The sequence below is a fragment of the Cydia fagiglandana genome, chromosome 8, assembly GCF_963556715.1.
Source record: "Cydia fagiglandana chromosome 8, ilCydFagi1.1, whole genome shotgun sequence".
Lineage (NCBI taxonomy): Eukaryota > Metazoa > Arthropoda > Insecta > Lepidoptera > Tortricidae > Cydia > Cydia fagiglandana.
In genome coordinates this window covers 8119409-8630293 of record NC_085939.1, presented here as the reverse complement: position 1 = coordinate 8630293, position 510885 = coordinate 8119409, and the positions used below count along the sequence as shown (strand labels likewise).

Here is a 510885-nt window from a genome sequence, read left to right as displayed (position 1 = left end):
GAAGGAGTCGCCTGAAGTCCTGGGGCACTCATTTCAGCATGCTCCAGGTACGTTTCTTTCAGTTGAGCGTCGCTCAGAAGCCAAGCAAAAAAGCTACATTATACACAAAGAGCTCGAGCGTTCCAATAACTTACTTTCGCGTAAGGTTCAAGGAGACCCAATTCCTTCACGGTCTCTTTCTCCGCTTCTCGAAGATGGCAATTTCGTCCGTGAGGGGGGAAGACTGAGCAACTCCAATTACGATTATGACCTCAAACATCCAGAGTTGCTCAGTTCAATATTCAGTGACATTGAGTCACAACATTCATTTTTCGAGGCTGGTGGCAATTATGTTGGTCCAGGCTTGACATTCAACCAAGCAGTTGCACTGCACAAAGGTTATTGTGCATTTGTGTGCCTTGCAACGGGAGCAGTGAAACTCGAACTAGATTCGGATACAAATGAACATGCGTTCATTGCAGCCTTGCGCCGATTCATTGCTCGCCGGGGTAAGTTATTGTCTGATAATGCATCGATGTCATCGAAAGTAACCGAAGGCATCCAGTCTTCTTTCACACGGGTTTCACAGAGCATAGCATACGAAAGGATGTCTGCACTACTGACTCAAATTCAGGCAATTTCAATCTCAAGGCCGCTGACTTCAATGTCAGACGACCAAAGTAACTTCGGTTCCTTAACTCCTTCCCACTTCCTTATACGTACGATCCACAAATTTCATGCCACACCCACAGACTACTGCCTCCTATTCTCATCTGGCAACTTGGTCGAGTCGTCCGAGGCATTCGTGGCAGCGACGGCGTCGCAAACAACAAGAATATACAGACAAAGAGAAGAGTCATCCGACGAGCCTACAACAACATCTGCTCTCTCCCTGTCGACAAATAATTGAAGATCCAGACTTCAAGGCCGGGAGCATGTTCAGAAACGTTCAAAAATGGATTAATTTTTGATCCTTTTTCTTAAGCTCAATTTTAATGTCGGCAATAAAAATCAGCTTCACAATTTTTAATATAATTTAATTTTATGTAAACAAATAATCATAATTATTAATGTTATTCAAATTGTCTATTTTTTAATTAAAATATTCAATGAAATGTATAACTCCAATCTTAATTCAATCTCTCTATGTTTCAAATTTAACTATGGCAATTTTTATATTCAAAGCTTTGACAGTTAGACAGTTATAGAGCTTTCAAAAACTTACTTTGTCATCTCTTGAATCCCAACGACACTCCACTTTGCCACTTTTTGTATTTTTGTAATTTTGAGAGTAAACCAGCGTTAAACTACAGTCCACTTATTATTTCACCACCTTTACAACACCTGAGACCAGCGAAGATTTTACACAAAGATAATTTGAAATAGAGTTACTGTCATGGTAAATTATGAAGCTACTTTTTACAGACGATTTAAACCGTTAGAACGCCATTTGACTTTGATCGTTATTCTTTCACTGATATGTGTTAACTTGTTGAATATTAATATTACTTTGACAATCCGTCTCTATACACTCGTCTCTATCACTATTATCTTTGGTATCGATAAGTGCAAATGATTAATAAATTAATAATTTATAGTTAATTTATTGAAATAACAGTTCGAACTTGGTCTTTATTGTTATCCGGGTAGACCTGTTAAGCTGTTATGTAGGTACCTTTACCGACAGCGCCTCTCTTCAATATAAGCGCAGTTTTATCTGCGCTCGTAGGCCGCTCTAGTTGGATATTGAGGAAATGACACAGATGTTTCGGATCACATGTAATCCCAACTGTTTCGCCGTGTATTTCTTAATTTTGGAAATTTACTGGCCCATTTTTTATTCGGTTTCATACTAATATTTTATGGTAGCACTTATAGTGTGGTAAGTCTTGTAAATGTGTAATTATTAACAATCTTATGGATATTTATGTCTGAATTAAATAAATTGATGGATTGATTGATTGTTTATGCACATTAGGGACTGCTTACACAAAGTTTAGCTTATTCTGAGTTTATACATTTGCTACTTTCATTTAGTAGAGTTAGTTCTCAATACTTTTATAACTAACACGGGACTTATTGCCCGTTTCGAACATTAAGATACGTCAATTAATAAAGATTTATTATTTAAGATACGCCAATTACTAAAGATTTTTTCTAGATAGAAACGATATGGATTAGATGTGTTAGTGTCAAAAGTGACCATCTGTTGAAGGGACCACACACAGCCTCGCAAAATAATTTTCTATTAGTTCATTTTGAATCTACTCGTATTGCAATTTGAGTTGTGTAATTAAGTAATCGGTTAGAGTGACCGAATGATTTTTTATGCAGGTGGTAGCACGCGCGGGTTTACTTAACAATATACAAAGGATTAGCCTCTCGGGGCCAGCTACAAATCGAAAGACTATACAAGGTATGACACAATTGCCTAACCAATGCTCATCAAAGCATAGTCCGTCACGGTTCAGGGCTACCACAATCATTATAATTGGCCACTGACCTCACAGTCTGCGAGGTTCGTTACCCCTCATAGTTACGCCGATTCATTGATCCTCTAGGGCTTCATTGTTAGTTTGGTCAAGCGAAAGTTTTGGTAACATTGGCAAGCTACAGATACCAGTCAGCCATATTGGCGAAAATTAGAGCTGCCGCAATACAGCTTTTGCGGTTTGCTTGTGCTTTTGTTTCTCTATAATTATGTGGGCGGTGATATTAATTTTTCCGGCCTCTGTAGTAATTGATAGTACCTATCTACATCGACCGTGGATGAGGATAGTAAATATGTACCGTGCCGACACTTAGCGGTAGATAGGGTTTAAAAGGTCTGAAAAGTTAATGTTATTTCTACTAAGTATGTACGAGACGTGAGTTTAATAGGGTTGTTGTTTGCTGGAACGCCATTAAATACAAAATTATGTTTATACTTGTGCCTGTTTAAGTATATATATGTCGGCGGCAGATCGTAAAATCGGGCATATCGAGATATTCCTAGGCATATCATGAAACGCCGCCATTTCATGATCTGACTAACGACTACCAGCCATATCGTTCAAACCTCAACGTTTGACGATTTGCCTGCCTACGTTTAGGCATATCAAATAAGTAGGGTGTGATATTCCTAGGCAGATCATGAAACGCCGGCATTTCATGATCTTCCGAGCGAACACCAGCCATATCGTGCAAACCTCAAGGGGTGATATTCCTAGGCAGATCATGAAGCGCCGGCATTTCATATGCCTAGGGAACACCAGCCATATCGTATAAACCTCAAGGGGTGATATTCCTAGGCAGATCATGAAACGCCGGCATTTCATGATATGCCTAGCGAACACCAGCCATATCGTGCAAACCTCATCATCATCATCTCAGCCATAAGACGTCCACTGCTGAACATAGGTCTCCCCCTTCACGTGCAAACCTCACGGGGTAGATTTTCCTAGGCAGATCATGAAACGCCGGCATTTCATGATCTGCCTAGCGAACACCAGCCATATCGTGCAAGCCTCAAGTGGTGATATTCCTAGGCAGATCATGAAACGCCGGCATTTCATGATATGCCGAGCGAACACCAGCCATATCGTGCAAACCTCACGGGGTGATTTTCCTAGGCAAATCATGAAACGCCGGCATTTCATGATCTGCCTAGCGAACACCAGCCATATCGTGCCAACCTCAAGGGGTGTTCCGTTCTTAACGTTTAGTTTTTAAGTAATTAATCAAATTTCTGCGCGCTTCTACCGTTTATCGATGCAAAGCCAAAACGCACTTCACAACGATACAATATTGACATTTTAGCCAATAGGATCGTCCAAAACTCTCGGGCGGCACGCTCAGGACGAGTCTCAGCAGTGCCTCTGTTGGCGAGAAAGAGAACTAGCGAGACGCCGCGGCATGCGGATCGACCGCTATCGATTTAAATCACATTATATGTATTAAGCCTTCAAAACTAAGTGTTTTAGTGATATATCGTGCGTGACAAAAGGCCTAAGACTGTTTAACGTGCCGCCGGCCGGCGTGTAAAAGAGGAGAAGGTGCTGAACGTAAAAAAAGAACTAGTGGCATCGAGAGGATTCCGCCATTGCTGCAGTATCAGGTCAGCCCAGTGCGTGATATCCTTTGGTTATTTTATCGTGTTGTACCGTTTATTACCGGCGAGTATAGATATTTATGCTCGATCCTGAATGTTGTGAATTAGCATTGCATCTCAGCATTGCATCCAAAACCGCGTCGTTTTGCAACAAGGAGTGATATTCCTAGGCAGATCATGAAACGCCGGCATTTCATGATATGCCTAGCGAACACCAGCCATATCGTGCAAACCTCACAGGGTGATATTCCTAGGCAGATCATGAAACGCCGGCATTTCATGATATGCCTAGCGAACACCAGCCATATCGTGCAAACCTCTCAGGATGATATTCCTAGGCAGATCATGAAATGCCGGCATTTCATGATATGCCTAGCGAACACCAGCCATATCGTGCAAACCTCACAGAATGATATTCCTAGGCAGATCATGAAATGCCGTCATTTCATGATATGCCTAGCGAACACCAGCCATATCGTGCAATCCTCACGAGGTTATTTTACGATGCGCCTGGTATGAAGCTAGGAATATCAACGAATGCCAATGCTCTGATCGATCTGCCGCCTCTTTTATAAGGCAGATCGTGATATGCCTGGGCAAATCTTAGTCAGATCATGAAATGGCGGCGTTTCATGATATGCCTAGGAATATCTCGATATGCCCGATTTTACGATCTGCCGCCGACATATACATTAATATAATAATCGTTTGTAAAGAGACTTTTATACAATTACTTTCACCATGGCATAATATTTATATAAGCCGAGAAACAACGAACTCTACAAATATCTGCCTTACACATGAGCCACGTACAACAATTTCGTGTAGTTTTTAACTAGTATATCAGTCAACTTTGTTAGGAACATCCAATGCTGGTTTTCCAATAATAATAGTATACCATAATAATAATATATTAGGCGTAGGGATGTGACGATACCATCGCCCGCTGGTTTTACTAGTGCAATCAGTCAACACAAGGCAGCTTGTGGCGAGCTGTTGGGGACTAGCGTCCTCACGTACCAGAGTAGAATTGCAAGAGCTGCGTTCTCGAAGATATATGTGGAAATCTAAGTAACGAGTTGGCTGTAGGTATGTTTAAAGTCCAGTGACACCTCTATACTCTCAGCCCTCACTGCACTGGTGCCCTCGAGCCATGCTAGATGTTGCTTTTTGTTAGCCATCTTGTGGAGGCGAGTCACCGTCTTTCGTAAATAAAATTGTATACCGTCGTATTAGGTAGGCGTCCGGTTATTTATCTCATAGCCCAGTACTTATAGTTCGTTTTTTTTAGCATTTAGAAATCCTTTTATTGAAAGACGCTTTTTTAAAATCAATAACTATTACTTATGAAAGCAGAAAAATATAAATGATTGTATTAGATTCATAATTGTTACATATTTGCCGTAACTTAATTTTAAAATGTGTTCTTCAATTAAAAGATGCATCAAGATTGTTTACCTTATTTCTAATCCTAAAAAAAACGAATTATAGTCCAACACTTTCACTTAATAGCCCGGTTCATTTTGTATTCCATCAACTTCCAATAGTCTTTACACCCTAGCAGGTACTATCTCTGTGTACGTCCTATGCCACGGGCAAGGACAACATCTGCTCGGTGTACCTCTTCCATTTCATTGAAGTGTCAAAAGGGTCTCCACGTGTTGGCTTCGGATCCGTGCATGTCTCCCAAAGGTTTGGAACACCATTGTTCCATGATGAGAAAGACATACTACTTTGCTTACCATTCAGATGTTTTTGCTCCGGCAGCTAAGCCTGCGTCAATAGCCAATCTAGTACTTAAAAAGTTTTAAAGTATTATGTTCTTAATGGCAGCATCTCTTCTAAAAGCTATCTTATCTGATTAGTTTAATTAAATAATGGCGTGTAACTTAGCAGCAGTTCTAAGTAAGTTTAACTTAGGTTACATAAGGCTTGATTCGAAACAAATTTGACAAATTCAGAGTGATTTTTCTTGGATATTTTCTAGCTTACTTTATATATACACTACGACATTATAATTATCAGAATCACAAAATTATTATACCAAAAAATTTTTTTTTATCAATTCTAAGATGATCAAAAAAATCAAATAAACGCCGCCGTCTTTTTAATTAGGCGCCAAATTGCTGTCAAAAACTTGATAAGTATGGAAGAAACTTGCACATAACTAATTTCCAACATAACCTGTTACCTAATATTATACCAATACTGAAAGGTAATTTCATTGCAATATCCATGAAACAATGAGGATCTAGACATATCTTCAAATATCTGGCGTATCAGGAATTTCGTCGATGTGGTGTCAGTTACCGGGCATTGGTTACTTTTCGACAGAGAAATCGACACCAACATCACTAAAAGAAACGGTTCGCAGCTTTAGTTTAATAATGCGGATTTCCAATATTACTTTGATAATATTTGGAGATGATCCACGATGTTTATGAGGCAATCAGCATGCTTAAGCCAGTACCCTCGAAATCGGACCAAAAAACTTGATTCAACAAAGTCCCACAGTATTGCACGGTATGGAGTGGAGTGTCCCGAGTGTCCAAGGAATTAGTTCGTTAAAACAACAAAAACTATATGCAATATAATATTTCAAAATAAACATTGTTCTTGATAGGACTCAAACTAAGAAACTGTCAAAAAACACTGTCGGATGTATGATGGAGGGCATACAACAAAACTAACGACAGGAGCGGGAAGAAATGGAAAATGATGAATTTACTTATAAATAACAATTTTTAAACAAATTTTCAATAAATTATGGAAAAACAAATCTTGATTCAGCTAGCTTCAGTACCATTAATAGGGTTTTCAATTTGGCAGATTGAATTCGAATCAGGCCTTAGGTTAAAGGAATGACCGTTTTGTTCTAAGCGACAATGAACTGCTTTCCAACTTTAAGTTAACAACGTCTAGTTTGAAACTTAACAACTATTTAAGATACAAAACATTGTAAGTTTACAAACATAAACGAAAATTTGTACTTCCAGGCTCTCAAGTGAAACACCACGTAATAATTCAACACTAAAAAACATTACCCGGTTACTGTAAAATGATTTTAATGGCTTGTGGAAAAGAATTCATTTTAGTTTGACTAAATTCCGCCTCATCACTTTCTGGGGAGCGCCTTTGTATGCGGCTCTTCTCGCTAAGTACATTATGTAAATGTAATACTGGAGGCAGGACCAGTCGGTCCTTGTACGGTGTAAATAGCCAAGCCCATATTATTAAATACAGTCTGCGCAAAAATACGGAGTTATTTTTCTATAGTCGCGGCGTGTAACGGTTTTGCTTATGTTTGATTTTACTCTGTGGCTATAGAAAATGTTTTAGGTTGAATATTACAACTTATAGTTTAAATAAATGGGCAGAAAAGTGCAGTGGTTGGTGGATAGTTTAAAATGATGCAGAACAAAAAGTGAACATAAGTATTATAAATAAAGAGAAGTTTTTAAACATATTTTTATGGGTTTGTTAAAAGCAGTCCACCTAAACTACATACAAAAACAATGTATAGGTCCCATACAGACATTTGATCCTAAAACAAACCTGATCGACTGATACTATTCTTAAATAATTGTCATAGTGTCTATTGTTACGAAACACATACTGTACTCCTGCGGACCACTAATGTCCAAAAGAAGTACCTACCAAGGGCGACATATACTGGAACCCTAAGATGTACAGAGCATTACGGCCCAAAGAATCTGGAATCTCCTGGATTCAACGGGCATTAGTAGTGAACTTTAAAGGGCCGTCACAATAGATCACAGCTTGGTCGAAGCGGCACTCAAAGGCCCACAACACCCCCCAGTAATAATGGTACTGTAGGTATTTATAAATCACTCATGGCACTAAAACAAAAAGCTGACACTTGGGCACGCAACATGGAAAGTTTGTTGGGTCCGCTATTTGTTATATAACATGAATTAGGTAAAAAGAAGAATTCTATGTAGCTATGTAATCTATGTATTTATATTTCCATAGAGGCATCTTACCGCGAGCGTTCGAGCTAGTTTTAATTTAGAAGGATTTCTGCAGATCTGTGGCTTAGGGATTAAAACTTGCAACTCGAAACGACTAGGACTAGCCTTTTGATATCCTAAGATAAGACTAGGTGAGCGCAAGTTATTATAAACTAAAGAAGAGCTCAAGAGTGTTCTTAATAAAAATAGACGTTATCAAATATAAAAAAATAGTAACGGTTCAAATACTCGTAACCTTATACGTCTTGATTTTAGAACAAGGTTACATACACACTTCACTTAGCTCATTTCATATGATTTAGGAGACGTGAGTACTTGAGTAGGACCAGACATACACCTACCTAAAGTAAATGTTAATGGATCGTTTATCGCAATGAAGTGATACCCACGCCTTTTTTTTTTCACTTTCTGTTAAATAAAACTTGAACTATCTAATATCATGGTACAATCCTACATCAATCAACTAATAATGATACCTAATATCTTTATTTCTTATGAGAGTAGGTACTATACTTATCAATAAATAAATGAAAAAGTAAATCGTCCTATTTTGGCAATGTGAACTTTGACTTTTAGTCTTAAAATAAAATTCTTTATTCTAAAAATATTATGCCGCAAGGCATAGTTAGGTAACCTTTTCCATCATTGGGCGAACTAGAAATGTTATACCTAGAAACGTTATACCACCAGATCAACAAGAAAATTAACAATACGTAGGTACTTTCTCGTTTCACAAATAATAATATTCGCACTGCTTTTGGGCGCGGCAGCGGCACGACAAGCCATTAATCCTGCTTAGACCGGCGAGACTCCAATTTGAAAACTTTTAGACTACAGTACACAATAAAATGATATTACCATGCAATCAAAATAAAATGAAATACATAAAACTAGTTTGTTGATTAACGCAGGCAAACAAGTAACGTTTTCTTAGGCGTACCTATCCTCTGTAAATCCGGCGGATCAGGATCGTCGACAACTTTTAATTTAAAACGACTTACCGCCCGATTGCCAACGGCGGCTCGGATTAAAACTTCTTCAGCTCTACAAGGACTACCTTACCTGTCCTGACTGTACCTATCTCCAGATATAAATAAAAAACCGGGCAAGTGCGAGTCGGACTCGCGCACGAAGGGTTCCGTACCATAAAGCAAAAAAAAACGGAAAAAAAATGCAAAAAGAAAACGGTCACCCATCCAAGTACTGACCACGCCCGACGTTGTTTACTTTGGTCAAAAATCAAGTTTGCTGTATGGGAGCCCCACTTAAATCTTTATTTTATTCTGCTTTTAGTATTTGTTGTTATAGCGGCAACAGAAATACATCATCTGTGAAAATTTCAACTGTCTAGCTATCACGGTTCGTGAGATACAGCCTGGTGACAGACAGACAGACGGACGGACGGACGGACGGACAGACAGCGAAGTCTTAGTAATAGGGTCCCGTTTTACCCTTTGGTTACGGAACCCTAAAAATGAAACATAAATAAAGGAAGCAAAAGTTGTAAGTTTGTTTGAGGTATGTTTTGCCGAATTTGCGTTAATGTTAAAACTTCTAAGACGGATCTTTGCGAATTATACTTAGAAAATCTTGTAAATTTTAACGTTTTCAACTTTATACTTAAGTAAACGATGATTGATTGGCAGGAGAAGTAATTTTCTGAGGAATGTACAAACAGTAACACACTTACCTGTCCATCGGTGGACCTTATGCCTTTTGTAATAAGGTTTACCGATGGAAAGTAAACAGTAAAATATGTGCGATGGCATCATAATGGAGCGTTTCCAATTAGTACGTAAACATGTAATTAAATTTTAAGGAAGGTGGAAAGGTAGCTTTTTAAACACCAGTTTAGGAGGTAAATAATAACAAGTTACAGGAACAAGTTTAGAAGTTTTATGAATCCTGTTCTTGTCTTTTTTAGGGTTCCATACCCGAAGGGTAAAAACGGGACCCTATTACTAATACTAAGACTCCACTGTCCGTCTGTCCGTCTGTCTGTCACCAGGCTGTATCTCATGAATCGTGATATTCGTGATACAGTTGAAATTTTCACACATGATGTATTTCTGTTGCCGCTATAACAACAAACACTAAAAAGTACGGAACCCTTGGTGGACGACTTGCCCGGTCTTTTACTACCGTTTTTTCCTATTTTACTTTCAAACAATATTTATCTGATCTAATTACAAAAATTAACAAGCAATTATACCAGTTATAAGTAAAAATAAGCGTTAACTCCAGGCGTGCAGCGCATCAGGGCGCGTTGCATCTGATATCCCATACCTACAAAGTCATTTCAAGCGGGCATTATACAAGGATAAGTTAGTTACCGTTGCAGTAATCAGGTTTGCGCGTAGTAACGAACATAGTAATTATTTTAGCGCCTCCACTCGGAATTTTTAACTAAATTTATGGGGGGGATAAAGGACCGAATGTTAACGCTTGACGCAGGTTTTCCACTTGATTGGCTGCGACAAAATTTCTGTACATATGTACCTTCATAGAGTAGGAGAGAAAAGGCAACTGTTGAGGACAATAGAGAGTAGGAGAGGGAAAATGATTGGTAACCTTATACGACATGACGCTTTTATAAATAACATAATAGAAGGAAAGATTGAAGGCAAGAGAGGAAGACGAAGGCCGAGGATAAGCTACATAACACAAATAAAAGAAAAGGTAGCTGTAATGTCGTATAAGGAAATCAAGGAGGCGGCCCTGGATAGAGTCAAATATATGGTGAGAGCTACACCGACAAGAGTCTAACTCTTAAATTTACGACGATGTACCTTCATAAAACTACAGTAGGTACCCCAAGTGTAAATTTCATTTGATAGCGGGACGTGACGTACCTCCCCTTGTATGCTGGGATTTTGAGGTTCCAAAACGTCCCGCTTGGCGCGATGTTCAAAATCCCATACAAAAATAGCCATTACTTAATGCAAACGCGAATGCGCGTCACACTATTGAATGGAATTTACCTAATACCCATCCTAGGGGGCAAGATGGGGAGAAGAGACCTTTTTCCATTTTTATTTCTTTAATTTAATTATTGAACTAGAGTTCCTAGTAAGTGTTGAGTATAAAAGACTAATGACCAACGATAAAAATCAAAATAACAAAACCTTAAAAATAATAGCATTTTCAGTTTGATCGGACTTGAAACGTTTAGTAACCCGTTATAGCCCTCTCTCTCCTAGTTTGAAAATACCATGGTATTTATTGGTTAATGATTTATGAAGTCCAATTATAATACCTATTTGATATACATTCTAATTGTACATAATTATGTTTGTATGCATTAGTAACTATCCCCTTTTTGTTACAAAATACCTACTCTTTGATTCTCATTTCTTAATACACATCGATTTATATGAAGCTAATTAATGAAAAGCTAGCTTATATCTGCTTAGCTTGTTTATTGATCAAACTTACTTTGGATTGTTTGTTTTCGAAACCAGGTCAAGTATTTTTATAACTTTTAATACTTATATGGACATATTTTTTTATTTTTAGCTTATTATGTTTATTGCTTTTTCAGGGTTTATAAGTCATGCATATACATATTTTGATTAACGTTTTATAGCACTTGATTAAAAGTATACAGTTATGCCCTCGATTTAAGAACCGAGGCTTGTTTAATTCAAACATAAATGAGTCTCAAGTTTTTCATCCATCCCGCAGTATTTATTCTGGGAACGAGTCCGGCGTCTTGTAATTAGCTCCAATGTTTACTGTAACCTCGGCTCGGGAACGCAAGAATACTGTGGATGGAGCAGCCGGCCTAGCCAAGGTTACAATCGCTATCGCTTCCACAACGAAAAGCGTTGTCTCTCTATCGATCTTCCATATTAGCGTGACAGTGACAGGCCCGATTCGGATTTTGAAATAGACATCTATTAGATATCTTTTATACATCACCAAGATACGATAACGATATATGTTTAAGATCTAACCTGTCAAATTTGACATTTGCGCAATTCTGGAGATACTCTTGAACGATTTCCACTGGATATGACTTAGAGATCCAATTCACGTCTAATAGATATCTTCCTCTATGTAACGTAAAAGTGACATTGGTTGCCCGAATTGCACTGCAAAAGAGAATTAGTTGATATCTAAACTATAACATAACGTATCTAGAATGGATCTAGTACGTGTCGTCTCTTGTGAATATCTTGAAGTTCGAATACGGCAAACAATAGTCTAAATTAACCCTTTTTTAAACTCGAGAGTGCCCGCGCTTTCGTAACTAATGAGAACAAAAATACAGGTACGACGGAAAAAACACGGCTAGGGTTGAGTTTTAGTACTTACTGAAACTTAAAAGTTTTATGGTATCTTTGGTATTAAAATAGACATTCGCGGATTCAGCTATAATTGTTAAAGAAAAACTTTTTACTGGGCTTGAAACATGAAAATTACTTCTAAAAATGCGTAATTTTATTTGCGAACTCAACGATTACTTTTTTTTGTAAAAAAAAATAACAATTTAATAGTAACAATGATAATATAGCCGCGTTCCTGGGCCGACCGCTCAGTGCTCAGCGCTGCGTTCTACGTAGGACCGGAACGCACATTGTAAAATATACTCTCCTCACTGGGCATAGAGTAGAATTCTAGTTGACAGATACCTACTCTGTTCTTAGTGTTTGTGAGTGTTTGTACTAGGCCTTAAGGGATGCTGGGTGCATTTTATGTAGTGAATACTTACCTCCGGTGTTTAAATAGGTCCGGTTGTTTATCCAGCGTAATTCATATGATAATTCATGAAGTTTACTTTAAATTTATTCAAAACACGCCCCGCCCCATTACACTCAAGAAGTTATTAATCTTAAACGTTTCATTAGCTATTCTACAAGAAAAATGCTATGCGGGATTATAATATATTATATTAACTATGTCGTCTGTCATATTTTGCACTGTTTGTTAAACAGTAACCGCCTTATTCATAAATGCGCTACAAACCTCAATTAGCAAATAATCGTTTGTCTTCATCTGCCATTTTGACTTGTCTATTTGAAAGAAAGGGATAAAACATAATTTAACTAAAACAGGCCCGTAAAGTTTTATGAATAAATGGGTAACACCCGTATTCGAACAATGAGATACGTCAAATACTACATATTGAAACGATATGGATTGGATATGTCAGTGTCAAACAAGTGTCAAAAGTGACGTTTTTGTTTGAAGAAACGTACATTTTGACACTCGTTTGACACTGACATATCTAATCCATATCGTTTCTAGATCTATGGATTGACGTATCTTAAAGTTAGAATCGGGCCGTAAGTCATTACTTCCATGTTTGCTGCAGGGTTATTTAACTATTTACACATGCATAATCATAATTTGCCTATACCTATGAATCATTACTCGTTCTTTTGTCACATTACAATTTTAAAGACTGTACCATATACTTGTTAAAGCCAACTTTGATATATTCTGGCTCATTAGAGCCACACACATATTCGTATTCATGCCTTTGCATTATCTTAATTATTATTTTTATAAACAAGACAGGTAAGTGTAACGACCATAATGCCTAAAGTGAGAACAAATGAAGAACAATAACGACTGTTCTTAAGATGCCAATTGCGGTCCCATTTATCCACCCCAATCGCCATTTCCCTTCGTTATCTTAGGACCGGACCACCAATTGTTTCAAACAAAAGCGATAATTTACCAAATGAATTGTTGCACAAATTATTGACACCTACAAATCGAAATACATCGCGCGTTTGTGACAAATTGCCGCTATAAATTTTGCAAATGACCTCTAGGTCTGAGCGATAAATTAGAAATATCGTTAGATAACAAATTGTTTACTGGCAACCTACAGCAACACCGGTTGACTCAATTAGGAAACTCTTGTTTAAAAATCTAACCTAACTTAAATATTATTATTTGACTTCGGTATATATGTCGGCGGCCGATCGTAAGATCAGGCATATCGTGAAATTCCTAGGCATATCGTGAAACGTGATAATCTTTGACTTCCATAGGAACATTACGAACTGCCTGATCTTACGATCGGCCGCCGACATATACCTATAACGCCTGCTGTCTAAATAATTAAACATATCACGATATAACCTCAATCCATCTGTCCAATATACTGATCCAATGTCATTGCGTATCATGCTCACAAAAGCAAAAAAATATACATTGGACAAAGAATTTGGACAGCTGGAATAGCACCCTTACATTACGTACTTGTAAGCTCGTAACATGTCGGCAATCGTAAGTCGTCGGCGGGTGGTGTGGTCCGCTACGGTACGGCAATTTAGTATACGAAAATCAAACTTAACTATTCTACGAAAGACAAACGCTTGCGCGTTCTATTTCGACGCCAACGCCATCTAGCGAACAATTTGCATATATACAAATACATGCCATGAAACTGTGAACGAATTTCGACGCCAACGCCATCTAGCGAACAGTTTGCATATTTATATCTAATACATGCCATGAAACTATGAAAGACTAACGCTTGCGCGATCTATCTCGACGCTAGCGCCATCTAGTCATCAATTGGGTAAACGTTCCGTATTGAAATTGGAAGTGGGTGTTATATATTTTACAACCTTATAAATATTTATGTACCTAATAATTTATAGTATGTAATTTAGTATTATGTCACTACCTGTGAGATATAATTGGCTTCCCGTATCTACTACAATTTCTACGTTAGTGTCATAGCTGTTGGATCACCAAATGAATAAAATAAAATAATAAGCCGTTTTGTTTTGTCGGTACACAACCATAATTATAGGAATATTATTATATTCCTTAGGTAAAATCTCTAGCTGAAAGCGCGGAGTACTATTATTTATTACAGTACGTAGGGTATATTTTGTATATTTGTATTTTGTGTTTTGTGTTTTGTAAATAAAGAGTTTATACATACATACATATTTTTTGTTTTTAATTTTCGGGTCCTAATAGCCTATAGCTTCATCAAGGTTCTCACTTTTTACAGGACCGTGTTTCACTCAACTGATTTAAAACTTTCCTGTGGACTGTAAGCCCTATCACGACTGCCTTGGCAGTGTCAAACTGACATATTCGCTAACGTCTGCGTAACATCATTTCTATGCATCTCGCTTTCACTAATATGCGAGTGCGAGCGAGATCCATAGAAAGTAGGTTACGCACACGCTAGCGAATATGTCAGTGTCAAACTGGTGATAGGACTGCTCTGCTAAGAATATTATTATTATTTATACTCCATTTTGGATTTCACGGGTCTATAAATCCCGGTCTTTTGATAGGCTTGCGTGATATAGATCCAACACGTAGAGGCCCCTTGGAGAGCTTTAATGTCATGTTATAATAATTATTATTATTATGTAATAACCGAACCTACCTATTACTGTACGTGACAGACTGCGCTATTCTGATATCTATGGGTCGTATTAAATCTTTATTTGACAGTTGACATATCTTGTCAAATAATAATCTCGTTCCCGCATTAAGGTGACAGTCCATTTCCAACGACAGCAGCTGCACTACTACTGTTCATTTTACTATGGAAATTAACAATGACAGCGACGCGTTCAGTACCGGTAGTGCAGAAATGGAATTATTATTATTAATTAGAAATGGAATGTTACCATTAAGCACTTTGCATTTAATACATTAAACATTATAGATAAGACACACAGTGCAAGTGTTATTTAATAATTTCAAAGAACGACGTTTGACGTTTAAAACAACACTTGCATCAAAATCGTTGCAGACTTATCTTGGTCTAACACTATTAAATAGGTACCTATTTATTTTATGTCTCACGGTGTAGGGTTTTAATTCGAATCTGTATGAAATCAAAATAATAATTATATTAAATTTAAATGTAATCCATTTTGCAATTGAAGAAATCTTAACAATCTAGTTAATCCGACGTCACTGAAATAACAAGCGTATCTAACTAATCTAATTTATTATTTTCACAAATAAATAGAAGTAAACGTAAGTTACGTAAAAGATAAAAATAACACCAAGAGAGAAAAGATTTAAGACTTACGCGAACAACCTTCTTTCCCAAGATAATTGCTTGAAGCACACGGCCTTGCATTTGGAGTTCCTTATGAATAAGAACATTTTCAAATAAAACATACAATTAGCGGACATACTAAAAATATTATATTCCTTTCCAACGAAACAAACCATTATATAAATAAGATAATTAATACAAACATTGACGAAGTAGGTAAGTCATATGTAGAAGAAAAAGATTTTATGCGATAAAGGGCCCACCCAGTCCACCGGACGATATCAGCCTGTCAGTTAAACGCAAAATTTGACAGCTCCGAACAAATAACAGGCTGATATCATCCGGCGAACTGTGGGCCCCTCGCCGTTTTGTATACGTGCCGCTTCTATTCGTTGTACTTTTTTCATTTTCATTGTTATTCTACTTATTCTAGTAATTTTACCTTGAAAGGTTTACTAGCATGTTCTATTCATATTTCCGATTTTTATCGATCCCTTCGAAACTAAACAATTATCCATATTACATTAAGTATTCCATTTACCTGCAATGTTATATCACGAGGTCAGTTTGTAGTGGATCTTACGCGGTTAGAGTTAGACCAAGAAAAGTCTCCAGCGATGTTGGAAGCACGCGCAGTGTAACGCTACGTCTTACGTAGGCGAACAACGCGCGAACGCGGCGCGGCGCGGCGCGGCGAAAGCGGCCGCCGCCGCGCCGCCTGACATTCGCGTGCAAATCGCGCCGCACCGCGTTCGCAACGAGATCGCTTACGTAGGACACTCCTATGGGCATCAAAGGATTGATTTCGCCGCGCCGCGCCGCGCCGCGTTCGCGCGTTGTTCGCCTACGTAAGACGTAGCGTTAGTCTTATTTATACGTCATAATTTCTAGAGATGCCACGAATATTCGGTAACTATTCGGTATTCGGCCTATTCGGCCACTTTGCCGAATATTCGGTATTCGGCCGAATGTTGCCCACTATTCGACCGAATACCGAATATCTATTGCACCTACCTAGAAAGAAAAAATACACAAAAAAAAAACAGAAACTAGGTAGGTATATTTAATATTTAAAATGTATTCTTGGAAAGTGGTTAAATACGAGGGCAGGTTTTTGATTACATAATATTTAATTTTTATCATGGGTCTGATTTGATTGACTCTAACTACATTCATTAATTCTGGTCAACATAAAAATATATCTTAGCAAACGTTGTGCTTTGTTGGCGAACAGTTTTCATAATAATTGTGACTCAAAATGTTCGCATGTCATGCCGAATATTCTGTCGCCGAATATTCGGTGTTCGGCCGAGAGAAGGGCCGAATATCCGGTATTCGGTATTCGGCCAAATTCACTATTCGGGGCATCTCTAATAATTTCATAGAAGTCTAAAATAACACTTGCACTGCGTGGGCTATGTCTACGATGTCCCGCTCGCACGCCGGAGCCGCTACCGAATCCGCATTCAAAGTGAAGACCACTATATTTCTTATCTACATATTTTATATAAGAAATACGATACCTAAGCTTCGGAACCCAGCAAGAATGATCTACCTCGCACGTTCGTTTTTGCCAAAGCATTTTTCTCTTTTATTTTACCTAAGCCTTATTCTTTACGGGTGTTGCGTAAGATCCTATTGGTTGAATACTTCACGTTCGACTGTCGACTATTCCAGCCTCTTTTTATAGGCTTCACCATTTAAATTCAGCGGAACGACTGGTGGAAAGAAAATGAAATACGTGGAGTAGATAATATAAATAAATTACGATAAAAAAACGAATTTATAAAAAAATATGGACTCTAGGTTTAGTATAGAAAATCGATTTTAATATAGGTGCCTACATTTTTCTAAATATGTTAACTGAAAAATTATAAGATAAAATATGGTCGAGAAATTAGGACAGGTTCCGCCGTGGTGAGGTCTAGGGATTCACTCCGGTTCGAATCCAGCCTTCACCACTGAAGGGGTTTGTCACATTTTCTTTAAAATATTTCCGTTATAAGTTATATAATATTTGTGTGACTTATGTAAAAACTCTAAATAATATTTTGATTTGTTCCCAAAAAGTAGTATGGTAGGTATTTACACCTAAGCAACACTTGATCTATTAAGAGTCATTGCACTAGAGTTAGACGAATAAAAGTTTGCAGCGATTTTGATAGCCCACGCAGTGCAATTGTTATTTACACGTCATAATTTCGTATAAGTTTGACGTTTAAAATGACACTTGCACCGCGTAGGCTTTTGAAATCGCTGAAGACTTTTCTAGGTCTGACTATAAAAACTTTAAATTATACAAATAAATCTCTTTCAAATAACTCTACATAGTTCTATGTCCTGCAAGCGATAGCGTCGCAAATTTCGGCACCCAGTCTCGTCTCGAGCTCACTCTCAAATTTCTAGCAACAATTTCATTTCAGCGTGTGCTTATGGATTTCCTGGATGATGAAATTACGATTTATCATTGTGTGCTGTATGCAAATGTATATATGCATTTTTAATTTTGTATTGCATTTCTAGTAGTCGGGTTTTTGAACTTACTTTTTGTAAATACTAATTCTGATTTTCTATACAATAAGTTATGTTTATATTATATTAGGTAATCAATAACACTCAAACATACAAACTTTGATTTTTTATTTGTTTCTATTCCAGCTTATATTCTGTTATTTACTTGTTTGTTTAAAATTTATTACGTTTTCTTAGATTTAATTTGGTTTTATTCATGGGTAAATATTTAGTTTTTATAGGATAGCTTGCTATGAACGATTGTGGGACATATCGCTAATACGGTGCATATTGTGCAAATGATTGTAAGGTCCTCAGCACATTTCTGAGAATTTTATAGTAGAGGCACTTGCCTATATTTAAGAGAAAACGGCTGAATATGATGGCTCTATATCACAATAATAACTATAGCGACTCGCCCCGGCTTCGAACGGGTAAACCTTCAAGAATCACTCTATTGATACCTGAAAACCTGTTCCGTAGTTTTTGAGTTTATCGCAAACATACATACATACAAATAGACAGACGTGGCGGGGGACTTTGTTTTATAAGATGTACTTATTAGATAAGAATTTACAATTCTACATGAACCGAATGTGCTGAATCATTTTTCGACCTTTTTCTGATCAAAAATTTTTATTAAGAAATGGAATAACTGCCCCAGGGAATGAAATCCGAATTAATTAAGTATAAACTCTGCAATAGTAACAGATTCATCAGTCTGCAGGAATACTTTGTAAACTTTTAAGCTTATTAACAGACATCGACTTTGGAAAGGGATTTAGCCGACTTAAAGTATTTAAATTGATTCAGAATTCAAATATCAAATATGTTAAAAACATACTGAATAATATCATTTTACAAAATAAAAACGACTTCATTAAATAATTCAAAAGTTCTCATGATGTTCTTTATTAGCAGTTTCATGTTGGTCGAGGACTCGTGGTGCTTTTCGATAGACCATTCCTCTAGCAATTAATACCTACCTACCATAAATTATATATATTTATACTATAATATTAAAATGTAAAAAATTCCGTGAGTTGTCCAAGTTATCATTGAAAGGTTTGGACGAAATACTGGGCCATCGAATATAAAACCCGAAGCCTACCTAACAATAAAATTTTATGCACATTTATTTCCGGCAAACGGTGCCTGGCCCCCATCACAAGATGGGCCCCTACAAAAAGTGGCATCTACGATGGCCCAAGGGCAACACTGGCGTGAGGGCTGAGGGTCTCTGAACTTTAAACATATAGCCAACTCGCCACTTACTCATGTTTTGCAAATGTACCACCTCGTTGGTCCCATAATAAAAAAAGCCCAGTTTAGCAAGTTAGATCGATTCCTACATTAAAAGTCATCCCACAGTGAAAAGCACATTGTAGGACTCTACAATGTGCTTTACATGTCGACTGTACATGTCGCTTTTTTGTAAGCTGTTAGAGAATAGCTACTTACCTACATAGATCCTTTTGATGTGTTGTCTAATGCGCTACTTTTGATGCAGACTGTACCTACCTAATCTATCCTGCACCTTAAAAGTAATCTTAACTTTACTTTGCTAAGCTGTATTAAGTACCTACTTTAAGCCACAGAAAGCTAGTTATATGCAAACTTTACTTCGTATTCCAGTTCGAGTCATGAAAAATTGATACAATCCTTTTTAAACTTCACCGCAAGGTCTTGAATAAACAAACGGTTAGTTGAAACTAACTCCGCGCTAACAACTCTAAACTTGCCATTGTAATTCGAACTCTAGTGTGACCGACTTAAGGCCGATTATGTTAAAGCAAGCAATTTTAGACCGACATCTAAAACAAAGTCAGCTATCAAAGAAACGATGCCAATGTTGGTTGAATCGCCACTTGAAGAGTCGTATCGGGACTCGGGAGTCAAGGGTTCGAGTTAAATTTATACTTCAGTTAATACGCTGGGTTTTGATTGTGTTACGTTACATAAATTATTAATAAACTTAGCTTTTTCATAATATCTGTCATCTCATTAAAGTTTCACAGATATGCACTTATTAATAAAATTAGTTTTTTATCTTATTACATAGATCTAGCGCATAGAACGCTATTGCCACGCTCTACGCCACTCCGAATGGAGTGACCTCATCCTGCGTCTGGCAGATAGCCTTTCGAACTGACAGAATGTCAGTTCATGTTAGGGTAACATTCCATTTCTAACCGCAGCTGCATTACTGTCAATTTTGCTATGGAAATTGACAATGACAGCGACGCGTTCAGTACCGGTAGTGCAGCTGCGGTTAGAAATGGAATGTTAGGTACTCTTAAACCAGAAACGTCACTTTTAACACTGAATGATCTTTCCATAATAAATTCCAAATCAAAGTCGGGTGTTTGTCCATTTCAGTAAATAGTTACAATACCTATTGGTCAATAATACTCCCAAGTAACTAATGGGTACCTGTCTTTCTTTCTGATTGGCATTCGGGTCGACATCGACGTGAGTAGACGTTTGTAAGATTTGACTCGGCACCGACTTCAAACATATCAGTTGTTGGAGCATATAAAAGAGATAATATTTTATTTTGACCTTTTTTTCTAATGGTTAATTTTCCTGTTTAGGAAGCCTAGCAGTAATTGAATCCTTAAATCAATTTAGATTGGTCGTGAAGTGTCAGATAGTAGTTAATCGCTGTTGTCGGGCGACAACTGAATTTTCTCGCGTCCATTGAACCCCATTATGTAAATTTACGTTTTGTAAAGATAAACAGACAAGTGGACTTAATAACCCAGACAAAGAGTAAAACGATTTTTCTGTTCTGAAAGAGACTCCTTTTTGTTCAACTCACGAGTCCCGATCGCTTTGATGGTGGTTTTCTCGAGTGGTCTTACAAAATCAAAGCCTGTTTCAAGAGTACGAACTTCTAATTGGCAAAACGTGTTTAAACTTTTCTTAAATAAACTTTTAATGAACATTAAATAAATACGAAATTCTTTTACTGTTTGTTGTACTGACTGTTTTGTTTTTCGCATAAAATATACTTATTCAAATCTCACCGAGGAAATTATTTCGAACTTTGGCAAAGTATTATAAAGGTGGAAAATACAGATTTTTTTCCAAATTAATGTAGATGAATGTGTGTGTGTCGTGGCGTATTTAAGCACCAATCCAAGTTAATTAGTATTGGTAATTTTTCAATTTGTCATAGTTATCATAGTTATAAATATTTGTCATAGTTATAAATATGCGATAGGTATAACAATTATAACAGCAGATTTACCTTGCCCTTCTCGGTTTTCACTTGGTTGTCATGATTTCTTATACTCGAATGGTACACAAAATATTGTAGTTTAAAACTCCCTGAACTGTCAAATCTAAAGAATAACGAAACAAAAGTTCAGTCCATTTGAAAACGGAACAATACATACAATAGGTACGTGTTTGATATACAATCGGCCAAGTTTCGAACCTACCCCATTTAAACTTGGCAAAACGGCTGCCTAGTTAATCGCGCTCATTTCTGGGAGCACCTTAGCAGCACTTGCCCTGATGGTGTTTTAGCAAAGTTCTTTGCGCCTGCTCTACTTGGTCCAAGTAGTTAAGGTGTGTAATTATGCCTTTGTTTCACGGATTTCAACGACAAGTACCTAATACGAATTTATTACTTACTGTGTTTTAGGTGATCAAAGCGTGGACGCAGTAATTATACGTACATATAATTTGTATGAATAATGTCATATTTGACTCTGGTTTGTTAAGCAAAATTCTTCAAATGCGATTTATGTTATAGAATGAAAAGAATGAGTAACATTTTAACCAAACATATATGTAATGCGACTAAATAATTGTCTCACAATTAAATGTTTGATATTTAGAACAAAATACAGTGGTCGTCTAAAGTTGCTTGAGTTGCTAATGATACAACTACCTACCTATAGGTTGGGTGATTGGGTGGCATAAATTGTGTCTAGCTTGATGCTCAATAATACATTTATTTGTGCATACTCGTACCTAACTAATCGATTTTAAACTAAGGTAAGTACCCCTATTAACGAGCCCATTAAAATCGGCAGTGATTACCGCGGTATGTACAAAAAGGCGTTTTATAAGAAATCCAATTGACTTTTTTTAAATTTAAGTACACACAAATAAAGCCTTCTCTTTTGACTGTCGAATAAGTATAGCACTAGTAAAGAAACACAAAGTAAATAATTCGAAAACCGTAAACTAACTCATCGGGGGCGCATTATTTGAATGCTTCATACTACTTAACGCGCAACACCTCAAGTAAGCAAACGCGTATTTTATTTAGTGATTTTCATAGTAATGGTGAATATTATAGAAAGACTAAGACTTTATATCTATTCTGAATTATGATATTTATGGTTCCCAAATACTCAATTTGTAAATATTTGCTTGCCAATAGTAAAAAATAGGAATTTCAAAACCTCGGTGTTGGGTTCCATTTTTTGGTGTGGTTCCTAATTTCGAGGTATACCTCGGTAATAGCGGAAACGGTATTTTAAGTTCAAAGGGTTGTATATTCATATGTTGATACACATTTTCATAACTCTTGATGTTATTGAAATATTTAACCATCTATAAAGCTAAAGAGCTATTAACGTGGTATGGAATCTATTCAAGAACTCTTAATTTTGACTACAGTTTTAAGTACTAAACTGGAGGTTTTCTTAGAAACCATTATATGAGAATCTTGTTTAAATATTGATATAAAAATAAAAGCATGGTTGTCAAGTCTGTTTTATATAATGTTTTGTAATATTTAGAATCTTCCATTTTGATTGTATTCAAAATATACATGATCTTTATTTATTTTTATTACTCGTAAATGAGTTTTGCAATAATGTGAATTAAACCGTTTCGCGATGGTTACAAAAGACATCACTCGGTAATAAGATGTATGGGAACCTAATACCGACCCACCTACAACTTTGGTAGGAAATAAATAGGTTCATAATATCATTATCATAAAACCTATTGTATTATTTTATTTAGAACATATAATAGGTACACAAACATACAATATTAATTTATTTTAACGTGGTGACGCGGCAAGTGTGATGGGCACCATTGCACCCGGTACAACTCGCGGAGGTCTTTTAGATTAAAATATTTTAATATTTAGTTATATTTATGTTATTTTTGTATGATTTTATATACCATTAACCTTTTGTATAAATAAATTCTTTATATTTATTTTAATATTTGATTTCCCATATCTTGTATCATTGGACATTGATGGGCATTTATTGTGTGTTGAACACAGATATTTTTTATATATAAGTCATGGGTGTTTTTTATATAGGTTTTACTAAAAATCCTCTTGTTTTTTTAAAGAAAATCCAAAAAAAAAATTAATTGAATCTGATTGGAAATCAGATTAAATATAATCCCTATTATTTATTTAACTACTATTGTCAAATAAATATAAGTAGGTATATAAATAAGGAACTAAAAATGCTATGGGTTTATCTACCCTCGTAAAAAGGAACCCTTATCAGCGGTATTTGGGTAACAATGATCAATTACCACGGTAATAGGCGATTTCGACGTTTTGGTTTTAATAATTATTTTTTTCTATATAATTGGCCAAAACAAGTCCAAAAACCAATCAAATATAAATTTCGATATACAAACTATCATAAAAAAATATGTCTTTGTTCATACAGAGCCAGCTTATATTTTATTTTTGCCTGTCTTTGTAAAAGTTGCTTAACCCCCTCGTTAATAGGGGTACTTACCTTATTGTGAGACATACTAAGATTTAATAGTCTTACAGTTTAGACTCACTCGAGTGCACTATCGTATCGTATCGAGTGTGTCGCGCGAGTGACTAAAAACAAGTGAGTCAAAACCGTATAGAATTATTTAATTTATTTGTGCAGTTAAATGGCAACAATATAAATCTAGAAGCTGCTCACTGGAGTTCTTCAATCTACATTACTTAAACATGACGATTGAGTAAGCAGCTGCAGGAACAAAAGAGTGTAGGTACATAGTTACATAGGTACTTAGTTTATAAGTGGCGCAATCACGCGCGTTGCAACACAAATTGAAGCGTGCTGCACATTATAAAGACGTATTGAGCTCAGAACACTGCAATTACTCGTCTAACACAACTTACAAAAAAATATGGTTGCCTGTAAAGTCGGTTTACGGACGATAATTTTGCGTGTTAATGATAACTTCATAAGAAAACACTACCATTACATTACGTAACGTTACCATGGAGATTTGTCCACAACGTTACCATGGAGATCCGTCCACATCGTGACACTTTTTACACGACTGCCCAAAAAAAAGAGTGTATTGTTTTCTGCGTTCATGTTTGTATTTATATATATATTTATTCGTGCATGCTACCGATGTTCATCGATTTATAAGACGTTATCACGTCAAAAAACCATGCGATGTAAGGTATCTACAAAATGAACCAATATTAGTATAACTACTAGTTCAATAAATCCATTGTAACATAAAATATATAATTATCCATCCATTCTTATCATTCGTTCCACAGGTTCTCTCATGGACATTTTTATCATAATTATTTATAGGTACTGTTTTGTGTAATAAAAATACATGATACAGACATAAAAGGATATACTTAATCAAATTATTCAAGAGTGGATTAAGTCATCGTCCTGGAAAAAGCCCTTGAGTTAAGGAGCCCTCTATACTCCTATTCATCATAATTCCGTATAATAAGTATGTCGTAAAATGAGCTCCAAAATAGTAAAGCGACGGACGACTATTAAACTTCTCCACGCCTCGCGACTGTGGTCGCTGTGTACTATTACAATCGCTTACCGAATACCGGCAAGTTCACTGAGAAAAAAAAATCATTAAAACAAATTAAAATTTGCATTAACGTTCAATGCTTTAAACAGTTTCATATAAGCCTATCGAACAAAGCAGTCAATTTTACCGTTCGTATATATGTTACGTACGTACTTACATTTGATATTGTATATAGCAGTTAATCTGAATGAAATCACTTTAATGTGTACTCGATAGATGTCAATGTTTGACACTCAGGACAAACCAGTGAGCTCCCTTCACAACCTTAATTATCTCTACAACATCAGGGCCGTGTTGCATAATAAACTACAACTAATATAAGCGGAAATCCTTTTCTAACTTAACTTATTGGAAAAGGAGTTCCGCTTGTAATATTAGTTGTAGTTTATTATGCAACACGGCTCAGGTGGTGCGTTGTCCCCTTTTGACGGTCTGAGGGCCCATTTCTCGGAAGCTTGTAACTTGTTATACAAGCGGATGTCACTTTTTGACATTTTTTGTTAGAAAGAGACTTAGACTTCCGCTTGTATTACAAGTTGTTACAAGTTTTTGAGAAATGGGCCCCTGATATTATGTTAGTACCTACACGGTCGTAGCTGAGGAATATTTCTGTCCATAATAGCATCTCGGTTCTGCTTCTACAATCCCATAAATAACTTTTAACATGTTTTGCCGTTAAAGATTAGCCTATTTGCTAATCTTATGTCTAACAAAAAAACGGTCGACAAGGTAACTCATCAGGTACCGCTGAGACTTCCCGTACAATAAATACATTTTCAGCAAACATTAATTGTGACTGATATTTAAACAAAATGAGGAAGTAACCTAATACAAACGTAATAGTAATTTCAAATTTGAGAGTGGCTTATTATATCCTTACACCGTATGAAGAGTTCATTGCAATAATCCTCGTGAGAGTTTGACTTCGTCAGCACCGCACTCGGCGCCTGAGCAATAGGAATACACAGCTTGCGATAAGTACTCCTAACTCCATTGTAGCAAATTGCCTTCATTGTTCCACCTCGCCGGATTCGTGTAATAATATGAATATATTTTACCGAAAAAACCTTAAGGACAGTTTCAGGTAGAAATCGTAATTAAGGGGAGTTTTAAATATGAATGCGAAGAATATTAGGAACTTATTAGCACAGATTCCTCTCATGAATTTTTGATTATTAGGGTATTTATACGTACTTATAAGTTTCATAGTGTAAAGCGAGAGGCTTTTGGTTGCTTAATATCTACGTATTAAACTTAGGTAGGTACCTAGTTGTTATGCAAGTAGTAGGTAAATCTTCTTCCTTGCGTTATCCCGGCCATTTTCCCACGGCTCGGCTTATGGTAGCCTGAGATCCGCTCTGACTGCCATCTCTGACCTTCTAACCCAGAGGGGACACTAAAGGTAAAACACTGACTTAAATCAACGCCCAGCCCAAACCGTTTGACCTAGAAAGTTGAATATATCACTATAAAGCAAGCCACTGACGAGCCTTCCAAATGGATGCCGTAACAATGGATTCATCCAAATGGACGGCATCCTAATATTAAACATTGTACGTTTTTGACATTCACGAACCGATTTTGGATTGCAGCCACGCTATTTGGACTGTTGGAAGGCTCGTCAGTGGCCACCTTAACATTTACAACCAATAAGAAATTATAAAACGGGACTTAATTGGATATAATTATGTTATGAAATCACTCCGACATTTCGAAGAGGGCATTGTCCCCGTGGTCTCGGAGGAATTAAGGCTGGCTAAAGTTGACATCAACATCTAGCTGCGCGAGTTTTTCGAACTACCCGCACTTGGTCTTGTTTATCAACTTTTGCTGCACAAGTTACATCCATCCATCCTTTCAGATTAATTTCCGAACCTGGGTAACGAAATATTATCTTAATATTAACCCATATCCGTTAAACAATTGTCAAAATCAGCGCAAAAAAAAACACACACGACGAAATTTTAATAAGTTATAATATGTATACTATCGCGTCATAAAGACAGACATAATAATCTCCTAGAAACCTCAGATTGTCGTTTGTGTTGTAAGAAATGAGATTTCAGTTCTCTCAGTGTACCTAATTGTTAATCAAGTTATTTTTCCATCGCCCCCTTCCAGTAATTGTTTTCGCGACAAATTATTGTTGTTTCTCTAATACTTTTTTGACGAGGGTCCCCTGTTACTGTGTTACAGGGACGGAGTGATTTTTAATGAATAGCCATCAAATTAATAAAAGGAAGATGTATGTGAGTGTTTGTCATAATCATAATTAGATAAGATTTCGCCAGACTGTGATTGGGTTGACGTGGACTCATCCACTTAATGAATTACAGTTCTTGTTTTCTTTTTTCGCGTCATAATGGTAATGGTTACTTGTAAATTAACATCATGGAATCATTAGAACAAACTAATATTTCTACAAGAAAAAAAAACCGGGCAAGTGCGAGTCGGACTCGCGCACGAAGGGTTCCGTACCATGCAAAAAGAAAACGGTCACCCATCCAAGTACTGACCACGCCCGACGTTGCTTAAATCTTTATTTTATTCTGTTTTTAGTATTTGTTGTTATAGCGGCAACAGAAATACATCATCTGTGAAAATTTCAACTGTCTAGCTATCACGGTTCGTGAGATACAGCATGGTGACAGACAGACGGACGGACGGACGGACGGACGGACGGACGGACGGACAGCGAAGTCTTAGTAATAGGGTCCCCTTTTACCCTTTGGGTACGGAACCCTAAAAATGCCTATCCACTATGCAGAACGACTGTAATTGACATTGGAAAATCTATTTGTACTTAAATAGACTTAGGTATTGTCGGCAATTCGAATCTTACTGCCCGATTCGAACTTTAAGATATCGGCAGAAAGGTCTTAAGTTAAATAATTTTTGCTAATATATTATGTATATGATTCTGTATGTGTTTTTGGGAATCTTGATTATGATTAGAAGTCATTTGTGACGTTCCATGGCAAAAGGTACCTTATGGCGGCTGGCGCTTACGTCGCAAAGCGCCGCAATAATGTCTTATGCTTTCTAATTGTCTAATCTTAAAAATGGTTATTTCAATCAAGTTCTGGAAATTATGAATTTTAGCTTAATCCAGTGTTTTGAACATTGTCACAGAATAAATAATAGTACTATTTAGGTACAGAAGACTCACTCTCTAACAAAACGCGTCTGTTACGATCGGCACAGATATGGCCGACAGCGCCACGCGCGGCTTATGGCTTTCCCCAAAATTGGGGTGGAACGGATGTACTTTTAGCTACCCGTAGCAAAGCGACGAAATCGCGGAGTGAGCCACGCCTGACATTGTCAACAATTGATACTTTGATTAACTTTACAATTTCAAAATGCATATAAAAATTGCACAACAAACCGTTATTATACCCTTACGAAAATGTTCTTGTCGTAAATTCATACCTTCAGGTTCCCACTCTAACTTTACTGTGGAATGAAAACTTAGGACCATAATGTGGCAGAAACCCGACCCAATGCTAAACTGCCATTCGCTAGTTAACCCTTACTAATTAAGACTGAAGTTTTGGTTACAATGTAAACTACACGGAACAATGAAGCAACTCAAATAGACAACTGACAAGACAACTGGATTTGCTTAACTACCTACTGATTTACTTGTGTACTTAGTCGGTTACCTTTTGATATGAAAACGACGTATGTAACTTAGAAACTAGCGGCGCGATTCGGAAAGTTAATTAGAGTTTAACTAGATACGATATAGAAAATATATGTGACGTCCCACGGATAAAGGTACCTTATGGCGGTTGGCGCTTACGATTATTAACGTCGCTCCAATATTATTGCGGCGCTATGCGACGTAAGCGCCAGCCACTATAAGGTACCTTTTGTCGTGGAACGTCACATAACTTTACTATTTCATATCTAGTAAATCTCTAATTAATTTCCCGAATCGCGGCGCCAGCCGCCATAAGGTACCTTTTTCCGTGGAACGTCACATATCTTTACTATTTCATATCTATAGTGCATCTCTTATTTATTTCCCGAATCGAGCCGTAGGTATATTTAAATCAGTCTCTATTGTTTGATATTCATTATATAACCACTTTCAAAGTTTTAGAAAATGTTCGTACGTTAATCCTTTGAAATATACATTTTCAAACCTGACTTTTCAACTTTTAATCTAGGCTTTTAAACAAATTAACGATTCATGATTAAACGCTTCAGTTAATCACAACTCAAACTCCTTAAATTTTTCCGAATTCTAAATTCAAACTGTTCTTTTTTTTTTGGGTAGTTACGGAAGGTTTTCAAACGACTTGACTTAACATTAAGTACATAGTTATTGTTAAATTTTAGTTGTTGTAAGGAAAAATAAAAAGAGATAATTAAATTTTTTTGTAACATTATCGCCAATCGTGTGAAATTACCAGTTATTACAGGGAATTTGTTTAGTCATTTTATTTTTATACGTAAAATACTACACTATGGTTCTATTTTTGGTGCACATGCAAAAATAAACTCGCGATCTCTCTTACTAATCCTTCCATTGAAACTTTGTTTCATAGTAGAATGGTGGAATGTGCAAAAACAGAATAAAACCCATTCTTTTGTTCAAAATAAATTCCATACATTTCAGCATGTTATTTAACGAAGATGATTTTTGAAAGCTTATGCCACTATAATAGGCAGTTTAGTATAAAAGTTTTTCAGTTTGCCAATAGAGTACATTGGCAGAGCCGTGTTGCTTTCCTTGGCATGTATATCCCTTATATTACATCTGATAAACACATTCCGAACCGAAAAAAATCCTTTTTTTATTCTTTTGGTTATATTAACATATAAAATTAAAATACATTATTATTAGCATTAAACATTGATTATTGAACAAAAATTGACCTGACTAGACGAAAACGGGGCTCTTATACCTATTCTATTGACAAGAAATTCTGGCATCTATTAGATATATTTTAGACATCACCAAGATACGATAACGACATGTGATCTAACCTGTCAAATTTGACATTTGCGCGATTCTGCAGATACTCTTGAACGATTTCCACAGGATATGACTCAGAGATCCAATTCACATCTAATAGATATCTTACTCTATCTAACGTAAAAGTGACATTGGTTGCCCAAATTGCGCTGCAAAAGAGAACTAGTTGATATCTAAACTATAACGTATATAGAATGGATCTAGTACGTGTCGTCTCTTGTGAATATCTTGAAGTTCGAATACGGCAGTCTTGCCCTTTGTAGGTACATTTGCGAAAGTAGAAACGTGACAGAAACAAGACAACCATCCGACTATATTCAAAATCAGGTGAGCAAATTACTTTTTGAAACTAATTAATAAGAAGTTAAATTATTAGGAGATGTTTAAAGGCACAGCGAGGAAAAGTTAGGGTCAAATAACGTTAACTTTATCTATTATATATTATTTTGTGCAATACATGATTTATCAATGGGCAAATTAGACGGTTGCGCGATATTCCTTCGTTTATTGATTGACCATTCCCTCCTAACCAATTGAATGGGCAAGAAAGTCGTGCGTTATCTCATTGTGAAAAAGTCACTTAGCGAGGGGAGGTCCCGTGTCGATACTTACCATCATTAGTTATTTCCGACACTTCTCAAGTTGACGACACTTTATAATATCCATTGTTGAGAGTAGAAACTTGACATAACTCCGGCAAAGTTTGTAATGTTTGTGACAGACTAAATTATTCTATTACGACGGCTCTGACAGAGTGACGAAGATTTACTTCAATATTTACGGGTGCACTGATTTTTGTTCTGAATGGTAGACGTAATTTACTTTTTTGAAGCCCGTTGCAGCTTAGTATAATTCGTTTTCTTGCATGCAAATGAAATAACTTATATTATTTTTGTCACAATCGATCGAAGGAAAGGTGCCTATTATCGTATTTTGTATTGATATGAAAGGGAATGATTTACTCGGTACCCGCGAGCTCGGGGTAAGAAAGAATACCTACCTAACGCTTGTTGGTAACTATTAAGTGATTCAATAGTAGGTATTTTACGATTAAGTACTACCTCTCGTTACTTTTTATCTTTGTTTATCTGTCTTCTTATTTTTTATTCAACTGTTTTTTTAAGTATTCAGAGTACTTATCTCTAAAGAAAATAAAATCTTTAAATGAGGAATTCGTGTGTTTCATTGTGTTTCTTGTGCCCTTTTCCGAGGGAATAAACTGTCGTTGAGCCGGTGAAAATGTTTTCTTACTGTAAACTGCTTGCACGATATGCATGCACTCAAAAATACTCGAAATAATAACATTAGTGCAATGGTAGTGACCATAGTAACCCGTACCAACACAGTAAGTTTATCTATAAATAAAATAGTTTGAAAAACATCTGAAAACAATTATGCTTTACCCGAATCAAGTCAAAACGGATCACAGACACTTTCGTTTAGAAGATGATAGATTTGCTACGCTGAGGAGGTGTTTTTACTTATTATGGCTCCTCTACACGATGGGCCAACGCCGGCCACTCCAAGGGACACATTTATGCGTTAGAGGGAGCAAGTGATATTGCTATTTCATTCTACCGCATGGCTGTGTCCCTTGGAGTGGCTGGCGTTGGCCCATCGTGTAAAGGAGCCATTATATGGAGATTGACCGCACTATTCCCTGCTAAACTAAACGCTGGAGTAGAATTGCTGCAGTGACCATCCAATAATATCAATCTCAATTCGCCTTTAATCTCAACAATATTATATAGGGTAGCCTAAAAATAAAGCATTCCCTTTGCCAAGGGGGTTTTGGAATTATACTGAGCAACTTTTACTACGGAACCAACCCCCAAATCGCAAAAAAAATTTTGGCTGTTTCATACATTTTGGCTGGTCCACTTTCTATGGGAGGGTAATTTTTTTTTCGCGATATCTGGGTTGGTCCCATAGTAAAAGTTGCTCAGTATATCTCAAAACCTCCCTGGCAACGGGAATGCAGTTGTTATTTAGCCACCGTGTATAGTATTGTTGTTACCTTATACACTGTGGCATAGTTCCTCAAAGCTATGTACTTACTTAACTCCTGCGACTTTATGCATGCAAAATGGTTTTACACCAGGAAATATGGCCCTCGAGTGCGCGCCTGAGTTAATTGCTGTCAAACTCGTCTGCTAATGAGGATGCTGCTCTATTTAGCGCTAAGCGACGACGTCAGTCAGTTTACAAGGCGAGAGTTCACATTCTCGAATATTACCATCATTAAAATAAGGGACTCTATGAATTTAACAATGTAAAACCATTATGAACTTACTAGGTATATATTTAATTTAAAAGAAATATTTTTGTACTAAATAATAAGTTTCTGGCAAAAATTTAAATTTTGGTACAAGCTTTTATCGCTGACTGTACTTTTCTTACGACATAATAAATCATAAAAAATAATTTATTAAAAAAACACGTACTTCATGGTTATTGGTTACATTCATATAAAACAAAAACTTAAAGATAGTGATAGTTTATATGTGCCTGAACTAGGATTCCCTGTGTTTCAGACAGACGACTAATACTCATCGAGACAATTCTAGAAACCCCTAACACAATTAGGTTGCGTTGTTTCATCACAGTTCCTACGGCCACCTCCTGTCTCCATCATCAGATCAGCTCGACGGTACCATAATATTGCATTGTCATCCGATTTAAACATGCATGCAAAATTTCAGCTCAATCGGAAACCGGGAAGTGTATCAAATTTAACTTGCAAGATTTGATTACAGACAGACAACGGGACAGGTGAAAGTAAATAAAAGCTTGTAAAAAAAAATCAAACGAATATCTGCCGTATTCGAACTTTAAGATATTCACAAGAGACGACACGTACTAGATCCATTCTAGATACGTTATAGTTTAGATATCAACTAGTTCTCTTTTGCAGCGCAATTCGGGCAACCAAACAACCAATGTCACTTTTACGTTAGATAGAGTAAGATCTATTAGATGTGAATTGGATCTCTAAGTCATATCCTGCGGAAATCGTTCAAGAGTATCTATAGAATCGCGCAAATGTCAAATTTGACAGGTGAGATCATAAACATATCGTTATCGTATCTTGGTGATGTCTAAAAGATGTCTAATAGATGTCTAGTTCATAATCCGAATCGGGCCGTATGACTGGCCCGATTCGGATTATGATCGTATGGCCTCCAGTTCCTAAAGCCTTTAAAATGGATTTAATTTGACACGTGTAAAGACCGGAAACACAAATAAAATATTTATTCATAAGAGCCGACAGTCCTTTAGGATTGTCTTGAGAGCCAATCGCTTTCCAACAATCCGAAATATAAGTATCTGTCTATCTTTTTTCATTGCTAATATATGCACAAATAGCTTTAGTAAGTCGTTTGATGTGATATTTAAGTAATAAACATGCTACATAGATAATCATGAGAGATTATTTTTGATACCTACCTGTATAGTTAATGATTTTTTAACGACAATATTTATTTATACCGAGCATATAAGTAGGTACCTGCATACATCTGTGAAAAAATTCATAGGTGTATGTGAAGTCCCCAATCCGCATTAGGCTAGCGTGGGCACTATAGCCCAAGCCCTCTCGCGCATGAGAGGAGGCCTGTGCTCAGCAGTGGGACGTAAATAGGCTGAAATGATGATGATGATGATGATATAAGTAGGCACTTAAATCGATATTTTAATAAAACTGCAAAACAATGACCAAAAGGAATGCAGGTACTAAGGTTGTTCGTGCAAATACAAATAATATGACGACTACGTACCAGACTAAAGTACTTATTCATGTTGACACAAACTAATTTTTGCTTTCCGCACTGGCGATGACGGCGTTGTGGACCATTGCCTCGAAATGGCGATGGTGGGCATTGCGTGTTTCTGTGGTTTGGAGGTTATTCTGATGCCTTCTGAATATAGTTTGCACCGATTTCGAATTGTTTGCCAAAAACAAACTGCACTATAACGAATGATAAGAAATAAAGTACTTACTCGTACACACGTTTCCTAATGTTAAGTACCTAGGTACTATTAATAGTTCTTTTTATTTTTGATGTTAATTTTCAAAGCCTTCCAATAGTTGTGAGAAGTACGAAATTTGTATTTTTATTGTATGGTAATATATATCTTACACACAATATCCATCAACCTATATATATGTATTTTTTTAGGTGATAGTTTTAGTTTTGTAGGTAGTTTTAATTTTAGGTTACTTTTTATTCTAAGTTTGTTTTTAAATATCCATCAACTAAATATTAAGTTTACATGCTGACATGCACATACAAAATCTCAGTATCTATCTTTACCTAGGTACAGTCAAAGAATTTAATTTCAGTACCATTTTGTACCTTGTTACAGTGAAAATCAATATGAAAGTCACTACGGAACTCATACTCATACTACTGTTACTGAAACGAAGTATGAAATTGTACTGAAATTAAATTTCAAATTTTCACTTGTCAAATGTAATTTAAACATAGGTAGGTACATTCACACATACAAGTAATTATATAATAAATGAGATAAAGTTATAATAATGCTGTACAATTTCATCCTCATTTTCCTTGGATCTTGTATAATCTGTGTTTTTACTGTGAGTTCTTTAGAAACATGTTAGATCAATGCTATGAGCTCGCTGTCTAAAAAATATCGAGCGTTAAATGAATAACCCCCCCCCATTAATGCAAAACCAACCTCTGACAAAACTCGCATGACCTGTTAAATATGTTTGTAGGCTAGTAATTCACGGCATGAAGCAATGGACATACGCACATTAAGCAAATCTAGTGTTTTGTAAACATTCCCACCATAGATATAAACTATGGATGAGCGCATGCATATGAATTGCCCGTTGCGATCTTCATGTCAGCAAAAAAGCGCCATCTGTTACACACTGCGTACAACTACGTGAGCTCGACTCTCGCGATAACTTTGTACGGGCGTACAAGGCTTGTTAAGTTTATTCGCGGTTTATATCAGAAGAGCGTCGATTAAGTTTATGGTTAATCAAAATTATTTGTTGTATTTGTTGGCGTTGTTTGATATCCGTGTCGTCGACACTGACGCTCCTTCTTACCTCTCAAGACCCGTGACATCTGTACTAAAATCAGCTGAAGACGAAAAACAGAGAAAATATTCCACGGCCTGTGAAATGCGACATGCAACTTTCACACCACTTGTAACATCTGTTGACAGCGTCTATGCACCCCAAATGTCCTCCGTTATAAAACATATGGCAGAAACCATATCTCAACGTTGGAACCGATCTCTAAGTACTGTACTGGGCTGGCTGAGATGCAGGATCAGTAACGCCGTTATACGTGCCACCACCATGTGCATCCGAGGCACACGCCACCGGTTTAAGTCCCCCGCCTGGTGGCTTGGGTTCGACGACGGTGCCGCCCTTCCACACATCGACTGAAACCCCTTTTCTACCCTACCTACATATGTCTTAACCTAACCCTTTGCCTATGTATTACTTATGATTCTCGTAATAAATGCTTTAGTTAACATATTTATTGTATTAAAATGGGCGAACTTATCCTTATAAGTTTCCGTTCTTCTACGTTATTTCGTGATGTCATTATCGTCTCAGGTGGCAATGCAATATTTTAAACATTCGCGCAGTGCGGTGTGCCGCCCTGTGTAAGCCGGCTCTGTCAAGGTCGACAAGTTGGCCGAGCTACTAGCTACAGCAGTACAGTTCGATAAGTACCTCCCGAGCTTTCGCGAGTAAAATGCGGCGAACAACTATTTCTGTTAGTTTCTTGCTTGCAAAACAGGTAGAGTAAAAAAGAAGGAAACAGCAATACAAACTAACTATTTTGGCTCAGTGATCCAAAGAGAATCTTGGCCTCCGAAACGAGAGCGTGCCACCTGTCCACAAATATGATGCAAAAATATAAGTAGGTAATGGAAAGTATTAAATACAGCGATGTGAATTAATCGGTGTTTGAAAATGCGCGCTTTGTTTCTAGCGCTCACCTGTTAATTTTTTTTGAGTTTTACCTACAGTTAATTAAAAACTTTAACCTGACAAGAATTAATATACTAGGTACCTAAGTCAACGAATAAAACAATAACAAATACTTGATCTTGTTATTTCGAATGTTTTTAATAATTATGTAAAAGAAACGGGAACAAACTCTGTAAGACAGACAATAGGTACTTTAATTTCGGTAATTATATCCGGTAGGTAATCAACTAATCATATTTAAGTAAATTTACCTATACAAATCACGCAGTATGCATTTCTACTTCATAATAACTTCCAAAGAGAAATGACGTCCTTACAAGGTTAATGCATTAGCGCTATGACGTACGAGCGAACATTAGTTGCTCGTGAGAATGAAATAAAATTATCGTTTAAAATTGGTTTTAAGCAATACATAAACCTAATTGGAAATTACTTACCGATGATATGAGATCCCATTTTTTTTCTTATACTTCCTATAATGGTTTTTGCACCCTTTTACAACGCAATAAGGCATTTTTGTGTTATGCTGCGTGACAACTTTCTACTGCGCAATTCGCCACACGACTGAGCGCCGGGGTGTGATAAATGCAAATATCACACCCATGTAGCGGCCCCCTTTTTAGTGCTCGTTAGCCGCGTCCTTACGAAGTAATATATATGTCCATGATTCCCACAGTTACTCTCGAATTGTTGTAAGTTTCTCCGCTTCGCGATAATTTTCACAGCCTTACTCAATGCGTGTAAGACTCAAATTTCAGTATGACCTTAATTATATACTCGTGTTTATACAATGAATAAATGAACGACACGTGTATCATTACTCTAATAAGTGATAGTCATTTATTAAAAGTAATGAGTCGGATACATGTTCCGAAATAAATTAACAGGATTAAAAACGTCAATTATAACTAGGTACCTGTCTGCGATATCCAGTGATGAGGATAATGAATTATTAAATTACCGGCACGTGGATAGAAAGAAGTGTTACGTGGGAAACAAATATAATGTATAGACAAAATGCTTAAATACTCGTACCTACAATAGGTCGGTTCAAACATCCATTTAATATCAAAATGATACCTAAAAGATGTCATTTTGTTCTCATTTGCCCGTGCGTCTCACGTCACCGAATAGCAACAAAATGACAATTTATACAGAGTGTCCAGTAATTAATGGACAACCTTCTAACCATCGACAGGGCACCTTAGGCTGGTCCAGAAAATTCACTTATAGGTCTAGTAAAAGTTTCGTGGTTTCGTATAAATCGGGGGTGCCGAATTCATTTCTGATATCATAATGACACCATTCCGAAGTAAAAACACATAATATATGAAAAAAATACTTTTTAAAAAATTCCTCTTCACGCTCAAACTGCTGAACTAATTTAGTTAAAATTTGGTATAGAGATAGTTTGAGTCCCAGGGATAACATAGCATACTTTTAATCTCAATAATCATCCCTTAAGGGTGTGAAAAAGGAGGAGGAAATTTGTATGGGGATTCTATAACCGCTGAACCGATTTAGATAAAATTTGGTATAGAGATAGTTTGAGTCCCAGGGAAGGACATAGGATAATTTTTATTCCAAAAAAAGCTTAAAAATGAAAGGTAAGGTGTAGGATTGTATGGGAAATCAATAAACGCTGAACCGATTTCGATGAAATCTATGTCTACATCTTTGATTTAGTTGAAAATGATACTAAACTTGACTTAGAACCTAAACTTAAAGAATTATTAACCGCAAACGCCGCAGACGCTTAAACCCCCCCCCCCCCCACCCCACCCCCCTACCTGCATCAAAAATCTGGGTGGCTCCACTTCTTAAATCCATCCTTGGGTCCTAAGGACCAATCCTGCTAAAGGAAATCTCTTGTTCATGCAACGCCGTGGTTGACCTTTTTTTGCTCTAAGCAAACACAACTATGTATAAGCTATTTGAGCCCGGTAGACATCCGCCACCGGCACGTAGGCAGGGGGGGGGCAGTCAAAGTAATTTGTAATAGATTCAAGCTTTCAATTCCTTTTTAACCACGTTGGAGGATGAATTTTTAATAACGCTGAAATACTTTTCTTGTATTCTAATAATATGCACATATAAAAAGTTTCAAGCCCCACACTCGAAAAATTTTTTGAACTCCATACAAATTTTCAACCCCTATTTCGCCACCTTAGGGGATGAATTTTCAAAAACGCTGAAATTAGTTTTCATGTATTTTTATAGTACATCTTTTAACGAAGTTTGAAATTCGTAGCTTTAAATAAAACATGAATCCCATACAAACTTTCATCCTCTTTTTAACCCCCTTAGGGGTTGAATGTTTCAAAATCGCTTCTTATCTCTTGTACACATTATAAATGTAACCTGGTGTGCAAATTTCAACTTTCTAGCATTTCTAGTTTCGGCTGATAATAGTAATAGTTGAATAAAAAAATAGCACACCGATTTTGATTTATTCGTCAATATTTTTATTTTTTTCTATTAAACTGTACATCAAAGGGCTCAAAAATGAATTCCTCATGCTCGATTTATCGGGAAATGATACCAAACTCGAGGTGGTAGGTAAATAGAAGCCGATATGCGGCGTGTAACTTTGGATGCCCCCCTGCCTACCCACCAGGGGCTGGCGGATGGCTACCGGGCTGGATTGGTTTAGCTTTAAGTATACTACATCTGTGCCAAGTGAATTCATCCGATATCAAAATTTGCACGTCCCATACATTGGGTGACACTACTTCCCTCAGTAGAAGGCGAAAAATACTGTCGTGACGTTTCCAATAATGACAATATGGTATACGTGCTATTCTGTCACAAAACAGAAATCGAAACACCATGCTAGTGAAGTTAAAATATGCCAAAAAGTGGTCTCAGACGTAAGAGCTAGGTACATACAGAATTACACCGGTAAAAACATAAGAAGATGATAAAGCATTTGGAAAAGATATAGTAAAACCTAGCCTTATTAAAAAGTAAAAAAACAATGATCGTGCCAAAAACCAGGTCAAATGATTTGCGTTTTAAATAATAATGTATTTGCCACGAATGCTATAACATGCCATTGTGCAACAAATCATTGTTTGCAGCATCGACCATCGCCATATCTCTCTTACGCTCTGTCGCGTCCGAATCACGCTTCCATTTAATTAAATGAACCATAAAAGGTGTTTAATTTAATTTTCAGTTTAAATGTGATTCAGGGTTTAAATATTATTCTGTGCAAAATCAAGATATTTTTTAAAAAAAGTTGCAAAAGTGCGGATGATCAGGTAAACTTCCCATTTGAACAGGGGTCAAATGTGCAGGAACAGTGTAGAGGTCTGATGCATAATAATGTATTTTAAAAATCAACTCATGATACGAGAAGACTCAACAAACTCAATTTGAAGGAGACTTTCGCTTTTCCAGTCACTGACAGTGTCAAAACTGACATATTCGTTAACGACTATGTAATTTACTTTCTATGCATCTCGCTCGCACTCGCATATTAGTGCGAGCGAGATGCATAAAAATAATGCTAAAGTAAGTTACGTTCTCGATAGGGTTTATGTTAGTGCCAAACTGATGGTAGCTATACAATATACATGTTGTAAACAAAGTTCATATTATACAGCTGGGTAAAACATGACTAGGTACCTACTAGATTTTGGAACGGGGGAGCTAACTTATGCTGGTTCCCCTACAACTCGCCCTAGCACGGTAAGTGATTGTAATGACGTCTTACCTGTCTGAATAAAGGGGCCCACTGATTAACAGTCCGCCGGCCGGTGTCGGCCTGTCAGTTGTTCGGAACTGTCAAAATTTTGTTCTAACTGACAGGCCGATACCGTCCGGCGGACTGTTAATCAGTGGGCCCCTTAAAAATGCTTATAGTAGAAGAGCCGGCCGCAAATTTTCTAACCGACTTGATACCACGATGAAATACACAATGGGAAACCATAAAAGTGATGCTAAGTCCGAATTCGATAGTCTGCCACGGCGGAACTTGCCGAAAGTACGAAAAAGAAGGCCACTTCCGGTGCGAAAAAAGGGGGCTGATTTAACCCATCTGATACCGAAATAATAGTTATGGCAGCAGTTATAAATTTACATGTAGACACATAAAAGCGAAGTCTGCCAGTATTTTTTTTGCCGGAAGTGCTTGGCAGACGCTCTCAAAGGTGGCCAGCGGGACCCCTAATTTAACCCATCTGATACCACCATGAAACCAATTCCAGTCGGTAGGTATGAACCCTCATGTCAGGAATATATAAGTCTGCCAAGGCTTTTCCTGCCGAAACACCTTGGCAGACGAGATTATGTAAGCAAGGTCGGCATCGGTTACCCTACACTAACCCATCTGATACCACCATGAAACCAATTCCAGTCGGTAGGTACGAACCCCCATTTTAGGAATATATAAGTCTGCCAAGGTTTTTCCTGCCGAAACACCTTGGCAGACGAGATTATAAACAAGATGACTATCGGTTACCGTACACTAACCCATCTGATACCGCCATGAAACCAATTCCAGTCGGTAGGTATGAACCCTCATTTCAGGAATATATAAGTCTGCCAAGGCTTTTCCTGCCGTAACACCATGGCAGACGAGATTATGTAAGCAAGGTCGGCATCGGTTACCCTACACTAACCCATCTGATACCACCATGAAACCAATTCCAGTTGGTAGATATGAACCCCCATTTTAGAAATATATAAGTCTGCCAAGGTTTTTCCTGCCGAAACACCTTGGCAGACGAGATTATAAGCAAGATGACCATCGGTTACCGTACAGTAACCCATCTGATACCACCATGAAACCAATTCTAGTCGGTAGGTATGAACCCTCATTTCAGGAATTTATAAGTCTGCCAAGGCCTTTCCTGCCGAAACACCTTGACAGACGAGATTATGTAAGCAGCATCCACATACGAGGGATCCGTATTTTGGGATTATACAGATTACGGACATTATTAATAGCTGTAGGCTTATTTATTACTTTATGCTTATACATATTTGTATATTATTATGTTATTAATAAAATATATTTAGAATTTATTAAACCTAAACTTAATACATTGGGAATTCATTACCTGCTTACGGCAGTAGTAGGGATAAGTGGGTCAGTTCTGGCTCACTGAGCCAGGCCAACAGTCCCTCCCCCTTTTTTCCCTTGTTGAGGCCCTGCTACCTTGCCTTGAACCCAAACTAATGTCATTGTAGCTCGAATCTAACCTAATCTATTTTTATTGCTTTTAGAATATTTCAATTATCTACTTTTGCAAAGTTAAAGGTTGAAATCTCTATTTCGCAAAATGGAATTTTAATGTGACTTTAATGTATGTGCAGTCTACTTAGTAATTGGGTTTAAAGATATAAAAACACACATTTATTTCCTATCCTAAGTATCCTATCCTAAGTTTATTCAAATAATATTCTGAACATATATAGTAATTAGACTGGTCATATTTTTCATAAAATCTATTTCGACTGGCAAAGCATATAACTTTTTGGCAACCGGGTTTTTTAACCTAATTAGATCCCGCTGAATCCGAATTTGCCGGTTGCTCGATCGAAATCTTGACCGGAAGTGAGATATTTGACATTAAAGGTCCCTTTTTTTCGTTTTTCGTAAATAACTCTTAAACGGTGGCACATAGCAAAAAATGTTCTATAACATAAGTATTCTGCATAAAATTGCCTACAAGAAAGATTCAGTACAATTTTTCGCTAGGATCAATATTCAAAGAGATTTTAACGCGGGAAATTTAATTATAATCAATTCTAAGGTCCCGTTTTTTAGGTTTTCGTAAATAACTCATAAACGGTGGCCAATATCAAAAAATGTTGTTAGACGTTAATAATCTACACAAAATTTTGAACAAAAAAGATTCAGTATACTTTTCGCAGGGATCAATATTTAAAAAGATAATAAAGAGGGAAAGTTAATTATAATAAATTCTAAGGTTCCTTGTTTTTATTTTTTCGTTAATAATTTGAAAAGTATGACTCATAGCAAAATAAAAACTTATACATAAATAATAAACGTAAAATTTCCTACAAGAAACATGCAGAACACTTTTCGCTAGGATCAATATTTAAAAAGACAAAGCAGCGGGTAAGTTAATTATAATCAATTTTAAAGTCCCTTTTTAGTTTTTTGTAAATAACTCGTAAACGGTGTCCCATAGCGAAATAGGTTTTTAAGAATAAATTATCTACATAAAATTTCCTCCAAAAAACATCTAGAACACTTTTCTCTAGGATCAATATTTCAAGCGATATTAAAGGAAGAAAGTTAATTACAATCAGTTCACAGGTCACTTTTTTTAGTTTTTCGTAAATAACTCGTAAACGGTGGCCCGTTGCAAAACAATATTCTACATAAAATTGTCCACAAAAAAGGTTCTGTACACTTTTTCGCTACGATCAATATTTAAAGAGATATTAAAGGGGGTAAGTTAATTATAATCAATTTCCAGGTCCCTATTTTTAGGATTTCGCAAATGACTCGTAAAATAAGCCTCATAGCAAAATAAGTTCTTAATGTTCTTGTAAATAAATAATCGATATAAAATTTTCTACGAAAGACATATGGAACGCTTTTCTCTTTTTAGGGTTCCGTACCTCAAAATGAATAAAAACCGGCCAAGCGCGAGTCGGACTCGCCTTGCAAGGGTTCCGTACATTACCCAATTTTTAACAGTGTATTTTATATGTTAAACGCGAGTGAATTGCCTTTAAAAAACCTGTAGGGATCGGTTCAAAAACTAAGTAATGTCCGACTCGCGCTTGACTACATAATTCTAATAGGTTTTTCTGTCATCTATAGATTCTATTCTGTATATCTTTTCAAAATTTTAGACCCAGTAGTATCGGAGATAAAGCCCCCTTCCCCAAAATAAAACATTAAAATACAAAAAAATACCCCCCCCCCCCCCTTTATCTCCGAAACTACTGGGTCTAAATTTTGAAAATAAAATAAAATAAAATAGTTCTTTACCTATATAGACGTAAACCTAAAAATAGGGACCTGGAAATTGATTATAATTAACTTACCCCCTTTAATACCTCTTTAAATATTGATCGTAGCGAAAAAGTGTACAGAACCTTTTTTGTGGACAATTTTATGTTTAATATTTATGTAGAATATTGTTTTGCAACGGGCCACCGTTTACGAGTTATTTACGAAAAACTAAAAAAAAGTGACCTGTGAACTGATTGTAATTAACTTTCTTCCTTTAATATCGCTTGAAATATTGATCCTAGAGAAAAGTGTTCTAGATGTTTTTTGGAGGAAATTTTATGTAGATAATTTATTCTTAAAAACTTATTTCGCTATGGGACACCGTTTACGAGTTATTTACAAAAAACTAAAAAGGGACTTTAAAATTGATTATAATTAACTTACCCGCTGCTTTGTCTTTTTGAATATTGATCCTAGCGAAAAGTGTACTGCATGTTTCTTGTAGGAAATTTTACGTTTATTATATATGTATAAGATTTTTTTTTCTATGAGTCATACTTTTCAAATTATTTACGAAAAAATAAAAACAAGGAACCTTAGAATTTAGTATAATTAACTTTCCCTCTTTATTATCTTTTTAAATATTGATCCCTGCAAAAAGTGTACTGAATCTTTTTTGTTCAAAATTTTGTGTAGATTATTATCGTCTAACAACATTTTTTGATATTGGCCACCGTTTATGAGTTATTTATGAAAACCTAAAAAACTGGACCTTAGAAGTGATTATAATTAAATTTCCCGCGTTAAAATCTCTTTTAATATTGATCCTAGCGAAAAATTGTACTGAATCTTTCTTGTAGGCAATTTTATGCATATTACTTATGTAATAGAACATTTTTTGCTATACACCACCGTTTAAGAGTTATTTACGAAAAACGAAAAAAACGGACCTTTAATGTCAAATATCTCACTTCCGGTCAAGATTTCGATCGAGCAACCGGATCGGATTCAGCGGGGTCTAATTAGGTTAAAAAACCCGGTTTCCAAAAAGTAATATGATTTGCCAGTCGCATCAAGAAGGAGAGCGATTTAGAATTTTTTTGTCTAGTCTAAATATCATTACTTATTCTGTGTACAGTGGAGAAAACGAATGAAATTATGCAATTTGATTTTGCTATTTTTAAATAAAGAGTAACTAAACAGTATTTTCTACAGTTGTTGGTAATGATACCATCTCTTACAATTTCTCTTCATGAACATTTTATGATACCTAACCTTCCAGTTTTCGCCCGAATTGATCAAAAAATTCACCAACTCCATTTACACCAACCAAATAGAAAACGGGTCCGTGTCCGAATTCGTGATCTCGAGTCCGGGTCCGCGTCCGGGTCCAGGTTCAGGTAGAAGTGGAATTCAAAATCTTGCTTGTTTTGCCAGTGGGGTAACTTGCTTAACAATCAATTAGAAAAAGACAAGTCGTCGAGGAGTTCCGTTCTGATCACCATCAGCAATACCACTTCATCAAATGCCACTGTTCTTAATGTAAATCCTTGTTTGCCTGATGAAAATACAAGAGTCACTATACAATGCCATTAAGATTTGTAGAGTTCCCTCGATTCCTTATGGATCCCATCATCAGAACTTGAGCTTCACGAAAATATGACTTAAAAATCTAACGTGCTTAACAAACATAACGAAGACACATCCCCAAACATGAGCTATGCGTCGTTGTAGAGTTCCATTCTGATCATCATCAGCAGTTTCACTTCATCAAATGTCACAATTCTGAATGTAAATGCTTGGTTTGTTTAAAATACACCAGTATCACTATATGTTAGGGTGGTTCAAAAAACATTTTTTTTTCCTAAGGGGCACCCCCTTATTTTGTTATACTTATTATGTTGATAAATTGAGATTATAGTTGAGATAAATTAAGAAACTTGGTGTAAAACTTTCTTAATTTATCTCAACTTTACTTCGTTTTTTTTAGCATTAGAAATTAGGTAAACAATCTTGATGTGTCGTCTGCTTTCATAAGTAATAGTTTTTGAATTTTGAAAAGCGTTTTTCAATTAAAAGACATGCTAAGATCGCTTACCTTCTTGCAAGTTCTTTCTAATGCTAAAAAAACGAACTATACAATGGGTAGGACATCAATTTTAAATGAGTTTGTATGAGTTTGCATTTTAGAAAATGAGGTGTTACAATGTCTTACTTCAAATGAGGTGAGGTACTAGCATATTTTCAGCGTCGACTATTCTATTAATCCAACGGGCCAATGGTGACAAAAATATTTAATAAATATACATATTAATGTATTCATCACTTCCTTTGTAAATTAATAAATAATAATAATTAAGGAGTGCAATTCTGGAGGTAGAAGGTAAGAATAGAACTTATAGGAGAAAGATCCCACATAGTAACTTAATTTGCTGCTTTTATGAAACTTTTTCTAATTTAGCTCTTTAGATTGTTAGATTGTTTTGTCCTCCTCCTTGCTACTTGATATAGTTTTAAGTATAATAATCACTAGCGAGAGCGACCCGCTCCGGCTTCGCACGGGTTAACAAATTATACATACACCTAAACCTTCCTGAAGCATCACTCTATTGATAGGTGAAAACCGCATGAAAATCCGTCCAATCGTTTTTGAGTTTATCGCGAACATACAAACAAACACACATACAGACAGACGCGGCGGGGGACTTTGTTTCATAATATGTAGTGATATATTTCATAACCATAAAACTACCACATTTTTAACAAACTAAGGAGAACAAATTCAATATTTTCACAAGTCATTATTATATAGAAGTGACTAACTTACCACTTCAGATAATTTAACAGTAATATCATCAATATGATATTAAACAAAGCACCATTCGCTCCGGCCGCCGCCGGCTACATTTACATTTCATTTTTTCATGCAAAAGGCACCAAGGTAGATCCGCGGGTAAATTTAATGGCGAAAACGATGTCCATATTTTGTTATTTTGGTATAATTATAAGAATTATCACTAGGTATTAGGTATTAGAGAACTAAAATTAGCTACAGCGACGTACGAACGAACAAAATAAATAAAAATATGTCACAATCATAATTTGTCAGTCCGAAGTCGTTTACAAATAATGTTAATAAAAAGTATTGCAAATTCAAATCGTTATAATTTACATCTACATGTTTATTTTACCTATGCAAATTATACTTACTTTTTATTTAATAAACTTGAAACTTATTGAAATGATCATATATTGTGTACGCTACAGTATTATATTTCAATAATATTTTAGTCACTAAAGGATTACTGTTTATAAGCAAGCTTCGTAAATGCCTGTCTGGTATACAGAGTGCGTACCGCGATCCATGTTCGTCATGTTGCCTCCCTGTCACACTTACGTACAAATTTACAAGTGCAACAGAGAAGCAACACGACGAACTTCCTTTTGGTGACTGATTTCTCGCGCCATTTTGACAAGTAAGTTAGGATCAAAAAGGCTTAAGATGTATGAAAGCTTGCAGCGCTTACGCTTGTTGTCTTTCGTGTTTAATTTTTAACGTATTTTCGGTGGTGACGCGAGGCGATATTGAAGTACGGCGCGTGTCTGTCTTACTCCCTCTTTGGGTATTTCTAATTCATTGTTTCATTTTGAAAGGATTTTTGAGGTGTTGACGTCACAGCGAGGCAGTGAATGGTACAAACTCAACGCATTTCTCGGTGGACCTTTTGTCGTTGCAATAAGGTTTGTAGTTCGGCAGTTGACAGTGTGGGCCATTACTCGTTTCTTCATTTGAGACATTTTGAATTTTGTATGTCGGCGAGCAGGCGAGCACCTAGCGCCTCGTGCCATCCAGGGATTCTTTTGCAAGTTGTGAGGAGCGTTGAGTTTTTGAGGTTCGCGAGTGAATTTGAAAGGATAAGAGTTTTTTTGAAATTTGAAGTGTGTGAATGATTTGTGTGGCAAGAGGTGTTTGTGATGCGCGCGAGTAAATGAGTAAAATGAATAGAGGAGTGAAGTAAGACATTTTTGCGGTATGAAGTACTGCGACAAATTAACAAAATGAGTGGTACAAATGAGGTGCCTCGCGAGTGAGCGACTCAACACTAATTTCAACGTGTATACTATACAAGGTGGTGCTTAACCACGTTGAAATTTTGTATGTTGTTTGAAACCCAACAAAAAGAGTAATTATGATTCAGAATTTTATTTAAAATATCTGGTTTCACACTATTTGCACATGTGATGTATAAGTTTTGAAGTAGAAAAACATTTTCTTTCAAAATAATATCTTTTAAATCACACTTTCAAATAATGTGAAAACTACTACTTACATAAAAATCAAAGAAATAGTAACTTATTTATTTTTTTGATTTCATACAATTTGAAAAATTTCAAAGTGTTTGAGCACCCCCTTGTAGTTAAGATTGCAAGATGCTTGGCGTATTTTGTCAACATAATAAGTGTAACAAAATGAGGGGGTGCCGCTTCTTCTAGCTAGAGTTTGAATTTTTCCCATACAAACGTGAACCACCCTTACAAGATTTGAAGAGTGCCCTCGATTCCTCATAAATCTCACCATCAGAACTGGGTTTTGACAAAGACGGAACCAATCTGTATGTATATACTTACAAGTTACAACTCAACTAAAAAAATATTTTTCAATATCGATCCCAAAATGACGGAGATATCAAACATTAAAAAACCGAATTAATATCTCCTTTTTAGGGTTCCGTAGCCAAATGGCAAAAAACGGAACCCTTATAGATTTGTCATGTCATGTCACAGCCACTTTTTTCCGAAACTATAAGAACTGTTGAAACTTGGTAAGTAGATGTATTCTGTGAACCGCATTAAGATTTAAACACAAAAATAGAAAAAAAAAACAATAAATTTTGGGGGTCCCCCATACTTAGAACTGAAATATTGAATTTGTTCTACTTAGTTTGTTAAAAATGTGGTAGTTTTATGGTTATGAAATATATCACTACATATTATGAAACAAAGTCCCCCGCCGCGTCTGTCTGTATGTGTGTTTGTTTGTATGTTCGCGATAAACTCAAAAACGATTGGACGGATTTTCATGCGGTTTTCACTTATCAATAGAGTGATGCTTCAGGAAGGTTTAGGTGTATGTATAATTTGTTAACCCGTGCGAAGCCGGAGCGGGTCGCTCTCGCTAGTGATTATTATACTTAAAACTATATCAAGTAGCAAGGAGGAGGACAAAACAATCTAACAATCTAAAGAGCTAAATTAGAAAAAGTTTCATAAAAGCAGCAAATTAAGTTACTATGTGGGATCTTTCTCCTATAAGTTCTATTCTTACCTTCTACCTCCAGAATTGCACTCCTTAATTATTATTATTTATTAATTTACAAAGGAAGTGATGAATACATTAATATGTATATTTATTAAATATTTTTGTCACCATTGGCCCGTTGGATTAATAGAATAGTCGACGCTGAAAATATGCTAGTACCTCACCTCATTTGAAGTAAGACATTGTAACACCTCATTTTCTAAAATGCAAACTCATACAAACTCATTTAAAATTGATGTCCTACCCATTGTATAGTTCGTTTTTTTAGCATTAGAAAGAACTTGCAAGAAGGTAAGCGATCTTAGCATGTCTTTTAATTGAAAAACGCTTTTCAAAATTCAAAAACTATTACTTATGAAAGCAGACGACACATCAAGATTGTTTACCTAATTTCTAATGCTAAAAAAAACGAAGTAAAGTTGAGATAAATTAAGAAACTTTTACACCAAGTATCTTAATTTATCTCAACTATAATCTCAATTTATCAACATAATAAGTATAACAAAATAAGGGAGTGCCCCTTAGGAAAAAAAAATGTTTTTTGAACCACCCTAACATACAGGGTGAAATTTAATTCACTGGCCAAATTGAAACAACTGAAAGAGCTCGAAAAAATATTAAACACGTGTTTTTTCTTTTAATACCGCTCAGTACATTTTTTTCGAAATAACTCATCATCAAGTTGTCCTAAAAACCTCGTACGTTATGGTGAACCGACAACTACCCACTACACTCGCTTTTATCTTATCAGTTAAGGTCATTGACACCCGCCCCTCCCGCTGTTTGCAATCGCGTCACCAATTATGAACCCTATTGCAGCGAGATTACCTACATAAGTTGCTAATTTTTCCTTTCATATTAACGGGCTTTTAATCTAAAATGTTATTTTTAATCTAAAATGTTATTTCTGACTAATGAATGATTATTAACAAAACGTCCGTGGCTTAAAAACAATGAGCAAAAACTAGGTCAGGAATCTTTGCATTCAGGCGTATTTAAAAAATTGAATCAACTTACGTACATTTGATTAACAATCGACGCAATTAACGAAAGTCCCACGAGATGGTACTCTTGGATTCAATCCTTGTCTGCGAAGGCGTGGAACGGATTCCATTTGTGCACCACGTAAACACTCAACACTTAATAAATAACACACCGTACCACTTCGTAATATTCCCGGTTCGAAAACATTTTTTTTAACCTTAGTACGCGCGCGATGTTTTAAGGTTGGCGAGTGACGAGTGACTAATCATTTATGCTTACCGTTATGTTTACCGCTAGCGCGGAATGGTTTAGTTTAGACTACCCTCGAAATTGATAAACCTGCCTACCATCGCCAACACTAACGGGGTGGACTCTATTGCAACGATTATAAGGTTTAGTGAAGGTCAGATAAGGGTTTTGCTGATGTTGTTGTTAAAACCTACTATTAGGTTTGTTTACATTTGTGGTAATAGGGTGACCACGACTCATGGAAAATATTTAAAAATTGAAAAATGAAAATAAAAAAAAAGTGTACTCTTTTTTTTCGCTAAATAGGTTCCTTAAGTGTAACCTAGTGCCGGGAATGAATTTGGCCAGTGAATTAAATTTCACCCTGTATAGTGATACTGGTGTATTTTAAACAAACCAAGCATTTACATTCAGAATTGTGACATTTGATGAAGTGAAACTGCTGATGATGATCAGAATGGAACTCTTCAACGACGCATAGCTCATGTTTGGGGATGTGTCTTCGTTATGTTTGTTAAGCACGTTAGATTTTTAAGTCATATTTTCGTGAAGCTCAAGTTCTGATGATGGGATCCATAAGGAATCGAGGGAACTCTACAAATCTTAATGGCATTGTATAGTGACTCTTGTATTTTCATCAGGCAAACAAGGATTTACATTAAGAACAGTGGCATTTGATGAAGTGGTATTGCTGATGGTGATCAGAACGGAACTCCTCGACGACTTGTCTTTTTCTAATTGATTGTTAAGCAAGTTACCCCACTGGCAAAACAAGCAAGATTTTGAATTCCACTTCTACCTGAACCTGGACCCGGACGCGGACCCGGACTCGAGATCACGAATTCGGACACGGACCCGTTTTCTATTTGGTTGGTGTAAATGGAGTTGGTGAATTTTTTGATCAATTCGGGCGAAAACTGGAAGGTTAGGTATCATAAAATGTTCATGAAGAGAAATTGTAAGAGATGGTATCATTACCAACAACTGTAGAAAATACTGTTTAGTTACTCTTTATTTAAAAATAGCAAAATCAAATTGCATAATTTCATTCGTTTTCTCCACTGTACACAGAATAAGTAATGATATTTAGACTAGACAAAAAAATTCTAAATCGCTCTCCTTCTTGATGCGACTGGCAAATCATATTACTTTTTGGAAACCGGGTTTTTTAACCTAATTAGACCCCGCTGAATCCGATCCGGTTGCTCGATCGAAATCTTGACCGGAAGTGAGATATTTGACATTAAAGGTCCGTTTTTTTCGTTTTTCGTAAATAACTCTTAAACGGTGGTGTATAGCAAAAAATGTTCTATTACATAAGTAATATGCATAAAATTGCCTACAAGAAAGATTCAGTACAATTTTTCGCTAGGATCAATATTAAAAGAGATTTTAACGCGGGAAATTTAATTATAATCACTTCTAAGGTCCAGTTTTTTAGGTTTTCATAAATAACTCATAAACGGTGGCCAATATCAAAAAATGTTGTTAGACGATAATAATCTACACAAAATTTTGAACGAAAAAGATTCAGTACACTTTTTGCAGGGATCAATATTTAAAAAGATAATAAAGAGGGAAAGTTAATTATACTAAATTCTAAGGTTCCTTGTTTTTATTTTTTCGTAAATAATTTGAAAAGTATGACTCATAGAAAAAAAAATCTTATACATATATAATAAACGTAAAATTTCCTACAAGAAACATGCAGTACACTTTTCGCTAGGATCAATATTCAAAAAGACAAAGCAGCGGGTAAGTTAATTATAATCAATTTTAAAGTCCCTTTTTAGTTTTTTGTAAATAACTCGTAAACGGTGTCCCATAGCGAAATAGGTTTTTAAGAATAAATTATCTACATAAAATTTCCTCCAAAAAACATCTAGAACACTTTTCTCTAGGATCAATATTTCAAGCGATATTAAAGGAAGAAAGTTAATTACAATCAGTTCACAGGTCACTTTTTTTTAGTTTTTCGTAAATAACTCGTAAACGGTGGCCCGTTGCAAAACAATATTCTACATAAATATTAAACATAAAATTGTCCACAAAAAAGGTTCTGTACACTTTTTCGCTACGATCAATATTTAAAGAGGTATTAAAGGGGGTAAGTTAATTATAATCAATTTCCAGGTCCCTATTTTTAGGTTTACGTCTATATAGGTAAAGAACTATTTTATTTTATTTTATTTTCAAAATTTAGACCCAGTAGTTTCGGAGATAAAGGGGGGGGGGGGGTATTTTTTTGTATTTTAATGTTTTATTTTGGGGAAGGGGGCTTTATCTCCGATACTACTGGGTCTAAAATTTTGAAAAGATATACAGAATAGAATCTATAGATGACAGAAAAACCTATTAGAATTATGTAGTCAAGCGCGAGTCGGACATTACTTAGTTTTTGAACCAATCCCTACAGGTTTTTTAAAGGCAATTCACTCGCGTTTAACATATAAAATACACTGTTAAAAATTGGGTAATGTACGGAACCCTTGCAAGGCGAGTCCGACTCGCGCTTGGCCGGTTTTTATTCATTTTGAGGTACGGAACCCTAAAAAGAGAAAAGCGTTCCATATGTCTTTCGTAGAAAATTTTATATCGATTATTTATTTACAAGAACATTAAGAACTTATTTTGCTATGAGGCTTATTTTACGAGTCATTTGCGAAATCCTAAAAATAGGGACCTGGAAATTGATTATAATTAACTTACCCCCTTTAATATCTCTTTAAATATTGATCGTAGCGAAAAAGTGTACAGAACCTTTTTTGTGGACAATTTTATGTAGAATATTGTTTTGCAACGGGCCACCGTTTACGAGTTATTTACGAAAAACTAAAAAAAGTGACCTGTGAACTGATTGTAATTAACTTTCTTCCTTTAATATCGCTTGAAATATTGATCCTAGAGAAAAGTGTTCTAGATGTTTTTTGGAGGAAATTTTATGTAGATAATTTATTCTTAAAAACCTATTTCGCTATGGGACACCGTTTACGAGTTATTTACAAAAAACTAAAAAGGGACTTTAAAATTGATTATAATTAACTTACCCGCTGCTTTGTCTTTTTAAATATTGATCCTAGCGAAAAGTGTTCTGCATGTTTCTTGTAGGAAATTTTACGTTTATTATTTATGTATAAGTTTTTATTTTGCTATGAGTCATACTTTTCAAATTATTAACGAAAAAATAAAAACAAGGAACCTTAGAATTTATTATAATTAACTTTCCCTCTTTATTATCTTTTTAAATATTGATCCCTGCGAAAAGTATACTGAATCTTTTTTGTTCAAAATTTTGTGTAGATTATTAACGTCTAACAACATTTTTTGATATTGGCCACCGTTTATGAGTTATTTACGAAAACCTAAAAAACGGGACCTTAGAATTGATTATAATTAAATTTCCCGCGTTAAAATCTCTTTGAATATTGATCCTAGCGAAAAATTGTACTGAATCTTTCTTGTAGGCAATTTTATGCAGAATACTTATGTTATAGAACATTTTTTGCTATGTGCCACCGTTTAAGAGTTATTTACGAAAAACGAAAAAAAGGGACCTTTAATGTCAAATATCTCACTTCCGGTCAAGATTTCGATCGAGCAACCGGCAAATTCGGATTCAGCGGGATCTAATTAGGTTAAAAAACCCGGTTGCCAAAAAGTTATATGCTTTGCCAGTCGAAATAGATTTTATGAAAAATATGACCAGTCTAATTACTATATATGTTCAGAATATTATTTGAATAAACTTAGGATAGGATACTTAGGATAGGAAATAAATGTGTGTTTTTATATCTTTAAACCCAATTACTAAGTAGACTGCACATACATTAAAGTCACATTAAAATTCCATTTTGCGAAATAGAGATTTCAACCTTTAACTTTGCAAAAGTAGATAATTGAAATATTCTAAAAGCAATAAAAATAGATTAGGTTAGATTCGAGCTACAATGACATTAGTTTGGGTTCAAGGCAAGGTAGCAGGGCCTCAACAAGGGAAAAAAGGGGGAGGGACTGTTGGCCTGGCTCAGTGAGCCAGAACTGACCCACTTATCCCTACTACTGCCGTAAGCAGGTAATGAATTCCCAATGTATTAAGTTTAGGTTTAATAAATTCTAAATATATTTTATTAATAACATAATAATATACAAATATGTATAAGCATAAAGTAATAAATAAGCCTACAGCTATTAATAATGTCCGTAATCTGTATAATCCCAAAATACGGATCCCTCGTATGTGGATGCTGCTTACATAATCTCGTCTGTCAAGGTGTTTCGGCAGGAAAGGCCTTGGCAGACTTATAAATTCCTGAAATGAGGGTTCATACCTACCGACTAGAATTGGTTTCATGGTGGTATCAGATGGGTTACTGTACGGTAACCGATGGTCATCTTGCTTATAATCTCGTCTGCCAAGGTGTTTCGGCAGGAAAAACCTTGGCAGACTTATATATTTCTAAAATGGGGGTTCATATCTACCAACTGGAATTGGTTTCATGGTGGTATCAGATGGGTTAGTGTAGGGTAACCGATGCCGACCTTGCTTACATAATCTCGTCTGCCATGGTGTTACGGCAGGAAAAGCCTTGGCAGACTTATATATTCCTGAAATGAGGGTTCATACCTACCGACTGGAATTGGTTTCATGGCGGTATCAGATGGGTTAGTGTACGGTAACCGATAGTCATCTTGTTTATAATCTCGTCTGCCAAGGTGTTTCGGCAGGAAAAACCTTGGCAGACTTATATATTCCTAAAATGGGGGTTCGTACCTACCGACTGGAATTGGTTTCATGGTGGTATCAGATGGGTTAGTGTAGGGTAACCGATGCCGACCTTGCTTACATAATCTCGTCTGCCAAGGTGTTTCGGCAGGAAAAGCCTTGGCAGACTTATATATTCCTGACATGAGGGTTCATACCTACCGACTGGAATTGGTTTCATGGTGGTATCAGATGGGTTAAATTAGGGGTCCCGCTGGCCACCTTTGAGAGCGTCTGCCAAGCACTTCCGGCAAAAAAAATACTGGCAGACTTCGCTTTTATGTGTCTACATGTAAATTTCTAACTGCTGCCATAACTATTATTTCGGTATCAGATGGGTTAAATCAGCCCCCTTTTTTCGCACCGGAAGTGGCCTTCTTTTTCGTACTTTCGGCAAGTTCCGCCGTGGCAGACTATCGAATTCGGACTTAGCATCACTTTTATGGTTTCCCATTGTGTATTTCATCGTGGTATCAAGTCGGTTAGAAAATTTGCGGCCGGCTCTTCTACTATTATCCGTACCCCACACCAAAATACAATGGTTTTGGGAAGTTACGAAGGTACTTAACTCAGTATGTTTAATTAGTATTAAACACAAACAGCGAGGTGGAGGAGGCATCTTTCTCCACCTCGACAAAATTAGGTACTTACATAATTAGCGCTGCTTTTCTAAAGTGATGAGTCGTAAATGCCGCCGACAAATTAACACATTCACTGCCAAGAACACGTATGTGTGTTCATTGTGTACTGGAAACGGGGCACTGAAAGTGTTAAGAGTTAATTGCAACAGTGCCAAAACATTGAGCACTGAAAAATACGTAAATTAATACCTATCCTCTTCGTAATGGAGGGTAGGTTGTAATAATAATATCAAAGACCTTGTGTTTTACGGTTCAAAATTGTACTTTATGGATTCTAGCGACCCGCCTCGGCTTCGCACGGGTTAAGAAATTATACACATAACCCTTCCTCAATAATCACTCTATTGATAGGTGAAAACCGAATGAACATCCATTAATTTGTTTTTGAGTTTGTCGCGAACACACATACAAACACACAAACAGACAGACGGGAAGGGGACTTTGTTTTATAAGGTGTAGTGATTGTACAAACCAGTAACATTGCTGCGATCGACCCGCTAATACTGCAAACAACATTGCCAGGCGTGGCTCACTCCACGATTTCGTCGCTTTGCAACAGGTAAAAGATCCGTTCCACACCAAGTTTGGTGGCTAGCCATAAGCCGCGCGTGGCGCTGTCGCCACCTAGCGACCTTTATCTGTCCAGATCGTAACAGACGCGTTTTGTTAGAGCGTGAGTCTTCTGGCTTTGATCTCGGACTGTCTAGAATACAAAATGACTAGTGTAATATTTTGCCTATATCTCTTTTAGTCTTTATCGCAAACGGTCTAGAACACAAAATGACGACATATAGGTAGGTTCGCTAGTTATCTTTTAATGGCCGAAGGCCAAACCGCACAGAAATAGGAGCCCCACGGCAGCGTAGCGGGGCTCCGTCGACATCGCTAACGTAAAGATAAACCGACGAAATGTAGGTAAATAAAGGTCTAAATAATTGTAGTCATTTTGTGTTCTAGACCGTTTGCGATGTAGACTAAAAGGGATATAGGCAAAATATTACACTAGTCATTTTGTGTTCTAGACAGTCCGAGACCAACCCATCTTCTGTACCTAGTACTATTATTTATTCTGTGACATTTAATTCGGTCAAATTGTGTTTTTTGAAAAACTAACTATAGCCAGCATTCTATGAATGTAGTATGATACCTTTGGGTATGGTGCTTTACGCAGGCTAGCGTCCCGTCCCCTCCCCCTGACGCAACCCCCCCCCTTTTAGCATAAAGATATCCCGATTGGGAGTTTTTTTTGTTTTTTGGGGAAAGTATACAATATAGGAAAAAAGTGTCAATGAAAGAAATGTTCCCTATTAAATTCTAAACAAAAAAGGTTATATTCATTTTTTTGATACGACGCACCATATTCATGCTATGGCTAGATGAAGTTCGACAAAATTTAACCGTTGAAAAACTTGCAGAAGATCAATATAACATAGTACGTGATAGTACTAAAAGAAATCATACAGGACAATAACCTTGCAAGCTTATTTTCCGTATAAGATTTTTTTCAGTACTATCACGTACTAACTTATAATGAACTTCAACAAGTTAATACATGAATATGGTGAGTCTTACTAAAAAGTTGCATATAACCTTTTTTGTTTAAAATTTATTAAGGATTATTTCTTACCTTGACACTTATTTCCTAACTCTAATACTTTTCTCAAAAATAAAAAAAAACCGTAAACCGGGACATATTTAATGCTAAAAGGGGGGGTTGCGTCAGGGGGAGGGGGAGGGACGCTAGTGTGCGTAAAGCACCATACCCAAAGGTATCATACTACATTCATAGAATGCTGGCTATAATTAGTTTTTCTTGCCCATACATTAGAACATAATTTAACCGAATCAATTGCTGCCTGAATTCGAACGGCGCTTTAACAGGGTTCGTGAAATTCTGCAGTGCAATCTGAAAACTCTCATTTAATACGCATTTCAATGTGTCATACTTACTTTTGTCTGTAGGGGGGCAGTATTGTCACTGAGCAAATATGCTATGTAAGTAATGAAAAAATTTCATTAAGCTCCCTAAGGCCCTCGCGGACTCAGAATTGAGTGCTCGCGTATATTATTGCCATAAAACCGAATACTTTGTTATACACGTACGGATTGCTGCATGGTAAGTATCCGACAACGATGTGCTTATATTACATTAAAAATGTGAGCTACGATTGCCAAGCTAAATCGGCTAAGGAAAATAACTTTCATCCAAATTGTTTTCATTGTTTTGATCCAGCGGAAATTTAAACATTAGGTATGTTACCCATAAGTGATACCCCCGTTACTCAAACGTTAGTTTTAAATAGGCAGTCACTAAATACAGACAATACATAGCTGCCAGGTTCTTGTCAACAATAATTAAGCTTTAACCGACCTCTGACGTTTCGAGGACCTAGGTGCAAAACGTTGTTGATAATAAACAAGACCCAGTGTGTCAAATTTAGCGAAATTTTCTCCGAGACTACGGGGACAATGCCGCCCATGAAACGTAGGAGGTAATTTTAAACATACGTATACGCGTTTACTCCCCGTTAAAAGTTGACTCAAGCTAGACCGGGCCGAGGCCGGGCCGGAACTTCCGGCGCTTCGCTTTCTATGGAAAGCACCACGTGGTCACCGGTAATAAATATGCCTCCATAAAAAATGACATGTCCCCGGACGCCTCGGCCCGGGTACGGCCCGGTCTAGGGTGAGTCATTTTTAATGCGGTAAGGGGCCCACTGATTACCCAGGTCACCGGACGATATCAGCCAGTTAAACGCAAAATTTGACAGCTCTGAACAAGTGACAGGCTGATAATATCGTCCGGCGAACTGGTGACCTGTGCGGCCGCTTTAAGTACTTTTAAATTTTAAATAAAGTGTTCAAATCTCAGCCAGCTACATGCATCACGTACCGTGTGAGTATGGTTCTGTTCCTAATTTACATAACAGGCTGGGTTTCCTTCGCAAAGGTGCGTCTTTTGTCAGAAGGAAAACAAAGGCGGGATACGGGCTCGTGAAAGGCCGGGCGATACCAACTCGAGAGACAAATGTTCGTTATCAAGCCTTTTAATTTGTTAACAGTAAGTTCGGTTTGCGATGGATGCGGTGTTAAGGAGGTTCGCTTGTCCTGTTTGTTTACACATAAGTGTGAAGGTATACAATAATTGTATTCAATTATTGAAGCTATGCTTATGCATTGAAATGTGTTTAGACTCATAAAATTTTTTTGAAGTGAAAACTTCTTTAGCCGCGCTGTGCACTTTTTGTGATGGGGAAAAAATGTTAAACTCGCGACAGCTCACGTGACCGTAACATTCGTAGGACGTAAGACGGACACGTGACCAGATCGAAAAACTGTTACAACGGCATTGAATTTTCACTTCTGCCGGCACTCCCGGAGTGCACCCGTTGTTTTTTTTTTTTTAATTTTAGAACTTTTGCTTTTAGAACCTACTTTTACAAAAATAAATAAATAAATAAATAAATAAATATTATTGGACATCTTACACAGATCAACCTAGCCCCAAACTAAGCAAAGCTTGTACTATGGGTGCTAGGCGACGATATATATACTTATATAGATAAATACATACTTATATACATAGAAAACACCCATGACTCAGGAACAAATATTAGTGTTCATCACACAAATAAATGCCCTTACTGGGATTCGAACCCAGGACCATTGGCTTCGCAGGCAGGGTCACTACCCACTAGGCCAGACCGGTCGTCCGGTCGACCGGTCGTCACAAAGATATTCAAGATTTTCTTGAATTAAACCAGAGTCTCTAGAACAGTGTCGTATTCATAATTATTTGACCCCAGTTTGATATCTGATCATGGTAATGGCGTTCTTCAAGAAACCCGATGTTTAAAAGTTATGTTATGCGTAGTTATGCGATTACCTCCATCAGACCATTGAATGTAAATCTTATAATTCTCATATATTTGCCGTAAAAAATACCACACCTTTTTCACAAATTCTTAACATAATTGAAATACCTATGCCGTAAGCGGCTCAGATAGGCTTGCGGTATTGCGTATATACTGTATTTCATAAACATTTTATCTTTTTTACGCCCTACAGTTACATTTGATATGGTGGTTCTAAACTTTATCATGTTTTTTTTTTAAATTAAAGACTCATGAATTATATTTGCCAGAGAATAACGTATGTACCTACAGTAACTAAGATATTTTCCTTATAAATACTGCTGTTTGTGACAGTACTAGTCCAGTCTGAATGATGACTTTCCGTATCTTTTTCTACTACGATGAGTTCTCATCTTTGCTAATGGAAACGGTGCTTATTACAGTTGCATTTTAATGTGGCTGCAGTATTATTTTTGTTAACGTTGTCTAAGTAATAAACGGCTTGGTGTCAGGTTTCAGATAAGACTTTAGTTGTATTTTGTTTTCATCATCATCATCATCTCAGCCATAAGACGTCCACTGCTGAACATAGGCCTCCCCGTTTTTTGGGGGGTGAATGCCATAATCGCCACGCTTGGCAGGCGGGTTGGCGATCGCAGTCGAGTACACCGAATTTGAGGGACGCTGCTGCCCGTCCACCGGTGGTCTTGGACGTGGTTTAAGGACACACCCGGGTCCTGGACGTAGTTTAAGGACATACCCGGGTCCCGGGTATTTTGTTTTATTCGTAGGTAATATTTTTTTGAAGTAAACATACAAGCAAGAGTACGTAAACCTACATTTGGCCTTATTAGTTCAGCCACTATAGGTATAACACAGCGACGAAATATACCTATTAAACGAAGTTCTCAGTACATTTTTGACTTCAAAACACGGTCCATTTGACTGACACTTATCGGACACATACCACATTCAAATATTTTTACTACCTATTGTTGTAATGTTGCCAGTAGAAATATACATTGTGATAATTTCAATATTTTATATATTATTTTATTTGGAGACCTGGAATCGCAATGTAGGTAAGTAAGTAGTAACTATCCTTAATTTATCGGAACGTTTTCAAAATTACGTTACTGTCATGAAATCCACACCGCTATCTTAGTACCCTTACATTAACTTTCATTCTAATATGGAGACAAAGCAAAATTATGACATAAACAAGCCAGAATGTTAAAGTAATTCACAGAAACAATACAATATCAGCGGAATTACACACCAACACGTAAGGAGTAGTGACGTGGGCGGTCTTATATATAGTAATAGATATCTTTTTCCGGGAAATTCTTGGTTATTTCTATTCCTAAACAATACAAATAAGTAAATAGTAGTAGTAGTAGTAGTAATAGTAATTATCCGTACCAAAAATTACTTTCATTATAGTGTGTAGGAATCTTTAAGTATTTACTCGTACATAAAATTAAACAATTTGTACATTTTCAGGTAGTTATAGCTAACATTTATTGATTAACCGATAAAATACTTTATGGCTCCTTTACACGACGGGCCAACGCCGGCCACTCCAAGGGACGCATTTATGCGTTAGAGGGAGCAAGTGATATTGCTATCTCATTCTACCGGATGGCTGCGTCCCTTGGAGTGACCGGCATTTGCAGATCGTGTAGAGGAGCCATTACCGCCAGAATCAGTCACTAAACGACTTGATTTTAACCTACATTATTTGATTATGTAATGTTTTCATCTACCCTCAACTGGCTTAAGGAACCATTTGAGGGTAGATTTTGTTTAGGTACTTTTATTTAAATACTTAAAGATATAGTATATTATATTATTCGAAATAAACATCCATCAAGTAAATCAATAATTTTGATAATAACCACTCCAAAAATCATCGACAAGCGCTTGGACAGTTTTTATTTTTATTTGTGAGTGTTTTAGTTTTTGCATTTTTGTTTTTGAATGTTCATATCACTTTTTACATAATTTAGACGTGTGTCTGTCTAATTTATGTAAGAAGTGATATGAACATTTTGTCATTGTGTGTACAGTGTGTGCAAATACGAATATTCGTAAAAACAGTTACATTTGGTGAAAAAGAATATTTGAATCGATATCCTATTAGGCTATTACCTTAATAGACGCGTTTTACCTACCAATAAAACGCATATTAATTTACTTACCTTATTCGAAGCTTATTAATTGAGATAGGCACGTCGTTTCCCGCCATTATATTGCTATCTCTTTCTAACTTATGGCTATATTTCGCTCTTTTTCCCCCCCACCATTAGTGGACCACCACCTGGCAGTGGGGATGAGTTTCTACTTAAACGAAATTCCAGAATGGCTCGTCATTGGCTCGAAATTATTTAATGCCACCAGGCAGAGTTTACTCATAAGCTTCGAATAAGGTAAGTAAATTAATATGCGTTTTATTGGTAGGTAAAACGCGTCTATTAATTTGACTGTACCGTTATTCGAAGCTTATTAATTGAGACCTGTTTGTTATCGCCTGGTGGTGGTGAAAAAGAAGACGCCAATGTGACCCTATAATGTGATGATAAATCGGCAGGACAGAAATGTATAAAACCTTGGATTCAGTTATAAATCATTTATTGCCAATTCAAATGAGCAACCATTATTGTTATCATCACAGTTTATGAAGAATAGATTAGGTTACCTATTATTTAATTGGTTCAAATAAGTGTGATACAGAATCAACAGTAGAGGTTACAGGCATTACTTCACGCCTATAAAACCGACAGAATGTATTTTCTGAGCGCCAATTACCACGCTCTAGAATGTCGTCTACAGGGAAATTATCCACCCAATGTTTTGATGCCACAGCAGAGCGAATGCTGCCTGGGGATGCTGTAATGCCTGCTTCCTTGAACAAGCTTTTTATCCAACCCGATATTATCGTTCGGGAAGCGCCTTTAACAACACCTCTCAGTGTAACAAATAAATCATATATATCGGCTAACTCACGCCTACGTTTTAATAAAGAAATAGTATGCTTCACCCAAAACACAGGATTTAAGTTTTGACAGTCAGGGTTCAGCAACAATTTCCATCCAGACTGCCTATAATCAGCGCAGTCCGTCTTAGACCCAAATGACGGCCAAAAAACAATAGCATTATCAGATTCAACAAAGTGCTGACAATCAATTTTTAACAATGTCAAATCATGGATTCGTCTGCCGGAGCAAAGAAGTAGTAGCATTGCAGTGTGCCTGGATGATTCGAAAGAACTTTCTAAATTAATTTTACATTTACTTAGATGGTCAAGAAGAATGTCTATATTCCAAATAGGTGGTTTTTGGCCGATAGGTTTTTGTAAAGCTATTGATTTAAGGACATGTTTAACAAGAATGTGTGAACTCAATAGCCCGGAATCCTCAGTATTACATAATGTTGACACTACTGATTTATAAAGTAATATAGTTCTGTACGAAAGTTTATGTATCAAATGAAGATCAGATAAATACTTCGCTAAGTCTGAACCTGATGGCTTCTTAAAGTCTACCTTATGACTAGTGGCCCAGAGGACCCACTTTTTCCACGCTATATCATAAGTTTTCCTGGTAGACGTACGCCAAGATTGTTCGAGCAATTTTAATTGATCTGGATTCCAGTCAGCTAGATTCTCTGACCACCCCCACACTTCCACACTTCTAGGACCATGTCCTGAACTTTCGGTGGAGGCAATCCCGTCGTGACGTCGATCAGGAACTTTTCCAGGGACCGTAGAGTGAACGGGGCTGCCAGAGCGCGTGACCTGATGTCCGCTCTCCAATAAACGCGACTCCATCGTGGAACTACTAGGAGATACACGCCCGTTGCTTGGTTGAGATGGGCTAGCACTTTCGGGACCAGGTAGGGAGGCGGGAACACCCACGCCAGGTTGTAATTCCATACTTGTGAAAACGCGTCGTGAAATAATGCCGTCGGATCGTTTTGGTCCAGTGAGGCATAGTTCATTACTACATGCGCCCTGCAAGACGCGAACAGATCGATCTGGGGAACACCCCATTTTGAAAATACTTTTTCTGTGGCTCCCGGAAGCAGATGCCACTCCGGAGTCTGACGCAACCGTGACAGGTGATCTGCATGGCTGTTGTATTTGCCCGGTATGTGAACTAAGTTTAGATGGATGCGATACTGTTCTAGGATGCAAAATATCTGGAATGTTAATTCCAGGAGTGGATTCGATTTTGTTCCGCCCTGGTTGCGCAAGTAGGCTAGCACAGTTTTGTTGTCGCATTGCACAAGTACTGTAGAGTTGCTCAGGTACTGACAGTGACCTTCTAATACCCTTTGAACAGCTAGCATTTCTTTCTGATTGCAGTGCAACATCTGCTCCGATTTTGTCCAAAATCCAGTCAGAGCTTGATTGTCCAACTGTGCACCCCAGGCCAGGTCTGACGCATCCGTTGTTAAGAAGTGGGACGGTGGAGGCAGGTGGATTGGTGAAGGCGTGCGACAATGGTGCAACCACCACATCAAGTCCGCCTTCACCCTGTCGGGGATGGCAAAAGTCTCGCTCGAAAATCGCGGCACAGAGTTCAGAAGGTTTAGCAGGGCACGGTAGTTCAATCTTCCCCTTGGAACCGTAAAACTTGCGAAGTTCAAAAGTCCCACTAACCTCTCTAAATTTTTCCGGTTGGTTCTCGCAGCGGAAAGCATTTGTTGAATTTTGCCAATCAAAATAGGGATCTTTCCGTCCGGAAGTCTTTTCTGGTTTCTCCAGGCATCCCACCAGACGCCTAAGTATACCAGTGCTTTCTGGGGGGTCAATTGAGATTTTTGATAATTGATTAACCACCCTAGTGTTTCTAATTTCTTTACGACCACCTCGACATGCCTGGCGAGCATGTTCTTGTCTTGGTGGGCAATAAGGAAATCGTCGAGGTATACTATTATTCTTATATTCATGTCCCTTAGAACCTGTGCTATCCAATTGGTAAAAGTCGCAAAGGTCTTTGGCGCAGTACTGAGCCCGAATGGTAAACAGGTCATCTGCATGAGCTCTTGGCCATAGATAAGGCGTAGAAATCGTCTGTGCGATGGGCTTATTGGCAGATGGAAGTACGCTTGGGACAGATCTATCTTGCATAGCCAGTCTTTCGGCTGAATGAAATTTGGCACGCGGTGCACGTTTATCAATCCAAAATTTTCGGTCATTACATACCGGTTTAAAGCCTTTAAATTGAAAATAGGCCGGGGCGAGCCGTCGCTTTTGGGCACTATAAACATCGTTGATATGAAGCTGGGAGACGGATCCACTACCTCTAGCACACCCTGTTCTATCATCTGATTTATGATATGCGACATCTCGTCTGACTGTGGACATTTTAGGTTGTTGTCGAAACGGTTCGGGTAAACCAGAGGTGGCTTTTGTAAGAAGGGTATGCGATACCCCTTTAACATCTGTAGCACGTGGTCCGGTGCGTTCATGTTCTCCCATATGCTGTAAAACTGTGCCAGCCGGCCTGCCCTGAACCTCATGTCAATATTTACCTCTCTTATTGTACCTGTACCCCGCGGGGGAAGCTCCTCGTTTTCGAGCAATTCTAGGCTGATTTTGTGGCCTTTGTTGATATTGTCTTGACCGACGTCCGCGAAAGGAACCGCTGGGCCCAGCTTTAAATCCACTGTTATTATATCCTTGCGAAGGATGGTTATGATTGTAATTACCCCGCTGGGGCATATACGGCTGCGCGGCAGCATTTTCCTGGCATGCCTGAGCATTACATGTGAAAGTGTTGCTTGCATGTGCGTGATTGCAATAGCCCTGCGAGGGCGCTTTGTGAGGCGCTGTTCCCTGCGAGGGAACGCCTGTAGTGCCCTTAAACTCATCTGTTTGCGAAACAGTGGTCTTTTTTAGAGGCCAGAAACACTTACGAACTCCACCATGGTGCTCAATCTTGGCTGTGAATGCTTCGGCGTTAAACAGCGACGAACTAGATGGCGGTATCTTGCGTATGGCCGCCTTAAGCAAAGGCTCTTTGATATGCTTCGTGATTCCATTTCGTCTCATGTTTATCACCTCGGCTCTGTGTCCGCAAACCAGTTGTAACATGTCTTCAGAGACTTTGAAAAGGTCACCACCTAACAGGACGCTATTTACCTTTTCACGAAAGCTATCGTACGAAAACTCTCCACCAGATTTAGTATAGTCAAGTATTTCTGCCACTGCAGCGTGCAGGGCTTCTTGCTGTTTTATCAAACAAAACGTAAGGGCGCCATACGCTTTGTCAGAATGCACTAAATGTGGATATGTGTCATACTGTTTAACCTCTTCGTTAACCTCCAAATCAGTGTAGCCCGGAGACCTACTGTAGATTTTCTGAGTTTCGGAATAGCGAATGTCATTCCAGCCTTTATCATCGAGGCGTTGCACTTCACGCAAAAGTTTTATTTGCTCCTCCGTAGCGTCGGGTATTGTTGGTTCCTTTAATTTGGTTCCGAGGCCCAAAACAAAAGGTTTAGATGGGCCCGGCTGAGGTTCCGCCTCGGTATAAAGTTCTCGACTGACATTATCCGAAACCACAGAATATGCATCACAATCATCGACACGAGCGTAATAGTTATCAGGATTAACAAGTGCTCGCAGCTCGTTTACTTGTTTGGTTAATGTATGGAGCCTGCGACGGGATGTTTTTCGGCCCCCCCTTTTCTTGCTGCGATAACGGCACTTGCGTTTCGAATCTGAATTCGACGAATCTGAGGAACTGGAGCAGTCACTATCACTACTGCTTGACTCGCTAGACACATGCTTACGCCTTGTTTTAGAGACATCTGGTTTGTCTTCAGGCTTTCCTTCTACATCATCCATAATTCTACAATAAAAACTACAATTAGAATCGAACGGCAAAAACCGTTTAAATAATTATTAATTTTCCAATAAAAATGGAGGGTAGATTCGAAACCCTTTGCACCAGTACTAGAAAAGAATGAATAGCTACTCGAAGATTACTTACGTGAGTATGTTGTCACAAATAACCTTTTACTGTATTTGCTAGTACTGAAAACGAACTATAAAATTTTAATCTTATTATGCTCGCACTTGGAACGAGCTAATAGTTTTATAACGGATTTTATCAAAGCCGTACTTTTTGCTAGCACGACCTATCGCGGCGGGAAACGAGACGCCAATGACGAGCCATTCTGGAATTTCGTTTAAGTAGAAACTCATCCCCACTGCCAGGTGGTGGTCCACTAATGGTGGGGGGGAAAAAGAGCGAAATATAGCCATAAGTTAGAAAGAGATAGCAATATAATGGCGGGAAACGACGTGCCTATCTCAATTAATAAGCTTCGAATAACGGTACAGTCAAATTAATCACGAATTTCAGGTCCCATTCACGGACATCTTTCTGACTGGGATATATTTCGGGGTGCAGCGCATCCCTATCACGGAGAGAGTCGCGAGGGCGCGACAACCGAAACATTCACAACGTTAGATAAAGAAATCCAGCGACCCAGTTCTAACCTTCATATTATTATCAACGCAGCACAAATAACACCACAGAAAAGATATTACAGCAAAGCATTTAGTTTAGTTTAGAGAAGCAGTGGTCGCCGAGTGGATATGACGTCTGACTTTCAATCCGGAGGTCGCGGGTTCAAATCCTGGCTCGTACCAATGAGTTTTCGGAACTTATGTACGAAATATCATTTGATATTTACCACTAGCTTTTCGGTGAAGGAAAACATCGTGAGGAAACCTGCATACATCTGCGAAGAAATTCAAAAGGTGTATGCGAAGTCCCCAATCCGCATTGGGCTAGCGTGGGGTCTATAGCCCAAGCCCTCTCGCGCATGACAGGAGGCCTGTGCTCAGCAGTGGGACGTATATAGGCTGAAATGATGATGATGATGATTTAGTTTAGAGTTAGACCAAGATAAGTCTGCAACGATTTTGATAGCAAACTCGGTGCAAGTGCTATTTTAGGTACCTACGTGATAATTTCATAGGAGTTTGACGTTTAATATAACACTAGCACTGCGTGTGCCATCAAAATCGTTGCAGACTTATCTTTGTCTAACTTTCAGTATTTGTGTGTTGTTCACAAATTGGCATACAAATAAGTGCATTCCCGTTGCCACGGAGATTTTGCGATTATACTGAGCAACTTTTACTAGGAACAGCCCACAAATCTTGAAAAAAAAAAGTCTGTTTCGTACATTTTGGCAGGTCATTTCTATGGGAGGGTAATTTTTTTTTCGCGATTTCGGGGTTGGTCCTATGGTAAAAGTTGCTCAGTATAGGTAATCCCAAAACCTCCCTGGCAACGGGAATGCACTTATTTTTTGGCCACCGTGTATAATCTATATCACAACAGCTAGTTCAAAGATCGATTTAGAATGGATTAAGAGAGAGGTTATATACATGGCGTAAGTTTGGAAAAGTATTTTCATTACATTTCGTTATCTGATCAAACTTTTACCTTAGTAGCCGTAAATGTAGTATACATAAACTACATACAAGTTATTACTAGTACAGCGTCTGAATACGTAATATAAAGTAATATAATAAGTCAGTTCCCACCCTTACCTCACAAAGACTCGTTAAATTAAGAAAAGCGGCTATCCAGTTTCATTTAATCAACCTGACATATTTCAACCCTGAAATACTGCCCTTCCAAAACTGTGACAATCCTTACCCTATATCCTTCGGGGACTTTCTCACCCGGCTCATTTGAGACATATGTACCTATATACAACATACGAATCTCTAGACATTACATAGGCTGTTTTACACTAGCGAAAAGATAAGCTCAGGCCTTGCCACATATGAGCATAATGATGATATCTATAACATACAAAATGATTTGGGAGATGTTAGCATGATCATCCTGCACTCAGTACCTAACTGTTGATGGATTGTTTAAGATCATAATTATGTAAGTGAAACAGCCTGACGGATTTAAATTTTTAAGTTTGTGTTAGGTTACTTTAATTATGTACAATTTTGGTCACTTTCATAATCAGAATGCTGTCAACACCTCTTTAACTGTAAAATTAACTCTCCTGACATTGAATTCACTTCTTATCACGGAGTAAACATCGGTATTTGATATAAATATTCATATTGTTAAATGTACATGTTGTTAAGTGAATAAAGTAGGAATATGAAAACGAAACAGGTCATCATATCGTTTTAAATTAGGAGTCCAGCATCAAAATAAACAAGTTTCGTTTTTATGCGTATGTTTGATTTGTTTAAAAGTTTTATAACTTATAATTATTAGACAGCCCCTTGATACCAGCAATGGAAGGAATTCCTATATAAAAACAGAACAAGAATCAATTTTCATTGAACCTCTTGTTTACCAAAATTTCGCTACCGGTAACAATCAAAGTGCTTTCAAATCTGAATTCCCACTGGGATGTACTCGGAATTGATAGCTTAGGAATCCGGCAGTACTCACGATATCAATATTCATTTGTTCTTTTAATTTTCCTTTTTTTCGTGCCATCGCATATTAAACGACCGAGCAATTAGTGAGGAATGTCCGGGAATATCTTCCATTCATTTGCTTTGAGCTAGGAGCCTGTTACACAAAGGTAGGCAAGTGTAGGTATTTTATTGAGGGAGATATGTGCAACCACTGTTTGCGCATAGTTATACTGGTTTTTCCCTTTACTATTACTTGTCTTTTGGTTTGGTAAGTAGCACCTCCACGCACACTTCTATGCGACGCTTTCATACCATCTCGATTTGCTTAAATCGAAGTTATCGAAGACTCACATAACTACTTCGCTTTTTAAACGACTTCAACATTCGATGCATTTTTAGGTATTTAAATAAAAGTAAACAAACAATTTGTACATTTTCGGGTTATAACATTTATTGGTTATCCAATCAAATACAAAACCGCCTGAATCTGGCACTGAACGACCTGACTTTAACCTACATAATTAAATTTGATCATGTAATGTTTTCACCTAGGTAGCCTGTAGCCTTAAGCTGCTTTCATCTGGCTTAAGGAGCCATTTGAGGGTAGATATTGTTTACTTACCTACTTACTTCGCTGGCTCAGCGACCCGAAGTGGATCTTGGCCTCCGACACTAGATTTCGCCATTGGTTCCTATCCTGTGCGATCTGATGCCATTCAGCCGCTTGTATGCTACACAGGTCTTTCTGGGCCTCAGTTTTAATTTTGTTTACTTTTATTTAAATACCTAAAGATACAGACTATATGTTCTGCCGGAAATCTATTCGTAGACTGATGTAGATACTGATGTGTATGCTATAGGCGAATGTACCGTCGAAAGTATTAATTTATGGCCCATTTTGCTCCTTGTCCCAGTGACAGTGTAAGGTTTCTAGCGACTTTCATTTGATAGTCACTGTAACAACGTACGAAAATAGGCGAGTAACACTTTAACAGTTTATTTTAACTTTAACAGTCGATATTTTCTTTCCTTTCGTTTTCAAATAAATACCTATCGTTAAAATATGGGAAGAGATTCGCGATACTTAAATATTTTTTAAAGCACTTTGCACGCTAAATACAAAGCCCGCACTATAAATTAAGATAGATTAAACGCTGCGGTATGCCATCCCGTTATCTATTTATTAAACTTGGATTTCTGTGGCCTTCGGTGTCTGGATATTGATAGACCACCACTAGTCAATTGAGGTCATAGGTATAATATATGATATTGTTGTTACCTACGTGGCTTCATTACGTATCTTCGTTCTAGGTATTTATTATTCTAGGTATCTACTGTCATCTTCTAACTCTAAATATGAAACTTTGCACACTGATTTAGGTACGACTGGTACGAGTATAAGAAAGAAGAGAGATTATTGAAGTGGTGGAAATGTATTTTACGCTAGAATCCTTTGTTACGTTAAAAAGTTTGCGCGGTAATTTTCTAGTAGAAGGTACGAGTAGTAGCTGAGTTTTCGGACTAAACCTAGTAAAAAAAATATTAAAGGCTTATAGCGATGAGCCTGTATTTAATGTTTTTTACGATTTTTTTTAGGTGTGCAGTAAATAATATTCTATGTTTTGCGTTTTTATTTAACCCCTCGAGCGGCAAAGTAATATTTTAAATATTCGCGGCGTGCGGCGCGTAGCCGCGAGGCGGCAAGTTTCCACCAGCAGCTGTGAGCGTCCATTTCGAGCCATCTTGCCGCACTAGGGATTCATTGACATGATACAATCAGCTTCATGCAACCAAGCCTTGAACACATCCGTAGCTGACCATAATAGATTCTTAGCAATTGTCTCAGTTGAACGGTAGACCTATTATACCTAATACTGGCCTGTAATACGACTTGATTCAAACAATATGGCTAAAGCTGTTTGTGGACAGGAAATAACTTAAAAGTTGTTACTAAACTTAAAAGAAAGAACTATACTCATCCTTTTCTTTTGGGTGTTACTACTTACTAGTGTAAGACAAAGATAGTATGCTTCTCTCTGTCTATGATTGAAATGAGACAGTCCTTTGACAAACTACAGATACGCAAATGCATCAAAAAAGTTTAATGTAGGACAGAATTCAAAGTAATCTGATTCTAAATTCAAATATCGGGAGCCAATGAAAAACAACATACGGCGTACAAAATCAATACTGTATGCCCAAACATTAATAAACGTACCACACTTTTTTACAATCTTGTGCGCATTTTTTGTTTCGAACAGCACGATCCCAAGACTACTGTGATCTTTGAAGTCTGGAAAAAGGGTCTTGATTTAACACTCTCCAGGGGGCTGCTCGGATGAGCCAGCTACCGATAAGTAATATCCACCGTCACATTTTTATAAAATGTTCTATGTTAGTGGTTATTTATTTATTTGGGAAACATACAGCACATAATAACACAATACATAGTTATAGCAAAATTCCATAACTTCGGAAAAAAATTCGGTATTTTTCATTCAAAAGTTGAATTTAACTTAACAGTAACATTCTGTAATTAAGATTAGATATTTTACGAGCACGATTATTCGGGAAATGAATTAGAGATTCACTAGATATGAAAATAGTAAAGATATGTGACGTTCCACGGCAAAAGGTACCATTGCCCCGGCTGAATATTTTAGCGACGTTAAGAATAGCGTAAGCGCCAGTCGCCATAAGGTACCTTTTGCCGTGGAACGTCACACATCTCTACTATTTTCATATGTAGTGAATCTCTAATTCATTTCCCGAATCGCGCCGTGAAAAAAGAATAATTTCTAATTATCTAAAGGAAATTTTAAGTAGTACTATTTACTTATAAGCAGTAGAAGTATAATTTATAGAATAGAGCAAGCAAGTTACACATGTGTATTATATAAGTAGAGTAATCTGCCAAGATACCTGACCCCCTGCTAACTTATTTTAGTTATAAAAATCCCGTGAAACTGATCGAAACGTTACTGATACGTCACCACCAAAATATCGACTCCACACTACCTAATACATATTAATCTCAAAATGGATCTACTGCCGTATTCGAACTTTAAGATATTCACAAGAATACACACGTTCTAGTTCCAATCTAGATTCGTTATAGTTTAGATATCAACTAGTTCTCTTTTGCAGCGCAATTCGGGCAACTAATGTCACTTTTACGTTAGATAGAGTAAGACATCTATTAGATGTGAATTAGATCTATAAGTCATATCCTGTGGAAATCGTTCAAGAGTATCTCCAGAATCGCACAAATGTCAAAATTGACAGGTTAGATCTTAAACATATCGTTATCGTATCTCGATGATGTCTAAAAGATATTTAATAGATGTCTATTTCAATATCCGAATCGGGCCCATAGTGTCAAAATACCTAAAACTCGTAAGGACAAGTTTCTCCCTAACATACCTAATTGGGGTCAACATAAATAATGAATAGCCTAAAATAAGTACCCAATACATACGCAATTCTCTTCCATTTGTCTTTAGGGAATCTCAGTAATTCTATCAATTATAAAATCGTTACGTTAGAACTGTTATAAGCAATTTCTTTTTATATAGAATGAGGATTTCATATAAAACATTCCGTCCGTAGGAAATGTGGTTTTCGACGAAAAAAACCCAAGGGAAATGATGGAATTAAATGTATACTCGTTGCGACCCGTAAAGCTTTGAACTTATTGTTGGGTCATAGATTTTGATTAAAACAGAATCTTTTATTTAGCACCATACTCGTACGGAAAATTAAGTTTTATTATAAATTGACTTTCGACCGCGACATCTTCTGAAATAGGTACCAACTTGTTAAGCGGAAACATTAGCGCTCATTCCATTCAATACAAATACATCGTTTACAATCTTATTCATCATCATCATCATCATTCTAGCCTTCAGTCGCCCACTGCTGAGCATAGGCCTCTCTTCGTGTACGCCACTTATCCCGGTCCTGAGCTAGTCTCATCCAAAAGTGCCCCGCAATTTTCCGAATGTCATCCACCCAACGAGCCAACGGACGCCAGGCGCTTCTTTCATCCGAAAGTGGCCACCAATCCGTCAACCTTTTGGTCCACCTGCCATCGCTCTGCCTAGCAACATGTCCCGCCCAACTCCATTTAAGCTTGGAGATGACGTCACCCACGTCTCGCACCTTGGTGCGGCGTCGGATTTCGACATTCCTCACTCGGTCTTGCAGTTTAATGCCGAGCATGGAGCGCTCCATGGCTCTTTGTGCTACTCGTATTTTATGCACAGCCCCCCTAGTGAGCGTCCATGTCTCGGCACCGTATGTCATGGTGGGCAGGACACATTGATTAAAGAGGCGAGTTTTCAGGCATTGTGGAAAGTTTTCAGATTTGAGGATGTCCGCAAGTTTGTTGAATGCCGCCCAACCCAACTGGATTCTTCTGGAGATCTCCTTTTCCTGATGTTTTTTGTCGAAAGATAGAATATGTCCAAGATACACGTATTGCTCGACCACCTCCAGCTCTTCGTCTCCCACCGTTACGGTGAGATTCGAATTGCCAGTGATGTTCGTCATAACTTTGGTCTTGGACATATTCATCTTAAGACCTACCTTTATAGAAGCTCTTAATCAATTTACAATCTTATTATCATTCAATAAGATTATTAATTCAGAATTGTTTTTTTAAAGCCTATAAGGTGTCCCACTGCTGGGCAAAGGCCTCCCCCCTAGACCTCCAATCCTCCCGATTAAGTGCAGCATCTGTCCAGTTGCTGAGAAATGTGTCCAGGACGTCCCGCCATCTCCTCTTAGGCCGAACTTGCCGGCGTTTACATTGTGGCACCCACTCCGTGGCTAGTTTAGCCCACCTCTGTGGGTGCATGCGTCGTACATGGCATGGCTATGGCGGTTTACACCCCAACGTCGACGATGTCTGTTTTGGTGCGCAACGTAGTGTTTCGGATCCGGTCAATCCTTCTCACCCCAAGCATGTTGCGCTCCATCGCTCTTTGGAAAACCTTCATACTATTTATTAAAAATGTAGGTACTTGCTATCCTTGTTTTTACTAAGTGCATATTCGTTATAAAATTAATAAATTGATGATGACTGATTACGTACGTAATAATTATACATAATCCAATTAGCTAATATTAATCTCTTTGCTAATATTCATTCATAAACAATATAGTTTTGTGAATACTAATTGAGGATAATTTATGTTTTAATTTAATATTATGGTAAATAAAAACTACACTCAAACACACCCAACTTGTCAGTAGAAAAAGGCGCGAAATTCAAATTTTCTATGTGAGATAAGCCTTACACGCCTACATTTTTAAAAATTTGCCGCTTTTTCTACTGACTAAGTACCACTTTTCTTTTTTGGCACAGCCGTTCCAGAGTATAAATCAATTTGTTACTTACTATTACTTACTGCCGTATTCGAACTTCAAGATATTCACAAGAGACGACACGTACTAGATCCATTCTAGATACGTTATAGTTTAGATATCAACTACTTAGTTCTCTTTTGCAGCGCAATTCGGGCAACCAATGTCACTTTTACGTTAGATAGAGTAAGATATCTATTAGATGTGAATTGGATCTCTAAGTCATCATGTCCTGTGGAAATCGTTCAAGAGTATCTCCAGAATCGCGCAAATGTCAAATTTGACAGGTCAGATCTTAAACATATCGTTATCGTATCTTGGTGATGTCTAAAAGATGTCTATTAGATGTCTATTTCAAAATCCGAATCGGACCCTTACTTCTTTGTATTCGTTATCTATAAAGATTGTTTAAATAAGAAATGACAAACAAAAGGTAAGTTATAGGTAGGTAGGTGTTACTAGCAATGTCTTGAAGCCTTAATTGTGGTTATTACGATATTTATACAATAAGGCTGAGTAATAACATTTTAAAATTAACAAAATAAATAGATACTTATAACAATTTATTAATCAAAGCTTACTTAAAATTAACTGGTAAAAAAGTAGGTACATAAATAGGCAAAAAAACCTAGGTTTTAAATTAACTTACAGTGCAACAATTGATAAATGAAAATTTAACTACAAACGTAATGAGTGGCTCAAAAAATGGAATCTTGAGCGTTGCGAGGAATTCAAAGCACGAGTGTTAAACAATGCCATCGAGGAAAAACAAATGTGCAAATCAAATCCAAATTGAAGCTGTATATATTTTTGTTCATACAAAATCATTTCTAAAAGTTAATTCCACCGGCCAACTCAAAAGCGTCTAATTACTTAGTTATTCTTGTGGATAGATTTCAACTTTTTCATCAGTTTTTCAAACTATAAAGAGAGCCTTTACGTGCTGGTGTGGTAAAAAGTCTTATTAAAAGGCTACTGAACTAATTACTAAGTCTATATTATGACCAAACACAATAATTGATTTAAATTCGTTATAAATTTAACTAAGACATTTGTAGAATCATTATTCAATCTGCCAAACAAACTAGTCACACACTCTATCAGTTTGCAAAAGTGGTCCCGAAGCTGGTCCAGATAACTTTGGTTTGAAAACATTCAGCATAATAACTATATGTCATCTTATGCTGTAAATTTGAGGAATCCGTGTTTTCTATTTCAGTTAATGGCAGACCAAATTCAGATAACGATTTGAGTAAATCTGATACTAAGTCGTCAGTCTTGCTCTTTGTAACGCGATAACCTATAGCACTTCCATTTATAAGTGCCCTGGCAAAACTTAGCCATATAGATATCATTTTAGGATGGTTGATAGTATTATTTAATTCATAGGTCCAATAAAAGCTTATCAAAGGGATAGGAGAGTTAAATCCCATTACCATAGTTTTATCTTGCACTGCCATGAAGTTATTGTACTTCCAGTATGATTTAGTTTTTGCTTTTAAGGCATTGCCAATGTCTTGATTAGCCATTTCAAAAGCTTTAATTACTGTTTCATAGCGTTCAATGAAAGGTTTTTTCTCCCATGCCTTCTGATGCTGCGACAGGTGTTCTATAATCTCTTTTTTAGTGGAAACATGACCGCTCATGTATGTTTTATCAAATATGGCCTGTGATACTTCGGGAGGTCCATCAAATTTGCAATAATCGTTTATCCAGACAACGGGTACGTTCACCTTCAGTGCTATTTCATTTGCTTCTGATACACCGCTTGCCCATATAGATAAACAAAGACGCTTTTGAGACTTATTTAAGAGAGATAGGAGTTCATTAATTGTTCTGAATGCTTCGACGAATACCAACTGATCGTTTTGAGTTTTGGTTTCTTCAATATTCCCAGCATAATCCAAGTAAAATGTTTTCTTTTCATATTTGAAAGCATCTGTGCAGTTTGATTTGAAACCGATGTTGGTATTTTGTTGTGATCTACATTTCCAAGCAATGATGTCCTTAAAATCCTTATATATGCTTTCTTGTACAAATATACGTGACAGCAGAAATGGGTGACGTTCAGAATTGAGGAAAATGTCCACAGCAGAGTCTACGTCAGATTTTTCCGTGATGATTCCGATGACATCTGGCGCCAAATCATGGAATAAATTAGTAAATTCTGTGAAACTAGTCGATAAAACATTAGCTTCTCCGATTACTAATTTTAGACAATCTAACCCCACATTTTGACATAATTCGGTAATTAAGTAACAAATTACAGCGGTTTCATTTGTTGCGTACAAGTACGAGTATTCGTACAGTTTAAATGACTGAAAATAACACCCCAAAGCAAGCAAAGGCGTATCATTTCGGATAAAACACAGCTCTTCCGCTGTGATCAATTCAGTTTCACTCGAAAACCGCAAATGCTGCAAGATAAGATGGATACTGTGCTTGGTTTCTCGAACAGGAATGCTTCTAATTAAATATTCCAATTCACATATCAAATCAATATTCTTTTCGATTTCTTCTATAAGTTTTTTTAGTCCATTACATCTATCTGTCAATAAATCAGGATGAAGTGACGGTCGATCCGTATTATAAAGATTTTCAATGGTGTCCCGTTGCAGGCAAAATATTCTATTGTTGAAATTGTCAACAACAAGTTGATCAGAAGCACTTATGCTAGAATCACTACGAAATTCCTTTTGCACCGCCAAATATTCTCTTGCTTTCGTTGTGTTAACAAGATTTTTGTCCATTTTGAGGTTTTTAAATATGTTCGCGAGTACCACTTTACCCATCATGCAACTGTCACTTGCATTTATACTGTCAATGTTAGATGACACTTAATTTATTCAGCTACACAATCGTTCAATAGTAACTAGATTGACTGTATCAGTATTAATAAGTATATCACTTGAGCGACTACTTCCACTCCGCTTCGATAGGAAACAATGCCTTTATTTACGTATTTTAATCAACACGAGACGCCGCGCCGGCGCAACGAACGCGGTACTGATAGGCCGAGCCGGCTGGACTGGTAACGTCCCCCTCTCCCCTAAGCTGAGTTGCCTTATAGCGACGGAGACGGAGCGAGTTCATAATTAGTGCCCGTTCAAAAATCATCCGTACGACGTTTATATTAGAGATCAAATGAAAAGAGATGTTTACGCGTACACTATTATCGCAGCGCGGCGATAGGAATGTCACCCATATGACACATTTACTATCATGTTACGTTATCCATACAAACATTATAGGCATAATTAACCAAACTGTTTAAGTAAAAAAATTATTTTTTACATATTGCACTAATACATTCTACAAAACGACACAATATTCAATTTTTTTTGCCTCCTTTTTCTACTAACAAAATTGGCTTGTCAGACTATGTTGCAAAAGGGCTGGTACAGGATACAAAAACAAACTATGTAGGATGCCTACCATTTAAACCAACCAAAAGCCGGTGGTGTAACACACAATTCGATTATTCTTTCGGCGCTTCTTTAACTTCTTAAGTAATCCCAAAAGTTTTTCAAGTAGAAAACAATACTAAGTGGCAAGTTACTTTTGTGCGTTCTTGCTGGCCCTCGTTATCCGACCTTCCCTTTTCTTTAACAGTTAATGAACTTGAGCATGTAGATACTTTGGGAAACTAACACCTGTCATAGTACAAATACAAACAAAAAAGAAGTATCACCCGGTATAACCAATCCTGGCCCGTTTATGACACGATAATGCTGATAATACTTGCTTAATTAGTTAAAAATATAAACGTGCGAGCAGCGTTAAATAGAATACTTAAGTTACTTAATTCGTTAATTAAGTAATCATTTTAATTGCGGTCGTCGCGTGATAACCACTATACTGAAGTTAGGGAGCAAAGCAAACGATACGCGTTCAAATGAAACTAAACAAAAAACTAAAATTTATATAGTACGCCTTCTGCGACTGAGCAAACTCGGATTACACGCATTTAGCATCAAATGAAAGGTATTAAAACGATTTTTAGCAGCCAGCATATTCATTCCTTAAAACGCTTTTTAGGAATAACTTTGATTTGATTGGCAGTACCTATTACCTCCGAATCCCAAAACTTAAGTGACAGTGGGCAGGGCACATTGCCTGTAGAACCGATGGCCATTGGGGCGGAAAGGTTCTCGAGTGGCGACCACGTACCGGAAGGCGCAGCGTAGGTAGACCCCTCACAAAGGTGGACTGATGACCTGGTAAAGGTCGCAGGAGTCCGCTGGATGCCGAAGACGAATATGCTGAAGACCGGTCATTATGGCACTCTTTGGGGGAGGTCTATAGCCAGCAGTGGACGTCCACTGGCAGATAATATGATGATGATGATGATAGTACCTACCTAGCTGTACCTACCTGTTTCTCACATTCCTATGTAGTATAGGAATGTGAGCAAACTCAATGAGGCAAACATTAACTAGATAATCAGTAGTTATGTATTGGTCATCAAAGGACCAAAAATGTATCATGTTTTGCTACTCACAGTTAACGAGGGCCTTGATGTTAAGCTATTTAAAGCATAACTGAGGTCGTAAGTTAAGCGGGAACTAGAAAATCCAAAGTGGGCTATATTTTCAACAAGTTGGAAAAGTCAAAGTAGACAACTATTTTTACCATCCGGTCAATACTTAGGCGCCTTGCCTATAGGTATATCCCTATAATATATCGTATCGAGCACAGGCATGCATTCGCCTCGAGGCAACGGCCATGTGGTCTGTTGCAACGTTTCACTGCAATGCAGTTGTTATTGGAATGTTGCGCGCAAATCACATTGAAGTATCTAGGTGGTATCACATTTTCATGTTTAACTAATCTGAAATTAAAAACAGATATTTGAGAATCCATATAGGCAATTCGTTAGTTTATCTTAGCTAAGTACATAATATAACAAGTACTTAATAAGCGTGTAAGTATAATGAAGGTGGAGTGTGTGCATTTATAATTTATGTCTGTGTCCGTAGTTGCGTTCTCGCGCCCCCATACATCTAGCGCGACTTCAAGTATGGACTCGGGCGCGAGAACGCAACTCTAGCCGGTCATGGGGTCGTAGAAGCAACCACTATTTAAACTACACAACCTACCTAAACATGCTTGTATACAAAGTGATAAATATTTATTGCACAGTAAGTATAAGAACGTACCTACTAGTATCTGCAAGCCAGAGATGCAGTTAAATTTACAGTCTAAAGTGTAGCCAAAATGCAGAGCAAGTATAACTTGACCACGAATCCTTATATATAAGTACCTCAAGTCGTAATTTGCATGTCTAATACCTAACACTCCGCATAAATAAGTAAAGCCACATACGTTAAAGCGGTATAAAGGCGTGCAACATAACCGGTGATGTCGTTTAGCGACATTTAAAGACCGTTTTAACAGTTTGTAACTCGGTAACAAGGTAAAGGGTACGGGAACGATACTAAAGCGAACTTTATGTTGGTGTTTATCTACATAGCCGGGAAGTCGAATGTGTTTTTACAATTTTAAATGCTGCGAACGCTGCGATGTTTGTTTGGCGCTTGCTTTTCCACTGTGTTTTTTAGACTTGGTTCGTTTTTGTTGTTCGTATTTTTGCGTATACTTAAAAGTGTGTTTGCTGGTAAAGGCCTCATTAGGGTTTTTTGTATATGGTGGTAGGTATAGACCGACCGCTTAAATGAGTCCTCGCCTGCGCGGTACGGGGGCGACGGGGTATGACGACTAAGGGTGGCGGGGAAGGTGCGGGCGGCAGGCGTACGGCGCCCCTTACGGCGCACCTTACTTAAGCGGTCGGACTATAAGAAGGTAATGAAGGTATCTGATTTTATTTTATCAAAAAAATTATTAAACCATTCTGAATCTGTATACATACATTTTAGTATGGTCAGTGAACTATGCCGTAAACGAATGGACAGGCGGCAGCTTAGTCGATAACATGGGAAAAGCGCTTACGAATAGACAACCCACCTAGCGGGTCGCTGCACTGAGAGAAAAGGATAAAAAAAAACACTTAGAATTACAAAAATCTTAATCCGGGGACAAGGAGAGTCAACTAATAGGAACAAATTGACTTTTGCAATTTCTATTAGTTCTTGCTATTTCTATTATCTGTTTGTTGACATTAGATTTAGGATTACTGAGCTGTTTGTAGAAATAAATAAACTTTACAGAAATAGTGAAACGTCTATAATTATTACTTTTTAATTCCTGGTTTAGTTTACTAATGATTTTTCTCTCAGTGTGGCAGTGAATGTCTTAAGTATATAATGAAACCGATATATGCAATGATCACTCTAAGTAGTTTAAGTGAATATCCCTGTATGATTTTAATTACATGCGTGTCGAGATATTTACTTAAACATACATTTGAACGGTGTGTCTAGGTCGTTCGGCGGTATGTCGTGAAGTGGTATGATTTTTGTCTTATGATACTTAGTCATGTCGAATTTTGAATTTAAATGTCGGTCGTCTCAAATGTGTATGTCAGTCAGCCAATCAGTCTGTCGGTCTATGTCAGGTCACAACGGAGGTTAAAAGCCATATGTTCCACAGGAGCTCTCAAGTTTAGCATGCACTGTGTATGTACTTATCTATACAATCATGTTCGATGTATGCAAATTTTCTGCCGTCATCTTCAAGGTACCATAAGGTGGTGGTCGACACTCGACATGCTAATGCAAATAGATGACACCCTGCTGTCACCTCTATTGACAATGACTTAAGTTTCAAGATGACATATTGTACTAGGACCGCGTCGAGCACCAGTACCACCACTTTATCTTATAACTTTAAACGAGCAATTCTTGTATATTTATTTATATTACGAATCCAATGAAATTGCTGTATGGGGCTTTTCGGGGGCGATAAATCAATCTAGCTAGGTCTTATCTCTGGGCAAACGCGCATTCTTAAGTTTTTATATGTTAAGTTAAAAGTGAGTTATAGTATTTCACGTATTGTATCTATTTTGTTTTATTAACAAACAAAAAAGAAAGTCTAAAGCCGATGTTGTTGCTCTTATCCGCATTTGATATTGTTACGTCAGTAGTACTCAAGAACTCGCAACTCAATCAGCAAAGAGACTCAAAGTACGCCGAGCATAAACTATCTGGAGTAAATACCGTCTGGTCGAAAGGCGGAAAAACAAGGGGAAGATTTATTATGCATTCCCGCGGCGGCGTCATTCCGCGCGGCGTCTCTCTATTTAGTAGCATACTAAGAGATATATCGGTACCTATGTATGTAAAGTGTCATTCTATGGAACTTGCTAATTATGTAAATAAACCACCATATTGAAATTGTCTCTGAATGATGAATTTACTAGTGACTTTTGTTTACATAGTTAGCAAGTTCCATAGAATGACACTTTATGTAGGTACCTATATTCAATCGATTTTTAGTAGGTTAAATCTTATCTAGGTTTTTCTTTAAAATTATCGTGCTTCTTTTTTAATTCGATGTGCCGTTTTGGTTTTTCCTTTAAAAAAGTCAATATATTTTTTACAATAAATAAATATTGATTTTTTTACCAAAAATAAATGTTGACTTTATACTTAAACAGTAAGGGAGGCCATTTTGATATTCTCTAAGCAGCTTTGATTTATTTTCTAAAAATCGTTAGGTATAAAACTTCACTCTTAGTGTTTGGAATAGACGACGCGAAATCGGAGAGCGCACTTACACTGGTTTTTTGAGCATTGGACTAGCACGCGCTCAGGTGCCAATTTATTTGTGTGATGAGCACAGGCATTTGTTCCCGAGTCATGTTTGGCCTTCATGGAAAGAAATAGTAGATAACTAATACTTAACCGTTACTAAATCTTCAGTTGTATTAACAAACTGTAAAATGTTTAGACTGATATTTTTTATTGGCTTGCCTATTTTTTTTTGCATAACTACTTTTAAATATATTCAGGGAAATAGGGTAGGTAGATTGCTTAGGTCAGATTTACCAACTATTCTTGACCGCAGGAAACGCTGACTCACTCCCATTTACTCCGAAGCCAAATTTGCACGACCCTACTGTGATTCCGCCTGACTTTTTGCAAAGTTTATCTGCGAATTGTTTGCCGGGATTCGTCATATTTATTTCCGTTTATGCAAGTGACAACTTTATTCGTTAGGTACGGTCAGCATCAAAATTGATGTATCAGACTATGCGACAAAAGTATTCTACAGTTGGGACTGACTCACGGGTATATTTTTTTTATTTTTTTTATTTATTATGAATTCATGGGCTTACTCATGGCCACAGACTAGCCGAGGCGTAGACGTGGCCTACGATGGAGCGAGCTCGCCCAGAAGGTGCCTGTTCACTCTTGATTTGAAGGTTGCCGGGGTATCTATTTGTACCCGTGAACGGGTTCTATACTCTTTAGATATTTAAATAAAAGTAAACAAAATCTACCCTCGAATGGCTCGTTAAGGTTAAGGGTAGGTGAAAACATTACACGATCAAATAATGTAGGTTAAAGTCAGGTCGTTCAGTGATTGATCCAGGCGGTTTTCTAATTGGTCGGTTAACCAAAATAATTTATGTACCCGTATATATACAAATTGTTTGTTTACTTTTATTTAAATAAGTATACCAGTCGCTCTACTAAGTTACAGAAAGCTTTCTATTTATAACCCATTAAATCTTTTCATCACTTCCTTACTTGAAGGATATCTCTATAATTATTAAAGTCTGGTATTCGAGCCAGAGTGTTAATTACATTTGATCATTACCTACTTTACGCAGTTAATATAGGGACGTAATAAGTACCTACTATTTTAATACACATGCTTCTAAGAACTAAATGAGACCGCTTTGCGGCGGCGCTGCAGACAAACTTTCTGCGCTCAACTTTCTTATTAAAAAATTCGGTACGAGAACTATTCCTGGTTAATGGATTTTTAACCATCTTTGTAAGTAATTAAGTTTCAAGAAGACGCCTTGTGCATTTCGCTGGTTAAGTTAGTATGGGCAGTTAGTGAGAATGGTCTAGGCGGAGACAAATTGATATGGTTTTTAGGGCCTACTGATTTAGTCTTAAAACCGGTAGACGGTACACTTGGGGCATTTCTCAATAGTAATTTAACGACGACGTAAATAATTCCTAACCAATATAAAAGTCAACGCAGTCAATAAATCTGTATAAATGTTGCCTGCAACTAGTTACAACCACAAACAATAACACACTAAATGACACATTAAATGTATGGGACCAAATACATTCTACGACTCTTCTTTTTCCGCACAGACTCTCAATAAAGCCACTAATATGACAACTAGACTAGAATAAACAAAGAAAATGTAAAAATAGTCGCCAAAATAACAAAATATTTCTTTTCGTAACTTAGACAAAGAATTCAGAAATAATTATAATGCCCTGCGTAAATGTTACATTCGGTTAGCGAAAGTAGGAAATAGACAATTGCAACGATGTTGTAGTCGACATTCGAATCACCTTTGACCTCTCTAGCTGTGCCGCAATGATGTGATGATTTTATGGTATGTGCTTATTAACGAAATCTTCACTTTTAATTCGTGTATTTCTTTCAATATTTTATGTGTTAAATTCATGAACAAAATAAATTCAACTGAAACTTACGTAGGTACGCTTAGCAGAAAACTTGCGCTCGGTCCTAACTAGCACCAAACACCTTGGAAGTTTAAGGCGGAGCACCTTAGTACTAAGTATGCAAAGTGAATATTTAAAAGGGAGCTCTGTACGAAGTGAACAAACTATAATAACAGCTAGATCACTTTCGCAGGGAAAATAGTTTACTAAAAATATTTGACTACGTAAACTTTGACGACCGGTCTGGCCTAGTGGGTAAATAGTGACCCTGCCTATGAAGCCGATGGTCCCGGGTTCGAATCCTGGTAAGGGCATTTATTTGTATGGTGATACAGATATTTGTTCCTGAGTCATGGTTGTTTTCTATGTATTTTTTTTTAATAGCCTATATTGTGTCCCACTGCTGGGCAAAGGCCTCCCCTGTCTTTCGCCACTCGTCACGGCTTTGTGCATGCTCCCCGCCCGTCGTCGCCACAAAATGAGTCCAGGTCGTTTCGCCATCTCATTTTTGGTGAGTTGTTTTCTATGTATTTAAGTATTTATATTTATATATCATATATATCGTTGTCTGAGTACCCACAACGTAAGCCTTCTTGAGCTTACCGTGGGGCTTAGTCAATTTGTGTAAACATTGACAATTTGTGTAACATGTCCTATAATATTTATTTATTTAAAAAAACTGTTGGTTAATCCTGTACAAATTCTTATAATGGATATGTAGGACAACATTGTTTCAGGTAAGTAATCCTAATTTCTAGATTATCCACTCACATGATTGTCATATTTCGGTGACTTCTATTACATATTATGATAAAATAAGTGTGACAGCTGGCAGCTAGAGCAATCAAAAGCATGGCATGTGAGAGGCTAACACTGAGTATTTAAAGGTATTATAATAGTTATTTACGATACAAGTGCGAAATTCGCAATGAGTAGCGAATTTTAAAACACGACCGAAGGGAGTTTTGCGAGCGAACGTTTCGAGTTCCAGAGATAGGTACACGGCTTGTTGTATTTAGAATAGAACGGAGGCTGACTTTCAATTAGCAATTGAGATGCACTGCGGGCCGTGGTAATGTCGTATCATAACAAAAACAAATCCTTAACAAATTGTTAAATCTGAAATGCCCACAATTATTATTATTAAGTTCAATAGTGCTGCTCGAAGATTAGCATTCTTTAAGGACAATAATACCCGTACGAGGACCTGTCTACAGTCTTCTTAAGGAACGTAAGGAACCTATTATGGAACGGTCTTACACAAATCGAAGTGGTCCCACAGTAAGGATCAATAAGCTCAATAAAATGCAGTGTCTGCCAAACCATAATATTTATTTACAGAATTATATGGCTACTACGCGAGAAGCCGTTGAGGTTTAGCTCTGGCTCGAAAACGTATTGCCTTATACAAGTAAATGAAGTTGTGGGCTCCAATAACAACGCATAGCTTGTAAAGAGCAGCGTTGTTGGCGAGATTAAGTAAATAGCGCTGTGGCTATCTAAGTTGTGGCCGCTGCAGCTGCAGGCGATGATAAAACCGCCAGATGCCCGTTATTCTAATACTTAACGACCCCACTCTTGAATGGGAATAGCTGTTTGCTGCACTGACAACGGAGGTTTGGATAACGTAATAGTTTATTAGTGTGGGTAATCTTTTATACGCTTGTAGTTAAAGAGTAATGTTAGAGGTAGATTAAGAAAGATGTTTTATTTGTGTGATACCTGTGATCCACTAGTCTCCTAATATAAGGTACAATAATTGATTAGACACTCTAGGGTCGTTAACCGTTGAGAACTCTCGATTTAGGAAACATTATATATTAGTACCTATGAAAAATAAACTCTACTTACACTAATTAAAGGGGCCCACATTACCAGTTCGCCTCGCCGGACGATATTAGCCTGTCAGTTAATCGCAAAAGGTGTCAGTTTAGAACAACTAATAGGCTGATATAGTCTGGCGAACTGGTAATCTGTGGGGCCCTTTAGTCTCAACTTGAGGTAGTTTCGTAAGTATAATCAGAAATGGAATGACACCTTAACGATACCCAAGCATAAAACCATTGGGCCTGACTAAACTCAGATTTGTTCATCCGCATAAAATACCTTTTTTAAAAGCATTTTATAATGTGAATAAACAAGCCGCGAAAATGTTTACGTTAAAATGTCGTCACAAACTTTTCGCCTTATCGCAGTGTGTAAATTTGCCCGTCCCCTTTTGTTAAACTTGGTTATATCCTGGCAACATTACTTAGCCGCGCTTATGTCGTCCCTAGGCCTTTGAACAATGATTTATTGACTCGTCGGGCCGTGTTTACCCGTACTTTGGAAAGTTTGCCTATAACCGCCATAAAAATGTTTACCGGGCATATTAAATATCTAGGGTACTGAAAATCTTATACGGCACGTGTGTTACATGTCGGTACTGTGTACCTTGTATTACAAGTTACAAGCTTTTGATAAACAGGGCACAGGCATATCGTGAAATTCCTAGGTATATCGTAAAACGTGAAAATCTTTGACTCGTTCCCTGAGTCGACGGAGCCCCGCTACGTGGGGCTCCTATTTCTGGGCAGTTTGCCCTTCAGGCATCTGAAGCAACCTAACGAACTTATCCTACCTATATATTGGTTTAATGAGACTATCGTCAAAATATTACACAGGAACATTTATCGATCTGCCTGTTCTTACGATCGGCCGCCGACATATACACTGGGAACAACCAGACCTATAATACAATCGCCATCAGATATATCGGAGCGGCCAAGGTATTCACAATATCTGAACACGCACTCTAACGCCCTGACAATAGATGCGTGTTCAGATATTTGTGAGCGCCTTTGCCGCTCCGATATATCTGATGGCGACTGTACCTACTTAATATTAGGTAGGTAGGTACTTAAGTATTATTGTGACCTCAGTCTGTCTCTCAAATAAATAATTTATCTCGGTTAGGTTTAAGTATTCCAGTCGCTTATTACGATCAATATTTCTAGGGTTCTGTACCAAAAAGGTACAAAAAGAACCTTTATGGTGCGACTCCGTCCGTCTGTTTCTAATTATTATACCAGTGATGTGCTTCAGTAATAGACGTGAAATGATTTTTTTTTTAATTCTCATGCCGGAAAAAATATTGAAAATACCGGGTGTGGCCTGTAATATGAGCAAACAATTTAACTGTAGGCTGTACTCCTCTTACTGATCAACATTTGTTAAGCGACTTTAACTTGTAGTTTGACTTTTAATACACTTTAAAGGTTATTCAAAGACGCAATGTGTTGCGAATTTGGTTATGTTTAAGGCTTGACAAGCAACGTCAATCACAATGAAATGGCGTGGCGATGGCGTCCATTGAAGATAATATTAATTTTGTATGAAAAATAGGGCGTCTAAATAGGTACTTCATAATTTTTAAAAGTTGTTGAACAAAAGTGTCACCGTTTGAGGAGTACGATCTATGTTTTAATTATTTGCTCGTGTTACAGGCCACACCCGGTAGGTATGATGATGTTGGATTTAATCATGGTTAAAATTAACTGCTCAAAAGTCACAAGCAAGAATTATCAATAAAAGCAGGACATACGACACATAGTTGATGGACTTGATGGAACATAAGTAGTTAGAGAGTTAATAGATATTCACGAAGTTAAATTATTCCTTAGGAATCGTAGAGAACTTACATTATTGAAAATTCCTTCACTTTGTAAAGTATGCAAACCTCCTTGTAGAATGTGGAAGCACTATTTATATTATAATACCAGTGTAGTATTTTAAGTAGACATCCGACATGTGTTTCAATTTGGTTTCAATACAGTCAGGCTGTGACTTTAATAATCTTTGGCTTGATTTAGGTACTCAATAAATAGAGATAGGTACCAGTGTATCGTGTACTTTTCTTTCCACATTTACTGATTAAACAACTGTGATTTTTTTACTTCTTAATGAAACCCAAGGCTATCATTATAATAACGTATAAGCATAGAAATGACGAGGCAAATTGTATGTATCAGATGTGTTGTAAACAATCTAGTTTTAAAGTACTAGTCTTCTAAATTTAAACCATGATAAAAGCGCACCCACCTACAAGAAAATCTTATACAGTTATGCGAAATTTTAGTTACTTTTCATTTATGTGTTTTTTTTATATAACACTAAATTAAATTAAATTAATTAACTGAAATTAACATTGTATCGAAGTTTGTCGGGAGTGTTATATTGAAAGTATATTGTACAAATTCAAAGGATTTTCATCCGTACCTTACTCGTCACAGAATTTATTGTAAAATTTGAGGTCGACTATGTAACTATGTCATCTTATATGGTCCATTGTTTCAAAGCAATCCAGCGCGAGAACGCTGCCTGCGTGATGGGCACCTTACCAAGGACGCAAAATTTTGATAGGTACGTAGGTCACTCGATAAGTTTTGAGATACAGAAAAACTATTCAAGATATTAGCACTATTTATATTACATTTTTTCAAATACTGTAACATATTCATTTTTTAAATTGGAGCGAATCGGCAACTTGTGTTTTATTTTTAAATAAATTTGCTTTTTAAAAACATATAATTCAGGTGCGTTCCATTTTCGAATCTTACCGAAAATGGATCGAATATCTTATCTCAAAACTTATCGAGTGACCTACGTATTTTTAATTTTTTAGCTTTAGTTTTTAGTTGTAGTTTATTTTAGTTTTGTATTCATTCTACTTAGAAGTACACTTACTTTTTATATTTGTTATATAAATAATTAAATATATTTACAAAGTCCATTGTTTTGCAAATAAGCTAGTGGACTGAACAGTGAATGCTTTTTAAAGTAAACACATTAACAATAACTACTCGTATTTCTGCACAACGAGCTTCTTCGGTGAATCGCTCTTGTAAATAGGCATTTTCCATTAAAGATCCACAATAAAACACCTCCAGCTAGGAAAATCTCAATTATAATCCTCATCAGTGGACAAAAATGCGATCCAAAAATAATGAACACTACAAGCCCTCGAAAAACCTATGAATGGGGACAAAAAGCTTCATTACTTTTATCCCCCGCTTTCTCTTAATGACGTCATTTTCTCTAGGGGTCCGTTCAGTCACGTCCCTTTTAGTTTGACGATTCTGATAATTTTGACATTTACGTGTATGACATACTTATTATAGCGAGATACAGTTAGTAAGATAGATAGAGTAATCCCATAAGAGTTTATTTATTTATTTAAACTTTATTGCAAGATATAAAATTGTACGTATTGTAAATGGCGGACTTAATGCCCTAAGGCATTCTCTACCTCTATATTTTATTTATTTATTTTATTAGTTTTAGTTTTAATTTATTTAGTTTATTCTCTACCAGTCTACCATTAAGTCAAGGGTTCCGTTCTTTTTCAGGTTAACATAAATACAACATAATAGAATAATAATCAATTATTTTACTCAGCGTCGTACTATAGTTATTAGTACTTTAACACTACTTAGCTTTAAAAAGCTAGTAGGTAAGCACTAGGTATTAAAATACGTCAATTAAGGGCACAAATAACAATTAAGTCTTACATTTGGTATATTTCCCGCAACTTGATAGCAAAATTAGTGTATTTTGACAATTTATTTAATTTCTGAATATTTCACTGCAAACTAATTTAATCAAAAAAAAAACATTAGTGCCTATGGGTGCGTGCTTTTCTTTTTTTTTCCCACTCTTTTCATCTTGCCCAGCCCTCCCCTGATAAAAAAAATGTTTTACATAATCACTACCTATCATAAAAGTAGGTAAGTACTCGGTTAGTAAAACGTTACGAAAATAATAAAAAGATCACAAATACATTTTTTCTTTCATTGCGCAAGGTTGACATTTCGTGAGGCTGAAGATTCGGGACCAGATTTACATATTGCGTGGAGGTGTTACCTGCGTTGCATTTAATGAGGTACGGAAATTGGAAGGGTCGACTGAGCAACATTTTTTGCGACAAGTATTTTTGTGTAATATTTTAAGTGGAAATGTGGAGGTAACTAAAAGGACTAAGAAATTCAATGATCATATAAAAGTATGTATGTTTCAGGACGAAACGAAACCAGGCCATTTTAATTTAGGTACCATCACTATTAACATCATCACTATTGTCATCCGAATGCCACCTTTAAGTAGATCATCAGTCCAACTCGAGTCGCTTAACTTCAGACTCGGGTAGATCCATCTGTCAGAAGATATTTGCTGAGAGGGTCGAATGGATTTACCCGAGTTTGAATTAAGCCCGAGTTTCATACCACTGCGGGTTTTGATTGGTCGGTTGAATTGGACGTAATCCACAGTCGGCAATGTAACTAAAATCGCATGCGAGTTCGCGCGCCGTCTAAATCAGCCCGTAAGCGACACACTTGTCCTAAATTCTATTTATGACAATCAACTTCATAATTTTTTCGTTGCTATTTAAAGTGCATGTTGCTTAGTTTTACGAGTAAATGTCACGAGCAATTGTTTAACTCGGCGCCTCTCTCTGACTTCCACTTGCCCTTTTTCGGTGTATAATTTCAAAGGCAAACAGTTTCTTGTAGTTAATTTACAAAGCGAGCCTTAAATGCGTTGTGTCCTTGACATTTACAGGCGTTTGCCAACTCCGAGGGAAAATCTCAGGGTCTAATGTTGATGAATAATCTAGCATGTGTACAAATAGCCCATAGGCCGTGATAGGGTCATGCCACGCCACATTACGTTTTCGCTGTCCCTTAGAAATTTGAGAAGGTTCGGCATCTCTGTTTTCTTGGCTTTTACTAAGGGTGAATTAAATGAAACCGAAGGGGTTTCCGGGTAATGGTAATAATAGTATATGACCTGTATATTTTGGATGGAAATTGCGAAGTAATTATTAGGTTGTAATAATTACTTTGATTATTTTCTATTAATTATTATTTTGTATTTTTTTTATAAATTTATAACTGATATTTAATTGAATTATTCTTACTATGTAAGTATTATTTAATTTCAGTGAATTTCTAAATTGACTGACTTGACGGACTACTGACTAAGTTTACAGACTGACATGTAAATTAGCTTTACGAATAAAATAATTATGATTACTATAATTATATAAATTCAAGTACATACTAAATGCTCGTATGTCGTTATTATTAGTTTTAACTTTAAAGATGACATCATCATCATTATTTAAGAGCTATGCTCTTGTCGGTGGAGTAATCGCCACTCTTCTTTTTGCTGGGCCAGCCTTTTAACTCCCTCGTACGACACGACAGAAACTTTTTCTTTTATTTGGCTGAGATGTGTGAGCCTGGGCCTTCCTCTGCCTCTTTTCCCCTCAATCTTGCCCTCCAGGATGTTTAAAAAGAATCTGTCGTGCCGTATCAAGTGGCCAACCATCTTGCCCCTTCTGTTAGCTATTGTGTCTAACAGGCATCTCTTCTCTCCTGCCATGCTCAGGACCTCTTCGTTCGTCTTCCTTTCTGTCCAGCTAATCCTTAGCATCCTCCGCCAACACCACATTTCAAAGGCCTCCAATCGCTCTCTGTCCCGTTGTGTTAGCGTCCACGTCTCACACGCATATAAAGCGATGCTCCAGATATACACCTTAACTAAGCCTTAACTAAGTTTAAAGATGACAAAGACCCAAAATCTAGATATTACCTAGTTATAATTACGACTAAACCAACTACTTATACTTGTTAGGTTGTATTACCTTCAATACACTTTTACTTTCCACATACTGATTAGTTGGTACTCAACTCAATCAACCTCAGCACACTGAGTTCATTATTTACCTCATTAATTGATGGTATAGTTGGATTTTTTTAGGTCACGTGAATTGGTTGATTACATCTGCGGAATCTGCATTGATTTCAGTTGAAAACTGAAAGTCGTTTCAATGCAATTCAGGTGATTAATTTTATCCCACTAAATTATTAATTTAAACATTCTGTATTGTGAAGCAAATTCATTTCTGAAAATAAATTTAATCGCCTTATTTGTGGGTTTGAACATATTTAATATAATTACGCCATACCATGAATCAGACGACCGAACGAAAACTTATTAAGAACACTAGTTATTTAATGAAAAACCTAGTAATCAATTATATTTAATATGGAGTTGATTACAAGAAATAATAATTAAATGACGCATTTCGATAATTATTTATGTGATTTTCGTAACTTTTTTTTTGTCGACTCAAAACCTATGATCATAATAAATAACGTAAACAGCAGCAGTACTAAGACTAGGTAATATTTTGTATGATTACTCAACTCTTAAGTCATGTTGCTACAAACTCAGTCAACCCAATTACCCAACTCCCACGGCAATCATAAATAGATAAATAACCCCTACATTAATTCAATATTAACCAAATTACCCCAACAAACCTACGTACGTAATTCCGACAGTGAAATCCCAAATGGGTATTCAAAGTAATTTAGATATAGGCAAGAGCACTGGAGAGATACATAGTTGTCTTTTACGAGGCTGAAATCGGGTCATTAGACTGTGTTCTAAGCCTTTCCGGAAGCGTCTTCTGATAAGGGTCCATGGGCTTAATGACATTTATATTTCGTAGATTTCCTGAAGAGCTTGGAGCATGTAACATTGGGAAATATATGGCTAACTAATGATCATTATATTATGTGTAGTAAATGGCGACATTCATATTGATACGTTGATACTTTCATCAGTAAATTTTAGTGCAAGTGCATTTGATGAAAATTTTGTACGAGTCCCGAGATATTAACTACAAATGATACTTGGTAACTTTGTATAATACATTTGAGTTAAAAGTTTTTTTTTTAACTTACATGAAATTGTAAACTATGCACATAATTAATCACAATATATTTAACAACTAAAATGTTAATTAAAAAGGGCTGGCTGCGTGTAACTATGTACGTCAACCAACATGGTAATGGTACTTCCGTTTAGTGTCCAAACAACTAATTAAATAATGTTTTACCGTCTTTAGTATTCAGCAATACCTATGTATAATATTTATGTAGTTTTTATAAGAAAATTGTTTTTAAAATGTACGTATAATGTACACTGAGCAAATTAAAAAAAAAATAAGTTTAATGGTTTACGTTACAATTAATTGTAATTGACCCACGCCGTTTCTTTGGGTATAGATAAGTTCCATGGTACACAAGCAGGTGGCCATTTCCTATGTCTCGAGATTTTGGTCCCATTTTGGTCTCTTGAATGCAGCAGGCGTTAATTTCTCTGTTCGTAGAATTTAGCTTCGCTCCTGGCTGCTCTTTGTTATTGTGCCGAGATTCCATGATGCAAGTCTGAGTTTGTCACTAGATTTTAAACGCGAAGGACGTTTTTTTTTCTCTAGCGTCGCTCTTGAGAAACGCCGTAGCAAGTATCTCGTTGCCGGCATTCTTTACATCAACGTCGCTTAAGGGAGACGCCCTTGCATAGGACTTTTTAAAGTTTTTAATTTTTATGGTACATTCATATATGTACAAGCAGTTTTTGAGTTGTTGGCGGAAGTTTTACGGCCGGTTGCCATCACAGTGTGGCCAAGTGCGGCCCGCATTCTCTGGCACCAAATGATGAACAGGTGTTCGAAGCCCGGATCTATGTAGGAATAGTATAGTAGACTAATTAAACTGATGTCGCTGTTTGTTAAAAAAAGTTTACCATTTTGTGGGGCTATCTCTCCGTCTATTACAAAATCTCAATTTAATTCGGTCAATATCAAAGAACCGGAACAGCGGTTAGACCAGGAAAGGAACTCAAACTTTGTTACTCTGCATCGCTTACCAATTCATAACAAAAGTTAAGTTGTGGTTTGTGAAATCGGTTCGTTCCTTTTTGCGGTGGTCCGAAAAATTCGACGAATATTTTAATATAAAGTTTTGACCGCGAAACATTGTTATTGCAAAACCGTTACTAGTCGCTCTTTTCGTTCCAAACTGTTGCGGTGAATCAGTGAATTCAAATAAATAAGTACATTTTACAGAAACAATTTTGAAACTTCATAATGACCCATCATTAGTCTTTGAAGTCCAATCGCTGAGATAAAAATACAATTTTAATTATACACTCAAAATCAATGACAACGGCTTTCTAAATATAAAATTTTTCATTCAAGGTTGGTCGTTTCCAGTTTTTTTAGTAAAGGCATTCTTAGGGTTCTGTAGCCAAATGTCAAAAACAGAACCGTCCGTACGTCTATCTGTCCGTCTGCCTTTCACCAAGCTGTATCTCATGAACTATAGCTAGACAGTTGAAATTTTTAGACAGACGGACAGAGGTGTCTTAGTAATAGGGTCCCGTTTTTACCCTTCGGGTACGGAACCCTAAAGAATAATGAAACTCTAGTAAGCTAATTAAAATATAAATGCTATTTAATTGCCAGATTTTGGCAAATAAAATGTCACACAAAAGAAATGTACCTATGTACTTACGTTATTTAAGATTTTTTAGGCCTTCGAAATGGGTGTGAGTTGTACAATCTCCTTTAGTTGCGAGGCAGTCACTGTCCTTTTAGGAATCTCTCTTCCTCAATTTAAGAGGTAGACAAGAGGTTGTCGGTGGAGTTTTTTCCATTTCTCCCTCTCACAAGCCATATCCTTGACCTCATGATACGACACGACACCAGCTTTTTATTTTATTTGGTCTACATAGCTACGTCTTGGTCTGCCCCTGCCTCTCTTTCCTTCTATCTTGCCTTCTATGATGGTTTTAAAGAAGTTGTCGTGCTGTAAAAAAAGTCCAATCATTTTTCCCCGTCCTTTCAGGAATACCTTTTCATATTGCACTGAAAGCCTATACTTCTCTGAGTTCTCCTATATTCCCGAGATGGGAATATTCTTGAAATATTCCGGCAACATACATACATTGTGCCTAATTTCTCGACATCATCAGTCAACTTTTGTGTCCCTAAAGGCTCCAGACGCCTTGTACTTGAATAAATTAATGTCACATTAAAGCTGTTGGCAATCTATTAACACTCGCAGGTTCTTATTTGTCTTTTATTATAGCTTATAAAATAGACTTGATACAAAACTATAATAGGTTTTTGGCAAAAATTTCATTTTTGGTACAAGCTTTTATCGCTGACTGCACTTTTCTTACGATAGACAACTAAATACTCATCGAGACAATTCTAAAAACCCCTAACACAATTAGGTTGCGTTGTTTCATCACGGAGTTCCTATGGCCACCTCCTGTCTCCATCATCAGATCAGCTCGATGGTACCATAATATTGCATTGTCATCCGATTTATACATTCATGCAAAATTTCAGCTCAATCGGAAACCGGGAAGTGGATCAAATTTAACTTGCAAGATTTGATTACAGAGAGACAACGGTCAGTGAAACTAAATAAAAGCTTGTAAATTCATTATTTGTTATACTTGGCATCGGCCTGTCAGTTGTTCGGAACTGTCAAAATTTTGTTCTTACTGACAGGAGGATACCGTCCGGCGGACTGTTAATCACATTTTACACAGATTACAGAGTACGGTAACGATTATCGAGTACATTTAATTTTTTCAGTCACTGATGGAACACTTAAAACCAATGAGATCGTTTCAGATACTTGGCTATAAATACAATAGTATGCGCGGACTTAGTATAAATGCCGATTTTTTCTGACCCCGTTACATTGTATGCATGTGTTGAAATTGAATACTTACCCTCGTACATTTCTGACACATTTCTCGCTTCATCAAGGCATCATCAATCTTTTCTTCGCGTGGGCTCCGGCCGTGCACGGAAGTGAGTACATATTTATATCAACTCTACTTGTATGATTTACATACACAGACGCAGGTGCCTCTCCTATTATGTAGATACTTGATACCAAATAGTAGCTGATATACAGGATGTTAATTTAGTTAGCTGCAATAATTTACAGGGTGAATATATAGGTCATAATGAGCCACTTTTACTATGGGACCAACCCCGAAATCGCGAAAAAAATGATATTGATACATTAAAATACAGAAATCTACGAAGATTCCCCTTTAAATTTTCTATAGTATTTTTTAGCTCTTTTGATCACGGTTTTACAGCATTTTAATGTGTTTCTATTCATGTGTGCAATTACGGGAAATTAAAAAAATACTTACATAAAACACTAGCTAAACAGATACACCACGTAAACAAACGTTACTACGTTTTTTTGGCAAATTAGTGGTTATACACTACGTACAGCACGATTCCGGAAATGAATTAAACATTCACTAGATATAAAATTATAACGATATGTGACCTTCCACGGCAAAAGGTACCCTATGGCGGTTGGCGCTTACGCTATTATTAACGCCGCTCCAATATTATTGCAGCCATAAGGTACATTTTGCCGTAGAACGTCACATATCGTTACTATTTCATATCTAGTGAATGTCTAATGGATATAATTAAACACACGTAGTTTTATGTGTTTACGTCAAAGATGTTTTGAGTTATAGAAGGGTCAAAAGTGGCACCAAGTGGTTCGTGTAATATTACACTCGGCGCTGGCTAGCCAGTTCCTTTGCTTGAACTTGGCTTGACACGCTGCCGCGTGTCTAGATTCATTTCCCGAATCGCGCCGGTACTTACGTACCTGCTAGACGCAGTTAAATAAATACCTATTTAACTGCGTCTAGCAGGTATGTAATGAATCCCGAAACCCTCGTTTCGCGCTCTTTATGTTTCATGATTTGTTCCGTGATACACTAGCACATTATTTATCTGCCACGTATCGGGACTCCCTTTCATAAATCTTTAGAAAATGTAAACCTTTACCCGAGGACATCCCGTTATTCATATAACGAAGAACTTTTTTATCAATATCTGAAAGGGATGATTAGCTAAAGTCGGACTTGTAACAAGAAAAACTTTGTCCCTTGAAATCTTTTGGTTCAATTCTCATGAAATACGAATATAATATACTATAATATACCCCGCCGGAAGGCCGGCTTCCCGGGAGAATGTGTTTTTCTCTTTAGAATGTCGGTATCGGCAAGTATATTTATTTCACATTGTTAGATTATTTATTACACTTTATTTTTTAACATACAAATTTAACACATCTCCATTAAAATACTTAACTATAAAATAAACTAAAATAACTATAAGTACTAATTGTACAACCGAGCGGTAAGCTATACCGACGTTATCGTTTTTATTAAGCAAACGGAGGGCCTAAATAGATAGGTAGGTACCTACCATCTTACCTCCAGAACTAAAATTCGCCGTGATGAGCATCCCCTGCCAAGTAAATAGCTGTAAAACTATTTTTTACATGATTTTTCAAACAATGGAAAATTAAGGATAAAATATAAATACAAGTAATACGTGTACTTATACCTTCCACATGCTAAAACAAGTTGAATTGAATTGGAACTATGTTTTTTTAATGCAGGAAAGCAGAAATGTAGGTTGACTTATGTTGACAGGAAAATTATCCTTTTGTTAAATCTAATAAATCATTTTGCGGTAAATTTACCGATTAATAAAATCAGTGATTGATGTGATAAAACCAGAACTGACGGGTTTCTCGTAAAAGACGGCGAAAGATATTATTTGACATTATCATTGTTCTACAATAGTAATATTTTAGCCCCTCTCTTTCCTAGAATTAGCGTAAAAATATTAAAGGAATAAGTTTTATCTTTCAGGGGTTCACGGGAGATAGATTTTGAACCAATTATGACAGGCCCTCATTCGACATGCTTAGTAGACATAGAATTATAAATTTCACGTGTTTATAGTATGTGGGAATTGCTAAATTAATGTGGATGCAATCATTAGCCTTTTTTTTAACTATGGGTTTGGGCACCATCTTGTAATTTTTGACGTATATGTCACGTTTAAAGGTTGGTTAATTGCACAGCCAAACTGGAATGAACTGTCGCCTGCAATATTTCCGGACCGATACGACCTTCAAACCTTCAAGAAAAGAGTGTATTCCCATCTTGAAGGCCGAACAACGCGCTTGCAACCCTTCTGGTGTTGCGGGTGTCCATGGGCGGCGGTAATCGCTTACCATCAGGTGATCCGTCTGCTCGTTTGCCTCCTATTTCATAAAAAAAATAGTAAAAATATACAGATGTAGTGCATATTTATTTTCCATCGTATTTTCTCAGAAACGTTCGTTTTTGTCATGCTACTTCAGTCAACGTCAGTACGTTTTGTACCGAGACTCACTGAAATAGCAAGTCACGTTCGTACGTTTCCATGATAATACGATCTATACAGCGTTTTTTTTATCATTATATATAACTCTACTTCCGAAGAAAAAACTAAATTTCAAGCAATATAATTCTTAACTACATTCATTTTAGACATTTGACATTTGATGGAGCCCACTAAAATACAGTCAGACAGATTGACGGACAGAGTACGGTAATTATACGACATTGTGTCAATTTTGCTCATAATTTATTGAAATGTAACAGCGACTAAGTATTATAAATAAACACAATTAACTATTGACACTCAGCTCAACTGCCCAACAGGCCCATTTCTGCACTAATGCGGCAAATGAAATTTATCTAGATGTTAACTAAGCTCGACTGTGGACGTTAACAAAACTATTTACAGTGGTAGATAAGGCTCTTGTTTATAGCGGAAGTGTTTAGCGGCGCTCGTCTGGTGACGTCTGTTTCTGCGGCACACTACTATTTGCATCAGTTAAGAGCCAACAGGAGTGGTCATTTCTCCATACAAACGTACTCGACTGTTTCCTCCGTGGGTTTTGTTGCTAGAGGAATGATTTTTTCAACACAAATTAATATTGTCAATATGTGTCGGACCGTTTTGCTTTTTTTGATATTTTTGTTTTTTAAGGCGCTAGAGCCCTTCAAAAATGGCTAAAATGGCCTCATTGACTATGCCGCAATGAGAGGCGTAGTATTCAAAACTGATATCAATTAAGTAGCAAAAAATCAAAACGGTCCGATACAGATAATTTCATAATCATTTAGATTTCCAAATTTGGTTAGCGAGACGGGTATATTTACCTAAAATATTTAAAACTCAGCTCCTGTTTCGTCTTAACGTTACTCCTAGAGAGTGCAAATAGTTTTTAAGGGTTGTGTGACTCAAATAGATAAAATAGTAGTCCCCGTAGAATTATACGTCTGTATGTCTGTCTATCTGTCGGTCCCAGCTAATTTTCTCCGAAACTACTAGATGGATTCATCGGGCGCCTCATACTTGATATATCATTAAGAATGCTTTAAAAATATATAGTGTCTGGTGAAACACGTTTTCCATAGGTATCCCCTCAGGGAAACTCGTTTTCACTAGGTAGTTGAAACTATATAGTTTTAACTGGGATTTTTCTAACAAAACTAGTTTTCTCAAAGTGCATAGCGCTTGAAAGAAGATCGCGTCAAATGCAATTCAACAGTAGGTACCTTTGAACTTTCCATAATGTAGAAATTTTGCTACAGCGTATTAAGTATTACTGACTAAACATAATACAGTGACGAAAAAGAAAACAAATTAATAGTTGAGTAAATAATTCTCAATTCATTAAACATTGCATATGTCGAGCGTCGCATTCAGCTCTGTTGTTTCAAAAGCACGTTTATATCTCGCAGTGGGTTATTTGATAATCTTGTAGGACGTGGACGGTAGCGGAACATATCTCTAGCTGTTATCTCGCTTTGGCTTTGTTTCGCGCTGACCTTACTAGATATGATAAAGTTGTTGCAAACGGTTATTTGATAATATTTCTTCATTTTATTTCAGCGTGGGATTTGGGTGACTAACAATTTGGTGAAAAAGATATATGTAAATATCTCAAAACAAACTATGAAATTATGATTGGTAAAGAAAAAGTAGAACAAGTTAAAGAGTTTGTGTATCTTGAAACCTTGTTCACTAGGGACGGTAAGCATGATAAAGACATTGAAAGGAGAGTGAATGCTGGAAATTGCGTAAATGGGGCACTTAACGCTTTTATGAACAGCCATAAGGTGTCACAAAAAGTATGGTTGGCTGTGCGTACACCCCTCCGGGAAATAGGCGTGATTATAATATACTTGTATGTAAATTAAAAGTTAAAGCAGTAGTAATTAAAATGTTTCACTCCAGTCAAAATACACATATTGTTGTTGGTATTAACACTTCAGTTGTCGTTACTGGGTCTGGTGGACCCAGTGACCGTCATTATTAACTTTAACTTGTTCGTTAGGTATCGCGCGACTACGTGTCTTAAGTACCTTAAAGTGAAATTTCGTCGCACGACAAGCAAGCGACGGACGATCAAAGCTGCAAAGTTTGTATGGGTTTGTTAGACCTGGTAGCGACCGTTTACAGGTATTTATACTATTTGTTACTGTTATACTAGTTTCTTGACCCTGGCGCGACTAATTATGTGACTTGGATTTGCATTATGTTAAAAGGTTATATATGCCTTTCATGTGTTATTTTTTTATCATAAAAAAAGATACGTCTATATCAAAATAAAAGATAGCAAATTTTATTTACGTACGAATAGAGTAGTTATTAAAACTATTAAAACTAAATTATCACAGTCACTTCGTCCAAAAAATACTGAGACAATCGAGTTAAAAATTGGTACAAATATATAAGTCGGTGACCCAAATTCAATGACGGACGAGCAACGTATGTAAATAATTAAATTAGAGTCCTCGTTTCAAATGACATATACCTAGGCGTTATCTGCAGATGGTCTAGAACGCAAAATGACTAGTGTGTTGTTTTGCCTAAATCGCAATTAGTCTACATCGCAAATGGTCCAGAACGCAAAATGCCGGAATTATTTTTTCCGTTTTATCTCTATCTATTCTTTGCTGTTTGGCCTTCGGCCATTTGAAGATACCTAACGAACCTAACCTACCTATGTAAAATGTGGTGATATAAAAAGTGGGTATTTTGCGTTCTGGACCGTTTGCGATGTAGACTAATTGTGATTTAGGCAAAACAACACACTAGTCATTTTGCATTCTAGACCATCTGCGGATAACCCATACCTAGTATTTATTGTGACATATATCACATGAATGGTCTCGTTGTATTTATAATTTAGATTATTATAATTATAGGATAGCAAAGTAGATACTAATGCCAAAATTTGTTTTATTTAGCAAACAAGCATTACTTTCAACTAGGCATATTATATTCTTTTAGAGTAAATATATGTAATAACTTTTCAGCACGAAAAATATTGCCTCGAGAACCTCATAAAACTAGGTCATCACGATATCAAGCCTCTCATTGTGCCATCATTTCTCGCTCATAAAAAACAAAGCATCACCTCCATTCATCACTTCACGACGTGAGGAACCGTTTAGGAAATTTATAATACAAAGGATACCCCAGTGAACGATGACCTTTACATATAAATCATGCTGGGGGAAATATGACTCATCCATCCCTGAAAATGGAATCTTAGAGCGGTTTCTGAAATATAGGTCAAATTGTTACATATTACTTAATTCATTGGGTTTAAATATAGACATAATACCGACTCATTTATTTAGTTAGGTGCAAAAATTTAATAATAGTTTATACTATAAGTTTTTTTTATGCTAGGTAATATACATACATATTATATTGCCAACAATTTTTTTTGTCAAAGCATAATCATAACGGCATAGTAAATTTGGGGAAATTTGAAAACAATACAATTGTTACAATACTTTTATCATGAAAGTAATATTTTCTATTACATCATTAAAATGTCGGTCCTCACAAAATTACATCTATAACCAAAATAACAGCTTTAACTTGTTCGATACAACAGCTTTGTTACACAATATACTTACTCATCTAGGGCTGGGCAACTTAAGTACGATGATGTGACGTACGGCACACTGGCACAGGTACATAAGGGTCTCAAGATACGGAACAGTCGACCCTATTTACATAGTACCACCGTAGACAGGTTAATAAGCTTATTGTCCAATCAAAGATCCAAAACGATGTAAAATTACTTATTCTTCTCAGTGTGACTAAATCTATATCTCTTCTATGACCAAGCCTAAGAAGACTTATCCCGCATATAAAATTTTCTTTAATAAATCATAATTATATTTAAGGGTAAAAGGTCCGTCACTTAACCCATCCCTCAACTGAGAACAAACGGCTTATCTAAACAAAAATTTGTCTTTCATTATGAAGGTTAGGCAAAGTAGATTTCGACTTGCATGGAATTTTATTCCTACCCAATTTTATTAAGGGCTGGAAAGGTCGTGTACGATGCCGGTACAGTAAAATGTATAAGCTAGGAACGAATGGTATTTTTCCTGCATATTATCTCTTTCTGACAAATATATAAGTTAATATTATAGATTAAAACAAACTATTAAATACCTAATTGAGGCTTTTAGCGTGTTATGTGAATGACACTATTAGACATTCCATCTCTTCTACAGTCACAATAACTCTTTGGCCTTATATTTTACACAAGGAAATACTCGTAATCCCTTTATTTTCGTTATACTTGAAGTTTGGCGGATGGCATCGTAATCGTAAAATGTAAAGGATTAGAATTCCGACGGTTGTCTCGAGTTTAGGTTAATCGGTTTGATACAACGCGGCGGATGCTTATCTATGTTAATTAGGTCCCTTCTTACTTATTTATATTAATTTGCGGTTTGCGTTGATTTTGATGATTAATCCTATTAGGCCCACTTGCACCATTCCACTAACTCGGGATTAACCGGTTAAACCTGGAGTTACCATGGTTACCAGTACAATTTGACACTGGGTTAACGGTTTTACCGTTGAACCCCGGGTTAGTGGGATAGTGCAAGTGGGCCTTAGACATCTAAATTACCTTAAACCTTAATATTTAGCTGAAAGTCTAAACGTTTATAATATACCTAAGCATTTTTTTATTAAATAGCCTATATTGTGTCCCACCGCTGGGCAAAGGCCTCCCCTGTCTTTCGCCACTCGTCACGGCTTTGTGCATGTATGCATGCATTATTAAATAAAATACTAACACCGTTAAGTATTAAAGTGACAGGACATGAGTCAATCAGATTAACTAGAGTGAGTTGTGACAATTAAAAAAGCAAATTTAAATAACGCATCTTAACTATTAAAGGTGTAATTAAAAAAATGATTAAACTAAAGTAGTGCCAATTAACTTTTTATTAGCTGTTATATTGATTTAACATTATTGCACAAAAGGCGGACAAATTGCCTTAATACTACACGCTTAGTTAAAAAAATGCTTTAGCGTTTAATACTAATATAATAAGTACAAGTTAGTTATAAACCACCTATAACTATAAATAAATGACACAAAATATTTGTTCTTAATCTTTTTGTGGTACCAATTTTTGGATCATTTTATTTATAGTTCTAGGCTGACCCCTAGGAATGTCACCAAGGTTATGGTTATCCTATGGTTATGAAAAGAATCCAAATTTAAATAAATCGTAGAAACAATGAAAAGCGAAATTTTGTCTCAGGTTTAATCGAAAACCCTAAAAAGACTGTCGCTTTTAAGGACCTGCATGCCGCTCCAAATAATTAAATAACTCCGAGGGATTGAAGCCTCAACAAAAGCTGAATGTAAATTGAAATCTTCAACAATGTTAACGCCCTAGTCCCTCGTACCCGACTTGAGAGCACAGCATAATTAAAAAAAATAAAATAATGAGATAAATGCGCATAATTGACATAATTTTAAAAATTGACTGGATATGCAATTTCGACTAACTTCTATGATTAGTTAAATGAGATGAACCAGAAACTCGTGCATTTACGCGTAGTCGCAATTTAGGATAATAGATTTAGATTTAGATTTATTTATTTCATAATACAAATTACATTATAAATTGCAGGCATGTCAATCTACAATCATTCATATTATGATCGTCAAAAACAAGGATGCCACAAGAATATAGGTAATCAATAAAATAACAAATTAAAAGTGAAATGATAAGATTTTAAAATAATGTCAAGATAGTATCTCCTGTGTTGGATCGAAAAAATCTATATATTAATATTATTATATAAATATACGGTGTAAACTAGAATAAGAAACTAGCAGACGTTGTTTTTTTGTAAACAAGGGGTGAAAACCGCCAGGCTAAAATGGGACTGGGCAGGCCATGTACGACGTAGTTATGCACCCAATAGAATAGAATAGAAACATATTTATTGTATATCTTTTTGTTACAAATTATGTCCGCTTAGCGGGTGTGGGTAAAATTACATATGTCTTAAAGATCTAGTAATTTAATCTATGTGTATATTTTACATATTAGTTATGCACCCACAGAGGTGGGCTAAACTAGCCACGGGGTTTGTGCCACAATGTAAACGCCGGCAAGGTTGGCCTAAGAGGAGATGGCGGGACGACCTGGACCCACTTCTCAGCAACTGGACGGATGCTGCAGTTAATCCGGTGGATTGGAAAGTCTAGGGGGAGACCTTTGCCCAGCAGTGGGACACCTGATAGACTCTATAAAAAATTCAACTAAACATCTAGTTCTATAAGACTAAGACTAATGCCATATTTTTTGAATTTTAATAAACAGGCTCCCATTTTTGGCCAGAGCTCGTACCTAATTTACTTCGTTCCTCCCAAGACGATAAAAAAGCTGATAATAATTGGACGTTTTGTTTCGTCGTGTAATATGTTCATAATTACTTTTTATAGAATGTTAACATTGATTGTATTTTTTAAAGTCCGGCTGTGCTAATTATAGGCCTTTAAACATTTATAACACAATTATATTTGCTTGTTTTCGTGTCCCACTATTATAAAGTAGGGGTTCTTTCCTCCACTTGACCCTGTCTTTTATATTTTCTCACCAATCCGTGTATAATGCATCCATATTGTTCCGCCATTTCCTTTTCAGTCTGCCTGCAACTAGGGTACAATCCGAATATTGGGATATTAAAAATATTCGAATATCCGCCAATAATAATATCCGAAAATTTTCGAATTATACAACTCAAAATTTCCGAATAAACGAATATTTCAGACAACACTGAAATAAATAAGAATGAAGAAAGAAATATATTAATAATATATATATAATAATTGCCTTTTGGTTTTGTACCATAATATAATGTAAGTTATGTAAGTAGTTTAAGCACCTTTATTAACTCAATAAAATATCTTTATCTTTATAAAATATTAAACAAACGTACTTTACGCTAAATAACACATTGCTCTCTCTTATTGCTCTTGAGACGGATACGAAAAGATTGCCTGAAAGTCTACGTACCGCATGAATCAAAAATTGCATTTCGTTATCTGTCTCTCTATCGCTCGAATATGCAAGAGAAATTTTCGTTTTTTACGATATGCACTCAGCTCTGTTTTTGTGTACTATAAAGTAACCATAAACGGCCATAAAGTAACTAATGGCTTCGTACTGTCGAATTTCACCTGTTCTAACTTTATAGAATATCTACTTAAAACTTTATATTTGATTCACTCATTTTGATAAAAAGAGACTCAAGTTGCCATTTAATTAAAACGGGAAATTTCTTCTTTGAAAACTCGTGAAGTTGGCAAAACTTGAATCATTGTCGTTAATTAGGCTACTCGAACTTAGGATAAGTTATTTTTGTCTGCGCTAATTTAACTTTCCTAGGTTTTCTTACATGAAATGATATTATTGAAAATTATTGGGTGCCACTATTAAATAAACATAAAAAAAACATAAAACATAATTTATTCAAAAAACACGTATTTCATGGTTACATTCATATAAAACAAAGACTTAAAAATAGTGATAATTTATATGTGCCTGAACTAGGATTCCCTGTGTTTCAGGCGTGAAGTATGGCAAACATTGTTCAAACGAATTAATTTTCACTTACAAAAAACACATTATAATTTATCAACTTAATACTAATACATTTATCGTAATAATTATCCTATTTATCCTGTTGTAAATTCAGTCATATTGCTTATAAATCTTATAATTATTTTACAACTATTAGTAGATTCTCTGTGTCTTCGTACGTCATATTTTGAAGGGCTTTTCGGAGCGTTTCCTTACACTTTTTGTAGCTGAGTGTATATAAATCTAAATTTGCGTTGAGCCTGTTGTATAGAAAAGGACCCAGAGCAATGAAAAATCTCATAGAAAAGACATATCTTCTTAAATAGAAAAGATTGACAACCCCTGTCCAAACAAATCGCGCTTATAGTAAGGCGTCCATCATCAGACAGAGCTGTTTACTCATTGGTTGCTGAATCGTCTTTTACAAACGAAACTTATCTAAAACTGATTTTGCGTAATGAATGACCTTCGTTGCATCGCAGTTGATAAGTAGGGGAGGTAGGGGACCATTGGTCAGTCGGGAGGCTCGGGAACCTCCTTGTAAAATAGGACTTAATTACAATGGGGTGCCCGAGCCTCTCGCTGTCCAATGGTCCCCCCTACCTCCCCTACTTTAGTAACTAGTCATTCTTGGGGTGCCCTGTTTAGAAAGGCCTTAATTAGTCGCTTTACAAAACAGTGTAAACCTTTAATTTTATAACAACTGTTGCGTAATCGAAGAGCCTTCTTATTTGGCTCTCCTGCGCTATCAACTCGCCCTTCCTCCTCAATTTTAATTACATCCAGGAACCGTTTAAACCAACAAAACTGCGCTCAAACAGAATAAATGAACTCATGTCGTCGTCCCTGCATACACGAGCAAGTGTATTTTTCGCGAACTGTACCCTAGTTTACTCTGTCTACTTGTTTTCGTCAGTGCGATGAGAATTTTTGAATTATTCAACTTAGCGAGTGTTCTGGCCGGTCTGAAGCGCGGGAATTATTACGGACAGCGCACACAGTGAATACAGTTACGGTTTCTTTGTAGTAAGAGCATGTGGAGCGGAATTTTAAACCCAACAATTCACACTCAGAAACAAAAGGACGGAAAATTTAACCTCAACAGTAAAGAATTTTTCAAAATTCGGGTAGTTTTTATTGTAGCACGTTCGTTGTTAACTTTTCTGTCGCAGTCGACGATTCCGGGTAAAATGTTTCGCGAAAGGTAAAGGATGATTTAGTTAGCTGGTAGAGAGTTGACAGACAGGTATGGTAGATTAGGTAAGTAGGTACGTATAGGTAATATCTGACTTATAAACTAGCTAATAAAACGTCCACGATATTCAACAAAATGTCGGCAAGGAAACAACCTACTAACAGTTGGTACTTGTTTCCGGATCTGAAACTGTCTGGGACCGATTTTTGAATTTCGATCGCTCGATTTCGTCACTCGAAAATCGGTGGAAAACGGCGAAATGCTAATTTTTGAAATACGAGCGTTAGAAATTTGGTATCCAGTGGTATTGATCACTCGATTTCAATTCTATTAGTAGAATTTAAACGCCTAGTAGTGGAGATATCATTTAACGAAATACACGAAATCGAGTGGTCGAATTTCATAGATCGGCCCCCAGAGCTTCGACCATTTCCTATAATGGATGTGACTATATTAATGAGCGTAACATTTCAGGTTGTCGCAGATCGGTTCAAACGCACGTGATATCATAACACCACAATTATCGCGCTGTCACAGAGCTCCGACCCTCGTCACACGCAACTGCGGCCGGATTAATCACGGATTAACTTAATCTCAACCAAATAAATCTGCTTTTGTTGTATGAAATCACTCGTGACACTTTTTACATTCCGTTGGCAGCATGTCAATTCAATTGACGGATGTTAAATTGAGTGTAATTTGCAATCACGACGATGTAAGTATTTTTTTTCCATTTTATAAGTTTTGTGCCGCTTTTATAATGGATAAACACTTGAACACGTCATCAATTGGAAACCGATTGGCGGCTACCAATTGGATTGGCCAAAACTCTAAAATTTACATATAGAACTTAAAGTTTTTTTAAATAGAGACTTGAAATTTTAATTTTTTCGATATTTTTGTCTATTTTACTAGAACTACATAGTTTTCCACGTTTATGGAAGGTGAAAGTGTATTCGTATCACAGTAAACGATTATGGGATGACGCTTACATCAAATTGTTAACATTTATAAAACACAATACTTTCAACCACCATTGATACTACTAGATTAATGGCTGGTGCTATGGTGGGAAGTTGCCAACTCTCGACTTTTGCCATGCCCCCAATGTATTATTGCGGCATTAGCTCTATGTATCGTATGCGAGATAAGAGAGCCTACAGCGACACACGAAAATCTAAATTTTGTTATCTGCCTCTCTATCGCACAAATATGCAACAGTGATAGAGAGGCAGATAACGAAATTTTCGTTTTTCGTGTTTCGAGATAGGCATTCTGTTGCTCAACGTGTGTACATTCAAATGTACATCGTATTAGTCTTCCATCCTCTTAGGCCGAAGACTGGACGCACGCGGCGCGCGCACGGCGCGGCGTCCAGACCACTGCAATAAAATCATAAGATCACATTTAACTCTCGCAATTTCATTGTTATATCAACAATTTGACAAACTACGGGTTGACAGAGTTATTGCCTAACTTTTGTACTGATTGTCTAATACGTTTTCGTACCTAGATACTGCGAATGTTTGAAGTTAGGAGTTCAAAGGCGGTTACTAAACTATGAACGCTTTCGCGCTTAGTGCTTGAGCAGTTTGATCTTAGTACGGAATTACTGAACTGACTAATCCCCGTCATATGGGAGAGGTAGGTACATAAAGTTTACCACGGGTCTGTATAATACAAGTACGTTTCTTGAGCAATAAAATATTTGATAGGTACCTATGTAGTCGCTTTCTCGCAGCCGCTCGGATATATGTAGGTACCTACTATGATTTACGTTTTGAAAAACTGTCTAAATTACGTGAGTATTTTCTGTATCATCAAAGTATTTTTCTTAAAAATACTTACATTAGAATTAAAATTGTAATACACATTTTATAAACGCTTAGGCAATAAAACAAAATATATTCCGGTGTGGTTTTAACGCGCGAGCACCGTTCTTGCAAAATCAACAGTAGTTTTTTACATTTACAGCATTACACAGAACGGAACAATCTGGTAAATGCGTTCAGTTAAAACTCCGGCCGCGGACGTAGATAAGTACCTGCCTCCAATTTTAGCGAAAAAACCTGCATTAAACTCCAAAACCACGAAATATTTTCCGAAGCTAGAGGTCTCGTGGGACTTCACTGGTTCACTGCATGTACATGACCCCGCATTTGTGCCACGGCTTTCTGCGTGCAGTTTTATTTTATCCGTGCACTTTTTGCGATGAAAGCTTTTAACTTTTATGGAGGCGCTCATACAGCATTTTGGCAGTGAATTTTGTCCGGTGCTATTGTAGGTTGACGGTTATGGAACGCGCGTTTCGTTGTCATGTAGAATAGGGTGGAGCGAAATTCTTTTTTTTGGATTTTGGATTTCTAATAGTGATAAAAAGTTGCCTTTAGGGTTTAAGATAAGAAGTTATTATGACGACTTTACTATTAAAAGGGAGTAAGTGCCTCCGCAAGGTCAATGAACTTTTGTATGATTTTTTTTTGTCCTGTATATAGCACCAACTTTGTTTAAGGATTATTTGGACTTAAAATGACAAATTTAGGTTTTTTACTTATTAATTATTCTTTTTTATTTAAAGTTATTATTTTAGGTGAATAAAAAGTTCAGTCAGACATTCACCTCTATAGTAATTATTGACTATACCAGTAGTCAAATATGGGCCGTATCCACTGCAATGACGTATATTTGAAATATAGTAAAATTGACCAAGTAGTGGTAAAAAAGTATGTTTTATGTCTTCATTATATCAGCGATGAAAGTGAATCCATGCTATTGCAAAATATAGATACCAATTTGACGAAATTTTCTGCGAATTCCAGTTTTCTATCTGATGATTAAGTGGAGGAGGGATATATATCGCTTTGGCCTTAAATATTGATTATAATATTATAAATAGGTACACAATTATATTGTTTCTGAATTATTTATCAAAGTTGATTATTTTTGTTTCAGAAGACACTTAGTTTGTCGTTGTATATAACTTATATTGTAATTAATCACGTTTAATATCTTGTCGTCCTGAAGTGGGTTATACGGTGAGAAGAGTGTAGTCTTCAAATATATTGCAAAACTTTTTATGGAGTCAAAATAAAAGAAAAAACTCTTTTAACACCTAAATGTATTCCAATACATATTTATCTAAAGTAAGAACCTTTTAAAAAAAAGGAAAACAATATTTAACACATACATATGAGAGTAAAAGTTGCTTGCACTCACGTAGTGTTGGTGGTTCCTTCTTAGGTATTTGAAACCATTTATTATGGTTTATTTAACCCTTAATCAAACGGAACACTTTTTATGAGATTTTTGAAAACTAAGAATGGTTTTTAGGTAAATTGAGTGCGTAGATTACGAATAAATATATAAAAAGAATTTTAGTGGGGGGGAAAGGGGGGTTTTGCGGTGGGGAATAATTTCCCGTTATCCGTTACGGAATAACAAAATTTTGAATGACGTGGGAAATAGTTTCCCATTGTCCGGTACGGTTACGAACTTTTTACTAGCTAGTAGCTCCCCCCGGCTTTGCTTGAAAGTCAAGTATGAGCCTTTAACGTTATCTTCAAAAATCAAAGAAATAAATAGAAGAAAAAAGAAAACAAAAACATGCACAGATTTTTATGTGCAACAGGCAAACGGGCATATATTTTTATTTTTGGAAACCAATTAAAATTTAGGTGGAGAATAAACACTGGGAAATAATTTCCCACTTAATAAAACCTACCAATTTTTTTGTAAATCGTACGTTCAGGCACAAACAATGGGAAATAATTACCCACTTACTAAAACCTTAAAATCTTGGCTAAATCATATCGTTATCACGATTACTTTCAAGCAAAACACAGGGAAAATAAGTCTAGTTTATGATAGTATTCAGTATATGCACTTACAAGATTTTTTTTCACACTTAACCTCAAAACACTAAAAAAATTGTCGTTATTGCAAAAAAAATCACAACAACTGACATTGACTTTGACGTATGGTCACAAATGGCGGCCATTAGAGAAGTGTTGCCATTTTTCAAATTCAAAATGTTACTAAGATTTTAAATCTGTATGGTTGGTATCGCTGAGTGCTGCCATTAAAAAGATAAAAAATATTTCGTAAATTAGAATGAAGTGGGAAATAATTTCCCGATATTTGATTAAGGGTTAACTGGGAAATGGATAATATCGAAGAAGGAAAACATATTTTTATGATATACAATAATCAATACATACATATCATGTTTTATTTCTTTATTTCGGTTATTTTCACTTTAGCGATGTTGATGCTGCCCGTAATGGATTTTAAAGGGCCATTTCATCAAGCAATATATTTTTTTTATAATTGGTACTTATATTTTTAATAAATATTTGTTTACTTAGGTGCTTACAATAACTGTATAATTAAATATTTAGGCAGGAAATAAAGCTTTAATATCATTTTTGATGGTTACACCCGTGTCACGTTTTTCCACTTCTTTAAATATTTGAAAGGTGATGCGGAGGCACAAGATGACGTCATAAAAAAATATAAAAAATCACACAATATACTCTTACCATAAGACAACTTTTCCGCACTATTAGAATTGAATCTACGAAAAAAAATTTTTTTCCATACAAGCGCGCTCCACCCTAATGTAGAATGGAATATGGTTACAGTGCAGCTAAGCGATTTATGAAACGCAAATGCAAGCAGTTATACAGTTTCGTTGCTGTATACTTGTGAACATAATGTTGAATCCTCACATAGGTATTTTAGTGTTATTACTTATTATTTTTACGTTTATGTTTACAATTAATGCCCCTCTGTTAGGTTTTAAATCTAACAAACATTCATGGTAACTTATAAGAACTTTATTTCTATCAGGTGATAAAAATGGGCCAATTGTGAAGAATGGGTATACAAACTGATAAAGGTAGTTTAATTATTTTAATAATTTTTATAAGAGTAGGCGCGCGATTTGACTATACACACAAAATTCGCCCAAAATATCGGCAATATCTATATACAGGGTGGAAAGATAAGTCGGGCCCTGGAGGGAAACTACCTTAAATCCTTAAGCTGGCTCATTTTACTTAAAGGAGACATTCCTTTATTTTTAAAAAGAAACAAAACTGCATTCAAAAATTTTCTAAAACTCGCTTGCCTCGCCCGGGACTCGAACCGACTAAAAATTCCAAAAAATAAAAACTCGCAATTTTATTCTACTAGTCGATACAGTTAATGTTAATGATAACATTTCTCCAAGAAATTAGTCTTACACTCGTCTGTCGTACAAAATATATAATAGATTTTTTTAGACCAGCCATATTGAATAAAAAAAGAAAGATACTTTGAATGCAGTTTTGTTTCTTTTTAATAATAAAGGAATGTCTCATTTAAGTAAAATGAGCCAGCTTAAGGATTTAAGGTAGTTTCCCTCCAGGGCCCGACTTATCTTTCCACCCTGTATATCTCGGTGACGGCATACTTTAAATAAAGTACCTATTAGCATATCTAACATATGCCTATCTTTAAAGAATTTGGCTTACAAAAATATAGCTTCTATGAAACATTTTGGAACAAAAATGTGTTTTTTCACCTTCCGAGTAATTTCCGATGCGGCCGTCGGCAAAAGACCAGAATTATGAGGACACTATCTGAAATTGTTATTCACGCAGGAGAGCGTTGAAGGTTCCGTGTTTTATAAATTGTCAATACCTAACGACAAAAATAAAATAAGATTTTTTCAGAACATTTCTTAAAGCGCGTGTGAGGTGGGTCGGATTTATTTTACTTTGAAGCTAGACTTTGACATAAAGTGTTAATAAAAGAAACGCAGGTATGAATAAGAGAATATTTACAGTGAAGACATTTTCAGAAATAAGTACATTGCAGATTGATTTTATTATGTCTCGTCTGAGTCTGACCATACTCTAAGGGGTGAATGCTACTCAAGAACTTTTACTATACGAGGCCAACTACAAAATCACAAAAAAAAAGATACTCCATAGATAAAATTGATATATTGATTCGGCCAGTTGACCTTTCTAAATATTAAATAATCAAGGTAACAATGCGGTGACGACAGCAATGTAATTTATCAAGAAAATTAAAAGTGACATCGCCCGTTTCACATTATCGATAACATCAAAATAACCGCTGTGTTCACCCCTTCTATTTGACAAGAAAGCAAGTTCAATCGACTGGGTTTTGTAATATTTTTAACATGCCCTTGTAATAAAAAATATCGTCATTGGCCTTTGCGTCTATTGCAGACGATTTAAGCATGACTCACGTTAGACCGGGCCGTGTCCGTCCGGAGCTTCCGGCGCTTACTTTTCTATACATGACAGGTGATCACGTGATGCTTTTCATAGAAAACGACGCGCCGGAAGCTCCAACCTGGACACGGCCCGGTCTAACGGAGCCATCCTTTATGGTGTAACACCGGAGATACGGTAATACAGTCAGCGAAGTTACTAGGCGGGCGAGGTGTTCAAAATTACTTTGTCACGCTCTTATTCTGTTAACAATAAAGTCGCGTCAAAATCATTTTGAACACCTGGCTCGCTTAGCAACTTCTGCTGCTGACTGTACCAATGTATGTAACACCAATAAAAAATAAGGACGACGAAAATGCAAGATGTTGCTATTGTTTTAGGCTGCTTTATCAAGTTTTATATAGAAAATAAATTGCAATCCTTAAGACTACTGGTAACACATTGATTGCTTTTGCAATAGTTTACTTTTTGATTGAATGATTCGCGGGAAGCCGATGAATGATTGTGTTTGCTCCCGCGCTCCGTTCACGTCGATGGATTCAGTTTGCTGTTTGTATTGCCCATGCTATTCCTTTTATTTTTTCAAACAATTTTTTATTTGCTGCCCTATCAGAGGTTAAATGTTTTTGGACCTATTCGTAGTTATATTTACGTATTATTAGATATTCAAGAGGTGAATAGTTACTACTCGCTTTTCGGTATAAGAAAATATCAGGAAATCAATAAACGTAGGTACAAAAGCTCATTCGAGGATATTAGTATCCTTTATATTGTAAAGCATATTATGTGTTACCTATGCCTTTGAATCTTCCTGGCTATCTAGGCAAAGTATACAGTATGTGTCTGACCATGGGGCTTTAATTCCAGGGCTTGATTTTACTCACTAAACTGAGCTACTTTTACTATGGGACCAACCCTAAAATCGGAGAAAATTTTTTGGCTTTTCCATAGAAAACGTCGACATCTGATCAGCCAAAATGTATGAAAAAGTAAAAAAAAATTCGGGATTTCGGGGTTGGTGCCATAATAAAAGTAGCTCAGTTTAGCTAGTAGAATCGAGCCCTGGATTTAAAGCCCCATGGTCAGTAACACCCTGTATAATATATCGCTTATACATTTCAAAGAGAGTGAGACTTTTAACTCGGAGGTTTTGGGTTCCATACCGGGTTTCATACCAATGAGTTATTCGGAACTCATGTACGTTATCATTTGATATTTACTAAACCCAAATATACTTCGAAAATCCTGAGAACAATCCCGTTTTTGAGATTTCATACGACACAGTTTGCAAAATTATGTTATAATTTGACCCCACCCCCACCCAAAATGCCCGCCAGTTATAAAATTCATTTATTTACGTTATTTAGTCGTCCGCCTATGGGACTGTGGGTACCATTTTCACCTAATCGGCTTAGTAGCTTCGGAGCGAACTAGCTGTGACAGATAGACTCACGTGCGAGCTAGTGATCCTATTGAGGTACGGACCCCTATAAGGCTATAAAACATAAAAAAAGCATAAAAAGAACATTTTATATCTTATGCTTTTTACCAATACCTATCGTTTATTTAGACTGGACCTACAACAACGCAATTCCATTAGTAAGTAAGAAAGCAGTGTTGAATAACTCTCGAAAAAGATTTGTCTTCCAAACATTCTATTCATCACGACAAAGATCTCCTGTGGACTCTAGCTTTAGAGAAAATTGGATGTCTTCTTAGGTACTTCGCTGCCGGATTTATAGATGTTTCATAAAATTCTTATATAAGACGCAGTGGATGCGGCAATCTATTCACGCAGTTCTACGAAATGACATTAAGCGCCACTAACCCGGGGTTAGCGGTTAAACTGTTAACCCGGTGTCAAATTTTACTGGTTACCCCGGGAGGAATGGTGCCAGTGGGCCTGTGGCTTTTAAGGTTCCTTAACCCAATGGGGCACACTTTATCACCTTAATCTTTGCTATTCTTATTTCTAACTATCAGTATCGGAAACCATCACAAGTGGAAAATGGAAATGGGAAGCCATAACACTAAACTTAATCATAATTATGTTATAGGAATTATGTTATGTTATAGGTATAGGTTATGTTATATATCGGGTAGAACAGAACGAAGGATTTTAAGCAAACGGGGAATTGTTTAACAATATTTAACAATAACAATAGGTTGAGTACTTTATTTTTCAATTACTAATCACGTTAATATTTCTAACCGTTTTCGAGATACAGTTTGTTAAACATTAGTGCAAAAATCTGTAGGTATCTAGTATCTATGTCCCTAGCAGGTAAATTGTCAATTTAAAATATAAATGACTTTGTAGGGTTGTCACTGATAGAAAAATCATTCATTTTAATGATTTTGTTTTACTTTTTAATCCAGCTTTACGAATATAATTACTTGATTGTAGATCACTTAGATAACACTATCCTTTCAGCTTAGAATTTAAAAATGTTCCACCCTGTATAGGAAACAACAAAATAACCTGTTATAATATAAAATTACGTCCCTTTGTTGAACCTTCGGATAAACTCGGCATCGTCCTTTAAATAAATTTAACAACCGTTTGTTAAATTATCTGTAAATATTTACGCTTTGTTACACAATCTGAAATGCCCTTAAAGGAATCAAATTTATTAAAATTTAAAAAATATAAGTCTTATACCTTCTAAAAAAAATACTCTGTAAAAATGATTGTATATTGATGAAGTAAACATGTGGTTTAAACACAACAAAAAAGCTTGATGCGGCAGTAAATAAGATGTTTCCTTTGTTTTATCGCGTTCCTTCCCAAATATAATACTACCGGTTTCCTGGCTCTACGTGTCTTGTCGTCGCCGTCAGTTCCAAAGCTAAGATGAATGTCTCGAGCTGGGCTAGTATCCAGAATATTCTACCCGTGATGACTGCTTAATTTATGTGTAAGCTCTAGTGGAATTAAGTAAAAGCCGGCAAAATGCAGATGTTTATGTGTAGGTATACGAAGACTGTACATATTTTGTTTTAAAATCTCTCTCATTATAGTGTATACAACATTATTTGCGGTATTTGACGTCTGTCACTCACAACAACAATACTACGTAAAATGTCTTGCACATCGAAATCACAAAGGAAAACAAATGCACTGCAAACGTTTACGTTCTACGTCTTTTTTTTTTAATTTTAGAGTTGGCCGGTCACCATCGTTATGAATCGGTAGTAGTCTAAGTAAATCGATATGAATTTTTCATTTTTCTTTTAATAAAAGTAAGGAAAAGGTGGATAATTAACTCTAAATATGGATATATTTATCGTCACCTAACAGACAACAAATTTGACACAGAAATAACATAAATAAATTTTAAAATAGATCCCCAGTTAGTTTAGATTTTGACGATGGGTGCGACCTACTCGGTCGGTGTATTAAATGCATTTACCTTGCGGGAAATCCATATAATACTAGCTTTATTTAAATCTCAAATAAAAATTCATTATACGTCACAATTCGATACCTCAGTCTACGTGCCATCCAATCGTAATCGCTTGCTGTGACAATCGATTTGGGTTAGTTACATCTCTATATACGTCAGTCACAATGTGTCAAATAACGCAAATAATATTGCATACAGTATAGTCTAAATTCTATATTATCGTCTATTAGGTAAAATGAAATATAACATATTATAATAAAAAGTTAGCATTTATAACAGCTGACCGCTCAAAACCATAACCCGTTTTTTGCTACGACCAAGTCGGGTACCAAATAACTGCAAAAGCAACGAAATGTGTTATGTATGAGATTAACCTATTAGTATTTAAAAAGCCACATTTGTTTCATGGATTATTTTTATGTCGATGAAATTATGTACAAAATGAACAAAAAGGATTCAAACTCCATTGACCATCTGTATAATGAGATAATTTATTTCATAGGAAAAAGACAGTAGAAAAACAAATAAATAACATATGAACTAAATACAATATATAATTATTTATACTAACTTCTTTACATAATTCGGCTGCCCTAAGCAGAAAACAAGTATCTCGGAAATTTTCAAAAACGGGTTTTTTGGATTTTCGGAATCTACAATTTCAGGCGCATCTTTCACCAAAAAAATAATTGTAAAATAATGCGTAGTTTTTAAAATATTCATGTTTTTAAAATCCAAGTATCTTTTTTTGACCCTGTATTCTACGCTGAATTCAAGTATATGTCCCATTTCTACGCTAAATTCAAGTAACTAAACAGAGATACTTGTAATTCATATAGTTGACTGAGATACTTGAGTCTAGCGTAGATATTTGTAACTGCGAATCAGTTTATTACAATGGTAAAACAAGTATCTCCCAACACAATCTGAATTTTAGGTTAGAAATTAGTTACATAGTTATACGGAAGGTACCTTGTTTAAACATATACATAGAGAACAAATTTGCTTAGCAATATTCGTGTCAAAGGCTAACACGTGAAGAGTCTGTGAGATTTAAGTATAAAGAAAAAGTGTTGTTAAAACAATTAAAATTATCTGTATTGTCTACAGTAATGAAAACAGAACACTATAATGCATGAGATATACGCCTATGCCAAAGAAAGAGGAAATCATAATCATGCCGTATCCATGCCAAAGGTTTTGGAAAAAAATAGAAACAAACAATAACTGACTGGATTCAATTGACCAAAAGGGAAATATTTAATCCAGAAATTTAATTTTTATAAAGACATATATTATGTGCTAAAGTGAATCTTCTAAGATCAATCTCGAGGAGTCTATTAGTAGAGTTAGACCAAGAAAAGTCTGCAGAGATGTTGAAAGCACACTCAGTGCCTGTGTTATTTATATCATAATTTCATAGAAGTTTGACGTTTAAAATAACACCTGCACTGCGTGTGCTGTCAAAATCTCTGCAGTTTTTGGTTTAACTCTAGCCACTAAAGACAACCACCAATTACTTACCATATTACCATATAAGAAATAGGTAAAACTGACTTGAAGGATTTAATTAGATTTTTACTTTGTTACGTAAAGTTAAATATTAAATAAAGTAACTATGTACCTAAGTTTTTATCTATGCAAGTATGTATATCGTCGGCATCGTCGCCCAGTACTCATAGTATAAACTTTGCTTAATTTGGGGCTAGGTCAACGGGTGAAAGATTGTCTCTCACCATGCCATGCACCAGCCTCATTCCCATCAAAGACATCTGTCAAATAGGACTATAAAAAATGCAAGTGCAAGTCGAACTCGCCCACCTTACAAATTTAAATTAATTCTTTTTTTGTAGGTACTTTATTTTTCAGATTATTCCCTCTACTTATAGTGCAAGACAATATTACTTGCCACATTTCATAGTTCTAGGTCAACCTAGCTACCTAATACTACCCACTTACTTAGGTACCCTTTAAATTTTGATTCCCTTGAGACTGTCGAATACTTACGTGTTTTGGCATAAACGACCGTATCTTTTTTTACGTTAATTTAGAAGTTTGAAACCACCCATTCTCGAAGATAGAGGGTTTGTTGAAGGAATGGGACATTGTATCACAAAATAATCGCTGGCATTAAATAAAATCGATGAAATAGGTACCAATAACCATGTGTCAGAAGGTCTGAGGATGGCAACATCAATTACTAATAAAAAAAAAGTATATTTTCCAAGAGAAATATATATAAAAAAAAACATATTTTTTTAAAAGAGTTTTAAATATATATAAAAAAAAAAACATATTTTTTTCAAGCGTTTTATTATCTAACAGAAATTTTGATAAAGATAAGATAAGATAAAAGATAAGTTATTGAGCGGAGAGCCAAATATGTTTAGTATGTAAGAAGCTAAAGTGCTTGCTATTTCAAAGCTAAACACGAGATACTTGAATTTGTGTAGAATGGTTCTGAGATTTTCAAGCAGTAAACTACATAGAAAACATTTTATGCCTGTACAAAGTTTTATATACAAGAATACAAAAAAATAAAGTCTGCATAAGCTTAATTTTATCGCCCTTAACATTATGGTATAAAAAGATTTTATATTTTAGACCAAATACCTAACAAAACAGACAAATTACGTTTTTTTGCTCTCCTCAAAAATTTGTCAAAACTGGGTTACTTGTTTTCTGCTTAGGGCAGCCGAATTATTCTGTGAGCCCTGGCCAATCACAATATTTATGTAGTCACTAGTAAGCCAAATTTTTGACTTATCTAGATAGTTTAAAACTAATAAATACTTATGGATCAATCATACACAAATTAACCAAGTGTTTATAAACGATGAGCTCACACATACCCAAAGGTTAAATATGCAAATCATTAACAGACAAGAGCAGAGATAAAAAAAGCAAAAAATGACCCCTAAAATTTTGAAACTCGGAGAACAGGTTTTTACAAGTGACCATCAAACGCAGTTACGAATGCTAACTTCAGCTCAAACAAAGTTAGTTGTTCAGTGAACTGCACCCGGTCCAACATTAAACAGCGAACTATACGCTCTGTCCGGCGCGGCAGGCAGATGACGCTTCAGCAAACTAATCCTGTATTGACAATGATAGTTTGGAAAAACATGGACTTTGCTGAAACAATTTAATTACTCCATTCATTTCTAACCCCACACTTTTAAGTAGAGAAGGCATCTAGAAATTTAAGCAACTATCGAACTTTTTATACGTTATAGTGAAGACCGCACATTTGGCGATATTATGGTGGGACAACTGATTCTGGCTGAAAATACAATTTTCAAGACAGGATTAAGTCTAAAACAAGGCCCGTATTACAATTAGTAATAAAGTAAACTGCATCTTCTTTTATTCCATTACAGTTCAAAATCAATTTGATTTTGTTCTTTTAAAAGGACATCCCTTAAGTATTAAGGCAATATTCATTAAAAAACTGAGCAAGAGTGAATCGGACTTGCGCCTGATCTAAGGGTTCCGATCTACATTTTTAACAAGGTACCTATTAATTAAAAAGATATTGAGGTTCATTTTGAATGGAAGTGGTAGGTTAATTAGGAGGGTCAGAGTCAGGTCTGAAAAAATAAGTATGAGACTGTAGATAAATAAAAACTCGACAACATATACGAGTATGTGTACTTATAAGAGAATTTGGATAAAGTGGTGGTGAGAGAACACAGACCAACCCCTATAGACCGAGCTTATAGGACGACTCGCGGTCACCGCACGTATGGTGTATAGGTCAAATATAAGATTGCTCGCGCGCCACTCCGATCAGTTGCGCCCAAGATTACGACCTGTTAGCAGTGTGCACGAGTCTCAGAAAATAAATCGTAAACTATTGAATTTATTGGGAAATCATGGGATATTGCAGCATAAAATGGTGTGGTAAGTCATCTAAGACTTCTACTTACAAAACAGATGGAATAACATCCCACTGGAAAGTAAAATTCATTATTTCATTGAATAATGTTTCTTGTCCGCGGGGTTCATTTTATACTGGTCACTAAGCAGAGGCGCAGTAGTCCGTCCCTTTTCGTCAACTTGAAAATGCAATGTGCTATCCCTTTCCCTTTCGACTAGTGATGTGACGATGATGGTTTCGTCAGTTGCGGAAACTTCGTGCTTCGTCATGCATGCCGTATTGTACCATTTTAGACATAATATGTAGGTAATATGTTTTTAGAATCCTCTAGGCCAGCGGAGCCGCATGTTATAAGATGGACCTGATGATGAAAGACGTGCGAGGGAACTCGGTGTTGGTTTGTGATAGACATATGTTGTATGGGTTTTTTAGAATCCTCTAGGTGAGCAGTTAGGTCTCATGTCACGAGATTGTCCTGATGATGAACTTCAAAGAAGTGCGAGGGAACTCGGTGTTGGTTTGTGATAGACATATGTTGTATGGGTTTTTTAGAATCCTCTAGGTGAGCAGTTAGGTCTCATGTCACGAGATGGACCTAGTGATGAACTTCAAAGAAGTGCGAGAGAACTCGGAGTTGATTTGTAATAGGCATATGTTATTGGTCCATTTGAATATGTTTTCAATACAATCTTCTATGACCTTAATAAAAGGGACAAAAAAAAATTTATGATATTTTGGCGACACTTTTTTTCTCGTATCGAAAGAGATTGCGATTCTGAGTGGAAATAATATAAAATTTCTAAACTTTAAAATTCAAGTTCTAGGTACTTTAAACAGAAATGCCCTAATATGTTAAGTAAAATTTTCAGGTACTTTGTTAAATTACTTAATGAAATATTAAATTATTCAATATAATTATTAAGTAAGTTTACTCTTAAGTATACTAAATTGGTAACAATTTTACCACAATAAATTTCGGTATCACTAGTAGCAGTACCCACTAACTGTAATGAACATGTCCCATCCCTACGCTTACACGTATCAGCGCGCCATGTTTGAAACGACCAATCGCAACGCTGTGAGCACCCCTCCCGCACCTCACAGTTTGGTGATTTGCGTCGGGAACAAAATGGCCAATATTAGGTTTCTAGAGGCGGTGTTCTGTGTGAGAGAACGAGCTCCATAACCGATCACCAAGGCAAGTGAGGCGATAAGACTAAGCAAAATAATACAGGGGGCGCATACCTATTGATTTAGCTTGATTTTTTCGGTTGATAAAAAGCTTGTTTGCGATAAATTGGTTTTATAACGGAGATAAACAGTTACGAGGGCTATTCCAAGAATAATTACTAGCATAAAAGAAATAAAGGCGTTAGTTAGCAGCTAAAACGGCAAACAGAATTAGCTAAATTCGAAGCACGGACCGGACAGCGCAGCAGAAAATTCAATTAAGGTGATTAGTTTCGCCCTGCAACTTTATTTTGTAGTGAAAGCATCTGCATTCTACTTATAAGCAATATTGTGCCTTAATACCAAACGGTAAGACCTTTATTGGATAGGTGTTACATCGACATAAGAATGCCAATCACGTGTTGCTTAACTTTAGGCTTCTACCTGAATTTACTTGGGATAATGCTCTGGAGGGAATTTGGTGCAGTCCTATCGGGGCCTTAGGATTGTTTTGCTACGATTTTGCTACCATTTATTTTGCATATCACGTATCTGGCATCCGATTAGAAATGAATTGCGAACTACATTTTTATTCGTAAAATGGAAACTTTACGTGACCAACTTTACAAATAAATAGCGCAGGTAAATGTAAAATTAGCTTTGTAGCAGTAGCGTCTGTACGAGTATTTCAGTCATTCTTTATTTCCAACTTTATTAGGTGTTTTTGGGTGAATTTTCAACACCGTCGCGTTTATTTAATGCGAGGCGTTGTGCATTTTAAATTGAACAATACACTGTTATGTAAATATCACATTTGTTCACTGTCAGGACAAATTTATGAAATACGTCCACACTCACTACTCTGCGTTTATTTTCAGAGATTTTGCTCCAAAAATAGAGGTCGACTCTGTCTTTCCAGAACTAGTTACAAACCTACCTATTTTGTATCGTACATATGTATGTAAAGCCCCATTTAGAGTCTAAATTTTAGACGGTTCAAGAACTTGCATGCTATTTTCGTTACATTGCACATTACATTGGTCGATCGACTGAATACGAATAATTATGTTACAACATAATGCAATGAATTCAGAATTGCATCAATTCTTACAGCAATGTATCGAATATTGCATGCAAGTTCTTGAATCGTATAATTGGGGCTTAGTTTTTGCAAAGACTATTGAAAAAAATATTACCTAAACTAAGTAGTTTATGCGTAGCTGTTTCGTTGATAAACCAACAATGCATTTTGTGCCATCGTTTTTATGTAACATAAGAACATAACACCACTTCCAATACGGAAAGTTTACCCAATTAATTGCTAGATGGCGCTGGCATCGAGATAGATCGCGCAAATTTTAGTCTATCACAGTTTTATGGCATGTATTCGACATTAGTATGCAAGCTGCTCACTAGATGGCGGTGGCGTCGAGATAGAACGCGCAAGCGTTTGTCTTTCGTAGAATAGTTAAGTTCTAAGTTTGATTTTTGTTTATTTTATTTAATAGATTCGTAAAACGAAAAGTGACACGGTTTATAATTATAATATAATTTTATACGAAGTATCATAATCAGCTGCTCTGTGTCAGGGATGTTGCGGATGCAGATTTTTTGACATCTTAAAATACATCAAATATTACATTTTTAGTAATTTTTATTAAAAAATAAAGAAATGGTTAGTATTTGAGCAAGAATATAGGCGCGTTATATTGTAACAACAAAATTTTAATTCTTCATTTTTTTTTCAATATTGAACAGTATGTGACCCTGACCCATATTCGTTTGATACCCTTAACGCCATCTAGCGAGCTCAGTCGATAACAACATGGTCCGGGTTGCTAGATTAAAAATAATTTCGGTGCCTTCCTACATTTTTGGTTTTTTTAATCGCAGGTCGTTGTAAATTAAAATTGTCTTCAAATATTTTTTTTATTCGTCGGCGCGTTGTATTCAATATTATTCTAAGCAAACTAAATAGGAAAGAAAGCGTTTTTTTTTTGTCAAGTCATGTGGTGTTCGGCCGAGCCCCGTTCGGACTCTGGTAACCCCGTCGTTTGATCTGTCACCGATGGCTCGCCAGGTAGCTAGCCGTTCTTTTTGGATTTGGAAGAGATCGTAGCAAGGTGGTTCGTTTCCTTTGCCCAGCGGCCTGGTGCTGTCTGATGGCTTCTACCTATATCGCGGTTTAAGCCGCCTAATCCTCGTTGGATGTGAATCGTCCTGGAAATTGAAGCCCCGGGTGCATTGAAATTATGCAAGTCCTTTCCTACGCCCGCTTATTGTCTGCCCCGGGTAAGCAGCGACCTACTCGCAGTCCAGTATATTTATTCGATTCTGTGAATGTCTGTTCCGTTACTTAGTAGTTTTATAAATTTCAGGGTTTCAAGATTTACCGTCTTTATTACGAGTTTACGGGGTGGCCTCAAAATGCCAGCTTCTGCAAGCCGAGCTACCAGTGGCAAGGAGCTGTGCCTGGCGTTTCCATACTTCCACGCAGAGGTTCCTGACCAACGTGGCGGTTGTATTGTTTACGGTCTTTCGAAGTTTTGGAGGTTAGATCGACCCTTTATCTAATATGTATTACTGAACCAGAGATGCTGGTTCTGGCGCCCTCATACCCTTAGTAACTTTTAAGTTTGTCCGTCAGTAGGCCGCTTCTACCAAAACATTTTAAAAAAGAGTTCGCTATACCCATAACTGTTCCCTCAACACTTAAATAAGAGTCTGATGCTCATGTTATTTAGATAAGAGCTAGTTTACCTTAAGTTCCTGTCATTAAGGCCCTTAAGGCTCTCCGGGTTAGTTTTGAAATTATTTAAATAAATGTTTTATTCATATTGTCTAGTTTCCTTAATTAATTAAGAAAATATTCCATATTAGTACCCCTAAATAATAGTTGTTTCAGCGGCAGCCCACGTGGGGCAATGTTAGCGAACCTCTTTGGTCACAGTGTGTTAGCTAAAGGGAGTTTTATTTTTTGGTAGAAACGGTGCTGCTTGTATTCTTGTATTGTGTTCAGGATAACCGATTATTACCTTTTTTTAATTTAAAATTTAACTATATTACATAACTGTGTAAGTTAATACTGTTACCACATGTGAGCATACTTTTATAGGTTAGGTCATGTACCTACATGAGTGTGGAGTTATATTTATCTATTACTTGCGTTGTACTGTTTAGTACTGTGTAAAGATTATTAATTAAATTGCAACTAGTGGAATAGTGTGTGGAATGTTAAACGTAAGTTAACTTTTACTTTAATTAAAAAAAAATACAAAGGTGTAATGTTAGTGGACAGTTCTGTACCAAGCTGTAAGACTTGTGTTCTTTCAATTTAAGTTTTTTATTCTTCCTCGGTGGGAGGTTACTGTATTTGTACTTAGTTGACGGTACACCTGTTTAAAATGTAACGAAATTTTATTAATTATAAATGTGGAGTTGTAAAAAGTTTGAGGGAGCAAATTTGGAAGTTATAGTGAAGTACAGTCAGCAGGTGTTTTCAATTATTAAATTTATTACAGGATGTTTGGAGTTGAAGTTAAAAGTTGAAGTTTAAAATAAATAAAATTAATATTAAATAGTTTCTTGACGTGGTTGGGTACAGTCAGTCACAATTATTGTTGTTGACTTACGTTTTTTTTAAATAACTTACCGATATTCAAATAGCCGTTTACCTTTAAGGTCGAATCTTATTGTAGTAGTTTCCACAATTGTTTCGTACGGGAGTTATGTTTATTACCTACTTTTCCTTATCTATTGTCTCGACTTAAATCGAGTTTTTTCCTTATTGTTGTTATTTTAGGTGAAGTAAATATTTACTTATTAGTTAATTATCGGTGATTGCGCGTTTTTTTTGTTGATGTTCGGTAGGAGTTTTTTTTATGGTTGCGTGCAGGAGTTTTGTTTACGTATTACTTTCTTTCGATCGTGTCTGAGCAAACGTAACTCAGGCACAGAATAAGTAATAGTATTATCATACAGAACGGACACGCACCGCCCCGCCCCGACTCGGATTACCTCGCCCCGCGACTGAGTTCTGACGGACTTCTGACATACTCTCAGTTCGGCTAGCAACGCCGCGGCGCGATGACGCAACGTTCAAAATGCCGATGTATTTTGCGATGTATGGTTGTTTTTCAAATTCACGAAATAAAGAACATTTATTTTTATTACACATATATTAAAAAGTAGCGTATTTATATTTAGTCCACGCTAATTGTGTATCGACAATTCGACATGACAGTTTTGGTAATTTATTGCCGCACCATACTTTACGTAATATTTTACGGCCTTTACGGGTTACGGGTGAGTTCGCATATACGTTCAAATAATATTAGCTGTGACCTGTGAATAGAACAGTTTATTATAGCAAGGACCTAGGAGAAAATACCATCTTGTAAATTATGTTTGTTTCTTTAATTTTAGGAATAAAAATGTTTGATATTTACGTTACGAGTACAACGATAACGCTCCGTGAACTCAAAAACATGTAAATAGTAGCCCTAAGCGACTTACTCACACAATGACGCGTGTACAGACGTGCCGTTCACACATATACACGCAAACGAGTTTTGATGTATGGCGTGTCCGCCCTGTGACTCAGGCACGTGGTTTGTTTGTTGTTGGGGGGCGAAGAGGACGATTTAAAGACTCTTCGCGTGTTTTACCGGGGTGCTGGCGTTTTAAACCAGTATTCCAATCGGCACTGGCTGGTCGGGTTCTGGCGGACTTTAAACCGTCAGGCTCTTAATAGCAGTGCCATCTTCTTTGTTAACGCTTTGCGGTATGACTTAAATCATATGCGTGAACGTTAATGTTGATGTTAGGGGGTTGTTATGTGGTACACGCCTTAAAGCGTTGTCCGCAAACATCGGATTTTTTTTGTCAGACTGACAGACTTGCATTGCCTGAAATGGAGCCTGTACAGTCGACTTCCTTGTGTGTCTCGTGTTGTTTCGAACGTTACCGTCTGCCTGTCGTTTAGACACAGCTGGTCAATGTATCATGTGTTGTGTTATTGTCTGATTTCCGCGTTCAGACCTGTGACGTCTGACAGTCACGGCCTGATATGCGCGCTAGGTATCTTTGAATTAGTTGTATTAGTTGTAGTAGCAGTCACCGATCTTAGTTAGTAAATTTCACTTGGCTATATGCCGTCTTCCGCTGTATCTCTTGGACGCATAACCCGCGGCCTGGGCCGTTCGTTATGCCACCAAGGAATATACGCGATGCGACGTTTCGTGGTAATGTAGCTTAGAGCTTTACTTGCGTGCGTCAAGTCTTTATAAAGTAAGTCTGGTTTAGTGCGTGGGTTCGATTTTTTTTTGTTAGTTAGTTTTTTTTAGCGGTAGGTAATTGTCTAGGTACTTTCCGCGGGTGGTTTTGCGAGCTGGGGACCAGCTCAAAATTTTGCCGTAGTCAAAATTTTCTTCGGGAAGGGGAGCACTGTAACAACAAAATTTTAATTCTTCATTTTTTTTTCAATATTGAACAGTATGTGACCCTGACCCATATTCGTTTGATACCCTTAACGCCATCTAGCGAGCTCAGTCGATAACAACATGGTCCGGGTTGCTAGATTAAAAATAACCCACCAAAAACATAAATGTAAAAAAGGAGAGCCAAGTTCAATACAAAAATTATGCTTGGCTGTGGGGCTCGCCGCAAAAAGAATGGAGATCTAAATGAGTGCCACTGCCAAGTTCTATGCAAAATCCAAATATGTATTTATAGGAACAAAATAACATTATAAACAAGTATTAAACTCTATTTCTTTGCTTTATTGGATACCTATAACAATTGCTGTTATTTAAAAAAATGTGAAATCTTAAAGTAGGTTACATTTGACTTGGCCAGTTTTCATTATATCAATCATTTTATATATATTGTAATTCTGATAAAACCTGACCAAGCCAAATCTAACCTACTTTAAGATCTCACATTTTTTTAAATAACAGCAATTGTTATAGGTATCCAATAAAGCAAAGAAATAGAGTTTAATACTTGTTTATAATGTTATTTTGTTCCTATAAATACATATTTGGATTTTGCATAGAACTTGGCAGTGGCACTCATTTAGATCTCCATTCTTTTTGCGGCGAGCCCCACAGCCAAGCATAATTTTTGTATTGAACTTGGCTCTCCTTTTTTACATTTATGTTTTTGGTGGGATATCAATACTTTTTGTAAAGAAAACTAGGCAGGTATTGAGATTTAATGTTTTTTCTTGTGTTTCCGCTGTATGGTTTTTACTTCTGTTCTTTGTGTAATTATGTGGTGCCGCGCGCCGCCGACGACACACCGTTGGCCGGTTGTTTAGAGCGTATTACAAGTTTTTTGTATGGGGACACCACTTATTTTTTGACTAAACTTTATTTTAATATAGCAAATATAATAATACATATATTGGGGTAGTTTCAAATATCTGCTTGTAACGGTTCCAACGCTACAATAAAAAAATATTTTTTTGTATGGGGACCCCCCCTATTTTTTAACTTTTTTTTATTTTTAGATTTTTTCCTACGCTTACACACAATAACCGAGCTGGATTCCAAATTTCATCCTTCTAGGTCATCTGGAAGTAGGTTAGGTTTAGGTACTTATATGTCAGTCCCAATAAAAAATGGTTTTTTTTGTATGGGGACCCCCCCTATTTTTAAACTTTATTTTATTTTTAGATTTTTTCCTACGGTTACACACAATAACCGAGCTGGATTCCAAATTTCATCCTTCTAGGTCATCTGGAAGTAGGTTAGGTTTAGGTACTTATATGTCAGTCCCAATAAAAAGTGGTTTTTTTGTATGGGGACCCCCCCTATTTTTTAACTTTATTTTATTTTTAGATTTTTTCCTACGGTTACACACAATAACCAAGCTGGATTCCAAATTTCATCCTTCTAGGTCATCTGGAAGTAGGTTAGGTTTAGGTACTATAAGTCATAAGTCAGTCTTAAAATTTACGACTTTTTGACCTTCATACCTTTATAACCGTTTGAGCTAGCTTCATGAAATTTGGGCTTCTAGATATCCTTATGGATATAATTAAACACACGTAGTTTTATGTGTTTACGTCAAAGATGTTTTGAGTTATAGAAGGGTCAAAAGTGGCACCAAGTGGTTCGTGTAATATTACACTCGGCGCTGGCTAGCCAGTTGCTTGAACTTGGCTTGACACGCTGCCGCGTGTCTAGATTTCGGTGCCTTCCTACATTTTTGGTTTTTTTAATCGCAGGTCGTTGTAAATTAAAATTGTCTTCAAATATTTTTTTTATTCGTCGGCGCGTTGTATTCAATATTATTCTAAGCAAACTAAATAGGAAAGAAAGCGTTTTTTTTTTGTCAAGTCATGTGGTGTTCGGCCGAGCCCCGTTCGGACTCTGGTAACCCCGTCGTTTGATCTGTCACCGATGGCTCGCCAGGTAGCTAGCCGTTCTTTTTGGATTTGGAAGAGATCGTAGCAAGGTGGTTCGTTTCCTTTGCCCAGCGGCCTGGTGCTGTCTGATGGCTTCTACCTATATCGCGGTTTAAGCCGCCTAATCCTCGTTGGATGTGAATCGTCCTGGAAATTGAAGCCCCGGGTGCATTGAAATTATGCAAGTCCTTTCCTACGCCCGCTTATTGTCTGCCCCGGGTAAGCAGCGACCTACTCGCAGTCCAGTATATTTATTCGATTCTGTGAATGTCTGTTCCGTTACTTAGTAGTTTTATAAATTTCAGGGTTTCAAGATTTACCGTCTTTATTACGAGTTTACGGGGTGGCCTCAAAATGCCAGCTTCTGCAAGCCGAGCTACCAGTGGCAAGGAGCTGTGCCTGGCGTTTCCATACTTCCACGCAGAGGTTCCTGACCAACGTGGCGGTTGTATTGTTTACGGTCTTTCGAAGTTTTGGAGGTTAGATCGACCCTTTATCTAATATGTATTACTGAACCAGAGATGCTGGTTCTGGCGCCCTCATACCCTTAGTAACTTTTAAGTTTGTCCGTCAGTAGGCCGCTTCTACCAAAACATTTTAAAAAAGAGTTCGCTATACCCATAACTGTTCCCTCAACACTTAAATAAGAGTCTGATGCTCATGTTATTTAGATAAGAGCTAGTTTACCTTAAGTTCCTGTCATTAAGGCCCTTAAGGCTCTCCGGGTTAGTTTTGAAATTATTTAAATAAATGTTTTATTCATATTGTCTAGTTTCCTTAATTAATTAAGAAAATATTCCATATTAGTACCCCTAAATAATAGTTGTTTCAATATGAATACTTAAACAGTAACTTGGATCCCTTTCTGTCTAGAGATGCTCTGAGACTGATATTACCTAGTATCTCAAACCGGTGGTTAAGTTCGTGCTGAGGGTGTTTGCTCCTGCATACTCTTGTGGGTCTCCAGTCAACACCTTTAAGTGGGCAGTGTTACCTTTTTCGAGCACTTTGGCAAACTGTATACGTAAATTCGCCAAGTTTAAAATAAAATTATTAGTCGTCAAACTGCCTGTTTGCTGATTCTAACGCCCCATCGATCCCGCCACTTACACTTATATATTTTAGTATTTTAAAATACGAGAGACGATAATTTTGTAGATATTAATCATATTAATAACACTATTTTACTTTATCAAACTGCACAACGGGACTTAATCGCGTATTTAAGTTTTAAGATTTACCTCCGACGTTTCGAGGACGGCGTTGTCCCCGTGGTCGTGGTTGTGGTCGTGGTCGGTCGTGGTGTCGGTGGTGGTTGTCTCGTGGTCGTGGTCGTGGTCTCGCGCGGCTAGAAGATGTTGATGTCAACTTGAGCCAGTCTTCTCCGAGACCACGGGGACAACGCCGTCCTCGAAACGTCGGAGGTAAATCTTAAAACTTAAATACGCGATTAAGTCCCGTTGTGCAGTTTGATAATGTTTAATAATCGTGAAAGTTTAAATCACTATTTTACTTGATAAATGTAATCGTTTTTACACTTAATCTCACACAGCTGTGTTTGAAGATGAATGTACTTGGCTTAGCTTGGCTTGTTCTTTTGTTTCCAAAATAAAAATCGAATAGTTACAAATTCATTGTAAGGGATTTCGCTTTTGCAATGTGATCTAATTTGAAAGGCACCATTATTCCCCAACGCCGTTCCCGAGTCACGTTCATTGCCACTCGAACGGGTAAGCTTTCACTTATCGCTGTTTTGGAATCGAATCGCTATCGAAAATTGTTGTTTTACGCCAAGAACCGCGTTCGCTTGGCACTTTGTAGCACAAGATTGTAGCAGTTTTCTTGATTCTGCAATTTATTTCTTCTGGACCCGTAAATTCATGTTGACTTAGTTTTATGAGCCATAATACAAGATTAAATTCAGAAACCCAATTGCAATTGCAAAGCTTGGGAATATTATGGTAATAACTCTCTCTGCCTGTCTCTATCGACGTGCCAAACTCTCCGGCTACCGTTTGAAACGCGTACGTTTTTTCACTAGCCATAAATTTTTGTTGATTTATTACCGAAACGAGAGCTTAATTCCTTTCATTAAACCAGGTGCACTGATCAATTTTGAATTTTGTTATGATATTCCGTCATTCAGACGAAATGCCAATTTAAATGAGAAGTACATAAAACATGTATTACAATACGTTAAAATAAGAATGAACATACGTTCTGTGCATACATTTTCTTCTAATATTTTTTTTTAATGTAGGTAGGTAATGTTTTTAGTGTTCCGTACAAAACGCAGTTCACGGAACACTTAGTTTATGAAGAAATTTGTATACTATTCATGATTTTCATAAAACCATCCTCATCTCACCTAATAACAATAATAATTCACCACATTTCATCTAGCTTTGGAATGTCAACCTTTGTAGGTATTAAACTAGTTTGTTACAAGCAATTTCTCCAAGGAAATACTGACATTTTGGCATACGAGTGTCAGGGGCTGAGAAATGTTATCACAACTTGCCAACAACTCCAGCAAAAGCTAACAAACTTACATATGCTTTTAACAAATTATGTTAGTAGCAAAATTGACTTAATTACTAAGGAATTGAAATTAAAGGTAACGTTAATTTTTATGACTTTACCAACAGCAAATTTGTATAATGGAGTGAGGTTGGCAGAAATGTACTCCTCAAGAAATCAAGAATATATACAAAGAGCCACTTTGATATAAACTGATGTTGTTTTGAAATTATATTTTACTCTGAAATGATATTCACTGCATAGAGTTGTACCGCTGTCTGAAAAGTTTGGTGGTAGACTATTGTTATGTTATGCTAACAATGATTATATTTTCTGCTTCTTTCGGAAATATCAGCCTTATCAACGGAACCATAGCTAAACCTAGAATAGGTACCCAAGTCTTCATACAACAACTTGCTATTCATCATTGCTCCGGATAATGCGACTTATTTTGCATCATGAATTAAACAAAATAGCTATAAAGGGCATCCCACGACTATGACACATGGAGGGGAAGTACTTTAAATACTGTAGATAAGAAATTTAACTGAAAGAAGACTTCATTTTTATTTTAAAGTAACACGAACTGCATTCAAAGAATTTTAAATAATCGCCTGTCTGAACCGGGACTCGAACCCGCTAAATGTAAGTAAAAATTATGTTTGTATAACTATTACTTTCCTTTTTAGAACAGTTTTAATAAGTACTCTATTTATTTTGTAATAAAATTTGTTTTTTTTTCTGACAAAACCCTAAGAATAGATACGTGCATTTTTGTATGTAAAAAATTAAAAACCTTTTAGAAACAAAGTCGCTCACGGATCCAGGGGACCCAGAACCCAGAATTAACAAATTTTTACACCCGTGAACGGTCGCTACTGGGAGACCAAATGTGAACGTACATTTTGATATAAAAATGATATCAGTTTGTTATTCGAGCGTGCGTTTCGCTCGTACTATATTGGCACAAGCGAGATGGACGGTCAACATTATTTTGATATCTAAATGTAAGGTCGAATCGGCCTCTGTATCTAAATAACAAACCCATAAGCGTTTCGGACCTCCGTCACTCGCGAGCGTGACGCACTGACTTACAGGTACGAATCGATGCGAAAAGCTGTTAATTAAAGGTATTTACGCCGCGTGATAACCTGGGGGCTTACCGCGAACCACTTCCGACGTGTTGCCTCCCTGTCACACTTACGTACGAATTTACAAGTGCGACAGAGAGGCAACAATATAGTTTTCATAATGCAGGTCACTGTCATGCAGACCCGTTGAAGTGATAAAACCCAAACGAGTGTTAATGGGTGTCTATAATATTTTCTCCGTTACTAGTATTTTCTATGCTTCAGTATGTAGAAATCTATATATATATATATATATATATAAATGCAAGTGTCCTGACTGACTGACTGACTGACTGACTGACTGACTGACTGATTCATCAACGCAGAGCCGAAACTACAAAAGCCAGAAAGTTGATATTTGCACACCAGATTGCATTTATAAAGTGTACAAGAGATAAGAAGCGATTTTGAGAAATTCAACCCCTAAGGGGGTTAAAAAGGGGATGAAAGTTTGTATGGGGTTAAAGTTTTCTTTTAAGTTAGGAATTTGAAACTTCGCAAAAAAATATATTATTAAAATACAAGAAAACTAATTTCGGCGTTTTTGAAAATTCATCCCCTAAGGTGGTGAAAAAGGGGTTGAAAGTTTGTATGAATATCAAAAAAAATTTCGAGCGCGGGACTTGAATCTTTGTATTTGCGGATATTATTAAAAGACAATAAAAGTAATTTCAGCGTTTTGTAAAATTCATCCCCTAACAGGGTTAAAAAGGGGATGATAGTTTGTATGGGGTTAAAGTTTTCTTTTGAGCTACGAATTTGAAACTTCGTTAAAAGATATATTATTAAAATACAAGAAAACTAATTTCAGCGTTTTTGAAAATTCATCCCCTAAGGTGGTGAAAAAGGGGTTGAAAGTTTGTATGGATATCAAACATTTTTTCGAGTGTGGGACTTGAATCTTTGTATTTAGGGATATTATTAGAAGACAGGAAAAGTAATTTCAGCGTTTTGTAAAATTCGTCCCCTAACAGGGTTAAAAAGGGGTTGAAAATTTTAATCCATTACAAATGCTTTGAAACTTCGTAGAAAGGCATGATAGCCCATTACAAAAAAAAGTGATTGCAACGTTTTTGGAATTTCAACCCCTAAGGGGGTTAAAAAGGGGATGGAAGTTCGTCTGCGGGTGCAAATTTTATTTTAAGCAAGGAACTTGAAACTTTGTAAAAACGTTTTAAATTAAAATACAAGAAAACTCATTTCAGCGTTTTTGAAAATTCATCCCTATGGTGGTGAAAACGGGGTTGAAAGTTTGTATGGATATTATGCATTTTTTCGAGTGCGGGATTTGAATCTTTGTATTTGGGTATATTATTAGAAGACAATAAAAGTGATTTCAGCGATTTGTAAAATTCATTCCCTAACAGGGTTAAAATGGGGTTCAAAGTTTGAATCCATTACAAATGCTTTGAAACTTCTTAGAAAGACATAATAGCCGATTACAAAAAAAAGTAATTGCAATGTTTTTGGAAATTCAATCCCTAAGGGGGCTAAAAAGGGGATGAAAATTCGTCTTGGGGTGTAAATTTAATTTTAAGCTAGGAACTTTAACTTTTTGGAAAAAAAGGTAATAAATTAAAAAACATGAAAACTAATTCAAGCATTTTTGAAAATCATCCCCCAAGGTGGTGAGAAAGGGGTTGAAAGTTTGTATGGAACTTGAATCTTCCTATTGGTATTGAAAGGTACCTATTATGAGAATACAAGAAAAGTAATTTCAGCAACCAACATCAAAATCCACTTGACTTAAAACTTCATACAACTTGCTAAAAAAGAAAAGTACTTAATTTCAACATCGCTTGGATATGAAAATTATAGGTACTAAAGATGTAAAATGTTGAAGATAAGATTCCACGCGGACGAAGTCGCGGGCAACAGCTAGTTGTACATGTGGTTGAAATATTGCTTTTTCTAGAGGTACGTAAAAACTTATTCCAGCGCGGAAATTGAAACCGGTAAATAAATTTGGTTCAAAGCGTTCGAAGCCCGCGTGAAAACAAAGGATCAAAATTCAAGAATATTTACAGCAAAACTGAATAAGTACGAGCCCCGATGCAAATGATTTCGTCTAGTTCCGCGCAACAATTTTGTTTATTTTAATAAATTTTACACATAAACATATAATGACCCAGTAATGGGAACCATAATAGCAATGTTTAATGTAGTCTATTTTGATCGTATAATAAAATTGCATGAGACTTTTATTGCTGAAAAAAAGGACTTTTCAAAAACGTTGTCCAAATCATATTGTCCTCTCTTACAGCACTGCTGCATGCATGGGCTCGAAACAAAATTGTCAGTACATTGGCAGAGCCCTATTGCTTTCCCTGGTAATAGCCCTTTTCACGTATGTTGTAATCCCACCCGTCAAAAAAAAAAATTAAAAATCATTATTTTTTTTCTTTCAGTACAAACGGTATTTCTTGTATTTGGATTTAGTTATTGCAGAGTATTACCATATAAAATTAAATTACATTAGTATAAGCATTAAATATTAGTAATTTTTAAACAAAAACATTATTTTAGAACAAACGCGAGAACCTCAAAAAATGGGGTCACCTGACGAAAACATATGCATCGGGGCTCGTATTATGAGAAACGGGGTATTTAGAACTGTATGTGTGTGCGATTTATATCGCTAAGTAGTATTGGTAGACTAAAATTAAAATTCGCAGTACCTACGTCAGTTATTCCGACAAGATGGCATGTGCAACTGTACCGAAATATCCAGAGCTTTTAATATTTAGCAAAATATGAGAGGTATACCTCATTGTAAATACCCCGTTTGTCAAATGAAGGGAATAATGTTGAAATTCAGTGAGATACCTACTATCGCTTATACGTTTATAGGATCAGATTGTTGACAAATTAAGCTATCCTTAAAACCAAAGATTTTGGTAAGTTATTTATATACATTCTTAAAGGAAAGTTAGGATTACATATCACACCGATATACCTACAATACTGCATCTTAAAAACACACAAAGAACTGATAACCCTTTTATGCGTGGGGGGTTAAAAATGGTAGAAAAGGTATCAACGTGACAAAACCCTCTTAAGCTTCTACCTAGTACTCTTTAAAAGAATGTATACCTATTTTCACATGCCTTAAGCTGATGATCGTTCAGATTTTACCAAAATATACCGTTTAATTTAACTAATAGCGACACTTAATTATAACTCGTATTGTAACGTCAATACGTCTTGCTTCTCTCAGTAGCCTTCATCGCTGAATTTTTAAATTTCCAATAATCTAGGATTATTCCAGACTCCGCATTCGTCGACTAATCGGAATACTCGGGCAATAAATAATATTGTCTACTGGACCAAGAGATTGCCAAGCACGGATTTCGCCCCACTTGTCTCTACTTGTAACCACAGTCGAATAATAATTTGGCTGTTTGTCGGCTTTACTTTGAACCAAAATTTAGACTCTAATGTGTAAAGCCAAGGATTGTATTTAACGTGAAACGTTTGAGAAAGATATGAGACGAGGAAAGTAAATTAGACGACTTGTGGGACTACGTAGCACTGCAAACTGACTCATCCTGTTTTCAACATTAACTTGTAGTTATTTTGTGTGGACATGTTTCGGAGCTGCGTCGCCGCGTACTGCCGCTCGTCGCGCAGCGCGCTGGGCACTAATTTAAGTAAAAGGGTGAACCTATCTGCAGTGCTTACCGCTTGCCATGGCTTTGTTACATCGATTTTAAGGTAAGGAATAATATTTTGGGGTAAATCTATAGACCGTGTAATGGCATTTCGATCTCAAATTCTATCACGTTCTAGCCCATTATATTTATGAAATGTGTTTTTGTTATTAGAAGTAAATATATTCTTGAGCTTTAAAATCTTACGATTACGGGGTAAAATACGGCATCCTATCATACCCAAGACAAATTTATTCAAAAAAAATGTGGACGAAATGGCTCCGTGAATATTTAATAAAATACGAGCAAAATAAACAATCAGCGCAGCTCTATATTTAAAAATGCCTCGAAAATGTTTTTATTCGAAAGAAATATTACTCTATAAAAGGTTTTTTAGATGGCCAGGACTTGTAAATAATAATATGTAAATACCTATTATATTTTATCATGCATGCTCTCAAAATGTGTATGCCATAAGGCGTGACGCGATAACGAAACCTATTGAACTATATCACCCTATAAGTAATCGATGATTTTAGAAAATACACAACAAAGTGATCAAGAACAACAGTCCTAACAACCAATGAAATTCTCAATTAGGACTGAATTAGGTTTACTAAAATGACAAATTGAGTTAACGCTTGTATCGAGAGGACAAAAAACATATTGAAACATCGAAACAGTGAAAATTGGAAATGCCGTGTGCAGGACAACAAAGCATAAAACGCTACAAAGGGATAATTGTAATGACAGTTCAATTGAAATTTGCTTGCGTGAGTTTGCTTTGTCCTGCTATGATACTATTATTGTGCTAGTGTTCACGTTATTATAGTATATAATTTTCAAGACTAGTAATGTGGAAATTTGCAGCTGGAGTAATAACGTTAAACGGACAACCTTGAGATTCCATTTAATTACTTACCTACAAAGTCTGCAAATGTTTAGTAAAAACGAGAAGATTGGATCCGTAACAAGGATCTCCAATATTTGAGGAAATACATTTCCTCCTTTGTTGATCAAAATCCTTTTCTTTGGAAGTTGATTGAATGTTTTTCATAAACGAATCGATTGGCCCCCATTACAATCCATTGTGGCTTTGCCGTAGTCGAGAAAAAAGAAGCGAAACAGATAGGTAAAATTGGAGGTTACAAATTCTACTTATATGCCGCTGCGGAAAGGAGCTTGGGTTAAATTTATTCACTGTTCAACACTGTGGCGACAGTGAGGAGACTGTCTTTATAAAAGCGTTTTCAGTCTTCTGTAAGACTGTGTTACTTGAAAACCCAATTACCACTTCTTTGTCTCAGGTGCATCTGTTTTTTATAAAGTGAATTGAACTTACACTTTTATATTTTCTTCGGTTACTGCAATAGTTATTCATGAAATAAATCAATTTCTCCGTGAAATTGAACGTTATTGAACCTATAAGTTTAATTTTTTTCACAGCTTCAAGGGACTACCTACTGTAGTAGGTCTGAGTATATGGTTTTAATTTCAACTCGATACCTCCACACGTTCCCGAGATAAAGGGTCTTAACAGACAGCCAGACGGACGGACAGACAAGAAAGTTATCGTATAAGGGATCCCTAGCTTTTTTTTTCCTTTTGAGGTACGAAACCATTAAAACAAACTGTTGTCCTGTTATCAAACGTAATCCGCCTCCTAATATCATTAGATATAGTTTAATTTATAAAGTCTATTAAAATTCATTAAGCATAATAAGTAGTAAAAGAAAAAGAGCTCCGCAAACCGACCCGACTAAAGTGACACTGGCCGCAGCTGCTACAGACCATTTCTTTTTCTTTTTTAGCTACTTACTTCTTTTTAACCACTTTTCTATTACAAGATGAAGGAATAGGCTATTGCCTTTTATTTCATTATCGATAAAACGATTTTTTTTTAACTGCTATCAGTTAACTCTTTCTGATTTTGGATGTCTTTATAATAATATAACCTCCACGTAGTTAAATGGCTCCTACTAAATTTTAAACTATAGCGCAGTTATATAAAAAAATGTATTCCAAGTATGCACTTTATCCTTTAAACGTTATTTGTTCATTGCGTTCTAATACTACAGAAGTATATATTTCACTGTCTCTTTAGAGTGAATTGTGCGCCACTAAATCACTCGAGGTACTAGTACTGTAAAAATGCTTGATGCAAAAAGCAAGAATGAAGCTCTTTTACGGAATACGAAGTAGATGAATAAATTCAGAGAGTTCTGGGACTTAACGTTTAACGGAATTCGTTTAGTTGCTTTGCTCTCTTTGGTTTCATTTTACAGCAGGTAAGTGCTAAGTAATTAGTTATAAAATTGATATTTTTAGTTTCAATACTCGTAATGTAACATTAAATAGACGCGTTTTACCTACCATTAAAACGCATATTAATTTACTTACCTTATTCGAAGCTTATTTAATTGAGATAGGCAGCACGTTTCCCGCCGGGTATTGCTATCTCTTTCTATACCCCTTCCATGTTTCTCCCTCCACCTGGCAGTGGGGATGACTTTGGTTCATTCCCAGATTTTAATTTGTTCTTCATTGGATCGAAATTAAACCAGGCAGAGTTTACTCATAAGCTTCGAATAAGGTAAGTAAATTAATATGCGTTTTAATGGTAGGTAAAACGCGTCTATTAATTTGACTTGACCGTTATTCGAAGCTTATTTAATTGAGACATGTTTGTTATCGCCTGGTGGAGGACTTAAGATGCCAATGTGACAAGGGTTCTATAAAATTTATACCACTTCACTTGTGGTATGGAAACATTTTTGCTAGATTGTTTGAAAGTAAACAACAGAATAATCATACTTCACTTTTTAATGAAGGGTTCATACGATGATACATGGTACGATTTCGAAAAATGGATAAACACCATCAGAGATATCGTAACACAAACATAAAGCAATGGTAATAAGACTTCTTGAACACGATTAGCAAGTATTGCTAACTGAATTTCAATAAATTAGTACTTCTTAATCAAAGTAAGATTAACCACATAATTAACCACAATTTTCAAACCGTAAAGGTTATTAAAGTAATCAACAATAATTGACACAAAATTTCTCAATGAGAGTTTTTGTTAACACCAAGAAGTCCTAAATATGTATAACAATCAGAATATCTAGGACTAATATTTATTAGTTATTGTTGGATTAGATCTAATCAACTGCTGCAAACAAATTTGATATATTCATTGGATTATTCGAGGAGGGCGCAGGCATAACCTCTCGTCTGTAATAATTTTTAAACGTGTTTTCAGAGCGCCAATTACCTCGTGACAGAATATCTTCTACAGAACAATTATCCACCCAATTCTTAGAGGCTACAGCAGCACGAATGCTTCCAGGTGTTGCCGTTATGCCTGCCTCCCTAAACACGGATTTAACCCAACCAGCAATCAGAGCACGCGATGCAACTTTAACATCACCTCTCAGAGAAATAAAAAGGCTATTACAATTCACTGATTCTCTTCTACCTTTTAATAGTGAGACTGTTTTTTTAATCCAAAAAACAGGGTCAAGATTTTGACATGACTCATTAGCAAGTAATCTCCACCCTGATTGTCTGTAATCCGCGCAATCAGTTTTAGACCCAAACATAGGCCAAAAGATCATTGAACCATCCGAGAATACGCAGTGATTACGATCAATATTTAGCAACGTAAGATCGTGAATTCTTCTGCCAGAGCAGAGAAGGAGGAGCAATGCAGTTCTTCTGCAAACCTCAAAAATATTGTCATGGTTAATTTTAGATTTTCTAAGATACGCAATCAGGACTTCCACATTCCAAATCGGAGGTTTTTTATCTATTGGATTTCTTAATGCTATGGATTTTAACACATGCTTAACAAGGACATGAGCAGGGTTGGGCAAAATACTGTCTTCATTGTATTTCAAATACGAAATATAAAATACATTTAAAAATGTATTTAAATTACAAAATACAAAATACTTTGGTGACAGGTATTTGAAATACAAAATACAAAATACAGTATTCAAAATTATGTATTTGAAATACAAAATACAGAATACTTTTACACTTTTAACATAACATTCATGTTTTTATGATTATGAATTGAAGAAGGAATTGCCTTTCATAAAAACTAAATTCCTAAAAGTATTGTCAGATAAGTTTCGTCTAGTTGGCGAATGAATGTATCCAGCCAATGAAAACAGTCTCTCAACTGGACCGGAAGAGCATAGGCTGGTATTAAATTTAATAAACATTTTTTTAATGTTTGGGTAGCGTTCAAGGGCACTGAGATCTTTCCCCTTCTCATTTAAAAAACTCACTAATTCTACTTCCATACATGTGACTGGCCTATCACGTGTATAATCAGAGAAGATGATGAAATCATCGTCATCATTCTTGCTAATGCTAGAACTACCACTACCACTTCTTGGAAGCACTGAAACTGATTCCAACGTTGTGATCGCAAGATTTTGTAACCTTTGCTTGTCCTCGTTTAAACAGGTTTCTGGTAGCCATCGCATTTTATACGCTGGATGGAAACAAGCTGCCAAAATAGCTTCATTGGCTTCAGGTCTCAATTGGAGAAATTTGTCAAACCTCTTTTCTAAACTTTCTAGTAGTTTTGGTACAACTCGAGAGAAATGGCGCAGATTACTGTTTTGTAGTCTTTCCAGTTTGGTTTTAATAGTCATCAACGTGGGTAACAGTTTACCAATTAGCAATTATCACCCTGAAGGTAGTCAAGAGCTGACGCGATAGGTTTCAAAACCTCCAATAACTCTTCTAAATATTCAAGTTCTACTGCTGAAAATGTGTTTGCCTTGCCTAACTGTTCAAATAAACTATTTAGTTTAGTTTTGCTTTTCATGAGATGGAGAATAGCATCATAGAGGGAATTCCACCTTGTTGGACATGGGTATAATAATTGATGCCCAAGATGTTCCTTGATTATTTCCGCAGACTTTGGTTTTCTTGACATGTTCCAGAGCAAAGTGCATTTAGCAGTGGCAGAATAATGTATTCTGCTAATGAGAGAATTTTTTATGTAATTGTTCAAGTCTGTTGTGGCTAAAAGGCTTAGAGTGTGACTGGCACATCTCAGATGTCGTGGCAAATACAATTCCCTTGTTTCAAGTTCTTCAGAATTATTAACTAAAAGCACCTCTTCATATAGAGTGTCACTTGCGCTAAAATTGTCCAATTCCATTGTATCTAAAAATAAGAAATAAATATTAGGATACATGTCAAATTGTCAATCTAACATAGGTCACACAGTTAATATAATGTGGAAAATTATTTGTATAAGAATAAAATTAAATGTTCACCTTCAGGACCTGAGAAATCTGGTACATAGTCGACAATACCAAATTCTCTGAATGCTTTAACGAAATTCGATCCGTTGTCTGTGGTTGTAGATATCATTTGATCATGTGCTAGTCTAAAATCTGACTGGACTTCAAACAGCATTTCAGCAATTTTATCGTATGTGTGAGAACCCTTAAAGCGATTGAATGACAAGACACAGCTCATACGTTCAAGTGTAGCCTCATTGATCTGAAACAAAACATTTTAGTCATAAGTTTTAACAAAAAATAAATATATATTTTTAGACTGCTCTTTGGGACTATAGACTTTTTATAGATTATATTATTATTACATCTTGGTGTAATGTAATTGATTTAAACATACTTACACGATATTTACACATTATATAAATGTAAAATATAAATACTTGACATACATACCCAATGAGCTGTTACACCAAGAAAGCTTCTGGTTTTTGTAGACCATATGTCTGCTGTTGTGGACACATAGTCCAATTTACTGAAAATGCTTATAAGTTTATCTGTAACAGTTTTTTGGGCTGTATCAATTTTTCTCCCTAATGTTCTTCTGGACATAACCTGAAGCTGTTCAGATATGTCAGTAAACATCTTTACGAAGTTAGGATCATCCACAGTACTTAGTGGTTTCATACTGTTGACAACATAGTTAAGTATGTTATTATCTAGCTTTTGTTGCACTGAATGTTCTTTTTGTGATTTGAAACTTGAAATATTCAATTTCATTTGTGTTAGACTTTTCTCATTGAGGGTTTTCTGTTTTTTTTTCCTTTTGCCCTGGGTGTTTTCTTTATCTTTCTCATATTCTAATAAAGCATCCGGATATTTACGCTAAAATAAAATCATATAAATTATGTAAGTAAATAATTCTTAAGTTTACATAAATCTTGCTCATATAAAACATGTGACAATAATAATATATCCAACAACAGACAAGTGATCCTATTAGGGTTCCATTTTTTTTTAATTTTGAGGTAAATATGAAACCCTAAAAACATTAATGTTAGTTTTCACTAAATAAAATACCTTTTGTGGTTTATACATAATTCAGACAAAACCATGGTATATAGTATAGTAGGTATGTAGTCTTAAGTTCATCATAAATTATTAAATTATATACCGATCAAAGAATTTTTAGTTTAATTCGCTTGCTTTCCTTTCCAAAAGGGCCCAATTCTTATGTGCGCAATGCCCAAGGGCCCCAAAATAGTTTGAGATGGCCTTGGAAGTAGGGATAAGAACAAGACATGTACAAAATTCAATTATTCAATTCTTTTCTTAACTGTCTTACCTTCAAATGTACTTTAAAGTTGCTGGTAGCCTTAAGACTACCTTTAATAACTGTTTGACATTTTATACAAGTTGCTTCAACTTTTTCTGGATCTTTGCTACCACCGAGGGCATTGATGTCTGTCGTCACTTTCACTTCGAAATATTTGCCACCAGTTAAAATGAGTGGATAAGTTGTTGTCATTGTTGAGGTACAACCACCGACATTGTCATTGTTGTCAACACCACTGCCTTGTTCCTCTCTGGATATCGATGCCACAGACCTCGCAGAAGATAGACTTGAATTTGAATTCATCATATAATAGGTAATAATCGCCGATCCCCAACGCCATAAACTTAATCTACTATAAACTTAATACAGTAAAGTAACAGAAATACCGCGTAACCGGCGTAACGAACTAAATTCCAGAGTGATTTGACACTTATGACACTTGACGTTGACACTTACACTCAGTGTTGCTGCTGTCAATGCCACTATGTTCTAAAGGGGCTATCACACGGGCACACGGTTGAAAATGTTTCGACGGTCTAAGGTTACCAACTTGCCATGACGTTCGAATTTAATGAAATGTTAGTATTTTGTGGAAATGTATTTTGAAGCTTGAAGTATTTGAAATACAAAATTCTAAATACATGCGAGTGCAGTATTTGAAATACCAAATACAAAATACTTTTCCAAGTAGTATTTGAAATACAAATACAAAATACTAATTTGTATTTCAAATACGTATTTCAAATACATGTAATTGAAATACTGCCCAACCCTGGACATGAGTACTTAATCTTTCCGAAGCCTCCGTATTACAAAGAGTCGACACTACAGATTTGTATAACAGGATTGTCTTGTAAGATAATTTGTCAATCAAATAAAGGTCAGTTAAGTATTTGGCAACATCTGCACCCGAAGGTTGTGTAGTATTTACTTTATGCTGCATCGACCAAACTACCCACTTCTTCCAAGCTGTATTATACGTCTTGCGTGTAGAGGCGCGCCAAGAGGACTGAAGTAGGGAGATTTGTTCAGAGTTCCAGCCCGTTAGACTTTCCGACCACCCCCACACTTCCAGACTTCTAGCGTCATCTCGTGAACATTCGGGGGCGGAAGATTTGTGGTCACGTCCAGTAAGACCTTGTCTAGATGATGTAGAGTAAAGGGTGCGGCTATGGCACGAGCCTTGAGATCCGCACGCCAGAAAACACGGTGCCATCGAGGAACTATCATCAGAAATGTTCCTGAAGCTTGGTTTAGGTGAGCCAGCACCTTCGGTATCAAGTACGGGGGTGGAAAAATCCACGCCAGTTCGAAATTCCAAACCTTTGAAAAGGCGTCGTGAAACAGGGCTTCGTGATCGTTTTGGTCTATCGATACATAGTTGATTACGACATGAGCTCTCGCCGAAGCAAACAGATCTATTACTGGTACTCCCCACTTGGAAAACACTCGCTCCGTGCATTCTGGAAGAAGATGCCATTCCGGAGGTGCACGCAATCTCGATAGATGATCCGCGTGACTGTTGTACCTCCCCGGTAAGTAAAACAGGCTCAGATGGATCTGATACTGCTCCAGCAGTTGGAAGACTCTGTACGTTAGCTGTAAGAGAGGTGTTGACCTTGTTCCTCCCTGATTGCGGAGGTAAGCTATAACAGTCTTGTTGTCGCTCTGAACTAGGACCGTCGAGTGAGACAGGAACTGACAACGATCTTCCAAAACGTTTAGAATGGCAAGCATCTCCTTTTGATTGCAGTGCAACTCTTTTTCCGCACTCGTCCAGAGACCCCAGAGAGACTGATAATCTAGTTGCGCTCCCCATGCAAGATCTGATGCGTCGGTTGTCAGAAAATGAGACGCCGGTGGCACATGAATTGGAGACGGGCAAAGACAATTGTGCATCCACCATACTAGATCGTCCCTCGCATCTTGAGGTATCGCATATGTCCTTTTCGAAACTTCTGGTATCCGATTTAGGAGATTTAATAAGGCTCGATAGTTTAGCCTTCCCAAGTGAACCACGAAACTCGCAAAGTTTAGGAGTCCCACCAATTTCTCCAACTCCTTCCGGTTTGTTTTGTTGGTGTTTAACATTTGACGTATCTGCGAGATTAACTTGGGTACTTTGTCTTTCGGCAGATACTTCTGATTGGACCACGGGTCCCAATAAACGCCCAAATACACCAGACCTCTCTGAGGTTTCAACACTGATTTCTCGTAGTTGACTATCCATCCCAGTGATTCTAGTCTTGTTAGGACTACGTTTACGTGGGTGACAAGAGTCTCTTTGATCTGGTGGGCAATCAAGAAGTCGTCGAGGTATACAACTACTCGAATATCCTCCTTTCTCAGCGTCTGAGCAATCCAGTTGGTGATTGACGCAAAAACCTTGGGCGCTGTGCTCAAACCGAATGGCAAGCAGGTCATTTCTAGTAATTCTTGCCTGTAGATAAGACGCAAGAATCTTCTGTGCGCTTGGGCAACTGGTAGATGAAAATAAGCCTGCGACAGGTCTATTTTGCACAACCAATCTCTTGGTTGAAGAAAGTCCGGTATGCGATGAACGTTTAATAAACTGAAGCGTTCTGTCAATACGAATCTGTTCAGGGCCTTTAGGTTGAAAATAGGACGAGCAGTGCCGTCGCTCTTTGGTACAAGGAAAATTGTGGAAAGAAAACTGGGTGAGGGCTCTGCCACTTCCAGTACACCTTGAGTCTTCATTTGATTGATAACAGCTGTCATTTCGGTCGAGTGTGGGCACTCGTAGCTGCTCTGATGAAGACTCGGATAAAGGAGAGGCGGTTTTTGTATGAAGGGTATGCGATACCCTTTTATTATCCGTAACAAGAAGTCTGGAGCATTCATTCCTCTCCACATATTGTAATAATTTGCTAAACGGCCGGCCCTGAACTGTATCGAGTCAATATCTTCTTCGCTTGTTCTGTCTCTGCCCCGCGGGGGAATGAGGGCGCTTACGTCCTCCCCGACCTCTTTGCTGATAGTCTCTTGGCTGACGGTCTCGAAAGGAGGGCCCAGGAATTGGCCTTGTATTAGAGCGAGCAGAATTGTATGTATTTTGATACCCTTGCGAAGGGTACGGATGATGGTAGCCACCCCGCGAGGGTGGGATATTATTTGCATCAGAATAGCCATGATTCTCGTAGTTGTTACCAGCAGCATGTGCCTGATTATAGCGAGTACCCTGCGAGAGTACTTTACGAGGCGCTGCACCCTGCGAGGGCGCGCTTGTCATCTTTGAAGGGCCTGCTTGCGAAGCAGGAGTCTTAGGTAAGGGCCAGAAACATTTTCGTACACCGCCATATTTTTCGATTGCAGCCGTAAAAGCCTCAGCGTTAAACAGTGACGTTCCTGATGGAGGAATCTTACGTAAAGCGGATTTGACCAACTTATCTTTGACATGTTTAGTGATTCCGTTACGTCGCATTTGAATCACTTCCGCTCTGTGGCCACATATAACCTGTAAAAAATCTTCAGAAACCTTGTAGTAATCACCACTGAGAAAAACACTGTTAAGTTTTTCACGAAGAGCCTCGTGTACAATTTCCGTGCCTCCCTGAGCCCAAGTCAGCACATCCTGCACGGCTGCGTGTAAAGCCTCCTGCTGTTTTAGCATACAGTAGGTTAATGCACCGAAAGCTCTATCCGCCTGCACTAAGTGAGGATTCTGATCATACTCTCTAACCTCGTCGTTAGTTTCTAAGTCTGTATAGCCTGGAGTGTGATTATACACTTTTTGGATCTCTGCATAGCGTAAATTAAACCATTCGTTATGATTCAACCGCTGTATATCACACAATAGCTTTAACTCACCTTCTGACGTGCCTGGCATAGCCGGTTCTTTTAATTTGGTACCGAGTCCAAAAGCAAACGGCTCTGGTTCCACGGGCACAGGCGGTGCCTGGTCTGGTTCATTTTCCACATAAAGATCTCGACTGCAATCTGAAATATCTGAATTATTATCGTACGGGCGAATACATTCGTTTGATCTTGCTATTTGTGTCTGCAAGCTGTTAACGAGTTTTGTCAATTTAAGTAGCTCCTTTTTTGTGCCCCCCCTTTTCTTTGACTTGCGGTGCCGTCTTCGCCTCGGGCTAGACTTGCAGGAGCTAGTAGAACTGCTACTACTACTCGATGAACTTCTCAAAATGTTTAGAACTTACGTGTATTGTTGCATACAATAAATGTAATTCGGTAATAGTAGATACTATACCGTAATAATGACAACTTAACCGTCGCGCTTGATATCCAAACTACGAAATAAATTCCAATGCTTTGTTCTGGATAATATTTTTGAGAGCGCGACCAACCGCGGCGGGAAACTAGACGCCAATGAAGAACAAATTAAAATCTGGGAATGAACCAAAGTCATCCCCACTGCCAGGTGGAGGGAGAAACATGGAAGGGGTATAGAAAGAGATAGCAATACCCGGCGGGAAACGTGCTGCCTATCTCAATTAAATAAGCTTCGAATAACGGTCAAGTCAAATTAATCATGGGTATAATTTCTGTGCGTGGATTGTTATTGATTGAATTTTGATTACACAACCCTTCGCTACGTTGCTCACCTTTAGCTTGGCGCTCGCTTTAAAGTTTCTTGCGAGATTTGTCAATGCTACTGCACGACAGAATTGGTAAAAAATGTTTATTTTCTACCGTTTCACCGCGAGGTAAGTTTGGATGTTACGTGAATATAAATAAGCACATAGGACTTATAAATCAGTCTAGAAAACTTCTTTTAATACCACAAACCACTTGTTGTTTTTGTTGGCATTGTTGTGCAGTGACATGCGGAAATAGCCAAGGAATCAGAAATATTTCTTGCTACCTACTTTAATCTGATTTTCAATGCACAATAGGTAGATCAAAGCAGCAGGCAACTACGTGCAATACACATACTGACTAGGTCTTAAAACAAAGTAAAATAAGATAAAGTTAACACATTCACTGTCAACGTTTACGTAGCTCTACGCTAGCCGATCTCAGCGTCTTTCCGCTTTGTAGATGAAAGCGACTACGAACAGAGAACCTACCGATCGTGTTCCCGGCGGTCAATGTGTTAAAGTAGGTATTATTTCCACAATCGGCAGCTGCTTTTCGCGCAATCATAGTATGTACTTACAAAATGTTTTCTTCTTCTTCCTTGCTTTATCCCGGCATTTTGCCACGGCTCATGGGAGCCTGATGCGGTCCGCTTGACAACTATGATGATGATTTGACGTAGGCAGTTTTTACGAACGCGACTGCCATCTGACCTTACAAAATGTCTAACAGCTTAAAATTGTGTAGGTACCTACTACTTCCTAGCAAGCACGGCGAAATGAAATAGTCTGGGGGCTTATTTTACTAAGTGCAAGCCCGACGTGCAAAAGACGCGACCGCTCTTTATCACACATACCGAGATGCTCGGGGGTCGCATTCCGCGCGGCGTGACACCTAAGGCGATAAAAACGTGAGGGCATTAGTGCTATGCCGCAGTTTGAGGATGCGTGAGAAAGGTTCTCGGTACGAGATATTTAAACGGAGTTGTAGTGCCGAATTACGTAATATATAACTGTCAGACCTTATTCAAACTTACAGGTCAATTACTATGAGGCAGAAGGGTTTGATAATCGATGGATTCGTTTTTTAAGCGTGGGCTAACGCAAAATTGTATTTAAAAAAATTCATACGTAGGCGTAGGGATGTGACGACCCCTTGACCCGCTGGTTTGACCAGTGCAATCAGTCAAGGTAGGGCAGCTTGTGGCGAGCGGGAGAATAGGAGAGTAGCGGCCTAGCGTACCCGAGTGTAGATACCTGGGAAGTTCTGTCACAAAAATTAATAGGAAAAAATTTATGCACACCTCTTGGGATGGAGGAAACACGGATTAGCCGCATTTAGGACCAAATGAAGGTATCAAAACTATTTTCAACTTGCTGGGAATTAATTCGACGAAAAAATCTAATTTGATTGATCTATTAGTTTTACTATGGTTAACGTCAATTTGTTAAGTTAATTATTGATAATTAGATATTGTTTCATGGAATAACCCAAATTTACCGATAAATTTAAAGACATTGGGCTGGAATTAAATTTCAATAAATGTGAATTATATATTTCCGACAATGTAGATTCTTCTTCGGTATCCCAAATTATTCAAAGTTTTAATAACATCGCGCCATCCATCAAAAATATATCTAAAGACAGTCTACATCTTCTCGGAGCACCCATCTTCAATGAAGCCATCCCTCCTCTTCTGAGTAAATCTATTTCAAAATTTAGTGACTATTCGGACCGCCTTCTCAAAATTTACCGATTAGATTTACCATATTTTAATTTCATTTAATGACTATGCTTAACAATTATAAATAACAATTACATTCTGACTGCAAAAGCATTGCAGGATAGGGCATGCAGCGGTAAACAGGGCGATACTGTCAGACTGTCAATCTCTTTGGGAAATTGCTTGATAGCAATGCAACCATGACAGCAACGCCAACGCAATTTCTCAAGGAAAAAAATTTTTCTGTGACACCGCGGTAATACCTATCTAAATTATTTTTTATACTTTTACTGACTGCGGTTAATCAGTTAATAGAATCAGAAGTCAGTACAAATACCTACAACAATCGCGATGTTTATGTAAGTAGTTATTTATTACTTATATTATAAAACGGTTTCGTATTTTAATGACTCTGAATACGGTTTTGGGTATGTATAAACTTTACAAGCAACAAAGTAACAATGATAGGTATAATTAATTTTAGTTTCATCTTAGCAAACCTGACTAAGAAGACATCCTTTGTAACTTCAATAAGTACTTTCCCATAACACAAACTAATTACAAACTAAACGAGCGTAAGCTTAATAGTCGACGCGATAGTAAACTGAAACGCTTATAAGTAGAACCAAACCAGAAACCTACTTTCGTAGTTAAACTTGAGCATCAGAACTCTAAAAACTCTGGCAACTTTATGGCCCATACCAAAGACATTTATCTGTACGTATGTAGATCTCGCCAACACACCAACTCAGGGCTCGGAAACCGGTTTTTGCTCCATACAAAAATACCGGTATTATTACGTTCTTTTTCGTTCTTTGGTTTATTATTGCTTTTTTAATTGAACAATCTGATAACACAAATTCGTTACCTAAATACATATATATCCAGTCTTACGTAAAGAGCATAAAATAATTCAAAATATTGGTCTATTTGGGGGTTTTTTAAAAATACCGGTTCCGAGCCCTGCACCAACTTAGCGTGACATAAACTCAAAAACTAATAGCCCAAATCGAGTTTTAGTTATTTGATCTGTTACCGATATGATACTGATATGTCAGTGTCAAAAGTGACGGTTTTGATTGAAGAAATATCACTTTTGAGTAGAAAAAGTAAGTTTACTTTTCTAGTAGAAAAAGTAAGAGCGAATCGCCTAGCGTGGTACGGGCATGTGATGCGGAGAGACGAAAGTCATGTGACGAGAAAGGTATTATGAATAATAAATGTGGAGAGAAGTAACGGAGTGGAAAACCGAGAAAAAGATGGATGGAGTGTGTGAGAGATGATATGAAACGAATTCAAGTGAATGATGAGATGACGGGCGAGAGAGAGTTATGGGAGAAAAAGACAGGCTGCGCCGACCCCAAATTAATGGGATAAGGGCAAGCGAATGATGATGATCACTTTCACACTGACATAATTATCAGGATCATTATTTGTTGTATGTGATCTCGTGAATTGTTCATGTAAGTAATATTATGTCATTTACTCACTTTCAAGTATCTGAAACACTCATGACACTAAAACTCAGCGATTTATACAGCCATTTAGTTTAATTAGCCAGCTAATTAAAGCCGTTCATTAAACTTCGATTAGTTGCCTAGACCGATAGTTAATTGAACTAGAATCACTCAACGTTTCACACCTTGGCGTATTGAAAGTCAGAGCTTTGAAATTATGGTACAATGTCGTTATTATAATTGATTCCATTTTTCCAAGGTTACATTGAACATCTATTGTAATATATGTCTGCGTCCAAGACGGCGCGGGTGTTGGAAAAAGTGTGAAGTATTCGTTACTTAAAAGTTAAATATTGTGGAGTTCTGCCGAGATGTAGTCGAATGGTTTGCGGAACGCTACTAACATTTTATTCTTGTCAAGATTATACGAACAACTGTTGGAATAATATATGTATGTATTATATTGTTAGTATTTTTTATTGATGACTAACAACACTTATCCTTATTAGATATAATTTGTACTAGCTTTGTTCACATATTTGGTTGCGATAGTACGTAACCTTAGTATAAGTAGTACCTGTTAGTTTAGTATTATGTTACTACCTGTGAGTTCCTATAATTGTCTTCCTGTATCTACTATAATTTCTATGTTAATGTCATAGCTGCTGCATCTTCACATGAATAAAATAAAACAAAACATAAATAAAATGATCCACAATGGCGCCACCTTCGCTTCGTTATCACGGTTGCGTTTTTGTATAAATAGTACCTACCGTTTTACTTACAACAGTCCCTAAGGAGAAAACAGGACCATGTTGCCGGAATAAACTCAAGACTAATAAGAACAAATGACATAAGACCGTATCCTTTTTCCTTTCTAGCCCATACCGCAGAGACACGCTTATGCACACCTCATCAATTTTAATGTGTAGGTGTAGACTTTGGGTTGTAAATATGATGTACCTATGGTAAAAAAATGCGTCTTAAGCAGGGGTCGGACAAAAAGTGCGGATGACGTAAAAATGACGTAATCTTGCACACAGGATGATGTTTGAGTTTGTATTTATACTTCCGTGTGACATGTAGTAACAAAGTAGTATTAATGAAGTAACAAAATAATCGTAAATAAATCCATGGAATTAATAATACAGGTGGTAGGGTGATGTAGTGAATAGAATAAATTTCACGAATAAATGTCTTTTAATATTGCTTATACCTTCGTTGGTATATCTTGATTACAGCAAGAGCAATATACGTGTTTGTCACGTACCTCCAAAAACGGAAAATTGCCACAATATTCGAGTAAAGATGACATTTTAGAGCGTTTTCTTATACATTAGTAAATATAAATTTTAGCTAAATATAATCGTGAAGATACAATAGCTAAACAACAACGAAGTCAATTTATTGTTCATCTGATTGACAATGTGTCAGTCAAAAACGTACTTACTCATTTCAAGTGGCGATATCGTTTAATAAAGAGGTTGATAAATGATTAGTGATAATTGTTTATGAAAATCAAAAATACTATTTGAAATCATCCTATAAGTGGTTTGACGTCATCCGCACTTTTTGTACGACCCCACTCTTAAGACATGCAATGTGACAGCTACTAATTTATTAATTTACTATTAAGAAGTACCTTTTTATCAATTGACATTGATGATGTTAACTAGCTACTTAATTCAAATTTTGCACACGTCTGTTTACAAAATTATATTTTTTGCACCGTGAACCGTATTTACTCGTTACATAATATACCTAATAATAATCATAAGCTGAAGCAAAACTTACCTTTTACTTGCTTATATTTTCTCAATTCATTGTGATTTTAGTGCGATAAGGGCCGATAGCCAATTACGAGTACATCCAAACAATCGTATTTACGGCAAGTTAGTATGACCATGTATTATTATATACAAGTTAAACAAATATAAACAAATACACAACACATCTCTATTATTACCTACGTCATTACGATGCATGACGACTGGCGGCCATTACACCTCCCTCCATCTTGGATGCAAACAGTTCTGAAACTTGCGCGATTACTTCTCCGACGATTTCTAGAAGAGCGAGCGTTTCCATTGTTATATCTGTGAATTTATGTGTCATGTAAAGGTTTTAATTATTTAAAAACTTGGGTCTGAATAATTATATAGCTTTGTACTTACATCCAAATTTTAGCAATACCAAAAAAGCTACGAGATGACGTTTCACATTGGTTTTTGTGGTTGATAACGTTTTAAATGACGTTGTATATGTACTTATAGCCATATAATAAAAACTCAGTGTCAAATGACCAGACGTTAGGGCGATACTACGTTGTTTATTTGCGTTTGAACGCCTGGATGCATTTATGATATGACCAACGAGTCTTTTTTTCGTGCACTTACGCTATGAAAGAGCAAAGTCGACCGAGAAAAACAAAATAGAGGAACTTCATACAGATTTAGTGAGTAATCCGTTCCCATCGTTAATTAAAAAAATACCTACTGATGCTGACTGAAACAGCTTGACAAATACGAAAAAATGCATTTACATTTACATTTTTACTATCGAATGACAAACTGTAAATTGATGTCAAAATGAAAGTTTTAATAAAATTGGTCTCCCAGTGTCTTATGCTTTAATGTTTTTTTTTGCTGAATCTACCTAGTAATGACGTAACGGCATCTTGCAATGGACACAGAGCCTCATTTAATCGGGAAGCCAGACGGAGTGCATCAAAACATTACGGATTTGGAACTTAGTCTAACTTCGCTCTGAAATGTGTATACTCGTTGCGAAAACGCCAAGTCTTGCAAAACAGATACCTGGCTTATACGTGAAGTTGTGTTCTAAACAACATTTAAGTGGACATGCAATGAAATACATGAGATGCTTATTTCGCTCGCATTTATTGGTGCGGGTGAGATGCCAGTGGCGAATATCAGTGTCTTAAGGCGTGCTTTTTCCGTAGGAGCTAAGCGAACCAGTTTTTTGAATCCATTAGAAATATAAGAAACAATGTTTTAAAATTGTGAAAAAAATATATCTTATACTTAAGGATCTGGCAGATACGTTTTGGATCTCAAAAACATGATTAGATAAACTTTGCTCGATAGAAAAAAATTCCAAAGTTACGCCTTTTTTTAACAATAAATCCAAACGATATCTACAATACAAACTTTTTTGACTTGTTTTTTACACAAATGTATAGGTAATAAGATAATCTAGACGTTTTGGATCACTTTGTCTCGGTAACATCATTAAAATAATTTCTATGTTTCAATACCTACTAAATCCGCAAGCGCAATCACTCGCGAACGCACTTACGCCCTCTTCAGTCGCGCGGCAGCGCTTGTAGAGGACGGACCTGTGTCAGTGTGTTCCGCGCGGTCACGTGATTTTACCATTTACAAACAATGGGAAACAAAGCATATGAAACGTAAGAAAAAGTCACTAAGTGCTATAAAAACACACTTTCTGATAACAGAAGCATCTAATACTTTACGAGGTGGTTGAAAGCGCCTAGCTTTACTACATCAACAGTTAAAATATTTCAGTATTTTCACTATGTCAGCAACCAATTTCAATGTAGGTAAATAATATTATATTCCTAGATAATATAATTGTGAGTATGTAAGTATGATATATTTACAGTATTTCACCTTTACTGATATACCTACGTCCGATCTGCAAAATGATTATATTCCTTCGTGCTCTTTGACTCCTTTGAAAATCAGAAATTATTTATTTGGATTGACACAGTATGGGGATGTTACAATATATGTATAGTGTTACGCTTTTAGTATGAGGATGCCGAAGGCGCCCGGCTTTGGATCGCATGCAACGTGCCAGGCCCGTCAAGCGTGCAAATTCATCATCATAATCATAAATTTATATAAATATAAAATGTCAAATTGAAATAATTGAAAAAATTACCATAATAGGCATATCGCAATACAATTATTTAATAACTAAATACATATCACTAATTTTAATATTTGACCACGGTCGACATGAATTAAATATAATTGAGAGTTCCAAGTGCCTAGAGGCAGTTCATCTTGTGCTTGGTTGTATTAGTCTTGTTCGAGAAACTGAACACGGTGAAAAATAGAGATAATACTCCTAAAAATACGTGTGATACCTCATTAGATTCGTCATAATGCCTAGAAAAATGTATTCGAAGCGTGTAGTAGCACACACAAAATATCAAAAATTATAAGCAAAAAAAGGGGGGAAAAGTAGAGATCTTTAATTTCCCCAATATCTCAAAAAGTATTCATATTACGGTGCGAGATGGGTGGGGGGTGCTCGACCAAATGTCATAGAGGGCCCCAAGACAAAACAAAATACATTTAATTTTTTTCAAAATGGCCGACTTTTTTTATTTTTTTTCAAGTTGGTCCGAGCGCGCTGAGATTTGGCATGGCGGAAGATAGAGGCCCCTAAATTCGTATGAAAAAAATTTTTTGGAATAAATCCAAGATGGCGGAAATAATGGTCATTTTAATTTTGTATGGCAACTTTTAAACGGTGCGAGATGGGTGGGGGGTGCTCGACCAAATGTCATAGAGGGCCCCAAGACAAAACAAACTGCATTTAAAAAAATTCACACAGGGCGACTTTTTTTTTAAATTTTTTTCATGTTGGTCCGAGTGCGCTGAGATTTGGCATGCGGCGAGCTTGGAGGCCCAAGATTACTATGTGAAAAAGAAATTGGAAAAATCCAAAATGGCGGCGGACACAGGCCAAATTCAAATTTCCAAGTAGGTTAGGCGAGCCCGAAGGAAGCTGAAGGCCGACCCCGCGGAGGGTCGTCAGGCCCGGAGCTTTATCTCGAATGTCCAAGCATGCTCCACCCCCAGTAATTTTGGGCGAGGCCGAAAGTCGAGCTGCGGGAATGACGAACAAAGCAAAATCCTATACAAAAGTTTATAGGATTATTAAGCGATTTGTTAACCCGCGCGAGGCCGGGGCGGGTCGATAGTAATAAATAAACATAAAGCATACGCTAGACTGAATAAAAATATAAAACTTTCACTAAAATTTACTGGATTGTACAGTCAGCAGCAGAAATAGCTACGGGGCCTAGTAATCAAAATGATGACACGGAAACGTCAAGATAATAAGGTCTGTGTCGATCATTTTGAACATGTTATTCTGCTTATCTATTTCTGCTGCTGCCTGTACTGGTTTTAGAGTCTGGCTAATTTAGGTAGAACTAGAGTTTAGCTAAGAAAGGTAGAAGAAATTAATTTGACTGAACCATATCTGGTAGAAAAAGAAAGTGATTGATGTTTTAAACCTGTTCAAGGACGTGGAATAGTAGATATTAATTCGGCGTCCTTGAACAGGTTTTCAACAACAATCAGTTAATTATTTAATAGATATTTGGAAGAAACAAAACATAATATTGAAAATAATTTGTTACATTACGGTATGTACGTGTGGCGTAAAGCCAGTGGACTGTAGTTTTTTAAGTTAGTTCCTTCGCTACACTATACTGCTTTACCAGATTGTAGATGGGCTTACCGGGATTTTGTGGTCTGCAGCTGGCAGAGGCCTCGGCGGGTGGATTGCTCGCTGCTGGCTTCCTCGTTATTTCAAGGCACTGTTTTATGGTATATTTTGCGAATTCAGATATCCTTTCTGTCGCGATGTTTTGGTGACACTGACACCGTTAGTTATTACTTTTTAGACCATTGCTTGTGTGTCGCCGGCCAGTAGCCTCGCTACCTCAAGTAAATCAGTATAGCAGTAGGTATTAAGGATGAATACTAAACACCCCCCACCGAAAGCACTATGTGGCTTTCTCATAATATGAAAAAAGTTAAAAGTTAGACCAAATCAAAATCGTTGCAGACTTATCTTTGTCTAGCTCTGCCAATCAATTCAATTACATCATCCGCTCCTCCATCTCACCTTTAACTGAGTTTTCCCTAAACCCGATAAAAAAAAATTAAATTATTTTTTTTGTGAGTACCTCTTATAATGAAGGATATTTTTGCTGAGTATCAACATCCTACTAGTGACAGTTTTTGACTTATGATTTTATTATTATTTTTCTTTAATGTATTGTTTTTCGGGATGTATTCAAGCGATTTGCTGAAATTTATTGAATAGTGTTCTTTATTTAGGTATGCCTTGATACTCAAAAACCGAATACCATTTGTCATATAAAAAAAAATTACTCTCTACTCAACTGGTGTTTTACAATGTAGTATACAAACTCTTCGATTATGTTTGCGTTTTCTTATCAGGTTGTCGTATTTAAGAGTAAAATGCTAATCTCTCACCCCGATTGATTAAGGTTCTACCTACCTACCTACCTACCTTACCTACCTACCTACCTACCTACCTACCTACCTACCTACCTACCTACCTACCTACCTTACCTACCTACCTACCTACCTACCTACCTACCTACCTACCTACCTACCTACCTACCTTACCTACCTACCTACCTACCTACCTACCTACCTACCTACCTACCTACCTACCTACCTACCTACCTACCTACCTACCTACCTACCTACCTACCTACCTACCTTACCTACCTACCTACCTACCTACCTACCTACCTACCTACCTTACCTACCTACCTACCTACCTACCTACCTACCTTACCTACCTACCTACCTACCTACCTACCTATACCTTACCTTTATATGAACAATACCTTACCTTAATTGACCGTCACCTTAAAATGTTTATTCCCTTTCGGTACTTTAATTGGACGTAGTTTACGGTAAAAGATCCAATCCACAAAAATCTGTTAGTAAAATTTGAACTTTATGTCAAACGGAAAAGACATTCATTTAAATGACAAATTTTAGAGGATGGATCTTTTACGCTAAACTGCGTCCAATTCTACTACGCTGCCATTAAATTAAAACGTTGTTACCGATCACTAAATAATAAGTACACATGGCTCTGTAAAAATAATAATTCTAAATATAATGATCAGAAAATATATACATATACAATAAAAACTATAAAAACGTGACCCTTGCACGGTATGGTTAAAATACTGCCATCATAAGATCCTTATACTGTGACCCGTTTGCTATCGCCGCCGCGCATAGCGCGCGCTCACGTGCTCGTCGAGCGGTTCGGGACGCGCGGGCGGGGCTTCACGGTTTGCCGCGCACCTCACCCCCTCAGATTCGTTGATGAGTCGAATCATATCGCCTTAAATGGAATTCTAATTTAAGCCATATATCGAAAAATAATATTAGGATTTTTAATAAACGCGGTATATAATTCTTGACTTTATGATAATATGGGTCTACCACAAGTCGAAACAAGAATGCTTAAAAATGTCTTTAAAGTGAAACAATCCAAATATACGTCTTCATGTTTTGTTTTTACACCAAGCCTTTCATAACCTAATACTTTCGTATTCATAATAACATCGATAGATATCAGCATTTTTGATATCTTTATTCGATACATAAAAAGTGGTTGGTTTAGAATTCAATTCAGATTACCGTAAATATATTCTCGTAAAAGTATGTACTTTTTCTTTCACATTTATTTGAACATCTTTATATACCTACTTATTTTATTCAGATAGAGGCTGATGTGTACATTTTATTGAAACCTAAATACACTATAAACCAATCACAAGCTGTCTTAATTCTTATACCTGTCTCATTTTTCTAAAGCTTATTTCAATATACTAACCAGAAAATATAATATACTTAATAATATGTTTTACCCATTACGGGACAATGGTGCTCTGGACATTTGAGAGGCGTGCGCGGAGCCGAAGCCAACACGTAGGTCTACGCCCTTTTGACACTTTGACAGGGGTGTACCCGAGCGGATTCTGCCCTTACCCATGTAAGAGCGTTTTCACGTTATCCGATCCAATATCGGATGTCGGAAGGAAGTAAAATGTATGATTTATGTGTTTCATTAACTATTATAACTTTTTATAACGCAACAAAGGCGGACTTAACGCCAATGGTACTCTCCTGCACCTAATTTTGTCATTGCCACCTTCGATATCCGATATCTGTGCGGCGCTATTCTGATAAATGTCGGAGCCCCCGTCCGCTGTTTTCAACATTTGTTTGTGTGCGTATGTATGTGAATGCATAATGTTGGTTGTAGTGTGCGTGACCGCTAAAGCCGGCGCCCGCTCCCTCGCAGCCTGACTACGGGCCCGATTCGGATTTTGAAATAGACATCTATTAGATATCTTTTAGACATCACCAAGATACGATAACGATATGTTTAAGATCTAACCTGTCAAATTTGACATTTGCACGATTCTGGAGATACTCTTGAACGATTTCCACAGGATATGACCTAGAGATCCAATTCAAACCTAATGGATATTTTACTCCATCTAACGTTTTTTGACAACTGGTTACGAAACTTGGTTGCCAAAACGGCCGGAGGGGTAAAAGTGACATTTGTTGCCCGAATTGCGCTGCAAAAGAGAACTAGTTGATATCAAAACTATAAAGTATCTAGAATGGATCTAGTACGTGTCGTCTCTTGTGAATATCTTGAAGTTCGAATACGGCAGTACGGGGATGTAGGATCCTACATCCGATATCGGATCGGACGATGTCAAAACGCTCTTAGGACAATTGAGAGAATATGGATTATGTACGGCCTCCTAGCCTAGTCGGTAGTGACCCTGCCTACCCGTCCCGTGGTCCCGGGTTCGAATCCTGGTAAGGACAAATATTTGTTCCTGAGTTATGGATATTTTCTATGTATACAAGTATATGTGTATATGTGTGTATCTATACATATAATAAAGCTGTAGAGGGTAGAAAGTCTGTACATGGAAGATATTTGAAAAAAAGTTGGCTGGGGATACTTAGAATCGCTAACAGAACACGTTCCAACAGTTTTTAGAATTTTTGTCTGTTTGTCTGTTTATCTGTTTATCTGTTTGTCTGTTTATTTGAACGCGCATCACATGAAAACGGCTGAACGGATTTTGATGCAAACTTTACTAATCTGTCGAGAAAATCTCCGGCCAGGTTATAGGCTATAAAAATTCAACCCTTAAAAGGGGGGGTAGCCACAACACTCGCTTGATTTAAGTTTGCCCCTGAATCTTATGGCGCTACTTAGGAAGGAGGGGCAAACTTTTTTCAAATATGTGCTACCACTATTGAGTACCCTGGTAAACTAACAGATGGCGCTGAATTTAATACGCAGTGACATAAATAGCCACCGAGGAAGGTTTTTGCCAAATTAAGTCTAAGTTTACATGAGGGGGTACGGACATCAACAAATTTAATTGAATAATTATGTCGATTTAATAATATACAACACAATTAAACGACAGTAAATTAATTACCCCTCATTGCACAGTGACATCTTTTTCACGACTACCCAAAAAAAGAGAGAGAGAGTGTATTGTGTTTTCAGCGTTCGTGTTTGTATGTAGGTATATATTTATTTATCTGGGTTTCACTCTGTCTCACTCTTTTGCGGTTCGGCGTTAGGTCTTATGCGAGGCCTTCTGCCTTACGGCAAAGTTGATCTTCTGCCTTAATTACACTTGGGCGTGGATCCAAGCTTTCCTCTTTCGCACCTGGGCCTTCTGCCTTGCTCACACTTCGCCAATTCAAGCTCTGCTTTGCTTGCATCTTTTATGCATGAAATCAACCTCGCTGAAACCCTTAAATATCGAGCCCTATGCGAAGCTAGGCTGATAGAAAACTATCCCATCCCTTCTTTGTATGAAATCCTGGATTCGCGTCTGGTTGGGACTAAAAGTAAAATTGCGTTTTTTATATCGAAAAATGTTCGCGCTCGCTTCGCTCGCGTTTTTAATAACTTTCTAAGGTATGATAAAGGTGACATTCGGGTGGCGACTGCAGCAGCATTACTCTGTTGCAACGTTACTGTAAATTTTCGTCATAAAATGATATGACCGATTTCCATACTAACAGTAAAAATGTACAACTGTCTATCATATTGCGTTTTTATATCGAAAAAATTTCGCGCTCGCTTCGCTCGCGTTTTTAATAACTTTCTAAGGTATGATAAAGGTGACATTCGGGTGGTGACTGCAGCACCATTACTCTGTTGCAACGTTACTGTCAATTTTCGTCATACAATGATATGACCGATTTCCATACTAAAAGTAAAAATGTACAACTGTCTATCATATTGCGTTTTTATATCGAAAAAATTTCGCGCTCGCTTCGCTCGCGTTTTCAATCTCTTTCTAAGATATGATAAAGGTGACGTTCGGGTGGCGACTGCAGCAGCATTACTCTGTTACAACGTTACTGCTGCAGCACTGTCAATTTTTGTGATAAAATGATGTGACTGATTTCCATACTAAAAGTAAAAATGTACAACTGTCTATCAAATTGCGTTTGTATATCGAAAAATTTTCGCGCTCGCTTAGCTCGCGTTTTCAAACCTAACATATGATAAAGGTGACATTCGGGTGGCGACTGCAGCAGCATTAGTTACTCTGTTGCAACATTACTGCTGCGGCACTGTCAATTTTCGAGATAAAATGATGTGACTGATTTCCATTCTCAGCTGTAATGCGGCAATGAACTTCACTCAATTTACCAAAAAAAAAAATGTAATCTTAATTACCCTAGGGAGAGGGGACACCTTGGTCTAGAAATGCTTAGGGCATCAAAATATTTTAATCCAGCACTGCTTCGGACTTAAGCCGACGTACGTGTCGCGCTGTACGCGTTCCAAAGCCGGGCGCCTTCAGCGCCCTCAAACTAAAAGAATCTGGCGTAGCCCGACAACGTGGCGCGCTGCACGCGGTCCAAAGCCAGACGACTTCGACTTTCTCATACTAAAAGAGACGTACGTGACACGCTGTATGGTTACCAAAGCCGGGCGCCTTCGGCGCCCTCATACTCAAAGAGTCGGGCGTAGACCGACGTACGTGACACACTGTGCGTGATCCAAAGCCGGGCGCCTTCGTCGCCCTCATACTCAAAGCGTCGGGAGTAGACCGACGCACGTGGCACGCTGTACGCGTTCCAAAGCCGGCGCCCTCATACTAAAAGTGTCGGGCGTAGACCGACGTACGTAATACGCTGTACGCGTTCCAAAGCCGGGCGCCTCCCTCATACTCAAAGCGTCGAGCGTAACCCGATGTACGTGACACGCTGTACGCTTGCCAAAGTTGGGAGCCGAAGGCACCAAAGCATCGGGCTAAGCCCGACGCACGTGGTGCGCTGAATGCGGTCCAAAGCTAGGCGACTTCGACTTTCTCATACTAAAAGAGTCGGGCGTAGTCGGACTACTACAAATCGCGCTCTAAAAGGTATGAAACAATAAGATAGAATTATTTTAAGAAATTATCATGCAGGAAATTATAAATGTTATAATTTGTTGAATAAAAAAATACAGCGTAATGTAATTTACTATTTTTTATATATTTAGCAGCTTACTGACACAAACCGAATTCCACGCGGGCGGAGCCGCGGGCACAGCTAGTATTATTATATACCGTCATCTAGTACCCACAACACAAGCCTTATTGAGCATACTGTGGTACTAGGTCTATCTGTGAAAAATTGTCCTATAATAATAATAATATTGTTGTCACGGGTTCGCCGACTGAAGACGAAAATCAACATCGGTTATTGCGAATGTTATTGCAGGCTTTCCAGAAAATAAAAAAATAAACGCGGGCAGTTTTATAAAGATAAATCAACACGGACAATTTGAGTCTGTTCCATCAAAGTGCGTGAATTGATAAGTCGGTCTACCATTAAAATTGAAATGAGATTACTACCTAAAAACCACTATCACCAGTTTTGACATTGTCAGATACGCTCGCGTAACTTACTTTCTATATGCATCTCGCTCGTACTCGCATATTAGTGCAAGCGAGATGTATAGAAAGTAATTTACCTAGACGCGACCGTATCTGTCAATGTCAAAAGTGGTGGTAGCCGTAAAGGCGTTAATCAGGTATTGCATAGTTATCTAGCTACATTTTCAAATTGTTTTCAATGTTCTATTCACCTTCATGAGTTTTTTTACAGTAAAAAATCTTTAAGAACTGCATTTTACTCGAAATATTTTTTTTGTAACAAAGCACGTTCATCCTCTCACGTCTTCAACTAAAAGCATTACCGATAATTTCAAAGCAGTTAGAGTTTTCGCAAAGTTACCCCTGTTGTTATTATTAAGTACTCAAAGAAATATGTCAGTATTCTCAAAATGAGCTATAAAAAAAGATCCCCTTTTCTGTAACGTTTATGGACGATAATTTTGCGTGATAAAGTGATAACGTTATGGTAACATTCCATTTCTAACCGCAGCTGCACTACCGGTACTGAACGCGTCGCTGTCATTGTCAATTTCCATAGTAAAATGAACAGTAGTGCAGTTGTCGTTGGAAATGGACTGTCATCTTTAGAGTGACATTCCATTTCCAACTGCAGCTGCAATACTGTTCATTTTACTATGGAAACGCGTCGCTGTCATTGTCAATTTCCATAGAAAATGAACAGTATTGCAGCTGCAGTTGGAAATGGAATATCACTTTTAGAGAAATGAATAAGTGGCCGCAACGTTACCATGGAGATGTGTCCACAACGTGACACTTTTGCATGCTACCGGTGTTCATCGATTTATAAGACGTTATCACGTCAATAAGTAGACAATAATTATGACAACCTGTTTATTTTCTTAGTTAGTAACTAAGCGCTAACTCTTTTGGAAGGAAAGACTTTCAGATATCCATTTGAAAAGGCAGCTTGTTATCTTACAGATTGATATTCATGATATTTAAATGTAACCTAGAACGTCAGCAAGCAAGCGGTTATGGAAATCGAGAGCAAGTATTGAACTTCATACGAATTTTAATATGGCGACTGCGCGATATCTGTTGGAATTGGAATATGGAAAAGCCTAAAAATAACTCGTAGATTCATAATGGAAAAGAAAAATAGATTACGTCGAAACTTAAACAATTGCAGAATTAAAACCTTTAACCTTGTATTCATACACACATATTTATAACAAAATATATGTACACATTTACTTTAGTACGCATCACATTGTCAATTTTGCTGGCACATCCTACTTACAGTCGCCATCAGATATATCGGAGCGGCCAAGGTGTTCACAATATCTGAACACGCACTCTAACGCCTTGACAATAGAGGCGTGTTCAGATATTTGTGAGCGCCTTGGCCGCTCCGATGTATCTGATGGCGACTGTACAATTTAACCTTATCTGATACAACGTGGAAAGGCAGAAAGTACTGTTTAATTGACACTGTTCGAAAATAAGTTTTGTATTGATCGGATCGGTGATGATTATTATTGGATGGACTATGATAGGATCGGTGTTTTTTTTTGTTACCTACACAATTTTCTACTTAATTTACTAACTGAAGAAATGGAAGCAGAAATACGTAGAAGTGAGATGTAGACATCTCTCCCGTATTTAACGTATAGCTGCGTCCCTGTCGTCAGTTACGGAATTAAGTAAGATAAAAATATTTATGAAGAGCTACTGTTAGGTATAGGTTCAGGCTTGCGCGTATGTTGTTCCAGAGTTTAATCGTTTAATTATTATATAAAAAAATCTACAGGATGTACCTATTAAAAATATGAATTTAAACATATATATTTGTCTTTTCTATTTACGCACACACACACGTTAAAAAATTTCTCTGCAAATCAAATCACACTGGTTGCAGTAGTAGGCAACACAAAATGTTAACCTTTTCATATATGTTTGTAGGTATTTACATTTAATCTGTATATTACTTCTTCACTGAAATTACCATTTTAAATCAAGCACAAAAACCTATTTAGACTCACAATACACAGAATAAATCACTATTTTCACTTTGCCCAGAAGACAAATTTAAGTGCCTGTTGCTTGAATCAATATTCCAATATGATAACTCAGATATGAGAAGTTGGTTTAACTAGGTATTATGTTTTTATTAATTTTTTAGTTTTGCTTCAAGGATTTTTCGGGAGCATTTTTGAATTTTATTTCGGCTAAGTGAACATTATTTATTTTATTTTTACAAGAAATTTCAACACCTTTAATCGATAGTGAATTTTTAAATAGCAATACACAACCAATTATCGGAACTCACATATATAGGTAAACAGGTAGGATAGGTATGTAATATACTGCACACTATCATACTACAGTACATTTAACTAAATAGAATACATGACAATATTAATTTTTTAAATTACAATATATACATAACAGATTAGTTATGAGCAATAAATCCTCTCAGACGCAAAACTGCATGGTCACTTTACTAATATGTACATTCATTCATGTATCCATGCAATTAAACAGACCGCAAGCTGTTAATAATTCACACAGCTTTTTTTTCATATTTTTACTTTTCTAAATAACATTATTATAATTTGAAAGCTTCAATAACTTAATATAATAATCCAAAATTCTGACACTGTTAATCTCAGTAACATTACAGAAGTAAATTTGTAATTGTGGCAAAATCGACCTGAGCAGCTTTATTAAAGTGTCTACGATAAATACCTGTCATGCAGCTGTCTGGCACGGGAAGTGCTTTAAATTGTACCTGCACTTAAAACCGGCGTGCAAAATAGACGAAAATTGCCTCGTTAATTAAAATGGGCAGAGATCAATTTTAATTGGGCACTTTAATCGCTCGTGCGAAACAATTGACTTCGAGTTTTAATTCGTATAATCTATGGAACGTGGTATGAATTTCGATGATATAAAACACATGATTTAGTTGGAAAAAAAATTCTAATTGTGAGGGAAGACTGAATCGCATTGCTCTTCTAAATTTGTAAAATACGGGTTACTTTTTTACCGGTACAATAAATTTTACCACATCTTTGGTATCGATAATAGATCACATTGCACAAATAAAAATTTATTTTATTTTATTTCGCATCAATTAATTTATCCTTCACCAATTTAGTAACTTCTGGTTGCACTAATTACAAGGTGTCAACGGTATGAAATCGCGCGCGATGACGTAAACAAACAGTTGCCAGTTCGTGCGTTTGCTAATTGATGCGTAAGGCATCCACATTTTCTAGTACTTTAGCGGATAAGTTCGGGCATTGGTATTTTTGTTTTTTTTGTTCCCAAATAGTAGTAACAAAGAATGCTGGTATTTTTTATTTATGGCAACAATTACGTATGTTGATTTATTGTACTGGTAAAAAAGTAACCCTGTATACTCGCAAAACATGTTTTTCGCATTCGCGATTCAAGATATCACAAAATGAGATGAAAACCACGTCACGTGAATTGTCAAAACAGAATTTGACGTTTATAACTTAGCGTTTTCTACACCACTAGAAGGGAAACTGGTGAATTCACTTAATTAGCATTATTACGCTAAGCATTTAGGCATTTGACATGCCGACAACACAGACGGTTATCGTATAACCGTAATGCGTATGCGCATGGGCCGGCTTGCGTCAGAATATGCATTGTCATGGCGCACAACAACAATCGATTCACACAACAGAATTCGATACTTCCTCGCCGAGTCTTAATAACAAGCAAAACTCGTCGCGCGCGCCGCCGACACTGGCCTTAACATTATTACACGGCGACCTTAACCACACTACTTGATAACGTCAGTATCCACACAGTGATCGAGCCGACTAGACGTAAATATGTCTCAAACGGAGCCGGAGCCAACATTATGGGACGAATTGACGAGCCCTGTCAATTTCACACTTATCCTAGTTATTGCGTATCTTATTTACAAGATAGTAAGGGCGAAATTTGAACCAGAGCCCGTAGCTGTGCCCGTGCAGAGGTTGCCAAAGATGCGTAAAGATCTCACGGTACAGGAGTTAAGAAAATACAACGGTACGCAGCCCGACGGCAGAGTTTTGCTGGCGGTTAACGGCGTGATTTTTGATGTGACCAGGGGGAAGTCGTTTTACGGGCCCGGTAAGTGACATTTGTTTTAGTAGCTTATAAACCCCACATTACATTACCCCCGACAATCTCAGTTTTGTGATGATACTGATGACGTATTTCTAGGCTACACTTTATCGCTGATATGAATATGTTTATGCTTCTAATTTCACGTTAAATTTATTCGCAAAAATATAACTTATTATAATTATAAGAAGATACTTATTTAGGAATTATACAGATTAAGATATGAAATCTGTAATTCGAGTATCACTTAAATATCTATCGTATTAAATATCATAATAAGATACTCGTATATTTGTCATGTGAATTTTGTTAAGAATGGAGCCGACCGCTTCTATGCCGTGCATTAGTTAAAATGTCTGTCTTTAAACAGAATAGGTACAAATTCCACTTATTGTTAAGTGTCTACTGTCTACAATATCATTACAAAGGGGAGTTGTAATCACTTTAATATCAACTTTGTTACCGTCGTATTACGGTCTATTTTAGAATGTACGTGTATTTATAAAAGCAAAGTCATGATTATCAGATAACCTTATCTGTGTATTATTTTGTCATAAATTATTATTATTTCTTTGAGAGAACAGTAAAGATAGAAAAAATGGTCTGGAGTTTAGTGAGTAGATATTCGTATCACAAATCTTGTTTAGTTGCGACTAAGAGGCTAAATGATGTCATTTTGTTATCAATCCCCCGTGCGTCTCGCTAACGCTATACTTACGAGCAAAATGATAACATAGATATTATTATCGAAAAGTGCGTTTGAATTTGTCTGTAGGTTGATCTGTGGCAGATTGTTCCTAACATATTAATAAATCTCACCTTACCTCCTGTAGCCCAAGCGCCATTTGTGGGTCGTGGCTTCATCTAGATAATGAATATATTTAAATTATATGTACCTACTTACAATACAATACAATACTCTTTATTGCACACCTCTCTTTATTTATTATATGTACTTACTTAATTATACATACTTATATTTAAAAGTTATGTGGGGTCAGCACAACATGTTTTTCTCTTCCATTCTCCTCTTATCTATCTTTCGTTACCTCTGCACTCACTCCTTTCTTTGACATAGGTATCCACTTTCAAACAGTCCATCCATCGTTTTTTGGGTCTACCATCCGCTCATCGTCCATCAACATTGATCCCTAACATTCTTTTACCAATTATATGGCATTCATATAAGAATTTAATACATCTAGGTACCTACTTACTACTACCAAAAAGAATAGATAGTATAGAGGAGTCCTGTCATTGTCAATTTTGTAGTCACGGTACATTTACTGCCATCTATCGACACACGATTAAAACTTAAAATAAAATTGAAAATGTATAAATTAATCGAAATCTGTTTACGGATAAATGATTTTTAATTTTTATTGTTCCATACTGACCCATGTTCTTTCACTGATATTATGTGTTAAAATTGTTAAATATCAAACGGTGTCCTCAACGCCATCTAGCCAAGAATAGGCCAAAGGTATAAATTATAATGGCGCCATCTATTCGAGAATGACTTATTCTTGATATCCGAGGCAAGTTTTTTTCTTAGACTTTATTTATCTTATACGGAGTTATATATATCTCTGCTACTACTTATATAAAATAATATACACATTGTATACACAATGCGAAGACGATTACTGCTCTGGTTTACGAAAGCTTGCTGGATATAAAAATCTGTATTCCCAAAGCAATGTTTACAATGAGGAAAATAATAAACTTTGTGTTTCCTTCCTACTAGTTGTAGTCTGAACGCATCTAAAAAAAAACCGGTCAAGTGCGATTCGGACTCGCGTTCTAAGTGTTCCGTAAATCACTCAATTTTTAACAATATATTTTTTTGCAGTGTATATTTTTTTGAGTGCACATTTCTAATAATATATATTTTCCTGTCATCTATAGGATAGCAACTATTTTCTCTATTGTTTTCAAAATTTGATACCCAATAGTTTTGAAGATAAAGGGGGTTGGGGGAATAGTTGGATAGACAGACTGACAGACGCACGAGTGATCCTAAAAGGGTTCTGTTTTTTTCCTTTTAAGGTATATATGGAACCCTAAAAATAGGTATTAAAATAATACAATTAAGATCTTAATTGAAAGGATTTTTATTCGAAATATAGATACCTACTACCTAAGCGTTTCTTATTTTGAAGGAACACTTTGAAATTTTACATTAACGTATGGTCAAAGTTACCCTGTTACAAATAATTCTAAAATATTGCCGTGACCGGCGCGACGTATTCGGCATTATAATAAGATAATTACCCACCGGGCGACCTTCGTCACCGACGTGGCCGCGTGTAGCCAATTGAGACGTCAGCGCACGGGACTTTGAATCTTAACCGCTGTGTTAAACGACGTTCGCGAACCCATATCATACATATTGAACCGTACGGACGAAAACAACTTGTTTAGCCGCAATTGCCGCAAAGCGTTAAACACCGAGTAGTAGGTATTACAACAACATTGTTTTTGATTTTATCTACACACATAATCATAAACCCTCTATGAGGCATCCTAAATCCGCAAATTACGGGCAGCTTAAAAATACAATGAATATAAAATTTGTTTAATTGTTATTAACAGGATGGCTAAAAAATAATTTTTAATTATACCTACTTAGCAACTTTTAGGGACCAACCCCGATATCGCGAAAAAAAAATTTGCTGTTCTTATACATTTTCGCTAGTCCATTTTCTATGAGCCAACCAAAATGTAGGAAACAGCCAAATTTTCTCGATTTCGGGGCTGGTCCCATAGTAAAAGTTGCTCAGTATAATCCCAAAACCTCCCGCCTGGCAACAGGAATGCAGTTATTTTTGGCCACCGTGTATATTAATTTTATATTTTTATTTGAGTATGTTTACTAACTTTTGAACGTGATGTAAGTATGTTTTTACGGGACACATTGATTGCATCCATTATTAAACATACATTTTCAATTATTTCAGGAGGTCCATATGCAGCTTTCGCGGGCACGGATGCGACCCGTGGCCTGGCGACCGGCACTGTCGCCGGTTCCGACAAGGACTACGACGATGTGAGCGACCTCACGCCGGATGAAGTATCCGCAGCCAAGGAGTGGGAGGAACAATTCACTGGTATGTTAAACTTTAGCGTTCCGTACCCAAACCTTTTACTTATTCTGTACCCAAACGGTAAAAATGCTATTAAGATTCCACTGTCCGTTTATCTGTAACCGGGGCCCATTTCTCGAACGATATTAGTCTAATATTATTAGTGTGTTGTCATGGTAACCCATACGATTTGACAGTTGGACCAAAATATTAGTCTAATACCGTTCGAGAAATGGGTGCCAGGCTGTATCACCTGAACCGTGATAGCCAGACAGTTGAAATTTTCACAGATGATGTATTTCTGTTGCCGCTATAACAACAAATAATAAAAACAGAATATATATGTCGGCGGCCGATCGTAAGATCAGGCAGATCGTAATGTTCCTGTGTATTGTTTTGAGGATAGTCACATTAAACCAATATATAGGTAAGATGGGTTCGTTAGGTTGCTTCAGATGCCCGAAGGGCAAACTGACCAGAAATAGGAGCCCCGCGTAGGGCTCCGTCGACTCAGGGAACGAGTCAAAGAGTTTCACGTTTCACGATATGCCTAGGAATTTCACGATATGCCTGGTCTTACGATAGGCCGCCGACATATATACTAAAAACAGAATAGGTAAATATTTATGCGGGGATCCCAACTCCCATACAACAAACGTGATTTTGCCGTTTCTTGCGTAATGGTACGGAACCTTTCCTGCGCTAGTCCGACTCGCACTTGGCCAGTTATTTATCTACACACATAATCATAAACCCTCTATGATGCTTTCAAAATCCGCAAATAACCACCAGCATTAAGATTAACTTACGGAACCTTTCCTGCGCTAGTCCGACTCGCACTTGGCCAGTTATTTATCTACACACATAATCATAAACCCTCTATGATGCTTTCAAAATCCGCAAATAACCACCAGCATTAAGATTAACTGTTTTGTTACAACGCATTTCTTATCTGTGACATTGTTATTATTGCGTAATACTAAACGAAATTAATAACTAAGCTTAAATCTAGAATAGGCACTTGAGGCATTGTACCATTGTTTGTTTAAGCTGGTTATTATTCCGTTTAGTAGTATCACTGTATCTTGTATCGAATATTTTATACAATGAATGCTTATTTTAGTTTGCGTAATAATAATATCGAAATCGATTTTATAATAACATTTAAATTTTGAACATCTCTGGTACGAAAAGCAATTTGGATTGACCTCTATTCTAATATCAGTCGAGATGAAGTTTTATTTGTAATGAAATGTTAATTGCAATCAATTTCGACAAATCTCGCATGTTACTCGGTATCGAACGATTATGGGAATAGGCCCCCCACTACTCTAGTTTGTCTCTAAATTAATAGACAAACTACTTAACCTACGGATGCGTGACATGCGTGAAATTAGACGTACAGGTTATTTTGTTTTGCTGTTTTTAAACTAACCCTAGCAAAACTTTCTTATAAAATGTGATAAAGATATTTCGGAGACGCCACCTCATATCGGCGAGCTCCGCCAGAGAACAATGCACAATGATACCCCAATGCGGGCTGTAACATGCGGTTAGTTAATACATCAAACATCATAGAGAGTTTATAATTGTGTAGGTAAAATAGAGTATGTAACTGTACATATAAGGCATTACAACATTCACTTCGTTCGTTTCTTAAATCCATACTCGTACTTTAATGGCTTTTATTATGTAGCAGGCACATAAACTACTAGTTGTACATGACATTTAAACCCTCGTTAATGAACACTTTTAGTGCCACGATCTCTATTTCCTACAATAAGTTATTACGCCTCATGGGTTATTAGAAATTACAAAGAAAGTACCTATCACTATCGATACGATAGAAAGACGCAAGTTCACATTGCGTTTTCATGTCACATCTATGTACGGAAATATGATGTTTCACTATCGAGAAAAGCCAGTGTGTTAGACTTTAATAGTACATTACGATACTTTACGCACTAGTGCGGTAAAGTAGGACCATAAATGTACTGTGAAGGTAATGGGTAAGGGTCTCCCCAAATATATCGACGCGCATTCGGCAAAAGCCGATAGGAAAAAGCTTTATGTCCGCGCAATAAGAGCGAAAAAGCCGTCGACGCGTTGGCAGGTGCCGGCCGATGCGAGCCGAGCCGAACGACGACTTTTTCGCTCTTATTGCGCGGACATAAAGCTTTTTCCTATCGGCTTTTGCCGAATGCGCGTCGATATATTTGGGGAGACCCTAATTCGCAACTCGTGTCGATTTATAACACTCCATTCGGTCGTGTTTTAATTTATCGCCACTCGTTGCGAATTTCCTACTTTTTGCACTTGTATCGTAACAATCTAAACTGTCATAAGAAATTGTTGGAGGTTTCATTCATTTGTAGAATATGTAGTATGTACTCCTTGCTGTAATTCTGGCCGACATGTCATGCATTCAAATATGTGATTGACGTTATTATTGTTTTCTGATTCTTGTTTTTATCCTTGTGCTGAATAAACTCTGCTTTACATATTTTGTGATAAAATTTGTGTTTAATTAACATTTATATTAGAAATAACTGTAAAATATTGTTTTTTAGACTGATACATTGATAGGTAATGAAAATTATTTACAGGAAAGTATGACATCGTGGGGCGTCTACTGAAGCCTGGAGAGACAGCCAAACAGTACAGCGACGATGAGTGTGAAGCCAAGACCGAAGACAAGACCGAAGACAAGAAATCACAATAGACCATACATAGTTGACTTCAACGTGTGAATCAGATAAAAAAGACATTTACGGAGTTCCAAATAATTGTATGATCGAATCAGTTACTCGCGCGATGGCGTGAGATAGTTACCATCTATCTCTTTCTTTCTAGTGTTGTTAACAATGACATAGCGTAGCCAAGTTGCAATCACTTATAGGGTTAGACCAAGAAAAGCCTGCAGCGATTTTGATAGCTCACGCAGTGCAAGTGTTATTTTAAACGTCAAAGTTTTATGAAATTATGACGTATAAATAACAGTTGCATTACGTGGGCTATTAAAAGACGCTGCAGACTTTTCTTGGAATTACTATAGCTTATCGAAACTTAAATTTTAATAATGTTTGAAAATCGTGATGAGAGTTTTAATTAATAATAATGTGCAACTGCATTATTAATATTATTATGATATAGACTGATGTCAAAAGAAGTGTTTTAGTTTTCAAAGGTCGAGTCACACAAATATGCTTTTAACTACGTGTTCTTCTTGTTGTTTTAATTAATAAGTTGGGTATTAAGTTTTGGTTTAGTTACGTTAAAGTTTTAATGACTTAATTTGTTTAATTATATGCGATCTCTAATGATACTATTAAGTGTTGTGAAAATAATAGTGTCATTTTTGTAGCAGATTTTGTACTATTAAAATATCATTATACTAAATGTTACTTTGGTATTTTTTATGAGCTTTTATACAATAAAGGAATCTGTCACATTTAACATGACGGCCCATTTATCGAACGGTATTAGTCTAATATTATTAGTGTGTTGTCATGGTAACCATACGACTTGACAGTTTGAGAAATGGGCCCCAGTACACATCTTTACAATAAAAAGGCACGTAACATATTTAAAATATTAAACAACTGTTGAGATGGCAGAATTTTAAACGATGTTGGAAATATTTTAAAGAGAAAAATAGGAATGCATTAAAAGCGGCGGCACTTACGGTAGCTCAGTAATAAGATCGTAACTCATGTACGTTATGTATCAAAATACGTCATTTGGTTTGAAGGCAAGAATGACGAGCTGCAAGTTTTAATGGCCCGTCCAGTGGTGTTCATCCCTTCGCTTACAGAGACCAAGAGCACAGTCTATACATAGCGCGATTCGAAAAGTGAATTAGAGATTAACTAGATACGATATAGTAAAGATATGTGACGTCCCACGGATAAAGGTACCTTATGGCGGTTGGCGCTTACGATTATTAACGTCGCTCCAATATTATTGCGGCGCTACGCGACGTAAGCGCCAGCCGCCATAAGGTACCTTTTGTCGTGGAACGTCACATAACTTTACTATTTCATATCTAGTGAATCTCTTATTAATTTCCCGAATCGCGGTGCCAGCCGCCATAAGGTACCTTTTGCCGTGGAACGTCACATGTCTTTACTATTTCATATCTAGTGCATCTCTTATTCATTTCCCGAATCGAGCCAACAGTCATTTGACGAATGGAGACGACATACGTGGCTGTTATCGCCATTGTTAGTAGCTCAGTACACGTCAAAGGCCGTTGGACCACTGTTACTTTTTACACTGTGGCTAGAGTACCTATTGATTGATCAGAATGTATACGCAGCCGGATTTGGAATCCCCGAGATAGAAAATCTCGCGTGATTGACACGTGACTTCACAAGCCTGATGTAACAACCGTTTTTGCCTACCCTCAATGCGGTAGTATTGATAAAAAAGTTTAGCCCAAAACATTGATGCAGTGATTAAAATTTCATCAATCGTCCTTCAATCAGGATTGACAACAACGCGTTGTTGCAACGACGACTATCTGATTGATAATCGCGATTCATTGCCTGGAAGCCATTTTAGTCATAATTGTTTTGATTCTCCAAGAAATTAATATCGGGCTTTTCACGCTTCATTTAACAAAACGGTTATTGCACTTCTTAGCAAATATACGTAATATAATATTAAAATAATATTTTAGCCTATATACGTCCAACTGCTGGGCACAGGCCTTTGTTCGAAATAGAGGCAGACATCAATTATAAAATGCTTTTTATAAAACGCGACACATAATAGGTATATAGGAAGCGCTGGTGGCCTAGCGGTGAGAGCGTGCGACTTGCAATCTGGAGGTCGCGGGTTCAAACCCCGGCTCGTACCAATGAGTTTTTCGGAACTTATGTACGAAATATCATTTGATATTTACCAGTCGCTTTTCGGTGAAGGAAAACATCGTGAGGAAACCGGACTTATCTCAATAAGGCCTAGTTTACCCTCTGGGTTGGAAGGTCAGATGGCAGTCGCTTTCGTAAAAACTAGTGCCTACGTCAAATCATGGGATTAGTTGTCAAGCGGACCCCAGGCTCTCATGAGCCGTGGCGAAATGCCGGGATAACGCGAGGAAGAAGAAGAAGACATAATAGGTATGCCATTAGCAATGTGTTTAAATGTTTTCGATTCTCGACGAAAAATTGTTTGATCACATTTGATCTGTTGAAGCGAGCTGTCCGTAAGCAATGAAAATAACACCGTTTTCGTGCAGGCTTTGTTGTTCAAGTACTGAACTGAAGTATGGTTAAAATATGAATTTAGATCATTAAAATAAGTTTAGTTTATAAAATTGTTTCTGGGCTACGTTTTTAGGGATCCATAGTCATTTCAATTACTAACTATAAAGCGACTGTGACTCTAATGAAAAGGGGTAGAAGTCTCGCAATACAATATTGGTACGTTATGTACAATAAAGTTCCACGGTAAAAATTAAACTAAACATCATATTTGTCATCCGAATGTCACCTTTAAGATTACGGCTTTACCGCTGCGGTGTTGAACCGGCGCTGTCACTGGTTTCTGTCAAGGAGACAGTATGTTAAAAATTAAGAAATCGTAGTTCGTGTCGCCGGATTGAGTGGAGTCGGATGCGATCAGCTAAATCAGATAAATGTTGGGGTTCCCAACATTTTGCCCTATGTGCGTCACCTAACGTTATGCTAAAATACTACGCCCCCCCCCCCCCTACGGGCCGAAATGAAGAATACATAACCTAGCTAATTCAGGCTTGTTAAGTTTTATGATTTACCAAATCTGGAACCGCTCGCTGCGCGCCCCAAGTGGGGCGTGCCTCACTGGTTGGCAAACACGGCCTGAGCTAATGGAAACGATAATTTTATTAATCTTAACTAGGTATTCAGAAAGTTCGTATCAATCGTACCATACTGCCGTAACAGCACAGACTTACTCATATGCTAGAGTGTAGTAACATACAATATGGCTGACACGTTAGTGCTCATGCATGACGTGCATTGTGGAAGTTTAAACGTTGAAATGTGTTCGTAGCCAACTATTTTGCGGATGAAATTAACTTCTAAAGCCTTGATTATAAATGTACTAAATTGGTATTTGGAGAGTAAAATTTTGCTTTGATGTTCTTCATAACTTTGTAGATTTGTTTGCCTACCGTATCCTTGATGATGGAATCTGCACGGATTATTGGAATAGTATCTGTACTGGGGTGGTTCTTCTTTTGAATTTACTACTTGTATTAGGGGGGTAAACGAACGAGTGGGAATAAGAGATATCCCGGGACTCACCACAAAAATGACATATGTACTATCCACATTTGCCATGAAATGTATTATATTTGGCTTTAAATAACATTCGTATATGTATTAAAAATCTGCAGTATAACTGGGCTAACATAATCGGTTTAGAGGAGGACACATAAATGAATTGTGCACTTTCAAAGGAATTCTTTATGTGAATACTCCGTCTGTGGAATAAACTTCCTGTCGAGATTTTCTAGAGGACGATTACAGGGATGTGAAGTTCATCAAAAATGTAGTCTATCTATACGACCGGAACTACCGGACGACCGGTCTGGCCTAGTGGATAGTGACCCTGCCTGTAACGCCGATGAGTGTGGGTTCGAATCCCAGTAAGGGCATTTATTTGTGTGATGACACAGATATTTGTTCCTCTCATAGTTTGTTTTGTTTTCTATGTATTTAAGTATTTATGTATTATTATACAATGTATCGTTGTCTGAGTACCCATAATACAATACAAGCCTTCTTGAGGTTACTGTGGGACTTGGTCAACCTGTGTAATATGTTCTATAATATTTATTTATTATTTATTTATACGTTTTGAAGGGACGACAATGCGCGCGTGACACTGTTGGGGTTGCTGGCGTTCATAGGTTTAAGTGACTGCGTTCTATTAAGCATAGGCAAGCCGTAAAGCAGGCCACTGACGAACCTTCCAAATGGATGCCGTTACAATGGATTCATCCAAATGGACGGCATCCTAATATTAGACATTGTACGTTTTCGACATCCACGGACCGATTTTGGATTGCAGCCACGCTATTTGGACTGTTGGAAGGCTCGTCAGTGGCCACCTTTAGTTTGTTTGCCACTGATGTCGTGCAAAAAGAAGGCGTAGAGTCTAATTGGTTCTTCCCATTAATACCTATTAATGCAGTTCATAATTTAAGAAGTTCCATGCCGACTTCTGTCCTCGTTCCCATATCCGTTCCAACTGTGCCTACGAATGCAGAGCGACTGCGACTGGAAGCTGCGACTGGAGTACGACTACGACAGCTGACTGCATCAACTGCGATTGCTGCAGTCAGCTTAGACGGACTCTGTGAGCGTTAAAGTTTAAAGCCACAGCCGACACGTTTAGATCGGGCCAATTTCCTCTGGACTCGCGTGGCCCTTTTGTCGAGGCTAATATCTGAAAGGAACTCCATTACACGCTTCATTTCACCCCGTTTTATTAAATTGCTTGCTTTGTACACCACGTGTTAAGAGTAGGTACTCGGTTTTTAAGTGTTTCTTAGAGGCTTTGTGGTACCGACGTTTGTTTAGGATGTGGGTTTTAAAGGTTTAAAACAGGACTATGCTCGGGACATAGGTACCTGTATTTAATTCTGCTCTGTGTCATTATTTAGAAATTGATGTTGAATTCGGTAATTAATTACAATTTTGTCTAAATGCATGCAAATACGTTGTAAACCAACAATGTATTTAAATATCGGTACCCTTGGTTCGTCAGTCTGTCTGTCTAACTCAAGAACCGTTATAACCTTTAAAAAAATCTCAGTGTGCGAGTTTCAATAGCACCCAAAACAACAAATAATTTCGCTTTATTTTAATAGCAGAAGCTAACAGCCATCACGGTTTACCTAGAACCATTAGAAATAAAGAGTTCATTTTTGTTGTAGTTTGTAACAGTCTTTTGTGCAGACAAACGTTAAGTTTTTCTATTTTTGATATATTTTAAAATATTTTAAATATACTTAGTTACCTTACTTCGAATAAAACACTCGTGTCATAAACATCTCTTTCTTACTTTATTTTACTCAAATACCTAATTTTTACAACAATTTTCAATCACAAAATTGAACATTTTGAACCAAAAAGGGTAAAAATACTAATACATATTTTTAAAACATAGAGGAATAAATTAGCAGATATCTAAACATTACTATAACTTTTCGCTAGGTACCTTAAAGTTGACTAATTACATAGTCGTACCGTGTTCCTCAGTCCTCTATCTAAGCCACCAACACTATCTCGAGCCAAGTGCCGCAAACTTCGAAACTCCGAACTGACACATTTTCACTTTCGTTTTAACGTCATTGTCATTACAGTGAGTTAGTACATGAAGTATTTTTGACATACATAGAAGATTATCACCAGCCGCTTGTAATTTGTACAGCAGGCGGGCATTTTCGCGAGAAGAAATCCAATCAACTTTTTTTCTAAGGTAAGTAAATTTAATATGTTTCCTACTCAGAATAATGAGCTCTTTAAAAAATTTTCCCAAAATTTTCAATAATTTTACTTACTCTCCATTTGTAACCGCCGTACAAAGTGTTTGAAAAATGGTTATGGATTGGAAAAACAAAATTTGGGATGCTTATTTTTCTTCTAGTATGATCAAAATAGCTCGTGATAAAACATTAAATTTATCTGTTTCAGAAAAAAGTTGATTGGATCTCTTTCTGCGAAAAAGTGACATTCCATTTCCAACTGCAGCTGCAATACTGTTCATTTTCTATGGAAATTGATAATGACAGCGACGCGTTTCCATAGTAATATGAACAGTATTGCAGCTGCAGGTGGAAATGGAATGTCACTCAAAATGTCCAGGCGGGAGAATACTTTTTAGTTTAAAGCGATTTTTTGGAACACGGGAAAATCCGAAGCAATTGAAGTTTGAGGAAACATGTCTTAAAAAAATATTTTATAAGTACTGAAAACAATTTTGGCGTCAAGTTTTGGTCAAGTGTGTCGTGGCATTAAATACTTTAACGCGTAGTCTGATCCGCTAATTTTGATGCTGAATTTATACCTATTCAGGTTTCCTCTCCTCACATTGTTTCCCTTCACCGAAAAGCTTCACGAAATATAATTTGATATCTACAAATTATATTTCGTATATAAGTTTAAGCTATTCCCACCGGTTAACTCAAACTTATAGTACATTATTTTCAAATATTACAAAAATAGGTACACGAAAAACCATCCATGGAAGCTGATTGTACTGAACAATACATATGTAGTTATGTAAGCAAGATGTTTTCGCATCTGCGTTAGATACTAGTGAAATATTGAATAAATCTAGATCAGTGTTCGCGGTTCAACAATACTGGCTTTTCAAGTCCAAACAAACTTCGCAGCAATATATTCTTATATAAATAGTGTTGGTTCTAGTACTAGGGCAGTAAGTCTTCATTTCGGATTGCTTACAACTCGTGCTACGTGAAGCATATAACGTAGATACAGATATACATGTGAACTATAATAGACGTACTGATTTGAATATTGTAGATAGGTTTTGACAGTTGTATCTATAAGGCGGCGCATTCAAATTAAATAAATATGAAGTTAACGTAACTCAGTAGGTATACACAAGTTGTAAAAATAACGTATTTTTTTAAATACGTAACGTTACTCTCATAGGCCCGATTCGGATTTTGAAATAGATATCTATTAGATATCTTTTAGTCATCACCAATATACGATAACGATATGTTTAAGATGTAACCTGTCAAATTTGATATTTGCGCGATTCTGGAGATACTCTTGAACGATTTCCACAGGATATGACTTAGAGATCCAATTCACTCTCTAATAGATAGATCTAATAGATATCTTACTCTATCTAACGTAAAAGTGACATTGGTTGCCCGAATTGCGCTGCAAAAGAGAACTAGTTGATATCTAAACTATAACGTATCTAGAATGGATCTAAATATTACGTGTCGTCTCTTGTGAATATCTTGAAGTTCGAATACGACAATATAACTTTTTTTTTTAAGTAATTGTTTAATTGTTAGTACAGTAGGTATTATTGAATATTATATTAAGTAGGTACCCATATGTATCCTGAGGGGTTACTTTGGATCAAGGTCAGTATAACTTCTCTTTAACTTTATCTTATTCCATATTGCTTTACGGCGTAAGCCCATTATTAAATTCCTAGTGTTGTCCCGAAATTCTGCCACGGCTCATTTGGGGAGCTTGGATTCCGTTTGGCAAATCTAATCCCAAGAATTTTCATAGGCACTAGTTTTATACAAGCTACTGCCATCTGACCTTCCAACCCCGAGGGGAAACTAGGTCTTATTGAGACTGGTCCGGTTCGCTCACGACGTCTTCTTTCACCAAAGAGTAAATGGTAAATATCCAATCAAGAGTTAGAACACGCGGCCTTCGAGAAGTCGTGCGACGGTACAGATGTAGTGCATTATTATTTTCCATCGTATTTTCACGGGCACTTAATACGAACGAGTTAAATTTGTCAGTCTCGGTACAGAAAGTACTGACATTGACTGAATAGGTACGAACGTTTCCTAGAAAATGCGATGGAAATTATTATGCACTAGGTACATACATCTGTGAGGCGCTAGTCTACCAAGACATCTTCTTCTTACGCATATTATAATCATTTACGTGATTGATCACATAATATAGGTACACGTCAACTGGCCATATTTAACTCAACCCAGTGGTGCGTGGAGTACCTAAATACTCTATATAAATTGGTACATGTATATAGTTGCCGCGGATACGAACCGGACACAACCGAGATTAACAATCGATTAAAGTCAAACGCTGCTGACATTATTTAACTTTGTTTATTTAGGATGGGCATTCATGTAAGTATTCCTATTTAACTCAAAATCAAAATCAAAATCAAAAAATATTTATTGTATGGTTATGGGTGAGGTTTACAAAGGTGGTACAAAATATTTATGTTCTCCATATCCTGCCTTACAAAAGCGTACAATATTAGTAAGTTGTCTTAGAACTAAATACTATTTTTAAACTTCAATAACACTTTTAACAATAAACTATGCTAGATAGACTCAATAATAATGAATAACGTGAACTAGCTCTGTAAAAAGTCATTTATGCTATAAAAGCACTGTTTGATTAGCCAGTCAAACAGGCTTTTTTTGAAAGGTAATGATGCCAATTTTTTAAGGTCTGTGGGAAGCTTGTTAAATATTTGTATACTCATACATATAACACTTTTTGAAAAGAGTGCCGATTTAGGGTTAGCGCGTATTATGTCATACATGTATTTGGTTCGGATTGGTTGAGTAGTAGAGTTTTTTACAGGAAACAAATCTGGATTATTTTTTACAAATATGCAGACTTCATATATATAAAGTGATGGGAAAGTAAGTATTCTGTTATTAATGAAATATGGTCTACATGATTCCATTTGATTGATACCGTAAATTGAACGAATGCATTTTTTTTGTAATCTGAAGATTCTATCTTTATTGCTGCTGTTTCCCCACATTATTAGTCCGTAACGCAGATTAGACATTATATATGAGTGGAAGGCAAGTAAGGCTGTTTGTTCTGATGATATATTTTTTAGTCTTCGTAAAGGGTATATGAATTTGGCTAATTTGGTCAAAATATGCTCTGTATGGTGGTGCCAGTTGCTATGTGAATCAATTATTATTCCTAGGAATTTTATTTGGTTAACATTTTCTAGCTCACAATCCTTATAACTAATCTTTGGTTGCAATTGTTTGCCCTGTGGTGAGTAAAATTCCATTAGTTTGGTTTTTTGTAAATTTACTTGAAGGTTATTGGCTTCCATCCAAACATTAACGTCATGAAACACATTATTGATTTCAGCCTCATAGTCTTCAGTCTCATCACTACGAATAATTATCGAACAATCATCAGCAAAAAGCAGTATCTTATCTTATACACTAACTCATACACTAACGTGGAACTTAAAAGGATCCATTTCTGAAATTGTTAAGTTTACTCAGGATAAGTGTAAGTTATGTTCTGTTGTAACCAGGATATCGTCAAATATCTCAAATAGAGCTACCTACATATTTCGTTTGTCAATTGTACATAAAGTAGAGTCTGGCTACGGAAATATTACACAAATGTTTGGTGGGAATTTCAAAAAATCTTGGGCTGGCTATTTTTGATTTTCTGTGCACACGTAAGGTACCTAAGGATATAAGTTAAATATACGTTGACGTGCACTCAAAGTCAGCTCACATAATATCTACCACTATGTAAAGTACAGTCAATGATAAACACATATGTTAACTTTTTCTCACCATAGTAAATTTACAGTGACACCGTAGTTTGCCGCTACTGCAGCATTCTAACGTGAGTCATCTTTTATAAGTCCACTCGAATTAAAAATCGCAGCCATCAAAACTTAAACCAACCTTTGAATCAGTACAACTCGGAAGAGTCTTTAAAGTGAGCTTGTAATAGAATCAAAACAGATACTTCGTTGAAAATCAGATTATATGAGCAGTTGGAGTCGCTAACCAATTTACTGGTCCGCCAAGTTACGTTTGCGCGGCGTGAAAGGGGAGTACGTCTTTACGGAGTAGGAACGTACGGCGAATTTCCGTAAAACGTCTGGGGCTGACGAGCCGCGGGGGACATTAATGGCAGTCGTTAGCCACTTAAAGTCGAAACGTTTACGAGTTTTATACCTACATTTGTTTTGGGAAAAATTCTGAATCGACAGTGATACTAACACAGTTCATAACTTGTTTTGATCTAAAAAGTCTGTATCTTTAGGTATTTAAAAAAGAGTAAACTTAATCTACCCTCAAATGGCTTCTTAAGCTTATGATCAAAATAATATAGGTTAAAGTCAGATGGTTCAGTGACAGATCCAGGTGTTAATGTTATAACTACCCGAAAATGTATAAATTATTTGTTTACTTTTATTTAAGTACCTAAAGATACGGAGTATATATAGGTACCTACCTGGAGAAAGAAAACAAATGTACACTTGATTTCTTTCTTACTACTGTTACTATTAAATACATACTTAGGTATTAATCTCTGGCAAAACTGTTTCTTCGTAGAAATACGTTGTTGATCTGCACCAGCGACTCTTACTTTCAATTTCATCTCCTAAAGATCTAAGCGCACACCAGTAACATTAACATTTAAGAAACAATCACTGTGGCCGGACTCGGCTAGAGAACATAATAACATTGATGTGGAATTGGCCTTTACATGGGGATGCTCCTGAGAGCCCCGGGGACTGAATTTGTTTGACGATAACCGGGAAATCCCGGTATTGCGACCGATTTTGTAAAGAAAACCACTAGGTATCGGGAGTGCATCCTACAGATTCTACTTTTATCTTTAGATTTGCCTTAGTTGAGACGTATTTTATTTGACGGAACTCAAATATAAATAAATATATAGTAAAAATATAATAAATAGTAAATAAATAATAAATAATAATATAATAGTAGTAAATATAATATATAGTATAAATATAATATATAGTATTTTAGTTTAAAAAAGCTCTCTACAAATGACGTTCGATCATATTTTTCCTCCATTATTTATCCACCGTGACCCCATCTTGTCTTGTTTATTGCCAACACGTTTTTCACCATCATTTTTTCGCTCTACTTCTCAATTTATTTTCTCGTAGGAGGGTTGAATTTATTGTTTGAATAAAAAATACTTACCAAATAACCAAGCCAAAATAGCTTTTATTATTTAAGTGCAGTTGTTAAAACAAAAACTTAAAAGCTGCACTGTGTTAAAATAAATTCAAATAGCCTTGAAACACAATGTATCAAAAAAGATCAAGCCAACCATACCAAAACCACCATCCATAAAACCAGTAGGTACGTACCTACATAATACGTAACATCCACATGTCAATACCTATATTAATTTTATTCAACCGTCATTGTTGATTTCCGTATTTCAGTTTTAGATCCAGCACAATTACCCCTTGACTAAATTATACGTGTACCTAATAAAATAAATATTTAAGATTCAAGAAACATTCCAGGTCCATTTTTTCAGAATACCTATATGTATTTATTTATAGGTAGGTGGGCCATTTAGTCTGATGTATACCTAGAATATGATTTTAAAATATTATTTTTATTTATTTTTTCTCAGAATCTCTATGATGAGCTCTTTTGATTGAGAAGAAAAAAGTGACCACAGATTTTTATCTACCTATCTAGGTAGATCTAGGTATCTTATGTAGGTAGTCAACTTTTCACATCAACTTTGTGTGATGGTAAGTATGTCAACCGAATGGAAGGACGGAAATAAATACGTATGTACATTTTGGGATACACTTTTCTCTTATAAGTTCCTATGAACGTAAAAAAATCCAAGTTATAAAATGTTGTGTGTGTGTACACACAATAAAATAAATATGATATATTATATTAACGTAACAAAGTAAAGCCGTATCTCATTCATCCAATCATGAAATGGCGAAAGAGAAAATCAATCACTAGAAAAAAAAAAAGAGGTGCGTTGATGGCGTCTCATCACTTAACATTGCGATATTGGATTTGGCAATCACGCATGTAAACAAGATGTAACTTTCCGCCCAAGAGAGAAAAAGGTCAACATAAGCAACAGCTCTCTGGCCACGTTGTATTTGGCGCGCCAGGGCTATAACCGCGAAAATCGAAGTTCGCAAATTGCGGACATTTTTCTCTGTCACTCTATTTACGTCTTCATTGGAGTAAAAGAGAAAGATCCCTGCAATTTGCGAATTTCGGCTTTCGCGGTAGCCCCTCAGGCTACTACAATGCCATAAATATTTATCGTTTGCGGTGAGCCTGGATCGTCGAACTTCTATCGAAAGTTTTGAATAGAATCGCAACCTCTTATTTCAAACAAGTGTTTGCTCAAATTTCGGCCATGTTAAAAGAGTTCATAGGGTAACTTAGGTTTTCATTGGAAAAATAGAAAGGGTGAGTTACAGAGGAAGGTAAATTTATTTCTTAGTTTATTACCCCAACAATCGTTTGTATCAATTTACGCGGAGCATTGTGTGGAGTCAATGAGCCATATTGCTGTTGTGATAATGAATTTGTAACAGTGAGCAGGTGGAGACAAAAGGCCCGGGGTTGACAGTAGAAAAGCGTTTCATTCATTAAGTAACATTGATTTACTATCTTCGAAACAATACAAGCGAAAAGATTGTTCTTGTTTCCCAGGAAGAAATAGTACCTAATTGATATGAATTTAAAATACCTATTCGTATCGTTATCGTATCTTGGTGATGTCTAAAAGATATCTAATAGATGTCTATTTCTTCTATTTCAAATTCCGAATCAGGCCCTTAATCTATAAAATGTCAAAGCTTTATCTGTCGAAGACAGGGATTGTAGAGCTTTGCTATGGCCACAGACGGATTGCCGCCTATATTTCTCGTCGCAGTCATGCCGCCAGAATTTGTATAGCAAGATAGTGCATTTACTTTTACACCACTACAAAATGGTAGTATGCTCAAACCTAGTCAAAATATGTAGGCGTGAGGTGAGTAAGTAAAAGTAGTAGTAGTAGTAGTAGTAATAGTAGTAGTAGTAGTAGTAGTAACACTTTATTGCACAAAACAAGTACATAGCACAAATACAGTACAGTAAATGTGTACAAACCAATCCAATTATAATTTAAGTACTTGTCATGGTAAAATTAAGCAAATATTGTGACATATTTTTTTTAACTTTGTTGAATGACTTTTGTAAATTTTACATCTATCAGTGCATCAAAGCACCTGTGAGTAACTTGTAGTTTTAGGGTATATTTATTAGTAATTATTACCTACCGCTGATATTTGATATTTTGTAAAATAAGCTACGAATTTATACAACAATTTATAGTAGCATATTATGGTCTAAAGCAGCGGTCGGCAACCTTTTAGTAGCCAAGGGCCACATAGTAGTTAACGGAGGTGACGCGGGCCGTACTTTGTTAATACTTATAATTTTATGAGACATTGTCGTTTGTTACTATTACATACAAAATAGCCAAGGCGGCTGCAGGGCCGCAAGTGACAGGTTCACGAGCCGCATGCGGCCCGCGGGCCGCAGGTTGCCGACCGCTGGTCTAAAGTAATTCAAATTATAAAGGCAAAAAAGGTCACTCTGCTTTCAGACTATGCTGCAGCAAATCTCGACTGCAGTAGGTTCAGACAGGAATATTAAACCAGTTCTACACGGGCGTTTGAATGCGACCCACGATCACATATGGCCACCGGCGCCACCTGCCGTTTAAATGAATTGATATGAATACAAAATACCTAAATATTATGTAATCTGTTGGTTCAGAAATGTATGTAGGTTATAGTAATGTCAACAACTTGAATTTCAAATAATTATGTACTTACAAAACAACTTTCGACTTGTAAGGCGAGATGGGTAAACTGGTGATTTATCACGTTTTGAACACTTTTCAAATATATTTAAAACAGAGTCTATCGCGAATTTATTGCGTTACCTTTATTTCCAACATGGACGTGGTGATTTTTGTAATAATATATTTAATATAGAGTCTATAAAGTGTTTTGACCCCTGCCTTATTCGATATGTTCTTCTAGTTTCTTATAAATACAACTTTTCGCAAAGACCATGCAACGGGGTATTCACCTTCACACGATAGCTGATATGAAGCTTTTAAATATATGTCGACGGCCGATCGTAAGATCAGGCATATCGTGAAATTCCTAGGCATATCGTGAAACGTCAAAATCTTTGGCTCGTTCCCTGGGTCGACGGAGCCCCGCTACGCGGGGCTCCTAATTCTGGGTAGTTTGCCCTTCGGGCATCTGAAGCAACCTCAAAAGATTACATAGGATCATTACGATCTGCCTGATCTTACGATCGGCCGCCGACATACGGCTCGATTTGGAAAATGAAATAGATCTCTACTAGACGTCAACAAGTTACGATATGGATAATTTAAAGATATTTGTAAGATAGATATGTCAAATTTGACGTTTCCGCGATTCTGGAGGTCCTCTTGAACGATTTCGACAAGTTATGACTTAGATATCCAAGTCACATCTAGTCGATATCTAATGTAAATCTAGTTGATATCAAATGTAAATCTAGTTGATCTCTATATCGTTTCTAGATCTTGTGATTATCTCGTTTCCCGAATACGCGTGACAGTCTCAGTAAATGCCCCATATAGCTTGTTGAAATCGAAGCGATTTTTACAGATTACGATTACGATTTTTAGGGTTCCGTACCCAAAGGGTAAAACGGGACCCTATTACTAAGACTTCGCTGTCCGTCCGTCCGTCCGTCCGTCCGTCCGTCTGTCACCAGGCTGTATCTCACGAACCGTGATAGCTAGACAGTTGAAATTTTCACAGATGATGTATTTCTGTTGCCGCTATAACAACAAATACTAAAAACAGAATAAAATAAAGATTTAAATGGGGCTCCCATACAACAAACGTGATTTTTGACCAAAGTTAAGCAACGTCGGGAGGGGTCAGTACTTGGATGGGTGACCGTTTTCTTTTTGCTTTTTTTTGTCTTTTTTTTTGCATTATGGTACGGAACCCTTCGTGCGCGAGTCCGACTTGCACTTGCCCGGTTTTTACATTTCCAGATTATGATTATTTTCCCACGCATGTGACCTGTTTTAACGAGCTTGGAATTCAAAATAATTAACAACAACTTATTTTGAGCTATAAAGCTATATAATATCGTACTTTTAAAACCCCAACAAGCAAAACGTGAATTTTACATTTATTATAAACACAGTATATGAAAATGTGGCTGATTGAATACGATTTTTCCAATGCACTAATAAAATAACCAGAAAATGCATTTGCAATGCATGAACAAACAATCATGAACATACATCACAATCTATCAAAACTCCTCTCTAAATGAAAACAATACCCTGATAGGTAAACCCATGTTAAAATAGCTTTTGTAGATCAATCAATAATGTAGCAGCGATAACATTGCTTAACAAAGGGAAAATATCTCGTAAACCTTTATTGAAAAACGTAAAATATTAATAATAGCGATTTGTTTGAATATAAATATGCGAAATTTATATCAAGTTGTATTTATATTTTTAGGGTAAGTAGGTATTTACCTACTCAACCACATCACATGCTGATTTGTATACAAAAAGCAGTAAGCTTTTCTTCAAAGTACCTACGTATTCTTACGTAACAACATTGTATTGTATATATCGTCGGATATTGCTATAAACGTGCGTTATTCCCACGATGTTTTCCTTACCGGGCCGGAAACATTTTTACTGGCAAAGCAAAACTCGCAAACACTCCCGGTTAGAAAAAAATTACAGTCGATTTCCTCAGCATATTGGCGAGACTCTATTTATAACATTTATGAGAAAAATGTCAAGTGCCTAATAAAACCCCAAAGTGCAATTAAGAGTCCCCATCAAGCTCGGCCGAATTTCAACTCCCCATATAAACGGGTTTTCGTTCTCATTTTAAAATTACGTATTAGATTGTAATGAAACTTTGCACATTCAATGACATGAGGTATATAAGGTCCTATAATTAGTTTATTTAGCTTCAGTTTATAAAACAAACGAAATAGAACAAAATCAACTTTTGTATGTAACATTTAAATTCGCTGTATATTTTTAACTATGGTATCTGAAACTACAGAAAATAATTACAGGACTGGGCTCCGACCCATATACCAAAAATTACCTTTGGGACGCACCTCTTGGCCATCTTAAAAAAGGGGGCATAAAATATTATTATTAACATAAATAAATGTTAACATCAATAAATTGCTCTGATAATAAGTGCTAGTTGCTAGGCCTACATAAATAAAGTAGATATAATTTGAACTTGAACTTATTGGTACCTAACGCTCAGATCGCCCGATCGGTCGGACTGTCGTCACCATCCACTCAATATTCGCTCGCGACCAATGGGTCGCAACCCATAGTTTGCGAAATGCTGGTCTAATCCCATCAACATATTCGCAGACATTCGTCGCTGTGATTCCCCAATGAATACTCAACGGAAGCCCGCCATTTCCGTCAACGAAGCAACCCTATCTTGATTGAGAAGGATTAGGCACGGCATTACAAGGAATGAGCTTCTTTTTCCCTCGTCCAAGAAAAATTGTTCTGATTAATCCATCCTTTGTCGTCCGTAATAGCTGTTATTTGTGTTCTTGTAAATATTTTTTGGGTTTTTTTCACCATTAATTGTGTATCATTGTGTTGATAAGATCTTGCGTACGAGTAAATGCACTATTTGGCATACGCTACATTTGTGGGAATGTATTTAAATACATATTGCTATAACTAATTTGTTTTAAAACAAACCTTTACCGAATTCTTTATTAAATTATGTCGCAGGCAAATTGTAAGAATCCGCCATTTACGTTTTGTAAAATGACGACGCCGTTTGTAAAATACCGATTCATCATCGTGATGCTGTATGATTGACAGGTAGTTTGACTGTCCAACCGATGTTTAATGCAGTAAGTATACTGTGGTCTTAATAATTATGTTATTAATATATGGGCAGTAAAAACAGAGCTTAGCAGTTGGGCAGACGTGGTCGCCCATCGCGTCACGTCACCGCCTGCTGTTAAGCTGGAAACAAATTATCGGACGCGGCTGACGGACGCGGCTCACAGCCGCGACTTAAAGGTATCTAGATAATGAATATACACTGAACTGTGCAAACTATCGGAGGTAAGCCGTGGACGTAACCTTGTGCTGACCTTGAGCCTTCGGACGTCCGACAGAAATCTGGCGCGCTGGATGTTCCTGTCAGCCGAAAACGTCCGCGGACGGTATGCAGTAGTATGCACGGGGTGCGGGACGCGTCACTGCGCCAGAAGGACGCGGACTACGCGAGAGCTTGGACGTGCGTACGGTAAAAATGGAGGAAAGAATTATCGAGTGTGTTCGCAACAAGGAATTACTGTATAATCTCAAATTAAAGGATTACAAAAATGCATGTTTCTTCGTCTACAGTTCATTGTGGACTAAGCGTTGTTGCGCGTCCGCAAGCCACGTCCCGAACACTGTGCACACTTTTATGTCGCGCCCGTCAGCCGCGTCCGTCAGCCGCGTCAGATAATTTGTTTCCAGCTTTACATCCGCCACGACGCGGTGGTTGCCCAGCCGGGCCAACCCGGTCGGTACCTTAATCACCACCTAGCTCTGTAGCCGGTCGCTTCACGCGCCAGCTGATGCATTATTCAAAGAAACCCCGCCATAAAACTCGCGCCGGTCGGCACTGAATCGTAACTCCAACTGAAACTAAGGATGTAACCACATCTAACGTATAATTCACCACTGGTGTAAATTTAACGGGTCCATGTTGAACAAAGTAGTGGTTTGATTCGTACGCAGTTGTACCACAGATTACAAATTACAGATACAACAATCTCATACACTTTCTATTATAGTATGAAGATCTCAGATTAATTTGTTTAAGTTAAGGCTTTGGTGGCTCCGCCATCTTGAGATTAGAGGATATAACCAACGGAGATGCCATGTCTAAAATTTTCGGTACAAAATAGTCTGCCGTTTTTTGCGGGGGAGGGGCACATCAAATGTATAGGTACGTCATGTCAGATAAACGTCAGTCCATACATATGGTGTACATGTGGTTGACCATTGGCCGCCTATTTTCGACAGAGGAGAACGCCTGCTAATGGCGGCTCCATTGTTAATTACTCCGAGATCTTGAGCGAATGGGAGGTGATCGGGCGGTGAAAAGAGCGTTTGAGGAAAACCGATTGGACTTACAAGCGCAGGCATGTGGCAACTCTATACTATATTACTTATATATTAAAATTATTAAAATGTAGTAGTAATCTTGTTTAATTCAGAAATATTCTCTTATGACTTGATACAGAATATTTAACTTTCATGGTGTGATTCAGAATAGTTTAAGTTTTACAAACAGCTGTGCGATAGATAGGAACAAACGATCTCCACCTATTTATAGTACAGAACCCACCCTAACTTCTGTACTTTAGAGTCTATATATTTATTTAGGTATTGTGTAAGTATTTATTAATAGACATTGTCTCGGTTTTCTTATATTATTATTGTAAATAAATTACCGTGTCAACTGCGCATTCTGTTGTATTCTGCTTCGGTTTTGTTTTTATATATATTTTTTTTATGTGTCAATGGTACACTGAAAATCAGCGTCCTAACACTACTACTTATGTGCTGCGACACATGCTGAGTGTTATCCTTTTCTGGAACCACTCGCAGCACTGAAACTTTTAATTTAACTATGTAGATGTAAGCCTATTTTAATGTGTATGTGTGTTTCGAACAAAATCAACATTAATTCATTCCGTTATTTGCCTCGCTCGTTTTCTGGAATATTTCAGTTTTAAGTCGAAATATTATCTAACTTTGTATGCTAAGAGACTATTTTCGCGTGGTGACGAATTATGCCGCCTGTGTTATATTCACATTATTCGCAGGCTGCCCGAGACGTGCAATTTTGTGCAGCTGCGCATTGTATTAAACTGTCCAGACGTGATGGCAGAAAATTTTACTATATCGTCACCGTACTAAAGGAAATTCTTGAAGACATTTTACTTCTTTTGACAAAAGCTGTCCTCAAAAACAATTACCATTGAGGTTTTTCACAGAAAGTTCATTTGTTTTAGCCTTAACTATCTTTAAGCCAGCTGTTTTTTTTTTAATCTATTTTTATGATCTGTGAGTTAAAGTTGTCATTTGAATTTGAATTGGAGCGGCGCCCATTGAGTCTTGAGACCTATACAGGGTATACCTAATCGTTAAGTGTGGCTAGGCCATAATTCCGTAAATATAACAGATATCAGAAAACTTCCAACTGATATCGAAAGTGCGTCACCCAATGAGTAAAATTACATTAATAACTTTTTTTAAATAAAAGCAGAAATATCCCAAATATTAACTTCAAACCCTTCCATACATTTAGTACGACGACTCACCCCTCAAAGAACGTCGGTGTCGTAAGAGATAAAACTGCCTGAGATTAATTATATTTGTGATAATAAACTGTAATAAAATATGAAAACTACCGTTCATAAAATAATAAATCTAACATTTATTCTTTAAGTAATTATTTTTTTTGTTTACAGTAGTTGCTCGAAGTGGCGCCCTTCTTGTGCGATACATTGACGGGCCCTCTTAAATATTTCTAAATGAACTTTGCGGTATAATTAAAAAATAAATGTCAGTTTTATCTCTTACAACACCGACGTTCTTTGAGGGGTGAGTCGTCATACTAAATGTATGGGAGTGTTTCAACTTAGTATTTTTAATATTTCTGCTTTTATTTAAAAAAAGTTATTAATGTAATTTTACTCATTGGGTAACGCACTTTCGATATCAGTTGGAAGTTTTCTGATATCTGTTATATTTACGGAATTATGGCCTGGCCACACTTAACGATTACACCCTGTATATGCCAGACATTTTGGTAATATAGGTAAATATGATATAAATATGAATGAATACCTAAGTATACTTACTTACTCCTCTGGCGTAGCGACCCAAAGTGTGTTTTGACCTCCAACACGACTGCTCGCCACTGATCCCGGTCATGTGTTGTTTCTCGCCAGTTTTCAACCCGGAGCTCGCGCAGATCAGCGTCCACCACATCCTTCCATCGATACCTAGATCGACCGACCGGGCGGCGTCCAAGTAAGGGACAGAATTTTCGCAATGCGACAAAACCAAAAACACGTGTTAACTTAGGTCGGCTCGTGGGCGTCTCGCTCGCACTAATACAAGTAAGTGTGGACAAGTGTGACCGAAATGAACAAGTGAATGACATCTAACTAATATGATTCTAATATCGGTTGATGTCATGTGCACGTTCGAATTGGCCTGAGAGTCGAAATATAGCCCTTTTTACACAGCGGTTCAACAGCTACATGAATAAGTGATTTATCAATCAAATTAATTCACTTGGTGCCAAATTATGTCAACACGTTACGTCTATCCAATTTCCAAATGATTACAAATTACGAACAAACGAGACGACAAAGAATGAATACCGACTCGTACATCAAGGATTGAATTTCAAAAGGAGAATTCGATCAAAAATTAACTACATACTTACAAGACATAAAATCTCATAATCGCCGGCGTATTATGGATGACTTTATCCATCTTTATCCACGTGATAAAATAACTGTCACTTTTTAACACCATGATATAGAAAGTGACGGACACTGTTTTATCACGCTGTTACATAGACAAGAACGACCATTATATCCGTACAGGCATACCAAAATAATAACCATTTATGGCACATAATGTGTACCTATATACACTAAAAACGTTAGGTATGTGAACATAAACAGTAAGTTGGGTAACAAATAAATTATTATTATTTGCCCACTATACATAAACAATGGCAGCAATAAATCGTAATCGGAAACGAAACAATTAAGCCAGGGATAGAGTTACAAGTAATTAATTATCTGATGTAAAGTAGGCTATTCATCACAGGGCGGGAGCGATCGGACGGGAACGTTGTATCGGATTCGAGATATACAACATATTGCATTACCAAAGATAATGTAGTATAGAGGCGTATTGACAAAATAAATTTTAAATTTACTGCCATCTTTCGACACAGGATTAAAATAAAACTTAACGCCATTTGACTTTGATCCTCGTTCTTTCACTGATTGATTAGGGCTGATTTAGACGATGCAAGAACTCGCATGCGAGTTTCATACTATTGCGGGTGTTAATCAGTCAGCGTAACCAACAGTCCGCAATGTAACTAAAATCGCTAGCGAGTTCGCACGCCGTTTAAATCAGCCCAAGTTGTTAAATATCGAACGGTATTGCCATCTACACGAGTACAGGCCAAAGGTATGGCGCCATCTGGTCAAGCATAATGATTTCGTGATTTACGGAGGCACATTTTTTATTGTACACTTATTATTTATATCTATGGTATGAGTGGGCAGGTTCATATGATGGCATCTAGACTCCCATCATCATACCTTATTAAAGGATTATAACAATAAACCTACAAACAACGCTCAAAGTCAAACTTAATCAGAAAGGGAGATGTATGTAAGTAGATTACAAGTTTTATTAACTTATTTAGCTGTATATTTGTTCCGTTATGAAGCTTGTCGAGAGTGAACACTGCTTATGGAAGCGCCTAATAAATAAAGTGCCAAAGATATGGACATATCAGGTTGAAGTAGCACTGAATGGCTAGAAATCAGTAAATGAACGTGCTAGGAAGGCAGTTCGTCAAAGTAGAATGGTGGGGTGTCTGAAATGATGTCTACAACGAATTAAAAAAAAAAGCGGCCACGTGCGAGTCGGACTCGCCCATGAAGGGTTCCGTGGCAGCAAGTAACATAATAAAATTGCGGTTTACGATTTATGACGATTAAAAAAAAACTACTTACTAGATCTCGTTCAAACCAATTTTCACTGGAAGTTTGCATGGTAATGTACATCATATATTATTTTTTAGTTTTATCATTCTCTTATTTTAGAAGTTACAGGGGGGGAGACACACATTTTACCACTTTGGAAGTGTCTCTCGCGCAAACTATTCAGTTTAGAAAAAAATGATATTAGAAACCTCAATATCATTTTTGAAGACCTATCCATAGATACGCCACACGTATGATGTTTTGATGAAAAAATTTTTTTTAAGTTTCAGTTCTAAGTATGGGGGACCCCCAAAATTTATTGTTTTTTTTAATTATTTTTGTGTGAAAATCTTAATGCGGTTCACAGAATACATCAACTTACCAAGTTTCAACAGTATAGTTCTTATAGTTTCGGAAAAAAAGTAGCTGTGACATACGGACGGACAGACAGACAGACATGACGAATCTATACGGGTTCCTTTTGTTGCCATTTGGCTACAGAACCCTAAAAACGACAAAGAATAAAAATACAAATAGTTACGAACCTATAGGTAAATAGATAAAATATTTCATCAATTAGGTACCTATAGACTAGCGGCAGGTGCTTTTTAGGGTTCCGTAGCCAAATGGCAAAAAACGGAACCCTTATAGATTCGTCATGTCTGTCTGTCTGTCTGTCTGTCTGTCTGTCTGTCTGTCTGTCCGTCCGTATGTCACAGCCACTTTTTTCCGAAACTATAAGCACTATACCGTTGAAACTTGGTAAGTAGATGTATTCCGTGAACCGCATTAAGATTTTCATACAAAAACAGAAAAAAAACAATAAATTTTTAGGGTACCGCATACATAGAAATGAAACTCAAAAAAAATTTTTCAACAAACCCATACGTGTGGGGTATCTATGGATAGGTCTTCAAAAATGATATTGAGGTTTCTAATATCATTTTCTTCTAAACATAGTTTGCGCGAGAGACACTTCCAAAGTGGTAAAATGTGTCCCCCCCCTGTAACTTCTAAAATAAGAGAATGATAAAACTAAAAAAAATATATGATGTACATTACTATGCAAACTTCCAACGAAAATTGGTTTGAACAAGATTTGGTGAGTAGTTTTTTTTTAATACGTCATAAACCGTAAACCGCAATTTTATTATGTTACTTGCTGTTACGGAACCCTTCATGGGCGAGTCCGACTCGCACTTGGCCGCTTTTGATTAGAATAACCTACACACATGCGGCCTTGCTTCGTTTGTTTGTACACCCGTTCCAGGTCTCCGTAATCAGAAGTATGAGTGAGTGAAACGTTCATACTACATGTAGGCTTTTATGTTAAGTGACTTGTTTTCTGTGTATGTCGGGTCCAATTTATTGTTACTTTACATTATGAAATTATGGACTTTCTTTGTACAGCAATGTACGAATTAAAAATAAAAGAAGCAAAATTGGAAGGCCTATAAAAACTAACCTTATTTTGCGTAATTATACATTTTTTTATTTTTGGTAGGTATATATCGACAGTTCCTGTTCAAAAGTAGGTACCTACATGTCACGCGTAAATTGGTTTACAAACATAATAACATAGAGACATACGGCGCGATTCGGGAAATGTATTATAGATATACTAGATACGATACAGTAAAGATAATGTCTTTAGTTACTAATTCATATCTAGCGAATCTCTTATTCATTTCAGCTGCCATAAGGTATATTTTGCCGTGGAACGTTACATATCTTTACTATATCGTATCTAGTTAATCTCTAATTCATTTCCCGAATCGAGCCGACAGGTTTTAAAACTATGAACAAGCTATGTAGATTGGAAGATATTTTTGAACATAACAGGCCAATTCGAACAAACATTGACATCAGAATGATATCTGAATCATGTTATTCAGTTGTACCTACATTTATGCGGGCGACACGCACGATAGCTACTCGTAAATAATATAATTCAAATATAATTCTGATGACAGAATCAGTCCGAATTGTCCAGTTATGTAGATCTAAATCTATAGCTGTTATTCTAAATTGAGGGCACTCGTATAAACAGAAAACTTTAAAAATGCCGGGGAGGAAGGAATCTGGTCCGTAATTAAAGCGGGTGGAAGCGATTTAGCCAACGATGTCTATTAGAGACGGGGTAGGGTTGACACTGAATGCTTAAGAAATGTCTCTAGGCACGTAATGTAAACGGTTATGCCATGAAATTAAATAGAAAGCCAAGTTCGTAAGCAAACAGTTAATGTCTTGGCACTGAAACAAGGAAAATAAGCCACTTTTCTGACGTAGGTATGTCACGTGTCTGAGCATTCAAATCTTTAGTTTTTTTTTTTGGTATGTGTTGGAGTTCTGCAGTACAGATATATTTTTTTTATTACTATCTTATGATATAGCATTAAGAATTAAACGAGGCCAAATCTGACCTACATTTTGATGTCAAAATGATGTTATTTTATTATAATTCGCCCGTATCTCTCCTGGCGCCAATACATGTACGAGCGAAATGCGCGAATGATATCAAAATTTCATCATTTTAATATCAAAATGTAAGTTCGAATTGGACTCCAGAAATGGATGGACGGTAATAATTGACCGGAAAACAGTTCGAGGCAACCCTGGCAAGACCGACCTCATCACCGTTTTTCGTTTCAGCAGATTTCTGGGTCTTGCACGTGGGGCCCAGTGCGTTCCAACTATTGACTGGAGATATTTCATAACCATCATCTATGAGAAACTCTCAGGTGATATTCGGATTACGGCCATAGGAGCGTTACGCTACGTCTTACGTAGGCGAACAACGCGCGAACGCGGCGCGGCGCGGCGCGGCGAAATCAATCCTTTGATGCCCATAGAAGTGTCCTACGTAAGCGATCTCGTTGCGAACGCGGTGCGGCGCGATTGGCACGCGAATGTCAGGCGGCGCGGCGCGGCGCGGCGCGGCGGCGGCCGCTTTCGCCGCGCCGCGCCGCGCCGCGTTCGCGCGTTGTTCGCCTACGTAAGACGTAGCGTTACTCTTTCAGTATTCAGTTAGGTATACGCTTGTGAAATGCTACTCTTCTAATACTTCTGAAAATGCTGAGAAAGCGATATTTGGTCTGGTAATAAGTATTTCATAACTTGGCTAACAAATGGCAGTATGTTTTCGAGAATTACGCGTTTGATTTGGGTAACCATATTAGGCAAAATAAAATCATAAATGTTTTAACCACGACAGAATAACGGCAACGATAGGACATCTATACGCAAGGTTTTGACTGTGATATCACCAAATGCAGCAGTACAAAACCTTAAAACTTCGGTCAAAAATCACGTTTGTTGTATGGGAGCCCCACTTAAATCTTTATTTTATTCTGTTTTTAGTACCTATTTGTTGTTATAGCGGAAACAGAAATATACGTCTGTGAAAATTTCAACTGTCTAGCTATCACGGTTCGTGAGATACAGCCATGTGACAGACGGACGGACGGACGGACGGACAGCAGAGTCTTAGTAATAGGGTCCCGTTTTACCCTTTGGGTACGAAACCCTAAAAAATAAGTTGAATAAATAAGTACCTAATCTTCAATCTCGAATAATGCAACGTCAAAACGTTGAAACAATCAATGTTTAGGTATATTTAGACACGTCACACGCCACGGTTGCCCGCGTCGTAATTTGTCAATCGTAATTCCGGCGTCGAGAGGCATAGGGCGCGGAGAACCAAAGAAATGTTTCCCGTAATATCGGCGCGGAGCGACGCGACAAAAAGGCAATCGATCACGCTTCCACCTGGGTGGAGATGGCAATCCGAATGCGTGATACGCGTTAACTACCGAAATCGATGGCATACACATACCAAAATGAACCTTCTCGTTATGAAAACACAGCTCAAATTCTTGCGTAAGTAACAGTTATAAACACACGGGCTACATTTTACGCGATTCGTTTCGTCTGCCCCCTGCTTTTCGTCCGGGATAATGCTTCCTGTGATATTGGCGTAATATTTCTTTGCGATACCGTTTGTTATCTGCGTGTGGAACGAGCTCGTTTTCATCCATATTCGTTTGCCAAACGTTCGTTTCGGAATGAGGTAACCTGTAAATATTTCATATAATTGCGTCCAAGTATCGCTTGCAAACGTGTACTACTAGCAGGTACCTAGTAATTTGGTAGAAAAATTAGTTGTTAGTCAAAGTCACGTAAATAATATGTTAAAAAACCTATAACCTCAAAAACTTTAAAAAATACATTCAACTTTTAGGTGACAGTCCATTTCCAACGACAGCTGCATTACTGTTCATTTTAGTATGGAAATTGACAATGACAGCGATGCGTTCCGTACCGGTACCGGTAGTGCAGCTGCGGTAAGAAATGGAATGTTATCATTAATCCTTATTTGACCCGACTAAGATGATTGCAAAATAGTTCTAGTTTTAGAAACAAGAAATGGTATTATAAAACCTGCTATATCTTAGGTGCCCGACTGAAGCATTTCGTTGTGATAACTCACCAGTGAGTTGTTACAAACTGCCATCAAATAATAAACTGAAATTAAGGTAACGCTTACTATATACTTATAACGAAGTTCCGAATTAATGCCTAACTTTTTATCCTTGCAAAAAGATTCTGACCTTATCTAGTTTAGCCTTGTTTTGCTTTAACTACTTGCGTATTTTATGCTCATTAAGCATTAGCTTATTATAGAAACATTGGGCAGAACCAGAACTTTGGTAAAAATGGTACCGCTACCAAAACTTTTAAAGAATGCCATTACCGATTTCGTTACCGTCACGATACATACATACATGCATTCATACAAGTAACATACATACGAGTAAGTGGGATGAAATCCATTTAAGCATACATACTTTTTTGGAGCATATCATATTATTTACGCATGTTAAAATGAGATATTTAAAATTAAGATGTTTGCTGAAATGTCGTGGAATAATACCCAAAAGTGACTAGGTCAAACGTATGGGCAGTGTATTTTATGTTTTATTAAATTTCTAATATAGATTTATTTTTTATGCATATGATAAGGAAGTATTTTTTGCTTTATTGAGAAAACTAGCTCTTGCGCTAGTCTGGATGATTTTCTAAATGAAGTACCTCACATTCAGAAATTTTCTCTAATCTCTATTAACTAACTAGGTACATAGAATACACTTAATGATCTGATATTAGGATTCTGCATTTTCCTTCCTTTGTGGTACATTTGTAGTTAATAATAACGGTGGTTTAATCGCTTTTATATTCACATAAACACAGATATTTAAATTTAACGATATTACAAGCGTAAATAGTGCACGGTGCACTGGTGTCGTCAGGTCGTCACGCTTCGCGTTTCCATAATTTGTTTTTGCGTTAATACTTTTTTTGTAATCTTCGTATTCTTAAATAATTAAATCGCATTGAAACTCAGTAGAAGTGTACTAATACGTTATTGCTAGCATGTTTCCAATTACTTTATCGTCCGAAGCACATCATCACGTTGTAAAATGAGCACCCGTAGTAATTTGGGGGTTTTATAGGTTCTGTTCTCATGATCAAATACGAGTAATATACTCGTGTTGGTATTATTCGGTTACGTTTTGCAAGACGTGGGTATTCTGGAACAATGTAACAAAATGTTATCATTAATGAAATAATTATGCTTAAAGCCCCGCATTTTAATTTGTTGTAAGTTTTATGAGAAAAAAAATTTTGCTCATTGAGTATTACATGTTTTCTTCTAAGGCACAGGTGGAGAACTATTTCTGGTTTGTATATTTTAGACAGTAGTTTCAGAGGGGGCTTCAGGGCGTATTTGTTACAATCTTTAACGATAGCTACCTAATATCTGAGTCTAGGCATGTACTAATAAGGGATTTTAGAAAGTAACACAATAAAAGAATTACTCTAAAGGGTCAATTTCACCAAACGAGCATTTTTGTCTAATTCCCATGGAATTTTGAAATACCAATATTACACAAAAAAAAAATATGCTGAGAATTTGATAAAAAATATAATAAATATTAATTTTCTTATGGGATAAAAATATTCATCAAACTATAAAAGTTATTTAAATTTAAAATTTTGGTCAGGGCACGGGAATTAGTGTGTCCATGGAAATTAGATTTTACTAGGACGGAAATTAGAACACGGCACGGGAATTGTTTTCTTAACTTATTTTGGTACTTAAAACTATTATTTATGTATATTTTAATCTACAATAATATACTGCAACCACACTGAAGTGGCATCGGACATATTTACCTTCTTTAATTTTAGTTTCGAACGACAAATCTACGAAAGTATGTTACACTAAAAACTACGTATTTGAATAATCCTTTCCTTTATTTTAATGGCAACTAATCTCTCTTTCTTAGTAAAATGTACATATTTCAAAATAATACTTTGAGTAGTTTCGTAAACTTGTCCGCCTTTACATACAAAACTATTAATTAAAAAGTGTCATTATGTATCTGCATGTAGATAGGTACAAGGTGTATGATCTGGTATATGGTCTTATAGGAAATGATACTAAGAAATAAATAGGGGCACATTGAGAAGAAGTTATTGTGTAAGTTAATCTGAAGAAATCGAATATGCTGCCTTCATAAATTAATAACCCAAAAAATTGTTTGAACACATATGAGGTAAGGTGGGGTAAGACTATCACCGGGGTAAGACTATCACTTGTATGGAATCCTCATACTGTTAGTCTTGCCCTGATCAAAATAAACTAAGTTCTAGTCTTACCCCGCCTTACTTTACACATAGGTATACGGGGTGTCCCTGCCCTGCGGGAAAATCTTCAAAGTGTAGGTTGGTCAAGTAATTTCTCAAAAATATCATAATCTTCCTAAACAATACTTGCTAAAACAATACCCCCTGGCACTGACTAAAATAACTGACTTGGTTTCTCATTACATCCCAAAACTTTTTTGTAGTAGAGTAGAAGAACTGCGTTGCGAGATTTGCATCTTTTTACATGAATTCTTTTTGATAGGATCCCATCTCTTTTTGTAGGCTGTCCTTCTTTTCGGGTAATCATACCCATACCATACTGATACTATGTATATACATATCATAATACATCTTTATTCATACTTACATCGTCTATCGTAGTGTACCTTTACTTTCCCTACTAATTATAAGAACTAAAAGGTAACGTTGTTATCGCATATATTTCTATAGGATTACAAACTTAATTATGCAGTTATCTTTAGAACGTGACTAATATTGCAGTATTATTAGATTTTTATTGGCTTAAAAAGCTAAAACCTAATTACGTTTCTAATTTGGAACTTTTGGGTATGCTAGAAGTACCTTAAAATAATATTGATTGAGAGTGATTGTACCAGTTACAAAACTAAGGGATTTTAAAGTGTATTAATTCTTAGACTACATGCTCAAATTAAATGTTATTTAGATAGAATGTTATTGAGATTTGATGGTACGGCCGTGCCACTTTATTTTGCTCGACTTGGCCGCGGCACTGCCGTGCCCCGAGATCCTTTGTCCTTCTTCAGGCCTCAAACTATCTCCATGCCAAATATGTATTATAAAAATGATATTGTTTCAGCGACTTAAGCGTGACAAGATAACAGACAGACAGAGATACTTTCACATTTATAATATAGTAAGAATAGGATATATTTAATTTTTCTTGTACCTATTAGAAGCTAATTTATAACAACTAATCTATTAAACGAGCAATTCTTGTATATATTTCGGGGATCTCGGAAACAGCTCTAACGATTTCGATGAAATTTGATCATATATGGGCGTTTTCTGGGATGAAAAATCGATCTAGCTAGGTGTCTCTGGGAAAACGCGCATTGAGTTTTTAGGTAGGTATATGTTTTTTGAGCAAAGCTCGGTCTCCCAGATATTTAAACTTTATACGGCTTACGCTGTCAGCTGTCAAATTTACAAAAAAAAACCATTGTAAATTTGATTCATTTTGTTTCATGTAACCTTAGGTACGGGTATTATAATATGTAATAATTCCAAAAATAGTTTTATGTTTATATAATATTTTAATGTTATAATATGATCAATGAATAAGGTAAGGTGGCGCAAGACTAACATTACGAGGATTCCATACAAGTGATAGTCTTACCCCACCTTACCTTACGTATTAAAATTGCCCGGGTTATTCGGGTCCACCCTGTAAGTATGTACTATAGTACTTATACTAAAAAAACGTTCATAGATTTTTTTGCATTCTTTGAGATTTCCTTAAATGTAAAATAGAAAGATATACGTCATATTATTATTACATATAATATATATTCAATGCCAATATATATATATGTAATAATAATATGACGTAAACATTGCCAATTAACTTACAGTGCCCCCAATTAAAAATTTGTTGACTATAAATGTGATACTTTCTAATTCCCGTGCCACTTAATCAGCTGTTTTAGGTAAATATTCTATGGGAATTAGGGCACGGAAATTAGAATTCGTAATAAAAAAATTCGCCAAAAATTTAAATCGTGTTTAACCAAACTGTTATGTTATCGCTTACATAAAGATACATAAAGGGTTCCTAAATATGACAATTGTTATTGAAAAGCTATGTGGGAAATAAAATTTATAAGGGGCATCGAAATTAGAAAAAAATTGTCGCCCACCCGGATTCCGAAATACTTATGCGATTTGCTCGAACACGCCGCGGCTTGACTTACATCCGCTTGCTTTGAGAAAGAGCCGAATACTGCCAGTACAGGTGAGGCGGGACACGAGGCGGTTCAGATACATACGTCGGCTGTCAGAGGCCTTTGAGTTTTGCCGACGAAATTTTACTCGCGCGCTCGGACAAAATTTAAACTTCGGTCACGAGTTATTTACCACAATGAAGTTAATAGTGTATGTGCTCAGTGATAGTAAATATCATCTATTTTAAGTATTTGACACTAAATTAGTGATACTAATGTATAATTTTTCATAGGATTTTTCATTATGCTCAAAAGTAGATTCCGGACAGGGCACGGGAGTAGTAATTTGAGCCTTTAGGTATTTTTAAGTGTACTCTAAAAACCAATTAATCAGTGAATTCATGTGGAACCCGGTGTGAAAGTGTGGCTTCTTTATGTAAAAAAAAAATGGTAAGTATTATCTGATGCTAACCCGCGATTTTCATCATGGACAGAAAAAAAATCGTGTTCAGAAATTGACCCTACAGAACTGTAAACACTACTGTCAAACCTGTATAGGCATAGGCTGATTTAGAACTAGATAGGACGCACCTCCGTGAACCAGTTAAGTAGTTTAGGTTTACTAGTTTTCTAATGTTCATGGACAGTCAGCTATTTTGGAGATAACTGATACTCCCTGAGCAATTGTTAACAGAAATTTGTTAGCAGGGGGGTTCAACTATCCATATCTGTCCTCGGAGGGTGCATTACATAGGTATACAATATTTTATGGTCTTATAAAAACAGTAGGGTAAAATTCCTATTTCCTGGATTATTTCAGGTGCATTTTTTAAACTGGAACCAGGGTCTTTATTTCTCCTGCGCCCTGTCATATTCATATTCATTTCTTTAATTAACATCCCGTGACGAGGGTCTATCTTATCCAACTTTTTCCGTCACAAGATAAGGATAGAACTGAATTATTAATAAAATTTGTAAGGATTTAAAATTGGTAGCTAAGCATTTCTTGTTAAAATGAAAGATTGTTGGTTATTACGTAAATAAATGCTTTATTATACATGGTGTCACCTACTTTTGAGTCATTATATTTCTTGTTGTACTTACACATTTTTTAAGAACTCTTGAAATTCATAGTACCTAACATCGCCCACGTCAGCAGTAGGTACTGACTGTACCTGCAATATGCTAATAATATGTTACTTTTAGAAGTCCGCAAAAATATGTGACACGCTCTTATGGCTCTACAAATAATACCTATTATGTCAGATACTTTTGCGGCCTTCGTTGTGTAACGTACTATTGCAGGCGACTGTACCTAATGTTACAAATTAAAAGTAACAAATGTAACACACTGCACTGAATTATCAAACGTTAACTTTTGACAATCAGAGTAGTATAGGGGGTTATAAAACTTAGAAATTGACATGTACCGTAAAACGGGGTGAGTAGGTTTCGCGGGGAGAGGTGGGTTATGAATGGGGAGATAAGGTTTGAGAGGGGGGTGAGAAGGGATTTTAAGGCTACTGCTACAAAAATAATGTATTCCAATTTAAGATGGGGCTATAGTAATACGCATAATAAGAAAAAATCGATCCAACAATCTTCCTAAATCACCTTTGTATGAAAAACCCTCTCACCCCAAATACGAGGCACTACGGGGTGAGGTGGGTTTTCCTCTTTATCGTCAAAGTTATGAAATGGAACTACCCAAAATAAAATACAAACTAAAATACAAACGTCCGAACCACTTATTATATACACCATTCAGTTTTCACATGTAAAAATAAAATTTTATCGAGGTTTGAAAGTCAAATTTCACCCAACTCACCCCATTTTACGGTATTTCACATAAACGTTACTTTTTTGCAATTCGAAAATTCGTTTAACACCTTTTCTATTATTTATTAACTCTTGGATTAGGACGAAGGGCTTAAAATGCGTACCCGTAAAAATGCTATTCGTTGTATCAATAGTTTATACACATATACAGCCATGCTTTGTACAAATGCCGATGTCATTAAACATGTATCCGTGCAGCTTGCATTCTCTGGCACAATCATGGGCATCGCAATTTGAGGTAGCGCGTTTTTCTATACGGTGTTCATTATGTTCAGGCGCTGGAATAATGTGAAATCCTAATTATATTATTTTTAGGTACCAATCATATTATATATGAATGTAAAAAAAATCATTGGCAAAAAAAAAACAAATAGGTACCATAGGTCTTCATATAATTTCACAATAATTGGTTCAATAAGAATGGTTGTTTAGGGTATTTGTTATCATAAAAAAACTGCTTAATAGTATACATAGCAGGACAAGGAGTATATACTATTTACTTATATGTATTTTTGTTAGTTTTGTGCGTCTGGCAACTGTCACTCATTTCTAATATGATATTTAAACGTAAATTTGGATTTGTCTGACCAGTCACATGAACGAAAGTACAGTGAAAGCCTAGTTAAGTAACCCGCTAGCGCCTACACCCACTTTTAGAACCCACCATTTTTTTAATGCTGTTAGGTAGTGTTACAGTAGAAAATCTAATATTCTGGTGTAACCAAATGGGTACAATGGGTTAATTAAAGTTAAATTTTATTTCCTGGTCTATACGGGACTTTCTAAATTAAAGTATTTCTATTACGTAATATAATTATAAATTACATACCATTCAGTATATAATACGCAGTTGAAGTCCTAATACAAAAATATAACAGAAATACAGCCAATGTGAATACATATAAACATTTCATGACTCTTAAGTACTTGGTAACGGTGAGAATTAATCTAACTTTATATAGAACTGCATTTTGCCTTTATATGCATGTATAACTCCAAACGTTTAATGAATACATGGATACAATTAGCGAGATGCTTGCAAATCTTGCGATAGCCATTGTGTATTTTTCTTGTAGGTCCTAATTAAGTATTATTTACCTATAATTTACCTTAATATTCCTATAATTATACAGTTTCCATATTTTTCAAGATTATTCATTGACACATTGACAGACATTTTAAATTTTGTATAGCAATTTTGCTGCAGTATTTTTTTCGTTACAGGGATTAAGTAATTAATAAGAGTTAGTAAAAGTATCTATTACTATCTTTGTTTTTTTTATATTTTAATTTTGTTGTTATTCATGTTACCTGTCGTGATTGTTTCACCGGATGGTCTTATCAGAAGATCAGCGCTGGAAGTCGCCAGCAACATGCTGAGGTGAGACCATTTCGTGGCACTTTCTCTTTTTTATGTTTCTCTGTTCAGTATAAGTTTTTATTTTGTGTTTGTGCTCACGAATAAAATTATTTCTATTTCTATTTTGAACCTTAATTGCTCATCTCTCTAGATATGTTTTCGCAATTCCTTTAAACAAACAGGTAGGTACTTAGGTTACTTGGCCCATAGAGGAATAAGTGACGTCTTTAATAATAGCGTAAAAATCCAAACTTGCCAGCCAAAATATGAAAATCAGCTAGAAATATACACAATTTCATGTCTCATTATAAAAACATGTATAGCTTAACGATTATTAAAATTAAATTGTGTTTGGAATGCTAATCATTTCTGTAATTGACATAATTATTTTGCCATTCAACATGGAAATAAATTTCAATTAATACTGTTGTGTGTGTGGCTCCTTGTATTAACTTTCAACCCCGTCTAGCCTTCCTTAACAATAAAATATCTTTATTATCTTACATTGTAACTTTCATGTCAGTTATGCTTGTATTTACGTTGTCCCTAAAATAAGTTACAAGACGAAATTATTGGTAAAAAAATTAAGAAAATGTGTGGTGCTACTGTCGTTGTGACTGATATAAGTGATATACACCTACAAAATAACATGTCAGTCACAAATGAAACCAAACGCAATCTTCATAATTATTTGTGACGTTCCACGGAAAAAGGTACCTTATGGCGGCTGGCACTTACGTCGCATAGCGCCGTAATAATATTGGAGCGACGTTAATAATAGCGTAAGCGCCAACCGCCATAAGGTACCTTTACCCCTGGGACGTCACATTTAACCAAGTATATTAGATGAGCGACCCAAACATTGGCACCCGTTGATAGTGCAGTAACCGCCATTCTTGTAACCCCGTTGCTTGCAGCTTGCGACACACTCGTAGAAAACGCATCCCGGCGGTGGTTTGACGTGGATTGTTGTTTTTATTTGGCGTTTTTCAAGGTGATGCGAAGATTCTGCAACAAACGTGGAATAATTATCAGGAGACAATATTAATCTACGCAAGATATACGTATAAAATCCGTGACCGGTAAAAAGCAACTACCTGTTCTATACCTAACTACCTATCCTATTCTATCCTATTTTAGCTACTAGACGTCTTTTATGTCTGCATGCTTTTCCTTTTTTTTTTCATTTACTATGTTAAAATAAAAGTATTTCTTCTTTTCTTCTTTTTCAAATGCATATCAATAAATGTCAAATATAATTATAAATCCAAACTGGATCGCATCGCGTCGCAAAGATATTGTGCTTGAAATTATATTATAAAGTGAGTATTGCCATATTATTGAATCTGAATGAATTTACTGATTTTATAAGGTGTGTAAATTATCCGTACATTCTGTTGTAATTTTGGTTGTCGAAAGTTCATGTTGAATATCCAGCGACCACAAAATATTTGACGCAGTACAGTGCCATCTACTTGTATTTCAACTTACTTGTACTTCTATTTTAATATCACTGTTTGTAAAAAAAATAAGTTACATACCATGGCTCCCTTCAGCAAAAGAGCCAACCACCAGAAGTAAAGCAAGGAATACCAAATACGTTTTCATCACGGATGTCGTCTGCTATCTGCTGTCTACAGGTCCCACTTATGAATTTATACATCTTCAAATGTGTGTTTAACAGTCGCTAATAGTACCAACACTTGGGTAAAATTATAGAACGCTCGAAAATTTATCCATGCCTCTTAATACATTGCCGGTAAATCAAAGTGAATGTTCATAATTACATTAAAGCAGAGCAGCAATGTAGGTATAAAATACAACTTATTAATAACTTCGCAATAGAAAGACAGTATATGTTTACGGAGGGAAGTCCCGACACCGCTATTGTTAATGAAAGTACAGGTGACGCAAAATGTATTCTTTAACCCCCTTATTCATAAACGTTTACTAAAGTTGACAAGCTGATAGTAATCGTTTGTCCCTTTCCGATGTATTGGTATGATGGAAAGGGACAAACGATTATTATCGGCTTGTCAACTTTAGTAAACGTTATGAATAAGGGGGTTATCGTTTAAGTAGTAACCATATTGAGGGTATTCGCTGATAACGTAAGAATTCCGACAATGAGATCGTTCTCATTACGTTTGTTTATCTTAGTTTAGCGTTCAGCGGAAAATATTGATAACTTAAGTACTTATCGACGACCGGTCTGGCCTAGTGTGTAGTGACGCTGCCTGCGAAGCCGATGGTCCTGGGTTCGAATCCCAGTAAGGGCATATTTATTTGTGTGATGACACAGATATTTGTTCCTGAGTCATGGTTGTTTTCTATGTATATAAGTATGTATTTATCTATATAAGTATGAATATCGTCGCCTAGCACCCATAGTACAAGCTTTGCTTAGTTTGGGGCTAGGTTGATCTGTGTAAGATGTCCACAAATATTTATTATTATTTACTATCGCAAATAAATATTGCAACGAATTTCATAAAAATAAAACATACCATATAGAAGTGCATACATACGTATGCAATATATATTTATTTCATACGTATGGGTGTAGTGTGTTTACACTGCGCTGTCTAAACAAAGGTTTATCTATAAGTTTTATGACAAAAATTTCATTTTTGATAAAAGCAATACAGGCACTTAATACTTATCGAAACAATTTTAACAACCACAATTAGGTTGCGTTGTTTTATCACAGAGTTTAAATGGGCACTCCTTCGTCAGATCAGCTATCAGCTCAATGGGAGCATAATATTGCATTGTCACTCAACTTACATAATGTGTGCTTTAGAACTTCATTGGAAACAAGAAAGTGCTTCAAATTTAACTTGTAAGTTTGATTTCAGACACACACAGACAGACAACAACGGGACAGGAGAAACTAAATAAAAACTTCGTAAAATTAGAATAATTATAAGATCTTTATTCGTCATGTCAATTGAACATATGAAAAAAGTGCACTTCCCGTGTTTGTATTACAAGAGCTTGTTTCTTAAACATATTTTAAGTAAATAAGTTGTATGTAAGGACTGTATCGTTTATTATAAATACAACTTTACTTAGCCGTTTTTTCTGGTATTATGTTTTTATTAAAAAATTACACATATAGTTTAATTAGTGCTTTAATAATAAGTAACATTTCGTCCTGGGAGATCACGTAAAGCATATGGTTTGGACAATATTTACCCAATCCTCCCGAGTAACTACAACGATTTCGGACAAATACTACAAGAAAATTTACGGTTTGCGAACAAGATAAGTATTACACAAAAAAAATTGTACTATGTAAACAGCAATTACATATGATTCGTAAAGCGAAACATCTGGGCATAGTCTAATCATTTCTTTTAGTTGGAAAAAAAGTTTTGGATCTGTGCTTGGTGGCCTTTTTGAAAATATGGCATGTTACTTACGACAACCCCGACTTTGGTATACAATATAACCATCATGGAGCGTTTCTATCGACCTGTTCTAGCCATGGTTCAACGCCATGAATGTCCGTTAGGCTTTGGATTTCGGTAGATTCTTTTAGCTGTTTCCGTCATTTCCCTGGCGTCAGAAATTGACGGGAATCCAAAATGTTGCATAAAAAGTCGTTTTCATGTAAAGATAAAATACACCACATTTATTCTGTGGATGTTCAATTGAGCAATCATGAAAAGGACACTTAGATGGCATATTTTGGCAGCATATTAACCTTTTGTTTCTTTAAATCGTACTAAGGAATCGGTGAAATAGTCTCAAATTAAGCTCGATAGGCTTGTCCGAATTACATTTGCTAGAAGGTATTAAAATCATCATAAAGTCCCTAAAATAAAATAAATGTAAAACATTCTTATATCAGATATGTCTTAAAAATACCCCCAGATTATACCTTAAGAACATAGTAATACAAAATAATACACACGTCAACAGTTAGACCAGGTTTTATCTGTATTTATAATAAACGATACAGTCCTTATGTAAATAATAATTATTTTCACAAAAAGAGCAGGCATAGGTATAATTGAAAGTACAAAGGCAACATTATCTCTAGCGATCTCTTCCAGTTAACCTACAATGTTATTTTATCAATCTTTATAATACATGGTACAAAGCTGAAAAGCAAGGCAAAAAATACACACAAAGTATCCGTTCGTATTCCATTGATAAGTCAATCTGAAACCAAACTAACCCAGTTAACCGCCCGCGGCCGGTTGGCCGACCTGACCTCCGATAAATTATAGCCCGTATTGCCCCAAAAATATGCTGATTTTTCCCTCACACACAAGCGGGGATTTGGTGGCGAATATTTTAATGTCAGCCTCATTTCATAAGAATCGAGGTGGCACTTATTTTGCCCAAATAAATTTTATACGCCTCCCTTTATGCGAGATTACGTAGGCACCCTTTAAGCTGTGAATGAATGATGAATAAAGGATGACTCACGATAGACCGGGCCATGGCCGGACCGGAGCTTCCGGGGCTTCGTTTTCTGAGGGCCACTTGCACCAATCACTATCACGTTAGTTAACCGGTTAAACCTGGTATTACCTACCATGGTTACCAGTACAATTTGACACTGGGTTAACGGTTGAACCGTTTAACTCCAGGTTAGTGGGATGGTGCAAGTGGCGCTCAGCTGTCATAGAAAATGACATGTCGGACGCCCCGGCCCGGGCACGCCCCGGTCTAGCGTGAGTCATCCTTTAAGCTTTCTTAATTCCATACATCAGATTTAATATAGCGAAAATATATCAATTTATGACCCTACTTGATGATGATGATAGTAGTCAACAGTACATTAACTTAGAAATAATATAATTCATAAGACTTACAGTTAAAATCATGCTGGATAGAATAATAAATTAGAATAATTACATAATTGAAATATATCAATATCATGCAATAATTTGCCATGCCTAGTGCGCAAAACGTTCAAACTGATAATTTGATAAACAAGACCAAGTGCGGGTAGTTCGAAAAACTCGCGCGGCTAGAAGATGTTGATGTCAACTTGAGCCAGTCTTCTCCGAGACCACGGGGACAACGCCGTCCTCGAAACGTCGGAGGTAAATCTTAAAACTTAAATACGCGATTAAGTCCCGTTGTGCAGTTTGATAATGCAATAATTTCATTATTATTAATAATATTTGATCATCTGTGTGGACCTCCTTCGGGTAAAAACTTCCTCCAAAGAAATCCAAGTAACCCCCCTATCCTTCGCCATTTCACCCTTGGCCCGTCACCGTCTCTTCGTATTTCGTCGGATCCCCTACAATCAGTGGTTCCTAACCTGGGGGTAATTACCCCCGTGGGGGTAAAACTGGTATTTTACGGGGGTAATAAGCTATCCTAATATAACAATACAATAAACGTCCACGTTTTATTTTTATTACTATTGAGAGAAGGGGTAAAATCAGGTTCCCTAGTTAGTCATAGGGGTGACCGGACTGAAAAGGTTAGGAACCACTGTTTGTACCATGTACTAGGTAGAGTCTACCTGGTACATGGTACAAGCTTATGATACCCTACATAAATGAATAATAATCATATATAATAATTATGTACATTCCTTTTTGACACATGATGTAATTTGTAATTTGTTGTCGGAAGTTAAGGACGGGTGATGTTTGCGAAGCATTTTTGCCTTGTTTCTATTCTTTACCTATTATTCTGAGTACATATTTACAAGTCGGAAAAATGTAAAATTATTTACTCCTCGCGTTACAGTAAGTCCTATTACGACATAGGGGCATCCACGCAAAACATGCAATATGTACATATGTACATATCAGATTCACAAATAAGCTCTCATTGAAATGGAGGCTATTTAATTTTGACTCTTTATACCAGTGTGACGTAACCATGACGTAATTACAGCTATAATTAGGCATAGTCAGCCACATTGGCATATAAAAAAAAACCGGCCAAGTGTGAGTCGGACTAGCGCACGAAGGGTTCCGTACCATAACGAAAAAACAGCAGAAAAAGTCACGTTTGTCGTATGGGAGCCTTGCAACTTTGCAAAACAACACAACTTTAAATGAACACAGTCATTATTAGCTTGTATCGCAACTAAGGATAATAGTGTACAAATCCAATTTAACTTCAGACTTCTACCATCGGCTTGAGATCAATATCGCCCTCCTTAAGGTCAACTTGTTGGAGAAATGATACGGTGGGGGGATAAGTTCGCAACGAATCGTTCCCTTGGTGCGATAGGGACTCATGTTACCATAAACAACTTGGTCGGATATGACTTTACATTACCAACAGTACGGTAAATGGATAACCAATGTGGAAGATCCTAACATAATACTTAGTTTGTAACCGAAAGTTAGTATTTAGGCATCAGGTGATTGATGTTAAAGTGAAAATGTTCATGGTATCAACTAATATGTTACATGTGAATGTAAAACTATTTATTTACACACTACTTATAGGTATTTAATTTATTTACACACTACTTATACCTAGTAATTTAAATACTTAGTCTATCTGAGGAACCGTGGCGTAGGTGTTAGTCTCCTAAGTGATTTAGGTATTATGATAGAAACTGAAAATAAATTCCAATCATAAAAGCTATGATACAATTCAAAACAATATTCATTTATTAGATAAAAAACATATTATGCTCATGGTGCAATTTCTAGAAAAACTTTAAAAAGTGGGTTAAGTAGGTATTCCTTATTACCTATTTATAAATAAGCATTTCATTACATAATTAAACATTTAATAAACAACCTCACTCCTTACAGTATATTCCTTAACAATAATAATAAGCAAACATTGCATTGAGAAAAAGTCTTTAATAAGTGAAAACACAGGAGAAAAGAACATGCTTTATTATCTTAAAAAAAACTCTATAGTATTCAATTAATCGTGGTAAAATTGAATGCACGCACTTTTACATGCTGTTCGGAAAAAAATTGGTGCCATCTTTGGAGCAGCTTTTCAACGTTTTATTTAATCCAACAAACTTGCAATTTGTTTTAACGTATTTATAGTGTTCGCACGATCCTTCTTACTTCGGAAAAAGGGTTTAAGCACTTTAAGCCTACTCAGATTTGTTTCAATATATTTAATTTTCTGAATTATATAGCGCCGCCGGCCTTTAAGGTATTATAATATCAAGAACATTGACATTTTCCCCGGTAATGCAGCCAGCAGCGTTTGGCAAATCACTATTGGAATTTTACTTGAGTCAAATACCTAAAGCTTTTTTCATTGTCATAAAATAAACATCTTACATTAACAAAGAACAGTTACGAATATTAAATTAAGTACGCTTTAATCCAGAAATCAGACTTTTCTACTCGATGACAAGCACTCACCCATTGATAAAAGATTTTGCTCTGAATTATCAATGTGCTGAAGCCGAATGGAACGAGTGCCTCCATTGAAAGATCGAGCATATTTGAGGGAATGAAGTGCGCTTTCTTGTAAGAAATTGTTGAAACTGAATTCAGCTTAGTGTAAGTACTTATAGATAAAAAAATAAGTAAAGACCTCTCTTATATGTAGAAGTAAAATAGACTACTTAAGGTTTCCAAACATCATGACTTACTTTTCTAAGTAAGCTTGTTTATTTATTTGAACAGATATTGCAGACCCCAGACCCAGATCCAGACTAGACGGACCGACGATCTGATTAAAGTCGTGGGAAACCGTTAAGTGGGGGCAGCGAATGACCGTTTGTTGTGGAGATCCTTGGGGGAGGCCTTTGTCCAGCAGTGGACGTCTTTCGGGTGAGATGACTGAGATGATGATGATGATTGCAGATAATATTGATCATCATACCGCTTGGCTGTGGAAGTTGCGAACTATCTCTGCAGCTTAGTCACTTCAAACCACAATCTCCGAAGCTCTGTACTTTGAAATGTTTGAAAACCTTAACTTTTGAGTTATGTGTACCCGATGTGATACATAAAAAACTTTAAAGTATTATCATGAAGAAATAATGTTTTAGTAAACATTTTGATGTACTTATAACTACACTAAGTCTGGACTTTGCTTGCGTCCCGATGTTTTGTCAACAAGTGAAAAAAAATATAATAATAATAAAATAATATATTCATATTATAAATGACCTAGCCTAAGAAGAAAGACAAATAAAGAAAAATAAAATAAAATGCCTAGTCTATAAATAAATTACTTCACCTTATTTTTGAATGTATTTGATGTAATACCTGCAAAACAACTTCCAAATTTAAGTACCACTTAAGTACAATGCCGACCCAACAAACCCCGGGTCAAATCGTGCTAGCCTTCCCGATCCCAAATACCTATCCTTTATATACTCGTATGCAAAGACAATAAAATACGAATTTAAATTGAGATTTATAGACATTGCGGGTCCATTGTTGGTCCCTAGAGACCGCCGGATGTATAGGAACACATAACACTAAATATTGAAACAAAAGGTAGATAAGTAGAATATTGAAGTCGCTTCCAATAACCTTTTTGGTTAAATTAAGTACGAGTACCTTTCCTTAGGAAGCAGGCATTTTTTGACATATTGTAACGACTAGGAGCTAAAACACTGGTAAAAGTCCGAATTTCGGACCTTTAAGGGACAGAAAATAAGAAAGTAGAAGACATGCGACGTGTGTGGTGGATGTGGTTAGAATTCCCGTGTTATTATCCTCACCATTCGAATCCGCCCATCTTGAAACTCTTCCTAATGTAACTTCTTGTATTTGGTCCTTACGCCACACATTCCGCCTGGCTCTACAATAAGTACGAGGTCTCCCACTAGCAAAAGCCTCAGCTCTGCCTGTCATTTCTTTCGCAACACCACGATGTCAGCAAGAACCTTGCTCACCCAACGCCTCCCAGTATTGGTCAGCAAGGAACTGAGCTATGCGACGTTTTTTCTGAGAAAAATACCTGATCCATCAAAGACTTCAATGGATGGTAGATTGGATAAAGTGTATTCCGTGTATAAAATTTATTTCAGTTTATAATTTATATACATATTAGTGTTTTTACTTGAAGTAAGACGCTTAAAAATATTACCATTCAAATAATTTTATTAGTTTCCTCATAGTTATTTCCTGAGCGTGTGTTATTGCATTCTATATTAAAAAAAAAACGTTTGTGCCTGACGTCTTTGTGCGACATAATGATGCACGCATCAAAAATACGCCATAAAACTGCGTCACAAGGCCAGTAACAAAATGACAAATAATGGGTAGCTTAATCAACTGTTGAGAACATCAAAGTCTGTCTGAAGTGCATCGCAAGTCGTACTGTCGGCCGCCGGCGAAGCGATTGATCACGTCGTGGGGCGCCCCTCGTCGACTCTCGACTAGTCTCGACATTCTTCGGAATCAGCCTGTCAATTAGATCGCGACTTGCGTGAAACGAAATAACGTCGGTTGCTTTGAGCCACCTTTGAGCTAATTTAAAAAATACGTTGTTAAAAAACCGAGTCCTAATGAATGGAAGTGGTTGTAATCATTGGCAGTTTCGTCCTTAAATTAATAGAACGAAAATTACTTAAACTATGTGACTTGCAGAGTACCATTACTCAGGTCATGATTTTTAGCTAGCATACATGTTACCTATATACCTACATACATGTTTCGTATAACAGAACCGTGTTTTTGTTTAATAAATAAATAATGATTATGTAAATAAAAATGAGTTCTTTAATAAGTGTTTTGCATAAACAATTTTTAATACCGTATGTAGTTACAGTGACATCAGTATCACTCTATTTAACTTCATACTGTAAAAAATCTTTACAAATATATCAATTATAAATAATCTTCAACTCAAACCAATAAATGTGTAATTTACGTCATATCTTTGCTTAAAAAGCAGTTTTCTTGTTTTGCGTTCGCTGGGATCACAATTTTTCATTGCGCTACCTCGCAAGTTTACTTCGCTACAAGTCACGGTGTTTTCTTACTTTCCACCAACTTCTAAACGTCTAATAAAAAGGAAACTTTCGCAATAAACACAGTGGAGCCACTTTGTTTTAATCACTTTATTTTAACTGTCTTGTGCACGTGAGTTTGGTTGCCTATTTTTAGGTACCTAACTTTTTCTTCCTTCTTTACTTTGCTCAAATATCAGCTTTGTTTTATAGAGACTGTATTCCGCATTCTTTGTAACCTTTCAAAAGCAAGCTCAGATAAGTTTGCGCCTTTAAAACCACCACCATGATGGAGTAACAAACTTTTATATTAAGTGAATTGACGCAACATTTATTTGGTGATAACTTAAATCATACTTTAAAAAAAAACTTGTGCAGTATCGAATAACTTATTTTCCATTAGCGCTTTGTTTGAAAAGAGCATAAATATCCGCAGTAGCCATGACTTCCTGATTCTTATTCTGGAACAGTGTTGCTTCAACTTTACATTTTTCAAAGGGCCAGACATTCGGAAAGTTATGCATTGGCACCGTTATATTGTCAAGCATATGCATTCCCTGAAAAAATACAATAATACTTATATCGACATCCTGGCATTGGAATAAATATTTCCTATACGAGTACATTAAAGCGACGTTCTTGTAAAATTGTTATTAAAAATTTGGAGCATGCAGATATTACAAAACTTGCTTGATCAAGAACCCGTTATATACTTAATTTTGTACTAAGCAAAAGTCTGCAAGCGATATTACAAATGTTTAAATTAAAGGTATATTGAAAAATTCACTGCTTCAAGTACCTAATTCGAGTATTTAAGTAGTTTTTCAAGCAAGGGCGCAATTATTGTTATACCATGTAAGTAAATACTTATTCCAATAATAAGTATATCGCAAATAATTCTACTTTTTCTTGAATCAGAATAGGATGCCGATTTTACCCTTAAATAGATCCTCACTATTTATATTACACCTTATTTGGTTCTCTACTAGTAGAGTTATCATCTTTGCGCATTAGGTATTGAGACTCCAAGATACTCTATTTTAGTTTCAATGTGTCCGAATACTAGTAGTAACAAGGGCTCTTATTTAATATGAGTAACATTTGGGCATGTTAAAAAGACTATAAATACGAGTACCTAGGCTGAGATCAAAGCCCGGCAAATAATCTCATTCATCGCGAAGTCTCGTAATAACTACTATATCGGCCCTATTCGAACTTTAAAATACGTCAAATATTACGTCTAGCTAGGTACGATATGTATTAGATATGTCAGTGTCAAAAGTGACGTTTCTTCAAACAAAAACGTCTGAACTAGACGTAACATTTGACGTATCTTGAAGTTAGAGTCGGGCCGTATGTATTAGATAGGTATATGCACAAACCGGTGGTATTGGACAAACCAAACCAATAAGTTTGAATGCTCCGCCAATATAGGGATCCGAGTTCAACGCGTCACAGATTTTCGGAAACTTCATCTCAACGAAACTCCGTTTATACTCATTGTGAAGGAACTCAAACCAGACTAAATTGAGCTGAAAAAAAAAATTTTTTGGGATTTTTATAAGGTGAGGTCACTTTAGTTATTATTATTATAATATAAGTAGGTAATTATTCTCTCCTTTCCCGTGATCATACTCGTATGTATATTTCCTCAATAATGTACCTAATAACTGAAAAACCTGAGGCTGGTGAAGAACTAGAAATATTTCAAAAAATTCGGTGAAAAAATAATTGGCCAGACTATATTCTAGTAGGTGTACAAATTACCGATACGTTGTTTCCAAATTCCATTTTAATGTTCGCTTCAATGTTGATGTAGTATCCACTCTTCCTTCCGTACCTCCTCACGTTGACTGTCGCGTTTTTGTTGTATATGTATTTTTCGTTGACGTAAGTCAGCATTGCTCGCTCGGGAATCACTTGCAGACTCTGATTATGTGGTTATTATTAAAGACATATTTTAAATACATAGATGCGTAAACACTAAGTTATATGACTATAGAGACGACATACCAAACAATGAAATTGTCGCAATCACAACTTATAACACGCGACTAAAACGTCGTAAGCACCGTATAATTCAGGCGCTTACGCGTTTAGGACGCGAGATTCACGCTCCGCTTCTAGGTATACTGCCGTATTAGAACTTCAAGATATTCACAAGAGACGACACGTACTAGACCCATTCTAGATACGTTATAGTTTAGATATCAACTAGTTCTCTTTTGCAGCGCAATTCGGGCAACCAATGTACTTTTACGTTAGATAAGTAAGATATCTATTAGATGTGAATTGGATCTCCTGTGGAAATTGTTCAAGAGTATCTTCAGAATCGCACAAATGTCAAATTTGACAGGTTAGATCTTAAACATATCGTTATCGTATCTTGATGATGTCTAAAAGATATCTAATAGATGTTTATTTCAAAATCCGAATCGGGCCCATAGTCGCGAACGGTCTAGAATGCAAAATGAATAGTATAATATTTTGCCTATATCGCTTTTAGTCTACATCGCGAACGGTCTAAAACGCAAAATAACCACTTTTTTATATCACACAGGTAGGGTAGGTTCGTTAGTTATCTTCAAATGGCCGAAGGCCAAACTACACAGAATAGGAACCCCGCGGGAGCGGGGCTCCGTCGACATCGCTAACGTAAAGATTAAATGACGGAAAATGATGTAGACATTTTGCGTTCTAAGAGTGATATAGGCAAAATGTTACACTAGTCATTTCGCGTTCTAGAGTGTCCGCGAATATGGTTTGATGCCAAAACGGCAGCAACTCTTGGCGCAAAATACCTACTAGTTCTCTGTGCTGGCCGCGTAGCCAAGATGCCGATCGCTTACGCTCCGTAGCGATCGAAACGCAACTGTCACTGTCGCACTAATATAGAAGAGTGATAGAGAGACATAATGCTTTTCGTTGTCGAAGCGATAGCGATTGTAACCTTGGCTAGGCCGGCTGGTTCGATACGTTAGTAATAATAGTTCACAGTGCGTAAATAGAAAAATAGGAACTGACTGTGACATAATAAAATTTAAGATACTTAGCAGATTTCCTTTGTAAATTCAAAATAATGTTCTAATTCATTACATTTTTTTAGGAAACTACAGGTGCAATTTGTACAGAGGGTTGTAAAGCCAGAATATTAAAAGGAAACAAAAGGAAAGCCAGTTAAATTGGGATATGGCCGTCTCGCAGTTTTCTTTTTTTATTTCAATTATTCTGAAAATATATTTTTTTGTTATAATTTGCTCATCAGAGTCTCTCGGCACTATCACTGTTTTATATTGCTATGGTATGCAGGGTTATGATGTATAATAGTGTTGTTATCGTGTTTTTTTTCTATTGAGCCAACTTTAACCTTGTATAGTAGGGTCAGTAAGGTCATTTAGCATGCACTTTAGTCTCAGGCGATGCCGCTTGGCACGATTGTTCCTTAGGTCAAACAAAGCTGATTTGGCCCGGTAGCCGGGAGATCGTACCATGCAGACCCCCCAAAAAGGGGGGGTGAAAGGGTCGGCTCCCCAGGTCCAATCTATGCTATATTCCTTCCTAGTCTTAGCATCAAGGGCAAGTTATATATCATTTTCGTATAAATTTGGGACGAGGAATTCATTTTAGAAATAATTATTATGCCTTTCCATACAAAAAAAAATACTTTTGTACAAAACATGCAAAAGTTAAGTAATTTTTGTGACAATTTTGGATGTTACAATCAGAGTGGGGCGATTTGCACTAAATTAAAAATTCGACGATGTAGCCCATGTAGTCTTTATTCTGAAAGATATCACTTTATTGTAAGGATTCATAAATTTTTTCGTAATAATAAAATTATTTATAGCGCGTGGCGATAACAATTTCCATACAAATGGAACTATGCCTAAAATCAAAGATTAAAAATGTTTACTAAAACACTGAATTTGACATTTCTAAAGTTTAAATATAATGTTTTAATATTTTTTCCATGCGTTTTTGCGCTTTTTGGTACAAATTTGTTGTTTTTATTTTTCTTCCATACAAACTTTCTCTCCCCCATTGATCTCACTTTAGAAATGTCAAAAGCACTGTTTTAGTAAGCATTTTTAATCTTTGATTTTAGGCATAGTTCCATTTGTATGGAAATTGTTATAGCCATGCGCTATAAATAATTTTATTATTACGAAAAAATGTATGAATCCTTACAATAAAGTGATATTTTTCAGAATAAAGAATACATGGGCTACATCGTCCAATTTTTTATTTAGTGCAAATCGCCCCACTCTGATTGTAACATCCAAAATTTTTTTTGTATGGAAAGGTATAATAATTATTTCAAAAATGAATTCCTCGTCCCTAAGTTGTACGAAAATTATATATAACTTGCCCTAGTTGCTAAGACTAGGAAGGAATATAGCATAGATTGGACCTGGGAGTGGGAAGCCGACCGTTTCACCCCCCCCCCCTTTTTGGGGGGTCTGCATGGTACGATCTCCTGGCTACCGGGCCAGATCAATTTTGTTTCACCTATGAAACAATCGTGCCAAGCGGCATCGCCTGAGACTAAAGTGCATGCACTTCCATACATTTGTGTTCCTTACTGACCCTACTATGTAAGGTTTTGGTTAGAGATGCAAATATAGCCTAGTTTCAGTGTGTGTGTTTTTTCATAGCATTTGCCTATTATAAAAAACGCGTGAAAATTAAATTTTAAAACTAAAACATTGCGTTAGCCTCCTCTTAAGGGAAATATTATCTATTGTGGCATTTTACTGATTTGCGATATTTACTCAAAAGATGTTTAACACAGTATTGTCATTATGTGGGTATAAATATAGCATGATGTAACTTACCGAAATATTTTTCCAGTTTAACACTAACACAACTGCGATTAGCAACATACTTATAAGGCCATACATATTGGAAACGATGTTTAAAATGCGATGCTAGTCCGGCGTTTTCATAAACTATTGTCAGCGTTTAAAACCGGATGTTTATTAAAATCCCAAAATTATTGTGTTGTGGACACATTTGATGCTATCAACTAATAATCAACAATAATTATTTAAAACTAAACACAAATTTTAGAGGTCATTGTTACACCACCTAAAATTTCTTTCGATTATAGTATAATACAAAATAAATACTATTATTTTATTGCTTGGATTGGACCTGTGGTAGTTTATTTTAAGTGTTTTGGAATCATAGAGTGGCTCCTACGGACTGGGGCCCATTTCTCAAATGGTATTAGTCTAATATTATTAGTGTGTTGCCATGGCAACCCATACGATTTGACAGTTCGTGGATTAATAATATTAGTCTAATATCGTTCGAGAAATGGGCCCCTGGCCGTAGACTAATAAGATTACCTACACATTAATTATGGTTTGTGTCAAAACGGATTTTCATCTATAATAAAGTCGCTTTTATGACATCTGTATCTTTTGTTCTTTAATACTTATTATCTGCCGGGCGATCATAGCTCCGTTTCGTTTCCAGTCTGACAACGATCAGTTTCGCTAGGCTGCCTCGGTAGCGGAAACATTATTAATATATTCAATTACACAAACGGGTCTACCGCGATATAATTTCATTGTTTTTCATTGTTTGTGTAATTGAATATGTGTACAAAACGCGAGACTTTAAAGTAACATTATTAATAGCAAAAATAATAGATAGTATAAGGGGGTCCTGTCATTGTGAATTTTGTAGTCACAGTAAATTTACTGCCATCTATCGACACACGACTAAAACTCAAAATGAAAACGTATAAAATTATCAAACAAATGTATGTATATACTTATATGGATAAATGATTTTATTATTTTTATATCGTTTTGATCCATGTTCATTCACTCATAATCTATGTGTTAAAATTGTTACATATGAAACGGTGTCTTCACGCCATCTAGCCGAGCATAGGCTAAAGGTGTGTGAGGCATCTATCCGAGAATGGCTTTTTCTTGATTTCCGAGGCACGTTTTTTTCTTAGATTTTATTCATCTTATACGAAGTTACATATGTCTTTGTTAATATGTAGTTAGCATTAAAGTACAATCGACGTCAAAGATATGTTTACACTTTTGCACCTTACTCCTTTGTAATAAGGCGGAAAGTGTAAACATATCTTTGACGTCGACTGTACAAAACGATAACCGACAAACTAGACGACAAATAAAGCATTGTTTTGATATGACATCGCAACGAGGATCTAACCACTTAGAATAAAACCGGACAAATTGCGAGTCAGGCTCGCCCACCGAGGGTTCCGTACAAATTTCACTTTTATTTTTTACATAATAGTTTTTAGATTTTTCCCTGTACTTGTAGTGTTAGACGATAGTTTTGCCGACGATATTTATTTTATGGTTCTATACTTCGTTTTTTTTAGCATTAGAAATTAGGTAAACAATCTTGATGTGTCTTTTAATTGAAAAACACATTTTAAAAATAAGTTACGGCAAATACGTAACAATTATGAATCTAATACGATCATTTATATTCTCCTGCTTTCAGAAGTAATAGTCTTTGATTTTTAAAAAGCGTTTTTAAATTAAAAGACATGCCAAAATCGCTTACCTTCTTGCAAGTTCTTTCTAATGCTAAAAAAAACGAACTATAGGTCAGCGACGGGAAGTACTTTATAAATTTTGATTCACTTGAGAGTATAAACATACGTTTTTTGCGGCATAAAAAGCCGTATCTTTATTTTTACCTGAACTAAAAATTTGATTTTTTTGACAGCTTCAAGGGACTTATATATTATGGTTTTAATTTTAACTCGATACCTCCACTCGTGCCCGAGATAAAGGGTCTTGCCAGACAGACAGACAGACGGACAACAAAGTGAACCTATAAGGGTTCCGCTTTTTCCTTTTAAGGTACGGAACCCTGAAAAATTTACGAATTGAAAAGCTTACAGCACTTTGAAAGTACGTATTATATAAATTAAGAGCCCTTCAACGTGCACACTAGCGCCACTACTAAATTATCGTGATTTTTTAAATTTTACGATAGATATTTAAAAAAGGAGGCCGCTACGGACTGTATTGTGTATTTAAGTACCTTTTGAATACATCAAACTAGTTTTTATGTTGCTGGATTTGTCAATCTATGCGTCCAAAGTAAAAACGGCCGTTTTTGTTTTGAGTTCCTAGATCGACGAATCCAGCAACATAAAAACTAGTTTGATGTATTCAAAAGGTACTTAAATACACAATACAGTGCGTAGCGCCCCCCATTTTTAAATACCTGTCGTTAAATTTAAATAATCACGATTATTTAGCAGTAGCGCTAGTGTGCACGTTGAAGGGCTCTTAAATCCATGTGTAAAATTGCAAAGCGTGTCTTGAAACACAAGTTACGGGCAATAAATTTGCACAGCGGTCGAAAAAAATAAACTTACATGGAATGAAATCTTCATATTAAGTGTATATGTAGGTCCACGCTACGAGTACCTAGTGTGGGTATGGGTAAACCAATATTTTCCAATATAATTAATACCAATGAGTCCTGGTTTAAGAAATTGACCCAAATAATTAATTAACGAACGTGTCGCAATCAGGTCATCCGACCTGGTGATATAATTTAATTGGGCCAACTTTTCAATTACTCCGCCAATGAGCAAAGTAATTTGGCGCCATTTCACTGCCATTCCGAATTAGTTTGGTTTTAAATCATCATCATTATCTTACTCGCGTTATCCCGGCATTTTGCCACGGCTCGTGGGAGCCTGGGATCCGCTTGGTAACGAATCCCAAAAATTGGCGTAATAATAATATGTGTGCACCAATATTTTAGTACGAACGAGAGGCATAGAAAGTAAGTCACGTATACGTTAGAGTATATGTTAGTGTTGACGCAGTCAGTGACTCGTGGTAAGGGTACCTACTTACGAGAAGCGTCTTATTGGTAGTGTGCGACAAATGGACAAATTAGCAGTATTTTTCCAAAGACGATGTGCAATACTTAAGGTGCAGTGAGTTCAGAAAACGGAGTTTTTTAAAAGCCGTAGCTCTTTTTTGGATCACAATACGGCTGCCATACATTCAATTAGCAAACTTGAGGGCTTTTTCTAGTGAGTGGAGGGATTAGAATCCTAAGTTTTTGACTTTTGCTCGATAGAAAACGATCACGAACATAGGTCTAAAACGGACTTTAAAGATTCGTAACAATTTGTGCACAAAAGATAGAAATATGAAAACTGCTTCTATGTACGCGCAATTGTATGCTTGAACGACTACCAGGATTACTTTTTTTTTTAATTTCACATTCACTAAATAAGTTCGAAAATATGATATCAGCGGTTCCGTGCACGCAACTTCTTTGATCAGATGCCCGCTGGGCTCGGATCAAAGCACACGTATCGCGAATTTAATTAAAATGACAGTTGATTTTGGCATTTATTTCGACATTAAATCATATACATATACGAAAAAGTATACCAGTAGACAAATAGTATTTAAAAAAACAGGGTAAATAATTATCATCACATGGAGCTCGAGTCTCATCTTAGATTTGATTTGTTGGGGCATAATGGTTGAAAAACGCAGTAAACTATCTTAAAACAATACGATTCCAATATCATTTAAGTAATTTGCTCCTTGAAACCCGGCTTAGAATGAAAAAAGTTTGAAGACTCATACTTATTGATTGGAATTAATTTTCATTATGCTGGTATTAATATTGCATACCTATTTGACGTACTTTTGTACGTCAACGTCAATGAACTGTGATGACAATGTTGTGATCTTGTATTTATGTTAGAGAACTTTTGATCTTCAAATATTACCTATTAATACGGAACATTATGTAAATATTTCGTGTACTATTTACTTGAAAATCGTGCAGTGGTACACCTATTTTGTTGCTGTGAGGTCCGTCTAAGATAGATGTATAATGCGGTTACGTGCTGTTCTGCAAACCTTCATGAAATCAAGAATAAATAAACGGCTATGGTCTAGCCTCAGCGAGTTTTTGCGGCTTGTGAGGCCGAGATATACATTATACATACTGGCCTACGAGGCTTACAGCCCAAAATCACTGCGGTGCCTGGTTTGTGATTGCCTATGTATCGAGTGTTATACTAATTTACTATAAAATAAAACAAAGTTTTTCGTTCAATGATATTCTGTGCATATTTAATTTTATACCTCGTCGATGACAAACAAGCATACGGCCCGTCTGATGATAAGCAATCTTCGTAGCCTTTGGATGCCTGCAACTCCATGCGCGTTGCCGAGTCTAACACTCCGCACCCCTCGTTGATAACTGGCAACCATACTCACCGGCAGGAAGGACACTATGAGTAGGGTCTAGTGCTAGTGTTATTTGGCTGCAGATTTCTGTAAGGTTGAGCTCTGCTCTAGATCTGGAATGACATCCGCTGTGCTGTGCCCTACCACACAAAGCGAGATGTCATTCTCAGTTCCCATTCCCATACCTCTCTTTGGACGTAGTTCAAGGACCATATATCTTAAATATGCCGATACCGATATGTCCATATATCTTAAATATTAACTATAGAGATTCAGAGTCTGAACATATAACCGTAAGTTTAGCAAAAAAATGCCGTAATAGCTGTAGGTACAGTCAGATGCAGAGAGAAAGAATCCGCCAAAATGAAATTTCCACCCTGCCAGGACTTTATTTATTGATAAAGATAACGATATATTTATTTGCAAAAAATATAGTGATGAACATAGGTGGACAGTAATTTTGGATGCGTAGGGTAGAGCGGGGAGAAACGTAACACTATGTACTTTGACCTTAGTTTCTGGTTAACCATTATTATTTTGATGAGTTTAATGTAGTCATACTCGTATATAACGTCAGTGCATGTTCTGTACATTAACGTCTTGACTAACATTATAATTGTGTATTTTGTTTAAAAAAAATCGTCTTTTGTTACTAATGACCCCGTTGGCGTGCAGAAAGTAACACGTTGTGGGTCAAAAGTAACAAGACACAGTGGGCTGTAATTTAATATAATATGACATATCAAATCAAAATAAAAACCGGTCAAGTGTGAGTCGAACTCGCGTCCCAAGGGTTCAGTACTGCACACATTTTTGAACGAGCGAGCAAAGCGAAGTTCTTAAGTACATTCAACTGTTTATTCAATTTGTCCACACACAGCTGGCTATCTTAGGATAGTTAGTTACCCATTTTTTTTTGTTCAAGTATTATGTTAAGCATAGTGCCTACATTTTTTTTCATTGTTAGGCGTATCTCTGTTAATTCAAGATAACAGGGCTATAACCGCGGCAATCGAAGTTCGCAAATTGCTGGCATTTCTCTCTGTCACTTTAATTACCTACGGTTTCATTGGTGTAAAAGAAAAATCCCCGCAATTTGCGAAATTCGATGGTCGCGATATACGGCAGTTCAGCCTTCTCACTTAGCTACTCGTACTTAAACCAATTATTTGTTCTGTTTGAGCACTAACCTCCTAAAGCTCATGCTTCGACCTTGCGTGGAGGTGCACCTCTCTCGGATGCTTCAGGCCTTCGGCCCAACGCAGAGCTTGGCCATCGACCTTCGCACTAGCTGTCCGCACCACGTTTCAGTTTCACGTAAACAATTGCGGCTGTGTCCCTAAAACAGCCCAACCGCGTTTTTTTTCTTAAGTCCGACTCACGCTGGACTCTAGATTTCTAATAGGTTTTCCTGTCATCTAGAGGTAGAAGGTTGTGTATTTTTTTTCAAAATTTTAGACCCAATTTTATCGGAGATAAGAGGGAGGGGGGGACGGTAATTTTTTGCCTATTTTCTTAAATAACTTTTAAACTGTTTCATATAAAATTATAAAAAAAATATATAGATCCTCAAAATAAGCCCTTTTATTATGTAACACGATATGGTTTGCAAAACTTGCTTTTCTAATTTACTCATATTCCCCTTAAAATAGCCGCCTATACTTAAAATTCATTTGTTTATATTACATGTCCGTCTTTGGGTAGCAGACTTCCATATGTATACCAAATTGCAACTTAATTGGTCCAGTAGTTTTGGAGAAAATTGGCTGTGACAAACGGATAGACAGACGCACGAGTGATCCTATAAGGGTTCCGTTTTTTCTTTTTGAGTTACGGAACCCGACTCTCGAGCCGCGAACATTTAGAAACCAGAAATTTATTTGCTAAAAACATTGTCCTTACAAAGGTATACAAATGGAATACGCAGTGATAAAAAGTGAAATAAACTGTGTGAATCGTGTTAAATGTAATGTTTTGTCATAAAGGCTGCTTTTTCTACAATCAATTGTTTTATTTCCTAATTATACGTATTTTTATACATGAAAGAAAAAAAAATTGGTATTATGAGATTTGATCAAGTCCAGCATAATTCACATAAATATAATGAAATTCATCAAATAAGCCATTTTATGCTGAATTCAATGATACATAATTAATATCATTCATACATATTTTTAAAGAAATGGACATATTTCTAACACACGCCAAATTCGCGATGACCACCCATGGAGGCCACGCCATTAGACGTATATTTTTCTAAATTGGCCGCGCCACTCAACCTCAAGCCACCGTTAAATCTGAGGCGCCGCCATTCAACGGCTTGTTATGACTGTCCGTCTCCCGGCTCCCCGCCACCATAGAGACTGGGAGCCAGACAATGCCACTCTAGGGGATATGCAAATATTCAGAAAATGTATGAATTTTAATACAACATAAACATCAAATAACTAAAAGTCAAAAAACGTACTTTAGATTCGAAAAATCACGTTGCGTCCTCTCACACAACCTAATAGCACGTGGCGACCGTTTCGATTGAATGCGCTGACTGAGTGAATGGGGCACCACTGTCTATCACTTAATAGCAGCGGAGTGGTATTTTGTCTATTAGATAAACCTACAGAGCAATAGTTACTTTCCACCCGCAGTTACTTTTGTCCCCGCTCTCCCCTACATTTCACTTGAAGAAGCATGCAATTTTTTCTTAGTAGCTAGGTAGTATAACTAAATATATACAAACTGAAGCTAAGCTAAGGTAAGTTATATAATAATAACATCATCGGAATACACATATGATTTTAATGAAATTGTCATTGAATTGATTTGTGCCTTATCGAAAGCCCTATTGATTAAAGTAGTACCTAAATAACGTTTTTCATTTGACGACTTCTGTATTTATTCGGTTTATTTAGTTCGAGTATCTAATGAATTCGATTATTTAGTTAATTTACATTTAAGTACGTCACATGTGACATGAACAGACAAGGAGAGCAAGATAAAATATATTGTTTTGTCTTCCTTCTTTCAATGGAACTTTTTTAGAGTTTCTCTTCCTCAAAGGAGGCTAGTGGTTAAGACGAAACTCAAAATACTCTCATTTGCATCTTAAAAAAAACAGGATGGGTCACTGACCTGTCCCGGTAAAGTGAGGTAGTGTGCGTGACGCGTGCTTGTGTGTGAAATGGGGTAATTTGACAGAATCTGAAAATTTTCCCCGGGCATACCTCACTTTAACGCTGGGTACCTGCCAGTACAAATCAAATCATATTTTGGCTACAACGCCTTACGCGTAGACGCAAAATACCTAAATAGTAATACATACACACAAAAATGACCAGAAAAAACGCAAGAGTTAAGGAAAAGTGGAAATGATTACACCTAATATGATTTCGTCAGATAAGTAAGTTTTCTCTAAATGAGAAACTAGGTCAGCCATGACAAGGATTGATTGAGATTTATGACAGCTGGCTGTGCTTGTAATTAGCCACCTGGAGGGAAATAATGAAAGGATGAGGTTTGAGGGCGCCAACGAGAATCTACTATTTTTTTTTTTTTTTGTTAGCCTGATTAAGTGTCCCACTGCTGGGCAAAGGCCTCCCCTCGCTCGAATCTACTATTAGCTACTATAAATGATGTCTGTCTACATATAGATATGTGTTCTGTATCTTATTAACCGTTATATTTAGATAAACAAATGACATTTAAAGACTGGTGAATACAAGATGACTTTAATAGTTTCTAGGGTCCGTTACCCAAATAATTGCAATCGGAAGCCCGTTTTTATGTGTCGTGCGGATCCAGCCCACTTTACAGGCCCAGGAGGTCTACACCTGTGCTACAATCTACTATTCATCTGGATGATATTGCCATTTTTGGCATTCATTGGCGCGCACGGTCGAATGATAACAAATGACATCATGTCACAAATGTAAATCAGAATTGGCTCCCTGTAATAATGTCCGAAAGTTCATTACACGACTCGTTGCGCACGAAAGGTGGGTTAATATTTCCATAAAAAAAAATTTAAAAATATAATATTATGTAGCACAATCCTTTAGTCCCCCGCTGACCCGTTAGTAGTAAACGTGTAGATACGCCCTCAATTCCTTCAATACCCTCATACTCACGTCTGTGAACCCTCTAATCCTCATACTCTCAACATTCATCACATTCACTCTAAACCAATCACTCAATTACCTGGCGTGCGCCATACTGGCAGATTTTGGTCCGATTCCGTTTGCCTTTCGATTGCAACGCACGCGACCTTTTGATATTCCGTGGAACTTCCCTTCACATAGTTATTTTGTGTAAACCACAAGACCCTTTTGGCTTTTGACCATCCCTGGTTATAATTAATGTTAGTAGTCTAGCAAGTGACAGACTAAAATATAAACGAAAGCTGTTTTAAGTATAAAATGAACAGTTTTCTCGGAACCAATAATTTAAACTTCTTTACACAAATCAAAATATGAAACTGAATATTGCATTTGTCCCAATGCCCGCTGTAAGCCCTCTCGACTTTGTGAGGACCTGGCGAACTTCAGCGATAAATTTAAATCGCACTTCGTGCAGCTGAGACAACTTTCTCATTGGCGAAGCATTCTGCTACAATACATACTTATTGTGAACTTCAACGTCACGTCACGTGTTGGCAACAACGGGCTTCTGCCCGATATGAGGCAATTGGAAAAAAGTAGTGAATTTTCTTAAATAAGTAGATAAAAGGTTTTTTTCTAGATAATTTTCGTTTGTGCATAAAAATGTATTGACGTGGTTATTTCATACTATGATATTTATGTTAACTCACATTATAGACGGGTCTAACGCGAATTTTATTCAATTACCTTGATTTACCGACGTTTCGACAGAGTGTGGTGGGTGGTTTGAAAATGTGATGTCTACCCCAAACTTTTCCATACACTTTTCGTCGGGTAGATGCACAAATCTCTGTTTTGACATTTTGCTGGGACATCAGTCAGCCGCGACCACGACCAGTGAAACCAGTGTCGAAACGTCGGTAAATCAAGGCAATTGAATAAAATTCGCGTTAGACCCGTCTATAATGTGAGTTAATATGTGTTCAAAAGGCGAAAGTTTAAAATATTATATGATATTTATTCCATAAAAATGTAAACTATCTTTTACTTTGCATGTTTTTGTTATTAAATAAGTTAGTAAAAAATGTTTAAATGCTGTTTTTATGTTTTAATTAAGGACAAAATAATATAATAATATCATTGAATTGAATTGGTATTTTCTCTTCCTGTCCCATTTGCATAAAACAGCAAATTGTATATGTCGCAGTACGATAGATAAAGCCGTTATATAGTTATAATATAACCCTAGGCATATAATTATATGTCGTAACATAGTTATACGAAAGCGCTTCATTACTATCTTACTATTAGGAATATAACTATAATACGTCTTTAATTTACTGATATAGTTATATTACCGGATTAAGTTTAGTGAAATAATTGTAGGTAGGAGTGCGGCGGTGCAGCGGAGGTATATTTATATCCCATCCCATATTTATGAACAAAAACTTATCGCTGCAGAGTTAATTAAAAATCAGAGTACCAGTCGATAGGAACGAAAGTACCATCAGTATTGATAAATGCGGCTTGTTAGTCCAAGCTGTCGGCCATCTTGATTATCGGAGCGCTAACAAGATGGCGACGGCGTAAAGTATCGCTCACTTTATTATACCGGCTTGTCTAGACGAAAGGATGTATGTTTTAGCTAAACCATGGCACTTAAGTCGTTAGTGGCAAACGTCGGTTTCAAGCTAGACGGTTCATTGGACTGCGGCACGAAACTGATTGTTACATCCGATGCTTGTAGATTTTATATACTTAATGCGCATGACTAAAGTGATTAACAAAAGTAGATGTTAAAATCATTCGTTACAGTCCATTACCAAAACCGTTAAAATATAAATGGATACATGATTGTTACATGCCTAAAGTTAACTGACAAAAAGTGTAATTTTGTATAGGTTTTTTTTTACCAACAAAAAAGTTCGAACCTGAATTGTCTCGATAAAAATATGAAACTTGGCATACTTATTATTTATGTTAAAATATGCCAATTAAAATTAATACCCTCTCATACAGAGGTACTATACATATAAGTATTTAGTAAGCGTAAAAAAAACATCCATAACTCTGGAACATATATTTGTGATAAACACAAATAAATGCCCTTCCCAGCAATCGAATCCGGGACCTCCTGATCTGCTTCGTAGGTAGAGTCACTACCAACTACGCTAAGCGACTAAAGAGGTCGTTTACATAATTTTCCTGTATTTTAGAACCCGCACCTCAAAGGAAAAAAACGGAACCCTTGAAGGAACACTATTGTGTCTGTCTATCCGTCTGACACGGTCAAATGGTCAATTGCTCTAGACGATATATAATATGACTGCCTTTTTTACTTTCGACATATTACCTTCCATTCCATACCTTATAAAAAATGACAATTGGAAATCAATAGTGAAAAAATTGGTTATATTACTTTTATTTAGAAATCGAAAGAAGCAAAAGAAATTGAACTCTATTCCTATTGCAAAAGGTTTAAATAGCATTGCATTAATTAGTAGAAACTACGGGTAGCACCGCGTGGGCCTTACGAGGTTAATGCAATTTTACTGAAATTAGGTCAATCGAGATACCACATCCTAGCATTGTTCTACCTCTATAAATCGAAAACACTGCCATAGAGCAAAAAAGTCTATTACCGGCGACCAAAGATAATTCTCAGCCGTCCAAAAAGGCACGAGATGCGACGCAACTTAATTTTTCATGTCATTAAACAAGGAGTCGTATTACGCACACCGTTACATTTGGAGGCTGGCGACGTCACTCCCCTTTTAGCACAGATTAATAACATTTTGATAAAAAAATTGACCTAAGTCGTAGTCGCTCGGTAGGGTGCCCAGAAGCACAGAATAAGTAATAGTATTATCATACAGAACGGACACGCACCGCCCCGCCCCGACTCGGATTACCTCGCCCCGCGACTGAGTTCTGACGGACTCCTGACGTACGCTCAGTTCGGCTAGCGACGCCGCGACGCGATGACGCAACGTTCAAAATGCCGGTGTATTGTGCGATGTACGGGTAGTACGGATACCTACTTATTGTAGAAATGAATAATAATATAGTTTTCCAAAGAGACGAAATATGTATCAGTAAATAAGGCTATACTTTTGCGTAAAAATAATAATATCATATGAATTAAAACCCGTTCGTTGAATTTGTGAATGTTAAGCCAACATTTAATATTTAAAGTATCTAAGGTAACTAGACCTTCTACACAGATATTTCTCGTAAATGTTTTATTTTTAGTTTAACACTCTTTTCACAAAAAAGAACTTGTTGGTCGCGGGACATTCGCGTTTGATTTTTAATTTAATTTTAAGAATTTAAGAAATAATTTACATAATTATTTCTTAAAATGTTATATAAAATAATCAATAGGCTTCAACAATAAGGTACATTTAATAATGGCGTGTTGAAAGTCCAAGTACGTGCAGGACTATAAACTGACAAAGCCAATTCAACAATTGGAGCGAAATAAAACATAAACCTATATTTTGTTAAACATAAACCTATATTTTGTTTTTTTACGTATTTCCGTCGAATTATGCAACGCAGCGGGCCGCTCGTCGTGTCCTTCGGCCGGCCTCGGCAAACCTCGGCTTCGCCTTCCCCGCGCGCCGCACGAGTCAGCCCTAAGCCACTTACTCACACAATGACGCGTGTACAGACGTGCCGTGCACACATATAAACGCAAATGATTTTCGATGTATGGCGTGTCCGCCCTGTGCCAGAAGGCTGGCCGCATTGCCCCTCCGCTGGAAGGCAACGCTGAGCGGGTACCGCGAAAACCGAAATTCGCAAAATGCGGAGATCTTTCTCTTTTACTCCAACGAAGGCGTAATTAGAGTGACAGAGAAAAATCCCCGCAATTTGCTAACTTCGATTTTCGCGGTTATAGCCCTGATCCGTTGGGCAAAATATTGGCCAGATTTATATTTATACATATTTTTATACTTAAACCATGGACTCTTAAACTAAACTTTGTAGGTGTCATTATCTTCAATAACCAGTTCTAGTAAAAAGGGCGGAAATGCAAAAACTTACACATAAGGTCGTGAGTCGCTACTACTTAGAGATGAACCGGATATTCGGTTACTATCCGGTATCCGGCCTATCCGGCCTTTATTTTAATATCCGGTCGGATACCGGATAGTGACCTACTATTCTGTCGAATACCGGATAGTAACATTGCTTGTTTCGGAGTAAACAAATTGGATTTAAGAAACAGTCACGGTCATAATCGTAATTGCTTATTATTTTAAAATAGTTTAAACATTCCACTGACTTGCACGCGCACTCATTTCGAACCTAGAAATGTATCCGCGTGAAACGTTCACTAGGAAACAGGTCAAACCTGCAGAATGCGCACCTGAAAAACTGAAATCTAGGTAGTTCCGCTGGCCGAATATTCGGCGGCCGGTTACCGGATATTCGGCCGATGGTCAGGCCGAATATCTGGTATCCGGGATCCGGCCAAACAACTATCCGTTGCATCTCTAGACTAGTACTATTACTAGTCTGAATGTTTAAAACTGGCGTATCTTTATTTAATCTTGCAGTATTGTTTAATCTGGGCCCAAGCGTTCTTCTCCCCTATCGTTGAGTACCGTCATCACAAATTCAAATGCTGTTTAGTCATTATCACGTAGCACCTGTTGCCTGGGTCGGATTATTTTAAGGAATTTCCGCGTACCGAGGGATGTCAATTTCATGATTGAACGCCAAGGCTCGAACAAAAATTGTGTTACTTCTACCCTTAAAATTTGTAAAAGAAAGCGAGGGTAAATCTATGCGTTTTTCTCATAAGTTATTTATGACAATTTTGCTGATTAAGAATGTTTTTTTCTTCGTAGAGGTAAATTCAGAGCAGAAAAGGCTTTGTTTTACTAAAATATTACTGAATACTTGAACGCATTTTGAAGTTTCACGCTGCACAGTTGCTGAGTAAACAATGTGATTTTATTGTTTAAGACGAGTTTGTGGATTGGAAATAATCTCTTTAGAACGGTAAAATGGGGGTCATTGGACAAGTTACCTTCAAAAGTCTTTGCACAGTAGGTACATTATAAGCCCATTGCTGCACTGACGGACCGAAGAAAACAGGACCCCTATTCGACAAGCGACGTTTGACGTATCCTGTTGATCTCCCGTTGATGTGGGAAAAGCCATAAGTTCTCGAATATGTACAATGTCAATATTTGACATTAACAATCCACAGTTAGGGTGACAAGCAAACCAAACCGAACCACCCTTAGTTTAGAGTTGAGTTTTGGTTGTATCAAATGATATTATCCACCGTTGATGGAATCCATACTCAGTATGCAATAAAATCAACTGTTGATTTGACGTGGATGCGAAATCTGACAGTTGTACATGTCGAATTTGGCCCCTGGATACTTGGCAAGTTTGAAATGATAGGTGTGAAGGTTGGATCCTACTAAGAATTTTGACGCCTTTACAAAGAATTGTTCAATGTTCAATCCAAGGGGATAGGAGAAAAAGAAAACGAGGAATTAAGTTTTTGGGAGCTGATATGATTATTTTTACATACAAATAAACACACAAACGTTGAATAATTAACTAGTATATTCACGGGTATTTTTTTTAATTCAAACATTTACTCATAATGCCACTAACGTACTGACCTAATACAAACGAGAAGGTGATATTCGAATCGCAACTACAGTTACATTATTACTGATGCGACATTAATACTGCGGCTTTGACGCGGCCTATTTCATTCATAAAATGAGTGAAGTTCGTAGCCGCATTACTGCCGCGATTTGAACGTTCAAGCCGTCACTCATTTTGTCAAGGAAATTGAGAGTGACAGCGCCCACGTCAAGGCCACAGCCGTCGCCACAGTAATGCAGCTGCAGTTACCATCCGAATGTCACCTACAATGCAACCGCAGAGGCCATCATTTCGGTGCCAACTTAACTGACGCTTTTTATTTACTCCTATTCTATGCCTACTGTCATCGGCTACTTTGCAAAAATGCATAATTATACCTACCGTCGCTTTCAAACTACAACAATGGCTGTAACATCTAATCCAGGTGATCATTGTCACTTTTGACGGTTGTCAGTTACCATCTTGTTTTTTTGCCATAAGTGGCAAAAAAGGTATCCCAGAAAGCCATTCTCTGATAAAACGGATGCTGAGCCATCTGAACGCCATCGCTCAGAACGGCGTAGTCGAATTTAGGTTCAGTAGCTGAACGATGCCATGAAAAGGGAACTTTTGTGGCTGCCGGTGTGGGGTTGCTGAAAAAAAAAACAGAATAAACTGTCAGTTATAAAAACAAATGACAAATATATGTTAGAGTCGCCTCTATCCCTATCTCTTTTTTAAGTCCCGGGGAAGAAATGAATAGTTTTATGAGTATGAACTATGAATGCAGAAAGCAGTCAAAAGCGGTTTGAATAAAAACGTTTGTCATTTTGTCAAGCATGCACGATTGCACGCCAACATGACTACATATTTTTGCACAACTGTGGCTGTACCTCTAATTCTGTCTACGGCCAAGAGCTTGAAATTAATTTACCTAGTTTTAGCAAAGTCTATCCACATTGATGTCATTCGTTCTATAATAACTGTGTCCATGACTGAATCAGGTTGAGTGTAAAATGACTGATCGAATAGATATCCAATCTCATCCGCATGTATAGCACCAGGTTCCGTGGTCAAATTCATTCTATTTTTCATGTAGTTTCTTTGTCCATCATAATCAAACATATACAAATACACTGGAGCAGTATTAACTTGCGTGTAATATCTGCTGCTCCTTAAACTTGGGTATACAAACGTAAAGTCGGAATCAAACTCTATCATTGCATTAACATTATCTGTCATATCCTCACTTCCTATGTAGAAAAATCTGACTAATTTCTCAGCTGTCTCCAACTCTTCCTCGTCGAGTTGGAAATAATTATCAATCTTTGCTTTGAAAGTTTTCTTTGCAGTCTCTACATAATCAGGAGATTGTAAATAGTAATTTATATTTCGTTGTTGCTCTTTGCTATTGAATCCTATAATTATAGGTATTGACGTTGACACCTTTTTTAAAAGATTGCTTGGCTTATCGTTTATCATAGTGTCTACATTTTCGAATTCATATTCGACTACGGGTTTGAAAGATTCTTCGTAACCTATGTCAATCGTGGCTTTTATCACGTCGTGGGGATCAAAGTTAGATATGTACTTTAGAGCGTTATCAATATCATCGGTATCTAGTCCTAAATATTGAGCTAACTTTATAGGCGCTAGTATATCTGGATCATTCATTACCCAATCACATAGAACTGTCCCACTTTGCATAATAGCCTTATGGAATAAGAATTTGGAATGTCCTGATAATATGTAGAATTCCACAGAAGCAGCTCCGGCGCTTTCACCAAATAGAGTAATATTATTCTCATCACCATTAAATGCTGCAATGTTTTCTTTGATCCATTGCAGTGCCTTCAACTGGTCTCGCAATCCTGCGTTACCTGGTATATTTGAACTATTGAGTGACATAAAGCCATATGGACCAAGTCTGTAGTTAAAGGTCACTAAAATTACGCCTTTTGGGACGAGAAAATTAGGACCGTATGTGCTTCTATTAGAGTTCCATCTCCTAAAGCCACCTCCGTGGATCCAAACCATAACAGGGAGTAGATTAGTGGAGCTGGCCACTTGTGGGACGTAGACGTTTATTCGCAAGCAGTCTAGAGTGCCTACTATAGTTTGATCTAGATCATCTTTTTGAGGGCATATCACTGAATCATCTGTTGCGTTATAAACACCTTCAAATGGTTCTACATTTAGCGTGTCCTGGAAAAAAGAATAAAATTTAACAACGTAATAGAAAACAAAATAAAAATCAATATAAAACGGCATTATGCTGCTTAAAAGGATATCAACGTTCCACTATTATTAACTTAAAAATGCAATATCGGACAGTGTTACCGGATACTGCACTTTTGTGAAGTAAACCACAAAATCAACCCAAGATAAGTTTTTGTGAATTTAAATCATTTCAAAAAGAAGATAGGTCACATATTAGAATGGTTAAGAGTTGGCTCACGCAAATTTGAAGTTTTTATATTGAGTTTGTACATACTTTTACTATGGGTAAATGCCATGAATTAAATTCCTACGAAAACTAGATATATATTTGCAAGGGAAAACTCCCTCAAAATCACGATAGTGCAATTGTAGCAGTATCATTTTGGTATAAAATAGCTAGTCACAAACATAACCGATAAACCCAACGAGCAAAATTTTAAACAGAATTGTAAATTTTCAAACTTATTGAGATATCAGATAAAGGTTCCGTTCAAAGTTTCGTACGGCTGGGCATATATCTTATGTTCTCTTCTAATTTCCTAGCTTTAATAAGTTAATTTTAAAGTAGTAGGGACATGATGTTTCAATAACGAAATACTTTTTGCACTTACCGAAAAAGGATTATCTACATCCACTTTAGCGTATGGTATTCCTAAGAAACTATCTATTTTAGTATCTTCCGATTCCACACCTCGGACTAAACCGTTTTTAGTCAGAACCAGCGGATCTATACAAGTCACTGCGCCTACGCAAACAATAATAGCACTAACGTACTTCATGATAGCAGGATATTGAATGATATTTGTAAACGAAAAAACTGTGGTGCCATTCCAAACTCTTATCAGGAGCACAGGAAAAACGATAATTCAGCCCATCTAGTGTTACAGCCATGGGTGCCCAAAAATTCGAATCATAGCAACTAGTAGTTAAGTACCTACACCTATTATTATTTTTATCGGCAGCGCTTACTTGGTCCTAATTAAGAGCCAACAGGAGTGGTCATTTCTCCATACAAACGTACTCCTCGTTTTCCTCCGTGGTTTTTGAAGCTAGAGCAATGATTTTTTCAACACAGATTAATATTGTCAATATCTGTGTCGGACTGTTTTGCTTTTTTCGATATTTTTGTTTTTTAAGGCGCTAGAGCCCTTCAAAAATGGCCAAAATGGCCTAATTGACTATGCCGCAATGAGAGGCGTGGCATTCAAAACTGATATCAATTAGCCAAAAAAAACAAAACGGTCCGACACAGATAATTTCATAATCATTTAGATTTCCAAATTTGGTTACGATTGGTTAAGTTTTGGAGGAGGAAACAGAGGAGTACGAAACCTCGATTTTTGAGATTTTTACGCAGGATTTTTCACCTTGTCCTTATCGCACTACTTTTAGGTGCCGCTTCCGTTAGCGAGACGGGTATATTTACCTAAAATATTTAAAACTCAGCTCCTGTTTCGTCTTAAGCTGCCTAAAGCGAATAAATACTATATACTCAGATCACGCTAATTTCGCACCGACTTGGTACTCTTGGCAGTGAACGTGTACTTAGGTACACGTTAAGGCACAGTTCACTTAGGTATACTTAGGTATACCTGCGACAAACTTAACGTGAACTGATTTTTTTTTATCCCATCATATAATATGCTAGTTAAGTAGGCAACAGAAATAGAAATTGTTAGGGAGCAAAATGTTTTGCTACTTATTCTGTGACAAGCTGAATCATTTCAAGTGTAAAAGTGACAGGTAAAGTGTTAAGATAAATATAAAATATGTCTTTCTGATCTGTATCTTTTACGGCGGTATAAGTACCTACATAGATAAATTCAATCCACAAAACGCGCCCTGATAAAAAATATTGGATTACTTGCTCGTCGCTGTATAGCATCAGTAGTACTTATTTGTATTTTCGCAGGATGTTTGGTTGGGTCGAATAAATGTTATAATAATACATCACTTTACTGCAAAGGCCGAGAAATGGCAATTCTTGGATGAGTTTCGATTTTGTCGGAGGATGCGATGCGAAGCTGAGTTCTACAAAGACGTCGAAACTACGAATTGCTATAACTGCCCCCATACAACCATATCCAGTCGCCGTTACGACGCGGTGTAGACACATCTTGTGTCGACACCGTCTGTTTCGGTCACAATTCCAGTCGCAGAGTCGTCGCCGTGTCGACACAGTTACCAGAAATGGGGAAGGGTCGACACATGACACAAAGTGACATAAAGTGTGGTCGCCGTGTGCACACATTGTTACGAGTTTGCGACTACTTTATGCCAAAATCATTCGTTCATTCGTTCATTTTGTTCCTGTCAAATGGAAACTGTCAGATGGAAAAATAGTTAAATAAAAATAAGTGACATTAATACGCCATCTCTAAAACGGATTACAAGACGTAATTATATATTGTTTGCATTTATATTACAATAGGACTTAAATTATTATGGGGAATTAAACTGCTCGAGTGATTTGATAAACTAAGTGTAATATAATCAACGCGCCACCACATTGTTTTAGTTTAGCCGGAAATGAAATTGTTTACTTCTCAGTGCCTGTGTTCATAACTATATTATTTGAGGCAGTTTTAGTACTTCGATGCGTATACTACACTTAAATAACAGAAATAACGCTTTACATACTACGAAACTTGTTAATTATGATGTATAAATATAGTTTAAGGCTGAGAAATATTGCAGTCACAAAGTAGTCGCAAATGTTTCGACTTTGTGTCGACTCTGTGTAGACACATGACACGCGCTGTCAAAAGTAATAACAAAGTTACTGGATTTGCAAAATGGCTCCTTGTGTTCATTTGTTTTCAGATATTCTCAAAGTGTAAAAATGCCGTGGTCAGAGATGGGACTTAATAGATTAACTGTTTATTCGACTAATTAATGGAATAAAAAAAGTTAATCCTCAAATTTTAATCGCGATTAGTTTAGTCGACCTAACATAGATTGAAATTGAATTAATCTGAATATTAATCGAATAAATTATCGATTAAATCTCGGTTGGAAGTTGACAGGGGGCCATTTTTGTACGTAAAAATAATAGAAATGTCTTGCATGCAGATGGTAGCCAAACACTTTGTCATAAAAGTCGAGATGGGTGTCGATTTATAAGGTTTTAGGGAGTGCCGATTTCGAAAATGATGACCATTTTGGAATCCAAAATGGCGGCCATGCACTATGCCATAAAAGTCATCATGGGTGTCGTTTTATAGGTTTTAGGAGGCGCAGATTTCAAAAATGATGACCATTTTGGATTCCAAGATGGCGGCCATGCACTATGTCATAAAAGTCGTCATGGATGTCGTTTTATAGGTTTTAGGGGGCCCCGATTTAGAAAATGATGACCATTTTGAAATCCAAAATGGCGGCCATGCACTATGTCATAAAAGTCGTCATGGGTGTCGTTTTATAGGTTTTGGGGGGCGCAGATTTAGAAAATGATGACTATTTTGGATTCCAAAATGGTGGCCATGCACTATGTCATAAAAGTCGTCATGGGTGTCGTTTTATAGGTTTTAGGGGGCGCAGATTTCGAAAACGATGACCATTTTGGATTCTAAGATGGCGGCCATGCACTATGTCATAAAAGTCGTCATGGGTGTCGTTTTATAGGTTTTGGGGGGCGCAGATTTAGAAAATGATGACCATTTTGGATTCCAAAATGGCGGCCATGCACTATGTCATAAAAGTCGTCATGGATGTCGTTTTATAGGTTTTAGGGGACGCAGATTTCGAAAATGATGGCCATTTTGGAATCCAAAATGGCGGCCATGCACTATGTCATAAGAGTTGTCATGGGTGTCGTTTTATAGGTTTTAGGGGGTCCTGATTTCGAAAATGATGACCATTTTGGAATCCAAAATGGCGGCCATGCAGTATGTCATAAAAGTCGTCATGGCTGTCGTTTAATAGGTTTTAGGGAGCGCAGATTTCGAAAATAATAACTATTTTGGAATCCAAGATGGCGGCCATGCACTATGTTAAAAGTCGACATGGATGTCGTTTTATTGGTCATGGTCATCATTTTCCAAATCTGCTCTTCCTAACACCTATAAATCAACATCTATGACGGCTTATATGACAAAGTGCACAGCAGACATCTTGGAATCCAAAATGGTCATCATTTTCGAATTCTGCACTCCCTAAAACCTATAAAACGATATCCATGACGACTTTTATGACAAAGTGCATGGCACACATCTTGGATTCCAAACTGGTCATCATTTTCGAAATCGGCACTTCCTAAAACCTATAAAACGATATTCATGACGACTTTTATGACAAAATACGTAGCCGCCATCTTGGATTATAAAATGATCATCGTTTTCGAATTCTGCTCTCCCTAAAACCTATAAATCGACATCCGTGACGACGCAAGTTATGTTTATTTTCAGATCTAACAAATTGCTACAGAATACAAAGGACAAAAAAGAAGCGAGGAGGTAATGAAACAAGCAAAAATACAGATGATTCCTCGACGCAATTGGATGCTTCTTAAATTGAGTCCAGATTTTTTTGTCATAAAAGTTTTTATTTTTCACATATTACTCTCACAAGTTCCGGGACATTTCGACCTTGTAATTTTTTAAGTAAATGTTTTTGTTTATCTATGAGGATCTCACTAGAATAATATAATATAATCAAGATATGTTTATATTTGATGATTGAAATAATAACGCAAAAAAAAATTATATTTGTGTCTTATATTCCTGCCGAAGATTTTTATTTTTCCTTTTCCGTCTACACAAGTTTGGCCAAGTAATAAGAATTTAGGGCTCTCAATTTTATTTTGACTTCTACAACAGTAAAGCTACGAGGCCATGATTGGTATCGTTTTCGTATAAATTCGCAGTACCAAATTTAGTTATGGTATCACATTGACACCATTCCAAAGTAAAAACATATAAACTTATTAAAATACTTTCTTTTAAACTCCTCTTCACGCTTAAACTGCTGAACAGTTTTAATTTAAATTTAGTACACATATATTTTGAGTCCCGAGACAGGACACAATAAGTTATCTCAAAAATCATCCTTTAAAGGTGTGAAATGAGGTGTAGGGGGGAATTCAGAATTGACTTCTTGAAGTTAATACTGTTTAAGTTTAGTTTGAAGTCATGTTTTTTTATCATTTTTAACTAAATCAAAGATGTAGACCATCCCAAATTTAATATAAATCGGTTCAGCGGTTATTGATTTCCCGTATAAATTTCCACACCACTTTTCACACCTTCAAAAGATGATTTTGGTTATAAGATCTATCCTATGTCCTGTTCCGGGACGCAAACTATTTCTATACCAAATTTCAACGAAATCGGTTCAGCGGATAAGCGCCAAGAGGAGTTTAAAAAAAAACTGGCCAAGTGCGAGTCGGACTCGCGTATTAAGGGTTCCGTACATTAAGTCCGACTCGCGCTTGACTGCACATTTCTAATAGGTTTTCCTGTCATCCATAGGTAAAGAACTATTTTGTGTATTCAGACGGACAGACACAGACGCACGAGTGATCCTATAAGGATTCCGTTTTTTGCTTTTGAGGTACGGAACCCTAAAAAGATTTTTTTAAATTTTGTGGAATGGTGTCAATGTGATACCCTAAATGGATTCAGCAACCCAGATTTTTACGAAAACGATACCATACACGGCCTACCACCTTCACTGATGTAGATATATCAAGAAAAATTGAGAGCCCTAAATAAACTTTCAAGAGCGGATATCTCAAAAATTGACTGAATAAACTTGTAACAAATTAAATTAACTTTCATTTTGTATAAGTGGCCATGTCGCTAAGATGCAGTTTCCGAGATATAATCGAAAAACCGGAAAATGGGACCTTCAAAGCCCCCTCTCTTCCCCCCGCTCAAGGGCTACGGCCGGGGACTTTTGATATGTTCACCTCCTAACTTGTCCAAACCAAGTTACAGAGTCAAAAATTGTGTTCCGAGCATTTCCCTCTACAACTTTTTGGAGCATTCGTTGGCTGACCTAAGTAGCTTATTGCATTTCTTTAAAAACTTTTCCGTAAAAGGTTGACGGGTGTTGGATGTTTATATGGTTTTGGTCGATTATTATCATTTGCATCGCCCATGATGACTTACTAGAATTACTTACGAGTACACGAGACACTAATAGTAGTTTGACAAACCTTGGTTTTCAAGAGGTATTTTATATTGACATTTGCTGTCACAAATTTGCTGTCAGATTCAGTCGCAAACCGCACGCAAAGTGCACACAAATGTGTCGACACCTTGTTACGGAAAAGTGTACACACGGCGACGACACTTTGTTTCGAAACAATTCTAGACACATTGTGTGGACTCTGTTACGACACATCTGACATTTAGTTACCACTTTGATGATTCTGCGACTGGAATGGTTATATGGGCCGAGACAGAATAAGTAGTGCTTTTATCCAAACATGCAAAGCAATCCAATAAAAAAACCAATCAATATAAAATAATCCCCATAAAGGATGACTCACGTTAGACCGGGCCGTGTCCGGACCGGAGCTTCCGGCGCTTACTTTTCTATTATATGACATGACGGTTACGTGATGCTTTCCATAGAAAACGATGCACCGGAAGCTCCGGGTCGGACACGGCCCGGTCTAACGTGAGTCATCCTAAAAGGGATAAATTTTGCCTTTGTACTGCCTATCTTGTGCCATAATTGTGTCTTTGTATGTTCTTACAATTTAGATAACATAAGAGTTTATACATATAATGATTTAAAAATCAAGCATCTACCAAATCGAACCTTCCCATGAAAAACTTTAAAAAGAATTATTTATTTCCCTTCTTCATTATTAAAAATCTGCCATGTACTCATAATCTGCAGCGATTGTGGTAGCCCACGCAGTGTAAGTGTTATTTTATACGTCACATTTTCATAGAAGTTTGACTTTAAAATAACACTTGCACTGCGTGGGCTATCAAAATCTCAGCAGACTTTTCTTAGTCTAACTCTACAACTCATACTGTCTAATGATATGAAAGATGTATGATTACACTAGTACGGTCTATGATTTTATTGAGCACTATTACCATACACAACGGTTTTGTAAGGTCATTGATCTCCCTATCTCACTCTATCCTATTGTCAACACTAGACATGTTGAATCAACGAACTGTAAGTTATCTTTAGAAATAAACAACGTTGTTGATTTTCGACACACATGAAAACGAAACAACTAACATCGCAAGTACACGAAGTGCATTTCGCCGTCTGCCGGCAACTTTGTAATAACTCAGCCATGAGCTTTATTTACTTAGTGAAGCGCTGGTGGCCTAGCGGTAAGAGCATGCGACTTTCAATCCAGAGGTCGCGGGTTCAAACCCCGGCTCGTACCAATGAGTTTTTCGGAACTTATGTACGAAATATCATTTTATATGTGCCAGTCGCTTTTCGGTGAAGGAAAACATCGTGAGGAAACCGGAATAATCCCAATAAGGCCTAGTTTCCCCTCTGGGTTGGAAGGTCAGATGGCAGTCGCTTTCGTAAAAACTAGTGCCTACGTCAAATCATGGGATTAGTTGTCAAGCGGACCCCAGGCTTCCATGAGCCGTGGTAAAATGCCGGGATAACGCCCGGAAGAAGAGAGAGAGCTTTATTTACTCAGCTCTTGAACCTAAACCTTAACTTCGGCACAATTGATAAAATATTTCAAATATCTAATAAATGGGTATGCGAGATTACAAATAGTGGCTTTTAAAAAATATATAATCATAATTAAACGATCATTTAATACATTATTTTGCTTTCATAAGTGGTAAGTAGGTAACGGGGTGTTGGGGGTCTGACGCCATAGCTTTTATAAGGGAGGTGGGAGGTAGAATCAGGGAGAGGACCTCTGACGCTCGCGCGGGTTCGTACCTGGTGCAAAGGCTGGCCATCGCTATCCAACGTGATAACGCGGCAAGTATAATGGGCACCTTTGCACCCGGTACAGCCCGCGGAGGCCTTTTAGGTTAAAATATTTTAATATTTAAATATATTTAAGTTACTTTTGTATGATTATTTATGTACCATTAACCTTTTGTATAATAAATTTTAATTAAAAAAAAGCGTTTTCAATAAATAGACACGTCAAGATTGATTAGGTATAGGTTCCTTTTATCTACTCCTAAAAATACGAAGTAATTACTTCGTATTAGTATGTAATTGTATACTAGTGTAATCCGTGAATCAGAATCAGAAATCGTTTATTGCCTAATTAGTGCATGTTTACGTCTTTCGGTTCCCGTATGATTGTGTCAGCTAACTTATGTCTAAAAAGATGTGTAAGCTGAAGATGTCATGTCACAAGTGATGAGTTGTACCTAGATGTTAGTATTTGTGGTTCATATGTAAAGCCGACCACTGACTAACAGGCCGCCGGACGATATCGGCCTGTCAGTTACAACAAAAATTTGACAATTCCGAACAACTGACCGGCCGATATCGTCCGGCGGACTGTTAGTCAGTGGTCGGCTTTATCCGTGAGGCGTGGCCCTTTCCTAGTCTTTACGCATTACCTATCACTATCATTAGCATCCTATATTTTCACCTTTAGATTTACAGTTGCTCAATACCTGATTTTCACCTGGAATCAACGTCAAATCAGTAAGAAACACTGTAATTTTTCTAAGTGGCACTGTACAGAAAAACAATACCCAGGATACTTTATGGCAGAAGTGGCGCCGGGCGGTGGAGTTCCGTCTAGACTTGTGAATCTTCTTCGGGGGTGTGTAAAATTAAATTTAGGAAAATCGCTTTCTTGGTAAAGCATATACCTTCATTCCTAACAAAGTATTAGGAACGTCTGAATTGTACGTTAAGTGATTTAATCATTTAATTTATTTATTTTTTAAATTAGGTACTAATATTTTGCACAGGCTGGTTTGGATATTTTTTTAAATATAAAATTTATGTATGGGTTTGTTCATTCGAAATGTGGGGTGATTGCGTAAATCTCCCATTTTTGCACATTAGTCTTTATTTAAAGATAAAGATGATATATTTCATTTTTATCTTATTCTTGTCAATCACAAACATGTACAGACAACAAAAGCAGAGAAATAGAACATTATGAAATGGAGCAACTCAGCATTTAAACAAAATTAAATGCTAGACTTATACACTAAGCAGATACCTACATATACTTACCATTCACACTGTACTATGAAAAAGTTTAGGTACCTACTAACGGTAAAGTTGAAATTATTAACTAACAAATAAATAAGAATGACAATGAATCTCCTCCTTTCATAAGTCGGTTAAAAATAGGTGTTTTTCAGTTTTAATAAACTGATAACAAAGATAACAAACAAAAAAAAACTATTTAGAAGATAAAAGAAAACATTATGATAAAGCGCTAAATTTTTTTGTAATACATGTAATTGTACCTATTCAGCTTAGCAGTTAGCAAAATAGTTACCACGTATGCACGTAATATACTTATATCCATAGGTACAAAAATTTGTCCTTTTAAAAGGCATTGTGAGCCCGCGGTACACAAGAGTAGCGAACCGTGAAACAAGTGGCAACTCAATTTATCAGCAGCTTGTTACCGCTGTCCGCGATCGCGATAGCAACTGTCCTTTTTACTCCTGGTGTAAGGAACCCATTTCAGCATTATCTTGCAACGTCGCACAGTATCCGGACAGCAACAGTAATCACATTATCTTCGAGCATTTAGGACGGGAGTTCAAAAGTAAAATCCTGGTTACTGTGCCTTAGGTTGTATTTATACCGTTGTTATTTGTACCGGGGATGTTGCGAATATTCGCATTAGTTTCAACATCCACATCTGCATCCGCATCCGCATAAAATCGATGCGGAGCATCCGCATGATGCGGATGTCGACCAAGTCGGTAACAGAAACGTATTAGCGGTGGCGCTGGCGGCGGAAGTGCTAGGTATAATTTATTTCGTCATTATATATAACGAAATCGTCTAGATCCCGAAAAGTCGGCCAAGTTTATTAAATAGTAGAAGTTTATTCAATAAAACGCACCTATATTCTTGCCGAAAACTACACGTTTCGTTTTTTTTAAATAAAAAATGCTAAAAATGTAACATTTAAGTACCAAATCTTGACATCCGCATCCGCATCCGCATCCGCGGATGTGAGGCTTTAAATATCCGCATCCGCATCTGTTTTTTCCTCCTAAGGCCGAAGGTCCTACCTATAGTACTTATTCACTTCGATGAAATTTAAATCATATTCAACGGGAACAGAGTCGCAGTTCCTTTGTTTCGTTCAATTTTCAAACATAACCAAAATCAACTCTATTCCCTTCACTAAAGGTTGTAACTTTAGTGACAAATTCTGGATTTTTGATCCAAGTCATACAAATGAAAAATCCAGAATTTGCCACTGAAGTTTGAACCTTTAGTACAGGGAATAGAGTTGATTTTGGTTTTGTTAGGAGGATATTATGTTTAGGCACCAACGCTTGTTTAGTAGAGGTACTTACATATTTAAGTGCGATATCATTTGAAATAAATGCCATCACGGAATTACGCTTCAGTATGTACTAAGTACTATTAATGTTTACATATTTTGTAGGCAATAGGTATGTCAAATTGAAGTTGTTCTGTTATTGTTAGCTTAATATAATTTCAATTAGGTACCATGGATGATAAATTTAACAGTATAACTATTATAATATATAAACACAATTACTTAAGTTTGCTATTGTAATACTTACTAAGCAATCAGTACTTACATCAGAAAATGGATAATCATCGCTATTTTACAAAGTTATGTCTCACACTCGGTCGTCGAGTTAGGTATACATACCTAACTCGTACATAATTCTAAACAAATAGAGATTACTCTTAGCGATAAGACCGTTTTATATAGCATAATTTCTGTAAAAATATTTCTCATAATGTCGATATCCGAAGCGGTCCTCCGCTATCCTCTTAAGGTACTCACTGCTAAAGTCATTATAAATGAACGTTCCGGTTAGGGTACAAAAGTTCCAAGTTCTTATTGATTAAGCAACCAAACCCAATCGCTAAACTTAAGTGGCAGTGGGCGGGACACATTGCCCGTAGAACCGATGGCCATTGGGGCGGAAAGGTTCTTGAGTGGCGACCACGTACCGGAAGGCGCAGCGTGGGTAGACCCCCCACAAGGTGGACTGATGACCTGGTAAAGGCCGCGGCAGTCCGCTGGATGCGGGTGGCGCAAGACCGGTCATTGTGGCACTCTTTGGGGGAGGCTTAAGTAATTATGTCCAGCAATAGACGTCCTCTGGCTGATATGAAGATGATGAACCAAACCCAACAATTTGATATCCATGTACCTACGTTACCTATATTGCTATACATTTTATCAATAAGTAAAATTGCCAAGTAATTTACGTTCACGTAAACAGGACACCTTTGTACCTATATTATTTATTTAGTTAGTATTAATTGAATAGGTTTAAATTTATCCATGATCCTCAATTTAAACAGTTCTAGTACCCATAGTCGGTACACAAAATGTGTAGGTATACCGATTATCATTTACATGAGTTGTAAGTACATCAATTTTATTAGTCTCATGGATAAGGTTGACTTGTTGTACAGTAGACGCTGTTTTGAGGGAACCAACTCGAGCAAGCCCGCGCCGCAGGAAGGATCTTACTGAGGTTCATAAGTAACCGACGTGTATCTGAAAAGATTACGACGTTACTTTATATTTACTAGTTAAAGTCAATACGGATATAAGTGGGACATATAGATAAGTGGAGCTGGCTTTCCGATTGGGGTGTTAGTGTTTAGTCTTTACACCATAAATTTTAATTTGGCTAACCGAAATAATTGTCATATACGAAGGAAAATATTACCAAGGCCTTCAGTCTCCAAGGCTATACACAATAAATAGGGTTTAAATAATAGTATACATGTCTACTTGAAATAACACAAATTAAAATAATGTCATAGAAAATAATTAAATTTGTTCTTAGAGTTTTAGATTTGCTGTTTCAGTTTTGAACTCATAAAAAGGTCGTTTAAATACGCCAAAATTATGGAGCCATATTATGATTATTTTGGTACCTACTTATGATATTATCTAATTTTGTCAGTAATTGTAAATTTTGATGTTAAGTGTAAATTTTATACATTATGTGTGTATAGCCATACGTATATTTTTATAATACTGTATTGTAAATGTACCTACTTACCAAAGTTAATATCTGTTACTGGAACCCCGACTGTTAAACAAATAAGTAGGCTAATAAGCAAGAAACACACCTTCATTGTTACGTACACCTTCTGAATGACGATTCAATGATCGATTAAATTCAGAAGGTATATAGGCTCATAAACTGCCAATCTTTCGTATCAGTACCAATACCAAGGTAAATATTTTCTCTAACCATACTCCATACGAATCTCTTAGACGAGTTTCATTGCTTGGTTATCAAGGAAAACGCAATCAAAATTCGCGATAACTCAGCAATCAATGAGTTTATTCGAACATTCCAAATGTCGATTACAAAATTAGTGTAAACATTTAATATAGCCTACTAAAATCAATTACTTCCCTAAACGATAACAAGGCATAATTAAGAAACAGCTGAACGTTATTTTAATTACAAATACTTAACTATCCTAGGTACCCCAAGGGCCTATTTTTGATTTAAGCTAGTTATTAATTTATTTTAGTAATACCACTGTGTATATCTTGTTTGTAAATAAATTTCATCTTATACTTCGTTTTTGTTACCATTAGAAATTAGGTAAACAATCTTGATGTGTCTTTTAATTGAAAAACACATTTTAAAAATAAGTTATGACAAATATGTGACAATTATCAATCTAATACGATCATTTATATTCTTCTGCTTTCATAAGTAATAGTTATTGATTTTTAAAAAGCGTTTTTCAATTAAAAGGCATGCCAAGATCGCTTACCTTCTTTGAAGTTCTTTCTAATGCTAAAAAAAAAACTATAAATTATTTAAAAAAAAAATTTTCGTCTTAACTGACTTCGATAAGGTTATCACTTGGTTGAGTAGGTATGTAGTATTTAATTTGTACCTACCTGTCCATAATCTGATTATAATAGTTCGCCAGAGATGCTTTTAATTAACTAGTATAGTCCATCTGTATAGGTATTTCATTATGTACTTAGATACTTATGGCATGGCAGTTGGCCAAGGTCCCAATGAATTGCGAAGTCGAATTTCGTCTAAGATTATATTTACTATATAAGTAAACGTACTGGTGCTCGACGCGGTCCCAGTATATGTCATCTTGAAACTTAATCATTATCAATATAGGTGACAGCAAAGTGTCATCTATTGGGCATTAGCATGTCGAGCACTAGTACGTTTACCTTATTAAAAACTCAGGTTTCAATAGCTGAGGTAGATGAAAACTGAAAACAGGTATAATTTAATTTAAATAAAAATTTTAGCGGTAAATAATAATACTTCTTTACTCCTAAGTATTAATAGTAATCTTAGCTAATACAAAATTTAGGTTTTATAGGAAATTGTTCGTTTCTCTACTCTGATACTCCGCCCATTTTTCCCTATGAACTTTTAATAATAAATAGAAAATATTAATAGCCATTACAGTGAAAGCGTAACAAAAACAAAACACCATCATATCGTTTAAGGATAAATCTGAAATTTTGTACACCTGGACCATCATGGGCGCGTACATTACCATCCCTGTACATATAAAAGCAAATGTTGCTAAAATAATACGTTTGCATTCACAGGGGCCACTAGTTGTACACAAAGCATATAATACTCTTACATAAATTAAAAAGTTAAGTAGAACCAACACCATACACACGTAACTGATGTATTCAATTTTAGTGAAATATCCAATAGTTATCCAAACACCAGGCAGCAGCCAACAGGAAACAGTCGATTTTATATAAATGTGTTTAATATCATGTTTGAATACTTTTGCGAATTCAAAATAAAACATACCACTGACCACAATTAACCAATGAGTGAAAACCATGAAGATATAACATATAACATGATTGAACACATCGGCTTTCTTTTGAGCAAATATTCCAGCAAGAAACGCAGTATTGGCCAGAAGTAAATTCAGGAATGCGTAATGCCTAAACACCCGGTAACTGGGAATCAGGTACCAAAAAATAAGTCCAAACAGTACACTCGCTGTCGAAATTGAGGTCACGACAATGAAAGTTAAAGTCAGAAAAATGGACTTCAACATTTCACTTATATCATTGCAAGTAGAATGTCCCGGATCTTCAGAGCAAAGAAGCTCTAAATTTTTGATATCAGTCCCTTTATGGTAATCCATTTCACTACACTTTAAATGCTACTATTAACTGAACAACGTATGTTCGTTCTACAGTATTAAAAACAAATGACTAGCGTATTGTAATTAAACGTCTCGTTTTCCTTATTTGCCGGTCAATATCATTTCGAGCTCTATTTTGCCAATGCTAAAACCTAAATAAATTGAATCCTCAGGTCAATTCGAATCTATTACACTGACATCAGAATATCTAAATGAAGTAATTTGGCTATCGTGCTTTTTCTTCGTACTTCAGTACATGCCTGTATTAGGCGCAAACAAGACGCATCAGACGCACGATATTTAAATGACATCAGTGTGATGAATTCTGAGGTCAGTGTACGTTCGAAATGGCTGGATTGTCGTCCCTTTTATTTCCACTTCAGTATATGAGCCCAATATTGAATAGGTATGAATTGAATGATAATAATAATTGGCACGGAATTAACGTGTAATACGGCGCGATTCGGGAAATGAAATAGAGATGCACTAGATAAGATATAGTAAAGATATGTGACGTTCCACGGCAAAAGGTACCATTGCCCCGACTGAATATTGGAGCGGCGTTAATAATAAGCGTAAGCGCCAGCCGCCATAAGGTACCTTTTTCCGTGGAACGTCACATATCTTTACTATTTCATATCTAGTGAATGTCTAACGGCGCGATATCTTAAAGTTCGAATCGCGCCGATACTCTTTGCAGAATATGTAGGTACATACGAGTACATATTATAACCTAACCGATAATGACACGCAATACGGTAAAACCATGCGCATCACCATCACACAAGGAAATATATATATAAAAGAATCCACATTCCTAATTAGGTACTTAGGTACAAATAAGAATAAGAATAAGAATAAGAATAAGAATAAGAGATGTAAATAAGCCTTCATGTTTCAGTTACGAGTATATAAAAGCACCAACTGCCGTATTCGGACTTCAAGATATTCACAAGAGACGACACGTACTAGATTCATTCTAGATACGTTATAGTTTAGATATCAACTAGTTCTCTTTTGCAACGCAATTCGGGCAACCAATGTCACTTTTACGTTAGATAGACTAAGATATCTATTAGATGTGAATTGGATCTCTAAGTCATATCCTGTGGAAATCGTTCAAGAGTATCTCCAGAATCGCGCAAATGTCAAATTTGACAGGTTAGATCTTAAACATATCGTTATCGTATCTTGGTGATGTCTAAAAGATATCTAATAGATGTCTATTTCAAAATCGGAATCGGGCCCCTAGTGGCAGGGCGGTAAGAGCGTGCGACTTTCAATCCGGAGGTCACGTGGGTGCAAACCTCGGCTCGTGCCAATGAGTTTTTCAGTACCTACTTATATACTTACACAATATCATTTGATATTTACATTGTCGCTTTTCGGTGAAGGAAAACATCGCGAGGAAACAGGAGTAATCTCAATAAGGCCTAGTTTACGCTCTGGGTTGGAAGTAGGGAATGCAAATCGGTTACTTTCGGTTATTTTTTGTATGGATATAATCGGTTTTTAACCGAAACCGCGGTTATTTCCATACAAAAAATAACCGATTTGCATTCTCTAGTTGGAAGGTCAGATGGCAGTCGCTTTCGTAAAAACTAGTGCCTACGCCAATTCTTGGGATTAGTTGCCAGGCGGACCCCGAGCTCCCGAGCCGTGGCAAAATGCCGGGAACCAACAACCGAGGAAGATGTTTCAATTAAGCAACATATATTTCAGAATATACTTGTCTTATAGGTGTGTATAATGACGACAGGACAAGGAGGTCTCAAGACGAACCGGAAGTGCCTGGAAGAGCTATTGGTCTATGAAGGAGCAAATGAAGGGGAGCTTCCCTATATCTTTAAAAAGAAAGCTCATGGACATGTGCATTCTTCCCATCCTGGTCTACGGAGCGCAGACTTGGTCTTGACAAAAGTTCACAAATCTGTTGTCCAATCTCGTGCTCGTCATACCACTTATGTATCCCGTTTCTTCAGCCTCTGCCGCCTGGCATTTCTAAGACCCAGATGTCTGTAGTCATGATAGCAGCCCGAACAGACCGCCGATACCTCGACCTGTAATCAATATGCTCCCCTTCCGAACCGTATTGACGAACCGCCTCTTGTTGTCCGCCGTACTCCGCTTCGTTATTTTCCTAGCGAACAAAGACTCTTGTGTATCGGGCCGTATTCCAAAGTTATTTAGAACGAGCCAATCTTCGTAATTAATCGGCTCAGTCTCATTCATTGTGACGTATTGCTGGAACAAGTCCCTCAAGATATTTTGTTCATCTTTCAGAAATGAATGAAATGAATACTTTTCGGGATTTATTGTCCCCGAGTCGACGCCAGTTTGGTACAATTTGCTGCTGTTTGCAGATACGTCATTTCCGTCTAGAAATAGGTAGGTAATTGCAGTTACACACGCATAGAATTGAGTTAAAAGGTCTAAAAAAAATTTAAAATTCGACATATGAGCAGACCCAGTACACTTACCAGGAGTTTAAAGGGTGACTCATGCTAGAACGGTCGGGGCCCGGGACGTGGCTTCTGACACTTTATCCTATGACAGCTGATCGGTGATCACGTGATGCTTTCATAACTGAAGTGTCGGGCGCCCCGGCCCGGGGCCGGACCGTTATAGCGTGCGTTATCCTAGACGTAGCTCTACTATTCGCTTTGTTGGCAGTTGAAAGCGAAAGATCTACGCAAAATAGCGGTGACTCGCCCATTATCGTTAACGATCTAAAGAATAACATTGCCAATTTAACAAGATAATTAGAAAACAAAATTAATTTTGATTAACCTGATCTCAATTATTTTGTCATTAAAGTCTATCAATTATACAACCTTCCTTTTATGTTCATAAATGTGAAGATTACTAGAATTGTTTTGAATGATGCACGGTTAGTTTCACTAGACTTGTTTAACCGTGAACAAGATAGGCACCTAATGTAACTACGTCAAACTTTCTGAAACCTGGCCCGAAATAACTCAGAAATAAATATTCACGGAACGGCAGCCATTCATTCTATGTTGCAATGCTGCAAATTTGGTTAAAACTTAGTTTAGCACACATAATATGAAACTTCTGACCACAATTCGCTTGCGCTTAGAAATGTTGAAATATTATGCGAGCGAGACCGATTTATGATCAATTTACTATGAACTTCTGATGTTCCATGTTAACGAAATTGGTAAAAAAGGCACACTTAGTTAATTCATTGCCATTTAGTCCTACCATTGTATGCCCGTTGCTTAGTCACAGATTTTATAAGTCTTTCAAAACCTATAGATCGTTCGTTTCTTGATAATGTGAATGTTTTCGTAAAAAATTGATCCGAAACCCCAAAAAATCTCTCCCCTCTGTTCTAAACCGTGGGTCCAAAAAGAACAATACATAAAAGTGAGCCTTTTTTAAGAATTTTTATTAAAGCCGCTAAAATTTTCTCTTCTTAGTAGTAAATACATAAACTGCTTCATTTCACTTGTTACGTGCATTTAGTATTCACAACAATACACTATTATTTTTGAGCCGTCGTGTAAAAGCCCCCTTTTATGTTGTTTAGGTACCTATTTTTACTAACGGAACACTATGATACCTGATCCTGAAAATGGGCCGACAACAATTATGTTACCCTTGAAAAAATAAAAAATATCGTGCGTTCAAGCCTCGTTTCCGCCTGGTAGAGAAAAAACTGCTCATAAAAAATAAAAAATAGGTACCTACATTGACAAGAAAAGGAGTACTGATTATGCATTTAATTATTTCTTTGGAAGTCAGGATCGGGATTAAACTGTAATATTTATCCATGTTTTTTTTAATTTATAAAACTATTAGTAAGATTTACATATATTAATTATGGCGTGATGGAACCGAAGTCAGCTATCGATTGCAGAGAAACATTTGCAGGTACTTCGCATGCATACACCGCCAGTTTTGCCCCTGGTCAAACAGAGGTCTTCACAGTTGTATCGGCAATGGGACTTCTTCTGAAGTGCTGTAACCCCTGCAACAAATTAATATAACTGATAGAGGATTTATTTTTTTAAATCACGTTTTTATATGTAGGGGAGACCGAGGTGAGTTTTGACAGAGGAGAGTTGTGACATTGTCGATTTTTTGGAATCTAATAACTGTTCGTGAGCTCGCAACAGTGTGCGTTTGTTAGCTCGCAACTTGAACTAACAAACGCGTGCTATTGCGACCTAGTTTTTAGTTAATAGATTCCAAAAAATCGACAATGTCACAACTCTCCTCTGTCACAACTCACCTCGGTCTCCCCTACTCATGGACGAATTTTTTTTTAACAAATTTTGTAATAATTTACTTTAAAAGGTGCATTATTTTTTTTTGAGTTCCTCTAAATTAGTGGATGAGTATATTTGAATAACCGAAAAAGCCTTCAGAAATATCAGATTTGGCGATACCTCTATATAATATCATCTCAATTCTGGAATAAATTTGTCTTTACCCATAAAGGTACCTTTTACTTGCGACTGACCGAATTAAAACCGCAAGTAGTATAACAGTTTCCGCGACTTTCGTCTCGATTCTGAAAATGTACTAGATCTCTACTAGACCTCAACAAGTTACGATATGGATAATTTAAAGATATTTGTAAGATAGAATTTGACGTTTCCGCGATTTTGGAGGTCCTCTTGAACGATTTCGACAAGATAGATATGTCAAATTTGACGTTTCCGCGATTCTGGAGGCCCTCTTGAACGATTTCGACAAGTTATGACTTAGATATCCAAGTCACATCTAGTCGATATCTAATGTAAATCTAGTTGATCTCTATATCGTTTCTAGATCTTGTCATTATCTCGTTTGCCGAATACGTGTGTTTTTACTCTGACGCACTTTTCCCCTTCTTTAGTACAATCAGCAGCAGAAGTTGCTAAGCGGGCCAACTGTTGTAAATTATCTTGAGGCGACTTTATTAGATCGAGTCAAGGTAATTTTGAACACCTCGTACGCTTAGCAAGTTCTGCTGATGACAGTACTATTATATTCACTTTCAGTACAAAAAGGTGTCTATTTCCAAGTTTTAAACTAACTGTGCCCGTTATTCCAGTATATTTTTTAGTATACCTATTTTTAAGTCGAGTAACAAACATCCAATCATGATCATACTCGCCACTCGTAAAAAATATATCGAAATTAGGTAGGTAATTTACGAATTAAATATATGGGTAGGTACATACCTTGGAAGTAAACAAACACTAAAAACACCGCAATACAAATATTCATCACACGACTATATTTCATGGCTTAAAGCATCTAATAATTCTTATCGTTCTAGTAAGAGAGAGAACCGTACACCTACTAGTAATTATTTTCTTAACACTTAGGAACGAGCAAGATGCAAATACTTTTCTAGGTACACATTGTTTACTTTTAAAAGGACGTAAGATTTAAATAATCAAGCGAAACATACGCTTTTCTAGATAATTATAGTATCACAATAAACCTGTTGTTAGTTCACGTGGTTCGATTATTGACGCATTAATGAAAAAATTTTTAGCGAATCTAATTATGTGATAACATTTTATTTTTAATTTGAACCTTACAGTGCAAGAAATATGACTGATTTTAGAATGCTATGTCGTTAAGGCCTTGCAGAAAGGGAATGCAGTTATGAGCTAGGGCCTATTGAAATTAAGAAGTCATTTTTATGTACAAATTGGTATTTACCAAATTAGTATGCATTATTAACTACTTAATACTTAAAGACAGTTTTCATAATCTCAATTTTGCATTCAAATAAGGATAATTATTTCGCTCAGAGAAGCACAACTGGTTGCATCGCTCAAGTGATTACCACCACCCCACCACCTTAGTACCTTTATATCTTTCTACTTCTTTCCCTTTCTAGCCAATTTTTAGTGTATTTTTCCTATTCTTGTTTATGTAATACAATAATGTTTATCGTATAAATGATGTATGTATTTATATCCTTAGGTAGTTACATGTTGCTGCATTTGACACCATCTCTTCACTTCGTCCTATCACCTATTCAAAGGTTAACTGGAAGAGATCCTTCAGAAGGACGTTCACCTTTGTACTTCACTTTTCCTAATTGAATGTTACTTTTAATGTATTTTTGTACAATGGTTTACTACTCCTATTATTATTATTAGGTACCTATGTGACTAAAAATGTTTTTCATCACACTTGCTCGGAAAAGATGTATTTACACGTAGGGCTTGCGGGCGGGAAATTGAAATTTTCGCCCTAGGGCGGAAAAAATCTTTTCCGAGCAAGTGTGATGAAAAACACTTATTTACACGTAGGGCTTGCGGGCGGGAAATTGAAATTTTCGCCCTAGGGCGGAAAAGTGTTTTATACAGAAGTTTGTTTTTATTAATTCTCCTTTTTTTCCTTACAAGTGTGATGAAAAACATTGTGTGTGCCACGGGCGGTAAAGAAATTCCGAACTCGTGAACATTTTAAGCCCTCGCTTCGCATCGGGCTTAAAATTGACACTCGTTCGTAATTTCTTATTTCCCGCCCTTAATACACAATGTACTATTACATGTTCCTAAAATGTATTTTCGATTGTATTTTAGCATAATAGCTGGTTTGTTACTGCACACCGTTGTATGGGGACCTTGCACTTTGAGACTATGCACTGAAACTTGGCACAGTTGATTGTTAGCTGGTCTTGAGCAGAAACAGACCGGGAGCCGAAGAGAGCCACCTCTCATTTAGTGGGGGGGAGGGGGGAAGTTCGACGCTGCCGCGCTTCACTTGGAGCAATATTTCTCTAAAACTATACTTATTAGGGCATGTAATATATCATTTTCGGATAAATTGAGGATGAGAAATCTAGTTTTGGAACAAAAACAATGCACTTTCTAACAAAAAAAAAGCATAAAGTAGAAAAGATTAAAAAACGTGTTTTTGATTTTTTCATAGTTACCAATTTTTTTTTTAAGTGTAGCAGTAATCTGAAAACAAATATACAGTCATAAAGCTACACTTATTACGTTTAAGAAAATATATAGTTTATTATACAAAACTTTTGATAAATGGGTGATAAAAAATAATATTAAGCGTGGGTCAGAGTGATCTCAATACAAAATATTATGAATGTGGGAAAGTTACTTATAATTTGTTCTACAATCGTTTATTGTTCTTGTTTTTCGTAAATAACTCGTAAACGGTAGCCCACAGCAAAAAAATATCTTTTACGTAAATAATCTGTTTCAGATTTCTTATAAAATAATTGCAACTTTTTTTCGCTACCATCAATATTAAAAAAATATATTGAAGGAAGAAAATAAATACTTAGGTCCCCTTTTTTAGTAATTCGTAAATAACTCGTAAACGATGGCCAATAGCAAAAAATATTTTATTACATGAATAATTTACATAAAATTTCCTACAAAAAAGGTTATTCAAACTTTTTCGCTAGGGTCAATATTTAAAAAGAGGACCTTAGAATTTACTTTCTCTCTTTAATATCGTTTTTAATATTGACCCTAGCGAAAAAGTTTGAATAACCTTTTTGTAGGAAATTTTATGTAAGTTATTCATGTAATAAAAATTTTTGTGCTATTGGCCATCGTTTACGAGTTATTTACGAATGACTAAAAAAGGGGACCTTATAATTTATTTTCTCCCTTAATTTTATTTTTAAATACTCATCCTAACGAAAAAAAGTTGCACTTATTTTATAAGAATTCTGAAGAATATTAATTTACTTACTTACCTACTTACTGTTGATTGTAGTAGTTTAAAGTACCAGAAGAAACTGTTACAGTTAATCTACAAACACTATCTTTTATTTTATTCCAAAACTCCCTTATATGTTCGACTGTTCGTAATTACCCCGCCTACCCCTAACGGTTTCGTTAGGGGTAGGCGGGGTAATTACCGCTTGGCCGTACCATAAAAAATCAAAACAATCTCATCAAACATAATAATAATAGAGCGTTATTTTTAACGTTTCTTTCATGTTGACTGATGCCAATTTTATTTAGGCAGTGCTTGAGATGTCCTTTAATTTTGTATTCACTTGAAGCAGAAGGTGGGCACGCAGCTCAGATCAAAGGTTTCTTTTTTATCTGGATCGTTACGCCGCCACGTTAGCCCCGATTTTTCCAAGAAACCTTTCTTTGTTTTTTTAAATGATTTATTAGTATAATATTCCTTGTAAGTAATAATATAATTGTAACGTAAAAGTTAAGATTTAGGGAATGTAGGTACGATTAAGACTTATTTAAAATATATTTACAAATTAATATATCCTATAGGGGAGACTAAGGAAGGTTTTTGACAATTTTTACTTTAACCGAAATAGGGATCTCATCAACAAAGCATACCATCACTATGAATTTCATAATAATGTGTAGCTTAATTCATAGTTTTCCAAATCCTTTTACGAATATGAATAAAAGTATTTATAGTCTTAGAGAAATTATATCAAAACCAAAACAACTCCCCGTGCCACAACTCTCAAACATATCAAATGAAAGGGTTTGTTGTGACAATGTCAAATATTTTATTTTCTTGTTAAGTTACTTATGACAATAGGCATAAATGTATGATTTCCGGACCCTTATCTATCTCCAAAACTAACAGTGTTACTTTCTCATTCATAATATTGGTACCCGGATTTATGGGTATGACTTACGAAATCATTTTTCTATTTACAGTCATAAATTTCATTAAAAAAACTACTTTAATAAGGAAACCGACTTCAAAAATATATTATACTTATCAATATTATCCCTTTATTTGAGCTAACAACAGATAGGTTCAAAACCGGTGCCAAGCTAAATCTAAAAACCTTAACACTCTGTCAAATCGAATGCCAAGCCTGACTGTCCATTAGTGGTTTACTTTTCAAGATTGGAATCTGAATCCACCAAAATTTGAGGAGTTTTCTCAATTCCTCATGGAACCCATCATACCAACTGGACCTTAAAAATGTTTCTAAATTAATATAATAATGATATATACCTATGTACCTATGCCTGTAAACATTTGAGAAGCTCTTGCAATTTCTCTTGGATCCCATCATGAGAATTGGGTTTTGACAAAAATGAGACCAAGTTAAAATACGAGTAGTAGGTACCTACATACTACCTATTGAAAACAAAATAAATCAAACTCAGTTCAGAAATGACGGAGTTCTGAGGTCTATAACATGCATGCGGTCGAATTTGTAATCTCCTCCTTTTTTGAAGTCGGTTAAAAAAAATCAGTGAGTATTCTCGTCACGCGTGCATTCTTAGCGTTGAGCTAAAAGGAGGCTCGCGCAATCTCGTGGGAAATTTGAAACTGTCCTGAAACCTGAAACACAGCAATGTGAATGACGATAAAGGAACTATGTTAAAAGGCAAGTCACAATTGAAGAGAGCAGGAATCTTAAAGGTGACAGTCCATTTCCAACGACAGCTGCATTAAGGTGTATTCGGGTAATACCGAATGTCAGATAATTCCGAAATTCAGATGAAAATCACCGTTAATTCCATCATAATAAAAGTTTCTTTTCGGAATTATCCGACAGTTTTCGACATTCGGAATTACCCGAGTAAACCTGTTCATTTTACTATGGAAATTGACAATGGCAGCGACGCGTTCAGTACCGGTAGTGCAGCTGCGGTTAGAAATGGAATGTTACCATAAGTCAGAGCCAGAAATGCTATATATTTGTGTTTTGTGTAATAAAGCTTAAATAAATATACTATGAGTTTCTCTGTATTCTAGTGACTAATAACCCTTGTGCAGCGGTTAATTCCCGACTCCTGTTTAAAACCACATAGCAATATCACAAAAAATATAGAAAATAACACTGAACTTATGACATTGAAAACGAATGAGTCACTTCCCGTAGGAGTTAGGTAAAGTCCCTATCGGCGCCTGCCTCTATAAAATCACATAGCAGAATGCTCCCAGCTTTAATAATACATTGTCAAAATGGGAGTTAAGTTGTTTGTGTTCCTCATGTTAATAGTGGTTCTGGGTGTAGTGAAAGCCGCTGTTGTAATAAATGTATTTAAAGAGGGTAAGTTTCAATATATAGACCGAATAAAACAAAATCCCAAGTACTTACAAGTTTAAATTCATTCGCAGTTTGTGTAGCCTATATCACCTTGGCCATAAGAAAATCAATTATGTAATGGTAACATTCCATTTCTAACCGCAGCTGCACTACCGGTACTGAACGCGTCGCTGTCATTGTCAAATTCCATTGTAAAATTAACAGTAACGCAGCTGTCGTTAGAAATGGACTGTCACCTTTATCATTCATCGAAATGAGCTCAGTAGTTTTGACTAATGCAAACTCGGTAGAGTAGAGAGGTGTCAGTAATGAACTTGAATGTGAAAATATTTGTGGCGTCCAAGGCTTTGCTAGTGGTCAATGCATCGTGGGCCAGTGCAAATACAGCCCAACCACAATATACGGGTAAGTATGTTTTAAATTAGATTCTAACAAATACCATAATATCTGGCTCAATATTTTCATCTGTATAAAAATTTAAAACTAATTCTTATGACTAAATTAAACAAATTAATAATAACAAATTTAAATATAATCAATTTTATTCAATTCCAGATAACATAAACAGGGAGGAGACAACCTTGGAGGGTGGTTGCAACAACCGAGCATGCGACCAGCTATGTCGGCGACTCGGCTTCACAGGGGGCGTCTGTGTCGGCGACAGATGCAAGTGCGACAACTTTTCTCCACTATTAGGTAGGATTATTACACAATCATTGTAGGTATACTTAGTTGTTTAATAAAGTAATTTTCTACGAATGATAATCCTAGTTAATTTCTACAAATAGGTATTATACTATCAATGTACGTTTTAGATAACGAATACACCTTGGAGGGCGGTTGCAACAACCGAGCATGCGACCAGCTGTGTCGGCGACTCGGCTTCACAGGAGGCGTCTGTGTCGGCGACAGGTGCAAGTGCGACAACTTTTCTCCACTATTAGGTAGGATTATTACACAATCATTCTAGCTATACTTAGTTGTTTAATAATAGTACATTACTACAGAGGCCGGGACAAAAGGGTTTGCCGGCCGAAGACATATAGACGGCCGAGCGAAGCGAGGCCGGATAGGTCTGAGCGCGGGCAACCCCATTTCCCGCCGAGGTATGTATAGTGCTTTTCTCAAACATGCAATGAAATAAATAAAATAAAAAATCCACGAAACCCAAGTTTTATTTATAGAAAAAACTAAAAGTAAACTACACCCAAAATATAACCAACACGTACCTATATCATTATCACGCGTATGTTTTACACGAGTCGTGTATTTTTACTACCCGTATATTTTCATGTATCTTTGATTTTTTCGCCTTGTATCCGTCTGACTGTCGTTTTCGTCACAAAGGTTTACATAGTCTTTCATGTTGATATCATGTTTCACATACATCGTTGCTTTATGCATGGAGTAAATAAGTATAATTTCCACAGTGTTGATGAATTTGTAGTTACATTCATTTAAAATATGCCACAAAACTGTTTCTAATAAACTGTAAGCCATTTTTCTTAGTTTCTCAAAGAATAAAATTGCCATAAGCAACCATATACATACTTCGTCTTTGACTTAGCGGCAGAGGCAGCAAGTTATTTAAAATCAATTCTGCTTACGCTGCCAATTCCAACACATACGATTACAATTAATATTAATTTCATTATTTCGTCGGAACTCATATTAAAGTCAAAAAATCAACAACGCACCATAAATCCAATAAAACAGAATGAATATTTTTCAACTTTACCTCCATAACAATTTAAAAAAATCATTACGCGTGTTTGAGTAGACCTTTTTACCGCTAACGTTTAGATGAAATATTTTAAAGATTTTTATTTGTGTAGTTAAATTTATAATTTAAAATTATAGAATGTATTATTTATTAAGTTCATGTTGATTTTATACAAATAAAACTGCAAATTATAGCAAACATTGTTTTTTGTTTTTTTTTATAGGCGTAGTGGCAGAGTGTCATTACGAACCATAAAGCAATAACTGCCTCTAGTTTTTTTTTAATGGATGAATGCCACGATGCTGTGTCACAAATATCTGTGAAATGAAAATTAAAAAAGAGGACTTTGCCGGCCTAGGCCTGCAAGATGTGTATGAAATTCCATTAACGACCTTTTGTCCTAGCCGCACCTGAAACGTCATACTTCGCAGCCTATTATAAGGAACATAACATCAATATTTCATTGCATGTTTGAGAAAAGTAATTTTCTACGAATGATAATCCTAGTTAATTTCTACAAATAGGTATTATACTATCAATGTACGTTTTAGATAACGAATACACCTTGGAGGGCGGTTGCAACAACCGAGCATGCGACCAGCTGTGTCGGCGACTCGGCTTCACAGGGGGCGTCTGTGTCGGCGACAGGTGCAAGTGCGACAACTTTTCTCCACTAATAGGTAGGATTATTTCACAATCATTCTGTATACTTAGTTGTTTAGTAAGGTTATTTTCTACGAATGATAATCCTTGTTGATTGCTATAACTAGGTGTTATATTATCAATGTACGTTTCAGATAACGAATACACCTTGGAGGGCGGTTGCAACAACCGAGCATGCGACCAGCTGTGTCGGCGACTCAGCTTCACAGGGGGCGTCTGTGTCGGCGACAGGTGCAAGTGCGACAACTTTTCTCCACTAATAGGTAGGATTATTTCACAAGACAATCATTTTGTGTAACACTAATAGGTAGGATTATTTCACAATCATTTTGTATGTACTTCGTTGTTTAATAAAGTTATTTTCTAAAAATGTTAATCCAAGTTAATTGGTATAACTAGGTGTTATATTATCAATGTACGTTTCAGATAACAAATACACCTTGGAGGGCGGTTGCAACAACCGAGCATGCGACCAGCTGTGTCGGCGACTCGGCTTCACAGGGGGCGTCTGTGTCGGCGACAGGTGCAAGTGCGACAACTTTTCTCCACTAATAGGTAGGATTATTCCACAATCATTATTGGTATACTTAGTTGTTTAATAAAGTTATTTTCTACGAATGATAATCCTAGGTATTTGCTATAAATAGGTAGATAAGTATTAAATATATTATCAATGTACGTTTCAGATAACGAAAACACCATGGAGGACAGTTGCATCAACCCAGTATGCGATCAGCTGTGTCGGAGACTCGGCTTCACAGGGGGCGTTTGTGTCGGCGGCAGATGCAACTGCAACCGCTTTTCTCCGCTAATAGGTGGGATAATTTCAAAATAATGAATAATGCTGTATAAGTGTAACAGGCTATATTGGTGTTTTGGGTTTTAAGAGCTATGGACTATCAGTGGTACTCAGGGTTCGTGGGTCTGACGCTCTATTGTCACACTACACGTCTGTGATATTCCTAAAAATCTATTTAATGAGTAAAATTAATTTTAGACAGAGAGAATGGGCGCCAGCACGCTGTAAGGCGTACAGAGAGGTAAAAAATAAGATGAGGAAAAGAAAACTATTGTTTAAGCTCGAGACAATTAAATATAATATCAATGTTTTACACGAAAACAGTAGTACGGTTAGCAGTACAGAAAATAAGCTTATGCTATTATTATACTAAGAACACTATGCTATCGGACTGGTTACGCAGTCTCAGTTAAAGTTTATTATGTCTATACACTAAATATGCACTGAGCACTTGAAGTTTATTAAGAGGCCACTATTGCGTGAAGTTAATTAAAGTCTATTGATTAGTAGCACACCTAAATCACGTGTCTATAGAAAGAAGGCAGCCTAGCTGTGACCAAGTCACGCCAGAGGCGCATAGGTGGCCGCCAAAAGCCGCGGTGACACGTGCTGAAACCGTCAGCCACGTGTCCAAGTGACCGCCTATCTAGCACGCCAACGTCGCGATGCGCAACAGGAGTCACGAGCTCGAGAGAGCCAATAACAAAATAGATCTGACCACACCTGAGTCACGTGTCCGTAGCAGAAGCCGGTGAAGCCGTGGCTACGCACTGCCCCAGAGGCACGCAGGGGAACAGCCAAGAGTCGCGGTGACACGCGGTGATACCGTCAGCCACGTGTCCAGGTGGCTGCCTGCCCGCTTCGCCAACGTCGCGATGAGCAGCGCGAAGCTCCAGCCCAACGTCTACGGCAACGCCCAGCGCCGACACGTGCCCGCAGAAAAGCCCAGGGTAGGGACCGGCATAAAGGCTAAAGGAAAAAAAAAACCACATATTGAAACCCAATATAAAAAAAAAGGATTGATTCTCCACTGAAATTAACTGGACAATTACTAAACTAACACACCGATCTGGCATTTACAGGAAAACCAACAAATTGGCCATGCGGTCATCCGACACACATGGGCAAGGGCGGAAAAAAAGGTTACATTTCCTACAATAAAATCGCAAATGCTTACCCGGATCTCAAGTGAAGCGATTGATGCTACACTGCTGACATTTATAAAAAAATATTTCTTTAGAAATTATCCTCCAGGAATTCAATTTAGGACGCCATATTGCTCTGTTTGCTGTAACAAGGAAATGTAAAATCAGTAAAGACGAACGTTATAAAAAAACCGGGCTATATTTCTATAAAGATTTGCGCTGTGGCTTACCTCGCTACAAAAAGTGAAGATGTATTTCCATATTTTACAGGGATGGCTCCCGTACAAAGCGACCAGAGAATATCTGCACCAACTTCCTCACATGGCTGCGGAAATCTCAGTGACTTGATCTCGTTCGACAATCAATTTCCTCTCCTGTCACTTTTTTCAAACAAAAACCCCGCTCAGAGCCAAGGAATTTTGCCAGGCATTGCAAACAATGTCCCAAACAATATTTGAAAATTATAATATTAAAAGACCAACGATACCGAGTACTAATATTTTTGAGGAACTAAACCTAAATATTTCAACCATTAAAGAAAATATTGAATACTTAATAAGAACCATAATGTTTTCTAGACCGACAGCTCGCGACTAAGGGTTCAAGTGTCTCCTTGTGCGGATAGATGGCGCTGAAAACAATCTCGTTCGGCCTGTTTTATTACAATGTCGCTGTGAGTATGGAACTAAAAAAAAGAAATTCCTTTAGTTACGTTTGAAACGTAACATTACCACCCAACTTAGATAAAAAAATGTTAATGTTAGTGAAACATTTTTTTTTAACATGTAATTAACTATATTGGCTATGCCATGAGGTTTACACAATCCTAACTATCAAGTTAAACTATGTTTATAACTAACATGCAAGAAAACTATCGACTAGTGAGAGATTGGGAGAGTAAATCTCGGCGGTGCAGCGAGCGAAGAATAATTCTAGGCGGGGTGCACGTCCGAGCTTTTGCCTACTCCACAACCACTAAAAGCTAAGAGTAGACTGCAGAAACACCAGAACGTGGTGTACGGACAGGAAGAAAACGACATTTCAACCTTATCGACTCCATGGAGGCGTGCAGCAGAAGAACACGAACTCCCCATGCACGGACCGCAAGCGAGAATCCAATGCATGAAATTAAGTAGACCACGAGTTAGCAGTCATATGCATTCCTAATTAAAAGAAACTACAAAATATTCTAAGTGTCAAAACCAGTGACACATTTTACCCCTCTCTCCCCTATTGTACCAAATGTGCAGAAGCACACCGAAGACTACCGTCCCCTTTCAGAGATACAAAGAGAAGCATCCAGCTTAAACTATTTTATCAAAATATAAAGTTATGTAAGTATAAGTCCTTAAGAATTTGTCTCAACAGAAGTGAAAACAATTTCCCATACACTGTTTATAGAGAGAGAAAAAGTGCACAACAAACAGAACGTACCTACCCAGAAAACTTCAATTTCTAATTAAAGTTTAAAGTTATTATAAAAAATTAGAGTTTTAAAAGAGATGGGCACTAAATTGCCCCAGTCTCCCCTTTTCTAGTGTCACTATGTGTAGGAACACACCATGAAATTATTTCCATAATATAGAACACAAGAACTAACACTTGAACACAGATCCAATTAAGTTTTAAGTGAAACGGAACGCATACAGTTTGACGTATAGGCTTCCCATTCCAAAAGGTCGTAAGCGCCAAAGGAATTGAAAATGGAGGTTATCTGCAAGTGCATAATGAAAAATTTCGCTCCAGATGGGATTGAAATTCCATCCAATGTTCAAGGGAACATGGGATAACACATCACTGCACTGTAATCACCATTTTCACTTCACAAAGCACTGATTCATCACTTTATTAGATGCACTAGACCAACCTTAAATGCAGAACCAGCTGACGCACTAAGCATCCAAAAGACAAAGTCACATCCAAGAAGACTCGTTGACAACGAAACCTCGATGTCAATAAGCTACAGCGAGCAAGCAAGCAAGCCGCAAGCAAGCAAGTCATAAGCCAGCAGTATCTTCATTGCCTGTAACCAGCCATAGAAGAAATCAAAGCGAAATCCAGCATAACAAAAACACTTTATTGGGTTATGGTGAAAATCAAACATAACAAAGACACTTTATTAGGTTATGTGAACTAAAGTCAAATCCAGGATAATCTAAACAGTGGGCTCCATGCCAAACTATTTAAGCATGTAGTGTCATAATAATGTATCTAAATAACTTGCTTTGTTGTTTTATTTCACAACCATGTTCATGGAACATTTAGATAGCAAAGTTATCCAGTGTCAGTGACCCTAACCTAAAAATATTTAAAGTAAATAACATTTACAAGAGAAAGTAGGTATTTGTACCTTGCAGAGAGGCAATAGTACAGCGTTCATTTTAGAACGATAGAAATACCTGTGTAACATTCCTTTGTTGAACATTGCATAAATTAAAAGATAAGTTTCTTAAGATAATACCTATAGTAGTAACATCTATTACTAACATATATCTAACCGTCTGTTGAAAATCTGCATGCTTGCAATAAGAAAATTATGTTTACACTATAAAGTAAAGTAATATAATAATATCTATTAGCTAGGAATAGGTACTGTCAGCATGATCAGCACAGTATGTTCATTTTCAGAACACAGAGATGAGTAACATTTCTCATCATAAACATTACTTCTAAGTAAAAATGAAAAAATTAAGTTTCTTAGACCTAACTATAGTAAGTAAGTATTTTAAGAGTATCAAGAAGAGGTAAGTCAGGCGGTAATAAAAGTTACTTTAAGAACTAAGTTTCCTTAATTAAGAAATATATTTAAGTATCTACAAAATAAGTAGGTACCAGCAGATAGGCTTGGTACAGTGTTCATATGTTAGAACATAGAAAGTATCTTCCCTTTCAGTGAGTAGTAGTAATAAAGTAGAACGCTTTAGCCCTAAATTACCAGGCCTATAAAGCAATAAATAAATAAATATTATAATATTTAAAGCGAGACAGAGCGAACTAACTTTGACCTTTCAGAAGAGATGACCTGTGCGGAGAGAACCAGAGATGACTGCGAGACAACGTTGAGAGGTATGAACCACCAGCAACATCCGCAGACCTGAAATTGACCAGCGACCAACAAGTTTGAGGAAAAAAAGATAGATTAATTTTAGTGCTAGCGCTTGGTGCATTTTTGAGAAAAAATAATGTATTTAAAGTTTTACTTAATAGTGGTCTCTTTTTACATAGAAAAATGAGTGCATCTTTGAGCAACAGTAAGCATACATATGTAAACCTATTTTACATACAGAGTAATATTATTATTAAATCTTGAGATAAATTTTAAGTACAGAGTATTAAATCTTTAGAGAGTTTCTTATACAAAATTTTAGAAAATACAGTTTCTTGTTTTTAGTGAAAAGTAATATTACATATTTTAAGGTAATAGAGATAACATAGTAAAAGGTCAAAAGGTCAAAGTATAAATAATTGTAGGCAAGCAAACAGAGAAAATAGTGGCGTCTTAAAAATAAAAGAAGATGTGCACAGTGCATTACAGAGCTCAAAAAATAGTAAAGAGAGATTTCTTCGGAATCCACAGACTGTGACAACAATATTTAAAAAAATAAAGCGTCGCCCCACGTTGGGCGCCAAATGTAACAGGCTATATTGGTGTTTTGGGTTTTAAGAGCTATGGACTATCAGTGGTACTCAGGGTTCGTGGGTCTGACGCTCTATTGTCACACTACACGTCTGTGATATTCCTAAAAATCTATTTAATGAGTAAAATTAATTTTAGACAGAGAGAATGGGCGCCAGCACGCTGTAAGGCGTACAGAGAGGTAAAAAATAAGATGAGGAAAAGAAAACTATTGTTTAAGCTCGAGACAATTAAATATAATATCAATGTTTTACACGAAAACAGTAGTACGGTTAGCAGTACAGAAAATAAGCTTATGCTATTATTATACTAAGAACACTATGCTATCGGACTGGTTACGCAGTCTCAGTTAAAGTTTATTATGTCTATACACTAAATATGCACTGAGCACTTGAAGTTTATTAAGAGGCCACTATTGCGTGAAGTTAATTAAAGTCTATTGATTAGTAGCACACCTAAATCACGTGTCTATAGAAAGAAGGCAGCCTAGCTGTGACCAAGTCACGCCAGAGGCGCATAGGTGGCCGCCAAAAGCCGCGGTGACACGTGCTGAAACCGTCAGCCACGTGTCCAAGTGACCGCCTATCTAGCACGCCAACGTCGCGATGCGCAACAGGAGTCACGAGCTCGAGAGAGCCAATAACAAAATAGATCTGACCACACCTGAGTCACGTGTCCGTAGCAGAAGCCGGTGAAGCCGTGGCTACGCACTGCCCCAGAGGCACGCAGGGGAACAGCCAAGAGTCGCGGTGACACGCGGTGATACCGTCAGCCACGTGTCCAGGTGGCTGCCTGCCCGCTTCGCCAACGTCGCGATGAGCAGCGCGAAGCTCCAGCCCAACGTCTACGGCAACGCCCAGCGCCGACACGTGCCCGCAGAAAAGCCCAGGGTAGGGACCGGCATAAAGGCTAAAGGAAAAAAAAAACCACATATTGAAACCCAATATAAAAAAAAAGGATTGATTCTCCACTGAAATTAACTGGACAATTACTAAACTAACACACCGATCTGGCATTTACAGGAAAACCAACAAATTGGCCATGCGGTCATCCGACACACATGGGCAAGGGCGGAAAAAAAGGTTACATTTCCTACAATAAAATCGCAAATGCTTACCCGGATCTCAAGTGAAGCGATTGATGCTACACTGCTGACATTTATAAAAAAATATTTCTTTAGAAATTATCCTCCAGGAATTCAATTTAGGACGCCATATTGCTCTGTTTGCTGTAACAAGGAAATGTAAAATCAGTAAAGACGAACGTTATAAAAAAACCGGGCTATATTTCTATAAAGATTTGCGCTGTGGCTTACCTCGCTACAAAAAGTGAAGATGTATTTCCATATTTTACAGGGATGGCTCCCGTACAAAGCGACCAGAGAATATCTGCACCAACTTCCTCACATGGCTGCGGAAATCTCAGTGACTTGATCTCGTTCGACAATCAATTTCCTCTCCTGTCACTTTTTTCAAACAAAAACCCCGCTCAGAGCCAAGGAATTTTGCCAGGCATTGCAAACAATGTCCCAAACAATATTTGAAAATTATAATATTAAAAGACCAACGATACCGAGTACTAATATTTTTGAGGAACTAAACCTAAATATTTCAACCATTAAAGAAAATATTGAATACTTAATAAGAACCATAATGTTTTCTAGACCGACAGCTCGCGACTAAGGGTTCAAGTGTCTCCTTGTGCGGATAGATGGCGCTGAAAACAATCTCGTTCGGCCTGTTTTATTACAATGTCGCTGTGAGTATGGAACTAAAAAAAAGAAATTCCTTTAGTTACGTTTGAAACGTAACATAAGTACTTAGTTGTTTACTGTTAATTCCCAAGAATGATAATCGACTCAAAAAAACTTTTTTTTTGTATTACTTAAGGCTATGCGATTTTTTTGTGATATCAAAAAAAAAGCATAATTTTCTTGCCCGATCTTTATAGACACATTCCATCCTTCTACTTCTTTAAAGTTATTGGTTAAAATGTATTTTCATTTATTTTCAGATAACAAATACACCTGGGAGGGTGGTTGCAACAACCGAGCATGCGACCGGTTGTGTCGGCGACTCGGCTTCACTGGGGGCGTCTGTGTCGGCGACAGGTGCAAGTGCGACAACTTTTCTCCACTAAAAGGTTGGATGATCTTCTTCTTCTTCTTCCTCGCGTTATACCGGCATTTCGCCACGGCTCATGAGAGCCTGGGGTCCGCTTGACAACTAATCCCATGATTTGACGTAGGCACTAGCTTTTACGAAAGCGACTGCCATCTGACCTTCCAACCCAGAGGGTAAACTAGGCCTTATTGGGATTAGTCCGATTTCCTCACAATGTTTTCCTTCACCCAAAAGCGACTGGTAAATATCAAATGATATTTCGTACGTAAGTTCCGAAAAACTCATTGGTACGAGCCGGGGTTTGAACCCGCGACCTCCAGATTGCAAGTCGCACGCTCTCACCGCTAGGCCACCAGTGCTTCAAAAGGTTGGATGATCTTAAAATATTTAATGATGCTACACATTCCACCCTTCTACTTCTTTTAAAGCTATTGGTTCAAATGTAATTATTTTCAGATAATGAATACACCTTGGAGGGCGGGTGCAACAACCGAGCATGCGACCAGCTGTGTCGGCGACTCGGCTTCACAGGGGGCGTCTGTGTCGGCGACAGGTGCAAGTGCGACAACTTTTCTCCCCAAAAGTCAGATAACCTTGAAAAATTTGCTTGCAACGACTCATCATGTAACTCCTTATGTCGGCGAAAAGGCTACCTCTATGGCGTTTGTGTAAACAACAAGTGCGAATGCAGTAAGTTCTCAAAAAAAATTACATACGATGAAATAGAAATCGTCAATGGTGAAAATGAAAATCTTGTAGACTATCAAATTATTTGATTTTTCAAACAGTTATTTTGTGAAAATGCTTTCTCGCTGCATAATGAATTACCTATTTCGGTTTTGCATTATATTTCGCTTATCTTTCTACATTATGCCCTTGAAATTTTTGGTAAAAATAAAATACTGGATAACCATAATATTGTTTAATAGAATTATGAAGGTCCTGAAGTAGGTAGTTATAATATTGTATGCAATAAATATTACTACCCGAATTCGACGAATTTACCCTTGTGATCATTATCAGACTATCAGATATAGGGGAGTCACCGCTGTTTATGAATTATCTCTGATAATGACTAATGGCAGTGTGATATTCATAGGTACAATCGCCTCCGCTCGAGGTGTTTCAGTTATGAAAAATTTTCCTTAATCCTTACTGCCTGCTGCCTGCACAGCGTTCAAACGAGTATCGCCCTAAGGTGAAATACCGCGAGCGCAGGCGATTGTACTTGCTACTTATTTAATCTAATGATACCAAAATGTAATTTAATGATACCAATGATGGTTGAAACTTAACTTTATTTGATATTATGGTGTTGATCAAAAGTATTAAAAAAAAAGTGTACTTAACGCGTAAATATAGCCATAGCTCAGTTAACCAGCTCCTCATGTAACTAGTTTTATAATTGTGTGAAGAATCCTTACTTTGTTTTCCCTTGCAACTCGTCGAGTTTCCCAACACAAACACAATGTTACGAGCTTAGAGCAACATCTCGAGGGAATTGATACCGCCAGCTTTCGTAAAGTATTTGTGTGCATGGAAAGGCTTTTAGATTAAAAAAAGATATTGATGTGATGTTCACAGATTTATTAACAATTATAATCATTTATTTGACTTTCACTAAATTAATACACACCCGCACATGGTAACCATGGACGATGAGAGCAAACACAGAGATAATAAAAATAGGTTACAAAAATGCGTGGTGGCGTATGCGTACCGCGGACAATGCAATTAATTTTAGTTTTTATGTTAGCAATGCTGGCAACAAGGGGCCAAATTCGACATGTAGAACTGTCAGATTTCGCATTCACGTCAAATCAATAGTTGATTTTATTGCATACTGAGTGTTGATTCCATCATCGGTGGATAATATCATTTGGTACAACCAAAACTCAACTCTAAACTAAGGGTAGTTCGGTTTGGTTTGCTTGTCACCCTAACTGTGGATTGTTAATGTCAAATTTTGACATTGTACGTATTCGAGAACTTATGATTTTTCCCACATCAACGGGAGATCAACACGATACGTCAAACGTCGCTTGTCGAATAGGGGTCAAGGGGTTCCAATGTCATTTTCGGTTTTCATGCACGGTTATATTTAAGGTAAACGATGCAGGTAATATCATATCGATATCAATCAATGAAAAATTTTAGCATTCGAATGCCACGAATGCGTCACAATCACAACAAAGATAACTGTCAATATGACTTGTCGAATGTAGTTGCGTAGGTAGAGGTATTTGTATAATCTCATCGCGTAATCACCTTAATGGTAACATTCCATTTCTGACTGCAGCTGCACTACTAGTACTGAACGCGTCGCTGTTATTGTCAATTTCCATAGTAAAATGAACAGTAGTGCAGCTGTCGTTGGAAATGGAATGTTACCATAAGGTGACATGCGGATGTCAACTGCAGCGCTGCGTAACTGTTGTGACGTACATGCTGCCGCTGTATGTGTCAATTTGTTTGATAAAATGAGCGAGGGATTGGACGTTTACATTGCGGCAGTAATGAGGCTACGATGGTCATCTGTCCGCAGTAAACGTCGACTGTCACAGAAATTGACAGTCACGCGTATTCGGGAAACGAGATAATCACAAGATCTAGAGACGGTATAGAGATCAACTAGATTTACATTAGATATCAACTAGATGTGACTTGGATATCTAAGTCATAACTTGTCGAAATCGTTCAAGAGGACCTCCAGAATCGCGGAAACGTCAAATTTGACATATCTATCTTACAAATATCTTTAAATTATCCATATCGTAACTTGTTGAGGTCTAGTAGAGATCTAATTCATTTTCCGAATCGAGCCGAGTGAGAGCGGCCGCGTGAATGGAGGGATGATTTCCAAGATAAAGACTATCCTATATCCTTCTCCAAGACTCAACTTATCTTCGTCTCTATCGATTCATAATATATATATCGGTTCAGTGGTTTGGAGAAAAGGTAACAGGCAGACATCGTTACTTCCGCATTTAGGATTTACTCTGAAGACTTCTAATATGCACTTGACAAATATTTTGATTTATCTTCATCTTAACCATAAATGAAAGACAACATTGGGCACTTAACATTTATTATAACAATTTGGAACAATGTTAATAAATCTCGAAACTTCTCAGGGGTTGTACGGGTACGCTCTGCCCGTATTGACCCGGTAAATTCCAGTTCTGCGAAAGAAAGACAATAAATTACAATTTAAACAATTTAAAGGAATCCTACTACGCAACTGCGTTTTGTTACCACATTGCGTTTGAATAAAAACGTAAGTTCAAAATAATACCATGTCATATCTACCTGGATGTATCTAAACATCATTTGAGCTATATTTCCTAATTTTTATCATGTTTATGTTTGGGACCAATGCCGAAATCGCAAAAACAAATTTATATGTTCATTAAAAATATAACCCAAAGATACTTATACTCGTAAACACAAAAGCAGTTTAAGGTTTTAAAATGACACTTGATCTACTTATAAAGGGGCCCACTGATTAATAGTCCGCCGGACGGTATCGGCATGTCAGTTAGAACAAAATTTTGACAGTTCCGAACAACTGACAAGCCGATACCGTCCGGCGGACTGTTAATCCGTGGGCCCCTTAAGAGTCGTAAATTAAATTGTGCACAAGTGCGAAATATATACCTACATAATTATGCTATCTATAATTTTTCTCATAGCGCATATATTTAGTAATTAGACTGATAGAAATTAATTACAAAGAAATACCTTTAATCAACGAAGTTTGTTTTTATCTCCGTTAAAACCTACGTCACATCCCATTATAAGAGACTTCTCCAATGACCTAGAAACGTCTAGCCGTAAAAGCCAAGCGTATGCAGAACATCAAACATCAAACATCAACATTTATTCAGCAAATAGGCCACAAGGGCACTTTTACAAGTCAACATTGAATTTACATAAAAGCAAAAATAATAACATCAACAATTTTATAAAATAAAACTAACAATTCAATCTAACGTATTACAATTACTAAAAGATGTATATGGTCTCTTAATGTCGAATTACATACAAAATACAGGTAAAAAAACACACAAAAAAAATCTATAATATTTAGAGGTGTAAATGTCTCTAGGTGTCAGAACTATAAGATTATAACTATATAGTTTATCAAGTTATCCTTAGAGATGTATAGGGTCTCCAAGAGTCAATATCCTGTATAATTAATACATTCATTAAGAGAAAAGAAACATACGAGAACAGAATGAGGCGTCTTACTGTAATTAATTAATAAAAATTAAGTTACTAAGTATAATAGCTCGTGTTAGCTTAAACAGACCAGTCTCCACAAACAGCACCCGAAATATGCTATATAACACCAATTACGGATTCTAAATATAACGGTGAAATAAATTATAAAATAATTAAGAAAACGGGTAGTAAGTATTTTTATAGACACACGTTTCCGTATCTTTTGTTTCAGTCTTTTTAGTGCTAAAGTTAAATATTGAAAGATTTTAGATTTCAAATTATTATTCGTTGACTGCTTCCAGATTTGAATTCAATACCTATTGATAAAATAATTTTATGAATGGCTTACCCCAGTTTAAATAAATCATTGGTACCCAAGGAAACAGCGGGAGCACCGACACATCGATTTCTGGTCATGTCCGTAAGAGAATCACATCGAAGGCCCACCAAATGGCCACCCATGTCCAGTGTCGCCCCAAACAGCTGCCAGGCCCGGTCGTGGTTGCACTGGTTGTTCGAACAGCCTGGTTGACTTGTGCCAGTGTTAGCGAATATATCCACTGTACCAATTGTCTCGCTAATGCCAAAAGCCCTCGAGCCTGTGTAATCGGTGTGGATGACCTCGACGTAATTAGCGTCGGTGGCTCGTAAACGACGGGAAAAGGAATCCCAATTTTCCCCGGCGGGAGATAAACCTGTGTAAAAAGACATTTAAAATAGATTAACATGAATTTTGATTAAAGGTAACACTTGGATTGTAACACTTGTAACTATTGCAGCAGTGTCGCGTTCCTCGCTAGTGTGTGTTATTCCAGAGGACACGTGTAGAACCCTGCGCGTAGCATTTACATTTTTCATCCCACAGCGCGATTGTTTTAAACTGTTAATTTAGTAGTTCAGTTTTCTGTGTCTAATTAATATTGATTAAATATATCCGTATTTAATCAATTCTTACCAGTTATTCTCTGAACTCGAGCACGCGAATCTCTGCTAACAAGTCCAGCAATGTGTGCTCCAATATCAAAGCCCACAATATGAACCAGGCTACGATCAATCTTGTTGGCAGCCTCCAGTTGGATTATCAAAGCGATGATATCGTCAGCAACAAATGGTACTGCGTTCATTGCTGTTGCATAATCCATAGAAGCAACTAAAGCATAGTCCACTAAAATCACTGTCAGCTCGCGGTAGCTTGATATAAACGCTGAAAGAAAATAAGACACGGTTAATGTAGGTAGTTTAATTAATATTATAGGCGTTTGCTTCTCAGTTAAGTCGAAAAATCTATAAATTACAAATAGGTAGTGTCAGGTTTTCGATTTAAGCCATAAGATGTCAGACCCTACAATGCACAAGAGAGTGTGTGAGCTGTAGGGGGCAGCACCTGCTTAATGTTTTGAAGTGCTAATTTGCCGTTTGTCCAGGTCACAAGGAGACAGACGTTTGAACTAATCATAGGTACTACAACATACATCTTCATATTGTCAAAGAAAAAATACCTATACCTGATCCCTGTGGAACACGTACCCGTAGTTGGAAATATGGATTAGCCGTATTGCATTATATTAAAAAAAAATTGTAATTCTTACATGCTCGTAGGGATTGGCCAAACTCGCTGAACGCTGAACTGTCCCGTCCGTGAATGACTATAGCGACGTTCTGTGATCCGTCGAGGAAATCCAGTTCATTGACGGCAGATTCTGTGTTAGCTAAATTAAGGTATTCGGTGCCATTGACGACGAGATCCCTGTCAATGAATGTCAATTGAATTTATTCCATAGTTACATAGGAAAATGCCGTAAGATATTTTAAGTTAAATTATCTATAATCTACTAAAGTAACACTATTTAATTTATGGTCTTTATTAGCAGTTTTTCTGCGAAAGATTCTGGGGGATTATAATCTACTAAAGTAACACTGTTTAATTTATGGTCTTTATTAGCAGTTTTTCTGCGAAAGATTCTGGGGCCGACAAAAGCGGAAGACGGGAGATGAGAGTCAGGAAGAACTTAAAGATAGACCTGGTGGCCGTACCCAATATTATTGGAGAGACACTTAGAGAGAATGGGAGGGAATCGTGCCGTGAAGACAGCGTACTTGGGACAACCAAATCGGAGACGCCCAATTAGACGTCCTGGGTACCGCTGGTAGCTACTACGTCTAGCTTACCATGAGGATACGTAGTATTTGTTGAGAGTTCCTAAGAAACGTGATTCAATTCTTTGGTCCTGGCGTAGTGTCTCACTTTGACATCCTGATACTGAAATCATTAATTTTATTCAGCAAATATCAGACGCTTTAAAGGGGCCCACTGATTAACAGTCCGCCGGTTGGTATCTGCCTGTCACTTGTTTGGAACTGTCAATTTTTTGTTCTAACTGACAGGCCGATTCCGTCCGGCGGACGGTTAATCAGTGGGCCCCTTAAGGAACCCAGACAAAAAACTAATATTTCGTTTCTGTAAAGTGGTTGAGCTCAGTAAACAATATTGAACAAAAATCTCAAAAAGTTTTAAGTCATAATGTATTTTTTGTCCGCATTTTCGTTAGTTATAATTTATTTGGTTCAGAAACGAAAATCCTGAAAAGTTTTCGGTTTCAGAGTTATGACTAATGATATTATGACAAACAATACATTATGACTTAAAACTTTATGTGAAACAAAGGGACCCCATTTTTATGAACATCGGTGGCTTGTTAAAAAAGACATATAAATTCCATTTTTTTTAACTTACGAGATATAGCGAGTAGGATAAATACACACATGTCACTCAACATTTTGAACAAGATATAAACAATGTTGTTGTGATTACTTACTCAGTACTTTTATACAAAAGAAAGAAAAGATAATCTATGATAATCCGTTAATCGGTTGTTTCAATGAAATTTTCATTGATAAAATTTGATTATTTCAAACAAAATAATGGGAAGCGGTCAACATCAATCGCAATCATCATCTTTAGTACCTAGTACCTATAATTTTCATATCCAAGCAATGTTGAAATTAAGTACTTTTCTTTTTTAGCAAGTTGTATGAAGTTTTAAGTCAAGTGGATTTTGATGTTGGTTGCTGAAATTACTTTTCTTGTATTCTCACAATAGGTACCTATGCCCTTATACAAAGATTCAAGTTCCGCATTCCGCACTCACAAAATATCTGATCTCCATACAATACAATACAATACAAATACTCTTTATTGCACACCTCAATAAAAGAAGACAATACAAAAGAAAACAGAAATACAGGCAGAGGCTCCATACAAACTTTCAACCCCTTTCTCACCACCTTGGGGGATAATTTTCAAAAATGCTTGAATTAGCTTTCATGTTTTTTAATTTATTACCTTTTTTTCCAAAAAGTTAAAGTTCCTAGCTTAAAATTAAATTTACACCCCAAGACGAACTTTCATCCCCTTTTTAGCCCACTTAGGGATTGAATTTCCAAAAACGTTGCAATTACTTTTTATTGTAATCGGTTATTATGTCTTTCTAAGAAGTTTCAAAGCATTTGTAATGGATTCAAACTTTGAACCCCATTTTAACCCTGTTAGGGGATGAATTTTACAAATCACTGAAATCACTTTTATTGTCTTCTAATAATATCCCCAAACACAAAGATTGAAATCCCGCGCTTGAAAAAATGCATGATATCCATACAAACTTTCAACCCCTTTTTCACCACCTTAGGGGATGAATTTTCAAAAACGCTGAAATAAGATTTCTTGTATTTTAATTTGATACTTTTTTACAAAGTTTCAAGTTCCTAGCTTAAAATAAAATTTGCACCCGAAGACGAACTTTCATCCCCTTTTTAACCCCCTTAGGGGTTGAATTTCCAAAAACGTTGCAATTACTTTTTTTTGTAATCGGCTATTATGCCTTTCTACGAAGTTTCAAAGCATTTGTAATGGATTAAAACTTTCAACCCCTTTTTAACCCTGTTAGGGGATGAATTTTACAAAACGCTGAAATTACTTTTCCTGTCTTCTAATTATATCCCTAAATACAAAGATTCAAGCCCACGACTTAAAAATTTTTTTGATATCCATAGAAACTTTCAACACCTTTTTCAGCACCTTAGGGGATGAATTTTCAAAAACGCTGAAATAAGTTTTCTTGTATTTTAATAATATATATTTTTACGAAGTTTCAAATTCCTAGCTTAAAAGAAAACTTTAACCCCATACAAACTTTCATCCCCTTTTTAACCCACTTAGGGGTTGAATTTCTCAAAATCGCTTCTTACCTCTTGTATACTTTATAAATGCAATCTGGTGTGCAAATTTCAACTTTCTGGCTTTTGTAGTTTCGGCTCTGCGTTGATGAATCAGTCAGTCAGTCAGTCAGTCAGGACTTAATGGTCATCTGATTTGATACTATAATGACCGTAACCTGCTAAGAATCTGACCTACTCAGAAATTGAATAGAAAAAAAAGTGACTTAAACTTCATATGTTTTTTTCCGAAACCGTCTCATTCAGAAACCGAACTATAGGTAATCTGAAGTAACCAGAATCTAAATTATAGAGATTTTGTCCAAAATCTCAACTGCCGGCCTAGCCAAGGTTACAATCGCTATCGCTTCGACAACGAAAACCATTATGTCTCTCTATTACACTTCCATATTAGTGCGACAGTGACAGTTGCGTTTCGATCGCTACGGAGCGTAAGCGATCGGCATCTTGGCTACGCGGCCTGGTTTCTGTCGAAACTGACACCTACCGCCCAAATCGTTATAATATTGTATGCAATAAATATTCATCATCATCATCATCATCTCAGCCATAAGACGTCCACTGCTGAACATAGGCCTCCCCCTTTTTTGGGGGGTGGGCAATAAATATTATGCGACGTGAAAGTAAGCCCAGTGACCAAAGTTTTGTAACATATATCGTTTAAATGTGCGAGTCGGTCTCGCGTTCCAAGGGTTCCGTACATTAAGTCCAACTCACGTTAAGTCCTACCATATTTTTTTAATCACCCGGATACGTCGAATTTACCCTTGTGATCATTATCAGACTATCAGATATAGGGGAGTCACCGCTGTTTATGAATTATCTCTGATAATGACTAATGGCAGTGTGATATTTCTTCTTTTTCTCTCTCTTTTTGTACGCATGTGTGTGCGCGTAGGTGCTAGCATTAGTTTAAAATTTAATACTTTGTAACTACCTGTGAGTTCCTGTAATTGGCTTCCTGTTTTAATCTTGTTGTCTATTGTAAGTTTTAAAGCTGTTGGTTCTCCTAACATAAATAAATAAATATTCATAGGTACAATCGCCTCCGCTCGAGGTGTTTCAGTTATGAAAAATTTGCCTTAATCCTTACTGCCTGCTGCCTGCACAGCGTTCAAACGAGTATCGCCAAGGTGGAATACCACGAGCGCAGGGGATTGTACTTGCTACTTATTTAATCTAATGATACCAAAATGTAATTTAATGTTTTATATTTACTGTATGTGTAACTTTATTATTTATGTGTAGTGTTGTAAATATTTGGTATTAATATTACATGCTATCTATGTATACAGGGTGATTCATGAGACGTGAGCAGGACTAATCGTGCATACTCAGTAACTGATAATTGATCGATCACCGTCGTATTTAGGTGAAACAACCACTTTTTCCTATTTTTCAACTTTTTGGTGAGGGCAAATTTAATTCTCTACAATCATGGTCACCCTACAAGACCTAATTAATAAACATAAAACCTTTTTTACGAAGAAAATAAAATGTCAAACCTGAGTGAGATACGAGTTTTCAAAAGTAACCAGACCGTGATGACAGTAATGACATTCAATTTGACACAGAATATCGGTAGTTTAGTATTCTAATGTTAGGGTGACCATCCATGTCGTAAATAAATTAATAACTTTTTTTTTCAACACGACTAGAAAATTAACGTTAACGCCACTAATACTGATAGGAAACAGTTGCTTATAATTTACGATATGCGCAGTGTTAGTCCTGCTCACGTCTCCTGAATCACCCTGTATAAGTAAATATTATATTATTACTCTCTTTATTTATTTTTCGTCTTAGGATAGGTTATTTATAATATGAATATAAAAGTAAAATATAAAAACACTTACAAAACAATAAAAAATACATATAAACACATTATAACACAGTCTGTAGTATTTTCATGGATATGACCCAGGCCTTTGACTTTGTCGACCATAGCCTCCTTCTGAGGAAATTACATAACTATGGAATAAGAGGCAATATTCTTCAATTGTTACAATCTTATTTGACCAATAGAAATCAATATGTAGAAATAACTAGGTTGGATCCAAAAACAAGAAAAGAGACTGTATTCCTTTCGGAGAGCCGTATTATTAAATATGGAGTACCACAAGGGTCTGTGCTCGGCCCTTTGTTATTTATTATATATATCAACGATCTACCGAGAATAGTAGATAATCCAATGACTCTGTTTGCCGATGACAGTACAGTAATAATAGAATGCAAAGACAGAATGACATATGAAGCCGACATCAATTTAGCAGTAAGTAATATTATCGACTGGTTAAAAAGTAACAATCTTAAAGTAAACCTGACTAAAACAAAGGTAATACATTTTAGTCAACGTAAAGCCAATATACAAGACATTAGTATTTCATATGAAGGTTGTAAATTAGATGAAGCAGAAACTGTAAATTTCTTGGGCGTGCATATTGACAAATGTCTAAACTGGAAAAATCACGTTGAAGCCACTTGCTCAAAACTAGCAAAATCAGCATATGCACTTAGCCAGTTGAGACATATAGTAAATATAGAAATAGTATTATCAGCTTATCATGCGTTGGTAGCGTCAGTTTTGAGATATGGGGTAATCTTTTGGGGTAATAGTACCGACCGAGAACACGTTTTAAAATCTCAAAAAAGATGTATTAGAGCAATGTTTGGTCTGAAACCACTAGACAGTAGTAGGCCATACTTTACAAAATATAAAATATTGACATTTCCTTCTATTTACATATATGAAGTAGCTTTATTTGTTAGGAATAACCCTGACCTATTTCAGAGGCAAAATTCAGTGTGTGCCTCACTAAGAGCACGGGATAATAATAGAATTCATAATCAAATTGCTAATACTGCCCTGCTGAGAAAAAGTATACTTGGTATAGCACCTAAAATCTTTAATAAGATACCCATGGAAATAAGGAACAGTAATATTAATTTGTTTAAGCGTCATTTAACGAAATTATTATTGGAAAAATGTTATTATAATGTTAATGATTTTATTAATGATGTTAGTTTTTAAGTCAATGTAGTAGTAGTAATTATTGTTATATTTGTATTTTATTTTTAAGGAATGTCCACAGGTTAGACTGTGATATTAATTATTGTACATATATTATAGATAGGTATACTATATTTTGTACGCCGCGAGGCAAAGCATGAAGGACAACTTTGTACAGTAACATCTCTATTTTACTTTACTCATGTTTGACAAATAAATTATCTTTATCTTTATCTTTATCTTTATCTTTATAAAAAAACCTAACCTAGGGTGCCGCCGGCAGCGGGGCAGGGCCCAAGCTGCCGGTGGTCAGGGCTGCAGAGTGAGGAACCGACGTACTATACGCGCCGTGTCCAAAATTACCGCCTTCTGCATCTGACCCTTGATCCAACCACCCAGCGAGAGTCTCTCTAGATGTTGGTCGAGACTCTTCGCTATGAGACCGTTCGCTGACACGACTATCGGAACAATCGTCGTCGAGTCAACATCCCACATGGCGGTAATCTCATGAGCTAAGTCTAGGTACTTGCTGGACTTGTCCTTCTCGGCCTTCACGAGATTCTCATCATGGGGGATGGTGACGTCGGCGAGCACGGCCCGGCGCTGCGATCGGTCTATCAGCACGATTTCAGGCTTATTGGCAACAATTAGTCCTGTCAGTGATGATAGATCGATCCCAATAGAGCGTGGCACGACCATTTTCGAGAACTGGTGCAGGTGAGTACTTGTAGTACGGCACTTTACGGTCCACAAGGCCGTATAGGAGGGCAAGCTGCTGGTGAATAATTCTGGCTACGAGATTATGTCTGTGCAAGTACTCGCCGTTAGCAAGATGAGAACAACCGGAGATAATATGCCTGAGTGACTCTCCGGGACGGCGGCATGCCCGACAAATGTCGACCGTACCGTCCTTCAGGATATATCTCCGGTAGTTATTCGTCATGATAACTTCGTCCGCAATTGCACAGGCAAAACCCTCGGTTTCTCCGAAGAGGTCCCCGAATCGTAGCCAGTTCATATTATTTATTATTATTATATACGTGCACTTAATAATAGAGGTATAGTGGTTACACCACACAATGATGGTTGAAACTTAACTTTATTTGATATTATAGTGCTGAACAAAAGTATTAAAACAAGTGTAACGCGTAAATGTAGTCATAGCTTAGTTAACCAGCTCTTCATGTAACTAGTTTTATAATTGTGTGAAGAATCCTTATTTTGTTTTCCCTTGCAACTCGTCGAGTTTCCCAACACAAACACAATGTTACGAGCTTGGAGCAACATCTCGAGGGAATTGATACCGCCAGCTTTTGTAAAGTATTTGTGTACATGGGAGGGCTTTTAGACTTAAAAAAAGATAATGATGTGATGTTCACAGAATTCTTAACAATTATAATCTTTTATTTGACTTTCACTAATTTAATACACACCCGCACATGGTAACCATGGACGATGTGAGCAAACACACAGAAAATAAAAATAGGTTGCAAAAATGCGTGGTTTTTGTATGCGTGCCACGTACAATGCAATTAATTTTAGTTTTTATGTTAGCAATGCTGGCAACAAGGGGTTCCAATGTCATTTTCGGTTTTCATGCACGGTTATCGATGCAGGTAATATCATATCGATATCAATCAATGAAAAATTTTAGCGTTCGAATGCCACGAATGCGTCACAATCACAACAAAGATAACTGTCAATATGACTTGTCGAATGTAGTTGTGTAGGTAGAGGTATTTGTAGAATCTCATCGCGTAATCACCTTAATGGTAACATTCCATTTCTGACCGCAGCTGCACTACTAGTACTGAACGCGTCGCTGTTATTGTCAATTTCCATAGTAAAATGAACAGTAGTGCAGCTGTCGTTGGAAATGGAATGTTACCATAAGGTGACATGCGGATGTCAACTGCAGCGCTGCGTAACTGTTGTGACGTACATGCTGCCGCTGTATGTGTCAATTTGTTTGATAAAATGAGCGAGGGATTGGACGTTTACATTGCGGCAGTAATGAGGCTACGATCGTCATCTGTCCGCAGTAAACGTTGACTGTCACGGAAATTGACAGTCACGCGTATTCGGGAAATGAGATAATTACAAGATCTAGATACGATATAGAGATCAACTAGATTTACATTAGATATCAACTAGATGTGACTTGGATATCTAAGTCATAACTTGTTGAAATCGTTCAAGAGGACCTCCAGAATCGCGGAAACGTCAAATTTGACATATCTATCTTACAAATATCTTTAAATTATCCATATCGTAACTTGTTGAGGTCTAGTAGAAATCTAATTCATTTTCCGAATCGAGCCGAGTGAGAGCGGCCGCGTGAATGGAGGGATGATTTCCAAGATAAAGACTATCCTATATCCTTCTCCAGGACTCAACTTATCTTCGTCTCTATCGATTCATAAATATAAATATATCGGTTCAGTGGTTTGGAGAAAAGGTAACAGGCAGAAATCGTTACTTCCGCATTTATATGGATTTACTCTGAAGACTTCTAATATGCACTTGACAAATATTTTGATTTATCTTCATCTTAACCATAAATGAAAGACAACATTGGGCACTTAACATTTATTATAACAATTTGGAACAATGTTAATAAATCTCGAAACTTCTCAGGAGTTGTACGGGTACGCTCTGCCCGTATTGACCCGGTAAATTCCAGTTCTGCGAAAGAAAGACAATAAATTACAATTTAAACAATTTAAAGGAATCCTACTACGCAACTGCGTTTTGTTACCACATTGCGTTTGAATAAAAACGTAAGTTCAGAATAATACCATGTCATTTCTACCTGGATGTATCTAAACATCATTTGAGCTAAATTTCCTAATTTTTATCATGTTTATGTTTGGGACCAATGCCGAAATCGCAAAAACAAATTTATATGTTCATTAAAAATATAACCCAAAGATACTTATATACTCGTAAACACAAAAGCAGTTTAAGGTTTTAAAATGACACTTGATCTACATATAAAGGGGCCCACTGATTAACAGTCCGCCGAACGGTATCGGCCTGTCAGTTAGAACAAAATTTTGACAGTTCCGAACAACTGACAAGCCGATACCGTCCGGCGGACTGTTAATCCGCGGGCCCCTTAAGAGTCGTAAATTAAATTGTGCACAAGTGCGAAATATATACCTACATAATTATGCTATCTATAATTTTTCTCATAGCGCATATATTTAGTAATTAGACTGATAGAAATGAATTACGAAGAAATACCTTTAATCAACGAAGTTTGTTTTTATCTCCGTTAAAACCTACGTCACATCCCATTATAAGAGACTTCTCCAATGACCTAGAAACGTCTAGCCGTAAAAGCCAAGCGTATGCAGAACATCAAACATCAAACATCAACATTTATTCAGCAAATAGGCCACAAGGGCACTTTTACACGTCAACATTGAATTTACATAAAAGCAAAAATAATAACATCAACAATTTTATAAAATAAAACTAACAATTCAATCTAACGTATTACAATTACTAAAAGATGTATATGGTCTCTTAATGTCGAATTACATACAAAATACAGATAAAAAACACACACAAAAAAATCTATAATATTTAGAGGTGTAAATGTCTCTAGGTGTCAGAACTATAAGATTATATATAGTTTATCAAGTTATCCTTAGAGATGTATAGGGTCTCCAAGAGTCAATATCCTGTATAATTAATACATTCATTAAGAGAAAAGAAACATACGAGAACAGAATGAGGCGTCTCACTGTAATTAATTAATAAAAATTAAGTTACTAAGTATAATAGCTCGTGTTAGCTTAAACAGACCAGTCTCCACAAACAGCACCCGAAATATGCTATATAACACCAGTTACGGATTCTAAATATAACGGTGAAATAAATTATAAAATAAGTAAGAAAACGGGTAGTAAGTATTTTTTATAGACACACGTTTCCGTATGATTTGTTTCAGTCTTTTTAGTGCTAAAGTTAAATATTGAAAGATTTTAGATTTCAAATTATTATTCGTTGACTGCTTCCAGATTTGAATTCAATACCTATTGATAAAATAATTTTATGAATGGCTTACCCCAGTTTAAATAAATCATTGGTACCCAAGGAAACAGCGGGAGCACCGACACATCGATTTCTGGTCATGTCCGTAAGAGAATCACATCGAAGACCCACCAAATGGCCACCCATGTCCAGTGTCGCCCCAAACAGCTGCCAGGCCCGGTCGTGGTTGCACTGGTTGTTCGAACAGCCTGGTTGACTTGTGCCAGTGTTAGCGAATATATCCACTGTACCAATTGTCTCGCTAATGCCAAAAGCCCTCGAGCCTGTGTAATCGGTGTGGATGACCTCGACGTAATTAGCGTCGGTGGCTCGTAAACGACGGGAAAAGGAATCCCAATTTTCCCCGGCGGGAGATAAACCTGTGTAAAAAGACATTTAAAATAGATTAACATGAATTTTGATTAAAGGTAACACTTGGATTGTAACACTTGTAACTATTGCAGCAGTGTCGCGTTCCTCGCTAGTGTGCGTTATTCCAGAGGACACGTGTAGAACCCTGCGCGTAGCATTTACATTTTTCATCCCACAGCGCGGTTGTTTGAAACTGTTAATTTAGTAGTTCAGTTTTCTGTGTCTAATTAATATTGATTAAATATATCCGTATTTAATCAATTCTTACCAGTTATTCTCTGAACTCGAGCACGCGAATCTCTGCTAACAAGTCCAGCAATGTGTGCTCCAATATCAAAGCCCACAATATGAACCAGGCTACGATCAATCTTGTTGGCAGCCTCCAGTTGGATTATCAAAGCGATGATATCGTCAGCAACAAATGGTACTGCGTTCATTGCTGTTGCATAATCCATAGAAGCAACTAAAGCATAGTCCACTAAAATCACTGTCAGCTCACGGTAGCTTGATATAAACGCTGAAAATAAGACACGGTTAATGTAGGTAGTTTAATTAATATAACAGGCGTTTGCTTCTCAATTAAGTCGAAAAACCTATTGGCTTGTTGCATAATTATTTTCCCACTTTGAAATAAAACTATTTTTTTTGTAATATTTATTCATTGAAACAATTAATCGACAATAGAATCACCATCATGATCTAGAACATGTAACCATCTGCTAGGCAAACTTTCAATACCCTTAGCCCAGAATGAAAGTGCCTGAGAGGCAAAGAAGTTGGCAAGGTAATTTTTTAGGTCGCCGGAATTTTCGAATTTCTTTTCACGAAGATTCTGTTTCAAAGCCCGAAAAAGATGATAGTCTGAAGGTGCTAGATCAGGGCTATAAGGAGGGTGAGGTATTGTTGTCCAACCGAGCTCGTCTAGAAATTTACAGGACATTTTCGCCGTATGTGGTCTTGCATTATCATGAAGTAATGATACTTCGAGACGTTTTGGCCTTTTTTCTTTAACAGCGTTCGCCAACTTCTGTAGTTGATTCACGTAGGCTTCGGCATTGACAGTCTGATGGTCGTCCAGTAACTCCCAAAACAACATTACTGGCGAATCCCAGAAAACTGACAGGAGAAGTTTCTGGCCATGTGGACTGCATCGGTCAAAGCATGAGGCGTCCATCTTGACAAAACTTTAGGGTAACCCATCGACTGCAGATGGCGATCTATGGTACTGTAGTGATATTTAAGAGTTTTCTCTAAATCACTGATGGTGGAAACCGGATGCAACTCAAGCTCGCGCCGCAATGCTTCTTCGTCAAACGTGAAGGGGCGACCAGTATGAGGAATGTCTTTTAGACTTGTGTCTCCTTCATTAAAGCGCTGGAACCAATTTCGTACTGTGCGATCGGTAGTAGTGTTTGGGCCAAAAGCAGTATTAATCTTATTTGCTGTTTCCCTCGAACTGGTTCCCAATTGGTGTTCGTATAAGTGAATCACTCGAAGATGTTGTTGGTCCATTTTTTCGATTTTAACTAAATCCCTGTAACAAGCTCGCGCTTATATACCCTACGTGAAAGATTCGAGAACATTCTACTATACACTAGATTTATTCTAGAATATTCCCGAGACTAAGTACTGAAAATATCAAGAAAATTTTGAAGTGGGAAAAAAATTATGCAACAACTTAATACAAATTACAAATAGGTTGTGTCAGGTTTTCGATTTAAGCCATAAAATGTCAGACCCTACAATGCACAAGAGAGTGTAAGTGAGCTGTAGGGGGCAGCACCTGCGAAATGGTTTGAAGTGCTAATTTTCCGTCTGTCCAGGTCACAAGGAGGCAGACGTTTGAACGCGTACGGTTCCTATAATATAGGTAATCAACTAATCATAGGTACTACAACATACATCTTTATATTGTCTAAGAAAAATACCTATACCTGATCCCTATGGAACACGTACCCGTAGTTGGAAATATGGATTAGCAATAGGTATTGCATTATATTTAAAAAAATTGTAATTCTTACATGCTCGTAGGGATTGGCCAAACTCGCTGAACGCTGAACTGTCCCGTCCGTGAATGACTATAGCGACGTTCTGTGATCCGTCGAGGAAATCCAGTTCATTGACGGCAGATTCTGTGTTAGCTAAATTAAGGTTTTCGGTGCCATTGACGACGAGCTCCCTGTCAATCAAATTTCTTTTATGGTTAATAGGAGAATGCCATCGGTTAAAGTTATGTTGTCTATAATCTGTAAAAGTATTTGTAACATTATTTTATGTATGGTCTTTATTAACAGTTTTTCTGCGAAAGATTCTGGGGGCCGACAAAAGCTAGACCTGAAGATAGACCTGGTGGCCGTACCTAATATTATTGGAGAGATAGGCTTCAGTGGCTCGATCACTTAGAGAGAATGGGAGGGGATCGTGCCGTGAAGACAGCGTACTTGGGACAACCAAATGGGAGACTCCCAATTGGACGTTCTGGGTACCGTTGGAAAGACGTAGTAGCTTACCATGAGGATACGTAGTATCTGTTGAGAGTTCCTAAGAAACGTGATTCAACTCTTTGATCCTGGCGTAGTGTCTCACTTTGACATCCTGATACTGAAATCATTAATATTATTCAGAAAATTACCTGAGACTTTAAGGAACATTTCAGGTGAGAAACTAATATTTTATTCCTGTAAAGTCGTTGTAATGATCTAAATTCTAATGATATTATGACAAACAATACATTTGATTATGACTTAAAACGTTATGTGAATCAAAGGGACACCGTTTTTATGAACATCAGTGGCTTGTGATAAAAAGACACATATAAATTCCATTATTTTAACTTACGAGATATAGCGAGTAGGATAAGTACACACTTGTCACTCAACATTTTGAACGAGATAAAAACAATGTTGTTGTGATTACTTACTTCAGTACTTTTATACAAAAGAAAAAAAAGATAATCTATGATAATCCGTTAATCGGTTGTTTCGATGAAATTTTCATTGATAAAATTTGATTATATCAAACAAAATAATGGGAAGCGGTCAACATCAATCGCAATAATAATTATGGGCCCGATTCGGATTTTGAACTATATATCTATTAGACATCACCAAGATACGATAACGATATGTTTAAGATCTAACCTGTCAAATTTGACATTTGCGCGATTCTGGAGATACTCTTGAACGATTTCCAGAGGATATGACTTAGAGATCCAATTCACATCTAATAGATATCTTAACTCTATCTAACGTAAAAGTGACATTGGTTGCCCGAATTGCTCTGCAAAAGAGAACTAGTTGATATCTAAACTATAACGTATCCAGAATGGATCTATTACGTGTCGTCTCTTGTGAATATCTTGAAGTTCGAATACGGCAGTATGATGACTGATTTGTCATGATCATAACATGCTTTGTATAAGTACCAATACTTGTCCACTTATTTGATTTTTGATTATGTTTTATGACATAGATTAATTATTTATCTTTACAATTATGAATCATTCCACCTTCAAAATAATTTGACATGTATCAAATTCAAAAATGTGGAATGATTTTATACAAAAAGTAGAAACCTACCTACCTACATACATATGAGTACCTACATAATACAGGGTGATTCAGGAGACGTGAGCAGAACACTGCGCATTTTGTAAATTATAAGCAAGTGTTTCGTATCAGTATTAGTGAGATTAACGTAAATTTTTTACTCGTGTTGAAAAAAAATAATTTATTTACGACATGCATGGTCACCCTAAAATTAGAATACTAAACTACCGATATTCTGTGTCAAATTTAATGTCATCACTGTCATCACGGTCTGGTTACTTTTGAAAACTCGTATCTCACTCAAGTTTGACAGTTTATTTTCTTCATAATCAAAATGGGAGAGGGCGCTGTACGGCCACTATTTACATCAGCTCCACGATAAATTTCGATTTAAAAATATTAAAGCTAGTGTTCTACAAAAAGAAGCTGTCAAGAAGATGGGTGCCATCACGGCGCACCCAGACTATAAATAGTGAAAGAATATATCCGGCTTTAAGTGTTCAATTGTGTAAAAAATCGGAACTTAACCTAAAAATAACGGACAGTGATATTTCAAACTTTAGTGCCTGTAAATAAGCGGTATTAATATAAGAAACAAATTGAACAGTGTATATTGACTAAAAACGTTTAAAAATTAGTGCCTACAGGAAAGTTGGTGCATAAATCTTACATTTAAACAAAAATAAATCGTCAACAATAACAATATCGCGTTTGTTCTGCTACTCACCACTAGATGGCGCAAAAATAAAAATCTAAACCTACCACAACTTCGATCCATTTTACTACTCGACGCTAGAGGGCACTGAAATTAATTTTGATTGACATAATATTACTCAAACATGGAAGAACTAAAAGCTTTGATACAAAACTTGCAAACGAAATTAGAAGATCAGACAAAGGAAATACGCGACGTGAAACAAAGCATTAACAACAATTTAGACGAAAAGTTTGGAATTTTAGAAACTAAATACACTAATTTGGAAAAAACAGTTAAAACTCAAGAGGAACGCTTACAGTTCTTCGAAAGAGCCATAAGAAAAAAGAATATATTATTTTTCGGAGTAGAGGAAACGGAAAAAAACTATTTTGCTCTACTAAATAAGATATTAAATATAATAAATACCAGCATGAAAGTAAATTGCACTAAAGATAACATTGAAGAGGTAAGACGCCTAGGAAAGAAAACCGGCAAAACGAGACCAGTAGTTGTTACTCTAAGCACAGTTACAATGAAAATTGAACTACTACAGAACAAAAAATCACTAAATGAAACAGATTACTACATCAAAGAAGACTTTCCTCCCGCGGTGCTAGAGGAGCGAAAAAGGCTAGCAGGACAACTTGAAGAAGAAAGGGAGAAGGGAAATAGAGCCTTTTTGAAATACAATAAATTAATAGTTATCCCGGCAACAAACGATCAGGAAGAAAACAAGTTAAAAAATCAATCATACAAAAAAAGAGCTCTCCCCGAATCACCTGAAAATAAAGAATCGACTTCGAAAGCCCCCCCCTCAAGCAATTTCCATAAAAAACAAAACCATAACCAGCAACACTCTACTGTACCCGTTTCAAAAAAGAAGAAAATAACCTCATTTTTCAACCCTGAAAGCACTTATGCTCCTGCCAATACATCCAGCCGCGAGAATTCTACGGCCGCAAGCGAAGATAACATATAGCAACCAATAAATGAGAGCCCCTCTCGTCTCCCACCCGAGCTGGTCCCTCTGGGAGTCACAGACCACAACCCTCCAAGCAAACTTACACATAAATATAAGCAAGAATCATTCTACGTCGGCACCTACAACGTTCGTTCTCTAGCATCATTTGAAAAGGAAATAGAATTATTAAATGCACTACAACATATAAAATATGATGTCATAGGACTCGCTGAAGTCCGAAGGCAAGGCTGCTGCATCGAAGAGCATGAAAACTACATCATCTGCTACAACGGGGAAAAACAAGGCGAAAATGGCGTAGGCTTCCTAATAAATAAAGAGCATAAACAAAATATCAAAAGTTTCAGAGCCCTATCTGAAAGAGTGGCGCTACTAGACATACAATTAGAGCATATAATACTATCCATCGTGCAAGTCTATGCTCCTACTTCAACTGCAAGTGACGACGATCTAGAAGCATTCTATTCTACCCTTGAGAAAGCTCTACAATTAAGTCACAAAAATATTATCATAATAGGCGATTTCAATGCCAAAATAGGGAATCCTGAAAAAAGTTAACAAATAATACTCGGTAAATATGGCCATGGAGACAGAAACCAAAGAGGCGAACGCCTAATCCAATTTGCCCTCGAAAATAAAATGTCTATAATGAATACTTTTTTTAAGAAAAAATCTAACCAAAAATGGACGTGGAGATCACCAGATGGCGTTACTAAAAATGAAATAGATTATACAGGGTGATTCCGGGGTCGTGGAGCAAGCGATCAAGGCATGATACACAAGCCCATACTGAACAACTTTTACTATGGGACCAACTCCGAAATCGCGAAAAAAAAATTGGTAGTTTCATACATTTCGGCCGATCACATTGGTAGTTTCATACATTTCGGCCGATCACTGTATTATGCCTTGATCGCTGGCTTTACTATGGGACCAAATCCGAAATCGCGAAAAAAAACTGGCCTTCCCATAGAACACGACAACATGTGATCGGCCGAAATGTATGAAACTACCAATTTTTTTTTTCGCGATTTCGGAGTTGGTCCCATAGTAAAAGTTGTTCAGTATGGGCTTGTGTATCATGCCTTGATCGCTTGCTCCACGACCCCGGAATCACCCTGTATACTTTCGAACTTCCCCAGACAATTTACAGACGTACATGTTATAAACAGAATATCTTTCCCATCAGATCACCGTCTAGTTAGAGCCGAAATACGTGTTATGAAAATAAAAAAAAAGCAGAAGATCATACTGTAACTTTACACACTATTTCAACAACGAAGAATACAAAAAATCATTCTTGAAGAAATTACAAGCAGGAAATAATTGTTTACCACTAAACAAAGAAACCCCTGTCCAAGTGTTTTATGACAATCTTGAAAACTATATTAAAAACGCTCTACATAACAACAACCATGAAAAATCAGAAAAATCAATTATAACTAACCATACGAAAGAACTTATTAAGAAACGACAAGAACTACAAAACATCAAACCTAAATCGCCAGAAATAAGACGAGAGCTTTCCAAGCTTTACAAAGCTACAAGTAAAAGCATTAGATCAGACTATCAGCGACATAGAAAAACAGTAATAGAGAAACACATAAAAAGTAAAGGAAGTCTAAAACGCGCGTATAAAGAGCTGTCTACTCATAAAACTTGGATACCAAATCTCAAAAGTAACTCAAAAACGGTTATATCCAGAACAGGTATTATCAATACTGCCACGGATTTCTATAAAAAACTTTATGACGACAAATCTAATAGAAGCGCTACCCAAGACAACTCTCCGATTACCATAGATAGCGACATCGAAGACTGGTCGGAGACCGAACTCATTAAGTTAATAAAAAATGTAAAAACTGAAAGGAGTGCGGGCCCGGACGGCATCCCAAACGACGCCATTAAACTAGGCGTCGATTACCTCGCTCGTCCAATCGCTCACCTATTTAACCTCATCAAGACCTCGGGCACCGTACCAAGACAATGGACTGAATCGAGCATAACCCTGCTCTACAAAAAAGGCAATCCTGACGACATTAGCAACTACAGACCGATCAGTTTACTGCCGTCACTGTATAAACTTTTTTCTTCTAGCATATGCTATAGAATCAATGCACAAATAGATATGAACCAGCCGATAGAGCAGGCGGGCTTTCGGAAAGGCTTTTCGATAAACGATCATATACATGTGGTAGAGCAAGTCATCGAGAAATATAGAGAATTTAAAAGGCCTCTATATCTTGCATTCATTGATTACAAAAAAGCCTTTGATACAATTAAACATAATGACATCTGGAAAGCTTTGCAGTTAAATAACGTCCACCCTATCTACATTAAAATTCTACAAAATGTATATACGAGAAGCATCAGTCGAGTGAAACTAGACAGGACTGGCCCAGCAATAAATATTAGAAGAGGAGTGAAACAAGGAGACCCAATCTCGCCCAAGCTTTTTATCGCTGTGCTCGAACTGGCCTTCAATCAGCTGAATTGGGACCGACATGGCATATTTGTCAACCACCGGCGCTTGACACACCTCCGCTTTGCAGACGATATTATTTTATTTGCAGAATCATGTCGCAAATTGGAATACATGATCAACGACCTAAACAAAGCAAGTCAAAACATAGGACTTGAGATGAACTTTGACAAGACCAAAGTTATGACAAACAGTTTAAAAACGCCCATCAAAGTCTGTCAAACCAACATAGAATATGTAGACTCATATATTTACCTTGGAAAAATGATATCTTTTGACCCAAACAGTGGCCCCGATGAAATCAAGCGTAGAATAAACTTATCATGGAAAAAGTTCTGGGCACTGAAAGAAATCTTTAAAAGCGATATGCCTTTATCAATTAAGAAAAAAGTTATGGACAGTTGTATCTTACCCTGCCTCACTTATAGCTCGCAAATATGACCCCTGACTAATAATAGCAAGCAGAGCATACGCTCATGTCAATCAGCCATGGAAAGGTCAGTACTAAAAATCAGAAGAATAGACAAGGTACGCAACGTGATAATTAAGGAAAAAACCAAATTCATAGACTTTTTAGTACAGGCACTGAAGCTAAAATGGAGATGGGCAGGCCATTTGGCAAGACTGCAGGATGGTCGTTGGACGAAAGCAGCTACGGTGTGGCCCGGACCCACAGGAAAGCGCGGCAGAGGCAAGCCGCGCACGCGCTGGTCAGACGACCTCACGGCGGTCGCTGGTCCAAACTGGATAACGACAGCTTCAGACAGAGAGCTCTGGAAAACCTTGGAGGAGGCCTATACCCTACAAAAAAGGGGTTCTCATACATTCTTTTAATCTTTTTATTTTGTAAATTATAATATTTGTTTTTGTGTTTTTGTGTGTGTGAGAAATTAAAGGCTTTTTTTTTTTTTTTTTTTAATCAAAATGCTGTCATTACGGTTAAAGAAGTTTTATGTTTATTAATTAGGTCTTGTAGGGTAACCATAATTATAGAGAGTTAAATTTGCCCTCAACAAAAAGTTAAAAATCGGAAAAACTATTAGTGTCGTTGTTTCACCTAAATACGACGGTCATCGATCAATTATCAGTTACTGAGTGTGCAGGATTAGTCCTGCTCACGTCTCATGAATCATCCTGTATATCGATTAGTAATATGGCAGACGAATAAGAGATGGTATTAATCTGTCGATATGGTAGAAGAAAAGTCACTTTTGACAATAGCAGATCATATCCGTAACAAATCCAGATCATATTCATAACCTTTAATACAAACAGAATACGCCTCCAGGTTTAATAAAAAAATTGCAGCGTCTCTGTCTCAGCACCTGCAGCGCAAGGTTCTTTCACCTAGTATAATTATTAATTTAAGTTAAAAATAAACCTGAATAAATTTTAATTGATACAGAATTTCATTTATTTCCTTTTCCTTCGACGTTTAAGTAAAACAATACAATATCAATCCTATTTTCTAACATTAGTGGTTTGGTAACTTGTACACGATATTTGTTGCAAGTACAGTCGCCATCTAATATATTGGAGCGGCCGAGGTGCTCAAAAATATCTTAACACGCACTTCAACTGTTTAACTGTAGAGGCGTGATCAGATATTTGTGAGCACCTTGGTCGCTCCGATATATCTGATGGCGACTGTACCTACTTCGAACCTACGTTTGCAATAGACCATGTACATCAAATTAACAACTTTTACTATTAAAAGTTTGCTTCACTTCACTTGTTAACGTTTAACTTGTTAGTTCCTATTGAACATGCTTTAACACATTGACATAGATATCTAGGGATTGGCTCTACGGACAATAATAATGAGGCATGACAGGGGCCAGTACAGCGGTGTGACACCGGTACAACGCGATTGGTTGATGAGTTCGCATCACGCGCGCAATTGGTTGATGAGTTGGCATCACGCGCGCTATTGGTCGCAACTAGTTGCGTTAGACTTCACGATTGGCTGGAATTCGTGAGTCACACCGCTAAATTCGTGAGTAAAACCGATATACGTTAATGCTTTAACATTATCGATGTCATTCCGGATTTACTTTTACTCCCCAGACATGAATGTTTTCTTTGATGTCGTATTCGGTACATCTTCAAATTAATTATGGTTTCGGAAAGGTCAAGTTCCTCCCACTTTAGGTCCACTCGGTGCTTTTATAATTAACACGTTCATGAGTAGGTACTTACAGCACAAAAGTTTGAGAAGCCCCCTTTTGATGTACTTTTACGTATTACTTTTACATCAAGTTATGTTTTACAGACTTTTCAAAGGAATCAGTGAATAAAATACAATATTTGGTAAGTATAATTTCTTTATTTACTGACTTTCGGGAGTACTAATAGGTACCTATTTATATTCTTAAAAAAAATTATTTAAATACTGAAGTAAGCAAAGGGGGATTCAGGAGGCTAGACATTGGTACAATATAAAAAGAGAAGGTAAAACATTATTTTTACGATAATATGTGTCTTTAAGCCACACAATCATGGTCTACATTAAGACGAAACAGGAGCTGAGTTTTAAATATTTTAGGTAAATATTTTAGGTCTCGCTAACGGAAGCGGCACCTAAAAGTAGTGCGATAAGGACAAGGCGAAGAATCCTGCGTAAAAATCTCAAAATTCGAGGTTTCGTACTCCTCTGTTTCCTCCTCCAAAACTTAACCAATCGTAACCAAATTTGGAAATCTAAATGATTATGAAATTATCTGTGTAGGACCGTTTTGATTTTTTGGCTAATTGATACCAGTTTTGAATGCCACGCCTCTCATTGCGGCCATTTTGGCCATTTTTGAAGGGCTCTAGCGCCTTAAAAAACAAAAATATCAATAAAAGCAAAACGGTCCGACACAGATATTGATAATATTAATCTGTGTTGAAAAAATCATTGCTCTAGCTTCAAAAACCACGGAGGAAAACGAGGAGTACGTTTGTATGGAGAAATGACCACTCCTGTTGGCTCTTAACTGTAAGATAGACTGCATCTGCATCTGTTAAAATAATATAAGTAATTTGCTTTTATCCGATTGTGATTGTGATATTGTGATATTGAAAAACATCGGCAAAATTGAATAAAAAACTGAATAGTGGCACAGCAATATCATCATTTATTTTAAATGTATAAGCCGTTTCGTGGAAAAGGATAAAAATTTAATAACCATTTTCGGATGCGTTAAAATGGGCTGTGGCTGGGAAATCTTACCTATGTACATATAAGAACAGAACTATCAATATGAAGAATCAAGAAATTATTTAGTCAGAATTAAATAATTACCAAAGAGGAGCATATCACTGTAATATGTAAATTCATTTGAGTGCAAACAAAATTTCAAAAATTCACAAATAGGACAATGGAGAAGTCGGCAATTTTGTAAGAATTAATGAATCATAGTCTCTCAGTACCTGTTTTTCTTTGAACTCGACCAAAATGTCGTACCTATTCGGTATTTTTTCGAGTTAATTATGGTTTCAACAAGGTCAGACCACAACGTTAAGGCCACTCCGCGTTTAAATTGTACATACTGTATAATTCAAAATATTAAGCAGGACTTATAGATCGAAACAGTAAGAAGGGCCCTTAGTAAAAAGTACCTATCCCACAACACCCATGGGTATTCAATACGCCATATATGATTTATTTGTCTTATGGCTTACAGTTCTCTAATTAAATTTTGGAATGGAAAGTGGAATCTGATATTAAAAAGCTACATCTTTGCGTTAATTTATTTATTCCCTTTTTTAGACATATGTACAGTTTTTAAGCATTGTAAGGGTACGTGTTGCCAGTGTTGACTCGATATAGGCCACTCCTGAAAAAAAAAGTAAAGTTTTAATTAAATATCAGTATACGCCAGTATAGTCACCGTACATACATGTTAGGTACTAACTGGATAGGTATTACTTTAACTTCAAATCTTCCCGAGGCAAAGGTGTAGGGTTGGAGCCGGTATAGCTTTATTTGACGTTCATAAGCGCATTGTAATATGCCTACTTGAATAAACTATTTTTTATCTTGATCTTATCTTTAACCTCCAGCAGCCCACCACACAAGAAAAATTGCCGGGCAAATTTTAATTATTAGTATGAGATAATAGAATTGATTTTACATTGTTTTAAAATCTAACAAAACAGCGCACAACTCTGTTCAATTTAGTTACTGCAATTTAATAAGCGTCAATGTTCCCATTATCACAGCTGGTGTCCCCGTGCAGCAATTCATCGCAGAGCCACCAGGTGTCTCCCAGTGTCCACGGTGGCAGCGAACAGCTGCCAGGCCCTGTTGTGGTGGCACGCGTTGTCGCTGTTTGAACAGCCAGGCTGCCATTCGGGTAGATGTCCAAGGTACCAACGGCATCACCGGTACCAAACGCTCTAGTTCCGGATATATCTGTGTGGATTACTTCGACGTAGTCTGCATCACTCGCCCTGAGGCGCTGGGAAGTAGCGGCCCAAAGGACACCAGCGGGGTCCAATGCTGCAACAATTAGTTAGACTCTTTGTAACAAAATTATCGAAAAGGAAATTCAAATATGTATTTAAGTAAGTGAAAGTAGGCACATTAAAAATAAACTCGTTGTTTCGGACATTGTTTCCGAAGTCACTGTAGACGCTGCTCTCTCGCCCGTGCACTACAATGGCCACGTTTGTGTTGGTATCTAGACCGACACTGGTCGCTCCTATATCAGATTTTTCTTCTTCTACCATGTCCGTGCCAGTCACCATATGTGCCCTGTTATGTAATTATTAAAAATGTATAATTGTCCTATATTGCTGTTTAAGATTAAAGTGTACGAACGCCCCGAAACTGCCTTTCTAATAATACTATACGTATAACAAAAACAAACATAGGCCCCATTTTCCTCTCTGGATACAATTAACATTATTGAACTTATTTTGATACAGTTTGATATGTATCAACCACAGCCACATGATTTTATTCGATTTTTTTATTATTAAAGGAGTTAGGAGCATCTAAATATTTGTATGAAATTAGGTAGTTTTTCTCTCCTTAATTTTATAATAAACAAAAAATACGAAATAAATGTTAGTAAATGAAAACAAGTCACTATGTCAAAGAACGTAAATTTTCACAAATCCGTGACCCGCCTTCATTGCTCAATTGTTAATTTTATAAAGCAAATACAATGTTGGAGCGATAATTTCGACAACATTCTTGAGAATTGTTTAGGTACCTACTGCCGTATTCGAACTTCAAGATAATCACAAGAGACGACATGTACTAGATCCATTCTAGATACGTTATAGTTTAGATATCAACTAGTTCTCTTTTGCAGCGCAATTCGGGCAACCAATGACACTTTTACGTTAGATAGCGTAAGATATCTATTAGATGTGAATTGGATCTCTAAGTCATATCCTGAGGAAATCGTTCAAGAGTATCTCCAGAATCGCGTAAATGTCAAATTTGACAGGTTAGATCTTAAACATATCGTTATTGTATCTTGGTGATGTCTAAAAGATGTCTAATACATGTCTATTTCAAAATCCGAATCGGGCCCTTAGTCTCGTTTTAGTGGAAATTTATGTTTTTCGTTATTTGGCGTACAGTCAGCTGCATTTGTTAGTTTGCAGCGGAGGTCAACTATCTCTGCAGATGACAGTACTTGGACTGACAGTAAAATGATGGTGAATATATTGCATATCTATCACTTTTACTCACCACGACGTTTGGAAGTATCTGACATTGGTTATGCGTGGAGTTCTGGAACCCAGTGCTGTTTCTACTACTGATGCGCCATCGCATACTGAAACTGAAATAACACTCTCATAAGAGTCTACTTTGTCGCATGTATGATTCAAGGGATGATATGATGATGAGGTTGCTAGACCGGGCCGGGGCCGGAGCTTCCGGCGCTTCGTTTTCTATGGAAAGCACTACGTGATCACCGATCAGCCGTCATAGAAGATTGTCGGAAGCTTCGGCCCGGGCACAGCCCGGTCTAGCATGAGTCATCCTTTACGCAATACTATTAAGTATAAACTATTATTCTCCCCTCATTTAAGCCGAGAATAGTTATTTACGATACAAGTGCGGAAAACAAGAAATTTGAAACGAGTGGCGATAAATTAAAACACGACCGAAGGGAGTGTTTTAAATCGAAACGAGTTGCGAATTACCTATTCGCACGTGTATCGTACAACGTTTTACACTTCGAGCAACACGGAAGGGAGGCGGCATTCGCACTATTTCCCCTCTGCCGAGGTACAAGATTAGCGCGTCAATATAATCTACCGCGGGTAATAAAACTAGTTGCACTTGGATTTTTCACTAGACCGAGTCCAGACGCGCGCGTGAACACTGCTGCACAAAAATGCCTGTTTGCTCGGTTTTTTGTTATAAAAAGAGGTCGGGGACGTCAAATTTACAAAAAGAAAGTGTTACATTTCACATGTAATATTTTTTTTACATATCATACGTTTAATTACATTTAAATACAATTATTATATTTTAGTCTCAAGTAATTGTTGGATTTATCGATTTTGCTCGCTCAGTACAAATTGCGGATCGGTCGAGCGACAAATCCGACTTCTCATCTCTCAGAATACAATGACATACTTCAACGGAAATGTGTTAGTGTGCGTGTTGTGACACTAGTCACTCGTCCGTACACAAAAAGAGATCGAGGTTTGCAAGATTTGTCTTTGACGTGTGTCATTTTGTATGTATTTGTGTCGTCATTACAGAGGGCCTACCGCGAACCACGTTCGACGTGTTGCCTCCCTGTCACACTTACGTATGAATTTACAAGTGCCATAGAGAGGCAACACGTCGAACGTGGTTCGCGGTAGGGCCTCTGATTGGATTTTGTATGTAAGTGTGTGAGAAGTGCCACTGTGTGCACCTTCCCCCCGCGAAAAATGGCAGAAAGATTTGTACGGTGAGATATCGCTTGGGCCCCTCCCTTCTGACGTGTCGGAAGCCGGTGTTGCTCGAAGGTTTTACAGTACATATGGCCCTTTAAACTTTTGACATTGTACGAAAAGTGCTATTTTACGCACTAGTGCGGGAAAATAGGACCATATGTACTGTAAATATCGACGGTGGAAAGGAGAAACCCCTTAAGCGACATTTTGAATGTAAGTAGTTATATATACCGTTGGAATCAGCTTTTTTTTCTGCGTCTTTTAAGCCGGGTTACGTAGCGATCTGATGGCTTTGATGTCGGTTAAGTTAGGTTATTAATAGTGGACACATTTAAAAACCCCCCCTTTATGCGACACATAGTTTGATTTAATTTCGAACTACGTCACTTAAACTACACACAAATTTATACTTGATCGCTTAAAGTGATTTTAAATATTGCTTGAATTTGTAGTGATGGCGTTAAAGTATTTATTACAAATACTGAATATATAAGGTTAGGCGCTTAATCGTGTCTTTTGGTATTATGAATAACAAAATGCTGTCGGTTAATTGGTTGTCACAAAATTTATGACAGAATTTGCTCCTTTAAGCGACACGTTGAATTTTAGCATTTATGTCGCTTAATGTATTTGTTAAAACTTGCTTTAGTCGTTTAAGTGAAAGATCTAAAAGGTATCCTGGGGCTTAAATTATCGGTTTTACCTGTCAATCGTCGCATCAGTGTACCAATTTTAGTGTAATATACCTGTAAATGGCGGTTTTATGAACACGAATTAACCAGTCGGTCACTTCAGTCGGCAGCGAACATCGCGGGGAGGCGGTTGTCTCGCTGTTTGCCGTCACAGACAGCTAGGTATGTACGATATTTTGTGAGTTTGTTGTTAATTTATAAGTGTTTATTTATTGTAATTAATTATTATTCATAAACGATTATTAAACCTATATTAGTTAATTTATGTTTTGTCTTTTTCTAGCAATGACAAATGTCGAAGTGACAGATAGGAACAAAACATAAATTAGCTAATACAGGTTTGATAGACGTTTATGAATAAGCAGGTTAATGTTTAATATTTAGGATTATGTATGCCATTACTAGTATTATAATTAGTGTTTAATAAATTACTAACACTAAGTTTTTCAAACACAAGAGTGATTAAAGAAAGTACAAACTTGCAATTTAAATAAACAATAGCTATCGTTTTTTTTGTTTTATTTACTTATTCATGTTTACCCTGTACATTCCTGTTTTTTCCGGTTTTAGGTTACAAGGTACCCGTTTAAGATGACATAATTATCAATAATTGTGTTTATATTGGATTTAAAATAATTATATTAGTTGCATAGGTAACACAATTCTGGACCACAAAATCTCTTTAATAATAATGAGAAAACGTTGTCCTCACTATAGTTGCTTAAAGTAATATTCCAGTAATACGTATGATACAAAAGGTCGTTTCATTGTTTTTTTCTAGTATCTGCCTAAAAATTGTAATGTCGCTTAAAGGGTTTCTCTGGTTTTATCTTAAGGTCACTTTAAATTAAACGACATTTATATCAGACGATTCTATGATTTTTTTCAGTAACGTTACTACTAATTATTAGGTATTACAATTTAATAAAATACGTTCATAGAACTGAAGTCTTTAAAACAACTAGAAAAAAAGTTACGATTTTTTTTTTGAAAATCTATACTTTTAAACGCTCTCCTGTAAAGTTAGCAAAATGTCGCTTAAGGGGTTTCTCCTTTCCATCGTCGATATTATTTTGGGGTGTTTACAGACAGGCCTAAAGCACACTTACAAATGCATGCAGCTACAAATACCAAATGTATTCGCCACATACTTAGAAACTTCACTATTCACCAACTAACGCAACATGGCTCAACAAGTCTCTTCTTCGACCTAGCGTTTTCCCGGCCTAGCGCCAGGGTCCGCTTTCCTGCTCAGTCTTCTCCACTTCGCCCGGTCTTCGGCATCCTCGGGTGTGAGATTGTTCTCTCCCATGTCCGCTGTCACGACGTCCAGCCAGCGCTTCTTAGGCCTACCGCGTGATCTAGGGCCTTGGACAGTAAGATTGAGGCATCTATTTCCGATGTAGTCTACCGGTCTGCGGCGTATATGGCCATACCATCGGAGGCGACTTTCCTGCAGCTTCTCCGCTACGTCACGGAATCCGAGGCTGCCACGGATGTGTTCGTTACGTATGTGATCTAGTCGCGTAACGCCACACATCCATCGCAACATCTTCATCTCCGTGACGTGAAGCTGCTGGACATGCCTTCTGGGGACAGGCCAGGTCTCGCTACCATATAGTAGGACCGGTCGGATGATGCTCTTGTACAAAGGCCCTTTAGCTTCACCGGTATCCTGGAAATGGCTCAACAAGTCTATTTAATGAAAATGATAAAGGGATAATAATATAAACTTATCTGTCTTCAATCTAATAATTGTTTTGATCCTTAATAATTATTGCTTTTATCATTAAGAGATACGGGGAAGTCACCTGCATATTAGCCTACTTTCTCTATGAGTATATCGATAAGATTATTACATATATAGTCTGTATCTTTAGGTATTTAAATAAAAGTAAACAAACAATTTGTACATTTTCAGGTAGTTAGTTATAACATCTATTGGTTAACCGACCAAATACAAATCCACCTGGAACATTTGCTGGGCGATCTGACTTGAACCTACATTATTTGATCATCTACCCTCACTGGCTCAATGAGAAATTCCTAAAGATGCATGTCCTAATGTACACTTAATCGAACGATCTCATTTTCGAAAATCAATATTCCTTTGTACAAAATACCTAAGGACAATACTTTGAAAGTCAATACATATGTGTATATGACCATTGGCCGCCTATTTTCGACAGAGGGGATGCCTGTTAACGGCTACTCCGCCAAGCTTACGCGATTACGTTATTAGTGAGAGAGATCTATACAACTAATCTACAAATCAAATTTATTTTTATTAAATATTTTTATCTGTGCCCTCCAATGGCCGAGGTCAGCCAAGCCAAGGTTCGAGTATTTATCTTGTTCACAGCGTATCCACGCCGCCCAAATCAAATACTTGGAATAGATTCCAGAAGTTCATCAATCGTTATAAGGGTAGGTACACTAATTAATGTAATGGAGAACAAATAACTGCGGGGCGCGGAGCAGACGCCCGATATTTGTGCCGTTTTAGGGATGTAATTAATAACTTTACCCACCATTGGAAGCCTGGCTACCTAGAAATGGCCAAAGAATAGATGTTACGCAAAAAGGCCAAAACATTTATTATTATTCTGTAACAATTCAACGTTGACGTCTAATTGGTGATAAGTGCGGCGAAAACACAAATTGTTGTACAACTACCTAGGAGTTGTCACGTGGAATACACCAATATCAATCTGCATAACAAAGCTCTTGAAGAAGAGTGTCGCGCTTCACTTACTTAGGAAGCCAACACCTCAATAACAATATTGACAATACCTAGCGTCGGAAAAGCCACCACGCATAGCCACTCTGCTGCTGCATTTTGCAAGCTCAGCAACCGTGTTTGGAGTTCGCACGATTTGAAGTTGTCCACTAAAATTATGGTAATTACCTATTCTTCTCCCATTTCAATAATTTAAACAATCACTTTAATAAATCAAAAGAAACTTAATGGTCGGAATAAATGTTATCAACAAAACAACAAAAAAACAAACAAAGAAAAAGTCAGTCTATCAAACAAAAAGATGTTTTTGCACCGTCTACAACATATCTGCTTTGCCAAAGGTTGACTGGTAGAGAATGCCTAATGGCATGAAGTTCGCCTCTTGTATTTCTATGTATAATAAAGATTAAATAAATAAATAAATAAATATTTATATTATATTAAATGCTAATGTTCAATCTGGTGTTAATGGTTCTTTGCCTCAGGTTGTAATTAAAATTTCTCTGGTGCTCTGTAAACATATCGTTTTAGCATTAATTTATTTTGAAATCCCATCGCCACCGAGCGACACCAACGCGGGGAGATTATATCCACTTGATTTGAAATTAAATCTGAAGTACTTACTGGTAACAGCTTAGTTTAAGTTGACTAAAGTGTCTATTCTTTAGCACCCACTTGACTAAACAGGAAGCCCTGATATGAAAAAGAAAACACTGGCTAAGTACGAGTGGAATTCAACAATAAAGGGATCCTAAAGTGGTCAACTAATGATTGTGAAAAACTCAATTATTCTTAAGTCAATTTAGGGGCAGATCAATCAGGGCGATCTGAGAATTTGATATCAATTTCAACTTGATACCTACACGCGTCTTGAGTCTTGAGAAAGCAGACCAATAGCGATTCTATTTTTCGTTTTGAGCAGTTTTGAGAAATCCTAAAAATATACGAAAATTATTAATATGCCGTTAATAAGGCTGAAGTTTATAGGCATGGTAAACTGGTTTAAATATTGTTATTTTTGTCACGTTGTTTTTTTCTAAAAAGCACCAATTTCTAAAAAATATCTTCTATCACTCTGAAATGCTTTATTTATGCTTTAATGCTTTATCTACTATAGCAGCATACTAGAACAACATCAAATACTAGATATATTATTGAAACGATATGAATTCTTCAAACAAAAACGTCACTTTTGACACTTTTTTGACACTGACATATCCAATCCATATCGTTTCAATGTCTGGTATTTGACGTATCTCATTGTTCGAATACGGCTGTAGGTCTGGCGTTGTCACCCGAGGCGACCTGCGCCAGTAAAGTTAATTAGACTAATGAAAGCTTGAGTTGTAGTCGCATTATCGCTGTGCTCGCGGCTTCTAATTATTTTGTAATGCAATAGCGTCAACAACGTCCATTTTTCCTCAATTACTCCAACCGTATCATTTGACTGCCGTTTAGCCCCTGGATTTTAAAATACTCTATGGGCCCGATTCGGATTTTGAAATAGACATATATTAGATATCTTTTAGACATCACCAAGATACGATAACGATATGCTTAAGATCTAACCTGTCAAATTTGTCATTTGCGCGATTCTGGAGATACTCCTGAACGATTTTCTCAGGATATGACTTAGAGATCCAATTCACATCTAATAGATATCTTACGCTATCTCAACGTAAAAGTGACATTGGTTGCCCGAATTGCGCTGCAAAAGAGAACTAGTTGATATCTAAACTATAACGTATCTAGAATAGATGTGTCGTCTTTTGTGAATATCTTGAAGTTCGAATACGGCAGTAAAACTTTTAAAACTTTTGAGTTTAGATATGAATTCTAAGTTTTTAGTTATTAATTTTAGGTATTAATTTTATTATAAAGTAGTTTTATATAAGTGTTTTAGATTGTTTGTTTGTTGACCAATAAATTGAAGTATTGATATATATTTTTTTAATAAATTCTGTTGGATTATCGAAAGAAGGTTACCTAACCGAGTCGGTTTATAACTCTCATATCAACTTATTATCTTGATACCATAAACCGGGGTGAAAAGACACGATTTTCAACTTCAATGACGATTTTCGCCTATAATCCAAATTATAAAAGTAAACATTTTGACATCATTTTTTGAGTCTTGGTTAGTTCTTCAATTTTGTATTTATGTAATCAATTTTGACCCAATTCAGTGAAAATCAAAGAAAACTACCTGTTTTCTCCATATCCTTAAAACGGGGTAGATAGACATAAGCTATACCTAATGCTAGTATAGCCTAGTTAAGGGCTATTAAAGCAAAATGAAAGAGTTTTGTCCGGAAAATGGTATGGTGTGTTCCGCCTTATGCATAACCATACAAAACCCTTTTATAAGGGATAGCAGGCCAGTCCATATCGCTCTAGTACCTAAGTTGAATGTAACCCCGGTTTGATGTTCAAACCCTCTCATGAATACTATTAGGTAGTGAGGTATGCATTGAATTGGACGACCGTAATACATAATTGGAAGTTGCATCACAATAGAAACTGTACTCAAAGGACAACACATTTCGCTCTTTGTAGCTTTGATATTCTGTGTCGACTCTATGGATACACAAAATAATGAAAGTAGGAACTGGAGCCTTAACATTGCAGCAGGAATGCTGCTGCAGTCGACATTTGAATGATTCCTTAATAGGTAAAGGCCGATCAATGTGATTTCAAAATTGACATTTCGTTCAAAATTATTTAGCTGCCTAGATCATCCATTGCATGGATATACCTACATCAATAGAGTAAATGTCATAAATCTGGAGCCCGTTTCTCAAAAGCTTGTAACTTGCAGTGTATCTTGTAATACAAGTGGAAATACCTTTCTAACAAAAGCTGTCAAAAAGTGACATCTGTTTGAATTTATTACAAGTTACAATACAAGCTTTTGAGAAACGTGCCCCTGCTGCATACTGTTGTCTACACACTATGTACCTATATTTAAAACACGATCATTTTTTAACCATCAAGATAATAATTAGCACCAAACATGTTTTACATTGTTACAATATCTAGAAACTAGTTTTAACTAAAATTAAAATGGAATATTTAGTAAAAACAAGTGAAAAAACCGGCCAAGTTTGACTTTTTACACTTTGGGTACGGATATCTTTGAGAAATCACTGAAAATCCCAGTTAAAACTAGTTTTAACTAGTGAAAACGCGTTTATACTAAGGCGATACGGAAAACTAGTTTTAACGTGTAGTCACTAAACCGGGTGTTTATGGAGACATTACAATAAAACTGTAACCATTTCTACTTCCTAAATACATGACTTCAGTTCCGCCTGAAGCATGCACAATTGCACACTACAGCATAATTACACACAAGCGATGCTCGTGCTTACGTACCTAGATAGCTGGAAGCTCGTACTCATAAGTCATTAGTTAGTCGGCCCACGTTTTAACGAGGTCCTTAGGAAGGGAAAGTGGGCGCGGTAAATAACGCCACCTGAGCTCGCATGTACCTCCCGAGGCGAAAACGTTTGGCTGTAGGAGAGTCTACGCGTTCTTATTACTTGTTGGTTGTACGGTATGTTATAACCGTGCGTTTTTGATATAGCGAAGTTGTTTGGATGTCTTCTCAAGGGCAGAACTTAAGGAAATATCATATGTGTAACGTTACGAAAATTTGCACATTGTTGAATGACTAAGTATGTAATATGAGTGCAGAATGCTGAAACGTTCCGTGAAACCAGGTAAGTACAGTCAGCTACAGAGACAATTGACCAAGTCCTCCGCATGTAGGTTTTCTATAATGGGGTCAGTGTGGTGTCAGCGGCGAGAAATTATAAAAACATTCGAGGCATTTCTCACATTTCTTTCAAAAATGGTTTTGTCAGCATACAAAAATGAGCAATCAGTCTGATAATATCAGACAAATATTATTTGGCCTGGTATCGCTCGGGCAGGCTTTGCTGGCTTTTGACAGTGCCTACTTTTGCATGTCCAGTAACAGGATTTCCATGGCATTTCCTGTATTTCACCATGACGAATGACGATCCAAGGGCAAAAACAGGATTAATCGTCTTTGTCGACTGTCGAGGGATTGGTTGACATTTACATCGCGTAGTCTCCACACCTCTGCACCGACCGGGCTTATGATATTCCGCCTACATTGATTAAGTCCATTGTACTAGTGAGGAATATGCGTTTGAATAGGTACCCTATGTTCAGATTAGGTTTGTCTGTCAAAGTTTTGAAGACACCGCAAAAACACGTGGTGACTTTGCAAACTTTGACAGCGACTGCTTACAAAACTAGTAGTGTTGCCACAAAAAAAAAAGAAAAAAATGGGTTGCCAGATAAATCGAGTCGTTTCTCCTATTATTAGAAGTGAAAATAAGATAACGGTTTTGTAGAAATTTAAATTTTATCTAAACAGGCATTGTTGGAACGTGTTCGTAAAGTTGCAGCAGTTGACGGTACATATTAAAATGTAGCAGGTTTGTATTTATTGTATGCATTGTTGAAAGGTATCTAAAAATAAAATTTTGAACAATGTAATTATATTTTGTAGATTGTTCACAATTACACTACAAACTGGGATCCAAGATCAGCACTACTTTTTAACATTTGATATTTGTAGTTTTGGTTATTTTAGTCTTCGGAATAAACTAAGATCCTGTAAAAAACCGAAAATCACAAAAAAATGGACTTACTGTGTTGCCTCTCAGGTATCGTGAAATGGGGTGAGTAAGGATTACGAGGGCAGTTGGGTTATAGATGAGATGAGGAGGGATGGTAGGGAAGTAAGACGGTATTTTTAGACCAAAGATATCACATTGTTACGTAAATACTTTATTCTCTTGAGAAGTCAAGCTATTGTAATAATGTGTCAATTCTAGCAACTGTCCCATATCACTCAATTCCTATCCCTCCTAACCCCGACTACGGGGTGACCTGGGATTTCCTACTATTTTGTATTTATCGTTGAACCTATGAAATGAAAAGACAGATTATCAATAAAAAAGTACTCGTAAAGTTCATACTACCGGAACAATTTTGAAGTATATAAATCAACGTGCCAACATATAAAAATAAACTTTTTGAAGTTTGACCTTCGGATTTATCCCAACTCACCCCATTTTACGGTACGGACTTAAAATGATGTAATTTTACAGTTTGTGTGTGTAACCATTTAAACAGACCCACCGTTTCGGAATAGATGTAGATTAGAGCTACAAATGTCCCTTTCGATTAAGCACAAATGCGGGTCTTAAGTAGCTCTTAATTTCGACCGTAATGCCGCCCGCAGAGATAGCTTGAATCTGGAAATAACATGAATATCTTCTTTTATTCCGGGAAATAAAGTGGGTCTCTGAGGATTCTTATGTTACGTTCATTTACTGAAGAGCTATAAATGGCTGTTTCGAATATAGAATGAGAAATCTGAAGATAAACTTTTTTTATCGTAACGTTTATTTTGGTCGACGCTTGTCGAAACCATGCACTCATTTTTGTACGATCATATGTAATACTTACTCATTTATATTCATATTTTAATCACCTACCTATCATATTTATTGACAAGTTACAAATGAATCAATCTGTAATTAATAACATTATATATAGGTCAACCTACTTTTAATTATTTATTATTTTAAATATTTGTTTTGAAACATGACAACTACTACCTAACTGATAATTCTGAGAAAAAAAATACGTATAGTTTTACAAGATATTCTTTATCAAGTAATATTTAAATTATGTAACATACTAACGCAATTGTGTGTTAAAATGTAACCCTCCGTCAGTAAACCCCACTTAGTAATTCAGAGCCCAGCCAAGCCTCTTATTTAAAAACCTGATTAAACTGATGGACAGTGGAGGGGTCTGCGACGTAAAAGTAAAAAGGAGACGTAGGAAGGTATAATATACCTATATCCTACGTACTTAGTAGGTGCAGTGTGGGGTGTAAGCTAGAGTCGAGACATGAGAATATAGAATTAGAAGCCAGGCGCAAAGCGTTGGGCTTTCAATGCTCGCGTTTGATATATTCTCATCATCTGAGTGACAATGTTTATAGATCATATAGTCTTACACTATTTCTCAACGTGAAATCTGATAATGCTCTGGACTAGCCTGGATCTCAGGCCCCAGCTAACCGTACCTACTTATTATTTCCTTATTAGTTATGTTTGTTGTTCACGGCAAGTGCGGCCTCGTAGCGAATCGCAAAACATAGGGGTGATAATTCTTCCTTAAACTTACTGTAACAATATATTAACAGAATAACGTTTTTACAGCTAACAACTAGTTGAAAAATCTAATATGTAAATGTTTACATATTACATTTTGGACTCTGGACTAGCCTGGATCTCAGGCCCCAGCTAACCGTACCTACTTATTATTTCCTTATTAGTTATGTTTGTTGTTCACGGCAAGTGCGGCCTCGTAGCGAATCGCAAAACATAGGGGTGATAATTCTTCCTTAAACTTACTGTAACAATATATTAACAGATCGATACGTCTGATGGATTCGGAGGTGGGGGTATGTAATTTGACGATTAGGTTGCACGTAAATAACAGATTATCACGTTAATAAATATATTTTTTATTAATATCAAAGAAAAGCAGTACACATGTCAGTGAATGAAAATTAGTAAGTAAAATATAGAACACGTCAATGTTATCGTAACCATAGTAGGTAAGTAAAGCGGCCAGCACGAAACTTTGCTTTTGTTATGATTTATGAACCTCAATACTAAGCACAGGAAAAGCAATGCCATATGGCACCACTAGCCGTTAATGGGCTAAAATAATATAATAACTACAATTATTTTCGCAAAATGATGACGGTATTTAATATTTCCACAGTCGATAAGTATATTGTGTCCTATTCTCAGCAGCGATATAAAACAGCATGCATTTAACCAACCCAATCACAAATCAGCTTACAAATAGACTGAGAAATCTTTACAGCAAGCTAGAATATATGGTGCTATTCCCATTTCTTTTTTGTAAATCGTTTGAACGGCGCACGTAAAAAAGTCCAGAGCTTTTGTTCGATTCGCATCCCTTATTTATGTATGAATGAGCCATTAGTTCCAACGGCCGCCGCAGGCGTCCGGGGCGCGGCGGTAGCAGACACCACACTGCTGGCAAGGAACAGAAGTTTAAAGTAATTTTCATTTTAAAGTTCTAGAGTTTTTTTTTCTCCAACATACTTGGAAATGTTTACCTTGTTATAGTAAAAACACTACAGACACGGAAAGTTCTTCATTATGGTCGAACTCAAATAAAATGAAAACATTATTTTGTTGTGTTATTAGCGGACGGGTAGTTGTACGAAAATACCTAATTAATGTATTGTTTTTTACCGTTTAAAAACATATACGAGTATCTTCTAATCCATACTAAATCTAATTCATAAATAAGTAAGCTAGTTATTATTACAATCAGGATAAACCTCCAGGGGCCCGATTCGGATTTTGAAATAGACATCTATTAGATATCTTTTAGTCATCACCAAGATACGATAAGAATGTGTTTAAGATCTAACCTGTCAAATTTGACATTTGCGCGATTCTGGAGATACTCTTGAACGATTTCCACAGGATATGACTTAGAGATCCAATTCACATCTAATAGATATCTTATTCTATCTAAGGTAAATGTGACATTGGTTGCCCGAATTGCGCTGCAAAAGAGAACCAGTTGATATCTAAACTATAACGTATCTAGTACGTGTCGTCTCTTGTGAATATCTTGAAGTTCGAATAGGTACGGCAGTAGGTCTCGCCAAGACCTTGCTATGTTAACTCCATACCTACCTCATCACAAAATGTCTTGCTTTTCGACCCTAGATAAAAATTAAAGTAGGTACTGTGTTCTACTAGTGTTTGCGAGCATGAAGCCGCCATTGTTTGATTTCGCACTCTCCTTTCCCCAGGTTGGCCGCACAACACGGAACTACAAATACAAACATTTCTCAAGGGACTAGTTTTGCTTCGACACATAACTATAACACAGGTTCTCCTTCTTAGACTAGACATAAAAATTCAAAATCGCTCTCCTTCTTGATTCGACTGGCAAATCATATTACTTTTTGGCAACCGGGTTTTTTAACCTAATTAGACCCCGCTGAATCCGAATTTGCCGGTTGCTCGATCGAAATCATGACCGGAAGTGAGATATTTGACATTAAAGGTCCCTTTTTTTAGTTTTTCGTAAATAACTCTTAAACGGAGGCGCATTCGGATTCAGCGGGGTCTAATTAGGTTAAAAAACCCGGTTGCCAAAAAGTAATATGCTTTGCCAGTCGAAATCGTTTTGATGAAAAATATGACCAGTCTATCTAGGAAACTCATAGAGAATAACGTTTTTACAGCTAACAACTAGTTGAAAAATCTAATATGTAAATGTTTACATATTACATTTTTTTCATTTCTTGATATGTCAAATTACGACATAGAAGGACCTATATATATATATATATATTTTAACATTTTTAGTAATAAATAAAAAGGATATTGAAAGTCAAGAGATGTTATTTCAGAAAACGATTTTTAAGAAAAATGATGTAATTAAATATCGGTATCATAAGCTTTCAACCTCAAACCATTGAAAAATGCAATACTTAAATTCGTAATGGAGTTATGTGTGATAAATATCTAAGAACGTCGATAATGCCGATAATGCCAATAGTTATTTCATACGGGCCGACATGATTCACCAAACTTTAGTGAGATTATTGAGATTAACACCCTATAAAACAAGTTTAATCATAAGTACCTACTCTCTTAGGGACTGGCGACATTAAATTTCACGGCCGCAGAAATTTATGGCGCGGACATGTAGTGCGGCCAGGCTCTGAATACTGAGATTATTAATATTCAACATTTTAAAAATATTTGATAAATCCGTTTTGCCTGGCAGAGGCAGGGGGTAACGAAGGTGAATAAAATAATATTCGATTTTAAGCTAGCGTAGTCATTTTCATTGTTAACATTAGATACACGACATGCACTTGAAGCTTGTGTAACACATAATGATGATTGTGTAGCGCAATTAGAAGTATTATATACCTCACTGTTTCCAATTTCCTCACGTACCCTACCTAGTTTCCTAGATGACTAAATAAATACTATTAAATACCTATACTTTTTTTGAGTTTCACCTTAACCATCACAAGGCGTTCTCCTTAAGGAGACCATTAAATCTTCTTGCTATTAGCAACATTGCATTTCCTTGTTTACACATAACAAATATTGCTTTGAAACAGTCAAAAGTAAAATTCAAGTATAAGAAGCGCAGCTCAATAAAGCGTTGTTTGTCGCAGAATTTAATAAGCCAATGCAACATGAACACTCTTTTATAAAATGGCTGCCACAGGACGTGTTGTAGGTAATATGTGGCAGACAGAGGAGATTAAAAATGTAATTTCCGGAACTGTCGTCACTACGGCCGTTAGACACAGTGATGTATTATACATGTTTACATGTATACCAGGGACGTAAAGACTCCTCTACACAATGGGCCAACGCCGGCCACTCCAAGGGACGCATTTATGCGTTAGAGGGAGCAAGTGATATTGCTATCTCATTCTACCGCATGACTGCGTCCCTTGGAGTGGCCGGCGCTGGCCCATCGTGTAGAGGAGCCATAAGGCAGTAAGTACTGGTCAGTATTAAACGCATCTCTTTGGAATAAATGTCTTTAGCAGGGTTCGGGTACCGGTATTTTAAATATGGGAACGAAACCGGTATTTTTTCGTTATTTGTTAATTGCATATTTCATGTCTAATTGAGCAATATAATAATATGAAGTCGTTGCCTAAAATCACAACTGAGTCCTGCATTTGAAGTATAAAATAATTCGAAATAGGTATGTGAATATTTCGAAGTTTTATCATAACACTGGTTCCGATCCCTGGTCGTTAGGCTTGGTGCAGCTATTACATTTTTAGTGTTCCGTACAAAACTTTGTTCACGGAACACTTATTTAGTAAGTTGAAATTAGATTTTAGTAAAAAACATAGACAGATTTTAATTAGTCATTATGATATGGAAAAACAATCTGTGCTTTGGTTAATTTAAACTCCTTATGAAGTTTTTTAAAGTAGTGTTCCGTGAGAACCGCTGCTCTAATCTCAAGAAATAGCGTAATATTTAGGCACTTATAGACATCTCCATAATGTACGTACAATTTAATTGAATGCTTTCATTATAAACAGAAACCCAGAAATGAATGGACCCGTTTAAAGCTGGCCGTGAAATTCACAGTATACAAACAACGTCACTGTCAAGTCACTGTTACATTTGTTAATTGCCCTCTCATGTGTGTCGTGTCGTGTCATATGCTAAAGTGAAGCTCCGAATTTTCATCCTAAGAATATCTATCTCATGAATATTAAATACCATTTCCATTACGTATGACGGAATGAGCGTAGCGATGAGCTATGGGAATGTCAACGTTCCCGAACAGTTCAGGAGTATTAATTCCTCTGGAGATCATTGATAATTTATTTAGAAATTTAAATCAGGCAACGAGGCCCATATTACAAATAGGTACCTTACAGACTAACATACATATGTATTATTGATCGCCAAACATAAGTACATATTTACTATTTATAAAATTCGATTAATATAATGGAAAAGAATTAAAGTGTTTATGAAAATTATGGTAACTGGTAACTATAATGGTTATATTGGCTGTGTGAGAAATGTGTGTTCATTACTAGCTAATTTAAAAATATAAAAATAAAAAAGGCTTGACTAGTTTGTCGGCACGATGTAGACATTTAAAATATATAATATAAGTAAATAAGTTATTAAAAAAAAATGTTTCTTTACTGTTACAATCAGGAACACGGTATGAGGAGATATTACGGTCCCTCACTATTGGAGCGTCGCAGTTATTAAGATGTGTTTCACCTTCATCTCCGCTCAGACCAATTACACGCCGTGTAATACACGGGGTCGCGTCATCTCTGCTCAAATGCAATCAGCGAACGCTATTTTAAAATAATTTCATAATTTCAAGCTTGAGACACGTAAACGGTCGGTCTTTTGCATAGCTTGGATATTTATGGTTGAATCTACACAAAAATTTTAAGAAAATACGAGTTAAGGATGGCTCACGATAGACCGCGCAGTGTCTGGGCCGGAGCTTCTGAGCTTCGTTTTCTGTGGAAATCATCACGTGATCACCTGTAATCTGTCACAGGAAAGTAAGCGCCGGAGGCCCGGACACGGCCCGGTCTAAGGTCAGTCATCCTTTATATAGTCAGGCGTACACTGATTAATAATAAAGAATACACCGCAAGAATACGCCATTCGAGCAATAATAATTACAAATTATGTGTACAACTATAAATTTACATTTTGAATCCAGTTCACATTTTCTTTTCCCCTAACGAGACAACACAATTTACACACACCCTGTTCACAGTATTCACACAGAGCATACGAGTAATACAAATGCATGACTGAACAAGATTCATATGGGCTTAACGTTTTCTTACCCATTGACTCGAATAATTCGCTTCGGCGTACTTCAGTACCGTCTACTGGTAATGGAAAATCTTGACTAATTCTCGGGAGAGCTGTTCAAAATAAACTTATAGTTTTGTTTGTTGACTTTTGTATATTAAGAGGGATATTAAAAGTTTATATGACTCTCTGTGGTATCGAAGCAATTGAGTTCATTCATTGCATTAGGTACAATGAAATACTTTTAAACTCAATGCCTATAAAATATCTGATAAAAATGTACATTTCCGCCGCATTGCTTGCGCTCACCTAGTACCTATGCTATAAAAGGTACTCATGTTAGCTTTGTCGTGTTCTTGGTGCGATAAAATTTTATGAGAATACCTTTAACGCCATGGAAGTTTAGCAAATCTATATCTACAATGTGGCGGAAAATTGCAACGTATAGAAGGATGCTGTCTTTTTTAAGTACCTAGGTATAGTACTCATATGGTAGTATTTAGATACAAAATATAGGCTACCTATAAATTAAACTATTTATTTTTAGAATTACAAATTAATATAATTATGTATTTCCAATGTCATTAGTTTTTGTATGAAAGTCTTGATTATAAATAAATGTTTCATGATTAAAAATGACGTAACTAGAATAAATTATGTTACGATTTGCTATGAGCATTTCAAAGAAACAATTATGAATCGTTCTAGTAGTAATACATACCTATTTATATATAATGTAAATAGAATATCATTGGTTATCTTATGCATAGCCCGTCCACTTTTGCGCTATCGTTGTTTCTATTCTCAAAGGCAAATAGCAATCTTTTCGCAAATGTATCTATTCCTTTTCGATTTCCCTCCGCTCCGAGCAAAGCCGACGGGACACGTTTCTTTGTCTGTCTTATTATTTTGTAATTTGGATCGTAACAGTATTTAAATATATGTTACCATAGATTAATCAATAAATGTGTATTGTAAGCGTCCTGAATAAATTATTTTCTTTCTTCTTCTTTCATTTATGTCAGGCTGAAGCTTCTGCTAGATTTTAAACTTTGCCATTTAATTATATAAGGTGCTAATAACAATAAGGTAAGTACAGCTTGGCAAAAAAGAGTTGAAATTAAAAAGTGGCAACACTGTAGTGTCGTCCCTTTCAAATCAATTTATATAAGAGAACGGGACGACACTACAGTGTTACCACAATTAGGTAAGTGGGTACCATACCAGAAGAGATGTAGGTAACCTTACATCAAAGGAATGAGCATTCAATAAAATGAAGAAAATTAATCTTATAGGTATGTGCTATTTTTAGGGTTCCGTACCCAAAGGGTAAAACAGGACCCTATTACTAAGACTTCGCTGTCCGTCCGTCCGTCCGTCCGTCCGTCCGTCCGTCCGTCCGTCTGTCTGTCACCAGGCTGTATCTCACGAACCGTGATAGCTAGACAGTTGAAATTTTCACAGATGATGTATTTCTGTTGCCGCTATAACAACAAATACTAAAAACAGAATAAAATAAAGATTTAAATGGGGCTCCCATATAGCAAACGTGATTTTTTACCAAAGTTAAGCAACGTCGGGAGTGGTCAGTACTTGGATGGGTGACCGTTTTTTCTTTTGCTTTTTTTTTGCATTATGGTACGGAACCCTTCGTGCGCGAGTCCGACTCGCACTTGCCCGGTTTTTTTTCATGTACGAGTACATTAATAAATAAAAAATATTCGCAAACTCTGCCTATTTGTAATATTTATGATTTATCACATTTGAATTGAAATTCAATTTTGAAGTTTCCTCGTACGTAATGAGCCACATTCATATTAATGAGTCATTTTTTGACCTCGTGAAACAGCCGGGGCTTCCCTTATCTGGACTCTCTGGTCTGTCGAGTTGATTATAATTTAACGGAAGTGTGTTGCTTTGTTTATTTGATTCATTTATGAAGCTACATGCAACATGTATTTTTTGATTTTGTATATAGTATTTCATAATCAGAATGATTCTTAAAAACTGGGGATTGCAGTGATTTGAACATGGGTAGTTAAACCATATTCGTCTGTCGCGTCACTAACAGCCGTATTCGAACAATGAGATACGTCACGTTTTTGTTTGAAGAAATGTGACGTTTTTGTTTGAAGAAATGTCAATTTTGACACTTGTTTGACACTGACATATCTAATCCATATCGTTTCAATATCTAGTATTTGACGTATCTCATTGTTCGAATACGGCTGTATGTCACAAACTCATCGAAAAGTTGATAGCGAACTAAGCACTACCTGATAATGACGTTACAGCTATTCGGGGTATTCCTGGAGCCATAATCGACTAGGGTTTCTGCTCGAGAATTCTCGAGGCGGGAAATCTCGAGAAATTTGTCCTAACGCTACGTCTTACGTAGGCGAACAACGCGCGAACGCGGCGCGGCGCGGCGCGGCGAAATCAATCCTTTGATGCCCATAGAAGTGTCCTACGTAAGCGATCTCGTTGCGAACGCGGTGCGGCGCGATTTGCACGCGAATGTCAGGCGGCGCGGCGCGGCGCGGCGCGGCGCGGCGGCGGCCGCTTTCGCCGCGCCGCGCCGCGCCGCGTTCGCGCGTTGTTCGCCTACGTAAGACGTAGCGTAAGTCGAGACGGGAAAAAAATTCTCTATGCCTCGAGAACTCGAGAAATAAATATCTTGGGATAAGTAAAAAGAAAACGCGTATAACACGTGATGTGTATATAGTGTATTTCTTTAGGTAGTTAAATTAATGTAAACAATGTTTATTTTTTACATTTTCAGGTACTTAAACCATTTATTAGGTAGTTAACCAAACAAATAAAAAACTGCCTTGATCCGTCCCGTTTTAAAATTTTAAACTATCGTGACATTCATGACGTGTGTTTTTACTGTAAAGAGGCAATTAAGTTTTAAGTTAATTAACAAAAACCTCAAAACTAAATTACTATTGATAAATTAAATCATCCCGATATATTCCTATTAGCAAAATATCTCAATTGTTACTTTCACTGTTCAGTAAGTATTAATATTACGTAGTAAAACTTCTGTAAGTTTGTCACATCAAGTTTTTTTTTAAAGATATACACGACAAGATAAAGATATACACTACCTATATTAGCATATCACATCGCCGTCGCGCACGCCTGCACCTATAGTAGTATAGTTATTGTTTGTTGTTGAATTTGTGATTATTGAAAAGAGCTATTTATGGTGACTAAAAATTTACCATACGTTTGATTATTGATCTCACCTACGATTCGCGTGAGTCTTATTTGTAAAAAAACAAAAAAATTTAAATAACATGGTGTTTTTTACAACTTTCAAAATTTCTCGAGATACTCGAGAAACTCGAGAAATCCTGGTCGAGAATTCCCGTGCCTCGAGAAATCAAAAAGGCCGAGAAACCAGAAACCCTATAATCGACATTGCAATATCGGCATACCGCGCGCTCAATAGTCTGTATTAATATCGCCTTAATTACTGGGAGTGTGTTTCACGAGACTCACGTAGGTACCTATTAAATACCGCGTGACGAAAGAGTTGAAAAAAACTTAGATGGCAAGAGCCCATCAACGTGCACACTAGCGCCACTGCTAAATAATCGTCATTATTTAAAAACGACAGGTATTTAAAAAAGGGGGCCGCTACGTATTGTGTATTTAAGTACCTTTTGAATACATCAAACTATTAGTTTTTATGTTGCTGGATTCGTCGATCTATGAGCTCAAAAGAAAAACGGCCGTTTTAACTTTGGACGCGTAAGGATCAAGTATCCACTTTTCTAGACAGCTAGTATGGCGACATGGGTACTTTTACAATTTATTCTTTCACTAAGACCTTCAAATAGGATCCCTAATTAATAATTATTGATTTTGTGCGAATTGCGGCCCCTTAAGTAATACGATTCTGTACCAACTTTTAGAAATACCCACAATCGTTAATTATTCCGCGGAAATATTCTGGAACACTAGAGTAATTATTCATCTTTTTCTAATTAATTCCCGGTATAAGTTAGAAATTCGCGAACGCGGTACGAATCGCTAATTGAGTGGCTATAATGAATATTAAATATTAACATTTTGCCTTGCAGGTGTACTCGCACAGTAAGCTTATAAAATAGCCTATTTAATTAAAGTTTTATTTGGTTTGGACTTGTCGGCGGCCGATCGTAAAATTAGCCATATCGTGAAATTCCTAGGCATAATCGTGCTACGCGGAGCTCCTATTTCTGGACAGTTTGCCCTTCGGGCATCTGAAGCAACCTAACGAACCTATCCTACTAACATACTCGTACCTATATATTGGATTAATGTGACAATCGTTAAAACATTATACAGGAACATTACGATCTGCCTGATCTTACGATCGGCCGCCGACAGACATAAGCGCACAAAAACGCGCAAACGTACAAAATCTGGACTTTAGTAATTGACAACATAACAATTTTATCGATCAGTCAATCATAAGAAAAAACACAGAAAACGAGAAACTATTTAAGTATTTACATATAGGTAAATTGGTGCGAAAGGAAAAACTTTTAGATTTAATATTATACATAAGTAGCTATTATAAACCTTAATGAAAGATGGTACTTAGTACTTAATACTGTCATTTATGGTTATATTTTTATTGCTACTTTTACTAAGGTGAACTTTAGGTAAATAAGTACCTGTTATTCATGTAGATTAGGTTGTACATAAGTATATCTACATATTAGCGGTTATACGTAGGTACCTAATTAGTTTTATGTACCTGTCAGTCCTTTCCCACTCGAAAGAAAAACACCTCGTTTGGACAAGACTCCTTTTACCTAACTAATGCCTAAATAACTACGAGTAGGTAATATTTAAAATATTATGAATACTTATTCCATCATGCATCAGCATAATAACCTTATATTATCAGTAATTTACTGAGTTGTTGGCAGAATTTAATAGGTACTCCTCGGATCTAAAATTGGTCGGGCTTAATTATCTATTAGGTACCTATACCTAGTTTGCTTTCCTTGTTCTAATATCAAATTATTTCTGCCTGTAACTAGGACCTGGCCGTTGCCAGGCAAGTATTCGCGATATATTCCAACCAAATATTTTTGCACCGTGCACGTATTTGTCCCCCCGTCTTTAGGAGGAATTTTTTCATATGATGAGAATGTAAGTTCGCAGTTTTTGCGTTGTGGTCCCCTCAAATGTTCATTGTTTGTGGTTATTTATCTACATTATTTCCATAGAGGTAGCTATTTTTATTGTATCTATTTAACGCATTCACTGCCAGGGGGCGTGGCCGAGGTACAAACTTGTATGACGGTGAACGCACATGTGCGTCGGGGGCAGTGAATGTGTTAAGTATCCAAGCCACATTTAAGAATGACTCCAGCTAGAAGGGCCCATGTCCGGGCCGAGGCAAGCGACACTTCATTTTCAGGTGCCGGTGATCACGTGATGCTTTCTATAGAAAGCGAAGTGTCGCCTTGGCCCGGACCCGGGCAGTTCTAATGAGAGCCATCCTTTAAGGTGAGGTTTAAAATTAACTCTATTCGAGTTTTAATTGTAGGCACGTATAGGACTTGTAGGGAAAATGAGCTGTCACCTGCATTATACAAATAATTATTGTTTAAAAAAAAATGTTTTACCTATAGTAAAACTGGAGATGCGGAAAGGCAATTCCCAATTAGTGCCGTTGTACGTATTTTTTATCGATACATATACCTAAGTTTCGGCATGCATTACCTTTATCTTTACAATACATGTTGAATTGTTGAAGCGTTCTGGCTACTCTCTTCATAAACATAGGTACTACATTACATAATAAATCTCACATTCTATGTAAGAGTCTAACTTTATATTATTACAAAATCCTGGCGCATCTTGAACGCTTAAGCTTCCAAGAACTATTTTACATTTTGAGTGCATCTATCAAAACAGTATGTTACCCCGGTTTTCCCGACATTACCCTTCTGCTTATAAATTTAGCGTTATTGAATCTTTATAGCACAAAAAGAATATTAAACGTACAAAAAGCAGACTACACACATTCCAAATTAACAACGCTTTAAAATAATAGCTAAAATGATATTAAATGTTAAGACGAAACAGGAGCTGAGGTTTAAATATTTTAGGTAAATATACCCGTCTCGCTAACGGAAGCGGCTAAAACTAGTGCGATAAGGACAAGGCGAAAAATCCTGCGTAAAAATCTCAAAAATCGAGGTATCGTACTCGACCGTTTCCTCCTCCAAAACTTAACCAATCGAAACCAAATTTGGAACTCTAAATGATTATGAAATTATCTGTGTCGGACTGTTTTGCTTTTTTGGCTAATTGATATTAGTTTTGCCACGCCTCTCATTGCGGCATAGTCAATTAGGCCATTGTGGCCATTTTTGAAGGGCTCTAGCGCCTTAAAAAACAAAAATATCAGAAAAAGCAAAACGGTCCGACACAGATATTGACAATACCTATTAATCTGTGTTGAATAAATCATAGATCTAGCTTCAAAACCCACGGAGGAAACAGTCGAGTATGTTTGTATGGAGAAATGACCACTCCTGTTGGCTCTTAAGAAGTTCAATAAAGATGTACTTATAAATTACATTTTGCTGCAGTATGACGTGGTTTGCTATGAAATTGGGACACCAGTCTATAGTTCGTTTTTCTTTGCATTAGAAGAAAGGTAAGTAAGATGACTAAAGGTGACAGTCCATTTCCAACGACAGCTGCACTACTGTTCATTTTACTATGGAAATTGACAATGACAGTGACGCGTTCAGTACCGGTAGTGCAGCTGCGGTTAGAAATGGAATGTTACCATAACGTTTAAATAATAACTCACGGTAAATATGTAACAATTATGAATCTTACCTATACGATAATTTATATTTTTTTGCTTTTATAAGTAATACTGATTTAAAAAAAAAAGCGTTTTTCAATTAAAACACTTCTTCTTTCTAATGCTAAAAAACGAACTATAGGTATCTTCTGCCGCTGTGCACTCATGCTAAATCTTTTGGTGAATTCAAATGTCGCCATGTTTATGGAAAACATTTTGATTGTGGAAACTACAGTTGCTACTGAATATCCACAAATACGTTCCAAATTAACACGTTCGCGGACGCTCAGTCACACCATTTGGACACCTAAATTTTGTATGGAAATTTTGCGACTGTTATAGCATATCTGTCACTACAAATATATCTTTTAGGTCTGTATATGACGCGTAATGCTATGCAAGGCGGATGCTATGCAATCCGTGTCAATATGAAGTATATTTTTTATACGCTATGTGACAACAAATGCTATACAATTCGGATGCATAAGCATCTCCGTCACATGACGTAGTCAAGATGTGATTTTATATGACATCGCATGTTATAGCATTCATTCATCGTACTTGATGGACTTAATGGCTGAGACTTCTGACTTCCCAGAGGCGAGATTTTTGCTCTAAAGAATCATTGCTGACCTAAACAAACATTTTTCTACTTCTGTTTTGTTCCCCCATTTCTTATCATTGTAATATTATGTCCTACTCATACATGCCCCATCCCAAGCACGTTCGTCATTCATTGGACCTAAAATTATGTGATACTACACATCATGCGTTGGAGACCGCATAATATGTCTGAAGAATCTAAATGCCCACTTATGGCATGTTGCAGAGAGCCGAGTGGAGCCGGTTGAGCTCTCATAAAAGAGAGAGGTTTTTTCTTCCAGCTGTCCAAGGTATACGCAGCATTTACGCCACCACCACTTTCAAAATCGTCAATTTCTACCGCATTACACTTTTTGAGTTCCCTGTAAGTCACCGCCGCTTTAAGTTCTGGACATAAAGCGTCCACCACTTTTCCTGTCAAGCGATGATTCACCCAACTTTATATTCTTTTTCGGATGCATCTGCACCAAACATAAGGCGTGAAATATACAAGAATTATGCCACAATACTTGTCATAAACGTTCTTACCTTGTAAGAGGTGATCATCGAGCGCCATCAGGCTTATAATTCACAATTATATCATCAAAACTATGACTAGTAACGTAATTACTTGAATGATTTGTATACACATTCATGCCTCACTTTTTCACATTCACCGTTATAAAAATTTGATTGTAGCACAATAAACCACAAGTAAATATGTTTGTTTATTAAAACACATTGAAAAACTTAAAGAAATTGTAAGAAAAACATTAATTATGATGTTATAAACAATCCGTAAAAATGGCTATCGCGCACGAAATTCACCCAAATTGCACGTGTCTACTCCCAGACGCACCTGCCGGGCTACTAAGGGAGCTGCCATACAAAGACGAATGCTATAGCATCTGCGTCACAGAAAGGGGGGCCCAATTGGAGACGTCACAGGATAATTTTTAACTTCGATAAAACTATGTAAAATGGCAGTAAGTATGCAAACTTTGAATCTGGTGACTGGTAGAGGAAAAGTTGGTGAATAATATTATACTGTGGTAAAGCGGATTGATAAGCATTTCAATGCAGAAATTTAAAACGAATAACGGATGCTATAGCATACGCGTCACCAGGAGTAGTGCAAAAACGGATGCTATGCAATCCGCGTCCGCGAACGTGTTAATAATAGGTATATTTTCTCGTCAAACATTCTTTTATATATTATCTATCACTATTCATGTCGCGTATATGACGACCCTTATTGTGATTGCCCACTTCATCCAAGAATGAACGGAGAGGACGAATGAGGCGTATTTATTGATGATCTTTTGTGACTTTATCGTCGTACAGTCACCTCCAGATATGTATGAGCGTTAAGGTTCGCAAAAATATCTGAAGAAATACTTAAACGTCTTGAGACTAAACTTTTTCACCTAGGCCACTCCGATATATCTGTTGGCGACAATGAAAAACTAAAGTGTCCTCGAATTTGAACAAACTACTAACATTTTATTTTAAGTCTAGGTATTATTATCTTACGTAAAGTTTGTACTTTGTCGGTTTCCACTATCATCGTTTTTTGATCGTTTACTCTGACTACCTATTTAAAAGAAATCCAATTTGGAATCGCCGTTCCCGTGAAGTAAAAGTAAATAAATTGAAATGAGTCAATGTAAATATCGCTTACATAATTGAGCTGACAATTTGTTTTAACCGCATTGCGGGAACTTACTACTGCACGTAATTCTAGTCGAATGTATACAGGGTGCTTCCTGGAACAGGAGCAATAAATTAAACTAAAGGCTGTACTCCTCAAACTGACCAACATTTGTTCAGCAACTTTTAAAAATTATGAATCCTGTAGACTTCCTCTTTTTCATACAAAATAAATATTGCCTTCAATGTACGCTGACATCAGTGTGTTTGACGTTACTTGTCACGCTTTTAACATAACAAAATTTGCAATATATATATTAAACTTTAAAGTGTAATGAAAATCAAACCATGTTTGAGGAGTACAGCCTACAGTTTAATTTATTGCTCCTGTTACAGAAAACACACTGTATAAGCTCTTAATCTGACATAATAAATATGACTAGCATTAATGGTCTTATGCCCACGAAATATCGAAGGCCGTTGTAAGGTAAACAATTTTACAGCTTTGGAACGCTAGTAAGTATGTACCTTTACTAGACTGTCGCAACAATAGGTAAGCTTCTACCATACCGTACAATTTCTGAAAGTATATCAATCATTCATTTGTTATTTTAAAGTCTATCTTAACCCGTGTTGTATAAAGTCTCTTTTACAATATGTTCTGAACATTAGATACGAGGTTAAAATGTTAGAAAACAACTGGTGTTTCACAGTTCTGGCTTAATATTCCGATCGCATATCGTTTGCCTCCCCAAAGCTACGAAAACTATCATCTGAGGGGCTACCGCGAAAACCGAAATTCGCAAATTGCGGGGATTTTTCTCTGTCACTCTAATTACACCGTCGTTGGAGTAAAAGAGAAAGATCCCCGCAATTTGCGAACTTCGATTTTCGCGGTTATAGCCCTGAGCGAATTAGCGTAACCCTGAGAGCGTTTTCACATTGTCCGATCCGATATCGGGTGTCAAATACGACCACAAAGAATCTTTTTAAGTGCCTATTAATGTTGTATTTTTTTTTAATATTTACTTATTGTACCAACCAACACAAAAAAAAACTAATTATGTGCTTTTCACCAAAGATCAACCGGAATCCGATATTGGTTCGGACAATGTGACAACGATCTGACGCTGCATGCTGGTTAGGTGGACAGCTGATTCGTTTGCGTTTGTTATTTAGCTGAGGCTTTAATCTAACCAGTCTAATCTACCAGCATCCTTGGTACAATGCCTCAGGGGCCTATTTTAGATTTAAGCTAGTTATTAATTTCGTTTAGTTGTACCACTGTATATATATTGTTTGTAAATAAATGATTTCATTACCAGTCTAATTAGGTATTCGTAATTTTCAGTTTTAGGGATTGTTGCTATCATATGGACTCGGGTCACATTATTATAAACTTAAATTACCAAGATTTTTATATTGAAATGTATTCTTTGGTACTTATAAAAGGTTGTTCCTTACAACATTCAAACTTTCTAGAGTCGAATTGTTGATACGAATTACATTACATATTTATGGAAGTCTAATATCATTCGAGAAATGGTCCCCTGGTTTACTTGAGGTAAACATTCGCTAAGCAGTGGGAAAACGAACCCAGGTGCATACAATTTGCCATGGTATACAAGTTTCGCGAATAACTTTGACACTGTAGCCATTAACAACTGGTCTAGGTAATTATTTCCGCGAAATTGGTATACTTAGCACTTAGCTACGTACCTATAATTATTATGTATGTATCTGCTCGTCTGAGATGTTGGATGCAATATTACTATTTGTTGCTATTATTATATGATATTTAATTATAAATAAGAAACGGTATAGCTCCCAATAATAAATAAATAAACATAATTATTCTTATAACTTACCCATATTAATATACCGGGTGTGACCAATATGAGCAAAAAATTAAACTGTATTATGCTGTACTCCTCATACTGACCAACATTTGTTCAGTGACTTTTAAAAAAACCAGGCAAGTGCGAGTCGGACTCGCGCACGAAGGGTTCCGTACCATATTGCAAAAAAAAAACGGTCATCCATCCAAGTACTGACCCTGCCCGACGTTGCTTAATTTCGGTCAAAAATCAAGTTTGTTGTATGGGAGCCCCACTTAAATCTTTATTTTATTCTGTTTTTAGTATTTGTTGTTATAGCGGCAACAGAAATACATCATCTGTGAAAATTTCAACTGTCTAGCTATCACGGTTCGTGAGATACAGCCTGGTGACAGACGGACGGACGGACGGACAGCAGAGTCTTAGTAATAGGGTCCCGTTTTACCCTTTGGGTACGGAACCCTAAAAAACCTTTGGGTTTGATTTTTAATACACTTTAAAGTTTATTCTAAGACGCAATGGATTGCGACTTTTGTTATGTTTAAGGCGTGACAAGCAACGTCAATCATAATGATATGGCGTCGCGGTGGCGTCCATTGAAAATAATATTTATTTTGTATGAAAAATAGGGAGTCTAAATACTTCATAATTTTTAAAAGTTGTTGAACATATGTGTCACTGATATTTGAGGAGTACAATCTATGTTTTAATTATTTGCTTGTGTTACAGGCCACAGCCGGTAGATGCACACTCGATCGAACACATCCGTTCGGATATTTCAAACTCACAGACAAACTTATATGCAAACAAGTAAATAGAACGTACATGCCTTCTTTATCATCATTTGCATCATTTATTATATGATGATGCCGATAGAAATGTTAGGTTATAATGTACCTATTTTTATTACCTATATTTTGTGATGCACAACTTGTATTCCTTCAATTTGCATTGCATAACGTAACAATGCAGTTCTCTTAAAATTCTCGGTAGTACTTATACAACGGTAAAGTGTACTTTTACCTCGATTTATGCTTTGGTAGACTTGTACCTATTTAAGATATAAAACAATTTAGTAAATATACCCGTTAACGTATTTTTTTTATTAATACCTTACTGCACTGAATTTAAGTATCAGTTTTGATTGTTGTAATCTGTTAATCACTCCTCGAGATCCATAAGGTTGGATGTAAAGGAAAGGGAGTGAGAAAATGAGAGCCAAATTTTATAGTGTTGTTTGCCAATATGTCATTAACTACCTATGGAAAAATATTATCTTTGTGGTTTATTATATATATTTATTTTGTTGATTTTTCTTTAAAAGCACGTACATGATTTTACTTCAGTGACTATTTCTAGAAATATAACCTAAATAGCTATAGGTACTACCAAAGTTACGTCATTTTTATAGTTTAAACAAAAACCCTCATTTAAATATAAAGCGCTGCTTTCACAATTTTTTACTTCTTATCACAACTTTCGTTAATTACCTTAAAATAACTCAGGTTTTACTAAAAGAGCACCGGGTGCGGCGTCCCACTAAGTAAAACGTCGTATCATACTTCAAAATTCCTACTAGTACCGGTCTTTTAGGTTAAACTGTAGTATTAATACCGAGGAAATGTTATTCCGGGGTGACGTCAGTTCCATGGAGTTCAACTTAGGAACGGGCAAGTTTCATACATCGTCGGAGGAAGTTGAGCGAGCATATGGACTAAGCACGACTTGCTTGGCACAATTACAGTAGACTGCTTGTGCAATATTCAACACATTAACTGACTAATTATCGTTTGAGTTAGAACAGTTCTGGATTCACATATTGCTAAGCTTGTGTTAAGGTTGACTTACGCTAGACCGGGCCGGGACCGGACCGGAGCTTCCGGCGTGGTTTTCTATGGAAAGCACCCTGCCCATCCTCAGCATCGTCATTGCTTAATTCGCATAATCATGAAACTATAGGTAAAGCAATGTCCACTAATTCGAATCTTATTAGGTAAACAATGCTAAATAAACAGAAAATAAACTTCCGTAACTCAAAAGAAAAAAACTGAACCCGTATAGTATAGGAGCACTCGTGCGTCTGTCTGTCCGTCCGTCTGTCACAGCCTATTTTAATTGGTTTTGATGAGCGTCCCGAAATAATTATTTAGAATAATACAATTTCTTATAAAATCTAATTACATAATAAAGCGCCTTACATTTTACAGCAGGTGCTGAGCTACTGAGTAGTCTGAAGGAAATATTTGTCAGATCCATTAAGTCATTAAGTAAGCTCAGAAGCAAATAACTGTAAAACATTTATCCAGTTGGGCAAATAATTTAGATTGCAAACTAAAGTAATGTTTCGTAGGTGGTACTGTAATCTGTATCCATGCTGTTGTGTGTCCAGTGCATTGCTAGACTCAGTTCGAGTTGCCCGACACTGACACCAGCGAACGTTGTTAGCAAATTTGAGTTGAAGATTGCTCGTTTGGCTTAACTTTGGAGCTGAAAAGGGAATCGTTCGGCATTTAATCGTAAAACACACTGCTGTTTTAGTTCAAATAATTTTATTTGTTGGGATATTCACTAAAAAGCAAACTATTGCTGTCGACGTGACGGCTACAAAATAAAGCACGAGTACTTACTTATAGCTGCATAAAACTGAAGAATATACCGTTGAATTCAAAGCAGGCGTGATAACTTTCATGCCAAATATCGGCGTTTCAGCTTTATCAAAAAGATTTTTAAAAATAGAGTCACGTACGTGACACTTTTACGATGTGGCGCACGTTTTTTTCTGCAGGCACCTTCAAAAAATATAAGCATGGTAATCGTAAATCAGTTTTTTACAAATGCTGAAATTACACAGGCTTACTAAAGTGTAAAATTGGCCTAACGGTATAGTTTAGGTACATTTAACACAACGTATTAATTCTAATTGTTTGCTGATGTATTTTCGAACAACATATTCAATAGCATTCTAAAATTAAGAGAAACAAGTCAAAGTAGAATTCCGAATTGTCTATCCAGCTATCCACTAACATGTAGACGGCGCTTCGAAAGTTCCCAGCAATTTCAAAACTCCATAATATTTTAATATGCATTATGCATTCTCATTAAGTCATTAAGCTCTCCCGGACGAGTTTAAATGGCGACAGCGTGATCTGTGGAGTTTCCTCCCCTTTCGCCTTTGTGACAATTGGAAAGGGAATTATTGCATAAAACTATTATTTTGTTAATATTTTAATGCAATAATCCCTTGAGGATAAGCTTAATATATTAAATATATTTAAACTGGTCCTTTCTTAACTCAGGTTTTTCAATCGAAAACTTTTCAGAAACGTCTTTGTCTGTTACCTATTTACTTACACAAATATTATTATGAACAATTTTTTACTTAGAAAATGTGAATAATCCGTTTTATAATAGCATATTATGGTACGCATTAGAAGGATATTGAATAATAGGTACCCTTTCACTGCGTAGTACATATTTAAATCACGTAGATACTTAACTCCAAATTAGCAGGCATTAGTAGCATAAGTACTTATAAATTTTTTTGTAGTCTAGTGTGAAGAATTTAATATTGATTTTTCTATGAAATAAGTGTTTAAAGGTCAGACTTTATTATATAGGTATGTATTACTTAATGGTGTTTTTTTCCCTTATGGCGGTATGTAGTACCTACCAATAACAATCCTCCTTTAGTGTGTAAACTTCCTACCTGAATGATCATATTATTTCTGTCTTAATTGCGTAAAAATTATATTCTCGTAAGTACATTTGAATAGGTTTTCTAACGTTAAGTTCACCATTAAGAGCTATTGAAATAGACTGGATTCATATTAAGAATCTATAGGTATTCGCACTGTAAATAGGTAACGCAATGCTGCAACGGGCTTAAAGGATTAGTAGCTCTACTATGAGTTCCGTGAATGACAGTCGATAGTGAGAAAGTTAACCCTTAATCAAACGGAACACTTTTTATGAGATTTTTGAAAACTAAGAATGGTTTTTAGGTAATTTGGGTGCGTAGATTACGAAAAAATATGTAAAAAGAATTTTAGTGGGGGAGAAAGGGGGGTTTTTCGGTGGGAAATAATTTCCCATTATCCGTTACGGAATAGCAAAATCTTGAATGAAGTGGGAAATAGTTTCCCATTGTCCGATACGGTTACGAACTTTTTACTAGTTAGTACCTCCCCCCGGCTTTGCTTGGAATTCAAGTATGGTCCTTTAACGTTATCTTCAAAAATGAATGAAATAAATAAAAGTAAAAAGAAAACAAAAACAGGCACAGATTTTTTTGTGTTACAGGCAAACGGGCATATATTTTTATTTATGAAAACAAATTAAAATTTAGGTGGAGAACAAACACTGGGAAATAATTTCCCACTTGATAAAACCTACCAATTTTTTTGTAAATCGTACGTTTAGGAACAAACAATGGGAAATAATTACCCACTTACTAAAACCTTAAAATCTTGGCTAAATCATATCGTTATCACAATTCTTTTCAAGCAAAACACAGGGAAAATAAGTCTAGTTTATGATAGTATTCAGTGTATGCACTTAAAAGATTTTTTTTCGCACTTAACCTCAAAACACTAAAAAAATTGTCGTTATTGCAAAAAAAATCACAACATCTGACATTGACTTTGACGTATGGTCACAAATAGCGGCCATTAGAAAAGTGTTGCCATTTTTCAAATTCAAAATGTTACTAAGATTTTAAATCTGTATGGTTGGTATCGCTGAGTGCTGCCTTTAAAAAGATAAAAAATATTTCGTAAATTAGAATGAAGTGGGAAATAGTTTCCCGATATTTGATTAAGGGTTAAGGAAAATGTATGGAGTAATTGTACAGAGCCTCTACCGGTCACGTAAAGAACTAAAAAATTCAATTGGTACCATGAGTTATAGACGTTTTTACGCGAGTTTTCCATACTTGCCTAACTTCACACCTAAAACGCTCTCTTTCTAATTATATAATGAAAACTGAGCCAGAATTATTCTGCGTAAATATTTAACGCGAGTAAACGTGACAGTGACACGAAAAATACGTGCGTTTCCAACGTGACATTTCTGTCAACTTGTAAACACAACAAATACGCAGATTTTTCACGAATATTAATGCAATTTTCAACGTAATATGTATATATTTATAACAGTATGTGCAGTGGCGTGCAGTGGAGATAAGACTTAAATCGGGCTCTAGAAGAGTCATTCTTGAAGGAATGTAACGCAAACTATAAAAATCGGCAACTTTTTTTTTGGTCATTTTGTATGGACTGCCTACCCTAGTGCCTACCTTTTTTTGTATGCACTGCACGCCACTGAGTATGTGAACTTCAAGCAAAACTTTAAGGGATAAATCAATTAATAGTTCGATAAAAGGCTGATTTAGTACATAGGTACCGTAACATCGGGGTACTTTGTCCCAAAATCAAGATACTTTTTACTTTTCGTTTGAGCACTTCAATTTTAATCGTATTATGACACTTTTATAGTCATAGGTATTTAACTGTGGGTATAATCAACTCATGCACATACGTAAAACTTAATAAATCAACCTCTAAATATTTTTTAATTTTTCGCAAAGTTTGAGCCAAAGTTGCACTTTGAAGCGGGTTTCTTTGGCCCTCGATTTTTCATTGAGTACAACGTAACGGTTTGCAATAAAAGCGCAAAGAAAGCTGTTTAGATTTATTACACAATACACATGTATATCAAATAAGGACATAGTAGTAAGATTCATTTGTTTTTATTACACTAAAAAAGCAAACTAATCAACACAAAGTAATAAGTCTATTAAACATGATTTTTTTAAATAAAAACTTTGCCAAAACAATCAGAAAACCTTCTAAACTTATCCATCATAATCATTAGAAATAGTTAACGTGCATAACTATAATTATCATATGAAAAAATAGTTTTCCTATAGAATTATTTTACTAGGTAGGCACCTAGTTAACAGTCGACTGTAACAAATCAGTCTTAAAAATTGATAATCATTATATAAGATATTAAACTTATGCGGCAGATGTTCTTTATCTTTGTTTTCATTAATTCCATTACAATCCAGAGAATCTGTCTTTGAAACCTGAGCCTGTGGTTCATCCAGTGCTCCAGCACAGGATGAACCACTGGCTGCTGTTCCTGGGATCGTGATTTATAACCTGCGTCAATAGTAAATTGTCTTCTTAGTTATCAGATTGATGTCGTGCCGTTATGAGAGCTTCAGTAGATGAAGCGAGGCTATATCTGCGTCGCTGCTCTCTGTGAAGGAAATGTTTACCCATGGGTCAAAGAAACCCGAAAACGATAGCCAAAGAATACTTTGATTTTCAATAACATATACTTCTCATAATAATGTCTTAAATTCTATGATTTATATCACATTAGGATCCTAGATACATATCTGTTACGAATTATAACAATCAAACCCTTAAACTTATTTGCTTTCTTTGTTTCGAGAAAAAGTTTGCACATTATAAAATCGCGTAGTATATAGGTAACAACTTGTGACCGAAATTATGGACTGACCAATCAACGTTGTTAACGTGAAACTGTTTCTACCCACCGCCCCATACGGTCATCTATCGATGAATAGCGCGAAATACATCGATAGGTCCTGACGTGCAGCGTGACGGGAAGTTCAATCTTTTTTTCGTTTTGAGACAAAGTTACCCCCTTGAGCTAAAGTACCCCGATGTTACGGTAATGAGTTATACTTGACATCATATTTTCCTATTTCTACTGCTACATTTGCGAAAATCACATTGCTTACGAGCAGTTTTTGGTTTTAGGCAAGAAGCTGATTGAAAACAACATTTCCATGAAAACCCGGATTGCATCATGTATGCATGCGTATGCATGTTGAAGTTACATATGTATTAAGAATTAAGGCTCAATACAAGGAGCGGTACATAGACATGTTGCTGTTTTTGTTGCTGGGTGCACATAACACATAGTAAGAACATACCGCAAGACCTATTATAATATTTACACAAGAATTGCTACGTATTTTATTAAGCATTATTATCTTAAATAAAATAAAACATACAAATGTTCTCTGAGTTTATTTATTTTTCTTTAAGTACTAAGTAAGTATTATTTTATTTTCCGTTGTTCAAATTATTGTGTTTGGTACCTAGGTAATCGTTTTTCATGTCAACTTGGTAACAGGAAATATAAAACTTTCTTCAAAAACTTTTGCTGGTGATTCTGAATCTGAAAATTTAAATAAGATTTAAACACATTTATTGCCAAAAACCCGCTGCGTGGGTTCATTTTGTATTGGAAATGGGGCGCTTGGCACTGAAATATACTCGAGATCATATAGGTACTATAAAATTAAGATCGCTATTAAGGTCATACGTAGGGTCTGTGCGGAAAGAGAAGCGTCGTAGGTATAATGTATGGGCTCCCCTAAATTTCACGACTCTTCTCTTTCCGCACACTCTATTAGATAATGTTACTTAGCAGTAGGAGACGGCCGCTGTCATGATGCGGACTGAAGCGGACCATTATAATACACTAGACGGGCCCGCAGCTCCGCTCGCGTAAATGAAATAAAGAGTTTGTCTTATCTTATGTTTACTTAAATACCGATATTATTATGTATTGAATTGAACCCTGCCAGGGTTTATAACTGTGATAGGGACTTCTTATTTGTAACCGATATTTGGATAACTTACTTCGCAAATTTCTCAAAAAATTATGTGATTTGATAAAATGCAAGATTGTATTTTTTCATCTACGTAGGTATTTATTTAAAACTTGTTTCAACATAAAATTATGGGGTTGCATTTGAATTACGCATTATAGGGAGGGGGGAGGGAGTAGGACCCCCCCCCCCCGAACCCATCCCCAAAGTAAGGAAATCAATAGTTACCACGAAAATAATTTTTTTTATTTGTTGAGGTTATGTTCAATAATACAACCAAAGCGTACGAAAGGGTAACCAATTTTGAATTTTGTATACATATTTTTGAGCACTATGTCCGTATACATGTTTTTGACCACTGTATTTCGTTTTTGACAGCGAGTCAGGTGTGTTGTGAACGCAACTTCAAACTCGCATAAAAAAACTACGCGTCTCCTAGACACGAATTGGGTGTCATTTGAAAGTGGTGACCAACCCCTATAAAATGCCACCCTTCCCCCCGCCCCTCCCTATAATGCGTGATTCAAATGCTAACCCAAAATTATTATTTATTTTTATAAGCCCAATTGCAAACACGTTCATTAGAATAATTTCCGCCTTAAGACGAATATGTACGACCACCGCCCATAAATCGCATTTTCATACAAATGTAAATAGTCCCCATTTCCCTGTCTGGATATTGACATTACTTACGACGGCTACGGTGACGCAACGACCGAAAATGAGTCCTGGCTTCCGACACCAAATCACACCATGTTTCCCGGTCTTGCGATAGCTCTCGCCAGTCGCCATGGCCGAGGTTGATCAGATCTTGAGCAACCCTTGAGCTCCAAAATATCTGAGCATGCACTTTAACTACATTATAATTTACATTGTTCAGATATTTGTGAACACCTTACCCGTTCCGATATATCTGATGGTGACTGTTCAGCAAGAAGAAAAAATCCTACCTGGTCGAGTCGCATCGTATTACGCGAGAAAACAGTTCCCGAATTGGTTATATCTGTAAAGTCATTAAAGTATAATTATCACACACACATTATTACGGGCACCATCCCTTAAACTGATGGGTTCTCTGGCCCATCTCGGAAGCCGTGAAAGTCAATCTGAATAATATAACTCAAAAATAAATTTAAAACAATAAAATACAAATTATTAACACGATAATCATACGATAATATTAATTTGATTGATATGTCATGTCATAAATGGCATAAGGCACTCGTATGGGCTATGGACTAAGGTTGAGGTTGGCAGCACTTTTTATTTTACTTCGTGTAAAAAAACTCAGAAATACCTGTATACCAACATGACAAACATAATTTAGGTTACTTTAACTTACGGATAATTTGGTCTAGGCTGTAGCACCACCAAACGAAAACAACCCAGAGTTGCCGAAAATGGGCGAATATAGTAAAATCAAGATTGTTATGAAAATTTCTTTTACTTATTGTAAATTAAATACGCATAGAAAGCGATAGTTTTTATGTTCTAGTTTTATTCCTATATGTAGATAATAGATTTAATAGTACATTATTGCAGAGGCCGGGAAAGGGCAATTCGTGGATGAGTTTCGATTTTGTCGGACGACGCGAAGCGGAGTCCGACAAAGAAGACGAATCCACGAATTGCTATTCCTGCCGAGGCATATATAGTGCTTTTCTCCAAACATGCGAGGAAATAAGCTAAAATAATTATTATATAAGCATCAAGCATCACTCAAATCAAACCTTCACATCCAAAATGTCAAAAACAATTTCCCTCTTTAATTAATTTTTAAAAGTTAAAGGCACAAACTTATTCTGCCATTCAGTACCATTCAATATTCGTTCATTCAATATAATTGCGCAATATAGTTTGTCAAACCAACTTTTCAGTCAGTAAGAACCAGGAAAACTACACCCATCCTTTTCTTTTGGGTGCTAGTACTAGTGTAAGACAAAGATAGTATGATTCTCTTTGTCTATGTTTGAAATGAGAAAGTCCTTTGACAAACTATGTAAGCTTTATGAACACGGATGAGATTTAAAAAAAATATAAAAATAATCTTTGATTTTATTAAGCAGTATTCGCACGATCATACACGTGAAATGATAGCTGATCGGGTCGTGTAGAAGCGGCTCGCGGTAATAATAATTGGCTGTTTGCGTTTTTTATTATTAAAAAGTAAAAAACACTACAGTAATAAGTTATTACTGTAGTGTTTTTTTACTTCCCGTCCGCTAGAACAGGACAGCGATAGTTTGATGTTTTTTGGTTAGAGTTTGACATTAACGAAGAACTTCCCGTACTATTTTTGCTACAGTAAGGTGAACATTTCCGAGCATATTGGAGAAAACAGTTTTTTCTTATCATACGTGCGTTGTATTCGAGATACGTGTCAAAAACTTTTTTAGAAATTTGTAAGGCGCCATCTCTCTTCTTCGCTGGTTTTTTATCCCGTTCTGGTTTTTCAATTTTATATATATGATACCTATTTTAATATTTTAAGATTTCTTCTCATGTGTGTACTATTTTCGTCATAGGTAATAAATATGTAGCCAAAAGTAGCCTGTATAATCGCGCCGTATACTTTGCTTCCTATTTTTTAACACGCAAAGTCATAATTTTAACTCGATTATTATTATTAATGATGTTTACGTAATTATCATATTTTGCAATTTTTGTCTTGAATACAATATATTTTAATTTATACATTGTTTACTAACATTGATGTGTTTATTATTTTCGTAACTATGGCAACGTCAAATCTTTAAAAAATTGTAGAATGAAGGTTGAGTCAGTAACATAGTGACAAAATTGGTCTTAGAGCATTTAATAACTGGAGTGGCCATTGAGTGCTTACTGTTAGGATTTAGGATTAGGGTTCCAAGCAGAAAAGAAAAGCTTGTTTTATCACCATATAGGTAATGTTTATTAATCTCAAGCAAGACTACATAGTAATGGCGTCTCATACGAGAAGAAAGAACACCTACATTTGTTTTATATTGACAACCGAATAAATCAAATATCATAGTCGTAGTAGTCTCGAAGGTATACTCTTTATTTTTTTGTTGACATTATTACTTACCCGTCTGCCGAAAAACTTGCACAAATGTGCAAACTTTTGTATAGACTGACATGGCTATTTGTACGTTACGTACAAATCATGTAGAAATAGCAATACATTTGACGTCCCCTCCCCCGCAAAAATCGGCAGACTGTTTTGTAAAGAAAATGACAGCGATGACATCTCCCTTCTAAATGCTCTTAGTGGATGGTAGAGGTAAGGAATACAATCTCCATGTAATTAATAATGAAAAAGTGTCCGTCAAAAACCTTAAGAGGGAAGTATACTACGACGTAATCGTCCATACAAAAAGAGAAAACCTTTTTCCACTTGTAAATACGAGTATCTTCCATTCTCCATGATTTTTAGTACGGTATTGATACAATGAAAAACTAGATTTATGGGTTTTCTTTTTTTCGCTACTCTGGAGAGATTTAGAAAAATTATAATAGCTGACAGCGTGCCCAGTTTTTGCAAATATTCTCCCATAAAGGAGTTTTCTCATAAAGTCATAAAGGATTCTCCTTACCTCTACCCTCCATATTTACGGCTACCATCAGTATATGTAACATTACTTTCTGTGCATCTCACTTGCGCTAATATGCGAGAGCGAGATGCATAGATAGTAAATTACGTAGACGTGAGAAAATGTGTCAATTTTGTTATTTAGTTCTTTAGGTGAATCCTAGAGGCGCTGTATAAAACTCCGATATAACTCTTGCTCTGTTTTTTAGTATACTTAGAAAGGGACAGCATCGTTTGGAGTGGAGTGAAGTTAGGAACATAAGACCGTAAAGAAACGTAAAACGTGACTCACGGCACGTTTATTCACTGAAAGTAAGTGACAAATACTCTGCCAACTGATGGTAGAGGCATAGGTATCTAAGTAATTTTCCTCGAATGAACACTACCTACATAACATAATAAACGAACACGGCGGTTATTAAGCGTGGTAAGTATTAGTAAAACCAACTCGCTGACTAAGCTGGTATTAATTTAATTTGGATTAAGTTGTTCCTAAAACATTGCACATATAATAGCTACTTAAACAAAAAGACCACTCCTAGTCAGCTTCAGTGCCCATAACTCCCGCGGCATTCCCGCGTTGAATAGATATGGTCAGCCTTTGTACCAGGATCATCTCATTTTTGTCAAAATATCATATTAAACTTTTTTTTTCGTTAAACGCCATTTAGAACCTATCGCAGTCACATTTATCGCCAATGCACGCGCCGCCCGGGAACTTCAGACGCCGGCAGAGCTGGTCGCATGCACGGAAGTCGCATTTAGTAGAGCGGCGGAAGATACGGGGCGCCTGCGTTGTCTCGGGACGAATAGAATCGAGATGCTCCAATTCACCGGCTAAAAAAAATACAATTAGACTGTTCAATCGTTAATCCAACAGGTGACATAATATTAATAACATCACACGAGTGTGCTAGTAATTATCTGCCGTATTCGAACAATGCTTATAAGAAGTCACAGCGATAGGTACAATACCGATCTGTTAATGTCATAAGTAACATTTCTCCAACCAAAAACGTAAACGTTACTTATTATAGTTATTTAACTGAAACAAAACGCATTATATTCGAAATATTCTCTTTTGTTTGTGATACTATATCGTAATGTACTAATAGGTACAGTCGAAGTCAAAGGTATGTTTACACTTTTGCACCTTACTTACTCCTTTGTAATAAGGCGAAAATTGTAAACATATCTTTGACGTCGACTGTACATTTCAGTTATTTTTACTGACTTAAATACAAAATCGGTACGTTTTTATAACTCTCGAATGTATTATGTACCTAAACACTGAAACATACCTTCATATTGCACCGGCGAACTGAATGAAAAGGCAATCATAGCCAAAAATACGGTAATTATTAAAAAGTATGCCTTCATTTTAATAAGTTTACTTAACTCACTTTGAGATGGATAATTGGATACTGCAAAAGATACATCACTTTTAACTTATATACCAAGCTGTGACTTGCAAACACGATTGTAACTGTAGCAATAATTTATGTTTCTGTTCAAAATTGACCTTTATTATCGCAGTATAAAGGTCTCAGCCAAGTTATATGACTGGCCCGTCAGTTCTTCGTGACTCAATCGGCTGATAACGGTCCCGGTTGAATATAAATAAACATTATGAACTCGCCGTCTTCAAAAAAGTCCCGGCGACCTGTGGCGTGGCGTAGGTATCGTAAATATGTACATGTTGATAGCGGCCCGGGGAATTACATGGCTACACACACAAGGTTATGTAGTTAACAAGAAACACGTCCGCTCGTCTATTAGACAGTCTGTTGTCTTAGCTCAGTTGCAATTATTATTAGTATAGAAAGCACACATAAAACAATGCATAAAACTATTTATTTCACGGGACGCGAACCCTCAGTTTTCGCGCTAACACAGGAATGAAGCGTGGTGACCATAGTGTTGCCAGGTAGGGTTTTTTTAGGCACTGAAATCGCGACCTTAGACGCTGGATTCAAAATACTACTTCGAACTAAGCACAAATATAATGTTAATTTTAATTATAAAATATACGTATAGTGCGTTTTTAGTTTTTTTTTCAGACTCACGCATGACAGGGTTTTATTATACCTACTTGTACCACTATAGCTGCGTATTACGAGTAGAGGTACCTAATAAGATAATGCCCGCTGATTTGATGCTTGTAATAGTAAATTATATGTGGTTTTAATCGATTCAGCATTTCGTAGTATCTGTCAGTCAATAAGTACGGACATAATTATGTTACATAATTTATGTACATAGTAATGTAGTTATACATTAAATATTATCTTATTATAGTTATTTAACCTTTTAACCGCCAGCAATTTTTGATCGAGCGTGCTCGTGTCGCCACCGACAGTAATTGTACCACGCAGAGTAAGGTTGGCATAGTTACGGGAGTTATAAATGTGCTGTAAAAACCAAATCAGATCTTTGTCTTATTTATCAGACTGTGGCGAAATGAGCTGGATATGTAATGTCTTATATATCAGACTCTGGCGGTTAAAGGGTTAAAACAATACTTAGAGCAATAACACGCTCTTAGTAGTTGTAATTAATTACTCCTTAGATAAAAGAGATTCAACTTTATCTGATACTTTATCATACTTGTTGTTTACATAAGTAATATGCATATTTACTCACTGGTGACTGGTTAGTTGTTACTACCCTTCAATGTCTATTGTAAAACTTGCTTTGAATTTCCATGGAATTTTTAAATCTTTTAACTGATAATAGTGGATTCGATTTTGTTTTGTTGTTAAATATCCTTTTAATATTAAAAATGTGAATATTTGTATTTGTACTCAAATAATTAATGGTAATCCTACGTAGATACAAATATATTTATAGTTGTTAGGCCTAATAATAAATAACACCGAAATCATTAAATCGTGATTAACGACTGCCTACTCTAGACAGTGTAACACAGAAAGTCTAAATGCTGTGTGTATTAATAAATCTTCAATAGATAGCAATTAATGTGATAGCAACTATTACTGCTTAATAAACACCCCAGTAATGGCTGTAAACAAAGAAATTGTATCTGATAAGACTTCGTTGCTGATTTAGTTTTCTCACGTCAGGGAATTCGTAGCAAAATGAGGCTTTTTATTATTATAACTCTTGTGTTCGTTTTCTTAACTTCAGGACCTGGTTCAGTGCTTGGTGCCCCGCAATCTAAGGGTACGTGGAAGTAATTAGGGTAAAAGTGGGATATATGCCCCACTTTTTGAATTTACTTGTTATCTCTTAGTACAAAAAGCAAGATGCCTTATTTGTAAAGCGGGTAGGTACTTTAGTTTATTATCTTCAATTTTATGAAAGGAACAAACATTTACTTTGATATCTCCAGAGTATTGGCGATTATTGCGGATCCCTAAATTTTGGGACAACTATCCCATATAGAGAATAGTGGCCTAATCCATGTAAATTACGTTTAGTATAGATGCCCCGTCGAGAAAGAGGATATTTATGGCGCAAATCATTGATCGCACCTAGCCGTCCCATGCAATTGCACAGAGACATGCAACACGGTCAACTTAGTTGTAGTTGCAGAGTCTCTCGATAGATAATAAAATAATGTTGGGTTTCTTTCGCGAAACTAGAGTAATTGCAATCAAGGCAACTACACCCCAGGGCCATCTATCCCAGTTTTACCCTAATTAATTATGTGACTTAATTTGGAGGGGCATTTCTTTTATGATTGGGCCCTTTATAGATTTTTATACTGTATTTATAGTTAGGTACTAATTTAATTTTTAATTCTAATGTTCTTTATTGTAAAATTATTATAGTTGTAATAAATCAGAGTAATATTATGTGAATAAATTGATACTTAAGTAAGTAATTATTTTTAGGGGAGAGTCGTCTACATATATGATCCCCGTTTTTCCTTAACCGTGGATATGTTACACATATTGTGTTTGCCTGTACAATATAAAAGTTCAATGTCTTGGCAACGCTAAAATTAATAATGACGATGAACAATATAAACATTCTGGAATGAACTAAACATATAGTCAAAATGTATTCTTTCAATCCGAAACAATTGCCGAAAGCCTAAAATATACCTACTAAATATTTGTCAAACAATTATATTTGTCAAATTTCTGAAATGTCTGAAATGAACATCTGTAAAACCGATTTTTGCGCTAATTTTCTGTCTCTATGAGATCTGATGTTGTCAATGAGCCTAAAACTGTTACCTACTTAATAATAACTAACTATAAAATAATAACTAACCAAAAAATAACTACGTATGTTGAGAATTTAGAAACACGGAAAGTTGTGTTGACTTTATTGTATACGTATTAGGCTAATAATAATCATTATCGTCATTCCATGTTATATTTTTGTATTCCAGCTACCAGGGCCCCATGCACCCCCAGGAGTTGCCAAGGCTTCTGCGGCGCTGTAGGCTATACGGGAGTCTGCGTAACTTCTAACCAGTGCGTGTGCGCAGGGCGACCTTATTTCTTCTAGATAAGAGCTGGAAATCTTTTAATAAAGTAGCAAGTAACCTAAATATGTACATATTTAATTGTTTTATACGGTACGGTAGTATTTAATGTCCTATCACGAAGCTAACCTTGACTAAGCGTGCATAGCACTGTAAAAAAAAACACACTCGTCCCTCCTTGAATTCCAGTGCCCTCCAGTATTTGAACAAAGTGATTCACTGTTCTAATTGTGGAAAGTGATAAACAGGATAACATTTTACGGATTCTTGTTAGACCGTACTCAATTGGAATAAGATTTACAAACGATAATTTAAGTATACCGCCGTTGTGTTGAAGTCGACACAAAGTTATAACATCAAATGTAAAAGACACTATACCCCTGTCTCGAAAAATAAATTTATATCAGAACGCCTTGTCTAGAAGTCCGAGAATTGATAAGAAGTTGCGTATTTTGTCGAACTCACAAGTACCTACAAGGCGTATTCACATTCTCAAAACATTACACTAACATGGGTACCTACTATATTCACTTGCCTTTCTCACTAGTGACGTGAGAATGCTCTGAAATTGATATCACGTTAGTATCGTATTATAAAAATCTAAATACGCTTCCATAATAACCGTTGGTGACAATGGTGACTAACCATTGACTAACCCTCTAATTTATAAAGCTGCGAACACATTACCTGTCGATGTCGTATGTCTTCCCTACAATGAAAATGTCGCAAGTAGGTAACAATTTTTGAGTGTAACACACATGAGTGTACGAGTAAGTAAGTAACGTGTAACAAACCTTTATTAATTTTTTCATCATCGCGATGATCATAATTAATTTTTTTTAATTGGTTCTGGATACAACGTGTCGAGAAATTTTCTAATTTTTTTAAAAATGCGTGTATAGGTTGGTACATATACTTTTTTCGTTTTTAATAAGTCTTAATTATCTTTGTCGACGTATAACTCGAACAAAAAGTGCAAAAAAAAAATTGTTACAAGTTTTGACTTGGAATTTTATAGTTAATTTCATTAACTTTTAAAATTTCAGTAGGAATTAGGATGGCTTATTTTGGCACAAATGCCATCTTAATGCTTTTTTGTCAAATATCTACTAAAGCCTGTATTCGATTTTATGATACCACGAGAGGTATCATAAAGTCGAATACAGGCTTTAGTAGATATTTTACCAAAACCCACTATTTACACTCCGGTTAGGTACATTTTTCTTGTACTTATTTTCAAAAAGGTATCAGGTTAACTAACTATTTAGTAAGTCAGTGTGAAACCCCCTTACATACATTTATAAATGCGCACATGCATCGCTCCCAACACCAGTTCCCGAGTCGTTCCTGAACCAATCAGTCCCGTGTCAAGTTCCTTTTAAATTTTTAACAAAATGAAATTTTTAATTTTCTTGACTTTGGCGGTGATGGCGGCCCAGGCGAAGATCCTCATGTCACCCAACAGCCTTTCTGCTGCCATGGAGAGTAATGAAGTTGACGGTAAGTCTGTATCATTACTGTGAGGCCTAAATAATAAGTTAAAGTAAGAGATGATAAAATGTAAAAATTAAGTATGTAGGTACTTACCTGTTACATTTAAATACATTATGTACCTTTAGATAAATACATAGGTACATTATTTAATTTTGGTGGTAAAAGTACGGCAAAGTTCAATTTATGTTTTCCTTGAGGATAACCATCAAAAGAATCGACACTTTTCCTCGTTGCTCAGCCGACGTGTAATGTGGTACCTACATGTAAATAAAATATAATTTCATGAATTTAAATGAAGAAAATAATATAACCACGCTGATCCGATTTATCATTACCTTCCAGATCGTTGTAGAGTTGTGACAAATTCATTACCTACCTAGTACATAGTTAGAAACTGTTACCATTCCTCTCTGTTTATTTACCCTGTACCTGCTAATGTTGGTTAGGACTTTGAGTCCTCTGCTTCAAGACGCGACTTGGTTTTTCAGACTCTTATAATATGTCTAAACTCGAGTTCTTTTGAACTTGTTAGAGACCCGAATCTTTTATAGAGACTCGAGTCCTTTCAGAGAACTCTTGATTTTTTACAAACAATTTCGAAATGCATTGTATTTATGTAATATTTGTGGATTACGTACACAAATCATACAATAACGCTTAATTTCATTACTGTTATTTAGGAAAAACCTATAAAATTGTTGACGGAATCTTTATTCGGAGGCTCGAATCCTTTTGAGTTGCTCTAAAAAAGATCCAACAAAGGACTCGACTCGGGACTTAAGAGCCCTTCAACGTGCACACTAGCGCCACTGCTAAATAATCGTGATTATTTAAATTTAACGACAGGTATTTAAAAATGGGGGCCGCTACGGACTGTATTGTGTATTTAAGTACCTTTTGAATACATCAAACTAGTTTTTATGTTACTGGATTCGTCGATCTAGGAACTCAAAACAAAAACGGCCGTTTTTACTTTGGACGCATAGATTGACAAATCCAGCAACATTAAAACTAGTTTGATGTATTCAAAAGGTACTTAAAATACACAATACAGTCCGTAGCAGCCCCCTTTTTTAAATACCTGTCGTTAAATTTAAATAATCACGATTATTTAGCAGTGGCGCTAGTGTGCACGTTGAAGGGCTCTTAAGTCCCGAGTCGAGTCCTTTGTTGGATCTTAAAAGAAGTTTTTTAAGCGCTGAGTCTCGTAGAAACGAGCCAATTTCTTCCAATTCTGACTCAAAGGACTCTAGTTCCTACCAACACTAGAATCTGCAATAAAAAAATATTTTATTTTATACCACATCGGTGGCAAACAAGCATACGGCCCGCCTGATGGTAAGCAGTCACCGTAGCCTATGGACGCCTGCAACTCCAGAGGTGTAACATGCGCGTTGTCGACCTTTTACAAACCTGTACACTCCTTTTTTGAAGAACCCCATACTGTAGAAAACCTCGGAAGGGAGCTCAATCCACCGCCGGAGCGTCCGCGCTAATTTTTGCTCAATTCGCGGGAGTCATACCAATTTTTTTCTTAACAGATGCACCCTTGGCCCAGGCAGCCATGTTGTCAGAGAAGCTGTACATCCCGATGGCGCGACTGATGACGTGTAATAACAGCGGCTGCCAGGCCGTCTGCCACGCCCTCGGCTACAAGTATGGCCGGTGCGTCAGTGATACGACGTGCGAGTGCTACAACTAGCATACCAACGTTGGCAGCAATGGATCGATGCGGTATACGCCCAACCCGCACTCCCTAGGTCTTATCTAAAACTCTGCCTGCTTAGTTATGACTTTTTTTGTAAAAAGATTTAAATTATATTTTTTATGACTTATTATTTTTAATTTGGAAAGCCTAATACTTTTTTATTTTTCAAAAACAAGCTGGACATGAAAACACTAAGTACTTACCGATTTTTCAGTTCCTATACAGACAAATATGATTTATTTCATTGATAACACGATTCTCATAATTATGTCATTCTTATAACTTAATTCTTTGGAATAGTTATCGGACGAATTAGGCGGTTATCAAACTGGATGCGACTCGCACGTCGCTCCGATGTGCAAGCGGATGTCGTTATAATACGCGCATAGCAGGGTCAAGCATCGGAGCGACGTGCGACTTGCATCCAGTGTGATAACCGCCTTAAATGGTAACTGGAAAATCGTCCCTAAGCGTAAACAAGGTACTTATAAGGACATGACCTCCTAGTAAATGAATAGCAAACAGGGACGTACGGCTCGATTCTAAAAATGTATTAGATCTCTACTAGACCTCAACAAGTTACGATATGGATAATTTAAAGATATTTGTAAGATAGATATGTCAAATTTGACGTTTCCGCGATTCTGGAGGTCCTCTTGAACGATTTCGACAAGTTATGACTTAGATATCCAAGTCACATCTAGTCGATATCTAATGTAAATTTAGTTGATCTCTATATCGTTTCTAGATCTTGTGATTATCTCGTTTCCCGAATACGCGTGGTAGTGTGTTGTTAAAGTTTCAGAGAAATTATGAGCGTTTTCTAAAACTCTTTTTAGGAATGAGTAAATTGGGCTGCTTTAGTGAGTGCTCTAGGCAGCTTGTGACAGCAGTTTCTATAACAAACTTAAGTGCCAAATTAACACTTATACCTATGTTAGTATTAGTAAGTAATTAAGTGGAATAAAAAATATTAGGAATAAAATAAAAATAGGTTGAACTATCATTGCAAGTGAAAATCCGTGGTCTCTGCCTACCCCTCCGGGAAATAGGCGTACATAGCAATGCACGCACGAGAACTTTCCAAATTTGCGAAACTTTCCACATGAGAATTTCTCGGTAACTTCTGAGAATGTTCTCGAGAACGAGGATTTATTTATTTATCGTAGTTTATACCATGAATATTCACGATAGTTTAGGTGTAGTCATTACCCCCAGAAAATTCCGACTTTTGTTCGTCCGCTTCCGGTCAGAAAAATGTATGACGGCCCGGCCAAACGGTCAGACTTAGGTGGGGGGTGCTCGACCAAATGTCATAGAGGGACCCTGGCAGTTTTTGACGCCGCCATTTTTTTTCAATATGGCCGACTTTTTTTTTTAACTTTTTTAATTTTGTCCTAGCGCGCTGAAATTTTTGTCAAAGAATCTCGGGGTCCCCTAGATACCTATGAAAATTTTTTTTTGGAAAAATGCTACAATTGCGGGAAAACTGGCCACTTTTATTTTGTATGGCAACTTTTAAACGGTGCGTAATAGGTGGGGGGTGCTCGACCAAATGTCATAGAGGGCCCCGAGACAAAACAAACTGCATTTAAAAAAATCAAAATGGCCGACTTTTTTTTTTAATTTTTTCAAGTTGGTCCGAGCGCGCTGAGATTTGGCATAGCGGGAGATAGAGGCCTCTAGATTCTAATGAAGAAATATTTTTTTTTTGGAAAAAATTGTCGAAAGTCGAAATGTTCTCTGAAATACAGTGAGAATTTAAGCAATTTATTGGTAAACTTATCACATCAACAAAATAGCTAACTGTAATAGACAATAATATATGCATAATAATATTTAGTTTTAAGTTATGCCTATTTAAACTTTATTTCAAGTATATTCTCTTGTTTAAACAATAATTTCCATATTGCAGGAATGTTCTGAGAACATTCTCGAGAACGTTTCCGCTTTTTGGGAATGTTCTGCAATTTGTACATTGCTAGGCGTACATATATGTATGTATGTAAAACTCTCTTTAGATTACTATTTTTTAATGTTTTTTTGTGATATTGTATAAACGTGAAACGCCACATAACTCGCCTCCTGTGAACGCAAAACTTCTAATGTTGCGAACTCGTCCGAGTTTCAAGAAGCGCCAAAAAGCCTCCTTTACGGGCGCGGCCTCTAAAAGTGGCGTAGATATAAACAGGTCACGAGGGACGGAGTAAAAAATATTTACATAATTCAGGCAACGCAGGTGTTGAGAGGACCTCTAAAAGGGTGAAATGTTCGCTTCATCACTTTAATTTAATTCGATGCTCGCGTAAAACGATTTGGGTAATCTTACGCATCAGAGATGTGGCGCTACAATGTAAATGGAAGGAGATTTTTATTTTAGTCTTAAGGAGATTTTCTGAATAAATTAAATAATTATTAAAATTTTACAAAGCAAGCGTATTGCTTTGATGCAGTTTATGACAGCTAAAGTTAGGATAGGCTATGTTGAGAGGAGGCATGTCCCCAGTAGTAGGACGTACCTAAGGCGTAGGTGGTTTTTTTTTTTTTTAATAATTATTAAAATTTGACAAAAGCAAGCGTATTACTTTGATGCAGATTATGAAAGCTAAAGTTAGGATAGGCTATGTTGAGAGGAGGCATGTCCCCAGTAGTAGGACGTACCTAAGGCGTAGGTGGTTTTTTTTTTTTTAGGTGGTTTATTATTAACATAATTATTACGTGTTTAGAAGTTTTAAATGATAACCTGTGAACTGATGTCCAATTTTTGTCTAAAATAGTTTATTTCTATTTGTCAAGTAAATCACTGGCAGTGATATCAAAACAAACTTTGGCCCTTCAATTTTAAGAACCCCTATAATACTAGTATGTACCTACCTGTTGCACGAAATATTATTATTGTCTATATTACAATTACGTACAATGTACCTAATTCTATTCAGGTTCGCTACTTGTCTAAGCGTAAACTCAAGTCTTAACTTAGTAACTAGCTACTGCTAAGCCAACTTGACTTGAGCTGTTTTCATTGACCTAATCTAAGTGAACTAAGGGATCGAGTGTTCTATTATAGTATCTAGGATCTGCAAGTTCTTATGAATAGGTAAAAAACCCGAGTAGTATAATCAATATATATATATATATATATAAATATGGCACAACATGTACAGGAATATTCTGCCATCATACTTACATAAAAATTTTGCAATGCGAATAGATAGTTTTCTCGATACACCATTTTTTACCTGAATCTATTAAGGCGGCATTCGCTCTTTAAAAATTTGTTTGATTGATATAGATTCTAGCAATGTTTTTGTTCGCACCAATAGGTAATCGTACTGCGAGTAGTAAATGCTAAATTTGTAGCATATTTTTAAGAGTTTAGATGCCTCCTAGTGTGAATAGCTGCAGAAATTTAACTAGCTCAATTTCTAACTTATCTACGTAATTATTCACCAGTTTCTAGTTGGAACTTCTCCCATTTGACGTTACCTACCTACTTGCTAATGACTAAAATGCACACATTAATTAGGCATAGGAGGGAATACTGTAGGTACAGTTCTGACGAACAGACAAGGTTTCTCTCCTGTGGACAATGGTTAACAGTTAGCGTTGTGGGCATTTAGGTAATGATTTTATCATAGGTTTATCCAAATAAAAGGGGTAACCTTTTCCATGTGGATAAGGGTTAATTAATAAAATTAACCTTTATAGCCCTTTACTTTTGGGAATGTCTACAGGAAAGACGTGAACACAGTTTTGTGTTTGATCATTATTGAAAACTGACGTAGGAATTAGTAAACAAAAATTGCATAATATATTTTAACGAGTTTATTAATAAATCACCTTTTAATTATTTATGTATTATTATAAGTACAGTTATATACATAATATGTACCTAATGATTTATTTATACAAAAACTTTACCTTTTCAATCAAATAGCTACAGAGTTTATAGAGATCAGGGGCCTTATTCCACTTGTGCAAAGCTGACATTTCAAATCAACATCACATCAACAGATGATTGTATCGCATTGTTCAATGGAATCGCGTTCTATCGCAAACTTGTGATCGAAAAATAAGTAAGAAAAAATCAACTTTGTTTTATTACTACTATACGGTTTATAATGACTTTGAACTCGGGGTAGGTCGGTTAAGTCGGTTTGGTTCGGTTGTCACCTAACTGTGGATTGCTAATGTCAAATTTTGACAGGCGTGGATACTATCGCTAGACTTTTTTGTCCATGGGCTTGGGCACCATCTTGGAGTTTTTGACGTGAGAAAGGGTATTTTATAGCATAGAGTAAAGCTTTTTTTTTTCAATATATACGTTTACAGGAATTAATGACATCTTGTGAGCGATAGATTAACTAACGCGCTATTCACGGTGCGGCGGCGAGTAGTGGAACTATACGTGACAATTTCCCTCAATCAAAAGGGGACTACACTGTTGATGGTCGATAAAGGCTATTATTAATTGAATTTTAACAGCACGAACGCCTTATTGACAAGCGTTCTTTTTGTTGAACCCACACCTACACGTCAAATAATGCTCGCTCCACACATTCACCTATGAACGCTCAAAAATGCCTATTCACGCAAGTTGTAATTAAACCATATTTAGAAAAGTCAGTTTTTATTACTGGGTGGAATTAGGGATGAAAATCCCGGAAAAAAACAAATGCAATGCTCACACAAAAAACAACACATTTTTTCCGGTTTTTTTCCAGTTTAGGATGACTCACGTTAGACCGGGTGGCCGGGCCGCCGGAGCTACCGGAGCTTCCTTTTCTATGCAAAGCGTTAAGCAGGCCACTGACGAGCCTTCCAAATGGATGCCGTTACAATGGATTCATCCAAATGGACGGCATCCTAATACTAAACATTGTACGTTTTTGACATTCACGGACCGATTTTGGAATGTAGCCACGCTATTTGGACTGTTGGAAGGTTCGTCAGTGGCCACCTTTATGTCATCACCAGGGCTCGGGAGTGGCACGGTGCGGGCCCGGCTCGGTCTTGCTATGTGCAAAGCCCTGATCCCCCCGAGTCTCCCGACAATTTTCACTATGACATTGATGCATCAAGGTGATTTGCTTACAGTACCTATGTTTACAGATAGGCTACCGCAAAACGCGATAATCGAAATTTCGTTATCTGCCTCTCTGTCGATCGAATGGCCATGAGTGATAGAGGCAGAAAACGATATTTCGATTTACGTGTTTCGCGGTAGGCCCTGGGATGTACTATTAACGCCCTCTACGCAGGGTTCTACGTAATATTGCCTATTTCCTGCCTCAAATTACAGTGTGACAAAAACCAGTAGAATATAAATGAGGGCGCCACTTTCTACGTTACTGTCCCTTTTTTGACGTAAAATGCTTAAAAATGGCATAAATTTAGTATCGAATATTTTTAGTTTGTTTATTTAATTTCTACTATTTTATGTCGCACTTTGGGTATAGGCACTAACTACTGAAATAATACAATAGTACTCTTTGTATATATATTTTTTATAATAAACTAAACGGGGATTGGCTCTAGTCACACCTGATGGAAAGGTTTGGTACTATACAGCACGTCCACGGATGATTTTATTATTTCTTTTGCGGTACATATTCATGAAAAGAAATGTACTTTTATGTACTTACTTATGTTTTTAAAAAATGTACTCGCACGGTTTTGGTTCGTACTTTTATTGTTCATTACGATTGTTGTGCATAACAACTAACCGCAATGTAATGAAACTCGCATGCGAGTTCGCGCGCCGTCTAAATCAGCCCTTAGGTTCACCTTTTTTAACCATGACAGCGATTTTTGCAGTACCACTGTCACATTTTGATGTGCTTGTAGATAGTACAATTTGAGTACATTTGTTTTGTATTCATTTGACCATTAAATTAACCATAAATGAAATGAAAACATTTATTTTCAGGCAACTGTTGGCCCATAGATAAATACCTTAAAACTAGCATACATAATTCGGTCGGGTTATTTGTTGCCCACCATAAACCATATAAATAAATTTTGGTGGGGAACAAACAAAAAGTGAGACTGTGACAAGGACAAGCAATAATACCGCTTTCTCTGCTACTCCTACTGAAATTACCATAAGTGCATCTGGTTCGGTCGTTTAGCCCCTCCCCCGTGTCATCTCTATACACCGTGTTTTTATTGAATTCCGTTACCTTCGGGGTATGGATAAGTACGTTTAAAGCAGGCCACTGACGAGCCTTCCAAATGGATGCCGTTACAATGGATTCATCCAAATGGAAGGCATCCTAATATTAAACATTGTACGTTTTTGACATTCACGGACCGATTTTGGATTGCAGCCACGCTATTTAGACTGTTGGAAGGCTCGTCAGTGGCCACCTTAAGAGAACTAAATGGCGTAGGTAGAGTTTCGTATCTTTGCCTGCGCTACCTAATTTCGCCTAGTTTGACATAAGTTGCCATTAACAAAATGTTTCTAATGTAAGCCTTACATAAAACTGCTAAATACAAAGTATTTTTTACGGGTGTCAAGATTCTTGGAACATTCTGCGGCTAACTTCACACAGTTGACCTTTAGTGAGGTTTTTTCGTGACGCCAACCACACGTTTTTTCAAACCAGTGTTTTAACTTCAGTTTTAAACGGTGATACGGACCCGTAATGTTAAACTTTTTACATGATTATATCCTATAACTATCTTTTTTTCATATGAAACTATTATTTAATGGCTAGCTTACGTTTAGAAGTCACAATTGGATAAAACGTTGGTGAGGGTACTTTGCGTCCATCATGTTGCCAAATTTCGCCTACCCCTAGGGTTGACAAATTTTTTGTACCATATTCATTGGTGGATGACATTATTTGTTTCCAAATTTAAATATTCTCTTATGTTTGGTTATTTTAGTTTATGCTTTATGCAAATGTTTATTTCTACTCTTACTGATATTGAGTAGGTGCCAAATAGGTATTTTTATGTCTCACTTTGTGTAAATAAGGTTGGTTTGATGTCAATTACGATAATAACAACAATTTTGCAACAATTAAACAATTTTGTTAAAAATAATTATTTTTTTTTACTTATAAACCATTACTCTCCTTTATTTGGCATGTTGGTTAATTTTTGGCAGCCCTAGCTTCATTATAGAAAATGTATGAAAACAACTTCAGACTGTTACCAAACTTCGCCTACTACCCCGTTTTTTAAATATATGCCTCGTCTGGTGTAGTTAAGGTTTATAGTATATTAGCACATTCCAAGGAGATACGGCTTGACATGTGTAGGTCACAGAAAAGTGAGTATTAGCGGCAAGGCATGCCATAGGCGAAGATTGGGAAAAATACCCAAACATCGCCTATTGCCTTTGGGGCCATTTATTACCAACTTAACCAATGAAATTCAAAGTTTTAGTGGTGTATACTGATAGTTAGGATCACTAAAAAACGTTTTTTGGCCTTAACGGATTAAAATCCTTTCTAACTTGAGAGATTTTTTGAGAAAAGTGCCAAAACACAGGCGAAGATACGAAACTCTACTAATTAAATGTAGCACATAGCGTTGTAGTAACACGGGCATTACATTTAACTCAACCAAACAATTGAAATCTGTGACATGTCAATGTTATTTTGAACATCAATCGACCGAGATTGTACTTAAGTTTAATAGCAGATGTATAAACTCATTCTAAACACTTATCAATATGTAAACCGGCACTAAGGCAAGTGTACACGCTTGTAGAGGCCTTATAGGAAAAAAATAAATTATTTATTATCTCCGAAATTGAGTTAATTAGAATATTGGTGTCTTTGAGAAAGTAATTTGATTTAAGCTCAGGAATGCACCCTTGAATTTAACGGAAATAAAAAAAACATGGTGTATTATTGTACCTCTATGACGTCCGATGATGAAAAGGGAAAGGTGGGATCAGGTCGTGCATTTCTTTTGGGTTATTCCCACTAGTTAACACCAAGTTCTTACGGGTGGTAACTACTGGGAATTTTTTTCCCACCTGTGGTAAACCACTGGTAACTACTGGGAATTTTTATTCCCACTAGTTACCACTGGTAAAAGGTGGGATTTTTTTTCCCTGTTGTTACCACCAAAATATTGCTAGAATGCAATACTAATAAAAACAGTATAAATAGTAAAGTATAAATGTAGCGTGCTGAAATAAATAATTATGCATCAGTTAGTGATTCAGTAAACTACTTTAAAAGTGATCAAACATATTAAAGCAGTTTTACCGGTATAAGCGTAAACACTAAAGTAGAAGAGTCTCATTCTAGTTAAGAAGAAATTAACTTATTATCCGGATTAAATTTATCTTTTTAGCTGTAAATTGAATTACATATTTATACAAACGTACAATTCTCAAAACTCAATTTAAGGTTGTTTTATGCGATTTTAATTACTTACACGGTCTTCCAATAAACATATTTTCCAAAAGAATAAAAGTTAAATAAAAAAAAAGAAGTGTACCCTCTGACTACTGATGCCCCACTGGTAGAGTGTTATTACCATCCCGCTAGCGTGGGTGTTTAAGCAATCGAGCCAACCAGTGTAACATGACCGAGCGATGTACTACCCGAGCGTAATTGGAATGCGAACCTACGCTGGTTAGTCCGAGCAGTCAGCCGTCAGCCCATCCGAAGCGCGCCCTAAGCGGTTTTAATAACAACCATGCCCTTTTATTTAGCCTGACTACAAATTATGAATACCTACATATTCCAGCTCTGCGTCGTGTTATAATACTTATAATAGAACGAAATGAAGTAGCTCTAAATAATAAACCGAAATCAGTTATGTCCGTTTTTGACTGATTGGTTTGTTCGTTTGTATAAATATGTAATTCAATTTACAGTTAATAAGATAAATTTTATTCGGATAATAAGTTAATTTCTAGTTAACTAGAATGAGACTCTTCTATTTTAGTTTTTACACTTATACCGGTAAAACTGTTTTAATATTTTTGATCACTTTTAAAGCAGTTTACTGAATCACTAACCGACACATAATTATTTATAGCAGCACGCTACATTTATACTAAATTATTTATACTGTTTTTATTAGTATTGAATTCTAACAATATTTTGGTGGTAACTACTGGGAATAAAAATTCCCAGTAGTTACCACCAAGCCGAGTTGGTGGTAACTAGTGGGATTTTTTTTTACCAGTGGTAAAAGGTGGGAAAAAATGCCCAGTAGTTACCACTGGTAAGAACTTGGTGGTAACTAGTGGGAATAACACATTCTTTTGCGCACTCCCTAGAATATATCCGATAGAACACCGATAGACATGTAACTCGTCGGCGATGATATGATCGAGGCTTTGTAACTTTGATTTGACAGCCATCGCCAAAAAGTATATGAGCCCGGCGCTCTATCGAGTCCAGGGCTGCCAGTTGATAGTCGGACCAAAAAAAGTCTGCAGCAAATTTGATAGCCAGTGGCAGCAGTATTCCATGCACGAGCGGACCTATGTTTAGTGCCGCCTCACCTTAAATAGGACATCAGGTTTTGGTAGCAGGCCTGGACTCAATTGTCGACCCGAAATTTTGGTTGGATTATTATTGTTCTAATACAAAGGCCGCAATGAGACTACCATAAAAATTTCGCTTTGTACCAAGTTTTGTTTCTTTTTAAAAATAAAGGAATGTCTCCTTTAAGTAAAATGAGCCAGCTTAAGGATTTATGGTAGTTTCCCTCCAGGGCCCGACTTATCTTTCCACCCTGTATATGGCATCCTATTTGAAAGCAATCCTACAATTATGGACTATGGTCATACACGCCAAATTTGTCAAAATTGTTGTTATTACACCATCATCTGTAAATATGTAGTTAGTTAATAAGTTTGTACGTGTATCCTACTAACATTTGTTGTAAGATTTAAATTGAAATGACGAAATTGATCCTTTGTTGGCCTTAAATAAATTAAATTATTAATCACAGGGTAATTAAATAACAACAATCTTAACAAATATAGCGTGTATGTATGATCATGATTGTAGGATTGCTTTCAAATAGGATCAATAAACATTCTTTGAATAGGTAGGTATATATATCTTCCTTTGACGTGGCTGCTAATGCTATAGTCTTCAGGATTTGATTTGCCGTGTGATCATCGCTTTCTGGTTGCAACTTGGTGCCATCGAGGAATGTCCATAGTATATATATGAAAGAAAAAAATATTTATCACAATACCTTCTACTACTACAGGGCGGCACCTTTAACCTTATTTTGGCAGTGATAATAATATATCCTTACTTAATATAAAATAGGTTAGGTGTCTACATAATTGTGTATCAATAATATTTTCAGTGGCTCATCTCTGTTATATATATACTAGCTTTTCCCCGCGACTTCTTCAGCGTGGAATTATTAATTTAGATAGGTAGCTATTATTTTATTCAATCAGTTAAAGGGTGATTTCTTGAATGAAAACTACCCTTTGTAATTCCCCGGGACTCAAACTATCTCTATGTACCATAGAGTTGCGTATCTTCGCCTGGGTTTTGACACTTTTCTCAAAATATCTCTCAAATTTGAAAGCAAAATTTAAGGCGAAAAAAGGTTTTTTAGGATTCCTAACTATCAGTATACACCACTAAAACTTTGAATTTTATTGGTTAAGTTGGTAATAAATGGCCCCAAAGGCAATAGGCGATGTGTGGGTATTTTTCCCAATCTTCGCCTATGGCATGCCTTTCCGTTAATACTTACTTTTCTGTGACTTAGACATGTTAAGTCGCATCTCCTTGGAATACGCTAATATACCATGAACCTTAACTATACCAGACTAGGCATATATTTAAAAAACGGGGTAGTAGGCGAAGTTAGGTAACAGTCTGAAGTCGTTTTCATACATTTTCTATAATGAAGCTAGGGCTGCCAAAATTAACCAACATGTCAAATAAAGGGGAGTAATGGTTTATAAGTTAAAAAAATAATTATTTTTAACAAAATTGTTTAATTGTTGCAAAATTGTTGTTATTATCGTAATTGACATCAAATCAACCTTATTTACACAAAGTGAGACATAAAAATACCTATTTGGTACCTAATACTCAATATCGGTAAGAGTAGAAATAAACATTTGCATATAGCGTAAACTAAAATAACTAAACATAAGAAAATATTTAAATTTGGAAACAAATAATGTCATTCACCAATGAATGTGGTACAAAAAATTTGTCAACCCTAGGGGTAGGCGAAATTTGGCAACAAGATGGACGCAAAGTACCCTCTCCAACGTTTTATCCAATTGTGACTTCTAAACGTGAGCTAACCATTAAATAATAGTTTCATATGAAAAAGAGATAGTTATAGGATATAATCATGTAAAAAGTTTAACATTACGGGGTCCGTATCACCGTTTAAAACTGAAGTTAAAACACAGGTTTATAAAAACGTGTGGTCGGCGTCGCGAAAAAACCTCACTAAAGGTCAACTGTGTGAAGTTAGCCGCAGAATGTTTGAAGAATATTGACACCCGTAAAAAAAACTTTGTATTTAGCAGTTTTATGTAAGGCTTACATTAGAAACATTTTGTTAATGGCAACTTATGTCAAACTAGGCGAAAATAGGTATCGCAGGCAAAGATACGAAACTCTACGGTACCCAACTAAATCGTGCACCAGCGCCGGTGCTACACCGCGCGGGCGGGACAGTTCCTATTGACAAAGTTTGTTGTCCAGTTTGTGTTAAGTCCCCATACAAAGTTCCACCCCTTTAAGGGATGATTTCTGGAATAAAAACTATCCTATGTCCTTCTTCGGGACTCAGACAATCTCTATACCATACCTATTTCAAATAAATCGGTTCAGTGGCTTAAGAGTGAAGCGTAACAGACAAGACAGACAAACAGATAGCCACACTTTCGCCTTTATATTATTAAGTATGGATATGCACTAGTTCAAGCACCAAGGGCGTGTAAGCGATAAGATAGAGATTCCGTGTCGGTAAAAGACAATAGATAGGTACCTATATTAATAGTTGATCGCTGGCTGTTCACATTGCCGGCGAGGACTCTCTTTGCACTCTTTACTCGCAGCGATAAAAGCTGTCAACGATAAAGTCGCTTAGCGGTAGGTACTCGCTAAGCGATGTTCGCTTGGCGGTCGGAGAGACCATGCAACTAGAAAAAATAGTCGTATTGTTTTATACCACATCTATATCGATATTACTAACGAACCTCTGTAACTCAAAAAAAAAGAAACTGTATTTTTACGTTTCTATGTATAATCACCTGCCTAACACGAATTTTAATGTGTTTTTAAGACTAACAAAAACCTACAAGAACCTCTCTAAGTCGATGCACTCTATAAGATAAAACCTCGTTAACACGAAGTTTTGGCGTTTCCCTTGAGATCCGTGCTATCGAGGTTCCACTGTACTTCTATTCTGTGACTAAGGTTACAATACTTAATTCACGAAGGCTGATATTTGCTTGTAGACCTTCATCATCATCATTATCATCATCATCATCTCAGCCATAAGACGTCCACTGCTGAACATAGGCCTCCCCCTTGGACCTCCACTCGTACCGGTTGGAAGCGATCCGCATCCAGCGTCTTCCGGCGGCCTTAACAAGGTCGTCCGTCCATCTTGTGGGTGGACGTCCTACGCTGCGTTTGCTAGTCCGTGGTCTCCACTCGAGCACTTTTCGACCCCATCGGCCATCTTCTCTGCGCGCAATGTGGCCTGCCCATTGCCACTTCAGCTTGCTAATCCGGTGGGCTATGTCGGTGACTTTAGTTCGTCTACGGATCTCCTCATTTTTGATTCGATCACGCAGAGAAACTCCGAGCATAGCCCTCTCCATAGCTCGCTGAGCGACTTTGAATTTTGAGATGAGGCCGATAGTGAAAGACCACGTTTCGGAGCCGTAAGTCATCACTGGTAACACACATTGATTAAAGACTTTCGTCTTGAGGCACTGAGGTATGTCGGACGAAAAGACATTACGTAGTTTCCCGAACGCTGCCCAACCGAGTTGGATTCGGCGGTTGACCTCCTTCTCGAAGCTTGTAGACCTTATTAACCTTAAATACGGTGTTTAAAACGTCAAACTCGCATTCAAAAACTCGCTTCGGTCGCAGCCGGACGCCCCAACTCGTTTCCAGTTTTCTAGCTCTAATCGCTTCTCGCTCATCGTTCTTGGTGAAACCAATGCCAGTACATTGAACCTAAAAAATAATATATTATATTTACATTTATAACACGAGGTACGATAAATATACCAATTATTTTACACTACTGAAAACTGCAACTAAAACGTTCGATATGTTTCGGAAATGTTTGGGCACAGTCATTTGTAAGGTCAAACATGCCTTCCGATCACCCATCTAATTAAATAAAATGTTCCGTAGGTTGTATGTATATAACTATAAACAGGATACAGGTGTATAAAGACGGGCCAATAACACCTGCTTTGTAGGTATCTTAGTTCAGTCATTATAGATTTTGACCTGTGAATAATCAGTTCTTGGATTTTTTTTGTAGGTCCCTCGGGGGGGTCAAGGGAGTATAAATTCAATAATTTTTAAGAAAAAAAAACCGACTTCTATGGGGCCCGGTGAAAGATTATGGTAGATGGTGCACTATGTAGAAAAGGAGATAAAACCAGTACTTTCTAGTAGCATTTCGTTTCCGTAAGGGTCGTAGTTCTAGCCTAACCTAACCCACTTCTCTGATAGCAGTTCGGTTGTGTGAGGATCGCAGTTCGAACCTAATCAAACCCACTTTTCTAGTAGCATTTCGTTTCTGTAAGGCTCGCGGTTCTAACCAAACCTAACCCACGTTTGTTCGGTTCTGTAAGGATCGCAGTTCAAACCTAACCTAACCCACTTAACGGCGCATGCGGTGCGGTGTACGGGGGTTTGAGCGGGAGGGGTTTGGCATCATCATACTTTATACCTACATTTTATGGTAGGTAATCATCCGGGTCAAGGTCCGGGTCTCTGAGTCCAAGTCCGGGTCCGAGTCCCGGTTCGAGTCCGGGTCCGGGTCCGAGTCCGGGTCCGACACCAAACGTGTACTATGCGTCGTTGAAGAGTTCTGTTCTGACCATCATCAGCAGTTCCACTTCATCAAATGCGACAGTTTTTAATGTAAAGGCTTGATTTTATGATGAAAATACAGAAAATTCTATATGTATGCCTTTAAAATTTGAGGAGTTCCCTCGATTCCTTATGGATCCCATCATCAGAACTCGAGCTTGACAGAAATGTGGCTTAAAAACTAAACTTGCTTAGCAAACATAACGAAGAGGACAAATCGCCAAAGGTGAACTATGCGTCGTTGAAGAGTTCCGTTCTGATCATCATCAGCAGTTCCACTTCATCAAATGTCACGTTTTTGAATGTATATGCTTGATTTGTTGATAAAAACACAAAAATCACTATATGTATGCCTTTAAGATTTGAGGAGTTCCATCGATTCCTCATGGATTCCATCATCAGAACTGGATTTTGACAAAAACGGGACCAATCTGTATGCATAATACATACAATCAAAAAAATAATTTTCAAAATCGGTCCTGTAATGACGGAGATATGGAGTAACAAACATAAAAATAAAAAAAAATAAAAAAAAACATACAACCGAATTGATAACCTCCTCCTTTGGGATTTGGAAGTAGGTTAAAAAGTAGACTGAATCAGGCTTCTGTGTATATTCGAAAAACGGTTTTTCTTGAATAACTCGGCCATTTTTGATTTTACAGTAAAACCGTGAGAACAAAAATTGTAGGAAATTTGATTCTCTACAAGTTTGGTCCTCACAATTTTTCTTCTAGGATCGATATTTTGGAAATTAAATTTGAAAAAAGCGACAAATTCCTAAACCTACGTATAATGAACACCAACTACGCCGGTATCGTCTTGGGTTGTCCCATTCGTTTTTCGTCAAGTTCTTAAATTCGTCCTATTCTGCTTTCGTCACCCATTCTACATTCGTCACAATCGTCGGTGGCTTTCAATGTAGAATGCGTGACGAAAGCAGAATAGGACTAATTTAAGAACTAGAATAGGACGACCCAAGACGATACCACTACGCCATATTGGTTAGTACCAACCCCGCCCCGGCTTCGCACGGGTTACACAAAACCTTAACAGATTATTATACACCTAAATCTTCCTCAAGAATCACTCTGTTGAAAGATGAAAACCGCATGAAAATCCGATCTGTAGTTTTTGGGTCTATCGCGAACATACATACACACAAACAGCGGGACTTGGTTTTATAAGGTGGAGTGATTCTATACTCGCTGTGGTCAAGGCTTTGCCCGTGTGGAATTTGGTCAGTTCTCTTCCTCCCTCTCTTCCGCCCGGGAGGGTATAAATAATAAATAATTAAAAGCCTAAGCCGAAACACCTATTAAATACTTGTCATGGAGAAGTTACTTTCTGGTCTTCATGAAAAAGTTCCATTCACCAAATAGCACTGTTTAAATGCAAATGTAAAAATATACTATAAGTACCTATTAATAACAGGGAAACGCACTAGGTCTTGAGTAAACGATTTATTCTTGGACTGATTGTACAACAATGCATAGACCGACGCTATCGTCCCTTTCGCGGGAATCCATCTTCCCAGCGAATGGCGCAATGACATACGCTGTCAGTTAAGGCACGTTCAAAACCCCGCTAACAGATTCGGCCATCTGACCATAACCGTCGCCCACGACGGTTTCTTCCACCCGTGCCGCGCTGAACATCACCATCAGTCTCTTCGCAGCTCAGCTCAGCAGCGGGACTCACTAGCACTGTGAACCCATCAGATCAATTTGAATACATAGCCCCAAAAACGTTCCACCGATGTCAACAATAACTTTGTGTAGTTCAAGAAACTTTAACAGGTTATTATATTACTAAGTAAATTAATTGTTCACATAAGATGTCTTATGTTATCAAAATAAAACAGACTTCCACAATTCACTTTACTGTTTGCATACTTTTAATAACTTTCCTTATTCAAATTCAAGACTGAATAATAAATGTCAGATATTAGGTGCGGAAACTATTTATATAGTCAATCGAATTTATCATGTCATCAAATTAGATCCTTCTGAATGATGCATGACTAGCGTTGCTTGATCAACAGACCACAGAACAGAATAGGTAAGCACCACACTCCTCAATTAACGAAAATACGGAACGGGCTCACATCTGACGTCAGAGTTGTAGATGTAGATGATGCGTGCTCCACGCAGGGCCAGCACAGGAGATATTACGCTCGCTCGGCTCGCTGGGCCTCAGCCGAATAACAAGCGCACGGCTCCACGTCCAGTCGTCCATGGCTGCCTCCAATGCAGCACATGATCTCCAATTCTATAATCCATATAATACTTGAAATGTTCCGTTTTACAACAAGGTACACTATGCCTTCAAAACAAACCATGTCTTTCGTAGACCAACCTAAACGGTGAAATATTAGGTATTACAATTTCGGCACTTGCTTAACAGGCTGTAGAACATTTAAACATTTCACATTTCACAGTGATCTGATTTTAATTATGTCAATTTTGGATATCAAAACTCAAATTAATTCAAACATGATCATGGGTCATCTAACTTTAAGTACTTGTGCTTTATATTACATTTTGCCTTACCAGCATCAACTTTGTTACCATTCCTCGATGTTTATCTCAAGCCAAGCCATAGGCATGAGGGGGTTCGCAGACTTCATCACCGCACAACGAGTGCGAAAGGCGCCATTATCCACGTCTCGCAAGTCTTGCACGTAGAGTAGACACCGAACATCTCCGCCCGAAAGCGCAGGCACCGCTAGAAGCGTTGCGATAACAGGTATCACCGCCCAATGGCGTATGAAACAGGCGTCACCGCACACAGGCGTCGTGACTACAGGCGTCACCGCACACAGGCGTCGTGACTACAGGTGTCACCGCACACAGGCGTCGTGACTACAGGCGTCACCGCACACAGGCGTCGTGACTACAGGTGTCACCGCACACAGGCGTCGTGACTACAGGTGCCACCGCACACAGGCGTCGTGACTACAGGCGTCACCGCACACAGGCGTCGTGACTACAGGTGTCACCGCACACAGGCGTCGTGACTACAGGCGTCACTGCACACAGGCGTCGTGACTACAGGCATCACCGCACACAGGCATCGTGACTACAGGCGTCACCGCAACAAGCGTCGTGACTACAGGCGTCACCGCACACAGGCGTCGTGACTACAGGCGTCACCGCACACAGGCGTCGTGACTACAGGCACCGCCACACAGAGGCGTCACGAAAACAGGATCATCGCACTGAGGCGTCGTAAGAACAGGTATAACCGCACATAGGCGTCGTTGAAACAAGCACCAGCGCACATAGGCGTCATTGAAACAGGCGTCACCGTAAGGAGCGTCGTGACAACAGACATCATCGCCCAACGGCGTGTGAAAACATACGTCACCGCAAGGAGCGTCGTGACAACAGACATCACCGCCCAGAGGCATGTGAAAACATACGTCACCGCAAGGAGCGTCGTGACAACAGACATCACCGCCCAGAGGCATGTGAAAACATACGTCACCGTAAGGAACGTCGTGACAACAGAGATCATCGCCCAACGGCGTGTGAAAACATACGTCACCGCAAGGAGCGTCGTGACAACAGACATCATCGCCCAACGGCGTGTGAAAACAGGATTACTTCATCCTCTTGCGAGTCTCACTGGTTTTGTAGACGGCTTCCTGTTCAGCTCATCTCATTGCCAACCGCAACCACGTCTTCGTGCTCAGGCCACCGAGTAGCCTCCTTCATCACATTCTGCCGCATCAGCCATGTCAGCATTTCTCGCCGGCAGCAACTCGCCAAACTCATGACATACTTGCATATGTTCTTCTGAAAACATACTAAAGGCAGTAAATTTGTTCATGCAAACATGTAGCACCAATGGCTTTATGCAGCTTCATGCTGTTTCATACCACTCAACCATGTAACCATGTTACATTATATGCTTATTAGGTCTACTCATCTTTCTAAATACTCACATTTTAGCAATTTTCAAAGTACAAAAACATTTATTCATACTTCAATTTCATTATTTTACTCAGTTTTACTTTTCATTCAAATTGTTTTACTTGACTAACATGTCAATCATAAACTCAGGATTACTCTAACCACATAATTTCAGGGCTAGAACACTTAATAAAGAACACCTCATTTTTATATTACTACTCATGATGTAAACCATTGCAGTTTTATTACCATCATTCATTATTTACATACATTATTAACATTATTCTCCCCTGCTCATAATTCAGGTAATAGTCTTCACCATGATTTGGAAATTGTTTATCATAATCAGACTATTGAGCACTCACCTACTTGTATATGGCTACCACCAGCCTCGACACCAACACACCAGCCCGCACAAATCACCCCCCATACATCTCGCCTGCACTAACATGTGAGTACGAGCGAGATGCACAGAAAGCAAGTTACCCAAACGCGAGTGCCATTCTTTCTAGTGGTCAATTTTGCCCTTAGTTCACCTTGTGTATACTTTCCACAATAACCCACCAGCCAGCACCATGCTTCTGTTAGTTGTATAGACCACTTTTCCATCACACATACTATCTGTGAACATTATTAAGAAAACACACACACACACAAAAGTAATACTTTGATAACAGTACATAAATCACCATACTTTACATACTGCACTAAAACTGTGCATGAATAAAACCCTGATGCATATCATCATTCCTCGCTGCTAGTAAAAATCATTTGAGATGTGTTAACAACACTTGACCGGATAGTGGTCAATTTTGTCCTTATTTCCTTTTGTGTAAACCCAACTAAGTATAAGAAATATTAGCATCACACTTGTATTAGTTGTGCCAGTCAACATTCCATCACATTTACAATCTGTGAACATAATGTAAGCACACACCTATACACAACACAAAAATAATACTTAGAAAGCAGTTCATCTCCACAACTTTACATACCCCGTGGCAATTATTGTACATGAATAAAATATCCTTCTACATCTCATTATTCTTATGGCTTGTAAAACTCATTTGAGGTCAGGTAGTAGTTACTTGTCATTACTTTTTCTGGTGTGAACCAACCAGCTATACTTGAAGCCGCCAAGACTGGTTTCATGACTTGAAATAAATGTCATGTAATACAATTTTGACCACTTAATACTTTCTCAACGGCACAAACTAGACTATTCTCAAAGTATCCAATAGCACACTGCAGGTGTTAGGTACACATTAACTACAACATATTCAAATATACTTACACCTTTCAATTTAAATAGGTATCTCACAGTATTTATTACCTGTTTTGCTATCATAACCAACCCACTTTGCTGTATTGTAGGCCAACATCATACTGGAAAGGGGTATCAGTCATATTGTTTGATGCATCCAGAGGTATACCGGAGTTAGAGATGTTCACTTTGTTTCATATAGGCTTGCCGTAGCGAACTGACTATATCTTGTTCCATGTTAACCACCGACTTGTTGCATCATCAAATAGCTACATTCCTTGCAGTTAGAGTGATCATTTCTGTTCTGCAAATTAAACACAAGCACACCACAGCCACACCAAGCTTAGTGTGGTATTATAATAACAATGCATGTCCTGCATGCATTTATGTAACAATTAAGTATGAGTTCCATACAAAAAAGACACCAAGGCAATCAATACCATACCAAATGATATACAATGCACATTAATTCACAGGACTTCATGCCCAAACATTAAAGAACAAACTCCCATATCATTTCACGCGTTAGGTTATGCGTAAGTGCGTAATACATTTTACTCACACAAAACGTTCAGTCGATTTAGCAATTCAACATACCTGCATTCAGGAATGGCAAAAACCATTGCCAAATAGTTTATAAATACTAATAATGCTTCATTTGACTCTGATAATCGTGATCGAGTCTTGCTGACTCGCTTCGTTCACGTAACTTACCGGCAGACGATAATACTGTACTTACGTACTTTTTCTCATTTATCTGATTTGTAACAATGCACACATTGGCTAACCAGGCATTTGTGCAATACATCTGGACATTCACGACCCAAAACATAGTGCATTTGATCAAAATAGATACGCGTCCATTTTGTGCGTAATGATGCTACTTCCCAACACTACGATTTCGTACGAGAATCAACTTATTTGACCGAAATATTTTGTGAGCATGAATATATAATATCTCACTTCTGAACTAATAACAGGGAAACGCACTAGGTCTTGAGTAAACGATTTATTCTTGGACTGATTGTACAACAATGCATAGACCGACGCTATCGTCCCTTTCGCGGGAATCCATCTTCCCAGCGAATGGCGCAATGACATACGCTGTCAGTTAAGGCACGTTCAAAACCCCGCTAACACTATATATAAAAGATTTGAAAAGTTTCGTCTATTCTTTCTGGAACCCATCACCAGAAATAGGTCTCGACTAAAATGATGCTTAAAAATAACTTGCAGATTAAACATAACATATTGCCAAACGTGAAATACGCGTCGTTAGGGTGTTCCAGCTGGTCTTCATCAGCAGTTCCACTCCATTAAATATCACTCATTTTATTGAATCTGAATGCTTGATCATCATATGATTCAACAACAAATTTAAATGTATTATGTCTGTAAGATTAGACGAGTTAGGAATAAATTCTTACGGAATGATCATTCACAGAGATAGGTAGAAAGATGGACAGACGGACGGATGCACAGACGGATAGACGGACAGACGGACGGACGGACGGACAGACGGACAATAAAGTGATCCTAAAAGTGTCCTGTTTTTTCCTTATGAAGTACGGAAACCTAAAGAATTACTTTCTGCTTATCATAGCGTTCTTTAAATTCTTTAGACATACAAGTACTTTATAGTAAGTAATAATCGTATTAACTTTATTCCTCTTCAACTCGATACCTACACCCGTTCCCGAGATAAAGGGCCTTGACTTGACATACAGACGGACGGACGGATGGACAGACAGACGGACAGACGGATAGACGGACGGATAACGAATTGATCTTTAAAGGGTCCCGTTTTTTCCTTTTGAGGTACGGGACCTAAAAAAATAACTTGTACTCGTATTTACTTTACACCTCTTATTACATATTTCGGTCCCTTTTACATATTACTTACATAAGTGAAAGAAAAACTATTAAGGTAAGTATGTATACCTATATATATACTAATATTATTTCTAGTACCAAAAAATCTACTTACTAACATACCTACACGTAATTTAAAAAAACCGGCCAAGTGCGAGTCGGACTTGCGTTTCTAGGGTTCCGTACATAAGTCCGACTCACGCTTGACTGCACATTTCTAATAGGTTTTCCTGTCATCTACAAGTGAAGAACTATTTTGTGTATTTTTTGTATTTCAAAATTTTAGACTTAGTAGTTTCGGAGATAAGTAACTTTTAGGCTATTTTCTTAAATAACTTCGAATAAATGTATTTTAAAATTATAAAAAAAACTACTATTAATTTACATATATAGACGGTCAAGCAAATCTTGTCAGTAGAAAAAGGCGCGAAATTCAAATTTTCTATGAGACGGTAACCCTTCGCGCCTACATTTTTCAAATTTGCCGCCTTTTTCTACTGTCAAGATCTGCTTGACCAACTATATATACCAAATTTCAACTTAATTGGTCCAGTAGTTTCAGAGAAAATAGGCTGTGACAGACGGACAGACAGACAGACGCACGAGTGATCCTACAAGGGCTCTGTTTTTTTTCCTTTTGAGGTATGGAACCCTAAAAACAAACCTCCTATGAGCAGATCCACTTCACTAAATGTCACTTTTTCTGAACGTAAATACTTACTTTATTGATGAAAACACAAAAATCGCTATATGTATGCCTACTTATAAGATTCGAGGAGTTCTGATAGACCCATCATCAGAATGGGATTTGATAAAAACGGGACCAACTTGAAACTACATATACCTATACTTTCAAAAAAAATCCAAATCGGTTCACCACCGCCAACCGGTTGAAATTCTAACCTACGAGTAAGTAGTGGTTTACAAAATTAAAAATACCTACTTTCCACATTTCATTATAATATAGTTTTTGAGTAAGATTGCTGTGGCATATGGACAGATAGACGGACAAGCATGACGAAACTTTAAGGGTTCCGTTTTTGCAATTATAGCTACGCAACCCTAAACTTACAGTGCTTGGTAAATTTCAACTACCTATTATTGATCAAAAATTATTATTCCCAAGAAGAAAGTAAGTAAGTATGTATATAGTTTATTTTTTGTAAATGTTAGACAATTCTACCTTAGTGTACTTATGAGCTTAATAGTTAATATTTACTTACTTCTTTTTTTTACTTTGAGACATTCTTAGTGGTAAACGTATTCGCTATGGCCGAAAACAGTTTATAGATGATTATCTTACATCGATACTTTAAAATGTTGTTATACATTCCCACAGCCATCGGAAATTTATTCTCTTTTAAACTTTCGTTTTTCACGCGTTCCTGAAACCATAAAGTAACTATAATCTGTGCTGAAACTGAACAAATCTGTACACATGAACACTGAAGAACGTGAGATTGATGGAAGAAAATAATGCCAAAACCTGAAAAGCTGAAATCTAAATTTGTAGAATGCATTGAGCACTAGTTTGTTGATATTCCGGGCTGTGGTCGTGGTAGGTGCAGCATGCGTGTGCCAGACAAGCCCTGAATTAACTATTTAACTTTAACTTTGTTCACCTGTGTATCCTTTCCAAGATAATCATCTTTTTTTAAATGTAACTTGTATAATCGGTAAATCATTTCTATGCGATAATATGATTTTGCATTTTTTTATTGGATATAAATTTCTTCACTTCGATTGACGTGTTTATTATTTCCGTTACTATGACAACGTAAATATTAAAAAAAATTATAACGTGAAGGTTGAGTCCGCAGGTGAAGGCACAGTGACATTTATAGTTGGTCAAGCAGATTTTGTCAGTAGAAAAAGGCGGCAAATTTGAAAAACGTAGGCGCGAAGGGATATCGTCTCATAGAAAATTTGAATTTCGCGCCTTTTTTAACTGACAAGTGTTTGCTTGACCATCTATTAATGTATAAGTATTATAATATCGAACCTAAGTATAAGTCAGTAGTAATAATAACCAAAAGTATTGTTAACTATATAACTAAGGCCCACTTGCACCATTCCACTAACCCGGGATAACCGGTTAAACCTGGCGTTACCGTGGATACCAGTACAATTTGACATTAGGTTAACGGTTTAACTGATTAATCCCGGGTTAGCGGAATGGTGCAAGTGGGCCTAAATGAACTAAATTGTTAACCACCAATTTTGCTACACCCTTTCCAGGGTCCATGTATATAACATCTGTACTATGGTATGCAAATAAAGATCTCTTATCTCTTATAACTCACACAAGCAAGAACCACGGACGACGATTTAAATTAATATGATAAATATTTAAATACCAACTTTTTGGCGTTTATCGTGCGTACTTCTATTCGTCTTTTCGGAAAAATTACCACAAACAAAGGGCCTACCGTGAACCACGAAATTCCAAATTTCGTTAACTACCTACCACTATCCTATATCCGAGCGATAGAGTGGCAGATAAAGAAATTTCGCTTTTCGGGTTTCGCAGCAGGCTGTAAACAAACCGCCTTGATCCATCAATGTTATATAGTTGGTCAAACCAATTTGTCAGTCAGTAATAACCGGGAAAACTATAGTCGTCCTTTTCTTTTGGGTGCTAGTACTAGTGTAAAGTATAAGACAAATATTGAATGATTGTCTGAATCTCTGTCTATGATTGAAAGGAGACAACCTTTGAAAAAACTATATTTATTCGAAACATCTGTGAAAACTTGATTACTTATGTATGCAAATTTTCAGCTTAATTGAACACCCGGGAAGTGGGTCTTTAGATTTAATTGTTACATACAGACAACGGGGCAAGTGAAAGTGAAACTGGGTCAATTTCACCAAACGAGCATTTTTGTCTAATTTCCATGGAATTTTGAAATACCAACATTACACAAAAAAAAATATGCTGAGAATTTGATAAAAAATATAATAAATATTAATTTTCTTATGGGATAAAAATATTCATAAAACTATAAAAGTTATTTAAATTTAAAATTTTGGTCAGGGCACGGGAATTAGTATGTCCATGGAAATTAGATTTTACTAGGACGGAAATTAGAACACGGCACGGGAATTGTTTTCTTAACTTATTTTGGCACTTAAAACTATTATTTATGTATATTTTAATCTACAATAATATACTGCAACCATACTGAAGTGGCATCGGACATATTTACCTTCTTTAATTTTAGTTTCGAACGACAAATCTACGAAAGTATGTTACACTAAAAACTACGTATATGACTAATCCTTTCCTTTATTTTAATGGCAACTAATCTCTGGAGTTCTTAGTAAAATGTACATATTTCAAAACAATACTTTGAGTAGTTTCGTAAACTTGTCCGCCTTTACATACAAAACTATTCATTAAAAAGTGTCATTATGTATCTGCTTGTAGATAGGTACAAGGTGTATGATCTGGTATATGGTCTTATAGGAAATGATACTAAGAAATAAATAGGGGCACAGTGAGAAGAAGTTATTGTGTAAGTTAATCTGAAGAAATCGAATATGCTGCCTTCATAAATTAATAACCCAAAAAATTGTTTGAACACATATGAGGTAAGGTGGGGTAAGACTATCACCGGGGTAAGACTATCACTTGTATGGAATCCTCATACTGTTAGTCTTGCCCCGATCAAAATAAACTAAGTTAGTCTTACCCCGCCTTACTTTACAGATAGGTATACGGGGTGTCCCTGCCCTGCGGGAAAATCTTCAAAGTGTAGGTTGGTTAAGTAATTTCTCAAAAATATCATAATCTTCCTAAAAAAACTTGCTTACAAAATACCCCCTGGCACTGACTAAAATAACCGACTTGGTTTCACATTACATCCCAAAACTTTTTTGTAGTAGAGTAGAAGAACTACGTTGCGAGATTTGCATCTTTTTACATGAATTGAAATGATCCCATCTCTTTTTGTAGGCTGACCTTCTTTTCGGGTAAACATACCCATACCATACTGATACTATGTATATACATATCATAATACATCTTTATTCATACTCACATCGTCCATCGTAGTGGACCTTTATTTTTCCTACTAATTGTAAGAACTAAAAGGTAACGTTGTTATCGCATATATTTCTATAGGATTACAAACTTAATTATGCAGTTATCTTTAGAACGTGACTAATATTGCAGTATTATTAGATTTTTATTGGCTTAAAAAGCTAAAACCTAATTACGTTTCAAATTTGGAACTCTGTATAACTTGTGGGTATGCTAGAAGTACCTTAAAATAATATTGATTGAGAGTGATTGTGCCAGTGACAAAACTAAGGGATTTTAAAGTGTATTAATTCTTAGACTACATGCTCAAATTAAATGTTATTTAGAAAGAATGTTATTGAGATTTGATGGTACGGCCGTGCCACTTTGTTTTGCTCGACTTGGCGGCGGCACTGCCGTGCCCCCAGATCCTTTGTACTTCTTCAGGCCTCAAACTATCTCCATGCCAAATATGTATTATCAAGATGATATTGTTTCAGCGGCTTAAGCGTGACGAAATAACAGACAGACAGACAGAGATACTTTCGCATTTATAATATAGTAAGAATAGGATATATTTATTTTTTCTTGTACCTATTAGAAAAGCTAATTTATAACAACTAATCTATTAAACGAGCAATTCTTGTATATATTTCGGGGATCTCGGAAACGGCTCTAACGATTTCGATGAAATTTGATGATATATGGGCGTTTTCTGGGATGAAAAATCGATCTAGCTAGGTGTCTCTGGGAAAACGCGCATTTTTGAGTTTTTAGGTAGGTATATGTTTTCCGAGCAAAGCTCGGTCTCCCAGATATTTAAACTCAAACTCAACAGCAAACATACAAAGTTACGGATATATAAAACCGTTATACGGCCTATCCTAATGTATGGCTGTGAGGCCTGGTCCCTAACACTAAAAGAAGAAGGTCAGCTCCTGGTAGCAGAGAGAAAAGTTTTTCGCAAGATCCTGGGACCTATTCAGAGAGATGACGGCACCTGGAGGATCCGGAAAAATGCCGAGATCGAGGAGTTAGTGGCCGAACCCAATATCATCGGCGAAACGAAAGCGCACAGACTTCGCTGGTTCGGTCACCTACTCAGAATGGGAGAGGATCGGGCTGTCAAGAAGGCGTTCTTGGGACGACCGACTGGTAGCCGTCCAGTGGGTCGGCCCAGGTATCGCTGGGAAGACAGTGTGGCGGCGGATCTGCTTCAGCTTCGCGTCAGTAACTGGCAGGAAGTTGCGCAGGATCGGGACAGGTGGCACGCTCTCGTTTCGGAGGCCAAGATTCTCTTTGGATCGCTGAGCCAAAATAGTTAGTTAGTTAGTAAATTTGATTCATTTTGTTTCATGTAACCTTAGGTACGGGTATTATAATATGTAATAATTCCAAAAATAGTTTTGTTTATATAATATTTTAATATTATAATATGAAAAATGAATAAGGTAAGGTGGCGCAAGACTAACAGTACGAGGATTCCATACAAGTGATAGTCTTACCCCAGTGTCGTCTTACCCCACCTTACCTTACGTATTAAAATTGCCCGGGTTATTCGGGTCCACCCTGTAAGTATGTACTATAGTACTTATACTAAAAAACCGTTCATAGATTTTTGTGCATACGTCATATTATTATTACATATAATATATATTCAACGCCAATATATATATATATATATATGTAATAATAATATGACGTAAACATTGCCAATTAACTTACAGTGCCTCCAATTAAAAAATTGTTGACAATAAATGTAATACTTTCTAATTCCCGTGCCACTTAATCAGCTGTTTTAGGTAAATATTCTATGGGAATTAGGGCACGGAAATTAGAATTCGTAATAAAAAAATTCGCAAAAAATTTTAATCGTGTTTAACCAAACTGTTATGTTATCACTTACATAAAGATACATAAAGGGCTCCTAAATATGACAATTGTTTTTGAAAAGCTATGTGGGAAATAAAATTTATAAGGGGCATCGAAATTAGAAAAAAATTGTCGCCCACCCGGATTCCGAAATACTTATGCGATTTGCTCGAACACGCCGCGGCTTGACGTACATCCGCTTGCTTTGAGAATCAGCCGAATACTGCCAGTACAGGTGAGGCGGGACACGAGGCGGTTCAGATACAGACGTCGGCTGTGAGAGCCCTTTGAGTTTTGCCGACGAAATTTTACTCGCGCGCTCGGACAAAATTTAAACTTCGATCACGAGTTATTTACCACAATGAAGTTAATAGTGTTTGTGCTCAGTGATAGTAAATATCATCTAGTTTAAGTATTTGACACTAAATTAGTGATACTAATGTAGAATTTTTCGTAGGATTTTTCATTATGCTCAAAAGTAGATTCCGGACAGGGCACGGGAGTAGTAATTTGAGCCTTTAGGTATTTTTAAGTGTACTCTAAAAACCAATTAATCAGTGAATTCATATGGAACCCGGTGTGAAAGTGTGGCTTCTTTATGTAAAAAAAAAAATGGTAAGTATTATTTGATGCTAACCCGCGATTTTCATCACGGACAGAAAAAAAATCGTGTTCAGAAATTGACCCAACTACATAAAAGCCTGTAAAAATGTGGCTTCTGGAATTTCCAATTTCTATTCGAATTTCAGATGAAATGTCCTTATTGCATTTGAAGCATAAAGACATACCCTTATTTTACGGAAAGCCACAAATAACAACCAATTCGAGGCTACTAAGGTGGCAAAATACGAGTAGGTTAAAGTAACTCGTAAGTCTCGTAACACAAAATAAGTTTCACAGAACAAAATTACTTACATATAGGTACCTAAACATATTACTTTTTAACCGACTTCCAAATCTCAAAGAAGGAGGTTATCAATTCGGTTGTATGTTTTTTTTTATTTTTTTTTATTTTTAATTTTTTTTTTATGTTTGTTACTCCATGTCTCCGTCATTACTAGATCGATTTTGAAAATTCTTTTTTTGATTAAATGTATATGTTAAGCAAGTTATGTTTGTTAAGCAAGTTAAGTTTTTAAGCCACATTTTTGTCAAGCTCGAGTTCTGATGATGGGATCCATGAGGAATCAAGGGAACTCCTCAAATCTTAAAGGCATGCGTATAGAGATTTTTGTATTTACATCAGAAAATCAAGCATTTTCATTAAAAACTGTTGCATTTGATGAAGTGGAACTGCTGATGATGATCAGAACAGAACTCTTCAACGACGCATAGTTCACGGTTGGCGATTTGTCCTCGTCGTTATGTTTGTTAAGCAAGTTAAGTTTTTAAGCCACATTTTTGTCAAGCTCGAGTTCTGATGATGGGATCCATGAGGAATCAAGGGAACTCCTCAAATCTTAAAGGCATATGTATAGAGATTTTTGTATTTACATCAGAAAATCAAGCATTTTCATTAAAAACTGTTGCATTTGATGAAGTGGAACTGCTGATGATGATCAGAACAGAACTCTTCAACGACGCATAGTTCACGGTTGGCGATTTGTCCTCGTCGTTATGTTTGTTAAGCAAGTTAAGTTTTTAAGCCACATTTTTGTCAAGCTCGAGTTCTGATGATGGGATCCATGAGGAATCAAGGGAACTCCTCAAATCTTAAAGGCATATGTATAGAGATTTTTGTATTTACATCAGAAAATCAAGCATTTTCATTAAAAACTGTTGCATTTGATGAAGTGGAACTGCTGATGATGATCAGAACAGAACTCTTAAACGACGCATAGTTCACGTTTGGCGATTTTTCCTTTTCGTTATGTTCGTTAAGCAAGTTAAGTTTTTAAGCCACATTTTTGTCAAGCTCGAGTTCTGATGATGGGATCCATAAAGAATCGAGGGAACTCCTCAAATATTAAAGGCATACGTATAGATTTTTTTGTATTTTCATCATAAAATCAAGCATTTACATTAAAAACTGTCGCATTTGATGAAGTGGAACTGCTGATGATGACCAGAACAGAACTCTTCAATGACGCATGGTACACGTTTGGTGATTACGAATTTCGATTTTGACTTAGACTGGGACCCGGACTCGGACTCATACCCGGATCCGGTTCGGACCCGGATCCGGTTCGGACGCGGACCTGGACTCGGATCCGGATTCGGACCCGGATTCGGAATCGGACTCGGACCCGGACTCGGATCCGGACTCGGACCCGGTCTCGGACCCGGACTCGGACCCGGACTCGGACCCGGACTCGGAACCGGACTCGGACCCGGTCTCGGACCCGGACCTTGACCCAGAAAACCACTATGATACCTTAACTAAATAAACAACTATGATTACCTACCATAAAATTAATGTAGGTATAAAGTACGATGATGCCAATCTTACTAGCTCCTCCCGCTTAAACGGGTACACCGTACGGCATGCGCCATTAAGTGGGTTAGGTTAGGTTTGAACTGCGATCCTCACAGAACCGAACAAGGATTAGGTTAGGTTAGAACTGCGAGCCTTATAGAAACGAAATGCTACTTGAAAAGTGGGTTTGATTAGGTTCGAACTGCGATCCGCACAGAACCGAACTGCTGTCTGAGGAGTGGGTTAGGTTAGGCTAGAACTACGACCCTCATGGCTCCTCTTCACGATGGGCCAACGCCGGCCACTCCAAGGGACGCATTTATGCGTTAGAGGGATCAAGTGATATTGCTATCTCATTCTACCGCATGTCTGCGTCCCTTGGAGTGGGCGGCGTTGGCCCATCCTGTAGAGGAGCCATTATACAGAAGCGAAATGCTAGTAGAAAAGTGGGTGGTTTTACCTCCTTTTCTACATAGTGTACCATCTACAATAATCTTTCATCGGCCCCCATGGAAGTCGGTTTCTTTTTCTTAAAAATTATCTAATAAAAGGACTGAAGTGTAGTGCTGCGAAGAAACGGTATTTTAATGACATAATTATGGATACCTATACATGGTAGAAGAAGTAGGCATGGAATCCTCCATTTTGCGTGGTCTGACGCATCTGGCCGGGTTTTCCCGATTTTCTGTCAATGTCTGTGAAAGACCTTTCCTCACAAAATACCTAAAATAATAAGTTTTAAATTAATCTAAAACTCTCCAGTTTGCTATTCATTCAAACTGATAAAATCCAAATTTCTAAGTCGGTATACGACCGGTGTCTTATATGCCATTGAAAATTCAACATTAATAACAACTAATTAGGCATAGCGTCCAATGTATAGAGAATGGCACAGGCACTAGTTCTTACGAATTTTACCTGAATTTATTAATCAAAGGAACTGACCGGTTTTCCAGAGCCCATTAGCCCCTAATCATGCACCTAACGCTATGTCTTACGTAGGCGAACAACGCGCGAACGCGGCGCGGCGCGGCGCGGCGAAATCAATCCTTTGATGCCCATAGAAGTGTCCTACGTAAGCGATCTCGTTGCGAACGCGGTGCGGCGCGATTTGCACGCGAATGTCAGGCGGCGCGGCGCGGCGCGGCGCGGCGCGGCGGCGGCCGCTTTCGCCGCGCCGCGCCGCGCCGCGTTCGCGCGTTGTTCGCCTACGTAAGACGTAGCGTAACATACCCTGGCTCATGACTTAGGGCTTTTAGCTTGCTGTAGTGACAACTTAAAATTTTATAAAAGAAAAGTAGTCTTAGTAGTCTAGTAGTCATCACAATAACTTCTTATTTTGCCGCATTCTTCACTATCTCTCCCTGCCATCTAACCCAGAGGGGAAAAATTTATAGTACCTTATTGTGGCTACTCCATCTTCCTCATGATATTTTACTTCACAGAAAAGTAATTGGTTAAGATGGTTACATTACAACAAGTTCATTGTTAATAGCCGGGCCTTTTTACCTATATGATTTGTAAGTATGTTTATAATAAATCTGTTTTCTTTTTGCCATTTTGAAGTATATGTATTGCTCTATGTTATTTGTCAATTATGTTTTTAATCATAGACAATTGTCACATGTTCGTTTAATGATAGATCTACACCCACGCAACTGCATGTCATGTTCTTGCGGTTTATTTTTATAACGCCAAGATCTAAATTTGACTGCTAACTCCATCTTGCGTCCAGTAGAAGAATCAAAGTATTGTAGAAAAATAAGAATGCAGTTTACTCTATGCCGTAGGATCCCCTTTTGAATGTCATAAATCCAAATATGGCAGCCATACCCATCGACAAAAAAGTCTAGTTTCATTGACAGTTACGATCACAAGTTGTCAAATGTAACAACTTGTGATACATTGTGATCCTAACTAGAGCTGGGACACGTTGGCAAAATGCGTACCAAAAGTACGTTTCTATGAAAATACCAGTTTTACGTGTACCACCCCAAATAGGCAATTTACGTGTTTACCGTACTTAAGCGACTTACAAATAAGGGTTATTTATGCAAATATCGACTTTTCATTAGTAGGGATCTGACGTATCGTGACGTTTTGAGTCAAGGCCATTAATCAAATGACATATTAACAATGTAAAAATTATTTCCATTATTTTTTGATCCAACAGACACCCAGACGACTGTCTATTAACAAAAAAATATTTTACTTAAAGTAAAGATAAGAATGGAGGTACGAGGTGTTGGCAACTTCATATTTGTTATATTTCGAAAAATAGAGTCCGTGCTTTTAAATACTCGACAAACAAAACGTCGTCCATTAAGAAAAACCTGTCCCAAAAACTATTTCAGTACAACACCCCCACCTCTAGTGTGGATAGAGTTCACTGACAGGTGGTGATTGTACGCGATTCCACAAGTCATGATTTATCCGCATCAACTGGATATCCTCCTGATACGTCAAATGTCCGTTCTCGAATACACCCCCAGTATAGTGTCAGCCGAAGTGCATCAACTTAGCCAATGGCCTCGCGGACTTTTCCAACGATCAGTCTTGCTCTTATCAAATGATAGGCTGTTTTTATTGACTACGCGAAAATAATATAAACCTTTCAACCTTAACTGCCAATTGAATGTGGACAAGTTTGATAGTGGTAAGTGGTAACTAATACAAATGACGTGTTATATGTATAAGGTAAGGTAGCAACCTTATTAGTTGCAGATATTTATACAACTGATAGTACTTGGTTCCTGGAGTATATTTAAGAGCCCTTCAACGTGCACACTAGCGCCACAGCTAAATAATCGTATTTATTTAAATTAATAGTTTTTATGTTGCTGGATTCGTCGATCTAGGAACTTAAAACAAAAACGACCGTTTTGTTTTTGGACGCATAGATTGACAAATCCAGCAAGAACAATTAGTTTGATATATTCAAAAGGTACTTAAATACACAATACAGTACGTAGCGGCCCCCTTTTTTCAATATCTTTCGTTAAATTTAAATAATCACGATTATTTAGCTGTGGCGCTAGTGTGCACGTTGAAGGTATCTTAAGTATGAAACATAGCTATTACCATGTTTTTTGGAGAAAACTGAAATACAAATTTGCTATGTAAAAACACCCCGTTAATGTGATTACCCTGTTAATGTGATTGGTATTAAATGTGAACTCATTGACCAGATTCTAGTACCTCTTCTACCTAACACTTATCTGTCTGGCCACTTCATCCTAATAATCTTTTGCAGTTTTCCCGCCGAACCATAATGAAATTAAATATTTTGTTCGGTAAATTAAAACAAAAAAATATTAATTAAATATTTTTAACATACTTATATTTGAAGTTAATTGTTTTAAAGTATCATCTGTAAAAATATCTGCAACTAATAAGGTAGAGCACCTTATATAGTAAGCTGTTTAAAATTTGAATTCCCGTCCAGTACAGTAGCATGCACCCTGGATGCACTGTCCTCCGTCACGACCGGAGCCACGACAGTCGCTTGCGCAGTCCGAATTGTTACAGGCGGCGACTGGAAACAAACATAATTACATAGCTACTTACAAGGAAGAAGGAAGATTCTTTTCTGCTGAATGTTCCTTCTTACTGTATCCTATGTATTCACATACCTACAGTCAGAGCAGAAAGTACTAGTCAAAAGTAAATGTAATTCAAATTAGATAAGTGGGCATTTCTATTTTAGATTTTGGTTTTTTATATTATTTCCATTCACAATCACGAGCTCTTTCGATTGTAAAACAAAAACAAAAGTCATACAAATTTTCGTTGTCCGTTTTGTTACGGTCATAGAAGGTTGTATTGAAAACCGTAACCAAACGGACCAAAAATTTTGGGGACAAGTTTTTTCTCAGTCAAAATAGAAAATGCTCGTGATTTTGAGCAGAAATATAAAAAAGTCCCAATTCTAACACAAAAACCTTTGGTACAACTTTAAATAGAACTGCCCAAGTATGAGATTAAATGCAGTCTTGGAGAATGTCGCCATAACTACTTATTTACTTCAAAAATTAGAATAACGTTCTACTATAAGAAAAGTGATTTTAAAAATAATTTTAAAGTTTATAAAAAAATTAAAACAACAAGTAAGTATGAGTTTCTAGAAAATTCTACAAGAAATAAAAGCAGTTGGAGACTGTTGGAAATTTTCTCATTCAAAAGTGTAGGAATTTTCAGTCATTTTTGTAATGTGGACAATTTTACAATGTCAGAAACTTTCCGTCGACTAAAAAGTAATTTTAAGATAATTGATGCAATTTAAAAATGTTTTACTTACCGGACATCGCCAAAAATGCTGCAATGATGAAGAAAAGAAGCAGGTATCCCTTCATTTTACTTTTACTACAAACCTCCTATATGATAATCCCGATGCACCCGAATGTATTCTGATCGGAATGTTATTACAGCTTTCTCGTCTTATAAGCAAAACTGTAATCTCAAGCAACAAACTTTTATTTGCAGTAGTTATTCACTGAGTTTCAGCTATTTGGTTGAAGTTTTCATTTAAATAACAAAATAACATTATAAACAAGTATTAAACTCTATTTCTTTGCTTTATTGGATACCTATAACAATTGCTGTTATTTTAAAAAAATGTGAGATATTAAAGCAGGTTAGATTTGACTTGGCCAGTTTTCATTACATCAGTCATTTTATAAAGTTATTCAACATATATATTTTGTAATTCTGATAAAAACTGGCCAAGCCAAATCTAACCTACTTTAAGATCACACATTTTTTTAAAATAACAGCAATTGTTATAGGTATCCAATAAAGCAAAGAAATAGAGTTTAATACTTGTTTATAATGTTATTTTGTTCCTATTAATACATATTTGGATTTAGCATAGAACTTGGCACTCATTTAGATCTCCATTCTTTTTGCGGCGAACCCCACAGCCAAGCATAATTTTTGTATTGAACTTGGCTCTCCTTTTTTACATTTATGTTTTTGATGGGATATCAATACTTTTTGTAAAGAAAACTAGGCAGGTATTGAGATTTAATGTTTTTTCTTGTGTTTCCGCTGCATGTTTTTTACTTCTGCTCTTTGTATTAATTATGTGGTGCCGCGCGCCGCCAACGACACACCGTTGGCCGGTTGTTTAGCGCATATTACAGGATTTTTGTATGGGGACCCCCCCTATTTTTAACTTTTTTTATTTTTAGATTTTTTCCTACGCTTACACACAATTACCGAGCTGGATTCCAAATTTCATCCTTCTAGGTCATCTGGAAGTAGGTTAGGTTTAGGTACTATATGTCAGTCATAATAAAAAAGAAATTTGTATGGGGACCCCCCCTATTTATTAACTTTTTTTGTTTTTAGATTTTTTCCTACGCTTACACACAATAACCGAGCTGGATTCCAAATTTCATCCTTCTAGGTCATCTGGAAGTAGGTTAGGTTTAGGTACTTATACGTCAGTCACAATAAAAAATGGTTTTTTTGTATGGGGACCCCCCCTATTTTATAACTTTTTTATATTTTTAGATTTTTTCCTACGCTTTCACACAATAACTGAGCTGGATTCCAAATTTCATCCTTCTAGGTCATCTGGAAGTAGGTTAGGTTTAGGTACTATAAGTCTGTCAGTCAGTCTTAAAATTTACGACTTTTTGACCTTCATATCTTTATAACCGTTTGAGCTAGCTTCATGAAATTTGGGCTTCGAGATGTCCTTATGGATATAATTAAACACACGTAGTTTTATGTGTTTACGTTAAAGATGTTTTGAGTTATAGAAGGGTCAAAAGTGGCACCAAGTGGTTCGTGTAATATTACACTTGGCGCTGGCTAGCCAGTTCCTTTGCTTGAACTTGGCTTGACACGCTGCCGCGTGTCTAGATTTGATTCTAGGGCCGCTTTGTACATATTCATAGTTACAAGTAAAGGGAATGATTAAATAAGCCGTGATTAATGGCTTTTATGATGCTAGCCAGGTACAAAAGTGGGCTAGACTTCAAATTAAGTGTACAGTCAGCTGCCGCAAAATTACAATGGTAACTTATTTATTTCACATATACATATAATAATAGATAAGTACATTTCTCTTATAAAACCTAATTTGAGCAAATAAAATTACTATTATAAGATAACACGAACATTATTAACCTATGTATTTGTTTACGAATTGGTTGAAACACACTTTCATCAATTGAAATGAAATAATAGTGTTTTGAACATTCATCTGACAATCTGCCGTATTCGAACTTCAAGATATTCACAAGAGACGACACGTACTAGATCCTTTCGAGATACGTTATAGTATAGATATCAACTAGTTCTCTTTTGCAGCGCAATTCGGGCAACCAATGTTACTTTTACGTTAGATAGATTAAGATATCTATTAGATGTGTCATATCCTGTGGAAATCGTTCAAGAGTATCTCCAGAATCGCGCAAATGTCAAATTTGACAGGTTAGATCTTAAACATATTATCGTTATCGTATCTTGGTGATGTGTAAAAGATATCTAATAGATATCTATTTCAAAATCCGAATTGGGCCCAATATATTTTTCTACCGATATAATAAGGCTGCAATTACTATAACTAATCTGACAACAGTTTTAAAGAAACTGTTTTTTTAATTCGAGCCCAGGTATTTCTATTTTTTTTTAATCTAGGTTAGTATCTCTATACATAGTTTATTTTTTGTTACCTCCAAAAAACAATATGTAACAATATTTTAAGGCCTAATGAAAATTGGCATACCCCCTAGATATTTTAGGAAGAATGTAATAAAACATCCCAAACAAAATTCGTATAGAAAAACATAGTTTAGCGCGGCGGGCGGCCTTAAATCGACTTTTGCGGTCGTGTATGAGGAAATAATGAATATTCATGAGAACCCTAGGGGAGGATTCCGTAAGAAATTGTCAACGTAATGGGAATTAGAGGGTGATTTACGACAGATATTCTTAACCCAGTCACTATACTGTTACAGCCATTCATTAAGTCTGGATAAGTTGGCAGTAAAACTCGTTAAATTAAATTTAGATTATAGTCAAACTATGTGTAGACTAGCAGACGCGTCAATAAGCCTAAAATTATAATAATATATCCACATATAGAAATGAAACACCCATTACAGAATTATTGAATTTTGCAATAATTACCGAAATTAACACCTTTTACAATCGTACAGGTATACAGTGTGAAAAGATAAGTCGGTCCCTGGAGGAAAACTACCTTAAATCCTTAAGCTGGCTCATTTTACTTAAAGGAGACATTCCTTTATTTTTAAAAGAAACCAAACTGCATTCATGGATTTTCTAAAACTCGCTTGCCTCGGCCGGCAACTCGGGAATCGACAAAAAATTCCGTTTCATTTTAAAAATAAAGGAATGTCTCCTATAAGTAAAATGAGCCAGCTTAAGGATTTAAGGTGGTTTCCCTCCCAGGACCCGACTTATCTTTCCACACTGTATATTACAGGCATACAGGTATCAATACCTGTTAGGTACCTAATGTTTATAAATAAAAATAAGTACTTAATATGTACAGACAGGTGTTTGGTTCTTGCAGGTACGAATACATAGCTTTATAATCATAACATTCATGAAATACTTACAGCATTAGGTACATTAAATACGTATTGTAACACTGTAACCATTATACATACTTTTTTTAATTATGAGTTTACACTGTAACTAAAAAGGTACGTACTTAATTTAAAAATGTTCGTTCAATCGCATTATACTACCATGGCTATTCAAATTATAAAAACGAAATTAGGTAGATATTTCATTGGAATATTTTAATTTAAATTCGAGTCAGAAAAATCAGTGTTACAAATTATTAGGTTTTATATTATTATTAGGTTTTATATATATAAGTAGCTAAATAAATTAATTAATAAGGGCAATGTTCGCAGAACACAATAGACCTCAATAGGTACTTAAGTATGAGTACTAGTTTACACTAAACTGTCTTGTCTAAAAGTACTTACCATTCCTTATGTTTACAAGCCTACACCTCGATTCTTACGTAATATTTTTGTGTTTCATTTTGTAGAAATACTTTAGCCTATAGCATTTTACAGTACATCTGGTGCTCCATTACGACACCCTGTGCTATAATAAGCACATTACGTAACTACGTCGACAATTTAAAGGGCCATATGTACTGTAAATAACTATTACTTGCTCCATTCTTTGGATCCAACATTTATTACTAACAAATGAAACCAAAGTCTAGATCTAGTCTACAGTTAGCACACGAACCTCGAGCATTATCGGTAATGGTATCGGTAGTGATCCAAAATACTCGAGCCTTTTAGTTCTTTTTTAGGGCTCGCCACATCTCTTGACGCCTAAAAGGCTAAAAGCCTATTTTACTAATTAAATAAAAAAGGCTTTTAGCCTTTTAGGCGTCAAGAAATGAGGTGCTCTAAAAAAAGAGCTAAAAGGATCGAGTCTTTTGGATCACCTGATAGTGGGTGCCCGCGCAGTATAATCGCCATCAGATATATGAGAGCGGCCGAGGTGTTCACAAAATCAGAACACACACTCTAACGCCTTGACAATAGAGGCGTGTTCAGATATTTGTGAGCACCTTGGCCGCTCCGATATATCTGATGGCGACTTGACATCAGCAACAGGCATGTGGGGCAAGCAAAGCGGCCCTTAAAATTCCTCGGAGCTCATATGCAGACTGTAACCCCCTTATTCATAAAGATTTACTAAAGTTGACAAGCCGATAATAATCGTGTGTCCCTTTCCAACGTATTGGTATGATGGAAAGGGACAAACGATTATTATCGGCTTGTCAACTTTAGTAAACGTTTATGAATAAGGGGGTAAAATATTAGCTAATAACCTTTTCATTTTTAAAGCAAAGGTAACAAATTTTACTACTAATAATAATATAAAATGAGTTTTGGATTGGTTCGAATCCAATCACCGTATAAAAATATAAAATACCAGTTATTTCGTAAGTATAAAACTCAACTAAACCCCTTCTTGTATTTTATTGTAGGTATTTATTTTAATTAGATAAGAAATTTTATTAAATGGTGTCCAAATATAATTAAATTTTCCTTTTTAGACAATTATGTGTTTTATGTGTTTTTGTATACTCAAATATGCAAGAAGGGCTGTACAGTCAACGGTAAAAATATGGGTGTAGACAACTTACTCAAAAATAGGTCCCATAGTTCTTAATTCACTGACATAAGAGTTATGGGACATATTTTTGAAATGATTTGTACACCCATATTTTACCGTTGACTGTACCTACTTAAGCATTCTGCCTATACGTACCTACTTAAAGTATTTTCTAGGCGCCAACGAGCGCCGAAACATGAGGCAACCTAAATTAAATACTAACTTAAATTTATTGCAAATCTATCGGCAAAACTCATTTACATTAGGTCTCTTTCAAAGTAGGTAACATTTGTCTTTCACATCATTGCTATGTTGTGCCCCGTCACGTTTTGTCTCGTTTGTCGCTTCTCTAGAACTTTAATATAAATAACTAAGGTAGTATCTTCATGATACCAATCTACTTGCAGCTTACAATGTTCTGACACTTTGCTTGCACTTTTTTCCCGGGCGCTACATTCCGTTCAGTCATTCGATTATTAATTTAATTAATTTACACATTAACTATTGCTACGTTTCTAATTTGCTTTGACTAGTGTTTCTCGATAACTGGTCTTGTTGGTTTCTTATAGCGTTGTCACTTAAAACTGGCCGAGCTGAAAAAGAAAGAAACAGAACTCATAAAAATCAATAGATGCATTAGTATTAAAAAAAAATTATCTCTTTAAAGAAGAGGAAGTTTATGTACGTATTTAATCTAGTTATTAGTAATTATAAGAAGAACAAACAAATAGAGCACAAACACAAAAAAGGTAGATTTTTTTTTTATTAGAGATAAATCACAATCATATAGTATTTTGATCCAAAAGCATCGTTAAACCAGAATGATTTGTCTCGATACTCCATTTCGCAGTACTTAAATATACAATAGACACTTAGAACCGAGCTTAGAACACATGTAATTCGTATTCGTAATAATATAATATATAAAGATTTTTTTTTTATTAAAACCTCAACTCTAATCGCTATGGGAGCGATGCATAACTGCTTCTAACATTTTTTTCTAAAATTCGAATGCTGCCAATTTTTCCCGTATGGTTAACCGCTAGAGGTTACGTAAAACATTCCTGGCTATATTGAGTAAAGTTATTATTTATGTAATAAAAACGCATATGGTAGTCAATGAACTACCTTTTACGTTCTACTATTAGTACTTTTACTTACCAAACATTCTGAGAAGAATTTTCTCGATTCCATGAATGGGTGACTCGAAGCTCAGGCAAAGAAGTGTAGCCAAAAAGAACGTCAGTATTATGTGGGATATGGCATTAGCCACCTGAAATAAAATAGTTTCGCAAATTATATAAGGTTAAGCGCCAGTGTTTGCATAAGTATTTCAGTTAACAAAAACACTATTAGGGCATTATGTTGTATGTAAAATTTAAGCCCATTAGACTGAACAGGCTAATATTTTTAGACGAAAGAAGACGAGGCTTGCTGGCGTTTATATCACGCACGCACGCACGGCTGGTTTCCATCCTTACTTGGTAGATATTCCACCAATTCGCACGAAGCGCTTTGCTTCCACTTTCCTTATGCGCACTGCCAAGGAATGGAATTCCTTACCGGCGTTTATATTTCCGTGTTCTTATAACCCGGCAACCTTCAAATCAAGAGTGAACAGGCACCTTCTGGGCGAGCTCGCTACATCGTAGGCCACGTCTACGCCTCGGCTAGTCTGTGGCCATGAGTAAGCCCATTCATAATAAAAAAAAAATATCTATGTTCAAGCACGTAAAGAAACATGAAGCAATATCTTACCACAGTGAAGAATGTTATATGTAGTGGATGCCTCAGCTGCCCCACATAGTACAACTCGACGACTCCGTTGACGAGGTAAGCGCAGAAAGTAAGCCGAGACAGCGGTACGAGGAATTTCCATGACAGCAACTTGCCGAGATAACCTGTGAAAAGTTAAGAAACGTATTACATAAAATAACAATTATTTAGTCTTTAGTTGTGCAGTACAGTAGTCCTGTTTTATTCAACAATGATCGATAGGAGAAATATGCATCCTAAGTCTGACTATTTGAGCTATATCAATGACTAAAGTATAGCCGGCCAAAGAAGTTTGTCAGTAGAAAAAGGCGCGAAATTAAAATTTTCTATGGGACGATAACTCGTCATGTGATAAGAATGGTTTTTTCTCTTTGGACGTGATATCTATATTCTGGCCAATTTTACATATCGTTGCTAATAACTTTACGGTTTGTAAGGTAGTCTCACCTCCGTTGCCAGTAGCGCAGGCAGTGACTAGCCACCCGTTGGCGATGCCCCACGCGACCTTATGCAAGGAGATGTACGCCGCAGCCTCTATGTTGTTGTACTCGTACCAGTCTTGGTAGAATACTGACACGCTAAACGTGGTCACCGTCCCGAGGATTATGCTTGTCGTCCATGCGAACACTTTGAATATGCGAGAGAATTTGTAACTGAAAACAAAAACACGTCACGTTACTCTTTACCTCGCATCATATTATTCACCTAATTTCATTCATACGCTTGGCATGAGCATTTACAGAAAATACACATTCATTCATAAATGGGGTTGTGCAGTATAATTTTCAACTATTACAAACGCTTCATTTAGTTAGGTATTATTGTTTAGATTGATAACTATGTTTTTTTATCCAAAAATGTCCAATTGATTCCTAATAAATAGACTAAATTATTCACGCATCACGCGTCACTTATAGTTAGAATCCAAAGTTTGATTTATCTACGATTATTTACGACTATTAAGAACTAAAAGTGATTCAGGTATAGGTACTCACTCATTTTCCTGTATCCTGTGCAATATATAACCAGTAACCAAACCCATGAAGTACGTGGTCAGTTTCATGTGGGTCTTGACATATTCCGTCTTGAAGTAGAAGTTAGATACGATGTCAGTAAATTCTCTGAAACACATTGTTTAAGATATTAAATGGCATAAAAATACACAATAGATACAAGTAGATAAACGAGTAAGGCACCTCAAGAAGCTATTGTCAAGATACATCATGGTTTCGAGCAGAAGGCTCCTATTACCTATCTCCGAGGTATTCAGAACTCTTATTTTATTTTTATTCTCAAGCTTAGGTACTATCGTTCGGTTGCATTTTCATAAACTCACTTGGCATAGAACAACAAAGTGGGATCCAGATTGTCCTTATACGTGATAACAGCAGGAATGACGACGGAAACGATAATACTGATGGCGAGGAAGATGGGCCCGACGCGGCGCCATCGCCACAGGCTGAAGATGAAGATAGGCGCCACGAAGAACAGCTGAGTGTCCACGGAGAGGTACCACGATTGGAACATACACTGGAATAGAAACGACATCTTAGCGCTTAAAACAAGATTGTACAATACTTTATATTTAGAATTTTATTAAGATAACGCTCTTGTCCTACTTGGAAAGAGTAAAATACAAAAAACCATTGTCTATATGCCCATTATTGAGAAAAAGTCATCAGCTGGTAAGTATATTAGAAATTATTGTGAAATTATAGCTAGTCAAAGTTGTTTTGAATATACTAAGCTCCTATTTTTTGAAATCTATCCAAGCTCCTATGATAGTGACTTCAATTAAGACCAACATCTACAGAACTTGAATCTTTAGCGATAGGCGGCTGTGTGCAGTGAATGTCTGAGGTAGGTTGGGTGATAGGTCGTTGTTCAACTGTAATAATTTAGTCAATCTTATAAATGTATCATACTGTTATCTAAATGTAAACTTTCATGGCGCATTAGTTATACACTGTAATGTCATGTAATCGTGTTTTGACGTGATAACGTCTTATAAATCGATGGACACAGGGAGCATGCATGAAAAAGTGTCACGTTGTGGACAGATCTCCATGGTAACGTTACGTAATGTAATGGTAATATGTTTTCTAATGACGTTATCACGCAAAATTATGGTCAGTAAACCGACTTTACAGACAATCTTTTTTATTAATAAATAAATAAATCTTACCAGATGATCAGTGTTGACATAGTTGTTGATATACAGAATGTTCGCCCACCAGGACGTCATGCATCGCTCCTGCTCTAGTTGCATCCTGTCTTCCCAGAGAGGACCCTCTCCGATCTTCGGCAGCCACGTCATGTAGAACAGAATCACCACGGCATACGCGGGAGTTACTCTATAAAAAATAAATTGAATTCATTCATTAATTCATAAGTTTTCTTTGTTCTTTGCCGGTCTAGAAAGACCGGCGGCGTCTTTGGTACTGGTCCAATCTCTAATATTTTTACTCCATGTTGTTCTAGGTCTTCCTATACCTCTTTTACCTTCAATTATATTTTTCAGTATGTCGTATTTACTATTTCTGTAGATAAATTGAGTACTCTTTTAGTAAAATAGAATCGCCTCATCGAACCATAAAAGCTGATTTACTGTTTTCTATACTACTCTCGTTAGTAATACTTCTTTACCACATATTTGACTTGAAGAAATTGTTAGTAAATTTTTCTACTCCAGCACTCTTATTTGTAGATTAAATAGTCATTTAATCTGTCTGGCAGTTGTCAGTGAGATTTAAATCAACTTCATAAGAAGTACGGGGCCGTTAAGTAGGTAATGAGTTTAAAATAAATTACAATGATCAACGTGCGTCTTGCCGACGTGGGATTCGTTATTTTTTTTTTCATTGTGATTGAAATATGTATGTATATGTATACAATTTATTAAAAGAGACATATATTCATATCGTGTATGTACTGGAAATATGTTACCTAATAAACATCTAATAAACATAAGTATGTAACTGTAAGTGTGTAAGTATGTGACTGGTGACATAGATACATCTAAACGTCCAACTAGAGCTATAAGAAGGAGAAAGTAATATCTCACAGAAAATACTGGTAAAATTAAAGCCCGCACTTTAATTGGTTCTCAGCTTGTGCACTAAACTCGTAAATGGAACAACATTCAGGATAACTATGTACTAGTAGTTAATTGGCCGCGTGAGCGACATCAAAGGCCGCGAGCACGCGCCTGTGAGGGTTCGCCACAAAGGACTCCCATTGTTTATGTAGGCGCACCACGTCAAACACATGTTTACACTTTTGCACCTTATTCACTTGGAATAAGGAGAAAAGTGTTTACATTTATATGACATGGACCTCATCTAGTTTACCGAACTATAATTCTGAATCATGTTTTTGGGATTATGGTAACATTTGTTGTGCGTTGAATAACTAGCGCTTGTAATCACGCCCTTTGTACTTTCTATTGTAAAATGCTTCAAATGCCTGCTACTAAAACCACAGCACATAAAGCGAAGGCTACCAAGTATGCTGAGTTCTGCGAGGCTTTCTAGACGTCATACACAAAGGAAAAAGTCTGACATAAAAATTAAAAAAAATCTACTACGGCATAATAAATTCACTAGGTTACTTACAAAGGTTATTCAAAAATTTTCAATATCATTTGAAATTCCTTTATCTCAAAAAAGCTGAAGCGGAAATTGGCCCGATTCAAAATTTTAAAATACGTCAATAGATGTAGAAACTATATGGATTAGATATGTCAGTGTCAAATGCGACATTTTTCAAACAAAAACGTCACTTTTGACACTGACACATCTAATCCATATCGTTTCTAGACGTATTTGACGTTATCTTAAAGTATGAATAAGGCAAAATGTCTTGTTCCTGTCAAAGAAGTAGTCATTTGTTAACAGTCCTTACCTAATGTACCGGAAGACCAATATCGGTATGACGTTGACCTTTCCCTCCCTCTTATCCAGCTCGATCAGCAGGAGCCGGCAGAACAGGAATGCGCTCAGGAACAGGAAAGTGTCCACCAGCAGGGAATTATTTAACATGAACGCGTCCGCTGGATGACGCACCAACTGAAAGTAAAATAGGTGTTGTAAATCACTGCAATAGGGTATTTGACTGTATTTAAAATAAATTATTTTACACCATGCATAAAATAAAGCACCAGATGATTAATAGAAAAACGTGGACAGCAGTTATTTTTAGACACAATTTCTATTTATAAACTCGTATAAAACTATAAAGTGTAGGTAATTTGATTGTGACGTCACATGCTAGTGTTTCATATAAATTCTATAACTTAAAAATCTTTTTCACGGTCAGAAAAAAGAAACTGGTTTGACTAGTAGTCAAATACCCTATAGGAACGGGCCGTTTCGAACTTTAAGATACGTTAAGTAATAGATCTAGAAACTATATGGATTAGATATGTCAGTGTCAAATGTGACGTTTCTTTAAACAAAAAAGTCACTTTTGACACTGAAACATCTCATCCATATAGTTTCTAGATCGATTGATTGACGTATCTTAAAGTTCGAATAGGGCAGATGGTCGCATTAAAACAAATAATTTGTGGTGTAAAGCGTGCACTTTTGACCTTATCTTACGGGCACTTAAAAATAAATTTCCACGAATTCTTTGCCAACCAGTTTGACCGGCTAGCAGCTTAATCACTAATCGGGGTTAATGACCCGGGTCCAGGGCGTTATAAAGGACGGACTATATATTAGTAGGTACCTACATAAGTTACTTAAGTGCCTCAACTTAGCTCGTGTTATTGAAAGAGCTTTATGTAATACGGCCCACTAAGGTATTAAGTATTAGGTACACTTAATATTCGTGGCTCGTGTCAAATTTTGTATTTACTTATTTGATTGTTATATTTATGCCCAAATAACCAACAAAAATCTATATTTTATATAAAAAAAACCGGCTAACTGCAATCTGAAGTCGCGCCGCGAGGGTTCCATACCATAACACAATATTCATAAAAGTCCGGCTGACGTGGAGCTGATCTGATGATGGATACAGTAGGTGGCCATAGAAACTCTGTGATAAAAAAACGCAACCTAATTGTGTTTGGGGTTATTTGAATTGTCTCGATGGGTATTAGTTGCTTGTGGAATGAAAAGTACCTACAGTCAGCGATAAGCTACTACTACATACTTTCAGTAAGCTTGTACCACATTTAAGACAAAAAATTACAATGATATCTTACCCGGTCCCATGCCTCAGCGTCCATCACAGGTCCACTGGCGATAAACAAACACGCATGCCCAGCTATGATAAACACCATGGCCAGGGTCTTGATGCCCGTCACGCACTCCAACCCCAACGTGTGGTTCTGCTTGCACGATATCAGCTTCTTCACATTGTGGATGACGGAGAAGGAGACGACCAAGTTGTGGACTACCGACGTCTTGTTGACACCCCATTTGATCTTGTAGAACTCGTAGATTGTGCTGAAGAGCAAGATGGCTGCGAAGAATAGGATCACCGCCCTGTAATCACAAATTAAATTTTCAGTTTGGTAGTAGGTACAGTCACCGAGAGCGCTGGTGGCCTAGCGGTATTAAGAGCGTGCAACTTTCAATCCGGAGGTCGCGGGTTCAAATCCCGGCTCGGACCAATGAATATTTTCGTAACTTATGAAGGAAACCGGACGAATCCCAATAAGGCCTAGATTCCTCTCTGGGTTGGAAGGTTCGATGGCAGTAGCTTTCGAAAAAACTAGTGCCTACTGCCTACGTCAAATCACGGGATTAGTTGGCAAAATTCCGTGATAACGCAAGGAAGAAGAAGAGGTATGTACCTACAGACACCACACGGGATTGTGGTGCCATTTAGGGTTCTTGCTAAATTGGAATATCTATAGCGTAGTATTGAACAACCAATTTAGCTGGGACCCTAAATGGCGCAACCGTCGCGGAGCGTGATGGTATGTACAACGAAATGTACACGCGCTGGAGCAGTCATAATGGGAAAGATGGTTTAGTGAGACCGACTATAATTTTAACTCTGAACATGTCGTCTATTTTAACGATACTTTGATGCCCGCTTATCATCAGGCGTGGCATAAAAAAATAGTTTGAATGAAGTACAAGTTCTAACTGATTTTATGGTAATGGTGATGGTAGGTAGCAGTATTTTTGTGGTATTATGGTAATTACTAGTTTTGTCTGCTTAGGAGTGTACCTTGCGCGCCTAAAAAAAAATTAAATTATGACAATGATATATTGTTTTATGATTAGTATGACTGACAACTCATTGCGGATCTATTAGTATGGAAATTGTATGAAAAAAACAAAAGACCCGTTTTCATTGCATATTTGTTTTTATTGCTAATATGATTGGTAAAGTTACCTACCTAATTAATTAATGAAAATCTTTATTTTCAGACAACTATTGGCCCATAGATAAAAAACACACACAATTATGGCTGCGATGCAGTTCGCAACCCCGCAGTGTCAGGGAGCCGGCCGCGGAACCGTCGGAACTTAACACTCTTCAGCCAAAACTCCTCCTTGGTGAAGGTCGCTAAATAATGATGATGCTGGGCGCACTTGCACTCAATTTTAGTAAGAGCGAATAAGATACTCACAAAAAGCCGACATCCAAAGACGTGACGGTCAACGGTCTTCGAGTGTAGCAGTCTCTCTCCGTGACTTGAACACTGGTCCTGTTTCCGACCGTATGAGAGAGGACGCTGGACACGAAGCTATTAACAGATTTAGCACTGCAAGCGCTGGGCACACACACTGCCCAGCGGAGGGTCTCTCCACGGCCGGTTCGAACCTAGAAAAAATCGTAATGAGTGTTAACCAATCACATAATTACTTGGCAAATTCAATTATGTCGTCCATGTCCAGTTTTGTTTTAGGACTGCGTTTGAAGGCGATTGATAGTGAGATTGAATAGCGGTTATTTAGTTAGCCAAATCAAAATTATTGAACGCAGGTATTTTTTGCATGTAATACTGCAAAAAAAACTCAACTCTAAGCTCTATACAAAAACTCGACACTAACAACGTATAACGTCCTTTATTATTAGATACCACTGATAACTAGGGGATTCCGAGGTGAGTTTTGACAGATGAGAGTTGTGACATTGTCGATTTTTTGGAATCTATAAATGACTGTTAGCGAGCTCGCAACAGTGTGCGTTTGTTAGCTCGTCACTTGAACTAACAAACGCGCGCTATTGCGACCTTGTTTTTAGTTAATAGATTCCAAAAAATCAACGATGTCACAACTCTCCTCTGTCACAACTCACCTCGGTCTCCCCTACACCTGTAGTAATAAATAAAGGCGTTCGCAAACTACCGTCTGATTCAATAAATTGAATAAGGATATACCTTTTTCGCTTTGTGCTTCTTCGGCCACTTGATGGTCGCCAAACAGTATTGCCCCTCGACGGTGATCCCGCCATCAGTAGAGTCGTCGATGGCGACGCACTCGTCGAAGTTACCAAGGTGGTAGGACGAGCCGAAGAGCAGGCCTTGAGGGGACTTTGCCGACGCGTCGAACACTGGAGATAATACAATCAAGTGTTAGTAAGTTTATGTGTATGTACAACCATGTGATTCATGGTATTCTGATTTCACAATTCAAAGTTAAAGTTCAGGTTAAAGTTTTGATATTATTATTTTACGACCTTGACACGACTCGGCTCGTAGTCGCATAATATCAATATCAAATATAACAGGTTTTAAAATCGGGAAACCGCTCCTGTATATTTACAAAAAATAATTAAGTAATACAAAAATAGAGCGGCGGCTAGGATCGTATGCCTCTTTGTCACGAATTTAATACATACGAAAAGTATAACTCTGTCTGCACTGGATAAAAACCACAAGTGAAATTGGAAAATTATTAATATACATATTATATTCAGAAACGGTGGTGGGCCGCATATAGGCTAAAATATTATATGATTAAGGTAATTCAAATAGGCACCTCTACATATTTATAAAAGTTGTTGTACAGGATTATAGTTTATTAGCTATCTGAGTTTACGAAACCTAATAGTATATTTTCATTTTATATAAATTGTATATGTTAGGACCTTATGACGTCACACGATATAGATATATTTTTTTCAATAACTAGTATTTTGTATTGTTTGCAAGTTTGATTGTGATATTTGTAAGAATATTATTAATGTCAAAGTATGCACGCAGCATGTCATTATTTAGGTTAGGCATTACATTAAATTTGTACATCCGCATTTGCGGATAAATAGTGATCGAAATGTATTAAAAGTACCACCTGTATTTATTACCTGTGTTATACAAATAAATTTCTGATTCTGATTCTGATTCCTAATTTATATAAACTGCTGCAAACCTAAATACTGTGTTTGATGATCAAATACTTGCCTACAAGTGCTGTTTAAGTATTATGGTGCGGTGTTGGACTACGTTCGAGTGCACTTTAGAAAAGTCCACACCGAATTGGCGTCATACATCCCATGCCACGTAAGCGGTATTTTTACAGATTGTAAAATGTTAACTTGATTTGTCATATCGTTAAAAGGAATAGCGAGTAAAGTTTACGTATACCTAGTATACCTAAGTAGATAATACTTAGGTATCTTAAATTAATCATTATGTGAGAATATAAAAAATAGCATGCGAAGCTGTTTAACAATAAGTACCTAATAATTCTAGGTGCATTCCTGAGCTTAAGGGTAACATTCCATTTCCAACGATAGCTGCACTACTGTCAATTTTACTATGGAAATTGACAATGACAGCGACGCGTTCAGTACCGGTAGTACAGCTGCGGTTAGAAATGGAATGTTACCAGAAATTAGTTACTTTTCGAAGACACCGGTATTCTAATTAACTTTATTTTGGAGATAATCAATACCTTTTTTATCTAATAAGGCCCCTACAAGCGTGTACATTTGCCTTAAGGCCTTTTTACATATTGATTAGTGTTTAGCATGAGTTCATATACTTGTTTCTAAATGGGAGTACTATCTCGGACGATCGATGCTCGAAATTATATTGATATGTCATAGTTTTCAATTGTTTGGTTGAGTTAAATATAACGCCAGTGTTGCAACAACGCTATAAATGCTTCAAACATTACTTTTCCTGAAGAAAAAAATATAAATTTTCGAAAATTAACTAACTAGGCCATGTCATTTAGTTTACTTATATGTACTTAGCCATACCCCGAACCGGTTATAGCATTAATTTTCTACTTTACGAATTCAACCTCACTTGAATGTCTGTACTACATGTGTCACATATTAAACGCTTCGCGACCCGAGTTGAAACTGCTCTGACAATGAATCCTAAATTTGTTCCTTGCTGGCGCTGTCAGCGTTGCCCGCAATTCATTTGTTTTACACTTACATACCTATCTATTGGTTGAATTTGCCCGGAGAATATTTATCATGGCCAAATGACTAGGCTTAGGTATATTTAAGATTAAAGCATTTACAATTTTGTTTATAAGTACATATATAAAAATCAACGAGTTCTGTTAATAGGAGTAGGAGGTCGAGCACGGGCGCCGAACCGTATTATCGTATTATACAGGGTGATTCAGGAGACGTGAGCAGGATTAACACTGCGAATTTCGTAAATTATAAGCAACTGTTTCCTATCAGTATTAGTGAGGTTAACGTTAATTTTCTAGTCGTGTTGAAAAAAAAGATATTAATTTATTTACAACATGGATGGTCACCCTAACATTAGAATACTAAACTACCGATATTCTGTGTCAAATTGAATGTCCACTGTCATCACGGTCTGGTTACTTTTGAAAACTCGTATCTGACTCAGGTTTGACATTTTATTTTCTTCGTAAAAGAGGTTTTATGTTTATTAATCAGGTCTGGTAGGGTGACCATGATTGTAGAGAATTAAATTTGCCCTCACCAAAAAGTTGAAAAATAGGAAAAAGTGTGGTTGTTTCACCTAAATACGACGGTGATCGATCAATTATCAGTTACTGAGTGTGCAGGATTAGTCCTGCTCATGTCTCATGAATCACCCTGTATACTTATGCAAGTTTGACATTTAACAACCCTGTGCTTGCGATGAATGAAAAGTTCCGTCAGTTCCACCTTCAAATAGTCTGTGAATATTGGTGTTTTTGTAGCTCCTAAACCTTTTAGAAATTTATTAAAGCAAGTACATTTGTTTGTCTCTCAAATTGAATACCTACAATCAAATTAAATATTTATTTTTTGTATTTTTCGCAGAACTTGAAATTCCTGAATTCCTATGCCTGCATGATTTTAAGTTCTTGTGAGCCTAATTCGCCTTAAAATGATCTCAATTCACCCTATATTCAGCGCTTTTGTCTGTATCTTTTTAACTTCTTATATACGGCCCTACATATCATTGTGCTCGGACAAAAAGAATAAGTCAGGCTCAACGTTACGGAAACCATTACGTCACGTCAATGAGGACCGCAAAGACATTCCTTTGTTTAAAACAAAGAGCATTGATGGATGATCGGGAAAGTTCCCTGGTCATATATCTGGTGCGAAATCCCATTAGAAGGCGGTCATTTGCTAGTTTTTTGCTAGAGTTATATTCTTAGATATGAGGTAAATTACCCTATACATATAATATGTGTTCATTAAAGTGATTGGAATGTTTAGGTTACACGTATCTCATTATAATCAAGGACGACTGCATTGCAGTAGGTATTAATTTCAAGAGGAGGCTAACTTCTAAATGTACTTTTTTATATAAAAGTTAAATAGACATATTCGATTTCATAAAATAGATATTTACAGTTTGTATAATCCAAATGGAACAGTGAGGGATACTTATAAACTAAGACATTAGAAAGGTTTTAAGAAGTCCAGGGGGCCAGGGCCGATTTTCCATAAGTAAAAACGCGTTAAACAATCCGAATTCGTTTTTCTTTTATTTTAAAGGGCATTATCAAAGAAAAATTCAGTAAGTTACTTACGTACTTTTTTTATAATTTCATTATCTAATTGAAATGACTCTGAGTAGCTAAATAAATCTCCCTTGCACTTGTTAATTGGTGCAAGTGCGATGCATAGGGAGTAATACCATGTCAAGTATTAAATCAATAATAAAATATACTATAAAAGTAGTGAGTACCTATCTAGAGCCGTGGACAAAACATGTCCATTCTATTTAGCTATATGGACTAATCCGATAGATAGGAATAAATCCGCTTTTCGAATACGCAGCGCTGATACATCTATAAAAAAACTATTTTCGTATTTTCGCATTTCAAAATAAGAGTCTTTGCTCACTAGATTGATGGTTTTTTTTTATTATTCATATGCCATAAATTGTATGTGTACATGTTGATGTTAGGCAATACAGTGAAAGTCAATACAATTTTACCCAGTGTATGTATCTACATGTTAACTACATATACTTACTTATTAACTAACCGTTTATATTATACCGTTTAATTCGTGTAAAAATAATGTCCTATAATACGTAATCTAAATCTAAATCTTAAATATTGCTTAAGGCTTTATTCGCATGTAGGGTTGCTTTTGTAGCGTAACAGATGTAGATATGACACCTATTTAGGTAAATACGTATGAATTTAAATTACCCACGCTTTTCTTTTCCATTTTTACAGTTTTTCGATTTACAACTGCGGACGAGGCAAAAAGGATTTAAACGGATGAAAAAAATAAAAAAAAATATTTCTCACTCACAAAAACGAACTATGCGCACGCTAAAGGTAGGAGGAGCTTTGAAAAATTTATTACCTTAATGATAACCGGCAAAGGATTAAATAGCCTCCAAGACTAGAACTGCATAAAGTCACTAATTCCAAAAATAAACACGCACTTTAATTTTAATCGTAACCCTAGTCTAACCAGTAATTTGTGTAGGGCGTTGAGTAAAAAGTACTAATTTTACCAAAAATATGAGAAAATTGTAAATCTTAGAGAAACTCGAAAACTACTGGTGTCAAGGCTAAGTTAGAAGCAGATACGGAAAATCGCCATCCGCCGATTGCCTTATAAGACCCAAATGACATCACTGAGAAGCGCGTATGAAGGCACATACACCTTTAAGGTATTTGCTATTTTTGCCAAGCATTGTCTATTAATTCAAATGCTTATTCAACTAGCGTACTCATATGTTAAAATAGTACATTACTCGTCTGTAAAAATGTATAAGAACAACCTACAGAATACCAATGTACGTTTTTTTACTCTTGTTCTGCCTACTATATGTAATAAAAAAAAATAAAAAACGAACTTTATTTTGACCTTTTTAATTTAAGTACTTTTAACAATGTAAACGTAACAATGACGTATATATGTTGAATGAATACTTACGAGTAAGTAGTTCTTAAGTTAAGATAGTAAGCAAACAAGTCAAGCTTACTTAATGGGTCTGCTCAATAATATGAAAAAAATCTATGAGTACCGTTCAAATATACACGGTGTAACATGAGGAAACCGAATAGTTTTAACCACGCATTTCCGAGGTCAAAAGGAGTAAAAAATGTAAAATGAGAGGTCAATTTCGCCAAAAAATTTTTATTTTGTTTTAAATTTTTTTTAATGTATTTGTACATAAAAAATAAATGTTATTGGTAAACTTGTCACTTAAAATTGATTTTTACATTTTTTTTCGTAGAACCTACTTTTTGCAAAGTGTTACTTGTCACTTTTTGACATCTATCAATAATGGATATTTAGACTACGTCCCATAGCAGCAACATCACCATCAAAAAGGCCTTTTACACTATGTAACAATAAAAACTTGTTTTTCTTTAATTAATAATATCTCTGAAACTAGGCGAATTTCAAAAAAGTTTATAGGACATTTTTGTCTCTAAATATGATCAGGAATACGCTGTTAAAATTATTCGGTTTCCTCATGTTACACCGTGTATAGGTCTCAAAGTTTTTAATATGCTTACTCGCCTAAACAAATTATATTATATTATAAGTATGTAGATACTGTTGTTATTGTTTTAAGCATATTACTTCAACCACGCTGTCTTATGCACTTTAAGCCACATTACATTAGTAGTCCCCGCTTGCTCGGCCTTGGCGCCCGTCGCGAATGCCTAAGCAGGCATTCGGGAGCTGAGGGTCTACCGCGAACTACGTTCGACGTGCTGCCACTGTGTCGCACTTGTAAATTCGTACGTAAGTGTAACATAGAGGCAGCACGTCGAACGTGATGGGCTACCGCGAAAACCGAAATTCGTAAATTGCGGGGATCTTTCTTTTTTACTCCAATGAAGGCGTAATTAAAGTGACAGAGAAAAATGCCCGCAATTTGCGAACTTCGATATTCGCGGTTATAGCCGTGGTTCGCGGTAGGCCCTCTGCTGCATACATGGCTACTGGCAACCGTTCGAACCGTGAATTCAAATCGCACCCGCTCGCCGCGTGGTAATGACCCAAATTGTGTAATTTTACGCACTTTATTGAAATCTTAGCTCTAAATCTATAACAATATTAAATATAATATTAATATTGTAAAGAAGCTATATTAAGGATCCAGATGATACTTGACGTGACGTAGTTCCACATGACCTCACGCAAATATAAAAGACGCCCACTTGATAGTTTCAGGAGTCTTATCTTATAATATAAGTACAGTTGTTCGTTTACAAAGGATATAAATCGTAAGTCTGAAGCGGACATTTCCTGGTTGTTGTATAACTTTTCGCAATCTGATTGGCTGACACACATTGGGATTGGTTGCGAATTAGAATTATATTATAATATAATTAATTAATGTAACCGGGTTTCAGGCATTTGACCAGCAAGATGTAAAAAAAAGTTACGATAAAGATGATAAAATTGATAAAAAATATACTAACTAATAGCCAATAAAATATATAATACACTTTTTGTGTCTCCTTAGCTCAAAGTGTGTATGTATAGACATCAAGAACTAACAAATCAGGGGGCGTATTGAAATTCTAGAAATATAAAACTGAGGAAACGAGATGCATGATCCTGATATGAATAATTTCTTTGTAGTATTTGTAATTAAATTGTAAATAAAAATATACGTACCTGTAGTACTTATATATGTAGTTGAGTCAATAGTTTAACTTTAGTTCTTTCAACTGAACTTTGAACCCGCTAAATTCAATAACAACAACAAACCACTGCCGTATTCGAACTTCTAGATATTCACAAGAAACGACACGTACTAGATCCATTCTAGATACGTTATACTTTAGATATCAACTAGTTCTCTTTTGCAGCGCAATTCGGGCAACCAATGTCACTTTTACGTTAGATAGAGTAAGATATCTATCAGATATGAATTGGATCTCTAAGTCATATCCTGTGGAAATCGTTCAAGAGTATCTCCAGAATCGCGCAAATGTCAAATTTGACAGGTTAGATCTTAAACGTATCGTTATCGTATCTTGGTGATGTCTAAAAGATATCTAATAGATATCTATTTCAAAATCAGAATCGGGCCTCCAGACTCAAAAGTTGCATAAGGTCAATGATAATCGCTCCTTGAGAAACATAACGTCATTATCCAAAAAATGGGGTTTTTGAGTTAATAACGCCATCTAGCTCGTATGATCGTAACGCACGCAATACGAAGACACCTATCGCCCTAGCTCTATTAGAACCGCCAGAGGGCGCTAATGTCGTTATGGTGAATAGAGGGAATAGGTGCCCGTCTCATGGTCTCATTGGAGACCTTATACATCTCTAAGGATAACTTGATAAACTATATAATCTTATAGTTCTGACACCTAGAGACATTTACACCTCTAAATATTATAGATTTTTTTTGTGTGTGTTTTTTTATCTGTATTTTGTATGTAATTCGACATTAAGAGACCATATACATCTCTTAGTAATTGTAATACGTTAGATTGAATTGTTAGTTTTATTTTATAAAATTGTTGATGTTATTATTTTTGCTTTTATGTAAATTCAATGTTGACGTGTAAAAGTGCCCTTGTGGCCTATTTGCTGAATAAATGTTGATGTTTTGATGTTTTGTTTTGATAGGAACAATGTCATTAAAGGGAAGTAAATTGTATTTTTTTGCTTAGTGACGGTTTTCTATGAGATTCAATGGTAAGTACGTCAATTTACATAAGAAATAGTGTATCTATACGTACTATGTCACTTTAAACTTATAATATGGTATCAAAATCAAAACTCAATTTAAAGCAATATCGTACTTTTCCCTTTAAGGACACTTGTACTTTTGAATTTAATAGAATAGAATAACGTTTTGAAATAAGTAAAGTGACATTATACCTATAATGACGGTTTTGCTTAAAACTTAAAGCCATAATGCTGACTAAAAATAAAAACGTACTGTTCTTTTACTTTAAGTGACATTGTGATTTTAAGAAGCTGACAGAAGTTTTAGCAGGTCGATCGTCATTATCTGTGTAGTGTCAATATGCTAGCTTAGTTTACCATAGCGACAGTTGGCATGCTTAAGTGAAAAATGTCGTTTTAAGCTTAAAGCCACTACAGCTGGTACAGAACGCTTATAACGGTGTGGTTAATGAATGTCATTCGTTGTTTAATGTCACTGTGTTGTATTTTTTCTATAAGGTTCATAATAGAGTTGTATTATGGGTACCTACTAGACGACTATTTATAATTAGATAGATATAGCCACATTACGAGCCCTATTGATCTAACTGTGGAACTAGGTTGGTATGTGTAAGATTCCCATATTTATTAATTATAATATAATATTATTTATGTGCTGTGTGATACTTTTTCATTCATCAAAATTAGCAAGTTATTTTTGTGATGTCTGTTATGTTCCAATTTTATTTCTGACAAGGTGACACAAAACACACATTAATTATTATTATCACTAGGTAGGTACTTACCTATTAATTACCCATAAAACTATTGTTCTCTTACAGTAGAAAATGTCTCAATGTGTCTTGAATGACAAAAAAGTTTAAAGCTATTTGAATAAAGTTAATACTACTGTTTTAGTTGAAACTGTTAATAAAGATAATACTTATGATGATGAAGAATTCGTACCTCCTTCAGAAGAGCTAGTTCTAATAACGTAATGTGTCGCTTGTGAGTTTTTTGTTGTTTTTCCGGGTTGGTTTAATTTTGCTACTGGCTGTTTCTAAAGTATTTATAATGTTGTTATTTTGAATTTGAACTTCTGAATGTGTATTTGTGGTATCTCTTCTTGTAAGGTGTCAAAATTACTTCGTAATTCTAAGTTAAACTGATCGTGGTTACAAATAAGAGTGTGTTTCTGTTTAGGTGTTTTGCCTATTTATGAATTAATTGCTTACGGTGGATTTAAGTCTTAAACTTTATTTTTGCTCTCACGGGTCTGTGATCGGAACTAAATTTAAACCTATTGATGTACCTAATACCTACATAAATAAATATCTAATTAAACTTTTGTCAGATAAAAATATTATTATATAAGTAGTCAATTTCGTGTGTGATATTCCGCCAGGCGAAGTCCAGGTCCAGCGACTTTGAAGTTTTTTTGAGAAAAAAGGAATTACTTATCTACGTTCATGTTTCGACCAAAGGCAAATGGAATAGACCTAGAACTACGGTCGTTTCTGCTGCCAAGGCCATATGTGGTCCGACTATGTATGTGTGCTTGATCTGACTTCACCAAGGACAATGGTCCATGTTTCCTGCTTTTCATCAGTAGATTTATTTAGAGGGTCATAATCTCGTAATACTCTTCAATCTTATCATCGCAATGTGTAGATGTTGATGCGTAGGCTTTGATTGCGGTTAAGGTAGGTATATAGCTTTGGGATTTGGGATATGCTTAACGTCAACACAGCCACCTTGTCGGAGTAATTTGATAATCCGACAATGTTGTCCTGCCACTTCTTTTTGACGACAAAGCGTGTGGGTATCTTCCGCCGGGTAGTTTCAAAGTAGCGCCAATAACAGAAAAGCTAACGGAAAAACGTCTAAGGTGGTACGGTCATGTACAGAGGCGTCCTGTAGACTACATGGTTAAGGTAGCGCTCGATATTTCAACGACGAAGCGAGTCAAGCGAGGACGTCGAAGACCACCTGCTACCTGGCTGACGACGGTTCAGCGAAACCTGAAAGACCTCAATATAGACGCCGACGTTGCACTCAATCGTGCAGAATGGAGGAAAAGAACAGGGAAGGCCGACCCCAAGTAAATGAGAACAAGGCCTAGCAGGATGATGATGACGTGGGTATCTTCCGCCCGGGGATTCCTGGCACCACTTTTACAGGGTACTTAGCGCCGTAACGAGGAGTCGTACATGTCAAATGAGATTGGGCCATAAGCCCACCATGCTGGTTCAGTGCGGGTTGGTGGATCGCCAGAGGCTTGTTTGGTATTCCACAGGGTGACCACGTGCAGGAGAGGCTGGTCTGGGGTCCGTTACATGACATTCGGGCCCCTTGCATCGCATCCCCCAAATATTATCCTCCCCTTTGTTTATTTACTTTGGTAATTTTTGATCGTAAAAATATAGCCAAACAAAACAAGCTAAGAATACTCTAGTTTTAAAGAAAAACTAGTCTTATTTGCTAATTTTTTAAGACTGAAAGTCGCTTACTTTAGTAAATATTAATTAACATCCATGTAAAATGATTCCATTTGCGCTTTTTCTTTGAAATAAACTTTAAGTTATATCAAATAACTGGATATAGTGTCACTGTTCCATAAATTGAATCAATATTGCGAAGTCGTCATGTGACATTAAGCAAAACTAAACGGAATAGTGACATTACAATTTTCTTTTAATTGAATTATCTTAGAAATTAAACAAAAAAAACACAGTTTACTCAAATGACTCACAAGATTAGTTTAAAATCTAACAAAATATAGCAAAAAACTCTTTCTTTTATCTTTAGTACGGCAGTTTTAGACGTTTGAAGATTTCGAAAATTTTAAAGCTCTGTACCCAAAAAACACGTTTTTCGCTTAATGACACTGTGTTTCTCAAGGAGCGACATGTGGCTAATTCTGTCATAGGAACTATTCCGTATACGAGCTGATATTTCTTTGATTTTCAATCGTAGGAAAAAACCATTTGCATTTGACTGTTAACCTTACATAAAGTTTTAAAATAAATTTTTTGATCATATTTTATGTAGGTACTAGTAGCTTCGTGAGCAGCCGGCCTAGCCAAGATTACAATCGCTATCGCTTCGACAACGAAAAGCATTATGTCTCTCTATCACTCTTCCATATTAGCGTGACAGTGACAGTTGCGTTTCGATCGCTACGAAGCGTAAGCGATTAGCATCTTGGCTACGCGGCCTGGGCCCCTATTCGACAAGCGACGTTTGACGTATCGTGTTGATCTCCCGTTGATGTGGGAAAAATCATAAGTTCTCGAATACGTACAATGTCAAAATTTGACATTAACAATCCACAGTTAGGGTGGCAAGCAAACCAAACCGAACCACCCTTAGTTTAGAGTTGAGTTTAGGTTGTACCAAGTGATATTATCCACCGTTGATGGAATCAACACTCATCAGTATGCGATAAAATCAACTGTTGATTTGACGTGGATGCGAAATCTGACAGTTGCACATGTCGAATTTGGCCCCAGCAGTCCGCCGGACGGTATCGGCCTGTCAATTGTTCGGGACTGTCAAATTTTTGTTCTAACAACACCAAACTTACAATAAAAAGTAACCTAACATTAAAACTACCTACAAAACTAAAACTAAACCTTTAAAAAAAATCTTAACTTAAATTACAATTTATTACAAAACTACAAAAGACTTTATCTACTTATTCCACTCTCATAATGAGACTGCAGGCTTGCAGACATCCTTTATGTCTAGGAGTTGAACTCATTGGAATTAATTGAATTTCAAAGTCTTTGATCAGAACTTGCCCGTCTATTCATATTGCGTAAGCGCAGGCGACTTAAGTTCTTGAGGTCTAGAGTCCGACCAGTGACTCGTGTCACAAAAAAGACGTGGAAATTTCAGTACAAACCGCACCTGGCAATAAAATTACTATGAAAAAACATCAGCTTGAAAACTGACAGCTTATTTGATAGGAAAAAAAGTTGCCATATAAAGAATTAAAAAAAAAATTGCTTGCGACACGACTCGCTGGTCAAACTCTACCACTTATTTCACGCGGGGGGTAAAAAAGTTACGCTGATTTTCTAGTAAAAGGTAGGTGAGTTTTGGGAATCTTCTTTATATATTAGGGATATTTTTACTTACCTAACATAGTAAACACCCCTATTGGGCTTACTCATCAGTTTTTAAACGCTAGCAACATTGTTGTGCTATAAACAAGAGCCATAGAGCAGTTTAAGTTAGATTTTTCATAGATTTTTGTTAGTTTTAAAATTAAAGGCTCATAGTGTGACTGGAGCAAAAATCATAGTATTAATTTGTTAAGAATATTGAAACCAATTGCAGTATCTTTCATGAAATATATCGAAAACTTTTGTTACGTATAGGACATGGTGTTGTCGGAAATATCACTAATACTTACTTCAATTTTTTTTTTGTCATAATGCCAGATTATCATTAGTCAGAATTCTGCAACAGTTAACTGTTCAGGATTTTTGTAAGGTTATCCTAACTATATATAGATTAGGTTAGGTTTGTTTCTTGGCAATCATGAAAAACGCGTTTTTTGAGAAAAACTAAATTCTGACTAACGAAAATGCGGATAAATAATACATTATGGCTTAAAACTTTATGGGAAACAATAGAGACCCACACTGGTTCGCCTTAAGGTGACAGTCCATTTCCAACGACAGCTGCATTACTGTTCATTTTACTAGGAGTGCAGCTGCGGTTAGAAACGGAATGTTACCATTAGTTCGCCAGCGCTCGGCAAGCAATATTATTGTACCTAATGCCATTCCTTGGTAGTGTGCAGTTTTATTCAAATGCTAAACGCGTCGCACCGCGTCATTGTTTTAAGTTGGATTGTTCTGGAGCGTGTGACGTAAGAGGGCAGCAACCGTATTCGAACAATGAGATACGTCAAACACTAGATATTGAAACGATATGGATTGAATGTGTCAAACAAGTGTCAAAAGTGACGTTTTTGTTTGAAGTAAAGTCAATTTAGACACTTGTTTGACACTGACATATCCAATCCGTATCGTTCATAGACCTAGTATTACATAGATGAGCTATACGCGTGCCTCCGTGAGGGACAAAACATACGCAAAGCGACAATATTAAAAACACGTTTTAACATTCCTGACAACATACCAAAAACAATCTGCGTAATTCGGTCGGGTTATTTGTTGCCCACCATAAACCATACAAAATTTTTGGTAGGGAACAAACAAAAAGTGAGACTGTGACAAGGACAAGCAATAATACCGCTTTCTCTGCTATTACTACTGAAATTTCTACAAGTGCATCTCGTTCGGTCGTTTGGCCCCTCCCCCGTGTCATCTCTATGTTATTGTACCTCTATGGTATCGTTTCAATATCTAGTATTTGACGTATCTCATTGTTCGAATACGGCGGTGTGTGTCTTCCAACAAAGGTTCTATTTTGAGGTGAGTCATAATCTCATATTAAAGTTATGCAGAGTTGGAATCAGACGGTTACATTAAAAGCCAGGTGTTTAATCAAATAAATTTCATCTCTCATATTTAATTACTGAATGTTAATTAAGAAGTTGTCAAAGAAGTTGGTTGAAAGTGCTACGTTTTGTACCATAGTTGGAAGTGGAAAATATTATATTACCTGTTATTTGTTTTTGCTTCTAATATGAATACGAATTGATGTTTAACTTAATTATTTTCTTTCTTTTTTTTTATTAATTATTCCTGCTTCAAACTGGTATAGTTTCGGCTTAGAGTCATTTAGAGCTGCGGGATAGAGCGAAATAGAGAGATCAATGACCTTGAGGCATGTTCTGATTGTAATAATAGGTTCTGAATTTGTTATGGATATGAAGCAAAATTTATCTCAATATACTTCTTAGGTCCTATGCTAACCATCATTTAAATATTCGCATTGAATTTTACATTGAATTCGCATCGCGTATTGAATTTTACAAGCTGTATGTTATATTGATTACTTACAGTAAAAATAATAATATTTCTAACTACTCTACTCGTAGCTCAGTTCACGTCTAACATTCTACCTAACTCAATTTGCGATAACAGTACGATCGAGTAGGTACAGTCGGTATAAACTGTAGCGTAAGTATCAGAACATGCGCCAAAAGTATACCTATCTCGACTCTCAACAAAAGGAGTTATGTCTCTATATATAGAATAAATAATAATTCAACTTCTGCTATATTTTTTAAAAACCGGGCAAGTGCGAGTCGGACTCGCGCACGAAGGGTTCCGTACCATAATGCAAAAAAAAAGCAAAAAAAAAACGGTCACCCATCCAAGTACTGACCACTCCCGACGTTGCTTAACTTTGGTCAAAAATCACGTTTGTTGTATGGGAGCCCCATTTAAATCTTTATTTTATTCTGTTTTTAGTATTTGTTGTTATAGCGGCAACAGAAATACATCATCTGTGAAAATTTCAACTGTCTAGCTATAGGTTACGGTTCGTGAGATACAGCCTGGTGACAGACGGACGGACGGACGGACGGACGGACAGCGAAGTCTTAGTAATAGGATCCCATTTTACCCTTTGGGTACGGAACCCTAAAAAAGTTCGAGGGTGGCGCGTTGGTTTCATGCGCTATATACACTGTGTAACTTACCCACAGCAACTACAGTCAACTTGGCGGTCAATGGTCACCGTAGCGCCGTAATCGTTCGCAACTACGGAAGTTTACCACCAGGGCCATCACGTGTGGCTACTAAGGAACTACCTACCACTTTTGGTGCAAATATAAACTCTATTTACTTACATTTAAAAAACGTGGTGTTGTTGTAAAACGGGTTATTTAAAGTAGATCGCTTGGACGTTTTGTTGAACGAACTCGCATATTTTTTCAAACCGGTTCTCAGTAGGTAGACGTGAGGCCTACCGTATGTGAATATAGGGATACGAATATGGACCTTATGTTATTGTAATAAGTTACAGTATATATTAGAAATCTATAAATATTTGGAGATTCGCATCATAGATTTCATTTGAATCTATTTTGGAACTAGAGCAGGATCAGAATGGACAATATTTTGGTGTGTGCGCGACGACTGTCGGCGCGATTATTCAGCCGGCTCCAATATTCGGCTCTAATATTCAGCCGGGACAATGGTACCTTTTGCCATGGAACGTCACATATCTTTTTACTATTTCATATCTAGTGAATCTCTAATTCATTTCTCGAATCGAGCTGTGTGAGTCCCGCCTGGTGGCTACGAAACTTACGGCCCGATTCGCACAATGCTTGTAAGATGTCACAGCGATACGATAACAATCTGTCAGTGTCCAAAGTGACATTTCTTCAACCAAAAAAGTCACTTTTATTAAAAACTTCGTTTTCTGAACCTAATAAGTAGCTACACATTAATATTAAATATAAGTATTACGAACGGGTCACTCTCGTATTAAATCGAAAAACGCTCGACATGTTTCACTCCGTACCGAGGAGTGTCATCAGGGGATTGCCCCCCGTACCCCCTTCCCCCGTTCCCGTTTACTCGTTCTTAATAGATTTAATATGTCTGTGTCTCACTGAAGTTTTGTTATTAAAACTACTACTGCACCTTAAAAATGTGCAAAAATCGTAATATTTAACCTCCTAAGGCCCAAGGTCCTACCTATAGTACCTCTTTAGTTCGATGAAATTTAAATCCTATTCAATTGGAACAGACTCGCTTTTGCTTTGTTTCGTAAAATTTTCCAATAACGCAAAATCAACTCTATTTCCCACACTATAGGTTCAGATTTCAATGGCAAATTCTGGATTTTTCATTTGTATGGCTGGGCCTTAGGAGGTTAAAATAAATATTGTAATATAACGAGGTTTCCCTATTATTGTACAGTCGAGGGTAGGTCAAGTACTGCCTTCGATGGCGTGACATGGACCGTAAATCAAAATCTTCCATAATTAACCGTAACACGCGATAAACAGCGACAATGAGAGCATAATAGCGGCAACACAATCTCACGCCATAGCGGGTTAGGTCGGAACTTGCGTTGTTATTGCGTAATGCAGATCATAACCTGCCCGATTAGAACTTTAAGAGCCACCAAGAGTGGTAATTTCTCCAAACAAACGTACTCGACTGTTTCCTCCGTGGGTTTTGATGCTAGAGCAATGTTTTTTTTAACACAGATTAATATTGTCAATATCTGTGTCGGACTGTTTTGCTTTTTTTGATATTTTTGTTTTTTAAGGCGCTAGAGCCCTTCAAAAATGGCCAAAATGGCCTCATTGACTATGCCGCAATGAGAGGCGTGGTATTCAAAACTGATATCAATTAGCCAATAATAATTTCATAATCGTTTAGATTTCCAAATTTGGTTACGATTAGTTAAGTTTTGGGGAGGAAACAGTCGAGTACGAAACCTCGATTTTGGATATTTTTACGCAGGATTTTTCGCCTTGTCCTTATCGTACTAGTGTTAGGAGCCGCCGCTTCCGTTAGCGAGACGGGTTTATTTACCTAAAATATTCAAAACTCAGCTCCTGTTTCGTGTTCACATATCTTAAGATTGCGCGATTCGAACTTTAAGATAGGAACGTCAATTAATAGATCTAGAAACGATATGGATTAGATGTGTCAGTGTCAAAAATGACGTTTTTGTTTGAAGAAGAAATCTAAATACCTACCTAGCTAATCAGTGCACACTGAAGGAGGTAGTTAGCAACCTAAATACCTACCTTGCCAGGTTTCGTGGAGGAGCTGGGGTGGTTAGAGTAATGGCTACCTTGTTTCACGCAAAATAGGCACACTGGATGTCGATTTACGGAAAATGCCCAGTAAAACTATCTACCTAACTAACTAATACTCGCTATAATAATCTAACTTTGTATTATTTATGGGGCCAATATTTTCTCTCTCTTCTTAATGAAGTTTGTCTCTCATTAATTAACTTGGATGCCGTACTATCGAGCGGGCTGATTGCGTGTCACTGTAAATCACTTGCATTTTCCTTATATAACTTGATTTAGATCGAAAGACGTCATTGAAAATGGCTTGTTAAACGCTAATATTGTCTTATCATGTTTCTTTTACCAATTGTTATAAGTAACTACATAGTTCACGCGGCCTTGTGGCAACACGACCTTGACTGAAGAAAGTGAACAACCGCTTCTTCATACAAAAGTACCCTTTTTCCATTAATATTATTAACATTATTGGATTATTATTATTACTAACCACAACTTTGCACCTTCATTTGACTTTAATTTTGGTCACCAAGACTACGCCAATACTGCATGGCATTTGCAATGACAAAAGAAGGAAATGCTACGAGTATAATTAAGGATGTGCCAGACGGCAGACAACCACAGTTTCTGCAATATGACCTTGGTAGAAAAACAGTGGTTTTAAGCCATGTAGCAAGTGGTTGAAACCAAAATCTGCATGACCTTTAAACGCCCTAGGTACACAGGCGTGCTCTGCCAACCATTGGCAGATGGGCTTGTTGTAAACCATCTAGACAGCTGCGCTTCTACCTCGCTTCTACCAAAGTCATGTTGCGGAAACTGTGGTTGTCTGCCGTCTGGCACATGCTTTAGTCGCAAAAGTCGCAAAATTTGCTTACATGGACTCTGAAGGCCACGTTCGACGTGTTGCCTTTCGGTCGCACTTTTGTACAGCCACCTAAGGGCGCCCCAGAATGGATCAGCTACACTCTATAAGTCTGTATCTTTAGGTACTTATTAAATAAAAATAAACAACATATACCAGTTGAGGGTAATAGATGAAAACATTACACGATCAAAAAATGTAGGTTAAAGTCAGGCCGTTCATAGACTGATCCAGGCGGTTATGTATTTGGTTGGTTAAACTACCCGAAAAAGTGCAATTTTTTTATGTGTCAGGCAGAAATTGTTTGTTTATATTAATTTAAATACATGAAGATACAGAGTATAATAGCGCAAATTAAAAAACCGGACAAGTGCGAGTCGGACTCGCGCACGAAGGGTTCCGTATCATAATGCAAAAAAAAAAAACAAAAAAAAGCAAAAAAAAAAACGGTCACCCATCCAAGTACTGACCACTCCCGACGTTGCTTAACTTTGGCCAAAAATCACGTTTGTTGTATAGGAGCCCCATTAAAATCTTTATTTTGTAGTATTTGTTGTTATAGCGGCAACAGAAATACATCATCTGTGAAAATTTCAACTGTCACGGTTCGTGAGATACAGCCTGGTAACAGACGGACGGACGGACGGACGGACGGACGGACAGCGAATTCTTAGTAATAGGGTCCCGTTTTACCCTTTGAGTACGGAACCCTAAAATTGCTTACTCCAGAGCATAGCAAGAAAATAGTTGACAAACATACGTTTATACGTATATTTTACATATCCTAAGTATTTATTATGTTATTCATATATATGGTACAAAAACAAGTCAAAAAACAATAAATAAAAATAGGTATTAGGTAATTCTATTCATATGTAATTTTCATACACTCGCTAATATATCTAAGTAGTGCTAAAAATATAATTGTGAAAAATTGTGCTTTATTTATTTTGAATTTAGTACCCACCTAAAAAACGTCGGTTTTTTGTTACAGATTGTGTGTTAACAGCTTACTTCATTGACGAAATTTACACCTTTTTTCCATTATTTTTATAGAACCGCACGGAAACGCTTAACAAATTATTTAGACAGACGCGGCGGGGGACTTTGTTTTATAAGGAGTAGTAATTAACGCCTTAGGCGGATTTCACATAGAATCCGTCTGTGTGTCTGTTATTTATTAGTAATAGCCGCGTCAATATATTAGTACACCGAGACGCCGAGAATCTAGTGTTAGCATGCACAGGTTAGCACTTAGCAACATAGCATTAACTGTATCGACTAGTGGAATAAAATTGCGAGTTTTTAATTTTTGGAATTTTTAGTCGGTTCGAGTCCCGGGCGAGCGAGCGAGTTTTAGAAAATCTTTGAATGTAGTTTTGTTTCTTTTTAAAAATAAAGGAATGTCTCCTTTAAGTAAAATGAGCCAGCTTGGATTTAAGGTAGTTTCCCTCCAGGGCCCGACTTATCTTTCCACACTGTATAGTTACTTGCTGGAACTTATGTTTATTGCAACATTTTCAGACCGAAAGACACGGGCCTCTAGCACAGAATAAATAATAGTACTAGTTACAGAAGACTCACTCTCTAACGAAACGCATCTGTTACAATCAGCACAGATATGGCCGCTAGGTGGCGACAGCGCCACGCGCGGCTTATGGCAAACCCCAAAATTGGGGCCGAACGGATGCACTTTTAGCTACCTGTAGCAAAGCGACGGAATCGCGGAGTGAGTCACGCCTGCCTCTAGGTAGGTAGCTTATCAAGTGATTTTACGCGCATAACTCGATTTTCCTGACATTGCAGACAACTAATACTTCTATTCACAGGTTCCAAGAGTCAGCGTTCTAGGAATGTCTTTGTTTTCAGTGCAGCAAACAGGTATATTGGAAAATACTGCAAACAAGATTAGTGAATTCCGGATTTTCACCTGATTGAAATTGATTTGAGCTTGATGAGGATGACATTGTTAGAATATGCTCTTTATCAAGGGGCGTTGAAAAAAGTAATACAGATGTTAAAAAATTTATAAATTTGGCAGTAGTAAAACAACAAATTGTCTACGCCGTAGTAAGTTGGGTTTCCTCTTTTGAATGTATTCGAGCCGATATGGAGTTATTTAATTGGTTGTCCAAATTTCGTAAGAGATGGCGCTGTTACAGACGCAAACTAGGTAACGCTAGTTCATCATGGAATGTATATAGGAAACTGAACATTTGTAAGAAGTATATATATGTATTTGTGTATAGTTTGTTGTACAAATTCCCTAAAAGATGTCGCTGTTCCATACTAAAACTGAGTAACGCTAGTTTATCATAGAACCTGTAAAAGAAACTGTAAATATCATAATAAATGATTGGTAACGTAGCAAGTGTTAACATTTTCTTTTCTTTTACATACAAATTATTTAAATATATATTTAATGATAAATAATGCTTGAGGCGCACGCTGTTGGTATCTCGGCTTTATACATATCACACGATATACTCGCAGTCAACTGGTTTTTTAAATAACTCTATACAGGACAATTATTGGCATATTATGTTATGTAATCTTGACGCACTAGGACATAAACTACTTAAATATTATTATTACTTGTAGCATGCGCGTCATCATCTTTACGAATTCCATGTTTTCGATTGTAGAACTTAGTACTTACCTAAGTATCTCTATTTACGTCTATCATGTTATTATATTCGTATATTTGGCAGTGGGGTTTGGTATTCGTACCAAGGTGTTGGGAGTATCGTAAATAAAAGTTTAGACGCCGGAAAAAATAATTGTTCTATATTAACACTACTAAGTAAACTAAACTAACTAAAATTACATTATTTAACAAGTATTAGGGAGCGATATAAGATCAAGCTCGACCCGTGATAAAGGTACAAGATAACTTGTCGAGTTGACGTCTAACTCCGAACTGATTCTGACTCCCCGCGATCCTGATGACCATAACTTTGCAGGTAAGCAACCGGCTCATCGGAATAGCGGTACAGGACCGATAACGGTTTTGCACATGCCTGATCCTAGCATTTCTCACGCTGGGTACAAATTAGTTTATTACGTAAGTTAACAATAGCTATTCGGACACCGACAAAGAAATAAAACAAAGATGGATAAACAAAGAGTCAGTGCCGGCAAAGAAAAGGAAATACATTTTACAATATTTTTACAAGCTTATCCCTAACGGCTAGCCATCATAAAATTCATAAAATTAAGTTACCGTTACGTGTGCTATGCACATTGCGTATAACGGGAAAAGCTAAAATTTAATTTATTTAATATCATCTAAGCTTGGGCGAATGTAGGACGCAGTCCCTACAGTACCCCCCTACCAGTGATGAAGTCACGATAGAAAAACAGAAATGAAAGAACAATTGGTAAAAACACACACATGGAAAATGGTAAGCATATTACAAACTAAAAAGGAATGAAGTAAAGCTAAACACAAATAATAAAAATACAATTCTAGATGTACAGTGGATAAAATTGTTAGTTACAATTTGCTTAGGTGCTATGTACGTGTACGCTAAAATAACTACTACAACCAATATTTATTGTTAATGATAAATTGATAATACACGGTGAAAACACAATAAAAACAATAATAATACAAAAACATATTACGGAAAAAGGTAAATTAAGCTTAACTATTTACACACATTAATTATTTGAGACCTGCCTGGTAATAATCCGGAAAACGGACTCGTCTACCTGATCTGGTTCTGGTGACGTTATCATTAATAGGCGGCGCTTGTTGTACAATCGGTGCAGGTGCTCTAGCTGTACTCGCATTATTGTTTGTAGTGCAGGTTGTTGGCTTCACAATGAACTGTGCTGAGTCGTCTTGGAACTCGTGCGACGGTTCAATGTTATCTGCTAGTACGTAGGCTGGCTTCAGTCGGTCCACCGAAACGGTTACATGATGTCCTCGTCTGTTAATGACGAATGTTTTATCGTTTCTTGATATAACGGCGAATGGACCTTCATACGACGATTGCAAGGTTCGTTTAGGGGCATCAACACGGACAAACACATGACTAGCTGTCTTCAGGTCTTTGAATATGAATATTTTATTACGTCCATGTCGAGTTCCTGCGACGGGTTGCAGATTAGAAAAGTTAGTTTTTAATTGAGTGACGAAATCCGATGCATCACAATCGCTGGTTGTTCTGGGTACTAAGAACTCTCCAGGTAAGCGAATGGTTTCACCGTAAACCATTTCAGCGGGCGTAGCTTGCAGATCGTCCTTGAATGCTGCGCGAATACCCATCATAACTGTAGGTAAAACTCGTGTCCATTGGTCGTTTTGATGACATTTAATCGCAGCTTTTAATTGGCAGTGAAATCGCTCAATCATTCCATTTGCAGCTGGGTGATATGCAGTAGTTCGCAGTTGAGTCGTACCAATCAGATTATTTAAGCTTCTAAAGAGATGCGACTCAAAATTTCGGCCTTGGTCCGTAGTGACACGAAGAGGTACGCCGAATCGTGTGATCCAATTTGAGTAAAATGCCCATGCTACAGTTTCTGCTTCCTGATTCTCAATAGGTATAGCTTCAGGCCACCTAGAGAAACGATCAATGCAAGTTAAAATATATCTGCATCGTTCTGAAATTGGCATTACAACTATGTCTATATGCACGTGTTCAAAGCGAGTAGAAGGCGGTGCGAATGATCCGACAGGGGCTGACACGTGACGCGTAACCTTAGCACGCTGACACTCTAAACAGCTTCGAGTCCATTCTCTGCAGTCTGATTTGATAGACGGCCAGATGAATTTCTGCGTAGCTAATTTGATAGTAGCTTTGGCTCCTGGATGAGAAAGTTGATGAACTGAATTGAAAGCAGTCCTTCTGAAAGGCTCAGTAATATAAGGTCGGGCAGACGGAGTAGAAATGTCGCAATAAATACTTTCTTCGAGCCCAGGTAACTGTACAAGCTTAAGCTGTAGCGTCGAATCAGTTTTGTTTAGTAGCGATGATAAAATGTCGTCCGATTTCTGAGATAAGGCTAAATCCTTCCAATCAATTCCTCGTTCAATTGGATCGATTTCAATGCGAGACATTGCATCGGCAGGTATATTTTGCTCTCCGCTAATGTGTCGGATGTCGGTTGTAAACTGACCGATAAAATCCAGGTAGCGGAACTGTCTTGGAGTGCATTGTTTATCTTTCTTCGCAAATGCATACACAATAGGCTTATGATCGGTATATATTGTGAATGGTCGCGCTTCCAAATTATGTCGAAATTGTATGTAGTGTATAGCTTCTACCTTACCAGGTAACGGGCGTGTGCCCTCCGCAGACACTAAATAACCTAGGAATTCAACTTGGTCCTTACCAAACACACACTTAGAAGGGTTAATCACTACACTATAGTCACTTAATCGCTACACGGTCTCTAAATGTTTTAAGTGTTCGTCACTGTCACTGGAAGCAATCAAAATATCGTCTATATAACAATAACAAAAGTCTAACCCACGTAACACTTCGTCCATAAATCGTTGAAAAGTCTGAGCTGCGTTACGGAGTCCAAAAGTCATATATGGAAACCCGAATAATCCAAATGGCATAGTTATAGCCGTTTTGGGTATATCTTCCTTCGCCACTGGAATTTGATTGAACGCACGCACTAGGTCTATGGTTGAAAACACTTTTTTTCCACTAAGAGTCTGGGCAAAATCTTCTATGTGCCGAACTGGATACTTGTCCGGTAATGTGCGGTCATTAAGCGCGCGATAATCTCCACATGGTCGCCATCCATTGTCCTTCTTCTGAACCATGTGAAGTGGCGATGCCCAACTGCTTTGTGACGGGCGCGCAATGCCTAACTTTAGCATTGCGTCGAACTCCTTCTTCGCGGCGATAAGTCGATCGGGCGCTAACCTTCTAGGTTTTTGAGCTACTGGCGGTCCCGGCTTCGTCACAATGTAATGTTTTGTGTTGTGCTTCTTTTGTGTTGCCGCGGCACCGTCGGGCTTAGTGATGTCGCTATATTTTCTTAAAACTCGGTGATAAGGCGAGTCCCCGGCTATTGTTTTGATTGATAGCGGCGACTCGAACTCGGCTACCTGACCGGTGACCGTAAGGTTTGTCGTGGCGTCTATCAGTCTATGCCTTTTTGGATCGACTAGTAAGTCATAGTGACCTAAAAAGTCTACACCAATTATCGGCTTAGCCACGTCAGCAACAACAAATCGCCATGTGAAATCTCGACGTAGTCCGAGGTTTAGGGTCATCGTGGAGAAACCGTAAGTTTTGATCGGGGTGTTATTCGCTGCAACTAGCTCGTACAAAGATTCTTCACTGTGAGGGGCTAGGCTGCGAGGATATACACTTAAGTCCGCTCCAGTATCGATTAAAAACCTGGTCCCAGAGTTTTTGTCCATGATGAATACTCGTCGTGACGTTGTTGTTGTGTTTGGGCAACCATTCGCCACTAATGGCTCCCGCTCGCGTTTCCCGCATTGTCGGCTGCTTTAAATGCGCAAGGCGGTACGCATTTATGCGCTTCATGTCCGTAAATTTCATGGTACCAACACATACCGCTTGCTGAGTTGCTCCTTGAGCGAGGTCGAGATCGCGAACGCGAGCGTGATCTGCCTCTGTGTCGCGCACTTGCGTTGAGAGACAAAGCTTTCATTTGTTGCCGCAAGTCAGCAATTTCACTCTTTAGAACTTCTAAAACTTCCATCACTGGATTTTCCGTAGTCGCGATATTAGGCGTAGGCGTAGTGCTGTCCGCGATTGCATCCGCGACGTCTGCAACTTTGTCCAAGCTCTGCTCTGCCAGCGTAGCTAGGACCATCTGCATCGGGCGCGGCAACTGTTCCAGCCACATCGTACGAAGCAATGCGTCTGGCACCGCGGATCCAGCGAGACTTCTTAGATGCCGCAAAAACTGCGAGGGCTTGCGGTCTCCTATGTGCTCTCGCTCGAGCAACCTGCGTGTATTCACCTCTTGTGATGCACCTAACCTCTTAATGATGCCGGTCTTAAGTGCATCATACTTGTCGTTATCTGGCGGGGCGATTAGTATATCGCGCACTTCTGTGGCATCATGTGGCGCTAACGCACTCGCCACATGAAGGTATTTGCTAACGTCGTCGACGACGCCGGCCTTGCTAAACATTGTTTCTACCAATGAGAACCACATCACCGGGTCGCGAGGCATGAATGCGGGCAAACGAAGCGCACTTTCGCTAGCCATTTTAAAAGTTCACCACAAAAGTCACTATACACGATAAGTCCACTAAAAGCACTAAAGTTTATGTCCACAACACATGTACTAACCAATACTGCCGTTTATAGCGATCACGTCGGGGTCACCAATTTGGCAGTGGGGTTTGGTATTCGTACCAAGGTGTTGGGAGTATCGTAAATAAAAGTTTAGACGCCGGAAAAAATAATTGTTCTATATTAACACTACTAAGTAAACTAAACTAACTAAAATTACATTATTTAACAAGTATTAGGGAGCGATATAAGATCAAGCTCGACCCGTGATAAAGGTACAAGATAACTTGTCGAGTTGACGTCTAACTCCGAACTGATTCTGACTCCCCGCGATCCTGATGACCATAACTTTGCAGGTAAGCAACCGGCTCATCGGAATAGCGGTACAGGACCGATAACGGTTTTGCATATGCCTGATCCTAGCATTTCTCACGCTGGGTACAAATTAGTTTATTACGTAAGTTAACAATAGCTATTCGGACACCGACAAAGAAATAAAACAAAGATGGATAAACAAAGAGTCAGTGCCGGCAAAGAAAAGGAAATACATTTTACAATATTTTTACAAGCTTATCCCTAACGGCTAGCCATCATAAAATTCATAAAATTAAGTTACCGTTACGTGTGCTATGCACATTGCGTATAACGGGAAAAGCTAAAATTTAATTTATTTAATATCATCTAAGCTTGGGCGAATGTAGGACGCAGTCCCTACATATATAATAACATGTTCATGTTAGACGTAAGTTTGGTAAAGTTAAGCTTATTGAAAAACAAGTTTTTGCGGTATTATTTATGTTTAACGTATTAATTAAAACATGATGTTGAGAAAAATACGTAGGTGCATGAACTCGGGCTGTTGCCTGTTACCACAGAATAAATAATAGTACTAGGTACAGTAGACTCACTCTCTAACAAAACGCGTCTCTTACGATCAGCACAGATATGAGCACTAGGTGGCGACAGCGCCACGCGCGACTTATGGCTTTCCCCAAAATTGGCGTGGAACGGATGTACTTTTAGCTACCTGTAGCAAAGCCACGAAATCGCGAAGTGAATTACTTTAAAAAGCTCGTATCTCGTAACTTGTGTGTTGCGGGCCGAATTATTTTGTATGGTTAATATTTTCATTGTTCATATTTCTAAACAAAACTTATCTCAATGTACTTCTTAGGTCCTATACCAACCACCGTTTTAAAATTCGTCCGTATTAAATTTAAACACTGTAGGTATCGGTATTATCGATTTAATTTTAATTTAATTGTAAGTTTTTTATTTAATTGTAAGTTATTTTATAAGGTTATTTTTTTGTAAATCAAGAGTGAACAGGCACCTTCTGGGCAAGCTCGCTCCATCGTAGGCCACGTCTACGCCTCGGCTAGTCTGTGGCCATGAGTAAGCCCATTCATAATTAAAAAAAAAAAAGGTTAGATTTAGATGTGTTAAAATGTATTTTTTTTGTGTAACTATTTTTTTGACAATAAATTTTATCAATTCATCATCGTTAATTAAAGTTAGGGGAGGCTTCCATTAGTTATTATTTTCATTTAGCAGCACGGGATTATGTGCCCTCAGAGTCCCATTTAAAAAATCTACCCCGTATATTAAACCTGTTCTTATATAAATTAACAACGTTATTTTATTATTCGTGCGTTTAGATATTTTATTCCTAAATTAGTAGATACACATCGATACTACTTAAAACAAATTAGAATTTAACTAAGATAAGTAAGCTATAAGACCTACTATACTTTTTCTAGGACGATTAGCCAAAACGATCCACATTCAAGGTCTTTGTTTCAGAGCCCGAAAATAAAAGTAATATTGTATGCATTTTACAAAATAATTACATCGTAATTAGGTACCTAATTACACTTGGGGCCCGATTCGGATTTTGAAATAGATATCTATCAGATATCTTTTCGACATCACTGAGATACGATAACGATATGTTTAAGATCTAACCTGTCAAATTTGACATTTGCGCGATTCTGGAGATACTCTTGAACGATTTCCATAGGATATGACTGAGAGATCCAATTCACATCTAATAGGTATCTTACTCTATCTAACGTAAAAGTGACATTGGTTGACACCGAATTGCGCTGCAAAAGAGAACTAGTTGATATCTAAACTATAACGTATCTAGATTGGATCTAGTACGTGTCGTCTCTTGTGAATATCTTGAACTTCGAATACGGCAGTTGATTTAAGTATAAAGATAATGCCTACTCTATTTTATGACGTAAGATGCATTATCATAGTAAGAAACATGCAGTTTTTAATTCTTCCTATGTTACCAATTTGAATTTGACATTTATTGCGCGAGAATATGGTTGAAAATTTAATGTTTTCCATTGGCTATTACTGCTGTTCACGGTACAGCAGAGTCTTGGAACGTAGTAGGCAGGTAGCTACATTAAATTACATACTGCCTCTGCGCAGCCTTGATAACCGACATCCTGCTTCCGAAATATGTTAACGTATCATTGTCTCACAGAGCCGGCGGTAAACATGTAAAAAAGTGGTTTCGGACAATTAAAAGCGATTTTTAGCCAATTATAATGAATCAGATTTACGATCGACACGTCATAGAGGGTTTTTCCATAGTTTTAACCAACTTCATAATTTCAAAATGAGGTTCTCAATTCGATTGTAATGTTTTTTTATTACCTATTCTATAGGTACCTCAGAACTCCGTCATACCGATTTGGATACTTATTTTTTTGATTTAAATTATTTATTTTGTCTAAATCTAGTTCTGATGATGGAATCCATGAGGAATCAAGGGAAATTCGCAAATCTTATAAGCTACCTATATTTATTTGACCCGGGTATGTCCTTAAACTACGTCCAAGACCACCGGTGGACGGGCAGCAGCGTCCCTTAAATTCGGTGTACTCGACTGCGATCGCCAACCCGCCTGCCAAGCGTGGCGATTATGGCATTCACCCCCCATCATGCAGGAGGTCCAAGGGGGAGGCCTATGTTCAGCAGTGGACGTCTTATGGCTGAGATGAGATGAGATGAGATATTTATTTTATGATTATTGTATTTGCGTCAACAAATCCAGCATTTGAATTAAAAAGTGTCAATATATGAAGATGAAACATCCGATGAAGAATATCTTAGCACGCATTTCATTAGCGATATTTGTTCTACATTAACGGCTCGATTCGGGAAATGAATAAGATATTCACTAGATATGAAATAGTGAAGATATGTGACGTTCCACAGAAAAAGGTACCTTATGGCGGCCGACGCTTACGTTGCACAGTACCGCAATAATATTGGAGCGGCGTTAATGATAGCGTAAGCGCCAACTGCCATAAGGTACCTTTACCCGTGGGAAGTCACATATCTTTGCTATATCGTTTCTAGTTAATCTCTAATTCATTTCCCGAATCGCGCCGTAAGTTTGTTCAGCAAGTTATGTTTATAAGCAACCTTTTGTCAAGGAGGAGTTCTAAAGATGGATTCCATGATAAATTGAGAGAACTCCTAAAATCTTATTTAATAGCGATTTTTTTATTCTTATCTAAAACCAAGCATATGCATTTAACACTTGGAATTAATTATAATGGAGCTATATGTACAAGTAGTTTACGTCTTCGGGCTAATTGTACCTTGATAGATAGATAGATAAGATAGATAACCATTTATTAGCTTGCCACAATACACACATTGATAGAAAAAACAGAAACAATAACAATATCAAACTAAAACTAAAATCAGGAACAAGATGTATCAATAGGTAAAAGTGCTGTGTGCGTTGCAGCAAAACAAACGGGTTCTGGCTCAGCAATACGCTCCACTCTTTCGGGTGAAGCACTGATGATTCTGCCAGCACCCAGATCACGGACAGATTATCGATGTATAAAATAATAATAATAATATAAAAATACAAAAATATTTAAAACTTGCCAATTAAATAATAATCATTGTCTTAGTACCTACGGATTGTGTAAAAGTGTGGTGCCTGTTAGTGTATAGTATGATATCAGACGAGGAATAAAAAACGGCCTACAATAACATAAAGTATTTTGTATATACAGACTAGATCCGGTAATCTGCAACCAGATACCCGTGCGGAATTCCTATATTTTGTTTATTTAAAAGGTATATTTTAAAATGAAACTTGAAGGATTGTTTTGTTTTAAGACATCTTAATGGTGGAGGGATATTATTCCAGCACTTGGTTGCTATATTATTTAAGCCTGTGTTGTGAACAATAAAGTGATTATTACTACTACTACTACTACTACTTGTTATTCTTTTGAACTTGGCTTGACACGCTGCCACGTGTCTAGAAGAGATGCACTATAGTCACAAATAATTTAAATGGTATTTCAGTTCATTCGGTGTTTTTATTATTAAAAAATTATGTTCATATTTGTAACATCGAGTGTGATGACCTAAAGGTAACATGAATGTTGTCAAGTTTTTATTTCTTTTTTATCTACTTTATTCTTATTTTTTCCTGTTATTTCTCACATTTATATTTTCCTTTACGTGTTTTATAGTTTATAGACCCTCGTGACTGATTTTGTCATACACTCTACACATCTCATAAAATTTTTGAGTGTGCGGTGTACACTAATCACAAGATTATAACTGCCTCAGGTATTCAACACACGATTTATAAAAAACGCTTCTAAGAGAAATTTTATCGTAAATCTTACGCAAATCCGATTTATCGCGCCTGATGCTTTTAGTCTCTCCTTTTTAAGCCATTGAAATTTTAACCAGTTTTTTTTTTTAAATAAAATTGATTTTCCTTTTTTTCACGTTTTAACTAAAACAAAAGAGCGCATTTATACGTGTGCAAGTGGGGCGTACCTTGTCATCAAATTAATAAATATCGGCATTAAGCTGTGTGTTTCTACATAAGCTACAGTCGCTTTACTCCGGTTACATCATAACACGCGGTGGCCATAATCAGGTTTCGAATTCCTAGGCAGCTATCTGTGCAATGCCTAGGAATTGAAGCAATATCCGCGCAATGTAGAGAATTTTGCAACGAATAAAACTAGACCTTTTACTTTATAATAACTCTGAGATTGCGACATCGTCCGTATCGGCGCTGCAGCAGTAAAACTGTAACAGAAACACTGCTGCAGTCCCCATCTGAATCAGGAAAACTCACGCTAGACCTGGCCGTGCCCGGGTCGGCGCGTCCGACATGTAATTTTCTATGACGGCTGATCGGTGACCACGTGGTGTTTTCCATAGAAAACGAAGCTATGGAAGCTCCGGCCCGGCCACGGCTCTGTCTAACGTGAGTCATTATTAACCAAAACATAAATATATTATTAAGTAGGTATATGTACCAAAACCGAATAGACAAATATAGACATACTTGTTTTCCAAATTTAATGTGAGGTCAGCCTTATTTGTAGTCAATATCAGATCAACACTAGAGTTTGCAGAATCAAAAAAGCTTCATTCTAAAGAGGAATCAATGCCGTATATGCCTTATAAGATATAAAGTTCAGAATATACCTTGAATTACTTCCTGTGTGCTTGACAAAATGGTTTCCGATCAACATTTCGCTTTAAGCGATTTCCAAGGCTCAATGTCATGGCAACTTTGTGTGCGAGCCGATTATCCAATATTTACTAAACGTGTTGCTTAAACTATTCAAATTATATTTCGGCGCCTGAGAAGCCAATCGATGTATTCATCAATATTATATTTAATAGGTATATTAGATCCGGCTAAATGTATTTGATCTGAACCGGTTGTGTGATGGAGTTCACAATGCTAATGATATTTTTTTGGAGCTAGACCCCTATTATAAATTGCATTCGATTAGCGTGACGTATGTTCGCGTTTGCGTTATGTCTATTTTTGTATGGCATTTAAACAGCATACAAATCTTATACAAAATGACACTTGACGCAAACGCGTACGTCACGACACGCTATTGAATGAAATTTTTACTGGGGTTAATCCTATCACTAATATGATAAAAATATGTATGTATCTACCCGTAAAGGTGTAGATACAGTCAGCGTCAAAAATATCTTCATTCTTTGACAACGTAACAAAGAGAGATATGTCTCAATATGTAGAACAATTTAGACTGTGACATATACCTTCGAACGCGAGCTCCGAACTGTAGAGATAGGTATAATACGTCGAATGTCGATTTGGAAAAGAAATCCAGGATGGCAGATACTTTGTTGTTTCATAAGCTTCTATTGATGCTAACTGTACATAATACGTACATACTTACATACACATTGGTTTATACAGTTATACACAACATACCTTCGTGGTTGCAGATTTTTGGAGACAATCTTATGGTTCCTATACACGATGGCCACGAACACGATGGGCCAGCGCCGGCCACTCCACGGGACGAATTTATGCATTAGAGGGAGCAAGTGATATTACTATCTCATTCTACCGCATGGCTGCGTCGCTTGGAGTGGCCGGCGCTGGCCCATCGTGTAGAGGAGCCATTACATGGAACGGCCGAGCCTGAACGGCGTATTCAGCTATTTGATCGGTTTGCGATATGATACTAATCTGTCAAAAGTGACGTTTTTTGGTTGAAGAAAAAATGTTAGAACACAACTTGACCGAATCACTTGTTAAATAGTTTCAAAGGAGCTTAAATTGTCAAAATTCCTAGTAGATTATTTGTGTTCCTCTTTTGTAGTCGCTATTCTCTGATAGAATTATGTTACAAAAAAATATATAATTATTACTAAAACGAAAAAACTGAGAAGTCAATGAATTCAATATACATTCAAGATGACCTATATGACGACAATAATACGGGGAATCAAAAAATCCGTTCGAATCAATAATGGTCACTTCTGTCCCAAAAGGAGAATGACGTATTTTAAATGACGCAAATCGTCCTGTATTTTGCTTAAATATGTAAAACTTCAATTAATTATACCGCAAATCATAATTTATTGTTATATTTCTAGTTTATCGAGGTTTATTTCTAGAAATTAATATACACTAATAAATTCTATTTTTCGGTTTTAACGTTATAGCTAAAGTCCACATGCCAATCTGTTTTTATCTCAAATTGCTATTTTATTTTTAAATTTTTATCATCAGGTTTGAAGTTTATGGAGTAGTGATTTTAGAATAACATTTCTCAATTGATTATTTATTTCGAAATTTATTTTATTGACAAAACGGTTGCATTCCATAAACGTATTGTATTCCCATAATTAAGTGCAAAGAAGAGTGAAAGGCGAGCTAATCGGAACATTCGGAACACTATTGCAAATAGCTGCGGAAAAATTATTGGATACTTAATACGACACGACCACTTCTTTAAAACTATCCTGGAGGGGCGCATAGGATGCAAGCAGGGTAGAGGAAAACCCAGAAGCAGCTTTTTAGAACAATTGAAAGACAAAGTAGGGGTCGATTCGTATCAAAAAGTCAAAGAGCTGGCGCAATATAGGGAAAGCTAAAAGGTACTCCAACGACAAGAGAATAACTCTAAAGTTAATGATGATCCCATACTTACGATATCACTGTGTACGACATTTTTTACTAACTGGTAATAAGCAAAGGTGTATTAATGATTATTTATTGCCGTAATCTTTCATCAATTATAGGCATAGTTTCAGATTAGTTTTACTGAAATAGGGTATTAACTATGTCCAGTAATAGGCTTTAAATATTCATGATCCCAAAACCTTACACTGATTTGCATACTATTTAGAGTTTTATTAATAAGTATTAGATCATGATAAATATACAAATTGGATGCCAAGAGCTTATCATCCATTCAAAAAAACATCCATTGAAAGGAAAAATACGGAATTAATTCCACCATGCTCTGTTATTGCGGAAATAATTTTCTACTCTACCAAGAGGCATTCTCTACCTGGCAACCTAATGCAGTAGATTTTCCTTGATAATATAAACATGTAAGTTATATTTCTAATTGTCTAAATATGTCTGTAAATTAAGACTATGGATATACTGTACATAAAAACAAATACAGTGAAACCTGGTTAATTGGCACCTGGATAAATGGAAAACCTCAATAATTGCAACCAAAAGTCCGGTCCCGGTCCCTTGAGACCAAAAGGCCTCTATAATTGAAATTTTGGTACCTCTATAATAGCAATTTAGATTTTAGTGCTTTTCGTAATTTTGCCTCTGCAATTGACCACATCGCAACTTAAGTCCTCTATAATTGACACTGTGCTAAAAAATCAGTTATTTTGGCTCTTGTTTTTACCTCTATTATTGAAACGAGTCTTACTTATTACCTCTGTAATTGAAATAATGTAGTTGTAGACAGCAGAAACAATATTTTAATAGCAATGATCATTTTATTTAGGTTTAAAGATCTTAATTTCTCATAATTTATATCTCCATCCAGAATTTAATCTATTTATTGCGTATCTATCACAGCCTGTAGTAGGTGAAATAGTTTTTATCAATAAAAAACAAAGTATGCTTTTTACATTCTAATAAAACATTCTTCTTCAAATTCAAGGGAATTTTTTAAACTCAAATGATAAGAATATATATTGGTAATTAATGTAGTGTAAAAGTGCAAGTATAGACAGAAGTAATATAGGTATAGACCAGAAACCCAGAACGTAAGCGTGTAAATATACTTTAAATGGTCATTTGCGCCTCCATAAAAGAAATTTGTCAGAACGCAACCTCTATTAATGAAAACCTCTATAATTGACACAACGATTTTTTGAACCTCGTTAATTGACACGGCCTGCTTAAATGAAAAACCTGGTTAATTGACAAAAACTGGCCGGTCCCTTGAGATTGCAATTATCCAGGTTCCACTGTATTGTAAGTTTTGAAACGAGTAATTACAAATACTTACCCCCTTATTCATAAACGCGCTACAAGCCCCAATTAGCTAATAATCGTTTGTCTTTCTCAGTCATTTTGACTTATGTATTTATATGAAAGGGATAAAACATAATTTAACTAAATCAGGCCCGTAAAGTTTTATTAATAAGGGGGCTAATCTCTAAAAGTGTCAATTGACTTGAAGCACTTCAAGTCAATTGACACTTTTAGAGATTAGCCCCCTTAACTTAAATAACTACCTAACTATAATCTGCACATACGAGAGAATTATAAAGCTTAGACCTTTTGGTTTAGCAGATAAAGTAGAAATATCACTTCGCGACACAATTAAGGTTGACCTCTGGTCGTTAGTGCTTAGGAGAATACTACATAATATAATGTATGTACGGATGGTTTGTTTACAGTGCAAGTCACGTCTTGACACCTTTTGACTGCATCTAAGCAAGTTTGCGCGTTGCTTTGTTTAGAAACGTATCATTTATTAATATATTTAGAACTAATTATAAGTACGTTTGGTTTTCACAAGGCTTGTAGTTCAAATTATTTTAATATTCAATCAAGTCATTACGAGAACACATTATAAAGGAAGAGTGATCGTATAATATTAAAATGTTTAATATCACATCCCCATTAATTAAAAATAAATTTGTTCAAATCATCAATTACCGTTACGTATACCCGAAAAGTTAATTTAGGTAGGTATACCTACTTGCAATGCTTAAATTATTAAATAAAATATATTTTTTTATTACTGTTTTGCTCCAATCACGTATCATAAAACTCTATTACTACTTTTTTACAATATGTACAAAACTTATACTCCGTTTTTTTTAGCATTAGAAAGAACTTCGCAGAAGTAAACTTGTGGTTCCAAATCCGGCACTTTTAGCGGTAATAATTTGAAGCAAATTATATGTATTGACCATGCTACATTAGAAAATTCAATAATTATTAACAATTAAAGAGCCTGATAAAAACTGCACGCTTGCTTCTGTGGAGTTCTTTCTAATGCTAAAAAAACGAACTATAAGAAACTAAAACCCGTTCTGAGCGTTGAAGCGTTATTAAATTGATATTACACACGACCGATACCTATAATCATCATACTTTATATCTATTGGGCACTTAATAGTAACTAATAATGTGCAATGACTTACTTCGTAAAGCCCATCTTTTGTTCAAGAGCAGACCATCCAAAAACCGGTAACCCTGCTCTCTGCAGACCTTCTCCTGGACACTAGCCACGGCGCTCGTCAGAGACAGCAGGTCACTGGCCAACACCACCGACGAAGCGTAATCAGGAGACTCATCGACCGGCACCAGCTTATCCTTTCCTTTTTCTTCCTTATAGTTCTGACTACCCTTAGCTTCTTCTGACAGTTTGCTCAAAACCCCAGCCTCTACCGTGCCATTATTCATAATCATATCACTTAGTTTTTTAACTACTTCTTTTTCTATTCCTAAAGTTTGCGCAGTTCTATTAAGAAGAGCGAGGTCGCGTCTGTCTAAAGTCCGGTTGGTATCAAAGAAGACGGAGAGTTTGTTGAGGAGTCTTTGGTCGGTGGTGTTAAGTTTGAGGTCGGTGTAGTTGTCGGCCGCGGCGCACGCGCACGCGATCGCGAGGAGGGCGAGCAGCATGGCGGAAACGAGTGCCCGCGCCGATACCACAAATATCACTGACAGCCTTTGTCCACTCAGCTTTAGTGCCTTCGTCTTGTTTTTAATTCCGATGACGTTTTGATAACATTTATATCGTAACCATAATTATGTCTTAGTTCTTTTATACTAAGAATGAATAAAATTCTTTGATACCACGTTAAAATCAAGTGTATAAGTATTTTTAGGTTTAAACTTAATTTAATTTAATTGTTTGCATGTCTGCTATATTTTACGATTGATCTAGAGTCACGTGACATTATGTGCCTAATTTGGTTTGGACTACCTACATATAACCATGAAGCCAAGTCTCAATATTTTGCTTCTTTTTTATGGAATCATATGTACTCCTAGGTTGAATAATAACCAAATAAGATAAGAACACGCTTTAATAATTAAATAATTATGTATAGTCTTCATCGCTTGAACATTATATTAGGGTATCGATTTACAAAAAAGGTGCGAGTCGGTATTCGAGTGTTCCATACAAATGTAACATTTTTTTTTATTTTTTACAAATTTATCGTTTTCAAATTTTCCCTGTATTTGCACTTGCCAAATTTCATAGCCCCAGGTCAACGGGAAGTAGGTACCCTATCAATTATGATTTCCTTGAGTGTCGAAATTTACGTTTTTTGCGGCATAAACGGCCGTATCTTTTTTTAAGTACTCGCTTAGAAATTAGATTTTTCACAGCTTCGTGGGACTGTATTGAGTATATGGTTAATTTCAACTGGATACCTTCCGGCGTTCTCGAGATAAAGGGTCTTGACAGACGGACAACAAAGTGAGCCTAAAATATTTTATTATTAATTATAAAATATAAACTAATAAATACCAACTTCAATACTACACAACGACTACAATACTTTTTACGACTTCAATATTTTTTTATAAAATAAATTACACAACATTTGGTAAATGCGGAGTCATTTACCAAATGCTGTCTGCAAATTGATTTGATGCTAATTTTGAGGTTGCCTCATGTTGGCTGATAGACTGGACTTTTAATTTATGATCTTGAGTGATAAATATTTAAAAGCCTACATTTAGATTTTATTTTTAATGATTGTAGTTAGTATTTTCCTCGTATTGGTGTGGCGAAACGTTTTGTGTTTCACTCCAAAGTTTGTTAAGGTAACACTCGTTCCTAAGTTTGTTTAACCCTCACGATGCTCAAGACTTTTCAAAGCAATATTGGAAAATTTCGCTGTCTCGATCCTGTTTAGATCTCCGGATATTAACATGATTGTTTATAATATTTATGATTGTATAATCAATGTAACTTTTTCAATTCTTTAATTAAGAATTAGGAAATTTAAAAATTTTGGATGGATATTTTTTCTACTCCTAACTCTTATAAAACAAGACGAACACAGTCAAATGATGGTTTAGTATATAATAAATTATAATTGAGTAAAAATATTTTCCATAATTTCAACATCCAGGGAGGAAACTAGGGAATATTTATATGGTTTGTTTATGGTATATCTTTTATATATTTATATCTTCAAATACCCACAAAAAAAAAAAAACTTCATGAAATCGTAAGATTTAATTCACATAATGGGATAACATTATCTGGTATATCGGTAGTGTTGAGCTCCGTTTCGACTGCCATTCGCGGTCCATTCCCACTCATCGATATCCTCATCATCATCTCGTACGGGATATGTCCTTCTTGGTACGTAGTCTTCATCTCTGTCTCCCCAGAAATCATCCTCGCCTCCCTGCTCCTCCTCGATCACTTCCAAATCTTCTTCATCAAAATGATTCTCTCTGATATCATCGTCCGCTCCTTCATCTTCTTCTTCCTCTAAAATTTCTTCTAGTCCTTCAAGTTTGTCTCTCTGAACTTCATACTCGATATCAGCTTCAGGAATTTCTTCTAATACTTCTCTGTGCGCAACGAGAAGCTGTCTTGTTTTTATTTGTGGAACATCTATTTCTTCTTCTTGATCTTTGGTATTTCCCGCATCTGCGTCTATGTGATTCTCATCTGGCTTTTCTTCTGATTCCTCTTTGTTATCGTCTTTATCAGAATTTGATGAGAAAGTGAAGACTTTGTGCAAGGATTGCATCGGTATCACAAATGTCAGAGTTAATAACGTTGACGAAAGCATTATCAGAGATATTTCGTGAAGATCAATCTATAACAAGAAGAAAAATATAAAATTTATGGAAATTCCAGTCATAAAAAAAAACAAAATTAATTATAATTTGTAAAGTTTTGCATACCATAGACATTAGGCTAAACTCGCTTGAAGTCCGAATGGTGGCAGCCTCAGTGAGGAACACGATGAACTGGCAAAGATATAGTGCGTAGGAAAGTCGACTGATAAGTACCAACGGACGGCAGCAGAGAAAATTGGCCAGGGATTCTGTAGAAAGAAATAGACACTGCTCAATAATAAGAATCATCAGAGTAAATTGCAGAGAAAACTATCAGTTCTATATGTACATATTCACGTCTAGTAAATAGGTGTAGATTTGCAAAATCTTAAGTAACACTTAGTAGTTTTGACGCTACACTGATATACTCCAAATGAACAAATCCATAAAATAAAAAAAAATCTAATAAGAAGACAACAGTTTAAATGACGCTAGTTTTGCAATATGATGAACACTTCCATAATCCTGCTCTTAAACGAATATATTTACTAACGTGCTAATAATATAAAACTAAATTCTAGAACTAATTTATAATTTGTATGGTAGTTAGCGATAAAAAGAGTTAATTACTTAACTAACTAAGCATCGGGATTTTGACGTCATCACTTGTAAGTTAATTAGAAAATAAAGGAGTTCTAAAATATCATACACACATTTAAGTATTTTTCCGCCTATTTTGTGGTGAGTTTGAGGCGGATGTAATATAATTGGCTTAATAATCGGCTGTGTCTTAATAACTTGATTAAAAGATAATAATAAAGTTTTATGGATCGCTCATTGTTAACCTGACTATTAAACGAACATGGGTAATTTATCGAGTGTAACATGAGTTTTATTTCGCGGGTTCTCCAGCTCAAACGAGTTGACGGCTCCTAATGTAAGTACGTGGTGTCGTTAATATATTCATCGCAATAAGTGCCTACTAAAATATTCATGTAATCTGTCTGTTTTGTATTCTTTTAACATATTTTTTGCCATCCCTTGCTGAAAGGTGATCATTTACCGCAATATCCATTATGCACGGCGTATATGACCCAGGCTATGGCGAGGGAAGCGGCCACCGGCGCGAGGGCCGCGTAGTTTGCAGCGAACAAAGCGCTGTACCGGTACTGAGTGTTGCCAGAGTCTAGTCCTGCCCACCATACAAGACTCCAGAGAGCGCCGCTTGTCAACCAACCTAAGGCTAACAGGATCTGTGAGAAGAAAAATAACATGTCAACATTTTAAACCGATTCACTAGACTTATATCGACCGGGATATTTACCGTGATCACCTTTTGTATTGTTTTGCAGCTCCCGATATTTCGACGCAGTAACCATGCGTGTTGTTACGGGGCGGGAGCTCGATAACAATACAAAAGGTAATCACGGTTCATATCCCGGTCGATATAGGTAAATGTAAATAGTGAAACTAACCGTGAATCATTCAAAACTGTTATTTTAAACCGAATGCTATTGAATGGCCCTGTCAACGCCGGAAATACAATTTTACGAAATATCGATTTTACCATCTCAAAAGCAATTTACATTGTTCTTACAAGAAGACAAATATTTTCAAAATGGTACGGTCGCATTTTTGCGATGGTTGCAGTTTTCATTGCATTTGATGGTTCAAAAAGATTCCAATGTTATAGGGGTAGAGATAATTATATTTCCCTAAGATGCATCTTATCATACAATATGATGTTCCTATATATGTTGTTATAAAGTGTCGTTATTGTATTAATGAAATACTAAAAAATGCACTTTTAAAGCTAATTTCATTAATATAAGGTATTCCACATTATGTAATAAGTACCAGAAAAACCGGGCAAGTGCGAGTCGGACTCGTGCACGAAGGGTTCCGTACCATAATGCAAAAAAAAAAAAAAACAAAAAAAGCAAAAAAGAAAAACGGTCACCCATCCAAGTACTGACCACTCCCGACGTTGCTTAACTTTGGTCAAAAATCATGTTTGTTGTATGGGAGCCCCATTTAAATCTTTATTTTATTCTGTTTTTAGTATTTGTTGTTATAGCGGCAACAGAAATACATCATCTGTGAAAATTTCAACTGCCTAGCTATCACGGTTCGTGAGATACAGCCTGGTGACAGACGGACGGACGGACGGACAGCGAAGTCTTAGTAATAGGGTCCCGTTTTACCCTTTGGGTACGGAACCCTAAAATTAAATGTAGCATATAGCGTTGTTGTAACACGGGCATTACATTTAACTCAACCAAACAATTGAAATCTGTGACATATCAATGTCATTTTGAACATCGATCGACCGAGATTGTACTTAAGTTTAGTAGCAAATGTATGAACTCATTCTAAACATGAATCAATATGTAAACCGGCCCTAAGGCAAGTGTACACGCTTGTAGAGGCCTTATAGGAAAAAAAAAATTATTGATTATCTCCGAAATGGAGTTAGTTAGAATATCGGTGTCTTTGAGAAAGTTACTTGATTTAAGCTCAGGAATGCACCCTTAAAATTAACGGAAATAAAAAAAAAACACGGTGTATATGTTGTTATAAGTGTCGTTATTGTATTAATGAAATACCTACTAAAAACTGTACTTTTAAAGCTAATTTCATTAATGTAAGGTATTACACATTATGTAAATGTGAATAAAGGTAAAGTGTAGGTACGCTTTGATGAAAAATTTTGAATCTTTATACCACCAACAAAAGTTCTCTTAATGCGACTTTATAGTTGCCAGCTTGTTCTTAGTTACCTAACTTCCATAATATTTTATTTTTAAGTTTTCTACCTATTTTTTGCTTTTCGGTACCTGCTTATTTTTGAGATATTTAAATTTTAACCCGTAGAGAATATAAACTAGTATACATCTATGTCATAGTATACATCTATTATCATCTATGCTTCTTAGTATTAAGTCCGCCTTTAACATAATGTTTTTTTTTTGTACACTCCATTAGTCTTTTTGCCAATTAGAACCGATTTTTTACAAAAAGGTACAGTCACCTGCGATAATACATTGCATGTGCACTGCCTAAATAATGTCATGTTTCTTTGTACGTGTCTGCCAAAAAGATTATTAATGTTATAATTATTAATTAAGCTATATTCGAAGATTTAAGAACTCCTTATGGATCGGGCCCACTTCAAACTATTCTACTTTTATAATAATTTGAAAGCCTATCGAAATGGCCTCATTATTCCTAAACTCAGGGCCCGATTCGGATTTTGAAATAGACATCTATTAGACATCTTTTAGACATCACCAAGATACGATAACGATATGTTTAAGATCTAACCTGTCAAATTGACATTTGCGCGATTCTGGGGATACTCTTGAACGATTTCCACAGGATATGACTTAGAGATCCAATTCGCATCTAATAGATATCTTACTCTATCTAACGTAAAAGTGACATTGGTTGCCCGAATTGCGCTGCAAAAGAGAACTAGTTGATATCTAAACTATTACGTATGTAGAATGGATTTAGTACGTGTCGTCTCTTGTGAATATCTTGAAGTTCGAATACGGCAGTACTCTTTTTCTCGGAACCCCGACGACGTCATGTAACTTCATACGGTCGTTATTTTAACATGACGTTAGCGGCTATGTTGCAATTTGGATACCTATAGCCTCATATTTTTCAGACGAATTTTAGTTAAATTCTATCTAGCTTATACTTGTTTTATTTATATCGTATATTATACGCAATCTGCTGCGTCTGCGTCGTTACACTCAGTTGTTTCATAAAATGTGAAAATCATTTAAGTACATGAATCATTCGCTTCAGGTCGCTTCTTCATTTACTTTAACATACCTTATTGAGTTGAGTAGGTTTCTGCAAAGCAATGCCTAAGCTGATTCCGATAAGATATGGGGTGCAGCGGTGATACACGGAGGTGTAGCTTAAACGGGCTGTCCTGTAGAGTTGGCTGACACTGCAAAACAAGTTTTCAAAAAATAAAAATAAATATTTATTCCGTCTTCAGTCAACCTGTTCAGTCCGGATGTGTGGAAACGTCTACTAAAGTTGATACGCCGATAATAATCGTTTGTCCCTTTCCGACGTAATGGTATAATGGAAAGGAACAAACGATTATTATCGGCTTGTCAACTTTAGCAGACGTTTATTAATAAGGGGGTTAGGCATTAAAACATTTAAAACACTCGTAGGTATAACATTTTTAGGAAGCTCGCTTTCAGCTCGTTTCATTAAGTTACATAAACTCATCATTCCTTCTGTATTTACAATTTATGGGTATTTCCCAGATTATTTTTTAGTCATATTATGATTTTAACATTTCATATTACCTATAATATTGTTAATCAGAAGCCGTAAACTCCTCCCGTGCCATAAATTCAAGTGGGTATTCACACCCACTTGATTTTATCAATATGTTGCTAGTAAATTAAAGAAAATAAATAAAACCAGTTTTAATTTGACCAATTTAGCTTTGATTTAAATGTATTACGGCCACCTGCGAATTCTAACGCTATGTTTCATGGAGTCGTGTATATACAGTCAGCAGCAGAAGTTACTAAGCTGGCCAGGTGTTCAAAATGATCTTGACGCGACTTTATTGTTAAGAGAATAAAAGCGTGTCAAGGTAATTTTGAACACCTAGCCCGCTTAGCAACTTCTGCTGCTGCCTGTACATAATAACCGGATTTTTGGAATTTAAAATTATAATAAATATGGAGGCGATTGATGTAGCGACCTACCTGACATTACAACATCGCCTATAACACATGATGTAGTCAGGCAGGTCCAACAATCCTTGACTAGTATTAGATATCAATCGGCTGTCACAGACGGACAGACAGACAGACAGACGCACGAGTGATCCTATAAGGGTTCCGTTTTTTCCTTTTGAGGTACGGAACCCTAAAAAAGTATTTTTTTCATATCCATCCCTGGGTCCTAAGGACCAATCCGACCAAAGGAAATCTCTACTACCCTACCTAAAATGTTGCTTTGTTTTTATTTCAGCTAAGTATCATTGTCGACTTCAACTAAATATGACGGATTTGATCTGATCCAATGGCTGCTAAGTTTATTATACCGGGTGTGGCCTGTAACATGAGCAAATAATTAAAACATAGATTGTACTCCTCAAACGGTGACACTTTTGTTCAACAACTTTTAAAAATGTATGAAGTATTTAGACTCCCTATTTTTCATCCAAAAGAAATATTATCTTCAATGGACGCCATCGCCACGCCATTATCACTGTGATTGACGTTGCGTGTCACGCCTTAAACATAACATAATTCGCAATACATTGCGTCTTAGAATAAACTTTAAAATGTATTAAAAATCAAACCACAAGTTATTTTTAAAAGGAGCCGAACAAATGTTGATCAGTATGAGGAGTACAGCCTACAGTTTAATTTTTTGCTCATATTACAGGCCACACCCGGTAGATTGTGTCCTACATCTGTCAATGTTTTGAATCGTTAAGCCTTACCTCACGCCATGATAGGCCAGCAGAGTCAACCGATGTTCGCTGACCGTGGAATATCTGGAATACGCGGCCAGACCTATTATGGTGGGCAGGAGGAATTTGGAGACGCCTGGCTTGACCTGCATCACCCAGACTATCATACCGCCTATGATAGTGAGCTGCATATCCAAAGCCAGCTGGTGAGTTTGAGGGGCACACTGGAATAACATAAAAAAGAATCGAAATTATTTGATACGATATGTCAAACACAAAATACCCGTACACGGCGAGAAGGAGTTGATAAATGGCGAGAAAAAAATAAACAATAAATTTGAACTTTATGTAATTTTATTTTAAGTTCAAATTTCTTCAATAAACTAAAGTACCTATCTCGAATTATCAACTTCTTCCCGCCGTGTACGGAATTTATTATAATGTTAAACAAAGGTCAAGGTGGAAGCCAGGAATTCCAATACACGGCGATAAATATTGCACATCGGTCATTGGAAAGAAAGCCGACTAATTTCGGCTTCGTAGAGCGTGGTCACACATTGTATGGGACGTACGACCGTACCGATTTGACGTACCTAATTTAAGTCCTGCTGCCTGACGAAGGCAGAAATACGAGTCATTGCTGATTGTTCGTAGTTAGAGAACTGGAAAAATGTTTCTTTACAGGTTAAGAAACAAAAAGCTGAAGGACATAAATTTGGACGACCGCTCATGGACCCAAGCTTCCCTGCCGATAAGGCATGGTGGTCTGGGTATCAGAAAAGTGTCTAGCGTATCGCTCCCTGCATTTCTGTCCTCAACAAATAGTTCACAGGTACTAGTCTCTAAAATTCTAAAGTCCCCAATCGACCAATTAAACATACCTTTTAATTTAGAGGCTAGAAATGCATGGAGCGATTCTTGCCCAAACACTGACCTGCCCGATAATCCCAATTCGCAGCGTCGTTGGGACGAGCCGCTTTGTAGGCTGGTACGGCAAAATCTGTACCAAACGGCAACCAGCCTACATGAGCGCGCTCGCCTGCTCGCCGCTTTTGAGTGGGAATCCGGGCAGTGGCTCCAAGCTCTGCCTTCCATTTCAACAGGAACACTCTTGGACAACTCCACCTTCCGTCTCTCCGTCGCTCTCCGCCTGGGAGTGAACTGTGTTGCCCCACATCGCTGTCGCTGCGGTGACCCAGTGGACCGGTTGGGCCACCATGGTCTATCCTGCGGCAGAAGCGCTGGGCGTGCCCCCCGCCATGCCAGCCTTAATGATGTCATCCGTCGGGCCTTAGCCAGTGCGGGAGCACCGGCCGTTTTAGAACCTACTGGCCTCGCCCGCGATGACGGTAAAAGACCCGACGGTATGACCCTGGTGCCGTGGAAGATGGGACGGCCGCTGATTTGGGACGCAACCTGTGCCGATACCCTAGCGCTGTCCCATCTCCACGGCACTGCAGTGAAGGCTGGCTCGGCTGCCAATTCGGCCGAGCTTCTCAAGCGGCGCAAGTATGCAACCATAAATAGTGGTTGCATATTTGAGCCGTTTGGGGTTGAGACTATGGGGCCTTGGGGGGAAAGCGCCCACAGAGTTTTCAACGAATGTAGCCGCAGGTTAGTCGAGTTGACGCGTGACCAGAGGGCTGGGTCATATCTAGCGCAGCGGATCAGCATTGCCATACAACGTGGCAATGCTGCCAGCCTTCTGGGCACGCTGCCAATAGACGGCGATTTGGGACACATTTTCTATTTATAGTTTATTTATAGTTTATTTTTAAGCTTAGTTTTTAATTTTAGTTTGTATTTTCTATTTTAAGGCTTTTTATTGTTTAATAATTCTTTTTTATTCTAAACATACTTTTGTATTTTCAAAGCAGTTTATTTGTGACATGTTTATCATTATAAAGCGCCCTTAATAAATAATACCTACAAACCTCGTTAAATCGATTTGTTTAATGTTGTCCATTTTAGCTATCGGGAACACAAGTTATTGACAACAATAACCCATCTACAATACGCTACTGTTTACCGACCTAAAAGCTTATTCAGAAACGCAATATGCTTAATGTGATACCAATATGATTCAACATTACATTGTGTTACTCGCACACTTGTAACTACACTCTGTAGTGAACGAGAGCAAGCATTCCATTTTTGTTATTATTCTGATACGGCAAATGTTCGAATGTATGCCACATTATTCCGAAGCCACAATTTGCAACACTTGAAGCAAAGGAATGATAAATGTATATGAAATGATTCACGAAGAATACATACTTACCGATGTCACGGTCAGCACCTATTCTTTATGCCTTTATGACCCAAACGGGAAGCTATTTAAATAGACCTAGTGTTTTATGTTTACATTTACACTTATTGTTTATTTTAACTTTATTTATTTCGCTCAACGTATAAGCATTGACATTCAACGTGCAGGATTGCGTAGCGATTCAGAGGATGTGTTTTTATTTATTATTTATTTTGAGTTTCACATTGCCCGTAGAACCGATGGCCGTTGGGGCGAAAAGGTTCTCGAGTGGCGACCACGTACTGGAAGGCGCAGCGTGGGTAGACCCCCCACAAGGTGGACTGATGACCTGGTGAAGGTCGCGGGAGTCCGTTGGATGCGGGTGGCGCAAAACCGGTCATTGTGGCACTCTTTGGGGGAGGCCTATGTCCAGCAGTGGACGTCCTCTGGCTGATATGATGATGATGCTGATTTTGAGTTTATGCATAGCTAACAGTGACGCAACCCTCACCATGTCTTCGAAGCCGAACCAGTTCTGCACGTAGAGCAGGTTCCACCACCAGCCCTCCTGGCAGATCTCGGCGTTCCTGGTGACGAGGGTGCCCCACATGGGGCCATTGGAGATGTTATCCCAGACGTACGCGTAGAACAGGACCACAGCTAGTAGGGCAGGGGTCAGTCTGGAAATTAATGAAATATATATCAGTACCATGCCATCCAAGAAGCGCTGGTGGCCTAAAGGTAAGTGCGTGCGACTTTCAATCCGGAGGCCGCGGGTTCAAACCCCGGCACGTACCAATGAGTTTTTCGAAACTTATGTAGGTAGGTACGAAATAATCATTTGATATTTACCAGTTGCTTGCAGAAGGAGAACATCGTGCGGAAACTGGACTAATCCCAATAATGCCTAGGTTTCCCTCTGGGCTGGAAGGTCAGATAGCAGTCGCTTTCGTAAAAACTAGTGTATACGTCAATTCTTGGGATTAGGTACTTGTCTAGCGGACCCCAGGCTTCCATGAACCGTGGCAAAATGTCGGGATAGCGCGAGGAAGAAGAAGGACCATCCAAGAAGTACGGACAAATGCAGTCCCTAAGGATTTCTGCAATGACCGGTCTTGAACATATCGTCGGTACACCACAATTTCGTGTTGACATAACACGGTTTAGTCACTCTGGTTGAAACCTTCGTTTTATGACACTGCGGAATTTTGGACAAACATGCAGATTGACCAGCCGGCGTATTATGGATGGCTTTATCCATCTTTATCCACGTGATAAAATAATTGTCTCTTTTTAACACCGTGGTATAGAAAGTGACGAAGACCGTTTTATCATGCTGTCACGTAGACAAGAACGACCATCATATCCACACAAGATAAATATTATTTAGCCTTCCGTAAGCTATAGGTAAGTTCACTTGTTCACAAAAAGAAAATCTTTTTTAAGCAAAAATCATCCGTGTTACTGGACACTAGAGACTCTCAGGTTACTTTTATCATCAGCCCAATAGAGTCTGTAGAATAATTTTAGTCCACTGCTGGACATAGAGGCCTCCCCCAAAGAGTGCCACAATGACCGGTCTTGCGCCACTCGCATAGCTTGGGCGAATACCTACCGTAAATTTAAACAGTACTAAGGTATTTATTTTCCAAAAACTTAGCTACTTTATTTAATTTTACCTGCTGTTAATTAATAATTTATTTCAAGGAATTTTCTTAAAACCTAATTGAACCTACATCACACAAGGATCGCTTTATATTATTTAAAATTCGAACTAAAATAAAATCCTATGTCAAAGTGCGGTACGTAAGATTGGTAGTATCAAGATGGGATAATTGAAATTACCTACTACTAAAGTGGACCTTATTTTCATTTGTTGGCTACACGCCAGCCTTAATCTCGTTGCGCCCTACTCAGTCGTAAATTTAAATTGGCAGCGTTTTAACAAATTTAACAGAGGAATATCGGAAAAAACCTTATGAACCCTTGAATTAATTAATGTATTAAAGTCAATAGAGTAACTAGATTTTACTTACAAATCTTACAATCTTGTTGGATGTTAATTCGCTTGATGATGTTCTATCTTTACGTCTTAAAGAATTACTCTCTATTTTTTACCAATCACCTGCAATAATATTTTATACAACAATGGCCGCAAAAATATTTGACACGATCTTATTTGTAGACCCACAAGAGCGTATCTCATATTTCTGCTGCCTTCGAAGACTAACATACTATTGCAGGTGACTGTAGGTAAGTACTTGTAAAACTTATCAATACCTACTTTTGAAGGTGGAATCTAAATTTTAATAGTTTTAATTACCTATATAGGCTAATTAGGTTAGGTTAGCACCGAATGTCGGATAATTCCGAAATTCACATGAAAATGACCCTTAATTCCATCATAATAAAAGTCTCTTTTCGGAATTATCCGACAGTTTTCGACATTCGGAATTACCCGAGTAAACCTTATACTTAAGGCTTGTCGCGAAAAGTAAAAACGTATTTTAATAGTTTCATCTACAAGAGTCGGTTTATTTAAGTAATAATAAATTACATTTCACAAACATATTATTAATTTAATACAAACAGTGAACTTTATACTTTATTTTGATAGATATACGACAAGCCTTCCACGCCACTACCCCCATAAAACCTAAATGCATTGTCAAAAATTCAGCACCAATTCACTTCGGCGCCGGGCACCGTCCTTTTTCATGCCTGAAACTGACATGAGTTGGGAATAAAAATTAGCTTTAGCGTAAAGTTATTGTACCAATCCACTGGGTGTCTGGATACATAAGGTCACTCGTTTATTGATGTGAAATTTAACGCCTGCGCTTTTCTAAATAGCATTTGTTCGGAAAGATGGAATCAAGTGAGCTAATAACTCTAGTAGGAAACTAAATCTTCCAATGTGCTTTGAAATTAACATCCTGTTTCGTAAACTAGTGTATTAATGCTAACTGAATCAAGAATATTTAATTACCTATTATAATATACATATGGGGTTATCCATTAATTACGTCACACCAATTTCTAGGTTTTTTGACCCCTCCCCCCCCCCCCTTGTCACACTTGGTCACATTTGGCAAACCCCTCCCCCCCTAGTGTGACGTCACATTTTTTGACGTTATAAATATTAGTAATTTTATAACCCAAAACTGCTTAGGAAAGAAAATTAAACGATTAAAAACTATTTTCGTTTTAAAAACTTGTTATTTAAATGTACAGCGAACTAAATAATTTAAATAAATTTTCGGTTACTGATGAAGTTAAAGTGACGTCACAAAGTTTGTGTCTCCCCCCTCCCCCATGTCACAATATGTCACATTTTCTTGACCCCCTCCCTCCCCCTAAACGTGTGACGTAATTAATGGATGACCCCTATTGGCGTGAAGTTATCAACCTAAAGTTATCTGCCTAAGAACACCCGACCGAATAAAGAAGATTACTCTTTTAGATATGCCGTTACTTAGATACCTACTGGCTGATAAGTGATAACCAAACGTCGGACTATGGGGGGCAGTTTGAGGGCAAGGTAAGGTTTACAAAAAAATCTTAACTTACGAGTATTATAATGTACCTAGTATTTGTAACATAGCCGTGTTCATAGAACTTGACATGCCCAGTTAACTCATTTGTTTTGTTCCTTTCTCACAGCTGCAATTGTCTGAGTGACGGATAAAGCCAAACGAACTTTTTCGCCATTTTGACTTATGTGTAGTCCAAGTACGTTTATAAATAAATAACGCAGTTAGTTGCTATGATATTTGGAATTTCACATTATAAATACTAGGTACCAAATACTAAGTACAAATACTCGAAGGTGAATTGATTGATTTGCGAACCTTACCTATCATTTTGACATGCCACGAAAATGCCCGCTGGAGTCCGACGTATGGTGATAACACACAGCCTAGGAACACACAGACTCAGAATTTTTAAATTTTAAACATGATAGATATATTCTACAAATGTTGAAAGTAGAAACGACGAAAAAGGATTCTCTGAAATTCATTCCTTAAGGGGGTGAAAATGGAGTTGAACGTCGTTAACTTCTGCGCGGATTAAGCTGTGTGCGGAGGCTGGTTCATAATTAATAGTATTTTTTTTTAATCATGAAAATAATATGTTCACGCATAAATATTATATCTGTCATGTGTACCTGAGATACACAAGAAAAGAAAAGGAAAGAGAAGGGGCCGCAGTCCAACGCGAAGGGCCAACCAGGTTAGCAAATCGCTATCCATGAAGGTCCATGATGCCTTAGAAGTCGCAAGGGATCGGATAGGCTGGAAATCTGCAATACGTAATCATGTGCTCTACTAGAAGGGCACGACCCTCAGAACTGAGGAGAACGAAGCAAGGAGGAGGTACCTGAGATATCGTGAAAACAGCCTCCTCGGTCCTGAGCCGTCGGCCGACATGCGGTGGGCGGTCAGAGTACCGCTCAGCAACAGAAAACAGTCCGTGTATATCCAGCCGGCGCGGCACCACGACCACAGCGGCGAGCTTACCACCTGGAATTTAGATTTGGGTTTTTTGAGTAAAACTAACACGACTGTACACTTAATATTTATAACTAAAACGGGACTTTATCGCGTGTACCTACCTACTTTTTAGTACGTACAAAACTTTATTTACACTCAGATTTATAGACGGGTCTATCGTTCTATAAATGTGAGTCAATATGTGTTCAAAGCGCGAAAGTTAGAAACATTATAAAAATTTATTTATTTTCCTTTGTCTAATATAAAAGATTTTTATTTATTTGTTCACGGAACACTTATTTTATTATTCCTCCAACCTTTTAGTTTTCAAATGATGAGTGGATAGATGAGAGTAGCCCAGAATCGGCTCAACAGTCTACCACGTGACATGAGGCTTAAAAAGTGATTATGATGATAATGAGGCAGGGTCCGAAATCTTGGAAAACGATGATGTGACGCTGCATAGAGGATATAATTTCACTTAAAAACCGAAATAGGATGTCATATATTAAAATTAAAGAATAATTCACCAAGCCATAATTGGCATAAAGAGCTTAAGCCGCAGTAGAATCTATGGCACTTAGGACTATTGTTAGTTAGCCGTGATAATTACTCAACGAAGTAAGTATTTTTAATTTTTTTAAGCTTATCTCGAGGTCCACAGCACACAGAGTCACTAGTTTTATACTTTTTAACTGCCTTAAAAATGTTATTAAAAATTTAAATAGTTTTCACGCATTCCTCTAAGTTAATTAGTTAATTACTTTACAGTTTTAGCTTTTTTATTTAATGGCTCTAGCTAAACATGATGTTGTCTTTAAATCAGACCCTACACTAAAAATAAAAGCAATGAAGCAGTGAATGATGTGTCGTATGTTGTAGTAGCAAGGCGTCGCATATCTTAAAACCGCTGGAATATTACGACACATTTTCGTTTGTAGACAAACGGCGTAGGTAGGTACCATAGCGTACGTTTCGCCTGATGTAAGCGAACAACAAACCCTAGGTCTTTTGAAACTATGTATCTACAAAAATGTCACTAATAGCTCATTTCCGACCCTTTCCAGTTCCAGACCGAGATGTGATTGTGGGTAATAAATGCCTCATATCTATGGCCACTTTAGCTGCCTGTCACCACTTGTTAAATGTAAAAAGTAAACCATATAACATTATCAAACTGCAAAACGGGACGGGGCTTAATCGATTAGTCTTCTCCGAGACCACGGGGACAACGCCGTCCTCGAAACGTCGGAGGTAAATCTTAAAACTTAAATACGCGATTAAGTCCCGTTGTGCAGTTTGATAATGTTTAATAATCGTGAAAGTTTAAATCAGTGTAAACCATATAAGACCACGTGGGGTATTCTGATTCAGATAAACATTATATTGAAATGCAGACCAATAAATATGTTTTAATTTGTATTTAATTACTTACCTAATCAGTTTGATTACCTCTGTCCATATCCCCATACGTTGACGGATGTGTCCGGCGAACGAATCTTTCAGACATATCTAACTTACAAAGCCGTTCGGGCTTATTTGAGTTGGACTACTTACTTTCCGATAAAACGAAGCCATTATTAGGATAAAGTAAATAGTAGACCATATATGACCACATGGGGTATTCTGGTTCTGATAAACATTTAGAAATACAGACAAATAAATATGTTTTTATTTACTTATCGAATGAGTTTGATTAACCCTGTCCATATCCCCATACATGGACGGATGTGTCCGGCGAGGGTGTGTAATGGTTAATATAATTATAAAAAAACTATCATACATTTGTTATAACGCCACTTGATATATTATTGTATGTTATAATGTAATTTTTATTATACGTTTCCTTTATTATATTATGATTTCATCTAAACTGTCATTGATATAATGCCTAATGTAATATAATTTTCAAATAGTATATAGATATATTTTATAATTACATTTGTTATATTATATTTTTGTATAACGTAATACTTCATACAATTTTGTCAAGTATAAATATATATATTGTATAACATTTTTTTGACATATTTCTTTTACTGATAACGTAGTTTTACTTACTTTTTAGTCAGACCTACTGCTTTTGCTAGCTATTTCATTTTAGGGAGGTCGCAGTTCTAACCTAACCGAACCAATTTCTTCACGGTTTTCGTTCTGCGGGGGCCGCAGTTCAAACCTAACCTAAACCACTTTTTTTGCTCGAGTATTTTATTCTACGGAGGGTCAAAGTTCTAATCTAACCTAACCCTCCTTTTGTTAGGTAGTTATTCGTTTGTGCGGAGTCGCAGTTCCAACCTAACCTAACCCATTTATGCCAAGCAACTATTATGCCATATAAATAATTATGTGATGTCACTTGTTATAACAAATAATGTGCTTTAGAGTATGTAATAATTATGGCAATGTATATTAGACGAAGTGTTAATATACCTTATGACCATTATACCAATAATAACATTATGTATACCGTTAATTAGGTATTACGGTAGTATGCCATTTATTACGTTATTCAAAATAACGATATATCAAACTATAATATATGAAAAGTAATTATAACAAATGTAATGCACCCGTCCGGCGAACGAATCTTTCAGACATATCTAACTTACAAAGCCGTTCGGGCTTATTTGAGTGGGACTACTTACTTTCCGATAAAACGAAGCCATTATTAGGATAAAGTAAATAGTAGACCATATAATATGACCACATGGGGTATTCTGGTTCTGATAAACATTTAGAAATACAGACAAATAAATATGTTTTTATTTACTTATAATGCGTTTGATTAACCCTGTCCATATCCCCATACATGGACGGATGTGTCCGGCGAACGAATCTTTCAGACAGATCTAACTTACAAATCCTTTCGGGCTTACTTGAGTCGGACTACCTACTTTCCGATAAAACGAAGCCATTATTAGGATAAAGTAAATAGTAGACCATATATGACCACATGGGGTATTCTGGTTCTGATAAACATTTAGAAATACAGACAAATAAATATGTTTTTATTTACTTATCTAATGAGTTTGATTAACCCTGTCCATATCCCCATACATGGACGGATGTGTCCGGCGAACGAATCTTTCCGACAGATCTGACTTACAAATCCGTGCGTGTATGGCTAGCTGATAAGTAAGGTAGTTCAGTATGCAAGACAATAAACCACTACAATCAATAATTACAATACAATACCATCGTATATTTACAATGGCATAGCAATTAAAAATGTGCCGCCGATGCGTCATACGCTAGAACAAGCTTGGCAGCTTGCCAATCGTATTAGGTGCGACATCGGGGATTTAATGAACCCAATTCTTTAGATGGAGCACGCTCGAAAGTGAGAGTCAGGTCAGGACAACAGATTAGAAGATACCTCCATAAAGCAAGATACAAAAATCCGGGCAGCTACGTCAATTTCGACATTTGCGGTAGAAATTAATTTAATTAACGCGATTAACAATTAATTCATGAAGTTTAAATCACATTAAAAATAAATAATATATACTTTTTAATTTTAACTTCAAAACTTAGTACCTATAGCGGCGTACCTAAATTATACCTCTACACCTATAGTTATGTTCTAAATTTCAATCAAATCTACCTTATAATTTTTGATACGTGCAGGCGGATAATTATGACGTCTAACAATTTTGGCTATGGAGCCGTAACAAAATAGGCTCTTTGAAGTCAGATTACGATACGCGAGTTGCGACTACATTTATCCAATTTGGAATTGGAAAACTAGTTTCTATTTGTATTTGTGATTTGTAGCGCGAGGACGAGCCGAGCGTACAATTGAATGCGTTTTCCAGTGACTTATTTTTATTAGGCAAAAACGTAGGTAGCAATTAAATTTTATTGTATGTACCTACAAGTTTAGTGAAGTGATCAGATAAGGTTTGCAATTTGCAAACGCTTTACTTAATTCGTTTTGACGTTTGTTTAATCCCGTCTATTTATAATTTATTTTTTGTTCAGATCATCAAAGAGATAAGTTGTCGTTTGCATGCAATTTAGCAACACACAACTAAGTCCAAAAGAGGATTTAGCTACCATTTTTTAGTGCTCGCAACACAATATTACACACCTCTGTAATCTTCAACCGATTATTGTAGGGCGTAACGGCGACCGGTAAAAACTTGTGGGCGACCAGCAGGGCGATAGTTGCCAGCCCCCTGATGCCGTGGATGCAGGATATCTCGTCGTTGGAGCCTGGCGCGGTGAGCTTCTTCAGCGTACTGTACAGGGAGAAAGAACTGAGGAAACTATCTGAAAATAAAGAACGTAACTGTTAAAACGACGTAAAAAGAAGGCCTTCTGACTACGTAGGTAATTTGGCACTACAACTTTCCATCCCAGGTCGAAGATCTTGGGGCAGACCCAGAACAAGATGGAAGGATATAGTGCTAAAGGACATGAGTGAGTGCAAGTCATCCGAGGACGATGTCGAGGACGGGGCGAAGGGGAGAAAGATAAGCAGGAAAGCTGACCCCACCACTATGTGGGATAGATAGCTAGGAAGAAAGAGAATTGTTTAAACCACTTAGGGTGCCTTTTCGGTTGTCTCTATGATCATGCTACTCTTTCTACCGCCGTTTACATGATGTTCTAAGATATTAAGTGTTATTGATAAAGTTAAAACAGTTCTAATTACACTGATCTTCAGAATTTTACAATTAATATCAATATATTCGATTTAATGCACAGTAGGTACAATGTGTTAATTACTTAGCATAAATTACCTACGAGTACGCGTACCTACTGCTTAAGCTGTTGCAACTACTGAAGGGTCAATTCTTATTGTTTTCTGTCAATAGATTCTTGAGGTGTAAACTTGACCTAGGGTAGCATTGGACTGTTTCGACATTCCTTTTGGTTACACATGTTCGTATATATGTTTAGGTCTTTTCAATGTCAGTCCTTAAGAATTTACAGCATTTCATCGGGCTGAAATATTTACTTAACTAAATATTTTGTATTTGCTTTCTTATTTATTTCATAGTAGAAAAAAATGGAATAAAACTCGGGCTAATATCTACTTAAAACCCAGAAAATTTATGGGCCAAACCGAAAATAATTGAGGTGCAGGATATCTAATACCTTTAAAGTAGCAATTCTTGTATCTTTATATTTTTATTTATATATATTTCGGGGATCTCGGAAACGGCTCTAACGATTTCGATGTAATTTGGTATATGGGGTTTTCGGGGCCGAAAAATAGATCTAGCTAGCTAGGGAAAACGCGCATTTTTGAGTTTATATATGTTTTCCGAGCAAAGCTCGGTCTCCCAGATATTAAGAATAACACATGATATGCTAAGTGAAGTCGAAAAAACATCCACCTGTAGATTTAGGTGCATCGTCTTTATCTTTTTCTCCTTCTTCGGCCTCCTGGTCGCACTCGGCCTTGTCGTCGGCATCTTCGGTTGGCAGCTCCTCAGAGCTTCCACTAGACAGATAGTCCTGGACGGTGGCCACGAAGACCAGGAGAAGGATGATGGCGTAGAACGACCTGCGAGCAGCATACAAAATCAAACTAGTACCTAAATAAAATCAAACTATAGACCGACCGACCGCTTAAATGAGTCCTCGCCTGCGCGGTACGGGGGCGACGATGTAGGACGACTAAGGGGGGCGGAGAAGGTGCGGGCGGCAGGCGTACGGCGGCGGGGTGGGTCGGTCTATAGTAACATCGTCACCAAAATGTAACCTATACCATGCGGTTTCCGGATTCCGTGTAATGCATAAATCTTGCAATTCAAGTTATTAACATTTGGTTACTAAACCACAAAACACATCATAATCTTTGCTAGTATACTAAATCTAATCTTCTTCCTCGCATTGTCCCGGCATTTTGCCACGGCTCATGGGAGCTTGGGGTTCGCTTGGCAATTAATCCCAAGAATTACACTAGTTTTTTACGAAAGCGACTGCCATCTGACCTTCCAACCCATAGAGTAAACTAGACTTATTGAGATCAAATAGTCCGGTTTACTCACGAATGTTTTCCTTACAGAAAAAAAAAGTATACTAAATCTAATGCCTACAATAGTGTAAACATTGTAACAATTGGCAACCGCCGAATACCTACCCAAATAAATAACTCAGTGGTCCCTTATAAGTAGTTTAACATGCTAACAGTGACACATTGATTGCCGCTAACTAATAAATTTACTAATGTCAGAAACGGCAGAAACTTTATCCCGAGTCGTAATTAATTTTGTAAACAAAGACGTTTTTTACAATTATTTACAAGAAAATTTGTAAAGTTCTGACCAATAATGAAAGAATGTCTTCAATTGCTTTTTAGGGTTTCGTACCCAAAGGGTAAAAACGGGACCCTATTACTAAGACTCCGCTGTCCGTCTGTCTGTCTGTCTATCTGTCACCAGGTTGTATCTCATGAACCGTCATAGCTAGGCAGTTGAAATTTTCACAGATGATGTCGCCGTGTGCCTGCTACACTGCCACATCTCAAAAAACCGTTTTTTCGAGATATCGCGTCTCAAAGTTGTGAGAATATAGTTCAGGGTGTTTAATAGGATCTTACTCCTTTAGTTTTAGGTCTATGAATTTAAAATTTAGCTTTTTTTACTCGGAATGATATAACCCTCCTTATGACCACGCCACTTTTTAAAAGAAATGTATATTTTTTAAGACACAAGGCCCGAAAGACAGGTATTTAGAGTTGTGGCCGTATTGCAGAAACGTTTTTTAAAGATTTTGAGATGCAAAATTATTGGATAAAGGTTACCATGCAAATATAAATAAAAACACCAAAATAGTTAAAATCCCTTTATTTTTACCCGACTACGGCAAACGCAAAAGGAGGGTTATGATTTTGACCGGTATGTATGTGGGTATGTATGTATGTATGTTCATTTGTTCCCTCATAACTTCTAAAGTACACATTATAATTTGACAAACGATATGTCATTCGAATTATCTTAATCGTCCGCTGGTTATAGGCTATATGAAGTCACAAAAAAATGAACAAGGCGTCCTCTAGAGGTCATAAAGTCACGAACGAAAAAAATAAAAATAAGTAATGATTACGTGATGTATATCATTTGAAAGAGCTCAGTTAGCACATTTCAAATATATAAATATTGTTAGCTTTTGCACCCGGCTTTGCTTGCATGCACCCGATGAAACATTAATTTATCGGGTAGGTAATTCGAACTACGAATCTACAAGCGCTCTGGATTCTATCCGCGTATTACCCGACTACGGCGATACAAGAAGGTATTTGCAAAATAAATTTGTTTGGCCGCTATAAACATAGTGTTTTTTTAATGACCTGCAATATTTTATAACGTGAATAGGTATAGAAGTCCAGATCAGCCAAAATGTATGAAACAGCCGTACAAGAGACGTACGAAGCTCGCTGTACGCGTTCCAAAGCCGGGTGCCTTCGGCGCCCTCATACTAGAAGAGTCGGGCGTAGCCCGTCGTACGTGGCGCGCTGCAAGCAGTCCAAAGCCAGGCGACTTCGACTTTCTCATACTAAAAGTGTCGACATACGTGACACGCTGGACGCTTACCAAATCCAGGCAAATGCATGAAACAGCCGTACAAAAGACGTACGGGCACACTGTACGTGTTCCAAAGCCGGGCGCCTTCGGCGCCCTCATACTCAACGCGTCGGGCGTAGCCCGTCGTCGTACGAGGCGCACTGTATGCGTTCAAAGCCGGGCCGAATAAAAGAGTCGGGCGTAGCCCGACGTACGAAGCTCGCTGTACGCGTTCCAAAGCCGGGCGCCGAAGGCACCCTCATACTAAAAGAGTCGGGCGTAGCCCGACGTACGAAGCTCGCTCTACGCGTTCCAAAGCCGGGCGCCTTTGGCGCCCTCATACTAAAAGAGTCAGGCGTAGCCCGACGTACAAGACACGCTCTACGCGTTCCAAAGCCGGGCGCCTTCGGCGCCCTCATAGTAATAGAGTCGGGCGTAGCCCGACGTAGGAGGCGCACTGTACACGTTCCAAAGCTGGGCGCCGAAAGCGCCTCCATGCCAAAGGATGGCGCAGCCTGATATATGTGGCGCTCTGCGTGCATTTCTGTACTGGGGATGCCCTCGAAAAAGTAATATAAAGTGACTTCGAATAGTTAGTAACGAAGTCATGACCCCAAAATTAATTATATAAAAAATAAGTTCAAAAACTAAAACCCAACTACTGCAAATCGCGCTCTAAAAGTATGAAACAAGATAGAATTCTTATCTGAAGTTATCAAACAGGAAATATTATAAATGTTATAATTTTTTTAATAAAAAAATACAACGTAATATGTATAATTTACTACATTATTTATATTTTTACAGAGATTCAGAGGATAGCTGCGGTCGTAAGGTAATGTGGCTACCTTAAAGTTTATAATCGTGGCATACGACCATGCACCGCGATCCTTTGAATATCTCTGTAAATATATCAAAAATGTAGTAAATTTTATTACGTTGTATTTTTTTATTAAAAAAATTATAACATTTTATAATATTTCCTGTTTGATAACTTCAGATAAGAATTCTATCTTGTTTCATACTTTTTAGAGCGCGATTTGCAGTAGTCGGGTTTTAGTTTTTGAACTTATATCAACTTTGATAGGAACAAGATCACTGTACGCGATAATAATAATATGTGTAACTCAGCTAATTATTATTTTCTAGGACGCAACTCAAAAGCTTCATTTAAAACGTGTGCTATATAGCCACAACTCAAAAGTATTGGCTGTATTGCAGGGAATTGTCTGACAATTTATGGTCAAATCCATAAGGCCACTTGTGAGAAAAAGGCTCTTAAAGACCTTTTTTGCTATGGCTCTCGAAATAAGGTCGTAAATTGAACAATTTTGAATACGAATCTGCAATAATCCAGAAAATCAAAAATTTTGAATTGTGGCCGTATAGCAGGCACACGGCGATGTATTTCTGTGCCGGTGCGGCATGCCGCTATAACAACAAATACTAAAAATAAATATTTCATACAACAAACGTGATTTTTTACCGTATTTTGCGTAATGGTACGGAACCCTTCGTGCGCGAGTCCGATACGCACTTGGCCGGGTTTTAAAATTCTTAATGACTCACAACGTCAGCACTGTCGGAAGCTCAAACCACTCGTCCCATGATGATTCGTGGATGTGGCAGTCCCTCTCGTCAATCTTGACCTTGATGACCAGGCCGCTGGTGTGCTGGTAGTGCTTGAGAGAATCCTTGATGACCACCTCGGCATCCTCAGGGTTGCAGGGCGAGGGCACGCAAACCCCCCAGCTCAGCGTAGAGAAACGCGGCACGAAGTGACCTGGCTGAACGAATTATGATATGACTTAGTATCTATAATGCATGATTTTATCTCAAGCAGCCGTTGGTAGAAGATAAATAAAAATGAAAGCAGAAGAAACTGGCCCGAGAATCAATTCAAACATCGTAGCCCAACCCGCCCACTTTACGGCTGTTTTGAATCGAATAATATTCCGATTTATCCGAAAACTAGATTCAGGTTTACCCTTGTCCATTAAACTTTTGTAGTAGTTGATCATTTCCACATGACATATCGGCCAACAGACCTCCAACACTAATACTAAAACTCACATCATCTATCCGGCTCCTGATCAGGTTTTTGGCCTGGGCCAGGTGCACTGGCACCTCCAGCTCTTGGTGTTCCGCCTTCACGTCCAGCCGTGCCAAGCAGTACTTCCCCTGGACCTTCACCACACTTCCGGTCTCCAGCTGGACGCGTGCCCTACTTCCTAGACACTGGTCGAAGTCGCCCAGTTGAATGCCGTTGCCTTGAAGGATGCCCGAGGGAATTTTCGCTGACGCGTCTAGCACTGGAATTATAAATGTTAGTTAGTACACTAACATAATATAAAGACTAAAAAGAGTAATCTCCGAACATTATAAAAATTGATGTACGAATCGTACATCTATTTTTATCGTACGTCGTCTTCATCGTACAGTACGATGTTCTTTTGAATTACGGACTGCCCATCGCTTAATATCCTGGTTAATTTTCGAGATACAGATGTAGTGCATAATTATTTTGCATCGTATTTTCACGGAAACGTGTCTTGCTATTTCATCAGTCAGTCTCGGTACAATAAGCACCGATATTGACTGAAGTAACATGAAAAATACGAACGTTTCCGGAAAAATACGATGGAACACAAAATTATGCACTATATCTGTACTAGCTTTTCTTGTTTGAATGCGAAATATTTGTTAGAAGTTAGACGACACAGACTACTCTTGTTATACCAATCAGCTCTGACACTATATAGCTTTTATTTCCGTTGAGATACTTACTATTATAAACCTTATGTATTAAAGCGTAAAGTCTAGTTATAAAGTTTTATGTTTGAAAAGACACTACTCAGTTTGCGGTCCTTTGGGAGCTACACGCAATAGCGTTGAGTTGGTGTAAGTGTAACTATTTGTTGTAAAAGCAAAATGGAGTATAATTTTCCTCACTCAATGCCCATAAGGCTCTTTAGATTGGAACAGTTACAATGTGACATAAAACATCGTTAATTATACTTCATAGTTATACCAAAGACATATATAACTTCGTACTATATATTCTCTTTGGTTATACTAATATAAGTACCTACATATTATGCATAACCTAGCTGACAGCTCAAGGTCACAGCTTGTAAAGGTGAATGAGCTCTTAAAACAATGACATGTGGACATCTGTATTTTTTTTATATGAAGTGTAACATGTTTTAATGGTGCCAAGATTTTTCTTGACGTGTCTCAGAAATCGTCGCATCGATAGACAAAACAGTGGGTACTGAAAATTGCAAGGGTATGAAATTGAAATCTTAAATCAAAAACGTACAGCGAGCTGCAAAATTCCATGGATAACAGCTGAGTATACAACAAGCGGCAAAAGTGCATGGCCATATATAATTATACACCGTGTTTTTATTGAATTCCGTTAACTTCGGGGTATGGTTAAGTACGTTTAAGAAAACTAATTGGAATAGTTAATTTAAAAAAAAAAAGGTTTTTTTTTGCTTTTTTAAAAAAAATATTTAAGTTTAAAAGGTAATTAAATGAAGCATATAGCGTAGTTGTAATACGGGGTTGTTACATTTAACTCAACCAAACAATTGAAATTTTTGACATATCAATGTCATTTCGAATATCGATCGACCGAGATTGTACCTACTTAAGTTTAGTAGCAAATGTATGAACTCATTCTAAACACTAATTAATATGTAAACCGGCCCTAAGGCAACTGTACACGCTTGTAGAGGCCTTATAAAAAAAACAATTATTGAATATCTCCGAAATGGAGTTAATTAGAATATCGGTGTCTTTGAGAAAGTTACTTGATTTAAGCTCAGGAATGCACCCTTGAAATTAACGGTAATTAAAAAAAACACGGTGTATATATGAATTGTTTTCATTTATACTAATATGTGAACTATTGCAGTTTAGCCGACAGATGAAACAATGGGATAAAAACAATTATGATATCATAAGTATCGTCACACTTTTTTTAACATCAGATGATGGACCCTGAGGTTTATAATTAAATTTTGACACCTCGCCCGCTTAGTAACCTCCGCTGCTGACTGTACAGGTTGCGATTGCGACAATTTCATTTATTAGTATGGCTTCTCTATAGTAATAAATTAATAATAACCCAATGAAAAAGCATAGGGGTCATCGATTAATTACACGATTTTCTAGGGTTTTTGACCCCTCCGCGCCTCATTGCTTCAACGAAATCGGCAAATCGAATAAAGTAGGTTGTACCTATTATTAATATTTTATCAAAATATTTTTGAATATTTTTGATTTTTTATTACCTACGTAGTAATTTTATAACCCAAAACTGATTAGAAAAGCAAATTAAACAAATAAAAATGATTGTTGTTCCAAAAAATTGTTATTTAACTGTACCACAGCAAATGAAATAATTTAAATTAGTTAAAGTGACGTCACAAAGTTTGTGACTCCCCCCGTCCCCCTGTCACAACATGGCACATTTTCTTGACCCCCCCAAACGTGTGATGTAATTAATGGATGACCTCATCTAATCGAGTAGGTATGGTATGTATTTGACGTTTGACGGCAGTATTCTAATTGTAGAGCGATCATGCATGTCGTAAATAATTTACTGAATTCATAAGGTAATCCTGCTCACGTCTCCCGTATCACTTTGGATATTATTCGAGGACTGCGGTCGTGAGCAAATTTATAAGCTAGGGCAAACCTTGAAACTAACCGTGGTATGGTTATTTATGATTTTTCCCCGCGCAACATCTGTTGCCGAAACGGTCGAAACAGTGCCACTATAAATAAATAGCCGTTGTAATGTACTACGCAGGCATGTCGAAGAAACGCTAGTAACTTGTGGTTACCAAAGTTTACTGGATTGAGACCCATCTGAATCATCATTTCACCATTTGGCATATTTATATGCATAATATTCGCTCGCGCTACCCATACGTTGGGAAATGCTGCTCTGGAGTCATTCTCCAAATTCTTTGATATGATATCTGTCTCATTGATCTCACGCACACCAATAATTTAGTGTCAATGAAATATAAGCCAGTATATTGGCTTGGCGCAAAATACGAGGCGGGGCAATACAAGCTACGACACACTATAACATGTACCTAAAATAAGAAATAAGCAGTTTTGACTTATTTACAATGAGTGGTGGTAATTGCTATAACTGTTCCAAATTTTAGGTATCTACTTCAAACGGTCTCTGAGAAAAACGCATTTAACTTATTTGCAAGACCGAAGAGATCCCATAAGTGTTCCATGAACAAAGTTTTGTACGGAACACTAAAAATTATAATGCCAACTATCTGCATGATATTTAATTTTGTCAGCTGTCATTTAGAGAGCTAAGAAGTGAAACAAATATCGAATTAAAGAGTAAGGATAGTAGTTATTTTTATAATTGCGATGCGCTTACTGACTAGCCTAGATGACAATTATTTGCACAACGACAACGAAACACTATCTGTCTCTCTATCGCACTAATATGGAAGAGTGATAGAGAGACAGACAGCGTTGTCGAAGCACAAACGATTGTCATCTTGCCTAGGTACCCAAAAAATTAAGTATAAGAAAGAGACGAGATCGAAAACATGGAAACTCGATAAACTAAAATTGATGTCAAATACGAAAGAAAAGTGTACAAGGCCTGACTTGAAACAACGTCTAAAGGTATTTTTTTAAAATATAAAAAAGCAATTTCAGCGTAGTTGAAAATTCATCCCAGAAGGTGGCAAAGATCGAACATTTTCGTAGTGGACGATTTGATAGAAAGTAAACTAAGTATAAAGGCATGTTATTAGAATACAAGAAAAGTAATATAAAGGTGACAGGAAATGGAAATTGACAATTACACCGACGCGTTCAGTATAGTGCAGCTGCGGTCAGAAATGGAATGTTACTATAAGTTTTTTTAATTCATCCCCAAGGGGGTTAAAAATGTGTTGAAAGTTTGTATTGGGTAAATAATTTGAAACTTCGTTGATATACACAATATTATAAAACAAGGAAAGCAATTTCAGCATTTAAGTATGATTATTTATTTATTCCCCAAGAGGAAAAAAGGGGTTGAAAGTTTGTATTGGGTAAGTAAACTTTTTTGTGCGAGATTTGAAACTTCTTAATAAATCATAGTATTTTTTTATCACACTTGTTAGGCTATGCGGTCCATAAATCCTAAATTTCAACCTAGGGCTATAATGGAAGTCCGAAATTAGGTACGAGTTTTATTATTTCCACGTGTGTGCCACGGGCGGTACGTACAGGAATTACGAACACGTGTTAATGAAGCCCTTGCCTTCGGCTTTGGGTCATTCTCACTCGTTCGTAAATTTTTGTTTTCCGTCATTAATACACTATGTACTATGCTGCACAATGATTTATGCTCATGTAGAATATATAGGAACAACATACTAATTCACGCGTACAAAGTCGCGGGCAACAGCTTATAAATAAATATATAATTAATTATATCATGTAAGCAAATCCTAATAAATGAATTAGAGATTCACTAGATAGATAGATAAATAGAATACTCTTTATTGGCACACCTCAGTAAAAAGATACAAAAGAAAAGTACAATTGATTAAATCCAGACAACAGGCAGGTCAGAAATGGAATGTTACTATAAGTTTTTTTTAATTCATCCTTAAGGGGGTTAAAAATGTTGAAAGTTTGTATTGGGTAAATCATTTGAAACTTCGTTGATATACACAATATTATAAAACAAGGAAAGCAATTTCAGCGTTTAAGTATGATTATTAATTTATTCCCCAAGAGGAAAAAAGGGGTTGAAAGTTTGTATTGGGTAAGTAAACTTTTTTTGTGCGAGACTTGAAACTTCATCTTATTTTTTCATCACACTTGTTTTTTAGGCTATGCGGTCCATAAATCCTAAATTTCAACCTAGGGCTATAATGGAAGTCCGAAATTAGGTACGAGTTTTATTTTTTCCACGTGTGTGCACGGGCGGTACGTACAGGAATTACGAACACGTGTTAATGAAGCCCTTGCCTTCGGCTTTGGGTCATTCACACTCGTTCGTAAATTCTTGTTTTCCGTCATTAATACACTATGTACTATGCTGCACAATGATTTATGCTCATGTAGAATATATAGGAACAACATACAAATTCACGCGTACAAAGTCGCGGGCAACAGCTTATAAATAAATATATAATTAATTATATCATGTAAGCAAATCCTAATAACAACTCTGTACGGATATGATGGTCGTTCTTGTCTACGTGACAGCGAGTTACAACGGTGTCCGTCACTTTCTATCTCGCGATGTTAAAAATTGACAGTTATTTTATCACGTGGATAAAACTATCCACAATACGCCTGCTATTCCAATAGTATAAATTATAACGATTAATCGCATTTTTTACCAAAATAAGGTTGTTTTTTGCAGCTCTTCCTCTTGACGGTATAATATTTATGCGTCTTCTCAACAAGTTTACAAGAAATATTCACGTTCGTTTAAATTACGCACTTAACTTTAGTACAAGTACTTTGATACATCATGCAGCCCTAAAACTTATATTAAGAATGTTAGCATTGTTTAAAATTTGCGGTAAAACTCTCATCATCCAATTAAATTTATTTCACAGCAACCTCGAACAAAAGTTAGTTATTTAATTACGTACTTACTATTCAAAGCCCATAGTTTCGTCCCGCGTAATTGCCTTAATAGGATTTGCCCATGCCGTCTGCATTCTGGATTATGAATCCTTGAAAAATTGGGAGCGAACGTCGGTAGAAAAGCGTAAAAATCTTCAAATTCACTGGCTAACATATTTGGTCGATACAACATATCTGTCAATTGATCAATAATATTAATAGTTTTAGGTTCACTGTTGTCCAACTCCTTCGATTTATTTTTGCCATCTTTTTCTTTTTTCTTTTTTTCAACGGTCTCATCGGAGCCTTTATGCTTGGAAGTCTCAGCTTTCTTTAATTCTGATTTCTTTTCAACTTTTTTTCCTTCTTCAGGTTTTGGAGATGTTTTAGGCTTGGCAGGTTCTATTACAGATTCTTTATGCTTTTTAGATTCTTCTTTGTGTTCCTCCTTTTTTGGAAGTTCAATTTTAGATTTAATTTCTTCCTTTTTAGCTGGCGCAGGTGGTTTTTCTTTTCTTGATTCCGGCTTATTAATTTCTCTTTCTCCTGATTTTAGTTTAGGTTCACTAGGTTTGGTTTCTTTAACAGAAAGCACTTTCTTATCTTCAAGTTTAGAATCTACTTTGACCTTTTTCTCATCCATTTTTACACTGTGAGCATCTATATCTTTTTTCGGAACTAATTTATCAACGGCATCTTTTGTCAAACTAGAGCTCTTATGTTTAAGATCCTTCTTTAAATTTATATCATCTTCATCATCATCATCATCATCATCGTCGTCGTCGTCGTCGTCGTCGTCATCATCATCATCATCCTTGTTGTCTTTCTTAGATTTAACTGGGTTTGATTTGGTTATATCGTCTATTTTCTTTGAACTTTGCTTTACGTTAGCTTTTTTCTTAGTCTCTGTAGATTTTTCTGTTTTTTTCTTAAAGTCTTTATCATCATCATCATCATCGTCGTCGTCTTCATCGTCGTCATCATCATCGTCATTGTAGTCGACCTTTATAGTTGATTTGACTTTGTCTTTTATATCTTCTTTCCTTTTATCTTTTAATAAACCTTCTTTTTTAACTACAATAGGTTTAGGCTTCTTTATAAAACTAGAGTCAGTTTCATCGTCATCATCATCATCGTCGTCATCGTCGTCATCGTCATCGTTATCTTCAAGGAACAATTTTGACTTTTCATAAGCTCTTTTCGTTTCCTCTCTGATGTTTACTTCGGCTTTCTTAGTAAATTCTTCTACTTTTCCCTTATTAGCTTTATTTTTTCCAACGTCTTCATCTTTAAGCTGTTTTGTATTTTTGGGTAGAGATGATTTTTCTCCAATATTTAATTTAGAATTTACTTTAGATTTATCAACATTACTTTTGAAGATATCAAAATCGTCGTCATCATCGTCATCATCATCATCGGCACTATCACTGTCTATATTCAACACAGAACCCGATTTCGCGTTGGCCTTCTGATTGATCAGTTGTTGTTTCTCCCTTACGGCTTTCTTCAGTTCCTCGTAACTTTTGGCACTATCTTTAACACTGTGTTTAGCAAACTTGTCTGCACTATCAACGACACTTCTAGGTAAATCGCGTAAACGGAATGCGGTTATCACTGTCGCCAGGATAGGTAAGCAGACTATAATTAGAGCTAGCGTCCATCTGTTACGCGCCATGACCGACGCGTGAGACGCTCACCGCGCCATCATCGAACCGACTGAGAAAGTTTCAGCGAGAAACGTTACAGTTTATTTGTATCACACGTTAACTAAACGCGAATAGTTGAAAATAAAGACGGATCGTAGATCGTAATGTGATTATGGAGGATTATTTAGCCAATTCGAAATTATATTGGAAAGGAGCTTTTTGTGTTTGGATTTGGTGCGTCTTGTAGCGCGAGGGCACGCACGGTGGCAACAGGCCAAGATTGGCGTAAAAATAGTGTTGCAAAGGCGATTGTCCGGTCCCGATGGATGGATCGACTGCAACGAAATTGTCTATTGCTTAACTATAATCAATTACTATATCATTTAAATTAATTGTGTTTCCTTTAGTACAAAAAATAATATGTACTGTGAGCCATGTTCGATTTTTCGCATCACGACATTTCCGTTTCCTATGTCGCAAGCTGTCAAAAAATAAAGTTGAAACAGCTCTTGACCTTGCTAACAAAAACCACTAGACATCAATAAAAGTCACACTTTTCATTGTAATGTTTCAAGCAGTTAATTACGTTATTAAACATAATTTTATTGTCTCGAAGATTCACCATAATGTCGTCAGTGGGAAAGATACTTATCATTTTGATAGACCTAACACGAGTAGGACATTACATAACCTATTGTCGTCAAACATGTGTGGCTTTATAAAGCGAGATAAAAAAACGTGATTATAAATAGTTCGTTTTAATTAGCATTAGAAAAAAACTACGCGATCTTGACGTTGGTACCTATATTTTAGAAAATTTAAAATGTCTTTTCAAAAATCAGTAACTATTACTTATGAAAGCAAAAGTAATCGTGTATGTTTCATAATATATCTGCCGTGACTTATTTTACAAATTTAAGTGTTTTTCATTAAATAGACACGTCAAGATTTATTACCTTTTTTCTAATGCTAAAAAAAACGAACTAGTGTCAGGCGTGGCTCACTCCGCGATTTCGTCGCTTTGCTACAAGTAGCTAAAAGTACATCCGTTCGACCCCAATTTTGGGGTTTGCCATAAGCCGCGCGTGGCGCTGTCGCCACCTAGCGGCCATACCTGTGCTGATCGTGACAGACGCGTTTTGTTGGAGTTAGAGAGTGAGTCTTCTGTACCTAGTACTATTATTTATTCTGTGCTCGGATAAGTCCATCTGTCAGATTATGCGATTCTGGTATTAAGAAAAGGTAACAATAGGGTACATATATTTGCTGAGAGGGTCGAATGGATTTACCCGAGTTTGAAGTTAAGCAACACAATAATCATTTGACTTTGTATTTGTAAGAAAGGGATAAAACATTAATTAACTAATTGAGGCCGTGATTTCAGTGTTTTTCAATTTGATGGAGGATCAAGTCGGTTGGGACCATTAGAGCCTACATGTGCATTTTAGATAAGACCCGTGGATCGCAGTAAATAAGTGAAAAGTTAATAACATCCGCGAATAAAATATTGACGGATGCAAAATCATGTCCCAATCATATTTTCAGATACCCATTAGTAAAATCATATTTCCTTGCATAAGTATTTTAATATATAACCCGATAAGCCGCAGTCACTCAGAATGAGCCCTATCCAGGATAGGCTATCGTCCTCAGTCCCAGAAGCAATTATTTTGTTTTGAATTGGAACCCTTAGTGACACAATAAAAGTTCTAAATAGATTTTGGAATATGTACAAAAAATTTGACACAGGGACTTGGGAGGTTACAAGATGGCCCAAAGTTTAAAAGAGAGGAGTGCTTGGGACCACCAAGGACCGTCCCCACCCCCCTCCTTATTACTCGTAGAATATTTGCAAACTAACTGAGTGAGTCGACATATTTTTTTTTTTTTAATAATAGGCAATTTTTAAACAGAATTAGACTTCACTAAACTTTCTCGACAACTGAAGGAATCTTTGACTAGACTATAATAATATGTCACAATACAAGTAAATAAATAAATAAATACATAAGTACCTATTATTAAAGGACATTCTTGCTAAAACAGAGAAAAGACCCTCAGTAAGTTCAAGAAGAATTATGTTGTGGTGAGTTCCCACAACACAATATACGATATATTAATATACAAATACTTACTTAAATACATAGAAACCACCCATGACTCAAGAAATAATTGTGACTCATCACTCATCACACAAATAAATGGCCTTACCGGAATTCGATCCCAGGACCATCGTCGGCTTCAACAGACAGCATTAACAATATCACATAAACATAGTAACAATACGAGTAAACATGTCAAATGCTCATGGGTTTGGCCTCAAGCCTCAAGGGCACTCAAATCCGGGTCTCTTAACACTATCCTGTCAAATTCATAGCTCGACTCCTAGTAGGTAATAGGTAAGGGAGGTACCTATTCTATTTTCGTTACATGATTATTTTATTTTATTCATCATCTCGCCTAGCATTTTCAATCGGGGTAAATTGTTTCATACTAGTAGTTCAAAAGACTGTAATTATAAATACCGTAACCAGTACCTAACGGCGCGATTCGGGAAATGAATTAGAGATTCACTAGATAGATAGATAAATAGAATACTCTTTATTGGCACACCTCAGTAAAAAGATACAAAAGAAAAGTACAATTGATTAAATGCAGACAACAGGCGGTCTTATCGCTAAAGAGCGATCTCTTCCAGACAACCTACCTAGACTGTATATGAAATAATAAAGATATGTCACGTTCCGAGGCAAAAGGTGCCTTATGGCGGCTGGCGCTTAAGCTTTTATTAACGCCGCTCCAATATTCAGCCGGGGCAATGGTACCTTTTGCCGTGGAACTTCACATATCTTTACTATTTCATATCTAGTGAATCTCTTATCTGGGCGAGCTCACTCCATCGTAGCCACGTCTACGCCTCGGCTAGTCTGTGGCCATGAGTAAACCCACTGATAGTTAAAAAAAAATCCTAATTCATTTCCCGAATCGCGCCGTAAGGCGTTGCGTATGAATTGGCGGCCGAGTGTGATGAAAGGGACCGAGGAAAGCGAGGAAGTTTTAGGAACACAAAGACCAAATTCCTATCCAAGTAACTCATGTAAGACTAGAACTTTCCATTCGTCTCCAATGGCTGTTTGTACTTAAAATACTTATTTTATTCTGTACACTACTAAGGATGACTCGTGCTAGACCGGGCCAGGGCCGGGCCAGAGCTTCTGGCTCTTCGTTTTCTATGGAAAGCGTGACCGTCATAGCAAATGACAAATGAAATCTCGGTCGTCTCGGCCCGGGCCCGGCCCGGTCTAGCGTAAATAATTTTACGGGACTACCCATGGTTATCTTGACAGTTTGCATCGCAGGGCTGCGATGCAAACTATCTGACACTAGATTGAGAGTAGAACTCATTATTTAATCTCATTCTGAATATTATTGCTCCTCTACACGATGGGCCAACGCCGGCCACTCCAAGGGACGCAACCATGTGGTAGAATGAGATAGCAATATCACTTTCTCCCTCTAACGCATAAAAGCGTCCCTTGGAGTGGCCGGCGTTGGCCCATCGTGTAGAGGAGCCATTGAACGCTTCTGTAAATAATATTGTTTCAGGCAATCAGTGCAAACTATCATTACTGCATTTTAGGAATTTGTTGCATATTTCAAATGGTATTTCTCTTATTTCGTGTGTATTAGTTTCCAATTTCCATAATTTTCCTTTTGTAATACGTATGTACTACTATTATGTGCTATTACCTCGTTTCCATCCAAATGACACGGATCGGATTCCATGCAAATACTAAACATTACTTACCACTAGATTGTGTGTATCGCTCGCGCCCACCAATGAAATGAACATTGTCTATGGAACTATCTATGTGCATTGTACGTAGTGCTTGGAACTATAGAAGAAGACAACGCACGGCGTGGGAAAGTATGAACTTTTATTAGACTCAACTGTCACATAACTAATGTAACTCAGCGGGTAGTTAGGGTACCTAACTTATACTACATACTATAGCACTATAACTCATTTAACTCATAAAAATTAACTTACATTGTACATTTATATTTATTTGTCTAGATATCCTAGAAGATAAGGAACATGGCGGTACAATAATTTACTTAGGAAATGCTTAGGAACAGTTCCTATGAGAATCATAGTGCATGCGGGATCTATTGGACAGTAATCTTTCCACGCAAACTATTCTTACGACGATGGTATATAATCTACCTAATCATTTAATTTTAACCATTGATGACACGAAGACGGTTACGCAATTATTATGTACATAGTTGTATATGACTGATGTTTTTCCATTTGAACATACCTACGAGTACTTAGCACAGATACATGGGGACATGTTGCCAGGCAGAAGTGATGGCAGGTGGGCCAAAATGTTAACGGAATGGTGGCCGCTTTCAGACGAAAGAAGTGCCTGGCATCCGTTGTTTCGTCGGGTGGATTCGGAAAATTGCGGGTCACTTCTGGATGACTATGGGCCCGATTCGGATTTTGAAATAGATATCTATTAGATATCTTTTAGACATCACCAAGATACGATAACGATATGTTTAAGATCTAACCTGTCAAATTTGACATTTGCGCGATCCTGGAGATACTCTTGAACGATTTCCACAGGATATGACTTAGAGATCCAATTCACATCTAATATATATCTTACTCTATCTAACGTAAAAGTGACATTAGTTGCCTGAATTGCGTTGCAAAAGAGAACTAAGTAGTTGATATCTAAACTATAAGGTATCTCGAATGGATCTAATACGTGTCGTCTCTTGTGAATATCTTGAAGTTCGAATACAGCAGATTGGCTCAGGACTGGGATAAGTGGTGTACTCGAAGAGAGGCCTATGCTCAGCAGTGGGCGATAAAAGGCTGATATTATGATGATGATTTATCACAGAGCAGATGGAAATTCGATTGAATAAGTAGGTGCATAAAATTTCAATTCACTTCAATCAATCAACCAAATATTTGTAGTTTTAGTATATAAGTTAGTTTATAGGTATTTATTGTAATGTGACTGGAGATGTATTTTGATGTGTTTTAGTTTGAATACATTTCTGTGGGATCAATCAACAAGATAGTTAACATTGTCACCAGCGTATCAGCCTCCTATAGGAGTTCCTCAGACGGTTATAACCGAGGTAATAGTAACTAGGTGATTTTCTTGAAGAGGTAGCTTGAAACAGTCCATAGGCTAACTAACTAACTAACTAACTATTTTGGCTCAGCGATCCAAAGAGAATCTTGGCCTTCGAAACGAGAGCGTGCCACCTGTCCTGATCCTGCGCAACTTCCTGCCAGTTACTGACGCGAAGCTGAAGCAGATCCGCCGCCACACTGTCTTCCCAGCGATACCTGGGCCTACCCACCGGACGGCTACCAGTCGGTCGTCCCAAGAACGCCTTCTTGACAGCCCGATCCTCTCCCATTCTGAGTAGGTGACCGAACCAGCGAAGTCTGTGCGCTTTCGTTTCGCCGATGATAGGCCATAGGCTGATCAAAATCAATAAGTAAATAATAAATAACTTTTTACGAACGGCCTCAGTTAAACCGCAGATTATTTCTAAAACCAACCATGAATAAGCAGAAAACAATGATATGACGTATTTCTTGACTATATTATTTATGTCCTAAATGATGACATACTTTTATGTCAGCTTAGTTGTAAACTGTAATTTATATATCATGACAATTGAGGATTGAAGAAATGTAAATTTATTATACTTGTAGGTACTTACCAAACGTAGGCAAATTCGACTTGCTTTAATATGATATTTTTTAATAAAAGTATTTATTGATAAGTCGGGCCCTGGAGGGAAACTACCTTAATAAACCCTTAAGCAGGCTCATTTTACTTAAAGGAGACATTCCTTTATTTTTAAAAAGAAACAAAATTGCATCCAAAGTTCTTTTCTATTTTGACTAGCAGAATAAAATTACGAGTTTTTATTTTTTAGAATTTTTAGTCGGTTCGAGTCCCGGGCGAGGCAAGCGAGTTTTAGAAAAACTTTGAATGCAGTTTTGTTTCTTTTTATAAATAAAGGAATGTCTTATTTAAGTAAAATGAGCCAGCTTAAGGATTTAAGGTAGTTTCCCTCCAGGGCCCGACTTATCTTTCCACACTGCATAGCTACTGGTGGAACGAGTCCCAGTATCTTCTTAGCAACTTTAGCAGCCTGCAGCTTAGAGCTCTATAGAGCTCTATATATCTTCTTAGCATCTTTAGCAGCCTGCAGCTTAGAGCTCTATAGAGCTCTATATATCTTCTTAGCAACTTTAGCAGCCTGCAGCTTAGAGCTCTATAGAGCTCTATATATCTTCTTAGCAACTTTAGCAGCCTGCAGCTTAGAGCTCTATAGAGCTCTATATATCTTCTTAGCAACTTTAGCAGCCTGCAGCTTAGAGCTCTATAGAGCTCTATATATCTTCTTAGCAACTTTAGCAGCCTGCAGCTTAGAGCTCTATAGAGCTCTATACAGGGTGATTCAGGAGACATGAGCAGGACTAATACTGCGCATTTCTTAAATTATAAGCAACTGTTTCGTATCAGTATTAGTGAGGTTAACGTTAATTTTCTAGGCGTGTTGAAAAAAAAAAGTTATAAATTTATTTACGACATGCATGGTCACCCTACAATTAGAATACTAAACTACCGATATTCTGTGTCAAATTGAATGTCATCACGGTCTGGTTACTTTTGAAAACTCGTATCTCACTCAAGTTTGACAGTTTATTTTCTTCGTAATCATAATGCTGTCATTACGGTTAAAGAGGTTTTACGTTTATTAATTAGGTCTTGTAGGGTGACCATGATTGTACGGAATTTAATTTGCCCTCGCCAAAAAGTAAAAAAATAGGAAAAAGTGTGGTTGTTTCACCTAAATACGACGGTGATCGATCAATTATCAGTTACTGAGTGTGCAGGATTAGTCCTGCTCACGTCTCATGAATCACCCTGTATATCTTCTTAGCAACTTTAGCAGCCTGCAGCTTAGAGCTCTATATAGGCCAAGCACATGATTGGCGCGACAGTCACGCGTATTCGGGAAACGAGATAATCACAAGATCTAGAAACGATATAGAGATCAACTAGATTTACATTAGATATCGACTAGATGTGACTTGGATATCTAAAGTCATAACTTGTCGAAATCGTTCAAGAGGACCTCCAGAATCGCGGAAACGTCAAATTTGACACATCTATCTTACAAATATCTTTAAATTATCCATATCGTAACTTGTTGAGGTCTAGTAGAGATCTAATACATTTTCAGAATCGAGCCGAGTATCTCGCCGCGAGATATACTACCCGTCCCTCTACAGTTAGAAAAAGACAGGTAATCTATATAGACGAGATACTTTCGCCCCAATCATGCTCCAGCCCGGCTGTAAGTCTAAGGTCAATTTTTTTGGATTGTTCACTTGTTCAGGGTTCCAAATTTCATGTGCACGACAATCTTTTTTTGTCAGAGATGTCATCTCAAATCAAAATACATACAATGAACATACATCGTTAACGCGGGAGCAAATACGATTTGACAATACTGAAAGATTATAAAAAACAGTCAAAAACAGAAATGACATTCGTATAGAGAAACGTTTATACCTACGACCTTAAAATGTATAATTATTTTATTGAATATCAATGCTATCTTACCTCCATACTTGACTTGATTGGTACTTAAAAAGATTACCTATTAGGTACGCAACCTTATCAGTCAATTTAGACATTTGTCAATCTTGACTGATCTTTATTTGTAACCAGCCCATCGACACCCCATACTTTGATAAATTATGAAAGCCCTTGTTACCAACATTGAGGCATAGAAATAATCTTATCGAATTAAAATGACTGCTGTTGCATTTTGGTGGCACATACCATACTTGCTTTTAACATAGACGTATTATACTTACTTTTCTTTAGGTTGGTATGATTGGTAGTAAAACGTCAAACGTCATTTGAATTGTCGTGAACGTGAAAATACGTGGTTATTTTTTATTGTAATTGGTAAAATAACTTTAGCTGTTATTTAAATGGGGGCCAAATCTTTAAGGAAATGTGAAGTTTGTAGTGGGTGTGTAAGAAGACTAACTACTGACGCATTTTTGGCCAAATTTCCAACTTGATCCGAACAGGTCGGTAAACTGATGTTTTTATGCAATATTTTCATTTTTTACTTTGAGTCGTTAACAGTTACTAATTTAATTAGTTTTAGTCGTGTACAATCCATGATTAAAACGAAAATATTTTGTGAATAAAGTATTTTTAAGTAAAAAACTAAGTAACCTATGACATGAATAGTGTACGACCAATTTTATCGATAATCTCTTTATTTCAGATGTCGATTATGGGCAAAGCTGAGGAAAAGGAAATGAGGATTTGGCGTATTTTTTTACCTATTCAAAAGCTGAATGGAAACAAGTTCATTTGTGGAAATCATTCTCCATCCAGTGCCTTCAATAAAAAGGGACCAGATTAAAAAAGAATGCGCGCGAATTCAGCATATTGTAATATGCCTACTTGAATAATAAACTTGTTATTTTTATCATGTAAAATAAAATTGTTTATATATATATAATGTTCTTTTATTTTATTAATAGGTAGTACAGTAGGTAAATACAGCAGCACGTATCGCACATTTATCGATATCGATAAACAGTAGGTACTGGAAGTGTCGAGCCCTAGCGTTGTTTTTTTTGTGTTGGTAGTATTGTGTGGTTTTTCTTTTTTTAACAATTATGGCCTGGATGCGAGATCTTTAAGCCTGTATTTGGTGTGTTGGGATATGTACGTTCATAATTCGGTTCGAGGATTGTTCGAGAGTGCCGACTCTTAAAACGTAGTGATTATATGCTCTTTGTTTGTAACAACATAATCAAATAGAAGTTGCCTTTAAAATGCCTCGAAGGAAAATAACATGTGATGAATTTGTGGGGTTGTTTATACAGGATTATCCTGAGCTAGAGGCTCGCGATACAAATCTATTTTGCTCGAAGTGCAATATTAGTTTTTGTAAAACTAAATCTTCCGTGAAACGTCATTTTAACTCTGAAAGACACACTTCTCTCAAAAAAGATTTTAGGTTGGAACTGACAAAATTTCTAGTAAGCTGTAACATACCGTGGTCTCAAATAGAGAACCCTGTATTTAAAAATTTCATTGAAGATTGTGTATCTGGAAAATTTGAAAAAACTGTTCAGGTCCCTTCAGAATGTTTGCTGAGGCAGACTTGCGTGAATGAATTATACGACAAAGAGATGGATATAATTAGAGACGAATTAAAAGACGCGTATATATATGTAAGTGTTGATGAAACCACAGATGCTATAGGTCGTCAAATCGCTAACGTTATAGTAGGTGCTATGCTTGAAGATGATGTTGGAACTCCACACGTGCTGTCAAGCAAATGTTTAAATGAAACGAACAATATCAGTATAACTAATACTGTAAAAAATGCCCTGGATGATTTGTGGGGCCCTGGTCACAATAAGCATGACAAGGTGTTGTTGTTATTGACTGATGGTGTGGGGTATATGTTGAAAGCTGGCAGAAATTTGAAAACACTTTTTCCGAACATTGTCCATGTTACATGTTTAGCCCATGCTCTTAACAGAGTTGCCGATCAAGTTCGTGTTCTTTTTCCAGAAGTTAACCTATTAATTTCAAATGTAAAGAAAGTATTTCGCAAATCTCCGAAAAGAGTAAAAGCATTAAGAGAAATGTTTAATGGAATTCCTTTGCCTCCAAACCCAACAATTATTCGCTGGGGAACATGGATCGAGGCTACCACTTACTACAACAAGTATTTTGATGAAATAAAAAGCGTTATAGACACATTTCGTAATTCAGACGCACAGTGCATCGTCAAAGCAAAAAAATCTTTACTCAGTGCAAAAGTTCGAAAAGATGTAAATTTCATAGCAAAGTATCTGCAAGTAATACCAGATGCTATAAATAAACTGCAGTGCCAAAATCTATCTCTTAGTGAAAGTTTGACCATAGTACAAAATACATACAAACATATATCCAAATGAATTTTGAATAAAGATGGAAAACAGATTTTAAAAAAGTTCAAAGTGGTTTTGCAGAAAAATGCCGGATATGAAGTTATGAAAAAAATGTGTGAACTGATATCGGAGAAGGAGATAGTACTAGATTCAACGATATATCGTTCTACATTTGATTACTTCCGTCGTTTTAAAAACGCACCCATTACAACAGTAGCAGTCGAAAGATCATTTAGCCAATTAAAATGGATATTTACTGCACGACGCCGCAGATTAAGAGTAGAAAACATAGAGAAAATTTATGTCGTATATTACGAAAATCACTTAAGATCAACAAAAATTAAATAATGTTGTACAAAATAAATCATGAATATTTATTTGATATGTCGATTCCGGGTCATTATTTACTAACAGAGTGTAAAGCAAGATTTATGAACATTATGCAACAAAAACTTCGTGCTATGTATGATGAACTTCTTGGAGGCTTATAATGTGTAGGCAGAAAGGTCTGTTTTTACTAAACGGGCAGTCTGTTTTACCACTTCTTTAATAAATTTATATTTGCTCCCGCGATAACGATGTATGACAATGAAGAGCCCAGTGCGTGACGTTTTTTCTTAGACCTATACTTACGGCTGTGATTACTCTCACCAAGCACGGGCAAGTTAAAGCCATCATAAGTGGGTCTCCGATCATACATACTTGTTATGGTTCTCGAGGTCATGTGACAGCGGCTTAATGGACTCAATGAACCGCCAATAAGAATACGCGGCGAGTATCCGGCCTTGTGCGCTACGTCCATAATGAACACCTAAGTACGCAATGTTCTATTATAAAGTCAACATATGTATTGTTTAAAACCTAGGGTCACGGATATATTTTTAAATTTATTGGGAAATTATGAATAACGTGTAAATTAATTGTTTAGTTAATTATTACGGAAAGTTATTGACAATAAACACAACATAAGAGTAGGTAGGTATGTACCTAAAATAATGTTGACCTTACATAGGTAGAACAATTAATATTTTTTGCCGTTGATAAGTGTCTTTATTATTTTTAATCCGCACCGCAAAATTATATTTAATAGGTTTAAGAAATAACATATTTTTAGTTCAATTAAATACGTATTCACCATGCAATAATAATAATGTTGCCTACCTGCTCGTTACCTATTTTTAACTGCAATTGTGGAGCTCGGAAAAAAAACTATTGTATAAATATAAATTTATAATAAGGTTAAAGTTAAGGCACTTTTTTTATTTTCAATGCTCGTAAACTTTGTTTCAAATCACATTTAGAAAACATAGTCCTCCGCCGCGTCTGTCTGTCTGTATGTTCGCGATAAACTCCAAAACTACTGACCGGATTTTCATGCGGTTTTCACCTAGAGTCCTTGCCATAAGGACGCTTTGAGAGGTTATTTGTATAAAAATACAAGCAAATCTCGTCCTTATGGTAAGCGAAAAAGTAGGACCTTTGACTAGACTTTTACACATATACGGCGCGATTCGGGAAATGAATTAGAGATTCACTAGATATGAAATAGTAAAGATATGTGACGTTAAACGGCAAAAAAGTTAAATTCTCGGATAGATGCCGCACACACCTTTAGCCTATGCTGGGCTAGATGGCGTGACGACACCGTTTCATATTTAACAATTTTAACACATAGATATCAGTGAATGAACATGGATCAAAATTATATAAAAATAATAAAATCATTTATCCATATGCATACATTCTTTTGATAATTTTATACGTTTTCATTTTGAGTTTTAGTCGTGTGTCGATAGATGGCAGTAAATTTACTGTGACTACAAAATTAACAATAACAGGACCCCTCTATACTATCTATTCTTTTTGCTAGAGTGAATGTCTAATTCATTTCCCGAAGCGCGCCGATATTAATCTTCTCATCGCTGCAATTATTTACGAGTATCTCAAAGGTACTTCAATCGCGTGTTTCCTGGCCCCACAGCTTTTATACACGTGGTTACTAAGGACAACATGGCTGGAGGTACCGAGGAGCTAGTTAATAGGCCCGGAATAAGGGTCTTGAGCATCTTTGCGTGTATAAGAGGTATTTATGGACCTAGAGAACCTAAGGCTGACTCACGCTAGACCGGGCCGTGCCCGGGCCGAGGCGTCCGACACATTTTCGATGACAGCTGATCGGTGATCAAGTGGTACTTTCCATAGAAAATCTAACGCCGGGAGCTTCGTCCCGGCCCTGGTCCGGACACGTGAGTCATCCTGGATGAACACTTTGTTACAAAACTTTGTTAGATGTTTCGCAGTTTATGTAGATACAATAGCGAAAAAAGCCTAATTACCCATATAATACATACTGCTAATTATGACAGGTATTAATTAAATTGAAAATTCGTGAAAGTAAATTTTGTATTTTGCAATCAAGTATTACTAAAGTTATTATACATATGTTGCTGTTAAATCAATTTACGCGAATTAATTGAATAGACGATGTTTTTTACGGACAGGTACCCGTACCATGAGTCACTGACAGTGTCAACACTGATACGCCAACTTATACGTAATTTACATTCTATACATCTCGCTCGCACTAATATAATGTGAGTACCAGCGAGATGGACAGAAAATAAGTTACAGTCACGCTAGCGTTTATGTCAGTGCGAAACTGGTAGCCACAATGTTGACTTTTTTTAGCAATATCGGGAGTTGCCCCCCATATCGTAAAGTTGTATAATTATGGTATGGTCCTTAGTGCCGTGCCGAAGGGTTGGAGAACCTGTATGGAGGCCCGAAGGCTATTCTAAACAGCCATTTCAATGACTTCTCTGGAATGCTAACCAGTAAAAAGCAAGTAAGCGAGGATACGAGTCAATTACGTATTTATTTTTGTTTTCTCATTCCTAGACTAGAACTTGTTACGCAGCCTCAACTACAGTGTATCCTCTCAATTTTTTTTTCTCGTTTGCTTTTAAAGCTAATATATAATAAAAACAAAAGATGTGGCTTAAAACTAATATTTCTTGATAATAACTAAAAATAGAAAGACTATGTAAAACTAATGTCAACAAAATAAAGCGTTTTTTTACATTTGTAAGGTACAATTTAGTGGATTACAATTTTAATGTGTATGTATGTGTGCTAAAAATAAATAAAATACATATCGTACAGTTACTTCCAGATTAGTCAGGTTATCTAGTTATAGTGTATTATGCACTCCATACTAAAACAGTACGTATCTAATTTTACTAATGCACCAAAATCAATTATGTAACTTGTCAATCTGCAGATTATTTGGAAGAGCCAGCTAAAATGGATCGATTCTCATTTCGTACATTAACTAAATAATCTGCAGATTTACTAGGATAATCTGCAGACTAACGACCCTGCATAATCAAGTTAGTAGCTCAAATCAAATTGGCTACTGTGCATAAGGGTCGGAGCGGGCCGAGGCAACCAATGTTTCGCTTTCTGTATTTTTTTTAATTAGCACTGTAGGATGATCGATTCTTTATTATTTTGTCACCATACCTGTCACGTTCTAACAAATATGTAAGTGCGAAAGCGACGCATGGCATGTCAGGTGATAAAAATGCGACCGTGATACCGCGTCTAGTTTAAGTAGGTAGGTACAGATGAAGTGCTTATAGATACTAATAAATCGAGCAGGAGGCAGCTATTTGCTGAAGTCATATGGTAATACCAGAGATATATATAACTCTGTATAAGATAAATAAAGTCTAAGAAAAAAAACGTGCCTCGGAAATCAAGAAAAAGTCATTCTCGAATAGATGGCGCACACACCTTTGGCCTATTCTCGGCTAGATGGCGTTGACGACACCGTTTGATATTTAACAATTTTAACACATATCAGTGAAAGAACATGGGTTAGTATGGAATAATAAAAATTAAAAATCATTTATCCGTAAACATATTTTGATTGATTTATACATTTTCAATTTTATTTTAAGTTTTAATCGTGTGTAATGTAATGTACCGTGACTACAAAATTTAGTTTGGCAATAGCCCTCTATACTATCTATTCTCTTTGGTAATACCTAACTATATTAGTTTATCTTTCTTCTACTAGGTTCTTCTACCTACAAGGAGGATTGACCTACTGAAGGCCGCGGTAGTCCACCCTGTAGGGTCGCTGGCAACACCGGTAATAGTAACTATATGTATGTATAAATATATACTAGTTACCTATATAATAGAATAACCGGTCAAGTGCGAATCGGACTCGCGTTCCAAGGGTTACATCTCCAAGTTACATATCCCAATTTTTAACAATGTATTTTTTATGTAGAAACGTGAATGAATTGTCTTCAAAAACCAAGGAGGTAATATTTGTTAAGTTTATTAAATATATTGAAAGTAATATAGTCAGCCGGTATATTGCAAACATGACATGTGTATACATACATGTAAATAAAGTAGGCATTTTTGTTAAAAGTTTTTTGGTACCTACCTGTATTACTATGTTACGGTACGAACATTTACAAATCTTTTGGGTAGGTCTTGATTGATGCTTCAAATCATTTAAATGAACAATTTTGTAAAATACTATAAGAGGTACTGTATTAATTCATAGTAAGATAAGAGTTAAGTTATACTAAATAGATTCGTTTAACATTTTTTCACTATCATAAAGAAAATTTATTAAATCTCTTGTACCTTCCAAAACCAATAATCGTTATACCAAAGGTTAATTACTGGTGGCGGTCAAGCTGACAAGACCAGCGGTCGGCAACAGGCGGCCCGAGGGCCGCATGCGGCCCGCGAATCTCTCACTTGCGGCCCGCGAGCCTCCCAGGCTATTTTGTATACTGTAATATTGACAAACGATAATGTCTGATAAAGTCATAAATATTAACAAAGTTTGTTAATATTTATGAATTTATCAGACACTATCGCTTCTTACTTGCGGCCCGCGTCCACTTCGATAACTGCTATGTGGCCCTTAGCTTCTAAAAGGTTGCCAACCGCTGGACTAGACAGTTGACAAAATGACCTTTGTCCATCGTTAAAGAAAACGCAGTAAGTAATTACTTTATTAACAGCAAATAAGGAAAATAAATTATTTGACCCATTATACTTTCTTGCCGTGAAAGATTAAGATAGTATATTAATTAAGATAAGATCTAGGAGAGCGTCCATTGAAAAAAGGTAAGATGTCTAGCTTTCTTTTATTATTATTTATATGCTTATTAAATCTCAACATCCTAAAACTGAAGGAGGTTTCCTATAAATTAAATAATTCTTTTAAATTAAATAATTCTTTACTTCAGGCCTGTGGCCCATAAAAACTTAGAATAAATTTAAAAGTGGAAAAAATACTGTCTTGGGTGAGACATACCTATAGTTAGGTAGGTAGGTACGTATTTTGATCGCTAAATATTCATGCACTAGAATTAATGAAAATGATGGAGATAAATAACTTGATTTGATTTAAGGTAAATTTTAGAATTTTTAAAAATAATTATTTTTGAAGACCTCTAGCGCTGCGAAGGTACTCCCGTTTGCTTGTAATGTTGATATTTATGGGTGCATTTTCAAAGTGCGATTTTTAAGTGTCACACGCGTATTACATATTACTATCTAAACCGGTAACATAAATATTTCCCACTATTTTTTTTATTAATGTAACACATTATAGGTACGTATAGCGAGGCATATAGTAAAATTAACACTCTGATTTCTACTATAAATATGCGAGAAAAAAAAACAAAATACTGTTACTGCGTGCAGTAAGTCTGTGAGACGCCTTATAACTTTGCACCGATTTGAATATAACAAAGTGCTGGAGTGTCATTATGAACGTTATACTTTTGTTGAGAATAAATTAAATTAAATTAATAACATGGGAAAAAATATTAGCATGAATTAGGTTTTTATCTTTAAAACCTAATCCATGCTAATATTTTTTCGGTTATTTTCGGCAAACTTGAAAAGGGAAACGCAAAATAAAATCCCATTGTGCCATTTTCAAATTTGTAACCATGTAAAAACAGATGAAATTATGAGTACAGTCCGACCTATGGTCTTAACTGAAACTTTCATAACCTCCTCCTGTTTCGAAGTCGGTTAAAACAATCGTTTATCACCAAAATTATAATAGTCATTACCATACCACCCCAGCCGTGACATGCGACCTAACTATATTTAATTACACAACAAACATAAACCATCGTCTAAAAATGACAAACATTACTACGATACTGGTGTCGGTTGCGTCGTTAGTGAATAAGGCCTGCAGATGTCATTGTCGCGTCAAAATAAATAGTTCATTAGTTAAACTCGCGCGCACCGCCGCTGCGATCACTGTTTATACCGACATCGCCATGGCCGCTCGCGGGAGCGTGCTTGCCGCACTAACCTTAATTGTAACTTTAACTTGCGCGCGCGACTGCATCGAACTTACCCTGCCAGAGTTTAACGACAGTATTCTAAACAGGACGTTTTTCAATGTCAGGCGGCAAGTTGAGAGTGTGGGGGTGCTGGAGCTGTGGGATCGGTTCCCGAGGGTCGTGGTGCCCACCAACGGGACCAGCGAGCTGTGCCGCAGGGACAGCCAGTTATACCTGGAGGGCTTGGAGCAGCTGGAGCTATGGGCTTTGAAAAGTACGTCGATTTTTCTATTTAATCATTTGTTTTTAGGTATGTAAATGAAAGTAAACAAAATCTACCCTCAAATGGCTCCTTATAGTTGAGGGTAGATGAAAACATTACAGTATCAAATAATGTAGGTTAAAGTCAGGTCGTTCAGTGGGTTAACCAATAAATGTTACAACTATAATGTACAAATTATTTGTTTACTTTTATTTAAATACCTAAAGATACAATGTACAAGTGAAGTTAGTAGTGATGTTAAAAATACTGATTGTGAGAGAATAATCGTAAACAATGCATCTAATAGGTAATTTCACGCTTAAGTGAAATAGGCCAAGGTGTCCAATACAAAACTGCATGAAAAATTAAGAGTACCCAAATAATTTATGCATTCATAGAATACGCATTGTTGATATATTATCAATGACAATGTTGATATCTACATATATGTACTTACATTTTCTCATCTTGTTGGGTATTCCATTCATTGATTAAACGAAGTGTCATCTTTATGTATAAAACTAGCCTATTAACTACGAAATGATTAATCTTTCGGATAACAACATCAATTCACTTCTTTACGAAATATAAATGTATCATTTTTCTGACATATTTTCTAAATACCTTCATATTATGATATGAGGTAGTCGATTTTTTATTTTATCTAAATATTTGATCTATACAAAAAATATTAATATTAGGTACTTAAATTATTTTAACATAACACAAAATTCCACAGAACTAAGTCTTAATCGGTGTAATATACCTACGGTATTTTTGATCTACGTTTGGGCCCAGGCCGCGTAGCCAAGATGCCGATCGCTTACGCTCCGTAGCGATCGAAACGCAACTGTCACTGTCGCACTAATATGGAAGAGTGATAGAGAGACATAATGCTTTTCGTTGTCGAAGCGATAGCGATTGTGACCTTGGCTAGGCCGGCAGGGCCTTTAGGTATACAATTTTATGTCGTTAGATCATAGGCTATTTAATTGCCCACTACTTAAAACTATTTAAGTAATGAGAATGAACGTTTTGGACAAAAAAGAGTCTTATACGACAACGGTAGTATGCTCCTGTTTTTCCTGTATTAAATTTAATTAGTTCTTAACTGTACACCAGATATTCAGAATACGGGTAAAGAAAGCCGGGTGACGGTTGGATATATGAACCCGGATTGTTAAAGGCATACAGGATCAGTGCGGGGGCAAAAAGAACCAGATCAATAATTTGGTAACTAAATATTATTTATTGGTTTATGGTATGATGAATAAAATACAAACATATCACATTTTAGAACCGTCGACAGTTTCAACCCATCTGCTAGCGCTCAAGAGCTTCATTACACGATGCGGCAAGAGTATCATATCCCCTTCGGAATCTCTGAAATATTCCTAACAAAAGTGATTTCAAAGTATTGGTGACCTTTTAGCCTCGCTCTACTGACCACAAGGATTATTATTTTATCACTAAATGAAATGTAAATAGGTACAGAAATTTACAAACTTATAACTAGGTAAATATAAAAATTAAGAGCATTATATGCTATTAGGCCATAGGTACCCGGCTAAAAATGTACCTAGCACGCTGCTGGCGTTTCCTGACCACATAAACATACACCACCGAAACGTAGAGGTAAATTAGTTTTGGATACTTACGGTTCCATCATACACCTTACTCAGTTTTAATAGTATATTATTAAATAATATGCATGGATTATACCCGTGTTAATATGCTGATGAGTTGTAAATGTATGCAATAGGTTGAATGACATTATGTTACCTAATTGCAAAATTAATGCATACGTAAATAATGCCCATAACAATAGCTACCTATGCGGAATGCGTGTTGGTAATAATAACAATATCGTATATTTACTGACCTTGTGATAACTGACCAGGATATATTCTGCCGTATTCGAACTTCAAGATATTCACAAGAGACGACACGTACGAGATCCATTCTAGATACGTTATAGTTTAGATATCATCTGGTTCTCTTTAGCAGCACAATTCGGGCAAATGTCACTTTTACGTTAGATAGAGTAAGATATCTATTAGATGTGAATTGGATCTCTAAGTCATATCCTGTGGAAATCGTTCTAGAGTATCTCCAGAATCGCCCAAGTGTCAAATTTGACAGGTTAGATTTTAAACATATCGTTATCGTATCTTGGTGATGTCTAAAAGATGTCTAATAGATGTCTGTTTCAAAATCCGAATCGGACCCATTGATGCAACATGTCGCGATTGATCGCGAGACGCGGCGCGTTGCCGTGTGATCGCATCTAATTTCGACAAGATAGGCGATCGAAAAAAAACAATGACGCATCCTAATACAAACGTACAAACAGCCTTTTACCTTAGGCCCCCCCCCCACATCTAGCGTCTTTCGAGCGTCGGCGTCTACAACTCTATGGCCGCTGCTCGACGCAACGTCGACGCAACTGCGCAGCGACGTCATTTTCCATAGCGCTGACCAGACGCCGACGTTCGAAAGACGCTAGATGTGGGGGGTGCAGGTAGATGCATATCAATGACTCGTACCGTTACCATACCATTCCATTACCTACGTGTTGATAAATAATAGGTTGCCAATAATATTAATTACTTAATACTTATTAGTAGTTTTAGGTATTTATTTATTCTATTACACATTGTAGACTAACAAATTATATTTTTTGTACTAACACTATATGGAATCTGTGCCTGAAATAAATAATTTCAATTTCATTTAAAAAAAAAACGATTTTACAAAACAGCTTAAGATGCCTCTCGAATCAGCTCGAATCACATAAACTCTTACTGCATCTCAAGGCAATTACAATGAGCCAAAACACGATAAGAATACAGTGTTTATAACGGCGTTTCCTTCATAAATTTATGGGCTTCATCAGTAGTTTGCTTCATCATATGGTGCTCAACGATAGGAAATGCATGAGTTAATGTAAAAAACCAGACAAGCGCTAGTCGGACTCGCCGACCGAGGGTTCCGTACTGTTCATTATTTTTTTACGAATGTATTATAGCTTTAGATATTTCCTTGTTGGTATGTACTTGTGGCGGAAGACGATATTACTTGCCAAGTTAATTTAAAACCTTAATTATCCGTTTCGGAATTGGTCTGAACCAAAAATAAATACAAAAAAAATTATATATTTTTGTAATTCTTAAAAAGAAATACAAAATTTTAAAGTAAAGAATTATTTAAAGAGTTTAAAGATACACTAAAAGGATTCGATGTTCGCGGTCTGATCTTTGTCAGTCACGCATGCGGCTAATGCAACAAAGTTGCCGGTGTATTATACTTCATAAAATCCAGAGGTCATATGTAAAGAATAATATAATTGTAAAGGTAATTCATATTTTTAATCTGGGTATTTTATTACCACATGAATAAAATCTCAAATTGTTTAGAAATTTTCTATTCTGACCGATTTTTACCAACGTAAGAACGATTCGATATAAGTTTTTAGGGCCAGTTGCACCAACCACATTTTAACTGACAAATTAATGTCAAGCAGCAGTATAGCAGGAAACTTCCCATACTATAACATTTAGCGAACGCTTTAACGGTGACAGGCGCTTTGGAGCAACCGACCCTTAGTGTTCTTACGTTGTTTTGATGGACCGCTTTTTGTCGTATAATAAGATACGGAACCCTCTATTTGCCATAGCCCGACCCGCACTTGTCCAGTTTTCTTGTTTTTTGAGTGTAGTTGTTTATCTAGTTCTAGTTCCTACCTCAATAAAAGTAGGATTCATTTAAATTTAATTTAACACCTGTACCGGGACATTAGTAAATTATGTAGTTACCACATTTGTGACTAACGCTAGCTTTCTCTACGAAAACACAATTTTACAACATTTGACTTACTTGGCCTTGATCCACCTTGCCGTTGTTTATCTTAGATACAGTATTCATCAGCAGCAGATGTAGCTAAAGTTTTACATAATGACCTGAACCAACTCTTCTTCTTTTAACAATAAAGTTGTGTTCGGTTCATTATGGACACCTCGCTCGCTTAGCAATTTCCACTCATCATCAATCATCAACTTCCTCGCGTTATATTATAGACAGTAGATTATTTAGCAATTTCCACTGACAGGTTTTTAAATCAATTTCCCGGTGTTACATAGATTTAGCTAAATAATTGTAAATACGTATGAGACGGGTGACATTATGCCATATACAGGGCGTCCCACAGCTGTGCCACATGAAGGGAAAGTACCCTAAATATTGTAGATGGAACATTTTACTGAAAGAAGACATTATAAAACAATTTAAACTGCAGTCATAGATTTTTAAATAATTACATGGTTGAACCGGGAATCGAACCCGCTACACGAGAAAAAAATCACCCTGTAGCTTTATCATACCGACCGAAGGGCTTCATCATAAGGATAATTTTTTGCTAAATAACAAATTGTCAGAAACAAAAGGAAGACCATGAATTTTAACATTTGGTGTAATGATCGAACGAAATAATCAAAAGAGTGCGGCTTTGTATTCAACAGAATGAGACTCATTTTGAGCATTTGATAAACTAAATTGATTAATTTTGAATTAAAAATGTTAAAATTCATGGGCTTCCTTTTATTTCTGACACTATGTTATTTAGCAAAAAATAATCCTCATGATGAAGCCTTTCGATCGGTATGATAAAGCTACAGGTGATTTTTTTTCTCGTGTAGCGGGTACGATTCCCGGTTCAACCATGTAATTATTTAAAAATCTATGAATGCAGTTTAAATTGTTTTTTAAATTAAAATAATGTCTTCTTTCAGGAAAATGTTCCATCTACAATATTTAGGTTACTTTCCCTCCATGTGGCATAGCCGTGGGACGCCCTGTATAGGTAGATATACATATAATTTTCATTGAAGCTAGAATAATAATTGCAAATTAGTAATTTATCAATAACTGGTTGATTATATGATTTATATGGTTGAATTTATAAAAGCTCGCTTGAATCGCCTAAAGTCAACAAATACAGTCTGCAACACATATCCAAAATATTGCACTAATTCCAGGATTCCTATTTATGATCACTTTTATTTTGGGATGCATAAGAATTAGTGAGGGATTTGCCATTTTATTTATATAAATGGCTAAATAACTCCTATTAAAAACGGTCGAAGGGATAACCCTTTCATATAAATAAAGGTATCTACATTTTACCCACAATTTATTTTTAAGTTATTGCTATGAAATAAAGCCTAAATCTTTTGCAAAAACCTATGCGACGATTAATAAGTATTCTATGTTTTATTTAAGGAATGTCTATGTATGGTGGTCAATGTTCTAATAATATCCTTAGGAATTCCCTTCGTGCAAAAACTCACCGCATACCAATTTTTGTTGTTGAATCAAATAAACTATGTATTACAAGCACGCACGGCCGGATGAATACAAGAATGTAAATAAAACGAAGCTGGATTGTAATCTGTAATGTTAACGAATGTTTATATCCTTAAAATAAAGTATTTACATGGTTAGAGATTTTTTATACTACCTACTTGTTGTTTCTTGCGACTTTTTCAGTATACCCAGATAGAACGAACTTCAATATATACTGTATGTATGCTTCATTCAAAATAGATTATTTTGTTTCAAAAATAATAACGAAATAAATCTTTTTACCTATACCGTTATCATCATCACCATCATCATCATCTCAGCCATAAGACGTCCACTGCTGAACATAGACCTCCCCCTTGAACCTACCAAGGCCCCTACGTTTATTGTTCTATTTGACGGCGCAGCAACTAGTATCATTTATTTATTTATTTATTTAAACTTGATTGCACAGTAAAAATTGTACAAAAGGCGAACTTAATGCCAGAAGGCATTCTCTACCAGTTAACCTTTGGGCCAAACAGGTCATTTCTCTCTCCTCGCTCTTTACTGCTGACAAGGTGAACTTCAAATCAAGTGTTGCCTTTTTTGATGCATCCAGGCTGTGAATGTGTGCGTAAAAGCGTGTATGTGTGTTCTTTTAGGGATGTGAAAAGTCGATTTTAATCATGTTATATATCGATAAACGCTACACAGCGGAACGAAATAGCTATTAATTGAAGCTTCAATATCTTCGTTAAACATATACATAATTGAAATGCTAATGAATAATAAATATATTAGAATATAATAAAATATTTCAATTATTGCGGAACACATATCTTAGTAGGTATTTATGTATTTTAATTAAATATCTGAACTTTCTCTTGGTTCCCTGCTGGGGCGTGACGATAAAATTGTGATCTGATAACCACAATAAAGAATAAAAGCGTTTTTGTTCATTTTAGATATCGTCAAACCTTTGAAGTAAAATTAAAATTGTAAGAAATGTCGATAGTTTATCGATATGACTTTATCGACATGGCTACAGCAAGGTGGTGTTAAATTGTTAATCGTACACTAAACAAAAGTGGCAACAGTGACAGCTCGCTGAGACACCGTCTATGTATATATTATGTCTATGATTCGTACCAAGGAAGCAAGCGCAGCGTAGGACGTCCACCCACAAGATACCGTTATATTATACCTACTTGGAATTGTCTAATTTTGTATTACCTACTCGTACTGAACATATTAAGAAGACATGCTAGGTATGTCGTAAGAATACAATCTGCTTAGCTGCTGATTTAAATAAAACCATGCTTTAAACAAAATTCTTTATTTTTAGTCAACTAAAGGTCAACTTACCCATCACCTGTATGCCGGTGATCTTTTGCTAGACGCAATATTATAAATACATGCATATTTATTTTATGTTAATATTTCCAATTTGGACTTGGGGCCCGATTCGGATTTTGAAATAGACATCTATTAGATATCTTTTAGACATCACCAAGATACGATAACGATATGTTTAAGATCTAACCTGTCAAATTTGACATTTGCTCGATTCTGGGATTCTTGAACGATTTCCACAGGATATGACTTAGAGATCTAATTCACATCTAATAGATATCTTACTCTATCTAACGTAAAAGTGACATTGGTTGCCCGAATTGCGCTGCAAAAGAGAACTAGTTGATATCTAAACTATAACGTATCTAGACTGAATCTAATACGTGTCGTCTCTTGTGAATATTATCTTGAAGTTCGAATACGGCAGTTGGACTTTCCAATGGGGTTATTTATAATCAATTGGAAACTTGTCTTTTAAAAGTCCGCGCATATATCGTGTGCGCGTCGGAATGTCATAAAAATTGGTTTTTCGCGGATCTCAAAGTTTATATTAGATGTTCTTTTCATAGAGCATAAATGCTACAAGTTATGTTTGAAAACATTTTTTTTACGCATTCAGCCGCATTCAGTCAGCAGAAAACGCAGCTATACTTACCTACTTCATGCCAACTATGGCTTTGGCAGTAGAAAAGGCGGCAAATTTTAATAATGTCAGCGCCTAGGATGCGCATAGGAACAGTGTCTTCCAATTTCATACGAATTTTGTAAGTATTTCAAGTTTTTTTCTACTGAGTAAGTTTTCTTGCTAGAGTATGTGTATGATACAAGACGTCGATACTTGTTTATGTATTTCACTCGAAACATGAACAAAGCAAAGTTTATTACTAAAACATAATAGAAGTATTTAATAGATACGAGCGTGCGTTGTTTTTTTGCTATTATTAAGATGCAATTAATACACGCAAGTAATTGTATGCTCGATAAAATAGAATTACCTACTTAAAACGATTAGTTTATTATGGACCATTTAGTTTTGGAAGGAATGTTCTTAATCCATTCAACTAATAATTAAATAATTAAAAAACCAGCCAAGAGCATGTCGGACCATGCTCGGTGTAGGGTTCCGTAGTAACCCTTCCGTCACAATAGGCTCAACTGAAGCTATTAGTATAGAAGATTGTTAACAAAGGGAGGGACGTTTCACCTGAGTTAAACAATAATACTTTTCATATCAAATAGGGACGAGGAAAGCAAAAAGACAAGACAAGGCATTATTTGCATAATCAGTAATACTTAAATAATTGAAGTAATAGACGCCTTAGAACTTACTTTCAATCGGAGACTGCGTGTCTGGTCAAGAAACATAAAATGGCGATATTTATGAAAAAAACAACGGGTTGCACTCCGGGAGTGCCGACAGAAGTGAAAACTCAATGACTAGTCCAACACTATAACCCGTACAACCCGTACAAGATTAGAACCTTTTTCATGTAATGTCATTGAGTTTTTCTTTATTGATGTAAATGTCATCTAAATGAGTGGCCAACTAAACCTTACGGTCACGTGATCGCCTTACGCTGTCTCGAGTTTATAATTTTTTCTCCGCCTGAAAAAGTGCCCAGCGCCGCTAAAGAAGTTTTCACTTCAAAAATACATATTTTAGGAAACTGCAGCACACTGTCTACCTGACAGACAAACGGACGCGTAAACTTAGTAAATTACCAATAGTAAGGTCGGTGTGTGACAAATTACCAAATGTGGGGAATACCGGCGTATAAAATTTATTGATTGGAAGACCGTCATATATAATAGGGCAAGAACTCTCGTATTTGTATACGTACGTCGCTCAGACACAGCCAAGAAGGAAGAGCTTCACTCCTTCTACTCTACCGACCTTCTGAAAGTAGACGTATACAAATACCAGAGTTAAAAGCAACGAAAGGGCTTGTAGACGGTCTTCGCTTATAGACGGTCATCACCACATTGATCTCATTATACATATTAATTCCGATAATTATCCTTCGGATACGGAACTTTAGAAAAGTAGGTATAAGAGTTTTAGTACTTGTCTAATAATTCAGAAATAAGATTTTAAATTAAATTATACACGTTATTCTTACGTCTGTTTCGACAAAATATCGCATGTAACTAAATCGCATGCAAGTTGTCGCACCGTCTAAATAACCCCATTTTTAACGCTGGGGGAGCCCCTTAGCTTGTCAGTATATTCCAAACACGCCGCCGAAGAGCGTACGCGCCAGGCATTCTACTTATCACTTTTTGAATGACATTTGACATACCAATGTTATTCAAAGGTCATTGACGCCTTGGGACTTTCTGAAACGACGTGCACTGGATTTCACACATCGCTATATTCTGCCTAGAATTATTTTTTTGTGTGGATTCAAGCTACAGCCGTAATTTTTAAGGTTCCGTACCGAAAGGGTAAAAACGGGACCCTATTACTAAGACTCCGCTGTCCGTCTGTCTGATCTGATGTCCGTTCGTCTGTCTGTCACCAGGCTGTAACTCATGAACCGTGATAGTAAGACAGTTGAAATTTTCACATGATGTATTTCTGTTGCCGCTATAACAACAAATAAGTACTAAAAACAAAATAAAATAAATATTTAAGTGAGGCTCCCATACAACAAACGTGATTTTTTTGCTGTTTTTGGTTAATGGTAGGGAACCCTTCGTGCGCGAGTCCGACTCGCACTTGGCCGGTTATTTTACAACCTTTTATTTAACTTGCCCTGTTAGTATGTATGTACCTATAGGCCACTAACGGCTCGATTCGAAAAATGAATTAGATTTCTACTAGACTTCAACGTTACGATATGGATAATTTAAAGATATTTGTAAGATAGATATGTCAAATTTGAAGTTTCCGCGATTCTGGAGGTCCTCTTGAACGATTTCGACAAGTAATGACTTAGATATCCAAGTCACATCTAGTCGATATCTACTTAATGTAGATCTAGTTGATCTCTAAATCGTCTCTAGATCTTGTGATTATCTCGAAATCCGAATACGCCTGTAAAGCCAGTAACAGGTAACAGTGATGTTTATCACTTATCATTGTACACATTTCACCGTAGCGTGGCGTCAACCTGACTAGTGACAACAACAACTGCAATTGGCATATCAATTTGCGGTTACAAATTGTTTGGTGCAAAACTGCAACTAAGCAATTAAAAACTGTTTGAGTAGGCAGGTACTAATTATTAGTTATTACCAATAAATGTAATTAATTCATTATACCGCTCGTGCTGAAACACGTACTTTTTAGTTTCGTAAACAAAGATTTGACACCTGATTAATCAAAATGTCATTAACATTTTATCATGACGGGTATCCTTACGCAACGAAGTGCGTTATTGTAAATTAGAGTCTGTGTGGAAAGAGAAGAGGAATGTATGGGGCCCAATATATTCCACGACTCTTCTCATCCGAACGGAGTCAGGCGTGGCTCACTCCGCGACTTAGTCCGGTAGATAAAAGTACATCCGTTCCACCCCAATTTTGGGGAAAGCCATAAGCCGCGCGTGGCGCTGTCGCCACCTAGCGGCCATATCTGTGCTGATCGTAACAGACGCGTTTTGTTAGAGAGTGAGTCTTCTGTACCTAGTACTATTATTTATTCTGTGACAAAGTCTATATACTACTACTACATGCTAATACTAAGTTAGGTAGGTACCTACCTAATATTCCATACAAGAGGTTGGTTTTAAAATGTTTAGCCTATACTTCTTTTAGGCCCACTTGCACCATTCCACTAACCCGGGGTTAACTGGTTAAAGCTGGAGTTACCATGGTTACCAATACAATTTGACAATAGGTTAACAGTTTAACCGCTTAACCCCGGGTTAGTGGGATGGTGCAAGTGGGCCTTATACTACTCGTAAAAATACCTACTTGACTGAACATCTATGTAGATCTATGTGGACCTTACTTTTTTTTTCATCTCGCTAATACCTATTGCATATCTCAAAAATACAACTGTCAATTACGGATAACAAAGAGTAATACCGTTAAATAGGTCAAACACATTATCTCCCAACGGAGGCTCTGAGGGCCTACCGCGAACTACGTTCGACGTGTTGCCTCTCTGTCGCACGTGTAAATTCGTACGTAAGTGTGACAGGGAGGCAAGGCCCTCTGTTTGCCTACTTTAATAAGATATATTGCTTGGCGGAATCTGACGTGGATGCAAATGTTTAATCAAATAAGGTCGGAAGGGCTTTTCGCAAATTACGCCGCTTTTTGGATAAAACTCCGGCCTAACAAGGGCGATAACAGGGACTGAAATGTGGATTTTGTAACAATTGTAATACCTAATTAGAAAGCATAGGTACCTGAATATATAAACAGGTACCTACATTTAAATTATTTAGAGGTTAAGTACTCGAGCATAATTAAATAAGTCGAATTGTATGATTTGTATTATATTGTATTGTATTGTACTTAAACTAAATCTATAATACCTTTAAACGAGCAATTCTTGTTTATATATTTATTTATATGTATATATATTTCGGGGATCTCGGAAACGGTTCTAACATCTATATAACGATTTCGATGAAATTTGCTAAATGGGGGTTTATGGGGGCGATAAATCGATCTAGCTAGGTCTTATCTCTGGGAAAACGAGCATTTTTGAGTTTTTATATGTTATCCGAGCAAAGCTCGGTCTTTCAGATATTTATATTTAATCTAGAAAAAGTTATAGCTATAGTTCTTTGACTAGTTCGCCCAAGTAACCAACTCGCCAGTTCTCAGTGTAGTGTGCGAATGCAACGACAGGTCTAAGGTGTAATTATTTTTCAATTTGCAATCGATCTAGGTGACTCGTATCGTAACACAGATCAAACACAATCTACTTTGTAGGTACAGCCGCCATCAGATATATCGGAGCGTCCGAGGTGCTCAAAAATATTTGAACACGCATTCTAATGGTAACATTCCATTTCTGACCGCAGCTGCACTAATAGTACTGAACGCGTCGGTGTTATTGTCGATTTCCATAGTAAAATGAACAGTAATGCAGCTGTCGTTGGAAATGGACTGTCACCTTAACGCTTTGGCAATAGAGGCGTGTCAGATATTTGTGACCGCCTTAGCCGCCCCGATATATCTGATGGCGACTGTATTGTAGTAGGTAGGTATATTTATTCGTTCCTATATCTATAGACAGGTACGATACGATTGCCCAAATACACGCTCGCGAAAAAGATCGCAAATACGACCAGGCCGCGTAGCCAAAATGCCAATCGCTTACGCTCCGTAGCGATCGAAACGCAACTGTCACTGTCGCGCTAATATGGAAGAGTGATAGAGAGACATAATGCTTTTCGTTATCGAAGCGATAGCGATTGCAACCTTGGCTAGGCCGGCTGGCTGCAGAAGATCTCAGAGCCTCATTCACTCCCCTTGAGGTCTCCTGTGATGGCGCTTCGGAACGGAATACGAATCTTTCATAAAAAGAACATCCCTTAAGCTCCATGAAAAACGGTCCAAACCATACTCACAAATAATCAACTGGATCAAAGTCAAAATACAAATATCAATCATCAGAGCAGTCTCTCTAAGAATTAGAGGAACGAGAAGAAAGATAGAAAGATTTGGATCTGAAGACGGCTGTGGAATATACCCATCCTTGAAGATTAGATTTATCTTCTTTCTACCGTACAACTGTTTTTAAATACGTTTAAAATTGTATTATTTAATGTAATAAATGTGTTACTAAATAGATAGGTAGGTACTAATTATTTCCCAATATGTCAATAATTTGGATCTATATAAAATATATGAATCATAAATGACATAAACAATTTGTGTTAATGGGAAACCTATTTACCTCGATTTGTGAGGAAATTCCGTAAAACCGCGTCTCATCGATCAATTTTTTTTCGCCTGTTATTTTTCAATAAGAACTAGGTATAATCTATTCTAGAAAAATACTAGCGGCTCGATTCGAATTTTAAGATACGTCAATTAATAGATCTAGAAACGATATGCATTAGATATGTCAGTGTCATACGTTTGAACGTTTAAACGTAGTGTGAAACGTTTTTGTTTAAAAAAACGTCACTTTTTACACTGACATATACCGGGTGTGGCCTGTAATATGAGCAAATAATTAAAACATAGATTGTACTCCTCAACTGGTGAAACTTTTGTCCAACAACTTGAAAAAATTATGAAGTATTTAGACTCCCTATTTTTCATACATAATAAATATTATATTCAATGGACGCCATCGCCACGCCATATAATTGTGATTGACGTTGCTGGTCAAGCCTTAAACATAATAAAATTCGCAATACATTGCGTCTTTGAACAACCTTTAAAGTGTATTAAAAATCAAACTACAAGTTATTTTCAAAAGTCGCTGAACAAATGTTAATCAGTATGAGGAGTACAGCCTACAGTAAAATTTTTTGCTCATATTACAGGCCACACCCGGTATAATCCATATCGGTTCTAGATCTATTAATTGACGTATCTTAAAGTTCGAATAGTAGGGCACCGTGATCACTTTGTATATTTACTTTGATTGATTTAAGAAGCCAAATAATTTTGGCTTCTTAATCTGTCCAGTCTTCATTCGAGTAGGTAATTGAAATCTTCCTCTGCTATATTATTATCATGCCGCGATCAGAAAGGGATTAGAAATAACAGATTTCTATACACTTACGTCAAAATCAATATGGATTGACAGCTATCTCAATCCCTTTCTAATCGCGATTCAGTAATATGACATGACGGTAAAGCGTACCACTGATGGCTCCTCTACACGATGGGCCAACGCCGGCCACTCCAAGGGACGCATTTATGCGTTAGAGGGAGCAAGTGATATTGCTGTCTCATTCTACCGCATGGCTGCGTCCCTTGGAGTGGCCGGCGTTGGCCCATCGTATAGAGGAGCCATGAAACGTACAGCGTAAAGTACAAAAGCGCCCATTATAAATTGTTACATTAAAAGACGCAATTATACCTATTAATGTGCAACATAGTGCGAAACTGCACGTCATAGTGAGTAATTAATAAGGCAATTACCCTGTGACAGTCAAGTGCTACACACTCGTTATAATCCAATTACCAGACAAGGGTCTCCCTCGGGAATTAATACAACGCTTTTCCTTGCAATGTTGACCAGATCGCCGATCCATTTTCTTGAAGGTTGCGTCTTCCACTACGTACGTGGTCGTCACTCGAGAACCTTTCCGTCCAAATACCATTCAGAGACAATGCGCCTCTATTTGGTGTTTGCAACTCGGATTTAAATTATACAGCAGATGCTTCGTATCCGGAATCAGATCCGTAAAATTATATTCTAATTGGGCTGCAAGCCCTGCTCCACTAATTGATACATTAAGATGTGAGCGTAAACACACTATCGGATCGGTGCTCAGTTTAAGATTGGTTTTAACGCTACGAGCAATTTGCCACAACCACTGTAATTTTTATGTTAAGTAGATTCTCTCAAAGCTTTGTCAAATCCAATTTGGGTTTTCTTGAATATTTCATCATTTTTAGGGTTCCGTAGTCATAAAGTTTCGTTATGCTATGTCCGTCTGCCCGTCCGTCTGCGGCGTTGCTCCTTGATGGATAGTCTGTGCTGCAATTTGGCAGGTCATGCATGACGAAAGCACGGTTAATTTATAACTACGGAAAAAAAATTGATGTCTACCTCCCTACTAATTGTTGTCTGCCTGTACACAAAATTTATGTTCACTTTAAGCGAATGGTATGTGGGTATCGCTGGATAGGTCTTTCATAACGAATACCTATGGGTCTCCAACAACCATTTTTTGATAATGTTTTTTGATAATCGCTCCGAAAGAAAAAAAATGTGCCTCTCCATGTGTTTAAAAAACGGTTTGTTCCAGTGTTCGACGCAACAGCAAAACCTCCCTCGGGAATTTTGAGCGGGAACGCTAACCAATATGGCGACTTCGACGAATGCCTCGCCATCGATGGGGCAGTTCGGGGGAAGTACTGTCTTGCCTCGTTGGAAGTCAGTTTGGCGCGACCCGGATACATGCACCTCGACAGGATGATACACAGCGGACATTATCTCAGGAGCAATATTTCTGATGTAAGTACGTAAAATGTACATTGAGTCATTATTTTGAAACTTTAGTGTTAGCGACTTGGACGAATGCCTAACGGAGTAATACGGGGAGATTTTGCTAGACTGGGAGTCGCGACAACTGACACGACTCGCAGTATGTCAATTTTGTATCATTTATTACCTACAGGCAGCTAGCTTTTACAAATCTGTAGAATATTTTATCCAAATGTAGTTATATAATCCGCTCGGTAAGGACCATACACATAGCCATATCTATTCTTTATTGTTATGCCACGCACGTTTTTATTGAGATCACAACACCATAACAATTTGATTTATTGTTTATTCGTTAGGTATACAAACGTCATTGCAAACAATATGCTCAAAGCATTAAGTCATAGACGACAGTCAAAATTGGTTGCAATGTGCTTTGCCGACAAGTGAGCTATCCTAGATACTTACATATAATTTAAAAAATACATAAATGATAAATCTAAAGAATCTTGCAGAGTGTAGGTAATGCTAAAGGTTACTAAGCAACGACAGGAGAACCGAACTATCCCGGTTCGCTACGGAACGCTAAAAAGCTTGATCATTAAAAATCACGTTGCTTGTAGTGTCACAACACAATTAAATTTGCGAAACAATTATACCAATTACCAATATACCAATATTTATATTACACTAATATGTTATTAATATAGGTAATTATGATGAAGGCATATTACCTACTTGAAACCCGGAAACTCTGGTTTGCACAAAATACGGAATTGATCATTATTGATTCTATTTCAACATTTAAACGAGGAGGCGGTTCTATGACTATATTCGATTGTATATTCGATTTAATGTTTCTTTCCCTCTATCGCATGTGTCGCAGTAACATACAATAATAAAATACATACTTACAATAATTATTATTTTGGTTCATAAGTAGTTATTATGACCATAAAAATAGAAATACGCACTTACTCATCACTCACGCATCAGCCTCCACAGTCACCAAACCCGTTGTCTAATGGCTCCTCTACACGATGGGCCAACGCCGGCCACTACAAGGGACGTAGCCATGCGATAGAATGAGATGGCAATATCACTTGCTCCCTCTGACGCATAAATGCGTCCCTTGGAGTGGCCGGCGCTGGGCCATCGTGTACAGGAGCCATAAATCAGCAATGCATAAATAGTCTGCCATGAAAAATTTAAATACTCATCATCTTCCTCGCGTTGTCCCGGCTTTTTGCCACGGCTCATTGGAGTCCGCTTGCCTAGCAACTAATCCCAATAATTGGCGTTCCAACCCGGAGGGTAAACTAGGCCTTATTGGGATTAGAAATTGAAATACTAATAACAGTATTAATATCTAATACAATAAGGCGAAATATCTATGGGAAATACCAATCAAGACGAAATATCTACTTTTGTGGTCACATTTTTCTGCGTCAACGCTGGCCGTAGTCTACGCATGCTGAATTTAATCACCGTCTCATTGTAAACGTCCTGCGCACACGGGGACCAAGGCTGTGCTTAATATTCGAGCAGCACCTCTGGCTACTTTGTGAACATATTTGGTCGCCGATCGGATTTTGAATCACAATTGTCTTGTGCAAGAGCGGCCCTTGACCGCATGTCAACCCGCGCAGAAAATTCAGTCCACGTGCATTTACTTGGTTAAAGTTTACCGTCGCTCAACCCTGGCCCAACCAACGCCCGTTGAACCCTGGCCTAATTGTACCGTTGTATCGAAGACGTCTGCCTCCCAGATATTAGACACTTACTTAAAGGATTCAGATCAATAAATACTTACATAGAAAAGATCCATAAGTAGGGGTCATCCGAATAATTCCATACACGTTATATCTAGCTTGGAAGCCCTATCCAATAATTTATAATTGTGGACATTGATATCGTGTTGGATATCGTGAAAAAGATGGCTCAAATTTTTTGTTAACTCACCTGTTCCGACGTGTTGAAAATACGATTGTGATGATGTACCCATCGGGATCTTCATGTCTTTATATTTATTTATTTTATTTCTTCTTCGGGATTACCAACATGCCTCCCCAATTATACAATTTATCAACAAAATTTCAAAAACATATATTGAACAAATCCCGAAAGAATGTAAATATAATGTGACTGCAGTTAATGCAGTTATGTCGACAACCGGAGACGGTAGACAAATGTGGCCAGGACAGATAATAAAACCTGTTGATACTCGTCACATTCTAGTGTGTTCTTAATTCTAGATGGGCCACCGCGTACCCCGCTACTCCAGCATCCTCTGGGGCGTGTGCATCCCCAGCTCCTGCAGCAGCTTCGACCTTGAAGAGGAGCTGTCCCACCGGCTCTCCGGGCTCGGCATCTCAGTCAGAGTCCAGAATACTATGTGTACTGTTAAGGATTTCAAACGACCTTATTCATTTGGAAAGACCCTTTCAATGTAAGTACTTAGGTACAAATCTAATAATCATTTTATTACGGTAAGTTTGTCTTCGAAAAATAAGATAAATATACAAAGTTTGTACCTTTAACAAAACGTTACAAATTTAATATTCATAACAAATTTCAGTCATACATTTTAAGCAACTTGTAAAACAGTCTGGTAGTTTCTAGACCATTGTCTAACTAATTTAGCAAGTGTCGGCCAGATTCATCAAAGTATTCTATGACTGGAAGACAATAGGATTCCCATAACAGCGTTAGTTGCCTTTAAAAAGAACTGATAAAACATGCGCATAAACAATACGATCAAGATGTTGTTTGTGAGTGTTTATACGACAAGGATTTCACTCACTTGAATTTTTAGTCGGTATTGGCGACATGTTTCGGGCCCGTCGGGGGTCCTTCCTCGGGCTCGAGTGCTCGCGGCGACTGCAACTCGTGCACATCAATTGAGTGAAACCGTTGTCGTCTATACAGTTTAAAATATGTCTCACGAAAGTTTAATATTTGTTTGTGAGTGTATGTTATAAGACCACAATTTATTTGTTAAGCTTAAATTAGCCCGATATTTGTATGAGACTTTTAAGGTATCTGAATCAAAGTTATTGTTGCAGAACATTTTTCCTGGCGATTTTATTATTACTAAGTCTGGGTACGATCCTCGACGATGGTACGGAGGGCGTGACTAACTTCGAGAAACTCCTCAATGCGTTTTCACTGAGACGCAATCTGAGAAAGGTATTCGAGTTATCGGATGAAACGCGGGTAAAAGGAGTCGACGCGTTCCGAGGGATCAATGCGTTGGCGCTTCTTATGGCTCATAAATCCATGGCGATGGCGCACAACCCGTACGTCAACAAGACGCAGTTCTCGGCGGTGAGTTATTTCATGTTTTGCGTACCTATACGCTTGAGCACTTCACGGAGTACTTTTTCAACAAAATCCTTATGTTGCTAGGATCGCTTGGATTCGGAATAAACTTCCCAAAATTTTCACAAACTTCCAGTTCATAAGCCAATAAGTAACTACGAATTCAGAAACGAATAAAAATTGTATAGCTAAATTATAAAAAATATATATATTACTTAAGTAGGTACCTATATATTAAATATAAAGAAGGTAGGTATTTAAAATAATCAATATCACGTTTCGGTTGTTGAAAGACACGTGTAGGTACTTAAGTATTCTTTTTAAAACTTAATTGGAAAGCCGATCTCCTTTGAATTAGAAACATATAAAGCAATTAAGATAAAATTGTGTATTTTATTTGTGGATTTCGTCGAAGTACCTACCAAGATGACAATGGATTTAAGAGTTCATTGTTTTTCCTTCGTTTCCTTACTATCTAGGGCACAAGTACCTTGACGACTGACTCATTCATTAACACACTCTGTGGAATTGTAATCAGTACCGACAAATTAATTAATAAACGAGTAGAGGAGAGAGGAGGTAGAGTGGGGGTAGCGATGGGATGGTGGTAAGTAGTGGTAAAGAGGAGAAACTAAGGGATAAAGGGAGAATAAATCGAATACATCTGTTTTTTTTTTATATGTGTTCTTATTATTTTGACTATGATAACATTATTTAAATACAAATCATCTACAAAACTGAAATGATTGATAAAGGATGTTTGTGAATACCGTTAGTTTATAATCTACTTTGCAATTATCCCCAGATTATTAAACATTGATTAATTATGATTTTCAATACCAATAATTCACTAACCTAACCTTAACCATTGAAAATCATCGTGAAAAACTACCTACTCATTGACTTAATTACCTACCTAATCGATGTGGTCATTTCTGTCCTCTAAAATAACTATAGGTAAATATTATGTAGGTACCTAACTTAAGTTAATACTGAAACTTTTAGGGTGTATACACGCATTTAGACTTAAAGTTTAGTTATCACGCTAATAAACTTTCTATAGAAACCAAAGGTCGGACAATGGAGCCGGTTCCGGAACAGTCTAACTTGAATACTTATTAGTTAATTTTCCTTTATATTTACGTATTAATAGATTCGTATCACATAAATGATGCTGGATTTCTTAATATAATTACCTAAATATTACCTATATAACTTATACACAGTAGCGGATTTGCAGTCATTACCACCCTAGGCCCCAGGCCCTGTAGCCGCCCCTTTCGCAGCACTCATCATACTGACTACATTTTAAGTTATTTCTTGTTAACATCAGCGATTCTTTTTTCATAATTTTCCGCCCCTGACTTTTTGCCGCCCTAGGCCCGGGCCTACTGGGCCTTAGGGAAAATCCGCCACTGCTTATACAAGTATTGGATAAATGTTTTTCAGGTGTTTGGAATGCCTTGGGCAGTAATAGGGCGGTCGGCCATCGTCTACACGGACAGCTTCTTGTACATTAGTGGCTTTTTGAACGCCAACAACCTGTTGGCCGAATTGGAGCGGAAAGGCACCATAGATATCAAGAACAGACTTATTTCTAGGTGGTTCAGGTATGTTTTATTTTTCATTTATCGTCCAATGATATCATCATCACATCATTCAAAAGCATTGCCGAAGAATATCCAGATACATATAGGCAGCATTGGTTCCCTTTTATGTTGATCAGATCGTCGGTCGAACATACGTACTAATAAAGGTTTTATGCAGCGTAGGTATAAAGCCCCTTGGCACCGACTTCAAACATAATCTATTTTTTTAATTACTTAAAATACTGATTTATTTCGACGTAAACAATATACCAATATATGGAGGAGATAGTAGGAATTACATAAAAAATAGAGAAAAATAGAGGGATCTTCACTCTTCAGTAGAGGATTTCCTGCTCCGTCTTCGCATTCTCCAAAAGCTTTAATACGTCGTCTCGTACCTCTGACTCTTATAATAATCTATTGCTAGCGCTATATAAGGCGCTATAAAAAGGATAATATTTTTATTTTATTCTCGTTGAAGTCGGTTTTTCTTTTTTTTAGTTTATCTCATATAGGTACCTACAAAAAATACGTATTTGTGAATGCCAAAGAATTTTAAAGCAATGATGATCATTAAACACGAATCGGATATATCGATTAAAAATCCATTAGGAATATTATTGGTCTCTCGTATCTGGCACACGTGTACGTGCATAATCATTAGTATTTAGTAATGTTATTCTAATGGATAGTTAATACTATCTTTGTTTGTCTGGTTACTTGGTTAGCTAGCGACACCCCGTATATCTAAACGGAACCGGATCCGATTTCAGTATGTATATTGTACTTATAGTCAACAGGGCTTTTCACAGGAGAATCTAGTTATAATAATCTCGGGCCCGCTCGCTAATTGGCACAAACTCATTAAAATTTCTAGGAATGTACCTATGTTCGAAATATTATTTGATATTTACTAAGTTTCTTCAGTGAAAAAGCAAATTTTAAGGAAACCTAAGTACTCCCAGACACTCCCAGCCTTGTCTTTCTTCATAGTCTTTTTACATAAGAAATCCACCACATTGGTTTTCCTTCACAGTCCGAATTTTTATACATAAAATCGCAATTCATCATTTTCGTTAATAAGCACATTGCACCGGTCATTTTTACACCGCTTTGAAGATTCTAGTTACTTGCGTTAGTTGGCTAGGTCACGTCTACCTACCTCGAAGAATATATTCATTTGGCACCACATTTGGCGATGTGAACACATAGTGGGTATTACTGGAATGTTCTGCCACCAGAATGCACCACTAAGCTAGCTAATAAACCATAGTGTAACTTATACATACTGTGCCTTAAACTGTTTTTTGACAAGTTTTCAAACAATAAAATATGATATTGTTGCATCAAGGTGGTTTGTTAACAAGGGCCCACCGGGAAACGCGAACATCGAAATTTAGTTATCTTCCTCTTTATCGCTCGAATATGCAAGAAAGTGATAGAGAGATTGGATACCAAAATTATCTTTTTCATATCTCATACTCTGAAAGTGGGTCGTTGTTGTTCTAAAAGGTGCGCAGAAAGTGATACGTTTATGCTCTAGTGCAGAAAAGTAGTGTACTCCTCTGCGTCCCCATTCCACGAACAACTGAATGGAAACAAAATGGAAAAATAGCGTCTTTATTTCCTCGCCTGGAACAATTGGTAATTGTTTAATTTTACTAATCCCACCATGATCCTTTTTTTTATAAAAATGATGTAAGTGAATTGTTACAAACAATTTATTCTTGATTTCTTTAGTTGAATTCTATTTACTCGATTTCATAAGGCTGGAACCAAAAGGAATACACCAAAAATATTATTTTTTTTACCTTACACTTGCGTAAATGAGCAAAGGCAGAATCTTATACAGCCACAGTTAAACTTTGTACCATATTAAATTGATTTTTAAAGTTATTTAGCACTATATTCATGAATATAAAATAAAATACAAGATAAAAATTACTTAAGTATATTAAATCAAATTGTTATTTAATATTTAAAATACTTTTATTATGTTATTACGTGGTCGCGGTGTGGTCCTGTAGTCTATTGCGGCTTTTAGAACGAAAAAGTATAAAATTAAAAAGTAAGAGGCAATCCCGCTGATTTTCATACTAACTATTAACTACTAATTAACTATTTATTAAAAAATGTGTGTTTCGTAAATATTGCAATCTAAATGATTTTCGCTAGGGGTTATTAATCTTCACACCTGTAAAGTCTTCGATTGTAAGTAAGTTCCAAGGAAAATAAATCATGGCCGTAGATCTATTAGGTATTTCCATTACTGATTTTGCGAAATTACCTTGTCTTGTTTGGTTTCCTCGCATTCGATATGCAAAGTAGAGTGTTTAACTCGGGTGAAAGGCACCATTTCTGTCTCGGATTATTGGCGCTCTCACTGCGTTCGAGCGCCAAACTACCTCGACAGAAATGGGTGCCTTTCAACCCTTGGTTAACAATCTACTATTTTCGCGGTAGACTCCCAGAATCCCCAGACTGTAATGGATAGTGGTAGTGGCGCCTCCTACGCAGAGTTTTGCATAATATTCCCTATTGTTTCAGATTATTCCCTCTGTTCCTGTCAATAATGCTATTCTGCACCTACATTCTGCCCGACGTGAATAACGGCCCGCAGTGGAACCTGGTGGTGGAGGAGCACAGCCGCATCTGCGAGAAGAACATGTGGAAGAGCTTCCTCTTCATACATAACTACTTCGGCTTCGAAGAAATGGTATGCTTTCTGCTGAAGAACCCCTTTTCAGTACAAGTTTACAGGTATAAAACGGCTTTTGACACCTTGACCTAATATTGCGACGTGCAGGGCGTTATAGACAGTTTTTCCGCTTTAGTTTTGTAACATCGATAGCCCCGAGTCTGGCTGGTCGTGGTCGGGCTGGTAAGGGCGTGTTACGATTGTTAACCAAGGGATGAAAGACACTCATTTCTGCCGAGGTAGTTTGACCAATAGTCCAAGGCTGAAAGGATGCCTTTCAGCCGAGTTAAACACTCTCTACTTTTCATTTCGAATAGTAATACGAGGAAAGTAAAATGCAATTGGTTTTTATAAAAACATGACTGAATATAAATTTTCAAAGTATTTTTTTAACTTTCAATTAACAATTTAGGCAAAAGTATTCAAATATCAGAATAGAACTTTTATAACAAATCCATTTATACCCATATTTCAATTGATTATCGTAAAAAAAAACCTAAAGTAACCGTACATGGAACCTAATAAAGTGCTCTAGTGCAGAAACGTATCATTTTCTGCACACCTTCTAGAACCCTCTTTCAGAGCATGAGAAATTAAAAAAATAAAAATCCTATTCAAATAATATTAAATGAGAAAGAAATATTTCTATGTTATTCATACACCATTTTATACTTATTGAAAATTGCCAAAAACTGCTACATCCAACGAATCAACATTGACATTGCCAGGATTTACGCAGAAGAGAAATCAAAATACCCAGGTTCGATTCCAGGGAATCTTCATGTTCCGTATAGAAACTTATAAAAAATAAAACAAATATTGTAATAAGTACTTTGAGAATTAAGCCTAAGGTGATCGTAATGAAATCGTTCCGAGAATCGCGTTTGACGCCGGCCACCCAGATGTTTAAAAAATATTGTCCGTAATATCCGAGAAACGAGTATGCCACTTGCAATGCAAATTGTAATGCCAAATTATAATTTTAAATTATTAAATTAAAAATTCATTGCTTCGTTTAATTTTCGGCACTGGAGTGGTTTTTGAATACTGGGTACATATTACAAACGAATGCTACGCTGCTAATATTATTAAATTACTTTTACCGAGCTTATTTTAATTTAAACGTAGTAGGTACCTAAATTTGAATTTTGCGAAGACATTAACGTATAAAACATTTTTGCTTGAAGAAATGTCACTTGTCAATTTTGACACTGACATCGGTATCGTACCGCTGTGGCAAGTTATAAGTTTTATTCGAATACGGCTGCGTCATCACTCCTTACGCGTTTTTCAAATGAAAGCCTTATGAAATAGTAGCAACGCTGAAATTCCTTTGGCACCTACTTCGCAGTTAACTTAGTAGATTTCAATCACTAACGAATATCTTGAACTATAGACTGCTGCGGCTGATGCCGTAAACAATGAAATACACTCCTCCAATTCTCACGGGTATTACATAAATATCTCTATTACCGTGTCACCTATATTCAGATCTTAATTGAAGAACCTAGTTTAGCCGCTCGAAGCCTTGCTGATAAAAAATATTACAAGCTCTTTTAGAAATTTACTTTGCTGTGTTTTGATTCTAAATCTTATTTATAAATAATTCCTATTTATTATACCTAGTAGACTTCGTGTCTACAAACAATGCAAAGACTGAGTTTTTGTGTTTATTTTTGGACGTAATTATCCATAATATTTATATTCTTTCTCATCGTAACACAATTTACAATATTTTAGTAATTATTTTGGAAACCGTTTTTGCATTTAGGCGGTTAAGCTATCCATGACCATCAGTTATCGGAATATTGGAAGCAAAATTTAATGACAGTATAGTTCCTCTATCGATAAACCTAATTTTGAAATATTTGAGGTCTTGTATTTTTTTTTCCACGTTATTATCGAACGAGCAAAGCGAAGGGATGTTTTTAATTAAATCGATATTAGGTAAAACCGTAGTTGAGGGCATAATATTTTTTTAAGTTCTAATGTGAGTAGGAACAATCAAGGGGTGATGAAGCTAGAAGAATCAATAGCTATATGACTCTTGCTATACTGGACTACACGTTTGTAAGAAAATACGCGTGGTTATAGCGTAATGGATAAGATTCGAAACGCTCTTAAATATGAATCTGTGAAAAACGGCCGCCATCTTGTATTTATAAATTTTGTTGGGACCAATATCTGAAAATCCGAAAGGTCCTTTAACATAAATCCGTACTCGAAGTTACAAAAACGACAGCCATCTTGAATATTTATATGTTTTATTCATCGCATCGAAAATTGAAATGTAGACACTCACGTACCAAATCCTACAATCAGTATTATCCATTTGTAGTGCCTGACACACACGCACCAGATCGGCATGGACATGCAGCTGTACGTGGCCACGCTCCCACTACTGCTGGTGCTGTGGCGGTATCGGCCGCTGGGCTGGGCGCTCATCGCGGCCGTCGCCGTCGCCTCCACCGCGCTCCGCTGGCTCGCTATCTACTGGTACGACATCAGTATGTTCGTGTATTTCGGGATATCGTAAGTGTTATTCTTATTTTTCTTTTTTCTGCAGATATTCTGTATAAATAGGGCAAAAGGATACCACAATAACAACAAATAGGTAATTAAAATAAAGAAGGCACTAGACACAAAACGTGATTTGGGTTCTGTCAGTTTACTCATAGGCCAATTCGAATGTATTTATTAGTACCTACACTGACATACTGATATTTGAATCATGCTATTTAGTTATCGTGCGCTACGTTAAGTCAACTCAAGTTAACTAAGGTTAAAATGGGGCAAAAGCACGATTTGATTGTGTTTAAAGCTATGAATTCTAAGTTTTTTTATATCTCTATCACCCTTCCAATATGGAGTTACAGCCATGGAGAATGCTAAAACTTCGAATAGGTACTCGTATCAAAGTTTGCGGTGGGTTAGGTACATAAACATGCGAACGCACGAAGATAGATAGATAGATAGATAGATAAACACTTTATTCATTTCCACAACATACATGGTATTACAAAGAGAGATTTATTAAACATTCACATGCAGCTTAAATTAATAGAAAACCTATTAAAAACGTACTGCAAGACTAACCTAATAACCTAATGTAACCACATTATTCTTGCATACAACCTAGTAACATGCTAAGTTAGGTACTTACTGGAACTTATATTTACAATGTTATACAAAGTTTTATCGTTCAAATAGCCCTACAAAAATCCTGAAAGCATCTTAGTCTTCTCTCTTCTGTAGCTTCGATGATAAAACAAAATTATATTTATCCAAGCCGTAGGGCATGAATACAAATTTACATTTCATTTTCTCAGCAAACTTGAACAGTGTAAAAGGTAATCTGGCTCTATTAAATACTACTGTAAGTTGTTACAAAGTTTGGGCAAACAAAATTATGTTTGTGTGTGTCCTTGACTAGGTTAAATAAAGGACGAAGGTCTGGCTGTGGGTCCGGTCAACCATGTAATATTTGTATTGTACAATGTAAAATATATTTATGTACAATTAATTAGAGCATGTTAAACTTAAGTGACGTAGGTTCAGAGAGCCGTGTTTTTGAAGAACCGTACCGCTTTTTAGGGTTCCGTACCTCAAAAGGAAAAAAACGGAACCCTTATAGGATCACTCGTGCGTCTGTCTGTCTATCTGTCTGTCCGTCTGTCACAGCCTTTTTTCTCCGAAACTAATAGACCAATTTAGTTGAAATTTGGTACACATGTGTAAAATTGTGACCCAAAGACGGACATGTAACGTAAACAAATGAATTTTAAACATAGAGGCCACTTTTGGGGGGTAGATGAGAAAATTAAAAAATAAAGTTTTTTAAACTATATCGTGTTACATATCAAATGAAAGAGCTCATTATAAGAATCTCAAATGTATTTTTTTATAATTTTAGAATAAACAGTTTAGAAGTAATTCAAGAAAATAAGCAAAAATACCATTCCCCCCCTTTATCTCCGAAACTATTGGGTCTAAAATTTTGAAAAAAATACATAAAATAGGTCTTTACCTATAGATGACAGGAAAACCTATTAGAAATATGCAGTCAAGCGTGAGTCAGACTAATAACTTAGTTTTTGATCCGACCCCTACGGGTTTTTTAACCTTTTAACCGCCAGCAATTTTTGATCGAGCGTGCTCGTGTCGCCACCGACAGTAATTGTACCACGCAGAGTAAGGTTGGCATAGTTACGGGAGTTATAAATGTGCTGGAAAAACCAAGTCAGAACTTTGTCTTATTTATCAGACAGTGGCGGTTAAAGGGTTAAAGACAATTCACTCGCGTTTCACATATAAAAAATGCATTGTTAAAAATTGAGTAATGTACGGAACCCTTGAAACGCGAGTCCGACTGTCACTTGGCCGGTTTTTTAAATGTCAATACGATCGATTACTTTTTTTTTGTTAAAACTTACATTACAACAAATTAAAATTCAATAACATCATATTCACGGTCCTGAGCACGCACACCCATCTCACACTTAGAGAAGAACACGAACCTACGGGGCCTTAAGTTTTGTTATTATATAAATGTATATTATGAAGCTATTAATTGCTAATAATATTAATTGCTCATTTGGTAGGTACTTACCTAGTAGTTATAATAATTGTAATCATAATTCACATTGCAATGTACCTACTCTATCCATCCTAAAGACTTATTTATTAAACTTCTTCTACCTACCGAATATTTTTGAAAATATAATTTTATTTTCCTGCCCAAATAAAACTGCGCATGTATTGCGCGATATTAGATACTAGATACCCTAAAATTCCGACTTCCTAAAGCTGAACAAAATTTTTACCCGGCGGTTTTATTTTCAGAGTGCAGAAGTTATTAGACGCGGCCCGGTACTCCTACATCCTCCCCACGCACCGCGCCACCATCTATCTCATCGGAGTGTGTATGGCGTACTGCTTGCGAACAAAGAAATTCAACTTTAACCTTTCAAATGTAAGTTTCACCAGGGATGTTGCGAATATCCGCATCCGCATCCGCAACCGCGGAACTTCCGCATTATTATTTTTTTCAACATCCGCATCTGGATCCGCATCCGCATGAAATCGATGTCGAACAAGTCGGTACAGAAACGTCTTAGCGGCGGTGTATTAAGTGCTAGGTAATTTCGTCTTTACCTATAACGAAATCGTCTATTCCAGAAAAGTCGGCCACGTTACTGTTTATGAAATATAATGCACCGTCTATTATTCTTGTTCAAATACTTAACGTTTATTTTTTTTTATAAAAATTACCAAAAAATGTAATATTTGACGTTTTTTAAGTAACTTATCGTGACTTCCCCATCCGCATCCGCGGATGCGGGCCTTTAAATATCTGCATCCGCAGATGTCCAAAAATCTGCATCCGCAACATCCTCCCTGTTTCAGACTTCCTTGCCGGAGAGTGCATCATGCACTTCACTTAACTCTCATCTAATAAATTTAATTTTACCTTTTCGAATGAAGTTTAAGATCATCTCATTGGAGTACGAATGGCGTACGATCCTCCTAAGGCCCATCCATACAAATGAAAAATCCAGAATTTGCCATTGAAATCTGAACCTCTTCTTCTTTTCTTCTTCCTCGCGTTATCCCGGCATTTCGCCACGGCTCATGAGAGCCTGGGGTCCGCTTGTCAACTAATCCCATGATTTGACGTAGGCAACTAGTTTTTACGAAAGCGACTGCCATCTGACCTTCCAACCCAGAGGGTAAACTAGGCCTTATTGGGACTAGTCCGGTTTCCTCACGATGTTTTCCTTCACCGAAAAGCGACTGGTAAATATCAAATGATATTTCGTACATAAGTTCCGAAAAACTCATTGGTACGAGCCGGGATTTGAACCCGCGACCTCCAGATTGCAAGTCGCACGCTCTCACCGCTAGGCCACCAGCGCTTCCTCTAGGCCACCAGCGCTTCCTCATTGAAATCTGAACCTATAGTGTAGGAAATAGAGTTGATTTTGCGTTATTGGAAAATTTTACGAATTGCATAGAATTTAAATTTCATCGAACTAAAGGGGTACTATAGGTAGGACCGTGGGCCTTAGGAGGCTATTTCAGTAATTTTAACTTTGATATCGTTATTTCACGCCGATGGCTTTGGCATTATGGATTTTATTAGATAATTTTCAACGTTAACGTTAAGTGCAAACGTTAACGTTAGCTTCAAACTTTGGCCCATCGGCGGAAAGTCGCCAGCCTGTCGGTATTCTACAGGTTGCACTTCGGGGAGTGTGCTCAAGAGCTACACGAGCTCATTCCACCGTCCCCATTCTACCATCGGACTTTTAGACGCACGGCCGGTTTCCATCCTTACTTGGTAGATATTCCGCCAATTCGCACTAAGCGCTTTGCTTCTACTTTCCTTATGCGCACTGCCAAGGAATGGAATTCCTTGCCGGCGTCTATATTTCCGTGCTCTTATAACCCGGCAACCTTCAAATCAAGAGTGAACAGGCACCTTCTGGGCGAGCTCGCTCCATCGTAGGCCACGTCTACGCCTCGGCTAGTCTGTGGCCATGAGTAAACCCATGCATAATAAAAAAAAAAAAAAAAGTGTTCCGTACTTAAAACCGGGAACTTACTTTAAACTCGCGTGATATTTTATTAAGTTGATAATTTCATCTTTTGTAAGTATTTTAACAAGTTATATTGTTCTCTTTCTGACTGCATTATATGGTACACGGAACGGCAGGGACTAGAAAATGATACTGGCTAGCGGTCCTCCTACAAATATCAAACAGAACTGACGCAACGTTTTACCAATGTTAGTCAGTGCCAGAGGCATATTAATTAGTAATTGCCGCAAAATAGATCAATTTGGGTTTCCCGTGGATGCAGTCGACGACCGTTTAGCCTTAGGTTATTTTAGAAATAGCCGTAAACGTAACAAAAGCTCTTTTGCAGTTGCTCATTTTGGGTTGGTAGGCAAAAGCATACCTACATTCATTACATTTCATTCTAAATGAAATGAACAGTGAACGCGGGCACCTTATAATCTATTTATCTATTTATTAGCTACAATTTTACTTACTACACTAACTATACTTAGGTATTTAATATTAGAACATACGGAAAAATAAAAGAATTGTACCTAAGTACTTATTACTAGTTGTTCGCTCCGTAAGACATATGGATTAACGAAAGAGCTTGCAAATATCTACGTACCCAATAAGTTATGTTCAGAGCAGTTATTGATTAAATTAATTATGTCAAGTATACAGTTAAGTAGTACACTTAACACGACTGTTATTATTATGTGTTGCCTAGCTCTCTCTACGATTCAATACTTTTACAAAGGGGAAACATATATACAATGCCTACAGCCATTTCTGAAGGACAACGTTCAGTGAACCTTGAACGCAAACCCTTTTAATAAATAATTAGATACGCATTAAGACGAGATGCCAGTGAAACAAATCCTTAATAATGCTGCGAACTAGCTTTCTGCGTCTGTTCCACTCGCATTATTTATTAGCCGTCTCGGTGAGAAAACTACGAATCCAACTGTTTTGGATATAGGTTGGTTGTGTACCTATTGATCTAAGGCGAGACTCCAATAGGTAGAAGAGCCATTCGAACAAGTGAACAATTTACCAGAAAAGCAGCAGCAGGCAGTTCTAGGCAGTGTTGGCCGAAACGTTAATGCAATTTACCATTTTTGGCCATTAACCATTATAAATTGAACCGTAAACTGTAACCGTTAATGACACACCTCTGCAGAGACATGTCTTTTAAAAAAGAAGTGTAAATATGTAGTAAATTGTTTTGATGATTATTTCTCATGTTTAAATTCTATTGTTACATACCTACTGTCCGATTTCGAAAAACATTCAAAAGACACCAAGTTCTGTATATTGGATTGAATTAACACAATATTCAGGATTATAAGTACCTAATGAAAACCTTCACCTACTATGCTTACGAATTACTTATTCCGTAGGGATGCAGTATTGTGCATATTAAATATATTAAAAGGGTCACTCCCGTATTTTGTATGCAGTCACTATGCAGTATTATGATAATGAGCAAATTTCACTAGAAAGATTACTATGTTAATATAATATATAATTATACGCAGTAGCCCCATTTTGTGTCAGAATGCACTTAAATAATCATTAGCACGCACTTAAAATCTATGGTCCCCGTGTAGCAACACTTCGGTATATTCTTCTTAACACATCGTGTTATAAAAAAGCATGTTTTCAGACGCAAGTCCGTCTCCTCTGGCTGAGCTGCTTCGCGCTGGCCGCAGCGACCATTGTCAGCCCGTACCGGATGGGTATGGAAGGCTACCAGTATGATCACGCGCCCGCGGCAGTCTTCGCTGCCTTCTCTCCGATACTGTGGGGGATTTTCATGTGTATCATGCATTGGGCAATCTGCAATGACTATGCAGGTTAGTTTGAAATTTTATTTGTCCTGTATTCTCTCTGATAGGACGATAATCCAAAGGAAGTGGCGTTGGATCGGACACGTGCTACACAGGCCGGACAGCCATCTGGCTAAGCAGGGTCTCCGCTGGCAGTCGGCTGGCAGTAGATAGTCGGCGAGGCCTCGTACTACATGGAAGCGATCAGTTGAGAAGGAGGCTGGCTCAACTGGATTCGACTAGAAGTAGCTGGAAGTAGCCGCTCAATATCGCAACAAATGGAGGATTCTTCTTCGAGCCCTAACTCCCTAATAAGGGATAACAGGATTGCATCATCATTCTCTCTGATTGAGATAGACAAAAAAAGGGTCGTGTTTTATAAAGCTACAAGTTACAGGTTCGCTGTTTGCCTCCCTTTCCAACCGAACCAAACCCAGGTATTAAATACGAGATACGCAATGAGGAAGACAACTGTAACAACCCTACTCTCCTAAAACTCTAAATACGACCTATTTGATATTACTTTTTATTGATGCAAACTTTTCTCGATTTTTATTTATTTATTTATTTATTTATAGGTTCACCAACAGTTATTACATTGAAGCTTACATCTATACAAACAATGACAACATGCTGAATGTATAACTAATTACTGGTAAACACCACATGGCCCACACCACATTTTCAGGGGCTTTATCACGTAAACTTTCCTTTATTTTGGATATACTTATTTACTCTTTGCAATTTAGTCTTTCGACTAATATCAATATCACATCTATTATCATATAGTCAAGAAACATATATCCGAAAATGAAATATATAGATCCAGTTATTCTTCGATGCCCGTGGCCTTAAAGGTAGGCTAAATTTAGTCTAAAATTAATGTTTATTCATTCTGTTCCAGGCATAGGAACCGCATTCGTCGAATGGCGAGTGTTCAAGTTCTTTAACAAAATTGCATACGGCGTTTACTTAACGCAATTCCCGATATTCTTTTATAATGTCGGCATCCAGAGGCATTCGGAGCACTACACTCCTTTATTACTGGTAAGACTTCAGAATAACATACAGTATTTAGTTCGCCTTCAAAGGTACAGTCCACGTCAATTATATGTTTACATTTTTCGCCTTGTTACAAAGGAGTAAAGGTAAATATCATTGACGTCGACAGTGTAACGAAGAGCGCATTTGAAAAACAAGTAACTAGAGTCTTTGTAGAAAGAGAAGTATAATGTATTAGTTCCCATATATTCCACGACTCTTCTCTTTCCGCATTCCTAGCTCTACCGTAGAGGTATTATTTCCTCGCTATCCTCTTTTTCCCCTTTTCTATATAATCGAATACTGCCCGTGTGTTACGAGTTAAAATTGGATCTACGCGGAATTCCTAAAGTGTTTTGCTTTTTTAGATTGGCTATTGGCTAATACTGTTTTCACATACGGCCCCATACATCTCGAGTCGAATGATAATCCGTAAGACTCATCCTTCAAGTCTCTTTTGGTTGAGCTTAATTAAAAAAAAATGTTTTAACAGTATATTTCGAGGGGTGGGCGGCAAACCCGATGAGTCGATATATTTTTTTATTCAAATAAGAACTCTACGCACGTCACATATAGTTCTAATTTGAATGAAAAAATATTTCGACTCATCGGGTTTGACCGCCTACCCCTCGATTTATAAGTTTATAACTAAATTACCCATTCATTTCATTAAAAATAATTACTATACACTTAAAAGTCGTACGTCACAAATTATTAATTACATTTCTAAATAAGTTAATGTGCCAAACCTTCAAAAAGTATTTACACCTTTCGAAATGAAATGAAATTTAATTAAATGCTTTATTTGAAAATTTTACGTGACACGTGACAGCTACTCCGCTCCTTTATATGAAAATGAACTGTCAAAGGAACCATCATTCAACAAGAGAGGTAAAGTACGAATTATCTCAGATGATTTTTTCGAGTTCGGGTGCTTACTTACGTCGGGGCTATTAGCAGTAAGCATTGAAACCACTGCATAAAGGAAACAATATCTTTTTCACCACACCAGCTCGGAAAGGCTTACTTTGCACTTCAAAAACTGATAGCAAAGTTGCATTTTATTCACATGTGAGGCAAAGTAATCAAATGCAAATTTTGAGTTGTTTTCTTAAGTTTGCTGGTAGAATTGACTTTTCAATGATGATTTAGGATGATAAATATTTAATAACATTCATTTGGATTTGATTTTGTTTGATATTTTACATTTAATATCTGCTTCGGGTTGGTGTGGTGAAAAATTTTGTGTTTCACTCGGGGGCAAATTTTGTTTAACAACTTTGCGCCCTTGTAAAACAAATAACTATTGTTTAACAGATTAGGGTCCGAGCCCGAAAAATTCACCTGAGATTATTCATACTATATACAAAGTTATTATTTATTTTCAGTTCCATGTGCCGGAGATGCTGGCCGTACTGGTGACGTCCATCATCGCCACTGTAGCCATTGAGATGCCTTTCAACAAAGTTTATAGGATATATTTCGGTAAGATATTTTACATAGCATAATGAGGTAAACTGAACAGCATAATGAGGTAAACTGAACAGCATAATGAGGTAAACTGAACAGCATAATAAGGTAAACGCAACAGCATAATGAGGTAAACTGAACAGTGTTTTTCTTCTACTTATTACCTACACAACTTGCATGATGCTAAATAAAGTTTTTTTTACTATAGATATCGATAAAAAAATGTTTCTAACACTAGCTATGGATAGATTGCGTAGTCATTTGTTTCGCCGCGAAATTTCCGGGCTCTGCTTATAAGATTTGAGGAGTTCAGTTCCTCGTGGAAACCATCATAAGAACACGACCGTGACAAAAAAAATCTTGCTACCAACTTAATGTAGAAGATAAACCAAACCTAAAATACGCGACGCATATATTTGAGGAATTGACTCTATTCCTCACGGAACTGGAATTTGGCAAAAAATGGGCCAATCTCTAAGTATATACATTAAAAAAAAATCGAAAATGCCTGAGAAATGACGAAGTTCTGAGGGAAAAAAGATAAAAAGAAACAACAAAAAACCATAACAAATTATTTGAGAATCTCCTCCTTTTGGAATTTTGATGTCGGTTAAAAATACCTACACTAAAATTACAATTAATACAATTACCTATAGTCTATAGACCGACAAAAAATTGCAGAAATTAAAAAGTGGCAACATCGTAGTGCCGCCCCTTTCAAATCAATCTAAGAAAATAGGACGACACTACGATATTGCCACTTTTTAATTTCTTTTCGGGCTATAGGTACCATGAAGTTATGAATCTTGTATACCTAATACCTACCCTTCCTAAATACTAAACCTTCGTTTTATTTCTCACAGGTAAACCACAAACGAATAAGTTAAAGGACAAGTGAAAGGAAGAATATTACGTAGTTTGTAAGGACTCTGGACTAAAGAATTGTATTATACTTAGCTGTATCTAGACATCACCTAGGTTTAATTTATGTTAGTATTTTATATCGCATCGAATAAAGTGATTAAATAAAATAAGTTATTCGATAATTTATAAAATGTTTTATTGGTTCTGTGGGTCACTGTAGGAAGTACCTACAGTCTTGGAATGCTAATTTCTTGAAGTTTAAATTTGATACGACCGTAAAGTCGAAATGATATTTTAACATGATTTGCGCTAGACCATTTTATTATTTAACTTAATAAATAAGCCCTAAAAATATAATCCTCAGTCGGCAGTCGGGTAAGTAGTGGGCTTAACATAGTCAAAATAAAACTGCGTTTATTATTCATTCACAAAAATATATATCTCTGCAGTTTTTAAAACAAACGTTTCAACAACTTTCTCAT

At 36.8% G+C, this 510885-nt stretch overlaps 12 protein-coding genes and 5 long non-coding RNA genes across 19 annotated transcripts; 7 read left to right on the top strand and 10 right to left on the bottom strand.

Moving 5' to 3' along the window:
* The first annotated feature begins 71663 nt into the window (after positions 1-71663).
* Positions 71664-369839, top strand: LOC134666626 (uncharacterized). The gene is made up of 3 exons (XR_010098535.1): positions 71664-71673; positions 94536-94746; positions 369830-369839. It is a non-coding gene; the product is annotated as an uncharacterized LOC134666626 (long non-coding RNA).
* LOC134666580 (uncharacterized) lies at positions 74656-76862 on the bottom strand. Its single transcript, XM_063523781.1, has one exon. The coding sequence runs from the start codon at positions 76667-76669 to the stop codon at positions 74975-74977; it is 1695 nt and encodes a 564-aa protein (XP_063379851.1). The 5' UTR covers positions 76670-76862; the 3' UTR covers positions 74656-74974.
* On the top strand, positions 123169-123894 carry LOC134667025 (uncharacterized). Its single transcript, XR_010098578.1, has 2 exons — positions 123169-123349; positions 123436-123894. It is a non-coding gene; the product is annotated as an uncharacterized LOC134667025 (long non-coding RNA).
* On the top strand, positions 128507-129232 carry LOC134667024 (uncharacterized). The gene is made up of 2 exons (XR_010098577.1): positions 128507-128687; positions 128774-129232. It is a non-coding gene; the product is annotated as an uncharacterized LOC134667024 (long non-coding RNA).
* On the bottom strand, positions 139907-142897 carry LOC134667023 (uncharacterized). The gene is made up of 4 exons (XM_063524330.1): positions 142381-142897; positions 141492-141920; positions 141072-141300; positions 139907-140958 (listed from the first exon to the last, which is right to left on the bottom strand). Exons 1-4 carry the CDS (start codon positions 142675-142677, stop codon positions 140462-140464), a joined length of 1452 nt encoding a protein of 483 aa, XP_063380400.1. The 5' UTR covers positions 142678-142897; the 3' UTR covers positions 139907-140461.
* Positions 145191-146521, bottom strand: LOC134666579 (uncharacterized). Its single transcript, XM_063523780.1, has one exon. It carries the CDS (start codon positions 146216-146218, stop codon positions 145289-145291), a length of 930 nt encoding a protein of 309 aa, XP_063379850.1. The 5' UTR covers positions 146219-146521; the 3' UTR covers positions 145191-145288.
* On the top strand, positions 165669-172488 carry LOC134666578 (membrane-associated progesterone receptor component 1-like). The gene is made up of 3 exons (XM_063523779.1): positions 165669-166009; positions 168964-169113; positions 171696-172488. The coding sequence occupies exons 1-3, from the start codon at positions 165727-165729 to the stop codon at positions 171809-171811; spliced, it is 549 nt and encodes a 182-aa protein (XP_063379849.1). The 5' UTR covers positions 165669-165726; the 3' UTR covers positions 171812-172488.
* LOC134666620 (uncharacterized) lies at positions 198878-204982 on the bottom strand. The gene is made up of 2 exons (XR_010098529.1): positions 204782-204982; positions 198878-199071 (listed from the first exon to the last, which is right to left on the bottom strand). It is a non-coding gene; the product is annotated as an uncharacterized LOC134666620 (long non-coding RNA).
* On the bottom strand, positions 215579-236355 carry LOC134666875 (juvenile hormone esterase-like; the record flags this gene model as incomplete). The annotated part of the gene is made up of 5 exons (XM_063524182.1): positions 215579-215746; positions 216572-216721; positions 216957-217116; positions 234621-234794; positions 235076-236355. Coding segments are annotated over 5 exons (1932 nt in total), but the record flags the coding sequence as incomplete, so codon positions are not given.
* Positions 260546-271607, top strand: LOC134666613 (tenascin-like). Of its 2 annotated transcripts, XM_063523830.1 has the most exons (6): positions 260546-260650; positions 261463-261591; positions 262922-263050; positions 263168-263296; positions 263460-263588; positions 271194-271607. In XM_063523830.1, the coding sequence occupies exons 1-6, from the start codon at positions 260563-260565 to the stop codon at positions 271511-271513; spliced, it is 924 nt and encodes a 307-aa protein (XP_063379900.1). In that variant the 5' UTR covers positions 260546-260562; the 3' UTR covers positions 271514-271607. The 2 variants fall into 2 exon arrangements, with proteins under 2 accessions (XP_063379900.1, XP_063379901.1); XM_063523831.1 differs by lacking the exon at positions 261463-261591 and having other exon boundaries at positions 271194-271541.
* LOC134666621 (uncharacterized) lies at positions 261231-263021 on the bottom strand. The gene is made up of 3 exons (XR_010098530.1): positions 262904-263021; positions 261445-261579; positions 261231-261331 (listed from the first exon to the last, which is right to left on the bottom strand). It is a non-coding gene; the product is annotated as an uncharacterized LOC134666621 (long non-coding RNA).
* On the bottom strand, positions 273266-276139 carry LOC134667022 (lipase member H-B-like). Its single transcript, XM_063524329.1, has 3 exons — positions 275917-276139; positions 275311-275656; positions 273266-273919 (listed from the first exon to the last, which is right to left on the bottom strand). Exons 1-3 carry the CDS (start codon positions 276101-276103, stop codon positions 273868-273870), a joined length of 585 nt encoding a protein of 194 aa, XP_063380399.1. The 5' UTR covers positions 276104-276139; the 3' UTR covers positions 273266-273867.
* Positions 284779-287791, bottom strand: LOC134666874 (lipase member H-B-like). The gene is made up of 4 exons (XM_063524181.1): positions 287530-287791; positions 286886-287134; positions 286280-286625; positions 284779-284889 (listed from the first exon to the last, which is right to left on the bottom strand). The coding sequence occupies exons 1-4, from the start codon at positions 287789-287791 to the stop codon at positions 284838-284840; spliced, it is 909 nt and encodes a 302-aa protein (XP_063380251.1). The 3' UTR covers positions 284779-284837.
* LOC134667021 (uncharacterized) lies at positions 344021-346022 on the top strand. The gene is made up of 2 exons (XM_063524328.1): positions 344021-344197; positions 345733-346022. Exons 1-2 carry the CDS (start codon positions 344092-344094, stop codon positions 345891-345893), a joined length of 267 nt encoding a protein of 88 aa, XP_063380398.1. The 5' UTR covers positions 344021-344091; the 3' UTR covers positions 345894-346022.
* An 11485-nt stretch (positions 369840-381324) lies between the features above and the next one.
* Positions 381325-428581, bottom strand: LOC134666597 (nose resistant to fluoxetine protein 6-like). Of its 2 annotated transcripts, XR_010098525.1 has the most exons (13): positions 428024-428581; positions 393563-393735; positions 392810-393003; positions 391427-391709; positions 390118-390281; positions 388400-388568; positions 387551-387744; positions 387210-387335; positions 386662-386867; positions 386197-386339; positions 385600-385711; positions 384556-385031; positions 381325-384428 (listed from the first exon to the last, which is right to left on the bottom strand). XR_010098525.1 is itself a non-coding variant. In XM_063523810.1 (12 exons), exons 1-12 carry the CDS (start codon positions 428502-428504, stop codon positions 384946-384948), a joined length of 2331 nt encoding a protein of 776 aa, XP_063379880.1. In that variant the 5' UTR covers positions 428505-428581; the 3' UTR covers positions 381325-384945. The 2 variants fall into 2 exon arrangements, 1 of the variants encoding a protein (XP_063379880.1); XM_063523810.1 differs by having other exon boundaries at positions 381325-385031.
* Positions 428582-430058: 1477 nt separating this feature from the next.
* On the bottom strand, positions 430059-459710 carry LOC134666577 (uncharacterized). Its single transcript, XM_063523778.1, has 12 exons — positions 458013-459710; positions 452430-452668; positions 451926-452143; positions 448185-448354; positions 446930-447111; positions 442727-442869; positions 438858-439026; positions 436129-436322; positions 434478-434598; positions 431698-431887; positions 430761-430903; positions 430059-430672 (listed from the first exon to the last, which is right to left on the bottom strand). Exons 1-12 carry the CDS (start codon positions 459655-459657, stop codon positions 430100-430102), a joined length of 3987 nt encoding a protein of 1328 aa, XP_063379848.1. The 5' UTR covers positions 459658-459710; the 3' UTR covers positions 430059-430099.
* Positions 459711-475948: 16238 nt separating this feature from the next.
* Positions 475949-510585, top strand: LOC134666598 (nose resistant to fluoxetine protein 6-like). Its single transcript, XM_063523811.1, has 12 exons — positions 475949-476273; positions 490850-491058; positions 493284-493477; positions 494094-494355; positions 495799-495959; positions 498486-498654; positions 500975-501168; positions 503479-503608; positions 506866-507055; positions 507933-508075; positions 509458-509554; positions 510403-510585. The coding sequence occupies exons 1-12, from the start codon at positions 475994-475996 to the stop codon at positions 510435-510437; spliced, it is 2064 nt and encodes a 687-aa protein (XP_063379881.1). The 5' UTR covers positions 475949-475993; the 3' UTR covers positions 510438-510585.
* Positions 510586-510885: the final 300 nt, after the last annotated feature.

Excerpts from the sequence above, each read along its gene's own strand:
- LOC134666580 (XM_063523781.1), bottom strand. The coding sequence starts at position 76,669 with ATGATGGGTAAAGTGGTACTCGCGAACATATTTAAAAACCTCAAAATG.
- LOC134667023 (XM_063524330.1), bottom strand. The coding sequence starts at position 142,677 with ATGATGAATTCAAATTCAAGTCTATCTTCTGCGAGGTCTGTGGCATCG. Across the intron at positions 141,921-142,380 it reads ACTTTAAAGTACATTTGAAG|CGTAAATATCCGGATGCTTT; the intron begins GTAAGACAGTTA and ends ATTTTATTTTAG. Across the intron at positions 140,959-141,071 it reads AGATTTCTCAGGTCCTGAAG|ATACAATGGAATTGGACAAT; the intron begins GTGAACATTTAA and ends TCTTATTTTTAG.
- LOC134666579 (XM_063523780.1), bottom strand. The coding sequence starts at position 146,218 with ATGCCAGGCACGTCAGAAGGTGAGTTAAAGCTATTGTGTGATATACAG.
- LOC134666578 (XM_063523779.1), top strand. The coding sequence starts at position 165,727 with ATGTCTCAAACGGAGCCGGAGCCAACATTATGGGACGAATTGACGAGC. Across the intron at positions 166,010-168,963 it reads GAAGTCGTTTTACGGGCCCG|GAGGTCCATATGCAGCTTTC; the intron begins GTAAGTGACATT and ends CAATTATTTCAG. Across the intron at positions 169,114-171,695 it reads GTGGGAGGAACAATTCACTG|GAAAGTATGACATCGTGGGG; the intron begins GTATGTTAAACT and ends AATTATTTACAG.
- LOC134666613 (XM_063523830.1), top strand. The coding sequence starts at position 260,563 with ATGGGAGTTAAGTTGTTTGTGTTCCTCATGTTAATAGTGGTTCTGGGT. Across the intron at positions 260,651-261,462 it reads AATAAATGTATTTAAAGAGG|ATAACGAATACACCTTGGAG; the intron begins GTAAGTTTCAAT and ends TGTACGTTTTAG. Across the intron at positions 261,592-262,921 it reads CAACTTTTCTCCACTATTAG|ATAACGAATACACCTTGGAG; the intron begins GTAGGATTATTA and ends TGTACGTTTTAG.
- LOC134667022 (XM_063524329.1), bottom strand. The coding sequence starts at position 276,103 with ATGGATTATGCAACAGCAATGAACGCAGTACCATTTGTTGCTGACGAT. Across the intron at positions 275,657-275,916 it reads TCGAGTTCAGAGAATAACTG|GTTTATCTCCCGCCGGGGAA; the intron begins GTAAGAATTGAT and ends CTTTTTACACAG. Across the intron at positions 273,920-275,310 it reads AATGATTTATTTAAACTGGG|AACTGGAATTTACCGGGTCA; the intron begins GTAAGCCATTCA and ends TTTCTTTCGCAG.
- LOC134666874 (XM_063524181.1), bottom strand. The coding sequence starts at position 287,791 with ATGGACGCCTCATGCTTTGACCGATGCAGTCCACATGGCCAGAAACTT. Across the intron at positions 287,135-287,529 it reads TAAATTTCTAGACGAGCTCG|CGTTTATATCAAGCTACCGT; the intron begins GTTGGACAACAA and ends TCTTATTTTCAG. Across the intron at positions 286,626-286,885 it reads TCGAGTTCAGAGAATAACTG|GTTTATCTCCCGCCGGGGAA; the intron begins GTAAGAATTGAT and ends CTTTTTACACAG.
- LOC134667021 (XM_063524328.1), top strand. The coding sequence starts at position 344,092 with ATGAAATTTTTAATTTTCTTGACTTTGGCGGTGATGGCGGCCCAGGCG. Across the intron at positions 344,198-345,732 it reads GGAGAGTAATGAAGTTGACG|ATGCACCCTTGGCCCAGGCA; the intron begins GTAAGTCTGTAT and ends TTTTCTTAACAG.
- LOC134666597 (XM_063523810.1), bottom strand. The coding sequence starts at position 428,504 with ATGCTGCTCGCCCTCCTCGCGATCGCGTGCGCGTGCGCCGCGGCCGAC. Across the intron at positions 393,004-393,562 it reads AGAAGCACAAAGCGAAAAAG|GTTCGAACCGGCCGTGGAGA; the intron begins GTATATCCTTAT and ends GATTTTTTCTAG. Across the intron at positions 387,336-387,550 it reads ACTTTGTTGTTCTATGCCAA|AGAATTTACTGACATCGTAT; the intron begins GTGAGTTTATGA and ends AATGTGTTTCAG.
- LOC134666577 (XM_063523778.1), bottom strand. The coding sequence starts at position 459,657 with ATGGCGCGTAACAGATGGACGCTAGCTCTAATTATAGTCTGCTTACCT. Across the intron at positions 448,355-451,925 it reads CTTCCGACAGTGCTGACGTT|GTCGTTCTACGCCATCATCC; the intron begins GTGAGTCATTAA and ends TGCTGCTCGCAG. Across the intron at positions 436,323-438,857 it reads GGTTCGGCTTCGAAGACATG|TGTGCCCCTCAAACTCACCA; the intron begins GTGAGGGTTGCG and ends ATGTTATTCCAG.
- LOC134666598 (XM_063523811.1), top strand. The coding sequence starts at position 475,994 with ATGGCCGCTCGCGGGAGCGTGCTTGCCGCACTAACCTTAATTGTAACT. Across the intron at positions 493,478-494,093 it reads TTTGGAAAGACCCTTTCAAT|AACATTTTTCCTGGCGATTT; the intron begins GTAAGTACTTAG and ends TTATTGTTGCAG. Across the intron at positions 498,655-500,974 it reads ACTTCGGCTTCGAAGAAATG|TGCCTGACACACACGCACCA; the intron begins GTATGCTTTCTG and ends ATCCATTTGTAG.